General features: G+C 29.1%; 19 protein-coding genes across 24 annotated transcripts; 12 read left to right on the top strand and 7 right to left on the bottom strand.

Annotated features, from left to right (window-relative positions):
• Nucleotides 1–50,227: 50,227 nt before the first annotated feature.
• Nucleotides 50,228–51,172, bottom strand: LOC135952329 (cytochrome b5 domain-containing protein 1). The gene is made up of 3 exons (XM_065502220.1): nucleotides 50,963–51,172; nucleotides 50,538–50,903; nucleotides 50,228–50,441 (listed from the first exon to the last, which is right to left on the bottom strand). The coding sequence occupies exons 1-3, from the start codon at nucleotides 51,086–51,088 to the stop codon at nucleotides 50,310–50,312; spliced, it is 624 nt and encodes a 207-aa protein (XP_065358292.1). The 5' UTR covers nucleotides 51,089–51,172; the 3' UTR covers nucleotides 50,228–50,309.
• A 69,835-nt stretch (nucleotides 51,173–121,007) lies between these two features.
• Nucleotides 121,008–139,836, top strand: Traf4 (TNF receptor associated factor 4). Its single transcript, XM_065499881.1, has 3 exons — nucleotides 121,008–121,851; nucleotides 136,676–136,780; nucleotides 137,753–139,836. Exons 1-3 carry the CDS (start codon nucleotides 121,594–121,596, stop codon nucleotides 138,842–138,844), a joined length of 1,455 nt encoding a protein of 484 aa, XP_065355953.1. The 5' UTR covers nucleotides 121,008–121,593; the 3' UTR covers nucleotides 138,845–139,836.
• A 3,804-nt stretch (nucleotides 139,837–143,640) lies between these two features.
• On the bottom strand, nucleotides 143,641–147,859 carry Vps53 (vacuolar protein sorting 53). Its single transcript, XM_065499803.1, has 5 exons — nucleotides 147,661–147,859; nucleotides 146,335–147,596; nucleotides 146,061–146,233; nucleotides 144,867–145,122; nucleotides 143,641–144,794 (listed from the first exon to the last, which is right to left on the bottom strand). Exons 1-5 carry the CDS (start codon nucleotides 147,772–147,774, stop codon nucleotides 143,849–143,851), a joined length of 2,751 nt encoding a protein of 916 aa, XP_065355875.1. The 5' UTR covers nucleotides 147,775–147,859; the 3' UTR covers nucleotides 143,641–143,848.
• A 459-nt stretch (nucleotides 147,860–148,318) lies between these two features.
• Psf2 (DNA replication complex GINS protein PSF2-like protein) lies at nucleotides 148,319–149,125 on the top strand. Its single transcript, XM_065500678.1, has 2 exons — nucleotides 148,319–148,591; nucleotides 148,650–149,125. Exons 1-2 carry the CDS (start codon nucleotides 148,347–148,349, stop codon nucleotides 149,005–149,007), a joined length of 603 nt encoding a protein of 200 aa, XP_065356750.1. The 5' UTR covers nucleotides 148,319–148,346; the 3' UTR covers nucleotides 149,008–149,125.
• A 4,195-nt stretch (nucleotides 149,126–153,320) lies between these two features.
• On the bottom strand, nucleotides 153,321–153,883 carry LOC135952081 (protease inhibitor). The gene is made up of 2 exons (XM_065501877.1): nucleotides 153,724–153,883; nucleotides 153,321–153,617 (listed from the first exon to the last, which is right to left on the bottom strand). The coding sequence occupies exons 1-2, from the start codon at nucleotides 153,794–153,796 to the stop codon at nucleotides 153,457–153,459; spliced, it is 234 nt and encodes a 77-aa protein (XP_065357949.1). The 5' UTR covers nucleotides 153,797–153,883; the 3' UTR covers nucleotides 153,321–153,456.
• Nucleotides 153,884–156,782: 2,899 nt separating this feature from the next.
• Snx21 (Sorting nexin 21) lies at nucleotides 156,783–159,219 on the bottom strand. Of its 5 annotated transcripts, none has more exons than XM_065500804.1 (4): nucleotides 159,070–159,219; nucleotides 158,136–158,273; nucleotides 157,379–158,075; nucleotides 156,783–157,316 (listed from the first exon to the last, which is right to left on the bottom strand). In XM_065500804.1, coding segments are annotated over exons 1-4 (972 nt in total). In that variant the 5' UTR covers nucleotides 159,071–159,219; the 3' UTR covers nucleotides 156,783–157,180. The 5 variants fall into 5 exon arrangements, with proteins under 5 accessions (XP_065356876.1, XP_065356877.1, XP_065356880.1 ...); XM_065500805.1 differs by having other exon boundaries at nucleotides 159,156–159,174; XM_065500808.1 differs by lacking the exon at nucleotides 159,070–159,219 and adding an exon at nucleotides 158,751–158,848.
• Nucleotides 159,220–161,897: 2,678 nt separating this feature from the next.
• CCDC53 (Coiled-coil domain containing 53) lies at nucleotides 161,898–162,834 on the top strand. The gene is made up of 4 exons (XM_065500809.1): nucleotides 161,898–162,029; nucleotides 162,089–162,253; nucleotides 162,328–162,584; nucleotides 162,641–162,834. Exons 1-4 carry the CDS (start codon nucleotides 161,985–161,987, stop codon nucleotides 162,690–162,692), a joined length of 519 nt encoding a protein of 172 aa, XP_065356881.1. The 5' UTR covers nucleotides 161,898–161,984; the 3' UTR covers nucleotides 162,693–162,834.
• A 2,292-nt stretch (nucleotides 162,835–165,126) lies between these two features.
• RpL36A (ribosomal protein L36A) lies at nucleotides 165,127–166,401 on the bottom strand. Its single transcript, XM_065500831.1, has 3 exons — nucleotides 166,250–166,401; nucleotides 165,800–165,973; nucleotides 165,127–165,504 (listed from the first exon to the last, which is right to left on the bottom strand). Exons 1-3 carry the CDS (start codon nucleotides 166,250–166,252, stop codon nucleotides 165,367–165,369), a joined length of 315 nt encoding a protein of 104 aa, XP_065356903.1. The 5' UTR covers nucleotides 166,253–166,401; the 3' UTR covers nucleotides 165,127–165,366.
• A 15,249-nt stretch (nucleotides 166,402–181,650) lies between these two features.
• Nucleotides 181,651–187,877, top strand: Bacc (Bacchus). Its single transcript, XM_065499668.1, has 3 exons — nucleotides 181,651–182,809; nucleotides 187,097–187,262; nucleotides 187,382–187,877. Exons 1-3 carry the CDS (start codon nucleotides 182,594–182,596, stop codon nucleotides 187,429–187,431), a joined length of 432 nt encoding a protein of 143 aa, XP_065355740.1. The 5' UTR covers nucleotides 181,651–182,593; the 3' UTR covers nucleotides 187,432–187,877.
• Nucleotides 187,878–193,458: 5,581 nt separating this feature from the next.
• On the top strand, nucleotides 193,459–193,993 carry Snapin (SNAP associated protein). The gene has a single exon (XM_065501117.1). The coding sequence runs from the start codon at nucleotides 193,529–193,531 to the stop codon at nucleotides 193,937–193,939; it is 411 nt and encodes a 136-aa protein (XP_065357189.1). The 5' UTR covers nucleotides 193,459–193,528; the 3' UTR covers nucleotides 193,940–193,993.
• HemK2 (HemK methyltransferase 2) lies at nucleotides 193,989–194,696 on the top strand. Its single transcript, XM_065501115.1, has one exon. It carries the CDS (start codon nucleotides 193,989–193,991, stop codon nucleotides 194,637–194,639), a length of 651 nt encoding a protein of 216 aa, XP_065357187.1. The 3' UTR covers nucleotides 194,640–194,696.
• A 1,672-nt stretch (nucleotides 194,697–196,368) lies between these two features.
• Tnpo-SR (transportin 3) lies at nucleotides 196,369–430,595 on the top strand. 2 transcript variants are annotated; one of them, XM_065501646.1, is made up of 6 exons: nucleotides 196,369–196,633; nucleotides 196,701–197,789; nucleotides 197,858–198,024; nucleotides 198,148–199,515; nucleotides 199,582–199,681; nucleotides 430,578–430,595. In XM_065501646.1, the coding sequence occupies exons 1-5, from the start codon at nucleotides 196,517–196,519 to the stop codon at nucleotides 199,640–199,642; spliced, it is 2,802 nt and encodes a 933-aa protein (XP_065357718.1). In that variant the 5' UTR covers nucleotides 196,369–196,516; the 3' UTR covers nucleotides 199,643–199,681; nucleotides 430,578–430,595. The 2 variants fall into 2 exon arrangements, with proteins under 2 accessions (XP_065357718.1, XP_065357717.1); XM_065501645.1 differs by lacking the exon at nucleotides 430,578–430,595 and having other exon boundaries at nucleotides 196,370–196,633; nucleotides 199,582–200,209.
• TBCD (tubulin folding cofactor D) lies at nucleotides 200,659–204,786 on the bottom strand. The gene is made up of 6 exons (XM_065502614.1): nucleotides 204,487–204,786; nucleotides 202,499–204,432; nucleotides 202,001–202,426; nucleotides 201,807–201,929; nucleotides 201,232–201,735; nucleotides 200,659–201,181 (listed from the first exon to the last, which is right to left on the bottom strand). Exons 1-6 carry the CDS (start codon nucleotides 204,645–204,647, stop codon nucleotides 200,742–200,744), a joined length of 3,588 nt encoding a protein of 1,195 aa, XP_065358686.1. The 5' UTR covers nucleotides 204,648–204,786; the 3' UTR covers nucleotides 200,659–200,741.
• On the top strand, nucleotides 205,358–206,452 carry aph-1 (gamma-secretase subunit Aph-1). The gene is made up of 2 exons (XM_065499587.1): nucleotides 205,358–205,868; nucleotides 205,928–206,452. The coding sequence occupies exons 1-2, from the start codon at nucleotides 205,473–205,475 to the stop codon at nucleotides 206,249–206,251; spliced, it is 720 nt and encodes a 239-aa protein (XP_065355659.1). The 5' UTR covers nucleotides 205,358–205,472; the 3' UTR covers nucleotides 206,252–206,452.
• On the bottom strand, nucleotides 206,336–207,002 carry Taf10b (TBP-associated factor 10b). Its single transcript, XM_065499588.1, has 2 exons — nucleotides 206,844–207,002; nucleotides 206,336–206,782 (listed from the first exon to the last, which is right to left on the bottom strand). The coding sequence occupies exons 1-2, from the start codon at nucleotides 206,946–206,948 to the stop codon at nucleotides 206,453–206,455; spliced, it is 435 nt and encodes a 144-aa protein (XP_065355660.1). The 5' UTR covers nucleotides 206,949–207,002; the 3' UTR covers nucleotides 206,336–206,452.
• Taf10 (TBP-associated factor 10) lies at nucleotides 207,785–208,418 on the top strand. Its single transcript, XM_065499590.1, has 2 exons — nucleotides 207,785–208,118; nucleotides 208,187–208,418. The coding sequence occupies exons 1-2, from the start codon at nucleotides 207,816–207,818 to the stop codon at nucleotides 208,292–208,294; spliced, it is 411 nt and encodes a 136-aa protein (XP_065355662.1). The 5' UTR covers nucleotides 207,785–207,815; the 3' UTR covers nucleotides 208,295–208,418.
• Nucleotides 214,016–238,341, top strand: LOC135951068 (protein peste-like). Its single transcript, XM_065500639.1, has 7 exons — nucleotides 214,016–214,460; nucleotides 233,414–233,614; nucleotides 235,631–235,936; nucleotides 236,000–236,215; nucleotides 236,278–236,581; nucleotides 236,649–236,925; nucleotides 236,993–238,341. Exons 2-7 carry the CDS (start codon nucleotides 233,471–233,473, stop codon nucleotides 237,420–237,422), a joined length of 1,677 nt encoding a protein of 558 aa, XP_065356711.1. The 5' UTR covers nucleotides 214,016–214,460; nucleotides 233,414–233,470; the 3' UTR covers nucleotides 237,423–238,341.
• LOC135950987 (sialin) lies at nucleotides 249,735–285,699 on the top strand. The gene is made up of 8 exons (XM_065500532.1): nucleotides 249,735–250,611; nucleotides 260,198–260,253; nucleotides 278,147–278,695; nucleotides 278,765–278,851; nucleotides 281,879–282,162; nucleotides 282,237–282,369; nucleotides 283,885–284,126; nucleotides 284,194–285,699. The coding sequence occupies exons 2-8, from the start codon at nucleotides 260,214–260,216 to the stop codon at nucleotides 284,380–284,382; spliced, it is 1,524 nt and encodes a 507-aa protein (XP_065356604.1). The 5' UTR covers nucleotides 249,735–250,611; nucleotides 260,198–260,213; the 3' UTR covers nucleotides 284,383–285,699.
• Nucleotides 430,596–432,366: 1,771 nt separating the features above from the next.
• LOC135951016 (basic-leucine zipper transcription factor A-like) lies at nucleotides 432,367–453,190 on the top strand. The gene is made up of 2 exons (XM_065500563.1): nucleotides 432,367–432,896; nucleotides 451,865–453,190. Exon 2 carries the CDS (start codon nucleotides 451,987–451,989, stop codon nucleotides 453,163–453,165), a length of 1,179 nt encoding a protein of 392 aa, XP_065356635.1. The 5' UTR covers nucleotides 432,367–432,896; nucleotides 451,865–451,986; the 3' UTR covers nucleotides 453,166–453,190.
• Nucleotides 453,191–531,808: the final 78,618 nt, after the last annotated feature.

Below are 531,808 nucleotides of genomic sequence, written 5' to 3'. Positions count from 1 at the left end.
TGGCTTATGGTTAAGCATGAAATTAATTAGTTGAGCCTTAAATATGACACATGGAAATCATCCCTATCTTTTATTTATGTACAAACTGGAAAAAAGAGGATAGTTTTGATGAATGGTATTGGGTGTTGTGAAATGGGACAAAAGGATCAATGAATGATTTCTGCAAATGAAAAATAATAATAAAATAATTTCAAAATTTTCTGAACTCCTGTTACTTAAAGCGGCAAAAGTCTTTGATGGATAAACTACGTAATGAAAGAATGTGAAATGAAAATTGACATAGATCTTCTTGATGATCTAAATAGGGTGCTAAAAGTCATCTTAAATCACAAAAGTCACAAAAAATTTACATGATATCTTGTGAATCCGCTAATTGTATTTGATTGGATACAATAGATATGTACCAACTTTCAATGTAATCACGAATATGATTTGATGAATCCTGTATTGAGGTTTGAAAATTAAATTTAGAAATATTATGGAGATAATGTTTAAGAAACAAATAGAAGACACAATTGGCATGTAATTTGCAGTTATGGCAAAACAAGTATGTAAATATTGTGCTCTTTAAAACAAAAGGTAGGTATAATTACATAATTTCAGGTAAAAATCGGTAATAACTTTTTCTATAAATAAATCTTTCAATAAAATTCAGTATCTAAGATTATAAATTTTATTTTAAACTGATATCCAGTTCTAATTAGACTATTTAAATATCTAGAAAGTAGAATTTTTAAACTAATTTTATGCTCTCCTGTTTTAAAAGCGGCTAAATTCTTTGAATTTTCTACCCATGAATAATAGCAAGCTACATTGTGTAGACTTTAGTTTTGGGTTTCATTTAGAATACATGCAATATTTAGACAAAATAAAGTCACCCCAAACAATTCTAATGTGCTTATATGGAAAATGCTTATTTAGCGGTTTTACATCAAAGCGCCTCTTTCTTTCCTGACGATTTTCAATCAGGAGACCATAACATTAAATGACAGAAGAAATTTAGAAAAACGAATTTGAACGAATTTTATTAACTCCTGGTTTGAAAGTGGAAGTTGCGTTTGAACTTGGAATATGGAATTTATAAGTTAAACGAAGACGAAATTGGCGCAACTTCTGATTGGCCTGAATTGGATCATCTGGACACAAGCGATACGGTAGCAACAGGACGGCGCTACGTGCCACACCGCTCTATTTTATGATCTCCTGTTTTAAAAGCCGCAAAATTCTTTGAATTTTCTACCCCTGAATAATAACATGCAACGGTATGTAATTAGTTTTTGGTTTCATTTGGAATGCATGCAATATTTAGACAAAATAAAGTCACCCCAATTTTAAAAAAATTCTAAGTGCATATATGGAAAATGTGTATATGTTAAAGCCACTTCAGCGTCATTCCCTTTTTTGTGTCGATTTTTCAAAGTATTCTGCCGCTATTAATATCAGAAGATAATAATAGATAAAGATGATAGAAGAAATTTAAAAAATAAATTCTGAACGAATTTTATTAACTCCTGGTATTGAAAGCGGAAGTTGCTTTTCAACTTGATGTTAAAATAAATTTTTAAAACTCTTCTGATGATTTAAATTTCGAATTAAAATGTTATGTGTAGGGGGCGGATTTATAAATAGAATTATGCGCCTAAGAATATGCTTTATTAAAAAATAATTATTAAAGCATGAAAACAATCAAACAGAACGAGTAGTGATCTATTTTGTTTTTGTTGTTTTTCGTTGTAATAACTATTTCATTTAACATATAGATCTCTTGCCTATCTTTAGGGGTATAATTTTATTTAAAAAGCATGAAAATCCACCTCCTAGTTATGTGTGTGAAGATAAATTCCAATTTAACTAGCACTGTTAAGCAAATAATGTAGGATATCAGAAATAATATTGGAATTTAAATGAATTTGGTTTGTGGAAAATAAATGTTTGAGAAAATTTGTGACCATTTTGGGAATTTAGTGAATCGTTTTCGTATACTACCCTCTATAGAAATGGTGGTCCAAGAGGTACTTGTTGGAACTGTAGTAGTATTCTGTTAGCCTCAAAAATCTATACAATTTTGAATTTGCAATGTTGCTACTTCATTCGAACTTTGTAATGAACTATAAATGGCAAAAAAAAACCTTTGTAATCACTTTCTTGATATCCCTCGTATGTAAACACTGCGATTTAAAACATTAACGCAATTATCAAAAGAAATTTCAATTATCATACAAAACCTTTGATATTCCGCTTAATGTCATTCAAAGATCTTTATTTAATGTATGATTTTGTCACTCATACACACATATGTAAATAATTATGAACTCCTGATACCAAAAACCGGCAAATTTCTTTGAAGTAAGCGGTATCGTTGGGAATACAAACGAATTATTTTGCAACACCCTTATTTTGGATTAAACAAAAATAAAAATTATTCAAAAATATAGTAGTAATAAGTATTGTTTGATTTCAATTCATTTCTTAAAATGCTAATGAAATAACAATATTTGTTTATTATTGCACAAAATTTAATTGGCAGTTGTCTTTCTGAAAATATGTTATGATGATTTCCTGTTAGGAAAAGCGGCAGAGTTTTTTGAATTCTTGGCTTATGGTTAAGCATGAAATTAATTAGTTGCGCATTAAATATGACACGCTTTACTCTGACACATGGAAATCATCCCCATTTTTTATGTACAAAATGGAAAAAAGAGAATAGTTTTGATGAATGATATTGGGTGTGGTGAAATGGAAAAAAGGATCAATGAATGATTTCTGCAAATGAAAAAGAATGATCAAATAATTTCAACATTTCCTGATCTCCTATTACTTAAAGCGGCAAAAGTCTTTGATGGATAAACTAAGAGTTTTACTACGTAATGAAAGCGTGTGACATGGAAATTGGCATAGCATATCTTCTTGATGTGTTAAATAAGGTGCACAAAGGTCAAGGTCACAAAAAATTTGTTATTTTACATCTTACATTATGGTTAAAAATCAATTTGGTTATTATCCATCGTTTTCGAGTTATTTAGTGGATTCACGAGGTATCCTATATCATGTCATAATGTTCTAAGATCTCACCATTGAACCATTGTTAAATATTGGAACATTATGACAATATGATAATTTAAAATCGCTTCCGTAGTCACGAATATGATTTAATGAATTTTGGTACACGTTCCTATATTGAGGTTTGAAAACTACTTTTAGGAATCTTACGAAGACAATGTTTAAGAACAATTTGCAGTTATTGCAAAACAAGTAAGTATGCTAATATTGAGCTCTTAAGAATAAAAGATAGGTACATATTACATCATTTCAACTAAATTTCGGTAATAACTCTTTCTATAAAAAAATCTGTAAATAAAATTCAGCTCAAACTTGTAACTATGAACATACATTTTAGTTTAAACTGATATGCTGTTCTAATTTGACTATTTAAATAAGTGAATATTTAAAAATAAATTTTTTATGATCTCCTGTTTTAAAAGCGGCTAAATTCTTTGAATTTTCTACCCATGAATAATAGCAAGCTACATTGTGTAATTAGTTTTGGGTTTCATTCGGAATGCATGCAATACTTAGGCAAAATAAAGTCACCCCAATTTCAAAAAATTCTAAGTGCATATATGGAAAATGCGAAAATAGCGGCTTGACAGCAAAACTTCTTTTTCTTTAGTGACGATTTTTCAAAGTATTCTGCCGCTATTAATATCAGGAGATCATAATATTCTATTAGATAAAGATGACAGAAGAAATTTTAAAAAATAAATTCTTAACGAATTTTTTTAACTCCTGAAATTGAAAGCGGAAGAAGGTTGCCTTTGAACTTGATATATGGAACTTATAAGTTAAACGGAGTACCACTTATTGTATTGGCATATGGGCACTTATTGTATTGGCATATGGGCAATTCCATATCATCGTACGTGACATTTGTACGGCCATAGAGTGGAATAGATTTTGCAAAAACAAGAGTATCTGAAAAATAATTTTGTATTTATGTTCCATTCAGAGGGTACTATATTTGAAAATAATAAAAAGTTCTTTCGAAATATTGTTGTCCAAAATATTAAACGAAATAAGGGTATATCGTACGTGACATAAAACGGAACTGATTTTGAAGTGCATGTAGAAATATGCGAAAATATTCGAATCGTGAGAGACGTTATGTTTTCTTTTAATTTCTTACACTAAACGAAATATTTTTCCTTTACAATCCGTCATATTTAAATAAAAACAACCTTTGGATGATTTTAAAATAAATAAAATTTAATATCGTACGTGACATACCGTACGTGACAAATTTTTCTCTTGTAATAAAACAATATATATTCTGTAAATATATGTACAAAAAAACTAAACAAATTAATGGAAAATATACATACATTCGGTTTCAATAAACAATTCGACAAATGCAAAAAACCAATCAGAGTCAAATTCAATTCATACTACAAGCTAATTGGGAGCCTAGTTTTCACCGCAATTTTAGCCTAAAACAATACAAAATTCAATATAATCAGTTTAAACTATTATTTTTGTCTTTAATATGTTGTAATATGATCTATATACTTTCACATAGAAAATAATAAAATATTTTCTTTAAAAATCATCTTTAAAAAAAGTTTCAAGGATTTGTGTTTTCAGTCGTGGCGATTCTCGTGGAATTGCCCATATGTCTAAATAATTAAAATTTTAAAATAAATGTGTAAAACTCTTGTGATGATTAAAATGATGTTTCTACACGCAGAGAATAAATATAATTGGGCATGGCTACTGTAACCATTTAAATAGTGTTACAATATTTTAAACAATATTATAGTCACAGTAACCATTTATATGATTGTGGTAACCATAATATGGTTAATTTACGATTCACATGATTGTATCAACCATATATATGGTTACAGTAAACAAATATATGTTTGTGGCAACCATATTTATGATGAATAATTTTATCATAATATGTTGTTCTCAGATTATGATAAGCCTTAAGCCGAGAGCACCATAATATGATAAGTCCTTCATCATATAAATGGTTGTCACAAACATATATTTGTTTACTGTAACCATATATATGTTTGATACAATCATGTGAATCGTAAATTAACCATATTATGGTTACCACAATCATGTAAATGGTTACTGTGACTATAATATTGTTAAAAAATTTGTAACAATATTGAAATGGTTGCAGTAACCATGCCCAACTATATTTTTTCTCTGCGTGTAGTTTAAAACTGAATTTAGATTTTGACTAAGATATAGTTAATCTGACTTAGGTAATAATTCCAACTTAAATCTATAAAAGTGTGTGGAATACGAACATTAGTATTTCAATTTGGCTTTTTTAAGCTATAAATATGTTTAACAACTCGATTAGAGTTCAAATCATATACAGTTCGTTATTAAATCATTCCAAATAATATTTCATTGCCAATTAAAATTTTTCTAAAGTGAAGCGGCAAGCTTCTTTGAATGTTCCTTCAAATGCATCAAAGAAAGCCGAGGTGTGTGTAATTAGTTTTGGGTTTCATTTAGCACGCACTATATTTTCAATAAAGTCACCCCATTTCTTAGAAAGAACAAAACTTATACGAATGAAGACGGACACTTTATGTACGTATGTACATATGTACACAGTTTCAGCGGCTTGTCATCAAAGCTGTTATGTTCATATGTGTAGAATTTTCAAAGAATTTCACCGCTTTCAGTAACAGGAGAACATAAGTTTTTGACGTTAGATTGTCAATCGAAACAATTTAGTTAAATATGAAAATAACTTTCTTGAACATAATATTATGAGCTCCTGATATTAATAGCGGAAGAATTCTTTGAACTAAATTGATAATTTAATTTTGTCTGTGATGATTTTATGGTTGTAATGATGAATGATGATGGTCTCAAATCATGAATAAAGAGCAGTTATTGTTTGAATGATAAATGACATTTATCTCCTCAACAGCTGTGAAAAGAAGGAAAGACATATTGTAACTATAAATTTAAGCAATCATACTTATAAAAAGGTGAATGTGATGTAAAGATTCGTATAAGGGTTACTGTTCTACGTCGTTTGCACCAACCGTGTGTCTTTTGATTTTGATGAACTCAGGTGGAGACTTTGGTAAACTTATTAATACTGGTTGAATACCATATAAGGTGGGGTTCCATTACCTCTCTTAATATTGATACGAAATTGTATTTGAATTCAAATATAACAGTTTCTAACTGCTGGTTTTAGGTCGCATCATATTTCTCAACATTTCTATTCTGGAGATTGTTGACAATGTTGTTCACCGGCCGATTAACAGCAGTTAACATAACTGTGGACATTATTAACATAGCTGTGGATCATACATCATTGCATAAAAGCTTTGAGTTGGTCATTGTAGAAATAGAACTTTCATGAAGCTACTGGAAAGACAGAGGTTGCAGCTGACAGTCAATTTATCATAGGAGCTGTTAGAGTTAACATCAACTGCATTTTTTACATTATAAACCGTGTGTATTATTGTGAATTATAAACGTGTATTTGTATAAAAACACATAGTGACTATTTAAACTGTTGTTTTGTAAATATGAATATTTAAAGAGTTGTTACAATTTTAAACTACTAAACTGCTTTTATTTGCAATCAAAAGTATCCGTCTTATTTAATGGAAATTAACCACCGTTTTTAAAAGGTAAAAACATAAAAATATTAATCAGTTTAGTCATTGGTCGACTGGGAACGTACTTGAATCGTCATGGTATAACCTAGTAATTTGTGAGTCGTCATACTCCGCTAACACAAAGACTTTTTGTTCGTACAATCAATTACGTTTTCTCGATAAAGTCGACCTTCTCATCAATAGATTTTTCAAAAAGTCGAACAAATTAAAAAAATCAAAAATTCGACTTTTTGTTCAAATATAATTATATAACCTTAGTACCGAGTATAAAACAAGTAAGAAAGTATGTTCGGTCAAGCACGACCATATAATACCCTACACTAAGTAAATGTGCAAAAACATTTTTCTTTCTAAATATCAATAATTTTTATTCGTGACTGATTTTCGGAAGTGGGCCTTATATGGGAGCTATGATAAGTTATGGACCGATCACCATGAAATTAGGTCGTGTGATTTATGTCTATATGAAAGTTAATTATGTTGAATTTTGTGTATATACCAACATTTTTAAGAGACTTATGCATGTTAAAGTGATTTTCGGAAGCGGGTCTATATGGGAGCTATGACTAATTATGGTTCGATTGTAACAAAATTTGGTGACATGAATGCCGTATATATAAAACATATTTGGAGCGAAATTTGTGTAGATACATATATAAATAAAACATTTATGACCGATAAAGTCCAATTTCGAGAGGACATTTGTATGGGGGCTAGGTGAAATAATGAACCGATTTCAGCCAGTATCAATAGGCTTGGTCCTTGGGTCGAAAAAGTAATATGTACCAAATTGTATCGAAATATCTTCAAAATATCTTCAGAAAGTGATTCTAAGTCGATCGGTTTAAGGTGAATGTTAGACCAATATTGTTGGGCGTTACAAACATCTGCACAAACGCATTATACCCTCCCCACTATAGTGGTGTAGGGTATAAAAAGTATTGCATGGTAGAACAGTAACCGAATATGGCAATATTACAAAACATGAAAATAACACTCTCCGAAGTCACAAACCATAGTTATACTGTCTGTTTCTTTGATAACTATCTGTAATTGGGGTAAATGAATTTAATGTAATGGTTTTCTAATATTATCCAAAGTTAATGTTTAAAATTTATTAAGCTAGCACGAATTATCCAATAATGGTGATTTTCTAAACTGAGATCATTCAAAAATTCATCCCAGACACAAACCATTCATATAGAATTGAATGAGGCAATACTGGTTAGGGTATTTAAGATGTGGAAGATATTTTAAAACCAAACCATATGGATAATATGAAATTAAATAAACTTTAGCATACTTTTGAGCATAGCAAATAAGCATCTAGAAGTATGCTACAAAATAAAACAGTTCAATGCAGTTATAACAGTTTAATATAAACTAAAATTTCAAATTTAAGTATATTTCATGAACTGTTTAAAATTATACACGATTCAATAATATTAGGTTTGCCAGTTTTATGTTTAAAAAAGCGGGACAATTTTAAAAATAGGTGAAAAATTTATGGATTTTGAAAATATACACGAGACAAAAAAAAAGAATAGAGAATAAATACTATATTTTCTCAGAAATTATTTATTTATTTATTGGGTGCATTACTTAAAAATGTATATTTTTTTAAATTTTTAGCTTTTATTTTGAAACATTTGTACAATATAAATTCATGCAACATATGGATTTCGAGCCAAGAGAACTGTTCATCTTTTGAGGCCAAGAATGAATTAAGCCAATTTCGGATACTCCGTTTTGAAGTGAAGCGTATTACACAGGGAGCCTTTTCTGCATCGATCGAGACAAATAGTAGTCTGATGGGGCAAGGTCTGGACTATAAGTTGGGTGAGGCAAAACTTTCCAACCACTTTTTAACAGGTATTGCATAATGTGGCCGAGCGTTGATGTCGATTCAGCTGATTGGACGGGCTTCACAAACGATCTTTAACATTTCGGGTCATTGTAATGGATCCATTTTTCTTCGCAAGCTGTATTTCAGACATACAAAATCGTCTTCCAAGGTCTCTCAGTTTCAATTCAATTTTTTGGCTGGTCTGGGCAATCTTTGTCTTTCGTCAAAGATCATCATTTTTGAACCGAACAAACCATCTCTGGCACATTGGTGCTTATTGGGTAAGTTTATAACTTGATGTACATTATTAAATTAGTCGAAAATCCCACGAAAATCGGCACATTTGGCAACACTAACATATAGACACTTTCAACAAATTAAATAATTTATTATTATTGATCTTTGTGATAAAAGGAAAAATTTTTAATTTTCCTGCACTATATTTGTGTATCGAAAATGTTGTTATTTTTAAAACTACAAGAAGACTCTTTAGGAAAATTACTTTAAAATAAATTGAATAAATTACGCGAAATTTGTATTAGGAGCACAGAAAATAATGGTCACCACACACACCAAAATTATATTGCCAACAAAAATATTTGTTTTTTTTTTGGGGAAATTCAAAAAACCGACACACACACACTAACAACAGCACACAAACAAAATTGCAGTCGTCTGTCTATATTCAGACATGTATAGAGAAGAAGATAGGACAGACAGACACACTGTTTGGAAAAAGCATTTTACTTTTATAAAAATTTGTGTTTCCTAAAGCTAAAAGAGCAAAAACAAAGAAGGCGTAAGAGTGAGTGAGTCAGTGTGTGAGGAGGGAAAATAAATAAAAACTACAAACACTTACACTTTGAACATTAAAAACAAATGAAAATGGGAAAAAGTCAACAGCTGCGCATCACTAAGCAAAATTAAACTTTCCCTAAACCAACAATTTCAAACAGGGGGTGAATTTTCCAACCACCACCAACACCACTGTCATTATCGCCACAACTTTTCTCTAAATATCTTAGAAATGACGTTGGAACATAGACAACAATAGACAGACACACGAGTAGGGTTTTACTCTTTGACCTTTTTTTCCTGTGAAAAGCACACTCACTCACTCACTCTATGATTAATAAAGAATATTTAAAAACATTTGTGAATGTGTGTCTGTGCATTATTTCATCATCATACATTAACATCAAAGGTAAACCGTTGCGGTGTTTCGCCTTTGTATCAAATCCTCAAAGGAGTTTTCCGATCTCAATACCAAGAGTTCAGAAATTTCTGCAGTCATTGGAAAATTGTGAAAATTTCTTTCTGTTTTTCACTTAATAAATACAGATATTTAGTATGTAGCAAGCAGTATGTCTTCCGTCTATATATACATACAACAATACTATATAAACGCTTTGAACAGCAACAACAACAAAAATGAAAATTTATTTTCATTTAGTTTTTGCTTTTTTTTTGCAAGCCAGCGAGCCAAAAGTGTGTAGCATCATCGTCATCAATGACTGTCTGTCGGCCTGTCTAGCACTTGTAGTAGTTTTCAATATTCGTATTGTAGTACTGCATAGAGGGGGTATGAATTTACATATTTAGAGATTCGTTATGTTTTTTTGTTAATCACAAGTGAATTTACAAAATTTTTAGTTGTGTGTGAATTTTATAAATTTCCATACGATAAGTTTGGGATTATTGGTAATGAATTTAAAGTGTTTACAAAATATTTATACACATAAGCATTTTTCTAATTGATTCATTATGGTTATTGTGTGTTGATTATTTTTCTTATTAACCCCTTAAAGTGCGGATTGATTTATATGTTTTGCAAATTTTTAATAAACTTCTCATAGGAGAAAATATTCACTTTGAATACATACAGAGTTTTTCACTATGAAAAGTTTATTTAAAATGTGCCAAACATATAAATCTCTTTAACTTTTAAGAGATATTAAAATAGATTTTTTGAAATATAAACAGATTGTTTTATTTTCTATGACTAATAGCAAAAAGTATTCTAAAAAAAAAAATTTAGTATAATTTGAATTCAACTGAATAAAATGAAAATTGGACTATATTTACAAATTCTGCTACCCTGTTCTCGTTTTTGAGCGAGCAGATCAAGGCGTATTAACAAGGTAAGTGCGTCGCGGCAACAAATACAACAATGCACAAAGAACAGGCATTTTGTTTTTGTTAAAATGTAGAAGAAATGTCAAAATCAAGGCGAATTAAAATTTTGTTATTGTTATTTATAAAAACAAATGCAAACATAAACAAGTAAGAGAGCTACATTAGACTGTGCCGAATCTTATATACCCTTTACCAAATTACATTTTAAAATGAAAACTTTAAATATTTTTATATAAACAAAATTTAAATTTTTTTTTAATTTTTTGGAAAAAATTTTCAGGTTAAAAAATATTTTTTCCGATTTTGACCCATTGTAGGTCCAACTTACTATGGTCTTATATACGTCGTCTTATATACCTTGCCACTCATGGTGAAGGGTATAATAACGTTTGACAGAAAGCCTACATTAAACTACGGAAATTAGGTTAGGTTTTGTTGACTATGTGATTCCTGTGTTCCCCGTGGGAACCAGACGGTACTTCTAATAAATCTGATCATATTTACTAGTGACACATCTCTGAGACAGTCCAGATCATGGAAAAGAGCTCTACCAAGATTTAGTAGTCTATGCTCTTGTAAGGCTGGGCATTCACATAGAAGGTGCTGTACTAATACCTCCTCCTCTTCATCTAAACAGCTTCTACAATAGCTACAACGTGGGTTAATCATACGTTCCGACATATGTCCAATCATACAGTGCCCAGTAATTATACCCTAATCGAATTCCTACTAAGACACAAAAGAGTCTTAGTTCTATCCTCTGTCAGATTGGGCCAGAGCATTCTGGATATTCTACAAGTGATGATATTTGACCACCTGAGTTCCGTCTCGCACAAAGCCCATTCATCTATCAATTTCGATACTGTCACCAAGGGAGTGTGAATATCCCTTTGCGCAAGAGATATGTCCAGGGACTACCTGTTGGTTGCGCACTCATGAGATACTTCATTTTCCCAGATGCCCTCATGTCCTGGAACCCATAACAACTCGACGTTGTGCCAGTGATTTGATACGATTGAGAAGACATTTCGACCTAATCACGTTGGAGTTAAGAGCATTGATTGATGCAAGGCTGTCCAAGTATATATGTATAGTCGAATTTTCGAGATTCAGTTCCCGGATTCTTCTCGCGACTGTATCAATGGCATAAATCTTTGCATGGAAAACCGTGCAGGTATCGGGTAATCGAAGAGACATCAAAAGGTCCAGCTCATCTGAGAAGATTTCCGAGCCCGTACCTCTTTCTGTCTTTGAACCATCAGTGTAGATTGAGATCACTACGGAAATTAAGAATCAGCTGATTTTATGCACTCACCTTGGAGCAGATCAATTATAAATAAAAAAATTTATTTTAAATTGTAATAATATTTTTGGGAAATTTAAAGTAAAAATTACAAAATTTTATGAAAACAGTTTTGTTTCGCAAATATGCTTTAATGGAAAGCACGTGTTTAAAGGATTTGATCTATATTTTTATTATTTCGATCATAAAGTTTAAAGAAAAGCAAATATTTTAAATAAAATGGATCGTGGAAAAGACTCCAGTCAAATAATCAAAAAACTAATATCGGATGGAAAATCTTATAGAGAAGTTGGTCGATTGGTTGGGTTTTCTAACAAAATGATTCACAACGCAATTTATTATAAAGAAAATGCTGAAAGACATGGAAGAAGTTCTGACCCCCCTTCACGCCAAAAGATTGATCCGCCAGAGCAAAGCTGTAACCGAACTAATAAAGGACCTTAATATAACTGCGACAGTCTCAGAAAACATAATTTAAAAGCATGCAGTCCAAGGAAGGCCCCTCTTTTAAATGCAAGACATATCGCCAAGCGCATAAAGTTCCCAAAGGAACATCAAAATTGGCCAGTCCAAAAGTGGAAGAATATTTTATGGACAGGTCAGTGTAAATTTGTCATGTTTGGTGGAGAAGGTTCTCGCTTATACGTCAGACGTCCTCAAAACTCGAATACAATCCAAAATATACAACAAAAACCATTAAACATGAAGGGGGTTTTTTTGGTGTGGTGCTATTTTTTCGTAGATGTATAGCGGAGTCGATATAGCTATGTCCGTCTGTATGTTGAAATCAACTTTTCGTAGCCTCCAAATAACTTACATACATGATTCTTACATCAATATATCCGCTATAGACCCTGTTTGATTGCTATTGAAAATCGGCCCACAAATGGCTGATATATGTATAAGGAAAAACCAAGACAACCTCGATTTTTGATCTAAATCTGGTTTATACAAATGTATACAATAGGAATATCTAATGAGAGATATTTCAAGGACGTATATAATGCCATAGTAAGTCGGACCTACGATAGGTCAAAATCGGGAAACTAACCCTATTTTTCAAGGCGAATTAAAATGTTGTTATTGTTATTTATAAAAACAAATGCAAACATAAACAAGTAAGAGAGCTATATTTGGCTGTGCCAAATCTTATATAACCTTCACCAAAATTTTAAATAATTTTATGTAAACAAAATCTAATATTTTTTTCTTTTTTTGGAAATTTTTTTTTCGAAATTGTTTTTTAATCTTTTTTTAATTTTTAAATTTCCAAGTTTTTAGGGGTATTCAAGTGCTAATTTTATAATAATTAGAATTGGGTTTTGCGTTTAATTAAAAATAAGACTTTAATTAAATAATGAAATTTTCAAACAAGATCACTTAACATCCACAATATTATTGAAACCACTTTCAAAAAGGCAATTGACCTTGTTCAGCTACAGTTTTTAATACTTTAATAGTTTCTATTTAAGATTTTTAAATGAATCATAATTTAAAATTCTAAATCAAAACTGACCGTATAAAATACAAGTTTCCTTAAATGTAGAAAACATCACATATGCAATAAATATTAATTCGTATTCGATGAAATTTATTACAAATTAAAAACGCCATGCTGGGTAAAGAGAATTTAACTTTTTAAATTGTATAGTTTTTTATTGACACTATAAAGGCCATCAAAAATCAATAAATGAAAATGGTATGATAGGGCCATTATTGCCTTATAAAAGATATAATAAATACTAAGAGAACAAAAGGTTTAAATGTAAAATTGAATTTACATTAAGAGATTAAAACATTTATTAACTACATATTTACTTTATAAATAAACAGTTAAAAATATGATTTATAAATAAATTTTTAATTAAGCTGTTGACTTTTAAGGAAAATTCCCATGGATACTGTAAGCTATAAAGATAAACAAAATCCAAATAATCAAGTTTGTAAACTAAAAATTTATTTAAATTCAAAGACTAGATAGAGCAGCTTTTGAAACATTATTTTAATAATTTGCTCATTTAATAGTTTAACGTACATTAATTTTTTGTAGGTATAAGTACATAAGAAAATCATCAACTATTACTATATGCTTACCACCAAATAAACATCCACTTCAAGTTTTATAGCCAAAATTTATGGTTAGATTTAAGCGATAATTTTCCATCTGTATAAACTTACACCCATCTAAACCAACAGCTTTGTTAAACTGAATTATTTACTACAAATAGTTTTGCACTCAAATAGAATTTTCAGAGGATTTACTAATTGTGAAATCGTATTAAAGTTATAAATGCCAAGACACAAGTTTAGAGAACAGCAGATAGATAGACAAACTGTTAAAAAGCACCACTAAATTGTACATACAGCATGCAATTTAAGATTACAATGCAATGGCTGCAGAAAGAAACAAAAACAACAAAGAAACATCAAAATTAATACAGACAGATTTAAACTGAGTTCACAGCTAAACAGGTAAATAAAAGACTAGTTGGAGAAAAACGAACTTAAAATGAGCGACAAAACAGTTTGTTCATAAGTTAGATAATAACAATCAATATTCAGGAACACAACTGGCAGTTCAACTTATTAGCAAGGTTGGGTACCGTTACAGTTAAGTTACCTACCGTTGCCCCCAAAATATGCTATTGTTACCGTAATAACTGCAATTACAGTTACCGCTAAAATACTGTTACTTATATAACCGTAAGTACCGTTAACGCTAGTCTATAAATAATTTTATATTATAGTGTTACCGTTACTATTTTAGCTTTTCAAATCGGTGGTCAACCTTATTAATCTGTTGATATTTCTTCACCAAATAAACTTTTATTAATTTAGTCAGAATCAGAGTATTAAATGGATTGAGAAATCTATGAGCCATCAATGAAACTGTATTTTTTATCATGGTCATTTTTATTTTTAACAAAATCTGCATGAACCATTTCCCAGTGATCCTCTAACATTACAATATATTTATAATTTCTCTCAAACTCAAAAATTTAGCATTTGCAGTTTTCATTAGAAAAAAAATAAGTTAGCTCGGTCTACCTCCGTGTTAGTACTACTAAAAGAAAGTTTGGAATATTTTCTTTCATTTTATGTAAAAAAATTCTGCGACTTTTTGCGATCGCTGAACAAACTTATAAATTTTGTGATAAAACTCACGTATTTTTTACAATAAATTGCAATGCATATTTACAATAAAAGGTTTTGCATACTTTTAGGCTTTTACTTTTTGTATGGGGGATAGGAGCAATTATGCTCCTGTCCTTATGAAACTTAACAGATATATGTATGTATTTGGGTTTATATAAATATTGTTAATGTCGACTTTCATCACGATACTATTATTTTTATGTGAGTTTTGAACGATAAAACTATTTTCAGAAAGGGACCTATATGTGGACTAGGTTCAAATATGGACCGATTTTCTTCATACTTTGTAGTATGATATCTGATCACTTGGAACTAATATATGCAAAATTTAAATAAGATCGCTACATTATTTAAGAATTTATGACTGATACAACGTTATTTTGGAATGACCCTTGTATGGGAGGTACCCCTCTAGGGACTATCCGATATGAACCATTTTTAATATTTATCTTTTCTATATGAAACTAGCCAATTGTACCCAATTTTATTATCATAGGAGCACTCCTTCTACTTTTTGCAAAAAAATGTATATAAACCCATACCACTGTGTGGCCCTTAATAAACCGAAGTTGTATTTTGGCCAGTTTGGTGAACATTGGTAAAAAACTCATCCTGAAAAAATTTTAGGTAAATCGGTTGGGCTTATGACGTGCCCTCTGAAGTTTTGAGATGCATTTTCAAGGGGAAAAAAATTAAATTTTTTCAGTTTTTGTAAAAATTTTGCCATTCAAATTTTTTTTGCAATTTAATTTTAAAAAAATAGAATTTTCGTAATTGAAACACAAAACATAACAAAAATGTGTTTTCAATTACGAACATTTTCTATTCAATAATTTTTGTATTTGAAATTCAACCAATAACGAAAATTCAATAGAAAATATCAAGAAATTTTGTTTTTGAGCAAATGAATACTTGATTTAATTATGAAATAATTGAAACCAGTTCATTATGTGACAAATATTTGAATTGAAACGGTTTAAGAAATAGTTTTTTCTGTGTGGGCCTATTGCGGATATATTGATGTATGAATTATGTATGTAAGTTATTTGGGAGCTACAGAAAGATGATTTCAACATACAGAAAGACAGGCGGACAGTGGCTCTTAGTGGACAGCTCAATATTATTCCTTTCCAGGCCGCAAAAAACTTAAAGGTAACTAGAAAGCATAGGTTGGAATGGATAAATCAATGAAAATAATCCGACAGCTCATGCAAATAAAAAAAACTTGTGCGATAAAAAAAATGTCAAATACAGTAAGAAACTTTTAGAAATAAGTAGAGAAAAATTGAGGATGATTATTATTCTTACTACATCTACTAAAGATGTATAATCCCAATGGATATTACTCGAAAATATCGAATATGCCTAGAATATGCAGGAGATCACAATGATGGGGCAAATATAAAAGGAACATAATGAACCACTGTCGTCCCCAATGACGCTTCACCAATTTAAAAATGCATCTATTAGAGTTCGCAATGTTCTTATTTTTACAAAGATTTGTGGCAAATTCCGAATCTGACTTTTCTACGGAGCTTTTATTTTAAGGCGGAGAGGAGACATGAACGATATTTTGGAAGAAACCATACGAAAAATTGAGGATGATTATTATTCTTACTACATCTACTAAAGATGTATAATCCCAATGGATATTACTCGAAAATATCGAATATGCCTAGAATATGCAGGAGATCACAATGATGGGGCAAATATAAAAGGAACATAATGAACCACTGTCGTCCCCAATGACGCTTCACCAATTTAAAAATGCATCTATTAGAGTTCGCAATGTTCTTATTTTTACAAAGATTTGTGGCAAATTCCGAATCTGACTTTTCTACGGAGCTTTTATTTTAAGGCGGAGAGGAGACATGAACGATATTTTGGAAGAAACCATACGATGCTTCTTGTGCTAACAATTATTTTTTTAAGATTTTACTTGAAAATAGCAGACACTGTTTAGCAGACACTGTTTCACTCATTTGAATGTATTTATGATGATTTAGATTTTATTTATCCAACATCAATCCCATTTTCAAACTTTTTTCCTGGGATTATACTGCTTCTAACTAAGTACGCCTTGTGTAGGGCAACATTTATACAAAAACAAGAAAGAAAAAAACAAGTTGCATGTTGGAATTTTCAAAAGCGGACATTTAACTTTGGGAAAATCTTCATTGTGCATGGAGAGTCTGTCTGCCAGCACATTACAATGCCCGTACAATGCCACCGTCAGTTGGTTGACTTTTAAAAGTATAAAATAAAATGTTTGTAAGAAGAAAAAAAAGCCAAGCCCAAATACAGTTACTTTATTTAATAAATTTCAAATGCATTGTGTATTTTTTTATTATTTTTATTACAGTTGTGTTGCTGTTGTTGTTACCTGCTGTTTGTAGTTAAAATGAATCTAAAACAACAAGAATACAAAAAAAGTTAAATAAATTAAGACAAATAACGACATTGCAAGGTCGTAAATGTAAGAATGTTCCAATTAATTGTTGTTATTGTTACTTGGCAAACAACTTAAGTTAGTTGGTAACAAAAAACTGCTTAAATAGAGTCACTCAGTCATAATAATGAAATACAACAGGATATTTTGTGGTTTATTTTTGGCAGCAGCATGTTTTTCCCTTATATTTCTTTATCTGCATAGTTTGTGGTCGAAATCAAGAGTCAAACAGGGCCTAAAGTGGCAACTGTTATAAAGTGTTTTTTATTTAGGCTATTTTAGTTTGTATAGTTAAAAGTTAAATAACACTGTTGTTGGTTGATCCTGTAGCATTTTGTGGTAAAAGGAAATAAAAGAGTTTTCAGTTTTGTGGACAATTGTTACCAAGGATACACACAATATTTAAATGCAGCTGCTACAACAACATGCAGGCGAGTTAAGTAGTTAATTTATGGCCTGATCACAACAACTTTTTCAAAAGGATGTGCTTTGTTTTTTGTTGTTAATGCAGGAAGAATCAGAAAAATGTGTTTAAACAGTATGTTTATCTTGTCCTATTTTTACTACTACTACTGCTACATATTAACAACACAATTGCATTTTGCTGTACTTTGACAAAAAAGACAGGACAAAAAATACTAACCAAATGATACCATACAAATAATAAGGATTGCAGAACACTTTTTAGGAGATATTAACAAGAGTTACAAATTAAGTTTTTTAATACAAATTGATTAAAAAAGTTTTTTGTTGAAAAAATCTCATCGAAATCAAAATTTTTTCCAATCGAATGATTTGAATGTTTAGCAACCAAATCTAGCAACCAAATATTTGTCACCCCAACTAAAATTTTGCAGCCACAACAGGAAAACTTGATCATGAAGACTGAATTACTCGATTTTTTTGGAAATAAATCTGGCATTTCTAAACGTCTGGTCCGATCGGGATAAAATTTGACGTGGGCGTAGCCAAGGAGTATTCGAGTTTAAGTTATTAAAATGGACCCTACAGATTCTCCAGGGGCGGAATAGGGTACCTTCGTCATGTAAAATTATTAAACACGTGCCATTTTTTTTTTGTTTTCCATCCGATTTCAAGGATTATTTGGATTATATGGAAAGCGCTCGGCTAGATATTGAAAAATATACTTGCGTGTGCTATTTAACTCTTATAACTTTCCAGTTACAGGCATTTTGAAATTGAAATTTTAAAATTTTTACCATACATTGGTCACCTTTTATAAAAATATAGGGCGTAATTTTGGAACAAATGAACTAGAATTTTTTTGTTAGTTAGACAACTAAATTACTAATAATATATAAAAGATTTCAGAGCAATATCAATTATGGATCCAAAAATAAACAATTTTCAATTAAAAAATTAGTAGATTTTTGCTGTTTTATGGGTGGGACCTTAACTCGTTTTTTATTAAAAAAAAACTTTCTTTAAGAACATATAACAATTTTAAGTTTTTCTGTAAGTTATCTTTACGGAGAACATTTCGGTATAAAAAACATGTCATATTTTTCGCCCCTATGCCCTTCAGAATTTGACCTATTTTTTTATCAAAATTTCAACTTTGGTCCACATGTTCTAAAATCCCAAAGCTGGGATCAGAAAACGGAAAGCAGCTTTGCAAACCTTGATGTGTTCCCTATTTATCCCCAAAGTACTTTCCCAGCCCAGAAGGAAATGTCTACCCTATGGGCAAAATTGTTAAATATACCATTTTTGGGATTTTCGCTGCAATTTTTAGGAACTGCGAGATTCTCTTTAACCTTTTGACAAATTTTTTTGTTTTCACTTTGTTATTTATAATGACAAATTAAAAAAATGTTGAAAATTTCATTGAGTTTTCTTAAAAAATAAAGATTTTATTATATATTACTTATGGGCAATTCCATATCATCGTACGTGACATTTGTACGCCTATATAGTGGAATAGATTTTGTAAAAATAAGAGTATCTGAAAAATAATTTGGTCTTTATGTTCCATTCAGAGGGTACTATATTTGAAAATAATAAAAATTTCTTTCGAAATATTGTTGTCCAAAATATTGAGCGAAATAGGTGACATAAAACGGAACTCATTTTGAGGTACATGTAGAAATATGCGAAAATTTTCGAATCGTGGAGGCGTTATGTTTTCTTTTAATTACTTACACTAAACAAAATATTTTTCCTTTAACAAACCGTCATATTTAAATAAAAACAATCTTTGGATGATTTTATAATAAATAAAATTTAATATCATACGTGACATACCGTACGTGACAGATTTTTCTCTTATAATAAAACAATATATATTCTGTAAATATATGTATACAAAAACTAAAAAAGTGAATAGAAAATATACATTCGGTTTCAATAAACAATTTGACAATGGCAAAAAAACAATCAGAGTCAAATTCATTTCATACTACAAGCGAGCCTAGTTGTTGCCGCAATTTAAGCCTAAAACATTAACAAATTAAATATAATCAGTTTAAACTATTATGTTTGTCTTTATGTCTTTATGATCTAAATACTTTCACATAGTAACATTTTATTATTTTCTTCTATTCAAATCATCTTGAAAAAAAGTTTCAAGGGTTTATGTGTTTTCAGTCGTGGTAGCGATTCTCGTGGAATTGCCCATATTTATTGAGTTTCTATAGTTTGTATCAAAATTTTAATAGGATTGCAAATATTAGGAACAATTTGATCCACATTTATTACAAACTATTTTTTTGTTGTTGTTTAGATAAGTTAATTTTTGGTCTTACAAAAATCAATATCTCAATTAGATTCAACAAGTAAGAGTGCTATATTCGGCTGTGCCGAATCTTATATACCCTTCACCAAATTATACTTAAAAATTTAAAATATTTTTAGGTAAACAAAATTTAATTTTTTTTTAGTTGTTTTTTTCATTTTTTGGAAAAAAAATTTTTCGATTGTTATTTTAAATTTTTTTTTTTTTAAATTTATTTTTTTTTTTTTAAATTTAAAATTTTTTTTTTTTAAATTTTAAAAATTTTTTTTTTGGTTTTTTAAATTTTTTTTTTTTTTAAAAAAAAAAATTCGGGTTAAAATTTTTTTTCCCGATTTTGACCCATTGTAGGTCCAACTTACTATGGTCTTATATACGTCGTTGCAAATGTCTTTGAAATATCTATCATTAGATATCCATATTGTCTATATTAATGTCTTAGTAATCCAGATATAGGTCAAAAATAGGTAAAAAATCGAGGTTGTCTTGGTTTTTTCCTCATATCTCAGCCATTTGTGGACCGATTTTGCTGATTTTAAATAGCAAAATTCTCGAAAGCATGTCTGACAGAATTATTGAAGATTTGGATCCCGAAGATATCTGGGGTCTTCAGAAAACTGATTTCAACAGACAGACAGACAGACGGACAGACAGACAGACAGACAGACAGACAGACAGACAGACAGACAGACAGACAGACAGACAGACAGACAGACAGACAGACAGACAGACAGACAGACAGACAGACAGACAGACAGACAGACAGACAGACAGACAGACAGACAGACGGACATGGCTTAATCGACTCCGCTATCTATAAGGATCCAGAATATATATACTTTATAGGGTCGGAAATGAAAAATGTAGAAATTACAAACGGAATGACAAACTTATATATACCCTTCTCACGAAGCTGAAGGGTATAAAAATATGCCACTTTCAAACTCCGTCCATCATAAATATTGCACTTTATATTGCAATAAATTCGGTTGCATATAAACATTTATGGCTAAACTAGGACATCCATTATGATTGTAATTTAACTCCTTACACAGCTTCCCTTTTAACCCAATTTATGGTGCAATCTGTCGTCCAGTTTTTAAATTTTATTGTTTTCATACTGCTATCATATTTATATGAAAATATACACATGCTTAGATACGTGATTTTTAACTAAAACAAAATATTTACAAATTTCTAAATATACAAAAACGATTTTCGTTTAAGTATCAATTTCATTTCATCTGCTTTCATTTTTATTTATGGAGGGCGCATGAAGGATAGAGAACAAAAACATCTGTTTTGTAAGCACTTAGAACTGAAATAAAAAGTAGAATTATCCTTTTTTTTGTTTTTGCTGAAAATACTCTTCATACTTTCTTCATATGTGGGTTATTTAACTTGAAAAAACATCCATCCATACATATTTTATTTAATGTGTTTTAGTTTATAGTTTTCTTCTGGTTGGATCTATTTAAATACAGCTGCACATCATGTGGGTTGGGTCAAGGCGTGAAAGTACGTGCTTAGTGGGATGTATGTGCAAACACATTTAATTTGTTAGAGCAACAAATCCTCAAAACAAAAAGGGGAAAACTAAGTTTGGAATAACTTTTTTATTCTTAACCAAAACCAAAATATTAATTTTCAGTTCAGTTTGTTTTCACGTCCTCAAATATGAATATTTATGTCGGTAAGTATGTCAGCATATGTGTTTCCAGAGATGTGTTGTTAACATATACATATCATTTTACCGCCTTCATAATTTTCCATAATATGGAGTTTTATTTGGGTGCAAATTAAAGTAATTTAAAAGGCTTTTGAAAGATATCGATGTCAAACATAGTTTATGGTTAAAAAACGTTTAAAAGTTATTAGATTTATGTTAAAATTCAAATGTTAAAGAGAAAAATATGAAGTTAAAATACAAAAAATATTTTTCGGGGAAAACTAGTTATTTAGGAGTGTATAAAGTTGCAGGACACACGAGATGGCTGGGAACTGTTAAAGGATAAATTTCTCTTACTCTACTAGTTTTAGCTGCATTAATTAAGTTTAAGGAAATACAGATTAAAGGAAACTTAATATTTAAGGAAACGATTTACTTAGAGATAACAATTTTGTGGCGACAACCAAATTTATTGCTAATCAAATGATTTCTCCAAAACTATTTGAATATGGAGAATTTTCAGTAAAAATTTCAGGACAATAAAAAAATAAATCGAAGCGAATTTCTTAAATGTTGCAACATTTTGTCATAGACAAATATCTTTTAAACGATTTGCCAACAAATGGAATTCCGTCCGCTCATAAACACAGAAAAGGGAGCAGATTTTTTTTAAAAATACTATTACGAGTAGGACTTAGAAATGCAGGATTTATAATAGTTGCGCATCTTTTTTTTTTTGCTTGGAAAATGTAGAATTTTGTACCAACAAGACGTCATAAGTGGGAAGTTTTGCTTTATTTCTTTAAACTTTCATTGAATGTGTTCCATCGGCTTCAAAGTGCGAAATATGGTTTTTGCGGTTTAGGAGTGGCGATTTTGACACGGAAGACAACAAAAACTTGCAAAACCATTGGGAGCTACTCAAGCAGCAGGATTCATCCAAAAGCGAATTAAAGCCGAGGCCTTGAAAGACGATTTTGCATGTCCGAAATGATGTTTGAACGCTATAAAAGAAAATTATTTTTCAACGAATAATTACTTGCGATGAAAAATTGATCCATCACGATAACCCGAAGCGTAATAGATCGCACGTGAAGCCAGACCAACCAGCCGAATCGACACCAAAGCCATATATCTATCTAGCTAAGGCAATGTTCCGTGTTTGGTGGAACCTAAAGGGCCCTATCTATTATGAGCTTCTGAAATTTGACCAGACCATCATAAGGATCCTGCACAGAACGCCACTGATTCGTTTGAAGCCAGCATTTGCCGAAAAACTTCCAGAATATGCACGCAGAGAAAAAATATAATTGGGCATGGTTACCGTAACTATTTAAATAGTGTTACACGATTTTTAACAATATTATAGTCACAGTAACCATTTACAAGATTGTGGTAACCATAATATGGTTAATTTACGATTCACATGATTGTATCAACCATATATATGGTTACAGTAAACAAATATATGTTTGTGACAACCATTTATATGATGAATAATATTATCATAATATGTTGTTCTCAGATTATGATAAGCCTTAAGCCGAGAGCACCATAATATGATAAGTCCTTCATCATATAAATGGTTGTCACAAACATATATATGTTTACTGTAACCATATATATGGTTGAGACAATCATGTGAATCGTAAGTTAACCATGTTATGGTTACCACAATCATGTAAATGGTTACTGTGACTATAATATAGTTAAAAAACTTGTAACAATATTGAAATGGTTACAGTAACCATGCCCAACTATATTTTTTCTCTGCGTGTGCGTATTGCATATTGGCTTGATTCGTTCTTGGCCTCAAATGTTTCAAAATAAAAGCTAAATATTTGAAAAAATCCGGTATTTTTACTTTATTTTGATTTACATAGAATATCGCGTTCGCTATCGTACTATCATGTTCCGCGACCGTTCTAATCAAATGACGTCAAATTCTAATTAAAATCGGAGGGAAGCAACAATGCTGTTCTTGTGAGCAATTAAAAAAGTCCACTAAAGTATAAATAATAATTGAATACAGTAACTGAGCAGATACCGTGAGGAGGTATCGCAATAAAAAAAATTATAGTTATTGAATCATAAATAAATAATAAATATAAAACTTTCGGTAGTTAATGCAATTTTGAGTATTACAAGAGTGAAGAGAAAATATGTCGCATGCTAAATCATATTAAAGGCCGTTAAACAACAAACTAATGCAAATATTTCATCATGAAAATTATCAACAAAAAGCCACATTATTCTATTTTAATTTAAAAAAAAATCACTTAAAAGAATAATGTTCCGATTCGCAGATTTTTCATTTTTGAAGATGCAGTCGAAAATCAGTTTAGTAGCGTTCTTGATCTCATGTTAATTTCTAATATATTGCACTAAACATAGTGCTACTAAAAAATGCTATCGAAATATGGAAACAAAATTTAAATTTCTTTATTTTGTTCACATCTATGATGTACTAATGTCGCGTTCTTGACCGTGAAAATGAACATATACAGCTCAAACTTAATTTTTTAATCAGAAAAGCTATTTCTGAACTTCCCTTTTATTTTACAAATGTTTCTGTGACGATTATAAATGCTTTAGAGGTCTTTCAGTTAAAAATTTATCTAAATTCAAAATCGTTTGTATAATTTTCCATTAAAATAATTACAATAATAATGTTTACAAAGAGATCATCATAATTATAAGGCGTTGAAAATTTACCCTATTTCATACTTTGCCAAAGTTACAATAATTTTTATGTCAACTTTAAAGGAAAAACCTCAAATTACATTTGTTATGGAAACATCTGCTACGGCCGCAAAATAAATAACATCTGATAAATATTACAAAATTTATGGCAAATATTTTTGTGGTTTGCACGATTAATTTCCCAAAAAAAGGCTATTTAGGGTTGCAATTTCCAAGGACGTGTGTACACACCCACTTTGTTAGCAAAATGTTGCAGTAACAAAACAATACAAACATTAATTTTGCTGCTGTCACCCAAACAATTAACAAAACTTATGTTAGATTTTAACAGATATTTATTTAAGCAAAATAAAATTATAACATGTGATCAGTAAAATCGATTAATATCAAAAGGGAACGTGTCTTTGCTATATTCAAATATATTGGAAATTAGAAAAGCAATAAATATTTTCAAATTTTATTAATAACATTTAACCGGAAATTATTAAAATTTGATTGTAGGACTAAAAAGGATTAAAAATCATGTTCAATAGGTTATTACTTGAGGAGAAGAAGAGGGGGTTTATTACATTCCAAGCAACAACAAACAAACAAACATAAGAGAAATTTTGAAAAAGAACACGTGTGGCACGCATGCTTACATTACTAAGTTACAACCACCACTAAGCAAAGCAACGATAACATTACAGCCTAATTACAATTGGCACCACAACCACTAGCGACAACAAAAGTTTACATACATATATTTGATATGATTTTCCTTTGCAAATAGAAATAGATTTTCTTTAATTTTAGCTGATCCCTCAGGAGATCTTCCCATGTGTATTATGTGTATTATTTTCCGGATGTAGCATTATCATGAAAGTCAAAAGGTAGCGATACTTATTATTGGTTTTAGTTAAACATCAGAAAATGTGTTTTGTCGACAGTCGCTTGTGGATAGTGGTTTCAATTGTAATTAAGCTCTTGTGATAAAATTATATTTTAGCAGGGCAGGGTAGGAAGGAGAACTCCGTTTAAGTACTCAATTTATGATGGTTGCTTAATTGTTTTATGTGCTGAAGTTGTATTTTTTATGAGCCCCTAAAGGATAAATAACACTTTTAATATATAAAACAATAAAGCTGTTGTTGGGTCTCTCTTTGCATACAAACTATTGTAATGGATCAATACTGAAATTGAGAAAGAAAACTATTCATATTACAGGAAATACTTCAAAACTATACAAACCAGTAGTTTACGATTGCTTTCATGTATTTATAATGCAATTGTTAACATTGTAATAATGAGTGCTTTTGACGAAAAAGTTTTGAAATTTAAATTTCGGTTTGTTTTTCAAAGTTAGAGTTTTATTCATGAAGTAACTTGCAGCTGCCAAAAATTAGCATAACGCACTTGTTATTCGAATTGTTTGCATTAGGGAGACAACAATTTTAGAGCAAGTTAGATAAAAAATGTAAAGGTGGAAAAAAATTACGATTTAGGAAAAGCAAATCCTGCAAAAATATTGCATGTTCATGCTCATGTTGAATACGAATACTTCTCTGCTTCGCCTATGTTAAATTTCTGCCCCGTTGTATTGGGCTTCTGACTTCAAATGGGGTATTTTTAAAAATGTCTAGCTAAATTCATTCAAAGTATTGGCCATTGTTAGATATGAATTTTTTCCATCTTTCTGGCAACATATGGATTCTGAGGCAAAGGAAATACTAATCTTTTGAGGCCAAGAAAGAATAAAGCCAATTTCGGATACTCTGTTCAGAAGTGAAGCGTATAGCAGAGAAAGCGTTCTGCATCGATCGACACAAATAATAGTTGGAGTGAGTAAGGTATGGACTATAAGGCTGGTGAGGCAAAACTTACCAACCACTTCATTCTAAATAGTTTTTAACAGGTATTACAACATGTTACTGAGCGTTTTTCGGCAAATACTCGCTTCGAATCAGTTGCGTTCAGTAAAGGTCTGGCCATCACACGAGTATTACCTTAGGGCCATGGATATTTGACTTTGGTCTCGATTCGGCTGGATGGCCGGGCTTTAAGTACGATCACCTACGCTTCGGGTTATCGTAACGAATCCATTTTACATCGCAAGTGATGATTCGGTGCAAAAATGATTTTCATTTCAAGGTCTCTCGGCAATTCTTCGTCTTCAAATTGGCCTGGGCTATCTTTGTCTTCCGTGAACAAATCACCACTTCTGAACCGCATAAACCATCTCCCGCCGGTGAAACACATTCACCATAAGCTTTAGAGAGCACTCGGTGTGCTTCAGCGGCACTTTTTTCAAATTATAGAAGTAAAGCAAAACTTCCCGCATATTACGAAGCAAAAAAACAACTTTCGTTATTTACGCTATAATGTTCAATAACTAATTGAGAATAAATGACAGATATGTACTCTTCAAAATGACATATAAGTTATTAAAAACAAAAACCACGTTCAAAAGATACGCCATCACAGTCATACATCCAATAATATATAGACAAACATTTTGCATGTCTGAGATGGCCTACTTTAATACCCCACAGCACAGCTCCTGTTGGGAGTCTGAGGTCTTTATTCAAAACGTATCGAATACTTCTCTGTTTCGCTTATGTTAAATTTCATGTAAATCGAATCAACCATTTAGAAATGGCAGATTTATTTTCAAAATATGTATTTTGATTCCGCCCCATTGTATAATATTGGACAAGTCCTTAAAGAAAATAGAAACTTGAAATTCCATCTTCCTACCAGTTCTTAATTAGTATGATGTAATTTAAAAATTATAACAAAATTCTAAGAAATCCACAAAATTAATTACAATGCCTATGAAATGTCATTTAACATAAAACTCATTATAAAATTAAAAAACTAAAACATTAGAAACAAAAACTACAAATGACCACTTCTGATCATCCAATCGAGTCCTGTTTTTCCCTCAAATTAATGATGCCATAAACAACACATGTTTCAACACAATAAATTTAAAAAACAAACAAATAAATAAATGGTAATTTTAATTATTTTTAAACCAAATTTCTTAAATTATTTAAATAATTCAAAAAGAAAACGTGTGCCTGACATACGTCCAACAGGATGACATGACATAAAAAGTGAAAAACAATGAACCAAAAAAGAAAACAATCGTATAACATTTGCACCTTTAACAAATTGTTAACAACAAAAAAATATATTCACATTTTCATTTCTGCATGACAGATTATAGAAACCACCCCTACTTGAGAAAAAGGAAAGAAAAATAACCTACAATAGGACACCACCAGCACTGACACCATATGTTGCATGCCATGCACTTTCAAATGCCAACTAAGAATTTCTTCCATTTAAATATGTTACGAATGCGTTTGCATCTCAAAAGAATTAAACAGATGATGTTTTAGGGTTGTGGCATGATGGTAAAGGGAAAAAATCTTTAAGAATTTAGATAAACACAATTAACTATTGAACAAAAGAAATCCTTAATTATCCAAAGGCTAAATAAGAAACAGTTGTTGGGCATCAATGTTGTTGTTTTGGAAATGTTTGTTGGAAAATACACGCATTAATTGAATGAGGCACGCAACAGAAGTCTGCCATGTCATCAATGATTGTTTAAATAAGAACTTTAGACATGAAAATTATATGTCTAGAGCAAATTATAATAATTAAATTTAAAATTTATCCATTAAGCAGGATGCTACTGCTTCAATGTAGCACAAATGTTATTTTATTGTTAGAATTTAAGATTATATCAACATTTTTGTGCCTCACCCTGAAGATCAGTTATACATTTCTAATAGCTTCTACTTTTCCAAAAAATATTAATTAATTTTAACATTTAAATAGAATGAAAAATATATAGAAAAAAATAGTTCAATTAGGCTTGCCAGACTTGGAGCTTAAACCCAAAGCTGTTGATTTTTAAAAGGCATCTGTGGAGAAATACTTTCCTTTAGGGACAACGGATTTTCTAAGGGATATTTTAAAATATTTCAGAGATTTTGTAATCCCAACAAAAAAATACTATGAACAAAGTTGTTGTTATTAACTGGAATCAGATTGTAATGACTATACGTCACATATTTCTACGACAAACATATCGAAATTGGTAAAACTTTAAATGTAAAACAGTGCTTGCAAGCAGATCGAAATTGATGATCAAGTAAACATGTGCAGATGAATTTTCATTTGAATGCCCTTCTTAAATGGTTACTGCTTTCTTAATTACTTTTTTACAATATTTTTTTTTTCAAAATGGTACTTTTTTTAAATGGTAATATTTGAAATAGTAAAGTATTCTTTTAATATAAAAAATAGTACCCATTAATAAAAACCTCCACAGAGGATTTTTGCGGAAATAAGGAAACAAATTGTTTAGTTGATTTTTTGAAAATTTAAAATTTTGGTTTTGAATAGTTTTTAATTAAATTTTACAGTTATATAGAAATTTTTGATTAAAATGCAAAAGTGAAAAAATAAAACTAACATATGCTATTGACAATCCCACAATTACTAATAGAAACTCAAAAAAAAATTTAAAAAATGGGATGATCTTTTGCAAAGTCATTCAGAACATATTGGGGCCTACAAAACAGTTTTTAATTTTTAGAATGCAGCTATGTGAATAGAGAAAATTTGGCTTAAAGTTAAAATTTACATAATAAATAGGTCTATTTTGGAAGCCTCTAGTACTGGCAAATTTAGAAATTATTTTTCCCTTATAATATTTTCTAAAATTTTAACCTTTCGGAAAATATAAATATACTGGTGTGCATTAGCATGTCCCAAAAAAAAAATTTTGTAAAGTAAAGTTTGTAGGGTAAAGTATTTTTGGGATTTTTTTTAGATTTTTCGGAAGATCAATTAAGAATTACTTGATCTTTCAAACTGAATTTTTATTTTTTTTCATTTTCATAAAAATTTTAAAAGTTATAAAGCCTTATTTACAAAATGTATGGAAAAATTTCGAAATATTGTAATGTGGGGCACCTTAATGAGCCAATTCATTACAAAAACTACAAATGTTTGCACACAAAAATAAAGCTCGGATACTTTTCTTTTAAACTGTGTCCTCAAAAATAATGAAAATCGTGGATCTTGACAAAGTTATGAATTAAACTCCAAAAAAGGCCGATAAACCCGATTTTTGGCAAAAACTCGATTTGAGCGACCTCTTAACCACTTCCGAAAAATCTGAAAAATACTCTACCCTATAAGCTTTCAAATTATGCTTGAGCACATATGAAAATAAGAAAAAAAACTTTTTTTGGGACACACTAGGTGCATAAATAATATTTTTATTTAGAAGTATTTCTAATCATTTTCTAAAATAGTGTTATTTTTACAACTTTTTAAAAAAGTAGTATTTCTATTTCTACTACTAAATAGTAGTAATTAAATTTTTTTTAAAACGTAGTATTTCTACTACTACTTTTTAAAAATAGTAATATTTCTGCTACTTTTTTTTTAAATAGTATTATTTCTACTACTTTTCTGAAATAGTAGTATTTCTACTACTTTTTTTAAAAAAATACGTATTCCTACTACTTTTTTGAAAACGTAGTATTTCTACTACTTTTTAAAATAGTAGTATTTCTAGCACTTTTTAGAAAAAAGTAGTATTTCTACTACATTTTTAAAATAGTAGTACAAATTTCTACTTCTTTTTTAAAATAGTAGTATTTCTACTACTTTTTTCAAATAATAGAATTTCTACTCCTTTTTTAAAATAGTACTTTTTCTACTACTTTTTTAAAATTGTAGTATTTCTATTACTTTTTTAAAAAAGTAGTATTTCTACTACTCTTTTTAAAAAAGTAGTATTTCTACTACTTTTTTTAAAAAAGTAGTATTTTAGAAAAGTAGTAAAAATACTGCTTTTTAGAAAAGTATTTCTACTACATTTTAGAAAAGTAGTAGAAATACTACTTTTTTAAATGTAGAGAGAGAAGCAGGGATATCGATTTTACCTGTTTTTACCCATTTTTATCCTTCCTTGTGGATCTACACATCGGCAGATTATTAAAGGACTTATGAATATTAATTTAAACAGACAGGAGCATCGACAGGCATTGTTACCACTTATAAGGATCTAGAATTTATATGCAAACGAATAATATTGATTTCAACTATGGTTTGAAAATAGTTAAGCCAGTCAGTTGGAAATTTGAATTCTTCATTGACTCTTTAATCTGTTGCCATATGAAAGCCCTGATTATAGTCCATGAACTGCTCAAATATTTTTTAGAATTCTGCAGGTTGTGAATAGTTTAACAAATGTCGCTAGATATTCAAAATAATCCGAACACTTCAATCCACATTTACAAAGTCGCCATTAATTAACAATTGTTCTTAAACATTTAATCTCCAATGCAGACAATTTTAAGCAGCCACATTATTTGAAAATGATTTTAAACAGACTGTCTGCTTTAAGTATGAATATTTAAAATAAGAATATTTTTATCCTGGCATCTGTGTCTGACAGTCAGTCTTAAACATCAGCAAACTGGAAACATAATTATTGCAAGCACCCGCACAATGAGAGCTCAAACCAAGTGGAACATTATAGAACCAAAAGGAAAAGGTTAAAGGCACCACAAACACCAACAACAAACAATAATAATTACAAAATACTCGTACGACATTAAGTTGATGATAATACGACGAGTAGTTTAGTTTGTTTTTGTTGGTGGCAATTGATAAATGTTGAAAACCTTAATGCGGGCTGTTTAATTGTCGCCAACAGAACAACAAGAAGGCTGACTTTAATTTTAGAACAAAGAATTACAAAATAAATGCTGACAGAGTGCCAGCCAGGCACTTATGAACATCAAATCAAATGCATGATTGAATAAGGAAATTGTAGAATAGATAGAGAGAACTCGTCTTAATTTACTCCGCAATACAAAACCATGGGAGGCCTGGCCTTTGGATGTTTAATATTTGGTGTAAATGCGTTTCGAAATCAAATTGATGTAATTTTTTTTTTTATTTTATACAGGAAGTGACTCATGTCAGTGAACTGTTAAATATGTATTAGGAAATATCTTTTTGTTAATTGTAATTTTAATAGTTACAAAGAGCATGTTGACAGTTTTGCACCCTTTTAATTTAAGTAATTTAGTAGAAGCTAGAAGTTTTTATAACTTATCTTATGGATCAGTGTTATTCCAAAGTGTAGCTAAAATTCATATGCTGAGATTTTTGTTAATTAATGAAATATTTTTGATTTTGTAGACTTTACTAAGGTTTATTTGTTTAAATAGTTGAAAAATAAAATGGTTTCCTTAAGTTTGTCTCAAATGTTGACCATGATTTTCATTCATTAATTCTGATTAAAAATATTCCTTCCAATCATTGTTCCCACTATAATAACTCTAGAACTAGAAGTGAAATTTATGATAATTTTATACATAAAACGCGTGCCATCAGTAATTTCACGAAAATAATAAAAATTAATAACAAAAAAAAAAATACAAAATAAATTGTTTGTTATTTTTAGATTATGATAAATAACTACTAGTGTAAGTGCACGTTTCTTCGTATTTAAAACTCAAAAAATACAATTTATAACAATAAATAAAACACCCTGCCTCGGGTAGAAAATGCACAAAAAAAACAACTATTTATTCATTCTTTAGAGTGCAATGAATGCAGGAGTAAAGTACTTTGACCAAGACTGTAAAATAGGAATAATTATTGGAAGTTTTTCGACCATGACATTTTCTTGTTACCAGTAAAAATATACAAGTATTTTAAAGAATATTCCATATAAATAAATAGGAGTGTGTGTGTGTGTGGATGTGTTTAATAATAATATTAACATGAAAACTTGAAACAGAAAAATTAAAAAAAAGAAGAAAATAATAGTAGCGAAACCTGCATTAAAGTTGGTTATAAACTCCCCACTAAAAGAACTACATAAATTGTATACATATACAGTTGGCCACATAATTTAACCAACACTTTTTTTTATAACTAGATCTTTTAAAACCGCTGATTTATTTCCAAAATATTTTTATTCTCCCCGGTAACTCAACTCATGCATTCAATCCTAGATTGTAAGTTTCCTTGATTCATAAAGATCTTTGCTCAGCAACGATCTGATTCCAACTATTTATTCCAGAATATATCATTCGACATCAGCAGATCTGCAACAATAACCTAAAGAACCACATTTGACGTCATCTATAAGTCCTAATGGAAAGATTTAATAATATATGTATTGAAAAAAGATTTAGAATATAAAAGTGTCAAGTTTTTTAAACTAACCTTACATCTAATAAACTTGTACGTTAAATTTCGTTAACCACTATAACAAAGTACATAACATTTGGAGTGGAGTTTTCCCCTTTTGTTTGACACACTCTTTTTTTATACCAACAATTTTCATTGTTTGCTGTTCTACGATCATTTGACAAGATCATTTCACTAGTACACGTCTCTACACACCAAATAAAAAAAAATTTCGAAAATTGTTAACGATAATGAAGGAAAATGTACGAGAGACATGATAGACAAACATTTTCATACGTTAATTTTTCCTAACAAATCCAAGGTTTGGGGGCAGCATGTGCCATATGGCTTTTATGTTAATTTTCCAAACAAGTCAAGCGTATTGTTTTTTGTTTCGATGTTCTGGTACAAAACAAAATAAAGCTATTTTTATTATGGTTGAAATATTTTTATTAAAAATAAAATCAAGCGAAATGGCTCAAACAGAACGAATTTCAATTTGGTGGGTATTAAAACAAACAGGAAATGGTGAAAAATGGGTTGAAAGGACAAAGGACATACGTTACAAAATAAAGGGAAGTTGTAGGAGAATTATTTAAAATGTAAAATACCTAATTATACATTTGAAAAAAAAGGAATACAGGAGACTGGCAGCTGGTCAAAAAGTTTAAAAATACAAGATAATAAAATGCTACAATCAACTATGATTGGATTGTTATTAAAATATTTAATGCCGCTATACAATTTTAGTGTCTTTTATTATAGTGCAAAAGAGTTCAACTGGAAAGAGTTCAAATGGACATGCTGTACAATTTTTCTTATATCTGACTATAATATCTATTAAAATAATTTCAAAAGATACGAATTAAAAAAAAATCTAAATTAAAAGAAATACTAGCGGAAACTGGCGTGAGCTTTTACGCTAAAAATTATGTATGAACATAAAAATATTTTTATGCAGTAGTATTTCTACTTCTTTTCTAGAATAGTAGTATTTTTACTACTTTTTTGCTACCACTTGTTTAAAAAAGTAGTATTTCAACTACTTTTCTAAAAAGGTAGTGTTTCTACTACTTTTTGAAAATAGTAGTATTTCTAGTACATATCAAAAAAGTAGTATTCCTACTACTTTTACTATTTTAAAAAAGTAGTAGAAATAGTACTTTTTTAAAAAAAGTAGTAGTAGTAGTGATACTACTTTTTCTAAAAAGTTGTCAAAAAAGAATTTGCTTCAGCCTAATATTTTGATCCATTATTTGTTCAAATTTCAAAAAGTAACAAAATCCATTTTTTAGAAGCACAACAATTTCATTTAAATTTATTTTCTGGGAGTCGTAGAAGTACCAAATACTGGTTTTGCCCGTTTTATCCCCTCAAAAGTACAAAACTCAAAAAGTACCACATACCTACCTGCCCATTTATTTTTTGGAAAATTTCAGATTATATTGGATTTTTTGTGTAAGCTTTATTAGCTCAGGAGATGTAGAGATACCGATTTTACCAAGTAGTTGTATTTCTACTACTATTTTTTCAAAAGGAGTATTTCTAATACTATTTAAAAAAAATGTAGTATTTCTATCACTATTTTTTAAAAATGTAGTATTTATACTAATATTTAAAAAAAGTGGTATTTCTACTACTATTTTTAAAAAAAGTAGTATTTCTAACAATTTTCTTAAAAAGTAGTATTTCACTACTATTTAAAAAAAACTAGTATTTATACTACTATTTTTTAAAAAGTAGTATTTCTACTACTATTTTCTTAAAAAGTAGTATTTCTGCTACTTTTTTTTTAAAAAGTAGTATTTCTACCACTATTTTCTTAAAAAGTAGTATTTCTACTACTATTTTAAAAAAAGTAGTATTTCTACTACTATTTAAAAAAAACTAGTATTTATACTACTATTTTTTAAAAGGTAGTATTTCTACTACTATTTTTTTAAAAAGTAGTATTTCTGCTACTATTTTTTAAAAAAGTAGTATTTCTACTACTATTTTCTTAAAAAGTAGTATTTCTACTACTATTTTTAGTAGTATTTCTACTACTATTTTTTTTAAAAAAAGTACTACCATTTTTTAAAAAGTAGTATTTATATTATTTCTACTATTTTTTTTCAAATAGTAGTATTTCTACTACTTTTTTCAAATAGTAGTGTTTCTACTACTATTTTTTTAAAAAATAGTATTTTTGCTACTATTTTTAAAAAAAAAACGTAGTATTTTTACTACTATTTTTGAAAAAGTAGTATTTCTACTAAAATTTTTTAAAAAGTAGTTTTTTTCTTTTTTTAAAAAAGTAGTATTTCTAGTACTGAATTTTAAAAATTTTTAGAATAGTATTTCAACAAATTTTTCATTTAGTAGTATTTTTAATACTTTTTTAAAACTAGTAGTATTTTTACTATTTTTTAAAAATGTAGAGATGAAACCGGTTTGGAGCTCATGGGTTTGATGGTTTCAGGGTTTATAACGGACATAGGTAGGTAGAAATTTGTTTTTGTTTTTTATATGTATAGTTTTTTTTTAAATCTATTATAAAAAAATACTTTTCTGTTAATTAAAAATATGTCTATCCTTAATTTAGCACATGTTAAATAAATGGATGCCAAACATAAAAATTGTATGCTACAATTAAGGGTACCTTCCTAAAGTTGTCTCTAAATGCGTAATATATACATATATACTCGTATGGACCAGTATGTATACCAGAATATACTTCTAAATACAATGATACCTTATGCAGAGGACAACATGCCACTTAGGTGGCGATTTATGCAAGATAATGATCCAAAACACACCTCACGCTTAGTGAGTTGTTGCTTGGAATCGAACAATATCGACGTGATTTTAGAAGGACATGTAACGCGCATGCAAAAGATATAATAAAAAAATTAAGAAATATACGAAATATTTGCGTTTAAAAATAGCAAGTAGCTAGTGTGCTAACCTCATGGCCACCACTGTATATAAGTATTTGTTGATGTTTTAGAAAAGGATCCCTCATTGTATTATTGCTTTAAATTTAAGTTAACAAAATTTTGTATTCAACATCAAATGAAACTAAAATAAACGATCTTTGAAAAGGTAATAAATTAAAAAAAAAAAAAAATTACAGCTTTTTGATGTCGGTCTCTTTGAAATTCATTAGAATTTTAGTTTTAGCACAAGCTCAAAAAACAAACAAACTCATTGTTTAACTTTAAAGATCTTTATGTCAAGCAATAATTAAAAAAAAATGGATAAATATGTATACATTTTGTTGTATTTAAAAAGGGCTAACGATTTGAAAATAAACTCAAAATTTCCTAAGAAATCTTTAATATCAAGAATAAATTATTGGAAATAAATACATTTTTCTTTAATGATATTCAAAGGTTTTAATGAGAATTGTTTAAAAACTGAAATTTAAGAGATAAATGTACAATACAACAGTAATGAAGTCTACATAAGGAGTGAGATCGAAAAATTCTTAACACACGTTTTTCATTACATTTTTTAACCCAAGTATTATTTGAATTTTTTTTTGATCAAGTTACCTTTGAAAAACATGTCAGTTATTATGTGTAATGTCAATTATATTAATTTTTTTGTTAATCTGATTAAAATGAGTGACCAGAAAAAAGTGCGTACTGAAATTATTAAATATTTTCAACAAAACCCAACTTGGTCTTACAAAAAGTTGGCCAAGCATACAAAGGTCTGCCGTCAAACTGTTTCCAATGTTATTAAACAGTACCGGGAGAACTTGTCAGTTGATAGAAAACCTGGTTCAGGTAGAAGGAATGGTCCACATGATGTTTCTAAAGCCAAAAAAATAGAACGCATTTTCAAAAGAGCTCCCAACACATCCGGTAGGAAAGCAGCCCGGTTAGCTCAGTGCTCGGACTATTTGGTACGAAAAGTTAAAGCTAATGCAGGTTTAAAAACATACAAGGCTCAAAAAGTTCCTGACAGGAACGCTACTAAAAATTTAGAGGCCAAAAACAGAGCACGGAAATTGAAGTCAAGTTTTATAAAAAAATATTCTTGCTGCATAATGGATGACGAAACGTATGTTCTGGCAGATTTTTCGCAACTTCCTGGTCAAACATTTTATGTTGCTGATGCTCGAGGGAATGTTGAAGAAAAGTTTAGGACCCAAAAGCAGACAAAATTTCCCAGAAAGTTCTTGGTATGGCAAGCAATATGCAGTTGCGGCAAAAGAAGCCACTCATTTGTTACAACGGGCTCTATAAATACCGAAATTTACATCAAGGAATGTTTACAAAAAAGGCTGCTTCCATTCATAAGACTTCATAATGTGTCCACTTATTTTTGGCCTGACTTGGCATCCTGTCACTATGGCAAACAAGCCCTTGAGTGGTACAAGAACAATAATGTGGTATTTGTACCAAGAGAGGCAAATCCTCCAAACTGCCCGGAGCTAAGGCCAGTGGAGAGATATTGGGCTCTTGTTAAAAGAGAATTGAAGAGTACAAAAAAGGTGTCCAAAAGTGTGGTAGATTTTAAACGGAGATGGACTACATGTTCGAGCAAAGTGACAGAAAGCACTATAAAAACGTTAATGGAAGGGTTTCCGAAAAAGGTTCAAAATTTCATCACTAGTGATTAAAACTATAAAAATAATTTTTTTTGTAAATTGTAATAATAATTTCAATCAAATAAAAAAAAAATTAAAGCTGTAAGTTTAGTGGTTTCTTTTTTATAAACATATATGTATGTTAAGAATTTTTCGATCTCACTCCTTATGTACATAAATTTAAAAAAATCTAATTTTGTTCTTCTGCATTTGCGTAAAGAAATACCACATTAACCTTACATTTGCATTTTAATAAACAATTTTTGACAAAATAAATTACATAAATGAAAAGAAAAGCAAAGCAAACAATGACCAAGCCCCCGTCATAACTATTTATGTATTTTTTCCTTAACAAACCCTTTTTACGACAACAACTTCCTTTTCTCAACACAAACTCCATGAATACCATTAACACTAAATAGTTTCAGTACATTTTTCGTAATGTACAAAAGTGTTAAATTATAATTGAATTGTTTACACTCCCCATGGTTTCAAATCATCATGATTGCTGAGTAAAACTTCGAGAAATAAAATTCCATACAAAGTGAACAGTAATAAGCCTGATATAGACAGTTAGATGGGTATGACTGGCTACTTTACATGATAATTCCCATGTAATTCATAAATAAACCCTGGTACTTAATTGCCCAAGAACACGTGACTTTTTGATTATTTATGGACGGAGAAATGAACAAACCCTTATCGTAACAGTAAAATATTCTACATGACGAAATAATACTCAGCCGTTTCTTGTTGTTGGGGTATTGAAATATATTGATTTTTTTATGAAAAATATTATTGTTTTTAATCGCTTCATAAGAGAATATAACAAAAATTCCCAAGCTTTGAAACGTGGGATAATTTTTTGAATGGAAATTATAACATAGAAATTCAATAAAGCTAACAGCAAAAGGAAATTTAAAAGGAATACATAAAAATAAACAAGCGTAATTGCTTCATAAATATGAATCGTAAAACCTTGACTTAAAATTAGAAAAGAACTTGATTTTTGTTCACTAAAAATCTAATAAAATTTTAAAAATCATACAAAGTCATACTCAATAAATTCGCCCAAATTTTATATGAAAAACTCATACAAATCGTAAACCAGAAAGTTTAGAGCGAAAAACATCTTTAAGGTATTTTCAGACGACAATACTGTGTATTAATACTTTTCAAATTTAAAATATAAATATTCAATTTCGAAAAATGTATTTCTTGTTTACACCGTAGTATTCAAAATATTTTTTATAATGTATAAGATAATGTGCTAATTCTACTGATAAAAACAAAATAAATAATAGAAAACGTGGTAAGTCCCAAAAAGGGACTTATAAGTCGCACTTACTGTAAACTGTGATTATTTATCATACCAAATAAGTAATAAAACTGCATTAAAAGATTTCAACATTAATTAAAACCTTGGATTTTCGTTTTCTGTGTTTCCTATAAAATTTGTGCTTTTATATATAATTTGAAAGTAAATTTTTAATTAATAATTCAAAGAATATCACTGAATACTAAAATTTTAGACAATTGGCAAATTGGAATGCATTTTCTACCCTGCCAAGGGCGTCATCAACAATCTTCATTGTCAAGGTCTATTTGTAAATATCATCTATTTAACTTACTATTATTAGGAATTAGAATATGGGAAGCCTAATTCATATTTATATTATTTGTAAATTATACGAAATTTCAAATATTTTTATTATATATGTGCATTCCAATTTGCCAATTGTCTAAAATTTTAGTATTCAGTGATATTCTTTGAATTATTACAAATAAATTATAATAAAAATGAACTTAAGCCTAATTAAAAATTTACTTTCAAATTATATATGGGGCATTTCATGTCAAGTGAACCAACTTTTGAAATCGATGTCTTCCGATCGGGATGAAATTTGCACCAAGGTTAGCTCTATTGGATAGTAACTCAGACACAATTTTTCAACAACATCGGTCGAGAACTCTCTGAGTTATAGGGGGTAAAATTTTGACAATTTGGTCAAACAGGGGTTTTTTCTTATCCATGTAACTTATTACCTATTGTTCTTAGCAAAATGTGTCCCAAATAGTATAGATAGCTATTTCTTCGATCTTTCGAAAAAAAATATTTAAAAAAAAAAATAAAAAATTTTTAATATTTTTTTTCCGAAATCAAAAACTTTTTTGACTTTTTTTTAAAATGCGTCCTTTTTTTTTTTTTTTTTTTTTTCTTAAAATAAAGTTTAGATATTTTCCTTGAACACCTACTTGGTCGCTTAGTGGGATGCGAGTGGGATATCTATCAAAATAAATATTTTGTAACTCAAAACATAAAATTTTTGACTTTTTTTGCAAAATCAAAAACTTTGTTGACTTTTTTTTTTCAAAATGGACCCTTTTTTAATCTTTTTTTTTAGGTCAAACAAAAGCTTAGATATTATCCTTGAAGACCCTTTTGGTCGCTTAGTGGGATGCGAGTGGGATATCTATCAAAATAAATATTTTTTAACTCAAGACTTACAATTTTTGACTTTTTTTTTTGCAAATACGATTTTTTTTCCAAATGGGCCCTTTTTTTAAAATTTTTTTTGTAGTCAAAAGAAAGCTTAGGTCCATTCCTTTAAGATATTTTTAGTCCCTTAGTGGGATGCGAGTGGGATATCTATCAAAATAAATATTTTTTAACTCAAGACTTACAATTTTTGACTTTTTTTTGCAAAATCAAAATTTTTTTCCAATATGGGCCCTTTTTTAATTTTTTTTTTGCTCAAAAGAAAGCCTAGGTCCATTCCTTTAAGATATTTTTAGTCCCTTAGTGGGATGCGAGTGGGATATCTATCAAAATAAATATTTTGTAACAATTTTTTAATTTTTTTTTGCAAAATCGAAATTTTTTTCCAATATGGGACTTTTTTTTAAAAATTTTTTTTTGCTCAAAAGAAAGCTTAGGTCTTTTCCTTTAAGACCTATTTTGTCACTTAGGAAGATGTGAGTAGGATATCTATTAAAATAAAAATGTTGTAACTCAAGACATTCAATTATTGACTTTTTTTTTGCAAATTCGAATTTTTTTTCAAAATGGGCCCTTTTTTAAAAATTTTTTTTTAGTCAAAAGAAAGCTTAGGTCCATTCCTTTAAGATATTTTAGGTCCCTTAGTGGGATACGAGTGGGATATCTATCAAAATAAATATTTTGTAACTCAAGATATACAATTTTTGATTTTTTGGCAAAATCAAAAACTTTTTTGACTTTTTTTTAAAATGGGCCCTTTTTGTAATTTTTTTTTTTTGCTATAAAGAAAGCTTAGGCCTATTCCTTTAAGATGGTTTTGATCGCTTAGTGGGATGCGAGTGGGATATATATCAAAATAAATGTTTTGTAACTCAAGACATACAATTTTTGTGTTAAAACATTTATTTTGATAGATATCCCACTCGCATCCCACTAAGGGACTAAAAATATCTTAAAGGAATGGACCTAGGCTTTCTTTTGAGCAAAAAAAAAATTAAAAAAGGGCCCATATTGGAAAAAAATTTTGATTTTGCAAAAAAAAATTAAAAAATTGTATGTCTTGCGTTACAAAATATTTATTTTGATAGATATCCCACTCGCATCCCACTAAGGGACTAAAAATATCTTAAAGGAATGGACCTAAGCTTTCTTTTGACTACAAAAAAAATTTTAAAAAAAGGGCCCATTTGGAAAAAAAATCGTATTTGCAAAAAAAAAGTCAAAAATTGTAAGTCTTGAGTTAAAAAATATTTATTTTGATAGATATCCCACTCGCATCCCACTAAGCGACCAAAAGAGTCTTCAAGGATAATATCTAAGCTTTTGTTTGACCTAAAAAAAAAGATTAAAAAAGGGTCCATTTTGAAAAAAAAAAGTCAACAAAGTTTTTGATTTTGCAAAAAAAGTCAAAAATTTTATGTTTTGAGTTACAAAATATTTATTTTGATAGATATCCCACTCGCATCCCACTAAGCGACCAAGTAGGTGTTCCAGGAAAATATCTAAACTTTATTTTAAGAAAAAAAAAAAAAAAAAAAAAGGACGCATTTTAAAAAAAGTCAAAAAAGTTTTTGATTTCGGAAAAAAAATATTAAAAATTTTTTATTTTTTTTTTAAATATTTTTTTTCGAAAGATCGAAGAAATAGCTATCTATACTATTTGGGACACATTTTGCTAAGAACAATAGGTAATAAGTTACATGGATAAGAAAAAACCCCTGTTTGACCAAATTGTCAAAATTTTACCCCCTATAACTCAGAGAGTTCTCGACCGATGTTGTTGAAAAATTGTGTCTGAGTTACTATCCAATAGAGCTAACCTTGGTGCAAATTTCATCCCGATCGGAAGACATCGATTTCAAAAGTTGGTTCACTTGACATGAAATGCCCCATATATAAAAAAGTTCGAATAATTACCAAAAAGTTTAGCTTTTATTTTGAAACACTTCTACAATATAAATTTATAATATTTGCAGATGGCTTTAGACACCTAAAACACTGCATTAGGCATTCGGTCCATTAGAGAATTTTCCCATACAAAATAAATAATAAAGCTAGCACCACAAATCCAACATAATCTGAATTTTTCAAAAAAATAATTGGACAGCTGTATGGTACATTTTGATTTCTGTACTTTTTTGTACTCCAGAAAATAAATTTAAATGAAATTTTTGTTCTTCTAAAAAAAGTAGTATTTCTACTACTAGAAGTCCTACTTTTTTACAAAAAGTAGTTTTTCTACTACTTTTTTTATAATAGTAGTATTTCTACTACTTTTAGTGAAATACTACTTTTAAAAAAAAGTACATAGTTGAAATACTATTTTAGAAAAGTAGTAGAAATACAACTTTTTAAAAAAAAGTAGTAGATATACTACTATTTTAGATAAGTAGTAGAAATATGACTTTTTTAAAATAGTAGTAGAAATAGTACTTTTTTTAAAAATAGTAGTAGAAACACTACTTTTTTTAAAAAAATTACTAGAAATACTATTTTTTTATAATACTAGAAGAAAAACTACTTTTTATAAAAAACTTCTAGTAGTAGAAATACTACTTTTTATAAAAAAAGTAGTAGTAGAAATACTACTTTTTTAAAAAAAGTAGTAGAAATACTACTTATTAAAAAATTAGTAGAAATACTACTTTTTAAAAAAATAGTCGAAATACTACTTTTTAAAAAAGTAGTAGAAATACTAATATTTTAGAAAAGTAGTAGAAATACTACTTTTTTAAAAAAATAGTAGTAGAAATACTGCTTTTTAAAACAGAATGTACTCATGTAAATTACTAGAAAGTAAGCAGTTATGTAATTGATAATAAAAAGTAGTTTTTCTACTACTTTTGTATAATAGTGGTATTTCTACTGCTTTTGGTGAAATACTACTTTTTTTAAAAAAGTACATAGTAGAAAGACTATTTTAGAAAAGGAGTAGAAATTCAACTTTTTTAAAAAAAGTAGTAGAAATACTACTATTTTAGATAGTAGTAGAAATACGACCTTTTTAAAATAGTAGTAGAAATACTTAAAAAAGTAGTAGAATAACACTTTTTTAAAAAGTAGTAGAAATACTTCTCTATTAAAAAAGAACTTCTTTTTTTAAAAAAAGTACTTCTTTTTTTAAAAAAGTAGTAGAAATACTACTTTTTAAAGAAGTAGTAGAAATACTAATATTTTAGAAAAGGGATAGAAATACTACTTTTTTAAAAAGAAGTAGAAATACTAATATTTTAGAAAAGGACAAGAAATATTACTTTTTTTAAAAATAGTAGTAGAAATACATACTACGTTTTTAAACAGAATGTGCTCATGTAAATTACCAGAAAGTAAGCAGTTATATAATTGATAATAAATCAGTCTGTATACAACTTCTTCTAAGTAATGCAGAAGGTGTGTAGTAATCAATGAAAAGCAAGTTATTTAGTAATTGCAAGTCATTTTAATATTACACTGTAAAAAAAATGTGTGTCTTGTCTTGTAATTTATTTAGCAATTGTCATCTGTGATTTGGAGTTCATTGCTAAAAAAGTGTGTGGGAAATAACTTTATTTTTATCAACAAAGAAATTATATAAAATTTACAAAATATCTACCTCATTCATTAATTTTTGTAATTAAAATTCAATACTGAGCTTCAAATCGTCCTCCTCTCATGACATTAAAAGCAAAATCACATTCCTTTAACCATATTTAGAAAGCAGTTACAATATAAAAATAAAACGAATTAAATTGTTTGTGTATTTTGCATATTTAATTATAAATAAAATTTTACAAATCAATAAAGAATTATTTACAATTAAGTGTTGAATAAAAGTAATAAACAATTAATGGCCGTGTAGGATTTTTGTTTTTTTATATTTTGGTTGACAGTAGTTAGTGGTCGTCATAATTAAATTCTTTAAACTTGAGTTTATATTAAATCGGCTTATAAATTTTTAAAATGGAAGTAATTGTTACAACGAGGGGAAAGGGGAAACATTGAATAGAATACAATTTAGTGATAATTAAATTCTTGTTAAATTCTCACACTACTCATGTTGGAGGTTTCTACACTTTTTTCTCACTTTTTTTTGTTAAATTTTTAAGACTCATCATGAAGAATATGTTTGTAATGTTTATCTGTTGTCTTTGAAAATTTTACAAAATCATTCTTATTACAAACGTAACAGTAGGATGAGGAGACTGGCTACTGGTTTTTTCTGTTTTTTTTTTGTAGAAATATTTTTAATTATATAATAAAGTTATTGAAGAGTTGTTAGAGGTTGAACATAATTTGTTAGAATTTCCAGAAATGTTTAGTTTGGTGGTATTTGGATTAGATTTTCTTTAGAATTTTTTTACATTTTACTTGTTTTTTTCTGTTTATTGAACTAAATTAAAACAATTTTTTTGTATTTAAAGTTTTTCTCTTACCCAATGTTTATAATTTGCTTAATCATCATAATTAACAATTAGCTGGTTGCATTAAAAGTCTTCTTGAAGAGAAATAATCATGATTGAACAGAATACGACTTGATTTTTTTTTAATTTCATGAATTCAGTTGAAATTCTACAAATGTTTTGTTTAGACATTTAATCGAGTTTTTCTGTAGCTTCAAGCTGAGTTTTAAGCCATAACCTTGTTTTTTGAAATGTTGTAATTAGCTGTCGTTAAAGATCAATGAACTGAAATGTCAAGTTCGATGGTTAATATCTCCGGAATTTTTGCGGACATTTGTATGGGAGCTAAGTGAAATCATGGACCGATATTACCCATTTTCCATACGAAACAAATTCTTTGTTTGGGCCCTATCGTGTTTTCAACAGACAGACAGACGAACGGACACAGCTAGATCGTATTAGAATCTTAGGATCCAGAATATACTATAGTTGAAGCACAATCATATTCTGGTTGAGCACAAAATCATTCATAATTGACTATTTTTAAACATATTATCATGGATTATTTGTAACATATCATAGTTGCAGCAATCATGTCGTAACCATGACATTTTTCTACGTTTACTTGACCTGGGAGTATTTTTGCGAATACATTTTGGGTAAAACATCAAGGTGATCGTGGGGTTTTGCTTACATTTCCACCATTAATGGGCCGATTTTGCTAATTTTCAATACCACATTATAAATCCTTAAAATGTCTCGCCTTTAAGAAAATAATTTATAAACCTGATTGCAATTAAACATTAATTAGCACACATTTAAGTACAATTTAATGTAAATCCAGTATGAGGTGTGTATGTGGGGCCACGTAAACTAATATTAAAACAAAAATAACACGACAGAAAAAAATGAACTTCCCACTAAAACTTTTCTAAACATTTAACACGCAAACATTGGAATGTTGCCACAAAAAGCCCCACAAAACAATGATCGTTATGAAAACTTTTTCCCGCAAAAGAATGCGTAACAAAAGTGCCTGAGAATTCTTAATAGGAAAAAACAATGTTTAACATAAAACTAGAGTAACTATCTAACTTACTAACGAACCAACCAACCAACTAACTAACGATTTAAATAGACAACAAAATAAATATTTATTTAAAACTTAAAATGAACAACGGAAGTTTTAACATGAATAAAAGTGTTTATTAAGTATGTACAATATAAGAAACTGTCTGTCTAACTAACCCTACGTCTTTCTAATATTTATTGAGGATTTGAATTCAAGTATTAAAAAACATAAAGACAAAACATTTTCAAATAGAAAAAATCCCAACATTTGTAAGGCAATTAAACATGGCATTAAACGATTTATAAACTGACTTAAACTTAAAATGCAAATAATGTGAAAATATTTTAACGCTTCAACATTTTTCTAAAGAAATTTTTTTTAAAAGTAATGAAATCAAAAAAGAAAGAAAAAAGAAACATTTCAAAGTAAATTGAAATCATACAATAGAAATTAAATTACGAGTATTTTTTTTTTCTTTGTTTAATTATGAAGGTCATTCATATTCAAACAACAGCCAACAAAATAATAACTTTTGGAAAATAAATTTCAGTAAAAGGAAGTTGTTTTCAACTTTTTATCACATTTATGGGACTCTTTAGGTGCAGCTTTAAAACAAATAAGGCAAAGTTTAGCATAACTTGGACTTCCGTTAATGGTCAACTAACAAACACAAAATACTTTTTCTTTTTTTTACACCAACTTTTAATAAATAAACAATTTACAAAAATCACTAAAACTAACACTTAATATTCTTTTTATTTATTTATTATTGTTTTTTTTGTTTTTAATTTTATTAAATGTTTAATATAACTTTGTTGATTCTTTTCATATACATACATTTTGTTAAATGAAAAAAAAACATTACATTGCCTTAAAAAGATCCGTTGTCCATGTCCGGCAATTTGACCGCAGCGACGTGACTCTGGTAATGTTAATTGGTGGCAGTGGTGGCATATAAATTATTAATAATATGAAAGAAATGACAAATAATAAAAATACAAAAACATATTTTACTTTAAAAAAAAGTATATAAATAGTACTTGAGGAAAAGTATGATCACGAAGAAAATTGTCGAAGTTTTTTAACGAAACATTTTTTGTAAAAAAATAACGTTTCGGAGGTAGCACGATCATCTGTGATCACCAGGGAAACCGGAAATATGCTCTAAAAAAGGCGTTTTAAGCGCTTTAAATATGCAGTAAAAACTTTAAAATATGCTCTTAAAATTTAAAAAAAGTTCTTAAAAAACAAACTTTTACATAATATTTAACCAAAAATATACTTTTATTTAAAAAACCAAGGAAAAGTAACATAAAATAAACAAAAATAACATGATCTAAAACAAGTATAACAACAAATAAATACAACATAAAAACAATAAGCTATGAAAAGGCCTCGAGAGGTATTTTTTGATGATATTTTATATAAATATAAAGTCACTTCTTCAATTAAGGTTAATATTGCAATAAATTACAAAATATTGACTTAAATTTTCAAATAAAAATCGTTGTCTATTGGATCTGAAAATATTTTTATACATAGAAAATGTTCTTTCGACATCAACTGATGTTATAGGAGCAAATTTAAAAGACAATATTTCTTTAACACTTAGAACGATTAAGTTTGAATTAGAACTAAAATTTGATATTTAGATGGCGCTATTATTAAAATAGTGCTTATTTTATATTTGAAAAAGCAATATATTTTTCAATTTTGAATTTTAAACAAAGGAAGTAAAAACCTGTAACACAACAGCGAAAAATAAGTAAGACAAAATTTGTTTTTGATAAAGTCAAAATATGCTATTAAACAGTAAAATATGCTCTAAAAACGCAAAATATGACATAAATATGCTCTCAAAACAAATATATGCAAAAATATGCATTTAAGGGTTAAATATGCAAAAATATGCACTAACAAATCGATGCCAAAATTCTTAAATAGTTCTGAAACGTGTAAATATCTTATCCATGTGCTCATTAGACTCACCAGAAAAAATATGCATTTGCATATTTTGGTTTCCGTGGTGATCACGTATATTTTCAACCAAAATCATTTTTTTATAAAAATTAAGTAAAACATAAAAGGGGCTATAAGTAGGTAAATAGTAGTCCAAATGGTAAAAGGACGATCATCTGTGATCACTTATATTTTTAACCCAAAATCTATTTTTTATGTAAAAACTAAGTAAAACATAAAAGTTGGTTCAAATGGAAAAAGGACGATCAGCTTGACCACTTATATTTTCAACCCAAAATCAATTTTTTTATGAAAAACAAGTAAAACATAAAAGAGGCTAAAGTCGGTAAAATCGATTTTTTATATGAAATTTAAGTAAAACAGAAAAGTAGCTATAAGTTGGTAAATAGTGGTCCAAATGAAAAAAGCACTGATCGTGCTTAAATGTGATCACTTAAATTTTAAATTTTTTAAAACATAAATGTAGCTATGTATAATTCGGTAAATTGTAGTCCAAATGGAAAAAAGATCATGTGTGGTAACTTACATCTTCAACCAAAAATCAATTTTTGTATATAAAAATTAAGTAAAACCTAAAAGTGGATATAACCCGGTAAATAATGTTCCAATTGAAAAAAGGGCGATCATCTGTGATCACTTATATTTTCAACCAAAATCTATCTTTTATATAAAATTTAAGTAAAACATAAAAGTCGGTATAAGTCGGTAAATAGTGGTCCAAATGGAAAAATGACGATAATATGTGATCACTTATATTTTCCACCAAATACCGATTTTTTATATGAAAATTATGTAAAACGTAAAAGTCGCTATAAGTCGGAAAATAGTGGTCCAAATGGAAAAAGGACGATCATCTGAGATCACTTATATTTTCAAATAAAAATCTATTTTTTATATAAAAATCAAGTCAAACTTAAAAGTGGCTATAAGTCGGTAACTAGTGGTCCAAATGGAAAAATAACGATCAACTGTGATCACTTATATTTTCAATGAAAATCGATTTTTTATATGAAAATTAAGTAAAACATAAAAGCACGATCATCTGTGATCACTTATATTTTCGACCAAATATCGATTTTTATATATGAAAATCAAGTAAAACATAAAAGTGGTCCAAAAAAAAAATCAAGTAAAACATAAAAGTGTCTATAAGTGGGTAAATATTGGTTCAAATGGGAAAAGGACGATCATCTGTGGTCATTTATATTTTCAACCCAAAATAGATTTTTTATATAAAAATTAAGTAAAACATAAAAGTTGCTATAACTCGGTAAATAGAAATAAATTGAAATAAAATTTAACATGAAAATGTGCTTATAATTTAATGACTTCAAAATTGTTAGATAAATTTCTTTATTGAACACAAATTACATTTTTTTCGTGCACTAACTGTAGGCATGAACAAATTATATAAAATAAATCATTATTCTAGCGGAACCAAATTAGGAAGTTATGGCCAAAACATTTTCACATTAACCCAGCAAATAAATAAATTAAATATGTGTAAATTTAATTGTCTAACCATCAATATAAAGAGGTAATAACATTGAAGTTCTTGGAAATTAAATTAAATTTGAAAGAAATTATTTAATATTAAGAAAAAGGAAAAAATTCTATAAAGAAAATGTACATATGTATGTATGTAAATATTTGGATGACATAATTTTACAAATAAAATTCCCCAACAATATAAAAAAATAAAAGAGCTAAGCCCTCAAAGTTAACCCTCTAACCGGCCAATTTTATTTCGAGGTAAAATAATATACCAGGTTATTGTTTGAAAAAAAAAGAAATACGTTGGAATAAAACAAACAAAAGACAAGTGCACATTCTTGTTTATCACAATAAGTAAATTGTTTGTCTCTTTATATATATTTACCATTATAACGCGAAAAATAACCAAATAAAGCAGCATTACATACATTTAGAATACCCGCCTAATGGCAGCCTTGCCGGTTAGAGGGTTAAAGAAATATAATGCAAACACACTAATATAATTGTTGAAATGATCGTAGATTTTTTAACATAAATCATTCCTTTAACAACTACTGAATATCTATTGAAAACTACTGATATCGTTAATAATGTGATATAGAATTGGATTTTATTCACCCAAGGTCAAAGGTCACATGACCTAAACTTTTGTATTATCACAAAAAACTGAATTGAATATGAGTTTTTAAATTATTTAGAGTTGATTAGCAAGCATACCAGAACAAAGTGTCCCAAAATGTATTTATTTTTTCTTTTATGTTTTATTTGTATTTTTTAAGGATTAAAATTTATTGCATCTTGCATTCAAATGGAATTAGAAAAAGGGGAAAGTTGGTGTATAGCGTAAGGTCTATCAAGGTATTCCTTAAAATGGAGAAATCATTCTTCAATTTCGAAAATAAATGAGCACTCACGTTACCTAATTTAAAATACTACTCCTTCAGGTGTGGAATCTTCAAAGAAAATTCAACCCTTTTTTTCAAACAAAGACAATTCCAATTTCTCTTAAAATATTCAAATGTCATTGTCTTTGCTCCAAGACCAAGATTTCAGACAACGCCCACTCATTAAAAATGAAACAAACTAGAAATAAACACGACAAATCCTGAGAACAAAATCAGAATTACAAGAAGAAGAATGAAAAAAATCACAAAAGTTACAACAAGACCAGATTTTAATCTACAAGATGGTAAAGAAAACACAGACATTATTTGAATAAAATGTGTCGCTTTACAAAAAGACAAGAAACGTAAAAACAAGCGCCAAAGTTGAGTAGAAATAAATAAAATTATGTGAAAATATGTAAAGCAAGCGAATCTGAAGAAAATGTATTGTAATTTTTTCTATAAACAAAAAGTAACAATAGAATTCCAAAGCAAAAAAGAAAATTTGAATTTACAATTAACTATTCATGCCACTGTCAAATCATCTGTGTAATACAGCCAAATGGAAGGTAAAGGTAATTCAATATCACTATCTTCTGCAATTAAACCGTTGCCATCGAGGGTTTCGTGTAAAATTAAATTACCAGGACGTTGACCCTGTTTAAGGGAACAAAACAAAAGAAAATTAAATGAATGAATGAATATGAAACAGTAGAATAAATTAGAATTTCATTAAATTATTGGAAAATTTACACCATTTGAGAATTTGCGCCATAAGTAGCTGCCCGCATGATTATTGTAAATTTCTTTATATTTCCGTTGTATATCGTAAATTGTATCTTCAGCACAAACTTTCATATAAGTTGTAGAGGCAGTTAAAGTATTAATGATGCGTATTTTACGTTCCTTTTTGGTAACTCTTCCAATATGATACAGAGGTTCCTGACTCCATAGTTTACCAGGAGTTTTGAGTAGCTCACTTTCAGCCAGCTCCAATATGGGAGGAAATAAAAGGCGTGGTTTACCCGTTAAGCAAGAAATTTCCGTTTTTGGTAAATTATTTAAATGGAAATAATGTGATAAATCTTTGCCACCAAAAGCCAATAAATAGTCTAAATTCTTAGAAATATTAGATTGTAAGTACAATAATGTTAATTTAATTGTCTCAATAAACTCACAATATTCCATGAATCTCGGCGATCGTTTAATAGTGGGCTTAAATCCAATATATTACCATGAATAACCACCCAAAAGTCATTTCTTTTATTATGTATGCACACCTCGTCATACAAATAAAATTTCATTGTATTGAAGTATTTTGGTTTAATGGACAAAAAAAAAGAATTCACTATAAAATAAATTACATAAAAATAAATTTATTTAAATTATGTATGTATTTGTTTATTTTGATTTTAAATAATTCTTGATCAATCAAAAAAAGAGTTTCCAAAGAGTATAAAAATGAATTTCACAACATTGTATTTATTTGTAGTCAGTATCAGGGACGAATTGTTTGCAAAAATTGTACATTTGTTTGGTACTATTATCAAAGTAAAATGTAGAATAGTACGCCAATATGTTATTTGGTACAACTTAAGCTACGTTTCCGCATACACCGTAATCGGCACCGAAAATGAAATTCCATACATTTGCACCGAAAAAAAAGTTTGTTCCAGAACTTTTTTCCGGAGAGAAATGAATCTGTAACTTCTAAACGTTAATCCGATTTGAATGAAATTTGAAATGTCTAAAAAAGAAGTGTTGTTGAGTTTAAGTTTTGAATTTTGATAGCATGGGCCCACCAGGGTTGCGGGAGTCCCCAAAGTAGGACACCTCGGGTATTTTCAATTTTATATTTCTCACAACTTAGGAAATATTCGCATTTGAAAACAAGTAAGAAAGTATGGTCGTTCAAGCCCGAAGCCCAAGCAAAGACATTTTTTTTTAAAAAATTTAAATAATTTATATTTTTGAGTGATTTTCGGAAGTGGGCCTTATATGGGGGCTATGACCAATTATGGACCGATCACCATGAAATTAGGTCGTGTGATTTATGTCTATATTAAAGTTAACTATGTTGAATTTTGTGTGTATACCAACATTTTTAACGTTAAAGTGATTTTCGGATGCGGGTCTATATGGGAGCTATGACTAATTATGGACCGATCGTAACAAAATTTGGTGACATGAATTTTGTATATATAAAACTTATTTGGAGCGCAATTTGTGGAGATACATATATAAATTAAACATTTATGACCGATAAAGTCCAATTTCGGAAGGACATTTGTATGGGGGCTAGGTGAAATAATGGACCGATTTCAGCCAGTTTCAATAGGCTTGGTCCTTGGGCCGAAAAAATAATATGTACCAAATTTGATCGAAATATCTTCAAAATTGCTACCTGTACTCTGCGCACAAGGTTTACGTAGACAGCCAGCCAGCCGACCAGACTGACGGACGGACATCGTTTAATCGACTCAGAAAATGATTCTAAGTCGATCGGTACTCTTTAAGGTGGGTGTTAGACTAATATTTTTGGGCGTTACAAACATCTGAACAAACGCATTATACCCTCCCCAATATGGTGGTATAATTAAAACGCTCTGCGAGTTGTGTAGTTTTCCCTAATTAATTTGACACGTAAAAAACATAAGGTAGACATGTTATATATCAGTGGATAGGAGATTTTGTCTATTTTTCAAATATATATATAGCTTTTGACAATTAAAAAACTCATGGAATACTTTTTTGAAAAATATGACAAAAAGTGTTTTATTCGGTGTTTTTTTTTCAAATTGAAATCAAATTTTTGTTTATGAATATTATTTTAATGAAATTTTACAGTTATGTAGAATTTTCTATTGAAAATGCAAAAATTCCTGAAATTTTTTTTATCAGGAATCCCGCAATTCCCAAAAAAGTTTTTAAAAATCCCAAAAATGGGCCCATGGGATGCAAATTCAAAACTTAACCTATACAACACTTCCCCTTTGCGCATGTGAAATTTCATTCAAACCGGACTAACCGTTTAGTTAGTGATTTTATAGATAATGAAAATTATAGTGTAAAGTTTTCTTTTGCATCCAAAATGTCGAATTTTATGCGGTAAATAAGCTGAATGTGTTCCATCGGCTTCAATGAGCGAGAAACGGTTTGTGCGGTTCAAAAGTGGTCATTTTGACACGAATGAAAAAGATCGCCCAGGCCAGCCAAACAAGTTTGAAGAATTGGAGGCATTACTCAATGAATATTGTTGTCAAACTCAACAAGAGCTTACAAAATCATTAGGAGCAATTTTACAACGTTTTCCATCATGACAACGCTCAGCCACATGTTGCAAAAGTTGTCAAAATGTATTTAGAATGAAGTGGTTGGGAAGTTTTCCCTCACCCGCGTTATAGTCCACACCGTACCCCGTCGGACTAACATTTGTTTCGACCGATGCAGAACGCTCTCTCCGAGATACGCTTCAATTTGGAACAGAGTATCCGATATTGGCTTTATTTGTTCTTAGCCTCAAAGATGAGCAGTTCCTTTGGCTCGGAATCCATATGCTGCCACAAGACTTTGAAAAGGTCATAGCTAACAATGGTCAGTACTTTAAATAAATTTATATTCTACAAATGTTTCATAATGAATGCTAAAAATTTAAGTAAATCACGCATTTTTACATCATATACCCAATATTTATTATATTAATAGTAACATGATAACAAATAATTCATAACATGGTCATGAGGCTGCAACCATAATATGGTAATGTCATCTAAAACACATTTTACGACACTCTATTGTAACAGTATCATATTAAAGTCTGTTTTTTACAGCTATAACAAGCAATTTGTGATGTTTGTATCAGATACGGATGGCTCTCTTATTTATTTCAAACTTTTTTTAAAAAAAACAGGATTTTATTTTATTTACCATCCACAATTGTGTTTAAAAATACTCACATTATGATGAACTTAAATCATGATATTGTTGGACTCAACCATAATACGATTGAGCTACAACCATAATATGATCATATCAACTATCATTTTTTACATAACCATATTATGATTAAATTGGAATCATAATATGGTTGGACATAATCATATTATGGTTGTACTATAGGTTTTTTTCATAAAATGACGCTGTTCGATTATGATCACCACAAACATGTGAATTTGTGTCGATAACACTTAAGACAGTCTTAAACTTTCGAACTTTTCAATACAAAAAGTAGACCAAATATTGGAATAAAACTAGCAGGCAAAATGTTTTCAAATAACTTTTAACTTGATTTTATATTTTACTAGTTGACCGCCCCGGCTTCGCCCGGTAGCATTTACTAATGTTAGTTCTTCAAGTTTCTCCAACCCACATACACCTGCCTATTCTTATTTATTTGCAAATAAAATATCTAAATTTGTACTGCATACTTTAGGGAGCTTTTTTATTACAGTTGACTGGACTCAAAAAAAAAATTCCGAGTTTTACCCGGAATTTTTTTTCTTTAGAAACCATCTCCTGAAAATTTCGAATCGAATAAAAAAAAATCAGCCAAATCGCTCCAGCCGTTCTCACGTGATGCCACTACATACATGGACCATTTCATTTTTATAAATGTAGAAGAAGATTAGAAATAAATAAATCATTGACTTTTTTAACTAAAATATAGGTACAATTCAGGCCAGAAAAGTACTATATTGTAACATTAAAAGAGCTATATATATAATTCTTATCTGAGAACACACCACCAGTATTTAAACAACAACAACAATGATACAACTATATCAAAACAAAAGACATAAGCAGCAAACCTGTTTGAATTTTGCATTCATGTCTTGAGCAGAGTTACTTCGCGAGCTGCAACAAACAGTCTGTTGTGTTTTGGCAAAATTAATGCCAGTGTCTTGTTTAACTTTGTATTTAACTTAAATTCACTTGTTTGTTCTTTTTTTCATAATATTTATTTTTTTCCTTCAGTTTTTTTTTTTTGAACAATTTGTTGTCCTAAGACAATCTCTATCTGACTGGGTGTGGTTGTTTGTGTTTGTTCGAAGGTTCATTCATTCAATGAGAAACCAAACTACGCATTAAAAATCAAAGCATCTTCTTCTTTATACAACAAACAAAATTTTCCCATAGTTTAGATTTAGCTTGTTGGTGGACATGCTAGTGCATGCTTAAAATTGAATGGCCTAAGATACGTATGAGTCATACACTTTTGAAAACTGGTTATAATTTGAACCCATGAAAAAGATTGAGTTTATTTTCGTTGTAGAAGTACAAGTGGCAGGAGTTTGTTTTTTTCTTATTATTTTTTATGTGTAAATATGAGAAATCAAGTGTGTAACGAAAAAAAAACAAGAGTTGTTTGGACACTTTGAACAGTCCGCAAATGGAAAATGTTAAACAAAGATTAGTGTAGCTGAATAAGAGATAAAGAATATTGATAATTTATTTACAATTATCATTTAAATATTAAGTAAACGACTCATAAAGTGTAAAATTCAGTTAGTGGTTGATTTTTAATATTAAAAAAAATTATGCAATTCATTAATAAAAACCGTCTGATTTCCGCTCCTATCAATTTTCGAATATTTTTAGATGTTTTGTGATTTTTAGATAATTACCTGTTTATAAAATATGTATGTAGAACAGAGATCACTTACCTGAAAAGAGAAAAAAAAGTATATTTCTCTAAAAAAGTTTAATTTAATTTTATAAAGATTTCACAATCTTAAGAATCGTTTATGTAAGTTGCACTTAATTCTAACCGTTCTTTTATTATTCTAAAAATTCCAAAATTACTGCCTTAATCATTTCTTTAGAACAACTATATTTAAGCTCAATTTTTAATTCAGAATTAAAAAATGTCAGCAATTCATTTCATAAAATCATACAAATGCATTCTTTAGCTTTAATGTGAATAGAATTCATTTAACTTTTGAATGGTTAAATTTTTGTTATAAAGAAATCTTTCTATAGAAACAACTGTTATAAATACAATTTTTGATATAAAAAAATTTTCCATAGAAAAAACTGTTATACAGAAAATTTTGTGTAGAAAAAACTGGCGTACTTAAATTTTTCTAAATAAACTGTTATACACACAGTTTTTGATAAAAAAGGGGTGTTACAAAATGTTCTATACAAAAAAATGTTTACACAAAATATTATAACAAAAGAAACTGTTATACAGAATATTTTCTATAGACAATGCTCAAATAAGTTCAGCTTCTTTGCAATAATTATTGGGGTTGCATGATTCTCTTCTTTTTAATATGGCGAAATTAAACGAAAAGAAAATAAAAGCAGATTAACACGACATGCTCGGACATGCCTAAATCGAAAAGTAAATCATTCTGAAGGTAGGGTCACACATGGCAAATATTTGACGAAAAAGACGTTACCACTAAATAAAATATATTTGAACTCTTTTATTTATTTCATAAACTCCTTTTACTTACGCCTATTCAAAACTTTTGTTTTATTTTATTTGATGCTGTTTGATCTTACAAAACACTTGTAAGAGTAAACACGACACAAATTTGTGCTAATAAAAGTGGTTGAGTCCATAGGAATGTGTAAATTTATCATCTACATCTATATATATAAAAATGAAATGGTCCATGTATGTAATGTCATCACGTGAGAACGGCTGGAGCGATTTGGCTGATTTTTTTTATTCGATTCGAAATTTTCAGGAGATGGTTTGTAAAGAAAAAAATTCAAAAATTCCGGATAAAACTCGGAAATTCTTTTTTGTGAGTCCAGTCAACTTTAATTTAAAAAAAAGCACCCTAAAGTATGCTGTACAAATTTAGATATTTTATTTGCAAATAAATAAGAACAGGCAGGTGTATGTGGCTTGGAGAAACTTGAAGAACTAACATTAGTAAATGCTACCAGGTGAAGCCGGGCGGGCCACCTAATTTTAAATAAAATACCGAACATTGTTAGTAAGTATAAAATAAGATGCTGAAGTACTACAGTACTTTTGATAATTTATTATTTTGTAATGGATATGAATAGAAAACTTTGAATAATTCAATATTGAATTAGTTTTATAAAGAATTAATTCTCAAAGGAATGAAGTACTAAGGAATTGTATGTTTAAGATACAATTTAAATTGATTTTAAAAATTAAATTTACCCCCATTATTACGAAGTCTGGTTACATGTTAACATATAGTTATAGTGTCGTTTAAAACAATTATTGTATGAAAACTGTCAGTATAACATTAGGTTAAAACATAAACATACATTGTGATAATAGGGGTAAGAACGAATTCTTTCGAACCCTTAATTCAGACTCGGATCATTCCGGAGCTAAGTTATAATTCTCGTGTGAACGTTCTGCCGGTGTAGAGAAAATGTAACTACCCAGACAATTAGCACAACGAAAAAGACAATTAGCACGTCTTAAATATGTTGGCCAACAATATCACTCTTGTCCGCAATGTTTATACAATAACGTGAATATAAATTTACAATATTTCTTTAATAAAGGGTGCCTTTTTAAGTTTGATAGAGTTTACGAAAGCTCTCATTTATGATCAGTATACTCTGACAACTATCATGGATAGATTGGCGCTTGACCAACGCTACAAATTTATACAAATCTATATACTCGTATATAAAAATGAAATGGTCCATGTATGTAATGTCATCACGTGAGAACGACTGGAGCGATTTGGCTAATTTTTTTTTTATTCGATTCGAAATTTTCAGGAGTTGGTTTCTAAAGAAAAAAAAGATAAAAAAAATCCGGGTAAAATTCGGAAATATTTTTTTTTTGAGTCCATTTAACTGTAATAAAAAAGCTCCCTAAAGTGTGCAGTACAAATTTAAATATTTTATTTGCAAATAAATAAGAACAGGCTGGTGTGCGTGGGTTGGAGAAACTTGAAGAACTAACATTAGTAAATGCTACCGGGCGAAGCCGGGACGGTCAACTAGTTTACTATAAAAATCAGTTCGCGCAACATATAGACGACTGTTTTATTATGTTCAGCAATGAGGCTTATTTTTGGCTTAGCGGAATTGTTAATAAACAAAATTTCGCATATGGTGTGAGACCAATTCACAACATAATCTACAGACAAAATGCTTTTTATGCCACCGGTCTGGCATAATCGGACCTTATTTCTTTAAAAATTATTCGTGAAATTAAACATCCAGAATGCGGTTCGTCAAGAACAGATGCTCGAAATCATTTTCAAATGTTTATCCCATATATTGATCCTACGAATAAACTAATTTTTTGGATCTGTATCAACCAGATCAGTTACAACTAACGGAGGGTTAAATTTACGCCAGAAATTGTGCAAAAAATAACACAGAAATATTTGGTATTGATTGAACGTTGAGAACAAATTTATAGATTTATGGTAATTATTCGAATTTTTTATTTTATATAATTTTAAAGTAAATTTTTAATAAGGATTAAGTTCAATTTATTATAATTTATTTGTAATAATTCAAAGAATATCACTGAATATTAAAATTTTAGACAATTGGCAAAGTGAGTCATCAACAAGTTTTATTGTCAAGGTTTATTGTAAATACACCGTCCGACAAATAGAGAAAAAATTCGTTAGTGATCCTGTGTCCTTTTTTAAGGACTTCAAAGTTTCAAAGAAGTTCATTTTTCAAAAAATATTTAAAAATACTCCTGCTATTCCAACAATGACAACTTGTATGTCAAATGAACAAGAAGAGTTGTAAAATATTTTGTATTATCTTTATTTTGTCCTTTACAATGTTTATCCTTTAAAATCCAATAAATTCCTTTTAAAAAATAGTGCGTTAAAGACCCAAATATTCTATACTAAATGTCAAAATTTCATCATTTATATATATAGAGGTCAAATTAAAATATAAAAAAAATTTATTAGTATACTAAAAAGTTTTATTAAGAAAATAGCATGTTTATAAACTACACCACCATAGTGGGGGAAAGTATACCAATCTGCTCAGGATCACTTTCTGAGTCGACTAAGCGATGTCCGTCCGTCTGTCCGTCCATCCATGTAAACCGTGTAATCAAACTACAGGTCGCAGGTTTAAAGATAATTCGACAAAATTTGGCACAAACCTTTATATTGCCCCAAGGACAAAGGCTATTGAATTTGGTTAGAATCTATAGCCTTGGAAATCTAAAAGGATTTTCAAGGATAAAAATTTGGATAAAATAAAAATAATACGAACTATTTTACAACTCTTCTTGATCATTTGACGCCAAATTTGACATAGTAGGATGATTCGAAGTATTTTAAAACATTTTTTTAAAAATGTACTCCTCTGAAAATTTGAAGTCATTTTAAAAGGAAACAGGATCACGAAATGAAAAACTGAAAACGTAGTTTTTCTAAATTTAATTTATTGTTTCAGACGTATATCATCCGGTTCGTGTCTAATATTGAGTATCGTACGGTGATATCATCTATTTAATTTACTATTACTATTGAGAAAAAATCTTAATTTAAAATTCTATATTTGATTTTCCGATGTTGTGGTGGTACATAATTTACTTAAGAGTCGTAATTTCCATACTAATATTTCAACACATTTTTTCTAGATCCAGGAACTGGGACTAATTTTGAATCGAATCCCACCAAAGTTAACTTAATCTATATTTAAAAGGTAAAACTGTAAAATGTAAATCCAGAAAAAATAAAATATTATAATTTTTCGAATTACTGTAATAATATTATATTGAAAGTACTAAGTAACTACAGCAGGTTACAGATGCTCTCCCACCGATTATCTGATAATTCCGAATAAAATCTACACAAAACAAATATAATTTACATATTAACACCTGTATTTATTATTCAAGGTTTTACTTTCAATTGTTTTATTTTTATCATCTTTTCTACTCACAAGACTCTCACAGTCAATTTATGAGTATTTTTAATACAAAACTCCAAACAATGTTTAATTTAGTTGTTTTTTTTTACTTCAGACTGGCTGCGTATGAACGGATGGAATGGGATGGGATGGCTCCGTGGTCAAAAGTAAATAAACAAAGTGAATAAAATTGCACATTTGTGGCGGCGCTAACTGGGTGTTCAGCTGATGTACAGATGGTCAGATAAAAATAGTCTTAAGAATAAAGAAAGAAAAAAAACTAAATATTTATGTTAATAAAAATATTTCTGTACATTTTGTTTTGTTTAGCTGGTTCTCCATTAGATACTTATGGTGGTACTTATAGCAAGCCGTATCATTTCATATATAGAAAATACACCTAAACAATAAACACTTTACTTGAATACTATTTACTTATACACTATAATATAATATACTATACTAACTATACTTAGTAAACTTGCAGCATATTGTTTTGAGTAGATTTTAACCACAACAACAACTGGTTAGTGGTGGCTGGGTAGATCTTGAAATAAGCAAAATTTAAAATTAAAATAAAAAAAAAACTGATAATCTTTAGACGCCTTAGCTTAAAAAGAAAAAGCTTCTACACAAATAGAATACTATTTGATAATAATTACAAATGCAGCAGTGAATTAATATGCACGTATTTTATATTATGATTATTATGACACACCAGAGTTACGTTAAAATGAATTCGTAATAAGAATATTTGTTATTGTAGAAAACTAATTAAATTCAATCTGCCAACTCAAGTTGAGTCAGATTAGTTGGGAAATCACAAAAATTAACCACCGGAAACTTACAATAGTTTGTCATAAATGTTTGGAATGTTATTGTGCTGGAGCAAAAATGCAACCTGCTGTTAGATTCCTTAAAAATATTCATTTTAATCCGGTTCTGCTGTAGTTCTGCAGCAGGAGTTAAGCAGAACCTGTGCTGCTGTTAAGTGCAACATAGATATGTACTCAGATGTGTAATCTTTAAAGATATTGTTGCAAGCTTAAACAGTAATTTGATCAGTGTTAGTACATACGCTTTCCCTACATTCAACCAGCCACCACCATTTAAACACTACCTACCCATCGAGGCTAACAATCATCCATCCATTGCTACATATGCACGCACGCACGCACGGACGGACGGACGCAAGCAGCATTTAACAATTGTTCTGCATGTCATGCCGGCCATAGTTTTGTATCATCATTATAATTACAGTGATAATAATGATGATTAAATTCATCATTATCATTTTGTTTTAAAGAATTTAACTCCACCAGAGTGTCTGTCTACTCCAACTGATCCATTACAAGCAGCCAACCGTAGTAGAACTTCTAGAATGATAACAAAAAAACAAACCAATTCCTTTTGGTTGGAATTCAGCTGGAGTTGCTTTTACAAATCAAAAAAAATATAAATAGAAAACCTCAAGTGTTTGCTTAGATTTCAAGTCTTCTCCTAGACTCTGCTCCATGGATCGCAAGGCAGCAGCAACAACAATAACAATATCATTGTTTTCTGTTGCTTATGAGCGAAGATCATGAAATTAAGAGTATGTAACATGCGAGTACAGTAAATGATCATGATATATGTATTTTTATATATATACAGACTTACTTTACCCTCCTAAGTATATAGAAATATTCTAAATACATATGGATATATAGATATGGATATATGTACGTATGTATATACAGATTTTATGTAATTTTGTTTATACATCTGTTTGCATGTTGTTGTTTTTTTAAATGTTGTTACACTTTGTGGTCATTATAAAAATAAATGTTATTGTTATTGCTGCTGCTGCTGCTGTTGTTGTGGAAGTGGAAACATTGTGGAATTAAATGAAAAACTCGTGCTAAAATGTGAATCTAGGGATTCTTTAGTTTACTCTGGATAATAGTGTAAATAATTCTCATTTTAAACACATGATTTACTTTAAATTTACAGATAATTTTCACATTACTCGTCTAAAGCGGAACAGAATTTGTTTGAGTTAAAAAAAATGTAAAGCTGAATACTTTGCGATAGTGCTACTGCTGATCACAAATGACTATTTAAGAATTTCATTTGAGTCATTTGAATAAGATATTTTAGGGATCTGATTCAGAAACACGACTTCTTGAGTGTTTTTAATGAAAAATAATCGTTGCTGTGTATACTAAATTCGGAATATTATCAGCTCAATTATGAAAAAAATTCCCCGGGAGTTTTTTCCCTTTTCTCATTTTTGCTATTCAAATTCAATGGGGAAAAAACTCCCGGGGAACAAACTCTCGCGGAATTTTTTATTAATAACTAGCTGACCCGACATACGTTGACCTGTCCTAGTTAAATCAATTTTTGTGTTCCTTTTGTGAATTTGTGAGAAGCGGTTTGAAAAGGTAAAAATAGTTAAAAAGAAAAAAAAAACGTATTATTGAATGATCATTTTTATTCATATGGACATAGAATAAAATATACATACATAGAAGCGCAACTGAGAGACAAAGAACCTAAGTCTGCAACAACAGAATATATGTAAATCAATGTACATATTTTTTTATATAAGTAATCGAATTTTGGTCTGAAAAATGAGTGATCACAGATCGAGCTCCTTTTCTTGATTCAACGCTTATTGGCCAAGTTATTAGCGAATTTAGATATTTTGTGTTTTTATATAAAAAATCGATTTTTGCTAAGAAATATGAGTGATCACAGATCGAGCTCCTTTTCTTGATTCAACGCTTATTGGCCAAGTTATTAGCGAATTTAGATATTTTGAGTTTTTATATTAAAAAATCGCTTATTGGCCAAGTTATTAGCGAATTTAGATATTTTGGGTTTTTATATAAAAAATCGATTTTTGCTAAGAAATATGAGTGATCACAGATCGAGCTCCTTTTCTTGATTCAACGCTTATTGGCCAAGTTATTAGCGAATTTAGACATTTTGAGTTTTTATATAAAAAATCGATTTTTGCTAAGAAATATGAGTGATCACAGATCGAGCTACTTTTCATGATTCAACGCTTATTGGCCAAGTTATTAGCGAATTTAGACATTTTGAGTTTTTATATAAAAAATCGATTTTTGCTAAGAAATATGAGTGATCACAGATCGAGCTCCTTTTCTTGATTCAACGCTTATTGGCCAAGTTATTAGCGAATTTAGATATTTTGAGTTTTTATATTAAAAAATCGATTTTTGCTAAGAAATATGAGTGATCACAGATCGAGCTCCTTTTCTTGATTCAACGCTTATTGGCCAAGTTATTAACGAATTTAGATATTTTGTGTTTTTATATAAAAAATCGATTTTTGCTAAGAAATATGAGTGATCACAGATCGAGGTCCTTTTCTTGATTCAACGCTTTTTGGCCAAGTTATTAGCGAATTTAGATATCTTGAGTTTTTATATTTAAAAATCGATTTTTGCTAAGAAATATGAGTGATCACAGATCGAGCTCCTTTTCTTGATTCAACGCTTATTGGCCAAGTTATTAGCGAATTTAGATATTTTGAGTTTTTATATTAAAAAATCGATTTTTGCTAAGAAATATGAGTGATCACAGATCGAGCTCCTTTTCTTGATTCAACGCTTATTGGCCAAGTTATTAACGAATTTAGATATTTTGAGTTTTTATATTAAAAATTCGATTTTTGCTAAGAAATATGAGTGATCACAGATCGAGCTCCTTTTCTTGATTCAACGCTTATTGGCCAAGTTATTAGCGAATTTAGATATTTTGAGTTTTTATATTAAAAAATCGATTTTTGCTAAGAAATACGAGTGATCACAGATCGAGCTCCTTTTCTTGATTCAACGCTTATTGGCCAAGTTATTAGCGAATTTAGATATTTTGAGTTTTTATATAAAGAATCGATTTTTGCTAAGAAATATGAGTGATCACAGATCGAGCTCGTTTTCTTGATTCAACGCTTATTGGCCAAGTTATTAGCGAATTTAGATATTTTGTGTTTTTATATAAAAAATCGATTTTTGCTAAGAAATATGAGTGATCACAGATCGAGGTCCTTTTCTTGATTCAACGCTTATTGGCCAAGTTATTAGCGAATTTAGAGTTTGAGTTTTTATATTTAAAAATCGATTTTTGCTAAGAAATATGAGTGATCACAGATCGAGCTCCTTTTCTTGATTCAACGCTTATTGGCCAAGTTATTAGCGAATTTAGATATTTTGTGTTTTTATATAAAAAATCGATTTTTGCTAAGAAATATGAGTGATCACAGATCGAGGTCCTTTTCTTGATTCAACGCTTTTTGGCCAAGTTATTAGCGAATTTAGATATCTTGAGTTTTTATATTTAAAAATCGATTTTTGCTAAGAAATATGAGTGATCACAGATCGAGCTCCTTTTCTTGATTCAACGCTTATTGGCCAAGTTATTAGCGAATTTAGATAACTTGAGTTTTTATATTTAAAAATCGATTTTTGCTAAGAAATATGAGTGATCACAGATCGAGCTCCTTTTCTTGATTCAACGCTTATTGGCCAAGTTATTAGCGAATTTAGATATTTTGAGTTTTTATATTAAAAAATCGATTTTTGCTAAGAAATATGAGTGATCACAGATCGAGCTCCTTTTCTTGATTCAACGCTTATTGGCCAAGTTATTAACGAATTTAGATATTTTGAGTTTTTATATTAAAAATTCGATTTTTGCTAAGAAATATGAGTGATCACAGATCGAGCTCCTTTTCTTGATTCAACGCTTATTGGCCAAGTTATTAGCGAATTTAGATATTTTGAGTTTTTATATAAAGAATCGATTTTTGCTAAGAAATATGAGTGATCACAGATCGAGCTCCTTTTCTTGATTCAACGCTTATTGGCCAAGTTATTAGCGAATTTAGATATTTTGAGTTTTTATATAAAAAATCGATTTTTGCTAAGAAATATGAGTGATCACAGATCGAGCTCCTTTTCTTGATTCAACGCTTATTGGCCAAGTTATTAGCGAATTTAGATATTTTGAGTTTTTATATTAAAAAATCGATTTTTGCTAAGAAATACGAGTGATCACAGATCGAGCTCCTTTTCTTGATTCAACGCTTATTGGCCAAGTTATTAGCGAATTTAGATATTTTGAGTTTTTATATAAAGAATCGATTTTTGCTAAGAAATATGAGTGATCACAGATCGAGCTCCTTTTCTTGATTCAACGCTTATTGGCCAAGTTATTAGCGAATTTAGATATTTTGAGTTTTTATATTAAAAAATCGATTTTTGCTAAGAAATATGAGTGATCACAGATCGAGCTCCTTTTCTTGATTCAACGCTTATTGGCCAAGTTATTAGCGAATTTAGATATTTTGTGTTTTTATATAAAAAATCGATTTTTGCTAAGAAATATGAGTGATCACAGATCGAGGTCCTTTTCTTGATTCAACGCTTTTTGGCCAAGTTATTAGCGAATTTAGATATCTTGAGTTTTTATATTTAAAAATCGATTTTTGCTAAGAAATATGAGTGATCACAGATCGAGCTCCTTTTCTTGATTCAACGCTTATTGGCCAAGTTATTAGCGAATTTAGATAACTTGAGTTTTTATATTTAAAAATCGATTTTTGCTAAGAAATATGAGTGATCACAGATCGAGCTCCTTTTCTTGATTCAACGCTTATTGGCCAAGTTATTAGCGAATTTAGATATTTTGAGTTTTTATATTAAAAAATCGATTTTTGCTAAGAAATATGAGTGATCACAGATCGAGCTCCTTTTCTTGATTCAACGCTTATTGGCCAAGTTATTAGCGAATTTAGATATTTTGAGTTTTTATATAAAGAATCGATTTTTGCTAAGAAATATGAGTGATCACAGATCGAGCTCCTTTTCTTGATTCAACGCTTATTGGCCAAGTTATTAGCGAATTTAGATATTTTGAGTTTTTATATTAAAAAATCGATTTTTGCTAAGAAATACGAGTGATCACAGATCGAGCTCCTTTTCTTGATTCAACGCTTATTGGCCAAGTTATTAGCGAATTTAGATATTTTGTGTTTTTATATAAAAAATCGATTTTTGCTAAGAAATATGAGTGATCACAGATCGAGGTCCTTTTCTTGATTCAACGCTTTTTGGCCAAGTTATTAGCGAATTTAGATATCTTGAGTTTTTATATTTAAAAATCGATTTTTGCTAAGAAATATGAGTGATCACAGATCGAGCTCCTTTTCTTGATTCAACGCTTATTGGCCAAGTTATTAGCGAATTTAGATAACTTGAGTTTTTATATTTAAAAATCGATTTTTGCTAAGAAATATGAGTGATCACAGATCGAGCTCCTTTTCTTGATTCAACGCTTATTGGCCAAGTTATTAGCGAATTTAGCCAATTGGCCAAGTTATTAGCGAATTTAGATATTTTTAGTTTTTATATTAAAAAATCGATTTTTGCTAAGTAATATGAGTGATCACTGATCGAGCTCCTTTTCTTGATTCAACGCTTATTGGCCAAGTTATTAGTGAATTTAGATATTTTGGGTTTTTATATAAAAAATCAAATTTTGGTCAGAAATATGAGTGATCACAGATCGAGCTTCTTTTCTTGATTCAACGCTTATTGGCCAAGTTATTAGCGAATTTAGATATTTTGAGTTTTTATATAAAAAATCGATTTTGTTAAGAAATATGAGATCGAGCTCCTTTTCTTGATTCAACGCTTGTTGGCCAAGTTATTAGCGAATTTAGATAATTTGAGTTTTTATATTAAAAAATCGATTTTTGCTAAGAAATATGAGTGATCACAGATCGAGCTCCTTTTCTTGATTCAACGCTTATTGGCCAAGTTATTAGATATTTTGATTTTTTATATAAAAAATCGATTTTTGCTAAGAAATATGAGTGATCACAGATCGAGTTCCTTTTCTTGATTCAACGCTTATTGGCCAAGTTATTAGCGAATTTAGATATTTTGGGTTTTTATATAAAAAATCAAATTTTGCTAAGAAATATGAGTGATCACAGATCGAGCTCCTTTTCTTGATTAAACGCTTATTGGCCAAGTTATTAGTGAATTTAGATATTTTTGGTTTTTATATAAAAAATCAAATTTTGGTCAGAAATATGAGTGATCACAGATCGAGCTCCTTTTCTTGATTCAACGCTTATTGGCCAAGTTATTAGCGAATTTAGATATTTTCAATTTTTATATAAAAAATCGAATTTTGGTCAGAAATATGAGTGATCACAGATCGAGCTCCTTTTCTTGATTCAACGCTTATTGGCCAAGTTATTAGCGAATTTAGATATTTTGATTTTTTATATAAAAAATCGATTTTTGCTAAGAAATATGAGTGATCACAGATCGAGCTCCTTTTCTTGATTCAACGCTTATTGGCCAAGTTATTAGTGAATTTAGATATTTTGGGTTTTTATATAAAAAATCAAATTTTGTTCAGAAATATGAGTGATCACAGATCGAGCTTATTTTCTTGATTCAACGCTTATTGGCCAAGTTATTAGCGAATTTAGATATTTTGAGTTTTTATATAAAAAATCGATTTTTGTTAAGAAATATGAGTGATCACAGATCGAGCTCCTTTTCTTGATTAAACGATTATTGGCCAGGTTATTATCGATTTAAGCTATTGTGAGTTTTTATATATGTAATCGAATTTTGCTCTGAAATATGATTGATCACAGACCGATGTATTTTGCAGATGTATTTAATAAGTGGGCGTATAGTGGACGGGTACAATTTTTATTTATATAAAAACTTTTGCGGACTATGTATTGCGAACATTAAAAAAAATTAGTTAAATCGGTCCATGTGTCCTGCGAGTTTTGATATATCGAAAAAGAATTGGCGTGGTCAATTCTTCTTTCAGTAGAAAATTGGATTACAATGATCATTTAAACAAAAAATTAGCCAAATCGATGTAGCCGTTTTCCGATTTTAGATAAATCAAAAAAAGTGGGCGTAAAAGTGGGTGTGGTCAATTTGTCATTCCGTAAAAACCTAAGTTGGGCTATGACCAACATTTTAAAAAAAAAATTGTTTAAATCGGTCCGGCCGATAAACAAGTGGAGGCAGTAAAACCATAAATGTAGGGAATGGAGCAGAATATGCTGTTATAGAAAAATAAGCAAAAATATGTTTTTATGAATAAAATCAGCTAAACTATGCTGTTAAGTACAAAATATGTTTTAATTATCAAAACAATAAAACTGAAGTTAAGCATTAGTAGCAGTACATTAATATTCAAGGCTATTACATTACCTTTTTTTATAATTTCTACTTTGTTTTAACTAATACATAAAATTAATCCCTTCACTTCACACACAATTAGTCTGCCAGTTGGCACCACATTTTCTATTGTATATATATTTTTTGTTTAAATCTGTAACAGATTATTGAACTCATCTCTTATTATCACACGTCTGTTTCATTATTATTTTTGTATTTTTAATTATTTTGTATAACCCCATCCGGATGTCAAAAAATTCCTGGCTACATTGTTAAGGTTTCAAGCATTCCAGTACATTTTATCTCTTAAAGACACCAGTAATTAATTTTTGAACTTCCGTTTTTCAAAAGACAAACAAACATTGCGGTTAAAAATACAATAAAGAAAAAAGAAGACCTGATTAAAGGCTTAAGATGCTTAAAAACTAAACAGGTAATTTGATTCTATTAACTGGTCTTTGGTCATCATTTTTTCTTAATTTTGATTTTGTTTTTCTTCTGTTTAAAATAAGCGTGTTAAAAAATCAGGCACTCAAGTGTTTAAGTAACCTTATACGTGATTTATTACGTAAAGGATTAAATGAATACTAGGAAGGAAAAAAAACGGATGTAAAAGATGTTAAACATGGGTGTGAGAGAAACACTAAAATTATAATTCTGCTGTTATAGATATCTGAGATTATAGAATTATGATACATAATATTAACATAATTTCAATAAACTTTTGTATGGGAAAATTAGTAAAATTTAACTATAACAAAAAAGTAGTAAAAAAACAAGTAAGGAAGTATGGTCGGTCAATACTACCGACCATACTATCAAAAACATTTTTCCTTTAAAATATCAATAATTTATATTCTTGAGTGATTTTCGGAGGTGGGTCTTATATGGGAGCTATGACCAATTGTGGACCGATCACCATTAAATTAAGTCGTGTGATTTATGTCTATACGAAAGTCATGTATGTTGAATTTTGTGTGTTTGCCAACATTTTTAAGAGATTTATGCACGTTAAAGTGATTTTTGGAAGCAAGTCTATATGGGAGCTATGACTAATTATGGACCGATCGTAACAAAATTTGGTGACATGAAACTTATTTAGAGCGAAATTTGTGGAGATACATATATAAATTAAACATTTATGACCGATAAAGTCCAATTTCGGAACGACACTGTATGGGGGCTAGGTGAAATAATGGACCGATATCGGCCAATTTCAATAGGCTCCGTGCTTGGGCCGAAGAAATTATATGCACTAAATTTGATCGAAATAACTTCAAAATTGCGACCTGTTCTTTGCGCACAAGGTTCATATGGACAGACAACCAGCCAGCCAGACGGACATCGTTTAGTCGACTCAGAATGTGATGTAGATCGGTAGACTTTAAGGTGGGTGTTAAACTAATATTTTTGGGCGTTACAAACATCTGCACAAACGCATTATACCCTCCCCACTATGGTGGTGTAGGGTATAATAATCACAAATCAGGTGATAAAATGATTGAATTTCGAAAGAAAACTTCGTTCTATAATATTATCAAATCATTTTCACAAAAACATGTATGATTCGTTCGAAATAAAATTCGGAACGATAAAAGGAATGCAAAAATAAAGCCCGTAACCTGTTTCATAAAACAATTGTATTCCATTTTTTCGTTTAAATAATCCAATGAATGAATCAACATAACTTCATTCAAAAATTTTTAATTTCATTCATTCATATATTTTAAATTCTACACAGATTTCATTATGGATACAATTTATTTCATATTCATACTCTTTCGTATTTCAATTCATAAAGTAACACAAAATCGAAGAATATAAAGCCCAAGTAAGAAAAATACCAGATGTAAAACTGTCGTCTGTCTTGAGTAGAGTTTTGTATATTTCAGTTTTTTTTTTACAGATTTGCTTAATTTCTTCTATAGAAATCTGTTTTTGGTTGCTCCCCTCTTTTAAAGTTTTTGTTCATTTTAATGATTTTTTTTTTTTTATTTTTTGTTTTAGTTTTTGTTTGATTATAACTTAGTTTAAGGCCCATAATAAAACGTACTGTTTAAAAATATGATTGTGCAGATCGAATACTTCACAAACAACAAAAAGAACTGCAACAATTACTATTTTACTCGAACACCATAAGCAGCAGACTACTTTGGCATTAATGTAGTCTATTATGAACTGACGACACGTATTAGCAAGAAGAGGGTTTGTATTTTTTCTGTTTCTTCTTTAGCTTCATTATATTGGATTTGCAAAATGATAATAAACGATATTTATGTGTGAGCAGGGAGAGGGTATCGGTTAGGGAAATGTTATGAATATGAAAATATTTCAAGATGACCGATCTTAGAATCAGTTTCATTACAATCAATTACCATTAACAATACAAGTACTATGCCAGTACTAGGGTTCTATATTTACAAACAAAAAGTAGAATTTTCCACTTTTTTCGATTATTTAATAAAAGTTGAAATTTCATCTCTCATTAAATATTAATAGCCGACGATCTATCATTAGATATCCATATTAATGACTTAGGATTCCAGATATAGATAAAAACAACAAGTAAGAAAGTATGGTCGGTCAAGGCCGACCATATAATACCCTACACTAAGTAAAAGAACAAAAACGTTTTTCTTTTAAAATTTCAATAATTTATATTTTTGAGTGATTTTCGGAAGGGGGCCTTATATGGGGGCTATGACCAATTATGGACCGATCACCATGAAATTAGGTCGTGTGATTTATGTCTATATTAAAGTTAACTATGTTGAATTTTGTGAGTATACCAACATTTTTAAGCGATTTATGCTCGTTAAAGTGATTTTCGGAAGCGGGTCTATATGGGAGCTATGACTAATTATGGACCGATCGTAACAAAATTTGGTGACATGAATTTTGTATATATAAAACTTATTTGGAGCACAATTTGTGGAGGTACATTTATAAATTAAACATTTATGACCGCTAAAGTCCAATTTCGGAACGACATTGTATTGGGGCTAGGTGAAATAATTGACCGATTTCAGCCAGTTTCAATAAGCTTGGTCCTTGGGTCGAAAAAATAATATGTACCAAATTTGATCGAAATATCTTAAAAATTGCGAGCTGTACTCTGCGCACAAGGTTTACATGGACAGCCAGACGGACATCGTTCAATCGACTCAGAAAGTGATTTTAAGTCGATCGGTATAATTTAAGGTGTTAGACTACTATTTTTGGGCGTTACAAACATCTGCACAAACGCATAATACCCTCCCCACTATGGTGGTGTAGGGTATAAATAGGTCAAAATCTAGATTGTTCTGTTTTTTTTTCTAATATCTCAGCCATTTGTATGTCGATTTTCTCGATTTTAATTAGCAACCGAACCGGGTCTATAGCGGATATATTGATGTATGAATCGTGTATATACATATGTTATTTGAGGGCTATGGAAAGCTGATTTCAACATACAGACGGACATGACTATATCGACTTCGCTATCTATAACTTGCCAATCATTGTGAAGGGTACAAAAATGATATCTAGTGTGATATCTAGCTTTATTGATGAGAAAAACAAATTTTTTAAAAAAAATTTACAACAAAAACTAAAAATCGACTTTTTCAAAATTTTATCGACTATTTCACATTTTTAGCTAGTCGAATTTTTTCCGATCACAAATTCAATTTCGAATTCAAATTCGAACATACGTCTTCTACAACGATACTGGTATAGTACTGACAACGATTTGGGAATCACTGCTGCGTATTGTGTAGAAATAAATATCAATATATATCATTAATACCAAAGCTTACATCCGTAGAAGGACATATGATCATTTTTGCAAATACAAGAAAAAAAACACACACAAACCAAGAAAAATATGTTTCAACTTGCAAAGTATAAAATGTAAACACAAAAAAAAGGGTTTGTGGTAAATGTACACTCGAATAATTTAAACAAAATAAATGACAAATGGAATAACTTAATTTTGAAAGATAAATTTTGAAGTAAAATTAAGATCAGAATCAAAATTAAGATGTTAAACTAGTTCAATCAGTTCAACATCTACATTTTTAGAATGATGCAGTTCAACACAATATACGAGGGTGGATCAATAAATCCGTGACTTTTTGAAAGAAACACAGTTTTTTGCAAAGCAACATAATCTCAATCAATACACTTACTTAGTCCAACGTTACTCCAGTTTTTGTATCCCTTCCAAATAATAGGAATTTTTTTGTCAATAATTTCATCGTTGGAGCTGAATCTCTTTCCACCGAGCCATTTCTTTAGGTTTTTAAATAGGAAGTAGTCAATAGGGGCTAAATCCGGAGAATATGGCGGATGAGGTACCAATTCGTAGACCAAATCATATAGTTTTGTCATTGAGATTGCACACGTGTGCACCCGTGCATTATCAAAAACTCATTCAAACGCGGCACCCATCTTACAGACAACTTTATTAAACCCAGCTGATCATTTAAAATCGAAACCACACAGCCATATGAAATGCCTACGGCATCAACAATCTCACGCACTTTTACTCTTCGGTCGGCCAACACCATATCGTCGATTTTTTCGACATTTTCGGGTATACTGTCATCAATTGGCCGTCCAGAACGTTCAGCATCATTTGTACTTGTGCGACCACAACGAATGTCAGTAAACCACTTTTTTTACCACTGAAATCGATGGTGCAGAGTCCCCATAGTATTTATCGAGCTTTTCCTTGGTTTGATTGACGTTTTTTTTTCGCAAAAAATAATGTTTAATGAACACTCGAAATTCACTTTTTTCCATTTTTAGAAAAATACACCAGGTTGTACGTTTTGAACAGCTGTTAAACGCAAAGTAAATGCGACACTTGCTCAAAATTTGACAGTAGTCTATTAACAAACAGGTGGTACATGATGGGAACAGTGCTGCATTTCATATAACTACGAGGGATGTTCGAAAAGACACGGAAATATGCGGATCAGTCGTATTAAAACATTTAGCCACATGTTTCGAAATGATAGATCAACATATATATATATTCTGGATCGTTATAGTAAGGAGTCGTTATGTCATGTCTGTTAGTCTGTATGTCTGTTGAACTAATCTTTCCGAAGCCCCCAAAATAACTTACATACATAATTATACATCATTATATTCGCTATTCCTGGCTATTTAAATTCGGAAAAATCGGCCCACAAATAGATGAGAGATAATCAAAAACCCACGACTACATCGATTTTTCAACTATTTTGTATTTATATCTGGACTACTAAGTTTATAACATAGACAATACGGATCCTGATGATCTGGCCTAAGCAACCAGTGAAATGCGCATAGGAACTAGCTTATCCCCCAACAATAAATTTCTGTGAATTTATCAAATCAAAAATATGGAATTTAGCAAAAAACAATTTTACAAAATTTTTGTTTTTGAAAGAAACATCTTTTTCGACGAATATTCTTTTTCAATAAAAAGAATTTTTTAACAAAAAATCAACCAAAAAAAATATGTTCAACAAAACTTGTTTTCAATATTTGTCTTAAAGTTTACTTTGATGATAGATCTTTTAATTGTTTTTTATTAAATAGAATAAATTCTATTACTATGATTATTTCACCGGGTGTATGTTTATGAAATGAAAAGAATCATCAAGTAGCAGTAGACGACAGAGTATTAAAAGTACTCAGCTCGTACTCGTTGCAAATACTAAAATGTACAACAATGTGCCACAACAACTTGTGTGTTAAAAGATACTTCAAGCAGTAAGTTTTTGCGCTTTCAGAAAGAAGACTGCTGTTACTAACATTTAGTCAAAAGAAAAAGATATCGATGAAGAAAAAGTCTAAAAGAGTATTTGCACAATGGAATTGAATAGCATTTAACAGAGAAAATAGTGTAGTCCCTAAAGTAAATTATGGCATTTTGTGTTATATAGAAATCTTCCAAAAGAATATGAAACTAGGAAGTACTTAAACAAATTTCAACCGAACACTTTGGAAGTGTTCGGAGGCTGTCGGTCAAAGTTGATTAGGCCGTCATCGAAATCAATTAAGTCGTCTTCAAGATCGACAAAGCTGTCTTCGATAACTGCCGATCGGACTTCAAAATACTTTATCTGTATACCCTTCACTTTGAGTGGCAATAAATTGTTAACGACGTATACAAATAAAAATTTGGACCGAAAATAGGTCAAAATCGAGAAAAATATTTTTAATTTGAATTTTTATATAAGTTTGTCATTCCGTTTGTAATTTCCACAATATAATTTTCCGACCCTATAAAGTCGATTGTCGATCGATTAAGCCATGTCCGTCTGTCTGTTGAAATCAATTTTCGCATGACCCCAGATATCTTCGGGATCCAAATCTTCAATAATTCTGTCAGACATGCTTTTGAGAAGTTTCCTATTTAAAATCAGCAAAATCGGTCCACAAATGGCTGAGATATGAGAAAAAACCAGGACAACCTCGATTTTTGACCTATATCTGGATTAGTAAGTCATTAATAGAGACAATATGGATATCTAATGATAGATATTTCATAGACCTTTGCAACGACGTATATAAGACCATAGTAAGTTGGACCTACAATGGGTCAAAATCTGAAAAAATATTTTTTAACCCGAATTTTTTTTTCACAAAAAAAAATTTTAAAATTTAAAAAAAATAAAAATTTAAATTTAAAATAACAATTCGAAAAAAAATAAATTTTGTTTACCTAAAAATATTTAAAAATTGTATTGTAAGATTCGGCACCGCCGAATATAGCTCACTTAATTGTTTTACCATAAATATTAGTTTCCAAAATTTTTTTTCATCAACAAATTTTTTCAACAAAAATAGCGAATATAACTCTCCTACTTCTTTTATGCTGGATTTATTTTAGCTGACTTTTCAGTACAAAACCCAAGATTGCGGAAGTGAAAAAAGTTGTCTGCAGTTTACTAAAATGCCTGCCCATAGTGTTTCCAGAAAGTTAAAGTACGTTTGTTGTTGCTATTTTATGCTTGGTAGTGTAATGTGTAACTGACGGATTGAGTGACTAACTGACTGACTCTCTGTCTGTCTACATATCAGATGATGATGATTCGTCTATAGTTTATGCAATAAACAACTCTTCATGCATTATGTTGAGTTGTGTTGTGGTGTTGTTGCTGCTGAATTTTTTGCCTTATTCTTCTGCTATTTTTTTGTTTTTTTTTTTGTTTTTGCCAAGTTTTTGTTGTTGCTTCTGATGAAGATAATAATGATAATGATGATGATGGTTGGTTACGCCAATAATTTTTATGAAAGCGGCTTCCTGTAGCGTATTGACGTGTAGAACTAATTGTCCACTTGCCAAGTGCTGACGTATCCCGGTGTGATCATAATCAATCTAAGATTTCAATCTCATAACTGCAACATCAGCAAAAACAACAACATCATCGAGTGGTTTTCTCTTTTATTTTCCCCGTAAGAAGATGAAACAAAAAAACATTTGAAAGTTTTCAAATGATGACATTTAAAGTTTTGACACAAACCTGAATAAACATTAAGCCAAGTGACAGCTGCTGGCTGATATAAAATTACACTTGTGCTAAAAGTGCAAACAACAAAACTAAATTTCAACATTTTGAAAATTGTGTACAAATAAGGCATTTTAACAAAAATTTGTAAAAATAAAACAAAACAAATTAAAATAATTAAATAAGTGACCGACCTGTTATAATGTTAATAATAAATAAATAAAAGATTTTGAAAACAAAACCTAAATGTAAGCAGCATTAAATTGAATGAATTTTTAAACACAAACGACGTTACAGTCATCACAATTTAAACGTTGTTTTAGTTTTTTATGTTTTTTTTTTGTTCATTTTCCTTTTAAGGTTAAAATTTTTGTTAAAGAAAATAAATTATTCATTAAAAAAATAAACATAAATAAATAAAATATTAACAAATTATAAATCGTGCGAAAAATTAAAAAAGCGTGTGCTTTTAACTAAGAAAGAAACAAATAAACAAACAAACAACAATAGAAAATAACAAACAACCACACGATTTTGAAACTAATTTACAAGTTTAGAAAATTTCCAACTAAAAGCGAAAAATTCAATTTATTCGCGTAGTAATGAAAACCATATTTGGCGTGTGTGTATCAATATCTACCAATTAAGTTTTTATTTAAGATTTTCTAAACGATTTCGAAATAATACAATACAATTCAATACACACACACACACTTTAAAATACATTTAGTTAAAAATGTTAACTTCAACAATGCCGTTTAATCAGAAACAAATTTTACCACTTCCACCGCCACCTCTACCACCATCACTCTCATCGACATCATCACCACAATCTGCCACATCTTGTTTGCCCACCAGCCACACGACCAAAATCCGCCATTCTTGTTCTAATACAAATCTTAGCAACAGCACCGCTAACAATAACAACATCAACGATTCAAGGACACATTTATCGGCTATTGCGCCCACACCTTGTCAACGTTTAAGGTAAATTCTTTTTTTTTATTTGTTTAATTAATACAATGTTTTAGTAGTTTGATTTAAAAGAAATTCACTAGAGTTAATTTAAAAATTAACTTGTTTGGAAAACTGAAATGCTTTATATTTGAATCGATTTAAATTTTAAGAAATTTACGAGGGTCATTTTTTAAGTTATTATGTTTAAAAATTTTCCACTCTAAAAAAATTCAGTTGCATTACTAAATTTCAGAAATTACCATGAATTGAAGCCCCACCATATAATACCCTACACTAAGTTAAAGAGCAAAAACATTTTTCTTTTAAAATTTCAATAATTTATATTTTTGAGTGATTTTCGGAAGTGGGCCTTATATGGGGGCTATAACCAATTATGGACCGATCACCATGAAATTAGGTCGTGTGATTTATGTCTATATTAAAGTTAACTATGTTGAATTTTGTGTGTATACCAACATTTTAAAACGATTTATGCACGTTAAAGTGATTTTCGGAAGCGGGTCTATATGGGAGCTATGACTAATTATGGACCGATCGTAACAAAATTTGGTGACATGAGTTTTGTATATATAAAACTAATTTGGAGCGGAATTTGTTTTAAACATTTCTGACCGACAAAGTCCAATTTCGGAAGGACATTTGTATGGGGGCTAGGTGAAATAATGGACCGATTTCAGCCAAATTTGATCGAAATATCTTCAAAATAGCGACCTGTACTCTGCGCTCAAGGTATACATGGGCAGCCAGCCGACCAGCCAGACGGACGGACGGACATCGTTTAATCGACTCAGAAAGTGATTCTAAGTCAATCGGTATACTTTAAGGTGGGTGTTAGACTAATATTTTTGGGCGTTACAAACAACTGCACAAACGCATTATACCCTCCCCACTATGGTGGTGTAGGGTATAAATATTGTTTCCGAAATTGTCCCATGGCTAGATTACCTTTCATTTAACATTCCTATTGTTTATTTAAATTCCAAAATAGTCAGTTTAAACAATCTATTGTGGATCCAATTTCTACGAATTTGAAAAATTTGCTTCATTTTATGTTCTTCCTGGATCTAAATTGACCTATATAAATGGCCAACATCTTACAAAATCTTAAAATTTTGAATTTTATGGAAGTCTCCAGAAATGCCTCTTCAATTCTTATTGATGCAATTTTTGTTTTTCCTTTTTAAATCGTACTATGACTCAGCTATGAATGACTTGAGAATGCGGTATTTTTTCATATTGTTGCTTTTATTTGGAAACATTTGTACAATGTAAATTTATTCAAAGTATTGGCCATTATTAGCTATGACCTTTTCCCATCTTTGTGGCAACATATGGATTCCGAGCCAAAATAACTGCTTATCTTTTGAGGCCAAGAAATAATCAAACCAATATCGGATGCTCTGTTCCAAAGTTAAGAGTAGAGAGCGTTCTGCATCGATTCCCAACTTTTCTTCCCAACCATTTCATTATAAATGCTTTTTAACAGGTATTGCAACATGTGGCTGACCGTTGTCATGATGGAATATTATGGTTTCATGTCTGAACACGTATTCTGGTGTTTTTTCGGCCGATGCTCGCTTCAAAGGAATCAATTACCTTAGCGTCATGGATATTTGGCTTTGGTGTCGATTCGGCTGGATGCCGGGATTCACATACCATCTCTTTCGTTTCGGGTTATCGTAATAGATCCATTTATCATCGCAAGTAATGATTCGAAAAAATGATTTTCTTTTATGGCAATATCGTCTTTCAAAGTCCCTCGTCTTCAATTCGAATGGTACCCAATTTCCCTGCTTTTGGATGAATCCTGCTGCTCGTAAACGTTTGAGTAGCTTGAGCTGCTCAATGATTTTGCAAGCTCTTGTTGAGTTTGATTTTGCAAGCTCTTGTTGAGTTTGACAACAATCTTCATGGAGTAATCATCCAATTCTTGGTCTTCAAACTTTTTTGGCTGGCCTGGGCGATATTTGCCTTCCGTGTCAAAATCACCACTTCTGAACCACACAACCCAACTCTCGCACGTTGAAACCGATGGAACACATTCACCATAAGCTTTGGTGGGTGTGCTTCAGCCGCACTTTTTTTTCAAATTAAAGAAATAAAGAAAAACTTGCCGCATATTCGTTGGTAAAATTCCGACATTTTCGAAGCAAAAAAATACTTTGTTGTTTACACTATAATATTCAATAACTAAGCGAGTGTAAATGACAGATATGTGGCCTTTAAAATGATATATAAATTATTAAAAACAAAAACTGCGTTCAAAAGATACGCCATATATAGTAAATCCCAATAGTATAGAGACACTTTCCTTCATTTACATCACAATTAATGATGTTCTTCCCGGATCTTAATTGACCTAAAGTTGCCAACAAATTTTGAGCTGTAACTGATATAATTTTTTCTTTACGAAGCCGACTATAGTTATGTAACTACTAAAAAAATAGCCAGTTTTAAGAATCCATTATAGATCCTTGACATATTTCCGTCATATCTCATTTGGGGAACACTTTGTCTTTAAATTATTGGGCCATTTTCCAACTGAATTTTACAAATCTTTTTATGTTTAAAAGGTAAAACTTATATATTTTAAATAAAAGAAAACAATTAAAATCTCTTGCAAAAGTACATTCTTATAATTTTTTTAAGTTGAACTTTAAAAACAAAATTGCTAATAAACAAAAGGACTGAGAGAAGTTATCGAGAAAAACTATAAGTGTTTCCAAACTCTATGGACTCCAATAAAACTGAATTGCAAAATGATAATTCCTGCATATTTTTGGTGTAGAATAGTGTAATTAATAAGTCATTAACAAATATGTTATTCAGTAATTGCAAGTCATTGCCAAGATTTTTCTTGGCCCATACTACTTATGGTGTAGAGAATAATAATAAGAAAAATATCCATGAAAGTGGGAGTTACTAATTATTCTAATAACAAGATTTTACTATATAGTCTTGGTCGAAATTTGTGCTATAAAAATACCAAGTTTTAATGATCGAATAATATATTTTGTTTAACTATAGCTAGGTTTACTTATTATGGGTATTATATAAAGTTATCGGCACAAACTTATAAATATCAATACCAACAGGGTAGACAATCTAATCGTTCATTCAAATAAATTCTTAATTTTTTGTTTATATACAATACATATGTAAATATGTACCTATTAATATGCTCGCTTATAAGTATATATTAGCTCATTGACTTTTAAATTAGCATAAATTTATCTACATTTTATAACACATACACAAAAACATGCTAATTATCAAACTGCCCACGTATTTATTTGAACCATTTAAACATTTTATTACTTTACACTAACTTTGAAATGTACGGTTTAGTTATGTGAATTGTGTGAATTGATTTGAAACTAATTTACAAATTAGAAATTTTATATGACAAACTGACACTATTTAAAGATCATGATGTTACACAGAAGGTACAACAAAACAACTTTGAAAACTATTTGAGCCATTTTGGCACCAAAGTCATTAACAAGAAATAAAAATTTGTGTTAAATGATAGCCTTAAGTGGTAGAATGATGAATGCATATATTTGGATTATTTGATTAATTTGAAAATATTAATTAGGTTTTAAAAAGTAATTTAAACTAAATACAATAAATGCGTGGTATACATTACAAATCGTTCTTACTTAGAGACAAGGTATGCATATAGCGCAAAGAAAATACATGGTTGTGGTAACCGTAAGCGAACATTGTCATATTATGATTGGATTTTATGGAGTCAATTTTATAATATGTTTCGTAGATGACTGTAATATTACTTAAAATATCACAATATCCGATTAACCATAATTTAATCACTTGTTAATCATATTAGGTTTTGGCGATCATATATAATAGTAACCCAACCATAATATCATTATGTGCAACCATATTATGATTCATGTAAAAATATGATTGCTAATATGATCATATTATGATTGTAGCACAATCATATTATGGTTGAGTCCAACCATATTATAATATCTTTAATGTCATTTATTCTCACTCAGTTATTGAATAAAGTTTTTTTTTGCTTCGAATTTTGTCAAGTTTGTCGGGTTTTGCTTTACTTCTTTAATTTGAAAAAAAGTTATGGTGAATGTGTTCCATTGGTTTCAACTTGTGAGAGTTGGTATCTGCGGTTCTCAATTGGTAATTTTGATAAGGAAGACAAAGATCGACCAGGCCAGACAAAAAAAGTTTGAAGACCAAGAATTGGAGGCATTACTCCATGAAGATTGTTGTAAAACTCAACAAGAGCTTGCAAAATAGTTGGGAGCTACTCAACCAGCAATTACAAAGCGTTTACGAGCAGCAGGATTCATCCAAAAGCTGGGAAATATGGTATCAAACGCATCGATTTTGTATGTCTGAAATGCTGCTTGAACGCTCTAAAAGAAAATCATTTTTGCACCGAATCATTACTTGCGATGAAAAATGGATCCATTGCAAAACCCGAAGCGTAAGAAATCGTATATGAAGCCCGGCCAACCAGCCGAATCGAAACTCTGTATTTGGTGGTAGCAAAAGAATCATATCGATTATGAGTTGCTGAAATCTGTCCAGACCATCACAGGGAACATGGATCAAACGAAACTGATTGGTTTGAAGCGAGCATTGACCGTAAAACACCCAGAATATGCTGCCATACATGATACTGTAATATTCCATCATGACAACGCTCGGCCAAATGTTGCAATACTTGTTAAAAACTATTCAGAATGAAGTGGTTGAGAAGTTTTGGCTCACCCGCTTTATAGTCCAAACCGTGCCCCGTTCGAGTACTATTTGTTTCGATCTATGCAGAACGCTTTCTGTGGGATACGCTTCTCTTTGAAACAGAGTATCCCATATTGGCTTGAGTCGTTGGCCTCAAAAGATGTGCAGTTCTTTTGGGAAAAGGTCATAGCTAACAATGGCCAGTACTTTGAATAAATTTATATTGTACAAATGTTTCAAAATAAAAGCTAAAAATTTTTAAAAAAAATCCGCATTTTTCAGTCTTACATCCAATAAAATGATGTATAATTGTGAAATAACGCATTTTGGGTTTTATTTTGTGTGAAATTTTAAGTTGCAATTTTCATTAATTTGATTTGTTACTCACGGTACACGTATATGTGAGAGAGCAATTTATTTCCTTTTTATTAACTATTATTATTGCTTACTTTTTATTTAAATAAAAAATAATTTCTTTTGATTTTTCAGTGAAATGTTTCGACATTCAATTGCTGAAAGCTCCATATACTCTGATTGCCGGGAAAATACTTATGAAGAGGTAAGTTAGTAAAAATATATGCGACCGAAAAATAAATTTACCAAAAAATCAGCGGGTATCTGTTTAGTACCTTTAGCATTTTATTAAAAATACATTTTTAATATAAAAAAAACATTTTTAATATAAAAAAAAAAACAGAAAAATATGTGGTACTTTTTTAAAATTGGAAATTTCAAGTAGCACAAGATTTAAACTCAATAATTTAAGTATGAAAAATTATAAATTTGGGTACTTTGGTATTTTTTATATATGTTATTGAGGGACTGACAACACAAACTTCATAAAGTCTAATTTTTTTAAGGGGTAAATGCGGATAAAAAATTTAATGTTCGAATACAAACTGCAAACTTGTTTGGTACTTTTCTTTAACTCTTTCAGCCACGCTTTTTTGTGTTTAAGTTTAAAATCAAAACAATTGCATTTTTACTTTAATCAAGTTTAGTTTATTATAAAAAGTAAGAAAAAAATAAATTAAAACATAAAAAATCAACCATTCCAAGGTTTTTTGTGGGGTGAAGTGGTTAGTTTACTAACCCCCCTGGCGGTTGGCATTAAAAATAACTATGATACAAATTGTTTGGAAATCGAATATTTTTAACTAAATTTTCTGACCAAACAACCGAAATAGCAAAGTAACACTGAATTCGATAAACAATAGACACTCTTTGCTTTCTTTTATTGAAAGCGTGAAAGTCTCTTAAAAAAACTGATTTTTACAATATTTTCAAATTAATATATTTATCTAACCAGAGCACCCTGACGGCAAAGTATTGCAAAAAATCATAAACGATGATTTCAGAAAATATAATTGTTCAGCAAAATGGCAATAGATGTCAATAAACTATGTTTTAAAGTCTATAGAAAAGGTGGTTAGTAAAGTGACCACTCAACTGCAGAGAGTTAACATTAATAACTTTCTGATAATTAGCTCCTACTTAGTAATATATAGACATTAATTTATACATCAAGGGGGACAAAGAAAATTAACTCGATATATGAAAGGAATGTGGTGTTTTGTTTCAATGTAATGAACCAAAAATAATAGAATTTGCATCAATAACCCAAAACTTATAAATGTAGACTCTTACAGTTGAAATCTTTTTGTGATTATAAACTTTAGGCAACATTTGTTTTTGGAAATTGAAACAGTAAATTGGTAGCTTTTCTTTCATTTGAGCAAATTAATGCTACTTTTCCTTTTTCCCTTTTTGTAATAGTACGTACCTTTGGTACTTAAATGTACTTTTTTAACATAACTGATGTTATTTTTTTGACACTTCTTTTATATAAAACATTTTGTTAAGTTTTTCTATTATGAATGAATAAAGACTTAAAGGGATCAACAATATATTGTTTTAGTATTTAATTTAAATTTTTTAAATACAACAGTACAGTTTTCTAATCATCTGTCTACACATATTAAATCTATGACAAATTATGATACATACTCACTCGTGTATTTCAAGATTTAATTAAAATTTGTTTGCAGACAAGCAGTCTCTACATGAAATGACTGTTTAAATACAAAAAATATGAATGAGCACACTGTATAACGACAGACTTATTAGGTTATCTAGCTGTCATACTGACATATTTATTTAATTATCAAATAAAACTGTAGTCTAAATTAAATTCTAACCCAACTAAGTGCAGGCAGAGTTGATTACTACACACTCGTGCATCAGCCATCTATCTATCATTCTATCTATGGCAAGCATCTATCCATCATTATCATTACAAAATATTCAATAAACAAATAGAAAAATTTAAATAAAACAAAAAAAATACTTTTTCTTATTTCGTATTCACTATGTAAAGATTGCAGCTTGTCAGTGGCCTGACAAACAACAGAAGATACTCGTACTCAAAAGGGAATGTAGTATAAGGGTACTTAGAACATAGAGCCCCATCTTTCTTTCCCATTTCAATTTCAGAAAAAGGGAAAACGAAAATCTACACTTTATATTTAAGTGCATAATTAAATTTGAAATTTAAATACACAGTTCAAAGGGCTTTATTCCCATAAAATAATATTCCAAAAAAATATAAATTTAATGGATTTTTTACATGTTTATGCTCCATATTTAAATGTTTTATTACAATATTTAAATAAATATCATAAAATAAACACTTGCCACCATACAAACATGATGATTTCGTATGAATTGTGTTTTTTTATGTGTTTTATTCGTATTTTTAAGAAATGATCCATTTGATATTTATCAAAATTTATTTCTTTTAATTACAGATTAATAAAATGTACAAATGTTGATCAGAAGCATATGCATTCATAAAAAAATACATATATAGTTACATAAACAAATATTTAGTTGTAATTTGAAGTTAACAATAATTATGTGGTTATTTAATATTCGTATGTTTTTTATTTTTATGAATATTTATAAGAACTATCAATATTATCTCTAGCATGTGTCTTTTTTGACCACAAAGGAAATATGTAGTAGATACATTAATTGCATCATGCTTACAAAATAAATGCCACTATAGAATTATTATGCAGACTTTAGTCATTCATATGTATTTTCATGTTCATAAAATTATGCAGAATTGTAAAGGAATTGAGATTTAATTATATGGAAAAACCAGAACAAAAAGTATTATAATTACTAATCATAGACGATTGGAGACATCTTAATGAAATTTACACTCTCAGAGCTGAGATGTTTTTGAGTGGGGGCTAGGGTGTTTAATGGGGTGGTTAGTTCATTAACCACCTTGGCAGTTGGCTTTAACAATAATTATGATACAAATTTTCGTAACGCATTTTGACAAAATTTTCTGACCCAACAAACAAAATATCACTGAATTCGCTGAAAAATAAACACTCTGTGCATTTTTTTTATTGAATGCGTGAAAGTCTCTTAAAAAAAACTGATTTTTACAATATTTTCAAATGAATATCTAACCAGAGCACCCTGACGGCAAAGTTTTGCAAAAACCATAAACGATGACTTCAAAAAAATGTAATTGTTTAGAAAAATACCAATAGATGCAAATAAACTATGTTTTAAAGACTATAAAAAAGGTGGTTAGTAAAGTGACCACTAAACCGCAAAGAGTTAAAAAAATATAATTTAATTCAAATACTCCGAAAGTTAATAAGATATCATACGGTATATTTTCCCCATTTTAGGAATTTCAGTATTTTAATAAAGTCAATGTTACAAAAGTTATCAACCCAATGATTAAAAGTGCTTACGATCAATATAATGGTAAATGTTATTTTAAGAATAGATCTGAAACTTAATACTAGTACAAAGTGCTTATATCTACTCCTCACAAAACTTGACTTCTTGTGAAATGTTAGATATCTATTCAAAAATAAAATGTTCCTAAATCATTGCGTTGCGTTTGTTATATCTAATTAAAATCACCATGAAGATCTTCGATGACATTAACAAAATTCATTGAAGGTTTCCTATAAAGACAGAGTTCATCGAAGTTTCCCTATTCACAATTATAGGCTTTATTAGAGACAAATTTAGCATGAGATCAGAAAACGTTTAAAACTTGTGTCTATTTTTTAAGCAATAATTCTTCAGTGAGTTAGGTTATTATGAGCGACAAGAAGGTTATTATGAGCGACAAATTAATCAATCACGTTCGCTTCTGGGGTATTGAGAATCCACATATAATGAAGAGCCATTACGTCAACTCAAAGACAATATATGGGTGGGCCCTATTTTTTCGAGGACGCTCTTAAAGGAAATATCCAACAAAAGTGCGAACTTCTCGAAGAAAAATAATTTCTAATTTTATATTACTACGATGATCAGAGCCTTCCATAATAGACCTATTTTCGTGCGTTTTGCATCGATCGCAATAAATAGTTTTTGGACGGGGTATCAAAACATTTCAACCACTTCATTCTAAATAGTTTTTAATAGGTATTGCAACATGTGGCCGAACATTGTCATGATGGTATATTACGGTTTCATGTCTGGTTGCATACTCAGGGCGTTTTTCGGCAAATGCTCGCTTCATAGATAGGACCCCTTTGCTCCCATCAAATACAGAGAACATACATAGCGCCATGAATATTTGGCTTTGGTGTCGATTCTATTGGTTGGCAGGCTTCACATATAATCTATTACGCTTCGGGTTATCGTAATGGATCCATTTTTCATCGCAAGTAATGATTCGGTGCAAAAATCATTTCGAACATGAAAAATCGTCTTTCAAGGTCTCTCAGTTTCAATTCGTATGATAGCCAATTTCCCTACTTTTGCAGGAATCCTGCTGCTCGCAAACGTTTTGATTTTGCAAGCTCTTGTTGAGTTTTACAACAATCTTTTTTGGCTGACCTGGACAATCATTGTCATCCGTGTCAAAATCAGCACTTCTGAACCGAACAAGTAGAGTTGTCACACCGGTTTTAACAGAGGGACGGTTTTCGAGTTATTCGACAAACCGGTTTTTTTTGTCTCGAATTATTCGACAAAATCGAATATTTTTTAAAATTTATTTTAAGATTTTATGCGATTACTTTTAATAATTATATATATTCGGCTGTGCCGCATCTTATATACCCTTCACCAAATTATACTTAAAAATATTTTTATTTAAACAAAATTAATTTTTTTTAAATTGTATTTTTTAATTTTTTTAAAAAAGTTTTTTCCAATTTTTTTTTTTAATAAAAAATCTTTTTTGGGGAAAAATAATTTATGAAAAAATAAATTTTTTGATGAAAAAAAAAATCAAAAACATATTTTTTCCGATTTTGACCCATTGTAGCTCCATCTTACTATATATAGCCTTATATTAATCGTTGCAATGGAATTTGAAATATCTATCATTAGATATCCATATTGTCTATATTAATCGAGGTAGTCCCGGTTTTTTCATTATATCTCAGCCATTTGTGGGCCGATTTTGTCGATTTTAAATAGCAACCGAGCCGGAAGAATTCCCGATATATTGATGTAGGAATCATGTAAGTTATTTGGCGCCACGGAAAGCTGATTTCAACATACAGGCGGACAGACATGGCTATATCGACTTCGCTATCTATAACGATCCAGAATATTCGAACCGGTTTTAGATAGAAAAAACCGAAAACCGGTTTTTAAAAATTACGCTTTTTCGAATTATTCGAAAATCGGTTTTTAGAATATGTCGAATATTTGACAACTCTACGAACAAGCCATCTCTCGCACATTGAAACCGATTAAACACATTCACCATAAGCTTTGGTGGGCAATCGGTGTGCTTCATCGGCACTTTTTTCAAATTCAAGAAGTAAAGCAAAACTTCCCGCTTAGGTACAAAATTCAAAATTTTCGAAGCGAAAAAAATTCCATATTCATACTATAATGTTCAATCACCCTTATTCTACTTGGCGTCGTCGACATCGTCGTCAATATTGAGTCAAAAAATGGTATAAGTTACGCCGATATCGATAACAATTGGTAACTTTTGACAGCGTTTTGTACTTTAACCCGACTTATAAAAGTATAAAATTCTGTCAAAAGTTATCAATTGTTATCGATTTCGGAGAAACACATACCATTTTTTGACTCAATATTGACGACGATGTCGACGACGCCAAGTAGAATAAGGGTGAATAACTAAGTGCGAATAAATGACATATAAGTTATTAAAAACAAAAACCGCGTACAAAAGATACGCCATCTATTGTAAATCCCGCATTTTTAAGTCATACAAATCATAACTTTTCCAAAATTCAAAATGGAAGTTTTTAGATTTTTGGCTCTATTTACGATACCAAGGTTGGAGCGAAAAATTCACTTTGCAAAATAATTTAGATTATATTAGGGTATACAAAACAGGTTCTGCGATTAGAGAAAATTTGGAATTTGTATGTGAAATTCTCGCTTGTTTTAGATCTGAAGCAAAGTAATCCAAAGCTAATGAGACCTGGGAATCTGTTTACTACTTGGATTTTTTAATGATTTTAGTTAAAAGAATGCATTCACTAAAATCAATATATCAACAACAAGAAATACCTTAAATTTCAAATAATTTTTTTTCTAAAAGTTGAAGAAACTATAAATACACAAGTACTAAATAAAAAGCATAACTAACTCTGACCATCTATCAGTCCGTCTATCTCTTATTATACAAACATATGAACGTCTAATTATTTGTATTTTGTTATTATTATTATCGTTGCTGTTGTAGTTAGTTAAAGCCATTGTCTTTGTGTTTTAACTTGAAGTTTCAATTACACTTTGCAGTGGAAGACGACAATGAATGTGTTGTGGTTTTCGAGTTAAAACTAAAAACAAAAAGAATAATAAAAGTGGAAAACAGAGCATCTTGCATCTGTTAAATACACGTACACGTACTATAGAAATAAATAAATACTAACGATCGTAAATACATTTGAGTTAAAGTTTTCAGCTTGCTACCAGTTTATTACTCTCGTACTGCTCAAGTAGATATGTTTCTATATGAATTGACAAAATATGGTAACGACAAGTTTTACTTTTGTGATTGAGTGTAAGTGTGAGTTTGTTTTGCAAAAGGTTTAATGATCCAACTAAAATATTTTCTAACTTATAGACAGGCAGAGAGACAGACACATTTCTCATATTAAACTAGTTTTTTAAGCAGTTTTAATTTTCATTCTTTATAACGGTGCTTCTCAATTCATAGAAGATGAAATTGTTTAAGGAAATCAACACTAAAGTTAAAACGAAATACAATATAAGGTTTGAAAGGTTTATGTATGGCTTACAAGTAATTAATTAAAATTGTTAGCCAAATATTGTTTTTCAAAACAAAATTCATACGATTGTTACAATTCTTACATTTAAAAATATGACATAAATTGTTTATCTTCTCAAATACGAGTATTCACCAACACCTTTTACCAAAAATCTTTTGTCTTTTGTCAAATATTAGATACAATAGAACAATATGTTCAGCGTGTCGTGTTGCATTGAATTCTTCAATTTCTATATGTTTGTGCCAGTATGCTCCTTGACAGATGTTACATAACCTGTATCAATTGTATTTGGTTTGTGTTTTTTCTTATTTCAATTTCTTATCTTAGATATTGGTCCAAATAAGTGCGGCTCAAGAGACAGATGCATTTTTGTCAATTGTTTTGCGTTGCAGCTAAAGAAATTCCTTTGAGTATTGTGTCTAAATAATGACAACATAAGAAGTAAAATACAAAATAAAAACTGAGACAAGACAATAAGTAAGAGTGTTGTTTGTAATCGGTCGGATGTAACTAAAATTTATGACAATTTTTACATTTTGTAAAAACTGTAACGATACACAACAAAGAAAAAAGGGGAGACAGATGGAAATAAGGATTTTGAGATTTTCAAGCCATAGTCATGTGTTTAAACATTATTTTCATAATCTTATTATTTTTTATATTTAAAACTTTTTGAAGCATCTTATTAATTTCTAAAACTTATGCAACTGTGCCTTCAGGACGTAGAACATATTATGTAAGAACATTTACATACATATATTTGGAATAAATCGATTGCATCCAAAGTTTTTTTTCGAATCTAGCAACAGAAGCAAAAAAGTTCGGGAAAAAAGTGGTAGGTACTTCTACTACTATTTTTTAAAAAAGTAGTATTTCGACTACTACTAAAAAGAGTACTATTTCTACTATTTTTTTTAATTAGTAGTATTTCTACTACTATTTTTTAAAAAAGTAGTATTTCTACTACCTTTTTTTAAAAAAGTAGTATTTCTACTACTATTTATTTAAAAATAGTAGTATTTCTACTACTATTTTTTAAAAAAGTAGTATTTCTACTACCAATTTTTAAAAAAAGTAGCATTTCTACTACTTTTTTTTAAAAAGTAGTGTTTCTACTACTATTTTTGAAAAAGTAGTATTTCTACTACTTTTTTAAAAATTGTAGTATTTCTACTACTATTTTTAAAAAAGTGGTATTTCTACTACTATTTCTTAAAAAAAGTAGTATTTCTACTACTATTTCTTAAAAAAAGTAGTATTTCTACTACCAATTTTTAAAAAAAGTAGTATTTCTACTACTACATATTTTTTAAAAAGTAGTATTTCTACTACTATTTTTTTAAAAGTAGTATTTCTACTACTTTTTTAATAATAGTAGTATTTCTACTATTTTTTTTTAAAAAAGTAGTATTTCTACTACTATTTTTTAAAAAGTAGTATTTCTACTACTATTTTTTTAAAAAGTAGTATTTCTACTACTTTTTTAAAAATGTAGTATTTCTACTACTTTTTTAAAAAAAGTAGTATATCTACTAGTTTTTTAAAAAAAGTAGTATATCTACTAGTTTTTTAAAAAAAGTAGTATAACCTTTAAATTTTTTTCAAAAAAATAGTATTTCTGCTACTTTTTTAAAAGAAGTAGTATTTCTACTACTATTTTTGAAAAAAATAGTATTTTTACTAAAATTAATTTTCTACCACTATTTTTTTAAAAAAGTAGTATTTCTACTACTATTTCTTAAAAAAAGTAGTATTTCTACTACCAATTTTTAAAAAAAGTAGTATTTCTACTACTACATATTTTTTAAAAAGTAGTATTTCTACTACTATTTTTTTAAAAGTAGTATTTCTACTACTTTTTTAATAATAGTAGTATTTCTACTATTTTTTTTTAAAAAAGTAGTATTTCTACTACTATTTTTTAAAAAGTAGTATTTCTACTACTATTTTTTAAAAAGTAGTATTTCTACTACTTTTTTAATAATAGTAGTATTTCTACTATTTTTTTAAAAAAAGTAGTATTTCTACTACTTTCTTTAAAAAGGAGTATTTCTATTACAATTTTATTAAAAGGTAGTATTTCTACCACAATTTTTTTAAAAAGTAGTATTTCTACTACTATTTTTTAAAAAAAGTAGTATTTCTACTACTATTTATTAAAAAAGTAGTATTTCTTTTCTAAAAAAAATTGTATTTCTACTACTAATTTTTAAAAAAAGTATATTTCTACTACTATTTTTTTAAAAAGAAGTATTTCTACTACTATTTTTTAAAAATAGTAGTATTTATATTACTATTTTTTTAAAAAGCAGTATTTCTACTACTATTTTTTAAAAAGTAGTATTTCTACTACTATTTTTTTAAAAAGTAGTATTTCTACTACTTTTTTAAAAAAAGTAGTATATCTACTAGTTTTTTAAAAAAAGTAGTATAACCTTTTTTTTCAAAAAAATAGTATTTCTGCTACTTTTTTAAAAGAAGTAGTATTTCTACTACTATTTTTTGAAAAAAATAGTATTTTTACTAAAATTTAAAAAAAAAATAGATTTTCTACAAATTTTTTCAAATAGTAGTATTTCTATTACTATTTTGTAAAAAAAGTAGTATTTATAATACTATTTTTTAAAAAAAGTAATATTTCTACTACTTTTTGCGACAAAGAATTGTCACGTTCGGTAGGTATGTCACGACGATATTTAATTTATTAAGAATCTGTTCGATTATGGTCATCACAATCATATATTTTCTTTACGTGTAGTTTTCTTATTAAAAACCATTAAGAATGTAGAATGACATCCTTTCTATTAGTTATTTAACATATTACTCATAGCGCAAAATTCATTCCTTTTTTTAATTAACAAACAGTTTACAATTATTTGAAAATCTAACTAATTTCATTAAAAGAAAATTAATTTCAAAAGAAGAAAATTCCAAAGAAAAATGATAAATTAAATTTGGCAAGAAAATTGTTTAATGAACCAGCAGCTCTAACATCATGACCGTTTAATATAAACAATAAAATAGTCCCTTTTTGGCGGTTTATTTCTTTAAATTTGAAAACAATTCCAAATAAGACTACAATAGCAGCTGTTTCACCTAAATGATCCTGTTACTGGCCTCAAACAACAACAACAAAAATTCATACAAAATTAAACAGGTCATTCGCCCTGATATTTATCTATTGAAAGAAAGTGTGTGTAAAGAGAACAGGACTCGCGTGCAAGGATGTTAAAACCAATGAATGTGTGTGTGTATTGTGCTGGGTTGGTGTAAGTTTATTCTAAACAATTTTCTTTGCCTTGGTCCTTTCTTTGTCTTGTCTTCGATCTTCTTTTCAATAAGACCAGTCAAGAAACATGGAAGAAAAATAAAATAAATGTTGTCTGCAGCTGCTGTTTGTTTATTTTATTTTGTACATTTAAATTTTTATCAATATTTTTTCTGCTCTACTCAGCTCTATTCTATTTTACATTTGTTTTCTATGCCACACACACGCATCGTTATTCGAACCTCAAGAATCATTAACACATTTTTAGATAGATATTTTTATACCTGAATTGAAATAAAAATCTTTATGTTAGAAAAAAAAAGTTGTTATAAATAGAGATTTCTAAGGTTTTTAATGCACATGCCGAGAATATCAAATTACAAAATTGTAATTCCTTTTTCATGGTTATGTACATTTGAACAAGAAAACGCATTTATGATTAGAGAAATAATTATTTATTTGTTCGAAAATTAATGAGAAAATCGTTAAGTAAATTTATATTATTAATATTTTTTAGAAATCATTAAGAAGTTCTTCGTAATTTTTATGATTAATAAACATTTCAAAGAAATAAACTATAAATTCGATTACTTTATTAATCGAGGAGATGTTAAATACTAAAAATATTATTTTATATTTTTTTATTTTTATTATTTCCATCATAAAGTTTAACGAAAAGCAAATATTTTAAATAAAATGGGAGGTGGAAAACACTGAAGTGGGGAGAACCGAGAAATAATCAAAAAAACTAATATCGGATGTTAAATCATATAGAGAAGTTGGTCAATTGGTTGGGTCTTCTAACAAAATGATTCACAAAACAATTAATTATTCTGACACAGCTTCACGTCAAAAGATTTATCCTTTCAAAGATGCAACCAAACTAATAAAGGAACTTAATATAACAGCGAAAGTACAAACAGTTCGCACATGTCTCAAGAACGTTATTTAAAAGCGTGCAGTCCAAGAAACCCCTCTTTTAATCGCAAGACATATCGCCAAGATCATTTAGCCTCTAACCTAACTGAAGTTTTTTCTAGAAAATAAAACCTTTTGACAATATATTAAAGTCTGGATTGTGAACTTAATTATTTCGAAAATGTTGTAGTAGAAATATAAAATAGATAGATAAGAACAGTGAAATTGAAAAAATTTTAATTTCTTTAACGAATCCTCCATTTATTTATAAAATACAAGCGAATTGTTACTCCGGTTTTAGTAAAACCTAAAATTCAAAATAAAGCTTCCAACTAATAGTAATTCGATGCTGCTAAATTTCCCCACCTCCTTATGTTTTTATTTAACCTAATACTGCATATCGTCACTGCCACTACCTTCAACTTCTAAAAATATCCTTTTTTTTCCCTTAATTACCAGTTAGGCGGGCGTCGTTATAATAACAATAACAAATAGTAAACACATTTTCTGAAATGTTTACTGAAACCCCTTTTTCTAAAATAAATAAAACTCAATAGTTTGGACATTTCAAATGCAATTTAACCTTTTTCAATACGTATTCTCATGCTCGCTTAACAAACAATTGTTTAAATAAAATAAAATAAATGTAGTTTAGATGTTTTCAAGTAGCTCGGAACAAACACATTTGTCGAGTTGATAAATCATATAGAGTACTTGAATTTCAAAATGCAATCGAGATTGAAAAAAAAACTGCAAACAACAAAAATAAAACACATTTTGGGTTTTATTTATTTGTAATAAAACCGTTAGTGCTTCAACGTATCTGAAATAATATGAAATGACAGATAAGTAACGATTTAAATGAACACCCTACATGTTTTTCTATAATACAGCACAAAAAGTGAAATCTAGAAAGAATTTCGAAATGTTAAGAATTTGGTTTCACCTCCAATAGGGTAGAAGGTAACTTAAAAACCGAGTAATTATTTTGGTTTTTCAACAAGCTTTGAAAATATCAACTGTAATAAAAAATCGCCCTAAAGTATGCAGTACAAATTTAGATATTTTATTTGCAAATAAATAAGAACAGGCAGGTGTATGTAGGTTGGAGAAACTTGAAGGACTAACATTAGTAAATGCTACCGGGCGAAGCCGGGACGGTCAACTAGTAAACAATAAATATCTAGTTTATCATACTTTCATTTGTGAATTAAGGAGTAAAACAGTAGAATACGTTTATATTTTTTGATTTTTTTTTTGTTTTATTTTACAAATAACAAATCTGCCCCACCCCTTTGACGTATTTACCCCATGGGTGGGTGGTTTGCCGTTTTTGGTCAGTCTAGAAATGTTAAAAAAATGTGTATATTAAGATGATGATCAAAACTAAAGCCAACGTATCCGAAACAAACCAAAAATTAAGAATATGTATTGTGGTTTTAATTTGAGATCGCCACAAAAAAAAAGTGGCTTATGGTCCCCCTTCTACCCTACTTCATGTAGTAGATATTTACTTCCTAAAAAGATCGCAAAGATCATTGGTTTTAGATATATGCACGATCAAGGGTTTGAATTGAATATTACTCATTGTATAATTATTTATTTGAGTGTAAATACCAGGGCCTCATCGGATTAATTTAATTTAGTTATATTGAATGATCTTTTTAACAATATACAAAAAGCATAATCGCTTGGAAAATACTCCAATAGATCAAGGCCATAGTAGCACTGATTTTATTTGGGAGTTACGAACCGTAGTTTAAAGCAAGTCTGGAAGTCCAATATAAGCGTACTAATGTAATTACCAACTAAATATACCCTTTGCACTGCTGTAGCTGATCATTGGTGTTTCAAGTGCAAGTATACAGCAAATAATATTGAAATTGAAAATATCAGGGGTTCAAACAAATATTTTCGTACAAATAAACAAAAAGAAATATAAATAAACTACAAAACAAAAGTGAAGCAAAAACAACTAAGGCAGCAGCAAGATTCATATCGAATTTCAAACGAAAAAGTAATAAAAGTGAATCTCTCAACAAAAAAAAGATAGTTTGTTTAACATTTTGACAGAACCCACTAAAAGAGATATGAAAGAAAAACAAAACCAAAAACTACGAAAAATATTTACAAAATCAACACCTTAAGAAATGAAAATAAATACTCCAATTCACAGTAATACATTCAAGTATGAACAATAAAAAACAGTTACTGTTATCTATCTCTGTTTGACCTTTTTTCAAAAATATTTTGTAAAGTTGTCAATATTTACAATTATTTACGCGGTGGGTTAGTTGGTGGACATTACAGCTAATATTGTAGTTAGTTACTTATTGTGTAGTAAGTAAGTAACACATACTGATTGTGGAAAGCGTGACACTCTAATACGATTTGTATTGCTGAACTAAATCAGTTTAATCTTTTCTTTCACCCATAAATTCTATGAAAACTAATAATATTTAATATTTATGATAACCGCACACCTCGTTTAAAATGATCTCTATATATGACTGATTGACAGGTAGAAACAGGTAGTTTTAGCTTTTGTTTTTTTCTTCAAGTAGTAAATAAGTATTATGTATCTAAATGTTGTATGTTTGCCAACAATTAGTGAAGACCAACAATAGTTACTCGTTCGTACCCATAAAAGTAAGTGATAAATTTTAACCTTGAAAAGAATTTTGTTTTGGCAATTAAATTTGCACGTCCGCATAAAAGATTATTAATACCTTTAAAACTCATGAATGAATGAACTCTTTCTAGTGTTAAATATTTAAAAACTGGTTATTTTCTATTACTTAACAAAATATTTATTGTTAGTGTTTTGTTACATTTTTATTTATAAAAAATAATTTTTATTTAAAGAAAAAATGCCATAATCTAAATTTTAGTTGGGGAACTATTTAGGGGAGTTGTTTTGTTCTTTAGAATTTTAGTCCAGTAATATAAGGCGTAAACTTAGGCATGAATGTTAGTAAATTGAAAATGAAATGGAGCTAAAATCTCTAGTTGAAATGAAGTTCAGTGTCAAGCAATTGAATTATACAGGCCTGTCACAGAATTCCATTCCGATCGGAAGTGGAATTAATTCAGTATTACGCTTCTTCAGAAAAAGTAAAACGAAAATTTCTTTCGAATTGATATTTCATTGAAATTATTTGTTTTTCTAAAATGTTTAATCAAATTCTGCACCAAAAACTTCACTTTTGTTTCAATATAAAAAAACACAGTCAAATTAATATCAGAAATACAGAATTATTAAATATTTTTGGAATTAATAAATTACACGGAAACTGAAGAACCTAAAACGAAATCGATCGGAATAAAACTACGGAATTGAAACCATTCCGATCAAAATGCGTGACAATCCTGATAGTTGACTTTAACCCCCATATTCATAAACAGTTTTCAAAATTTATCAAAGGTTTATAAACATGAAAATATTGCCATTACATATATTATTTACTGCAATCATATTTATGATTGCGATAATCATGTGAATCTTAACTTTACCATATTATGGTTACCACTATCATATAAATAATTACTGTGACTATATTTTTGTTTAAAAAAGTGTAAAAAAAACTATATTTTTTCTCTGTTTTTTTTTATTTTCTATCAAAATAAATGTTTTGTAACTCAAGACATAAAATTTTTGAGATAAAATATTTATTTTGATACTAGCTGACCCGACAGACGTTGTCCTGCCCAATTTAAAAAAATGCTTGTGTTCGATTTGTGAAATTGTGAGAAGCGTTTTGATAAGGGTAAAAATAGTTAAAAAGAAAAAAAAAACGTATTATTGAATGATAATTTTTATTCATACAGGATATAGAATAAAATATACATAGAAGCGCTACTGAGAGACAAAGAACCTAAGTTTGTTGTCAAAAACCTAAGTCTTCCAACAACAGAATACTTATAAAACAATGCACATATTTTGAGTTTTTTATAAGTAATCGAATTTTGGTCAGAAATGTAAGTGATCACAGATCGAGCTCTTTTTCTTGATTAAACGCTTAATGCCCAAGTTATTAGCGAATTTAGATATTTTGAGTTTTTATATAAAAAATCGATCTTTGGTCAAAAATATGAGTGATACCAGATCGAATTCCTTTTCTTGATTAAACGCTTATTGGCCAAGTTATTAGCGAATTTTGATATTTTGAGTTTTTATATAAAAAATGGAATTTTTGTCAGAAATATGAGTGATCACAGATCGAGCTCCTATTCTTGATTAAACGCTTATTATGGTAAATTTGTCTTTCAGTAAAATCTTAAATTGGACTACTATGATCATTTAAACAAAAAAATAACCAAATCGATGTAGCCGTTTTCCGGTTTTAGATAAATCGAAAAAAGTGGGCGTAAAAGTGGGAGTGGTAAATTTTTCATTCATTAAAAACCCAAGTTGGGCTATGACTAGTGTTTATAAACCGGATAACCGGTTAACCGAAAAACCGGTTTTTCTTCGAAATTTCGGTTTTTTGCGAACCGGTTAATTTAAAATGTTGATTTTCGGTTAACCGGTTTATCCGGTTTTTATCACTCGGTTAACCTGTTTTTAAAATTTGGGACTAAAATTAATAAATCTCACGTTTTTGTGCATTTTTAGTATTCATTGTATACACATTATTGGTCTGATTTATATATAATTCTTACTTATAAAGAATAAGACTTGTATCTTAAAATTTTCCTCCAAAAAAATAAAACCCCTCAAGATTCTCGTTAAAATAAAAAATTACAAAAAATGTTTCTTTAAAAGAGATTTTCTTTTTCTAAGAAGAAAAACTGACTCTGCATAAATGTCTCTCTTTAGCGTTATTTTCATGTTTCATTATTATAATGTAATGTATGTATTTTCTCTAATAAATCTTAATGAATCAAAATACAATTTCGAAGTCATTTATCTCATGCCGCTAAGACGTCTTAAATATGACTATAACGTATTTATTATTGTACTCGTATGGTGAATGACACGACAACCTTTTCTTCATTTTTTCTTTCTTTAAACAATCCAAATAAAACAATAAATTTTCGTCATCAACTGCCACTACTTCAGTAATTACTACAATTATAATAAACAATCATGTAATAAAATAGAAATGAAAAATACTTGTATTGTTTATACGAAGAAAGATCAAAAAACACCTTTCTAAACATTATTTTCTTTTTTTTGGAGATTTTTTGGAAAACATAACAATATTATGTCCCCTACATGTGTAGAACGCATATAAATAATTTTCCAACTTAGAAATGATTTTTTTGGGGGTTTTCATCTTGAAGTATTTATGTTTGTTGTAGCCATGAGGAAGAAAAAAAATTCAAAATTGAAATGCAAACAAACGAATTTTTCTTAAAGAAAGACAAATAATAAAGATTTTGAGTTTTGTTTTTAATACACGTACTTGTATATTATGATTAAAAACACTTTATTTGTGGCATTAGAAGTCGAATACTGACGACGACAAAAAATAACCAGCATCAAAATGTTTCAGTTTTAAACTTGGTTTTCAATATAATTAACCACGATTATTATGAACTGAAATATTTCAAAAAAAATTGGAAAAAGTTTCAAAAATATTGCATCTTTTCGGACATGCAAAATCGTCTTTCAATGTCTCTCGACTTCAATTCGTAAGGTGCCTAATTTCCCTACTTTTGGATGAATCCATCTGTTCGTAAACGTTTTGAAACTTAGTTCTTGTATAGCACCTAATGATTTTGCAAGATCTTGTTGAGGTTTACAACAATCTTCATGGAATAATGAACAATTCTTGATATTCAAACTTTTTTGGCTGGCCTGGGCGATATTTGTCTTCGGTGTCGGAATCACCACTTCGGAAACGAACAAACCATCTCTAGCATGTTGAAACAAATGAAAAACATTAACATTTGGTGAGCAATCGGTGTGCTTCAGCGGCACTTTTTTCATATTAAAGAAGTAAAGCAAAACTTCCCGCATATGACGATTCGTTGGTACAAAATTTTCGATATTTTCGAAGCTCTATAATGTTCATATACGCCATCTGTTGTAAATCCCGCATTTTTATGTCATACACCCAATATTTACATATAGTATTTAAAAAATCTATATAAATTTCTTCATTAAACTATTTTTTGTCATTAAGTGTATTCTCTGCGGTATTCTGTTTGTTTGTTTCTTAAATACCCGGTTGAACGTGAGGTCATTTAACTGTTAAACAAAAACAAAACGAAAAAAAAAGTGGTAAAGGTAGAAAAATTTAAAACAAAACCAAGAAAAAAAGTTAAACAAATTGAATGAAGAAGAATAGTCGTTTTATAAACATGCATGAATCTACTTTTGACATAAATGCAAATAACGTGACTTTTATCAAAAACTTTATAACAAAAACAATGGCAACAACATAAAGTATTTAAATTTAAAACAAATATATACATATTTTCATAAAATACAATACAAAAACACTTCACCGAAAAATACCAGAGTAAATATCGTCGTTGCGTGTAAAACAATTGAAAGAGAAATTTAAATAAATAAATTGAAAAACATTTAAATTGTATCTTTAAGTATTTAATTCGTATGCTCAACATTAAACTTGTAATTATTTTAATTATCAACAACCAAGTGTATGATTTGTTTTAGATTTTAAAGATAATTAAATCGAAATTTTTACAAAAGACAGACAGATATTTAACAAAAAATCCCACGCTTACTTTGTCAATTTTCAAAATATAGGAAATACTACAATAAATACGAGTATCTCAAATTTAATTCAATTCAAATTCAACTGCCTACACTGGCTCATTAAAATTAGAAACAAAAAAGACATTGAGAAAAATCGTTGTTGCATTTAAATTAACTTTGAAAACAATCAAACTCATCCGCAATAAAATTCAATGAACCTTTATTATCTGAAAAATATTTTAATTTATAGCGAACAAAAACTATCTCATCTCATAATTTATTTTATTTACCATTTATTTTGCTTGTAAATAAAAATATCGTTAACAAATATAGTAAAAATATAAGGCAGAGCTTTAAAAGTGTTTAATTTTGAATAATTTGTCAAGAATTTTAAGGAATTAAATTGATTCAAATATTAGACTGCTTCAAAATTGTAAGCAGAATATAAACTTCAAATTATAGCGCAGTGAAATTATAAAATTTCGGATTTTGTGGTCTATATTTGTCCAACACCCAGTCCAATGCGAATTCATACAAGGTGGTGTCAGTTCTACAAAAACAACGATTGGTCTTAACAAATGTCATTTGTCAATTTTGAGGATATTTTGGCAAATACAATTTTTTCGGCCCAAGAACGAAGCAGAAACTGTTTGAAATCGGTCCATTATTTCACCTAGCCCCAATACAAATGTCCTCGATCATAAATGTTTAATGTACAATATAAATTTATTCAAAGTATTGGCCATTTTTAGCTTTGACCTTTTCCCATCTTTCTTGCAACATATGGATTCCGCGCCAAATCAAGATAATTTCGGATACTCAGTTCTGCATCGATCGAAACAAATAGTAGTCGGACGGGGCAAGGTCTGGACTATAAGGCGGGGGAGCCAAAACTTAAAAACAACTTATTTCTAGATTTTAACAGGTATTACAACATGTCAATGGAATATTATGGTTTCATGTCTGGCCGCATATTCTGGGGGTTCTTCAAACGAATCAGTTGCGTTCGGTACAGGTTCCCTTTAATAATCTGGTCTGATTTCAGCAGCTCATAACAGCCCTTCGGTGCCACCAAATACAGAGAATTACTTTAGCGCCATGGATATTTGACTTTGGTATCGATTCGGCTGGTTGGCTGAGCTTCACATACGATTCGAGTTATCGCAATGGATCCATTTTTCACCGCAAGTAATAAATCAGTGCAAAAATGGTTTTCTTTGCAACGTTTTGAAATTGCTGATTGAGTAGCTCCCAATGATTTTATAAGCTCAAGCGAATCAGTTGCATTGAACACTATAAAAGAAAAATGATTTTCTTTTATAGCGTTCAAGCAGCATTTCAGACATACAAAATCGTATTTCAAGACTTCTCACCTTCAATTCGTATGGTATCTAATTTCCCTGTAGTTGGATGAATTCTGCTCCTCGCAAACGTTTTGAAATTGCTGCTTGAGAAGCTCCCAATGATTTTGCAAGCTCTTGTTGAGTTTGACAAAAATCTTCATGGAGTAACGGCTCCAATTCTTTGTTTTCAAACTTTTTTGGCTGGCCTTGGCAATCTTTGAGTTCCGTGTCAAAATTACAACTTCTGAACCTCACCAACCATTTCTTACACGTTGAAACACATTCACCATAAGCAATCGGTGTGCCTCAACGGCACTTTTTTTCAAATTAAAGAAGTAAAGCAAAACTTCCCGCATATGACGCTTTGTTGGCACAAAATTCGACATTTTCAATAACTAAGTAAGAATAAAAGAAAGATACTCCATCTATTGTAAATCCCGCATTTTTAAGTCATACAATATTATGGCGATTCCGAACCCTAATTTTCGTTTGAATCTATAAGTTATATAAGAGATCATCCCTTAGAAACCATCCGAATAAACCGATGTTCGCAATAAAAAAATCAATTTCTCACATATGAAATTTTGACTTTAAAACAATTTATCATTTCAAGCCCCTGCTAAATTTTTAAGTTTATTACCTGTATCTATGAAGTGTATTTTTAAATTTTTTCCACTATTATACAATTTTTTATGTATCTTTATGAATGGTACAATATATCATTTGATTCAACGGAAATTGAGCATGTTCCTGAGTTTCAATTTAAATAAACAGAGAAACAATCTACTTACTACTTCATTTTACCACCAAATTCCCATTCATTCATAGATATTTTGAACTTTAACAAGATGTTTTTTGGTTTCCTAGACAAAACATTCAAAATCAGTTTGTTTTTATTTTATTTTGTTTTGTTTCTTTCACACTTTTGTTTTGTAGCTTAAATAAAAGTTAACGAACGACCTCTGCAAAGTCATGTTGATTATGATGGTGGAATTAACAGAAACTCAAACTCTAAGAGTACGGCGGATACAAATCTGAGGATGATCATGTTTATCGTTGTACTTATAGTTTATGGTGAGAAAATTTGTATTGTAAAAACTGGATTTAAACATAAAAATACAACCAGATAAAGCATCTTAATAAAGGGCTTCTAAAATCTTACATTTATACCTTTCTGTAGCTAATGTTTATGAGTATGAGCATATTAATGTTTATGTTTACGTATTAGAGTTTAAGAATAATTAAATACTAATTTGTTAAACACAAAAAGAAGCGATAAAAACAAAACAAATTTGCCTTAAAGCATTAAAATCAAGCATGAATGAAATGTTTAGTGTTTAATACTGCCTGCTAATTATATGAATGATGTGATTTAATAAATATTTATTTAGTGAATATTTAGATAATCGATGTTTGCTTTAATTTATGTAATTATATCACATTTCTTCATTAAACTGTCTTAGACAGAAGACCAAACACTTTATTAGCAACCCTCGTAAAATAATAAAAAATACAACAATATCACATACGACTGTTTTCATACAAGTTTCTAAGATCATCCACTCTTTAAAATTGTTGTTTCTCCTTTGCGATAAACATGTGCCAAAGGGAAAGTCCATTAAATTTGGAAAATTTAAACATGTGTTAAGGAATTCCTGATCCTGCTGTGTGCACCGACTTTTAAACACCATTAATAGAAAACGATGGCCAAAAAGTCAAGTCTAATATGAGTTTTATACATTCATAAACATGTTTAATGATCACGGCAAGGATCACTAAAAACTCAGCTTGATTTAAAAGGCATGTGCAGCTAAATATTGATAATTTTATTTTTATTACTCCTAAATAAAATAACACATGTATATAACAAGGGAAAAACCCAGTTGAAAATTCTAAGGGATTAATGAAAAATAAACCCCTTGAAATGTAATAAAAGTTTTAAATCAATTGCATTCATTACACATCGAATTTGATTGACAAGTTAAATTTACCCACCAAAAAAGCAGTTCCTATCAATTTTGGACTAATTTAAATGTAATTGACTTCCCCCATGTTACTCTAAAAACACGATCACACTCTTAAATACATAGTTGTAGGTAAATTCAAATAAGCATTTGAAATATATGGATACTTTGTTAGAGTTTAGACAAAAAGCAGGTGCTATTTACCGTTGAAATTCCATATAAAGCACAATGAGAAAAAAATAATACAAGTGACACAAAGTAAATATAAATACATACATATACAGTACATACGTTGTAAGCAGTAAGTTTTGTGTTGCTTTTTGTAATCAATGACATGTTTCAACATGTATTTATACGTCGCTTACAGCAGATACTTGAGGTGCACACGAGTTTATTGAACTAGATGTGTTAAATGTGGACATGGATTGTGTGTATTTTTCTCAGATATGAAATACAAACACTACTTTTTGTGTTTTTTTATTTTTATTTTGAATTTTGTCTATTTGTAAATTATTTTATTTTATATAATGGATACGTAAATGAATTTGAACTCATTGTGGAGAGATTAATTCTGAATCACCTTTTCGAGTTGGAGTTTGTTACAATTGTAAATGAATGTACGTATTTTATTTTAAATACACACAATCTGCAGTTGTTTAGAGAATTTATCTTTTCCACTTGTCATTTAGAATAATTTACTGCTTTAGTTAATTGCAAGGCAGTTAGAGAAAATTTATTACTGGAATTGGAATTTTTTTTTTTTCACTTTCTGTTTTCAGAAGACTTTTTGTTTGATATCCCCTACGTCCGATTTGCTATGGTGCACAGTGTCAGATTTCATTGTTTTAGCGGGATTTAATTAAAAAAACAAAATTCCTTTTTTAAAAAAAAAGTTATTGAGTACAATAAATAACAACCCCGGTATTTATAGCTATGGCTTTTGCATATATATAACTTATTTTTCTTAAATTTTATGGCAATACCTATATTTTTAAGAAATTTATGCTAGTTAAAGTGATTTTCGGAAGTGGGCCTTATATGGGAGCTATGACTAATTATGGACCGATCGTCACAAAATTTGGTGGTGCGAGTTTGGCTTGTATAAAACTTATTTGTGCTGAATTTAGTTTGGATATCTATATAACTAAGATATTTATGAGAGTTTAACTATTTTCAGATAGGGCAGGGCTAGGAGAAATAATGAACCGATTATAACCAAATTCAATAACCTTCGTCCTTGGGGCAATGTAAAAGCTTGTACCAAATTTTGTGGAATTATCTTTGAAATTGCGACCTGTAGTTTGATTATAAGGTTTGCATGGACGGACAGACCGACGGACATCGCTAAATACACTCAGAAAGTGATCCTAAGCAGATTGGTATACCCTGAGGTGGATGTTGGGACAATACTTTTTTACATTACAAACATCAGCAAACATAACCCACTATACCCTCCCCACTATGGTGGTGTATGGTATAAATATTAAAATTTTGATTTTAACATTTGTGTGGGAGGTAAGCGTAATATTGCCACGATCACCCCAAATTTTTCTCCAAAAATGTATCAAATCGTAGTAAAACTGTGTTTCAAAAATAATTGAATTATCTTTACCCGTTTTTAAAATTCAGACTTTAGTCCCTCTAGATTACACAAATCTGACACTGTGTGATGATTAGATCCAAATTATCTAGAAAAATACCAAGATTCACAACCGGTAGCAATCGCCTGGCCCAAAATTGTAGGGTGTATTATAAAATATAGAAAAGACATGGTTACGATATGTTTGCGGCAAATAATCTATGTTCTATGTAATCAAAAATGTGTGTCACAAACTACTTTATTGTTAAATACATTTTATTTCAATAACAAATTGATTTCACCAATAAGTTTTTGGTTCATATTTTATAATTTCATGATTTCGTTTGGCAATGTAATTGATTTTGAACGATATTATAAGGGTACTCATTTAAACGCTTAAGTTTCCCATTTGTGCAAATGGGCAAATTTGCGCGACATGTTTCATGAACCCACCTTTTCAATTTTGTGCAAGTTTATACAGAAAATTTATATTTGTCAAATAAAAATACATAAATTCAACAAAAGCTTTAATAATTTTTTTTCAAATTGTATAAATTTTAATTTTAAAATGTTGAATGAAAGTTAAATCTTTGGAACAAACGGTGGTATACATAGTTTGGAGAACTTTGTTTATGTTCTAGCTGTTGGTTAATGTTTTCATACACAATGTCATTTAATACAATCATTCTGTTCCAAAGTTACACAATTTTCACATGCACAAAATTTTTATATTTTATTTGATTTTTATTTCTTATAAATAAAAGTAAAGAAAAGCAGCTGATTCATCAAATGCACAATAAATTCAAGTTTGCGAGTCTAAATTGTCGCGCAAACTTATCGGAGTTGTGCAAACGAATTTAAATACATTTTTTGACATTTCATTTGCGAGAGTGTAAAAATGCACAGATTGCACAGTTTGCGAGGCTTTTAAGCGTTTACATGAGGACCCTTTATGTTTGTGAAAATTCTAATTACAACTAAATTAACTAATTATTTGTAAATTAAGATGTTTGATTTTATGTCTAAACTGATCTCAACCATAATATGATCTCAACCATAACCATATTGAAATCATAATATAGTTGTGCTGTTATGACGACCAATGATCTAGATCAGAGTCATTGAAAAATCGAAATGCTTTAAATGAAAATGTATGTATATAAGGGACACTCTACCTTAGAATTACATTTTTTGAAATGTTGAAACGGTACCCCCTGAAAATAAAAATATGAAAAAATATGTCAATACCTCTTATAGTTTTTCCGTACTTGCGATGTAAATTTTGCGATTTTCGAGAAAAACTAAATTTTTGGCCATATTTTGGCGAATGAGTCCAATTTCCTTACTGTTATTAATTTTAAATAAAATCTGTTCAGAATATTATAGTCCAGGTAATTTTAAACATAGCCTGAAAGTTTTCCTAAAATCGGAAAATGTTAATCCTTAAATCGCGAAGGTCAAATTTAACGATATTTGGAATATCTAATGGAAAGATAGCGAAATGTTGTATATTTTTTGGGCGATTTTGATGAAACTTAAGAAAAATATAACATGAAGTCTAGTATTTACAATAACAGTACAACAATTTAAATTAACCCTTAAGAGCACTTTGAAACTTTTTTTCAAGAACATTTGAATAGCAGAAAATAATAAAATGTTACTAGTATTTAGATCATATTACAACATTTTAAAGACAAAAATAATAGTTTAAAGTGATTATATTTAATTTTTTAATGTTTTAGGCTAAAATTGCCGCGAAAACAAGGCTCTCAATTAGCTTGTAGTATGAAATGAATTTGACTCAGATTGTTTTTTTGCTATTGTGAAATTGTTTATTGAAACCGAATGTATACTTTCTATTAATTTTTTTAGTTTTTTATATACATATATTTACAGAATAAATATTGTTTTATTGTTTCATTACGGATATTAAATTTTATTTATTATAAAATCATCCAAAGATTGTTTTTTATTTAAATATGACGGATTATTTTCGAATATTTCTACATGTACCTCAAAATGAGTTCCGTTTTATGTCACGTACGATATACCCTTATTTCGCTTAATATTTTCGACAACAATATTTCGAAAGAACTTTTTATTATTTTAATATATAGTACCCTCTGAATGGAACATAAAGACCGAACTATTATTCAGATACTCTTATTTTTGCAAAATCTTTTCCACTCCACTATGGAATTGCCCATATATTTTTTTCAAAATCTAAAAATGTGAAAATTTTTAAGTTTGACCTCTGAAGGTTTAACGGCATTCAATCAAAGCCATTATTGTAGAATTTATTTTTACAGTATAAATATTTATTAGCTTATATGTAAGTTGTATCCATGTTCGACTAATATACCTATAGATAGCACTTTAAAATAATTGAACATTTGTTTTACATTTAAAGCAATAACTCTTAACTCCCATTACAGTTTATCTCCCTAAAGCATTCTACAGGTTGCTGATGACTAATACATGAATATTACAAAAGTAACGGATTATTTTTGTTACAGGTATTCACAGACATTTTTTTCCTAAAAAGAAAAATAACCAGTTTTTTCAAGTGTCAAAAATTTAGTCATGCCCAAAGAATGCAAAATAGCTAACTGGTGTGACTAACTAAACAAATATTGTAGTGTAGACATAAATAATGTATGCAAAAATTCAATAAAAAAAATTCTACATGCTAATTAGGCACAATTTTAGCTAATAGTTGTTTAAATCATTTTAGATGAATAAAATAAATCTCTGGGAATTTTTATGATTTCTTAACTGAAATTTAAAAACAAAACAGCTGCTAAAGAAAGCAAAACTTAGAGCAAAGTTCGTGTAAGAAACAAACAATGGAATTCTACGTGTTTGAGGTTCTTTAAACAATTACAATCGTTATCAAACAAATGTGTAACTAACTGCGTCTGTTCAAATACTTAGATAAACAATCGAATCAATCTTGCTAGAGCAGCCATCACTTTTCACTCTACTTGTGTTAATTGTGCTAAATGACTAAAATGGAACAAATAATTTTATTTAATTTACAACATGGCAAAAAGAAAGCATTAGAGGCCAATTGCATGAAGTTCGAACGAGAAAAATAAAGAAAAAAATAATTGCCAGCATTAAATTACAAATAATTTGCTTAACACTCACTCACTCACTCACTCGATCACTACATGTAAACCATAATAGCTGACTTATTATGGTGGGAAAATACATTTCCCAACGATCTTTACGATCGCTTAAACCATTTATGTTATCAATATAAAAGGAAATTTTCTAACAAACTCCCATAGAAAACGAAAGAAAGAATTTATATGAAATTAAATCTTATTTATAATATAATTAAGATTATTCGTACTACGAACAACTATCATTATGAGAATTATAATAATCTTTTGTTTGCAACAATTCTTTTTATTTAATAAATAAATAATAAAAATTATAACTTTCACTCGTTGTATTCATTCAACCCAGCCATTCACTCACTGTGCCTGCTGATATGCTGGAGAGTCAAGTCAGTCTTTGTTTCATTGTTAGAAAAGAAATAAGAAACTGAACTGAACTATACTAAACTAAATATCTGCCCTGCTGAATAAAAAATCTATACTTGGGATGTACAAACATATGTATGTATGTACGAACGAGTGACTGACTGACTGGCGATTATTAATATCAGCTTTAAAACTTGTTGACTGATTAGCAGCTGAACGAACGAACGAAGACTTTTTAAAATGTCTTGATTTGTTGTGTGACCGACCAACGCTTTGTTGAAGTGACCTTAATTTCATCCAATACTCTGGTCGTCATATCACTGGAGTTCTTTTTAGTTTTTTCTTTGATTTCTTTTTGCGCATTAAATAATAATTTGCATGGGCGCGGTGCGATGGTGGTGGTGGCTGTTATGAATATTTCACTTTCATTGTTTTGCGTGTTATTTAAAAAAGAAAACAAGAAAAACAAAACTATTCTTTAATGTCGATAATTTTGTAATATAGATTGTGCAGAGGAAATGCAAAATATATATCTACAAATTTTACATTAAGAAATAAGAACGGAATTAAGAAAGTTTGATTTTTGTTGAACACGAACCATTCACATTTATTTGTATTTCTAATAAGGCAATCGTGATTATAATTGATTTTGTAACAATAATTTCTTTTAACATTTCATTAATACTTCATTTTATAAGTTGGCTTTCTGTCTTGTCTGTCATTGGTTAAATTCAACTTACTCGGAGTCTCTAGTAAAATTACGCACCCACCAACTTTATACTGTCGACAATTTTGCTATTGAAATTCATTCCACTAATAACTGAGTTATACTACAGGCTCGTCATAATGACTTTCATTATTTTTGCGCTTTACAAGTCTATCAGATATCGCTTTTTAAAATCATCTAAATTGGTTCAAATTTGTTTAGTACTTCTGATAAAAGTTATTTCCTCAAAATGCAAAATATTAATTTTGTTCACTTTTTTCACCTCAAAACTACATTTTCACCAAAATGCTTTTTTCACCAAAAAGCTGTTTTTTTCAATAAAAAACTATTTTTACCAAAATTTAAATTTTTAACTAAAAGTATTTTTTCACTAGAAAGCCCATTTTCACCGAAATCAAATTTGTCTACTATTATCACCAAAAATATTATTTTTTCATCTGCAGATTTTAGTTAGGCCCTAGCTTAATTTGAAATAACCCAAGAAGCATTTTTACTGGAATTCAAGTTGTAAGCAAGTGTAATTCAAGCCTTGAATTATAGTCTAGCAATATAATTACAGTTGTATTACACTTTATTTCAATAGCATTCTCCAGTAAAATGGAAACATAAATTCAAGCCATATGTTTTTTGTTTGAAATATATTTAATTTTTCAAATACTTTTCAAGTTTTGCATTCAAGTAAAATTCCAACAAAATGTTCAAGTACTTGAATTTTTTAAGCTTTGGTGCTTATTAGGAAAATTGTTAAATTTCTTCAAAAATAGTGTCAAGATATTTCACAAGCATAGCTTGAAAAATATACTAGTTTTTTCCATATGGGCAATTCCATATCATCGTACGTGACATTTGTACGCCTATAGAGTGGAATAGATTTTGCAAAAATAAGAGTATCTGAAAAATAATTTGGTCTTTATGTTCCATTCAGAGGGTACTATATTTTAAAAAATAATAATAAAATATCGAGCGAAATAAGGGTATATCGTACGTGACATAAAACGGAAGTCATTTTGAGGTAGATGTAGAAATATGCGAACATTTTCGAATCGTGAGAGGCGTTATGTTTTCTTTTAATTTCTTACACTAAACGAAATATGTTTCTATTACAATCCCTCATATTTAAATAAAAATAATCTTTGGATAATTTTATAATAAATAAAATTTAATATCGTACGTGACTAATAAATATATTGTAATAAAACAATATATATTCTATAAATATATGTATACAAAAACTAAAAGTGAATAGAAAATATACATTCGGTTTCAATAAACAATTTGACAATAGCAAAAAAACAATCAGAGTCAAATTCATTACTACTACAAGCTAATTGGGAGCCTAGTTTCGTCTCAATTTTAGTCGAAAACACACCTAAAACATTACAAAATTAAATATAATCAGTTTAAAGTATTATTTTTGTCTTTAGAATGTTGTAATATGATCTAAATACTTTCACATAGTAACATTTTATTATTTTCTTCTATTCAAATCATCTTGCAAAAAAGGTTCAAGGGTTTTTGTGTTTTCAGTCGTGGTAACGATTCTCGTGGAATTGCCCATATACATAGTACTGAACAAGTAAGAAAGTATGGTCGGTCAAGCCCGACCATATAATACCCTACACCAAGTAAATGAGTAAAAATATTTTTCTTTTAAAATTTCAATAATTTTTATTTTTGAGTGATTTTCGGAAATGGGCCTTATATGGGAGCTATGATCAGTTATGGACCGATCACCATAAAATTAGGTCGTCTGATTTATGTCTATATGAAAGTTATTTATGTTGAATTTTGTGTATATACCAACATTTTTAAGTGATTTAAGCACGTTAAAGTGATTTTCGGAAGCAGGTCTATATGGGAGCTATGACTAATTATGGACCGATCGTAACAAAATTTGGTGACATGAATTTTGTATATATAAAACTTATTTGGAGCGAAATTTGTGTAGATACATAGATAAATTAGACATTTATGACCGATAAAGTCCAATTTCAAGGGGACTTTGTATGGGGGCTAGGTGAAATAATGGACCGATTTTAGGCAATTTCAATAGGCTTGGCCCTTGGGCCGAAAAAGTAATATGTACCAAATTTGATCGAAATATCTTCAAAATTGCGACCTGTACTCTGCGCACAAGGTTTACATGGACAGCCAGCCAGCCAACCAGACGGACGGACGGACGGACATCGTTTAATCGACTCAGAAAGTGATTCTAAGTCGATCGGTATACTTCAAGGTGGGTGTTAGACTAATATTTTTGGGCGTTACAAACATCTGCACAAACGCATAATACCCTCCCCACTATGGTGGTGTAGGGTATAAAAACACAACGTGATAGTATTGAGTAGTTGTTTTATGGTATTGAGTAACGGGGAAAATATACAGTATTGAGTTATTGGGAATTACAACTATGGATGCAATCCGATAATATAATTTACTTGGCACTCAATGTGCAATGTAAATTTATTCAAAGTATTGGCCATGGATTGCGAGCCAAAATAACTGCTCATCTTTTGAGGCCAAGAACGAATCAAACCAATATCGGATAATCTGTTCCATAGTGATACGTATCCCAGAAAGAGCGTTCCGCGTCGATCGAAACAAATAGTAGTCGGACGGTGCAGGGTCTGGGTGAGGCAAAACTTCCCAACCACTTCATTCTAAATACTTGTTAACAGGTATTGCAAGATTTGGGCAAGCGTTGCCATGATGGAATATTACGGTTTCTTGTCTGGCTTTACTGCTTGATTTTCGGCCAATGCTCGCTTCAAACGAATCAGTTGCGTTCGGTACAGGTCCCATGTGATTTCCTTTTCAGATTTCAGAAGCTCGTAATAGATAGGACCCTTCATCGTAAGTAATGAGTCGGTGCAAAAATGATTTAGGACGTCTTTTAATATCTCTCGACATCAATTCGTATGGTACCCAATTTCCCTGATCTTGGATGAATCCTGCTTCATACAAACGGTTTGAAATTGCTGATTGAGTAGCTCACAATGATTTTTCATGCTCTTGTTGAGTTTGACAACAATCTTGATGGAGTAATGCCTCCAATTCTTGGTCTTCAAACTATTTTTGCGATCCGTGTCAAAATCACTTCTTTTGAACCGCACAAACCATCGCTAACACGTTTAAACCGAAGGAACACATTCACCATAAGTTTTGGTAAGCAATCGGTGTGCTTCAGCGGAACTGTTTTTCATATGACGATTTGTTGATACAAAATTCGATATTCTCGGAGCACAAATAACTATTCTGTTTATACTGTATTACAATAATTAAGTGAGAATAAATAACAGATATGTCCCCTTCAAAATGACATATAAGTTATTAAAAACAAAAACCACGTTTAAAATATACGCCATCTATTATTATAAATCACCCATTTTTAAGTCATACACCCAATAGTATATTGTACAGAAAAATTGAATTAAGTCTCTCGATCGACTTTATGTTTGCATTTGCGTTATGAGTGTAATTAATAAATCGAGTGTTTGTTCTTCAACCATAATATGGTTATTTCATATACTGTGTTTTTAAATTGCATAATTATAGCCTTATTATGTTTATACATGACGACCTTATGATTGGGCTTAATCATATTATGATTGGGCTTAATCATATTATGATTGTGCTGCAATCATAATATCGCTTAATAAGTTTATGATAAATACAACATATTACGTTTTTTCATATTATGTCCATCGATCATAGCATAGCAATAATTAGATTGAGTCCAACCATATACTGATTCATAATTTAATATATCATTCATAATTTAATATAGTTGTGTTTAAACAAAATATGGTTGTGATCAACCATAATTTGATTGTGGCCAACCATAATATGATCAGATCACATAGTAATATTATGAATGAGGTGGAATCAGTATATGGTTGGGCTCAATCATACGGTTATGCTACTATCATAATATAATCGTTGGACAGCAATCATAAAATCTAATCATAATATGACACTGTTAGATTATGGTCACCACATTATGGTTAGCGTGTAATGCTATTAAAAATCATATAAACTAATTATAAGTAAGAATTAAAGCACAAACACATTGCTTATTTCGTCAATTGTTTAAACAATGTGAACGTATCCTAAATCAAAAATCATTCCCACAAACTAAAGATTAATTTAGATATAATTCTATAAAAAAATACCTATGAAAGTCTCATGACAATTTCACAGAGAAACCTGTCAGATGTCATGAATACCACTTTCAAAATACAATACAATACAACAATAAATACAAGTATTTATCTACTACTTGTATTTATTGTAAGTTAAACAAATATTTCTATCTTTAGAACTTTATCGTATTTATAAAGTGTGTTAATCTTTAAATATTGTAAAATAAAATCAATTCACTTTAATGAAAAACAAACTATTGTTATAAATTCTTATGAGAAAATTAATAAAAAATAAAAAAAAATTAAAATAAACAACACTTTTTAAGATTAGATCATCTTTTAAGTTCAATGCAAATAATAAAACTTTAAGGCCCTATTATTTATTAATAATAAATTAAACAACAGCTAAATAATAAATTAAATTCATTTCATTTAAATCGTAGTTTAAGAAACAGTAACTGCTTCTGAGGTATTTGTTGACGTTCATTTGGGAAGGGAAATATTTAGACAAGATTAATTATTAGGCGCCCACCTCGAATTCTATTCAATAACATTTACCAAGAAAACCACAAATTCTGAAATGATAATTATTCTATTCTGATATGAGTGAAAATTTATTGTAATTTATCATTAACTTGGGCGGCTTTTGTTAGCTAACAAAAACCATTGGTATTTGAAAACAATTTCAAGCTGAAGAAATGAAAAAAGAGTTTAATTAATGAGTTTTTCTTTACAACGAGTAAAAACAAATTGTTAACAAAAGTAAAATCTGATTGAAGAGTATAATAAAAACAAATTTGGTTTAATGACATTATGGCGGCCAAGTTAAAAGAGATGAAAAATGATTGATAATTGTATTTAAACAGTTGATTAACTATGAATATTTTAAATGATTTTTTTTATATAGAGTGTTATGAAAACTACTAAATTGACAAAACATTTATTTCAATTGTAATTTCTATGAATGTTCGAATAATTCTATAAGAGAATTAATTCTTTTGAACAACTGTTAAGCAGGGAAATAATATGCTCTCGAAAATACCACACCGAAGTTATGAAAAGAAAACCCATTTTCTTATTGGCAGTTTTTTTCTGGTATAAGAATGTTGCACACATGTGTTGCATATACTGCCAACACAACAAAATTTGGATACTGTGGGAAAATCTTATTGTCGATGTACGAGTATTTAGCAATATTTCAAAATACATTAAATAAGATCAAACTGTTAATGGGAAATCCTTTAATCCTGCTGTTAAGAAAACATGGAGGAGGTCTAATGAATGTTTAATTTAAATGAAGCGTAACAATTTAAATTCAAGTACAAACTTATTTACCAACAGTAAAAAATATGTGGGAAAATATGTTCAAAAGAGCAAAATATGTAAAAATATCCTGAGGTTTTTTTTTAACCCAAAAAAATTATAAAAAAATATACAGTGGTTGACAATACAATGATACATTTTCCAAATATTCAATTAATAATTCAAAATACCTAAAAATGCGGGATTTAGATGGCGTATCTTAATAAATTATATTTTATTTTGAAGGGTACATATCTGTCTTTTATTCTCACTTAGTTATTGAACTTATAGTGTAAACCATAGAGAATAGACATAGAGCGGAAACTCTCCTGTCAAAGACCTAACTCAGTTGTCAGAAACCTAAGTGGTGATAATGTATTAGTAGAAAAAACTATGTGAAAACTAAATCAACACTGGTAAACAACAAAGTTTTTTTTTTGCTTCGAAAATATTGAATTTTATACCATCGAATCGTCATATGCGGGAATTTTTGCTTAACTTTTTTAATTTGGAAAAAAAAAGTGCTGAAGAAGCACACCGATTGCTTACCAAAGCTTATGGTGAATGTGTTCCATCAGTTTCAATGTGTGATGGATGGTATGTGCGATTCAGAAGTGGTGATTTCATGTTCTTCATACCTTTTTGTGCGATCTTTGTCAAAATCATCGCCTAAGCTAGCCAAAAAAGTTTGAAGACCATGAATTGGAGGCATTACTCCATGAAGATTGTTGTTAAACTCAACAAGAACTTGCAAAATCATTGGAAGCTACTCAGGCACCAATTTTATAATGTTTCCGAGCAGCAGGGTTCATCCAAAAGTAGGGAAATTGTGTAGCATACGAATTGAAGCCTAGAGACCATGAAAGTCGATGAAAATACCCATGTCGCTAAGGTAATTCTCTGTATTTGCAACAGAGCAACAGTTTCCTATCTATTATGAGCTGCATAAATCTGACCAGACCATCACCGAGAACCTGAACCGAACGCAACTGATTCGTTTGAAGCTAGCATTGGCCGAGAAATGCCCAGAGGCATGAATACCTAATATTCCATCATGACAACGCTCGGCCAAAAGTATATATACATAACATCGCAAAAAAGGGATCTGTATCCGATTCTTTGACAAGAAAAACAGACACCGTCAAACTTGAGTGTCTTATTTTTGTACTTTGGGGTACAGTCTCTTTCTCTTTGGGCGTTTTACAAATGTTCTCCCATCAATTCCTCTTAAATTGTATTTGGATTCATCCAAAAAGAGTAGTACGGTTATTTAGAAATAAGATGTTTCTTCCGGGTGTAACCAAGACCAGCATCAAGCAACAATTTGCAAGCAGCAGGATTCATCCAAATGCAGGGAAATTGGGTGCCATATGAATTGAAGGCGTGAGACCTTGAAAAACGATTTTGTATGTCCGAAATGATGCTTGAACGCTATAAAAGAAAATCATATTTGCATCGAATCTTTACTTGTTATGAAAAATGGATCCATTACGATAACCCGAAGCGTAAGAGATCGTATGTGAAGCCCGGCAACCAGCAGAATCGATACCAAAGCCAAATTACCATAACGCTAAGGTAATTCTCTGTATTTGCAACAGAGCAACAGTTTCCTATCTATTATGAGCTGCATAAATCTGACCAGACCATCACCGAGAACCTGAACCGAACGCAACTGATTCGTTTGAAGCTAGCATTGGCCGAGAAATGCCCAGAGGCATGAATACCTAATATTCCATCATGACAACGCTCGGCCAAAAGTATATATACATAACATCGCAAAAAAGGGATCTGTATCCGATTCTTTGACAAGAAAAACAGACACCGTCAAACTTGAGTGTCTTATTTTTGTACTTTGGGGTACAGTCTCTTTCTCTTTGGGCGTTTTACAAATGTTCTCCCATCAATTCCTCTTAAATTGTATTTGGATTCATCCAAAAAGAGTAGTACGGTTATTTAGAAATAAGATGTTTCTTCCGGGTGTAACCAAGACCAGCATCAAGCAACAATTTGCAAGCAGCAGGATTCATCCAAATGCAGGGAAATTGGGTGCCATATGAATTGAAGGCGTGAGACCTTGAAAAACGATTTTGTATGTCCGAAATGATGCTTGAACGCTATAAAAGAAAATCATATTTGCATCGAATCTTTACTTGTTATGAAAAATGGATCCATTACGATAACCCGAAGCGTAAGAGATCGTATGTGAAGCCCGGCAACCAGCAGAATCGATACCAAAGCCAAATTACCATAACGCTAAGGTAATTCTCTGTATTTGGTGGGAGCAAAAGGGTACTATCTATTATGAGCTGCTGGAATCTGACCACACCATCACAGGGAACCTGTGCCCAGTCGACTACTATTTGTTTCGATCTATGCAGAGCGCTCTCTCAGGGATACGCTGCACTTTGGAACATAGTATTCGATATTGTCTTGATTCGTTCTTGGCCTCAAAGGATGAACCGTTCTTTTGGCTCGGAATCCATATGCTGGCAAAATGATGGGAAAAAGTCATAGCTAACAATGGCCAATACATTGAATAAATTTATATTGTACAAATGTTTCAGCTTAAAAACTAAACCAAAATCTCTTAAACCGTAAAAACTTATTGTGCGATAAAAATTGCAAAAAGATATCTAAATAAAATAAATATTATTTTTTTTTCAAAAAAAGTTTCCATTGTATTGTCTCACTGTAATCCGATATATATATTTTTTTAAAAAGAGTCAAGATAACGAATAGATATCACTAGACACCAAACATTTCCGGAAGCATCATAAAACAAATCAAGCTTGATTTTGTGGAAACATTTTTTTTGGAGAGTGCAATTTCTGTATGTAGATTGTACAAAAATAATTTACATATATTTCTTGTATCGAATAAGCAATGTAATGTAAAATTATAATAAAAACTGATTTCTCCCAAAATTAAAAAACCAATAAAATTTAAAAATATATAGTATGTAAGTTATGTGCATAGCTATAATTAGAAAGCTTTCAAGGAAAAGTGCGCGTGCAATTATTTTCCTAATCACATTTTTCTAATAAAATGTCTAGCAAAATTTCCTGCAACAGTAAAATATGTGAAATATGTTGGCCATAAACAAGCTGTTTTACTTTCAACTATTTTTCTTAAAAAATTGTTTTTTTCTAACTAAATACACTTTTGGTTACAGTACTGACTGGTTGGTATTTGAGCTAGAAGAAGAAATTGATCAGTAAAATACAATCAGCTGTCTGTTGTTAGTTTATTTTTGGTAAGATAAATGGTTAAGAGAGAAAAAACAAGAAAGAGAGTGAGATACACAACTACGTGGTGTTAAAGAATAAATAATAAAATGAAGTTATGTTAAGTTAAGTTAAGAAGAAAAAAAAAACTGAAAAACATGTTTAAATTTCTTGTTAAGTTGCTTTCGCTGCCAACAAAAATAAAATACTAAACGACTTTTAATAACAAACAACCATAAACAGACAGTTTTTTTTTTGTTTTTCACCACCACGCGTCGTGGCTCAAAACACAGCAGCACACTTGGTGACTGACGCTGCCTGTTTCTTCTGCTGCTGCTGCCAAAGAAGAATGTGAACGTGAAGTCAACCTTCACAAGGCCGTTCGTTGCAAGCCGGATTTTTTCGTTAAGAAACTACACACGAAAAAGGCAGATGCTTTTTTTATACATACATACAATACAATTTACCAAACATGCCCAGACATGTTTGAGATAAACAAAAATGTTAAATTGAGGTTAAAAGAAATTTAGACAAGTTAAAACGTTGATGTTGATGGTTGAAATCGTATTGAGCTCAAAATCAAACATCTGTTTTGTTAATTATAAAGCAATACAATTGAAGATAATTCAAATTAAATTTGTGAATTGGCATTATGCCAAACCAGACTAGAGTAGATGAGGATTGTTGTTAAAAAAAAACATATTTTTTTTTGGCAACTATTTAGACATAAGTCTAATTATGGACTTATTATTGTTTGTGGCCTAAAACTGCCACATGACAGCTGTTTTAATTTTTAACACGATTTTTGGCCTTTGTAATGTTTTTGTTCTTTTGCTTTGCTATGACTGGTAAAGTGCTGCCACGTGATTGGTATTTGTGGCCAAAAACGGAATTCATACTGGGGAAAAGTTTAAGGTGGTTCCTTTTTATAAACTTTTATTATAAAGTTTAAGAGTTGTTGATCCATTGGAACATTTTCGCCTGTGTTTAAAAAGCTACGATAACTAACAAATTTTTAACTGTTGCTACAACTACTGCTTCAAAAAATGTATGTAGCGGTAGCAGTAGCATTTGTCTTGTTTCGTTTTCTTGTTTTTTTTTTAAAACTACTGCTACCTTCAAAATATAAAACTCTTAACAGAGCAGTAGTAATAAAACATGAATTGTAAATGAAGTAGTAGCATAAAAATACAAATCATTGCTATTGCTCTATATCGAGTTTTAATTTTTATTATTTAGAAATAAGGTAGCAGTTAAGTAGCAGTTGATGCAGCAGTTAAGGTAGCAATAAAAGTAGTCAAAAAAGAAAATCTTCAGTCATAACACCAAAATTGACAGAATTAAACACTGTATGTTGTTTTTGTTTTGAGAGTGTTTGAAAGAATTATTCGTTTTTATTCGTCTCAGTTGTTCGTGTTGCTAACAGAAAGATGGTGTTGTCTGTGTGTATAACAAAAAAGCCGAACTTTTGTTTACAACACGACCAACTTACACAAATATACTTTTTTGGCTGAAGATTTTTATTTTTGACTTATTTTATTGCTACCTCAACTGCTACTTAGATTCTACTTCAACTGCTACTTAACTGCTACTTCTTCTACTACCTCAACTGCTACTTCTATTACTCCTAATTTTAAAAGTAGCAGAATTAATAAAAAAACTAATGACTCTGCTACATCAAAACTTTTTCTTTTTTAAGGTAGCAATAGAAAATAAATTACTATGCTACTTTTAAATTTTTCTTTTATTAGTACTACTACAACTACTGCTACCAAAATGTGAAGGTAGCAGTAGTAGTAGTAATTGATTGACTCCGAGTTTTTATTAATTTTTTAACTAGACTACTTGTGTTTTTTCGTTGCTACTGCTACTTGTTTTTTAAACACTGATTTTCGCAAGAGTTGAGTCGCAACAGACAGAGTTAAAACACATTAATATAAAGTATTAATGATCGATCGTTCTATCTTTTCCCTATTTCCCTCGAATTCTTATAAAGAACATTCAAAATTTTACATTCTTCCTTACCTTATCACAATGCATTTTGTCATTATATTGTCCAGTTTTTTTTCACTGGTTGCTCATCAGAAAACTTTTCCCGAACTGTAGGAAAACTCGAGCAATTGAGGCCTATTAGCTTCAACCAACAAACAAAACGTAAAGTTAAAAGTTTGTTATTTCTTGGATTCTTTTGAATATTTGCTTGAATTTTTATTGAATTGAAAAAGAAAAGATCCAAAAGATTAGAATACATTTTAGTTTCGAATTGCCGAAACTGCCTCGTTTGGGCAGCCAGCAATAGACTCAAAGAAAAATCGTCCAAAAACAAAACGTTATCGAATTTTTCGACAAAAGCATTTTTAGAACGATATTTAACACGAAAAAGACTGCTAATTCTTAATACAACATTAAATTTATGCGAATAAAACAATTGCTCAATTAAACATATGTATTGCACTATCAGCCTCGCCAATCGATTTTATACACTTTGGGAGTTTGAGTTTGAGGGAGTTTGGGAGTTTGAGTCAATGTATGTTAAATAAAAATACATCACATCACAATGATAATTTTTTTACAGATGGATCTTAAAAATCCAATACGAAAATGTCACAAGATCAGTACGTGAACTATTAAAATACAAGAAACCCAGGCCTAAACCTTGCTAATAAAGGAACTGTTGAAAAAATCTAAAGGTTAAGGTTTCAATACATTTTGAATTGCAAGGTTTCCCCACAGCCAATTTCGTAAAACGAAATTCGACAAAATAGTCGTCCAAATCTGATAAGAAAACTACGAGTTTTAGACATGTGCATATATGTACAACCATCGACGGATTCTCGAATCGATTTCGACGATCTGCACAAAGTTTGTTTTGAAAAAATCCACGCGTTATTCGTTTTCATGACCAAAATAGGGGGCTAAACATACATATTTTGAGTTTCGAGGTTTCTAAAAACGGAATTCGACAAAATAGTTGTACAAAGCTGATAAGAAAACAGAGAGTTTAAGAAACAAACCACCGAGAAGTAGATATCCAACCATTGGCGGACTCTCAAGTCGATCTTATACGAGAACAGAACCCAAAATCCAAGTCTTAATGTTCCTAATGAACGAAATGTTGGAAAAATCATGCTATTTTTGGAGAGAAGTCGAAGTTTTTGCTGAATAAGAGATTTCAAAACATTTTGAATTGTCATTTTCCCAAGAACCGAATTCGACATAATTGTCGCTAAAATCGGAAGCAAACAACCCAACCATCTGATGACTTTAAAATTCCAATGAAACATTTAATAATACTCGAGATGATCTTGTAGTTTCCTCATTATGTATGAATATTGAACAAATGTAATTGGTTCCATTTTATGTTTATGATTGGGTTTTAAATAGCAGCTTGAAATTAAGTTAGTGACATCTTGAGATGTTTCCATTGTTTTACTTTCAATAAGCCCTAAACAAATTCATCGAAACATTCTTCAAATTTCTGAAATTTCGTATGAGATACAAATTTTATCTTTAAAATAGTCAAACATTTCCGTTGAAATCTCTATTCCTGAAGCCACATGAGACAGTTTAGAAGCAAATAATTGTCTAGTAGACGGATCGCTTTGGTATATGATACAAAAAAATAAGTAAAAACCATAGTAGAAACAAAATAGAAGTTTCATTTGGGAATTTTTGGAGATTTCTATATTCATATTGATAAAATAAAATAATGTTTATCTGGCTACACTACTGGCTTTTAGAATTTAATAATTATTTACTCTTGCTCTTTTCTTTCCAAGACTCTCTTACAAACATGCTCTTTTCAATTGTGTTTCTCTGGCAAATGCCAGAAAACAAAACAAATATATTGTGTCTCTTTCTAAAATGCATTCTAAATATAGTGTTGTCCCTGTTTCACACAACAACAAGATACTAATTATAGAAAAAATGTAAACATATGTTGTTTGTTGACTGACTCTCCGTGTGCAATGTAATGCCTGCTGCTGTCTCTTGTGTGGTGAATGGTGGTGGTGGTGCTGAAGTTCTGGTAATAGTTGTTGTTGTCGGTGGTGGTGGTGGTGGATGTAAAAATTGTATGTTTTTATTTGAACTGTATCTTTCGCAACACTACAACTACGACTCTTTAACTGAACACACACTGGGGTTTATTAACAATTCAAAAAGCCATTTGCGCACACACATGCTACGAAAACCCCTCGAAGTCGAACAAACTAAAAACGTTGACTATAGTGAAGCAAAAGAAGTTTCACAATTTCATAAATTCAGTTGCTCTTTAACAAGCGGCATGATCGGAACAAATTAAAAACGTTTAACGGTTACAAAATAATCATTTCAAATAAACTATATTAATTTTTGTGAACAAAAAAAAAAAACAAACGCTCTTTTGAACAAAAGAAGAAACAAACTTAAAGAAATGTTTTACTGGTTATAAATATTGAATTTAAGCAAAATAAAAATTATACAAATATTTGAATAATAAATAAAAAACAAAAAAACAGTGAGAATTTTACAATTATATAAAGCATAATATATAATTCGCAAAGAATTATCAAGTGAAACCTTTTGGTTTAAAAGTGTTTTTAAAAACAAATTTCAAAAAAAATAAGTAAATAAAAAAAAACTCAATTATGGTGCGTAGTTTGGCTCAGTGGACGAAAACCTTGAGTTTTCCTTCACGTTTATCACCAAATCGTAATTCTAAGGATTGTTCAACATTAAATGCAACTAGTCCAATACCACCTCCCACACCACCCAGGAATAAAAATTCGAATTGTGCTACCTCGAGATCATCATCCTCAACAGTCTCTTCAAATTCCGGCAATTCAACACATTCATCTAACAATAACAACAACAACAATATGCCCATAACGGAATTGGAACAAATTGTAAGTGTATTTGATTTGTAGTGTAGTGTAAAAAAAATAAAAAAAATCTAGAGAATTTAGGGAATTAGACAAAATATTGGAAAAATTCATGGCAAAAACAGGTTTAGTGGACAATTGGAATTACACAAGATTGCGAAATAAAGCTGTTTGTTGGTCATGATGAAATAAATGAAAATTAACTTTACTTTAAATTACTTATTTTTTTAAAAATTTGTAATTGTAAAATTATTGAAATTCTTAATGATTTGATTAATGTGCTGTTTTTCTATAGCGAACGAGTACTTTGAGTGGAAATTTAACATGTGTTTTGTTATTGTAACAAAAACAAAATACATGTAAAACGTCCACTCCAAACGCTCATTCGCTATAGAAAAACAGCACATAAAACTTGTTTTTAAAGCATATTAAACATGAAATGGGCTAAAATTAACAAACCCATTAAAAACATTTTAAGAAAATATAAATTTTTAAATTGTACATCCAAAATTTTTAATTTTTTAAATAAAAAATTTTCAAAACTTTTTTCAATATTTTTCTCAAATCATAAAATTTTTCAAAATTTTCATTGAAAATATAAAATTTGACTGCAAATGTTGTATATTAATGGAACATTTAACAGAATATAAATTTTTTATCGGAAAACATAAATTCTACTGAAATTGTAGTAATTTAACCCCTTGGGGGACCAAGTCGTTTACAAATGTATTTGGTATTTAATGAAAATTACAATATTAAATATATTTTATTACTAACTTTGTTTTTAATGGAAATTATATCAGAATGCCATAATTGTTTACTAAAAACATAAATTCTCTACCATTATACCAAATCCTACTAAGGGGGACCTGACCGTTTTACGAATATAATGTTATTTACTGATACATAGTTGCAAAATAAAAAATTCTGTACATCAAAATTAGTTTGTTGATTTTAACGCTTATCTCACCATCAACATTTTCTTTAGAAAATGAAAAGATTCAAAAATGCCCCCTGGGGAACAAAACCGGATTTAGATGAATTTTCTGCAATTCTCTATAATAAAATTAGTTTGTTGATTTTAACACTTATCGAAACATCAACATTTTCTTTAGAAAAAGATTCTAAAATTACGGATTTAGATGAATTTTCTGCAATGAGGATTTAATACTTTATATTTCCATCAGAAAACTTAAAATTTAATAAAATTAATAATTTTCTTCAAAAACAAAACAGAAATTTGGCAAAACTCCCAATAATTTTTTCAGGAAAGTTCTGGCATTATTTGGCAATACCAGTTGGAACTCATTTAAGGAATTATCTAATTTAGTTTACAAATTTTGACTAAAATAAGAGATTGAAAAAATAGCAAAGATTTTGTATTATAACATATTTCAAATTAATATTTATTTTAAAAGATTTTATTAGTTGATGTTCTACTCTCTGTAAACGGTTTATTTAATTAAAATTACTTGAAAAACTCATTAAACTTAAAAAAAAACTAAACTACATAATTAAAAAATTGAGATAATTTTTTTAGTATTATCATGTCTTTGCCACTACCTTCACCTTTAATGAAATAAACAACATGCTGCAACATAAAAAAAACTGATCTTGACAGGTCATTCTTGTTTTAATTTCCCAAAAAAAAAATTAAGAAATTCAAGTAAATAAATGAATTACTTTCTTTCTAGCTTGATTTATTTACAAAAAACTAAAGATATAATCTTTAGACTAATAAATTAAACTTAAAAAAAGAGATTTTGTTTATATATTTCTTAAAATTTAATTAGACGTAGCAGAGATGAACAATGTAGTTGGTTAAACTTTTACTTAAATTGAAACAAAAGTATTTGAAGCGTATCAAAAATGTGAGTTTCATATGAATGTGCGAAAAGAAAATTTAATTAATGATATATACTATAAAACGCAATAACGAAAAATTTTGCTGACGGCTGAGCAAATAGCTAAAAATTTGGGTCAATTTAATGTTAACTTTTTTTTTTGGTTTTTTTTATCAAATGAATACTGTCAGTTTGTATGTATGTTAAAAGGGGGAGAAACCCTATAATTAAAATTTCCTCATATATACGAGTGCATATTTTACAAATTTGTTACAAATTTTGTGTTGTTATCTATGAATAGATTAAGTATAATGGCAGTTATTTTGGTTATCACAAGAACTTTTGTAAATAAATATACCCCAAATTAATCAATAAATAAATAAATATTACCAAACATTAGCTAGATTTGCTTAAAAAAAGGTTCTATTGTGAAAGAAAATTTTTACTCGAAATATAATGAAATTCGAAATTGTTCGAATTATGCAATATTGCAATACAACAAACTGCAAATGAAAATCTCTTAACAATTATAACTTTTTTCCACTTTTTTCCAAAAATGTGCACAAATTTTATTTGTACAAATAACTTTGTTTTGTACATATTTGTACAAATAATTCTTCAATTTCATGTTTGTATTTCATTGTTATATTATTGAGATATTCCCTCTCCAAAATGTTTTACTAATTTGTGCTTATTTGAACATAAACTGCACAAATGACTTGTGTAAGAATCAAAATCTTTCTACTTTCCCAACAAGTAGATCCAAAAATCACAAAAATTCTTAAATTTTGAGTTTGATTTTTATTTTTATATGTAATAATTATAGAAAAGTGCGAAAATATTAAAACAGAACTGTATTAATTTGCATACACTCGACACAAATAGCTTAAACCAATGTTTAGGTTTGCATAAAAATCATAACAAAGAAATTGTTTCAGCAAAAAGCATAAATAAGCTGACCTGCTCAAATTAAAGTAATTAACATTGTTTAAGCTAAAAAAGGCTTTAAAAATGTTTTATGTTAAATATTTTTAATTATTACAACTCACATTTATAATTTTTATCTTATATTGACAGGAAATCTACATTTTATAGAAAAATTTCAATACAAAAAATTCGCTAAAAATAAAATTTATTTGCATGTAATTGTCTGGGTTTAAAATTATTTATAACCTTGTTCTAAACAAAACAATTATAGCAATTAAACAATATTTAATTAAGACAATAAAGGTTTTTTATTTTTGTTCCATTTAATTGAACACTATAAACACTTAGAGTTTGAACTTTGAAAATGCACTTTTATGAACGACAAACTAAGTAAAAAACTTGTTTAGACAATTTCTAAAAAAAAAATCACATCTTGAGGACACATGTTGCGCACACAATGTGTGGGAAAATAAAAGTTTTGAAAACCAACAGCAAAAAAAAAGAGATGATATTTAACATTTGTTTCCGTTTGCTATAAGAACGCCAACAACATCATGAACAAAATAAACAGGATGTTAAAATGTGAGAGAAAAAATAAATTTTGAAAAAAAAAACAAAATCTTTGAGAAAACATATTAATCTTTAAGGTGCCCTTAAAATTCGTAAAGATAAAGACATGTGTTTGCACTTCCATTATCCCATAAACACTACTGCTCAACAACTAATGCATAAAATCCTATGTAGCCAGCCCTTGAGTACCAGAATTAGGAAATATTAAGAAGAAAAGAAACAAGCCGCAAAAAGTACTTAAGCACGTCAAGTGCATAGAAAGAGAGAGAAAGATAAGATTTAAGTAAAATATTTATTGAACAAAAGCTCCTAAAAAGAAAACAGACACTAAACATATAAATGTTTACAGAAAATCAATTAAAATTTATCGTAATAGTTTAACTAAATGACACAAAATTAAAATAAAAATTACAAAAAGCATCTTTTTTCAAACACCATCTGTTGAAATAGTTTTACCATTTTTTTAAGACCATACACCTAAAATCATATTATAGTTTTATTAAAAAGCACACTGTGTGTAGTTAGTGCTTTTATTAACCTCAAATGTAACTTTATTAAAATGCCAAAGTTAAAAGGCGTTTTGTATTCAAGTACATACTAAATTATGCAATATTTTATGCTTGCAAAGTGTATATTTAGTAAAGTAGTTTTAGAGAGCGTTTTAAAAAAATTAATAAACTTTAAGACAGCAACACAAATAAAAACAAGAGAAAAAACAGAAATATGTTGAGCTTTTTTTTTGCATAGAAAAATCAGGTTTAATAAATGATTTTTTTTGTTGGTGCACCAAACAACAATTACAGGTACTAAAACATTCTTTAATGCCAGCCACCACATATCATGCTAAAGATATGTATTTACTCGTAATAATATAAATAAAATGAGCATAAAATCTAAAAAAAATTATGGTGTCATAAGAAAATACAATTTTGAGCTAAATTATAAGTTAGCGTTTTTTTTTAATTGGCTGATTTTTGAGGAATAAAAATATAAAATTAGCCTTCAAATATTAATAACATTAAGAACAAATGGCAAATTGCTATATTTTTAATTAAAATTTAATTTAACGTTAATTTTTAATTTGGCGTTTTTTTTTAAATTAGTTTATTTTTAACGAAAAATATATTAAATTAGCAAGAAAAAACTTAAAAACACTAAAAAGAGTAGCAAAATGGTTCCTTTTTAATAATAATTCAACTAAACCTTTATTTTCATTTTGGCGTTTTTTTTAAATTAGTTTCTTTTTAACGAAAAATATATTAAATTAGCAAGAAAAAAACTTAAAAACACTAAAAAGAGTAGCAAAATGTTTGCTTTTTAATAATAATTCAACTAAACGTTTATTTTCATTTTGGCGTTTTTTAATTTTTTTTTGGCGATTTTTATAAAAAATCTTTTTTAAACCAAAAAAAGCAAGAAATAGATTCGTTTTTTATTTAATTGTGGATTTTTATAAAAAAAAAGTATAAAAAATATTTTTAAACCAAAAAATGCAAGAAATAGATTCGTTTTTTATTTAATTGTGGATTTTTATAAAAAAAAAGTTAAAAAAGTTTTTAAACCAAGAATAGCAGGAAATATAGTGTTTTAAATAATAATTCAATTAAACGTTTATTGCAAATTTGGCGTTTTTTATTTTTTTTGTTGATTTTTATAAAAAATAGTTTTTAAACCAAAAATTTTCAAAGAAATAAAAAAATAATTCAATTAATTCAATTGGCATTTTTTAATTTGTTATTTTGATTGTTAGTGCGGGTTCAAACTTGACGTGTGTGAATCAGTTCTTATAAAAAATTGGCGATTTTTTTATTTTGGCGATTTTTACAAAAAAAAAATAAAAATCAGCAAAAATCTAAAAAAAATATTTGTAAAAGAGAGTATCAAACAAACAAAAAATATTTTTGAACCAAAAATATTGCAAATTTTTATCAAGGGTTGGATAATTGACTTTCTAAAAACAGAATCTATCTGCCTTTTCTAATTAGGCGCTTTTCTATTTTAGAGATTTTTTAAAAACAAGCTAACATTAGCATAAAAACGTTGTAAAAACACTTTGTAAAGCAAAAGCATAATTTAGAGTTTTCAATTAGCTTTATTTTATGAAATAAATATAAAAATAGTTGTAAAACAGATTCTGTGATAAGAAAAATAATTTTTTAACATAAACACAATTTATCGTTTTTGTAGTGGCTGGGTTTTTTTCAAACAAATCCTTTATACAATAAACTTTTAAATTTCTTTTATAATTTGGCGATTTTAAATGGTAAAAATTTAAAGCCCAGTTTCTAACCTATAGTTTAGCTTTAATTTAATCAATTCAATTATTTTGCCTTAAACCATTTCAAACTCCCCAATTTGATGTTTCAAATACCAGGTTAATAATAATTTTTCCCAGCCTTCTATTTTTTTTCATTCTTTATTTGGTAAATCTTTGGCTAACTGGCGCCCAGTTCCATCTAAATTATTACTTGAGAAAACTAGTTTCATCCTCAAGTTTTCGAAATAAATCAATGGTTACTACTATATTTGCCACACAACAGCAAAAACAGGAATTCTATAGAAAAGTTATGAAAAAAAACCGTTTGGGTTTTACTTTATTATTTCTTCAGATTGTTTTTTTTTCAATTTAATGAAAGACGGAAATGACATTAGTTCACATAGACACAATTCAGTCAAACAGTCAGACTGTTAAACAAAAAAAATAAAAAAATAAATAAAAATTTATATAAATAACATTCTTTATCTGGAATTGGAAAAGTTACTGCTACAATCAGTAGTTAGTAGTCGATGAAGAAGTAGAAGTTGTATATACAAGAAGTTTACACCATGTAGTTAGTTGAGTGAGTGAGTGGTAGCAACCATTGTAGAGTATTGTTTGGTTTCTAATCTTTTTTTTTGAACATTTTTGTTGTAAACACACTATATGCATACAAATTTGTTTTTCTAAACAATATTATAAATACATATCTACTACAAAATACAATACAATATAAATGTATACATATTAAATCTACTTTATGTATTTTAACACAATACCAACGTCAACACTAAACTCTGCCATCATCATCACAAATGATCTTCATGATCGTCATCACACTATTGTAATGATCATGGTCGTCTTTAGTCAGTTGTTGTAAATACGTACATACGTACTTATATAATAGTTTTAAACGCATTTTGTTGTTTTTATTTTTAATTTAGAGGAGTGTGTGTGGATTTGTATATTTTGTTGATATCATGTTTTCAACATTTAGTTGCAAGTGCAAGTCATTCATGCATTTATATGCATGCCTGTATGGAATTTTTCTATCCACTACATACTCTCGCATAGTTTATAGATACTTTTTTTTGTAATTTGTTTCTCTATTTCATGTTCAGTTTTTCCAAGCCAAAAAAACACATGTTTCTCATAATGTTGTGGAAATATTTATTTATTCAATGATTTTCTCTATTATACTTTGTACTTACATACGTTCAAATAGTAAATATTTCGAGGGAAATTCGTTTCAATTCATTAGGTAGCTACTGCTGCCTGACAGCCAGGCTGCCAGCCCGCCCGCCAGCCTTCCTTTAATGTGTATATTTAAATATTAATTGATTCTTCTTTGCGGTCATTGATTTTTTCCAAACTGAAAATTTTACTTATGTCTGTGCATAGTTTTGAGTTGAGTTGAGAATATCTTTTTATGCTTGAGATACTTTTTGGGAAATTGTTTATTTGTTTTTATGTATTTCTAAATAGAAAATAAATTCTTTCCAATAAACTTGAACTTTAAATAGAAGTCATTTAGAAATTAAGTGGTGGGGGGGAGAGATGGTTTCAATGAAATTTTAATAGAAAAACATAAATTTGAATTTAACCAAAAAATAGAAAAAATGGAGTTTTAGTTTAGTTAAACTTTTAGTTTAAGCCGGTTTAACCTTAAATTATAATAAATATGAAGTAATTAATCTTCTGAATTTAAAAGTCGCTTAATTAACAAAAAGCTTGAGATATTTTTTGGGAAAATGTTTATTTTGTTATGTATTTCTAAAAAGAAAATAAACTTTTTCCAATAAACTTCATCTTTAAATAGAAGTCATTTAGAAATTAATTGGTGGGGAGTGAACTTTTAATGGAAAAACATAAATTTTAATGTAAACTAGAAATAATAAATTGATTTTAAGTTTATATAGTAGTTTAGTTAAACTTTTAGTTAATTAGGGTTTAGTTTAAGAGATTTGAGGCGGTTTAAGCTTGAATTATAATAAATATGAAGTAATTAATATTTAGTACGAAGCTTACTACTTCTGTTTTGAGATATGACAACACAGACATACATATGCCAAATTTGACATTAGCGTGGTAAAGTTTGATGAGCTCAGAATATTTTGTCTTGCTCTTTTTGTATTAACAAAAAGTTTATTAATTTAATTTTTTTGAAAATCCAGTAATTCTGTTAATTTTTTTTACAAAAAATTAAAGATCTTTCACAAAAAACAAAAATTTTAAAAACCAGCGATTTTTTTGTAACGATGTTAAAAAACGCCTGCTTGCAAAATATTGCGAAATTCTACAACCATTAGTCTATGTAAACATCAGCAAGTCAAAGTAAAGAAAAAAAAGACTTAACCAACCTTTTGTTTCTAATTTGTAATTACACACTGACTAAGTCAGTTGCAGCAGTAAGAACGACCTGCATCTGCTTTTTTTTCCAACAACATGATGTTGTTTTTGCTAGTTATATTACTTCTTTTGTTACTTATGCTCTCTATTATTAACCTGCAACAACCAGCAGTTTAAGCAAAGTTTTAACTACAAAAACACAGACAAAAAAATTCATAATTTTAAATAACTGTGAATGCATTTCAACTGAAAACAACAATTACAAGGTAGCAGCCGCAGCAGCTGCACTTCATATTCACCTGCTTCTCAGAGCACCAAAAAAAATAAGGCAGAACTAAGAGAACACAAGAAATAGAGACAAAAATAAAACAAAAATAAAAAAAAAACAATTGAAAAACAAAGTACGACAGCAAGTCGTAATTGAAAATGTAGACAGACGAACAGAAAATTTCTTATTAACTGTATAGTTATAAAGGCTTGTTAAAACATGCTCAAAATAGGTAAACACCGTGAGAATATTTATGTGTACGACTACGTTATTACAGTGAGTGACAACAAAGCACGATTATGCTGTGTGTCTGTCTTATTGTATTTTCTTCGTTTTAACAAATAACTTTAGAAATGTATAGATAAATTAATAGAACAAAAGATTCACCTCACATTATTGTTGTAATCAGACAAAGATAGAAAGAAAGATCGACAGCTGCTAATGCTGCTGTAAATACCTATCAGTCAGTTAGTTAAGCCGGCTTTTCATCATTATTTTTAATGATTTTTTTTCAATCTTGTTTTGTTTCTTTTTCAAAAATGTTTGCAGGTTTTATATTTTTTTTTGCATTTTTGTTGTATTTTAACGAATATTTAATTTTATTAATAAAAACAAAATAGGTACCTTTTATTTGAGATCAATCAGCTGCTCTCTTTAACAAAAACTTGTTTTTTGTATTTTTTTTTGTTTTGTTCATTTTAGAAAGAAATATTTTTATTCTCTCTTTTTTTATAGAGTTGGAACAACTTGTTTTTTGTAATTTTTGTTCATTAAATTATTGTTGTGGTGGCATTATTATATTTTGTAAGATCAGCTGTTTTTTTCTTTCTTTTTTCATTCAGAATGTTACACCGGATGTTATGTGTCCATATATAAATAAATATATACGAGTATTATGTATGATAATTATGATGTGTTTTAAAAACATGTTGAAAAATTACCAAAAAATTTTAATAAATAAAACCCACAAAACTTACCTGCAAGTAAAGAAAAGAAAGAACACAAAAATTTGATTAATAAAATGAAGAATGAATGAAAATATGTAGAATAAAGTAATAAAATTAAATAAAAACGGGTCTTTAAAAGTATTAGAGTAGCACTTTAGTTAATATTAAGCTTTAAAAATGTATAAATATTTATGAATGAAATATTTTTTTTAAAATTGCTTAATTAAATTATAGTACATACTAAACATTTTCAAATTTACTTTAAACGAGTTAAAAAAACTATTTAAAAATCAGCTGTTACTGGGATAATTTAAGAAGTTTAATCAATTAGGGAATTTTATGTTTGGCTGTGCTTTGTATAGACATACAAGTTGGTAGAACACATAAATCTTAAGCATTTTAGCACTAATTTTTAGAGCATATTTTGGGCTTAATATCATATATTATTATTTTAATTTTATTTTGATATATTTCTATGTAAAATTCTCATATTTGCAACTTATTTTTTCATACTTTTAAAAAAAGCTTTTTTTGCATATAAAAAGCTTATTTTTGCATATTTTTAACAGCATATTTTGGCATATCTTAAAAATACATATTTTTGTATATAAAAAACATAAACCAATTTTTTGAGCATATTTTCTCACGTTATGGTATAGAGGTTTTTCTGGCCTATTTACCAAATTTTAGAGCTTAATACCATATTTACTTATATTATGATTTTTGAAGTTTATTTTTTTATATTTCTATGTAAAATCCTGATATTTGTAACACATTTTGGCGTATTAAAAAAAGATTTTTTACTTATAAAACGTTAATTTATGCATTTTTTGATCTATTTGTTTTTGGTCTATTTGTGCCATCCTATTTTTTAATTTTTTTTTTTTTGCATATAAAAAGCTTATTTTTGCATATTTTTTTAAATCTTATTTTTGCATAGAAAATGTAAATTTTGTTTCAAAAAAATTATTTTTACATATAAAAAGCTTATTTTCTTTAAAACAAGATAATTTTTTAATATTTGTTAAGAACTTTTTTTTGTATATTTCAATACAAATTTCTTATTTTGAATCACATGTTGTTTTTTGAGGCATACTTTCTCATTAAAAACTTAAGTTCTGTCGTTTTTAAGGCTCGATTTTAGTATTTTTGCATAATTTACTTTAGAACGAAAAATTTGTGTAAAGGAGCTACTGTATAAAGCTTTTTTCATTACTCTCTGGTTCAACTTTTTCAATATTTTACATAAAATCCATATTTTAAAGTATAGTTTGCCTCCTAATGCAGTCTAATTATATACATTCTACTATTAAGAGCTTATTTGTGCATATTTTTACCTAAAATTCTCATTTATTTAGTGGTATATTCAACTTACACCACTATTGCTACATTACTTTATTATTATATTCAGCTCCACCTGCTTTTGAATACTAAAAGGTAGCTTACCCCAGTTTTGTATTGGTAATGTAAGGACTGTATTTCACACTATAACAGCAACTAAAAAAATTATGGGTTACACCACTTTTGCTCTGATGGCCTCATTTTGTTTCTTAAAAAAACACATATTTTACTTATTTCAAACGTAATTTTTAAAGCCATATTTTTTTAATTTATTTTATTAGATATTAAAATAAAAGAAAAACAAACTAATTTGTTTAAAAAATAAACAATATTAACTAAATAATGTAAAGTAGGCCATAAAAACAAACACAAAAGCTTGTTGATAACGTGGGAACCAAAACTTTTTGGTTGAAAACTTGCTAATTACTGGTAGTTGTATTGAAAATATGTTTAAAATTGTAAAATATTTTCAATTAGGAAAACTTTAAATTATTTAAAATTTCAAAAAATTAAATATTTATTTAACAAATAAATACATTGTACACACACAACATTGTACATATTTCAACACTCTAAATTATAGTTATCAATTATTATCAGGAAGAAAAAAAAGCCACTAAAAGTTGGGTTCTGATAAATTTTTAAATAAATATTTGAGTTTCTTATAAAGCAGAGAAAAAAAACCTAAACAATGTTTAAGGGCATTGTTACAAAAACAACAAATAACACGTGCATTTCCTTGAAATCATGTCTGCGGCGGCCCCCCTTTTCTTTAAGTAGAACGAACTGGGGGGAAAAAAAGCAAAACAACAGACAGTCTCATACAGAAATCAGACACGAGTTATTAAACCCTGGAACAAACACACAAGTCAAAACAAGCAGCCAGCCAGACCCATGCTAAGCTTTTTTTTCAAAATGATATTTATTTTTTCGATTTACAGAAAAGTAATAAATAAATAAACATTAAGCACATACTTAGATACAAAGCAGCAAGAAGCAAGCACACATTCTTGTGTTTTTAAAAAAAAAAAAACTTAAAAGTGCCATCTCCAGCCTTTCATATACAAACGGAAATAAATGCATAAATATGTTTTATTGTAATTTTATTTATATTTATATTTTTTTGTCGTAGACTTTCAATACAAATGGTCTGTGTGTCTATTCCGTCTGATTTGAAACTCAATCATAAATTGTAAACACATTGTTAACTAATTAGTTTGTAGCCTCTAAGAGACCCATGCTATGTTTGATAAAAAAAATTTACAACAATTCCATGTTGTGTATAAGAATGTTATTGTAGTTCTAAAATAGACCTAAAATATTTTTGTAATAATTATAATGTTCAACAAAGTTTGATGACTTTAAACAAAAATTTTGTTGTTGCCCACTTGGGAGTTGTTTGTGTTTCGTTAATAACCCATAAAAACTTAAATTTCCTGGTGTATGTTTTTGTTTTTTTGTAAAACATTTGTATGAGTTCTTTTTTGAGTTTTTTTTTTTTGAAATTTTTTTTAACAAATTGAATTCTATATTAAATTACATTGGAATAAATATTTCTTAAGAATTGTAACAGAAAATTTGTAATAAATAAAAAAAATTAAATGGGATTTTGCAAATTTGTGGAAATTATAAAAAAATAATATTTCTTGGTAACCATTTTTTTTTATTTAAAAAAAAAGTCCGACAAATTAATGCGTTAAAATTAAATTAGCCAAACCGGAGGAGAGTTTCATTAAGTCACACCAATGAGCAAATTATTTAATTGTTTTACACAATTAAATTCTCAAGACCAAAGAAAAACTGCATTACTTCACAGCTTTTATGATTAATGACCTTAAAACCAAAAACAGACCAACAAAGGAATGAATTCTTTTGTAAAAAAACTGATCACAGAATATCAACAAAAATATAATGCAATCTACATGGACCGTATTTGTAGCTGTCCAATTTCCATATAAAAGCTTTTAGTATCAGTATTCATATTTTTATCTATCCAATTCCCATTAACCCAATAATGCTTAAGCATAAAAACTCATATAACAGTTGATAAAAAACGTTCTTAAATTATTTTACAAACGTTTCAAAGTAGTATCAGTTATATTTGCAGTTATTGGAATTTTGCGATGAGTGCCTTGAGGCATGCTTAAGCATTAGAGGGTTAAACGTATTTCTAGTTTTCTAATGAAATAAATCTGTATTTAGAGTTTTATTTCATGGATCCACAGAATGTTAAATCTGGGACCAAATTATCGCATTCATGATCGTATCGAAATTATAATCACCCTTATCGATATCTAATGTCATATTCTCAAAAAGAAAATTACGATCAATTGAATCGTTATTGCGAAAACCAGTCAACCAACAATTTATTGTTTTACAAAATTTTTTCCAATGAAAGTTATCTATTTGTGTAAATGTTTGATAAATATAAAACTTTTTTTAATATAAAGTTTGTACTTAACTGGTTTCTGAAACAAACAACCATTAATATTGTGAATTTCATACGAAATATTTTAATTTTTTTTAGGAACTTCAAAAATAAAATGACAAAATATTACCATAAAACTTTTCCTATCCAATTAAGTAGGGTTTTAGAGCTTGTGAATCTTTTATTTTTCTTCACATTTTTAGGGCCTAGCATTACCAGTCAAGCGCTGTCACTTGAATTCTTTCTGCACTAAACACGGATTTCTTGACTTTGCTTTACCATAATAGGGGGACAGTATTTAATTTGTTTTGCATTAAACGATGTATTTACATTTACAGCACAGTAAAAGCCCAATAACTCAATTTTGGATTTTTTGTGACTTGACTGGTTTTTGAAATAAACGATTCAATTTGTACTCTATATCGAATGCCCTAATTCGGTTCCAGTTTTACTTAATCATAATGGTGTTGACATATTTCAAAATGTGTGCTGCATACTTTTTTATTGAATTTGTGTCGATTTGAAGTTTTGAACCATTAACACAATTTAAGAGAAACTTAAAGTTACTGAATGCTAAAAAAAAGTCTGGAATTGATTATTTTGTAGTTCTGTTTGGATATAATCTTAAATGTTCCCTTCTCTCTTAAATATCTAGTGTGTTCGGGTTTTATAAATTCCGCCACAAAAGCCTTTAATGAACAAGTCATAACATTTACTTAATCAAACCGGATGTTGGAAACTGCCAACAATGTAAACTTTAACTTTGCATATAAATATAACAAAAAAAAAAAACTAAAACAGCAAAGAAAAAACCAGCACAAACTGTAAGAGACAACATGCAAGCAACTGCAACCATAATTATCCAGAAATGCAGCAGCATTCAATGCAATTTTTGCATTATTAAAAAAATATATATCTAGAGTTGGGGTTATTTCTGCTGATGGCAGGCATACAAACCATCAACCAAACAAATAAATGTTATCTTTTTGAAAATGAAACACAAAGAAAAATAAATACAATACAGAAAACTATAAGATTGGCTTGAAAGCCCTCATAAAATAATCTTCTGCAGAAGTTTAGTTACAAAGGTCTGGCAAGATAAAAGCAAAAATACTAAAGTGGGGGAAGGTTTTTTTTTCATTTTTTGTAATGTGCGTATATCAATCATTATTTTAAATTTTATGGGTTTGAGTTTTATGTTGTGGAAAATTATAGTCTAATACTGAATGAAGTCTGTTTAATGAAATTAAATAAAAACCCGTTAACAATTATTAATTGATTTATTTTAAACTTGCATCCGCTGAATTTTAGTCATTAAAGGGTCAATTTCATGTGTTTTTATTTAACGAAAAGTACCGGTTTAAATAGAATTGTTAAGCGGAAGTCGGTTAGTGAAGCGTAAATAAAAAACAAATTAAATAAAACTCCAAAAGAAAATAAAAAAACAAATCATTAAACACTTGGAAAAAAAGATCTAATCAAATAATCAAAAATAAAACTTGATTAACAATCAAGAATCAAAACTATTTTCTATAAAACGAGTAACGAGAAATGAAATGTTACCTAAAAAAACACAATGAAAATTGCCTACTTGTTTTCATTTACAAGCATCCTTTAATGTTTTTCTAATCTTATCTTTGAATATGTGTTTGTTTATTTATTGGATATTCATTTTTGCCAAAAATGTATTTGGATAACTATGAGGCCTAGTTTTCATTTATATACTGCTGTTACTCCTGAAAATTATGTCACTTTTAAATCTCCTGTTCAAGAGTTCAAAACAAAATGAATAACTTTTTAGATTTAATTTCAAATAGACGTAAATTCAAGGTTAATATTTTATATTACTTTGTTTAACTATTGTATATTGCATTATGCATATTAATAATTTATTTTTTTTAATTTTTTTCATTTTAGATTTATCCTGGTCCAGATCCCAAACAGGCTATAATGGGTTCTTTGGTATTTTGCATACATCACAAACAGGGCTGCTCCTGGTCCGATGAATTAAGAAAATTAAAGGTAAGTGATAAACTAATGAAATAAAATTGGTAAATCGTTAGCACTAGGAAAAACAGAATCTCTACAGATTATTTAATAACTTCCTTGGAACTAGTTGAAACCGTGTTGTGTTATTAAAAAGCTTCTAAACGAAGTTTACCAAAAAAGCTTTATAGACAAATTTTAAAAGCTTTAATTTTTTCCCAACTAATTATCTAGAACTAAACCCTTGGAATTAGTTCTACATAATTAGTTGGGCAACAAATTAAGGCTTTTTTTGGTAAACCACTTTAATGAAATCTCTAAATAAGAATATCTTTAAAGCTTTCGTAAAACTAGTTTCAATACAGCAATTTTCAAACAAAATTCATTAACAAAATAATTGATTCCAAATAATATATTCTAGCCCCTTAACAGAATTTCATAGCAAAAGATTCAAAGTTCTTAATTTCGAAACAAAAATCACTGATCAACAAAAGCTAAATTAAGACAAGTTTTAGAACTAGTTATAAAACGTTTTTATTTCTTACAGAAATAAGTTAATTAGAATAGAAATCTGTTGTTTCCAGAAAATCTGATCTGGTTTTTTGTATTAACTCTAAATGGGTTTATATTGTATAAACAATTCAGCTGCTTTTTGTTTAAAACAGTTTAAAGTCGCTAAAGGTTAAACGTGTCTATGGGTACCTACATAGTTAATTTAAATTTAATTTCTTATTTTTTTCTTTCTTTTTATTACTTCTTACTTGAGGTTTTATGACTTATGGTGGGATTTTTATGGTCATAAAGTAGACAAACTGAAAACAAATTCTTAAGAACTCCACACTTTAGTCTTAAGGTGGGAAAATTTAAACAAGTTAAATGAATTATGTTAAGGAAGTTAAATATTTTTTTTTTTTTTTTTTGATTTTAATAACGAGTCATAAATTAAGATATTTTGTTATTTTTAAACAGTTTTATTAATAAATTCTTTGTTTTCTTATTTACTTTTAGGGTCATTTGAATGTGTGCAAGCATGATGCTACCCAGTGTCCCAATAAATGTGGTGCCCAGATTCCTCGCATCATGATGACAGATCATTTGCAGTACACCTGCACCATGAGACGCACCAAGTGTGAGTTTTGTCAAAGTGAATTTTCTGGAGCTGGCCTAGAAGAACATGCCGGTACTTGTGGCCAAGAACCCATCTATTGTGAGGCCAAATGCGGCCAGCGAGTGTTGAGAGGACGCATGACTTTACACAAATCCAAGGATTGTACCAAACGCTTAAGACGTTGTCTACACTGCAATCGGGAATTTTCGGCCGACACTTTGGCCTTGCATGTCAATCAATGCCCACGAGCTCCCGCTGTTTGCCCACAACGTTGCGATATAGGACCCATAGCGCGTGCCGATATGGAAGCCCACTTGAGAGATGAATGTAAAGCCTTGGCCATATCTTGCACTTTCAAAGAGGCTGGCTGCAGATTTAAAGGACCCAGACACATGTTGGAAGCCCACTTGGAGGCCAATGCCGCCTCTCATTTGTCTCTAATGGTGGCCTTGTCTGCCAGACAAGGTCAACAAATACAAATGCTAAAATCAGCCGTCTCGAAGTTGTCCATCAATTTCACCGGTACTTTGTTGTGGAAGATAACCGACTGGTCTGCCAAAATGTCAGAGGCCAAAGGCAAAGATGGTTTGGAATTGGTGTCACCACCATTTTATACTTCACAATATGGCTACAAATTACAAGCTTCCATGTTCTTGAATGGCAATGGTCCCGGTGAGAATACTCATGTTTCCGTTTACATCAAAGTATTGCCCGGTGAATATGATGCTTTACTAAAATGGCCTTTCGCTCACTCCATAACATTCACCCTCTTCGAACAAGGAGCTCAGGCTGGCCAAGGTGGTGTTGCCGAATCGTTTGTACCCGATCCCACTTGGGAAAATTTCCAACGTCCTTCCAACGAGCCCGACCAATTGGGTTTTGGCTTCCCTCGCTTTATAGCCCATGATTTGCTCTACAAGCGTCCTTTCATTAAAGATGATACGGTGTTTTTGAGAGTCAAAGTTGATCCCAGCAAAATTGTCGCAGTTTAAGTTGAATACAAACAACTTGATTGTAGTTTTAACTATTAGTTTCATTATGAATACTGTGTATTTAAGTTAATGTTAAAATTACCATATTAAGACACCCCATACCATACAACATGCATACATACATGTATAGTTTTAAGTAAATCACCTATCAACCAACCCTTTGTACATATAGAAATACATACAACTTACATTTATATTATATTTCAAATATTAAGTATTAATGTCAATGTTAATGAAAGAAATGAAATCATAAGTTTAATACCAAAAAGAAATGGAAATTACAAAACAGCTTCGCTTAAGTAGCCTCAGTTTGCTACTTTAGTTTAATGAATGCTTTTACACAATTGAAACACTTACACACACAATTAGTCAACTAAATTTTATTTTTTATTGTTTTAATTATAATTAAGTAAGAAAAATATCCACATTTTATTTAAACAACTCTTTAAGCTTGTTTTCTTTATTTAAGCAGAGCTGTAAAGGTGTTAAAAAAAATCGTGCTGGAATCAAACCAAAGTCATCATCAACAAACAAACAAACAAATAAATAATTTTGTAGCGCACAAATTCTTTAATTTATTTAAATGATTAATTAAGCAAGAGTTTGTGTCTTTAGTCTTTCGTTTTTTTTTAAATTTAAATTAAGTTGAAAAAAATTCTTTCAAAAGATCTTTTGCTTACAAATCTATTTTTTAAACTTTGTCGTATGTGTATGTTACATTTTTATTTTAAAATAAGAATTAGGAATACAAATAATAGCAACAGGATAAAACTCTGGTAGTTTTTAGTTTATATTTTTTATATTCTTTTTTGTATAATTTAAAACGAAAAGCAAACATTTATTTATGTGTTTTGCTAAATACAAAATAGTCATAGTTATGTAATGTGTATGTTAGTTTTTTAAGACGATAAAACATTGAAATCATATTTCTGTTAAAGTAATATGTTTATAATAATAAAATAATGAATTTTTTGTATTAAAAAAAAAAGAAATTGTTGTTTTTATTTCATAAAGAGTGCATATGAAATATGCACTTTCCGGTTTTTCAAGCACCTACATACATTTATGTGTGAAATAAACAAAAGGAATGTGGTAATTAATCTAATTAATGATTTATGAGTGATTTTAGATTTTCCTTATAAAAATCGCTATTTGGTGGGAAATATGAGTGATCACAGATTATTGCCCTATTCTTCTAGGGCCTCTAATTAATGATTTATGAGTGATTTTAGATTTTCCTTATAAAAATCGATATTTGGTGGGAAATATGAGTGATCACAGATTATTGCCCTTTTTCTTCTAGGACCTCTTAATAACGATATATGAGTGATTTTAGATTTTCCTTATAAAAATCGATATTTGGTGGGAAATATGAGTGATCACAGATTATTGCCCTTTTTCTTCTAGGACCTCTTATTAATGATTTATCAGTGATTTTAGATTTTCCATATAAAAATCGATATTTGGTGGGAAATATGAGTGATCACAGATTATTGCCCTTTTTCTTCTAGGACCTCTTAATAACGATATATGAGTGATTTTAGATTTTCCTTATAAAAATCGATATTTGGTGGCAAATATGAGTGATCACAGATTATTGCCCTTTTTCTTCTAGGACCTCTTATTAACGATTTATGAGTGATTTTAGATTTTCCATATAAAAATCGATATTTGGTGGCAAATATGAGTGATCACAGATTATTGCCCACGATTTATGAGTGATTTTAGATTTTCCTTCTAAAAATCGATATTTGGTGGGAAATATGAGTGATCAAATCGATATTTGGTGGGAAATATGAGTGATCACAGATTATTGCCCTTTTTCTCCTAGGACCTCTTAATAACGCTATATGAGTGATTTTAGATTTTCCTTCTAAAAATCTATATTTGGTGGGAAATATGAGTGATCACAGATTATTGCCCTTTTTCTTCTAGGACCTCTTAATAACGATATATGAGTGATTTTAGATTTTCCTTATAAAAATCGATATTTGGTGGGAAATATGAGTGATCACAGATTATTGCCCTTTTTCTTCTAGGACCTCTAATTAATGATTTATGAGTGATTTTAGATTTTCCATATAAAAATCGATATTTGGTGGGAAATATGAGTGATCACAGATTATTGCCCTTTTTCTCCTAGGACCTCTTAATAACGATATATGAGTGATTTTAGATTTTCCTTATAAAAATCGATATTTGGTGGGAAATATGAGTGATCACAGATTATTGCCCTTTTTCTCCTAGGACCTCTTAATAACGCTATATGAGTGATTTTAGATTTTCCTTCTAAAAATCGATATTTGGTGGGAAATATGAGTGATCAAATCGATATTTGGTGGGAAATATGAGTGATCACAGATTATTGCCCTTTTTCTCCTAGGACCTCTTAATAACGCTATATGAGTGATTTTAGATTTTCCTTCTAAAAATCGATATTTGGTGGGAAATATGAGTGATCACAGATTATTGCCCTTTTTCTTCTAGGACCTCTTAATAACGATATATGAGTGATTTTAGATTTTCCTTATAAAAATCGATATTTGGTGGGAAATATGAGTGATCACAGATTATTGCCCTTTTTCTTCTAGGACCTCTAATTAATGATTTATGAGTGATTTTAGATTTTCCATATAAAAATCGATATTTGGTGGGAAATATGAGTGATCACAGATTATTGCCCTTTTTCTCCTAGGACCTCTTAATAACGATATATGAGTGATTTTAGATTTTCCTTATAAAAATCGATATTTGGTGGGAAATATGAGTGATCACAGATTATTGCCCTTTTTCTCCTAGGACCTCTTAATAACGCTATATGAGTGATTTTAGATTTTCCTTCTAAAAATCGATATTTGGTGGGAAATATGAGTGATCACAGATTATTGCCCTTTTTCTTCTAGGACCTCTTAATAACGATATATGAGTGATTTTAGATTTTCCTTATAAAAATCGATATCTGGTGGGAAATATGAGTGATCACAGATTATTGCCCTTTTTCTTCTAGGGCCTCTTAATAACGCTATATGAGTGATTTTAGATTTTGCTTCTAAAAATCGATATTTGGTGGGAAATATGAGTGATCACAGATTATTGCCCTTTTTCTTCTAGGACCTCTTATTAATGATTTATCAGTGATTTTAGATTTTCCATATAAAAATCGATATTTGGTGGGAAATATGAGTGATCACAGATTATTGCCCTTTTAGATTTTGCTTCTAAAAATCGATATTCGGTGGGAAATATGAATGATCACAGATTATTGCCCTTTTTCTTCTAGGACCTCTAATTAATGATTTATGAGTGATTTTAGATTTTCCATATAAAAATCGATATTTGGTGGGAAATATGAGTGATCACAGATTATTGCCCTTTTTCTCCTAGGACCTCTTAATAACGATATATGAGTGATTTTAGATTTTCCTTATAAAAATCGATATTTGGTGGGAAATATGAGTGATCACAGATTATTGCCCTTTTTCTTCTAGGACCTCTAATTAATGATTTATGAGTGATTTTAGATTTTCCATATAAAAATCGATATTTGGTGGGAAATATGAGTGATCACAGATTATTGCCCTTTTTCTTCTAGGACCTCTTAATAACGATATATGAGTGATTTTAGATTTTCCTTATAAAAATCGATATTTGGTGGGAAATATGAGTGATCACAGATTATTGCCCTTTTTCTCCTAGGACCTCTTAATAACGCTATATGAGTGATTTTAGATTTTCCTTCTAAAAATCGATATTTGGTGGGAAATATGAGTGATCACAGATTATTGCCCTTTTTCTTCTAGGGCCTCTTAATAACGCTATATGAGTGATTTTAGATTTTCCTTCTAAAAATCGATATTTGGTGGGAAATATGAGTGATCACAGATTATTGCCCTTTTTCTTCTAGGGCCTCTTAATAACGATATATGAGTGATTTTAGATTTTCCTTATAAAAATCGATATTTGGTGGGAAATATGAGTGATCACAGATTATTGCCCTTTTTCTTCTAGGACTTCTTAATAACGATATATGAGTGATTTTAGATTTTCCTTATAAAAATCGATATTTGGTGGGAATTATGAGTGATCACAGATTATTGCCCTTTTTCTTCTAGGACCTCTTATTTATGATTTATCAGTGATTTTAGATTTTCCTTCTAAAAATCGATATTTGGTGGGAAATATGAGTGATCACAGATTATTGCCCTTTTTCTTCTAGGGCTTCTTATTAATGATTTATGAGTGATTTTAGATTTTCCTTATAAAAATCGATATTTGGTGGGAAATATGAGTGATCACAGATTATTGCCCTTTTTCTTCTAGGACCTCTTATTAATGATTTATGAGTGATTTTAGATTTTCCTTCTAAAAATCGATATTTGGTAGGAAATATGAGTGATCACAGATTATTGCCCTTTTTCTTCTAGGGCCTCTTATCAATGATTTATGAGTGATTTTAGATTTTCCTTTTAAAAATCGATATTTGGTGGGAAATATGAGTGATCACAGATTATTGCCCTTTTTCTTCTAGGGCCACTTTATAACGATTCATGAGTGATTTTAGATTTTCCTTATAAAAATCGATATTTGGTGGGAAATATGAGTGATCATTGATTATTGTCCTTTTTCTTCTAGTAACTATTAGTAACGATTTATGATTTCGATGGCTTTAGAACAAAAAAGTGACGAAATTAAATCGTATGTAGAGTTTTGCGACTTGTGTATTTATTGTCTTTCAATTGCGTTTCTAAATCTGACCCTTAAGAAACAATAAATAATTTATAAGAAAACAAATGTAGTATTTTTAAATTAATAAAAATATTATTTTTTATTAAACCATTTAATTTGCATTGCACATAATTTAAAAGAAAAGGGAAAAAATATAAAACAACAGTTGCTTGCAACTTGTATTAAAAATAATGGAATGTTGTGAACAAAATAATAACGCATCTACAAATTTAAACTCGAATAAATAGTAAAATAATACTACAATATATAAATGTATATTTAAGGCAATCGCTTTTTCAAAAGACTCTCCAATTTACGTATACGACCACGATCACTGCCCGTCTGTGAAGAACCGTCACCATTTTTATCTGCACTGTTACTGCCGCCTGAGAAACTGCCAACACTAAATATAAAAGCCCTCTTGGGAGTTGAAGTCGATGCTGTGGAATTAGTGTTGCTGGCAGCATTTTGTGCAGCAGATGAACTTTCGGCACTAGTAGCATCAACCATCAAATTGTCCGTGATCGTAGTTTCGGTAGAATTTGTGGAATTAACATCGGCATTTGAGCTAGTATCCGATGATTCTGTTAAGCCTGCAAAAGCAGCTGTGGAAGCAGTGCGTTTGAAAAGATCTATTAGTTGTAGCTGATCCACACGTTTAACCGCTTTCATATCCAATATCTTTTGGTACTCTGCAATTGTGACATCTGGCAATAGTTTTAAAACCTGTTGGGTAAAATGCGCTGGTGGTTGGACGGGCGTCATTACCACTTTTATAATCATTTCGGCACGACTCATGTCTTTAACAACCACTTTGGTGTACGAAGTGGGAGCTTTGCGATTGACACTCGACCCTATGGAAGGCAAATCTACTAGAGCAGTTTTTAGACTATGAGTGTCTAGTAGTAATTGTTCGCAACCCAAAACATTGTTAGAACCATCCGATAGAGTTAGTTTGCATTTGTATAGAACATTGATGAATTTAGGAATAAAAACATTAACAAATTTATGGCAGAATTGAGTGAAATATTTGCGAGAACTAGATAAATTATCACGTAATATGGGAACAGTTTGTTTGAAGTTGGCACAAATACTAGAGATGAAAGCACTTTGATCACCCACATTGTTAATAGTTTGCCATTGGACTTTAGACATAGTTTGTAGAGAAGGTTCGCAACCAGCTTCCAGATCCTGAACCAACAGTTGGATACAATTTGAGATAATGCTAAAAAAAATATATATATTTGCCCAAAGACAGATAAAATAAATGGATTAAATTAAATTGAATTTGGCTTACCGATGAAATACATCTTTTTCCTCCGACATATCAACTTTATTTACATAAGCTATGGCTACTTTCTCCTTCAGTTTATCTTCCAATTGTTGTACTGTCTCCAGACAATATTCTGCAGTTGTTAATACGCAACAGATGCGTATAAGATCATCTCTGGAGAAACGTTGAACATCGCCTTCCTTGAGAAAATTGTGTATAACTTGACCAGCGGCCGTAGAGAGATTCTGCATGTCCCGTGTCAATAAGGACATACTTTTTCCTGGTGGATTTATTATTTTTCAAATTTTATTTCTTTTATTATTGTAACACTTATACATACATGCTATGTTTGTTTTTTTATGTTAGTGAAGATGTTTTTTGTAATTTGTTGTTGTTTAATGTGTGCAGGTGAATAAAACACAAAATTTAAGAACGTGAAATGAAGTTAATAAATAAAAAAGATGGACAAAACTATTTTATAACTTCTACAATTTATACCGATTTATGTTAAAGAAATATTGTAAAATCATAGTTTTAATAATATTCAGTTGTTTAGATAAGAAACTTTAGTATAAACAAATTTAAAGTAAGAGTGCTACATTCGGCTGGGCCAAATCTTATATACACTTCAACAAAGAAAAATATTGAAAAAAAAAATTTGTTAAAACATGTTTTTTATAGAAAAAGAATTGGTTGATGAAAAGAACATTTTGGTGAAAAAGAAAATTGTTAAAAAATCGAAGTAGTCGTCCAATTGTGGATTAACATCAACCAAACCATGACTATACCCTATATATTGATGCATCAATCATGTTTATAAGTTATTTCGGGGATTCGGAAAATAGATTTCAACAGATAGCGGGAATACAGACTATTTATACTTGATGAGTCGCAAATGAAATGTAAAAATTACAAAAGGGAATGACAAGCTTAGACAAAACTTCAAGATAGAACAAATTTTTAATAACAATAATGTGTACAAAAAACCTTAAAATATATGTATGTATATACAAAGCGCCATCTAAAATACTGCTAAAAATCGTATGTGCCAAATTTACGTGTAAATAAAAATTAAAGTATGACAATGGAAACATTTACATAATTTGTGACAGTGTTAAAGGACATGCGATAATGTATTAATTAAAAAGCAATTTTTGAAAAAATAAAGCAACAATCAAATAATATGTTTAATCTAAAGTAAAACAATTAGTCACTTACCAATCGATGTTGTTGAAGGCAGCAATTTCGGGATACTAAACTCCAATACCTTGCTGGCATATTCACGTAAATATTTTTTAAACACCATAGCCAATTCATACATGGGCTGTTCATTGCTCAATTGATTACATTGAACCATACATTTCTTATAGAAAACAAATAAATCAGCAGAACTGGTAATAAATAAAGAAGTTTGCAGTTGTTGCAAGCACCAACATGCTTTGTATTAATATCATTTGCTTTAAAAAAAAAAAAACACACACTTCTCTCATACCTAGGATACACTGTAGTCTTTGCTTCTCCCACTTTAAAAGGCTCCTTAGTCTGTTCAATAAACTTTTCAATGAGTTCCGATAGATTGCGATCAATACTTTTGATATAAATGTCCAAGTGATTTTTAAAACATGAACCGATTTGATCGTGAAATACAACAGCCAATTGTGTTCCAGCCAGAGGATCAGCTGAAGTTTCAGTTGCTGTAGTAAGTTTATCAGTATTTGCATTAGTTAGACCCAATGTGGAACCAGTAAATCTTTTTGATAACAATTGTTCGAAAGCCTGGGTTTTGTTGATGGCAAACAGCAGTAGACGCACATCAATTTCATGTGCTCGTTTGACCATGATTTGAGATAATTGCTCTCTGGTCAGACGACAAAATTCCACAGTAATTCTCTCAGAAACTTCCCAATCCAGCGGAAATACATTGCCAAATTTATCCTCGAAATCAAGAAGATGCCGCTTAAGCCAAGCATAACGTTTATCAATTTTATCCAGCCAGGCAATATCTTGATTTTCATGAAACAAATGCAGATACTCTTCCAACTGCTGAGCTATAAACCACTTCAAAAGTTCCTTCCTTACTTTGGGATCCAGCACAGAAACAACTTTACAGGCATCTGATAACTGATTCAAGCCCAAACGGGGATGGGCATTGCTGCCGGAGGATTTACCGGAGAAGGCCTCTTTAAAGTCTTCCGTTATCTGTTGGGCCAAAGTCACTTGTATGCGATCTACACTCTGCGAGAGATTCTTAATTTCCTCTATGTCCGAATATTGTTGAAAATGTTGATTGACTTCTGTTATGGCCTGCAGAGGATTCAAAATTTCGCCATACAAACGTTTTTCAATCAGCTTCTCCAAACTTTCAATGCCGCCCACCAGCATGTGCAAATGATTTAGAGTGGTAATGGCTGAAGTCAAATTGCGTTTCGCACAATCCAGCTGTTTGATGTCTCGGGTGATTTCCTTCACCATTTCTTCCGTCTTTTCAGCACGGGTTTTCACATCAATGATGTGATCATATAAAGTGGTAATGACTTTCTGTGCTTCAAACAAGGCCATCTGACCATCCTGGCCGGTATTTGTTTGTCCCCTGACAACTGAACGTATATTGTCGTCAATCAGCGATACTTCGCACTGCATACGTTGTATGGTCTCATCGATGGTGGCCAAAGACTGTTCGTTGGGAAAAAGCTGGTTGATATAGTCCACAGAATTAAAGTCGGGGGCATCCATGGGATCGTCTGATTTTAAAACCTTGCAGATTGAAATTAATTTTTAGATAAATACGCAATGCAGCTGTTTGTATTGTGGGACTTACCTTGTCAATCACTTGTTTCACCTCTTTGCTGAAATTTATTTTGTTTTCTTTGAAATTTCCATTGTCTTCATATGCCCTGGAGTCCTTCGCCACATCATATTCACTAGCACTCATATTATTAACACTTTAAAACACTTTTTAATGTTTTTTTTATCAATTTTTAATTTTTTCACAAAATTTCACTGTTTTAGCGTCACCTCAAAAAATCTAACTGCACTTTAATGCAATAATGCCAGACAGAATGTTTAAGAATCCCACACAATATTTGTTTCCAACCCCTAACAAAACTAAATTTAACAGTAATAATTATCTTTATAAATTGTGATAAAATGTACAAAATATGGACAACATTCAAGCATTTAAATATAATATGTATGTTTAACAACGGCGTATATTTTATAATATAATATATTATTAAGGATTTAAGCATTGAATTAATTCCTAATAAATGGGGAAAATTCGATACAACTGGTATCACTGCTTTAAAGTCCAACAAAAAAATCACCATATGTTTTTAGCAGGGTTGTGTTTTTTGGTATTTTTTGGTGCACAGCTGTTAAATTGGAGACTTTTCACTACAGCTGTCTAAAAAAATTGTTTATTTACATTTTTTGGCGGCTTCTAAAGAAAAAAAAATACTATAAACACTTGATTTTGGGTTTTTGCTGTGTTACTTTAACAAAATAATGGAACCTTGTGTTATAGAATTTATAGGTGAAAAATCAACAATTGGTGTCATACCAAATTTTTCATTTGAGCCTTTGCATTTGATATCGGGAAGTGTGGGACCTTTTCGTGCCGGTATGCCTGTGCACGTACCACTCTGGCTGGGCATACATTTAAGAAAACAGCAGAAATGTCGTATTGTGCCTCCTGAATGGATGGATATGGATCTATTGGAAGAAATAAAGGAAGAAGAGAAAAGATCAAAGTATAATATAATTAACCAAAACAAAATCAAGTTTATATTACATGTATATTTTTTATAGGTTCTTCACCAAATTGCCCAGTGAGCATTACATGATTGAAGCTCAATTAATTATGAGCACTGCTCCCGATGATGTGCCTAGATGTGAGGAAATACGTACGGTTATCAAGGATATATTCGATATACGCGAATCCAAATTACGCACTTCTATCGATGCATTTATTAAGGGCGAAGGTACTTATGCAAAATTGGATAATTTAACATTATTGGAAATGCACAGTGTTCGTCCGATTTTACCACATTCATTGGATCATATTGCTCGTTACCAACGCACAGCTGTGGCCACTCAACGAGACACTTCCTCTTTATTGGGTATGAATTCGAGTTCAATGAACTCTAGTTCATTTTATACACAATAAATAATTTAAGGTTAAATAGTTTAAGATAAAAAATACAATTTGTTAAATCTTAAGATCTTTATTATTAAAGTTTATACATATCTTAAAATATGATTTAACAAGTGTGCAACAATGTTAATGAAGTCAAGGTCTAGGGGTGAACTATTAGCAATTAGTATAATAAAATCAAAAAAAAATAATTTCGCGTAATTCATACAAACTTTGAACCAAAAACAAATTAGTAGAGTCCGAAATCGATTTTTTTTAGGCCGAAGCTGAACCGAATATTCGACCTAATCCAAAATAAACCGAATCTTTTTAAATGTACTATTAATTTCCCCAAAAAAAATATTTAGGTTTGAACAGGTTTCAGAACAGTTTTAGATGCCCTGTATCATCCGCTTATATTGTGGACTCCATTAATTTAGTTTTTCATTTTTTTTTCAAAACGTTTAAAATTCCAAATTTCGGCATTCGGCCAAATTCTGCTTAATTACTGGATTTAGGCGAATTTTTGGCATAATCCGAAATCGAATATTCCATCGGACTGTTAAAATAAGCAATAAACAAGTATGAGTGCTACCGGGGCTGTTGTTGTTGTAACAGCTCAGCTGTAGTCGAAAGTTATTGCCCGGAGTTATTCTGGGGGCTAATTACCACAGTCGAACACGATCGAATACTTATTCGAACGTGCGAGTTTTTCTATTTTTGGGATTATCTTATTCGATGTCGAATAAAATGTATAGAAAATTATAATGGTTGTGCTCGATAACGAACGAGTTTTTATTTCGATTAAGAGTGCACGAATTTGCTCCCTGGTTGAAACAGCTGTTACTGATTTGACAATCTTTGGCAGTCGTAAAGTAAGTCTGGGTTGATTAACAACTCGCGCGTCATTGCAATTATTTTTTAAGTGCAATGACGTTTTTAGTTTTTTTGCCTTAGACAATTTTGCGTCTCACTCTGGCACGTGTGTGATGTAAGGCTTCGTAAGGCTCGGATCGATCCGGAGCGAAGATTCAATTGTCGTATGAAAAGCGGGGTTGTCAGCCAATTTAACAAAACGACTCGTATTGGAATTCAAAAAACAATACTCAAATGATTATTACGATCGATTTTGTTTAAGCTTCTTCACATGATTTTATTAATTTCCAAAAGATTTAATAATTCTGCTTTTCAGATTTTAATTTTACAACGTTTTGAAAAAAACAAGTACACAATTCCAAACAAATATCTATTCCACTTACTGGAAGTTTTCTCAGAATATTGCCTATGACGAATCTTATAGTATACTCTATAAGAATATTTTTTTGTTGTAAAAAATGGTAATTTTGATGATGGTGCGATCTGGTGCCGAATTACGGCTTTCTTTATCGAATGAACTATGTTATCGAAAAATAATTAATTTTACTCGATATCGAATGCGAAAAGAGAATTTAATGCAATTAACATATATTTCAAACGTTTAAAAATTGTTTAGTCTCAAAATTGTGTTAAAAACAAACTAGTTAGTATTTTACACATCTTTACAAGTTACAATACTATCCAATACGATATTTGATTGGCCGCACATTTTTAGATCAATAACATATTGAAGAACAAAATATGAGATACATTTATTTGAAGGGCTGGTCTAATATATACATATATACAGTAATTTCTGAACAACCTTAACACACTTCTAATATACAATTTTTAAGAAAACAATTGTTTTTTTCAATCCATTTGAAAAGTGATAAAGTTAAGAATGTTTTTACAATTGTATGCATAATCCTATGATTTGTTTGCTTTCATACGCTCTGGCATAAGAGATAAGACACAGTTGACCCTCTATACTCTCAAACGATTAAATTTATATTTTATATAATGTATTATTTAATTGAAAGCTATTAAAAATTTAAGGTCAAGAATAAAAAATGGATTTTTAATTTCAAATCACCTAAAATTTGCTTTGATAAAAGGTAATGTTTTTTAACCCCAACAATGTGTACATGTAATTTGTAACAACCGTTACTTTTAAAATATTATACATAAAGTATAGCATACTTTTAGGCGGGATTAAATTGTTTACATTTATTTTTCGAAAAATACAGCTTGTTTTAAAAATAATATGTTAAAAAAATATACAATGAGATTTAGTTATATTTTTTTTTTTTAAATTATACTCGTATCCTTTAAGAAATTGAGGCCATATCTTCTTCAAACAAACACGTGTCTAAAATCGGTAGACATATCTATAGTTTATTTATTATTAATGTATGTATGTATATGCGTATTTAAAATAAATAATTTTATTTGCTTATTTAGTAAACAATTTGTTAGACAACAAAAATAGTTAATATATCAACAAAATACAGTAAATTCAATTGTGTGTACAGTGTATTGTTTATTTATACTATATGTACTTATGCATAGACAAACATTTTGTTGATTTAATCAATTTTAATACAATACAAGTATAATTTACTGAGAACTGAAATATAAAAACTAATAATATGTATTTGATTTATATTTTTTGTTTATTTTTTGTTTTGTAGTAATTAATAGTTAAGTAGAAAAATCCCCAACTATTCAAAGTTTTTAATATTTGCTTAAAATACAATGTTAGTACAACTAATTTTGATTTATAGTTTGTTAATAGATAGATGTAACATTTACCTTTGAATAATGTTACAGGTGAAACATTGTGGTGGTAGTAGTTTAACGTTAAGGTAGTTTTAATTAGTACATAGTATGTATTAATAAAATAATATATTTTAAAGCCTTCAATTTCAATGACTTTTATTTAAAAACAATGTGCTAGGAAGGAACTTTTGTACAAATTTCGCAAAGTACCTGAAAGTGTAAAATATTGCCATCGAAGAGTTAGTCAAATTATGACCTCAGTAGATTCAGGATAGAGCAAATAATTTCACAACGCGAGTACATATACATATTCAGTTTTAGAATAATTAATAAATTATTTTATTCACAGAATTATGAAATATTCCTCTCATTTAAAATCGTCTAATTTTGGTGCGTTTGTGGATTCAAGGTACATATTATTGAATATGACGCTCTAAGTTTTACATAAATGGAAATATTAGACTTTCACAAAGTTGTTTCATCCTTTTTATAAAATACAATGAATGATTCAAGGTTGACAATGTCGTTCTATTACAACATTTAAATGATAACGCGCTGTGGTTCTAAATTCAAATTTGGTTCTCTAACTTCTAAATTAAACAAATTACTTTTTATTGCAAAAATTTGGGATAGAAAACAGGCTTCAGCGGTCTTTATTCTGACAATACCAAATTTCAATGTTTATATAAGATTTGAAGTATGGTTTCCTAAGTGCTAAAACAAATTTTATTTAACAATATTTTGAAACAAAAATATAAGCGGACATTTGATCGCTCTTGAAAACCAAACTACCAATTGCAAAACTGTTTTCATTGAATGAGATTAAGTTGTTAGCTATTTTAAAGAATAGATCCAATGATGTTTCAACAAAAATACTATAATTGGAGATGCAGTTACAAAAATTGTGAAATTTTGATTATGCAATGCTATTTTCTAGCAAAAAGAGATTTAATTTTGTCAAATAAAATTTGAATTAGATGGACTTAAAAAAATGGTTTGGTGAATTTATATAAGGTAATGGTATATTAATTTAAACTAAACAAATAATTTCATATTTTAAATTTTTGTCAAAAATTGCAAAATATTTTTGAATTTACTCGAAAATTTCCGATACAGTGTTGAATGTGCCTCTTAAAGAGCTTTCACATAATAACAATATTTCATATCTCTCCTTTGCGAGAAATATGAAACAGATCATAAAAAACTATCATGACTACCAAGACAAACAGATTATCAATAAATAAATTGAAGCAAAAACAAACATTTTGAGAAATGATCTCCTCAAACAAAATAAACTTTAATTTTAGTTGAGAACAATTGTTTTGCTAAATAGATCCGTATACTATTATTCTGGAAAATCACGAAATACAATAATTTTCAAACAAATTTTGTATTAATGTAAAAGTTTAATTTTATTTTATTTTTGTTAGCTTTTGTAAAATAAGTCCTTATATGAATAATTGAATAAAAAATATTCACCTAAATTAAAGAAAATACACTTTTACTTTTATGGATTTTTGCATTAATTACCCCAACTTTACTTCTTGTTTTGTAATTTTGTTCACTCCTTAATTAATATTCTGAAACCAGTTTTAAAACTGTTGTTTTGTTTGTGGTAAACCCTCACCAGCTGTAGACAATGTATAATGAAATCAAAATATTTATGTATATATTTTAAAACAAATAAGAAATAAAAACAAAATTATCAGTTACGTAATGTTAGGTATAAATGTATGTATTTTTTTTGAAATGATAATTAAAATAAAACAAAAAATTAAATGTATGTATTTATAACAGCAAAAAACTTAAAAATAAACTCTGCTTAAATCACAAAACAGAAATTGTTTAAAGGCACAATTTCTCACACTCTTCTTTGGTATTGAAACGGTTGTCGTTGCCGTGGCAGCCACCATAGAAGAATTGTTCACAGGCTTTGGAGTCGGCATTGTAGAAGAATTGCAAATCTGATTTACGGCAAGGTCCGATTTCTTTGGGCTGAGAACAGGCTTTATTTACAATAATAAAGAAATACAATGATTAAAATACATTTTTTTTAATTTAAAATTTCACTTTAATAAGTATTATTTATTAATAATATTTATTTGTACTTACCTGACTTATCAACAGCTTGTACTGAAGCAAAAATCAAAGCAAAGATGCTGAACAAAACCAAAATAAATTTCATGTTGTTTAAATAATTTAGAATTCAGACTTGTCTGTGTTGAATGAAGTAACAATTAAAAGTGATGTCTCACTAGAGATGATGGACAAGTTTATATACTCGTTGAAAATTTAACTAAGGGCTAAATCGTATTTATTTTGTTTTTTATTTCGCTCGAAATCGTTAAAAATCAACGCTCGCTAATTTGTTTTGAATTATAAATTGATTTTAGAGAATACAGAGGTGTCAATTTTGTTTGTTTGTTTTTTTTTTTGGTGACGTTTTAGTCTCAGAAAAAAGCTAAGAGTGAAGCTGATAAACTACGTACTGCTTTAATACCTACCACAAAATATGGTATAATTAATTTGTTATTATATTTGTAACATACACATAGTTACCTCAATTTAGAAAGGCTCTAAGTATTATATACATACATATTATAAGTATTAAATGAAAAATTATCAGTTCATTTTAATATCAATCACGTTATTTATTAATTGACTTTATGTTTCATAAATGAATATTACTTTAACTTTCTGAATTCTAAAGCCAAAAACAAACTTTATGACTGACATAAGACATTAGACGGTCGGGTTCGTTCCACTATCCTTGCTTAATTGTTATTTTTTATTTTTATTTTTAGTCTAAATAACTACATACATATTACAAATCAGTGATCACAGTCCTTAGCAAAGTGTTTCATAATTGTTTGCCACTTAATTTTTTGTTATCGTGTTTGTATTGGGATTTTATTTTATTTTGATTTTTAAGGTCAATTGTTTTTTGACAGGATGAAGATACAAAATGAGTCAGCACAAACAAAGATGATGCTACCGCTTGCTTACATTTATAGCGATATGAAAAAAAGGTTTTAAATTGTATGCTTACATAATGCAATATTTACAAACAGGCCAACTAAAAATAAATATGAAATATCATACATATTTTAGATATTATTGATTAATTTGGAATTTAATAATGTCAGCCATTCATTCCATAAATCCATTGCCTAATTCTTTAGCTTCTTTCAAAGGCTTTTATTTAAATAGAATTCATTCATCGTTGAATTAATTTATAACAGAATTCATTCAGCCAGTAAATTATAAATTTTTTCTTAATTGAATCCAAATTGAATTAAAATATTTTTTCATTCAATTTGTTAATAATCATTTACAAAATTTATTGAAAAAAAGCTGACTTAAGCCTTTTTGTAATAGATTTGAATTGGAGAATAATTGAATCATTAAACTATTTTATAATGGATTTGGATTAAAGATAACTTGAATTATTCAATAAGGAATTATTGTAATTCTATAAAGTTTGAATTCTTAAAGGATTGAATTCCATACTTTTGGATTATTAAGGAATTACGACAACGAATTAATTCCTGCTGAATGCTTTAATACAAAGGTTATTTAGTTTGATTTTGAAAATTTAATTAAGAATTAATTATTTCGAGCCTTTGGTTTCATGATAATCATGCAGAAAATTCCATGAACATATTAGTATATTTTTATATACTTAAAATTTTTCTAAAATAAATGTATTTGGAACAAATTGTAAACTACAAGTATTTTTACGTGTCATTAGCAGAACTTAACTATAGCACGTTCAATCAATTACACAGGTCAACAGCAAAAAAAGGCTTCACTAACCACTATATAGATTTGATGCATCATGGTTACCTAAGTGCTATTTTCAATTTTTTTTAAATAAATTTGTTGCAATTGAATTTTTGCAGTCTTAATGAAAATTTAATGAAGAACCTTTTTTAGTTTAAAAAAGTAGTTGTTAGTAATTAAAATAAAAAAACATAATAAAATTAAAAATTTATAAATAAACTGCTTTTATTTAAAATAAAAAAAATATTTTTATTTAAGTTTTTATTTTTTCATAAAAATTTATATTGATGATACGTTTTTTTGTTTCAGAAAATAACAATTCAAAAAAACGTAAGCCACATATCTTGAAGTGTGCTTTGAAAAAATCAGTTTTTTTTCATAAAATATATTTCTAGAGACATTTTAATTCAGATTTGTAAATTTTGTTTCAATATCTCAAGTAGTTTTCATTTTATATCGTTTTTGTTTCTCCTATAAACTTATGAAAAGTGATGTTACGTTATTTTGCATTTTAGGTGACGATATAGCTTTGCGATAAACCTGAACAATTTCTGCTGTTGTAGATTTTTCATGAATTTTTTTAAAACACAAAAATTTGCTATCTTCAAGTAAAAAATATATTTTTTGCTTCAATTTGTTAATATAACTCCGAAACTACTGAGCCGATTAAAATACAATATATAAACGGATTAAAGGCTATGTAAGTTTACTTCAATAATATCGGTCTAACCCTTTTTGTGTTATAAAAATGTGGAGAAACATCTAACAAAATTCACAATTTTAGAAAAAAAAAATATAGTGTTTAAAAAAGCCTCCAAAATTTTTTTCGATTTTGTTGCCCTGTGTTATTATTAACATGGCTGCGCAAATACATGTTTGTAGTCAGCAACCCAAAATTTATTTGAACAAAATAGCGTCGATTTGTTAGCTTATTTTCTTATAATTACATATTTCGTGATTTTTATTGAAAACATTTTTAAATATCTGTTTTAATGTAAAAACATGTTGGAAAAATTGTAATGAAATTTGATTTTTAATTACATTCACCTTATCGTGGTTGGCGTAAACGTTTTACGCCTACGACAGTTTCGTACTAGATTAAAGAAACAGTTTGAATTTTATATTTAATCTATTACGAAGCAAACAAGGAAATTTTGGTTTAATTGTTCGAGTTCCTTATGTATAAGGATTCCCTATGTATACTTTATAGGGTCGCGTCGTACATTGTATTAAAGAGAAACTAAAGAGAGGGGTGTCACAAAAATTCATTTGTTTAACAAAAAATATTTTTTTACATATTCCATTTCAATCGAAGTGGAATTAATTCCGTATTTTACTTCTTCAGAAAAAATAAAAAAGGAAATCTATAATAAATAAAATAAAAAAAATTTTGTTTTTTGTGAAATAAGTTAATTTTATTTCCAACATTAGTACCTAACATTCCAAAAAAAACATCCATTGTATATACTACATAAGTATATTTATGTATATAAATCTAAATATTACAAAAAAAATCACCTACAAACAAATATTTAATAAAATTGCACAATATAAAAAAAGTTTTAAACTTAAATAAACTACAATTGTTTGTATATAATTGAATTATTCGATTTAGTATAAACATCGCTTTATAAACCTTACATGATGTATAAATTAGTATATAAATATTGTATATTAAAATCTAGTAAAATTCTAAACGAGAAAATGCACGTTTTTTAGTAGCTGAGTAGAAAAAGCATTTGCAATTTCCCGAAAAAAAAGATAAAAAATACTATGTTATGCAGTTTCATATTGTTTCCGAACGAGGATCTAATTTATGAATAGCTTGCATTAATGTGGGTGAATTATTGATATTAATACCCTTCTTGGACATTTCGGTAAGACGATCTGTAATGGGTTTTTGATCACGACCACGTTGCCACCTACAAGGAAATTGAAATTAAATTAAATTATATTATAAATTTTGGTACCACCAATAACTTACCACAAATGAGCACATGTATGTAGTAGAGGTATATATAAAGGCAACAAGTCTATATCACACAAAGTTTCGTAACGACTCAAAGCAAGTGTAGCCCATTTTTCGGCCGACTGATGGGGTACTGGTGTAATTGTACAGGCGGCAACTAAACGACACAATAGTAAAAGCACCGGCTTAGATCGGTCCATAAACACTTTGTTCAACAAAATGAAAGTATTCTCTAGAATTGGTATGCATGTATCATTACGTTCATCTAATAATTGACAGGCTTTTGTTAATTCTTCGTTTTGTAAAAAGTTCAAAAATTCTAATGTATTTCTTAAAACGGAATTTCCCGATATGTGCGTTAGTAGTTTTTCAAAGGCAGCTCCTCTTTCGGCTATGAGATTCGAAGAGAAGTTCCCCATTAACACTTTGTTGGGAAATTCAATATTGGCCATTTCTTTGGGATAAACTTGTTTCAATGAATTGTACAATTCACGAAAATCTGTATAACGTCTCTGTATACGAGCTGGCAGGGAATCAATTGAAACTACTGTGTCCTGGCGCAAAGTAAGACCATAAACCACATAGCGTTTTACTTTCGGATCTTCACCCTCCGGTGGCATAATACAAGCCGATAAAATTTCAAAGCGTAACATTGGCGTGCCATCTGAGGGCAGGTTCCAGCGTTCATAACTGACTGGACGTTCCCAAAGATCTAAATATGTACAATAAAACGATTAACATGTTACTCAATTCTATTTTAATTTAGTTATACCTTTTTGGGTGGATTCCATGTCGGAAGTTTTAATAGTTAAAGAACCAGCTTCTATTTCTTCCGGACTATCTAAATCATCTGGATTATCAGGTACATCTAAGGAAGACACTTGAGTCCTTCTAGCCATTGCAGCACGCACTTTAAAAAATATGTTACGAGTTTATTATTTAATCTAAATGATATTTTCAATTCATAAATTCCTTCAATTTACTTTGAGTTTATAAAACTTATCTGAACATATTGTTAAATTGAATTTAAGGTGTACAGAAAAATAAAAATACCTATGCACTTTGAAAACAAAAATACACAAAAGATGATTTTAGATGGTGGTACAATGTCAATTAAGGTATCATTTTTTAAATGAGCTGAAGACAGTATCAATATGTATCTACAAATTTCATTTCGATATAACCTTTTAATTGTATTTTAAATAGTAAAATGTAAAATACATACTGGAAAAATAGTTAATATCTTATGAATTAATGTAAAAAAAGTCCGCCTTTACATTTCCCTTAATAACAAATCAATTAAATTGTTAAGGAAAATTCTATTAATATTAAATAGACAACATAAAACACATTTGTATGTTTGTAATTAGTTTATTATACTTATTACCAACTGGATCTTTAATTAAGAATCAATAAATTGCACTGACTGACTGCTAGGCACTCCTTGTTCTTACAAATGTAAATTATGCGTAAACAACCAGAGTAGAGTATTCTTTGTAGAACTGTTTTGAGTCACTAAATAAATCATCCAAAATTCTGAAAATAATTCTCCCACTCATTAATTAAACGAACATAATTACAATTTAAATAATAATGACTAATACAGAGCGTTATAAAATAGATGCATAATATGTAATTTCAACAAAATTAAAAAAAAAAACCTTTGTTTAAATTTTGTAGGTCGCCCTTATTAAAGTTCAACTTACTGGATGAGTGTATATGTGTGTAGAGAAAATATCTTAGTAAACAAACGATTTCTAAATTAATTTGTTAATAATAATAATATGATTACTTGAACTCGATTTGTTTCAATACTACTGCTGCACAATAATAACAGCTGTTAAAAACAAAGTGAAAAGTCAGAAAATAACAGAGAGAAACAAATGGAATGAAACAAAGTATTACACGGCACATAACTTGAGTAAAGAAAGAATATTTGATTGAATCAAAGTTATATTATTAAACTTAAATTTTAATAATTATTTTTCAAGATCATTTTTCCTTAGAAAATAAAAATTAATGTTGATGAATGTTGTTTTTAGAACAAAAACTAAAAGTTATTTCTTGAGTTTTATTATACCCTTCAGCTTCGTGAGAAGGGTATATATAAGTTTGTCATTCCGTTTGTAATTTCTACATTTTTCATTTCCGACCCTATAAAGTATATATATTCTGGATCCTTATAGATAGCGGAGTCGATTAAGCCATGTCCGTCTGTCTGTCTGTCTGTCTGTCTGTCTGTCTGTCTGTCTGTCTGTCTGTCTGTCTGTCTGTCTGTCTGTCTGTCTGTCCGTCTGTCTGTTGAAATCAATTTTCTGAAGGCCCCAGATATCTCCGGGATCCAAATCTTCAACAATTCTGTCAGACATACTTTCGAGAATTTTGCTATTTAAAATCAGCAAAATCCGTCCATAAATAACGGAGATATGAGCAAAAATCCGAGACAACCTCTGAAAATTTCATCAAAAAACACAATGTATTGCATGCTTTGACAAAAAAACAACAAAACGTATGGTTGGATGTGCAAGCTATGCGTATTTTGTTTTTTTTTGTGTTTTGTTTCTTTTGGCGTTGTTGTTGTTTTTTATACAACTAAACGTTTGTTTGGTTGTGTGTTGGTTTTTTTGACAAAACAACAACAAAACGTATGTTTGGATGTGCAAGATTTGCGTATTTTGATTTTTTTTTTGTGTTTTGTTTCTTTTGGCGTTGTTGTTGTTGTTTATACAACTAAACGTTTGTTTGGTTGTGTGTTGGTTTTTTTGACAAAAAACCAACAAATCGTATGTTTGAATGTGCATGCTTTGCGTATTTTGTTTCTTTTGGCGTTGTTGTTGTTTTTTATACAATTAAACGTATGTTTGGATGTGTGTTGGTTTCATTGGCTTGCGTATTTTGTTTTTTTCTTTTGGTGTTCTGTTTCGTTTGGCGTTGTTGTTGTTTTTTGTGTTCTTGATAAATTTAGGATGCTGTACGCTGAAAGTGGGCAATGTACATACATACCTATATACTTATTATAAAAAATAATAATGCATCCACAACAAAGGTGAAGGGTATATAAGATTCGGCATAGCCGAATATAGCACTCTTACTTGTTTTTTGATAATTTTGTTTGCTTGTATCGGTATAGTCAAGATTTTTAAAAATTTTAAAACAGAAATAAAGAATTTAAAATAATATTCAATTAATAAATCAGCAATTTCAAAAATTTAGAAATATTTCAACATTTCGGAGAAAAACCACTTAAAAATACTCCAAGACAATTTAATAGCAAGAGAGATTAAGAAATTCTTAAATGTGCGATGTCGTGAACATGTCTCTGAATTGGGTTGCTGCGTTAACTCTTTTGTTAGTTTTCGTAACTTAGTTTTCTTCTATCGTATTATTAAAGTTGGTATACCAAATCATTTGTGCAATAAGTTTATTTTATCTCGATCTACTAGAAGCAAACAAATACTGTTACATAAATTACATATTAGCGGTATTCACTGTTAAGTGCGAATGGTTTAGCATCATTGCAAATGCAAAATTTTACCGTAATCCAATAACAAAATACACACAAAAACGTTAACAATTTTGCATTTGCAATGATGCAATACCATTCGCACTTAATACTGAACTCCGCTATTGTCTATTTGAAAGGTCTTTCGCTATAAGAATTGCAAAGGTCTTGAAACTGTCTTCCACTTGAATTATGTTTTTTTTTAGAATTTTGTTTTTACTGATAATATTTAATACTTTGAAATACGTTTTTTTGGACTATGGGTGATGGGTTTGTATTACTACAAAATAAATAATTGTAAATTAGTTCTCGAACTGTAAGCCGCAGGGCAAATGATACTGGGTTTGGTTGTTATCGCCTCTCATAAGAACCACCTCCTAGTATACAATTTGCCAAAGAATATTTAAACTGGCCGACACAGAAATGTTCTCTCTCTTATAGTGTGAATCGAGACAAAAATCATATTTCCTCTAACCAAATATGTATGTGGCGCATTCGAGCATTTCAATGGATTTTATCACCTGGGGATAATTTACGAAATTGTATTGAAAATTGACAAATATTTGGATTTATCATAATGAAATCCGGGGGCTCGAAATTCAAATTGCAAAATTTAAAGCTGTGACGTAGGCTGCACGCAACTTGAAAACAATGTTAGTACAAATTGTGCAAAAAAATTTAAAATTCAAACACCAACTTGAATGAGAAATTGAATGCAAGTTCGTTTAAATTTTTAAAAGTGTGAGTGTATTAGTAAAAAAGTGTGAGTGTATTAAAACTTGAAAGGAAAAACTTGATCGTGTAACCCCCAAGTAAATTGTATTGTTTGAATTACCTATTGGTAATCTATTACCTATTGGTAATAGATAATAAAACTTAGTTTTTAGTTTTCATATAAAAAGAAATTAACTATTTAAGCTTAGTTAATATAGCCTCGATTATTTTTTTGTGTTTATAATACTAAATTTATTAAATTCAGAATAATTTCTAATGCCTATGAATATCCCAAATAATAATTAAATACATTTTTTTACTACTATTAAATACAACACTAATCATACAGCTGAAGCGTTTGTTTTGATTGTTATCAAAAACAACTTTTTTGTTAAACAATTGGAAATGGATGCTACAGGAATTCTAACTCAAAATGTGGATAAAACACAGGTATATCCAAATGGGAAAAAGCAGAAAAACTTTTTAAAATGTTAAACCTTTTCGATTAGCTACCACCACTTCATCAGAAACGTGTTTTGGCATTCGTAAACCACTTTCTTATAAGCTCTTGTGGTTTCCTCAATGACTTTGCACTGCAATGTGAAACAAAATTCATCGAATTGGAACGCAAATTGCAAAAAGTAGAAGCAGCCTTAACAATTATAGAAGCTAAGGTAAAAATCAAGTAAAAAAAGTTTTGATAATACATATTTATTTGTGTAGCTACTGAAACGTTTTATTTTTAAAGTTGGCTTCTATACCGGATGTTGATAAAGTGGCAGTACAAACTGAACCCAGTAAAGAAAACACCATAGTAACGACACCTGTTGAAACTAAAGTCGAAGACGAGCCATCAGTACAAGAAATAGATGATAGTATTAAGGGCATTAAGGTTTCAGAACACAATTCCTATAAGAAATTCTTTAAAATGTTGCAAGTCGGTGTACCGGCTCAGGCAATTAAAATAAAAATGCAACTCGAGGGTTTAGATACCAACATGTTGGAGTAAGTTGAATTTGATTTATTGCTATGAAGATTATGTTAATTGATTTGTATTCTAGTAACCCCAATGTCATCATTCCATTTGAAGACAGTCAATGCGAAGAAAGTTGATATTTGAAAAATGACTGCCGTTCAACTGTGATCATAATGTGTTATTTATTACCTTTAATAAATTGTAAAGTATTTAACTGAATACTTTTTTATAGTAAAAAATAAATTGAAAATATAAACAATGGGTGAAAGTTATGTACATAATTGAAACAAAAAACCGATATTTTACTTTTTAAAAATGTCGAATTCGATATAATTTCGAAAGTGGTACCTATATTGGAAGTGAAATACAAAATATACTTTTATAAAAAAGATATTTAGCTTAACCTTCGCTTTCATGAAGACAGTTTTTTACGTGAACTCATGGTATCTACGTGGGTAGATAATAGGGATGCCAATCCCGAAATCCCGATCCCGAAAATCCCGGGATTTTTCGGGATCGGGATTTCCCGAATCCCGGGATTTGTGAAAAAGAATCCCGGGATTAACAAATCCCGAAATATGAGATTTTTTATATTTTAGGAAGATTTTTGAAGCACCCAAAATACTTAGAAAGCTAAATTTCAGCATATTTATAATAATCTCGCTTCAAATCCAAACGCAGCCAGATTTTTTCATTTGAATCAGGAAGCAGCACGTCTCCCTTCCATTGACAGGCTTTTACACAATTTACACTTTTACGAAATTTATGTTCAAGTTATTTTCTGAAGGGGCAAATGTAGTCCGATTTCCGCAGTACTTTACAGTATAATTTCAGAGTACTTACAACTTATTTTGTGCAAAATTTTGTAAGGATTGCCGCATAATCAAGATATTTATGACTGCTCAAACAGTACTCCGTGGGGCAATTGTATGGAGCTAGGGGAAATCATGGACCATTTATTTTAATTTAATGCATTAGTTTTTGATTTGTTATATTTTTACTTAAATATATTAATGAAATCAATAGTTTTTATTGTTGAATTTGATGTTTTTGACGTTTAACTAAAATCCCGAAGTCCCGAAATCCCGGGATTTACATTTCTAAAATCCCGAATCCCGGGATTTGTAAAATCCAGTCCCGTTTGGCATCCCTAGTAGATAATGACTTTATACATTAAATTTGAGTTAGGATTTTTATGTATGTACAAAATTGTTTATCAAAATATCTAATACATATTATAAGAAGTAGTTTTTCTGTCATCGATGCATCGCGATTCATCTATTCCGGGTACAAAACAGAATTTTTTATTGGTTTATTTTCTAAAAAATCTGCAAATTTTGATAACTGAGCTGAAAGCAATTTGAAAGCTTATAAAAACTGTCCAAGTTATTAACAACTGAAGATCAAAATATCAACCTCGGTAGATATTATTAATTTTATTATTATAAAATTAAAAACAACTATAAAGCCGCTTTGTTATAGATTTAAATTAAGGAAAACTTGAATGATTCAATGAGGAATTATTCTATAAAGACTGAAATCTCAAAGGAATGAATTCAATACGTCTGAAGTACTATTGAATTAAGCCTAGATATGTATTATTTCGCAATAAATTCATCAACGGAATGGTTAAGAGATAAAATTAAATTTTAAAAATTAAATTAAGAGTTTTAATTCTTTAGAACCTTTGCACCTAAAATCTTTCATTCTTCCTTTATTTTCGGAAGGATAGAGATTTGTCGATAAACATTTTGTTTAAAATCAATCAAAAATATACATCACTAAAAAACGTATTTAAATATAATTTAATCTCAATAAAATTCAGGATAAATTTACATTCAAACTTTGAGCCATAGACAAATACTCATAATTTCGATACGATAGCTTATTCGATCACGAATGCAGTAATTTGGCTCCAGATGTAAAAAACCAAAGTGGTAAGAATATATTATTAAAAAAAAAACTATATGGAAAGAAAAACAATCCTCGTACCTTGAACCTTAAAAAATTATTGAATTTATTGACCGTTTTTTTAATATGGAAGTATTGCAATGTTGCATAAAACGAATTTTCTGATTGTGCTTTTTGATGCACAAGCTATAATGATCACTTTAACGAGTTTCGCTTACATTCCTGTTGTGTTCATCTAGTCTACCGTATTCTGCCGACCGCTGGTCTATGCTTTAATTCGGAAATCTTTCTATAGATTTAAGTGCAGATTAAGCAATTTGTACAATATATTGTTGAAAGCTATATGTTATCAGCTAATAAGCAAATAATTTAAAAAATAGGAACACTGGGTAATTTGGGAACTACTATTTGAATATGATTTTGATACTGCACAAGATTTACTGCACAAGATTTAATTTGCAATCCCTGATACAAAACGCAGTCATGTATGATCCAAAAAATCAGAAACGTTTAGGCTTAGCACGTTACCTAATACACCAATTTCTTAACGCTTTTCATGATAAACCCATGCTGGGAAATTAGACACATCTCCCAATTGCTTATCATTTAGAACTAACTTCAATTTATCGAAATTTGAGTATAAATAAAAAACTTAAAATGTTTGTTTTTTTCTTTTTTTAACTTGAAAACACTTTCTTGCAAAGTGATTTCAATGTTATTTTTATCCAAAACTTTAATTTGTAAAAATTACAAAAATGTAATTTTTATACAACTTATAAAAATGTACACACTTAGTAAAGAAACAACGTCGTGGGCAACTAAAAATGTTGATACAAGTAGATGGTGGTGTTGTGTTTTAAAACTTGTAGTTGAGGACGAGATGGAAACGATTCCATTCATTTAGAACTGAATCATTTGACCCTTGCGTTTCTTGTCGCCACCCAATTCGAAATGTTTGCAACGCTTCAAAGGAGATTGTTTACGGTATTTGCATTCAGTGCATTCCATACGCAAGACAATCTTTTTGGTAGTTTTAGCCTAAAAAGGAAAAAAAAAATTTATTAATAAACCAGATCAAAGTAATAAAAAACATAAAATTTAAATTTTTAATAAAATAAATGTTCAAATCTTCTGGCTTTAGCGGCAGAGCTTTTGAGTAAATCAAAAACTTGTCTTTTTGGAACCATACCAATTTAATAAACGAATTGTTTATTGCTCTAGCATATATTTATCCCACCAAAGAGCTTAGTTTCCTTTGAAAACAACAGCAACTCGGTTCTACGAATATGCTTTCATTCGAAATTTACAAATATGTATTTTATTATATTCTTACCTTCTTTCTGAAGATAGGCTTAGTTTGACCACCAAAACCTTGTTGTTTTCTGTCGTAACGACGTCTACCTTGGGCACCTTTGCGCTCCTTGGATTTCTTGTATTGGGTGACTTTGTGCAATTTGTGGCACTTGCACTTCTTGCAGAAGGTGCGACGTTGTTTTGGTACGTTTACCTTTAAAGAATTAAAATAATTATTAATTAATAACTCTATTCAACATTAGCAATAAGACATTTTTAGAAAAATCATCACAGAACACTTATTTGGCCAAATTTTTGGTGCCATTTTTTTGTATTTACATTTTAATTAATTTTGAAAATAATTGTTTCAATTTGTAAATGTTCACTTCTTTTACACTTTAATTAGGCATAAACTATATTTTTTGTTGAATTTTAAACGATGTTTTGTGATTTTTTTCATAAATTTCATAAAAATTCTTTAAACACATACCATCTTGACGAATTTCAGTTGTCAAAGAAAGAAACGAAAAGAAAGAGAGGGCCAATAACGGATGCGGCTCAGCTGTCAACAAATGTCAATTTCGACATAACTTCGAAAATAATGCTCACTAAACACACATTTCTTGTTAATCTGACACTAGAAAAACCAGGGATGATATTTGCACCGTGGATTAAAAATGTTTATCGTGTGTTTTAATAATGAGATGATCAAAAACGATTTAAACTTTTAGATTTATAACTGCGTTTTGTATGGAAAAAAGTGCTTAATAAATTATGGGGGGAATATAATTAAAGGTTTTACACAGAAATGGAGAATATTTCTTACACGTAGGTTTTTGTTTTTGCTACAAATTGAGCAAATATGCGCACAATATAAATGAAAAATTTTGGAAAATTAAAAATTTCGTTCCAATTATGAATATCTTTATTCTGTAATATATTTTTACAAATAATAAAAGATTTAAAAAAAATACATTAAAAAATCATATTAATCAAAATAATTTTTAATTAGCAATTAAAATATTCGCCAACGAATATCAGTTCTACTTCAGATAAGGAAAGTGAGTCAAACGTCTTATAAATATATATATACAATCTATGTAGAATGTCAAAATAATCATACGGTTCGATATATTGTTGTTTGATAATTGTCATTTGTTGCATATCTGTACAAATTTGTGGTTAATGGATAATGGGTTCCATATGTTGAAAAATTTAATTTTTTGTTTAAAAAGTCGATTTGTTTTTATTTTAAATTGTTGTTGTGTAAATTTTATAAAATGCTTTTTCCTCATTAATAAATCCGGGAACCATGTATATTTGCTTTAAGATAGAATGAAAATAGTCGACTTTTCCTAAATAGCAAAAGTCGACTTTTTAAAAATGGAATTTTTTTAACCTACTGCACCACACAATACACCAAATGTGTCAAAACGAAATACAGTACCAAGGTGCATTTAATAAGGTGCCATCGGCAGCACAGCTGATTATAGAAATAGCTCGCACAAATTTCAAACTACATATATAAAAAATATTCGCCCGTACGTCCGTATGTCAAACTCTATATATAAAAAATAAGTGAATTCGCCTGTATTTATTTCAATTCGCCACTGCTGTCACCTTGTTAAATACGCCTTGTACAGTACATACAACGGTTCTGTTTTTAAAATGCATTGGTATAACATATACGTCAAGTCGAATTCATACAAGGTGGTGTCAGTTCTACAAAAACAACAATGGGTCTTAACAAATGTCAAAAAACCAAAATCAAAATATTAAACAAATAAGTATTTAAACTTAATATAGTATAGATAATTGTATAGTGAGGGCTTTACTTATTTATATAAACAATAAATATTTTGTTAATAAGCTTAGAATTTGTAGATATTTAAATATAAAAACAAGCTTTGACAATTGTTAGAACCAAAAAGCGAAAAAAAAAATTATCAGCTGTTTGACTGACACCACCTTGTATAAATTCGCCTTGATACACGTCATATAAACCAAGGTATATTAATTATAAGGTAGTGTTATCAGATCAGCTGATCGTTTTTTGCAACTATGTTCATTTTTCGCCGTAGTGCATTATAAATGTCAAACTTTGTTTACATTTTGTAAATGTCAAACTTTGCTTTGCTGTTAAATTCGTTTATGTTTTAAAACCAATAATAATACTACACGAAATTAGTTTTATTTTTAAAAACATCAAATTAAATTACAAACAGATTCAAATTTATAAACATTTTTTGTTTAACAAAAATTCGCTTTGATTTATTTGTGAGCTGTTTTTGACATTTTTCCCTGCCAGCCAATTCGCCTTCAAATGCAGGCACAATGTCAAACTACATATAAAAAAAATATAACCAATTCGCTCGGTATTCTGAATTCGCCGATGACACTACCTTATAATTAATATACCTTGATATAAACTACTACTAATTTCATACCCTCAACTGTACAGCTCTTTTGTCAAAATGTACGAAACACATCCATGTTTACTACGCGACTGCCAGCTGCAGTTAAATACATGTATATTCAGAGTGGTCCAATCAGTACAGCCAACTTCAGCGCACAGTACAATAGTTGGGTTATTTTTAACTTGGAAGTATGTAAAGTACGAAAATGTATGATAAAAATGTGTAACAAACGGACTGACTTGACTGAGTTACATTCGATTGACCATTGCGTGGTGTCAGTTGCAATTGAAGTATTATATGTCTTTAGGGTCAAATGGTGCCTGACGACTGCAGTTAAGTACATGGATTTATACACAGAGTTGCCCAATCAGTGGAGGAAACTTTCGTGCGAATACTAAAGGATGTTTAATATTAGGGGCGAATGGTCTAGCAAATTTTAAAATGCAAAACATATTTATTTTATGACATACATATATGATTGCTTATGATATGATTATGTGAAAGTTAACTTAAACATATTATGGTTACAGCAATCATATACATAATTACAGTAACCATAAAATTGTTAAAAAACTTGTAAAAATGTTGAAATGTTGTTATGTGTAAACATTTACATCTATATTGTTTCTCTGTATATAGTATTAGATGATTTTAATTGAGTTTTGTTAGATAACATACGAAAAAATTATGAAAAACTGAGTTTCAAGCCGGCGTTGAGCTAAACAACTTTGCTGAGCATAACTTTACGATATTCGGATATTCGATATTTAGATGGTCAACATGCATGAAAAAGGCACACAAAATTACAATTTTCCCTATACGATACTTAATAACTTCAAATCGATATATGTATCTCGATTCCTAGACCTGACCCAGAGAAACGCAGGGACTATATAACTTTTTTTACTAATATAACTTTTCCCGGTGGGCAGAACCACCTCCTATCACTGTCCCCTACCATTTGTCGCATAGTGTTGTTTTTCAGTTCCAAGTTTTTATTTTTCCTGCTTAAAATAACCCAAAAAATTAAAAAAAAAAATCGTAGCATAGTTTTGGGGTTTCGGTTTCGATGTTAAGAATCATTATCTCACCTTCGAAAAAGCGCAAACTTGCTTTTAGTATATCGTAAGTTTAAATACAAAAATCACGTAATAAAAATTGTACGTTATGAAATGCGTCACATTTAGTTAAAAACACGATTTAAATTTGTTGGTAGTTACATGGTTTACATTTATTTCAGTTAACGATATCTGAGTTAGTACTTATTTTGTGTACTGTACATGTAAAGTGAACTAAACATCACACACAAAACATTAATGATATTTTAGGCATTATTTTACATGTTAACAACGGATACACAGGATACACACATTATTGACATTCTAATTTTTAAGTAAATACAATTTTATTACATAAATACGTTTAAATGTGATCGCACGCATACATTCACAATCATACATACATACATTTGAAATTGTATACATAGTAGTATGTAAAATATTAGGACAAAAAAGGAATCGTAGGAAAATTTAGGAAATAATGGGATATACTACATACATACATATGTTCGTATGTATATGTTTTTAAAGACGATAACATTAAATTAAATACATACATATTTACTTATGTACGTACAGTGGTAGAAAAAGGAATATGAAATTTACACAAAAACAAAATATTAGAATTTGTTAAAGCCGATGATACTTTATGAACACATTTTTTGTTCAGAACTGCTTTTCTTTTAGCACATACAACATTATTGTTTAAATAAAAATTTAAACAAATAAATTATTATATCGTTGTATAGGCCTTTATTTTTTTATAACCTCAGACATGTTACAAATCATTTTTTGCAAGTAATGAACACTGATTTTATCCCATTACTCCTGCAGCTTTTTTTTGAGTTCGTTTTTCGAAGAAACGGGATTTCCGCGGACTCGGCGATCTAAATAGTATCATAAATTTTCTATGGGATTCATGTCTGCGGATTGAGCAGGCGTATTAATCACTTTTGGACAATTATAAGGCAACCGCTCACGAATAACATGGGCTTTATTCTTAGGGCCGTTGTCCTTAGATAAATCAAAAGTTCTTGCAATTCCCAGTTTTTCTGCAGATTATTTCAAATGTTCTAATAAACATCCTAGTTTCGATTAATACCAGTTTCCCAACCACTTTCGCTAATATACAGCCCCAAACCACTAGACTTCTTCCTCCATGCTTAACTATTGGAGTAACATTTTTTCCTTTTAACTCCTAATTCGGCTTCCGCTACACCATAGTTTTTCCATATAAGTTAAATTAGCTTTCATCGGGAAAATTACGTCTTCCCACCAATTTACATGTTTTTTAAGCTCCAGGTTTTTTTATCTTCGGATAATATCGCCGACAGTATTCGGCTTCATATTTAATATTTCAGCAATATATTTATATTTTTTCCTTTTTTGTAATGAAAATCACAAATTTTTTTTGATCTACCGAAGTATTTTTCCCTTTTTCGACACACCGCGGCTTTTACAAAAAAAAAACATCAGAATAACAATGTTTATTGAGCTAACATTATTTGTTTGATGTTAATTAATGAGTGTATCCCAATTTTACTAATAATTTTTGTAAATATGCAGATTTATAGCGATGAATTTTATGGTAATACTAAAAAACCGAATATTAATGAAGCATTCATTTCTGTAATATTTTTGTTTATTATTTTAAAATATTAATTTAAACCAATTAGTGAAAAGTGAGCTCTAAATATATACCTTTAAGTAAAAGAATTTTCGGATTTCAGAAACTGATTTATAAAAACCGAATATTAATGAGAGTCACTGTATATAATCGATGAAACTTTTTATTTGAGTTATTGATAATCAAATTCTAACGTTTAGTTTTAAGAATATTAATTTACAAAAAAAATATTTTTTTCCGCCACTGTATGTATAGACAGCTACTCAATATTTTGATATTCTTACATTTTATATAGATCTTACGTTGCCGACTCATCGAAATGATCGAAATGCTGGCAACAAACGTATAATTAAATTACAACGAGCATTGTGGCTTTTTGTAAAGCTTTTTGAAATAATCACTTATTTGTTTGCATTTTATTTCAAGTTTTTAGCTTCTTTACTAGCTAATAATGAGCGGAGATGAAAGAAATTTACAAAATATTAGAAAAGCGTAGGAGTATGAAATACATAAGCATAGGAAACTTTTGTATGAATGACCATTAGACATGACCTTAACCTCTTCAGACCGTGGGTGCACATATGTATGTTTACTTTATTTCAAGTTCTAGAGAGAATCGTTATTTTTATGTCACTGTCGATACTAGGTATGTAAAATGGGACTGGATTTTTCAATCCCGAGATTTGGAATTAATAACAACCCAATAACTAATTCATTGAAACAAAATTCAAGAAACAAAAGATAATAAATTTATTCTGCAGTTTATGACATTGACTTTGAAAAAAACCGACGGGAATTTTATTTGTACACCAGAAGGTAGAAAAAATGCATAAAAATCTCAATCGGTTCGGGTTCAGGTCTAAAGAAGTTAAACAATTTATGTATTTGCTTATTTTGTTATTTTCATTGGATGGGTCTTAGTTTGTTTTGACAATTATACAATTTTCAATCGATTTCAGTATACGATTGGCCTTAAATTGTTGCATCAGTTAGTTTTAGATACTAAAGAACAAAATAAAACCCATCCAAAGCAAATCTATTTTTGATGCGCTGGTCTAATATGCATATTATGTATGTACATTAGAGTGCTCCAAAAAAATAAAATTGCGAATTTTGACCGTCCCCCACTCTAGGGGGGGACGGTCAAAATGGGTTAATTCCCATTTTTGTACTGTTATTGTGAATACTAGACTTCACTTTATATTTTTCTTAAGTTTCATCAAAATCGGCCCAAAAATATATAATATTTCGCTATCTTTCCATGAGAAATTCCAAATATTGAAAAATTTGACCTTTGACCTTCACGATTTAAGGGTTAAAGTTTTCCGATTTTAGTAAAAATTTCAGACTATATTTAAAATTATCTGGACTATATTATTCTGAATAGCTTTTACTTAAAAATCATTACAGTAAGGAAATTCTGGTCATTCCCCAAAATATGGCCAAAAAATTAGTTTTTCTCGAAAATCGCAAAATTTATATCGCAGGTACGGAAAAACTATAGGAGGTATTGACATACCTTTTTCACATTTTTATTCCCTATTATGTTGTCAATAAATCCCCATGTGATGATCAAAAAATTCTGAAATTTGTTTAACAAAATTTTTAAAAATTTTAAATTGGAGTTTTGAAACTGCCGTTAAAAAAATTTAATTTTTTTGGTCATACCTGCGAATAGGTTAACGGTATCCTACGAGGACAAAAACTCATATACAAGTAAATATGGATATATTTTAAGTAGAAATAAGCTTTTATTTCAATATTTCTCAAAATATGTTAATTTTGTTCATAAATTTCTTGTTCTAGTGGCCTGAGACACGTTAATGGCCTGGCGATTTTTTAATAACTTTAAAATTTTTTCACCAATTTTTGTCTTTTATATCTTATTATAACGACAATTACGTACATATTTCGATTCTTTTAAATTAAATTGTAAAAGTCATTATTTAATGGCAAAATTTTTACAAAAACTGAAAAAATTGCATATTTTCCCCTTGTAAATGCACCTCAAAACTTCAGCGTCGTTGCGCCACCAGTTAACGTTATCCTATGATCCTAATATTTTACACAATGTGTTTCTACAATACATAGAACAATTCTAGAAGGGGGGACGGCCTGTACCTAGAAAGTTTTTTTCGTCCATACAATCTTGGAGCACTCTAATGTACATATGTATGTTTGTACAGACATATATATTTTGGATTATTCATACCAAAGTATAACAAGTAGTCCAACTCTTTGACAGCAGTACCTAACTCTATACATGGGTTAGTGAAAAAGTACCTAAGTCTAAATATGTGTTAGTAACAAAAATGTAGATGTGTTGGTTCCCTTTTTAATTTTCACCAGACACACAGAGTTCTATAAAAATGTTTAAATTTTAATTTATCTAAATTTTGTTCTATTTTCAATAGCAAAAATTGAAACTCTGTTCTATATTTTAAACCTACCACAAACAAAATAAAACGTCAAAATTAATAAAAAAAATATTTTTTAGTTTGTGCGAAATGGGCGTGATTCGGAAAAGAAAAAGTGCTAAATATGTTGAAAAAAATTATAAAATAGTGTGTGTTAGTGAATTTACGTGTATCAAACTGTATTTATTCGACAATTTATAGTTAAAATCTCGAGACATTTGATGTGTATAATTCTCTCACAAGGGTGTTGAATTTACACAGTACCCGTATATGTGAGAGAGTAATTTTAAAAAATAGAGAGTTGGACTACTTGGTATACTTTGATTCATACATTTTGTACATAGTGATGCCATACGAAAAATCTAGTTTATGATATGATATTTATGATATTTAATCCGAAAGGCAAATCTTTATAAATTTGTATTGCTGCCGAGCGAAGTTTAATGGACAAATTTTAAAATTAACAAAAATAATTTTTCTTGAAACATTGCAAGACTTTCCAAAATAATATATGGCAATACTGGTCTCAATCCTTATAGGCGGTCGGTTATCAATAGTTCATATGATATAAATGACATAGATACACACATATACATACATGCATGCATATTCTGTATATACATACATACATGTTTATATACAAATGTTCCAATGTGTGCGCTGTTTTCAACTGTATAGTAAACAGATAGAGAGAGGTCACATAAATTTAATCGTAATTTTCAAAAAGAAAAACAATAAAGCACAGCAATATGAACATTAGGGTATAACTTTTTCACAATTACACCTTATGGGCAGAAGTGGATCCAGAACAGAAAAATTTCAAAAAAAAGAAAAATGTAGAACAAATTTAAATTGTTCCCCCTTAAATGGTTGACCTGGATCTGCGCCTGCTTATGGTTAATATTGTACTGATAATTGAATAGATTAAAAAATATATTCAAACTTTTATTTATATTGAAGACATTTCAAATTCTATATTCCATGAAATTCTCTAGAGTTAAAGACTATATCGTATCCTTAATAAAACAATAGCTTATAAGTATATACACCATTATTTTTTTATTGCATAATAAGAATCTACATAACTGATTCTATATGTGATACAAATTTGGTGAAATTCTACTTCCACAATGTGAGTCAAAAGATCAATTGAAATATTATTACTTTTGTTCTAGATGTCTACTAACACAAAAATTTTAAACTCAATTATTTCGAAATGGCAAACAAATTGTACACTATTGTTTTATTAAGGGGACGATATAAAACCGGGGATATGCATTTAGATAAATACCATGTACGATGACGGAAACAGGAAACAAACAAAGATTTGCATTCATTGTCATCTGATATTTTACTAAGGGACAATTTTTGACTTCGTATTTAAATATTAATTATATTTAAGTTCTATTTAAATACGAAAATGAGTTTCTAAGAGCTTCTTTAAATGATACATAAATGGTCAACGTTGGCCATATAAATTTTATTTAAGTTTCATGAACTACCATATGTTTTTGACAACTGACTTTTGATGTCTGTTTTTTTTCCACTCTATTGTAGCGCTGTATGTTTCAGATAGCATCTAACAAAAACTACAATTCCGTTACGGGGCTTCTTTTATTCATTTTCCTACCAAATACTGGGCATAAGCAAAACAAAACATGTAATGATGATAACAATAGAACACTAAAAAGGCTCTTACTTTGATCTAACCCAATAAAAGTAAATAGAAAAATGATTAAAGAAAGCTTAGCTATAAATTCCTCTATTATATTTTTCTAAATCAATGAACTGAGAATCCGGAATTTATTCGTTTCAGAACATTTCAAGAATTTTTCGATCGAATTGTTAGTACATATTTTTGCATTTCTTTGTTTTATCAACATATTTTGACATTTTAAGGGATATTTTGTATCTTTGTATAAGTTTTTGCATTTATCTAATTTTTTTTGGTCTTAAATTATATAGAATTAGTTTTTAGAGCATATCGATGGCTTAATATAAAAAAGGCGTTACTAGATTTTTTGTTACTTTACAGGAAAAGGAAAAAACTTAATAAAATCCATAAAATTTTAGACACAAAAAAAGTTTTAATGCAATTTTTAATAAAAAGAGACATCACATTTTATTTCTCACTTAAATTTTTTATTTGATAATTCTTTAATAATTCTATGTAATTTATTTATACGAACATTTCTGAAACGCCATTAAAAGTACCTTTCACGTGATAGCACCCTTTGCGAAAATTATAAAAAAGAACTTGTTAGGCGGCCGCCCTAATGTAAGTTAGTATGTAAACAATTTGTATACCCTACAATACAACTGACGGGAAGGGATCAATCCCTGATGGTTGTAACCATACACAGAGCGGAAACTAGAAAAATCTAAAACAAACAAAAATATTAAAAAAAATTGCTATCTTTGCTTTCATATAAGTTTTTTCTCTAATACATTCTCACCACTTTGACAGGAGAGTATCCGATCTATGTATATTTTTCTATGTTTATAACCATAGAATAGAACAAACGCAAAGTTGAGAGTAAAAATAATTACTCTCTCACATATAATATAAGGCTTATAAAACAAAAAATTAATATGATTAACATATGGGGGATTTCATGTCAAGTGAACCAATTTTTAAAATCGATGTCTTCCGATCCGGATGAAATTTTAGACCTAGACACATTTTGCTAAGAACAATAGGTAATAAGTTACATGGATGAGAAAAAAACACATGTTTGGCCAAAATGTCAAATTTTGACACCCTATAACTCAGAGAGTTCTTGACCGATCTTGTTAAAAATTTTATCGGAATTACTATCCAATAGGTCTAACCTTCGTGCAAATTTCATTCCGATCGGAAGACATCGATTTTAAAAATTGGTTCACTTGACATGAAATCCCCCATATGTACATACATATATATTTGGTTATTGTATGTATTTGGTTTCTTACTACAGGCTTTAGTATTTTTTTAGTAGTGCTTCTATATACATATATTTATTCTATCTTCCTTACTTGGTGTATATCATAGCTGACAAATATGTACACATTACAAGGCATTGCAAAAAGTTTGCAGAATAATAGTAACATTTGGTCTCCTATCATGTCCTAATAATTCTCATAGCATACAGTGTATTATTATTTTAGGACATTTTTTGCTTGAATGGTAATAACAACATTTTCAAACCTTTGTTATATATTAGGACAATATGACATGATAGGAGAGCTTGTGAATTGACCAATTAATTATGTTAATATGTATGTATGATACCAACACATACAAACACCAACACTAACAATTAAAATTAGATTTAATAACTAGACAAAATTGCGGTTAAAAGGTTACGGTAACGATAATTTGCATTATAACGATATTTTAGCGGTAACGGCAATTACTGTTATTTCGGTAACGGTAGTAACGGTATTTAATGTTATATCGGTTAAAGTTCAAAAATTAAAAATAAATTGACAAAGGTTGAATTTTATTTTATTTTAAATTTTGAGACTTCATTAAACTCAATTATTAAAACTAATATTTTAGTAGTAACGGTAGTTGAACCAAAAGAGTAGCTTAGCGATAAACTCAAAAATGTATAAATGTTGCTCTTACATTAAATTAACTAAGGTTTCAGAATATAGTACGATTTTTTAACTAAATGGATTACAGTGTAGCATTTTATCTAGTTTTTTAATGTATTTCAAAATTGGTTAGTCAGATAATCTAATCCTCACACAATCAGAATGATATTTTTATTACCTCATTCATTTTTTAAAATATATTATTTTATCAACATGCACCCTACATTCAGCAACAAACTAAATTTGTTGAGTTTCGTACCTACATCATAAAATAATCAGCATTATATGACATTTTTTGCGTTCATGTAAAATTTATGACAACGCCAAACTTGGGGACTTTGTCACATTTTAGTCGTTTTACAATGTTTTTACCAATCTAAAAAAACAAAACGTTTTCCACGCGACTACAGCACTCATAAAAAATCTAAATACATCCATACATATTTTTAACTACATATTTTACCTAGAATTATGAGTTTTTGTTACTTTTTATTTATCGATTAGTTCGAAAATCATTAATCGCTAAATGATTTATAAAAAAGAGAGGAAATTGTAGCGAGCATAAATAATTAGCTTTAAGCTAATTTAAATAAACTACCTATACCTACATACAAATATAGGGCCTTACTTATCTGATCACTGTTTAGCTACAAGTACTAACAAATACATAGTAAAATTTTGTATTTGTAGTGTAGCTGATATGAACATGTCTAACATGAAGATTATTTACTCACATTTCAACGTGTATTATTACAGGTGTAACGAAAACTGACAATACCCACTACAATGGTCACAGTATACTCGTCGTCGAATCTAACAGATACCTGAACTGCTTACACTCATACAGATATTTAACCTCTCAATTTAATTAACGCTCTTCAAGCTGCACAAAAACAAATGAGAATCGTTCAAGCAAGCATTAGTTAACATCGAAACTGTACACATCACACATGCATAGTCACAAAAATGTGAGAGAAATTTTATTGTTTTGTTTAAAATTCATGAAAATTACACGACATTAGTGGTTGCACAGTGTTGCCCAGATATTACTACTGTTAGGTACCTACTATTTTTGAAATTTAAAAAATAAAATGTTTAACTACATATACATGACTAACTATAAATAGTTATGATAACGATAAAAGTGGTGAATGCAACGATTCACAGGGACTCAAAATCGAAATTTGATCAAGTGCTGAATCTTTGTATGTGTTGTAAAGTTTTCTGGATCCTTATAGGCAGGGGTGTCGATTTAAGTCTGTCCAACTGACCGTCCATTTATTTGCTATTCCAAATTTTGTCCGAATATCGATACTTTTATAAAGAAATACATATGTATGTAGATTATGGAATTTTATAGGAGAGCATATATGTATGTATTTGATTTCAAAATGTTTAAGAGAACCAACATATTTAAAAGCCATCCATGAAAACTGTTTTCTCAAAAAAAATTTTTCTGTTCAATTTATAGTTATACTTCTTAGCACTATTGAAACCATGGAAACTTTTAAATCTCTGGAAAAAAGAATATAACAAAAATAATATTTAAGAAACCGAGTAAAAAGCAAACACCCTAACTATGAAAGAAATTTTAAAGTTAATTTGTTAAAGTCGACTTTATTTTAAAATAGATCTTTTGTTTTTATTTGAAAAAAGCTTCAAAACTTTTTACAACATATAGGTACATTAAAATAATTGAAAATATGTTTCAATAAATGTAAATAAAAAATAAGAATTTTAAAAAAATTAAAAAACAAAATGTACATAAAAGCTCAAAACAAAAGCTTTTTTTTGAAATAATAAAACAACATTTTAAATTATATTTGAAATTTCTGTTATGGTAAGTAATTTAAAATAATAGTCAACTTTATGGACTTAAAATCGATTTTAAGGCTTTCTGAACTCTTCCTTAACGGCTGGGCCGATTTCGGTGAAATTTGTTGTGTGTGTTTGAGAGGGTCCCTGGATGGTTTAGAATCACAATTGACCTATATAGGAATAATGGGCATGGCACCTCCCAAAAATTTATTATTGTATATCTGGAGTACTAAGTATTATAGTGGGAGTCTTCAAACTCTGTGTGAGATATGGCAGAACAACGTTTGCCGGGACAGCTAATAAAAGCTAATAAGAAAATTATTTTCAACCACTGTATATTCTGGACTCTTTTATAGATAGGAGAGTCAATTTAACGCTGTCCATCTGACAGCCGTTTTCTGAGACATTTAGGAAAAAACGGACACCTACTTGTTAACTAGACAAGTGGTATTTACGCATATTTTCATAGTACAGTATAAGCTTTACATTTACACAATAATTGATTCCACAAATTATTACATCTTTCTTATTTTAAGAGAACATTCCTAACAAACACACACTCAAATTACCAATATCAATGTAGAAATACACATTGCATTCATACATTTGGTGGGGCATGTATTGTATGGGAAGTACAATCATGAACCGATCCGTTCAAAAATTCTTTTTTTGGGTCAGAAATTATTTAAAAAGAAGTAATAGAGCTATATTCGGCCAACAAAATTTAAAATTGTTTTTTATTTTCGATATTGTTTTTAATTCATTTTAAAAAACTTTTTCCAAATTTTTTAAAAATTTTTTTTTTTAAATTTATGGAAAAAAAATTAGGACAAAAAAATTTTTTTTTCTGAAGTTTTGAGATGCATTACAAGGGGATAAAATGCATTTTTTTCAGGTTTTGTAAAAAATTTTGCCATTAAAAAATTACTTTTGCAATTTAATTTAAAAGAATCGAAATGTGTTCGTAATTGTCGTTCTAATGAGACATAAAAAACAGAAATTGGTCAAAAAATGTTAAAGTTATTAAAAATTCGCCAGGCCATTAACGTGTCTCAGGCAAATAGAACAAGAAAGGTAGGAACAAAATTAACATATTTTGATAAATATTAAACTAAAAGCTCATTTTTACTTAATATATGTCTATATATATTAATGACTTAGTAATCCAAATATAGATAAAAAAAAATAGGCCAAAAATAGAGGTTATCTCGGTTTTTTCCTTATATCATATAACCATTTATGGACCGATTTTGTCGATTTGTCGACGGCTGGTCACAGTACTTATACTCATATTATAAAAATAAATATGTATAAAAATAACAATTAACTGATAAAAATGTTTAGTTATAAAAACAAAATTATATACATATAAATAAAAAAATAAATATTTTAGCATTAAGTAGTTGTATGTACTAGAAAAAGTAAAATCTATTATCAATATTTACTGCATCGACTGTTTTTGCAAAACGAACAAAAATATGATTACATAGACAAAAATTTAATTACATAGGTACATAGGTACATATTGAGAAACTAAAAAAATATTTTTCTTTTAGTTGTCAGTAATATCCCGATATCTCCAGCTTTTGAAAATGGATCCTGTATTACACACGTACTTTCATACTTGTTGTTTTACGATTTAATTTTATTAATTAAATTAATTTGTTCATTTGATCAATTATATTTTCTTATCGGCATCATACAATTGAACAAAATTTTTAAAGGTGACTGTGAGTTATAAAAAATCACAAACTAATTTAATTGAAACATCCCATTTTAGTCACACTGCACAGTGGCATCGATCGCAAAATAAATGGTAATAAATATAGAACTTTTAAACCACTAGTGGGTGTGTTAGGCATTCAAAATATGTACAAAGTACATTGTACATACATATTATCAATTTCAATATCTTGAATGGATTAAAAGATATTTATGTAATATAAAAAATTAGTTTTACGCCTTGACTTCAAAATAGGTCAAACAATTTTTAGAAAATGTATAGTCCGATTTGACTCGAATATTCCAGCACACAATCACTAAAAATTCCAACCAAAATATTTGTTCATACAAAACGACTGACACTCTACTGTATATAAAGAACCGAACATACCAAATATTAAGCACGTAAATTTAAATTACAATTAAGTGATTTCATATTAATTATATTATGAGAACATTAGGGGGCAGACCGGGTTGGTGTGGTTGGAAGTGTTAAAAATTTAAACAAATGTCATTTATGAACAGATTTAGAAGGCATACTACCTTAGTGACCAACCTATGGGACATTTCATACATTTATTTGCACATGTATTTGGCGTGCCAGACGAAAAACTAACTAACCACCAGACTGCCAGCAGTCCAATCCAAACTGCCTATCAAGTATTTCTATCTATACAAACTAAACCCTGTATTTCAAACATTTATTTATCAGAATGGACACAATATTATTAAACACATACGAACGAATGACAAACGCACAACAACACGAACGAAGCAACAAACGAGCGTCATGCAGTCAGTCAGTTCGTCTGTATGTCTGTCTGTCCGACCGACAGACAGACCAATCGTCCCGCCGACAGACTTAACAACTTAATGCCAACCTAGCTAACCAACCACCTATTCTACATAATACTCTAAGTGTTGTTTCACGTCAATATACAATTTTCAAATTTGCCGCCAAACATTAGACAGCAACTCTTTGAGACAACTGTACTCATGAAACCCAAGCATTTTTTGTATGGGATTACTCAAGAAACCCTCTAGATTGGTCAATTTCTCTGCACCATCTATTCGGAGCCCCTTCAAATGATATCATCGGGATAGCTGACATTTTTACCTAACGCCTGGGCCCTATTCTAGGTCGATTAGATCAATTCTTGACCCCTAAATGGTCCAAAAAGCTTCACAACCTCAAAGACTTTGAACATTTGGAATAAGTTCTATCAGCAACATTAAGTTTGCAACGAAAAAGACGCCTTCAGTCGAGTACGGACATCCAACGGGTACACATCTCGGTGGTGGTTGAAAACACACAACTAACTCAATTCTTACTACACTGTTTTACTACCTAAACACAAGCGACTACGAGCAAGCATTCCGTTCGTTCGTTTCGTTCATTCATTCATCTAAACAGAAAAACAAAGATTGTTTTTACATGAACACAATAACAACCACGTTACAAACAAAAAACAAATAGGTACTCGTCGTACATCCGACAGATTGCAAAATATCAAGAGTAGAACATTTTAGTACGTACATCATCTAGATACTCATTCAGTTCAGATAGATAGATACATTGTACGTACGTACGGCTGTCTGCTACTTTACTCGACTACCTACTGTAGCAGATTGTATTGTGTACTGTAGTATTATAAGACTTATTTTATTATTGTACAACTAACTAGCTAACTGATAGACAAGCGCGGCTAACAACGTGTTGTTAGAGGAAGAGAGAGGCAAAATACTCCGACATTTGCTACACAGATACAGATACTCACTCACAGATACTATGTACTAGCTAATACTCGTTCGTACACACAACAATAATAATAATAAAACAAAAAAGTATTTTAAAACTTAAATACACACCGCTAACGTAAAAGTTAAACAGTGTGTCTGTGTTGCTCGTTGTGTACGGTTCTCGGTTCGAGAAAGTTATTAAAAACAAAAAAAAATTCAAAATATTTATTTAAAGAAAAATAATTGCTAAATTGTAAAATTTTATAAAAAAGAAAATTACAATTTATTAAGTGGAATTTCAAAAAAATAAAAATACATACACCTCTCTATATAACAGCCAAAGTTATATAATACATATTATAAAAATAAAATAAAAAGAAATTAAATAAAATAAAATTTATTTAATTTTTTTGTAAATTATAAACATCTTTACAAATACCCACATACACATATAAAATGTCTGCCGCCACAGAACAACAAAATAACGGTGATGTCGCTGTTGAGAAAGTTGCCGCCGATGCTGTTAAGGATGATTTAAAATCACAGAAAGCTGCCGTAGAAGATAGCAAACCAGCGGCGGCCGACAATGGAACAGCGTCAAAGGACGATGTCCATGAAGATGATGTCGCACCCGTTAAAGAACATGTGAAAGGAACAAAACGGCCGGCTGAAGTAAGTACATACCACCTTTACATACATACTATCTTGTTAATAAATTTAAATTTCAATATTAAAACATATAGATTAGTATAAACATAGGTACACAAATAAGAAAGAAAGAAGGGCACAAATTTCCAAAGACGAAACACATAAAATCAAAATCAATCAATAAACATTTTAATTACTTTTGTGATAACGTTCTAGAATTTGGGGTGTTGTAGTTATACACAAAGAAAAGGAGGGGTAGGACGTGGGCTGCCAGCCATTAATAATCATTGTCAAAGTTTAGGGAGTCGAAAGTAACGTCCGCTTAAGCGCGCGCATTTTCAAAAAGCAACCATTTTACACACACTTGGAAATTCTCTTATGTTATGACTTTTCCTGTATCCAAACAAACGCCATACCACACCACTTTCAACATACACATCATTAGAATCATACTACACAGAAACCTATAAAAATATTTATTTTTACATTTAGGATAGATATCAAAACTAACATCCACTTTCAACAAACAAATTTCTCTTAATCCAAAAACGTTAATTTTTCTCCTATAAGATTTGTATTGAACATTTGTTAGGTTTTCTTGGAAATTATGTGCCATAATTAAATGAAATAGTACATAAATGTGGCCACCAATTAACCCATTAAGGCTTGAAGCTAAAATACAGTCTTCGGGTGAGAACTTATATTCGTTTGTAACGGCTCTTATTTAAACCGTTATATTTGTCTTTTTAGCGGTCATTAGGACATATTATTTGTAATAGTAGCAAGTTTTGACAGTAAAAATTAAAATCTGTTCAAATTGTTAGTAGTTTTGCTTTAATATAGGCAGATATAGTACATATTTGGGAAAAAAAACATTTTGTAATGAATTTTGAAGACATTTTTATAATATGTGAATATGTAGTGAAATAGGTTTTTTTGGAAATTATAATACTACCTACTATTATTTAAAGATTTCACATTTAATAATGTAGTTGTTCGACAAAATTAACTAAAAGATTTAAAGGGTTAAGACAAAATATTCAAAAGATTTGAATGATGCAGCATATTAAGTAGCTGGCGTGGAAAATTCATTCATTCTAAATAAAAAGCACACATTCTCATTAATTATTTAAACGAGACTCTAGTATATAAAAAAAAATCTGTTACAACCACAACAATGCTGTATATACAGTAAGAAAACAAATACATAGATTTATACGAAGAATAAAGAAATTTTACAAGTCTAAAACAAGAAATGGCAATGCCGGCCGGTTCTCTACTAACAAGGAAATTGTTCAAATACTTTTTAGGTTTGTTACGCTATTTAAAAAAAAATATATTAATACCTACCTATGTATTAAAAGTTGTATACGGTTGGTAGTTTTCTCTTGGTTATTTCGTATAAAATCTTGTTTTTATAATTGTTATTATTAAAAATAAATCGTATTTTATGACCCGCTTAATGACTAAAAATTATACACAGACATTTTATGTATTTTTCAAATACTCTACGAATCTTTTGAAGTACACATTGTCATTTTATAGAGGGAATTTTGACGTTAATCAAAGTTCCACCGTTAGTTGTTAATGTGTAGCAAAAACAAGAGCACATTGTACAGTCTCAGTTTTGAAGTATTCTTGTTTTTATTAATAAATATCTACTACAAGAGCGGCAGATGACTGACGCTCACTTTTTTTGTTTCGACACTGTTTTGTTTTTTTCTTTTTTGTTATTCACTTGTTTGTTTATTTTCACACACACACTTGGGTTCAAAACAAAACTCAAGAAAAATGTGAATTTATAATTACACATTCCAACAACAACAAAATGTATCTATGCAATCGCAAAACACTTGTGCTTGAGCACAGAAAAACAACACGGCAGATGAAAAGAATAACAAGTAGATACAAAACAAAAACAAACAAATTTAAATACATTCACACAATATATAGTTGTCTCTTTTCGACACATTGCTTTTTGTTTCACCTTCTATTTTACTCTCTATCTACTCACCTTGCTTCATTTAGCGTTCGTTAAACTACTACTAAACCAAATAATAATAAAAACAGAAACAACAACAACAGCGAATGCATATGAATAATAGAGCATGCATAGAGAGTAAACAAACAACAAATGTAGTTTCTGTTTTCTTTTTGTACATATTGTAGTTGCACTAAATAAATATGTAAATTTAAATATATAACACACAAACATTATTATATACTGTAGTTATATGTATATAAATGATTAATAAATAAGTCAGCAGCACTGAATGTGCAACAATACAAATAACGTAAGCGTCATAGACTTGTATATAACCGGCTGTGTTGCCATATATTTTACGAAAAACTTTTATTTCTGAAAAAAAAAAACGTTTTTCTTTATGTACTAAATTGTTTTATAACAAAACTGAAATTTTGACAACTATTGTATGGAAATTGTTAAAATATACATTTCTGAATGTAATTCTTTCATTGTCATAAAATTTCGAGAAACTCCAATTTGAACATACATACCTATAACTTGAATTAAATTTTTTAAAAAAGACATAATTTAACATAAAAGATAAGATAAAATATTTTTCAATACAAAATAGATATTAAATATAAAAAATTCATTTGAAAAAAAACATTTCTTCACTTTAAATCTGAAATTATTCAACATAGCTATATCCATAGGTTCGAAAGTATTAATTCTTAATTCAATTTTTAAAATCAAATTAACTTCTTTTAACACTTCAAACTTAATATAGGTATATACATATTTTCTTTATTGAATCAATCAGGTTTTCTTTAATTCATTTCCATTAAAAAGTAGCTTAATATTCAATTCTAATACAAAAAGGATTAAGACAATTTTCTCAATTAATTTTGTAAATGATTAAAAGCTAAACTTTTTGAAGAAAAATATTTTCATTTAATTTGCATCAGATTTGAAAAAAAAAATCATTCAAAGGTAGAATGAACTTTATTATGAATTAATTCCGTTGTCGAAATCAAAATTGTTTAATATGACATTACAAAGCTCAACATAAAATTTTAAACAGGATCTCTGAAATCCATCCATTTAATGTAAACTAATTATTAAAAAAATTGGAAAAACTATAAATTCCCAAAAACCTTTTTTTAGAAAAAAACTTGCAACAAAAGGGAAAACTTCACATATGGTAACACTGATAACCGGTGTCTGTATTAACGGCGGCCTATATATTACAAATATATACTCTCTCTCTCTCTTATTTACCTTATTTGCTCTATTTTTGTTTTTGTAATATTTTCCCTGTTGTGTTTTGTTATCATGTTGTTTTTTTTTTTTGCATAATCTTTTTAGTTTACAAATACAATCCAAAATAGAAATAATAACAATAAAAATTCGATAACACAGTGGCACAGCAGAGTTCAAATCACCCTTAAAAACACATGATGTTCTGGAAAAAATAATTAGAACACATTAAAAGTTAAACGGCCAAGTACAGTTTGCTTTTTCAAAACATTTCGAATTAACACTCTGCAGTGTGTAATATGTTCTATGGAAATATGTCTATTTTCTAAAATAGTTTTCTTATATGTACCTTCATAGCTATTTTTTTTTTTGTTAATTATGTATCTATAATCGAAATAAATTTAAGTTTATTTGAATTATAGAAATAACTATCTGTGGCTAATATATACAGATGTATATTTTGGAATAGCATTCTAGCACTCTTCAAAATCCCATTTAATAGTTTTTATTTAAAAAAAAAAAACAAATTATAATTGAAACTTACTGCCAGTTCCTACATTCCAAGCAAGTACTTTTAATGAATTTTCACTCAAAGGCGAATACTTTATAGAAATTGCTGCATATTTAGTGCATTTTTTTATGTAAATTTCGACTACCATAGGAACAGATATTTTTAAATAAATATCTGTTCCTATGGTTTATAAATTTAAAAAAAAATTCAGTTTTATGAATATGTTTTAAAGATTTCTATTTCTAACCTACAGAATTCAACATACATACTTTTCATATGGTATTAGCATCATGGACCGTCAAATAAAAGTCTAGTTTCCTAAAATATATTTTAGTTCGTAAAATACTAAGCAATTTTGTTTCAAGCATGTCATCAAATATATTTGATCATCTAAATAATGACATAAATTTATATTTTCAATTGAAATGTTTCAGAAATTGTATGATCTTTCTAATAAATACTTTAGTTTTGTAATAATAAAATTTAGTTTAGATTAATAGGTTTACAGTTCGACGTACATACATATTTATTTAAAACATAATTTTTTTCCAAATACTAATGATTTCCTTTATTTTAGGGTAAAAATTCAGATTCAAAGAAAGCCAAGAAAGAAAAAGCCCACGATGCTGACTCAGACGATGAAGATGTCATCGATGAAGAAGGTAATGAGGGCGATAGTGATATTGAAAGTGACGAATATGATATCCCCTATGATGGAGAAGAAGATGATATTGAATGTGAAGGTAAATATCACAAAATTTAAAGCATTTGTTTTGCAAATGAAGAAGCGTACAAAAGTACAATTCGTTATAAAGTAAATGGCGAACATTACTTAATAAATTATTTTTATTATTATTTACAGATGACGATGATGAAAACGATGATGGTTCGGGTTCCGACGATCAGGCGTAATGATAATATATTAGTCAAAACCTCTTAAAATAATAATTAATTCAAACAAAATAATGCAAAAAATTTGAACATATACAAAAACTCTAAATTTATAATTATAAATTTTTATGTTAAGAAATATTTTTCATTTCTTATTTTAATTTTAATTGTATGAATGTGTAATTCTATATTTTATTTTTTTAAGAAAGGAAAGTTTTCATTTGACAAGATAAATTTTCTTTTTTCGCTCTATATCTTTAAGTCGTCTTTTTTATATATGTTATTTAAAAAAGTATATATAATTTAAACACAAAAAAAAAAATTAAAGAAAAAATACAAAAAAGTAAACACAAAACCATTAATTAAGCATTAGACGTTATATATGTAGCTATACAAAAAGAAAAAACATAAAACAAACAATAATACAAGCAAAAAGTATTTAAATAAAACATAAAAAAACACATTAATTATTTAAATTTAGTTTCTTTATTTTTTCATAGATAAAAAAATTCATATTAAAAAAACCAACAAAATTATTACAGGTGGAAAAGTTTTTACAATTGGATACACTAATTGGGGGTTAACGATATTATTAAGTACTATTAGACAGCATTTTACAAATACTCGAATTAAGTATTATAAAAAAGATGCAGCAATTCACAAATTTCTTAGAACCAAATATTCTTCGTTTTCTAATATGTATAATGATTTATGTTAAATTCTGATATTTATATTTTCCTAAAGTTTGGACATAAATTAATAAATATAATTCTGGTTAAATGTTTTCTAAGTGGTCTCAAAAAATTTTTGAATTTAAAGATTAAAATCTTTGGAATCCATCAATGCTGTAATAAGGATTGTTTAATTTTTACAAATTAATAAAACTACAGTAAAATGCAATATTGATTTTATTTTGTAAAGAAAAATGTGCATTGATTTCGCCTCAATTCGCAAAGTTTAACTTAACGTTTTCACAACACCAAACCTAAGTAAGAAAACAAATTCATAATAGTTTTTTTACTGAATTTTTAATATATTCAAATGAAAGTAGATCAGTAGACAACAAAACCATTAAATGATTCTGAAAAGTGATTCGTAATACAAACATTTTTATTGTCTGTAAAAATTGGTCTATTTTTTATTTCGCTCATTATAAGATAAAATAATAAAAACATTCGTTTATTGTTCAAAGTGTAACTACATGTATGTATTTATATTTGACCAAATTTCAAAATAAGTGCTGAAATATAAATCTGTAAATCGAATCCGAGTAACGTTTTCGTTGTTAAAACGAATTCACATGATTTGGTGTTCTGTAAATCGAATCCACATGATTTACACGTTTTACTTAAGAGTACACAAATCTGTTTCAATGAACAAAATCGTGCGATTTGCGGAACATCAATTTGTGAATTCTTCGTTTTTCTCCTGCATACAGAATACGGGCGAATATATGCCAGTTATGTTTTATTCAAATTAATTACAATCAATTTAAACAAAATATATTGGCTACAACATTTTTGAATTTATTTTAAAATAATGCTCTAGTGATTTGCAATTGATACGTTTTCAACATAGTTTTTCTATGTTGAATAATCTACGCAATAGGTACGCAATGGCTAAGATTGTCTTATAATTAATCATTGTGATTAATCAATTAATTGATTTGTAAACAATTAATTTTAACAGTTTTATTCTAAAATTGTTCTAATTTCAAACTAATCAATTGTTAAGCAATCAAAATTATTCGATTAATCATGAAAATTAATAATTAAAATAATTCTATAAATTAATAATAATAGCATACATTTTTTCCACATTTTATTTTATTGAAGAAATAAATTATTATTAAACTGGTAAGTTTTAGTTTAGTGTTACACATTTCAAACTGCAATAGTAAGTTTAACAAAATGTTATTTGTATTAATTAATAAAGATAATATATGTATTATTATTTAGGAATTCATACTTAATGAATATTTTACTCATGGACATTACACAAGATAAATAAATAAATAAAAAAACGTAGACAAATAACGGGTCAATATTAAGAATGTATAATTTACTAAAAATAAAATTATACAAATAACGTAAACGAAAAAATATCATAAATTAAATAAAGATATAGTTTTCTTGAAACTTTTTACTGATCCACCACAGATTTTATACTAAAATTTTACTTTAAACAAGTAGCAAAATTGTGAGAAAAAAATTAATTTATTTTAATTTTAAAAAAATTGCTACGTTTCTTAAAAAAATACACTTTTCTGAAAGTGAAATGATATCGTTTATATTAAAAACAATTAGATATAAAAATTATTATAAAAAAATTAATAATATCAACACACAGAACAACATATTTATAAATTAATATAAAATTACATTTCTGAATAATTAAATCACATTGTATTTATTTGTGTTTACCAAACGTTTTATTGGAAATGTATGTATCCTACCAAGATAAAAACTGAAAAATAAAACTTTAAACTAATTTTAATGAAATGTTAAATTGTTTGTTATTAAAAAGTTTGGGTACTAAACATAAATATACATTAGAGTGACAAAATTCTTAGGAATGTCACTCAAATGATGCACTGAATAGGGGGAAAATCAGTCCTCTACTTGAGATCACTTTAAATGCGTTATAAAAAAACGTTCCTGGTAGAGTGTTCCCAGGAACGGCCTTTATCATGTTCATTAAGTTGGTCCCGTAAGTAAACTTTAATTTTACCTGGGAAAACTAAAACGTAACAAATTAATAGGCTATTACTACTGTATACTAGTGCCATTTAAACATTAATACGATAATAATGCATATTTTTTAGTTTATTTTCTGGTAATGTTTTCATTGTATTGTCAACCACTGTATTTATAAAAGTTTATATTGCTATATTATAGTCTAGTTTAAGCCGTTTAAGAATGTTTTGAATTTTATTTTCTGGCAGCATTGCTGTACCTATCCATTTAAAAATAACCCACTATTTTATTTAAATTTTCAAATCATAACAGACAGTTAATGCCTTAGAAATAAAGTGTTTATACCTACGTATGTATAAAAGAACACATTTAAACGATATATTGCATAAGGTGTACCAAATAGTATGAACGAACTCACACGCACAAAATTGTATATCATTTCAAATCATCAAAATATTTGTTTACCCTCCAATCAACTGTTCTTATCACAGAAACGCACAAAATGGGTGACTAAAGTGGCTGTAGTAGCAGCAGCGTCGGTGATGGTGAATGAAATTGTAACTGCGGACATCGTTTACGGTATTTATGGGATACATACCATATATTCAACTGTATCTACAAATTTATGTGTTTCTCTCTACCAACTTAATATTTATACATGCAAACATACACATACAAATATATACAATTTTGTTCTCTTTCTCTCTTTAGAAAATAAAGGGAATTTTTATACGAATCCACCATGTTGATTAATACACAAGTACAGTTTTATTTAGTATTTGATGATTGTAGGAAGTGTAGAATGTTTTTGTGTTCTGAAAACATCTGCCATTTTGTAGAGTTAGAAGAAAATATTCTATTTTAACTATTGAACGGAAAAAACCCTAAGGTCAGGTAAAAGGCATATTATGCTTAGAATTCTGAAGGTCATTAGATGTACAATATATTACAAAAATAAATATCAAGCACAACGCAGCACAAACTGTACACTAGACGCAGTATTGTGTGTAGGTACACACATGCATATTTTATGGTTAAACAGAACTAGGATAAAATTCATTTATTAATTTTTTATTTAGTTAGAGAATAATAATTGAAAAACATACATACCTACATTAAGAAAAACATAAGTCCTCTTAAAAAATAAGAGATGATATTTTGGTAACAGTCGTCACAAAAATACTACATTATGTTATTGTTTTAAGATGTTTGACTTATAGATGGTATACATAGGTAGGAGTCGAATTCCGCCTGTCTGATGAAATCCACTCTCGGAAAAATCAAACATTTCAACAAGAACATGTAACAGAGCTAGCTATATATGGCAATGTCAAATCATAACCCTTCACCAAAGTAAATTTTAAGCTAAATTCGTTGTACCTAGGTACAATATTTTTTTTTCACAAAAATGGTTTGTGAAAAAAATTGGATTAAACAATATTTTTAAATCCTTGGAAAGGTCTATGATATGTCTATCATTGCATATCCACATTGTCTATCTTAAATACATAGTAATCCATATATTGATAAAAAAAATCGAGGTAGTCTATTTCAGCCATTTGTCAGCGATTGTCTCGAATTTTCAAAGTCTCCGAACCAGGACCTTAGTGGATATATTGATGCATCAATCATATATGTAAGTTATTTTGGAAAGTTGATTTCAACAGAAAGACGTACTCCGCTATTTATAACGATCCAGAAAATAAATACATTAGAATCTCGAAACAGTTAACACGCGTAAAAGTTATATACAGTGGTGGCCTGACAAATACTTGAATTTTTTCATCAACTGAATTTTAAGTGCGATAGAGCCAAAAGGATATGAAATTTATTATTTATATTTCTAGTTTCTCAAAAATGTTTGGAAAAATCGGTACAACATATATGGACAAAGATATGTGGAAATACGTTGACCACGTTGAACATCCGCTGTTAATAATATGATATGACCGAAACTAATGGAACTAAAAATACGAAATTTGGTCCGAATATTTTATAATAATAAAAATATAATGATATAAATGTTAGAAAATATGTTTATTTAAAAAACAAAAATATTTGGTCAAGTTGTAGATAAATCTTATGTGCTCGTGGTGAATATGTATGAATTGACACAGTTGAATAAAACATACTTGTGTGTTGAAACAGTCCTCATGCATACATATTTGTGGAAATATTTGAAAAAATAATTGACAATCACATGGAATTTAGCAAACAATTTTTGTCTTAATTACCTGTCCACCACTGTATGTATGTATATTTAGTTTCTGTGCACGAAAATGGAGTTAAATCTATGTTTCTAATCCATTACCACGAAGTCTAGTTATACTGACAGTTTTCAAACAAAAATTATTTTAACCGACTGTATAATTTAGTGTTTTAATTTTTTGTCAAATCTATGTTTCTATTTTTTCAATTTTGAAAACCGATTAGAAAAGTTACTAGTTCGAAAAAGTTAATTACCGTTGGGACATTTCGGTTTACTTTTTCGAGATTTTACTGTACAAACGGAATTACAAACATACATTCACATATAAATTTACCCTTCACCATGAGTGGTGAGGGTAAATTAATATCGATTATACTTCTTACATATTTTTTGACAACCAATTTAATTTTACTATATAAATTAAAGAAAATACAAGAAAACATGTTTTTTAGCACAATAACAAGAAATTTCGAAGCGCTGAAAATGTGGTTATAGAAAAAGATTTTTTAAAACATTTAGTAATTATTTCCAACTTTTAATTTGTAATATTAACATTAAAATTATTCTTTGGGTCACTAAATAAATCACCAAAATTCTGAATGTAATTCACACACTCATTAATTAAACGTACATAATTACAATTTAAATAATAGTGATTAACACAGACCGTTATAAAAATAATCGTCCCCTCAATAAAACAATAGTGTATAAGCATATACACCATTATTTTTTTTATTGCATAATAAGATTCTATATGTGGTCAAAAATTGGTGAAATTCTACTTCTTGAAATATTACTTTTGTTCTAGATGTCTATAGACATCCGCTCTATGTGTTTTCTCTATGATTTCTACTACCATAGAGAATAGACATAGAGCGGAAACTCTCCTGTCAAAGACCTAACTCAGTTGTCAAAAACCTAAGTGGTGAGAATGTATTAGTAAAAAAACTATGTGAAACAAAAACAACACTCGTATGTGTAACTTTTTTGAGTAATTTTTCGAGTTTCCGCTCTATGTTCTCTATGTCTACTACTAATTTCAAAAAGTATGCTCACTGAACACATCCTTGCATTCGAACATGAAAAACAGAGTTGTTTCACATCACCAGCAAACATATGATTCAGCAACAACAACAATATAAAATAACAACAGCAAATAAAAGAGGAAGAAAAACAACTCAGAAGACCAATTTTCTTAGCGGATTCCTAAATAATGGACAAAGATTCCGATAGCACGGTGACTTCGTTGGATGAAAATACCGAAAACTTTTGCAACAATCAAACCAGAGACATATTGGCCGAAGGTATTTTAAATATTTTTAAACCTGTGGTCGAGAAACTAGACGAACGCATACAAGCCACACGTCAGTCTCAGATAGAATTAAAGGCCCAACTGGATGTTCTATCTATGCAGTTGAGAGATATCGAAAGAGCTCAGCATAATATACCAGAGTTTTCAGATAAAGTAAAAGAACTGATAAACGTAAAGCACAAAGTCACCGTCATAGCAAATATATTGACTACCAGCCAGGAACGGCTGAACGGTTTACATCGTCTAATAGAAAAGGAACAAAGAAGAAGACAAGCTCTATTAGACTCGGCCATAAGTACAAATATTTCATAAGATATCTAACTTCAAACGTAAGCAATAAAAGCAATTTTAATTTTTAACAATGGAGACACCACATATCGATCATTTAACGGCTCAGGACTATGAATGCGTTTACGAACCAGCAGAAGATTCCTTTCTGCTATTAGATGCTCTGGAATCTGATTTAAATTTTATAGAGCATACATTAAAACCTATAGTTTGTTTAGAAATTGGACCTGGTAGTGGTGTAATTATTACAGCTTTATCTAAACGTCTCAATAGTACCACTTTATGCTTGGCTTGTGATATAAATCCATATGCTTGTCAAGTGACTAAACGAACTGCCTTGCGAAATGCCTCACAAGTTGATTGTATACAGGGAAATCTAGCAGATGCTCTTAATTCGCAGCAGGTTGACTTGTTAATATTTAATCCACCTTATGTGGTTACAACCGATGAGGAACTTAACCAAAAACAATTTGGCAATTGTACGGAAGATAATCTGGTGTATTCGTGGGCTGGTGGACAACACGGAAGACGTATTATTGACGTATTAATTGAAAAGTTGCCCAATATTTTGTCTCCTCAGGGTGTAGTATATTTGCTTTTATTAAGAGAAAACAAACCAAAAGAAATAATGGACAAATTATCGCTAATGGGATTTAAAAGTGAACCGCTTATGGAACGACGCATACCAGGCGAATATTTGTATGTTTTAAAGATAAAACGTTAATTTGTACTACTAATATTTTAGAAATTAAAAAAATAAATGCGAGTATGTACTTTTTCATGCGTTTTTTTTAATTTACAAATCACTAATTTAATTTCTATCTGTTTAGATGGGTTATTGGATGGACAGTATTTTTGTGTACTACAGAACCCGTAGTTTCGAGTAAAATCGCTTCCTTGGGTTTATTTAAAATATCGGTTTCCGCTGCTAGTGAATTTGATCGCTTTATAAATGTTGTATAATAAAGGTTCGAAAGAATTAATTCATAATTCAATTTTCAAAATCAAATTAAATTGTATCATTTTACCCTTCCATTAATGCTTTCATCACGAATTAATTCGTTGTCTCAATTCCTTAGTATTTCAAATGTATTCGTTACTTTGATAATTGACTTTTTGCAGAATTTATTCCTTAAAGAATCATTCGAGTTTTCTGTAATTCTAAACCATTATAGCATAATAAAATTTTTTCCAACTCCTTTTATAAATGATTAAAACTGAATGAAGAAAAAATATTTTAATTGAATTTTCCATTTGAATTAACAAAAATTTTATAATTTAAAGGTTGAATGAATTCTGTTATGAATACGAAACGATTCAATTACTTTTTGTAAATGAATTGCTGATATCCTTTAATTATGAATCAAGATTTTAGTGAATTAAGCTAACATTGAAATTATTAATTCGAAGCTCTAATTGCGTGACTTTTAATTTGGTGATACGGATTGCTATATATCTGTACATGGACTACATGTAGGTACTATGTATTTTCAAAGTTCTTTCCAACAACGTGCGATTTGGAACGACAATTTTGCAGAAATTGTTTGTCCAGATAATTGTAATATACACGAAGACATTAACCTTTAATTTAAGGCTTGACTATATTTTTTCAAATTCCGGATGTTAACCTATTTTTTACAAAAAGCCGGTCTAGCTTGTTTTTGCCAAAATCGAATAACAATAAAAATAGTTTTCCCATAACATATTTTTATACAAATATCAGTTTTTATACTTTTTTTGGACATGAACATATAAGATATTACAATAAAGAAAAGGTATTTGGACTTACATACATTAATTGTTGTGTAAAAGTCTATAAAGAAAAATAAACAATTATTAATATAAAATAATTCACCCGGTAATAACATAGTAATAATCAAATAAACAATATTATATTACATTCGATTTTTTGAAAATTTTAAAGTTTCCTTTTATCCTTAAATGGGTTAGATGAACGGTGGTTACATTATTTTCCAGGTACGTCTTTTAATTGGAAACAATACACATGTTCAATTTATGTTCAAATATGTATAACACTTTCTCTTTAACTAAATATGTATGAGCTAAATTTATTTATGAAACATTAAGTAGTTAATATATAAAATTTTTATTTTATTTAGTTTGTTCATACTTCAAAACACATTTCTAGCGGTTCTTTATTTAACTGAACCGGTTCAGAATTTTACAATCAGCTGTCTTTAAAAAAAATTGTAATTGCAACACATGGTTGTATTTGATGCTACAGTGTTGTGAATTTTAGTAGTAGAAATTTGTTGACTAGAAAATGGCTCATTAAACGGTTCAGATCAGCAAAACCATTTGTTTTATATTATTAGATGTTTTGTAATTAGAAATGGGGTCTTCAAACCTATAAGAAATACACGTAGAGCGTGTGTAAAGCTTTTGATCGTGAGCCAGATGAGCCAGAGTGTTTCTACTACTACTTTTTTTGCAACTGTGCTAACTGCAAAGTAAAAACGACAAGTTCCAGAGAAAAAAATATCAATTTCATATTTTCAGTGCAAAAATAATAAAATTTATGTAGATATTTTACCAAATACAAGTAATTTAGTAAATTTTTAATTAGATTAACATTACGAGATGGACACTGCACCCACCGCTGATTTGGTATATCAGGGTATATGTACATTATTCCACAATACAAACCCCAAAGAAAAAGAAAAGGCCAACAAATGGTTAGAGGAATTTCAGAAATCGGTAAGTTACACCCAAGTGGTTTTATATTCGATTTTTTTGTATTTACGAGCTAACAAATTCATTTTAGATATACTCATGGACAATTGCAGATGAGTTGTTGCAGCAAAAACGGGATTTACATTCCTGCTATTTTGCGGCTCAAACTATGCGCAATAAAATACAAAATTCTTTCAATGAATTACCTATGAATTCACACGAATCTCTAAGAGATTCCCTGATAGCTCATGTGGGTCAAATTACGAATGAAACCGATACGGTGATAGTAACCCAACTGTGTTTGGCAGTGGCCGATTTGGCTTTGTTGATGTCGTCGTGGAAACAGCCGGTAGTAGATTTACTCGATATGCTTTCACCACAACCTCAATCTGTTTGGCCACTTTTGGAAATTTTGACTCTGATACCGGAAGAAATTGACTCGAGATATTTACGACTGGGCGCTAATCGCCGAGAAGAAATTCACAAACAATTGGATGCTGCTGCTCCAAAAGTAATGGAATTTCTTTGCATGTGTATGCAACATGGTGAACCTTCTCAGGAAAAGATAATAAATTCTACCCTTCGCTGTTACTCATCATGGGTGGCCATTCAGGCGATTCCTTTACAGCAATCGGCCAACAATGCCCTCACGCAGCAAGTCTTTCATCTATTGAGCCTAGAGAATTGTTCTAGAAAATTGCATGATACCTGCACGGAATGTCTGTGTGCACTTTTAAGTTGTATAGAAGCCAATGCCGGAAGGGATAATTTAGACCCGCAGCTAAAGATGCAGATTTTCAATGCAGTCCGTATGTTGGAGACGGCATATCACACGTCAGTTGGCCTGGAAGATATCGATAAAATTATGAACTATTGTCGCATTTTTACTGTGCTCTGTGAGGCATTTTTCTACGAAATGTTTGCCAATGAAGAACAGCCCCACTACTCAATAAAAGGATTGGATTTGGTGCTGATATGCGTTGGTCACTATGATTATGAAGTGGCCGAAATTACTTTTAATTTATGGTGTCGCCTGAGTGAAGAATTATTTCAACGTAATAATGATACGTTAACGGGTCACTTCAAACCGCATATAGAACGACTCATAGGAGCTTTATACCGTTTGGCACAAATGGAGCCAGATCATGAGGGATTAATTGACGACAATGATAGTTTTAATGTAAGATATCTTAATGCAGTTTTCTTGGTTACATTAGAATTTAAATTCGTGTTTTTTATAAATTGCAGGACTTTAGACGAAAGGTTTCAGATTTAATTAAGGATGTGGCATTTATAGTTGGTTCAGGCAACTGTTTCAAACAAATGTTTTTCAAACTTCAAGAACCCGGCTGTACTTGGGAGTCGACAGAATCGGCACTCTTTATTATGCAAAATGTTGCTAAAAACATAATACCGTAAGTAAACGCATGACATATTAATTTTTATAAGTTTTACTTGTTCTTTATTAAACTAAGATTGCAATTATGAGTGGATCACCTATATAATTTTTGAATTCTCCCTGTTGTTTTCCTTTTTAGTGACGAAAACGAAGTTATACCCAATGTGGTGGAAGCAATATTAAATTTACCCGAAAATACCCACATAGCTGTACGTTACACCTCCATAATGTTGCTGGGCGAATTGTGTGACTGGATTGAAAATCATGCCGAAAGTCTTGAAGCTGTTTTAAATTTTCTGTTGTACTCATTGCAACAGAAAAATGGCTTGGCTGCAGCAGCTGCAATATCTTTAACATCAATTTGTTCATCGTGTCGACAAAAAATGGTCTACCACATTAGTGGCCTCGTGGAAATAGCTCGTAGTTTAGACAGTTTCGAAATCAATAATGACTTGGCTATAGGACTGCTTAAGGGAATATCATTGATATTGTCACGTCTGCCAAGACAACAACTGGAATCGGCCATGCGCGAAATAATTTCCTTCCAATTGCAGCCGTTAGCTATAATGGTGGAAAGTAATGCTCCCAACGCAACAATATGCAAAGGAGAACGTTCCGATCCTGCTTACTGGGTGGATAGGGCTTGTGCTATTGTAAGACACACAAATCCCGATGTTCCCGATAGTGAATTGCATCCAACTTTGCAAATATTAACAGAGGCCTGGCCCTTGGTATCGCGACTAATGGATAAGTACCAAACAGATGTACGAGTAATGGAACGTACATGTCGTCTAATACGTTACGGAGTGCGTATGGTACGCAAGCAGGCTTCCATGTTGGTGGAGCCTCTGATACACCAAATGATTACACTGTACACCTTACATCATCACAGCTGTTTCTTGTATTTGGGTTCGGTGTTGGTCGATGAATTTGCTAAAGTTGAGGAATGCATTAATGGTCTGTTGGCTATGCTGAAGGCTTTCATTGAGCCCACCTTTAAAATGTTGCAGGTGGAAAACGGATTAAAGAACAATCCCGATACCGTCGACGACTTTTTCCGCCTCTGTTCAAGATTCATTGACTGTTGTCCTTTGCCATTTTTGCAAAGTGCTCTGGTAACACCAATATTTCAGTGTGCTTTGTTGGCCTGCACATTGGATCACCGCGAGGCAAACTCTTCCGTTATGAAATTCTTTTGTAACCTGCTAAAATGGGGACGTAGTACAAACTATAAACTGGCCGAGTGCAAGCCGCTGGTAAAGGAAATAGCTGCACAGAACGGAGAGGCTTTAGTGGTAAATCTCATTCATGCCTCGGTGTTTTGCTTACACTCCTACATGCTGCCGGATGTAGCTGAGGTATTGGCTGAATTGAAAGGTGTTATTACCGCGGAACAAATGGAGGCTTTTCTAAAAACTGCTTTGCAAGCTTTGCCAAAGAAAAACAGTGGAGGCTATGTAACGGCCACAGATGTGCAATTGCACGAGTTTAAAGAGACAGTTTTAAAGTAAGTCAATCTAAATTATTTTTATTGAATACTATTAATATTATTACCTTTTTCGCCTGTAAACAGATCTACTTCAACAAAATCGGTAACCATGGCTTTGAAAACATTTACACGTTTATTCCGTTAAAAACAACTCGAAATTGTGACCTACAATCAAATAAAAAAAGAAAAAGTTCTCCATCAACAATAAACAAAATTTTGTGACTGTAAAACAAACGATCTTCTATTCCTTTTTTATTTTTTTATTAATTTTAATCTTATAATTAATGTATCTTTTGTAAATTTTTAGTTATATATCTATCTATCTGCTAACTTAACCCTTTCCCCAAATATTATTGCTTTAACAAAACATATAATTTGTTAAAAAAAAACCACAATGAGTAAAAGTAAACAATTATTTAGGACACCCCATTCTATTTGGTTTTAGTTATGCTCTCACTAATAAGTGTTTTAAACTTATGTATTGAAAAATTCAAAATTTTTACAATATTCTACAAAGCATTTTTCACAGTTTAGCTAACAACATACATATTTAGAAGAAAATAATTTAAATTACAAATGGATACGCAAAAACCAAAATTGTTTGAAATTTGAAAATTTTTAAAGATATATATTTAATAAAAACATAAAATAAACATAAATTGTCCTAGATATAGTTTTATGTTTAATAGTATAATTTTAATGAACAAAATAATGTGTAAAACCAGATTGGCAAATTAACAAATAAAATCTGCAAAAAAAAATCTCGAAAAAGAAAACAAATTGTCAAATTTTATTATCATTTCGTTAAAAAATATCTGCAGTTTTCGAATGGATTAAGGTGAAACAAGTAAGAGTTGTATATTTGGCTATGTCGTATCTTATGTACCCTTCACACCAAAGTACTATTTTTAGTGAACAAATGTTGAATTAAACATTTGTGCAACGTAGGCAGCATATAAAACCATGGATATCTTTCTACAGAATATCTAGCAGTATTATTGGGAAAGTTTCGAAACGTTCAGTATTGATTTTCTGACTGATTTAAAACTTTTCTTTAAATATAATTAAAAGTTGTCTTTACAGATTAAATTTTTTTTTAATATTTTTTATTGTTTTAGAAGCAAAATTAGTTTTTTAAACCAAAATGGGCATATTTTTTAATACTAATAATAATAATAATTTCAAAATTGTGCATTAAATTTTGAAAATTTCAAAGACGCAATACAAATTCGAATCGTTTCAATTTAAATATTTTTACTGCTACCCGTGGCAGATGGTGATGCGGCAGACATGGGTGGTTTAATACCCATTAAATCGCATAATTGATTACGCAGAGGTCTTACTTCAACCAAGGGCAAACCCCAATCTGTTTCAGAAAGTAAATTCAAAATTTCATCCATATTATCTTCCGAAATATCGCAGACGTCTCCGTGCAGAGCCAAGGCTTCATATAACTTAGTAGCAGTGGTTTTTCGAATGTGAACATGAGTAAGACCCAAAAATATGGATAATTTCGAGAGAATTTTCTTGCATAAGCGGGGAACTTGTACCAGCTGGCAGAAAACGGTAATGCTGGACACCAACTTGTAGAGTTTTTTATGACCTTTAATTTCCAAATTTAGTAAACGATAGATGTCATCAGCAAATGTAGAAGACTCATCAAGTAGTACTGAATTAATAGTGCCTAAAAGAGAAATATTTAAAATTGAAAACACGAAAGATGACATTATTTACCTGAGGCGATGATTATATCGAGAAAATTCAACATGGGATATGTTACACGTTCATTTAGCAAGTTTTCTTCAAAATTCAAAACAATTTCATTACACAGTCGTGGTACTTCTGCTGAATGGCTGCGTAGAAACTGAAACAATGCCGCAGAGGAGTATTTGATCAGAGACTCTGTTAGCTGTCCGATACTGGCACTAAGACCCAATAATATACGTTTTGAATATTCGGGTAACTCAAGAAGAGAACAAAATAGAGGGAATGTATGATCAGCAAAAAGCCACAATACACTATTGACATCCGAGGGGAAAATTTCTCTTAGGCGGTCATGGTGGTGAACATGTGGAAGTCTTGGTTCCAAATGTATTAATTGACAGAATAAGCGTCCAGCTAAACCTCTGGTGCGGTCGATTTTCTCCACAGCCTGCTGCATAAAATCCAACATTACCTCATGCACATGTGAGGGTTGTATAATATCCTTGGGGCAACATGTTAAAAGTTCAAAAATGGCTTAAAAGCAAATACATACAATTAGTTTATACAATAAAAATACACAAATTGTTGAATTTCGTTGGAAATACCATTCATAGCTGCTTCTCTAACCCAAGCGCCGATGTCACCTCGATTATCCAATGTATACTCATCCATTGCTTTTAAATAGCAATCGATTATTTTTGTTAGATATTTAGGATTAGCAAAGGATACTGTGTAGTAAGTAAACGAAATATATATAATGTTATATATAAATAGTTGCTTGTAAAAAAAAACTCATTACCCTTGTCATCTCGGTCGTATCCCACCGTTTTCACCAAATTACTTAAAGCTTTAACGCTGTCCCTTCGAGCCTCACTCCAATTTTGTGTGTTATGATTTTCTTTTTCCTTTAATACTTCGCCTTCCATTAATGCCTGGAAGGGTGTTAATGAATGTTTTACAAGACTTTCCAAAATGGAATCCAAATGTGGCATAAGCATGAATTGAGGCAGTACTCCCAGAGCACTTATATAACCCATACGAAAATGTTCCTCTATATTGTTATCAGCTCCTTTAAGATAAAAACTTATGATTTCAGCATTGGCTGCACTGCGTTCGGGTGCGTTGTAGTAAGTTTGACACAATTCAGCAAAGGCTAAAGTAGCGGATTCTCGAATTGGTGCAGTTTTATTTAGTAAACATTTATCAATGATTGCTTGCCAGGATTCTAAGTTGAAATTATGAAAAATTTTAAATATTTTAAACAGTATTTTTAATCCATTCAAAACTAGTGACTTACCCAAGCACTGGGGTGTGGCTTCCACCTTTGCCAAGCTGCAGTTGCGTATAAAATCAGTGCAACATTGCTTCATAATTTCACCACTCATACCGCGAAATAGATCGCGCTGTATAAATTTCAATATCAATTCATTGATATCACTAATAGATTGGTTTGATAGCCAATGTTGATCCTTTTCTTTAGATTCATCTTCAAGATTGCTAAGAGCCAGAATAATCTCACCAATTGCCAAAACACTGCCATGTCGAGTATTGATGTCAATCGAGTCGGTCTTGACAAATAGTTGATCTAGAACTATGCTCGAAACATATTCTGGAGCACGACGTGTAAATTTATGTAGAGCCTTAGCAGCAAGCTCCCTAATAGCCGGATCCCAATGGTTTACTTTACGCTCAACCAAATGATCGATTAGAGGTTTACGGTACTCTTCAAATTGGGCTATAAAATCGCTGATGTTCAAGTAAGAATTCTGTCTTAGACCCACTGAGTAAAAGTCGGTAGTGGTTGAAATTTCTATGCCAAATGGAAAATTTCCCAAACGTCCTACGCTCTCTTGGAAAGCAGCTGAAGCAGCTCGTCGACAATTTATTTCACGATCAAATGTGGCTACCGTTAGCAAACCAGCGGATATTTCATGCACAAAAGGCAACACATCGTCGGGATTATAAGCCCTGGCAAAAGCCCAGCACATGTAGCAAGCAGAATCACGTATATGTTGGCCAACCGACATATAACCCTTCATTTCATCATAGAACAAAGCCTGCAACAGCAATGGAACTAATTCTTTTAAGCGATATGGTAATAAGAGACCTCTTTTAGCCAGTTCTGCCAATGCTAAGCATGCTCCATGCCAAGCTTCATGTGGTTCTAGGGGACTTAAAATGTCAATCACTGATCCTATTACCTCATCAGCCAACTCTTTGGACAAACGATTTGTCACGCGGCCAATACCCTTGGCTGCTGACCAACGAACATCATTGCCTCCACTTCGTAGGCCTTGCAGAAGTTCTTCTATAACTTCTTCTATAGTATCCGGTACTACAACTTCCTCGTCTGATGTCATTTCTTCCGAAGTTTGCTGACTATTGCCCATAGTTCTTTCTTGTGGCTGCAACGCTTCACTGTCTTGCGCTAAATTTTTGGCTAATGATCTTGTGCCACGTTTATAACGCCAACTGGCTATACGGGGCTTTAGATAAATCAAGCCAATACGTTGTATTATTTTGATATAAGACTTGTATTTCAAAAAGTCCGAACCATCTTTGTATTGACAGCTAACAATCCAATGCAGTAACTTGTCCGCATAAGGCAGTAAATCATCACGTTTGCCATGCTTTAAAATAGCGGCCACTGCTGCCAATTGACCAAATTTCACTTGCACGGTATCGGCTTGATGTTGTGATATAATCCAATCTAAGAAACGTTCCAAATATAAATCTTTTATATCGGCTCTAACAAAGTATTTAGCAGACAAGTATGCTGAAATATTGCTGCAAGTATCATTCGTGGATGTATACAGTTTGCACAAATCAAAGATTCGCTCCATTTTAGTTTTGCTTTGGGCATTTGTGGTTATGAGCTCATTGTTGGCTGTTGTATCATTGCTGGTGGTATAGGCATCCAAACGGGATAAATGAAATGGATTTAGTACCAATATAGACATCCACAACAGTAACACATAGCGAGTCTCCCAATGTTTAAATTCCTTGGGATTTTGTTTTTCTAACAATTCCAATGCAAATTCCAAATCACTCAATTCATGAGGTAAAAATTTTACCAAAACTTTGTAAGTTCTTACTTTACAAATTATATACAGATACTTAAAAGCTGAGTGCATTACAGTCTCTGGCAGATTACGATCCCTTATCTTGTCCAGCAAACGTTTTAATAACAATTCCAAATGAACATCCAATAAATGGGGTTGTTCTTGATATCTGGAGGAAACTGGTGATAATAAAGTCGATGACAAGTATAACGACTAAACCTACCTGCTCAAGACCTCGGTATATTGTTCAAAATCTTTTTCGAAGCCAGGTGCATCTGTCCCCTGCATTGAGTCAATCATTTGCAATACCTGTTCCAGTTCAGTGAAATGTTCCAGCGTATTAGAGGGACCCTCCTCATCTATCATTTCTTCGCATTGCATCATTTCGACCCTGTATGTCTAATATCCAATGGAATGAAATTGATTTTTTGCAGGAATTTTTATTTTTTCTGAACAGCCGGCAGTTAGTTCGATTTTGTACGTCTTTTTCTGATGATTGGGTGTTGAGTTGAAAAGAAAAAGTTTAAATTTTTTTTGTTCTTCAATATGAATCATTTGACGAGTGGCCAGACTTCGGAATAATGTCAGCTTATGTTGAGTTCAGTAAAAGTTTAGTTTTATTACAAGTTGACCCCACACAAGGCTATTAAAATGGTGAGTGCGTCGCATTTTGGTATTTTTTAAATGTAGAAGAATTAAAATATGTATTGATATAGTCAGAAGATTAAACTACGGCAATTTAAGAAGTGGATGATTTTATGCGGTCATCTTGTTAATACGCCTTGACAATCCATCATTTTTTGTACGCACAACAACAAAAAGTCGGCAGAATTACGGACTTTGTTCATATCCTTCGGAATGTGGGAAAAGTGTCAATGTTATATTTTTCTTTGTTATTTTTTAAAATTACGGTAGGGCAGACCTAGTTGTGCGAACAATTGTTCTGACAAAGTTTTTCGAACAAGAACATAACACCGACAAGAGTTGTCCACACGAGACAAATACATATGCGGAATAAAAATTGTTCGCTGTTTGTACAAAATTATGTATTGTCAAGACGGAGGTAATGTGGCATTTCTAATCACATCACCCAGCTGTTTTCTTCTTCTTTGTTGTGTTGACTAATTTTTTTGTTTTGTGTAGTAAATCAAATATTGCAACAATTTACACTTCTTTTAACTTCGATAGCATATAATTTTCCAAAAAACTATGACTTTACCGGAGTTTTTTGGTTGTTCCATGATAGCATTTGGACCACCACTTGCATTGTTCATATTTACAATTGCTAAAAATCCCATACGTGTTATTATACTTGTAGTGGCGGCATTCTTTTGGCTGTTGTCTTTGTTAACATCCTCCCTCTTTTGGTATGTGGTCTTACCATTGCGACATATTTTGGCATTTGGAACGGTTTTCTCCGTATTGTTTCAAGAATATTTTCGTTATTTGCTATATTTATTGTTGAGAAAATTCGAAGAAGGTCTGGAGGCAGTTGCTGATGATAGAAGACTTTTAGAAAATAAACACATATTAGCATATGTATCAGGTTTTGGATTCGGTATTATTTCCGCCATGTTTGCTTTGGTCAATGTATTGGCGGATTTGGTAAGTCATAGTTCTTTGAATATCGTTATAATTATTAATTTGTATTTTATTTTTTTCAGACTGGACCAGGCACCTTAGGTCTAAATGGAGGCACTGAAAGTTTCTTTATGGTTTCAGCTGCTCAAGCTTTATCCATATGTTTACTGCACGTCTTTTGGAGTGTGATTTTCTTTAATGCATTCGATACCACCAACTATGTACATATTGTTTATGTTGTGGGTTCCCATTTGTTCGTCAGCCTGATCACTTTACTTAATACTCAACAACTATATGCTGCCTCCCTATCAATTAACTTCACAATAACTATAGTTACTGCTGTTTTGGCATTCCGTGTGGCTGGTGGCACAATACGTTCCTTTAAACGTTTTATTACCTGCCAATAATGCATTGTAATCAATAAACAAAAAAGACTAACTCCTCATAATCCTCCTCTATTCTCCAAAAGACACAGAATTTAAGCCCTCTAATTTAGTATTAAGTCAAAGATCATAATGAATGTATTTGGAATTTAACATTGATATTGACATTATAATTATTATAATTTGTATTAGTAATAAAATCTATACCTAAATTAATATAATAAATCAAGGGAAATATTGAGCTTTCCTGACTGTAATGCCATAATCTGCTAAGGCAGGAGCCAAATCATCCATGGTCATGGTGTATTTGCGATCCTTGGTAGGCTTAACAGATTTCGCGTTACCATTTTGATTATTTGTACGTGTTTTGCAATGTTGCAAAGCATCATTTGCAACATCTGAGATGAATTTTTGTGTGGCCACCGATATGAGACGTATTATTCGTGGATCATTGGAATCAAAACCGGCAGAATTAAGATAAAAAGCTGTAACAGCATCTGGAACAGTGGGAACATAGTCTTCTAATTGCAACATAAAATCACTTAATTGGGAACCCTATAAATTATACAGTATAATGAAATTAAGCAATCAAAATCACAATCTTAAAAAAATATACCTCTTGTACAGGATTAACGGCCGCAGCTGAACCACCTTGATTATTACCATTTGTATTAGATCCAGCATTGGCTGGCCGAAATATACCAAAATTTGTACCAATCATTGTTATATATTATTTTTATAGTAATTAAAAGATTTGTTTGTGAAAATTGTATTTGGAAAGAAGAAAAAAAAAACAAAATAGTATTTTTATTAAGTCTTCTTCTTTTTCATTAACAATGATTTCCTTACAAGAAGAAGAAAGAATAATTTGTAGATAAAGAAGCGAATTTAATTATGAATTCGCCTTGTAGATAAATAAATCATTTAAGTTGCCAGATTATTATATATTATTGACTTAATTTACAACTACGGATTTAAAATTTTGTTCTTTATTAATAGTGTTGCAGATTCTAAACCCCTACATTTTCAAAAACATGAATGAAAGGGGTCTATACAATTTGTTTGCAGTCTTTTGCAGTTATACAGTTAGTATATATGAAATTAATTTCTGAAATTGACAGATCTGTCTATTTTGGGAAGTAAATGTGTTCTGGTTCGAAAAATTGTTTAGCGATGATAATATTAGACATATCCCGGAGTATAAAGTCCCTGCGCCCGTCTTTACTGGAAAGGAGACATGGCGTATTTAACAAGGTGACATTAGTGGCGAATTGAAATAAATAAAAATTAAATTTTTTTTATATGTAGTTTGACATTATCGCGTGCTAGTTCTGTAATCAGCTGTGCTCCCGATGGCATCTTAGTAAATGCACCTTGAAAGTATATATTCAAATTTGTTTTTTGATTTTGCCCCAGAAATTCATCTAACAAATAAGTGGTAACTACTATCAGATAATTTCGTTGTGTTGTTAGTTTTCAGTGATTATCAATTATCAAACTGTAAACAATAGATAAACAATAATAATTGCGGAAGAATAACAATAATTTTACTCTATACATATTTAAAGAATTTGAAAGTGCAGCAAAAATGGTCGTAAGTAACGAAGAACCTACAACTCCATTGGAGTATGTCCCCGAAGAATTAGAACCAGCACCTGGCGAAGAACTTGGAGAACTTTTGCAGCACTTGGAAGATTATACGCCAACGGTACCCGATGCTTTAGCTGAAAAATATTTACATAGTGCAGGCTTTGAGGCAGTGGATCCACGTATTGTGCGCATTATATCGGTGACCGCACAAAAATTTATATCAGACATTGCAAATGATGCGTTGCAGCACTGTAAGACACGGAGCAATAGTCAGCACTCTGGAAGCCATGGTTCGAATAAGGTACATATAACAAGTAATTAATTTTATATTTTATACCATTCAATTGGATGTTCTCTAATATTTTGTAGGACAAAAAGACAAATAAAGATCGAAAATATACCCTGGCTATTGAAGATTTGACACCAGCTTTGGCAGATCATGGCATAACTATGAGAAAACCACAATATTTTGTTTAAATATAATTTCAGGCCTATCGCTACGTGGTGACTTAAAGAGTTCTAATATTATTATAAGTTTATTTGACATTTTTTATGAATAAAGAATACACCCGTGTAATAGGAGTTTTCTGAAATACTTATATACCTATGTACCTTTTAATTCTAAAAAATATGATTAGATGACACAGGTAATTAAAGTATTTAGCTCTTTCCTATAAATGAACTTCTTTTACTACTTCGCAAAGTTCACTACCGATTCGATAATTTGACTTGAAATTAAGAATTTGTGTTTTTATAATTTAAAATTAAAAGGTAACCGCATTAAAAAACTAAAACATGCACTATAAATCGAAAAATATGCAGAAATATTCACTATAAAATGGTAAATATTCACAAAAATGTCCAGAAAAAAAATTAATTTTAAAATTACTGTTTGAAACTCAAATTGACGAGTCTAATTACAGCCTTGATTTCATAGACAAGCATTTCAATCACCCCTATTCTGTAAGTCGTTGTCTACACAATGTCAATAGTAAACATTTGTTATCGATATTGACGAAATATATACCATTTTTTGCTGTCGACGTGACTTTGTGTCGACAACGTCTTACAGAATATGGATGAATATTAGTGTTGTAACAGTTCCACTGTTCCACTGGGAAAAAACTTTCAGTTGATACAGTGGCCGCTGAGTTGACAATATTTGGCAGAGTAAAACTCTGCTCGTCCCGGAACGAAGATCCAATTGTCACGGGAACGTAGTTGTATTCCACTTTATATCAATATCTTTTTCCAGAAAAAGGAAACATAAATTCAAGCCACAAGTTTTCTATTTGAAAAATATTAAATTTTGTATATGTACTAATTTTTATTAAAATTAAGAAAATGTTAAAATGAGCAATAAAAATATGCCAAATCGATGACATTTTGTTTGCAAGAGATCAAAATTTATGTTGGGCTACTTACTAAATACAAATATGCATATGAATGAATATCACAGCCCTGGAAATTAGATTAACATTTAGTTAATGTTATCCCAATGAAGGAAACAAAACTAAAACAAAATATCAACTCTATCAAATCCACACGCAATTTATTCCCGCCAAGAAGTTGTTGCACTATTTATTACATATATGTAGCTTAATAATACCAAACTAAACTGTATTTAGTTCATTTTAGCGTTACATACATTTTTTCATCACACTATTAGTTGATGTATTTTACTCCTCTTCAAATTAAAACAATCAAGTTGAAAGTTCTAATTTTGGTCTAGTAAGTTGTGATAATCCTATCACATGCAACAAAACAGTAATCGGACACTTTTGATTACACATGCAAATATATAAAGATTAAGTTAACAAGAGAGCTATATTCGGCTGTGATGAATCTTATATACCCTTCACCAAAGTATACTTTAAGATAAATATTGTAAATATGATGAATGTTTTTTTTTAATTTTATTTGTGAAAAATTTTAGGTAAAAAATAATTTGGTGAAAAAAAAACTCAGGTTAAAAAATATTTTTGCCGATGTTGACCCATCAGGACCGATTTTCCGATTTTGAATAGTCGGGACTATAACGGATATATTGATAGATATCACATGAAAGTCCTTACCAACGTCACTAATTATGTTTTTAGATCTTTTGCTAAATCTTCAATTGGTTGACGACAGAACATTATCAAAAGTTGGACATTTATTACATACTCTCATTTTACAGCATTTCGTGATGCTTCTTTCCAATTATCATCTAAATCGGAATACATACATACATATAATATGTATGTAATATGATATTTCATTTCAAAGGCTTGTTATCATTGGGTCAATATACTCAATTGCACTATTGAAGTGATAGATATAACAGACAATCTGAGATTATAATGCACTTAAAATGCACTTGCAACAAACTTATTACATGTTTAGCAGTGATATGTACGATTATTAAAGACAAGTTTAAATTTAACATGTATTTTACTTATTCAAATATAAAAAAGATTCTCAGAGATTCTAAATATTTAAATTAATCTAATAGATATGAGCTACATTACACAGAAATAAAATAAAACTATTTCACACACGTTTTAAATAATATATGTATGTTTAAAAATGTATGTGGGTACACAATAAAATTTTTCTTTAAAATTATATTTATTTAAGCTTAAGGTTTTTTTATAGAAATCTTTCCTAACATCTGATTTGGCATACCTACTTTGTGGTTTAAAGACTAGATTCCATTGAAATTATAGTTGTATTCCACTTCATATCAATATCATTCCCCAGTAAAAAGGAAACATCAATTCAAGGCATATTTTTTTGTTTGAGAATTAATTAATAATAATAATAATTACTGGGTAATAGGTATAAACACAATTTTTTGTTTTTATGACTTGTTTGAAATCTAGTATAGCGAGGGACTATATTCAAAATCCTCTATCTTTGATTTTCACGAAAATTACTTTTTGATGGCAAAATGTTCAGTAAAACAGCCCTCATCTATAGTGTGAATTTCACGAACATATTTTTTTTGCTGTTTTATTCGATTTTTTTTGCTCTATCTTATACAATTAATTTTTTCCGAAAGCAAATCCTCTTTTCAAATAATTAATTTTCAAGTATTTTTTTTGGAATAATTTCTTCATGTTTTCTTACTAATTTTTGCATGCTGAATATGAATTTAACATTTTTCAATCATTTATCAAAATAGCGAAAGCCGATTCTGAATTGAATTACCATGAACATATTTAACCTTTTTGTTTTTGGAAAACATAAGGTCCATATAATAAAAATAAATGGTTTAAGTTGGAACTTGCTTAAAAAAGTGTCTACTTTTAAAGTGTCATCATCAGGGAAGCCAAAATATGCAAATGCATGTTTTTCTGGTGAGTTTAATGATCACATGAATAAGATATTTACAAGTTTCAGAACTATTTAAGAATTTTGGCATCGATTTGTTAGTGCATATTTTTGAATATTTTACCCTTAAATGCATATTTTTTCATATATTTGTTTTAAGAGCATATTTATGTCATATTTTTGCGTTTTTAGAGCATATTTTGACTTTATCAAAAACAAATTTTGTCTTACTTATTTTTCGCTGTTGTGTTACAGGTTTTTACTTCCTTTGTTTAAAATTCAAAATTGAAAAATAGATGGCTTTTCATCAAAAAAAAAAATTTTTTTTTATAATTTAAAAAAAACAATTCGAAAATTTTTATTTTCCAAAAAATTAAAAAACTGAAAACAAAATTTTGTTCACCTAAAAATATTAACATTTTTTATTTTGAAGTATAATTTGGTGAAGGGTATATAAGCACCATCTAAATATCAAAATTTAGTTCTAATTCAAACTTAACCGTTCGAAGTGTGAAATATTGTCTTTTAAATTTGAAATATTGTCTTTTAAATTTGCTCCTATAACATCAGTTGATGTCGAAAGAACATTTTCTATGTATAAAAATGTTTTCAGATCCAATAGACAACGTTTTTTATTTGAAAATTTAAGTCAATATTTTGTAATTTATTGCAATAATAACCATAATTGAAAAAGTGACTTTATATTTATATAAAATATCATCAAAAAATACCTTTTCATATCTTAAGTTCCTATAGTTTTTATGTTGTATTTATTTTTTGTTATACTTGTTTCATTTCATGTTATTTTTGTTTATTTTATGTTACTTTACCTTTTTAGAAATGAATTGTATTGACTTTTTTAAATAAAATATATTTTTTGGTTAAAAATTATGTAAAAGTTTGTTTTTTTAAGAGCATATTTTTTAAATTTTAAGAGCATATTTTAAAGTTTTTACTGCATATTTAAAGCGTTTAAAACGCTTTTTTTAGAGCATATTTCCGGTTTCCCTGGTCATCATCATGGTTGTGGCTACCAAAACCGCAACCATTATTTATCTAAAGCTCTATCCAATTTTGCTGCGGATAATAATAAAGTTGTTGAATAGAAGTTCTTAGAGAAGATAGAGATTAAATCAATCTATACAATTGCCAATCGATTAAGTTAGAATTACTAGAGAAGCCAGGAAGACTGTTCAAATTCACAATGAGATCGTAAAAAAAGTGTTTGATGCTGAATATTTAGTAAATTATGATTCCTTTAATAATTACAATGATGACAAACTTATGTTTTTTTCTTACATTAGACCAGGACAAGTAAGGAACGATCCTACTTTGTCTAATTTAAGATCTCTTTTATATGATCCAGATGATACCATAAAATATAAATTAAATTTTGATACAGATTACAATGATCTGCCTGTTCGTATTCAACGTTATACAGAACATATTGAGCCAAAACCTCTATATTCTTGTCCACTGTCCACTATCAATTCAGCCAAATAAGTGGAAAAATTTGCAAGATTTGAAGAGCATAATACCACCGGCATACCATTATTTTTATGATAATTTACACCAATCAAACTTTTTTTCTAATATTTTTTATTTTTTTTATCTTATAGCATAAAACGTTCGACAAACTAACCACTAATATTAAATTAGCCGTTATATTAAATAAATTACGTTAAATAAAAAATGGCAGATGACATAAATGAAATCAAAATACCTAATTAATTTTATTAAAGTGCAAAACCCTCTATTTACACATACACATTGAATATTTCTGAAAAGCAAAACACTCAATCTTTCATAAAGTCCACAATAATTCAACATTTTAAAAACCAATTGCATATGAGATTCAGTAGGTAGTTGCTTTTAAAAAATATTGTAGAATACCGAATTTTAATAACTCAAGTAATACGTGAAAAAACAGTTTTTGAGTTGAGTTTTTCAAGATAGAGGGTTTTGAATATAGTCTCTCGATAGATTATATTTATAAATAATAAATATTGAATATGTTGCTTATTTTTGGTTAGAACTGAAAGAGTAAATTTCTATCCTTGTAAATGCATTTCCAAGATTTAAAGCTGATGCAGGTTAAATATAACCGATCACACTCATTTTTTTATAGAAATCTTTTTCTGAGTAACAATCAGAATATACAAATTCATTTTTATTGTGAAGCAATTTATTAATTTTGATTTTTCGAAGCCAATTGACCATTTTTTATATATATCCATCAATGTTGCAAACATTTAAGTCATACGTTTGACTTGTGTATTATTCAAAATATCTAAATCGTTATAAATATTGAGGAGATCTTTTTTGTCAATTGCAACAAACATTCTTAAAATAAATCTGTGTATAAATCTATGTATGTATACATAAATATGTAGTGTCATTGCTTTTATTTTTCTAAAAAATACTAACAGCCATAATAAAAATTCCTAATGCTTTTTTCTCTTTTATGTTCATTGATCATAAACTACATATGTACAGTATTTGCTCTCTCTAAGAATTCTCATTATTCTAGCGTAATTTAAAGAACTCTCAGTGAAAAATATTATCAATTACAGTTACAACAATAACAACATTATCATCATATTTTATGTACATCACTAAATATCACCAATAAGTAGTATTTAAAAAAAAATAAATAAATCATTCGTTATTATCAAAGCTTCGTTTTGTCCATAACTCTGCTTTTTTGCCTTTGCTCTTATTGTTGTAGATATTTTCAGTAAATTGGAGGCATTTTCATTGCACGTTCATTGTCAGCAATAAAAACAGTCGTTATCAAACCTCTCGTCAACGCGGTTTACTTTATTCTGTTCTCTATAGCGTGTGGGGAATTAAAAAAAATAAATAAAAACAACAATATTAAATAAAATTAATTTTATTCTATAAAACACAATAAACAGTATAAGCGATATATAGAGGTTAATTTTTAATCATCTTCCTCTACCAAAAAAGAGGATAAGAAATATAAATAAAGAAACAACAAGGAATACAAATAAATCATTACAGTTATAGAGTTAAACGGGGGTTAAATAACAAAAATAAAAAAAGGAAAAACCTACATAAAGGAAAAGAAATGCGTAATTTCTCGTATTACAAATACAAAGTGTGCTTCTTCAATTTCTAAAGGAAAGACAAAAGAAAACAGTCGTTGTTTCCAAATTATGAAAAGATCTTTTACGTTTATTGTAATAATAATTTAATTGTGGAAAAGTAAAAAAAAACAGCTGTGATTATAATTCCGGATTTTATAAATTGAATTAAGAATAAAGCTGAACAAACCATATCATCAAACCACCTGTTTTCATGTAATGTAAGTACAATAAGTTACAAGTCACCATTATGTGTAATTGAATACCAGATAGCACTTATAACAACTATCTTGTTCTAAAATGCTATAAGATATAGATAGATATTTGAAGTAATTAAATGCTGTACTTTGCATTTAATTGAAATTGTTTCAGAAATAGATGCTTATTTATTAGATTTTAAATAATATTGCCACAAGTACTGTAAGGCTTTTTTGTTTATTTAAAAAAGAAGCATATTTCAATGGAGTAATTAATCTTAAACCACAGTTATAAGTAGCAACTATTACGAGTATTAAACTATAAAAGTTAAAAAAATCCTCAAAATTATTTTTAAAAAAATTCTGTTTTAAATTATGTATTATAAAATCTTAATATGTCATTGAGAATTTACTTAAATTTGTTTATGAAAATACCTTAAGATCTGAATAATTTATGCAAAATTCTCTTAAATAGTCTATAAACCGGTTTGTTGTCGAAAATTTCGTTTGAAATAAATTTTTTCACAGCCTACAAACAACAAATACTAATCTAAAATAAACAAATAAGAGAGCTATATTCAGTTGTGCCGAATCTTATATACCCTTCACCAAAGTACACTTTAAGATAAAGATTGAAAATATATAATTTTTTTTTAAAATAATTTTTGCTGAAAAAATTTATATTAGTGAATAAAAATATGGTTGAAAAATAGAATTTTTCAACTATTAAATTTTTCCAAAAAAAAAATTATTATACTTCTCTAGAAATATCTTTGAAGTATCTTTCATTAGATATCGATATTGTGTATATTAATCACTTAGTAATCCAAATATTTTCAACATACAGACGGACATGGCTACAGTGGGAGTCTTTAAACTTTGTGTGAGCTATGGCAGAACAACGTTTGCAGGGACAGCTAGTCTTTATATATAAAAATGAAATGATCCATGTATGTAATGGCATCACGTGAGAACGGCTGGAGCGATTTGGCTGATTTTTTTTATTCGACTCGAAATTTTCAGGAGATGGTTTGTAAAGAAAAGAAAATCAAAAATTCCGGGTAAAACTCGGAAATTTTTTTCCAGTCCAGTCAACTGTAATAAAAAACCTCCCAGTACAAATTTAGATATTTTATTTGCAAATAAATAAGAACAGGCAGGTGTATGTGGGTTGAAGAAACTTGAAGGTCTAACATTAGTAAATGCTACCGGGCGAAGACGAGGCGGTCAACTAGTATTAAATAAAATTCAATTCTACGGAAGGTGGCATTATTCCAAAAATATTAGTTTTACTCTTTGTGAAAAAGCAAAATACTAAAATAATTACACTTTCAACCGGATAGAATTCTGTGACATTCATGAGTTTTTTGACTTTTTTGAATAATAAACTTGTTATTGGTCTATTTCGGTTGAATATTTTTTCTTGTATGAATCTTCTGCATTTGTTTTGAAGCTTAGAGAAAATCAAGTTCAAAAAAATCATATAAAACTAAGGAAAATAATTCCCGGGATTTCGTGATTCGTGAGATTGCATATGAAAGAAAGTATAAAATATCAAACGCAATGACAAACTTATATACATACATATGTATGTATACATGGTGAAGAGTGTAAACATGTTTTTTTGTTCCACTCGCATACATTAAGATTTTGTCGTCATAAAGATTAATTAACGTTGGATACCGTATAATTCAATTATTTTGAAAAAAGTGGTATCAAAGTTCATGCGGTTTTCAAGATGAGTCAGATTTCACAAAATCCTACACGGAGTACAGGGAAATCGCGGTATAATTTGCGTTATTCTTTTGGTCCATTCGTTAAATCTTAAAATTCTTTATATCGAGAATTCTTTATTAAATAAGTTTTAAGCGGTATGACATTAGGCAGCATAACTATCATCCAAATTTGTCTATCTTCTGTAGTTTTCACTAATTATTCGTCGGTAGGGTGACTTGGAACATTGTCTTGGTTCTAAAATTAGAAGAAAGATACAGAAAATATTTTGTAACAACACGAGCGTGGTTTCTTTACCATGCCAAGAAGAAGATGTTTCATTAAATAATTCATTCAAATCCAAAATACCTTAATTATTGAATGATTATATTTTTTTTAAATTCAATTCTATTACAAATAGGCCTAAAAAAATTGTTTCAATTAATTTTGTAAATGTATGAAGACAGACAAACAGACAGGCGGAAATCTTTAAATCGACTCCTGCGCCTTGTTTCCAGAATGCTTATGTATACTTTAAGGGGTCAAGTAACTACTTGACTTTGTAAAGATTTCTTTCATTTATTAACCTAAAATCAATTGAAATCAACAAATATTCAATTATTAAATTAAAAAAAAAATAATTTAATTGGAGGCGATTTTACTCACTAGACAACACAAAGAAATTGACTTAAAGATACCGCCAAAGTTAGTTATAAAATAAAACTGACCATATAATAATTTCACAATATAATACACATATCAATTGGCTGTTGATTTGATAAATTTCTTCGATGCGATCAACAGACACCACCTGTTTGTTTCAATATTTATGCACTTAATAGTACGTACAATGATTCAATATTTAAAATCCCATTTAAGGGTGCTAACAAATATCGATCAATTCATTATTAGAATACATAATTATTTAAAGAAAAATAAAAACAAATATGTACCTACATATGAATATGTACTTAAATAAAAAAACTAAAAACATTTAAGATTTTTCCAACATTAATTCACACATTTGTCTGTGAATTTCTAAAAGTATTTTAGTTTTTATTTTTTTGCATTGCTTACTGGCCTTACAGTCCAATTACTGAATGTGAGACATTATGTGAGTAAAAAAGATTGTATCATGGTGCTACTCACAATATACGAGTATTTTGAAAAATGTTTGAGGTATTTTTAGATTCAGTATTTTTAGTAAATTTTGTATTTTAGCAGATTTTCGTTGTTGGTTTTCTACTTAATTATTTTCTATAATTATATATGGCAAAATTACAAATACTTGAGATAGTGAAGATCCCCATTGTAATGAGTGTTTAGTCAAATTTTGTTTATAACTAATGAAATGTTCTTTATTTTTTTATGTTAATACGAGTGTTTTGAACATGGCTTTGCATGTTGATACCCTACACCACCATAGTGGCGTGGGTATATTGCTTTTGTGTTAGATTCTGAAGTTACTTTGCTGGTCTGTGTTGGTCTAATAACATATTAGAGAACCGAGCAAAAAGAGTACAATTCATAAGTATAATTTTAAATAGAGTAGCACATAGTAACGAGCTAACAGAAAGAGCTACGAAATCAAACATATTTTGTTTTTGACTCATTTGCTCAATTTAGCAATGTCAATAAAATTAAAAGTTTGTGAAAAATAAAAAATCTAATACCTAATACATACATACAACAAAAAATTGTATTTATTAAAAATATGAACATAATACGTTGCCTTTAACATAACAAATGTGTTGTGTGATCAATGGATCGATGCCGGTTCGAAACATTCTTAATCAGCCCAAAAAACTCCCGCGAAATTTTTATTCATAATTGGGCTGAATGCGTTACTATGTTACCACTTGTTTTAAATATCCAGTTTCTGATAAGGCATTTGTTAAAAAAGGCGTCAAACTTAATTGTAAACAAAGACGAATTTATAAAGTGGATGCAGTGAGAAATTCAGTCAAAATCGATCAGGGTAATTCTAGGAATAGATTAATTTTTTTACAACTCGGCCTGGAGTTTGGTTACCTATTTTATTTAGAAATTATTCGACAAATCTCTAGAATATTTATTTTTTATAACTCAATACCAACATTATATCCAAATTATATCCAAATGATTCCGTTATTTGTAATGATACAAAATGTACAATGATTGTAAATTAGGGTGATAACCGGTTTTTTTGATTAAGTCGGTTTTGGTTTTTTTTGAAAAGCTCACATTTCGAATATCGAAGAAACCGGGTTTTTTTCCTCGAATAGTCGGTTTATTCTAAGTGTGTGCTTTTATGAGTTTTATTGTATTAAAAACTTTAACTTTAAAAAAATTGATATACATCCAAAGCATTTAAACTATGTTTTATTCCTAAGAGATTATTTTAGCCTTCATAATGGGTTCAAATTTACTGACGTTAACGATCTTCGTGTCAAATTTGACACAAATAGAAAATAAATATGATTTTTACCAATGTTTTTTTAAACCCTAACGTAGTTTTTGACATTTGAAATTAAATAAAACTTATAAAATATCAAAAATATCAACTCACTTTTTGAAAAAATTCAAAATGGGTCAAATTTGACCCGAAGACGATATGAAGGATAAGAAAAACATAGCTTTGGTATCTAACCCGGATATCGCAGTTTTCATACAAGTACAATGTTCAGCAGGTATGATGAAAAGAGACAGATATATGTATATTAGTGCTACCAAAGCTCTGAAAACATTTAACTTAATTGTGTGTAACAAAAAATTCATGATTTTTGCTCCAGGTCAAATATGGCCCAAAGACCTTAAGTGCAAAAAATTTTATAGACAATTTTTTGACAATTTGTTTTTCAAAAAAACCGAGCGTAGTTGTTGACATATGAAATTAAATAAAAATCACAAAATATCAACCACTTTTAGAAAAAACTCAATATTAATTTCAAAATGGGTCAAATTTGACCCGAAGACCTTGTGAAGGTTAAAAAAGTAATCAAAATTAGAATTAATGGCTTATTTTTTGTTATTAGAATATATCGTCACTTAAAATGCAAAATAACGTAACATCACTTTTCATAAGTTTATAGGAGAAACAAAAAACTATATAAAATGAAAACTACTTGAGATATTGAAACAAAATTTTCAAGTCTGAATTACAATGACACTAGAAATGCATTTTATAAAAAAAACTAAATTTTTTAAAGTACTCTTTATGCTATGTGGCTTACGTTTTTTCAATATAAATTTTGATGTAAAAATAAAAACTTAAATAAAAATATTTTTTTTATTTTAAATAAAAGCAGTTTATATATACATTTTTAATTTTATGTTTTTTTATTTTAATTACTAACAACTACTTTTTTAAACTAAAAAAGGTTCATCATTAAATTGTCATTAAGACTGCAAAAATATTCAATTGCAACAAATTTATTAAAAAAAAAATTAGGATACTACCTAAAATAAGGTAAAAACGATTTATTTATTAATTACTCAAAGCGTATACGTTATTTTGTTCATGAAAATCATATACTTGATGATACTTTAGTTTCAATTTTGGTTATAACTTGGTTATTTTTGATAGTAAAAGTTTAAAATTTTGTACACATATATAATATGATGTAGTGAATCGTAATCAATAATAAAATCAATTTCGAATTTTTTGATGATAAGTTGTTTTGCATTTTAGGTGACGATATGTTTATTCTTTATCATAATTATATGATTTCTTTCGTTATGTTTTTCCATGAACTGTTTTTGTTTTAATAACTATTATTTTAATAAATAAAACTTTTTTACTTCATATTTCTATGCGTTTTAATATTTTGCCAAAAAACCGGTTATTATTAAAAAACCGAAACCGGTTTATATTAAATTGCAATTTTTCGAAGAAACCGAAAACCGGTTTCTAAAAAATGTCGAAGAATCGATCACCCTATTGTAAATGGAAACTTTTTCAAAAACATGAATTTCTAAAATAAATTAAAATTTTCTAGGTTTTCTAATAAATTTTAATAAATCAGCAGTTTCTAAAATTATAAAAAAAAACTGTAAAAACTCAACATTTGGTAGGAAATTCTCAAAAATTACACACCAGGAGGTTATCAATAATCGAACTGTTAGTCTCGTTAGGAAAATGAGGCTATCGGTATGATTGCTATCGTCCCTTATTAAAAATATTAAAAAAGGGACGATTATTTGAATTGGTCGAAATAAAAATGGAATACTGTTCTCTTTACAGATGAATTCAAATACAATTTAATAAGCAGTAATGGGAAAATATTTGTAAAACGGCCGAAGGGAAAGTGGCTAGACCTCAAATACACAAATTAGATATTTTGGCGATATGACTGGAATTGGATACAAATCCATTTTAAACGATGTTATGTATCCATACGCTGAGGAAAATATGCGACTAGTTTAGAGAGCACGAAAGAATTTATTCCTGATTTACTATAAAACGAAAAACTGAGCCTGAATTTAAATTCGGTGTACTAATCATGCGACATGAGAACTGGTCCAAATTAATTAAGAAGTGGATAAATGTGCCAAAGAATTTTAATAATTTTATAAAATCTATTAATATGTATCCAAAACCGGTTAACCGGTTTTTTTAAAAGACAATAATCGAAGCCGGTTTTTTCAAAAAAACACTTTTTCGGTTAAACCGGAAACCGGTTTTATGAATTTGCCGGTTTTTTGGACACTCTAAAGGTGAGTCAAGAAGATCGTGCCTTTTTGTCCAACGTTTCTCCAATTTCCCTTTCAAAAAATAAGATTTATCGAGAGATGATTTCATCATTTCGTGATTTCAGCGAATGTGAACAGCGAATGTGAACAAACGCGGCATCCATCTAGCGGAAAGCTTTCTCATACCCAAGTGATCATTCAAAATTGAAACCACTGATCCATGTGAGATGACTATGGCTTTCAAAATATCTCGCACTTTCAATCACCGATCGGCCAACATCATATCGTGATTCTTTTCAATTGTTTCGGGTGTAGAGGCCACAACTGGGCCTTCAGAACGTCAGTGCTTGAGTTTGAGTTTTTTTCCGCAAAAAATAATGCTTAATTTCTCCAATTTCTCCTCAAGTCACGAGCTAGTCAATGGCTGTCAAACACAAACTAAATGACGCAGCTTGTTCAAATTGACAGGAGTCCAGTGACAGAGGCCTGTTGATAGGATCAGTAAGGCCCTTTCAAAAAGTCGCGGACTTATTGAGCCATCCTTGTATTGGACATCATGTGAAAGCAAGTTTGTCCACCGTTACCGCTAGGCAACCGTTATTGCAAAAATACCGTTACCGAAACTATAGAAAATACCGTTAGCTCTAAAATACTATTACCGTTATTCTATAAACAATTATAAATTATAAAAACATCCATTTTTGTTGTCCGTAATTGGATTTATTGATCTTAAAATGTTATATAATAGATATTTTTCAATTTTTGCAAATTTGATTAACAATTAAAGCCCTAGATACTGAATTATTTCCAAAAAAACGTGATTTAAAACAATTTTCTATATTTTTTTTAAAAGAAAGCATTTCTTTATATTTCTCTATTAATCTAACTACATACTTTGTTTTCAACTAAATAAATAAATATGTGCCAGTTCGTTTAACCACAAGTGGTAAGCAATATTAATTGCTTTTTGTTTTTAATATATATTTTATTTCCTAAATATGTATTATCAAAAAAAAAAAAAAATACTCGATTCATTGCAAAACCTATTCATATCTCAGTATTTTGTTTGTTTTTGATCAAAACCTTTTTTTTAGAATCTATAATAAATAAATAAAAATATTATTGTTTTATGGAGAACACTACAATAAATAAAACAACAACAATACGAAAGTACTCACTAATCTAGTATTAAAAAATTAAAAATACAAAAACAAAAAAAAAACAAATTATAACAGCAGACTGGATGGTTGAATGGATTTTCTAATTGTAAAATGTTTATAGTTGGATCGGTTTAAAAACACTTATAAATAACAATTTTTAATCGCACACAAATATTAATTCACTTTTCTCACATCAATATTTAATACTTGAGTCTCTTATTCTTATTAAAATACATAGTACATATTTGATGTATTGAGAATTTCAATTTGAAATAAGAAACGCAATATTTGTTATTATTGAAAATATGTATAATTAAGTAATACAATGTATACTAGACAAGGGTTTAAACAAAGACAATTTTTAAATTGAGTTTGACTTTAAAGTAATCATTTAAATGTTGTGTTATTAAACATCGTCAGCTTAGTCCCTTTTCTCCAATTTTACTGGAGAGACAAAAAACGTTCTAAAATTCTTGGTTTTAAATATTTTCGAAATCTGTCAATGCAGTTTTATTAATATCTTTGATTGATTTATAATGATAAATAATCACAGTTTAGAAGAAGTGCATTGGCGACTTATAGGTCCTTTTTTATCTTTTTTCCTTAGCACAAATACTAAACTTTGTTTAGCCAAACAGTGAATTTTTACTTATTCTAGAGTTTCTTATTATCATCTCAATTTTCATAAAAAGTGGACTTAGCACGTTTGTACAATAAGCTAACGATATGTTTAAATTCTAAAAAGTTGTGAACTAGCTCAGCTACCGATTCAAAACGGTTGTTAATTTGGATTTTTTTGGTAATGGTATTTTAATATAAACGATAGTTTGAACCGACTAAAATTACCCTGTGCTAGTTGAAAAAACTGTCAAGCGGGGCACCCGGCGGGTTAACCTAATTCGAATACGATGAATCCAGTAGTGCTAACCGTTTTTTTAGGTTAGCGGTTTAGCATATTGAATAAACTAAAAACGGAATTCCTTAATAAAATTATCTTTAAGTAAGACTGACACATTTTAGAAATATAATTTTTTTTATAATAATTGTTTAGCAAAATTTTGTTTTTTAAAACGGCATAAAAAATTGGAAAATGCTCTAAATGATTAAGATTTTAATCATTTAGAGCCATGGTAGGCGTTCATATTGTTCAGGTTACGATGATTTTCGTCAAACAACCCGAATGTGAACAAAAGAGCGTAAAAATACACACACTTTGTCTTCTATGCGCGTAGAAAAAATTAATAGCGTTTTTATGCCGTTTTAAAAAAAAAGTTAAAAAAAATTTTTTTTTTTGCCAAAAAAAATTATATTTCTAAAACGACTTAAAGATAATTTTATTGAGGAATTTCGGTTTTTTTAGTTTATTCAATAAGCTAAACCGTTTTTGAGTTACGGGAATACATGTTGTGCAACATCCTCCATTTGCGAAATATCGGTGTATCACGAAAACAAGAGCTAACCTAAAAAACGGATAGCACCACTGGATTCTGCGTACGCGGATTAGGTTCCCGACAGAAAAAAGTGTCAAATTAATAAAATTTACAAAAAATAAAAATCAGTTAACAAAAGTGATTTTTTATTATATTTCAATTTCATTAAATTATGAACAATTCAATATAGGAACTAAATAATATCGAAACGAAAGTCCAGAGTTTTCAAAACTTTCGTGGCGATCCTCGTAAACACATTGTCTAAAGAGCGACAAACGGTCAAGTTTGTATTTGTAAAAAATGATTTGTTCAGCAAAATATTTGTTTATTTCAAACTAATTGATAGCAGTATCATTTTTTTATTCATTTCTTATCAGTAATTTGTAAAAAAAAATATATATTTTTATATGCTAGACATGTGTACCTACAAATGAGTATATAATTAAAGTGAAGTTTACATTAATTATTAAAAAAAAAATAAACAATCAACTGTGCAATTTAAAAATTAATTATATTAAACAATTGCTGGCTATAATTAAATAAATAAGGAACACAAAATACAATAAGATTGTGGTAAAAAATTTAAAAATTATTTAATAAGAGTATTGTATGTATGTACTTATGTATGAGTAGCACTCGAATTGCATTTTAGAGGTATTCATGTCAGAAATGGCAAAAATGCAAATTTTTACCATTGACATAAGCACACTTCTACAAATTTATGAATGTAGACATTTCATAGTTTTTATTAATAAATTTGAGTGTTAAAAACATTAATAATTTAATCTATATGAATATATAAGTTCATTTCTTGTTTATAAATATGGATCGTTGTTTTCAGAAATTTTAGAAGAACATTAGTTTCACTAAACAGATTGAAATTTTCCAAGTACATACATATGTACTATTATTTGTTTTAATCTACATTAGAATTTATTGTATTTTAAATAATTCATTAAGTTTTATGACGTCCATATAATGCAAATAATATATATTTATAAAAACTGTTACAAGTTAGTTTTAATTTGAGACATACTCGTTCATATAGTATGTAATTTTACTATCCTAAAAAGTCAAAAGTAACATTTAGTTTTTGTGTAAAATCGTTCATTTTAATTAAGTGTAACAGCATATCGCCTCGTGTGTTTAATAACTAATTCCTTAAATCTGACAAGAACTTTATTTAGAAAAAAAGAAATAATTTAAAATTTCTGCAAGTGCATGTCAACATGTGGTTTCTTTGTTTTTGCATACTGGTTATTACCGGTACTCGGTAATTTGCATTTGGTAGTTGCAGGTTGCCACATATATACTAGGGTATTCATTCGAGTAATGATCGTTCGATTAATCGAATAATTTATTACGAATAATTATTCGAACAATTAAAAATGGCCATTTTCGAATAACGAATAATTCGAACAATTTTATGTAGAATAATCGAACAAAGCGAATAAATGTAAATTGCTTAAAATTTTTCATAATTCCAAATTTAAGTAAGTGTTGTTTCTGAAATTCGACAAATAACTAAAGATAAATGACGTCTTTCGATCACTGTAGATGAGTGAGAATTGATTTCGAAAACAGAAATTTTAGTGTCTAAACATGAAGGGGAGGTGTGAACATATGTATATGCTGGCTAAATATTAGCAGAATCGAAATTAATAATCAAAAGTTGTTGAAAGTGATGGCGACTGTGATTTTGAAACGGTCGTCGAAAGTGAAATTGAGGATGACATTTATAATGATTACGTTGAAATAGACGAAGGCCATGATCTTAAAATATACATACATTCAAATTATATAAGTGATGTTATTAACATTTTAATAAACTTTTTGCGTATTTTTAAATGCGTCAATCATGCACTGTCTGACTTCAAATTAGTGGCTAATCACTGACAATGATATCAAAAGTTGGACATATTTGTGTATTTCCCTAAGACCACTTGATTAATCAAAGATTCGGCAACGTTGTTATAAATAATTTAGAAAAAGTGAATAATTCATTTACTAAAGAATTAGTTACTCACTTTAAAACCCGAATTAACATACATATATTAACACATATATACATATATATTAACATATTCAGGATCATGTCCAACTAGCTAAAATTTTATAAAGCATGGCTCCAAAACGGAAACTAAAAAGTTTGCTAGTCAATTGTTTTGTAGATTTTTCAGGAGGGAATCTGATCAGAATATTTCTGATGAAAATTTAATGATGAAGATTTAATCATTCTTACTTTTTTTAAAAAAAATGAAATTAGTCGAATAATTCGATTAATTTTAAACGTGTGATCGAATTATTCGAACAAGTTAAAATCTCTTATTCGAATTATTCGTTTTATTCGAACAAGAGAAAAATCGAATAATTCGAATACTCTAATATACCCTTGCCACTCATGGTCAAGGGTAGAAGAAGTAAGAGTTTTATATTCGGCTGTGTCGAATCTTGTAACCCGCAATCAATATGTGACAATAAAATAATTTTTTGATATAGGGGAAAAAATTTTTATCAGGATTCAGCTTAAACAGTATTCCGGGGGGGCTAGGTGAAATCATGGACCTATATTTTCCATTTTCAATACCAAACAAACCTTTTTAATAAAACGTATACATATTTTTTAAAATACATCTTCACTTAATAGCTAATATTTCAATAATTTTCAGACATTCGTAGAATTGAAATTGTTTAAATAAAAAAATGTGTGGTTAAAGTGCAAATTTTATCAATGTTTTATTTTTTTTTAATGCACTGATAAATCTTTTAATAAGACATAACACATTTGTGTTTAATACACATAGAATTTTTATTTTAGCATGTTTTTTGGTTATATCTATAATATTATGTATTGAAATTTTCGGCCTTTTGCAATTTAAGTGGCGATATGTAGTATATAGTGCTGGCGCGGATCCAGAGGGGGATGATAAAAGGTAATTTCCAAAATTTTAATATAAACAAGTAAGAGGGCAATATTCGGCTGTGCCGAATCTTATATACCCTTCACCAAATTATACTTTAAAATAATTTTTTTAATTTATTTTAAAGTATAATTTTTTTTTTTTTAAATTGTTTTTTATTTTTTTTTTAAAAAATGTTTTTTCCAAATTTTTTAAATTTTTTTTTTTTAGTTTTTAATTTTTTTTTTTTGAAAAAAAACGTAAGACAAAAAAAATTTTTTGATGAAAAAAAAAATTCAGGTTAAAAAATATTTTTCCCGATTTTGACCCATTGTAGGTCCAACTTACTATAGCCTTATCTACATAGTTGCAATGGACTTTGAAATATCTATTATTAGATATCCATATTGTCTATATTAATGACTTAGTAATCCAGTTACAGATCAAAAATAGGTCAAAAATCGAGGTTGTCCCGGTTTTTTGCCTATTCTCACGAAGGTGAAGGGTATAAAAAGGAAAAAACAAAATGTAAAATAAATTTTAATTAGAATCACATTCTGAGTCGAGCGGTATATTTGTGTGAGAATTAGCACTCCATGAGAGATAATATTATAGTTGTCCATGTACAGCAATAATTTTAAAATGATTAGAGGATATTGAACAATATTATGGTCATTATAAATATTAGAAATTTTATATCGGATGTTTAATGGGATTGTAAAGAAAACTGTGTAAATCTAATATTTACAATGAAATTGCTTTGTATTGAACCCCCCAACTAAAGTAGACAAAGTTTACAATATATTGGCATATTTAATTACTGTATATTCCAAAATGTTTTTGTACAAATTACTATATGTATTCTTATTACACCTAAAGACTTATCGTGTTTCGGTGTAGGTAAAAATAAATAACAACGATGTTGTCACCAAGTTTAAATTGCAACTAATTTGATGTCTCTATAATTATAAATCATCATTAGTCAACAAAATTTCCTATTTAATATGAATACCTGTATATTAAGGTGGCCCAAGACAAAAGTTCTCGATGTTTCCAACTAAAATAAAAGTTTAATTCATTCTATTATACTGTTTCTCAACATTTTTATTCTGGGTTCATTATTTGGTGAGCTGGATGACTAAAAGTTTTTTTCTTTAAGGTTTTTCATATTTTTCGCAATGGAAATGCGCTTTCAATGCCATATCTTAAATGATCGTGTAGGTCCAAAAATATTAAAACTTTTGAAATTTTCTCAAAAAAACTTTTTTTTATGTGTTTACATATTTAAAATAAATAGTTTAAATTAATACGATATAAACTCATATAAATTCACCGAAAAGGATTTTTTCTTTATTCGAAATTCAATATAGTTCGAATTTTATTTGAATTTTTCGAAACCTATTTTCTATCTGATCTGATTTAAGCTATATGTTCAAAACGATTACAATATGGACGTTAAAATACGAGTATTTTTATAAGCTTTGCATTGATGCTGGCGCGGATCCAGGGGGGTCAAAGGAAATTAATCACCCAACCAACCCCAAAAAAAAAACCGAAAAATTTTAATATAAAAAAGAAAAAAAAAAAATAGAAATGTAAAATAAATTTTACTTTATTTCCCCCTCAAATGGTTGACCTGGATCCCTGCTTGCATTGGTGTGTATTACTTTATAATTCCATTAGGTTATAAAAGAAACATGTTATTTGCAACATTTAACACAAAATATGTCATTTATTTATCATACATTCATTGTTATTAACATTTTGAATGTTGTTTATTTTATGCGATAATGGCATTGACCTTTTACCTTTTTATCTAGATCACCAAATACTGAACTTTAATTTTTTTCCTTCATAGAAACGGACCACCCTACTACACATACATTAGGATTAGAGTTTTTCTTTCCCGGAAAATCGGGATAAATTTTGAAATTTCCCGGGATTACGGGAATTCCAGCCTAGAACAAATTATTCAATTTTAAGAATGTAGACTTCGTTAAAAATCTAAGAAAAGTATTTGGTTTTAAAATGTAATTGGATACAAATAAAAAATCCAAAAAAAAAATTTATTTAAAGAGATAAACTGACTCGATTTCTAATTTTGGTTATATAAAAATCTGTCACCATTTGTATAGGAATGACTTCAATTTCCATTAGATTTTGTTCTGCCTTCATTATATTACAATTAATTCTGTTAATTCGCAAAAAATAAATAATTTTTTTTTTAATTTTGAGTTGGCAATGTTTTGCTTATTAAATAAAAAATTAAGTAAAGATGTTAATTAAAACTTGAAGAAAATTCTAATTTTATTCTAATAATTTTCGTTTTACTCTTTGTGAAAAAGCAAAATACTAAAATAATTCCACTTTCGGTCGGAAGAGGATTCTGTAACAGCCCTGAACATTCCAGCGTTTTTGGTATAATTCGAATAATTTGGGTTAAATCTTTTTTGTTGTATGAATCTTCTGCATTTGTTTTGTAGCTTTAATCATTTTTAGAGAAAGTCAAGTTCAAAAAACGTCACATTAAACTAAAGAAAATAATTCCCTGGAATTCTAGTACAATTTCTCGGGATTTCGGAATTGGAAATTTTGCGGAATATTCGGGATTTCTCGTCCCGGGAATTCCCGTGAAAAACTCTAATTAGGATACCAAAAAAATGGTAACATATGAAAAGTCTTAGAAATATTTAAATTTTTCTAATTTATCCTCAAAATGTTGCAGTTTATTTCTCAATGTAATAATTATGAAGTGTATTCAAATACATACATATTTCTAAAATATTAAACCTAATTGCATGTTAACTTCAATTACTGTCTAATTTAGATGCTTTTTTAAATTATTGTAGTAAGTGTGAAACAGTAGAAACAGAATAAATAATAATTGGTTTTTAAATAAATATAAAACTATTTTAATATGCCTTGCTATGAATGTAATTTGTTACACCGAGAAAATAATTTCGCAAAACCACTTTTTTTAGAAATTCAATACAGAAGACTGTAGAATGAATTATTCATTCATATATATTTACTGTGCGAGAAATTTACGTCTATTGTTTTAAACACACTAGTGTTGTGACTTGTGCATAGGGGAGACAGACATTCACTTGTCCATGGGTGACAAAATGTTGACAATGAGTTTTAAACTAATTTGGTAAAATAAATATAATTTAATTATAATTAAATTTTGTGATCGTTCAGTGATCTGTCAAAGAGTGTTGTTAATTTCCACCATTCAATTAAAACTTTTGAAAGCTCCCATATAACGGATAAAACTAAAAATACACAAATCTATTAGATATATTTTCTGAATTATCTGTGTTGAAAGAATCCTCCAAATAATAAATTCGATTGACACAATTTTCTCTAAATTATTTTCTGTGTGTATAATTTTTATTTTAATTTCAATTAAATTATAAAATAAACCGAAAGCTATACAACTCCCTGATAATAATTTTATTTCAATTATTGCTTTATTTTGAAAATTTCCACTGTAAATCATAAATAAATAATTTGATGAACAACTTAAACTTGTAAAATGAATTCATACTACAAACATTATTATTTTATATCAAATATAGAGTAAAGAATATTGCGTGTGATATAATCATAACACAATTTGTTAAATATTTCTCACACTCAACTACATATTTTTATACCCTATATCACCGTAGTGGGGAGGGTATAATGCGTTTGTGCAGATGTTTGTAACGCCCAAAAATATTTGTCTAACACCCACCTTAAAGTATACCGATCGACTTAGAATCACTTTCTGAGTCGATTAAACGATGTCCGTCCGTCCGTCTGGCTGGCTGGTTGTCTGTCCATGTAAACCTCGTGCGCAAAGTACAGGTCGCAATTTTGAAGATATTTCGATAAAATTTGATACATATAGTTTTGCTCAAGGACCAAGCCTATTGAAACTGGCTGAAATCGGTCCATTATTTCACCTAGCCCCCATACAATTGTCATCCCGAAATTGGACTTTATCGGTCATAAATGTTTAATTTATATAAGTGTCTACACAGATTTCGTTTTAAATATATTCATGTCACCAAATTTTGCTATGATCGGTCAATAATTAGTCATAGCTCCCATATAGACCCGTTTACGAAAATCACTTTAACGTGCATAAATCTCTTAAAAATGTTAGTATACACACAAAATTCAACATAAATAACTTTCATATAGACATAAATCACGCGATCTAATTTCATGGTGATCGGTCCATAATTGGTCATAGCTCCCATATAAGGCCCACTTACGAAAATCACTCAAAAATATAAATTATTGAAATTTTAAAAGAAAAATGTTTTTGCTCATTTACTTAGTGTAAGGTATAATATGGTCGGGCTTGACCGGCCATACTTTCTTACTTGTTTTTATTTAAATATGTAATTACTACTCTCCAAGTCTGACTGTTCATTTAATTCAAACACAATAAAAAAAGGAATACTGAAATTGTCTATTATTGTTCTTTAAATGATCTGTAAAGATGAAAAACAAAACTTAAATGTATTATAATTGAATAAATCAATTGACCCCGTGAGCTTGTATGGGTCTTTGACTTTTTCTCACTCTCTTTGTATTTCTGTAGCTTTTGAATGCAAGTTGAGTTGAGTAAAACACAACAAACAGATCGGCGGACGGGTGATCTGTCGGGCATTATGACAATGATGTTGGTGATCATTTTATTGGATGGTTATAATTTATACCTATCTCTGAAGTCATGTATGATCAACGAACAATTAATTCAATGTACATATTTATGCAAAATAATAATAATTTGCTTAAAAATCTACTGAAATTCAGTTGCTAAGTATTCACAGATTTATTTAGAACTGATGGAAATGAAAATGATTGTTGCTGAAAGTGTTGCTAAATAGAATAAACTCAGTATGTGTGCAACCGAATCATTGAATTGGCAACAAATTCGGTTGGTACTACGAATCTGTTTTCACTGTGTAGTTGAAACTACACGCTATGTTATTACATAGAATACTTAGAGACACTTAAGTGACAATTGTCTTCACGCTAGATTACCTTGGATGTATAAAGTAACCAATTGACTTCTCTCTGCACTACAAATAGTACATACGTGTTAAATTGGAGTTAGTCAAGTGATCAGACATTAGTGACAATTACTGTATATAAGTGATGCATTGACTACTTGCTTAACTGCTGGGTTTAAAATAAAATTTCTAAAACTTTAGTTAATCTGTCAATTCATTTATAATTGTTATTTTCAAATTAAAATTTAAAACGATCAAAGTTTTTAAAATATAAAAATACAATATTAATACAACTTAAACCTTATTTGGTCAATTCACAAGGTCTCTTATCAGTCATAATGTCCTAATATATCACGGCTCGGAAGGTCGGCTTAACCGACTCTTAGACATTCGGCGTAGGTCTCTGCTGGTTGGTTACGATAACACAATAAACATAGCATACAGAGTAGTATTATTTTAGGATATTTTTTTCTTGAAAAACAACAAAAACCATTGTGAAATATTAGGACATTATGACAATATGACATGATAAGAGACCTTGTGAATTGACCAATTATATTTTTAATTTTTAACAAACATCCAGTATCTTTACAAACAACCTACGTATCCATATCTGTTTAAAGTGGCTTTAAGAAATATTTTTCTATTATGAAAAATTAATTAATTAATTGGGTCAATTTAATAAAATTTCCTACATAGTAGTTACGTGAAAATTTGTGAGTGCGTATTTAAAAAGCCCTGCGTACACACACATCAACTGGGGTTTAACAATAAAATCTAAACTATTTAAATATTTTTTGATAATTTTGATGTTGCACAGTGGGGTTGATTGGAAAACTAAGAAGCATAGCAAGAAAAGCATATCATATCAAAAATCGATTTTTAATATGAACTAGTATGAATGTTACATTCGGCTGTGCCTCCATCAATATAAAACTGACACCGAGACTTTGCCTATATTCAATACCAAATTTAGTATGAATATCACTATTCTATAGAAATTCCATAGTCCGGGAAGATATTTGTATGGGGCTAGGAGAAATCAAGGACCGTTTCTTACCATTTTCAACATAAATTGTTCAATGTATTATCTGCACTATGTTTAAAGAAAATTGCAAACAAGTTGTCTCACATTTTGGTCCATAACTCTGATTCTACTTGGATGATTTTACCCATTTTTAATACCAAACATTTCTGATCAACAAAGAATATTTGTGGACAATTTCATTCTCCTAGTTAATTTCCTGTAGGCCCTATATTGCGGACAGTAGCTAGAATATATCTATTTTTGTGGGTCTGCGATGAATATTTCGATGTGTTACAAACGGAATGACAAAATTTATTTGGTGGTGGCTATAAAAATCAAGAAAGCTTAAATCATTAATAACTTTGTAAATACTGCGTATTTAAAGAAAACAAGCTCAATCTGCATACACCCATCTTTTTTGATGGCGGGAATAAAAATAAAAAACCTTAAATGATTAATAACTTTGTATTTTTATATAAACAAAACTCATTCAAATTAAAAATCCAAAATGCTTTTTTTCTCTCTAAATATGAAAAATACCCGAAATTAAAATTAAAGGGATATCTTAAATTCGTATTAATTGTTTTTAAAAAATGCAAATCAATAATAAAATTGTAAATTACAGACTAATCATTGTCTTGTCATTAGACTTTAATTAATAATAAAACAAAATTAAAACAAAAAATAACATTAATGCAATGCCCATTACATACATGTCATATTAAGTGGAGTCTTCTGCTAATAATTCCATGATATTTGAAATTGTTATAATGATCAAATGACACAGCATTAAATAGTTGTAAACACCGCAAAACCATTCATCAATATGACACTTAATACAGCATTTTGTTTCATTTAAATTGTTTTTATTTTTAATTTTTGTTAATATGACTGGCTGACTGTTCCGAAAACAAACAAAAAAATAGATAAGTACATGACGGAAATGATAAATTGTACAATACAAAACTACAATTAACTACAAATTGTCATTAGTTACACTGAATAATACATTTTTATATGTCTAAATTAATAATGATGAATTTTTATTTATTTAAATTTTACAGAAACTTTTGTAAAGATCATCCCCAACTAAAGAAAGCAACGAATCAACAAACATCATAATGCCACAGAAATCAAAGAGTATGAAATTTTGGACTGCTAGCAGTCGGAGACTGTTTATAAGTATTTTAGGTTTTATATTGGGCGTAGGTGGCATATTGTGCGGCATGTTTTGGGAACAAATATTCAATAGCATTTTAGCAAAGGTAAGAGAACTTGTTTTTTTGCAAAAACATATATACGTATTTATTTTTGTTTTGAATTAATATTAATTTACACACATATTTATTTGTTTATTTATTTATTTATTATAACAATTTGTATAACAATTTAATCAAGTAGTATATAATTTGTAATGATAATAATTTGTTATGCAATTATTTTTATTATTTATGACTAATATCCATTCATTTCACAATTATTCCTTTATTAAGTTCTTTTTATAAGTATTTAGTATATGCGAGTATGTGCGATATATCAATCATACAACGCAGATTTTTGAATTAAAAAAAGAGCTTAAAAAGATTTATAGCATACTTTTAGGATACAATTTTATTTGTTACTAAATGCTGTCAAGCAGGGACCCGAAATAACTGTTATTTTTTTTTAAAAAAGCAATTGGTTATAGAAAAAATAACTGGAAAAAAATAGGTCTCGTAATAACAATTATAAATAACTCCAAAAAATGTTAGTCTATAATAACCATTATGAAAAATTTTAATTTTTTTATGTCTTTGATAACCATTATGAAAGATTTTTATTTTTTTTGGTCTTTAATAATCATTATGAAAGATTTTTATTTATTTCGGTCTCTGATAACCATTATGAAAGATTTATATTTTTTTTGGTCTTCAATAACCATTATGAATGAATTTTATTTTTTTGGTCTTTGATAACCATTATAAAAAAATTTTAGTTTTTTGGTCTTCGATAGACTACAGCCATTGCAAATATTTATACACTACACCACCATAGTGATATAGCGCATAGTGCCCCAAGGACGAAGTCTATTGATTTTGGTTAGAATCGGTCTATTATTTCTCCTAGCCCCCATACGATTGTCCTATCTGAAAATAGATAATCCCTCATAAATAATTTAGTTATATAGATATTCAAACCAAATTCAGCACAAATAACTGTTATGTAAGTCGAACTCTCACTACTAAATTTTGTGACGATTGGTCCATAATTAGTCATAGCTCCAATACAAGGCCCACTTCCGAAAACTATTTTAACGAGTATAGGTTTCTTAAAAAAGTTGGTATTTAAATAAAATTTAGCACAAATAAGTTTCATATATACAGAAGACATGTCACTTAATTTTATGCCGATTGGTCCATAATTAGTCATAGCTCGCACATATTGCACATTTTAAAAGAAAACTGTTTATAATCATAAATATTCTTGATTCTTATTAAATCCTGAACCGATTTATCTTTCTCTGTCTATTTTAAAATACAAGAAAAACAGGTCCATGCGATCAAAAAGCTTTGTTGGTACTCATAATGTTTACGGAAGACCAAAAAAAATAAAAATCTTTTATAATAGTTATCAAAGACCGAAAAAAATAAAAATATTTTATAATGGTTATTGAAGACCAAAAAAAATAAAAATCTTTTATAATAGTTATCAAAGACCTAAAAAAATAAAAATCTTTCATAATGGTTATTGAAGACCAAATAAAATAAAAATCGTTTATAATGGTTATCAAAGACCAAAATAATATTGGTTATTTTTAACTGTTATTCAGAGACCATTTTTAAAAAATTCTTGATAAACAATTATTTCAGGATTTTTTCCAATATTGGTTATAACAGTTATGTCCCTGCTGTCAAGTATTAATTTATCTGAATGCAAAGTAGGAATAATATCTGCTAAATACTGCTTAATATTTAGCAGCGCCTAATCTTATACTTCACTTCGTGTTGGGTTTTTTTTAATTTATTTTAAAACTTAATGCAAGTAGTGCGCCATATAAACATTGCATACTTTTAGCCTTCTAAATATGTAAACAAACAATACGATTCAGAGCTTCGAATAAATTAAATCACTAAAATCTTAATTCATAATTAAAAAAAAATCCGCAATTTATACCATAAAACCATTCTCAACAATATTAATTCTTTAGCTTCATTCATTACGAAATACTTTAATTTTTGTTAATTCAAATCTAATCCGAATTTAATGAAGAGTATTGTTTAATCTCTTAAATTTAATTTCAGCAAATGATTTTAAGACCAGATTCCGAAGTATATGACAAATGGAAAAATCCACCAATAGCTTTAAGTTTAGATATTTATCTTTATAATTGGACAAATCCAGAGGATTTTAAAAATTTCTCCACAAAACCCATATTTGAACAATGTGGCCCCTATCGTTTCACAGAGAAACCAGATAAAGTTGACATAAATTGGCATCCAGATAATGGCTCTGTAACGTATCGCAAGAAAAGTGATTTCTTTTTTGATGCTGCTGGCAGCAAAGGAAGTTTAGATGATGAAATTATAACATTAAATGCAGTGGCCCTGGTATGTTTACTCTTACTTAAATGACATGTATGTATATTTTAATAACCAGTTTTTCTTTTGTAGTCTGCAGCTAGTAAAGCCAAACAATGGAATACTGTACGTCGGCATATGGTGGACGTGGGTTTGAAATTGTATGGCCAGGAAATGTCTGTGATAAAAACCGTTGATGAATTATTGTTTACCGGCTATAGTGATGATATGATTGATATGGCTCGTTCAGTGCCCATTTTTGGCAATGATGTTGAGGTACCCTTCGATAGATTTGGCTGGTTCTACACGGTAAGATATTAAAATAAAATATAAAAAAAATAAAATTTTTTTATTTATTTTTAAAATTGTAGCGCAATGGTAGTGCGGATTTAACTGGAGTTTTTAATGTCTTTACGGGTGCCAATGATTTGTCAGAACTGGGACAACTGCATAATTGGAATTATAAAAAGCATACAGGTTTCTTTGAATCACATTGTGGCCTGGTCAATGGATCAGCTGGTGAATTTCAACCACCAAATCTAACACCTCACAGTATAGTGCAACTATTTACTCCCGATATGTGTCGCACAATACCCTTGGATTATACAGATACCGTAGAGATTGAGGGTTTAAAGGGTTACAAATATGCCGGAGGTTTGAGATCTTTGGATAATGGTAAGTTTTTGGAAATTAATTTAAATAATTAATTATTAAATTAATGTTATTTAATTATTCTGCATAGGCACTTTATATCCTGAAAACTCATGTTTTTGTGGTGGCCAATGTGTGGCTTCTGGCGTTATGAATGTATCATCCTGCCGTTTTGGTTCACCAGTTTTCATGTCTTACCCACACTTTTATAAAGCAGATCCATTTTATTTAGACCAGGTTGAGGGTTTAAATCCCAAACAAAGGGATCATGAATTTTATATGGTTTTGGAGCCAAAAACTGGAATTGCTTTAGAAGTAGCCGCCAGATTCCAAGTTAATATGTTGGTGGAACCCATAGCTTCATTAAGGTAAGAAATTTTTAAATAATTATTGTACTAATTCTCATAATTCTAATTACTTTGTGTCCTTAAACAGTTTGTATCAAAATATACCACGCATTTTCTTCCCCCTTATATGGTTCGAGCAAAAAGTACGTATTACACCCGAACTGGCCAAGGACTTAAAAATGATACCGTGTGCCTTGTTGGGTGGCCAAATATTTGCCGGCGTTCTATTTGCCATCGGACTTATACTATTGGGCTGGTATCCCTTTAAACATCTCTGCGGTCTTGGCAAGAATAAGAAAATGAAAATAAATCATTTGGAAAATGGTAGTTGCAAATCGAACGAAATGAGACCGCTGCAAACGAAAACATTTCCGAGCAAACAACATACACCACCAATCGATGGATCTCCGTTAATAGAAAAACCTGCCAAAATACCCATCATTATTTCAAACTCAAATACTGATGACAGTTTAAAAACGACTTCAACAGCAATAAGTGATAAAAATAATTTATATTAAGAGTTTGTTGAAACTAATTTAGGTTTTAAGAACAGAATAGATATTGGAATTATAATTTTAAATGAGGACAATAAGCAGGCTATCTTAGTCTGATTTTAATACAGAAAATAATAAGATTTTCAGTTGTTTTTTTTAAATTATGACTTTAATGAAAAGTAGTTTATACTACAAAAGACACATTAATAACATAGTTTACTACTTATATTTGAAAAAATAACGTTTAAAAGAAATTTGAAAATTTTGTTGTGTTTTTGCATCACTTTCTTATTGTGGGAGTGGTAACTAACTACTTTCATTTGTTCCTTTTCTTTATATTCTTGTGATACGATAAACCAAATACATAAGATCGCAAATACTGCAAATTGTCTAGAAATATGTTAACAAAACCTTAGAACATTTTTAACATTCCTTAAAAACATAATTTATGTACTGAATTTTTTAAAATTTCAGCTTACATTTTTAGAAATAAAACATCTAAGTGCCAAAGTCCAATTATCCATACATACAATCATAGGACTTTAGTTTTATCATTACTTTTTTTTATTAAATACTCTATAAATAAGAATATTTATATAATACATAGATACATTACGAAAAATTGTATATCATTCTTTTTTTTACCATTGTTGATTTTATTATAAATATATATAGATTTTATATATATAATATTTAGTAATAGTTATAATGAAAAGACAACAAAACAAATTAATTCATTTATGCAAACATTTGTATACAACCATTAAAAAAACATTTTGTATTCAGTATTTTTGAAATAAAAACCATGAAATTATCATTAGCTTCTTATGGAATAGATTAAAATTCAGAACAAATTAAAACATTTTATATAATGAAATATTTTTTATATACACATTTTTGGATTAAAAAAAAAAATAAAAATTTGAAAATAATTTGAGAAAAATTTTGTGTTGCATTAATAATTTATTGATAGCTATACAATATACAATTAAATATGTATAATTTGCCTTTGGAATCTAAAGACCTAAAATCGATTGACAGAAATTTATATATGGGGGATTTCATGTCAAGTGAACCAACTTTTGAAATCAATGTCTTCCGATGAATGAAATTTGCACCAAGGTTAGTCCTATTGGATAGTAATTCAGACACAATTTTTCAACAAGAACTCTCTGAGTTAGAGGGTGTTAAAATTTGACCTTTTTGCCAAACAGTTATTTTTTCTCATCCATGTAACTTATTGCTATTACTTCAAATTTTCTAAAAAAATAAATTTTTTTTCCAAAATCAAAAACCTAAGCAACCAGTGAAATGCGCATAGGAACTAGCTTATCCCCCAACAATAAATTTCAGTGAATTTATCTATTATTGATAATTCAGCGCACTAATTCTTAACAAAAAAAAAAAACTAATTTTGTATTCCCCTATAACTTTTTGATAAAAACTTTTTTGACTTTTTCTAACTCAGAGAGTTCTTGACCGATCTTATTGAAAAATTGTGTCTGAATTACTATCCAATAGTACTAAGATCGGAAGACATAGATTTCATAAGTTGGTTCACTTTACTTTAAATCCCCCATATACGTATAAAAAAGTTATATTTTAGTGGAAAATATCAGGGATCTCTTATTTTCATTATTTTAACTCAAAAAGAATAGTAAAGATTTCATATTTTTCAAAAACAACTCCTAATTAATACAACTGAGTTATTCTGAAATACAAATATGAGTTATATTGTATTTGAGTATTAATTAGGATTCCTAATCCGGATTATATTTTTAGAAATCCTCATGAAATTTTTGTGAAACAATTTGGGGAATTTTTTTATAAGTTTTCTTTTTAAAGTTTCAATAATATTTCTGCACACATAAAACATATGTGTTATGTTCGAATGATTCGATTGCCAACAATGATATCCATAGATTTTTTCGATACTAGCATCAGAAAATCAGTTGACACAGAAGAATTACGATTTAAATAACCGAATTTTTGTGACCCCAACCAAAATAACATTTCAACCACAGTTATCTCAACCAAATTATTTTCTCTGTGTGACAAAAACAGAAAAATATATATTTAAATCAGGAAAATTAACTTCTTCTAGTAGGTTAAACATTTATGGATATTCATATTTAGAGAAAATAATGAAAATAATAATGGATTAAATTTGTTTAAAAATAATATTTTTTAAGATTTAACCTAGGTTAAATAATTATTGAATTTTAGCGATTGTAAAATCTGGGAAATTGGAAACGCTTGTATTTTGATTTTATAAAAATTTTCCGATATAAAAAATTTGTTTGCAGAAAACCAGAAGCAAAATACATTTGTTTGCAGTAAAGCTTTACGTTTAACATAATAAAGTATACATAAATAATAACATACTGTTAAATTAATACACTGTTTCTCACATTGTTAGTTAAGCTTTCTAACAGAAAGCTTTAAAAAACCTCAATTCCACTTGTATGCCCTTGTTTCTTCTTCTCTTAATGTTAAATGCAACTGCATGTTTGGTTATTACAAAAAAATTACAATTCTGAACTGAAAATCCCCAAATAATCCTAATTTTAAATCCGAAGATTCTGCAGATTTTTTTGATTTCGTTAGCTGACACCTACTCATGCAGGCTTAATTTCTTTGTACTACAATAAAATTAATTCCGTGAACCATTCAAGTTTTCTTCAATTCAAATCCAATACAAAATTACCTAATAAAATTTATTGAATGATTAAATTTCCTTCAATTCTATTACACGAACGATTTTAATATTTTTCTATACTCATGGAAAAATCGATATGTAAATACCATTCATAGTAACTAACTCTGCGTACTCAGTTTTTCTTCATTGGGTCAGATGTTCTTTAAAACTTATTTGGTCAAATATTTGATCAATCTGAACGCATCATAAGTTCATTGATATGTATACGTACATATGTAAGTATGTACTTATGTATATATCCGCACATCTAAAGATACATAATAATACTTAATACAACAAAAAAACAAACAACAATTTGTTATACATAGAGTTGTACTATGTATTTCCGAACACTCAGCTTTAAAAGTTGTTTGTATCTGGATGAAAAAAACTAAACAAAAAAAAAAGAGGCTCGCCTTTGAATTTAAACCAAATCAAACCGGCTTCCAACTTAAAAATAAGTTTTACTAACAAAACTACTCATCGAAGCACAGTAGTGCCTGACCTTAATGATCATGATTACGATTACGCGTCATGATCACCACAACAATATAAATAAAATGGTAAAAATAATAAAAGAAGCAAGTCATTGGAATGTGCGTATGTTTTAAATGTGTTTTCTCCTGTTGCAGCAACAAACAACATTTAAATTTATAATACGACTAATATCAGGTTCACAATTTGGAAGGAGATGCCTGCTTTGTGGGCTACGATAGAAGAGCAGGGAAATGAAGAGATTTTTCATTTTTCCATACCAAATTGAAAACTAACCAAAAATATTGTTTGCTATTAAAAAATAACAAAATCTACTGAAACACTATATGCTGGATTAACAAATGGATACTATTTTATAGTTATGTGGATTTCCATTGTCCAACACGATCTCCTGATATAACTGTTTTATAGCTAATCCTTTGAGGCTTGAAGTAAGAACAGAGAATTTTTAAAATTACTTAGTGCATTAATGATATCTATAATTTAATGTATTGAGGAAAGTGATAATGTTTCCCAAAGTGATATGTACTCAGATCGATCTGCGAGATCTCGACCGATTCCACTTTATCGAATGCTGTCAATCGAATAATTCATTTCTATGCAGCGAATTTTTCAATTGTAAATTTAAGTTTATTTCTCTTCGAGTAGCCATGCTGTGATTTTTTGGATCAGGTTTGGCATCCCTATACATACAATACATACATATATACATAATTGCAACATTTAAAAATAGTCGATAGTTAGTCGATGTCCATCTCTATAACTAACTATCGTTAGCAATCTTGTAAGGTTGATTAGTATGCTGATGTTGTATCGTCATGGAATGGTATGGTATAGTGTGGCAGGCAATGGTATTGCTATTATCGTGCGTTCATGCAACCATACATAAAAGATGCCACAATGATGGTGGCGTGGCAATGGTATTTAAGATTTGTGTCTTGTTGCTCGGCTAAACAATTTATGCTATTTTCACTCTTTAGATTGCTTTACAACAGAAGGAATTACACATGCATTCATATAAGAGTAGTTATACTTTTAAAGAAGATAACTAACCAATTTAGAAATTAAAAATAGAACTAGAATTTACCAACTGATATTTTTATCTCTTTGAAATGCAACTTAAACTAAAAGATGCAACTAAATGCTTAATTTAAAATGAATTAACTCCGGTTTGGAAAATGTAATGAAAGTGAAATTAGTTTTTGTTTTTAAATTATTGAAATTTGATAATTTTCATACTTAAATGTTGAGAAAAAAATGTGGTATTTACAATAGATGGCGTATCTTTTGAACACGGTTTTAGTTTTTAATAACTTATGTATATGTCATTTTGAAGGGTACATATCAGTTATTTATTCTCACTTAGTTATAGAACATTATAGTGTAAACAACAACGTTTTTTTTGCTTCGAAATTGACGAATTTTGTGACAACAAAGCGTCAAATGCCTCAAATGGAAGTTTTTCTTTACATTGAAAAATGTGCCGCTGAAGCACACCGATTGCTCAGCAAATCTTATGGTGAATGTGTTCCATCGGCGAGAGATGGTTAGTGCGGTTCAGAAGTGGTGATCTTGACACGAAAGTCAAAGATCGCCCAGGCTAGCCAAACATGTTTGAAGACCAAGAATTTGAAGAATTACTCCATGAAAATTGTTGTAAAACTCAACAAGAAAATCATTGGGAGCTACTAAATCAGCAATTTCAAAACGTTTGATAGCAGCAGGATTCATCCAAAAGCAGGGAAATTGAAGCAAGAGATCGTATATGAATTCCGCCCAACACCAAAGCCAAATATCCATGGAGCTAAGGTAATTCTCTGTATTTGGTGGGAGCAAATCTGGCCAGACCATCACAGGAATCGTTTGAAGAAAACGCCCAGAATATGCGGTCTGACATGAAACCATAATACACCATCATGACAACGCTCGTCCACGTTATGCAATACCTTCTAAAAACTATTTACAATGAAGTGGTTGGAAAGTTTTGCCTCACATGCTTTATAGTCCAGACTTTAACCCCTCCGAATACTATTTGTTTCGATCGATGTAGAACGCTCTCTCTGGGATACTTCACTTTGTGTTTATTCGTTCTTGACCTCAAAATATGAGCAGTTCTTTTGCCTCACACGCTTTATAGTCCAGATCGTACCCGCCCGACTACTATTTGTTTCGATCGATGCAGATATGCTTCTCTGGGATATGCTTCACTTCAGAACAGAGTATCTAAAATTGGCTTGATTCGCTCTTGGCCACAGAAGGTGAGCTGTTCTTTTGGATCGGAATCCATGTGTTGCCAGAAAGATGGGAAAAGGTCATAACTAACAAAGGCCAATACTTTGAATAAATTTATATTGTACAAATGTTTCAAAATAAAAGCAAAACATTTAAAAAAATCCCTAATTTTTAAGCCATACACCCAATAAAAGAGTTTTTTCTATTATAATAACAACATTTTGACATTTGATTTTGCTAAAATATTCACCTTTAGATTTTTAGACGACGGATAACAATTTAGATCTTGGTAGCATTGGAAATCCAAAATAAGGGCCACCCTAATGTATACAGGCCCCCAAATTTATAAATGTTTTAAAATAATTATTCTAAGGTAGACATACAAATTCAAAATCTTGCCAAAACTTATTTTAAATTTGATGATTATGGTGGGTTGATCTTAACCCCTTCATCTGTTTAACACCCACTTATTTTGTTTTTGCCATTTCAATATTTCAACATCAATAAATTAATTTCTAATTTTATCTTCTGGAGGTCAACACTTTACACGAGCCCCCCAGTAGAGAAACATAAATGCCCAATTCACAATTGATGTCGTAGTGTTGTAGCATTGTATGTCATAAATATTTTTCAAACTAATTTTTCGAAACAAAAACAAAACATTAATAAAAAAAAATACGACATACAACGATACAACGCTACGACACCAATTGTGAATTGGGCAAAAATGTTTAGTCATTTACAAACACATCGCCATCTTGCCTGGAAACATATTTTCTGTATTTCAATTTGTTTTTTTATTTTCCTTTTTGAAATGGTGTAGATCTACGCTCTATCTCTATATTGTCTACATATTAATAATTCGGTACAAAGATTAGTTTATTAGTTTTTTTTGTTTGTAATAATTTTAAATTCTAATAAAATAAATGAACTAATAAAAATATTATTGTAACGCTTCTCCTAATTTACGCAAATGCATTTACATGACGAATATGTTGTTATTTTTAAACATGCTATATTTTTACCAATGATTCTATATACTCGTACTATTAATATTAAGTATTGTTTTCCTAAACAAACAAAACTATGACATGATTTATTTATGTTTAAGCATAACAATTATACAAATATTTTATATAATCATATTTCGCTATTAATAATAATTTCTCGAATTGCTGATTTCTCGAATTGATCTTCTGTATAACTAGCCGTACTACGTTTTGAACTTTCCCAGGCTTTTTATATTTTTAGAAAATGAAAAGTAATTTTACAAGTTCCAGTAAAATTTATTAATTTCATATTAACACTATAAATATTGTTTAATCTTATAAGAAAATAAAAAAAATTCTACGAATTTTTAAGTATTTGAAGAATATTATATTTTAAAGAATTTAAACATATTTGTAGGATTTTCCCTAGGCTACTATTTCAGTGATAAAAAACTGCATGGAATTATTTGAACCTACATTTCAGATATGTGTAGTTATTCGGGTTTGTTAGGTGTAACATTATTAGTGTACTATGTAATTATAAATGTGCCAAATATAAACATTAAAGGACATTGGGGGACTTTAAAAATATCTGTCATGAGTCTAAGCCCCAGTAACACGAAGTCTGGTTATGTTATACTGACAGTTTTCATATAAAAATAATTTTAACCGACTGTATAACTATTAGTTAAGGCATAACTAAACTTCAACAAAATAGTTACGAATTTTTTAAATTAAAAAAAAAATACGAATAAAAATAGTTTTATTACCTGGGGGTGAGTTGAGCAACATAAAATATTGTGTACATGGATCACGCATTCGTTTCCTGAATTTGTATTGCAAACAGTTAAAAACGCAATATTTTTTGAATGATCCATTAATTGATTTCTAGGTTTTTCTAATTGGAAAATTAAAGTACGCAAAAATAGTGTACTTGACAGCTTTGTTTTAAATATCGTAGAATAAATCATAATCATCTTCAATATATTATTACATGCTTATCAACGTTTTATTTAATAAATATATTTTTTTCGTATTTTGTTTTTTTATATTCTTTATTATCGTTTTGACGCAACCAATCAATCACAATTTCCCATATTGGTTGAGAGATTTTTCAAAAAAAAAAGCTTCAAGCGATTTCAATATTTATTACTAAAACGATTTGAACTTTGAAATATAAAACGGGGAAAAATTAAATAATATTTATATTATTTATTAATTATTTACATAAACAACTGAATGATGATGAAACAATATATGAAAAACTATTTTGAAAATGAATGTGTTGATTTTTTGAAAAATGGATTTTGATTTCTTACACGGAAGCTAGGTCTAAATATGGACCGATTTATTAGTATTAAGTAGGAACTAACAAGCATTCATCAAATGCATAAATGTCAAACTACACATATACAAAATGTTCGTCCAAACCAAGGCAAATTTATACAAGGTGGTGTCAGTTCTACAAAAACAACGATTGGTCTTAACAAATGTCAAAAAACCGAAATGAAAAATTAAACAAATAAGTATTTAAACTTAATATAGTGTAGATAATTGAAAAGTGAGGGCTTTACTTATTTATGTAAACAATAAATATTTTGTTAATAAGCTTAGAATATGTAGATATTTATATATAAAAATAAGCTTTGACAGTTGTTAGAACCAAAAAGCAAAAAAAAAATTATCAGCAGTTTGACTGACTCCATCTTGTATAAATTCGCCTTGGTCCAAACGTATTTATGTTAAACTCCATATCAAGGCGAATTTATACAAGGTGGAGTCAGTCAAACAGCTGATAATTTTTTTTTTCGCTTTTTGGTTTTAACAGTTGTCAAAGCTTGTTTTTATATTTAAATATCTACATATTCTAATCGTATTAACAAACTATTTATTTTTTACATAAATAAGTAAAGCTCTCACTATACAATTATCTACACTACATTAAGTTTTAATACATATTTGTTTATTTTTTCATTTTTGTTTTTTGACATTTGTTAAGACCAATAGTTGTATTTGTAGAACCGATAGCACCTTGTATAAATTCGCCTTGCTCCATATATAAAATAAAAAAATAAGTGAATTCGCCTGTATTTATTTCAATTCGCCACTGCTGTCACCTTTAATTATTAAGGTTAATTACGCCTTGGTATAAATTTAATTAATAAATCAGCCATGAATGGCCGATTTGGTTGAAAATGTTGGTATCGATCGATAACCTGTTATTCTTCAGATAAATTAATATAAAACAAGTAAGAGGACTATATTCGGCTGTGCCGAATCTTATATACCCTTCACCAAATTATACTTCAAAATAAATTTTAAATATTTTTAGGTAAACAAAATTTATTATTTTTTCCAAAGTTATTTTTTATTTTTTGTAAAAAAAAATTTTCGAACAGTTTTTATAAATTTTTTAAACTTAAAATTTTTTTTTTTAAATTTAAATTTTTTTTTGGTATTTTCAATTTTTTATTTTATTTTTTAATATTTACAGAAAAAAAATCGGGTTAAAAAATATTAAAAAATAGATTTTGACCCATTGTAGGTCATTGTATATTATTGTCTTATATACGTCATTGCAAAGGTCTTTAAAATATCTATCATTAGATGTCTATGTTGTCTATATTAATGACTTAGTAATCCAGATATAGGTAAAAAAATAGGTCAAAAATCGAGGTTGTCCTGGTTTTTACATTATATCTCAGCCATTTGTGGACCGATTTTCTCGATTTTAAATAGCAACCGAGCCGGAAGAATTCCGGAGATATTGATGTATGTAAGTTATTTGGTGGCTTCGGAAAGTTGATTTCAACAGACAGACAGATGGACATGGCTTAATCGACTCCGCTATTTATAAGGATCCAGAATATATATACTTTATAGGGTCAGAAATGAAAAATGTAGAAATTACAAACTTATATATACCCTTCTCACGAAGGTTATAAAAATAGGTCATCAATCGGGGTTGTCCTGCTTTTTTCATTATATCTCAGTCATTTGTAGGCCGATTTTATCGATTTTAAATATCTACCGAACCGGGTCTATAGCAGATATATTGGGGGCTACATAAAGTTTATTTCAATATACAGTCGGACATGGCTAGACTCCGCTATCTATAACGATCCAGAATATATATACTTTGTGGGGTCGCAAATGAGTGGTTCACCACTCATGGCGAAGGGTATAAAAACTCAATCAGTCCGTTTTCGTACTTTAGATTCTTCATAATTAAAAACAACACAAGTTTAGTACTTTGTGCTGTACTGATTGGACTATTCTGAATACACATACATGGATTTAACTGCTTCTGTCAGTCGCAGTTGAAGCGAAAGTATTGTATGTGTTTGGGCCTTTAATCGGAAATGTTCATAATTATTAAAATGCTAATAATGATGTACATGATGACGATATTGTCAATCACGATATTAATAGTGATTATGATGTTGCTGCTGTTTTTTGCTGCCATTGTTGGGTATATCTCACGAAGTTAGCAACACACAATAAACCTGCTAAATTTAGCAGTGTTGTTAATATGGATAAAAGTGTAAAAAGTAATTATAGAAAAGCGATATACATATATAACTAAATATTATGTATGTATATTGAAAATCCTCTATTAATCTCAACCTCATTCATAGTCTATCATGGACTTACTGGAACCTGTTATACAGTTATGTATAGACTTAAATTATAAGCGTACCTTTAAAAAGAAAATCTAAATTAATTAATTTTCTTTGCATAAACATTAATATTTCATGTGAAAACTTGACACATTTAATTTTTTTTTGTTTACTAAGTCATTTGTTTTTATTTTGGCTGCTCATGTATTTAATTTTATATAGTATTCCAAATAATTCTATTAAAAGCGCGACAAATCCACAATGTTATCAAAGGTTAAAATAATAAAAACATAAATATTAAAATAAAAATACACTTGTTTAATTTTGTATTTTTTTTCTAAATTTTGATAAGATTTTAATTTCGTGGGAGCCGTACTTAGGAAAAGTTTACACCTCTATATATTATAGTTAAAATATATATATAGGTATGTATTATTATAACTACCAAACATTATTCATACATTCATTTATCGGGCATAGTCATGATTCGGTTGCTATTTAAAATTGAAAACCCACAAAAGTCTGAGATAAAAGTATCGTACAAAAACGCCAAAAATGTTCTTAAAAAAGCTCAATTGAACCAACCTGTAACACTAATTCCACCAACAGCCCAAACAATCTGTGGCTAGCGTGTAAACAGCGTTGCCGACGCATAGTTCAGTCGCGTTTAATTGAACATACATACATGCATATATATATACATATGTATGTATGTAAATTCCAGATTGTTATAGGAGTCAGTATTAATTTATTTTATTACACATCGAGCGAGTGTAAAACACACAGAATAAATATGTATGTTTTCTCAGGGTTGCCGATTTTTGTGTAATTATTTACAAATGAGACAATATCAAATAACTTACATTTTGATACATTTTGGACAATGAAAACGTTGAGTATTTATAGAAACATCAAATTCACCATTGCATGCCTTTTGTAATTTCCACAATATTAATTTCCAACTCTAGGTTAGGTTATAAGTTATATCGTCTTTAATAATGGTTTCCGTGAGAACCAAACGGTACTTCTAACAAAATTGACTAGATCCGTCAGATTCACATCTTTTAAACAGTCCGGATTATGATCTGCCAGTACAAATGTATCTTAGTTTGCTCTCTTGTTGAACAGACAGTCATGTAAAACTGTAACTTCTGTAATAGTTGAAAATCCATCCGTTCTGTCATATGTCCAACGAGTTTAATCGAGTTAGGATTAGTATTTGGCGTTCAACAAAGTGCTTCAGAGCGTTTTGGATACTCTTTTTTGTGCCTTGATTGACGTATATTCCATATATCCAGATTTAATTTTTGGATTCTTCACGAGGCTTCATCGATGACGTAAATTTACTTAAAATGGTGTAGGTATCTGGTAATCTGTGAGATATAGGAAGACAATCTAGTCTATGCACCCTGTACAGAATGGAGAGCTATGTTTTAGTGCCCACCGCTCTCCACCACACAAGAGCACCGTAGGTCAGATAATGTCTTATGACCTGTACAACCAGTTTACAATATGAGAAGCCGCAGAACAAAAGGTACTTTTTTGAAATTTTAAAAATTTTGGGAAATTGATTTTTTTCTAGAAGATTTCAACCCAAATTTTATAAAAATACCAAAAAATCAATTTGTAAAAAAATTCGATAAAGTATACATCTGTTCCGATCTTACAAAGCATATCAAAATCAAAATTAGCTTGGTTCAAATACGTTTTACAAATGCCATAGAAGTCGGCCCGAAAAATTGACTTTTATAATATTTTAAATATTTTGAACGTGCCCAGCAAACCCTTAGTAATGACTTGCAATTACTCAATAACTTACTTTTCAATAAATTATAACTGCTTACATTCTAGTCATTAGCATGAGCACATTCTGTACTGACTGAGATCTGACTGTGTTATTTTTGTAAGTTAAGTTATTAAATTAACTAGTTGTAGTGATATTAAAGTAATGTTAAAGCGATTGTGGTAGCTTTTTAACTTATTTCTTGGCAATGAAACTTATTGCTGGGATATGATTCGGAAGAGCTGAATCAAGCACTTGTATTTGTATTCTGAAAATTTCAGCTAATTTTGAGATTTAAGTTGTGTAAAACTGTCACCCAGCTCCGTCAACACTGGGTAAACTGCAAACAACAAAACTGTGAATACAACATGCTAAATGACTGACTACTTTGAGTATAGCTAGCTGCTGGCAGTCAGCAAGAAGGCAAATGAAACGAAAACAGAAAAATTAAAATCACACAACGTTTTTTAGTCTACAGAGAGCGGGAGAGGATATAGTGAAAAAGGCCCGTCAAGTGAAGCAAAAATTTCAGTTGAATAGATACTGTGGTCGTGGTTGCATCGATCTCTGAACAGAAAAATAAATTCAAGTTATAAATTATAAATAATATAAAATACATTAAATATTTTAAGCCATATAATGAAAATATCTAAAAAAATATAACTTACTTGTATTTAATTTCAACAAAAGAACAATGCAAATGTAATAATAAAAATAATTACAAAAGTATAAATGTATAACAGCAATACAATCTAAGATAAAAAACAACAAAAATTAATAATAAATGCATTAAATAAAACCATATGTTAACTAAATTACAAAACAAAAACCATTCCTTGCGGTTTTAAATATTTTATTTTCAATTTAACGCACAAAAACTGTCACATAAAAATTTAAACAAAAAAATACGGTAAAATTTACAGAACACGAAAATATATTTTTACATACAAAGAAGAAATCAAATCAAATAAAAAAAACGTTTTCTCATGTGCCTGGTTTTGGCAAATTGTTGACGTAAAATAAACTACCGCCAACACTATTTTTTCTTCAATACTGACAATTTTCTTTTATTATTTTCATTTTGCTGTGTCCATTTTTGTTGTTTAATGTTTTTCTTTTATTCGGGTTCAAATTTGTTGTAAATCACAATTTCGGCAAATACATATTTGTTGTGTTTGTTTTGCAGTGACAGTGACATTCAAACTTAAAAGAACAACCGTTAGTTTGTTGTTTTTTTTTCTTTGCCAATTCGTTTGATTTGTTTTTGGGATAACATTAATAAGTGCCGAAATTTTTCGTTTACATATTGTTTATAAAGTGAATTGTTAAAGTGTTTCGGTTTCCTAATTTACATTACATTGTAAATACTTGTTTGTTAGTGTAAATAATAATTAAGGTGAGTAATAAATAGCGTATTTAGAAATTAATTATTTTTCTCTGCTGGGAGACCCTTTTCAAAATTTCCCTAATTCCTTGCAAGAAATCACAAGGAATTGAATTAAAAAAATAAGCCTGTTTGCTGCATCCACGTGTCTGGAATTTGAAAAATAACTTAAATTTTAAATTACGTCCAAAATATTTAATTACTTTTGACTTTGGTATGATTTCTGATTGCCGAAAAGATTGAAAATAATAAAAGCAAGTCAATATTACATTTTTATTTTTATAACTATGCATAGTTAGAATTTATTACTTTGAATGCTAACATACTTGGGTTCCCAATTTCCCAAAACATTCTTTATTCCTGGGAAATATTAAAAAATCTTGTGATTCCCAGGAATTTGTTAATCAGTAAAATTTATCAATAAACACTAACTATACAAAAACAAAAATTTGAAAAGGGATCCTCAGGCAAAATTTATTTTTTGTATAATTTGAAATGCTGATCACAAATATGTCAAACATTTTAAAATCCTTCCAGTAGTTTTCGAGATAATTTCATGTTTTTATGTTTTAACTAAAAACCCTGATTTTTAGCTTTATTATCTCAAGAAGTTGGAATTTAATTGAAAATGTTAAAAAAAAATTTTGATTCAAAATCATAGAAAGTTAAACTAATTTTTTAGTTTAATGTGCTGGTAGCTTTTAGCACATCTACTTAATGTATTTAAATTTTGTTTAATACTAGATAATTTGGCTATTAATATTGCAAAAAACATTACATAAGTATTTCCTAAAATATGTAAAAAAAACTTTAATTGTGGGGAAAAATTTCAGAATTTTTATAATATGATTATAATTTGTTGTTTTAAAGAAAATACGTATGTATTTCTTTCGTATAATTAAAATAGGCAAGTCTAATGAAAAATTATTTTAGACAAAAATTTGATTTTGTCCCGCAAACAGGATATTGAAATAACAAATTGTACTCAATTAAAAGCTTAAGTACCTGATGATGTTAAATCCATAAATAGATTTTAAAACTTATATTTAAATTCCACGTTCTTGAGATAAAACTGCTACGATTTTAAAATTTGTTTTAAGACGACCTACTGTTTTTACTAAAAAATTTTGTAATTTTTCTGCATCAACTGATTTTCTGTCGCTAGTATCGAAAGAATGGGTGTATAAATCAAGATTCGATCAAATCTAAAAAAACAAAATTCTCGAAATTTTCCCACAAAACTGTGAAAAGTTTCAGGGAAATTCCGAAACTTTTCCTGATTAGGAAACCTACTACAAGAGTTAAAATCCAAAAGGCATTTTAAAGAAAAAAAATCAATGCATTAATTTACCAGAAAATGTTAATTTAGCTACATTTTATACTCTTTCTGAAAAGGAAAATATAACAATTTTATTTAATTTTAGAACTTTTTTCAAGAAATCTTGTAAATCATAATTGAAATCATATATTTAGAAGCAATTTAAGACAAAAAACAAAATGTTTTGTACGCCCTCTTTGTCAAATGTTACAAAGTAGGCGTGGCTAAAATTACACAAAAAAAATTAATGCTTGTTCTAAAACTGTTCACAATAAACTGTATTAAATAAACTGAAAAAACTGAATTGAAAGGCTTAAATGTTAAATTTTTTTTGGCAAACAAAAAATTTTTTTTGAAAAAAAAATTTGCTGGGCCTATACAATACAAAACAAGCACGAAATGATTAAAATCTGTCCACAACATTTGATTTTATAAACAAAAGATAAAGCAAATATCCCTTAATAACATTTCAACATTTTTTCCCATATTTTTGCAAAAAAACTGCTATAAATTTTTTAATTCTTAAAAATTGTATACATTTTTGAAAAGAAGGCACAATTTCCTATACGTTGATATATAATATATATATCTTATCTTTTCCACTAGTCAAATTTATGGATTCAAAATCAAAAAAAAAGAAACTTCTCAGAATCTTGCCGTTTTGTAAAAACGGCACTGCATTGCCGACTATTGCAGTACCAATCATAGAAGAACACTGCACGATGTAGCTGGACAGATTTTAATCATTTAGGGCTTGTTTTATTTGGAACTTCGTTTTCTATATGTGCGTATATGCATTTTTTTTTAATTTTGAATGCCGTTTTAAAAACCAAAAATTTTTAAATTAATTTTTTTGACAAAAAAAAAAATTATATTTCTAAAACGACTGTGAAGATTAACGTGTTAAGCTTTACTTAAAGGTAATTTTATCGCGGAATTTCGGATTTTTCCGTTTATTGAAGAAGCTAAAACGGTTTTGAGTTACGCGAATATATGTTGTCAACCTCCTTTATTTTCGAAATAACGGTATATCTCGAAAATACGAGCTAATCAAAAAAAAAAAACGGTTAGCACCACTGTATTCAGCGTACACGAATTAGTTTAACCCACTGGGTGCCCTTCTAGACAGAAAAAAGTGTCAATTTCGTGCACAGTGTTATTAAATTTTTCAATCTTCATTTACGACTTTTTCCCAATTTGGTTATTACTTAATTTTAAAAATCTACACAGAGAAATCAGATTCGTTAACAATCCAATTAGTTGCCAATCGAATCATTCTGTTGAACACATAACATTTTTCGGCTCTAGCAATAAACAAGAAGAAAAATTTTGGTTGAAGCAATCAAACTTCTGTTTCCCCTTCTAAAATTTTGTAGCCACAACTGTAAAGTTCGGTCACTAAGGCAGAACCATTCGATTCGCTTGCTACTACGATTCTTTTTTCTCTGTGTACCAATATTGCAATTGAGTGAATTTTGTTATTGAATTTTCTATGAATTTTGCAAGATCATTTGCTCTTAATACTGAACACCGATATTAAGAATATATTACAGACTTGCATTAATTTAGCTCATCAAAATTTAAGTATTTTCCAAAAATCCCAAAACAATAAGTAATTACACTATGATAGTACTTAAAAAAAAACAAAACAATAATGTTAATAAATAGTAATTATTGTAATACTTATATTAACATTCAATTAATTATAAAGTTTTTATTGTTTTTAAAACAATAATGATATGAGCTTTTCATTATTTTTTTTTTAAACATGCGATAATATTTTCAACTGTCTTATGGATTTTTAATTTTCTGTAAATTAACACAAATTCGAAAACAAATAATTATTTGTTTAACAGATAATTTACGCAAATCATGACAATTGTAATAGAAAATTCATCAAAGTCATTATGAAAATATTCATACATCAAGTAATAAGTCGTTGTAACTATTAAAGGCTTGTTTGTAGTTACAAACTTCATAAGAATAGATTTTTTTTAAATAACTGAAAAAAACTTTAATAAAGTTTTCTACAATAAAGTTTCTGGTGGAAAATTAATTAATTTGTAGTAGGTAGTAAGTAGTAAGTATTAGTTTACGACTTTTTGCATGTCATTTTGTTATAAATGTCTTTTAGGTGTTTAAGCTATTTTTATTTTCTATATGCTAATATATTAGGGCGGAACAAATTTAGATTTTACATGTAGAAACATATCATTAGTATTAGACGATTTCTTTGTCTGTATAGCACCTTTTTCCAATTATCCTAGGAGTTTGAAATTTGGCCCCTTCCATAAGTTTAGATACACTGAAATAAAGTTTTTAAAATAGTAAATTGGTAGCACTCTATTGTAAATATTTTTGTGCGTACATTAAAAATGTTTTTTAATTTATAACATTTTCATGAATATCATTTTTTTCAAGTTGCTTTTAGCGCGTAGAAAAATTTCATCACCAACATGAAACAGTGTCTGTCCGTCTCTTGTTTATAAAAATAAAAAAATCTATTATTAGTCACATACATGTGAGTAGAACGACATTTATTTCGACAAAAGAAAATCATAGTTTTTCTTTTTTTTCTGTTGTTTCTTTTAGACAGAAAATATTTTGAAATCATTAAAAACAACATCTAGCATTTTACGTATCACACTTCTTTAAGTATTTTAATTACGTACAATGCTTTAAATTTACATAGCAACAGCAAATATTTACTAATTACAAATCATCAGTTTTTTTGTATTTCAAATTCGATTTATTTAATTCCTGTTCACAGCTTTTTGGGGGGTCAAAACCTAAACTATTCCAAATATTCCAATAGCATATTCATCGACTAAAAGTGACACACATTTTGTAAAACTCTTTTATGTCCAGAGTTTAGTTGTGCTATACAAATTTATATGAACAGCTGTGGTATAAATAATAGCAGCCTCATTAACTCTTCTAGTTATAAATATTCAAATAATTAATATTATTTTCTAATGAAATTTTATTGATAGTTCATTAACTATTGTAAATGTTATTGTTAGTTTAGTGTACAAATGTGCTAAGTCCATTTTAGTGATTTTATAAGAGGAACAAAAAACTATATAAAATTCTAGTTATTTTCATAACTATATTTAAAATTACCTTTAGATAAATCGATATTTATTTGGAATAAAACCAGCTACCATTCATTTTAGTCGTTTGAAAAATACTAAAGTTGTGGCATGCACTTTCTCTGTCCCTACACCCACCTTAAATTACACCAATCTGCTCAGGATCACTTTCTGGGTTCATACCGGTCGAACTCGCATCACCATAATTAGTCATGACTTCCATATAAGGCACACTTCCAAAAATCACTTTAAAGTGCATAAATCTCTAAAAAAATTGGTATTCCAATAAAATTCAATACAAATATGTTATATGTCACAAAATTTTGTAACGATCGGTCCACAATTAGTCACAGGTTCGATATAAATTTTAAACGAAAACTGTTTACAATCATCTTCTCGTTGTACTTTCTTATTTTTTTTATTGAATATTTTGTACATTTCATACCTTCAGTTTTTTTCAGACAAAGCTTCGAATTAATTAATTCAATTTAAGCTTAATTCACTAAAATCTTAATTCAAAATTATAAAATGTCTGCCATACAATCCATAAAAAATTCGCAACAAAAGAAAATTATTTAGTTTCATACAAGAGCTTTTGAGAGCGCAGAACCAAATGCTTCAAATCCTCCTATCAAAAAAATGAGTTTCTTGAAAGTTTGTTTTTGGAATGCAAATGGTTTGAACCAACATAAATCTGAGGTTTATAATTTTATGATAAGTAAAGACGTCGATGTGATGTTAATTTCTGAGACACACCTTACAAATAGATACAACTTTAATATTCCAGGATTTTCATTCCATAACACAAATCATCCCGACGGAAAAGCTCATGGTGGTACTGGTATCTTGATTAAAAGCCGTTTAAAACATTATGCCCTAGATGAATTTTCAAAAGAATATATGCAAGCAACTTCCATACGACTGGAATGTGCATTTGGAAATCTTACAGTGAGTTCCATATATTGCCCCCCACGATTTTCGATGACTAAGGACAAATTTGAAGAATTCTTTGAAACTCTAGGAGATCGTTTCCTGGCATGTGGTGATTACAATGCGAAACACACATACTGGGGTTCACGGCTAATTAACCCTAGAGGAAGACAGCTCTACAAAGCCCTAGTTGACAGTAGGAATTGCCTGGATGTCATATCCCCTGGCCAACCAACGTACTGGCCTACTGATCCTAGGAAAATTCCTGACCTTATAGACTTTGCCATATCCAGAAATGTAGATCGAAATTCAATATCTACGGAAATATCTTTTGATTTATCTTCCGACCATTCACCCGTAATAGTCACCTATTATGGGAAAAATATACCAAAATCTCCTGAAAATATTCCGTTTTACAAAACAAATTGGCTTAAATACAGAAAGTTTATCAGTAGCCATATCCACACAAATCCAAATATACAGTGTGAGGGAGAGATAAACGAATGCGTCAATGACTTCACGTCATTAATTATTTCGGCTCTGGATCATTCAAGGATCGAGATCTCTAGAAAGCCAAAAATGCATATTTCCAATTCAGATATTGAACGATTGCTTCTCGAAAAGAGAAAGCTTAGAAGAGAATGGCAACAAAATAGATCACCTGCTGCAAAGCAGAGGCTGTCCATCGCTACTAGAAGACTGAAGAGAGCCCTTTGTTTAGAAGAGGATCGCAGAAACGAAAGATACATTGAGAGTTTGACGAATACTACACATACGAACTTTTCTCTTTGGAAAGCCACACGTAACATCAAACCACCGGTAGAGGGAAAAACTCCGTTGAGAAAATCTGACGGTAATTGGGCAAGAAATGATAAGGACAAAGCATTAATTTTTGCCGAGCACCTACGTAATGTATTTAAGCCAAATCCACCCAACAATGATTTTGCACTGGAAAATCCTCCTGTTCACGAGACAGCGGATGATCATATCAGAGTAAGTCCCGAGGACGTTCGAAAAGTTATCAAAAATAACACAAATACAAAAAAATCTCCAGGATATGACAAAATTACGCCATCCATGATTAAAAACCTACCGAATATAGCTATAATCGTGCTATCTGTATTGTTTTCTGCGATCATTAGACTAGGCGTTTTCCCAACTAATTGGAAAATTGCTCAGATCATAATGATACCTAAACCAGGAAAAGATTTAACAATGCCGTCTTCATACAGACCTATAAGTCTACTGCCATGCATATCAAAGTTATTTGAGAAAGTATTGCAATGTAAAATTATTCCATACTTAAATAACCAAAATATTATCCCAGTTCATCAATTTGGTTTTCGTGAACAACATGGAACCATTGAACAAGTTAATCGATTGACTGGAGAGATCAGAAAATCTTTTGAAAATAAAAAATACTGCTGTGCTATCTTTTTGGACATCGCCCAGGCCTTCGACAAGGTGTGGCATAAGGGGTTAATTCACAAAATTAAGTGTCTACTGCCACCAAGTACGCATCGATTGCTGGAGTCATACATATCAGACCGAGTTTTTAGAGTGAAATATTGCGATTATGTAACAGGAAATTATGAAATTAAAGCTGGTGTTCCACAGGGAAGTGTTCTCGGACCAACACTTTATTTGATATATACTTCTGACTTGCCTGTGTGTGATAGACTTACCATATCAACTTTCGCTGATGATACGGCAATACTTAGCTCACATGCAGATCCGCAGGTAGCTTCTACGAAATTGGCAAATTATCTGAGACTCGTGGAGATATGGTTGAATAACTGGAGAATACGAGTAAATGAACTCAAAAGTAAACACATCACATTTACTCTCAGAAGGGGTGATTGTCCACCTATCACACTAAATAACATAAACATTCCACAGACAGATACTGTTACATACCTTGGTATTCACTTGGATAGACGACTTACTTGGCGTCGTCATATAGAAGCCAAGAGACTTCACATGAAGTTAAGAGCATCTAGCCTTCATTGGTTACTCAATCACCAATCAAAATTAAGCCTTGACTATAAAGTCATCCTGTATAAATGTGTTTTAAAACAAATCTGGACATATGGAATCCAATTGTGGGGAACGGCCAGTAATTCCAGTATTGAACTTATACAGAGGGCCCAATCGAGAATTCTTAGGATAATGACAGGTGCACCTTGGTACATAAGAAATGAGAACATCCATAGAGACCTACAAGTACCGTTGGTTAAAGACGAATTCAAGAATGTCCGTGAGAAATACATCATGAAATTGTGGAACCACCCGAACCCGCTTGCAAGACATCTCACACAGACCCAAACAAGATCAAGGCTTCGTAGAGCCGATCTACCACCCCGCTAAGATGTGGCCCTTATGAACATCAACGCTCCCGTCAGAGAGCATTTAGTTTTAATTTTAGTTATAAGATTTTATTACTTATTGTCAGGCCTAAGTAAGGCAGATTCGATAAATAAATAAACGTTAAAAAAAAAAAAAAAAAAAAAAAAGTTTCATTCAAAGGCTTTTATTTGAATAGAATTCATTCATTATTGAATTAATTCATAATCAAATTCGTACAGAGTTTAAATGGTTCAATATTTGTTAATATAAATCTAATTCAAATTGAATGGAAATTAGTTTTCTTCATTCAATTGGACTTGGTTTCTTTTTTTACCCTTCACTTTCGTGAGAAGGGTATATATAAGTTTGTCATTCCGTTTGTAATTTCTACGTTTTTCATTTCCGACCCTAGAAAGTATATATATTCTGGATCCTTATAGATAGCGAAGTCGAGTAAGCCATGTACGTCTGTCTGTCTTTCTGTTGAAATCAACTTTCCGAAGCCCCCAAATAACTTACTTACACGATGCATACATCAATATCTCCTGAATTCGAGAAAATCGGTCCACAAATGGCTGAGATATAGGACAACCTCGATTTTTGACCTATTTTTTTTACCTATATCTGGATTACTAAGTCATTAATATAGACAATATGGATATCTAATGATAGATATTTCAAAGACCTTTGCAATGACGTATAAAAGACCATAGTAAGTTGGAAATACAATGGGTCAAAATCGGAAAAAACATTTTTTAACCCGAATTTTTTTTCACCATAAGTTTTTTTTCGCTAAATATTAAAAAAAAAAATTTTAAAAATTTAAATTTAAAAAAATAAAAATTTTAATTTAAATAAATTGGAAAATAAATTCCAAAAATGAAAAAAACTACTTTGGAAAAAAAAAATTTTGTTTACCTAAAAATATTTTAAATTTTTATTATGAAGTATAATTTGGTGAAGGTTATATAAGATTTGGTACAGCCGAATATAGCTCTCTTACTTGTTAATAATTTACAAAATGAAGTGCAAAATATGGTTTATTTTTTCAATTCAAATCTAATTGAAGAAAAATTAAAGCATACAATAAATTGTATTAAGCTATATTAAGTAATGGATTTGAATTAATGAAACCTATGAATTAATTCGTAACGAATTCTCTAATGGAATAGTTAAGACATACGATTAATTTAAAAAGAATTAATTCTTTCGAACTTTTTATTTCAAAGCACAAAGAAGTTTCTTTCCATATATTTTTAAAAACTTAAAATCCATTTAGAAATGGCTGTATTAGAAGTAAATATTCGAAAGAATTAATTCTTAATTCCATTTTCGAAATCAAAATAAATTATAGAGTTAATAATTAATTATGAATTAATTCCTTTGTACTTATAATGTATTGAATTCATTACTTTAAAAATTCATTCAATTAATTCTTTAATGAATCATTAAAATTTTCTTGAATTCAAATCCATTACAAAATAGCTTTAAAAAATATATTGCATGATGAAATTTTTCTTCAATACAAATCTATTACAAAAATGCTCAATATATTTCAATTCATTTTGTAAATGAAAAAACGAAATCAAAACTGAATGAAGATAAAATATTTTCATTAAATTTTAATTAACAATAATAGAATCATTCAAAGTTTTGAAATAATTCTATTTAAAACAAGTCTATAGGTGTTGGGAACGGATTTATAGAAAGAATAACTCACATTTTCTAATTCCGATTTAAGATTTTAGTGAATTAAGCTCAAATTTAAAAAAAAAAATAAATGTTGTTGATATTTTCAAGATCGGACAGATAAAATACTCAACCAGTCCCACAATTGAAACTAATTCTCTACATAATTATTATACATAAATAGTCATTATAATTAATAACCTATTAATATTTATCTTTTCAGTGTACATAAAACAGTTATGTCTAATACGGAAAAACAGGGTGTAAGCAGAATAAGAAGTAAGTATTATTACTCAATTTTACAACATTAGTCGATCCCAACCAATCAAACAATCGAGCAAAAATGTTCGTAGAGTTATTGAGAATTTTCAAATAATATGAATGTTTAAAATTTCGAATATTTCCGATAGGTAAATTCGAGAAATTGTAGAGAAAAGAGATAGTAAACAAAACCTATCAATTTTGCTAATGATAATGAATCGTTTGCGATTATTGTTCTCGAATATTTTCAAGAGAAACGATCGCATAAAGTTCAATAGTGATACAAATTTTGAATGATATTGTTATATACTTTATTTTCTTATAAATGTAAGAATACGAAATACTTATTTACATAGATTGTAAATAATAACAAATTTTCACCCGTTCAACAATAAACAAATCATTTTGAAAAATATTCCTACAATTAAGGGCATAAATAAACATTTTACTGATATGACAAATTACTCACATATTTATATTGTACAACGAGTCGAGCCTCTTTTTTTCTTGGCAACAGCGCGCTGTTGCTGTCATTCTAATAAAGGCAAAAAATATAAAAAAATTATGTAAATAATTCAATTGCAACTGCATGATGCGTTGTGTGTACTGTGATATCTCTACACTATTATATAACGGTTCCCCGATACTGATGTCAGTCAGAATGCAACGTTTACAAATGACACGATAGCACGATAAAAATGTCTGGTATTCAGTATTCAGTTTGCATGCACTACTTACTTATATCGTATATTAGATAGACACTGTCTGCTGAATGAATGAAAATAAGATCATTCACTTAAAAGTTGACTTCTTATTAAGTTCAATTGAAAATTGTTGAATGTGGCATTTACTAATACACAATCGATATAATTGTCATTGGCATATTTATGGTGTAGACAGTTGTGAATTAAACATAACCTAAAATTGAGACAAATATATATTGAATTAACAGCTCAAAATTGTTCATAATTAGAGATGACATGTTTTGCGGTTAATAAAACAAAAAATAAAGATTATATTGTAATAATTAACTTTATTTAACCTTTGTTAAGTTCTCCTTGTAATAAAAAAAGTAAATGCCCAAAAAATCATACGATTAAAATGTATATGCAAATACTTCGTAACAATTATTTTATAGTACAACTAACTATTTGTTTGGTTTAAAATTACTTTTTTGTTGTATATCAAATGAATTAACAAATTTTCCAATTGCCCTTCCCTAATTTTAGCATAAATTACAATTGAAATATTCACAAATATGTATTTAGCAATCAATTTATTAGGTTGTTTGTGATAAAAATAAGTTGTAATCCCTAATTGTTGTTTCTTACTTGCTCCATTTGTTTATTTCCATTCAGTTTTATCCTTATCCATTACACTGTTATGTCACATTTGTTTACTTTATTCTCTTTTGAATATTTGCATACGACCTTCACTTCCACATTTTATTACTGTTTGATTAGTCATGCCCAGAGACTGAATATAAGGGCCACTTTAATTTATTCAGTTATTTGGCACTATTAGCAATTTGATATTTATATTGCTCTGAGACAGCAATTTACCGTAGGTCTCCACGTAGCAATATTTTTTGCCGCAAATGTGCATAAAAATTTGTGTAGACCGCAAATTGTCATATGTAGTAACCCATTGCTCAATGATTGCAAGGCGAATTCATACAAGGTGGTGGCAGTTCTACAAAAACAAAAATTGGTCTTAACAAATGTCAAAAATGAAAAATTAAATAAATATGTATTAAAACTTAACATAGTGTAGATAATTGAATAGTTAGCGCCTAGAACATGTAAATATTGAAATATAAAAAAATTTTGACAGAGGCTAGACTGACTCCACCTTGTATAAATTCATCCTGACTGAATGCTTGAGCAATTGTTGCTAAGCAATAAGCTGTCAAGTTCAGTTGTCATAAAAGTCAAATTTCTCCCTTCTATTATTTGGTGTGTTTAATGTATACACATTTATTTTATTTATCAAACGTAAAAAAAACAAAGTAGTCGAAAAAATCCTTCAACACAAAATATAAACAAAATACACCTCTGTTTTTCATACAAATTCTCACGTTGAAAATGTTTTCTCCACCTAAAGCAATTAGCAATCGCTGTGTTATTGCAATGCCAACGATATTTATTGATCTTAGCGATAAATATCGTTACGTGGAGACCAAGGGTTATGTGAGAATGTTTCAGTGTTCTTCGAAATCGAAAAAAGCAGTCTTTCGAAATCGATTGAAATTCAATTCGTTTATATCAAAACTATCGTTTGACTGAGTTTACATTTGAGGAATACAAACTGCAAGTGAATGATTTTGACATTTGTGTGCCCACTGTTGAAAATAGAGAAACCGAATAATATATGAAAACGTTTTCATTAGACTTGTAGTTAAAAAAATGGAACCCAAATACAATTTCATTTATTTAAATATTTAATGAAAACATTCGTTAGGTTCTTGATTCTAAAAAAAATAATTTGCACAAATTTCATGCAAAACAACACTCGAATATTAAAATTAAATTCCATCTATTCTCAAAAAAAAAAATTAAATATCAATTATGTATTCAAAATAATTTAAAAAAAAGACAATTTTTAAATTTATTTTTTCGTAAAAACATAAAATTTTACAAATAATTACGAATTTCGAATGGGTCATAAGATCCCTTCAATTTCCCCTGTAACAAATTTCTACCCGATAGAATTTCCCCTAGACGTGATAAATAACAATAATTCGAGAGAAAATCCTACATAAATTATTTTGTATTTCAGTATTTTCTTTTCTATAACTAAAAATAAGTGGTAATATTAATAAATGGACGAGTTACATATTTGCGGTCTGTGGTCATGACATACGCTCATTTTGTTTATTAAAGTGGGGTCGTTTACACACAAATTCAAGGAATTGAACACAATATAATTTTTTTTCTAGATAAATTTAGCTTTAAGTTTAGTACAAAAATCTTTAGTTGATTAATATAAAATCTATAGGATAGTAAGGATCTAAAAAATCATGTATTTTTACAACTTTCGAAAACAAACTAGGGATTACACTATATCCTATTGTTTTCAAATATTGCATGAATTAGTTTTGGATAAATTCAAAAACAAAGTAAATTCTTCAACATCTTGCCATTGTTAATAGATGAATTACACAAGGAATTTTCGTTAAGACAAAATTTTTAACAAATTTAGATGAATGCATTCCTTCAGGGTGTCTTATAAAATTAGCTAGTACTTTACCACTGCTACTTGTTTTCAAACATTTAACTTAATTACGATTTAAATAACTTTGATAGAAACTGGAAATTTGCAATGACGTTGTATTGTTTTATTATTTTACACATGTGATATGCACTTGACAACGTGCCGTAATTAATATTACTTATACTATTCTTAAATAAAAAAAAGAGATTAATTCAAATAAGCAACAACAAAAATCAAATCGCAATTATTGTTGTAAACAAAATTCTAGGGATTTAGAATAAAAAACAGCTTACCCGTGAGATACAAATCATTTTGTTTGTTTTTTTAAAAGAAAATAAATATGTACCCACTTAATATATGAGGATATGTAATAAAATATATTTCTTAAGAAAAAATAAGTTAATATGCACTTAGAATGTAGAATAATATTATATTAAAGTTTATCTTTTGAGTGGATCCAGCAGAACTTGCATTTTAAACTTAATTTTAAATATATAAATTTATAGAAAATTCTATAAAGTCAAATGTCCATTTCATATAAAGTGTTAGAAATAAAACCCATCCTATCCCTGAGCATACAATTACGGAACTAGTTCTAGGTCAATTCTCTTCAGTTTAGCTTTGTGTAATAGATTTACATTCATAAACTCGTGTTTTATTATAAAAAACTTTTTCAATGAAAAATCAATTATTAAAATTAATTGTATGTAAATTCTTTTTAATTTATTAAAATTGCCACAACAATTGTGGGTGTGAATATCTCGATTGTATTCAACTCAGTTTAATTGAGTCAATTTGTATCGGAAGCAAACATTGTTTTGTATTCATTAATTTTTTTTCAACATTATTGCAAAAAATTTAAATATTTTACAACGAAAGAATTTACTACGTTTCTGTTATATAGAATACAATTTGAATAACAATTTATTACTAATATTTTTTAATTAAAAGTATTTAAAATATGTGAATACAATATTATTTTAACAGAATGTTTTTACAAAGAGCATAAAGAATTTAATAATTGTAATTTAAAATAGAATCCAATCATTGTCGGAAACGGTTTTGAAAACGACAACAAATGTACATTTGTATTATGAAATCCAATGTAATTTTGTTTAATCGATAAACAATTTAATTCTAGATCGAATATAAAACCGATAACTTTCGATTTCACAAGACCAATATACATTTTCTGTTGTTTTCAAAATCAATTCCGACAATGATTGGATTCTATGACAACCCCGTACTATATGATTCTGAATTTGTTTTTGCTGCGTTTCATTTCTCTTTTACAATATATTGTCACTCACTGTAAACATTTAACATGAATTTTTTTTATTTCAAAAATGAATAATTCATCTTAATAATGTGAAAAACAACCAACTTAGAAAACAAAACAACATTTTAAACATGATTTTTCTTTAATGAAATTTAAATGTTATTTTAACTGGAAACAACTTGTTTGTTGCAGTTTGTATTTAAAAAAAAACAACAAAAATTTATTGTAAACAAAGAGGAAAACAACAACAACAATAATAATAATATTTACTAACATACATACATCCATACATACATACATATGTATATGATCAATATATAAACAAACTAAATTTGTTAGACAGACACATGAACTGGGGGGCTCGTCTTTTCAAACATTTTCAATTGGAGATCGAGAAGACTCTCGCTCATATATGTATGTATGTATGAGCGAGTACTCATACAAGTAATTTATGCACACTCATACAAATACACAGATGTACATTTATTAATTTACTTGATTAATAATAATGAAAAAAAATGTTTAAAAGAAACTAATAGAAACTTTTTTTATAATAATTTATGGCTTTTTTGTTTAAAAAAAGAAGAATTTTGTGGCAATTGATCTAAAGAATTTGTTTAATTCTTTGTTTATTATTGACTCTGACCTTTTGTTATCTGTATGGAAACTTAGCTGTATTTTTTTATATAAACATTTATGGGTCAAAGCCATATTAAGTTGAGTGTAGACATTATAATAACAAATAATTAAAAAAAAGATCTGACAATTAAACCCGAACAGCTGATGATAATATAACTGCCTCTTCACACACATACATACGTTTTAGGATTATGAGCGAGATAAATATCGGGGATTTTTGAAAACGATTTTCGATATCGTTGTATATACCATACAATTTAGTTCACAGAATTGAAACGTTTTGCTTTAGCCTCATAAAAAGCTAGAGAAATAAATGAAATGGCTAGTTATTAATAGAAGTCGTGTGATTTTTAAACGGCTGGTCCGGTCGGGATAAAATTTGAGGTGGACATAGGCAAGGAGCATTCGAGTTTAAGTTATTAAAATGAACCCTACAAATGATCCAGGGGCGGCGCTATGGGGGCTTAAATTTGGGTACATTCGAACATTTTTGACTCGATATTTTTTGTTAGTTAAAAAAATTCTTTCTTTTAAAAATTAAAAGAATTGTAGATTTTGGCTGAATAAAAAAATGTCCTACGCCCTTCGGAATTTGACCTATTTTTTTATAAAAATTTCAACTTTGAGCCACATGTTCTAAAATCCCAAAGCTGGGATCCGAAAATGGAAAGCTGTTTTGGAAACCTTTGCTCCCTATTTATCCCCAAAGTATTTTCCCAGTCCCGAAAGAAATGTTAACCCTATGAGCAAAATTGTAAAAAATGCCATTTTTGGGATTTTCGTTCTAATTTTAAGAAATTGCGGGATTCCCTTTGACCTTTTCACAAGTTTTGTTATACACTTTGTTATTTAGAATGATATATATAAAAAACGTTTTTAATTTTTTAATACTTTTAATAGGATTGCAAATATTATTAAATTAAGTATCTCAATTGGTACTTTCCAAAAATCGGATGGGAAACAAAAAATGGCATTTGTTTAAAAATTTAAAATCTTAAACATAGAGAATTATACATAGAGACGAGACACTCTGATTTGTCAAACAAAAATACAACAAATAATATTTCTGATACAACAACAAAATACATTGACTAGCATGTATTTTGTTGTTGCAAGAGATAGGTTTTTGACAACAGACTTAGGTTTTTGACAATTCCGTCTCGTCTCTATGTTACCCTATGATCTTAAAATTTCTTTTTAATTTTCCAAAAAAAAATGCCTTTTTAAATTTATTAGTGGAAAAAATTTTATGACAAAAAAATTTTTTTGGTTGAAAAAAATTCTTGTTAAAAAAAATTTTTCCCGATTTTGACCCATTGTAGGTCCGACTTACTATATATAGCCTTATATTCGGGGTTGCAAATATCTAGTATTAGATATCCATATTGTCTATATTAATGACTTTATAATCCAGATATAGATGCAAAATTGTTAAAAAATCAAGGTTGTTCTGGTAGGCCGATTTTCTAGATTTTAAATATCAATCGAACCTGGCCTATAGCGGATATATTGAAATTTGATTTCAACATACAGACGCTCAGACGGACCGATGTAACACACATGTCATGTAAGTTGTATGTTGGTTTCGAAACAAACATATCGAAGGACAATGAGAATTGATTCCTCTTACTATAAAGACCCAGAAGATGTATTGTATAGTGTTGCAAAATAATACTGTAGGAAACTCGATGTTTCATTATAGACGTGTGTTTGAAAGCCAGAATTCTGAGTTTTCCAGACGAATTATAATAATAGTTATGTGACATTTCTCTTAAAGTGCTAAACCAATTGTGAAGTTTAATTTCATTTCTATTGGCATTTGCCAGTTACAGGGTTAATTTGAAACATTTCCTTATTTAATAATTACACACAAAATAGCACTATTTTGTCAAAAAATTATTTCCACAACATTTCGCTATCTAATCAAATACTTATCAATTTGAAAGATATATTTAAACTCAATTAATAGCCTCGGGAAATTGTTCTCTCTATAAAATTAGCAAATTACAATGCAGTTAACAAAAATTTAACTATAAATTATTTTCAATTTCCTGCTACACATAACTACCGCAGTTTGTTTTCGGCATTGTTTGCATTTTTATTATAAAATTTTGTCTACTTCTACTACAACTGACAAATAAATAATAAACAATGTCATCTGGTTTGATTTAGTTAGTAACGACAGCATTAACCGCTATTATCTAGATATTTCCAATTCAATCAATGATTTCGTGGAAATGTAAAGTGATCACTTGTTGCACTAAACTGCTTCAGGTTCGTTGTAAATTTTTAGTTTGTTTTGTAAATAAATAAACGTTGTAAAATTAATGTTTTATAGCTTTTTAATTCCGAAACGTAATTGTGTAATTTTTACAACGCCACAAATAACTATGAATATTTTTATAATTTTTCCAATATATTTTCCTTAAGAGGTAAAGACAATCAATTGATGTTAAGTGGGTGTAAATATTTGCACCTAAGTCAATTAGACTCAATTGATTTTGAATATGTAATTCAAAACTGCAACTAAAATTCTTGCGTTATTGCAAATTTTGTGAGGCATTACCTTTCAAAATAGTATTTAAATATTTTATTAAAAGTCAATTTATCATTAACAAGAAATAAAATAGATAAATAGAAGAAGCCATAAGTCATACAAATTTAGCCCTGACTCTGACATGATGCATTGTATTCAAATTTTTTTTTAATTTTTATTAATATTCATCAAACATATTTTTGTAATTCCATACTATACATAAATATAATTAATTAAATAAAAAACTTGTTTTATTTAAACTATAAATTAAGTCTTTGTCTATGGCAAAATAATAATAGTATGCTAAGTAAATTAAAGTCTTTGGATTTTTAAACCACCCCTTGTAAAACTGCACAAACATTTCCTTTTGATTTTGCAATAGTTAAATAGTTAAATACTTGAATTTGAAATTGCAAACTGTGTTAATTGTAATACGGAACTAGCCTTGTATTTATTTTGTAATTAATTTTTTTCTCAGTTACACAAAAATTAACCTTTGATTTTATAATTTTCTGAGTGGTGTTTTCTGTTTTTTATTATTTTATACAAAGTCGTCTTACTCATTCATTGATAATCTTATGGTTGGTGTAATTCTTTTTTTTATTATAAATTTATTTTTATTGTCTGCGTAGTTGATTATAAAATAAAATATACATCGTAGCAGTAGTAGAAATGGAAACAAAATTCTGGCATGGAACTACCCAATAAACATTTAATGCAGATCAGTGTACAACTTTATTATGCAATTTTCAATCTATATTACATAATTAACCAAACAGTAATCATTGAAATTTCGAGAAAAGGCTGATCTTCCAAATTCAAAGGCAGTGTTTTTAAAGGAAATTCTGTTATTTCACTCTCCTACGATGAATCCAAGTAATTGAACCAAAATTATCTAGCAGTCAATACAATCGGATACGAACTACAAATAGTTAGTAAGATAATCGGTCCTTAGTAGTAGACTCATTATCTAGTTAAAAAAAATGGACAGTCCAATTACAAACAACACTTCATTCTAAATTAAATCTTATTGTAATGAAATGACAATTTTTCATATAATAGAATACTTTTGCAAATATTTATAGATATAAAATTTCGAACTGTATACTGTATTATTTACTAAGGGTCAGTATAGAGTCAGTTGATCGAATTTGACTTGGCTGAGAGAACAGTACAATCTACCAATATAATACCACGACAATTGGATCTACGCTCCGGAACAACCCGAGTCTCACTCGGCCAAAGACTGTCAAACCAGCGACAGCTGTATCAACTGAAAGTTTTTTATTTAGGAAAAAACTTTCCATAACAGTGGAACTGTTATAACAACAACCACCAAATTAAGGCGAATTTAACAAGGTCACAGTACAAGCGAATTCATTATTTTGTTTTTATACTATAGATGGATTTTTTTTGGAAACATTACATTCAAGAATGCATTACGAATTAATTCCTAGGCGAATTAATTGTTAGTACGTATTGAATTCATTCATGATTTACAGAATTAATTTCTTATTGAATCATTTAAGGTTTCTTTAATTAATATTTAATGAATTTTTCTTCAATTCAAATCTATTACAAACAAATTGTTCAATACATTTTATGAATTATTAAAAGCAAAACAACTGAATGAATAAAAAAAAATTTCATTCAATTTGTATAAGATTTGTATTAACAAAAATTTAAACAAGAATTTAATGAATTTTATTATGAATTAATGAAGTTAAATAATTTGTTATGTTGGAAAAGATTTTAGGGAATGATTTGTTGAAAATTTTAATAAAGATTTTACTGAATTAAGCTTAAATTGAATTAATTAATTCGAAACTCCGTTCGTTTATTATTATACTAATGTGTAGCATTGTAAGATATTATAATATGATCCTAATTAGCTATAATTTAGTCCCTTGTTAACCATATTATGGTTCAATGATGTTATAATCGTAGCACAAAGATGAGCCCTTCTTATGGAAAGGCCAACCATATTTGCAATATATTCGTGATAAATTCTGTGGAGTTTGGACAAAACATCTTAAGTCGAGATAAGAAAATATCTTAGTATTTTTGTAATAAAACTAACTTTTCAAAACGATCCGTTTACACTAATCTGCTTCTTCTTACGAATATTAGTTTCTGAGATATTATAAAAAAACAAATCAACTTATTTGGAGTTTTTGTTGATTTGTTTTTGACACAACAACTTAATTCGCAAAAACTGTTGAATTTATCGATAATTATTTTATTATTTATCCTTTGTATAATTCTTTGAGACAAATAATAAAGTTCTTCAAGGTCAAATAATAAAATATTGATCGATAAATTCAACAGTTTTTGCGCTCTCCTGAAAAATTTGAAAATTCCACTTAAGTTGTTTTGTCAAAAGTTCACAGAATTGTAAATTATACAAAAATGTAATATTAAATTCAATGGATTCTAGTTAATTGAAAATCCTTTTGTTTTGGGTTTGACTAAATATTTAAATTCCGGGTGAATTGTCGGTAATGAAAAAAAGTTCGGGAAATTAGAACCGCTACTTATGTTGTATAAATTTAAAACCGACTTTAAATTACTCAGGGGCACGTAACTGACAATTGACTCTTCGATAGATTACTTGTGATGGGTAAAATAAGAGATACATCTTTATATAAATTGGAGTGAGTAAAGCAACTAGATATTAGTGAAAAATCTGTCTAAAAGGGACACTTTGACTATAAAAGTTTGTAGGCTCAGATAATTGTGAGAAAAATTGAAATAATATCATATTTCTAAAGCAGACGCGGATCCAGGTCAACCATTTGCGGGGGGGGGATTAAAATTAAAATTTGTTCTACATTTTTCTTTTTATTTTCCTTTTTTTATATGAAAACTTTTCGGTTTTTTTTGGGGGGGGGTGTAATTTCCTATTTCACACCCTATGGATCCGCGCCTGTTCTAAAGTAGGAAATTCATTTAGAATTTCCCTAGGAGTAATCCTCTGAATAAGTGTGGCACCGACATAGACTTACGATTCCTTGTTAATCCAGTTCAAAGTTGCGGTCTGACCGCATTCATCATTAAATGTTTAATGGGTTCATATGAATATAGATGTATAAGTAATGCATATGTAGCTACTTATGTATACATTTCAATGGACTTGTGCCCCAATTTCTGTGTACTTCACATACATATGTATGTACACCAATGATGTTCATTTCATTGTGCTTTCGCGCTGAGTAACAACACACATATTCTTATTCTCTTTAAAAGAGCGTAACAAATGTCTCATTTTTTCAGAAATTCATTAAGCATTGTTGTTTTTTGGTTTTTGGACGAAGCATAGCAAGCACACGCGTTTCAATTACAATTGAACACAAAACAACAAAGTCAGAAATAAATAAAAAATTTTAGAGAATTTCGGTCGTATAATGTGTATTCTTTTATTTCCTTAAAATTTAAATTACATTCATTTAATAAATTGGTTATATCTAGCAAAAATTCTAAATCTAAACATTCTTTATTTTGTTCATATTTTAAGTGTTTGACATTATGTTTGCTGGGTAGCTCTCTCACCAATACATCTTCATTTTTATTTTTGAACATCACTGATGTACACTTACGTATGCAGTCGTATACTAAATATGTATGTAGGATTGTTCATATGTAGACAAGAATGAACCTCTAATAATGTGCATTAAGTTTAATTATAATTACAAGTCACTTCACTTGACGCTCGTCTTTATAAAAATCTGCTTTTTAGTTTCCACTCCCTAAACGATAAACTTCTGTTTTATTTTCTTTGAACTGATTTCAAAAAAAAAGCAAATAAGAATATTTTTCCATCCACAATATTTATTAGTGCAAAGAAAAAGACAAGAAAAAAATGCAATGGAAAAATAGTAATTTAAGACGATTGCCACTAAACAATTGTAAGGACTTACAGAGATAACTTGATATGACGCAAAATCAAATAACTGTACAAAAAAAAAAGATTTAAAATATTTAAATATTGAGAATTTTGAAAAACCTCTAAAATTAGCAATCATTCATCATTGTAATGATTAAAAAAAAAACGATCTTGAACAATGCTTGGCAAATCATGTTTCTTTTTTCAAACCAACTCACCTGATTATTAATATGTTTTTAGCAATTTTCGGTTTTTTTGTTTTGTAAATTTAAATAAAGAATAAAGATGTTTTGAGGTTAAACGTGAGTTTAAAAAAAAAAATGTTAATGACTGTGTATTTCGGTATTAATGATAAATAATACCTAAGAAATATTAAATTGAAACATGTGACCATTTAAAAACAAAAAAAAATATAAAAATTAAACAAGTTGTTAAATGATTCATTTCAGTAACAAAACAAAAACTTCATGCAACTTTTGTCAAAGGGGTGTGATTGGCAAAAAAAAAAATTAAATAAATTAAATACCAGACAAAAATCTTGTGACTGAGACTTCAAACGTAATAAAAGTATTTTTTTTTTTCAAACTTTTTGTTTGTTATTAACAATATGGTAATTTTATTGCATAAATTTCTTTATCTTGCATTATAAAAACAGGCAACAAATTTAGCCATTTAAAAACTTATAATTTCCGTTTTTATGCAGTATAAATATAAATAATAAAATTCTTATGAATAAAAATATATAAATTTGTTGTTGAAATTAAACTTGCATTTATTAAGTTCTTTGTTTATTATGTTGTTGTAATTTTTTGCAATTGAAATTTATATAGGAAATTGACTTTTCACTCTTTCTATTGCACACTTGAAATCTATTTTAATTACAACAATTTGTTTTCTTTTTTTTTGTTTTCGTTTTTGAATCTATAAAATGTAACACACCCTCGTGTTTTACAAAACCAGATATTGCAAGGAATCAATTCATAAATTTTTTTAATTTGAATCAAAATTGTTAAGAATATAAAAATGACATATGGACAATTCCACGATTATTGCTACCACGACTGAAAAAACAAAAACCCTTGAAATTTTTGTTCAAGGTGATATGAATAGAAGAAAATAATAAAATGTTACTATGTGAAAGTATTTAGATCATATTGCAACAGTTTAAAGCAAAAATAATAGTTTAAACTGATTATATTTAATGTTTTATGTATGTTTTAGGCTAAAATTGCGGCGAAAACTAGGCTCCCAATTAGCTTGTAGTATGAAATGAATTTGACTCTGATTTTTTTTTTGCTATTGTCAAATTGTTTATTGAAACCGAATGTATATTTTCCATTAATTTGTTTAGTTTTTTTATACATATATTTACAGAATATATATTGTTTTATTATAAGAGAAAAATCTGTCACGTACGATATTAAATTTTATTTATTATAAAATCATCCAAAGATTATTTTTATTTGACGGATTGTAAAGGAAAAATATTTCGTTTAGTGTATGAAATTAAAAGAAAACATAACGTCTCTCACGATTCGAATATTTTTGCATATTTCTACATGCACTTCAAAATGAGTTCCGTTTTATGTCACGTACGATATACCCTTATTTCGCTCAATATTTTGGACAACAATATTTCGAAAGAACTTTTTATTATTTTCAAATATAGTACCCCTGAATGGAACATAAAGAACAAATTATTTTTCAGATACTCTTATTTTTGCAAAATCTATTACACTCTATAGGCGTACAAATGTCACGTACGATGATATGGAATTGCCCATAGGTTATTAAACTAATTAATATAATATTTAGACAAATATTTGTGTGTACATACAAATATTTGTCCAAATAAACAAGACCTTCATTATGTATTTGTCGTTATAATAATTTGGGAAGTGCAAACATTTACCATTGTTATGATTATTTAGCTGGCATTTAATATTGTTTACGCTGATAAAGGTGTAATATGTAATTCTATTGACAAATATTTACTTTGTGGAGTTTTTTTTTAAAGCAAATAAATATAATGTGGATTGAGTATGTAATAATCTAATTTAACAAATAAAAGCTCGAAATTACACTAATTATAATTAGTTAATAATTATTAATACAAATAAATATAATGTACGTGACATTAACCATTTTTTCGGTTAGAGCTGGTTCACACACGTCAAATTTACTTGAGCAAATCTTGAGTTTATAGAAGAGAGAGAGGAAAATCTTTACAATCTCCGCTCCTCTCTACAAACTCAAGAGATGAGCAAGTAAACTTGAATTGTGTGAACCAGCACTTATATTAATAAAATAATAAATATATGTAAGATTTTTATTAATAAATACAATTATTTTCAAAACTATCTTATGTTTTTACTTAACAAATAAACTTTTCATTTCCACCTCTGAGCCTATGACAAAGTCAAAATATTGTCTATTCAAATTTATGTACGTCTGTAGAAATAACTATTCTGTGAATGTATTTCATATTGGCCTTGAAAATACAAATATCATTTCGTATTTCTTTAAAGAACGACAGGCAAACATAAACAATAGCAAAATACATAAGTAAATTAATAAAAAAAAATACTTAAATATTTTATAAATATTTATTTGCTTTAGTGATTTTGACGCACATTTTCATCAAAACTTTCCATGTTTTACGTCAGTAATGGTTGAATGAAACGTGTGTTAATAAAGAAAATCAAATATGTATGAATTTTCTTTGGGAAATTTAATGATGCCCTACACTTAAGAAGGGACAAATTATAGTTATGTATATTCAGATCGCTAGCTTAGTGTGTAAATGTTGTAAGTCCTTTTATGTAAATTTTTTAGGAGAGGCCAATCACATTGTAATATCTTCGATTTTCAATATTTATCAAATCTGTAACTGGTATGGTTTCTAATAAAGTTCCATCCATACTTAAGGTATTTATAGACGGTAATACTGAGTATTAACACTTTTCAAATTTAAAATATTGAAATCATTCGGTATTTCAAAAAATCGTTTCGAAAAAATATTTATTATTTACACGATAGTATTACAAATATTTAATATCTTTGTTGATTGATATTTTTCTGAAATCTTTATTTTCATTTTGAATACCGACCGTAAATCAAAAAAATCATTCGTATTTTTTGAAAATCTAATACAAATTTTGTTTAGATGATAAAATTGTATTATGATACTTGAATTTTTGACAAATATTAATACTCAGTATTGCCGTCTATAAATACCTTTAGCAAAAGTATTTCGTAAATCCTTTTTGTAATAGATTTGAATTGAAAAAAATTTGGTAAATCAGTACAATGAAGAAGACAAATTTACTGGTTCCATAAGGAATTAATTCTTAAAGCAATGAATTCAACAGGTTTGATGTAAGAACTAAGAAATTAAGTCCAAAGGATTTTTTCTTTATATCTTTTAAAAATTTCGAAAACGATTTAGTAATGACTGCGTTAGGATTAGTTAGTGCTCGAATTTACAAAAAATAATTTGTTTGGCAATAACTTTAGAATTTTAGGTTATTTTAAACATTTTATTCAATTCAATTTGACTGTAAAACAATGGACTTGTCCCTTTTCCATTTTACAAAATGACAACAACAATACAGAACTGTAAACATTTAAATTGTGTATTTTTCCATATTCTATAGATTTGTATTGAAATCTCAATTTTCTTGAAAATCGGACTTAGCTCATTTGCACACTAACACAGTGCAACACGAAAAAAAATTACCATATACGGACAACAGTACATAATAAAAGGCCAAAAAAAAGACCCGTGTCTCTCAGTTTTGCTCAAAGTCATGCTCTTTTTTTATGGGCCCCCAAAGATTTGGGACCTCGGTGTCATTTTTACAAAAAAGTGATCATTTTCTCAGGCTCAAACAGTTCGGAATTATGATTTACTATCTGAGGCAAAGTAAATTGTCATAAAGAACAAAAATTGTGAACATATAAAATCAAAAAACTTCATCTTCAAGATAAAAATCTCAAAAAATTGGCTTGAAATATATCAGAATCGGTTGACGAAAGGTCAACTAACTGAAAGTCGAAAAATAGACTATTCAAAAATTAAAAAAAAATTATTTTAGTGTAGACCAACACAGATTTTATTGGTGCTACGTTACCACGGTCCAATATTGTCAACAGAAAGTTGTTTCTCTAGGAAAAAAACTTTGGACAACAGCAGACCCATTACAACATCAACATTATACTGACGCAACAATTTTTTTTTTAAATCATTTTAAATTCCACAGTACGAAAATTACGAAATCAAAAAAAAAAAAAAATATGTGACCATAACCTTCGGTATTTAACCCATAAATATTAAATCAAAATTTTATTTCATTTTCTCGAAACAACATTTTCAAAAACTGTTTATATTTTATTGTACTGTATTTCAAAATTCGTTTTGAATACATTATTTAATATTATTTGATTTTCCTTTCTTTATTAGTTTTCTTTTAAAAAACATTTTTGTCATTTTGCCAATTTTATTAGACTTTTTATAGCAAGAAATTGGGAATTTTTTTGTCATTTACCATGTGAGTCGAAACTTATGAAAAAAGAGAAATGAAAATATCTAATATTTTGATTTAGTATTAAAATTTGTTAAAAATGTGGGCGCGTTTGTAGAGGTAAATGATCTTAATTCGAATATTGGAATTTTTGTTTTTAAAATCCTTTAAAAAAAATTAAAGGAAATACGTTTAGTATTTGTAGTTTTGGATATTAGGGTAGCTATGATTGTACTTGGCTAAAATTTAAATCAAAGGAACTCAAAAGTAAGCAAATGCTTACATTTCAAGCAAAAAGTTTGAAAAACTTTATCTAATGTTTTGAAAAAAATGTATGTGAATTTTGTAATTATTTGATTTGATAATTTTTTGTAACAAAAGGTAATGGTTTTTTCCATTTTTCGAAATTCATACTAAGTAGTTTGAATGCTAACTATGTTGGTATTGTAGTTTAACTATTAGTCTGGTAGTTGACAGTGTTAATTGATATTGTAAGTTTACACTTAACAGCTTTTGTAAATTATGAAAATCATTGATAAAATCTTTTCAATTGTTACATTTCTTAATTTATTCATTACTTCCTATAAATATTTACTATTTACAAATATCACCATTGATTAACAACTTAATAAAGGCCAATTTATAAATTATCACTTTATTAATGCAAATGTTTGTATTAAAAATTAACGTACAAATTCACCTAAATTAGGTTTTTATACAAATTTCAATTATAAATTACAATAATTTCTTAATTTTCTTGTATTCCAAAGAATAACACTTTAGCCAGCCTTACAAAATAATTAATTATCAAAACCAAAATTACTAAGTTTATAAAGAATTGATTGAAATTTAAGCAAAACTTTAACTCCTTAAAAAGGTTAATGACCGTTTTTTAAACACGGCTCATATAAACAAAACTGACAAAACCTAAAAGATATTTCAATAAAGTCACATTTATTAATTGGTCTGCAAGTCTGCTTCGCTGGCTGTAAGAATTTGTCTTGTGACTTTTGTCTGGCTGTGGGCACGATAAAGTGAGTCTTTCTATTGTTGGGTTAAAAAAGCCATTAAATTGAAGTTCCTTTTCTTAATGATTATTTTGTTGGTGGTTTATTATTGTGGTAAATTAAAATTTCTTTATTCAAATATATTAAAGAATGAATGGATGATGTTGTTTCTTTTTAAAGCAAAATTTTGTTTGTATACAGTTGTAACAAAGAAAGAAATTTTATTTTTATAATGTTATTGAATGACAATTGAATGCATTTGATTACATTTTAATAAATAGCCGAGCATTATCTGTAGGAAAATATAATTAATTTCATTTCAGCCATGCGATTGTAAATGTGACCTTAAGATTTGTTTAATACTGGCTGTTTTGAAATGTATATAAGGGTTGTCAAACTCGTCTGGTTTGATATTTGTATTTATATATAGCAATTTCTGGTTAAACTTAGTTTAAATTTTGATCGCATGTTTAAACTTTCTTAAATGCAAACCTGAGATAATCTTTTACAATTTGTTTCTTAATAAACTGTAGCTTTATCAATAAAATATGCCAGATCTTTATTGATATAAAATTTTACTCTTTCATAACAGAGCTTTTTCGAGTATAATTTTCGTTAACGGACGTCTCCATGAATTAGGCTACGAATTGCTCCATTATCCACTCTATTTTTCGAATTTAGGATTTTCTTCAGGTTTGGAATCATTTGCAAATCCAACAAATACCTATTTTCAGTTTGTATTTCAAAAATTTCCAATTGTATTTCAGAATTTTCTTAATATACTCTTAATTTTCAATTGAAATTCATGTTTTCATTTTCTTCTTCTTTCAGATTTCTTATCATGTCGCCAGGTCTTAAACATTTTAACCATGTTCGGCTTTATGCTGAACTATGCCCTGCGTGTAAATCTAACTATTGCCATAGTAGAAATGGTTAAACCCGAAAATCTCACAATCTCCAATACAACAGGCCCAACAGTAACAACGTTTTTAGACAACTCAACGTCATCAGCTGCGGCAATGACAGCTAAAGATTTGAATGCAATAGTTGATGATAAAAATGATGAAAAATTTCCATGGGATTCATATCAACAGAACTTTGTACTCGGTTGCTTTTTCTGGGGTTACATACTGACAGAGTTGCCGGGTGGTCGATTGGCTGAATTGATTGGTGGTCGTCGGGTATTTGGTCACTCCATGTTATGGGCCAGTTTATTGACTTTGATAACACCGCTGGCAGCTCATTTGAATTATGTAGTGCTGATAGTAGTACGTGTAGTTTTGGGTTTTATGTTGGGCGCTTCTTGGCCGGCCATTCATCCTTTGGCCGCTGTTTGGATACCACCAATGGAAAGATCTAGATTTATGTCCAATATGATGGGTATGTACAATACTTTTAAAATTTGTTAGAAATTTTAATTGAAAGTTTGTGGGTTTTTTGCATTTTTAGCTTCCTCTTTGGGTGCAGCTATAACTATGCCAGTTTGTGGTTATCTCATTTCGGTTTCCGGCTGGGCTAGTGTTTTCTATTTGACTGGTAAGTATAGCTTGTGGCATTTAATTTAAAATCACTTTTGTTTGTTTGTAATTTATTTTCTATTTATTGTAATTTGCTTAATTGAATATTGATTTAGTTTAATTAATATTTGTTACGTTTCCAATGCAAATTGCTTAGGACGTACATAATGCTATTTGCAATTGACTTAAATGGAACAGAATATGTCTTCAAGAGGCAAGGGAGTTTACTTTAAACTAGACACGTGACTGTTTACTGGGTGGTGAAGAATGAGTCCAGTTTTAACAAGTCTCAGATCTAATATTAACTTATTTCGTTTTGTATTGGACATTTTAATATTGATCCTGCTCTGGTTTCCATAAAAACTTGTGAACATTTAAAAATTCTTCGATAAATTGACTATTTTTTTAAAACATTTGATACAGTGGAAGTCATAAAGATTATAATACCATATTAGCCTATTGCTCTCTCTGTTGCAATCTGACCAGATATTGATTGCGATTTTTTTCCTTGATATTCTTATCATGTACAAGTAAATAACCTATGAGTAAGAATTCATTTAAACAAACTCTCCTAGTATCTTGATTTCTATAGTTAGATTTTAATAATAAAATTGTAAAGCCTACATTTAGGCTGTTTTAATTTAGAGATCTCTTATCAAGAGAAAATTGTGTCATCTCAATATAATGACTTTTTAATGGAATATTTATGTAGTTCCATTTCTAATTTGCCCATAATTCCTACCAAACAGAGTTTTGTCAGCTGCTATACAAATTTAGAGGGTTATTAACCTTTCCACTTTAAAAAACAAATATAAATACATATAATTAAATTATGGTGTGAATACTTAATCAATTTCACTGAGTCTAATTTATTATAATTTAATTTATATCAATTCTATAACATTTGTATAATTGTAGAATTGTGTGGGTTTTAAAGGGAAAACAATCATGGATGCAAAGTGCACATCAAATATTTAAATGAATAAATACAATGATGTAATAATTTTGTAACAAAGAAAACTAACAAAGCTAATTAAAATTATGACTTGTTGAAATTGAAGGGAGCTACTTATTAGTCATAGAGGCATTTGGTTAAATAGTAAAAGAAAAGCTTTTAATTTTATTAATATTTTATTTAATACTCTACGTCTTCGACTATAAGGAAATCTTTGTTTTAGATTAGTTTAGATTATCTAAACTTATTTCTAATCTAATATTAAGCAATCTTTGAATTGTTGGAGAACAGAGTCGTAAGACTTATAGTATTGCCAGTCAAAGTGGTCACAATCTGTATATTTTATATAAAAGGGTAATATTACTGAGTGATTGACTTACTGACTGATTCATCATCTCTCAGCTTAAACGATATGGGATAAATTTGGATAATTTTTTAATATTCGATTATTTTTATTTATTGTTGGTACGATTCACTAGAAGAAAAAAAGTACCAAAAATGGGTAACACAATTATTAAGCCAATTTTGATTACATTTTAAACATGGTGTTAATTGGTACTTGAATACCAAATCCGTAAAAAGTAAACATATCTGTGTCACAAACAATTTCTCCATAATGGAGTGAAAGAGGAAAATTGGTACTTTTCCTTCAAATGGTACCTTTTTAATATTAAATTAAAATTTAAGTTTAATATTAAGTCAATTAAGAATCAAGGATTCGGGACCTGAAAAGGTACAAATAGAGAGAATTAATTATGATTTTTCGTTCTCCTCTTGGTACTTTTTGAATTTTCTATAATAATGAACCTAGAATAAAACCAGTAAGAGAGATATATTCGGCTGTGCCGAATCTTATATACTCTTCAACAAATTATACTTTAAAAGTAAAAATTTTAAATATTTTTATGTAAACAAAATTTGAAAATTTTTATTTTTCTATTCAATTTTATTTTTTAAATTTAATATTTTTTTTTTTAATTTATAATTTGTTAGTGAATTTTATGACAACAAAATAATTTTTGGTAAAATAAAATTTGGGTTAAAGAATAATATTCCCGATTTTTACCCATTGTAGGTCCGACTTACTGTGGTCTTATATACATCGTTGCAAAGGTCTTTTAAATATCTGTCATTAGATATCCATATTGTCTATATTAATAACTTAGTATTCGAGATATAGATAAAAAATAGGTCAAAAATCGAGATTGTCCTTGTTTTTTCCTTATATCTCTGTAATTTGTAGTACAATTTCGGTATAACCATGATCATGGTTATACCGACTTCGCTATCTATAACTATCCAGAATATATAAAATTTGTGGGGTCGAAAATGAAAAATGTAGAAATTACAAACGGAATGACAAACTTAGTATAAATACCCTTTCCACTCATGATGAAAGGTATAAATTAGACACACCTGATCCTAAATTATTTCGAATTCACAAAGGACTTTATGCTACTTTTCGATATTTTCATTCTGAGGATTCTAAGAGAAATCACGTACGAAATTCGAGCCCTATGGATTTTATTTTCATAACTTTTGAAGAATCTCAAGCCTATTAAAAACAAACTGCGTTAACAACAATGGGGTAATTAAGTATACAACCATTTCTACTAACTTAGTCTCCATGTGCGTATTTATCGTTGTAGCACAGTGTTATTTATAGATTTATGGTAATGTGTATAATGATAATGATTATTCCATATATGACAATGAAATTACATAGATATTTTGTTTGTTTTTGAAATCACATTAATAAATTCTAAAAATGTCTCATGAAATCTCCCACAAATTTGAAAAAAATTCACAAGGATAGATAAAAATGTAACTAACTAACTAATGACAAAAAATACAAAACAAAAAATTGCATACAATTCAATACTGCAATTTAAACACGTACTAAATGACATAGAAATTACTCAGAAACACACATCTTGGTCATAAATTATACACGCGGAAAATCGTCTAACTGATTACAAAATGATTTACAAGCAATAACAATAAATACAAAATAATAATAATTTTGCTAAATACTTAACAGTAAATACAAATACATATATTAAATTTACAATATATTTTTCTTGTTACCAGGTGCTGTTGGTCTTTTGTGGTCGATCTGTTGGTTCACATTTGTCTACGAAACCCCAGCTACGCATCCTCGCATTTCGGCGGAGGAAAGACGGGAAATTGAAGAAGCCATTGGTACATCGACCTCTAAGAAACGTCCCAGCTATGTGCCCTGGGGTGATATGTTGTGTTCGCCCGCTGTCTGGGCCATTATCATAACACATGGCTTAGCAGTGTTTGGTTTCTTTACCGTCATCAATCAATTGCCCACATTTATGAAACAAATATTGCATTTTGATATTAAAAAGGTGAGTAGTGAAAGTTGTGACATTGAGATGTGAAAGTTAATTAATATATGATTTATTATTTTTTTTTTCTGCAGAATGGTCTATATTCGTCCCTGCCTTATCTGGGTAAATATGTTATGGCATTGAGTTCATCAGTATTTGCCGATTATCTGCGCAAGAAGGGTACCTTGAGTACAACAGCAACGAGAAAAATATTTACTGCTTTCGGTGAGTTTGAAAGGAAAATATTCGAATTTTAATATTCGATATTTGTGTTCTAAAACATCTGAATCTGAAAAGTCTTTAGTATTCTTTCCAAAGTCGACCTTTAAAGGGGTAGCTAAGTGTAAAAGGGAGGGGTGTATTTTCGATTAAGAGACAAAAGTTATCTGACAACGTAAATAATAATAAGTAAGAGAGCTATATTCTGTGCTGTACCGAATCTTATTTTAAAGTATAAGTTGGTGAAGGGTATACCAAATTAAACTATAAAATAAAAATGTTTAATATTGTTACGTTTTAACCTTTTCAAAACGTTGGTTTATTTCCTTTAAATAAACCGGATACTTTTGATTGCAAATAAAAGCCGTTTAGTAGTTTGAAAATTGTAACAACACTTTATTTATTTAAAATGTACAACAACAGAATTAAATAGTCACTCAATGTTTTTTTTATACACGTTTATAAATTCGCAGAAATACAGACCCACTTTATAATGTACATGAATCCACTTGAAAAACACAGCACAACACAGTTGATGTTTATTCGAAAAGCGTCTCTGATAAACTCACTAACGACTGCAACCTCTGCCACTATTTATAACACTGCCATCTGCACTCTAGATTGCTCTTTAACTGTCTAGAGCTTTCTAATACATACGCCATCTGTGGTGTACTTTCTACAATGTTCTTTAACTGAATATTCGAATTCGAATATACGGTCGCAGCAAACAGCGTTGCCAACTTACGATCAATGGTCAACTGAAAGCTTTTATTCAATGTTAATAATGCCCACAGATATGTTACAGTTTGCTATTACAGCACAGCTACTTTTCTGCTACTTTTAAATCAGCCGTAAAATCGTTACATTTGAATTCATGTACAATTTCGTAACAATATTTTTAGGTAAACAAAATTTAAAAAAAATATTTTACTCCAATTTTTTTTTTAAATTTATTAGTGAAAAAATTATTTTTTTATATTTAATTATGAACAAAATTTTATAAAAACAAAATTTAGCTTGGTAAAAATTCGGGGTAAAAAATATTTTTCCCGATTTTGAACCATTGTAGGTCCGAATTACTTTGACCTTATATACGCCGTTGCAAAGGTCTTTGATATATATATTATTGTATATCCATTTTGTCTATATTAATGACTTAGTGATCCAGATATACATATGTAGATAAAAAATAGGTTAAAAAATAGGCCATTTTTGGAATTATTGATTAAATAGCAACCGAGCCTGGATAATTCCCAAAATATAGTATTATGAATCATGTATGTAAGTTATTTGAGACCTTGTGAATTGACCATTTATTTCTTGCTAGAATCTGATCAGCTATTTTGAAATTTTGGTGGCGGCTGTAAGGACGAAAACAATTAACAAATCTAATGAGAATGTGTTACTCTACAAATTAAAAAGAACGAATGAATAAGTTTTCGAACAAGTGTTTTAGATTTCCATTTCTAGCTATTAATTGGAATACATTTTTTAAATTTCTTTTAATCGTTCTATTTAAAGCTCTAACCGGTCCCGGTCTATTGATGGTAGCTCAAGTATTCTTAGGCAGTAATGCGTTCTGGTCAGTTACAATATTCACTTTGGCCTTGTTTACCCATGGAGCAGTTACTCCCGGCTATTTGGGCAATGGTTTGGATATTGCACCCAATTTCAGTGGCACCATATTTGGTTTAGCAAATACTCTCTCCTCATTTGGAGGTTTCCTATCAACATGGATGGTGGGAGCTTTAACATATGAAGATGTAAGTTTAATAACAAAGTTTTTTATGTTAAATATTCTTATTCATTTATTTTATTTATTTTTTTTAGAAATCTTATCATCAATGGCAAATTGTATTTTGGATTTTGGCAGCTACTTATATTTCAGGTGCTGTGGTGTATGTCGTTCTAGGCAGTGGTGAATTACAGCCCTGGAATAATCCTCCCGAGCGCAAAAAAGTTTCCGATGTACATGCGGAGGAAGGTGTACCTTTAAAGAATGAAAAGATTACAAATTAATTTTAAGCAAAAAACTGTTTTATCTTGTTTTTTTTTTAATGTATTATACTAAACATTAGTTTTTTTAATTAAGTAATATTTTCAAAAAAAAACAAAACCTTAAAAAAAATTAATAATATATTAGCAACAATTTAATGAAAAAAAAACTGTAAAAAGAAATATCTAAGTTTATACTTAAAAACCAAGTCTTTCACACAAAAACCCACCTTAGAAACTACTTAAAAAACGCTATACATACATAAATATTAAAGAAAAATACTTGCCTTAAATATGTATATGAAAAGGGAAATACTTTTTTTTTTTAATATTAAAGACATTATTTTTTAGTAACATTTCACTACAAATTAATTTAAATTTAGTTTTAGACATTTACTTAAACAAAAATGCCGAGGGAATCTCTCTTTTTTTGGCAAATCATTTTCATTTTAAAAAGTTTTCTTTATTTTTATTATATTACAACCTTATTTTTTTATTATTAGTGTAAAGTAAAATATATTTTCTAAAAATTAGAATTGTTTTAGTTCATAAAATTTTTCTTTTTTTAAATTAACTTAAGGAAAATAATTCTGTATTTGGTAAACTGAAAAAAGCAGAAACATATTAACAATATTACGATAAATGTGCAATTAATTTTTTAATTGAAAAGTTACCAACAACCGATTTTGTTAATTGCGAATATAACAAAAAACAAATTTGTTTTGAAACAATAATCCTTTTAAATAATTCAATACTCATAATTATAATTTCAACTTCGATGCAGCCCAAACTCAAGCAGTAATTCAAAGGATTAATAATATAAACTACGTTTTTGATTTCAAATATTTGCCTCAATCTGAAAAACCATTAACTAGTAATTTAAAACAATTACAGTATGAAAATGTTTCATGCTTTTTTCTGTTTACTTTTCTATTTAATTTTCAATATATGTAAACAAATTACTACTTATTTTCTTTGTAGTAATTAAATAATAGCAATCAGTTTTTTTATGTTAAAATACTTGTTGTTCAAAATTTTTTATTAATAATTGCTATTTTTGGTAGCATTTTCTTCATCTTTATTTTTAGTTTATAATAATTAAAATTTTACTAATACATACGTAAATTAATACAATATTATATGTAATTAAATATTTTTAGTTTTTATTTTGTTTAAATCAATCTTTAGGTACTTTTAAAATGTTAAACTTATATGTATGTACGTAATAATTGTGTATACGTTTAATTTAAATATTTTACTTTACAATTAATTATAATTTTATGTAATTATAGAGTTATTTGAATGCTGTGTCAAAAATAAAGTTAAATAAACCACAAAAAATTGATTTGTATTCTACAATATATTTATTAAATAATGAGAGAAGGTTTATAAATTTAACCTTCGCTTTACCAAAGGTTTTTTATGTACATGGTTTACCAATACCCACCCGGGTGGTACTATACTTTTACACATATATGCTACGAACAAAATTTTAAAAAATCAAAAAAACCTTATAAAAATTTAAAATGATTTTAATAAATTGTACGGAACTCTAAAATTTGTTCTGTGAGTCTTAATTTCATTTAAATCGAAACAAAATTAAAAAAAATATTAAACTACTAAATCCGTAAAGGTCATCCGGGTGGGTATTGGTAAAGCGAAGGTTAAATAAAACGAAGATTAGATGAGATCCAATTAATTTACAAAATTGTTTGGACAACAATAATAGAACAACACGCGAAAGTTTATTCTTGTATATAATAATTTATATATGTAATATTTGTTATTTGACACGTATGTGCTCTTTGTAGAGTAGAGAGAAGTCAGTTGGTTCTATATACATCCCATGTAATCTAGCGCGAAGACAATTGACACTTAAGTGTCTCTAAGTAACCTAAACTGTAGTCGTTTATTTTGTACTACACTTTAGAAAGTAATTATTTTTAATCTATTGGAGAGTTGTCGGAAGAAGATTTGTTTACAAGCAATCGGTTATTGGACTGTCTATGAGATGTTTTTTAACTGACCATTTGAGGTCAATAAGCAATCGTATACTTGTTAAAATAACTAGTTTGAAAGCTGATCAAGGAACCAGTTAGGTAGCTAGTAATTTGCTTTTGCAAAACAAAAAACTAATTTAACCCTCTGCAACAGACTTGGAGTAATTTTTACAATATAACTGATGTGGGGTCTATCAGACCCCTTACTTTTAAACTCATTTATTTAAGTTTACTTTCACGAAGGTACGCAAAATTAGCAAAATGCGGTGTCTGTCAGACTACGACATCAGTTGCAGAGGGTTAATTCCGCTGAGTATGTTTTCCTCAAAAAATAAGCTCTGCTACAGAAAATAACTTCAAATCGTTCACTTCACACAAACACATGCGATTCTTATGCTCATATATTCCATCGCATCTCCTAGGTCTTCAGTAATCTTCAAGCACTAATGGCAATTTTACATTGGGTGCTTGACAGCCGACTTTGAAGCAGATTAATTTTTGAGCTGCCGTGGATAAAAAAATGGTTTTGCTCATGTGAGCTGCACAAATGAACCGTTGTTCTAGCAGTTGTTATAATAATGTTGGTTTATGTCTGAGCTACAACATTACAATTTTATGTACTATTTCTGAAACACTCGGTGGTAATTAGGTTATTATCTTCGCTATTAAATTCCCAATAACTAAACCATTGATTCTTCTTAAAGTATAACAGGGTAGTTCACCAATATATAAATGGTTATGTATAAAATGTTATCGAAATACCTAGTAATCGGTATTTTAAATAGAAAAAAAATAATTTATTGTGGTAGTTAAACCGTTTTCATAAGAGTTAAGTTACGTTCACATTGATCAAATAAATTAGACGACAAAAACGTAACCACTATTTTCAGCAATTATTTATTTGATCTTAAATGACTTTCATAAGAGTAAACAACGTCAACCATATAATAATGATATTATAGCTTGTTTATTTAAATGAATATCTGTTCAATGGAAAGAGAAATATCGATATTTTAGTGGTTACCTTTTTTTTCGTAAAATTCTTCAAGAATGTGAACGTGCTTTTAGGAGAGCATTTTACCATTGTTTATTATACCCTTCACCTTCGTGAGAAGGATATACATATATAAGATTGTCATTACGTTTGTAATTTCTACATTTTTCATTTCCGACCCTATAAAGTATATATGTATATTCTGGATCCTTATAGATAGCGGAGTCGATTAAGCCATGTCCGCTTGTCTGTCCGTCTGTCTGTTGAAATCAACTTTCCGAAGCCCCCAAATACATCAATATCTCCTGAATTCTTTCGGCTTGGTTGATATTTAAAATCGAGAAAATCGGTCCACAAATGGCTGAGATATAAAGAAAAAACCAGGACAACCTTGATTTTTGACCTATTTTCTGACCTATATCTGGATTACTAAGTCATTAATATAGACAATATGTATATCTAATGATATAAATTTCAAAGACCTTTGCAACGACGTATATAAGACCATAGTAAGTTGGACCTACAATGGGTCAAAATCGAAAAAAAAAATTTTAACTCGAATTTTTTTTTCACCAAAAGTTTTTTTCGCTAAATATTAAAAAAAAAATGAAAAAACAAAACCAAATTTTAAAAAATTTAAAAAAAAAATTTTAAATTTAATAAAACCAATTCCAAAAAAATAAAAATTGTTGTCTAACTCAACAAGAGCATTCAGAATCATTGGGAGCTACTCAATCAGCAAACTCAAAACGTTTACAAGCAGCTGGATTCATCCAAAAGCAGGGAAATTTGGTATCATACGAATTGAAACAATGAAAACGATTTTGTGTGTCTTATGTATTATTAAAAGAAAATAATTTTTACACAAAAACATGACTTGCGATCAAAAATGGATCCATTCCTGAAGCGTAAGATATCATATGTGAAGCCTGGCCAACAGCAGAATCGACACTAAAGCCAAATATCCATGGTACTAAGGAAATTCTCTGCATTTGGTGTGAGCAAAAGTGTCAATTATGAGCTGCTGAAATCTGGCCAGACCCTCTGATACCTGTACCTAGCATTGACGGAAAAACGCCCAGAATATGCCGCCAGACATGAAACCGTAATATTCCACCATGACAATGGTCGTCAACATATTGCAATACCTGTTAAAAAATATTTAGAATGAAGTGGTTGGGAAGTTTTGCCTCACACGCTTTATAGTCCAGATCGTACCCCGCCCGACTACTATTTGTTTCGATCGATTCAGATATGCTTCTCTGGGATATGCTTCACTTCAGAACAGAGTATCTAAAATTGGCTTGATTCGATCTTGGCCACAGAAGGTGAGCTGTTCTTTTGGATCGGAATCCATATGTTGCCAGAAAGATGGGAAAAGGTTGTAGCTAACAATGGATAATAATCTGAATAAATTTATGTATATTGTACAAATATTTTAAAATAAAAGCTAAACATTTTAAAGATCCTCCATTTTTAAGTCATACATTTTTTTCCAAATTCAAGTTTGAAAATAATTATTGGTCAGTAAGCAAATCGGTGTCCATTCTATTGAACATACGTATGTTAAATTGTGTGGTGGATATTGACATGATTATGAATTTCTTAGTTGTTTTTTTTTAATATGTTACTGTGGATTCTGGAATACCCATTTGCCATCTCTACTTGCCAATAATTATTTTAATTATATTCAGACTAAAATATTGAGTTACACATGATTAAAACCAGAAATCTAGAAAAACAAACTCTGCACGTTTTCATTTTACACACCAATAAACAGAGATGCACAATTACAGGACAATTTCCTGTAAAAAGGAAAGCAACACAATTCACTCATACACACGCATAACCTAAAAAAAATTGCAGTAATGATTAGAGCGGCTAGAAAATCGAAAACGGCATAATAAAGATGTAAAATTACTTAGTGGAGAGAGAGAGAGAGGGGAAAATATAATTGCAAATATTTACTTGTAAATAGTTCAAAGGTTAACAAGAGCTGTGGCTATAACAATAGAGGGGTTAAAAACAAAAACACATACTAACGAATGAAATTAAACATCAAAGTAAGAAAAACTACTACAAAAATACATGCAGTTTCACTTTTAAGGGAAAACTAGCAAAAGAAAAATTGCAAATTAAAATTATTCAGGATCAAACAAGAAACGTGTTTAGGATTAACAATGAAACTCACACGCACACAGAGACACATTCGTAACATTTAAGCAGATCAAGCAGATGAACCCAGCAAACATGCAGGTTTGTAACAAATCAAAATATTTGTCGCCGAATCACGTTAGTATATTTAGTATATTCTGGATCCTCATAAGACGATCTAGCTATGTCCATCTGTCTGTCTGTCTGTTGAAAACACGATAGGCCCAAACTAAAGGAGCTAGCTGGCTGAAATTTCCCTCAAATACTCTCTGTTGATATTGTTTGTTTGTTATTGAAAATGGGTCATATTGGTCCATGATTTCACCTAGATCTCATACAGATGTTGCCCGCAATACTGTGTTGGTTTGATTACATTTGATATCAATTCAAAAAAATCCGTAATTTTAAAATATTTGATTTTGTGTTTGCTGGGTAGACATGAATAAACACACAAACATTTTACAAAATAAATTATAAAGGACCATACAACTGACCATCAGCTATAAACTACACTGTGAAGCAGTATTTCATGAAATTATTATTGCAAAAGGGAACTTGTGTTTTTGTATGAAATTTTTGTAATTCAAATTTTCTAAGACAAAATGCAACTTGTTATCCGCTCTGTCGAACCAAAGACTTTTTCTCTACCAAATATTCTCCAAACAGTTTTTTTTTGATTTATACTAACAAAATTGGAAGATGGTGGGTGCACAAACAACCAAACTAATGAGCAGCAGACATTGTGAAACTTGCTTGTAATTATAACTGGTCATTTTTCGGACTAATTTTGAAACAACACCTCACACGCACGCACACGCTAAACGCTACTAATGCAAGTGTGTGGATTGTTAACCTCCCCATGTCCGTGTGCGCCAACATCAAAAAAAAAAAAATATTGGAAAACTAACGAAAGAATTATTCAAAACGTGCTTTTTCTTTGACTGTCCGAATTTCTGTTTCCATATCACTGAATTTATTTAGCAATTTGTTAAGGTTTCTGTCATTTGCTATTTTATATTTATTTACGACAAACTCACACTCATTCAAATATATTTATTAATCCCAGCAGTTCTAGGAGACAGTACCAAACTAGTGATTTTATCCATCATTTAGGGTGGGAGCTAGTTACTAGTTAATAGCCACGTGACTAGTCATTTTAACACGGGCATGTCCTAAGCAGGGGGTCAATTGTCTCTTTTTGATTACAATGGGACTGTCTAATAGCTGGCCCAAAGTAGGAAACACATTGGATTCACATACTGGCTACATAGCGTCAGTTACCTTACTAGCTTTGTAACTGGTTACTTGATCAGCTATTTGACTAGTTATTTTAACAAGTGAGTTTTTGATTACAATGTGACTATCGGATAGCTGGTCGAAAGTAGTCAATGCTTCTGGTGGGTAAAATAAAGTGCAGTACAAAAAAAAGTTTGAAGTGACTTCATCATAGGTTACTAAGAGACACTAAAGTGTCTATTGACTTCATGCTATGTTACATGGGATATCAGTATACTTAAGCAAACATAAAAATAAACTGTATGAGATATTAACACAATTTGTATAAAAGCAGTTTGTACGAATTACTCACAAAACGTTTAAAGTGACTACACTCCAGATTACTAAGAGACACTTAAGTGTCAATTGTCGTCATGCTAGAATACTTGGGATGTAAAAAGTAACCAATTTTATTCTCTCTGCACTACAAAGTGCACACACGTGTCAAATGACCAAAATATATAAAATGGAGTCAGCCAAGTGATACGAAATTTGTGACAATTACTGTCTTTAAGGGATACATTGACTACTTGCTTAACTGCTGGGTATCTATATGTATGTGTGTAAGTATGTATTTGTATGGGTGTATGGTAATGTCCGTTTGTGTGTTCCAAATAAATTTCCACCCTCATTTATGCAAAACTGTTTCTTTTTTAATTCATACATTCGAGCGTTCAATGCATACGATGGACGAGCAGAACAATGATGCTGATTTTAATGCTGAAGCTAATGACGATGAAGATTATGATGATGATGTTGATGGTCATACCAACTTTGAACGTACTAAACACATCATTCTTTGTTTTAAGCCCGTAATTATTAAGATGAATGAGTTGCTAACAGTGTTGCCACCACTGTGCTCTTTTCATATGCTAAATTTGTTAACTTGCGCTCTTACGGGTTAATTTCCATTTTAGCACTGTAATTGTAAATGTTAGACCTTAAGGTATATTTTTCTCAAATTTCATAAAATCTCAAGATTCATAAACCAAAAATATATAATATTTCGGAAACATTCATTTAGAAATTCCAAATATTGCAAAATTTTAACTTTGAACTTCACGATTTAAGGGTCCTCTTTTAGTAAAACTTTCTTAGAATGTGTAAAATGATCTGACTTATAAGATTCTTTATAGGTTTTACTTAAAATTCATAACAGTAAGGAAATAGGTCTCATTCGCCAAAAATGTGGCCAAAAAATTAGTTTTTCCCTAAAATCGAAGGTACGAAAAAACTGTAGGATATATTAGAATCACCATAATGTGATGATTAAAAAATTCTGAAATTTCTTTAACAAAATTTTTAAAAATTTGAAAATGGAGATTTGTAACTGTCGTTGAAAAAATTTAATTTTGTTGGACATACCTGCGAATAGGTTAACGCATACACAAGTAAATAGGGATATATTTTAAGTAAAAATTTGTTTTTATTTTAATATTTCTCAAAATATGTTTTTATACCTTTCAATCCAAACAATTATTGTTAAATAATTGTTTGGATTTTAATATATCTGCTCAAATTATTATTTTAGGTTTCTATTATTGTATTATTGTAATATTGCGAATAAGTATATACAAGTCCGTATCCCCCAAATAACTTAGAAACATGATTGATACATCAATATATCGGGAATTCTCCCGCCTCGGGCGAGAAAATCGACAAACAAATGGCTTGATTTTTGATCTATATTTGGATTATTATGTCATTAATATAGACAATATGGATATCTAATGATAGATATTTCAAAGTCCATTTCAACGATGTATATAAGACCACAGTAAGTTGGACATACAATGGGTCAAAATCAAGAAAAATATTTTTTAATATTTAAAAAAAAAATGTTCATACATTTTTTTTTCATTAATAAATTTAAAAAAAAAATGTTTAAAAATTAAAAAAAAATTGGAAAAAACTTTTTTAAAAAAAATTAAAAAACAATACCGAAATTTTTTTTTTATTTTATTTAAATTTAAAAATGTTATTTTAAAGTATAATTTGGTGAAAGGTATATAAGATTCGGCACAGCCGAATATACTCTCTTACTTGTTTTTCCTACATTTATTATTCAAGTGGTCTTAGACACGTTAATGGTCTGGGGTTTTTTTTAAAAACTTTAACATCTTTCAATAAATTTTTGACTTTTATATGTTACTAGTTGATCGCCCCGGCTTTGCCCGGTAGCATTTTCTAATGTTAGTTCTTCAAGTTTCTTTAACCCACGCACACCACCCTGTTCTTATTTATTTGCAAATAAAATATCTAAATTTGTACTGCATACTTTAGGGAGCTTTTTCTATTACAGTTGACTGGACTCACAAAAAAAAAGAATTTCCGAGTTTTACCCGGAATTTTTGAATTTTTTTTTCTTTACAAACCATCTCCTAAACATTTCGAATCGAAGAAAAAAAAATCGGCCAAATCGCACCAGCCGTTCTCACGTGATGACCATTTCATTTTTATATAAATAGATAGATTAGAACGACAATTGCGTACACGTTTCGATTCGTTTGCATTCAATTGCAAAATTACAAAAACTGATAACAGCGTGTTTCTACAATACATAGAACAATTCTAGAGAGGGCGTCAAAATTCGGGATTTAATTTTTTATTGGAGCACTCTATAAAGTATCTTTATATAGGGTCTTGAGTCAAAAAGTCTATGATTTCATAAACACTTGCAATAATTGTGGTAAATTTCGATAAAACCGACAGCTGTCAGCTTTGGGTGTGATATTTGATCATTAGTTTCGATCTGAATCCTCTAAACATTCAATGTTTAGAAAAGCTCTATATAATTTAAATTTAAACTTTTTTTTTGGGTTTAAATCTGTTTGTTAAATAATTGTTTGGATTTTAATATATCTACACAAATTATTAATTTAGCTTTTTTTACATTATTGTAATATTGGAAATGTTTCGAAAACTTTATATTTATACAGCACCACTTATTTCTGTTTCCAAATCCAAAACATTGATTTTAAATTCTACACACATACATTAGCTTATAATCAGGGATTGAAACAAAAATGTCCCTTTTTTCTAAAATAAAAAAAACCAACTAAACAAGGAAAAGAACTGGAAACATGGACATTAAAAACTGAACACAAAGGAAAATTACTCGTGTATTTGCGATACAAAACAAATATTGCAAATAAATTTCCAACATGTTCATCAAATTGTACAAGTTTTATGTTTTTGTTTCTTTTATTTCGAGTCAATATTTGTTGTGGCCGTAAAACAAATATGTAGTATGTTGTAGAAAATACATTTAAAAAATGAGAAAATTGGTATTGAATATTTATTAAAAGTGTATTGATAAGGAATGGAAAAAACAAAACAGTAGCAACATTAAAAACTACATGAGAAGCATATATTTGGAAAGTGGCGTAAGTCAATTTGTTTAAATTTAAATCATAGTAAAAATATAAAAGGATTTTTTAAAAAAATTATTTTACATATAATAATGTAACAATAACAATTTATATGTTGACAAGAGATGACAAGTCTTCGCCTTAGAGCTGCTATTTGGTCCGAGTATTATTCTCTCTTACTGAGTTATTTCGAAATATGACTTATGCCACTTTCAAAGTAAACAGTTCATATTTCTTTTTCTGAAATTGAATGCCACTGATGAAGGATGACCATCACTAACTACTACTATCGTATAAATATATATATGTAAACACTGACAAAAATGTTTTGTAACTCTGGATATGTCACAAACTAACTTCTCATAACAATTTTCTTTTTATTCTTTATTTTTTAATGAAAAAGGACTTTATTTGTTTTAGTGTAACAAACTCATTGAAATAAAAAAAATTGCTAAATAAATACAATAGTTTTTTCTGTTTTATTTTTTTTATACAAAAAATACTAAGAAAAACTATAAACAATTTTCTTTATGCAAGTTTTCAAAATATTTACTTAACAAGGGTGTGCTAGTGGGAGAATGTGTCCTGGTTGCAAGTGTATCTATGAAAAAACATTAAATACTAAGGAGTGTGTGGCATGAACGTACGTACATACATATGTATATTTATGTTGATATTAGAGTTTAATGTTTCCGCACAAAAAAAAAGAAAAATTAAAATGAAAAAATAGCTTTGTCATTAGATTGATTGTCAAATGAATAAATAAGTATTTGCTGCCATAAACGGAAGGGGGTGGATAGGTAGTTGATGGTTTATGATTAAAATATTCCTTTCCTTTTTTTTTGCTATTAAACCCTGTATTGCAAATATTTTACTTACATACATTTATTCATTTTGTAATCAATATTAATTTAACCCTTTCTTTGCTTTTACATATACGTACATTATTCTCTAAAGTCATTCATCATTTTCATTTGCACGGTTTTTCTTTTGACATTTTTTCTAAATCATAATTTCATTTTGACTTTGTTCGTAAGCGAATTTCGTTCGACATTTAATCAATTAACTAAAAATTATTATCCTTCTTCATGTAGTCGTCGTCATCATAGTCATCATCATAACCTCAACATCCTACAACACATTATTAAAATGTATTAAATGACTTAATGAAAAAGTTTTTGAATATATATGGGCAATTCCAAATTTATATTGATGTATATGAAACTGACACTTTTTCTCAATTATTTTTATACCCTACACCACCATAGTGGGGTCGACTTAGAATCACTTTATACGTCATAAATGTTTAATTTATATATGCATCTCCACAAATTCCGCTCCAAATAAGTTTTATATACACAAAATTCATGTCAGCAAATTGTGTTACGATCACTCCATAATTAGTCATAGCTCCCATATAGACCCGATTCCAAAAATCACTTTAACGTGCATAAATCTCTAAAAAATGTTGGTATACACACAAAATTCACAACTTATAGACATAACTCACATGACCTAATTTCATGGTGATCGGTCCATAACTAATCACAGTTCCCATATAAGGCCCATTTCCGAAAATCACTCATAAATTATTGATATTTTAAAAGAAAAATGTTTTTGCTCATTTACTTGGTGTAGGGTATTAGATGGTCGGGCTTGACCGACCATACTTTCTTACTTGTTAAATATTGGTAAGTTTTTAGGAAAGTAAAACAAATGCATGTCACTAAGAAAATCCTTTAATATACAACTCTTTCTCTTAGACAAATTTGTAAAAATAGAATTATGCTCCAGATTTCCATCGGCTCTTACTTGTAAAAATATGTTTTGCAATCTCACAAGGCACTTGGTATTGAAAAAGTCACTGAATCTCACTTATATCAACAGAACTTATTATTTGTATATTTAGTAGAGAATATATATATTCTTCGGCGACTATATATAATTCCATGAACCGGGAAAGTAGAATCACACATTTAGAATTTTGAACTCACTTTTTAACATGTCAAAGTTATTTGAGAACAAGTAAGAGAGCTATATTCGGCTGTGCCAAATTTTATACACACTTCACCAAATTATACTTTAAAAGTAAATTTTTTTAAATTTTTAGGTAAACAATTTTTTTTTAATTTTCGTTTCAAAATTTTTTTTTTAAGTTTTTAGTGAAAACTTTTTTTTGGTGAAAAAAAAATTTGCTTAAAAAATATTTTTCCCGATTTTAACCCATTGTAGGCCGGACTTACTATAGCGTTATATACACCGTTGCAAAGGACTTTGCAATATCTATTATTAGATATCCATATTGTCTATATTAATGACTTAGTTATCCAGATATAGGTCAAAAATTGTTCTGGTATTTTCCTTATATCTTAGCTATTTGTCCATTTTAAATAGCAACCGAGTCGGGTCTATAGTGGATATATTGATGTATTAATCATGTATGTAAGTTATTTAGGGGCTACAGAAAGTTGATTTCAACATACAGACGGACATGGCTATATCGACTGCGTTATCTATAACGATCCAGAATATATATACTTTATGGGGTCGCAAATGAAAATGTAGATTTTAAATGAAAGCAGATCCTAATCATCAACTTAGATTTAGAAAGAATCACAGCAAAAAAATGTTGGGATAATATAGTCTTCTTTTCATCGAGAAAGAGACTTAAATCCAGTATAGCCCAGATACATTTTTAGAATTGAAAGTTTTCAATAAATTTCATTTAAAAGGTTAAGCTGTTGTGACATCTGAAAATTTAACGACTACTTTTTTTTCGCCCTCTCTTACACTGTTTAGACTTCTGACTATAGGCCATTCATCAATACTTTAATTGTAAAAAAAGACCGAAGTCCTGAGATCACAAACGAATTTATTTGACCCGATTTATTTTTTAACTTACAAAATATGGACAAAATCGTAATTAAGAAAATATTAAATTTTCCCGACTACTAACATATTTCAGCAAAAAAAAAAACAATTCTGGTAATACGGACAGAATTTTTGTAAAGTTAATAAACTATTTTTGTTACTATAATGCCTTGTAATACCAATCAAGCCAACAAAAGTCCATTAACGGTGGCAATAACTTTTGAAATACGATCCATTATATTTAGCGCCATTTTTGTTATGTAGAAAAGGGGTGGAAATGGCTGTGAAAAGGGGTGGCAAATGAATAGATTAACCCCTTTGTATGTAGTATGTTTGGCGTTAATTTCATAAATTAAACAAAAGGCTTAAACTAGTGAAAAATATTAAATATACATTCATACATATAGAATGTATGTATGTATTAGCTTGACATCAATCATAATTATTTTTAGCCGCGTCATTTCTGTGGTTAACATTTTGATTAACGTCGCACATTTTTTCTGTTGTTCAATGAAACATTTATTTTGTTTTAACTTTATCATTTCGGTAAGTTTTGGTTACAAGTATATTCCATTTAGAATATTCTAAGTTTTAGATTGAATTATTAGAAGTGTTGCCATATGCATACAATTTTTAATATCGGGCAATTTCGTTGAAAGAAATCGCTTTGGAAAGAAACTTAAATATTAGCGGTATTCACAATCTTGTGGAAATGGTCTTGCATCATTGCAAATGCAAAATTGTATAGGTTTTTGTGTGTATTTTGTTATTGTATTACTGTAAAATTGTACATTTGCAATGATGCTAGACCATTTCCACAAGATTGTGAATACCGCTATTGTATAATAAAAACGTTCATGTTTTTTATATTTTTTTAAATATTTTATCAAAGTTTGTGAAATAAATTATATTGTAATATTCATTGGAAAAGCAATTACTACAGACTAATAGCAGAGTGTAATATATTTTCTGGATTGCTACCTTCGTCTACAGCACTCTTTTCGCCTTCATAGTCTTTTTGTTTTTGTAAGAATTTTCAATAATTCTAACTATTGATTAAAATTACTTCTCATAAAACGATGGTATGACCCTATGAGTGTTGCAAAAATATTGCTACAATAAGTCAGTTTCATTGATGATAACATTTTATGAGTTTTAATAATATACATACATACATATTTCCCAAATCCTTGTTTGTGGAATAACTATTGTTATTCATAATTAATGTTCCAATTATCATAACATTGCAATATGCAAAGTAGATTTTGATGTAAAAATAAACAAAAAATTGGAAAAAGGCAATATGGAACGATATGAAGGCTACAATTTATAAATTTTGCTACCCTGTTCTTCTTTTTAGTAGGGTTTGCTAGAAAATGTAATAGATATAATTGCAAACTACTCACGTTTTGAGATTTACGCCTTTATTATAATGGGGTGAAAACTACACAAACACTACTACGATTTAAACATCACACACACATAAACACTTTCTAGGACTACGTGTTTGCATGGATGTTGGAGTTATACTTTAGATTAATATTAATACAACGCACAGTGGGGCTGTTGTGGATTAGATTGAAATAATTTTATATATCGATGGCTTAATATATAAAGGTCGTATCTCAACTTTTAGTTACTTTACAGGAGAATTAAAAAACTCAATAACATCAGAAAGTGAAATTGAAAAAAAAAACAACTAAACATTTGTAATATATCAAAATATATTTTTAGAAAAGTTGTTTGTTTTAATATAAACTAAAAAATGTGCATTCAACTTTAAATGAGTTAGGCGTTTTTCTTTCAAACGATTTTTTAAATGAGTTAGGGCTTTACTATATTTTAGTATAAATCTGTTATTCGTCAACATAGGAAACTGAATTTTTTAAGGGAGGTCTATTTGAGTTTTGTCTACCAGAATATGTAAAAAACTCGATTTTGCAAAAAAAACGAGATACGACCTTTCTATATTAAGCCATCGATATAGTCGTTTCTATAATGAGTATAGAGCCTCAAGAATTTGTTTCCAATGTTGTATACTTGAGGCTCTTTCCTGCTCTCGAAGCTTGTAATTCGATTGTCTTCTGCTTTTATTGCCGGTTGGTATTAGTAATGTGACCAAAAAAACCGACAAATTTAAAAAACCTGTTTCCGGTTTAACCAAAAATGTGTTTTTGAAAAAAAAGGTTTTGATTACTGTCTTTTAAAAAAACCGTTAACCGGTTTCGGTTTTTGTCTTCAAAAAACCGGTTAACCGGTTTATATTAATTTTTTATTTAATATGAAAAAGGTCTACTTAAATCAGTTTTTATTTGTAGACGCTAATATGAAATGGGTTAAGAATTGTGTACTACATCTTCGGAAGACTTCATTTTTATGCAATTATTTTATATATTTTAAAAAATATTGTCAAAAGCTATAATTTTCTATAAAATAAATCAATATTTTTAAAAAAGGTATTAAAGTTTTTCATTAATATGTTTGAATGAGCTTTAGATAATATATTTCATTAAAACCGGTTAACCGCCTTACAAAAACCGGTTTGTCAAAAAACCGAAAAGTTAAAAAACTAAACCGCTGGTGTTTACAAAGATCAAAAAACCGGTTGACCGGTTTTCGGTTTTGAATACTCTATACATGTCCCTTATATTCAATTTTTATGATTTTTCGCGCTCCCAAAGTCTAAAATAGTTCTCTGTTATTCTCTCTAACATTTAGTGATTGCACATTTTATTTGAGTTTTGGGTCAACATTTTCAATTTATTGATAACTAAAAAAATTCATAAAATTTCATGCCAATCTCAAATCCCAAATTTTACATTTCAAAATATTTGTAAACTATGTTTAAAATAATTGTCTTCGATTATAATATTAGCGTTAAATTACAGTAGACATAAACAAAATATTAGAAATCAAATTATAACAGGTTATCGATGTCAGAAAATTTATACTTAAAAATCTATTGTTAAATGAAATACAAAACCCATTTCTGATTGGACTATTTTTAATATTTGAAATACAATCAGGTGACTAGAGATTGAATCCTCAAAAATCCAATCCTCAAAAACCAAAATAACTCAATTTTGTTTTGAGTCTCCACCATAGAGAAAATACATAAAAAGGAAGGAGAGAGATATGTATGTAAAAAAAAAATATTAAACAAAATCATTCTCGAATAATGTTTAAGTGATCTTCTCAGGATTTTTGAGTTCTATACTCTTTATTGTGAGAGTCAGCTATTTTTCTAATGTTAGTTTTCTGTTGATAATGTTACTGATGTTAAAGTTCCTTGCCTCCCATACCAAAGTGTTACAAAGGAATCATTCCAATTAAATGTTTACATCGACTTGACTCATTCGTCATGGAATTATTAATATTAAATATCTTATCTGTGTCGCACTTAGAGTTTCTCTTTTACCGCACTTTTTCTTTTAATAGGAAATAGGGATTAATTTTGAAATTTCCCGGGATCCCTGGAATTTCCGCCTAGAACAAATTATTCAATTTTAAGAATGTAGACTTCGTAAAAAATCTAAAAAATGCCTTTTGTTTTAAAATGTAATTGGATGCAAATAAAAAAATCCAATAACAATTTTATATAATGAGATAAACGACTCCATTTCTAATGTTTTGCCAATTTAACAAAAAAAATTGTTTTGGAACATCTTTAGGAGAAAGTCATGAAAAATAATTCCCGGGAATTCTCGCACAATTTACCGGGATTCCGGTATTGAAAATTTAGTTCTAAGCCATTGAAAACCGCTGTTTAGTTTTTGGTTAAAACCGAACATGAAACTCTAGTCTCTGTACCACATCCTTGAACAGGAAGGTGCTTGTTAGGGTATCTGTTTCTTCGAGTTGATGTTGCTTTCTCCTGGAGCCTTGTATTCTTAGGCCTTATTTTTATGAAGACATCATTATGAAGGTAAAGCTCTTCTACGTTCATATTACAAATTTCATATAGAAGGAAACAGTAACTAGTTTGGAAATTCTTTATTGTTTACCATTTATTTTGCAGACATTCCCACTGTGCAACATTTCAATTTAGGATATGTTTGTGTTTATATAGAAATATGAATATGAGTGTGTATGCGAGAAGGAAAAATAATGTTAATACTCGTATGAAAAAACATTAAGTAAAGACATTATTCATTTTCTATGATGAATATCCTGGCTACGGGAACACATGCATGTCCACCACCACCAACTTCAGTCCCCTCTCAATTCTTATTCCCAACCCACACAACAGCCTCAACAACAAGTATTCAAAGTTTTTCTTTACATTTGTTTATGGTGAGTGAAAGAAATGTATAAAAATCTCCTTTTTACCAAAAGGATAATTTGAAAAAAAAAACGTTAGCAATTTTATTTAAAAGGGAATATGAAAATGAGTATAAAAACTTAAGACTACAATACAAGTTGAAGGTACGTCAAGAATATTAATGATGCAGTGCTAGTATACTTATGCGTATTTGTCCGTGTGTGTACAAATACTTTACTTGAGAAATAATATGTAAAAATAATGCAAAAAAAAAACAAGTAACAAAGTATAGTCGGTCAAGCCCGACCATATAAAATCCTACACTGAGTATGAGCAAATTATTATTCTATAAAAAATTCAATAATTTTTTTCGTGAGTAATTTTCGGAAATGGACTTTATGTGGGGGCTATAATCAATTATGGACCGATCGCCATGAAATTTGGTAACGAGATTTCTTTCTATGTTAGACTTATTTTGTATGGATATCGATATTTTGAAGAGTGGGCCTTACATGGGAGCTATAGTCAATTATTAATCGATCTGCTCAAAATTTTTAGGTGTGCTTTATTTGTAAATAAAACTATATTATATAAATCAAGCACTTATGGCTTTTATTGTCCTGTACTTTTCTCACAAGTTTATTTGGACAGCCAGTCAGGCAGCTAGTCGGACAGACGGTCAAACATCGGTACAGAAAGTGATTATGAGTCGATCGTTATACTTTAAGGTGGGTGTTAGACTAATATTTTTGGCCGTTACAAACATCAGAACAAACTAATAATATATGTATGTACTATGTTGATGTAGGGTATATAAATAAAATAATAAAATTTCTGACATACTTCTCTTTCTACTGTAATATTTGATAAATCATGGCTATTCGAGGAAATATAAGAAAATTTTTGCTCCGCAATAGGCCTACTAACTTCCCAGTTCAGATCTTCTTGGTACTTGTTTCCAGAATAATATTATAAGGATTTATAACTTCCTTGGGTCCTATATGTGGCCTAGAGTTGAAAACTTAAAACAGCTGGGTTGAAATTTTATTATAATAAATAAATTCCCTACCACTAACTAAAATTTCTCCCGTCTTTTTCTGCTATTTTTCTGGATTTGCCATGTATTGTATGTTAAAATTCAATTGCGTGCTTTTTTTTATTATTTTCAATTCATAAATTGAATTTGAAAAACTTTGTATGAATGTGTTCATACAAATACATTGTAGATTTATTTATATAAAAATTATAGTTAAATTGTTGTTAAAACTGATTAGATTTTTTGTTGTTTGTGTGTGTGTTTTTTAGCCTGTGGCCTTTGAAATTTAATGAAGTAAAGTGTATCAAATTGGAAAATGAAAAGCGAGCGTAATTTTCTTCTATGTAGTATTTTTTTATACATCATTAGTAGAGTATTATGCTGGATATTTAAGAATTGTTCGCAAGTTGTATTGTACAATAACAAATGGGGGAGGATATTAAATCTAATTCTTGTTTAGATTTCAAAAAAATGGAAAAAAATACGAATAACTTTAAACCTTATTAACTTGTGTTTATATAAATGATGTTGTGGTGTGGTGTTGTATTGTGTTTTTTTTATAAAATACATACATATACCCCAAATAAATAATAAAAAAAACTTTAGAATAATATGTGTTTTATGTATATAACATTGTAGTTATACGACATTTGTAAAATTTACCACCCCTCCCCATTTCCATTTCCGTTTAGTTCCAGCAAGAATTCCCTTTATAATTTGCTTTAATGTCAAGCTTAAACAAATTCTACTTATTGAAATTGAAATGCTTACAGAAATGGTGTAGAGGTCATGCAAAAAATAAAAAATACTAAATACTCATAAGTGCTTAAAGTTTAGAATTTCATGTCAAGTTTTATGTATATTGTAACTAGGCTTATATACTTATGTATATACATACAGTAGCCCAATAAAGTCTATATACAGGAATTCAAATTAAATTTCCTTCGTTGAAAGCTGTATTTGTCAGTTAAAAGTAATGAAATATATTTGATAAAAAAATAAATTCATATTAAAAAAAATTAAAACAATTAATTAATTCGGATTTAGCAACATTTCCTATCACGTCCAAAATTTCACCGTTATTAGAATTATTGATTCTGAGTCAAATAACGAATTTTTTTTTGGTTTTAATGTTCAAAATATTATGAAACTTAATAGCCCCGCCCACCCAAAAGTAGGCGTGACCGAGAATAAATATTTCGTTATTTTACTCAGAATCAATAACTCTAATAACGATGAACTTTTGGGCGTTATTTGAGTATTGAATTTTTTTTATTACTATATATCTCATAAAAAATTAAAGTAACACAATAATTTGTCCTGTATGTAGACTTTCTTGGGCTACTGTACATAAGTATGGATGTATAGTACTTTGAATTTCTTATTTTCTTTAAATTATAAAATCTTCTTATTGTAAAATGATCATAATACTTAAACTGACATTGAGCGTATTACACTGCACGAAAATTGGGAAGTAAATAATGTAAAATGGGGTGTAGAATTGATGCAAACTAGGTTGTCAGTAGGTTTCTTTATGTTTAGTGTTAATGAAAATAGTAAAATTGTGTATAAAATTAATGCAAACTAAGTTTTCAGTTGAGTTCTAAATTGAATTTCGAGCAATTCAACTATTATAAAGTCAAAATCTACTTTTTGTTAGGAAAAAATTCAAACAATCATTTAGGTTATTCCAAAAAAGTTTAAAAGTCGACTATTTTCAAGTAGTCGTATTTCGTATTTATTTCGGTTGCTATTTAAATTCGGAATAATCGGGCAATAAATAGCTGAGATATATGCCTAAACTCATGACTACCTCTTGTTCCGATTAATTATAGAATTAAATATCCTTCAAATGAACCCCACGGCTCTGGTGACAGGCCTTTACACTATTCATGAAATTTTCACAGAGATGTGTTTGTATCTCACCAATGCGGCGTTGGATATCTGGTTCAAGCTCACCCTAAAGAAAAAATAGCACGGCGCCGCGGCGTTAAATCGCATGATCTTGATGGCCAGTTGACATAAGAATTTCTTGAGATAATTTGTTCTGCAAATCGTTGCTGCAATAAATCGATTGATTGATCTTGATGAAACCACATGTCGTCCACATCCATGCCGTCCAATTTTGAGGAAACTATAACTCCGTTATCATATTCCTGTAACGAATGCCGTTTACAGTCACTGCAATTTCAGCCTCATCTTCAAAAAATTAAGGCACAATCACGCCGCCTGACCAAAATCCGCACCAGACAGTTGCTCGTTGTTAGTGCATTTGTTTCTCATGGATTGCATGAGTATTTTCTAAGTCCCAAATTCTAAAATTTTGTGTATTCACCAAGCCATTCAGATGGAAATGCGCTTCATCGGAGAAGATGTCTTTTTTCGAAAAATTCGAATTGACTTTACTTTGGGCCATTACCCATTGAACGAATTGCCGGTCTGATGGTGAAGGTCACATTCGATGCGTAGTGCTTCGTGAAATTTCAAGTTGTTGAGAATATGGCGAATTGATGTTTTCGGGTTTTCGGCGACACTCTCGTTTACAGCACCAATGTTTTCAAGAGACCGACTTACTGTCCCAGTTTCTTCAAAGTTTTTACCACTCTTGGAATGGTTGACACATTAGGTGCACTTTCTCGACTGAAAATTCTTTGAAATTTGAGACCGCTTTCACAGTTTTCACAATTATAACGAGTTGTTCTTTTTTAAAGCGCTTAATTTTTAATAATCGAGATAAACATATGTAACAGCTGCCTAAATGACGCTAAATTTAAAAAAAGTCCACTCTTACTGAGGCTCCCTTTATTTGAACACGTTTTTTACACACCATTATAAATATTCAAGCGTTTTTTCAGGCTTGCTTTTCTATCAGCTCTTTAGAATATGTACAGGAACCCAAACCAGGAACTATATCCAGATAGATAAATATATGTTTATAGCAATCATGTTCACGATGAATCATTATATCATAAATATATGTATGTTGTTCTTAGATTTTGATAATTTCCACAATCATCGTAAATTTAACATATTACGGTTGCCGCAATCATATAAATAATTACAGTGACCACAATATTGTTAAAAACATGTTGAAATGGTTATGGTAAACATGTAAATTTTTTCTCGTGTATATCTAAAACTTAAATTTTTATAGAATCTGTAGCGGAAGTAAATCTATGAATTCGTTATGTTTGGTTTACAAACAATTCCTTGCTCATTGTGGTAAAACGCAGAATTTTTGAATATACAAAATGTTGCTTGAAAATTCTAACAAAATAAGCTGATTTTAAGTATTAATAAGTGTTGTATGTATCGTTTCGAAAAGTCGATAGGAGTTTATGGAATAAACTGAAGATTTAATTTCTTTGTGTTATTCCATTTTAATTACATAATTTCCACTCCCTTTTAGAGTTGATATTATCTTATTTCAATAGTAATTTAAACATTTAAGGATTATTATAATGATATAGTTATTTTGCGAAAATCTCTTTCAATTCCGTTATAAATAAAAAACAGAAATAAACAACATCATCTCATGATCACATTAGGAAAACATTTAAATTTATTGTTATAAATTTGATTTTGATGATAATGCCATTTTGTTTGTGCGTTTAATTTCGCCCTACCCAAAAAACAAAACATAAACCACCATGTCGCATAAAAATATGGCCAATTTAAAGGATTAAAATGATAAAATATGGCCAAAGTTGTTGCTAGAAATCCTAAATGCAATAAAAACAAACAACCGCAGAAGAAACATAAAAAACAACATTCTAACAACATACATACATATGTATGTAACATAAATAAATAGAGAATTTGGTTTTTTAAGTTAATTTTATTTTATGGACATTTTCAGGATAATTCCAACATTTCTCTGCCGTTTTTTTGCAACATAATTTCCAAAATACGAAATTGTTTTAATGGTGATTTATTTTTTTGAGTTAAGTCTCGCAGCTAAATAACAACAATTGGAAAAGGAGTTAGTTGTTTTGCTACATACAATTTCAATGGGTGACAATAATAAAGTGACCATCAATTTGATAAATGTGACTTTTTAAGCCGCTCTTCCACTTACCAACAAAAAAAATAAAAAAACTGTAACGGAGATAGAGGAGCTGCAAGGCAGTTATTTTTTATTTAATGTTTTCGGCTGTAACGGAATGAATGAATGAATGAAGGTACTATTGTTAAGATGTGTGCATTACATATTAATTGAACATTATAGCCATTTTCCTAAGTATAAATCTATTCGTAAATAAATCTATACTCGTAGAGAAAACATATCCTGAGTGTTCTTTTAATGCGTTTTATATTAAAAATCTAATTTATTTAAGAATTATGACCATGTTTAACAAAAAATTATTACACACCAAAAAATACGACATATTAAATCGTGCTTGTTATTGGCAAAATTATCAGCAGCCACCTCGAAACAAAAATAATAACTATGTAGTTATAACAAATATTCTTAGCAAGTATAGAAAGAATTGGGTATATATTTATTTATTATCACTTTTATTTATTATCACTGCAACATTTGTAAAATCTATGAAAATCAAAATTTCTACCACCAACATGTAGCAAACAGGCAAGTATTAATTTCAAAGTTCATTTAATTTTAGTTGTCTTTCATATTTTAACAGTTTATTCTTATCAATGACCAACCACTCGCTCACTGCTGTTACAATACATTGGTATAGTTAATATTTAGTTGTTGCATGCATTGTGTAGCAAGGATGAGAGGGACATTCTTCATAAATGAACTAATATATTGATGAATTTGTTATGCTCAGGGCACTGAATTTAGTACTAAAACATATACAAATTTCGAGTTAGTATTTATTTCTATACAATGTTTAAACAACTGCTGGATGTACAAACCTAATACCTGGAAAGTACTTTTTACTTGGAAAATGTACCATCTAGTTCCATCCCTCAGTTCCAATCTCATTTATTATTGTAAGTACTTGTGGTGTATGATGTCTGCGTTAGTTATTAATTTGTAGTTTATAGCAAACACTAAATCGAATACTTTATATTAGATACTGCAGTGTTACATTAGGGATGTATGATACTTTAGCAGGAGGCCAGACTCTCAAGCAAGTAACTTTTTAATATTAATCAATTAAGTTGCAAACGTGAAATCTTGAGTACTTATGTAAAAACATTCATGCTAATATATGACCAGGTAATGGCTTGTATACGAATTTCATGCAGGGAATAGATGATATTTATTGTCATTAAAAATGCGGAATTTACAAAGGATGGCGTATCTTTTGAACGCCGTTTTTGTTGTTAATAACTTATACTTAATTTGGAAGGGTACATATCTGTCATTTATTCTAATTTAGTTATTGAACAAAGCGTAATATGCGGAACGTTTTGCTTTACTTCTTTAATTTGAAAAAAAGTGCTACTGAAGCACACAGATTGCTCACCGAAGCTTATGGTGAATGTATATCATCGATTTAAACGTGCGAGAGATGGTTTTTGCATTGGTGATTTTGACAAAGAAGACAAAGATCGCCCAGACCAGCCAAACAAGTTTGAAGACCGAGAATTGCAGGCATTATTCCATGAAGATTGTTGTCAAACTCAAAAAGAGCTTGCAAAATCATTGGGAGTTACTCAATCAACAGTTTGCAAGCAGCAGGATTCATCTAAAAGCAGGAAAATTGGGTACCATACGAATTGTAGCTGAGAGACCTTGAAATACGATTTTATATTTCTGAAATGCTGCTTCAACGATATAAAAGAAAATAATTTTTGCAGCGAATAATTACTTGCGATGAAAAATGGATCCATTACGATAACCTGAAGCATAAGAAATCGTATGTGAAGCCCGGCAAACTAGACGAATCGAGACTAAAGCCAAATATCCATGGTGCTAAGGTAACTCTGACCAGACCATCATGGGGAACCTCTTCCGAACGCAACTGATTCATTTGAAGCAAACATTGGCCGAAAAACGCCCAGAATATGCGGCCAGACATGAAATAACCGCTGCTATTTTTTCGACCGATGCACTATCTAGAATACGCTTCACTTCAAAACAGAGTATCCGAAATTGGATTGATTCGTTCTTGGACTCAAAAGAAGGTTATAGCTAACAATTCACAATACTGTAAATAAATTTATCTTGTAAAAATGATTCAAAGTGAAAGCTAAAGATTTGAAAAATTCCGCATTTTTAAGTAATACACCCAATATTAAAAACATAACAATTTATTCAAATGTCATAAATTATTAGGATATTTCAAACATAAAATTATGAAAAAAAAATTCCCCGGGAGTTTTTTCCCTTTTCTCCTTTTTCCTATTCAAATTCTATGTTAAAAAAACGAAAAGGGAAAAAACTTCCGGGGAATTTTTTTTCATAATTGGGCTGATATTTTTTTAATAACTTTCAAATCCCTAAAAATAGGATTCGATATTTGGTAAAAAATTTAAAAAAATAATTTTTCAAAACCTACAACTAATTACAGTAATCAAAGAAATTCTTCCATATGAACATTGATTATACGTCATAATTTTTTGATTCAAAATAAGTTCCATTTAAGTTGAAGAATTGGGAAAAAATGCATATAATTTGTATTTTTTAAAATAACATAGTTTTAGTAAAATTAAAAAAACACTCTATAATTTTCCTTACATCCATTGAATTTAAGCATTTTCTCGACTTTAATTTAGTTCACTTTTATTATTGTAATTAAATCTAAATACTTTGCTACCATCTATCTGCTCACTCGCCCTATTTACGTCATTTCGAAAACAATAAAATCCTAATCACAATTTTCAAACTATTCATTTTAAAGCAATTTCTTTTTCACATTTTTTTTTTGCCATCAGGTATTTTCTAATCAAAATTTCATTTATTTACGTTCATCAAAAGCAATTCTCATTGAAAAAGAAAGAAAAAATATACGAAATAAAAAGGAATAAGTAGCCAAAAGCATTTTATAAATTCAACAATCACTAGTCTTTCCCCCCTTAAATTTAAGTAGCGCCAAAACCAAACCGCCGCCATCTCAATTCACATTCATTCATTCGCTCACTCACAAGTCAAATCATTTAATTTTAATTCTTATCAAAAAGTCACACAAAATGGCTGGAAATTAGTTTCTTCACTGCACCAAAAAAAATAAAAAATTTAAGTAAAAAACGAAAATTAAAAAAAGGACTCAAGGTGTGTTTCACTAGAGATAATACTTGAATAAGGGCACCCACACAGACGTAAATACCTACGCATTAGGATTTACACATTCACAATCACACTCATGTACCAACACGCGTGGCAGAGGCGTAAAGGAGTGTGTTAATTATTAGAAATTTCATTACCAAGTAATGAGTTTAAATTCGAATATTCTGACTAATACTAATAAGAGTACAACTCAAATATGATTGTTTCCAACCATATTATGATCCCACATGAATCATTATATGGTTATGAAAAAATATAATTGTTGATATGATCATATTATGGTTGTAGCACAATCATATTATAGTTGAGCCCAACCATGTTATAATTCCAGCTGAATCCCATTCCAGCCCAATAATATTTTAAACGTATTAAAGGCATGACCATATTATGGTTGTAACCACCTGACTATGAAGTATTTTTTATCATGTCATAACTAAGAATATAACAATATTTGTCCATAGTTATCATAATTTAGTTGCAGGTAGAATTTTCACAAACATAGCACCACGGTGCACCGTTCAAAATCAATCATGTTTAAAATAAAATATATTTAACCACAAAGATGATTACGACCCTGTAGTAATGATTTTTTTCTTGTTCGAATAAAACGAATAATTCGAATAAAAGATTTTAACTTGTTCGAATAATTCGAAAAATTTAATTTTTTTTTTATAAAGTTTTGATGTCGGTTTTTTTAATATTTTATTGTTAAATAAAAACTAAAAATAACGTTAAAGTTAACAATTCAAGTGTTGATAATGTTAAAAAACATTCGAAAATAAAGTTCATCATTAAATTTGCATCAGAAATATTCTGATCAGATTAACAATTGACTAGCAAACCCTTCAGTTTCCGTTTTGGAGCTATGCTTTAAAAAATTTGAGCTAGTTGGACAAGATCCTGAATTCAAGTACAATATAAACGTGTTAAGAACTTTTTTATGTCGTTCATTAATTCGGGTTTTAAATTGAGTAACTCGTAATTCTTTAGTAAATTAATTATTCACTATTTCTAAATTATTTATAACAAATTGTATTATATATCAAGCTCTATGCCGAATCGTTGCTTAATAAAGACGTCTTGGGGAATTACACAATAAAGGGAATCTGTCTAAAGTTTGATATCATTGTCAGTGATCGATGCAAATACGCAAACGTTTATTACCATGTTAGACAAAGATGTTCAACTATGTTCAATATCATGTATAAGACGAACTCCATGCTTTTCTAGCAACAAACCTTTAGTTTGCAATATTTGTGTTTATCATTCGATTTATTAAATATTTTGCAACACTTACGTACGCGGTTAATAACATCACTTATATACATATATTTTAAGATCATGGCCTTCATCTATTTCAATGTAATCATTATAAATGTCATCCTCAATATCACTTTCGAATAGCGTTTCAAAATCATATTCAACTCCACTTTAATCTAAGTTAAAATTTTGATTATTAATTGCGATTCTTCTAATATTTCGCCAGCTAAATAACAAATATTTTATTCCGTACCTTTTATTTTCATTGGTTCATGTCCAAAGTTAAAAATTTTGAAAGATTTGTTTTTAGAATTGTAACTCCTTGCAGTAATATTTATATATTTATAGAAGGAGCTATCGGAACTCTCATCTACAGTGATCGAAAGTCCTTTTGTCTTTAGTTATTTGTCGAATTTCAGAAACAATAGTAATTATTACTTATTTAAATTGGAAATTATGAACATTTTCGTTTTATTCGATTATTCTACATAAAATTTTTCGAATTATTCGGTATTCGAAAATGGCCATTTTTAAATTGTTCGAATAATTATTCGTAAGAAATTATTCGATTAATCGAACGATCATTAGTCGAATAAATACCCTAGTAACTATGTATTGTCTCTGTTTATAATGCGAGCGGTATTTAGTAGCGATATTTAGTAGCCATTGAAATTAGTACGATTTTGCTGGAATACAAATATTAGCTCTAAATATATCTGTATTTGCAAAAAGTACTTAGTACTTATATGTCAATTTCAACCTGGAATCTTAAACCAAGAAAGAGTAGAACTTAGAACCACTTTATTGACATTCAAATAAAACTTATTTATAGTGATTTTTACAATTATTATCAATTCACTACTTTAAAATTCTGTAACAAACCCATTTTAAAATTCCTACGATTTTGTATTTTGATGTTGCTGTTTGTTCCTGCTTCTATTTTATAGATGTCATTCAAAAGTCCTTAAACAAAAATTGTAAAGAAATGAAAGCTAAAAAGTTTTTTTTTTGTTTTGTTTTTCTTATTTATTTGCAAAAAATTCTTAAAACTTTGGGGGCGGAATGGGTAAGGGTAGGAGAATTCGTAGGAAAGTCTTATTTGGTTTAAAATGAAAATTTTATTTGACGTGTGTTCTATTCAGGCGTACATATCATTTATATGTACATAAGGGTTTATATAAGTATTGAAGCATTAGGGTGGCTCCAATTGTTTGAAGTAAAAAGTAATAAAAACAATTTATGATGTGTCCTAAATTTATATCCTAGCATTAGATGATGATGAAATAACTTTCTAGATTTTCTTAAATTTGTTTAAAGTTTTTATTTTAGTTGGAAACAGCTGTTTTCTGGTATCACCCTAATGTACACACATGTATATTGTATTTATTTAAGAAAAAGCTAGAAAAAAAACTTTTTCTTCATAGTATTTGTTTTTTTGTATCAAAAGGAATTCTAAATTTTTTGTTCTGTTTTTCTTAGTTTTTTTCAAAATTGCTGATTTTTCGTTTGTTGTTGTTTGTATTTTGTAAGAGAATGTTAAGTAAATATGTAATTTTCAATTCGACTATTGGATACAGCAGACATTTGTAATACAAGAGGGCTGATTGGTAAACATTTACGGGTAATTTTAAATGTTATGGTATAAAGCGTACAATTTAAAGAATTTATAATATTTAATTAAACCACCCTCGTATTAGCTTACCTTCTAATACATACAAGGATTTCGTTGGTTTGTCAAAAAGGTCATTTTAAATTTATTTGTTAACAAATGATGTGCTGGACATTTTTAACTTTCATTTTCATTTCATTTGTTTAGAGATTTGATGTTTTTGTTAATATTTGATGTGTGTGCTTGTTTTTTTTTTTGCTCCTACTAGCAGAGTGGTTTGGTATATTTGTTTTGTCTTACTGTTTGCAACACATTGATATATTTATTTTGAAATAGCTTTGGAATATTTCATTTATTTGTTGAATCATAGTGATAATGTTACAAAGGGATGTAGCTGGATTTTGAACTGATTGAAAATGTTCTAAATCTGCTAAATGTTTTACTCCGACTCTGCTTGAATACCATCGACTTTATGATCCTCATTGTTTTGTTATAACGATCATGAACACGACATATAAATGATAAATTTATTCTAATTTATTTACTTTCATCATCGCTTGAAGTCAGAGATATAAAATCTGGACAAATATATCCACTAAGAAAGAATTTCGATTGCTTAGGATATAAACTTATATTTTCTAAAATAAAAAAATATATACATACATATAAAAAAATTGTTGGTAGGTACTGTACAGAGCATAATACATGAAAATATAAAAAAAGGTACTTTTTCGAATTTTTTTACAAATTGATTTTTTGGTATTTTTATAATTGGTCAATTCATAAGGTCTCTTATCAGTCATATTTTCATAATGTCCTAATATATCACGACTCGGCAGCTCGGCTTAACCGACTCTTAGGCATTCGGCGCAGGTCTCTGCTGGTTGGTTACGATAACACAATAAACATAGCACACAGAGTAGTATTATTTTAGGAAATTTTTTGCTTGAAAAACAATAAAAACCATTGTGAAATATTAGCACATTATGACAATATGACATGATAAGAGACCTTGTGAATTGACCAAATATTTGGGTTGAAATTTCCTAGAAAAAATCAATTTCCCAAAATTTTTAAATTTTCAAAAAAGTACCTTTTGTTCTGCGACTCCTCATAGTGAAAAAAGTAAATAAAAACAAGTATATAGTAGCTTTCTATATTTGGCTGTGACGAATCTTATATATCCTTCACCAAATTTTTTTTAATAATAAATTTTTTTTTTTTATTTTTTAAAATTTTTTTTTTTAAAAAATTTTTGTCATACATTTTTTTCAATAATAAATTAATTTTTTTTTTTATTTTTAAAAATTTTTTTTTTTTAATTTTTTAAAAAATTTTTTTGTCAATTTATTAGTAAATGTATGACAAAAATTTTTTTTGTTAAAAAAAAATTTGGGTTAAAAAATATTATTCCCCGTTTTGACCCAATGTAGGTACAAATTACTATAGCCTCATATACATCGTTGCAATGAACTTTGAAATATCTATCATTAGATATCCTATATTAAGGACATAGTAATCCAAATATAGATCAAAAATAGGCCAAAAGTTGAGGGTGTCCGGTTTTTTCCTTATATCTCAGCAACCGAGCCGGGAGAATTCCCGATATATTGATAATTTTTTATCAGATCCATCTCAGCCATTTTTTTAATAAATGAAAATAACTTTATTAATTTGATTTTATTTCCTTTTTTATATTAAAAATTTTCGGTTTTGGGATAGATAGGAATTTTCTTTTTTCACCCGGTACCAATCTGGTAAGTAATGTTGCGAACATGGTCAATATGGGTATCAAAATGTTTGTATTGACAAGTAAATTATTGTTGTGTGATAAAAGTGGAATATTGTAGAAATTACAAATGAATTAAAAAACTTGTATTAGAGTGTATAAATGCAATCAGGGTAATTAAGGTGAAATGTGAAACAAAATTAACAAATGCATTTAAGTTTGTACTTAACGTATGTTCCTCGATCTCGAAGAACAAAGCGACCGAAAGTTAGCGAAGTCACAAATTAGTTTTCACTATAGGATTTCGACCATCTATGATTTTATTTAAATTCAAAAAGTTTATTTATGATTATAAACCAAGTCCATATCATATATGGTTCATATTTGATAGTGCTCTAAATTGGATGTCTAGAATATTTATCTTTACAAATATTTTATAAAATCTAGATTTGTGTCTTCTTAGCAAAAGGATATTTTCCGATTTTGGAGCTTCTTTGCTGAGAAAATATGTACTTTTTGTAAAATATTTGTAAAGAAAACTGAATCGTCTCAAAATACACCTTGTTTTTTAAAATCGAATAACGCGTTCAAAAGTTATTCGATCCTAAATATTGCTAATTTTTCAAGTAAAATTCCGGGATATCCAAATGTGTCTATAGCATTTAAACTAGTGACAAATTTTAATTTTAAACTCAATTTTTTAGTCGATATATGTATTTTAGAATTAGCCTATACTATGGAGTGTATGACTTAAAAGTGCGTAATTTTTTAAAAATTTTAGCTTTTATTTTGAAACTTTTATACAATATAAATTTATTCAAAGTATTGGCCATTGTTAGCTATGGCCCTTTCCCATTTTTCTGGCAACATATAGATTCCGAAGCAAAAACTGCTTATATTTTGAGGCCAAGAAAGAATCAAGCCAATTTCGAATACTCTGTTCTGAAGTGAAGCGTATCCCAGAGAGAGAGTTCTGCATCGATATAAAGCGGGTGAGGCAAAACAAGTATTGCAACATGTGGCGGAGTGTTGTCATGATGGAATTTTACGGTTTCATGTCTCGCCGCATATTTTTGTCGTTTTTTGGCCAATGCTCGCTTCAAACGAATCAGTTGCTTTCGGTACAGGTTTCCTGTGATGGTCTTGATAGCTTTGAATAATTATATCATAGTAATATTTAAAAAAAAAAAATTGAAACATAAGAAACAGTTTCGTTAGATTTATATGAGGTTTATAATGTATTAATTTAAACTAATTATTTAAATTAAATATGTCTTTGTCAAAGTTTAAAAAAAACTTGAAATTTTTGCCAAAAACTACAAAATTTAGAATATTTTTTTATTTGGAAGAGAATTCAGATATCTCTTTGAAAGCGCTTTTCAAGGATCTTTCAAATGATATAAAAAAAGTCATAAAAATCTTAAAAACTACATTTTTCCTTTAATACTGCTCACAAATTACTGATGCCAGATAAACATTATTAGAAATGGTTCCTAAAACAAACTAAACTTTAATTTTAGTTGGGAACATCGTCACATAATTGTTTCTCCTTACAGACCAGGCCAACATAATGTATATAAACCTTAAGTTATTTGGAGATTTTGGAAAATTTAATAAAATATTTCACATTTGAATTTATAATATTACCTTTTTTTTGCTGTACATAATACATATTAGGTAGTTTCCTTTAGCATTATTTTGCCATTGCCAATTAAATAAATAAATTTTTTAAATTTATTTTTAATGTTATTTTTCTGCATATTTATTACAAAACGAATTCCATAAAACACATGCTCCAAGCTTACATTTATATTGGAAACATATTAAAAAAAACACACACATAATTACATACATACATATGTATATGTATGAATGTATTCGTATACATAACCATGTATGCAAGTATGTATATTTTACTTTCAAAAAAATAAAAAAAGCAAAAATGGTCCGATACTAAAGAAAAGTATTCCCAAAAGGACAATTTTTGCAAATTCATTTTTTATCAGACCTCAGTCACACTCTATCACTGCTTTGCGAAAACAAGAAAGAATTGGAAAAGAAATCCAATTTAGTAAAGATAATTCCTAGTACTACTACTAATACTACACATACAAACAAACATAAATGTTGAATTTATGAAAGTGTGTCTGTCTGTCTATCTATTTGTATCTGTTGGAATATCTATGTGAAATGCTCTTCTAACATTCAGGTTGGTGTGTGTTTTTTTAGCATAAAGTAAAAAATGGGCTGTAAAGCTATTAACATTTTGTACAAACAACAACGTACGATTATAATGGGAAAAAAAGCAGCAGAAGAATGAAAATAATTCATGTATAAACCGAAAAAGGTGTACATTGCTCTACATTTTACACAAACATACTGAAGTAGATGGTCTAATACCAATTGACCATTAAAATTATACCCTTAGGATTCAATAGGGGGTATTCAACCATCCATATTCATTCACTCTGGCTCTTTTTGTGCCATGTAGTTAGAAGACAAACGAAACAAACAAAAAAAAAAAAACACTTGTAACGCAATCTTTTGTAATCTTTCTAAGCGAGATTTCATAAAATTCGCATTCCACACATTAAAATGGTAAAAAAGAAATAATCTTCCAACAAAATAGATGCTTTTAGCATACAAGGAAGATTTCCTTATTCCTGTTTTTATACCCTTCAGCTTCGTGAGAAGGGTATATATAAGTTTGTCATTCCGTTTGTAATTTCTACATTTTTCATTTCCGACCCTATAAAGTATATATATTCTGGATCCTTATAGATAGCGGAGTCGATTAAGCCATGTCCGTCTGTCTGTCTGTCTGTCTGTCTGTCTGTCCGTCTGTCTGTCTGTCTGTTGAAATCAATTTTCTGAAGGCCCCAGATATCTCCGGGATCCAAATCTTCAACAATTCTGTCAGACATACTTTCGAGAATTTTGCTATTTAAAATCAGCAAAATCCGTCCATAAATAACGGAGATATGAGCAAAAATCCGAGACAACCTCTGAAAATTTCATCAAAAAACACAATGTATTGCATGCTTTGACAAAAAAACAACAAAACGTATGCTTGGATGTGCAAGCTTTGTGTATTTTGTTTTTCTTGTGTTTTGTTTCTTTTGGCGTTGTTGTTGTTTTTTATACAACTAAAGTTTAGTTTGGTTGTGTGTTGGTTTTTTTGACAAAAAAACAAGAAATCGTATGTTTGAATGTGCATGCGTTGTTGTTGTTTTTTATACAATTAAACGTATGTTTGGATGTGTGTTGGTTTCATTGCCTTGCGTATTTTGTTTTTGTTTTTTCTTTTGGTGTTCTGTTTCGTTTGGCGTTGTTGTTGTTTTTTGTGTTCTTGATAAATTTAGGATGCTGTACGCTGAAAGTGGGCAATGTACATACATACCTATATACTAATTATAAAAAATAATAATGCATCCACAACAAAGGTGAAGGGTATATAAGATTCGGCATAGCCGAATATAGCACTCTTACTTGTTAGCTTTACTTTCCTTCTTTTGTTGTAATATTTTCACCATTATTATGCTAAATCTATTTTCAATAGTAAAAAAGAATCTTTATTTTTACTTTTACTAGGGGGCAGGATTTGTGTTCTGTGTTGTGGTTTGTTAAGGTTGCGTATGGAGATATTTGTTGTTTTTTTTTATTTTGTTCGTGTATTACAGTCATAATTTTTCTTTTTAATGTGACATTTTTTCGATTATTTTCTTTGAATATAATGGGTTTTTTGTTGGCTGTTATTATTGTTGTTGCTGTTGGAATTTTAGACGTATATCCTTATTAGAGATTTAGTGTTTGTTGATGTTTTATTGCCTTGATTTATTGTATGCTGAGGATTTATATGAAAAATTGGGAACCCAGGGACCGCTCCGCATGTGTTGGAATCACTATTAACATTGATTTAATGATATTTATTTTATAATGTTCGTTTTCATAATCGAGTTCAAATGCCCGAAGATATGAATCTACCCATAATATGATTTCGCTACAACCATAATATGATCATATCAAGTTAAGATGTTTTTATATAACCATATAATGGTTGAGCTGAATTCATGACATGGTTGAACACAATAATATTATGCTTGAGCTGGGGTATTTGATACCATTGAGTTACAACCATAATATTGTTACGTTTTAACCTTTTCAAAACGTTTGGTTTATTTCCTTTAAATAAACCGGATACTTTTGATTGCAAATAAAAGCCGTTTAGTAGTTTGAAAATTGTAACAACACTTTATTTATTTAAAATGTACAACAACAGAATTAAATAGTCACTCAGTGTTTTTTATACACGTAAAGACACACTTTATAATGTACACGAATTCAATTGAAAAACACAGCACACTTTAAGGCACTCAGTTGATGTTTATTTGAGTAGCGTCTCTGATAAACTCACTAACTACTGCAACCTCTGCCACTATTTATAACAGTGCCATCTGCACTCTAGATTGCTCTTTAACTGTCAAAGTTCGAATATTCTAGATCATACGCCATCTGTGGTGTACTTTCTACAATGTTCTTTAATTGAATATTCGAATTCAAACAGCGTTGCCAACTTACGATCAATGGTCAACTGAAAGCTTTTATTTGATAATGCCCACAGATATGTTACAGTTTGCCATTACAGCACTGTTTTTTGAAAGCATTATGCTACTTTTAAATCAGCCCTTAAAATCGTTATATTTGAATTCAAGTACAATTTCGTAACAATATGATTACCTATATAAGATAACATTTTGCTATGTAAGAAATTAAATTAAGGTCCTAATTTTGTAAAACGACAAAGCTTTGCGCAAATTTGTATGGTAAAAAAATTTAAATTCTCCAAAAAAAAAATCCAGCAATCTTCACATAAATGTCTTACGTTTCAAAATATTTCAATTTGCAAAATAAGGTTATTATTATTTCTACATAAATATTAAATATTTGATTTATTAGCAATTACATTAGTTTTTGGTTATAACCACAAAAGTCCAGTACATAAAATGTATGTATTATTTTAATATTTTGCTGATCATAGAGGATAATAAATCCTTTTGGGCTACTTGGGACTAGAGACATAAAAAACTGCGCGAAATCACAAACAAAAACATAAAAATAATTTTTATTTACGCTACACTTTCATTTCATTCAATTTCCATAAAATTAACATTTAAAATCAATTTACTTTTAGGAATGACAGAGTGATAGAGAGAGGGTGGGTGAGTGGATTGAATTCGAAATTGTTGTTACATGTTGAATTATTAGCGAGTGAAATTTTCATTCATTTAACCACAGCGAACTGGTATTTGTATATAACTATAGTTGGAGTATGAATGTCTGTCTCTATCCTGTACTGGTAGTTACTTTTTTAACATTTTATCTCGTAAATGTTGTGCAATAATAATAAAAATAATGTTGATTTTATTTTTATATTTTCGTATCATTTTAGTTTTTTTTTTTTTATTCTTCTTCTCTTATTTTTCGGCAGATAATGCTTGATTTAAGTTTCTTTGTCATGGTTTTGGGTGGAAAAATATAGCACGCGTATTTTGCCAGTAATGAGTCTAGGGAGGCAATTTTTTATTATTGAACGTAGAGTCTCATGGGGTGGATGGTCAATTTGCTTAAAATTATTTTGTTGTTCATACATACATTATTCAGATAGTAATAGAGTAAAATTCATAGGCAAATAAAAAATAAATATAATCGAAATTCGTATCAGCAGTCTCCTTTTATTTGTTATGTTGTATGTACTTTAACTTTTCTTTTAAGAAAATTGAAAAATTTTAATAACATAATATACATAATTGTTGAAAGCACTTAGATAAGCTTCATATTAAAATATTTCAAGAATTTAAAATGACATATGTTGACATAATTAAAAACTTTACAGAATAAAATACTGCAACTGATTTAGAAAGACTTTGTAGCTGGGATGGAAAATCTAAAACTACTTTACATTATTCAGTACTTTTTGACTATTTGGTCGTTTTTTCGCAAATTAGGATTCAACATTATATAACCACTGTTCAAAGATATTTGGGCCTTGAAGAAGGGAAAAACCAGCTGTAACATCCGAAATTTTTTGGACGAATGCCATCTGGACATTAGGTATACGCCAGATTGTAAAACTTCAAATTACTGTCCCATTTTTCACATGGTTCATTGTAAAATTTGCTTAGAATCAAGAACTATTCGAACTGAAACCGGTTTTCTAAAAAATATTGTTTTTAATACTGTATTGTTGATTCATAATATCGATTTCTTAAATTCCCTTGTTGGCACTATTTTCCACTCAAAACTTATAAAAATATTACCTGATCAGGGGAAAGAGTTGAATTCCCTTCTTCAGCACATTTTTTTGTTTTATATTATACACTGCCGGAATCTACTACTAACAATCTAATTATTCTATCATATTTGCAAGCATCATAAATGTGATATTCTTATCTGATACCAAAATCCTATAACCAGCAAACACTTGCTAGTACCACAATTTATTTACAGAACAAAACAAACCAAATCATATATGCGGCGTTTGGTACCCTGCTACTAAAGTCGATGGGGGTATAAAAAATGTATTGCAAAAAAAAAATACAAATAAAAAACGTACGTAGATTTTTTACGACTGTATGTAAAGTATTTTTATGCATAAAAATAAAAATACACTTTCATACATAAAAAATATACATACAACAAGTAACAATAAGATTTGGATACATATATGTACAAGGAAAACAACATCATCACAGCATCACCATCATCATTGCCAGCTAGCCATCCAATCTATCAACCATCCACCACAGTTTGAATAGTAATAAAATTAAGTATGAGTGTGTGAGCAAAAAACTGACTGGTACTACCACGATTACATTGCCGATCCACAGACAGACTATCAGTCACATTTATACAAATACTTAGTAGATATGCAAGTGTGTATGTTTATACATGTGGAATCAAAGCGATAATTCGAATAAGAATACAACCCAACCCAACCAACCACCCAAAATTGTAGAAAAAACGAAATGAGAAAAAATAATGATTTTCATGCACAGTGGGTCGCCATAATATATATTATTACCAGAAAAAGCGGAAATATGCGGTGAAAAAAAGTGTCTTATGTGCATATGCTGTAAAAAGCTTTTAAAATTTACCGATATAACTGTAATTACCGTTACCGCCAAACTACTGTTACCGAAATAATCCAAATTTTTTTACCGTTTGAATCGTAAAAAAAATTAATTTTGTTTAAAAACAATTTTGTGAAAAAAAATTTAGGTTGGTTTAGAAAATTATAATTATGTAATTATATTTTGGTTAAACGATCATATTATAATAATAGTGCAACCATAATGTGATTGTGTTCAACTATATTATGATTCCACTTCAACCATAACATGCTTATATAAAACAAGTAAGAGAAATAACCCTGCATCAAATTATACTTTAAAATACAAATTTTAAATATTTTTAGGTAAATTAAATTTAAATTTTTTTTAAAATTGTTCTTCAATTTTTTTTTTTAAATTGTTTTTTAATTATTTAAAAAAAAATTTTAATTTGAAATAAAATTTATGGCAAAGAAATCATCGGGTTAAAAAATATTTCCCGTTGCAATCGTTGCAATAGACTTTGAAATACCTATCATTAGATATCCATATTGTCTATATTAATTAATTAGAATTCAGATATACATATATCAAAAATAGTCCAAAAATCTCAGCCATTTTCTCGATTTTAAACAGCAACCGAACCGGGAAAATTCCCAATATATTGATGTATCAATCATGTTTGGAGGCTACGGAATATTGATTTCAACACACAGACGGACAGACGGACATGGCTATATCGACTTCGCGATGCAGAATATATACTTTCAGCTGATACAATCATGTTATGTTATTAGCACAATCGTATTTTGGTTGAACCAAACCATATTATAATTCCAGCTCAATCATAATATGATTGTTTACAAACATATTATGTTATTATGAACCGAACCATATTATCTGAGTTATCATAACATAAAGGGTCGTCCAATAGCGACGTCCCAAAGTTGACAGTTGATTGTTCTGTCAAATTGGCTGTCATTTATTAACTTTGTTTTGTCAAATCATCATGGACAGCTAGGGTTCCTAATTTCCCGGACTATTTTCATTCCCGGGAGGAAATTAAAAAATCGTTTCATTTCTCCCGGAATTTAAAAATCGAACCAAAAATTTTTTTTCGAATAAATTGACTTACAATTGTACCAGGATTTTAGTGTTTAGTTTAGTATCATTTTATCGGTATTGTCGCAGTTGTAGTTTTAATCAGTATAAAACAAAAAAATTCTTTGTTTAATTAAAAAACTTAAAATTCAGTTTCAGATTCAATTAGCAACAAATTTGGCCATCGAAATGAATCTGAAAATTGTAACTTTTGGAAGAAATCTTATGAAGAAATTCCCGACAAACAATTCCCGAAAATTAACAAAAAAATATTCCCGGTAATTCCCGGAATCAAAATGGGCGTTCAGTTCGGGAACGTTGCCCGAACTGCGCGCTTCTTGGAACTATGTATTTTCTCTTCGTTTATATAAGGTCACAATAGTCTAATTATTATATCCTTTAACATGAGTGGTATATAGTATAAATTATTCATTCCATTTGTATTTTCTATAATAATCATTTGCAACCCTATAACGAATATTTTCTGAATTCTTACATCTTTCCGAAAACAAAATACATATATTTTACGGACACAAATCTTGTATCAATATATCAGTCATCATACGTTTTATATATTTAAAACCCTTATTTCATAATTTATTTTTCGAACTAAAACTTTATATTTTTTATTAGCTTCATTCCACTGTGCACCGTACTTTATATGTAGCTATGCATCTATACATTAGTATGTATGTATATTGAGGAATACCTACATGTATGATATTTTTTAGAATGGTAACGAAGTAACAAAATATACATACTCGCCACTTGTAAATATTATATCCTTTTTCCCTTTTGAACTCCCTCTTCTCCACCCCCTCCACTATGACCAACCATTGGCAAACTTTATTGTGCATATGTAAAATGGTATTCTTGGTTGAGTTTGCTGAGTTGTGTTCGCTGGAAGTCGTTGTCGTTTGGTTTCTTTTTTTTTGGATAATATATTGAAATTGCTAAACAAACATTGAATCGAGTGTGTAATAAAATATACAAGCACATCAATAAAACCCATAAAATTCAGCATAAAAAAGGAACAAACGGCATAAAAAATTAAATTTTTTTTCTACATATTCCTTAACTTTATTTTGCATTACACAGGACTTTTTTAGCCATACACCTCCCATAAAAGTATGCTATAGATATTGGCAACAAAAGTAAACGTACGACTGACTAGCTGTGTGTGTTTTTTCTGTTGGTCATTGGCATTTTCGATCATCAACATCAATTTTTATATTCATCGTCTCTTCAATTGTAATAATTGTGAGTCATTTTATCTATTTTTCTTTTATACATATTTTTGTTTGTTCTTTGCAAAAAAAAATACAAAATTGCATCAATGATTATGTTGATTTTGTATGATGTTTTTTATGTTTTGTCGTTGAGTTGTAAAATTTTTATGGTTCTAATGGCTAAAGCCAATTGCTTTTCCGAAAAGTAGACAAAAAAAAAAACTACATACTTATGTTTTGTATTTATATCTACATAAGAGATTCTTTTAGAATCATTGTAAATAACGATAGTTTTGAATAATTTACGAGTTGATTTTTCGTATCTATTTTTTTTTATTCTTTAAGGGGAGTAATAAAAATAAGAAATATTATCAAAGTAAGCGGATAATTTTATAGAACAGAAAACAATTTGAGTGGTAATTTAGGCTATATAAAGGATAATGTCAAAGATGAAAAAACATAAAGATGAATAATATATATATTTTTTTAATGAAATGAAATCTATAATGCTGCTTTGAATGCATTAGAGATACATTTCGCAATACTCATATTAACAGCTTACATAATGACATCACAGAAGTAGTAAGGTAATTAATAGTTTTTGCGTACTGCATTCTGGAAGCAATAGCAATTGATTTTAAGCGATTCATCACCAACATTTTTGTTGGTTCTCAACAATTATAAATTGGAAGCACAAATTCACATTCATTTGTGTTTGAGATAACCCGCTTTAAAGTAATAGTTACTATTACTAGTAAAAATATGCTGCAAATCGGAATTAGGGTACTGCGATTAGCTACATATATTAGAAGTAGTCTTATTGCTTCCAATTTAAAACTGTGATAGCTTGATGAACAGTGCGCTTGTCTGTTGTAGCCACCATTATAAAAATTTTAAAATTTAAATTTACATTCATGGTGGTTAGTTTTTATACATATTTAAATATAAATCAGTTCCACCATTTTAAAGTTAACAAAAAATTAAACATTCTATAAATTTACATATCATAGGGTAGATTTATTTTAAGGTAATGTCTTTTTCAAATAAAGGATCTATACATGGCGAATAAACACCCCTTTTAATTGTCTAACTCTTTAAATGTATTTAATTTTATTTATTTTTTATCTTGTATTTCATTTTAAAATATTATGCAAATAGGGATGACTTATCTACCATGTTTTTAAAAGATTTAATAAGAAATTAAAACATCCCTTGAAGTTCTTATTCGGAGAATAGGTAAATAATTTGTGTGAAAAATGATAATATGCTGTTTACACCAATAAAAATTTTTAGTTTTTGAATTTATTCGGTTTTTGTTTGAAAAACTATATCCACTTTTAGTTTTTTCATACAATTCAAAAACTAAAGAGTGTTTTTTAAGCCCGATAGAACTAACTTTTCATTTACGATCAGTATAATCTGGCAAATTATCATGAATAGCTTGAACAACGCTACCAAATAATCCAATTTTTTTAGAAAAATGTACCGTTTAGTGCGGTTTTCATGCTGGTGGCATCATCGGACCTTATTTCTTATAAAAAATTAAGTCGATTCTCGAGTTACGATCAATGGAGATCGTTTCAGCACCATGATCAATGAAAATATGGATGACATTGATAAGGGCGAGTTGTGGATTTGACAGTATGGAGTTACATGCCATATGGTGACCACAACCATCGATTTATTGAAATCAAAATTTGGGGATAACTTGATTTCGAGAAAGGGACCTGTTAATTGGCGTACAAGATCATGCGGTTATGTCCTGGGTTTATAATGATAAACCAGCAACAATTGACGCCTTGGAAACCAACATTATTCGTGTCATTCGTGACATACGGCCAGCAAGTTTCAGTGAGAAAAATAAGTGATCAAAGAATACACAGGTTGGTCAACAGCAAAAAAGACTTGATTAACCATTATATAGATTAGAGCCAGCTACCTAAGTACAAAAATGGTAAAATTTTTCAATTCTATGGATAGATTTTTATTTTTTTAGTAAAATTATAATATTTGTTAGACATTTCTGTACATTTCCGATGTTACTAAAATAAACTTAGAAAAGCTGAGATTTACATTATAACTCCGAAACTACTGAGGTGATTAAAACGTAATATATAAACTGTTAAAGGATATACAGTGCTGTGCAAAATAATAGACTTATTCTTCTTTGGTAAATATTTTCCATTATGATATTTAAATTTATTTTTTATTTATTTAAGAACTGTACTAAAAGATACACCAACAACAAATGTTTTTGTTTTTTTATGACTTTATTTAAATAAAAAATTAAAACAAAATCATTTTCCTATGATTCAAAATAATAGACTTATTCAATATTTCTTAAACTAATTTTTTTTTTCATTAAAAACTAAAACAAATTAAATTTTCTACTAATATTGAATATTATAATAATATACCAAGTTAATTCAATAACCTGAATGACCGCCATTGTTGTTTAAAACGCTCTGAACTCTTCTGGGAATTGATTCTATCAATTTTTGACATTTTTCTATAGAAATTGCCTCCCATTTCTTTTTAACCTCTTCCCAAAGTTGACTTTTATTCCGAAATGTCTTCCCATCTAGGCCTCTCTTCAGTTCAACCCAAAGGTTCACAATAGGATTGAGATCCGGTGACTGTGAAGGCCATTCTAAAACAGATACATTGTTAGCTCTCAGCCAAGATTTAACTAATTTTGAGGAGTGCTTAGGATCATTGTTCTGTTGGAAAGTCCATTCTGGTGGCATATTGTTTTCCGCATAGGGTAGCATAATATCCTTCAAAATATCACGGTACATTTCTTTGTTCATTATTTCTGTTATCTGATAAAGAGGGCCAACACCATGCCAAGAAAATGCACCCCACACCATTATACTTCCTCCGCCGTGTTTTACAGTTTTTTTTGTATAACGATCATCTAGTTCCTTTCCGTTTGGTCTTCTAACATTTCTGCGACTATCTGATCCGAACAAGTTAATTTTTGTCTCGTCGCTCCATAAAATGTTCTTAAAATCATCAACTACACTATTTTTAAATTTTGTGGCAATTTTTTTTCGAGCTGCTTTGTTTTTTGAGCTTAAAATTGGTACCTTCCTGGCGATTCTACTTGGCAAACCTTTCTCTAAAAGTCTTCGTCTAATTATGTTACCTATTTCTTCAGAAACGGCTTTTGAAGATAGAAATGCCCCTTCTTCACCAGAATAGCTATCCGTGAATCCGTGGTAGCGGTTGTTTTGCGAGGTCTACCACGTGTTTCTTTTGATGGCTTCCACTTGATCGTGTTTCTGACGAAATGATGAGACCTTCCAAGCAATTCCGCAATAAAATCAAGTGTTTTTCCTTGGTCACGTAATTTTTTCACCTTTTTTCCTCAGGAGTGCAATGTACATTACGACCCATCTTTTCGTAAAAATAATATTATTTTATAACATTTTTTCAACAATAATATTTCATTTACCTTACATTTAATTATTTTCAGAAAATTTATCCAAATTATAAGGTAAATAAAACAAAAAATATAATCCTTTAAAATAAGTCTATTATTTTGCACAAATTATATTTTAACTTTTCTTAAAATGTTTACGAAAGCACATAAAGGAAAGAAAGAAACTTCTTAAAAATACCCATTATTTTTAGTATTGACAATATCAAAAATAACGGTACCAAAAATTCCTAAGAAAATCTTTTTTTTAAGAGTGTTAAATCGAAGAGAAAATATTTGATATACAATAGCCTATTATATTGCACAGCACTGTATATTTAATTTTTTTTTAAGTTTACTTTAATAATATCGGACTAACCGTTTTTGAGTAATCATGTGGAGAAACATCTAAAAAAATCAAAATTTTTCTTATTTTTTTTTTAAAAAAACCTCTCCATAGATTTTAAAATGTGGATCATATTTGTACTACTGAAACCACAATACATCAAAATTGTGTAGTGGTTTAAAAAGGCTCTGAAATTTTTTTCGATTTTTGTAGTCCTTTTTTCGATAAAAATTCAAAACAATTATAAAAACATACAAATTTTACTTTTAAAAAAATATTTAATTCATTTTAAAATAGTTTTGTCTATGTATCGGAGCACTTTACAAACTGCTGTTACATTTATGAAAATAATTGAACGGTGAACAGTTGTTTGCTGTTCACATACAATTTTCTATATATATTTTTCAGACTTCAAAGAATTGGAGAAATATTATTTTAGTTTTGTTTATATTGTTCACAGGGACTTCGATATTTAGATATCGAAACTTAATTTTACACAAAATATTGAAACATTTAAAATTTTATCTTTAATATGTCCTTTTCAAGCACTCGAGCAAATACATATATTTTTATCATTAGCTCAAACCCAAATGTCCCCCATAATTTACTTATTTACTCTAGAAGAAAATTTACATAAACTTCATCAATCATTCGAAGCAGAAGAAAAAAAAACTCTTAAGAAAAGTAATTTTTGCAACTATCTAAAGACTATCCTCTACTAAATGTCTACATAAAAGGACAATAAGAAACTTTGAATTTCTCTTGAAAAATGGCATACGTTGAAAAACACATCCATTCGTTGAGTGCTGCAAACACTCACACTACCTCTCATACATTCAAATTTGCAAGAAGCCATTTGAAATGATAGAAGACATCCTTATGATGAATTTGTATAACACAGCTACAAACAACAACTACAAGAGCTGTAAGGAAAAGATACAACAGGGCATGTATGCATACATAAGTGGCTTCTTCTACTTGCTTTTACTTTCTAAACTTACACCATTAAACAGCCGAAACGAGGGGGTAAATAATAGAAATTGTAACTATGTGTACTTTGTACACGTGGGTGAAAGGACGTGCATGAGTTAAACTGGAGGTATTTTTAGTTGCTAATTCTTTAGTATGCAGATACTAGCCAAGGCATAATAATGCAATAGATTAAAAAAATTGTAGAAATAATGTTTTAATGTAATTTTATTGGTTCCCCTAGTTTCACTAATCTCAGTCCTTATTCGCTTGTATGTAAACGAAAAATATTTCATTAATTTCAAAGAAGTTCTCTCAAATACTTGTAGATTAGCATGCCTTAAACACATACACACACAGACACATTGAAAAGGATACACACATGTTTACATTTACTATAGAATCCTGTAAACAACTACATCCAAACACACAAATACACATATGTTAAGCTTGGTTTTGACAACCATGAGCTTGCATAATAAATACTAGCAATGAGATGAATCCTTTTGAGTTCTGTTGTCTGTTCTGGGTGTCATGACGAATGAATCTTTCTTAAATAAGGAGCATTTTGTAGTACTCCCCTTCCTTTGCTGCCTTCCTGTTTGCTACAAAAAACATCATTTTTCATGTATTTACATATTCTTACAAACATATGTATGTATGTATATGTGTATGTATGTACCAAGTATTTCAATTCATTTTTGAAGATTCATGATGTTTTGAAATTCAAAATAAAGCTGTTGGTGACGCCATCAGGGATTCTTTATGCTTAGATTCATTGTTGCTGCTGAAACTCTCCATACATCAACCCACCATTTCATAATCTGTCAAAATTTGATTTACTCACTTGATTACACACTCCCAAAAACGCAAAACAGCAGAGAAAATGTTAAAAAGAATTTTGATTTTTCCTTGGAGAAAAATTGTAACGAAATTAAACTGTCAAATGGCGTGTAATTTGTATAAAAACACACAGACACACACAACAAACGTTTATGATTTTGAATATGATTGATGATTTATTGGGGGAGTCAAATAAATACATAAATATTTAAAATAGTTAACTTGATTTGCTTATGGAGAATTGAAGCAAATTATATACATACATATGTACTACTTATATACTAGGCTAAACATTTTTACTATTTATTTAAAAGATTTTGTAAATATAGCTACAGTTAAGGAATTTAATTTTTTATTTATCTTTTTTAATAAATATATATAATAAAAAATAGATTTAAGGAATATTTTTCAATACTTAAATAAGCAAACTATGTTTTTATATCTTATTCGATTCGTTAAATATAACGACTTCGCTTTCGACTTCATTAAACGAATTTTATAATTTCCAAAGGAATTTCTTTGAACATTTAGAACTTTGAGATACAAAATATATCGTTAGATTGGTGTTTAAGTTTAAAGGAGACATAAACAACTTTCTAAAAACCTTTGATTCAAATATTCATGAAATCAATTAATCTTGTTATTTGGTATGATTTGTAATAATAATCACATTTTAGAAGAAGTCCGTGCTCATTTTCTATAACTTATTTTGTATTTTTTAGTGGACTTTGCACATATTTCTATAAATGTGCTTCTTTGTTTTTAACTCTGTTATTTGAGTGAAAGTCTCTATTTATACCCCACACCAACATAGTGGGGACTCCCCTACTGGGGAGGGTATTATGAGTTTGTGCAGATGTTTGTAATCCCCAAAAATATTAGTCTAACTCCCAACTTAAAGTACACAGATCGACTCAGAATCACTTTCAAAACATATATCACACGACCTAATCGGTTCATAATTGGTCATAGCTTCCATATAAGGCCCATTTCGAAAATCACTCACGAATATAAATTATTGAAATTTTAAAGGAAAAATGTTTTTGCTCATTTACTTTGAGATATAAGGAAACAACCGGGACAACTTCGATTTTTGCCTTATTTATGGATATCTAATGATAGATATTTCAAAGTCCATTGCAACGATGTATATAGTAAGTTGGACCTACAATGGGTCAACATAGTTTTTAACCCGATTTTTTTCATCAAAAATTATTTTTTTTTTTGTCAAAAAATTCTTTTCCAAAAAAATTTTTTTTTAAAAATTAAAAAAAATTTAAAAAAAAAATTGGAAAAAACTTAAAGAACAATTTGGAAAAAAAAAATTTTTTAAAAAAATTTAAAAACAATTTTAAAAATAAAAATATTTTTAAGTATAATTTGGTGAAGGGTATATAAGATTCGGCACAGCCAAATATTGCTCACTTACTTGATTTTGTTTAAAATTAATTTAATAAGCTACCAATTAAAACATATTATTCAAATAAAAATATATTGTAACGAAATTGTATTTGGATTCAAATATAACGGTTTCTAGTGGCTTGTTTCAAGTTGCATCATGTTTCTCAACATTTCTATTTCTGGAGACTTCTAATTGTGAATAATGTTGTTTACCGGCATATTAATAGCAATAAACATAACTGTGGATATTATAAACATAGCCTTGGATCATTTGAAACATCGATAGATGGGGCTGGAAACATCTGGATGGGAATGCAGCGTATTACCCAGTCAGTCTAATTTATAGCATCGTTATGTAAATATAAATTGACTGCCATACAGTGTGATGTATAAGTTCTGAATTATAAACGTGTGCGTGTATTAAAACACAGGGGGACTACTTAAACTGTTGTTGTGTACATTTGAATAAATAAAGAGTTGTACTAAACTGCTTTTATTTTAAATCAAAAGTATCCGGTTTATTTAAAGGAAATAAACCACCGGTTTTAAATGGTAAAAACTTAACAATATTATATATTTAGTTACGTACTTATTCTCAATTTCACAGTATAACACGAGAAAAAAAAATTAAATGTTTTTAAAGCAAACATTGTATTTTTACTTATTTTAAAGTTTTCTATTAAATTCTTAACATGCATTAAAGAGCCAAACGAAACAAAAACTGAGTTTTAAAAAGAATTCGTTTCCCGATTCGTTCGTTTAGAATTTCATTCATTTTATAAAAACTAATAATTACTTAGCCGAACTTTACTTTCAATTTTAAAATTTTGATTTGTTATTGCTGTCTACAAAGGAACCAGACAGAAATTATAGCAACAAGGATAATTGAAGAAACATAAAAACAGCTAAGGATTATAAAAAGTGTCACGTAAATATAGTAGAAATCTTACGAAAACAGAGCAACAACAAAATTGAAAACTTTTGCGACAAATAAATGAAACAAAAAATAGATACAAAATAAGAGATCTTGTTTAAAAAAGTGGATATTATGAAGAGTAAAAACGGAAATAAAATAGATATAGAAATACAATAAGGCTACCAGAAGTATTTACATTAGGGCAATATCGTTGTGGAATATTTAAAGTCTCATGTTCGAAGAAGCCCAAAATCCGCACCAAAGAGTGACATGTTGTATTTGTGTTTCTTTTTCGAGAATCACATAACTGCGCCAATTTTGACGATTAACAAAGCCATCAAGTTAAAAATGTACTTTATCGGTTAGGATTAAAAGTTAATACAACAAAAACATTTTTCCTAATTAAAATCATAATAATTGTTAATATGCTAACAATTTGGTGATGTCCTTAATTCCAATATTCAACAGTAACGTTTCTTACATATACAAACTGCAACTACAACAACTTCATCAAAATGTTTAACATGAAAAAAAAACGCAAAGAAAATTGTCATGTTTTCATGAGAGCAAAAAATCGAACCTTTACAACATATAAAATTACACAGGACACATACTAACACAAAAATGGCCAATGACTCCTTCCTTTACTGGGGCTCATGATAAATGTTGGCTGCAGAGGTGTTTTAGGTTAAGAATATGACAAATGTTATTGTTGTTGCGCTCAGCAGATGTGATGGTGTTGAGGGCCGTGGCATTATAAAAAATTACACTTTGTTGTAATAATTTTAGAATAGAATAATAAATATGAATTTATTTACGTGCTCAACCATACATACATATATCACAACGAAAATGCTGCAAATCCTGTGGCAAATAAATTGTGGATATAAATACATGAGGAATGATATGAAAATTAGATACAGTGCCTCAAACGCAAACATATTCGTTGGGGTCTTCTTTAGTATAGCAGTTTAAATTGTTACAATATCAAAGAGCATTTTTAAAATCTACCAGGTTTTTTTTGTAGTATATGTATATAGAACTTTTTGGAGCGAAATTTGTGTGGATGTCTATATAAATTAAACATTTATGATAGATAAAGTCGTATTTCGGGATATCATTTGTATCGGCGCTATGTGAAATAATGGACCTATTTCCGGCAGTTTCAATAATCTAAAAGGCTTTTAACCATAAACCGAAAACAACATGATATAGTATAAACCTTCATCTTAAGAATGGTTGTCACAAAAACGTACTTAATTACTGCAATCATATATAATACAATCATGTTTAGCGTATCTTCAACATATTATGGTTACCACAATCATATAACTGAATGCGCAAAACTGCTCCTGTTAACAGACATCTGTCAATTGATACGTTGCTAAATTTGAACAAGCGGTGTCAATTAGTTTGTGTTTGACATCAATTGAAAGCAGACTACCACGTGACTTGAAGAGGAAATGGGAAAAAGTGAATTTCGTGTGCTCATTAAGTATTATTTTTTGCGGAAAAAACCATCACTCAATCCAAGGCTTAGCTTGATAAATACTATGGGAACTTTGCACCATCAATTGCAATGGTAAAAAGGTGATTTACTGAATTTTGTACAAGCACGGAAGATGCCAAACGTGCTGGACGCCCAGTTGAGGTCTCTACAACCAAAACAATTGGAAAAAACTCACGATATGGCGACCGTTTTTTTGGGATGCACTCGGTATATTTAAATTGGCTACCTTCAAAATGGTAAAGCAATCAATGACGGATATCTTTTCTTTTACACCAAGACAATGCTATAGTGGCCACAAATGTGCAATTTCCATTGCAAAAATCTATGAATTAGGCTATGAATATCTCCGGATTTAGCCACGAGTATTTCCAAACCTGAAGAAATTGTTCGGCGGAAAGAGATTTAAATCCAACGATGAATTCATGTCAAAAAAATATTATTTTTTGGAGGGGATAGCTAAATTGGTGAAACCTTGGACAAAGTGTATAGAGCTCAGAGGAGACTATGTTGAAAAATAAAATGATTTTTTTATCGAAAAACCTATGTCAAATTCAAAAAGTCACGGAATTATTCATCCGCACTGGTACATACAGAGGTCGTAATATATATGGTTTAAAAACTTGTAAACATGTTGTAACAGAATTGTTTTTTCCTTATCAATCTGTAAAAAGTAAAATATTAAACACATCGTGTTTAAATCATTAAAATGTATAAAATTGTAAGCAAAAGTAAAACTATTTATCGATGTTTTCTATGTAGCAACAAATTTCTTAAAAAAACTTTAATAAAAAATTTGCGATTGCTTAAAAAAAATTTAGAAAAATAGCAAATAAAATATACAATACAAAAGCAAATAATAAAGAAACAAAATAAATTATAAAATTATTTCAGCATAATAACATGTCAAAATGCTTTCCGTTTCCTTAAACTTATCAAACCACTCAAACTAATGCGTTTACACAAACAAACAAAGGAACAGGGGATATACATATGAACACTTACATAAATACATATATACATATATGTGGAAACATATAGAGATACATAAACTCAAAAGTTTTTTTTGCTCATTGTAGATTTCGCATATCCTTTTTGGAACTGAAACTTTCATTCATTCATACATTTATTTATTCATTCTTACAAACTTACATACATGCATACATATGTGTTGAATTACGTATACATACATATATCATTGTATTAGTATGTAAGTATTTCTATGTATCTATGTGTTAGTAATATGTGTGTTATTCATAATATGACATCAAGTGTCCAGTTTTATTTGTGGTAATATTTCAAAAAGGATTTACACACAAACACCCCATTTAAAACATGAATTTTTTACAGTTTATTTTTTGTATTCGTAAGTAACTTTTTGTTCCTGCCATCCATCCAGCCATGGCCCCCTCCACTTCACCATTCTTTTCCTATTGAAAAGTTCATGTTTTTTTTTTGAGCTCGATTTTTATTTATTTTCTGTATTTTTATACAGAATCTTTTATTATTTTTATTATAATTTAGAATGTCGAATTTATGTTTTTATTCCTTTGAGAATTTGCACATTCTATAGTATGTTTATTTGGTTGTAGTTGCTGTTGTTGTTATTTTTGTAAATAAGTTTTAAGTTTTTTTTTGTTGGTGGCTACAGGGGTGGAAGTTTAAAGTGGAAATGTGTATGGGTCAGCATATTTTTCGGTTATTTTACAATAAAATTTTGTGGCATGTGTATTAGGTCACACACGCATGTAATTTCATGCATTTCATGCCATCACTTTATAATGTTTTCATATACATGGTAGTTTTGCTTTTATTTCCTATTAAAACATCCTACTCGTTACATTCCCTTAGTCACAGGCTGAATTGTTAATGTTGGAAACAAAAAAAATAATTTTAAATTTATTACTTTTTACTACACTTTAGAGAGATATTTACTTAAAAAAAGAAAAACAAAATCAACTTAATCAAATATATGAAATTCTTCATTTTAGATCTATAAATAATAAGGAGTTTCTGCCATAGTGGTTATATATTTTTAATACAAGTTAGTTTTTCTTATGTAGGGTGGAAACATATTTTTAAAAGATGTCATAAATATTTAAACTTCGGTCTTATAGATTATTGGAAGCTATTCGCCTAAATTATGCATTAAAAAATCCAAAATATTACCTAAAAATTTAAAAAAATATGCACTTATATATATTTTTGTGTGGAAACATAAAATCATAAGCTATAGATCGATTAATGTCCAAAAATTACACAATAGACCTTCAGATATACATAAATTTTAAAATTATCTTCTGAGAAAACGATGGATATGTTAATGCTAATGCCATGAGATTAATAGTTGCTTAACACTGCAATCTTTACAGCCTCCTTCATACGACTTCCAAGCAAATCTCTTATAAATCGAAAATACAATGAAAAATGTTGATACCATTAATAAAATGCTGATTGAGAAAGAACTTAGTCGGCAATATTTGATGCTGTTTTCATAAAAAATCGAAGCAATAAATTTTACATATGAAAAAACTCAAAAATCTAAAATCCTTATTAACATTTTTATAAGCGTTTAATAGTAAAAAGGATCGCGATCTGTGATCACTCATATTTCGGATACAAAATCCATTTTTCCTATTATAGTGCACTCGCGATAATATGAACTAATTAAAACCAAGCCAGTTCACTTCTGCAAGATTGTTCATATTTGCGAATGGCATCTAATTCCCAACAACAGCTAGGGAAGTTAAAAAATTATGAAGCAGTTGAATTAGAATTTAGCCACTACCCTGTTGATTTAGATTTCAACTCTGTGTAGATAGATAAAATACGTTAAAAAAAACAAAAATTAGCTGTTCATATTTTAAAATGTTTTAAAATATGAACAGCTTAGTTCATTCACTAAGTCCATATTTTAGAGTACCCTATGGAAGTAAAAAGTGTTCATATTTTGGAGTGTACTATCGCGAGTACACTGCAAAAAACTCAAAGATCTAAAATCCTTAATAATTTTGTATATAAGCGTTTAATCGAGAAAACAAGCTCCATCTCTGATCACTCATATTTCATATGGAAAACTCAAAAATATTTAAATCGTCAATAACTTTGTAAATACAGTGATTCTAGAGAAAATAAACTCAATCTGTGACCACTCATATTTTATAACAAAAATCGATTTTTAGTGTAAAACAACTCAAATATCTTAAATCGTCAATAAGATATTTGACAATACAGCGATTTTAAGGAAAGTAATGAAAATCTGTGAACACTCATATTTTATTTCAAAAATCGATTTTTCGTATAAAAAACTTCTAAAATCCTTAACAACTTTGTAAATAAGCGTTTCATATGAAAAAACTCAAAAATCTAAAATTCTTATTAGCTTTGTAAATAAGCCTTTAATCGAGAAAAGGAGCTCAATCTGTGATCACTCAAATTTAAATACAGCGATTTTAAGGAAAATAAGCTCATTCTGTGATCACTCATATTTTATATCAAAAATCGATTTTTAGTATAAAACAAGTAAGAGTGCTATATTCGGCTGTGCCGAATCATATATACCCTTCACCAAATTATACTTCAAAATTTTAAATATTTTTAGGTAAACAAAATTTAATTTTTTTCCAGTTGTTTTTTCGATTTTTATTTTAAATTTTTTTTTTTTTGAAATTTTTTTTTGTGAAAAAAAATCGGGTTAAATATTTTTTTTCCGATTTTGACCCATTGTAGGTCCAACTTACTATGGTCTTATATACGTCGTTGCAAATGTCTTTGAAATATCTATCATTAGATATCCAATAGTCTATATTAATGTCTTAGTAATCCAGATATAGGTCAAAAATCGAGGTTGTCATGGTCTTTTCCTTATATATCAGCCATTTGTGGACCGATTTTGCTGATTTTAAATAGCATACTTCTCGAAAGCATGTCTGACAGAATTCTTGAAGATTTGAATCCCGAAGATATCTGGGGTCTTCAGAAAATTGATTTCAACAGACAGACAGACGGACATGGCTTAATCGACTCCGCTATCTATAAGGATCCAGAATATACATATATACTTTATAGGGTCGGAAATGAAAAATGTAGAAATTAGAAACGGAATGACAAACTTATATATCGCACTCGTTCAACAATACTGTATTAACTCAAAATTTTTAAAAATTCACTTTTTGCAAGAAATCACTCATATTTCTGATAAAAAAATCCATTTTTATATTAAAACACTCAAAAGTAGCAGAAGTAGCAGGTACTGATTTAATATGAGCGGAATATTTCTTCAAAAAAATTTAAATATAATTTTGAAAATTGGATACCTGTAAGATACGTTCTAAGAATATATTCTGTACAACTTGTGAATTATAAAAAGAGATAGATTTCTATTTTCAACAGATTATTGAACGAAAATCTTTTGGTTTTTGTAAAAGAAAGTTCCAATTCTCATTTAGTCAGGATCATGGAGGAGATTGATTTTCATCTTCTCTGTGAGTGTTAGGTTTAAGTATTATATAACATAAGAAATACAATTTCGAGTAAAAGCGATTTGAAATCCCAGATACTTTTTATTATTAGAACCAGAATAAATTCATTATATTCCAAAATGATTTTTATCTTCTGGATTTTCCTCTCCATTTTAGCAAACAGAGCTGTCACTTAAAACATTTCTACAATGTTATCATTTCTTCTTTATTTTTCTTTTTTTTAATAATCAACTAAATGCATTTTCATATTATTTTCAACATTTATGACATCTTTCATGAAAACATTCTATTGATTTTTGTGTCACAGACATTCATAGAACTTCCTTTAGAAATTGTTTGTACTTGTTTGTACAAAAACTATTGTTGTGGTCTAATGCAAAAAAGGATACAGGATATAGTAGAAAAAAAAAACCAAGCAAGAAAAAAACTTTGCATGTCTCAACAAGGAAGAAAAAGTAGCAACAAAATAGAACGGAATACAAAAGTTTATAGCTGAGTGTAGCCAGGGAACGGAAAAGGGTGTCTTGCATATGAACATTGTAGGATAAAGTTCCAACTAAAGTAATAGTTTGTGTTTAGTAGTTTGAGTTCCAGACACTTTTGCCCCATTATATTTATGTTTGTATAGTATGTTTAAGATAGAAGTAGCTATAATGATAAGTCAGACATGTTAGTGTCTAAGATGCCTGTAGTGGTAAATAAGGAAATAGGAAATCATACAAAAAAAAAATAATAATAAGAAAAGACACGTTTAAATTTCGAATTAAAATCAATTTGTATTTAACAAATAATAATACACGAAATACATAAAACTATTCCACAGAAGATATATTTGTGTATAAAGAGTAAAAAGTATGTCTAGGTCCGCATATGATGCTTCTAGAACAGTTCCTAATATGTGCTACCACACAAAATATATTGGTCGATTACCCCAAACTATAATGAGTACTTCCATTTAATATTTATTCACATTTTGAATAAAATGCTTAGATGAATAATAAATCTTAAACATTTCACTCTCCATATTCATTCATTGGCTCTTTTTGTTTTATTTTTGCCAGCGTTTCAAACGCAAATCTAGGAATTTGCCTTAAAATAAATTTAATTTAATATTCTGCATCCCATTATGCAAATGGCAATGGAACGCCAACCTAAATAAGTGTGTTTTAGTTTTTATGATACAAAGACATAAATATAAATGTTCATAAATAAAATTCTAACGAAATAGAAGAAAGAAAAACTAAATATTATTTCACTGTGGCAGACAGAAGCGGATAGACAAACGGACATACACACAGTCAGCCTCAAAAGTGAGTATACACCAAAAAATATTTGATTTTTTTTAAGATAGTGAAAATCCTAAAATTTATTCATCTATTAAAATTTTAATGCTTCGGTTTGTTGGAGATTGTGTTGAATAATAGATTCGGTTGTTTCATGATCCTAAAAAAATCAAAAAATTCGCGGGTGTTTACTCACTTTTGAGGCTGTGTGTATATTTTTTAAGGGTTGTTTCATACTAAAGACCACAAAGATTCATTGTTTACCTTATTATTATACTATATGTTTACTATTAGCAAAATGAACAGAGCTATTTCTATTTGTACACTCGAAAAAAATTGGGGAAACTTAGGGTCAGTTTTATGTTTTCGCGTTAAACTTCTATTAGGTAATTTAAATGCGAAATTTAGTTATACAATACTTAGTTGAAAGCAAGCATCAATCAGTATCTCTCTCTACTGAAATTAACTTTTCTAAGTCCATTGTATATTTCGGTTACACTTTGGAGAGTCCATCAATTGAAGAGTTGAAGAGAAATGTCGTAGACATGTCGACTCTTTTTATAAATCATTTGAGAGTTTTTCATTGAATACAAACATTTATTGTGTGAGTGTACTTGTGTTTTATGTCGTTACAGTAGCATCAAGTAAAACTAGCAATAGATATGAAAATAAATATAAACATTAGTATAAGTTTTATATCAAGATAATGAATCATATTTAGAGAGCTTAAATCCAAATAATTTCTTTTATTTTCTTCTTGTTGCCTATTTCTGCTAACTAAGTTAAAATAATAAACGTGGAAACGTCTCACGTTATAAAGACGCAACGGAACTCACACACTCACTTACTCTATAAACTATGAAGACGGAACCCATTAAACATTTTTTGAAGAAATCGGTCAGATATCCTTTGTCGCTCAATGCACGCAGAGAAAAAATATAGTTGGGCATGGTTACTGTAACCATTTCAATATTGTTACAAGTTTTTTAACAATATTATAGTCACAGTAACCATTTACATGATTGTGGTAACCATAATATGGTTAATTTACGATTCACATGATTGTATCAACCATATATATGGTTACAGTAAACAAATATATGTTTGTGAAAACCATTCATATGATGAAGGACTTATCATATTATGTTGCTCTCGGCTTAAGGCTTATCATAATCTGAGAACAACATATTATGATAAAATTAATCATCATAAATATGGTTGTCACAAACCTATACTTGTTTACTGTAACCATATATATGGTTGATACAATCATGTGAATCATAAATTAACCATATTATGGTTACCACAATCATGTAAATGGTTACTGTGACTATAATATTGTTAAAAATCTTGTAACACTATTTAAATGGTTACAGTAACCATGTCCAATTATATTTTTTCTCTGCGTGTGGGGACGATCCAAAAAAGTGGTAATACATCTTTATCTTCTAAACTACTAACTAGTCCGATTAGTTTGATGTACGAACGAATCATACAGGAGTGCATAGGCTTTCAGAAAATGAAATTTATGACCACCCTGTTAGACTACAAGATGAGATACAGGGTATCAAAATTGACCATCTTTGGTTTGCAAAAATTTTTACAGGTCGTATCTAATACAAATAAGGACAGCTTTCATTATATTTAAATTTCAATTGAATTTTTTTTGTATACCCTTGACCATGAGTGAATCGTTACAGATAGCGGAGTCGATATTGCCATGTCCGTCAGTCCGTCTGTCTGTTGAAATCAACTTTCTGAAGCTCCGAAATAACTTTCATACATGATTAATAAATCAATATCTCCGCTGCAGTTCAACTTAGGTTGGTATTTAAAATAATTAAAACCGGACCACAATTGACTGAGATATAAGCCAAAAACAGCGACTGCCTTCATTTTTTCACCTAATTTGTTTCACCAAAACTTTGTTTACTAAAAATTTGTTTTAACAAAACTAGTTTTTAATATTTGTGGATAGAATTAAAGATCAGGCTGGATTCTCTTACAAGTTGGACTTGACTTTATTTGGGAATGACCCAATTAATAATTTTATTTATAAAATAAGAATATAGTTTATTTCCATTTGAGTTTAATAAAGAAAGTAATAAGAAATAAATTCCTCTTTAAAGAACAGCCAGATCATTTTAAAAGGAAAACATGTTTTTGTATAATATAATAATATAAATTTTCACACACAAAATGAGAAACGTTTACAGAAAATGTACAGAAATGTCCGATGATTTGAGTTTTTTCTCTCTCAAGTGTCAGAATGAAATGTAATTTATTTCTAACAAATTTTCAGAATTACTTAGTTCACAAAATTCTAGCATCAGATACCTCAGCAAATAATGTTTATTGGGAATACTTACATAGAAATGTATCTGTGTATCTGCCTTAATGTTGCTGAGGAAAATTTACCAAAGAACAAAATTTGAATTTATTTATGAGATTTATTTCTGTATTACGCAAATAAGTATGTATGTAAATATTTAAATGATTTATTTGTCTATACATGGGGGATGCCAAATTGGACTGGATTTTAGAAATAGCGGGATTCGGAATTTTCATACTTAAATACAATTTTGAGATATTTTGGTATGTAGGTGAAAAAGAGTTAAAGTTTTAAAAAATAAAACTAACTGACTATTGAATATAACTTTTATGTAAAAAATTTGTTAGAAAATTTTCAAAATAAAATATGACTGTTTTCCACACAAATCTTCTAAGTAAACCCTGCTACAAGGAAACCATATACTAATTTAAAAATCTGTTGAAATACATTTTTCCAAACACCAAATTACGTAAGCCCACAAGTGAATTCTGAAAATTTTGCTAAAGAAAACGGGCTAAAATATTAAAATATTATAGTTGATTTCTTTCTTTTGGTGGAAAATACAAATATTTATTCGGGATTTTTTGGGAAAATTCTGCAATTCAGTGATTTTCGCAATCGTGAATTCAGTATTGGCATCCCTAACACATACATAAAAAATTGAGAAAACAGAAACTAGAAACTTGTATTTGCAATAAAAATATGGAAATTATATTGATTAATAATTTGATTTTATAAAAGATTTATTACTCATAGGTATAATATATTCAACATTATACTCCGTAAGAGCACTTGCTCGTTTGAGGGTTAATTGCGTTTTGTTTAGCAGCTCATTATTACATACGAATTTCTAAATAGAAAAAAAATAATTCCTTTAAACAGTTGTGTTCAGTGTTTTTTTAATAACTTCATGTTTAATTTTCATACGATTTATAAACATGTGTCAGACACTTTTGTTGTAAATCAACAAGAACTAAGTACATCATACACCATGAAAAATGGGTGTAGACATGTTAAAACTGGCAGGCAGGCAGGTTGGCTGGATGGCTGGCAATCATTGGTTTGCAATTTTTCAAAAGAAAATTAAAAAAAATAATGAATAGAATAGTCGGTTGCGACGAACTATATATACCTTTCAAAGACGTATGTAATAAAAACAATTATTTAAAACCATTTTCAGATTTCGCAATAACGATTATGCTGCAAGTATGTCTGACAAATACATAAACCCTATATATAGGCTTGTTAATTGGATCATGTCCATCACTCCTTTTGATTCGCAGAAATCATGTCTCCGAAGCTTTCTGGAATCTGTAGTGATTTACATGCACATTTATGATTCAAATTAACTTTTAGTATCCCTTATTATCACTTAGGAAATATAATTTCTTTTGACACATGTAGAGGCAGATTTCATTAAATTAAAAATTTGCTATTTGTTCTCAAATTAATATTGTGGAAATTGCAAACGGAATGATGAACTTATACATACATACTTTTACCATAATGTTGAATGTAAAAAAAAATTAAATAAATTTATAATGAAAAACAATACTTACGACCAGTTGTAAGTTATTTGAAAATGAAATGAAAAACTAAAAACTTAAAACATAAAATTATCATATTCACTTATATGATCATGTTGTTTTAGTTGTAAGAGAAACTTTTACACCCATTTCAACTGCCACAAGTTGCATTATTATTGCACACAAACACATGCATACCAACAGCTGCCGCATTCGATTAGTTTGTTTCGTAACATTAAGAGATGTTGATAAGATTTACTTGTAAACGTCATAATAATTAGAATACAAATTATAATTTCTTTGCTCTTCTTTTTAATATTAAAACAACACAAGAAACGTGTAATGTTGCAAGAGTAAATTACATATAATATAGAAAAAACTAAAGAGTATCAGACAATTGTGCTGGCTTCTTTTATAGAAGAACTCCGATGTTTGTTGGTATTTTTTACTACATAATTATGATTAGTTGTTATATATAATAATATGTTATTTTGAGTGCTAGTATTAGATATATTTTAGATTATAATTTTATATTTTTATGCGTTTCAATTGAAATGTTAAAAATAAAAACCTACATACATATCTGTTATAAGAATATTTCACAAGATTAAAAACATGCAAATAATTCCTACATTAAATTATGAAATTTCTTAGCTTCTAAAGAGTATATATATTAGAGGTAATTTCAATAATTTGATTTGCGGTTATCATAATTTTTCTGAAGGTTTTTGCGGAAATAAAAATAATGGCGTCCTTTTTTTTTGGAAAAATGTCACTCTTTGTGGTGGTTGAACGCACCTAAAGACGCTCATTTTGATTACATTTTTCTGTAGAGCGAAAACGGTTGAATATATTGCAAATATGATTTCACCAGTCGATTCTGCATCAAAAATTAATACAGCTAATGTTTTTTCCGTTTTTTCTCTACAGAATAATGTGCTCAAAATGCGCGTCTTTAGGTGCGTTCAACCAACACAAGGAGTGACATTTTTCCAAAAAAAAGGACGCCATTATTTTTATTTAAGCGAAAACCTTCAGGAAAATGGTGATACCGGAAGAACAAACGAAGTGACCTGATCACAAACGAACTCTAATATATATAGGCTTTTTGTATAAGTATTTTTTATTTTATTCAGAGTTTTATAGCAAATAAAGCTGATTTTTCCACCCTCTGTAGGCCCGCCATATCTAAAAAGGCAAAAAAAAAGATCGAGCAAAATTAAAAAAAATATAAACCTAAAATAAAAATATAACTTACACGATAAGTGTATTTTTTGTAAATCTTTTCAAGGACTATTTGTTATTTTAACATTTTTTTTTTAATTTTTTAAATTTTTTTCAGCATATTCGCATCATCAATGGATTTTTGAGAATTTTTTTTTTCAAAATTTTTATTTTTTTTAAATTTATGACAAAAACATTTTTTTTATGAAAAAAAATTCGGGTTAACAAATATTTTTCATGATTTTGACCCATTGTAGGTCCAATTTACTTTGAAATATCTATCATTAGATATCCATATTGTCTATATTAATGAGATAGTAATCCAGATATATGTATGTATATCAACAAATAGGCCAATAATCGAGGTTGTCCTGGCATTTGTGGGCCGATTTTCTCGATTTAAAATAGCAATCGAACTCGGTCTATAGCGGATATATTGATGTGTGAAACATGTATTTAAGTTATTTGGTGGCTACGGAAAGTTGAACATACAGATGGACAGACGGATCGACTCCGCTGTCTATAACGATCCAGAATATATATACTTTGTGGTCGCAAATGAAAAATGTAGAAATTACAAACAGAATGGTGAAGGGTATAATAACCGAACGAATCACCAATTACTGCTACGAAATACTGCTTTGATAAGCAATTTTAATGTGTATTTTTAGCGCTGGGAACTTCTCGTTCTTCTCACATACAAGTAGTACATTGAGGGAAAAACTACGTTGCAAAATCGACAACGGTTGGTGTCATTTTGACACCATACGGTGTCACTTTTTTTCGACACCGTACGTTTACAATTTGCAAACAAACGGGTACGAATCGACAACACAATGTTGTTAAATTATTCGCGACGCATTTCAACGTTAGTTGCTTTTTATAAGTGTGTTTTAATATTATTTTTGTACATTAAAATATTTTAATAAATAATTAAGGGTAATAGTGATGCAAATAAATGGTTTAAGAACCAAAATATAAAAGAATGTGTAATTGTGTTTGATTGCGAATTTGTGTTGAAGCAGATGTAGATCCAGGCAGAGAAGACCACCGAATCCAGTGACGACATACAACTCCAAATGGAAACTTATATTTTTTATATTTAAGTATTTATAAGTATTGTATTAAAAAATTTAAAAAATAAGGAAATTGTTATTTATATTAATTACCAAAAAAAAAATAGAAAGGAAAAATTGTCGACAACTTATGGTGTCAAATTGTCAACGGTATGTTATAAAATCGTACACGAACGTTGCCAAATCGACAACGGATGGTGTCAATTCGGCAACGGAATGGTGTCATTTTTTCGTTGTCAAATTGACACCGTTCGTGTACAATTTGTACACATACAGAGTTGATACACTATTGACACCGAATGGTGTCAAATTGTACACTGATGTGTTCATTTTTTCGCTGGGTGTATATGAATTCCACACCCTTTTGCGAGATAGAGTTAAGTTCAAAACTATTTCTTGAAAATAACAATTTTAATACAGTCTTTCTTTCACAAAAATATAATATTTTTTCCACTTAAAAAAATCATATTTAATAAAAGTATATCAATATTGATATCAATAAGATGTATAAAATGTAAAAATTTTTGTACATCTGATTTTAAAATAAAAATATTATAATCCAAAATAGTATTTACCATTGCAACATTTCAAGTAGATTCACCCAAAATCTACTTAAAGTTATAATATTTCCATAATATTCATTTGTGTATAAATGTGTTTTCATAGTTGTAGTAGCTATGTCAACTAAATGATGGAATATTACCCTCCCAAAGACACATTCGAACAAACACTTGCATGGGACGTAATCAACCCCAGTTAACCTTTGTTATTGTAGTTTTTTGGGGTATTAATGTAGATGGACGTGTGACAAGTGAATTTCCTTTTTCTGTTTTCGTTTTTTTCTTTTTTTTTTGGACACAACAAAACATAAATATCACATCATCTAAATAATGCTGCTTTCGTCGTTCTTTCACTAAACGGATGCAAAAATAAACAGACATACATTCATACATATTTACTTTCAAACACAATCTATATGGAAGCATGTCTTCTTTTACTAAGTGTGAAAGAACAAATGATATGAAAAGGAAAAAATAGGAATTGTCTGCAGAAAACCTAAAAAGTTTTTATACACATGTCAACATAGAGTCTTAAATATCATAAAAAATGTCCTTTTTATGCTTTCACATAATGTATTTGAATGTGTACTTACTTCTATGTAGATATGTATGCATGTGTGAATGTGTGATGATTTACTACAGCATACTTATCTCATACAACATTATGAGGCACATCATACTAAGGCAACAACAATAACAACAACATAATATGAAACAGAATATAATAAAATACTTTGAATACTTACATTTACAATATAAATTGAAATAATATGTAGACACTAGCATTTATTCCGATAGTTTCTCAGAATACACTCTGGAACATTACGGACTAACTATTATAAAACAAATCATAAAAATAATTCAAAAAAAATCCCATATTTTGGCGATTCTTAGGGCACTGCTACACGTTTAATATATATTGTGATATTTGGATCGCGATCCTTTTTAATGGATCACGCAAAATTAGGTTATTCTGCGATTTGGATCGCGATCCATCAATACTGCATGCTACACGTTCAATAATTATCGCGATACTGGATCGCGGTCAATATATATTGAACGTGTAGCAGTGCCCATACGATACATTACCTTAGAAGATTCAAAAAGTATTATTTGAATAAAGAAGTAAGTACGTCAACCCATAAAAATCAAAAAGTGTCATTAGAAGAAATAAAAAGTATTATTAACTTCCCTTCCAGCTACACGGAGAAAGTTTCAACCTCAAGAGTTCAAAGCCCTTGATCTCTAATAAATTTTAACATGCAATCAATACTCATGACGTTTTTGTGGAAGGTCAGAGCAACTAAAAAATCATCTTCAACAGATTTAAACTTATTTTCCCGAATTACTAAAATTTTGATTTTTTATAAATTATCATTTTTCAAAAATACCTACTTTTACATGCATCTCCAACGAAAAACTGTTGCAGCTTAAACAAAATTCTCTGCAGTCCCACATGAAACAAAAAATTAAATCCTTAACTATTTGGGTAGTTTTTCTGCTTATCTATCAAAAAACATTCACACTTCCTTCATCCAAATACAGAAAATAAGTAACAGATACAACACTTTAGACATCTAAAGTAAAAGTATTTAAGGGGGCTTTCTTTCATTCTTTTTTTTTCTGACAGTATGGAGACAAATAAGTATTTTCAAATTTAATTCCTGCTTAAAATAAAACACACTTGAATACTTACTGTGTACAAAGATAGTGTTACATAGTAAGTACAGATAAAACACATATGTAATCGGAATTTTAAAGAAATTGATGAAAAAACTTTTTTTAGTTTTTTACTAGAAAACCACTCCCCACCCTAAATAATCCTGAAGATAACCCAGCAAATAATATTTCGGCCTTGAACTTTATCGGTCTTCGGTACTCATTTTTATATTTAAAAAATTTATTTTCGAACGAAATTTTAAAAAATTAAAAAAAATCCGATTCTAATAAATTCTAAATGAGGATTAAAGATGTAAGATTTGCTTACAAATTGTTACCTAGAAATGTAGCCCACCATAAATTAGCATCCAAAAAAATTACTTAAAATGCGAGATTTACAATAAATGGCGTATCTTTTGAATGCGGTTTTTGTTTTCAATAACATTTATGTCATTTTGAAAGGAACATATCTGCCATTTATTCTCACTTAGTAATTGAACATTATAGTGTAAACAACAAAGTTTTTTTGATTCGAAAATATCGAATTTTGTACCAAAAAAACGTCATATGCGCGATGTTTTGTTTTACTTCTTTAATGTGAAAAAAGTGCCGCTGAAGCACAACGATTGCTCACCAAAGCTTATCGTGATAGTGTTCCATCGGTTTCAACGTGTGAGAGATGTTTAATGCAGTTCAGAAGTCGTGATTTTGATACGGAAGACAAAGAACGCCCAGACCAGCCAATAAAGTTTGAAGTCCGAGATTTGGAGACATTACCAATGAAGATTGTTGTCAAACTCAACAAGAGCTTGCAAAATCATTGGGAGCTACTCAATCAGCAATTTCATAACGTTTTACAAGCAGCAGGATTTATTCAAAAGCAGGTAATTTGGGTACCATACGAATTGAAGCAGAGAGATCCTGGTATACGATTTTGCATGCCGAAAAATGCCCAAAATATGTCACATAAAACCACAATATTCCATCATGACAATGCTCGGCCAGATGTTGCAATACCTGTTTAAAAGTATATAGCATGAAGTGGTTGGAAAGTTTTGCCTCACTCGATTCATAGTCCAGACTGTGCCCGGTCAGACTACTTTTTGTTTCAGAACGCTCTCTTTGGGATACGCTTCACTTTGAAACAGAGTATCCGATATTGGTTTGATTCGTTCTTGGCCTCAAAATATGAATAGTTTGGCCCAAAATCCATATCTTACCAGAAAGATAGCTAAGAATGGTCAATACTTTGAATAAATTTATATTGAACAAATGCTTCAAAATAAAAGCTTTAAAAAATCTCATATATTTAAGACATAATTTCGTACAAAAATTAGACCATTAATACTTAGAGGTCTAACTTTTATGTCTTGGACAACTATGATCCCACATATAAAAAGGGTAACAATATCATAGAAATTTTAAATTACAAGATCATAAATTAGTAACCCAAAGAAACAATCTGTAGAAAATATGTAACAAAGTTTTTCAAAAAATAAATTTAACAAATTTGTAACCAAATCGAAGAAGTCCCACAGAAAGGCCACCACTTACTGGAAGAAGGCGAGGAATTTCGAAATCAAATATTTCATTACAAACTAAAGCATTTACCAATTGTTGGGATATTGGAATTAACGCAAATGATTCTTACTGAATCCAAATAACTAAAATCTTTTGCTGGGTTTATTACGTAGTGGGAGTGAGTGCTTTTGAATGGAATTACAAAAATGTTTTAATTGTATTCCTTGTTAAAAAGTATAAACTTTTGATTCTTTCTTTTTTTTGTTTAGTTTTATGTTTCTTTTCTTTAGGGGAAAAACTAATTTTTTTAATAGTAAAATTCCTTTAAATCATTATCAATGGATTTATTGTATATTTCTGTCTTATACAATTGTTCGTAAAGTATTGTATAGTTTTAGGCTAAAATTTGTCTTACAATTTACACGCTTGTGTAAATTTTAATACCCTGTTTAGAGTCTAAATACAATACGAATTTTCAATTAATGATATTAGCTAATACTTACTTTGATGTTTTACTTTGATTTGTGGTAAGAGGTAAGAAATATTGGATGAACTAAAATGACAAGTTTTATTGAAATTAAATACCTTTTTTAGGTTTTCAAATTGTTATTGAAGAACACAATAAATCTGTTTAAATATAAAGCATTTTATTTAAAATTATTAATTCAATTGTTGTTTAAAAAATAATTCATAAGTTAAATAATGAATATAGAAATCGCTTTTTGGAAATTATGTTGGATAAGCTCATATCTTTTGTTCGAGGTGTCTTACATTTTGATCTATAACTATTATAAAACTGAAACGATTTTAATGACTTTCAATACCAAACTACCTAGAACAATGATAAATATTTGTAGGTAAATATAATTAATTTCGGTTGCATATCATGGATGTGAGGATGTTTTACAGAGACATACATAAGGAGTGAGATCGAAAAATTCTTAACATACATATATGTTTATAAAAAAGAAACCACTAAACTTACAGCTTTAATTTTTTTTTTATTTGATTGAAATTATTATTACAATTTACAAAAAAAATTATTTTTATAGTTTTAATCACTAGTGATGAAATTTTGAACCTTTTTCGGAAACCCTTCCATTAACGTTTTTATAGTGCTTTCTGTCACTTTGCTCGAACATGTAGTCCATCTCCGTTTAAAATCTACCACACTTTTGGACACCTTTTTTGTACTCTTCAATTCTCTTTTAACAAGAGCCCAATATCTCTCCACTGGCCTTAGCTCCGGGCAGTTTGGAGGATTTGCCTCTCTTGGTACAAATACCACATTATTGTTCTTGTACCACTCAAGGGCTTGTTTGCCATAGTGACAGGATGCCAAGTCAGGCCAAAAATAAGTGGACACATTATGAAGTCTTATGAATGGAAGCAGCCTTTTTTGTAAACATTCCTTGATGTAAATTTCGGTATTTATAGAGCCCGTTGTAACAAATGAGTGGCTTCTTTTGCCGCAACTGCATATTGCTTGCCATACCAAGAACTTTCTGGGAAATTTTGTCTGCTTTTGGGTCCTAAACTTTTCTTCAACATTCCCTCGAGCATCAGCAACATAAAATTTTTGACCTGGAAGTTGCGAAAAATCTGCCAGAACATACGTTTCGTCATCCATTATGCAGCAAGAATATTTTTTTATAAAACTTGACTTCAATTTCCGTGCTCTGTTTTTGGCCTCTAAATTTTTAGTAGCGTTCCTGTCAGGAACTTTTTGAGCCTTGTATGTTTTTAAACCTGCATTAGCTTTAACTTTTCGTACCAAATAGTCCGAGCACTGAGCTAACCGGGCTGCTTTCCTACCGGATGTGTTGGGAGCTCTTTTGAAAATGCGTTCTATTTTTTTGGCTTTAGAAACATCATGTGGACCATTCCTTCTACCTGAACCAGGTTTTCTATCAACTGACAAGTTCTCCCGGTACTGTTTAATAACATTGGAAACAGTTTGACGGCAGACCTTTGTATGCTTGGCCAACTTTTTGTAAGACCAAGTTGGGTTTTGTTGAAAATATTTAATAATTTCAGTACGCACTTTTTTCTGGTCACTCATTTTAATCAGATTAACAAAAAAATTAATATAATTGACATTACACATAATAACTGACATGTTTTTCAAAGGTAACTTGATCAAAAAAAAATTCAAATAATACTTGGGTTAAAAAATGTAATGAAAAACGTGTGTTAAGAATTTTTCGATCTCACTCCTTATATTTAAATATTCTTAGTAAAACAACATGGAATTTAAGAAGGATCTAGAATATATATCGCCTTTGAGCCTTCAGAGAGAGCTTGTAAAAAATATACCCACCAATGAGGAGGAACTTCTTATCCTGTATTCAACTAATCAGGCTTTTCGTGTAATAACTTGTGATGAACCAAACTTCATTTCTCAAGCATTACCAAAGTAATTTTTTTGTTCAATGTTACAAAGAATAATGTATGTAAGACACAGATATATCAATTTAAAATTTTTTTATTATGATAAAAACAACAAACACAATTTGGCAGAAAATAAATTTAGAATAAAATTGTTGTAAACTTCACTACAACACCTTTTTCGTTAGAGACACCCATAAATTGCAGAAACAGCTAACAATTGCAACTACTTTAGTTGTAACTTATACGTACAAGTACAAGTTACAGGTATTTATATTTATGATACCAAGAAATTTTATATTAAGAAAATCATATGAATGTATTTATAGCTGGGGATAATACTCATTATACATGAGTCTTTATAATGAGATTGTTTTATAAAATTTTCATGAAATTTTTTTAAAATTTATTTCTTATTTAATTTTTCTACACTTTAACATGTATTCAAATCGTAGATCATAGATATTCATGTTGAAAAAAAAGAAACAAAGTTTGTTTACATATAATATTAAAAATTATATATGTGGGGGATTTCATGTCAAGTGAACCAACTTTTGAAATCGATGTCTTCCGATCGGGATGAAATTTGCACCAAGGTTAGCTCTATTGGATAGTAACTCACACACAATTTTTCAACAACATCGGTCGAGAACTCTCTGAGTTATAGGGGGTAAAATTTTGACAATTTGGTCAAACAGGGGTTTTTTCTTATCCATGTAACTTATTACCTATTGTTCTTAGCAAAATGTGTTCCAAATAGTATAGATAGCTATTTCTTCGATCTTTCGAAAAAAAATATTTAAAAAAAAAAATAAAAAATTTTTAATATTTTTTTTCCGAAATCAAAAACTTTTTTGACTTTTTTTTAAAATACGCTATATTTTTTTTTTTTCTTAAAATAAAGTTTAGATATTTTCCTTGAACACCTACTTGGTCGCTTAGTGGGATGCGAGTGGGATATCTATCAAAATAAATATTTTGTAACTCAAAACATAAAATTTTTGACTTTTTTTGCAAAATCAAAAACTTTGTTGACTTTTTTTTTTCAAAATGGACCCTTTTTTAATCTTTTTTTTTAGGTCAAACAAAACCTTAGATATTATCCTTGAAGACCCTTTTGGTCGCTTAGTGGGATGCGAGTGGGATATCTATCAAAATAAATATTTTTTAACTCAAGACTTACAATTTTTGCCTTTTTTTTTTCCAAATGGGCCCTTTTTTTAAAATTTTTTTTGTAGTCAAAAGAAAGCTTAGGTCCATTCCTTTAAGATATTTTTAGTCCCTTAGTGGGATGCGAGTAGGATATCTATCAAAATAAATATTTTGTAACGCAAGACATACAATTTTTTAATTTTTTTTTGCAAAATCAAAATTTTTTTCCAATATGGGCCCTTTTTTAATTTTTTTTTTTGCTCAAAAGAAAGCCTAGGTCCATTCCTTTAAGATATTTTTAGTCCCTTAGTGGGATGCGAGTGGGATATCTATCAAAATAAATGTTTTAACACAAAAATTGTATGTCTTGAGTTACAAAACATTTATTTTGATATATATCCCACTCGCATCCCACTAAGCGACCAAAAGGGTCTTCAAGGATAATATCTAAGCTTTTGTTTGACCTAAAAAAAAAGATTAAAAAAGGGTCCATTTTGAAAAAAAAAGTCAACAAAGTTTTTGATTTTGCAAAAAAAGTCAAAAATTTTATGTTTTGAGTTACAAAATATTTATTTTGATAGATATCCCACTCGCATCCCACTAAGCGACCAAGTAGGTGTTCAAGGAAAATATCTAAACTTTATTTTAAGAAAAAAAAAATAAAAAAAAATAGCGTATTTTCAAAAAAAGTCAAAAAAGTTTTTGATTTCGGAAAAAAAATATTAAAATTTTTTTATTTTTTTTTTTAAATATTTTTTTTCGAAAGATCGAAGAAATAGCTATCTATACTATTTGGAACACATTTTGCTAAGAACAATAGGTAATAAGTTACATGGATAAGAAAAAACCCCTGTTTGACCAAATTGTCAAAATTTTACCCCCTATAACTCAGAGAGTTCTCGACCGATGTTGTTGAAAAATTGTGTCTGAGTTACTATCCAATAGAGCTAACCTTGGTGCAAATTTCATCCCGATCGGAAGACATCGATTTCAAAAGTTGGTTCACTTGACATGAAATCCCCCATGTATATTATGGTATATTATATATAGTATTTTAATACATATGTACATAAATACATATTTTAAAGTATATAAATAGAAAACTAATCTTTTACTCATATTCCTGAGTAATTATGGCGTGTAATAAATGTAAATTATTTTCACCCACCACTGGAGTTGATAATTATTTTAATTTATTTTTCTTCAAAATAAAAAAATATTCGTTCTTATGAAGCCAGCAATAAAATACAACTAAATCTTGTTAGTATCAGAAGTAAAGTTAAACTGAAATCTGCAACTAAAAAAAGTGTTAATTTATTTCTTATCGCCTTCTTCTTACTATGGAACATTTTTATATCCTCTTATTTGTTCTAGCTGTTAAAATATAAATGTGAAAAAGTCGGGCTTGTTGGCAGACTAAATTATAAAGTTCCTACACACGCATTTAAATGGTTCTATAAATAAAACAATTTCGAGAATTTAAAAAAAAAATTAAATAATTTAAACGAATACAGAACACAACTATGAACTACATGCAGTTGCACGAGCTGCAAATAGTGCCAGCTTAATTAGATACATATATACATATATATGCAGATACATATTAAGTTTGCAGGGCTCATGCATATATTGCGATATGTACATAAACTTATAAGTAAATGCATATGCATTTATAAATTTTGCAGAATTTCACACTTAAGTAAATTTACATGGGTCGTTGGAGGCTTAAATTAATACTATGCAGACAGTTTTTAGGAGACGATATTAATTTAAGCATGAACCGCAGTTTATATACATATTTTTAATTGCTGGTATTAAAATCCGCAATGAAAATAAAAAAAAATTATATTAACTGTAATTTAAGAAATTTAACTTTAATGATTATTATGAAATAAAAAAAACAATATATTTTCATCAGAAAAAATATCTTTGTGAGAAATTTAATTCAAAAAAAATTTGTTTGCTGAAAAAAAAAAATTTTAGTTGAAATAAATATTTCTAAAATTTTTCTCATATTTATGTAATTTATGAACTGGACGTGTATCTATTATATTGTCATAAGATTTGTGTATCTGGGGCTTTCGACATAATAACCAATAGTTAAAGATGTGGATCACTTCATATTCACCGATAGAAAGACAAAATTTCAATCATAAGTGTCATATGAGATGTTGAAATGTTTCCTATTATTTGTATATTATTATTGATTCCACACGCAAAGAAATAACATAGTTGTGGTGACAATAATAGAACAGCGCAATATTATGATTGCATAATAGTGTAAACAATAAAGTTTTTTTTTGCTTTGAAAATGTCTAATTTTGTTCCAACTAAGCGTCATATGCGGAAAGTTTTACTTTATTTCTTTAATTTTAAAAAAGTACCCCTGAAGCACACCGATTGCTCACCAAAGTTTATGTGAATGAGTTTCATCGGTTTCAATGTGAGATAGATGGTTTGTGCTATGCAGAAGTCGTGATTTTGAAACGGAAGACACATATGGCCAAGGCCAGCCAAAAAAATTTAAAGATTGTTGTCAAACTCAAAAAGAGCTGACAAAATCATTGGGAGCTACTCAAACAGTAATTTCAAAACGATTGCGGGCAGCAGGATTCAGTCAAATGTATGGAAATTGGGTATTAAAAGAATTGAATTGAAAGACCATAAAAGATAATTTTGCATGTCCAAAATGATGATTGCGCGCTATAAAAGAAAATCAGTTTAGCACCAAATTATTACTTGTGATGAAAAATGGATCCATTACGATAACCCAAGAGGTAGACCGACCAGGCAGTCGAATCGACACCAAAGCTTTATTTGGTGGGACCAAAAGGGTCCTATCTATCATAAGCTGCTGAAATTTGACCAGACTATCATAGGGAACTTATACCGAACGCAACTGATTCGTTTAAAAACGCCCAGAATATGCTACCAGACATGAAACCTTAATATTCCATCATGACAAAGCTCGTGCACATGTTTCAATACCAGTTAAAAGTTTTTAGAATGAAGTGGTTGGGAAGTTTAGTCTCACCCGCGTTATAGTCCAGACCGTGCCCGTCCGGCTACTAAGTATTTGTTTGGATCGAGCAGAACGCTCTCTCTGGGATACGCTTCACTTAGGAACAGAGTATCCGATATTGGCTTGAGTTGTTCTTGGCGTCAAAAGATAAGCAGTTCATTTGGGTCAGAATCCATATGTTGCCAGAAAGATGAAAAAAGTTCACAACTAAATTGTACAATAATTTCAAAATACAAGCTTAAATATCGAAGAAAAAAATCCCGCATTTTTAAATATGATACTTTTATAAGCGAAACATTTATCGAAAGAAACGAAAATCTGAGCTTACAAAAAAACACGAGTTACGTCCTTCCTATACAACTGTGTAAAACATAGAATAGTTGCTTCAACTTAGTTTTGATCATGTTTTTTCTCAACAGGTACAAACTTCGTTGTACGAGATTATCTCCAACCATTGACAGAAAATGTGTCTTGACAGTATTAACACAAAGTATACAGAGGTGTCACAAGACAGAAAATAATCTAGTTTTATATTTGTCTCATATTTATTAACTGCGCTTTTCATTTTGTTTTGGTTTAATTTTTCTGCCGCAATAATTCAATTTCTTTGCGATTTAGTTTGATGCAATCATTTATTTTTGCAATATTTTCACTATTAATTGCTATTGTAAATGTGGAGTTTTATTTTGCAAATTTAAAAAACAACCAAGAATTTTGTATCATTTAAATTTACACGTAAACAATACACACATTTTTATAATTTTCCAGATTTCCAGATTTTATCAAAAATTACTTAATTATACCAAACTTAAAAAGAAATGAAAAAAGGAATTTAAAATTAGTTTTTGGCACTAATAAAATAAAATAAAAAGATTTTAATTTTGTTTACCTAAACTATTTTATATTTTTATTTTAAAGTATAATTTGGTGAAGGGTAATAAGATTCGGTATAGCCGAATATAGCTCTCTTACTTGTTGTTATGAGTAATTGATTCTGAAAAGGTTTGTAAACTAATTCATCACCCATTACTATTTAGAATTAGAAAAAAAAATTATCAAGAGCTTTTTATATAAATGTTAAATCCGAACAAATGTTTGACATAGTATATATAACAATAAATATATATGAAATATTTTTTGATTAGATTATCGGGTACAAACAAAATTTACCAAACTCCTCTGAAACTCAGAATGATTTACTTTAGCCCTATTGTACTTAACTTGGATAGCGTATGATTAATATGCACTAATTACAACAAGTATACTCAGACGCTATATTTTTTAATGAAAATAAGAAATATTCGTAAAAGAAGAGAATTACATTATTTACTTTTAAAAAATGTCATGAATATTCAAGTTACTAACATAATCCAATTACTGAAATTGTTTTAAAATGTTATGGGTTTTTTTTATTGTAGAAAATTTACATATTCAATTACAGCTGAATTAATAAAACTGTGTAAGTACTTAAAAAATCCATTCAACCAGTTTGGATTTGTAACAGTTTGCACACTAGCTAATTCATTTAATTGTTAATTAAGTAATTAAACTATACATTCCCTTTTTTGACTTTCTAATACTAAAGAATGATTTTCTTAAATATTCTATTCTATTGTATCTTCTTATCTATGAATCTTTTAGTAGGTTTAATGGCCCGATTTTAAAGACCATTTATTATTTTATTTGTTTTTCTTTTTTTGTTCACAAAATAACAAACACCACACACATAAAATTTATTACATTTTGATAATGCAATTTTGTATATTTTATCTAAATAATGTAGTTTTAACAAAATTAATGTCGATCTCACACCTCAAATATATTATATTTCATAGCATTTCACATGTAACAAAAAGGGAAAAAAATCGCAAAATTAGTAATTCAATTAATTAGTTTAAAACTGAAAAAAACACAACATTCTGGTCATAAAACTTACGCTCAATAAATTTTTAGGATTCAGTGTTTTTTTGTTGTTTGTAATTTTTTGGTTGTTGGTTTGTAGTTTTATTTTCTATTTTAAGTGGCTGCTTTTAAGTTTTTCTTTAAACATTTAAATGCCACGAACATGTTCAAGTGGAGAAATGTTATAAATATATGTTTTCAAATTTGCAGAAACAACAAAAACGAGCTGAAAAAAATCTAATAAAATTATAAGAAAATTTAAATTACACCCACGCACGAAACCACCTTTTAATGGAAATGTCTAAAAGAAAGATCGAAAGACAGAATGAGGGAATGGCTGCTGAACGAGAAAAGGAAGATCCATTGAAATTAGAGTTTTAATTACAATGGAACCATACAAAACAATTTATGCTGCAGTGATATTTTTTTAGAGCATTTTTTGTTTTTGTTTCTTACTGGGGATTGTGCTGCAACAAGAACAATTCACAACCCACAAAATTATAATACATTTTACCAAGAAAATTGCATGAAATGTATCAGCCAGGCTTGTTAACGGATTTAATAAGCTTTACTTTTTTTCTGTTGTTTTTGTTACTGAAATAAAAAGGCAAATTTGAGCACACGCTTAAATTATGGCTTTCAAAACGGAGTTGTACAAGATGTGGCACATAAATGGAGATTAAATAAAATTATATGCATATCTGTCAAGTTAGCTTATTGGTTTCATAATAAAATATAGCATAAATATGTCATATTAAAAGAGAAATCACTGTAGAAAATTCTATCAATCTACTTTTGACCTTGGTCAATCACAAATACTCCATATTATGGTAATGTGGCTACAACCATAATATGGTCATGTCATCAAATATGTAGGTTTCAAAATAATCATATTATATTTGAGCTATAATCATGATATAGTTGGGCCTAATATGATTGTGCTACAACCATAATATGATCATATAATCCACCATGTTTTTACAAAATTATTGTTGAGGTGAAATCGTAATATGTTTTGACACTATCATCTATAATTGGGTGTATGACATATGGATTTCTAGCCAAACGAACTGTTCATCTATAGAGGTGAAGTACGAAGTACGTCCCAGAAAGAGGATTCTGCATTGGTCGAAACAAATAGTAGTGGGACGGGACAAGGTCTTGACTATAGGGCGGGTGAGGTAAAACTTCCCAACCACTTCATTCTAAATAGTTTTTAACATCTGGCCGACTGTTGTCATGATGGAATATTACAGTTCATGTCTGGCCGCATATTCTGGGCATTTTTCGGCCAATGATAATTTCAAACGAATCAGTTGTGTTCAGTACAGGCTCCTTGTGATGGTCTGGCCAGAATTCAGCAGCTCATATTATATATGACCCTTATTGTCCCACCAAATACAGAGCATTACCTTAGAGCCAAGGATATTTGGCTTTGGTGTCGATTCGGCTGTTAGGCTTGGCTTCAAATTCAATCTCTTACGCTTCGGGTTATCATAATGGATCCATTTTTAGGCGCAAGTAATGATTTGGTTAAAAATGATTTTCTTTTATAGAGTTCAAGCAGCATTGCGGAAATGCAAAACCGTATTTCAAGGTTTCTCGGCTTCAATTCGTATGGTACCCAATTTCCCTGCTTTTAGATGAATCCGGCTGCTTGCAAACATTTTGAAATTGCTGCTTGAGTAGCTCCCAATGATTTCGCAAGCTCTTGTTGAGTTTGACAATAATCTTCATGGAGAAATGCCTCCGATTCTTGTTTTTCAAACTTTATTGGCTGGCCTGTGCGATATTGTCATCTGAACAGAACAAAACATCTATCGCACGTAGAAACCGTTGGAACACGTTCACCATAAGCTTCGTTGAGCTATCGGTGTGCTTCAGCTGCACTTTTTATTGTAGTTGAGTTGAAATCATAGTATGGGTCCTTTTAATCATATTACAGTTGTGCTATTATTTTAATATGATCGTTGAATTATAATATGATTAAAAAGGGATTAAATTATGGATAAGTGGCTCATATTAATGCTTCATATAATTTGGCGGCAACCATAAAATGACGCTGATCGATTATGTCAGCCAAAAATTTGTCTCAAATAAATTTTTTAAAAACATAAAACACTCTTTCCAATTCCTGAATCAAACAACCTAGCCACTAAGACATCCTGTCAAAAATCACTTTATTGTTCAAGATAAAATTCAGTTTAAATAAGTTTAAGATAAATATAGGATATTTTACAAATAGAGAATGGCCAAATAATTCATCAAGATGGAATTCTCATAATTAAGTTTCTTAGCAAATTCTAGGGATCCAAATATCCTTCATCCGAAAATCACGTTAACGTCCATAAGTCTAAGAGATTCTTCTAAATTCTAAAGGATTATTTAATAAGTGCTCATAGCTGTCTTAAGAAACTAATTTTTATAGTTTTATTTAAACTACTCTATAAATTAATAATTATTTTTTACCCATAGCTGGTGTAGGGTATCATATGCTAGTTCATGACCGACTATACTTTCTTACATGTTTTTATGATAAATCAGCAGAGACTTTGATCTGTCATTAGATAGTCTCATAAGCCATCTAATACAAATGTTTGACTTGATTATGGCAGCACAAATATTGTTTGTACATATTTGATTTTAATTTAATTTAATTGGAATTTACATTGAAATACTTATGCAACAATAATGCACATAATTATAGAAATGTGCATTTATAATTATAATCGTATGTACAAAAATGCAAACAGAAATCCATACATAATAATATTTTCAAAACCAAAAGATTATTTTCAAGTTTCTTGGAAATAATAAAGCTCGTTAATCTTCCAAAAGTGCACATTGCCACCAAAATCAAAAGCGAACCAAACCAAAACTGAACTAAAAAAATAAAAGCAATGAAAAACAAAATTTGCGTGTCAATCGTATTCAGATATCATTCATTCACACATTCATACACTCACTCACTCAGTCAGTCAGTCATTCATGCCACATATAGATAGCAGTGGAAGAGGAAAAAAAAACAGCTAAAAGATTATGCGATATAAACAGAGTGGCAAATGCATGTAATCGTATCCAAACTAATCTCAACTCAACAAGTATACAAAATAAATGAATTTAGAAATTGTTTAGTTTTTTTTATATCTGTTCGCAATTTGGCTTCTTTTAAGTAAAAATTACTAAATATGTAAGTAAATAAAGTAGAAATATAAATAATAGATATGTGCATATGCATTTTGTGCAATGATTGCAACAAAACTTAATTGCCATTGTTTTTTTCTCTGTTGTTATTTTGTTTTTTTTTTTGCCTGAACGTCGCCACATGCGGTTTTTATTTGAAATTGCAACGACTTCTCCTTCTACTTCATTATTATCATCAACCTTAAACAATTACTAGTTTTTAATTGTGATTAGCTAGTTGATGGGTAATAGACGATGGTAGAAATACGCTATAGTTTTAGAATTTAAATTAATATCGATAACATGTACAACTATATTGTGACTGGGCCAACTACACCCAGAGATAAAATACTGTAACCATTTCAAAATTTTTACAAGTTGTTGAACATTATTATAGTCACAGTAATTATTTATATGATTGCTGTAACCATAACATGGTAACGTTAAGATTCACATGATTGCTTCAATCATAATATTGATAGAGACAATCATATTATGATTGATACATATGAATGATACAATCATAATATGATTGTATCTACTTTATATTCATATGTATCAATCATAATATGACTGTCTCAATCATAATATGATTGTCTCAATCATAATATGATTGTCTCAATCATAATATGATTGTCTCAATCATAATATGATTGTCTCAATCATAACATGATTGCATCAATCATAATATGATTGTATCAAGATTGTATCAATCATAATATGATTGTACAATCATATTATGATTGTATCAATCATAATATGATTGTATCAATCATAATATGATTGTATCAATCATAATATGATTGTATCAATCATAATATGATTGTATCAATCATAATATGATTGTATCAATCATAATATGATTGTATCAATCATAATATGATTGTATCAATCATAATATGATTGTATCAATCATAATATGATTGTATCAATCATAATATGATTGTATCAATCATAATATGATTGATACAATCATAATATTAAAATTTGAAATAAAATTACATAATATGATTGTATCAATCATAATATAATTGTATCAATCATAATATGATTGTATCAATCATAATATGACTGTATCAATCATAATATGATTGTATCAATATGATTGTCTCAATCATAATATGATTGTATCACAATATGATTCACAATATTCACAATATGATTGTCTCAATCATAATATGATTGTCTCATCATAATATGATTGTCTTAATCATAATATGATTGTCTCAATCATAATATGATTGTATCATTCATAATATGATTGTATCATTCATAATATGATTGTATCAATCATAATATGATTCTCTCAATCACAATTGATTCCTATGGTTCCAAGGTGGAACAAAGGGCCACAACAAAGTTTTTCCTATCATTCGAGATATGTCTCATCCAGGTGCTAGCGGGTCTGACTCTTCTTCATAATTATAATATGATTGCAGAAAATAAAGATATGTTAAGGCAATTATGTTCATGATGAATCATTACATCATAATATGTCGTTCTCAGACTATAATATCCATAAGCCGAGATCATCATACAGGTAAGCCTCCATTTAAGCGGTACTTTATTTAAACGAATTCAATATAACGCGAACTCAAATTACTAACCATTTTTGTAAATACGCGACTTTTTTTACACGATTTTTATATAACGCGGCAACAATGATGAGTCTACCGAAGATGAAAGCACAAATGCCAAAACCGATTCTTTTAATTCTACTAAATTAAGGCAACTTTTCAAATGGCTCTAAGATTTACATGATTGTCTCAATCATAATATGATTGTAGCAATTAAAGATATGTTTATGGCAATCATGTTCATGATGAATCATCATAATATGTTGATCTTAGATTATGGTATCCATAAGCCGAAAACAACATAATATTTTAAATCCTTCATCATTAAAATATTGCTCACAAACATATACTTACTTACAGCAACCATATATATGATTGATACAAGCATGTGAATCATGAAATAACCATATTATGGTTACCATAATCATATAAATAATTACTGTGACTATAATATTGTTAAAAAACTTGTAAAGCTGTTGAAATGTTTACAGTAAACATGCATAACTATATTTTTTCTCTGTGTGTAATCACGTTATCAATTCTTTGTTGGATCCTCTTTTCTTTGGAAAGGTAACATATTTTCATTTCCAATGTTGCCAACGCCATAATACACTTAGCATACACCCACTACTAAAGACCAAGAAGACTTTGGGGAAATATATGTTTAAAAATCATGATGATTATAATTAAATTTGTAGTTGTATGTAGCAGTATAAACTGTAGCTGCAGCTGCTGTGGAAAAGTATCTATCAAAATTAACATTTTGTTTGCAATTTAGTGAAAAAGTTTCTTAAATATTAGAGTAGTTTTTTGTTTTTGTTTTTGTTTTTGCCATGAGTCTATACAGCTAATTAATGTAATTAATATCATTAGTATAAGTGGAGGAAAATAGTAAAACACACAAAAATTTATGGATTTTTTGTTGGATTTTTGGTAAGACGATCCATTTACTCTGGCTAATGATACTTTTAATGCAGCTACTGGTTGTATTTGTTTGTTTGTCTGTCTGTCTGCTGTTGAGGTGCAGGTTTTATTATTCATTTAATAATTTGTACGCAAAATGCAACCAACCAAATTGAGTTTAATATTTTATTTATTTCTTTTTTTAAGTATTTTTTGGGTTTGTAAATCATATTAATGAAATTTATGTGTACATAGACATATCTATACCTACATACATATGTGTAAAAGTAATAAAATTATATATAAATAATAATAATAATTGTTTTTATTTTATTTATTTTGTTTAAATTTATTGTAAGTATAAACATTTTTAATGGTTTTAATAAGTGTAATAATTTATATTTCTATGTACTTATATACATATGCGAATATATACATTTGTATCTACATTAAACCTGCCCTTCTTTGTATGATAAGTTTTCAGAATAACTGTTTTTTTACATGGTTGGATACGATTTTGTTCTTTAGGCTTTAAAAAGTAATCGAAGCTATATTTGGTGCCAATAGCATAATGAAAAGCCGTATTTTTTTAGAAAAATTTGGTTAACAGTTGATGTTAAATGTGTATATATTTGGCGTGGAATAATATCTTGCATTGAGAAATGCGTAAAATGAATTTATTTTTATATTTTTAAAAAATATTTTTTTAAAACCAACCTAGTGGTTTAAAGGACCAGTCTAATATGTACCTATAAATAGATTAAAAAAAAGTACATGTTGATTTCTTTTATTGTAATTTATAAGGTATACACACATTTTTTAAATAAATTAATGCGAATAAATATATACTTACGAGTATTTAAAAGAAAATCCCAATTATACAGTAGGGAAGTAACATTTTCTCATTGCTAAAAGTATCATAAATACTTTGTTTGCGTAAATGTTGAAATGCTTAGATAATTCAGTAGCACTCCTAGACGGTAGTTAATCGACATAGAACTGGTCCCGTGATTGGTTCCTAACATCTTATATGATAGGGACCTGTCATTTTTACATAGTGTCGGCTTAGAACCAGTTTAATAAACATATTTTATTCACTCTGTTATACTTCACGGAACTAACCAAAACTAATTTATTCCATTCATAAGACTGTCAACTTAAGGATAGCTCTATCTCATGGAAGTTTTTTCCCCATGGTAAAACTTTCGACAGCAGCAGATCTTTTACAGCAACCACTGATTTTCTTGGGATATTATAATACTGGTAACAAAAATCGATTTAAAAATCTATAAAATTTTTACCCAATTTTATTAGAATTCATTACTGAATTGTCAACATTTTGCAACAACAAATTTTGTGATATTAATGCAATATCAACAAATAGATATCTACGGCATAAAATACCCAGCAGATAAATGTACCCAAAAAGTATTTTTTAAAATTTTTAGCTTTTATTTTGAAACATTTGTACAAAATAAATTTATTCAAAATATTGTTTATTGTTAGCTAAGATCTTTTCCCAGCTTTCTGGTAACATATGGATTCCGAGCTCATCTTTTGAGGTCAAGAACGAATCAGGCTAATATAAGATCTGCTCCAAAGTTCGCTCGAAACAAATAGTAGTCGAACGGGCAAAGTCTGGACTATAAAGCGGGTGAGGCAAAACTTCCCAACCACTTCATTCCAAATAGTTTTTAACCGGTATTGCAACATGTGACCGAGTGTTGTCATGATGAACTATTACAGTTTCATGCCTGGTCGCATATTCTGATCGTTGTGTTCGGTACAGGTTTCTTGTGATGGTCGGGCCAGATTTCAGGTGCTGATAATAGATAGAACCCTTTTGGTTCCACCAAATACATATCATTACTTTAGCGCCTTGGATATTTGGCTTTGGTGCCGATTCGGCTGGTTTGCAAGGATTCGCATACGATCTCGTACGCTTCAGTTTATTGTATTGATTTTCTTTTATGGCGTTCAAACATCATTTCGGACATTCTAAATCGTTTTTCCAGGTCTCTCGGCTTCAATTCGCATTGTACCCTGCTTTTGAATATATCCTGCAGCTCACAAACGTTTTCAAATTGCTGCTCGTGTAGCTCCCAATGATTTTGCAAGCTCTTGTTGAGTTTGACAACAATCCTTATGGATCATTGCCTCCAATTCTTGGTCTTCACACTTTTTTGGCTGGCCTGGGCGATCTATGTGTTCCGTATCACCAATTCTGAACAAATCACGTTGAAACTGATGGAACAATAATCAATCGGTTAGCTTCATCGGCACTTTTTTTTTCAAATTAAAGAAGTAAAGCAAAACTCCCCACATATGACGTTTTGTTGTTACATAATTCGACATTTTCGATTTTATGAAATGTTTTATTTTGGAAAATAAATGGAGGATAAATTAATGTATCAATCATCAAAAAGAGTGAAGATGTAAGTTATTTGTGAAATTCAACATACGGGCAGACGGACTATATCGACTGCGCTATCTATCATAATTTAAAATTATTTATAGAATAGCTGTAACGGTATTTTAGTGGTAACATTAATTGCAGTTTTTCCGGTAACGGTAGCATAGCGATAACGGTAGATGAGGGAATGGAAGTATATTTACCACATGGACATTCGAACGGATATAGAAATTCTTTAAGGAACCTGCAACAATTACGTGTTATACATTGATACCTTGACACACAAAAGTTATACCTCTATTGTAAATCTATACCAGTTTTTAACTTAAGTCTTTTGTTTTTACGCATTCACTGTTTGTTAATTCGTAAATTTCTTTTCTGTTTTTTTTTTTTTTAATTTTATTTTATTTTCTTATCTACTACGCTTGTTCAAAATACCAAAAACATTGCTAGATATGAATCTTCAGGCTTTATTCCTTTAACATGAATTCGTTAATTAATTAAGGTATTACATTTCACAATGTACTTATTAATTAGTATTATTTTTCCATTATTTTAGCTAATTATTTATGCGATTTTTTTTTTGTTATTTGTGTAAATGCTTAAATAGTTGCACTACAATGCGTTGGTTGAAACCGGAGTAGTTTAAAGTTGGTATTTAATATGTAACTATTTCTTAGATTGCTATTTATATTGTGTATTGTGGTCATTTTTCATTGTTTATAAGCTGGTATTTATGATAATTTACCATGGAGTTGCGTTCCCGGAAGTGAAGACAGAAATTTTAATGGAGTTATGACCTACCAGCTCTACTGTGAAATACAAAAATGTTTTACCAAATTGTCTGTATGAAGCAAATTTGTATAAAATTAGGGTAAACTAACTATTACATAGTTTCTGCTGACTATAAAGCCCGATACTTACGAAAGGGTTAATTGTCAAACGAACTGTCACTTACTTTATTGCTTTTATGACCGGTATACTCTGGCAAATCATCATGAATAGATTGACAACGGTACCAAATTATCCAAATTTACTTAAGATCATTCATCAATTCAGAACTTATAGATGACTGTTTTATTGCAGAATTGTGTTCAGCGATGTGGCCAATTTTTGGCTTAACGTGTTTGTTAGTAAACAAAATTGACGCATATGAAGTGATACCAAACCCTAAAGACTGCAATTCATCCAGAAAATACACCGTTTGGTGTAATTTATTGATTTCGAGAAAAGGAACCTGTCAATTGGCATTCAAGGTCGTGTGATTTGACATCTCTCCATTACTTCCTGTGGGACGACGTGAAGTCACTTGTTTATGCTGATAAACCTGCAACAATTGACACCTTGGAGGCCAATATTGTTCGTGTTATTCGTGACATACGTCCAGAATGAGCTTCGTTAAGAACAGCCGCCGTGTCTTTTGAATAACATTTTTTTGATTAAAATTTGTGTTATTTTTTAAAATTTCGAGTTCTAATAGGCTTAAAGAATTAAGAAAAAAAATTTGTCTACATTTAACTTTTAGTGTAGGTTTCATGCTTTACTTCATAAAGTATGCTGTATAGGCGACCTTCTGTGGAAGTCAATGAAAGTGGTTTTAAACTCTGGCTTCAGTTGCTCTAAAGTATGTTCACTCTGGATATTGTAACTATTAGCAACCCAATGACTTTATGACATGATGTTTCGGTGGGCCATTATGGAAATTGAGTACCAGTAAATGTAGATGTCCTTGTATATGTACAAGGTATGTTTTAAATTTGTTGTAATCAATTCTGTATTTCAAAACGTTTGGTGTAGAGTATCCATATTGTAAGTATTGCTTTCTATCTTATTTTATTTTAAATAAATTATTATAATTTAAGAGAGGTTTATCTTTAAACAGAAATAAATTTATCCTTCTTCAGTTCAGTAACTCGGAGATTTCCAACTGTGCTAAAAATATAAATGTATTTTCATTGGTTTCTTGGATTCATTGCTGTGAATTTACTCATATTACATTGTATTTAATTACATTAAAATTTCATTACATTACACCAAACAACATTACTTTGTAGACTCAAATTCTTTTAGATAATTACACAGATATACGAGTACTTCTACATATGAATTTAAACATTTTTATAAGTGTTTATTTATTTCAGCACTCGTATCTCTATAACTATCTTTAAGCCTGTCTCTGGAATAGGCTTTTTTCATGGCTGTGACTTTAACAAATTTGTTAATTACATTTGGTGTGTTATTACTACTTTTTTTGTTACTTATTTTTGTTTTTTTATTATTAATTTGTGTTTTGTTAAATACAAGTTAAAATATCTTTTTTTATTTTTGTTCGTTTGTACCTATTTTATTATAGTTTTGTTTTTATTATTCATCGGTATGTCTATAAATTGTTTTATATTTTGTTATTTATATAATTTTGTACATGAAATTCTAATTCGGCACGCAAACTTTGTTTGTAACATACTTTACACTAAATTTACTTTGGTAGAGATTTTTCCTTATAATGTTTCTTCGTTTGCTGTTTTAAAAGTTTATTAAAATTCTTGCAATGGAAAATTTTTAGATTTTCTCTTATTAATAGAAAATAGTAGAAAAAGGAAAAAAAAGAAGCCATAAGTATTGAAGTCCATAAATTAAGTAGTAGATACATATTGTGTCTATATATAATTTATTGTTGCTAATTGTGTTTTAACTGAAATTCATTTTAAATTGGTAATTTTCTTAGGCGTTCGTTGGGAAAAAAGGTGTTAAATTGTTGTGAGAGAGTGTAAATTAAATTGTTCAAATATGTAATTAATGAAACAAAAATGTGATAAAAAATAAGCCATCATTCTAGTACAAATACAAATATTGAAATTAATAATTGAATTGGATCATCCTCCAAACCTAACAATCTTTATTTAAGCCACTCTAACTGCATACATATTTATATCATTTATATATCTCAGATTTTTCTTGGTATAAATAAAATAAAACTCATTAATTAGATATGACTTTAATGACTGTTATTATAACTTTTATTTCCATTATTTCTTTTTCTTTTTTTCTTGCCATACATACATACAGTTTTAATAAATTCATAACCAGAATTTCCCATTATTATCGGTTTAGTGTAAAACATTTTATTATTCTTATTTTAATTTTAAAAATAATCATTAGACTTGCACACTTTACACACTTCATGATTTGTTTTTCTTTTTTTCTTTCTTATTATTATTATTATTATGCTTCAAGGAAAACAATCTTCACACATTTTAACAGAGAAAAAAACTAAAACGAAGCAAAATACCATGTCTGAAAAACCGACTTAACTTCATTTGTCAGTCTATAATTTGCATAATTTTTATGGCTTCATTTAAAGAGAAAAATTAAAAAAGATAGATAAAGGAGGGGAAATTTTCACAAACTATCAGATAATTGCACATAATTTAAGAGATTTAATGTTTGGCATGATTTTCTTTGCAAGGTGGCAATTTGATTTGAGAAAATGGAATAAATTTAAGGAAAGAAAATTGTTATACACTTATGATATAAACGAAATATTAATAATGATTAAATTAATGATTTAAAAAAAAAATTAATACACTCGCCATGTAATTTAATTTGAAAATACTTAATCTCAAAATAAAAACAAATTTAAAAATATTTTTTTAATTAAATTTTTAAAACAAAATTAACCCCCTTATTCATAATCAATTTTTAATTTTGTAAAATGTTTATAAAACAAAATTTTCATATAAAATTTGTTTTATATGAAAACTGTCAGTTTAACTATTAGCTAATACATAACCAGACTTCGTGTTACTGGTGGTTATTATTACAAAGTAATAGAATTCATTCCTTTTAGAATTCATTATTCGTAGAATAATTCCTCATTGCATCATTAAATTTATCTTCAATTTAAATCTATTATAAGTTTGTTCTAGAAACTGTTTTTTTTTTCATTACGTGATACATTTTAGAAAATGTATGCAGTTTTCATACTCATTTCAAAATTTTGAATTTGATTATTTTTCTCGAGATTTTGAAAAAAAAGTTTTAACATTTTGAATTGGAGTTTAGTAAATATAAAATACTGTTTTTAGAAAACATTACAACTTTTGCCATTGGACCGTAGCTAAAATAGATAGATTTATTACCACTTTTCTTCCGATCGATTCCACGTGCAGAATTTGAACAGAATTATGAGGGGACTACAGTTGGAGTGACATCAGGGAGACAAATGAACCTATTTAGAAAAACAGATATAACACTGTTCATTTTTATTTTTTTGTTCCAATTTTAATGTTATTTTTAATATTTTCTTTTTTAAAAAAATATCTCAAAAGTATGATGTCCTGGATTTTTTTCAATACAGGTTTTTGGATAAAGAATAATTAAATTTTTTCAACAGAATCTCCTTTGTGCTCTATACATTCTGTCTAAAGTTTCTCCAATTTTCTTTTTATCGCTTCCAAAAAATAAGATTTGTCGAGGTCAAATCTCTTTCCGCTAAGCAATTTCTACAGGTTCGGAAGCATGAAATAGTTACTCGGGGCTAAAGCCGGAGAATAGGGTGGAAAGCTTTATCATACCCAAGTGATCATTCAAAACTTAAAAGACTTTTACATTCTATCTCCCTTTCAATCTCCTATCGACCACCTCCACATCGTGAATTGTTTCAATTGTATCGGCTGTATAGACCTCAACTGGGCGTCCATAACATTCGGCAGTGTCTTTTCAATTAAGAGGCGGAAAATTCAAAATGTTACGCAGTTGTTGACCCGTTCTCGTATATTTCACATCATGAACAAAAACCTGGTAAACTAGTGTAATCAATGAATTCTATACAAACAAAAGAATTTGAATGAAGCTAATGAATTAGTTTTATGGGAATGGATTTATGTAATAAAAGGCGGTAAAGTTTTCATTTTGGAATATGTATGGTTTGTGAAGTTCTGACCAAAAGCTGGAGTTATGGCCAAAACCAGACATTTTGGGGATTGCGCTAATTCCATAATTTTATAATTGATGTTTAAAAGGATGTGTAAAGGATTTCGTAAAGCTGTATGTATAAACAATATATTGTTACCTTAATATAGAAACGCCCTAACTCGTTTTTTCCCAAAATATGTATTTTTTTTTAATAAAATAAAATTAAATGTCACAACATTAAATTGGTTGAAGACCTTCATAAAAGTCTGTGTTATAATAAAAATTGCAGCTTTAGAACTTTAAGTTTTATTAAGTTGTTTCCTTCTCCTCTAAAGTAATGAAAGTGTTAGTTAGGGCCTTTCTATATTAAGGTAGCGATATATGATTTGTTTAATTTTTTTCTCAAAATAAGCTAATTGATTAATAACATCAACTATGATTTATTTGAAGTGAATGCAAAATACAAAAGTTGTGGTCCTTTTTTGTACCTTTTTCAAATAAAACCAAAAAGAATTAGTTAAATTTCTCTCGGTACAAACAAATTGGAAATAATTCAAACAATATGCTATTATTTGATACTCTTGTTTGTTTTAATTAAAAAATCCAGAATGTTGTAACTCAAGTCATAGAAAATATTTACTGTAAATTGTAATGTAACAATTTTGGAATATCTTAATGATTATCATAGAAAGGTATCGATTTTTTTTGTATTTATTAGCAGATTTTGAAGATATATCCGAAAAATATTCCACGATAGGTCTCACAATGTTGCCGTAGCTACGGCGTAGCTTTGACTTGAACGTAAATGATTTCGGGAAAACGCAATTATTGGGAATAATTTAAACAATATATCATTTTATACGCTACTGCTCAGTTTCAATAAAACAAATGCAATCCATATTTCATAACCAGGGTAAAATAAAAATTTGGAATATTGGAAGTTTATCATGAAAAGGTAACATTTTCATTAGAAAGTCTTGATATAACTTCAGAAAAATATTCTATAAGGTCTGGAACTTATTAATATTAACTCAATTTGTTTAAAACGATTGAAAACACTGTCTTACTAAATTATTTTAAAGATGAAATTTAGATTGAAAAAGAATGTTTAAAAAGAAAAACATATTAGTTATTTAGCGCACTTGAGGCCAAAATTAACCAAATTTTGCTATCGGGTCATTTTGGTCCCACAAAAAAGGGGGTTTCACTTTTAACTCTCTAACTTTAAAAAGCTGAAAAAAAAGTTGTCGAATAATTTTTTTTAGGGTAACTCAGAACAGCCATCAGAAACTAATTTGCAAATTAAGTTTAGAAACCAGGTGAAGAGTGCCTCAGGACATTGTTGCCGGTTTAGGTGATACGATTTTATTGAAAAAGTAATGAAAAAGAACTAATAAAATATATTTCGAATAGATCGGGCGACTAAAAGTTAGTAAAATTTTAATTTAAAAAAAAACAAAAAATGAAACAAAATTTCACGTGCTAAAATTGTGACATCACTCACAAAACAGTTTACAGAATAAAAACTAAAAGTCAGAATGCATTTCGACCTTAGAGGGAAATGTTAACAAATCTGTAACTAAAGTCACAATTAAATTTAAAAAAAATAATTATAATTGCCTTGAGGCACTCTTGCGGATTAGAGGGTTAGCTACATTTCTGAACCTAGTTAAATATTTTTCTGAAGTTTCAACCAAATCCACCAATTATACATAATATTTGCCTGTATATTTATAAAAATTCTGTATTTTGCACTAAGTCTAACTGCTAATGTTTTGTCACTGTTCTTTTTTTGAAAAAATGTTAATGTTTAATCCATTTTCTACAAATTATGTTAATGAAAAGTAATCCAAAATTGTTAAGTAATCCACAGTTGAAATTGTATCCATTTATAAAATACTGCCGAAAATGTATCCAATATTTGTAGTGAGTAATCCAAAATAGTATCGTTCTTTCCGTGCGAACGGAACCGAATGATGTGATTGTAACGCGTTCAAGACCGTAATATTTTCCACTTTCGAAGTGTAATTTGTTTTTAAAGCATTTTTTACCATTCGTCGTATGCAAATTAAGGAGAAATCACTGGAATAAACTTCCAGTTTTAAAAAATTAGAATATGCGCATGAAAATTTACGAGTAGTGTAACAAGAAAGATTTAAAATGTATTGTGTCTACGCAAAATGTAAATAAAAAATTGAGGTACAAGGGGTGTTTTAAAAAAATATAAATGAATGAATGTTTTTTACCACCCTTTTACACTTTTTGAGTACTTTTTAAGGCTTCAGTATCTCGAAGTTCGATCTAAAAGAAATTGAGAGTGTAATAGTATGTATAATAAGGGAAAGGGGTAAGTTTTTTAACTACATATCTTGTTCTGAAAACCACTCTTGTTTTTAATACATTTTCAGCTGGAACTATAGTAACACACATAAAGGCAAGCAAAAGGGGTAAGTTTTTTTTCAAAATAGCATTTTTTCAAATTAAATTTAAGTTGCTCTATAATAACCCTTTAACTTCCTGCTTTTAGAACTGGAATTACAACAAACACATATTTAATAAATTTAGTACAGCGTTGCCACTTTTCCTGTCAATAGAACACCAGTGTTGCAATTCCAGCAGAGCTGGAAATGTTAATTCTCTAATGAACAAATTGCTATGTAAATGGTCGTATATCAAATGTTTTTATTTATATCATTTAAGTGATTGATTTATTACGTATACATTTTTTCTATTTCATTTAAACATTTACAAAGATCAATAAATTAAATTATGTAAATTTTGCTTCGTTTTTTATTTAAGTTTGTAATTTATTTGTGTCATCAAATGATGAATAAAAAAAATTTCCATTTAAAACACAATTCAATATAAACATGTTTATTTAAAAATAAATAAAAAAAATATGGAATAATTTAAAGTTGCAAAGAGAAATAAAATAAAATATAATGTAACCTCGTACTTTTTATAGAGATAAAAAATTATAGAAAAAACACCTAATTTGTTTGATTTTATAGTTAAACAGTTTTGTGGAGGTATTTGTTGCTGGTTTTGTGATTTGTTTGCTTATTAACTGACACCTGTCTGTTATTGTGACATTTTCACCAAAATGTCAATTTGACATAAAGTTGTAAAGAGTGTTTAATTTCAACACTACTTCACACACACATATTTATAGTATTTGTATTATAGCGACACAATTGTTAAATAATTTTATGGAAAAAAATATTTATAATTTATTTTATTTGAAAAGGAATATGCATACATTAGATGGGCTGCAGAAAAGTTTTAAATTGAAAGTTTACTTTATTTTAATATAACATTTTTTGCAGGATGAACGACGGATTGACAGTTGGACGGACATCAGTAAATGGACTCAGAAAGTTATGCTGATTGGAGCTATGAACTTTTTCCATCTTTCTGGCAACATATGGATTCCGAGCTAAAAGAACTGCTCATATTTTGAGGACAAGAACGAATCAAGCCAATATTGGATACTCTTGCAAAAATGATCGGTGTAAAAATGATTTTTGATCGGCTCCAATTCGTATGGTACACAATTTCCCTGCTTTCCGATGAATGCTGCTGCTCGCAAACGTTTTGAAATTGCTGCTTGAGTAGTTCCCAGTAGCTCGAAATATTCAAATAAATATTCGAAATGTAATAAATTTATTTGTAGGAATCATTTCGAGATGCGTATTACATCGCAAGAGTGTAAAAAACAAATTCAGAAATAATGTCATTTGCGTTTCATTTTTGAAAAACAGGCTAAAGGTTAAATTGAAGTAAACATTTTATTGTAGTTGGGATTATTGACGACTTCTTTTGGGACCACCTTAATGTCCATACATATGTCAGTATATCACGATGTTATTTGTAGAAAATGATGAAGAATTTTAAGAAAATTCTTCAATACTATTAAATCAAAATAAAAACATCTTAAATTTTTTAATGAGATTGTTAATTTAAATGTTTTGTATTATTTACAGCATAAAACAATTAATTTCTTTTAACTCATATTTCTGAATTTTCAAAAATTACAAAAAATTTTATGGGAATTACAATTTCTAGAACACAGTACACACAGAAAAAATATATAGTTGTACATGTTTACTCTAACCATATCAAAATTTTTACAAGTTTTATAAAAAACTTATAGTCACAGTAATTATTTATATGATTACGGTAACCATAAATATTAATTGTCACATGATTGTCTCAAACATAATATGATTGTAGTAAATAAATATCTGTTTCTAGCAATCATGTTCATGAGAAATCATCATAATATGTCGTAATATCTAATATGGTCTTTCATCATACAATCATATGTATGATTGCTACATTCATGTGAATCGTAACTTTACCATATTATGGTTACCGCAATCACATAAATAATTACAGTATTTCAATTAAGATATTGAAATGGTTACAGTAAACATGTACAACTATATTTTTTCTTGTAAGTATTAGCTTTTACAATGATACATGTTAGCACTACCCGCGACTTAATAGTTTCGTGATAAGTGTGTAAGGTGCACAAATTATTCACAAAATTCTCTCTCACTAAGATTTTATATCTACATAAAGTATTTATTTACCTTGTAATACGAAACAAAACAAAAAAATAAAAAGAATTTAAATGTAATTTCAATTTCGAGTTTTTGCTGCCGTTTTCATTATTTTTCACATATAGACACTTATTTATTTATGTGAATGATGTTATTGACTTGGGGATGGATGTTGATTTTGCAAAGTTGATTTACTGGTGACACAATTGTCATTTGCATTTTGATTGACAGCTTTAAAAGGAAAATAACAACTACAACAACGAATTATAAGAGAAATAAAAAACCAACTCGTAACCATATTCAGATAAAGTTTTCAATATCGTGTTTTTGTTGCGCATTCAAAAGAATGTGCAAAAAAAAACACAAAAAAACAAAAAAATAATTTACTGCTTAAAAAAGTAACATAAACAAATTCAAATACAAATACCCCCGAGTACCAAGCAGCAGTAAGTGGTTTAACGAATTTATGCAACTTTTACTTAAAAATTCAAATAAAACGAAATTAAATTAAACAAAAAACAAATAATACTAAAACTAAAACTAAATAAACTTGAAAAATTTTAATTGCCTTAATTTTAATCTATAGATAGACGTTTATTATTTTAAACAATTATGGTCATTACCATATAAAAATCATTAATATGATATTTTGTTCGTTTGTATTTTTAATATTTATAAATCGGACAACAAAAAAATTCCCCTCCTTTTTAATTTGAAATGTCGGTCGGTCAGCCAAACTCTCATTAGTTTTGTCACCTGCATTGATTGCCACACAATTGTGTTGTGTTGCAATTATTTCAATTTATTTCATTTTTGCATTTATTGATATTTTGTTTAGTAAATTAAATATATAAAATAAAAAAACAACAACGAACACACACAGAAATAAATAAATTTAAATGGTATTGAAATTATAGACAGGAATGCGATTTTGTTTAAACAATTATTGTGTGAACATGTATTTAGTCAGTCGTTAGTCGTCATTCATTGAATCATTTTTATTCAGTCACTTAATTTAAGCCAACCAACCAACCAACAAGCAATTATTGTACAAATTTTTATGCAAATTGTTAAAAATTAATCATGGCCGCATTTTTTCCACTTTTACAATTTATAACAACATTAATAAAAAATTCCAATTAAAATACACAAATGCATATTTGTTGATTGGTATTATACAATGCAATACAACAAAAAAATTAAATAAATAAGTGAAATGTTTCAGTCCAGTGATGAATTTTTCAATTTTAAACGGATGCGAAATGTGATTCATGAGTGTGAGGCTCTAAATGGATTTGGTACATCAACTATTTATATACTGGATCTGATAGGCATTCTATAGTTAAATCAAGAGAAGGAATACGAATTGTAGAAAGATCTTTCAGGAATATTCTAGGCTTAAAGATAATAATATTCCTAATACTGTATTTAAAAGTAGATTTTCTATTTAAATTCCTCTAATACAACACTGAACAAAGAAACTAACAGGATGTTGTTTTTGTTGTACTAAGTAGTAATTAATAAATAGAAGAAAAAAATTAAAGAACAAACTCATCATTAGTTGTAATCATTATTGAATATTTAACTTTTTCATTATACTTATAAACATTAGGGGTATGCAGCTGAAAAATATTCTCAATATTATCAACATTTTAAGATACAATTGATCAAAATTTGGGTTCTAGCGTTAGCTCTAGAGAGCTGGATCAAATAATAAGAAGTACATTTTCCATCCGATGATTGTCATATTTGTTTCAATGGATCCTTACGCGATTTTGGTATCATCGGAGGTTTTCTCAAAATGTTCAAGTAAGTCAAGAACCAGATCCGAATTTTTCATATTTGTATCAACAAATTTAATATTTTTGGAAATTATACATGAATTTATTTGGAGTTAATAGCTTGTATTGGGTGTATGACTTAAAATTGCCAGATTTTTTCAAATATTTTGCTTTTATTTGGAAACATTTGTACAATATAAACTTATTCAAACTATTGGCCATTGTTAGCTATGACATTTTCCCATCTTTCTAGCAATATATGGATTTCGAGCCAAAAGAACTGATGATCTTTTTGGTCAGGAATGAATAAAGGCAGTATCCAAAGTGAAGTGTAGCACAGAGAGAGCGTTTTACATCGATCGTAACAAATAGTAGTACAGGAATTACAACATGTGGCCTAGCGCAGTCATTATGGAATATTACGGTGTCATGTTGGCCAATGCTTGCTTTCAATCAGTTGCGTTCGGTACAGGTGATGATGTGGTCAGATTTCAGCAGCTCATAATAGATAGGAACCTTTTGTTACCATCAAATACTTAGCACCATGGATATTTGGCTTTGGTGTCGATTCGGCTGGTTGGCCGAGCTTCACATACGATCTCTTACGCTTCGGGATGTTGTAATTGATCCAGTTTTCATGGCAAGTAAAGATTCGAAGCAAAAATCATATTATTTTTAACGTTAAGCATCATTTCGTACATGCAAAATCGTCTTTCAAGGTCTCTCGGCTTGAATTCGTATGGTATACAATTTCCATGCTTTTGGATGAATTCTGTTGCTCGAAAAAGTTTGCAAATTGCTGTTTGAGTTGTTTCCAATGATTCTGCAAGCTCTTCTTGAGTTTTACAATAATCTTCATGAAATGATGCCTCCAATTCTTGGTCTTTAAACTTTTTTTTCCTGACCTGGGCGATCTTTGTCTTCCTTATCAAAATCACAAACCATCTCTCTCACATTGCAACCGAATGAACACATTCACCATTAGCTTTGGTGAGCAATCAGAGTGCTTCAGTGGTTTTTTTTTGAAATTAAGGAAGAAAAGCAAAATTTTCTGCAAATAAAAAACTTCGTTGTTTACACTATAATGTTCAATAACTTAGTGAGAAGAAATGATAGATAGTATGTATGTACCCCTCAAAATGACATTTAAGTTATTAAAAATAAAAATCACGTTCAATAGATACAACATCTATTGTAAATCCCGCATTTTAAGTTATACACCCAATAAATAAAATGCAAATGATCACTAAAAATCAACTCGAGATATTGACGGTCAAAAGTCATAAATTTTATAACACGAGTTAGGAGCTTTTTTTACAACATCAATACAAATTTTCAGAAAATCCTTAATTTTATCAAACAAAGCCACCCTAATGTATTACACTTCTTCTGTTTTTACAAATGTAATGCAAAATGAGAAGAAAACGATAAATAGTATAAAAAAAACAGAGAAGAACAAAAAACAAAATTCTTAAGAAAAACACGGAGAAGAAACATTGAAATATTTTATATCTTTTCTCAATGAATTCAACAGGATGACATTAAATGTTTAAATAAGTTTTTTATGTTGTTGTATTTGTTAATTTTACTGATGCTGCGATCAGTCTCAAAGGACAGACTTGTGAAGATATTAATTGATTGCATTTGAATCGGATTTAAAAAATTGTATGTAAAGAATGAATTAATAGCGAATTTATTGTAAATCGAATGATTTTTCACTTTTGAATATATAATTATATTTGCGCTGACTCTATTTTGTGTTAACACAATATTAAGACATTCAAAACTGCATTTTATTCACTGAAACAGATTTTTTTTTAAATCATTCGGTTGTTGTACTTTTCGGTTACCATGACAATTGGATATTTGCTCTGGAACGATTGTCACAATTGTCGCTATACCCTCAGGGACTTCCGATACTTGTTATAATTTATATTTGTTTCATGGATAATCATGTGATCGTAGAATTGAAGTTAGAATAGAGCCAGTCCTTCACTGTTTTTGCACATGTGATAGTTCTATTATTCGTTCATGATTTCATTACAAATTCTTTAAAATTGTATATATAATATTGGCTTAAACATGGAAACATTATTACACTCCTTCAAAGAGCTCACATCTGTGGCAGATCTGTTCTGCATCTGTTATTTAAACCAAACAAAAACTAAACAGAAAAACAGAATATGTACAATAATTTATGAGATGCCTGTTTAAAATCAGTTTAGTCACCAGTTAAGATGATCATGACGATGATGCTGATGATGGCAAATGTTTACTTAAACATCCAGCGCGCCATCAATGAGATGAGAATATTACAGGTTTTTTTTTTTTGTTTGTTTGTTAGCAATTCAAGTGCATTTTGTTATTTTTTGCATTTTCTAACTTACAAGTTAAAAGTTCTTGGAAATTGGCTGTAATATTAAACGTTAAATAATTCCAGATACCAACTAACCAACTAACTCCTCTATTCCATGCATTCTTTAACATGAGTTTTATTAGAGTTTTGCTTAGATAGTAGTAGATTGTCTTTCAATTCTGCTTTGCTTCCACTTCTTCATCTAGTGTTTTTTAATGTTGTGTTTTTGTAATTTGTAAATTATTTTAATGTTTTCATAATTTATCAAACATTTACCATCTACATTTTTAAATTTAACATTTTATCTCATGTCATAATAATATTCTCATGTGATATTTGCCATTTATGACTGAGTAGTGGAGGCAGAGTGTTTGAGTTTCTTTCTGCTTTACTCATCATCATCACTCTTTAAAGATTTATTAATTATTTGTTTTATGGTTTTATAATTGACAGATTGTTTTTACTAATGTCTGGTTTAAAACAGCCATCCGAAGATTTATTGGTATGACAAAATAAAGGTGAAAAATATTTATAAAAAAAACGTATTACTTTTGGGATTTAATACCAATCACATTCGCTGCAGAGCATTTTTGTACAGCTAATTAATATTGGACAAATTTTTAATTACTAAACAACATTATTTATATAAAAACTATCATCACATTAGTTTGTTTTATAAAATAGTAGTTAGTGGCACATTTTTAACTAATTTTCAGGCCAAAAAGTAAATTCAAAAGAAATTCAAGTGTATAGCAATATTTTCTGTAAGGATTTACAATAGACACTTTGTTATCGAACATTTTAGTGCAAACAACAATGTGTTTTTGCTTCGAAAATGTCGAATTTTGTACCAACAAAGCGTCATATGCGGGAAATTTTGCTTTACTTCTTTAATTTGAAAAAAACTGCCGGTGAAGACATTGTTTGCTCACCAAAGCTTATGGAGAATGTGTTCCATCGGTTTCAACGTGCGAGAGTTGTTTTTTTTCGGAAGACATATATCGCCCAGGCCAGCCAAAAAGGTTTGAAGACCAAGAATTGGAGGCATTATTACATAAAGATTGTTGTTAAACTCAACCAGAGCTTTCAAAATCATTGGTAGCTACTCAGGCAGCAATTTGTGAGCTGTAGGATTCAACCAAAAGCGGGGAATTTGAGTACCTAGACCTTGCCCCGTCCGACTACTATTTATTCGATCGATGCAGATGAGATACGCTTCACTTTGGAACAGAATATCCGAAATTGGCTTGATTCGTTCTTGGCCTCAAAAGATGATCAGTTCTTTTGGCTCGGAATTCATATGTTGCCATAAAGATGGGAAAAGGTCATAGCTAACAATGGCCAATACTTTGAATAAATTTATATTGTACAAATGTTTCAAAATACACCAATACCCTGGTTTGCGTTGCTTCGATTTTCGTCGTTTGAGGAAGATGCGTCTTTTTAAAATTTCCATGATTTCGAAGTTGCGTTGTTTTTATTTAAGTTTGCTTCGCATGGATTCGAAGTTGCGTCGTTAGTGCTTCGATTTTCGTCGTTAATATGAGAATGTTTGAAAGCTAAAATAGAAAAAGGAGATTTCCCGTTTAAGTATCGTGCTTCGGGTTTCTCCGGTCCCTATTGGCGACACAAAACGGGGTATTGGTGTAAAAGCTTAAAATTAATTTGTTTATCCGCCCATAACTTCTTGAAATTACAAACAAATCTCTATAATGAATCAAAATACAGGAGTAGATCAAAATATTATTATTACGTGATAATTTTCAAGAGCGCCATCTATCTGTTAAGTTTATAAATTAATGAATTTTTTAGTATTTAAGTATTTGCTGCCCCTTTGACTGGAAATAGCAGCGCTTAAAAAACTCACCCCTTGGTAAAAAATGATTTAAAAATATGCACTGGAAAAAGGGTTGCTGCTGAAAGGGTTGAACTGAGAATGAAAAATAATAAGAAACTAAAAAAAATGTTAGTTCACTATTTATGCTCAATAAAGAAACAAGTTTGAAAAATCCCAATCAAAAACAAAAAAAGAAAATAATATAAATTTACAAAAAAAAAGGAAATGAGATGCATTTATGGCAAAATCAAGGAACTACGGAATATAAGCAACGGATATTAAAATGTTGTATACAAAATATTTTATAATTAGCGTATTGTATGGTGTTAAACAGTGGAAATTACAATTAATAAATTAGTTATTTTTGTTTACAGCTTTACAACATGACAAGATATTACAATGACTCTAAAAAAAATAAGAAGAACCTGAGAAAACAACGAAATCTCAGCTGTCAATGAATGGATGGATAGATTAGACAAAAAGGTAACAAAACAAAATTAGTTGTCAAAAATATAAACACAAAAATCCATGACATCATTTCCGTGCACGATTAAACAAATGACAAACACCAAATAATCAATTCCAATAATATCAATCGAATCTTACAAACAGCACAATTTTTAGATAAACATTTTTTTTTTGGTTTATATCCGTATGCCAAGAAATCGAATAATTAGTTAAGAAAAAAAAGTCATTATTTTGTATATTACTATATAAATAAGACAATTTTTAAATCGTCTTAAAAGTATTCATGCCACATCTTTGATATAAAAATGTTAAAGAACCACAAATCGAAGAGAAAGAAAACAAAAAAAAAACGCTGAAATCATTTGACATTGTTGGTGACGGGCAATTTAATACGTTTAAAGTCAAGTTTATGCAGCATCATGCCATATAAAAATATTTATTTTACACTTTTGTGTTTAAATAACACGCACATGCGTAAATACGGTAGTAGTTTAAGCCGACAACAGCAGCAGCATCAGTTGGAAAACAAATCAGTCGACAAACTTAACGCTAATTAGAATAAGCCTTTTTACACAAAACATTGATTGTTCATTTGATTGAATTAATTTTGTTGCCACCGTTTTTTTTTCACTTTTCTTAAATATCGCATTAATCAAAGTCGGTTGTTTTGAGATATTTACACCATTTTATACTTTTTGAATTTAGTTAACCTCAACGTTTAATTGTGGGAAATAAATTTGTTGTCTATTAAATGTTTGGTTCAAGGAAACACATTTTTTTTGTATTGATTATAATTTTTTCATGATTTAAAAAAAAATATTTTATAGAAATGGAATTTCCTCTTCTTTAGGTGAAATTTACACTATTTGCAAAAATATGCAGAGTTTTGATATAGCAATTCTGTTTTATTTATGTGGTCGGTCCATAGAGTTGGAAAATACTCAGAGAAAACCAATTCGTGGTGGCAACCGAATTTGGTGCCAGTTGAAGGATTCTGCATTGGTGGCCGAATTTTACAGTTGTGGCTACAAACTTTTAGAAGGAGTACCAAAAGATAGCTTGCTTTAACCGAAATTTATGAACTGAATTTCTTGATGGAACCTAAAAATTGTATGCTTGCAACCGAATAATTCGACAAATTATTCGGTTGCTACTAGGAATCAGTTTTCTCAGTGTACTTATAGTTTTTCTCAATTACTTCGGTGGGGAGGGTATTATGCGTTTCTGCAGATGTTTGTAACGCCCAAAAATATTAGTCTAACACCCACCTTAAAGTATACTGACTCCGAATCACTTTCTGAGTCGATGATGTCCGTCCGTCCGTCTGGGTGGCTGTCCATGTAAACTTTGTGCGCAGAGTACAGTTCGCAATTTTGAAAATATTTCGATAAAATTATGAAACTGGAAGAAATGGGTCCATTATTTCACCTAGCCAACATACCCGAAATTGGACTTTATCAGTCATAAATCATTAACTTATATAGGTATCATCACGAATTTTGCTCCAAATAAGTTTTATATACACGAAATTCATGTTACCTAATTTTATTATGATCGATCCATAATTAGTCATAGCTCCCATATAAGACCCGCTTCCGAAAATCACTTTAACGTGCATAAATCTCCTAAAAATGTTGGTAAACATATAAAATTCAACACAAATAACTTTAATATAGACATGAAACACATGATCTAATTTCACGGTGATCGGTCCATAATTGGTCATAGCTCCCTTATAAGGCCCACTTCCGAAAATACCTTTAACGAGTATAAATTGTTGGTATATAGTATTATACATAAAATACAAAACAAATATCTTTCATATAGGCTTAAATAACACAATTAAATATCATGGCGATCGGTCCATTATTAGTCATAGCTCCCATATAAGGATCATTTCCGAAAATCACTTTAAATTTCTTAAAAATGTTGGTATACACACAAAATTCAAGATAAATAACTTTCAAGATAAATAACTTTCATATAGACATAAATAATACAACCAAATTTCATGGCGATCGGTCCATAATTAGTCATAGCTCCCATACAAGGCCCACTTCCGATAATATCTTTAATGAGCATAAATCTCTTAAAAATGTTGGTACACACATAAAATTCAATGCAAATAACTTTCATATAGACATAAATTACATGATCTAATTTCATGGACACGAAAATAAATTATTGAAATTTTAAAGAAAAAATGATTTTGATCATTTACTTGGTGTCGGTCAAGCCCGACCATACTTTCTTACTTGTTTTATTAGCAAATGTAGTAAAATGTCGCTATTCATAAAGGTACAACTTGAAATTGACTTTAGAATTATTGTTTCTTTCATTTAAAAGATATGTGTTTTACCTTTAAAACACAAGAGCTTTTTTGAAGATCGGTTGGAAAATGTTTGTGTTACGGCCGTTTAAGATTCTAAAAACCCACTTTTTATGACAAATTTTAATTTTCTTCATGCTCTCAGTTGATCATGAGCCAGTAATCAATTCATTTGTTGTTATGGCTCTTGATGTTCTAGGCATGAGTATTCAGTGTGATGTCCTTGGTTCAAGTTCCTTGGTTTTCTAAAGTGTTGTAAGAGATACTTTACTACATCTGATCTCCTTACTATTTATATCACTTATATCTGACCCAAAATGGAATACAACTCTCATATTTGGGTACGTGCTACAGGAGAGGGCGAAGGTGCGGTATCCAGCTCTTTTGACTAGTGGTTCGCACAACACATTACATTGGTTATTTTGCCTTACTCTCCGTATGTGGAATAAGCTTCTTGCTGAGGTCTTTCCTGTCACTTTCAGTATAGGAAAAATAAAAAAAATTCAAATCAAATGTTCACAACACTACTCCCTCTATCTTCCCTCCCATAACCTATTTTTCTAGTTCCAATACAATGCATTGTATGAGTCGAGGTCATCCCCCTTTTTCAGGTCATCCCCTGAAAAAGTGTTTAATTGCTTAAGTTAGGGAGCGTCCCAACTTTAAACTACCGTAACACAGCCATTTTCCAAACGCTTTTCATAATTTATGATGTTTTGATTAATCACTCCATCGTAATAATATTTGGAGAATAAATAACTGAGAAGTTATTAATTGCAAAATACTTTGAAATGCCTTAAAAACTTGAAGAAAAATTAACGTATTGACAATAGTTAACCAATTAAGACCCCGACTAATTATTTGGTAAATTAAAAGAATAAAACAGAAACCAAAAAATCGAATACTATAGTAAATATTTTTTTATAATTGAAATTTATTTCATTTTTAATTACGAAATTATAAATTTGTTTTGTTAAAACTTATATTGTTTGAAATTATTTCATTACGCCCATAAATATATTATAATGTGTAGCATGTAATAGATGTATTAAAAATACTGACTTTATTATTACAAATCCAATATGTACTCACATTATAGACTGAATGATTGCATCATGTACATATTTAATCAATAGAATTATAGTGTGTTGTATTTACTTGTTGTTTATTTTTTAACAAAAATTCAAAATTAAACAAAAATTCATTTTGTTTAGTTTAACAACATTCTTAACAACCACCACCACCCCAATTAAAAATTAAGTAAAATCAAATTCGTATGAAAAACATAAAATTGACATACCTTTTGATAAGATTAGCCTTTTCAATTCGATATTAATACAGCCACAACGAAAATAACAAAATTGAAGAAAATATGTTGTTTTCCGAACAAAAATTAAACATTTTAATTAAAACTTACTAACAACGATTTCGAGTGTGCGAAACACAAACAGTTGGAAAACGATGACGAATAAATTTTCAACATAAATTAAAATAAAATAAAAGTCATACCAACTAATTAGAAAAAATGTTTTTTTTTTTAAAAACATTTTTTTAAACATACATACATAAATTAAATGCAAGTTAAAATGCAAAAAGCCTTCAGAAAATACACACCAACCATTTGATACACAGAGAAAACTGAATTTTATAAAATAATATTTGAATTTGAAATTCACAAAATTAGTTGATACTTTTTTGTGGTTTAATATTGTTTAATTCTGAATTCGCCTTTTTTGCATTCTGTTAAGTCTAAAATTCTCTAGTTTGTGTTGACAATTTCTTTGAGTGTATATATTTAGTACAAACATTTCCACATACATACATTCTCCCAACTTAAAACTAAATTTAATGACTTTGAAATGCATTAATTTCGTTCGAAACTGAAACAAAAATACATTAATATTCAATTTAATACCAAATTGGTAATAATCTTTGATTTGTTGTTACTAAAACAAAAATACAAATAATAAATATCCGATATAGGCAGACATTAATATTTTAACTTTGCGAAATATTTATATTAAGTAGAGGTATTAACTTTAGGAGGCACTGCATATTAAAATATTTGTGTTTTTGAGGAGTTGAAAATCTTGCACATTTTTTCAAAATTATTTTGCAATTTCCTTTGAATATATTGCAGATCATATCATGCAATTTATACGCATTGTTTCTTTGATAAAAAGAAGAGCCCTATTGAAAATGGCAGGAATCGGGTCAGTCCCCATACAATTTTATTCCGTGACTCTGTGATACATAAATGCCTATATAATAGCAGTCTCCATACAAAATTCAGCAATCATTAGTTCTATATAAAAATAAATCACATAACGATATTTTGTTTGAACCGGTCCATATTTGACCATAGCCCCCATATATATTCCACTTCCTAAAGTAATTTTAATTTACATAAATATCTTACAAATATCGTTATCAGGTTGAATTTTGACATAATACATCAATAATATACACAGAAATTGTCGTACAAAATTTTCTCCATAATTGATCATAGCGCACATTAGGGCCATTTCCGAAAAACACTTAAATATGCATTAATCTCTTATCAATATCCTTCAAAAATCATCATATACATATATAAGTCGCTGTAAAAGAGCGATCCATAATTGTTCATAGCTCCCACATAAGGACCACTTCCGAAAAACACTTTGATCTACATAAATACCTTACAAATGTCGATTTAGAGCCAAAATTTTACAATATGCATACAAAAATCAAACTGACGGATTTTGTGTTTGATGGTCCATATTTGATCATAATCTCCATATTAGGTCAACTGGACAAAGATATGTTGAAATACTTTGACCCACCTCAGCGAACATCCGCTGTTAATAAAATGATATGACCGAAACTAATGGAACTAAAAATACGAAATTTGGTACGAATATTTTATAATAATAAAAATATAATGATATAAATGTTAGAAAATATGTTTATTAAAAAAAAAAAAAAAAAAGTTGTAGAAAAATCTTATGTGATCGTGGTGAATATGTATGAATTGATACAGTTGAATAAAACACACTTGTGTGTTAAAACAGTCCTCATGCATACATATTTGTGGAAATATTTGAAAAAATAATTGAAGATCACATGGAATTTAGCAAACAATTTTTGTCTTAATTACCTGGCCACCCTGTAGATATATCAGTTTTGAATATAAAAGTAGTATTTCTATTACATAGTATTTCTACAACTTTTTTAAAAAAAAGCTGAATTTATACAACTTTTTTTTTTAAAAATGTACTATTTCTACTACTTTTTAAAAAAATATAATTTCTACTACTTTTTAAAAAAGTACTATTTCTACTACTTTTTAAAAAAATATAATTTCTACTACTTTTTAAAAAAGTACTATTTCTACTACTTTTTTTTTGAAAAAAGTAGTATTTCTACTCCTTTTCTAAAATAGTAGTATTTCCACTACATTTTTTAAAAAAGTAATATTTCTACTACTTTTCTAAAATATTAGTATTTCTACTACTTTTTTTTAAAACAAAGTAGTATTTCTACTACTTTATTTAAAAAAGTAGTACATATTTCTACTACTTTATTAAAATAGAAGTATTTCTACTCCTTTTCTAAAATAGTAGTATTTTTTATCTCTTTTTTTAAAAAAAGTTGTATTTCTACAAATTTTTAAAATAGCAGTTCGTTCAAATTTCAAAAAGTGCCAAAATCCATTTGAATTTTTTTTAGAAGAACATCGATTGTATTTAAATTTATTTTTTGGCATACAAAAAAAAGTACAAAAAATCAAAAAGTACGACACACCTTCCCACTAAAGCTACGTTTCCGCATACACCGTAATCGGCACCAAAAACGAAATTCCATACATTTGCACCGAAAAAATGTTCTAAAACGAAATTTTTTTCGGTGCAAATGTATGGAATTTCGTTTTCGGTGCCGATTACGGTGTATGCAGAAACGTAACTTTATTTTTGGTGCTAGCTTTATTAGTTTCGGAGATGTAGAGATACCGATTTTACCTGTTTTTACCCATTTTTATCCCTTTAATATTCGAATTGCCAAAAATTCTTTTTTAATGGATCTGCACATCGGGATCGGGAGTCTATAACGGATTATGTAGTTAGATCATTTATCGAAAAAAAAACGATAATATGGGCCTACAAAAAAATATGAGTTAGAGCCTTCCAATTTTAAGGTAACGGTATACATATGTATAGATTTTAACTAGAAGCATATTTTTAGGAGAATATATTTTAATACAAACAAGTTTTTGATTGCAACCACCATATTTACTGTTAAAACTTGAATTCGAGTTGCTTGAAGTTACCGATTAATTTATATAAACCACTTTAACAATTGTTGGAATCGTAATACAATTGCAAATATAGAATCTGTTAATCCATAGTTATTAAACAATTTTAATAACTATGGATAATTTGTTTTAAACATTTTCAGCAGCACAAGAAATATAGTCCTGGGGACACTCTAATGAACACCCTTATTGTAACAAAAAAAAAGCTAATACTACAAAAAATGTGGTCGGTCATTGAATATGATTTTTTCCTTCTATCCCATTTCAGTATAAATCTAAAACAATGTTTTTCGAACTGAAACATCCATTTTAATGTAATTCATTCGTTAGTTCGCCTGTTCGATCCAACAAATACGAATACAATAAATACTTCTAATATACAATTTAAAGCATCAAATGCAGCAAAAAAATAAATAAAAAAAAACACAAAGTACTCTGCTAGTTACAACAAGTTTATAGTCAATAATTGTGTATGTTTGTTGTCATGTAACTTGTAACATTTTAGACACATTATGATGTTTTAAGTGGTTTTAGAAGGAAAAAAGATCTCATACGACTGTAGATGAAAAAATTAAAAAAGAAAAAAAACTAACGATCATTTAAACACATTACAATGGCGATGATGTGGATGATGACGACGACAGCGACATCGACTTTCCCCCTTTTTTAGTATTGATAAACGCCATGAAATCTACCATTTTCCCACGATTTCATACAGTGGATTGATTAGTTCAAATATAAATCATACTTGTATTCGCTGTATAAAAATATACATTACATATATTGTACTTACGGATTGTTGTTATAAAAAGGTGCGTAAAACTAGTAAATACTCGTAGATTTAATGCAACAACATACAAATGCAATAATAGCTGCACCATCAGCAACAACAACAACTACAAGTTATGTAAAAATATCATGGGTTGCATGGCCTGCACTCTGTGTCTGTGTCTTCTTCTTCTTCGGCGTAGAGTATGTAAAAAATCTCCATATTTGGTCAAAAACACTCTAAACGTGTTCGCAGGGATTTATTAAATATCAATAATCTGCCATGTTTGGTACATAAACTTACATACATGTATGTATATAAGTATGTCTCTATGGATAGATTGTAGCAAAACCAAATCATTTCTGATTATCAATTTTCCTTGAAATGTAGACATTTTGAAAAATGTTAAGCGAGACCAACCTTAATTTCCTAGAAGCTTTAGAAACTAGATTATGTACATACATATGTATTTAGTTATCGTGATTTTGAAATATTTCAAAAATAACTGGTTATATTAGGATAATTAAAGGTACCTACATTTTCAGGAATATTTTGAAATATATTTCACATTCTGTTCTTGTACACAAAACAGTTTTAAAACATTTTTTATTTTAATTTTGTTTATAATTCCTAGCAATTGGAAATATGTAAATGTATTTATGTATAATTCGAATTTTCAAAAATCCCTTCTTAGAGGATCTATTTGGGGAGGGGGGAACCTACTGTTCAAATTTAATTCTTCTGGCATTTGGGTTGTGGAATGATGAATCAGTATCATACATACATATATTACAAAAACAATCGGTTACGGTTTTTTTCGGGTCTGGCCTAGTTTATTAAATATTATGTTATACAAACATAAAACATTTGTTAAATGCAAAAATAATATAAAGTTATTTTGAAAATTCATAAAGAAAAGATTTTACGAACCCTTTCAGTGGTTTCTATGCGCTGTATAATAAAATACAGTTAGTTTTAATTTTTTTGTTTTAAATAAAAGACAGACACAGACAACCAGAGCAACCAAATACAAAAAAATTAATTTTTCCCGGATTCAGCGTATTCAAATTATAAATATTTCTTTTTAATACTTTTAGCTCGACCTAAATTAGTTTTGACCCTGAAAGGGTTAAGCAATCGATGAAATACAAATTTATTGCAAAGAAATTCAGTGAATGAAATTTATACATTAATTTTAGAGAATTATGAATATTTTTTTGTATTCTTTTGTTTTAAAACTTGAATATATATCTTCAGAAAATCGTATTGTTCACAGTTAATTAAATGCTGGAGTAAAATTAGATCAGCTTGTTGGAAGACTCATCAGTATCTTAAATACAATAACAAAACTGTTAGATCTGCCTTTTAAACCCTATTTTTTTGTTAGAAATTATCTTATCATACAATTGGGGTATTCACACGGTTTGCTATTAAGTCATATTGTCATAAAGTACTAAAGTTTTAAAAAATTCTTGTTGTCCTAAATAATAAGACTTTTATGCTGTGTTTAATTTTATTATTTTTTTTTACAAAAAAAAAAAATTATTAATAAATTTAAAATTTAATTAAAAAAATGTTGGTATAAAATTTTTTGCACTGAAAAATTAAAACAAAAAACTAAAAAATTTTGTAATGAAATATTTTTTTATGTCTAAAAGTATTTAAATTTTTTATTTGTATGTAAAAAGGTGAAGGTACATAAGATTCGGCACATTCGAATATAGCTCTCTTACTTTGTTTCACTTGTTTTTGGCATTTATATTATAAATATTTGAAATCAGTTACAAAAGGAAAAACCGAATAATAATTTTCAGATTCGGTTTTAAAGATTTTTTATTTAAACCTCGGTTTCAAATCCGGTTAAAACCGAACACGAAGCTCAAAATTTAACCACCAGTCTTTCCTTAAAACATCTGTCAAGAATAATGAAACATTTGTATTCAAAATACATATTTATTACCAGGGTGTGTTGGACTATCGATTCCCGCCATATACTCTGAGTATCTGCAGACAAGAAAAAAGCTTATGTTTGTTTAAAAAAATATTCTATTTATTTATTATATCTTCATTAGTAATTGAACTATCACCAAGTATTTATTATTTTACAATATATTCATATAAAGGGTCTTTTATTAAGAGCTTCATATCTTTAAATTTAAATAAAACAAAGTGTGTGTGAGATATCATAGACATTTTGTATTCGTATGGAATATAACAATATTCAAATGTCCGCGGCATCTTCCAAAATTCACATGGCTTTGGCGCTTAAATCAGGCTGAATTTGACTGATGGCATGGGTTATGTTTGGTTTGAGGGTCTCTGTCGTTTCTGGGTTATTCGCATAGAATAAAAAAATTTATACTGAACTTATAATCAAATGAGATGAAAGGATTCCTATCTGAACAACAAGTATTTTACCCAATAGTACCAAACAATTTATTTAAATTTTTGGATGAACAGAACGAAATGTATGTGACCTTATAATTTTAACGGACAGCTTATGCAGAAATACCTTTCATTTGATATACATATTGTCTATCTACAGAACTTATATTCTTCAATTTAAAGCCAAGCTCACGTTTTGTTCTCCCAATAATATTCTTTCGTATACACTTTTGTATGAGATCTGAAAAGTTTCACTAGAACCGAAAAGCCAATAAAACGAGATACGTCTTTTCTATATTAAACCAGAACTTAAATCTATTCAATCATTAATTCGTAAATAATAGTTAATGTCAAGTTATTACCACATTGATATAGTGGCAGTGGTCGCTACATTATTATGCAGAAACAATTACTCGGCTATTGTCATCAAATTAAAAACATAAACTTAATCGTGAAAGATTTTGAAAAGCGCGTTAATCTATAAAGTCATGCGAAAGAATGACAAACAAGATTTTTGATCTATACAATTGAACAAAAAAATCTTAAAGAAACTACTAGTACATACTTTATAAAACTATAAATATAAAAAAAGAAAAATAAAAACAAACGAAAAAAATAAAACATTTACACTTTTTACTTTTTTCCTTGCAGAGACAGGCGATGCCAGCGAAAACCAGTTAAAATGTGAATGAGTTTAAAAAGGCCTCTTTTTCGTCATCGCCAACATCCTCATCAAAGTCCAGCTCAATAAAAAGATCATTGAAATTCTAAACTGGTAGAAAAAGGCGGTAAACAACAACATCTTCCACTACTGCTACTACTACTACTACTGCACCACTCCGGCAATGTAAGGAAAATATTCAGTTTTTTGCTGGTTTTTATTTTAAAGATGTCATCATGATTCCATAGATTTTATAAGGCCATAAGCAACACCACCACCTACCAACTTAAGTCGCAAATTGAAATCATCAACCAGTATTAATAAAACCAACCGACCGTCCGATCACTAAATGGAGGGAAGAATAGGCGGCGGACAGTGAGAAAGACAGTCAAATAGTCTCACCGTGTATACGAAGTATGGTCAATTATAACAGTGATTCTGTTGTTTATTTTTTATTTTTATTATTGTAATTGTGCGTTTGAAATGAAAATAAAATGTTGACAAAAACGCTGAAATAAAATTAACGTGATGCTATGTTTGGCAGCAAAATGACAACGTATTACAACAATGCAAACCTTATCGATTTACAAATGTTACAATGTTTAAGATTTAATTTTTGTATTTATTTAATGACAAAATATAAACGTCTTTTATTTAACAGATTCAAATCTTGCTACCAAGCCAATGTTGCTCTAATTGCACCCACTTTGGTATTGAGACAGCATTTACACCAGCAGCTGCAGCTAATTCTTAGCTATTGTACATATATTCTTTCCTTAAAATCACCATCTTCATCAGCGACAGCAGCATCACTCACCATGATCATGTCATTTAACCGTTTATTTGCTTTAAATGTCTTTTTAAATATTCTATCATTTTGCCATTTAAGGACTAAACTAGACCGATTTGTTTTCTTCGTTTCGTTCGTTCGTTCTCTCGCTTAGATTCAGTTCAGTTAAAACTTGTTCTGGCCTTTTTTCATATTCATCACTGGTTGCACCACTGAATGCTTTTGTACATCATTTGCCGCCTGTTACCAATTGATTGATCTTGCGTTTTGCCATTTTGTTCAAAAGAATATGAGAACACCAAACAACAAAAAACACAAAAGGACTTTATATGGCTGCAAAACTTCAAGATGAAACACAAAGTAGCCGACAAAGCTACTACTACAATTACTATTCGCTATGATTATTTTAATAAATAGCTAAACAAAAAGGAACATTATTTTCTTTAGATCTAGATGAATAGATAATGATGGAACTGGTAATATAAAATACAGAGTTATTAAATAGGATTTATATTTTTAACAAACATCTCTACATCCTGTACAAGTCATGCTGTGGTCATGCTTATTTGGTCAAAACTTAGGTAAAATTTTCTTGAATCTCCTATTTAAAATAGAAAATTTACTGCCAGTTTCACTAGGTGGAAGGGAGTTAAGTCTCAAGTTTCAAAAATATTTTCAATTATTTCCATTCAAACGAACATTTAGTTTGTTAAATTTACATATTAATTTGGAGACACCATTTTTTTTTGTTGATTAAGATAGAGCCCCAACAACACCTTAAAATATAACGAACCGCCTTTTCAAGTAAAACATCATGTGAATTTTAAATAAAATTAAAAACACCATCATGTTTTTCGAATTTGTATACGACTATAATAAACCCACACAGCCAACAACAAATAACATTTACAATGTAAAACACAATCTCATACTTGTACAAACATCATACCATGAATACCAATTAGCATATTGCCAACAAGCTGGCAAACAAACAAAATCAAAAGCAGCCAAAAACATACAAGCGAATGGAGGCAACGAATAAAAATCTTAAACAGCAACAGCCGGCAGTCAGCAGCAGCAATATCAACTAACTCTTTCTCACTAAAAGAGTAAAATAGTGAAATCAGAATAGCGTTGCCGTTTTGGTCCAAATGGAGGGATTTATTACGTGGCCCTCCGATTATACTAGGGACGCAAAGAAAAAATATGGTTGGGCGGACCATAATAGAACAGCGTCATGTTGCGATTAGATTTTATGAATGCTGTAAAATTATATTATGGTTCGTATATGACCACAATATTACTAATGTGTAGCATCATCATAAGATATTATTTCACAATAACATAATCCCTGGTATCATTGGTAATCATAATATAATTATGTGTAATCCAACCGTAATTTGATTATGCCCAACCACATTATGATTTTAATTCAACCATAACCATAATAATATTTTATATTCCTATTAGGTAGAATATATTGGCATATTATGGTTATTTCACAATCAGAATATGATGGCTGCCAAAAGATGGTTATGTTTAAACATAATACAATACATGAGTATATGGAGGAATCAAATTTATTAAAACTTGGTATAGAGTTCAATATTTTTTTAATTTGTTTTGTTCAAAGTTAAAATTTTATTTAAGAATGGCGCAAAATCGCTCTATTTCAATTGTACATAGTTTTTTAATCACTTATCCTATTTATACAATATTGGTCTCCTAGTAATCCTTATATACCCTAGTTTCAATATGGTTTCCTCAAAATCATTATCCTTTGAACAGGGGATGTTGAACCTAAAAATTGTCCTTGAACAAATGATTTTTCAAAATGGTATCTCACACTTTCATTGAGGAAAATCTTCTCTCAATTATAAGTCATTTTATTGACATATTTTTTAAGGAAATTAATTTCGAGATATGCTTCTATAAAAAATCATAATCATAATAATTTTCCTCTGTCTGATAAAATGAGGCTAAGTTTATAAAAATTTAATAATTAATTATAAAAATATGGTCACATTCTGAGTTTTATATATGTATTTATATCCTTCACCATGAGTGGCAAGGGAAGGTGTGGATCCAGAGGGGTTGAAATAGGAATTTCCCACATATAAAAAAGAAATAAAAAAGCAAAATGTTCAACAAATTTTAATTTTTTCCCGCCCCAAATGATTGGCCTGGATCTGCGCCTGGCTAAGGGTATATATAAGTTCGTCATTCCGTTTGTAATTTCTACATTTTTCATTTACGACCCCACAAAGTTATATTCTGGATAGTTATAGATAGCGGAGTCGACATAGCCATGACTGATGGACGCCTGTATGTTGAAATCAACTTTCCGTAGCCCCCAAATAACTTAAATACAAGATTCATACATCTATATATCGGGAATTCTTCCGGCTTGGTTGCTATTTAAAATCGAAATAATCGGCCCACAATCCTCGATTTTTGGCTTTTTTATTATTTATATCTGGATTACTAAGTAATTAATGTAGACAATTTGGATATCTAACGATAGATATTTCAAAGTCCATTGCAACGATTTGTGTAAGTAAGTTGGACCTACAATGGGTCAAAATCGGGAAAAATATTTTTTAACCCGATTTTTTTTTTAATCAAAAAAATGTATTTGTCATAAATTCTTTCTCCAAAAAAAAAAATTTAAATTAAAAAAAAATTGGAAAAAAAAATTTAAAAATTATTGTAGTAAATAAATATATGTTCATGATGAATCATTATATCATAATATGTTGTTCTCAGATTATGATAACCAAATCCGAGAATACCACAATATGGTGAAATATTACATCATAAACATGATTGTCTCTATCATATACTATCATATACATATATGATTGCTACAATCATGTGAATGGTAACATAGACATATTATGGTACCACAATCATATATGTACATAATTACAGTAACCATAATATTGTTAAAAAACTTATAGAAATGTTGAATTTGTTTTTTCTCTGCGCGTACTCAGTTTTCTATAGAACCACGAGGGGTACGGAAGAAACAAAAACCCAATTTTAAAGGTTTTTTTATATTGTAAACATTTTTTTACTTTAAAATTTTAATAGAAAGTGAATAAAAAATTTTCTAGTCATTAGGATTGTTTGTTTTTAGTTGTTTTTATTATATTTTGTTTGCACAAAAATATGGCATCACTGGCTCTCAGATTAATCTAAGCTTAAACGCCAGCAGTAGCAGCAAGACTGATAGGCAGACAGTTATCATACACATTGTATTTAGAAATGTTAGTAAAAAAAACTACAAAAAAGAAATATTTCAGCTGAAACTCCGCCTTGTTTTTCTTTTCGTAGCAGCAATCATTTCTTGGCTTTGTTTTTTTTTATTGTTCATTATTCAAGTATTTCAGACATCTAAGTATTTCATGTACATGTACGAATACACTAATACTGGCGAACTTATTTTTGTAAGTTTTATTAAGAATACAAATCCATCTATACAATTTTAATCTGTTGGAGGAAAAAAAATCCAACTACAGATACATCTTGCTTGGGAGAGGAATTTAAAGGAATGAACTGCAAACATGATGCTATTTTATGATCTCAATTTAAACCCAACAACTGATAAAATAATTATTTCGTAATAATCGTACATATATTTAAGCAATAAAATATAAAATATTTAGCCAATTTATTAATTTTTTGTAATAATATTAACTTATTGATTTAATATGAGAGATTAAATTTAAGCTGGCTCAAGTTAATTATTACTGTGTACTAATTTAAATAATTTAGACATTTGGTATATTAAAATGCATTTTCGACCCTGCCAAGATCGTCATCAACAATCTTACATGTTCAAGATCTATTGGAAATATCATACATGTATATTTGAGTCACAATTTTAGACAATTTAATTTCTTTTAAATGTGTATTAAGTATATCCAGAGAGTTCGTTACGAATGTATTCTTGGGACCAAAAAAAGTAGTTCGCTTTAGGCACGAATTAGCTAAAAATTATTTAGGCTTTGTAAATGAATTCAATGAAAATATATATTTTTGTAAGGATTTTATAAAAGATATTAAAATTTGGCCGAAATTTATTAAAAACTAATTTGATTTAAATTATTAATTTAATAGCTTTAAAATTCTGCAAATGTTTTACAAGCATCATGTTGTTAACAGCTACATGTGTATCTGCCAGTATGCTGTACATTAGAGTGCTACAAAATTGTATGGAAAAAAATACTATTCTTGCTATCTGCAGTCCTTTCATTATAAGAACATATCGTCATATAAAATCAAAAACATACATTTTAAATATTTTACAGGAGAAACAAAAAACAATATTTTTTCAATTAAAAATATATGTTATTGAATAAAAATGTTGTTTGAATTTACACACAATTTCAAACAAATATTTGTTTAAAACAGACAAAAATGTCACTGATTCTGGTTTTCTGGAATTTCTCAGTTTTACTGATTCAGTGAAAAGTTTGTCTGTTTTAAATAATATTTTTAAACAAAATTGGTGTAGTACCAATAAAAAAATTTGTTAAAAATAAAAATGTCAGATAATAAATATAAGAAAAAACTACAAATAATAAAAGAAAATAGAAAAGTAAAGAAAAGAAAAACATTAAACAATGCTATTATCTGTTTACTCACATATTTTTGTATGCCTTTGACAAAACCAAAACTACTTGTATATAAAATATTTTTAACCAAATGAGAATTATATCCACACATCATAAAAACACACATGCAAACGAAATTACCAAATGTGACTAATATGCACATGACAACAACAAATACCCTTTTTTAGTTGCTTGTGTTGTTGTTTTATCCCAAGTGTTGTATTAAAATAAAAATCAAACAAAATCATTAATAGAATCTATTAAAATATTTCTAGAAAATAAAATTAGTTTCAGACAGGCGATTGTTTGAAAATATTTTAGCAATAATTCTTTCTGTGAATCCAGACTTGGCATTTCGACATCGTTTTCCCTTTCTCCTTTCATGTCGTCAATTTCTAACCTATGACTGTAATATTGATCCTGGGTTTTTGATTCGTATGATTTATTTTCTACTTGAAAATAAAGTTTGTTGGTGTATTGTCTTTGGTAATGGGATTCAAGTTTTACAATATCATTTATCCAATGTTTTAAAAAGTTAATTCACTTCTCGTGATTTATCGAAGTTTTTCTTTTTGTCAGTACTTTTTCAGATTGTTTGTTATTCAAAATTTGTTCATCTACCCAATTTCTTACAGTTGACATAAACATTTTCTGGCAAACTTGGATACATGTTTCAAATAATAACGTTTAGATATCAACCACCGTGAAAATATTTTTCGATTTCGTGCTTTTCAAAAACTTCCACTTTACTTGAAACATACTCCTTTTTTTCCTCCTTCATGTTGCAAAATCGATCAAATATATCTTGGCGAATATTTTCAGCCAAGTGGGAGCAATGAGCTCTTTTCACAATATTTAGACTGACATCTTCTTAACCCCATATTTTCGAGGATTTTTTCAGACACAATTCCTTTATGGAGACCTGTATACATTTCAGTCATTCGGTAATTTTCATTTAAATGTTTTTTATTATCTCTTTTTTATTCACTGAGTTTTTTAAATTAGTTTCACTTTATAATTAAATTACTTTCATCGCGATTTTTGCTCTATTAGTTTTAAGAAACAGCTTCCTTCAAGAAAGATGTATTATTAGAAAGACAACAAAAGAATAACTAACCGTTTTTAAAATAAAAATAATCTTCTTTATTTGTTCTCGAAAGGCATAACTTATTTTTTTGGTTTAAAATTTGTTTGTGTTTGGGCTTTTAGAATTTTGTTAATAAAATCGTTCTTTTTTGTTGTAGAAGTGTAAAATTTAGCAGGAACATATATTTTGATACGATGCATCACAATCAATCAAAAAGTCGATTTTGAATTTTTTGTAACTTACGGCTTTTTTTGATTATATATGACGATATACTTGATCAGCTCTGAAATTCTAAATAGCGTTTATAGTGAAAATAATGTATCTTTTATCTTGGAACGGATAAGTTTTATCTTGTTCTAAAAAGTGCAAAATTAGTGTTACATTAGGCAATTTCTCAAAGTGGCCTGATCCAATAATAACTTAAATATATTCCATCATATATTTTGTATATTTTTATCTTGTTGAAATGTTAATTCAAAGTCAATTCGACTTGTTTGCAGTAATTATTTTTGCTGTAAAGAAAACAATTCGCAAATTAATGTTTTTGGTGCAGTCTACTGAATAAATGTTTGGTTTAATAAAAAAATAATGCAACATGATCGTATTGCTGCTGATTCTTCATTTAGTTGCTGTTGCCTCGTTTCATATCTTGCATACGATTATATGAAGAGATGAAAAAAGAAAGAAAATACAAAAACAAAAACAAGTTATTGTTGTCTAGGGAACACAACAAAATGACTGCAATATATTTCAAGTGCAGAATCATAAAACAAATATTTGATGAAATGATCAATCATATTGGATCTTACATAAATTATTGTAAAGAATGTTCATATAAAGCAAATATCTGTCGAGAAATAAAATAAGGAGTGAGATCGAAAAATTCTTAACACACGTTTTTCATTACATTTTTTAACCCAAGTATTATTTGAATTTTTTTTTGATCAAGTTACCTTTGAAAAACATGTCAGTTATTATGTGTAATGTCAATTATATTAATTTTTTTGTTAATCTGATTAAAATGAGTGACCAGAAAAAAGTGCGTACTGAAATTATTAAATATTTTCAACAAAACCCAACTTGGTCTTACAAAAAGTTGGCCAAGCATACAAAGGTCTGCCGTCAAACTGTTTCCAATGTTATTAAACAGTACCGGGAGAACTTGTCAGTTGATAGAAAACCTGGTTCAGGTAGAAGGAATGGTCCACATGATGTTTCTAAAGCCAAAAAAATAGAACGCATTTTCAAAAGAGCTCCCAACACATCCGGTAGGAAAGCAGCCCGGTTAGCTCAGTGCTCGGACTATTTGGTACGAAAAGTTAAAGCTAATGCAGGTTTAAAAACATACAAGGCTCAAAAAGTTCCTGACAGGAACGCTACTAAAAATTTAGAGGCCAAAAACAGAGCACGGAAATTGAAGTCAAGTTTTATAAAAAAATATTCTTGCTGCATAATGGATGACGAAACGTATGTTCTGGCAGATTTTTCGCAACTTCCAGGTCAAAAATTTTATGTTGCTGATGCTCGAGGGAATGTTGAAGAAAAGTTTAGGACCCAAAAGCAGACAAAATTTCCCAGAAAGTTCTTGGTATGGCAAGCAATATGCAGTTGCGGCAAAAGAAGCCACTCATTTGTTACAACGGGCTCTATAAATACCGAAATTTACATCAAGGAATGTTTACAAAAAAGGCTGCTTCCATTCATAAGACTTCATAATGTGTCCACTTATTTTTGGCCTGACTTGGCATCCTGTCACTATGGCAAACAAGCCCTTGAGTGGTACAAGAACAATAATGTGGTATTTGTACCAAGAGAGGCAAATCCTCCAAACTGCCCGGAGCTAAGGCCAGTGGAGAGATATTGGGCTCTTGTTAAAAGAGAATTGAAGAGTACAAAAAAGGTGTCCAAAAGTGTGGTAGATTTTAAACGGAGATGGACTACATGTTCGAGCAAAGTGACAGAAAGCACTATAAAAACGTTAATGGAAGGGTTTCCGAAAAAGGTTCAAAATTTCATCACTAGTGATTAAAACTATAAAAATAATTTTTTTTGTAAATTGTAATAATAATTTCAATCAAATAAAAAAAAAATTAAAGCTGTAAGTTTAGTGGTTTCTTTTTTATAAACATATATGTATGTTAAGAATTTTTCGATCTCACTCCTTACATCTTAATGAAATAATTAATATTTGAAATCCCCTGATTATTCGGAAATATAAGTTTTCTAAAGGACATTCAGTTTTATTTTTTATTTACAATGCCAAAAACGAGGTTACGTTGTTTTGGTAAATATTTTCCTTATATGACCAAACTTTAAACAATATCAAGTAAATGTTTGATTATTTCATCAAATATTTAGCCAATGTGACCGTACCTTTTTTATGTTGTGGCTGCTGCATCATGTCCCCCATTAGCATATTTATGAAAGTTTACATGGAGTTATGACATTGTCTTCGTACTTGTCTGAACATGATGGTATTGAGGAAGAAAAAAACATAATGGCTGCCTTGATCCATAAATATTCTATTGGATTCTCTTACATTGTATATCAACATTTTAACAAAACATCATGTAACAATTATAGATATGACAATTATATAAAAACTATTATAGTTTAAATGTTCTTACAATTAAAACAATGTTTGCTAGCTTGTCTAGAGAGTTTAGACACAGCAACATCATATGAAAAAAGAAGAAGAGAGATAATTTAAGATCATTAAAAAATATTATTCCTTTTATTGATTATGGAATCCAATGAAAAATGTATACCTAGAGAGCAAGTGTTGAATGATCGTTAAATTCTACTCGATATATATTTTGATAACATGTGTAAGATTTAAGGTTATCCCTAAAATATTTTTAAAGATATCATCGAAAAAACGGTTACCTCTTCGAAGCGTTACTGTTATTCTATAATAAATTAAAATACACCAATACCCCGGCTTGCCACGCTTCGGTTTGCCACTTTTTAAAATTTCTGCGGTTTCTTAGTTGCGTCGTTTTTGTTTCAGTTTGCGTCATTAGTGCTTCAATTTTCGTCGTTAATATGACAATGTTTGTACAAAGCTTAAACAGAAAAAGGGGATTTTGCGAATAAGTCTAATTCTGCAAAGTGTCTAGAAATATTACCGCTCGCTATCAATTGTTATAAGAAAATTTATTTGGAAAAGAAGCTGTTACGATCCAACAAGCTTTACATAATTTTATACAAAATTCAGCAAGATTTACAAATCCAACCTTAGAAGTTGTAATTTTAATGAATCCTGCTGCTCACAAGCGTTTTGAGATTGCTGATTGAGTAGCTCCCAATGATTTTGCAAGCTCTTTTTGAGTTTAATAACAATCTTCATGTAATAATGCCTCCAATTCTTGGTATTCTTCAAACTTTTTTGGCTGGACTGGGCGATCTTTGTCTTCAATGTCAAAATCAATACTTCTGAACCGCACAAACCATCTCTCTCACGTTGAAACCGATGATACACATTCATCATAAGCTTCAATGTGTTTCAGCGGTACTTTTGTTTTAAATTAAAGAAGTGAAGCAAAACTTCCCGCATTGACGCTTTGTTGGCAAAAAATTCGACATTTTCGAAGCAAAAAAAACTTTGTTGTTTACACTATAATGTTCAATAGCTAAGTGAGAATAAATGACAGATATGTACCTTCAAAATGACATATACACGCAGAGAAAAAATATAATTGGGCATGGTTACTGTAACCATTTAAATAGTGTTACAAGATTTTTAGTGTTTATAAACCGGTTAACCGAAAAACCGGGTTTTCTTCGAAATCTAGGTTTTTTGCGAAACGGTTAATTTAAAATGTTGATTTTCGGTTAACCGGTTTATCCGGTTTTTATCACTCGGTTAACCGGTTTTTAAAATTTGTGACTAAAATTAACAAATCTCACGTTTTACTTCATTTTTAATATTCATTGTATACACATTATTTGTCTGACTTGAAACCTAAACTGCTGATTTACTATACAAACCTCTTTAGATTAATATTTTTAATAATTACAATGATTCTAAATAGTAGAGGACGAAGAGTTTACTATAAAACTTTTTCAGAATAAATTTCACATAATGAAACTATTAAAAATTAAAATTAAATACCGCATAATTCTATAAATTTTGGCTAAATCTTACTAATTATTCATTAAAAACTTAGTGATGATTTTACCAAACGTTAAATTGAATTCGATGTACATACCTTCTTTCAATAAATTTGATTTCATTAGTGTTAGAGAGACAAAAAACGTTCTAAAATACATTATTTGTAATATTTATGAAATCTGATAATGGAGTTTTTTTATAATGACAAATAATCACAGCTAAGAGGAAGTGCGTTTACATATTATAGGTCTTTTTTGGGACTTGTAACATTTTCTGTTTAATATCAGAAAAATTATTTACATTTTTTGATTGAAATTCAATGAATAAACCAATAATTTAAACAAGTATTATATATTTAGTAACATATTTGAAATTTTTACAAAATAAATGGACTTAGCACTTTTGTATATTTATAGTTATTTAATATTAACAATTCCTGACTACTCAAAATTGCAAATTTTGAAGCTTTATGTTTTCTACACATATATGATGGTTAACCGGTTTTTTCGATGTTAGTTAACCGAAAAACCGGTTTTTTCAAAAAGGCCAATTTTCGGTTAACCGACAAACCGGTTTTTTAAAAAGTCGGTTTTTTATAAACACTAAAGATTTTTAACAATATTATAGTCACAGTAACTATTTACATGATTGTGGTAACCATAATATGGTTAATTTATGATTCACATGATTGTATCAACCATATATATGGTTACAGTAAACAAGTATATGTTTGTGACAACCATATTTATGATGATTAATTTTATCATAATATGTTGTTCTCAGATTATGATAAGCCTTAAGCCGAGAGCAACATAATATGATAAGTCCTTCATCATATGAATGGTTGTCACAAACATATATTTGTTTACTGTAACCATATATATGGTTGATACAATCATGTGAATCGTAAATTTACCATATTATGGTTACCACAATCATGTAAATGGTTACTGTGACTATAATATAGTTAAAAAACTTGTAACAATATTGAAATGGTTACGGTAACCATATTTTTTCTCTGCGTGTAAGTAATTAAAAACAATAACCGCTTTCAAAAGATACGCAAATTTTTAAGTAATTTGTATATTTTTAATCTTGTGTCCAAGATTTTGGATTCAGAAAATCCAAATCCATATACATAAGCCGCTCAATAATTTTCTACAACTTTTCTGGAAATTTTAATAATAATTTCGAAATACCATAACGAAATCACAGCAAATACCGTTATATATAAAATTACCTTACCGAAATAAGCCATTTTGGAGTTACCGCTGAAATACCATTACCGACATAATGCTCTTTTAAATCGGTAGCCAACCTTGGTAAGAACAATGTAAGCATTAAATTGATTAGTAGAGTACGGTAAACCAGCATTGTCATTCGAATAATCGATGAAAACATTTATATTTTTTTCGAATGGATAACATTTTTTTACAAAATTATATTATTGGAACTTAAATTAATATCTATCGCAGATAAATTGTATATCGTACTAGCTGACCTCCCCAGATTCTTTCGGTAGCTATTTACTAAGGTTAATTCTTCAAGTTTCTCCAAAAAAATGATTCTTATTAAGAAAACTGAAGAAGTGAAAAGGAGGCAATATATTAAAAACTTACAATTTTCGAATTTATTTTCTGAAACATTCGAATGGAGTAATAAAAATCCGTCACATCATTCCAGCCGTTCTCACGTGATGCCATTACATACATGTACCATTTAATTTTTATATAAATAATGAATAACTATCGCAGATAAATTGTATATCATATTAATGTTGAATAGTAAATCTGACCAATAATTCGATATTTTAATTACATTTTGTAAAATTCTTAAATCTTTTTCAAAAAAGTGTATTAACTTTCGGTTTCAATTTCAAAAATTATTATTTAAAAATCTATTTTTTGAACTCATAGCTAGTAAAATATAATCAAAGTAATATGGTTTCAAAGACGATATTAACATTCATGAGATCAAGATAGATTATTCCAGAGATTTAGTGCAAAATTATGCATTATTACACACTAATAGTTGTAGCTCATTAATTTCTGTCATCATGACATTTGCAGCAAGAAGGTCTAAAAATATATGTATATTTTTTATAGTTTTACTTTTTCTAAAACCCTTATTGCATAATAACATAAGAATTCAAATTAAATTTGTATTTAAATTTCGAAGAAAATTCTCATATTCTCATTTTAAGCGCACATCCAGAATACATTACATTGACAACCAGTTACTCAATCATTCGCACTCACTTCTGAGCTAATTTTCACACCCATTATTTCCAAAGACCCATTAAGGAACATGTAAGAAGATGTTTTAGAACAACACCTACAATTTAAATACATTTATTTATGTAGGTACCGAGTACAACAACGTGGCATTTTTGTTTTGTTGTGAGTAGATTTTTCAAGATTTATATACAGTAAATGTCATGTGAATTGTGTGGAACATGTGTGTTCTATTCTAGGAAGGCTTTGCTTCTTGTAATTAACTCCGGCATATGTATGTATGAATGTATGAATAAATAGACTTTTGTAATGACAAATCACTTTATTATACAAACATAATTACAGCCAACCACAATTACATAAAGAAAAACTAGAAACTTAAACGAAAAAAAAGTAACCGAATCTTTAGCTTGTTACCACCAATAATTACATTTAGTTTTGCATTTCGCTCAGAGATATATGTATGAGCAAAAATATCTGCTCGTATAAGTAGTTTATGTGCAAGTTGGATTTTCAATTAACAAATCGTGTTAAAAACACATAAAATTTATTAATTTTTGTAACAACAAAAAGGTTGCTTTTAAACAATACAATTCAAACTAAATAAGTCAGTTTGACGATTAGCATTTTTATCATCATGATCATGATCATGATCTCCATCATCATGATCAGACCAAGTCAGAGAGACAAACAGACAGACAGTTAAGTTAGTTCACTGCAATTGTTATTTGCAAAATAAAAACAAAAAGAGAAACATTATACTTTTAATGCAAATATTTGCATAATTTTTTCTTCTTTACTACACGCAGTATCTTTTGTTTTGCTTTATTTTATTCTTAAATACGTCTTAAACAATTCCTCATTATATTATTGCAACTAAAAAGTATTTCTTTCAACTGCTAGCTGCGTACTGGCTGGCGGCCGACTTCACACAACTGCAGCACTGCAACATTAAAGTACCACACAACCAGCTACATTTATTACCATAAACATTTTTGTATTTCCCTGCACCATTACGTGTGTAGTCTTCACAATATTAACACATTTGCGACTCTATAAACTATAAGTTTTTCAAAAATTTAAAGATTGGACTCAACGAAATCTGTTTGTTGGCTGAAGTCAACTCAAAGACCCCAGATTTTTATAAAAAATTTAATATTTTTTGGGTGAAAAACGGTTTAATTTCACTATTACCCGGAACTTACCAAATTTTCCATTAATTAAATATTATAGAGAAGGGTATTTAAGATTCGTCATAGCCGACAAATGTTTATATTCAATTTAAGTTTATTTTTGCAGCTACATCAAGAATTTAGTTCATTTCTATTCGTATTTTATTTTCATTTTAGTTGGAGTCTTAGAGAGTTTTATACTCGATGATTGTTTATTCCAGCTCATCCATTACAAATGTGTTTTTGGCGTGTAGGTCTGATTTGATTTTGCTTTTACTTTGCATCCACTTGCATTCATATATCCATACAAACGTACTCGTACTTCAATTCGCGAGCTTTTATTTTGCAATTGTTATACACATTTTTCTTTAAAATTTTCTTATTAGTTGTATTTTTTTGTTTCGTTAAATTTATTCATAATTTAGTTTTTATGTGTAATAAATCACAGTTATATTGTCCAATAAAAGAAATCGTAATCGTCTAGACAACGGAGAAATGGTTTTATAATAGGAATTCTTTAATTAATTTAAGTATGGCATTATTAAAATAATATGGGTATTCACGTTTAAGAGGAGAAGGAATTAAAATGGCAGCCAAATAAAGTTTCACATTTCGCGTGAAATTTTTTGTAATTTTTTAGTTAGTAATTTTGGTCTATACATTCATATTTCGCATACAGAAAAAACTAAGCATATTTTCTTTAGATACGCATTATTTACAAAGTTATTAACGATACTAAAAATCGATTTTTGGTATAAACTATGAGTGATCACAGATTGAGCTAGTTTTCCTTAAAATCGCAGTATTTATAAAGTTATTAGCGATTTAAGATATTTGAGATTTTTTTACTAAAAGTCGATATAAAATATGAGTGATCACAGATTGAACTAGTTTTCCTTAAAATCGCAGTATTTACAAAGTTATTAACGATTTAAGATATTTGAGATTTTTTTACTAAAAGTCGATATAAAATATGAGTGATCACAGATTGAACTAGTTTTCCTTAAAATCGCAGTATTTACAAAGTTATTAACGATTTAAGATATTTGAGATTTTTTTACTAAAAGTCGATTTTTGATATAAAATATGAGTGATCACAGATTGAACTAGTTTTCCTTAAAATCGCAGTATTTACAAAGTTATTAACGATTTAAGATATTTGAGTTTTTTATACCAAAGATCGATTTTTGGTATAAAATATGAGTGATCACAGATTGAGCTAGTTTTCCTTAAAATCGCAGTATTTACAAAGTTATTAACGATTTAAGATATTTGAGATTTTTTTACTAAAAGTCGATTTTTGATATAAAATATGAGTGATCACAGATTGAACTAGTTTTCCTTAAAATCGCAGTATTTACAAAGTTATTAACGATTTAAGATATTTGAGTTTTTTATACCAAAGATCGATTTTTGGTATAAAATATGAGTGATCACAGATTGAACTAGTTTTCCTTAAAATCGCAGTATTTACAAAGTTATTAACGATTTAAGATATTTGAGTTTTTTATACCAAAGATCGATTTTTGGTATAAAATATGAGTGATCACCAGGGAAACCAAAATATGCAAATGCATGTTTTTTCTGGTGAGTCTAATGAGTACATGGATAAGATATTTACACGTTTCAGAACTATTTAAGAATTTTGGCATCGATTTGTTAGTGCATATTTTTGCATATTTTACCCTTAAATACATATTTTTGCATATATTTGTTTTAAGAGCATATTTATGTCATATTTTGCGTTTTTAGAGCATATTTTACTGTTTAATAGCATATTTTGAGTTTATAAAAAACAAATTTTGTCTTACTTATTTTTCGCTGTTGTGTTACAGGTTTTTACTTCCTTTGTTTAAAATTCAAAATTGAAAAATAGATGGCTTTTCACAAAAAAAAAATAAAAAACAAAAAAAAATTTTTTTTAAATTTAAAATAACAATTCGAAAAATTTTTTTATTCAAAAAATGAAAAACCTGAAAAAAAATTTTGTTCACCTAAAAATATTTTAATTTTTTATTTTGAAGTATAATTAGGTGAAGGGTATATAAGATTCGGCACAGCCGAATATAGCTCTCTTACTTGTTTTAATATAAAATAAGCACTATTTTAATAATAGCTCCATCTAAATATCAAATTTTAGTTCTAATTCAAACTTAACCGTTCTAAGTGTTAAAGAAATATTGTCTTTTAAATTTCCTCCTGTAACATCAGTTGATGTCGAAAGAACATTTTCTATGTTTAAAAATGTTTTCAGATCCAATAGACAACGATTTTTATTTGAAAATTTATGTAAATTTTTTTTGGTTAAAAATTATGTAAAAGTTTGTTTTTTTAAGAGCATATTTTTTAAATTTTAAGAGCATATTTTAAAGTTTTTACTGCATATTTAAAGCGCCTAAAACGCTTTTTTTAGAGCATATTTCCGGTTTCCCTGGTGATCACAGATTGAGCTAGTTTTCCTTAAAATCGCAGTATTTACGAAGTTATTAACGATTTAAGATATTTGAGTTTTTTATAGCGATTTAAGATATTTGAGTTTTTTATACCAAAGATCGATTTTTGGTATAAAATATGAGTAATCACAAATTGAGCAAGTTTTCCTTAAAATCGCAGTATTTACAAAGTTATTAACGATTTAAGATATTTGAGATTTTTTTACTAAAAGTCGATTTTTGATATAAAATATGAGTGATCACAGATTGAACTATTTATTTATTTATTTATTTATTTATAAAGAATTAGAGTACAATTAAAATTATAATCTAATTTAAAAATAACGAGCAATAGCGACTGAGGCCTTCAGCTCACAGGTTAGTATAGTTATTTAGTGAATAAATTTTATTACAATGATCAGTATGTTAGAATTGTATAATAATGATGTGTATAAATTATATAGAATGGTAAAGGTTAGTAGACTTTAAAAAATTTATTATTATCGATATATTATCATCTGTTGGGTTAGCTAGAAGTTGTAGTGGATCTGTGTTTCCAAAGGTGTTGATCCTTTGAGTGTTGTAAAGAGGGCATACTGATAGAAGATGAGACGGATTGGTTGGATACGATACGTCGCAATTACATGGTGGTAAGATTTGCATATTAATGATGCAGCCGTGGGTAATTTTTGTATGGCCGAGTCGAAGTCTTGTGATTTTAATGAGATCCATTCTATTTGTGTTTTTATATTTGTTTGAGAAATTTATTATGCTAGTATTGTTGTTGTTAAATTTTCTATACCATTCTGATGTTTGCTGTATGGTATTGTCTTTAGCTGTATAATAAGTTTTTATATATCTCATTATGTCTTTTGGATTATAATTGTTTGTTGTGATCAGGGGAGATTTCAGAGAAAGTTTAGCGGCAGCGTCGGCGTATTCGTTTCCAGTGATGTTGCAGTGACTTGGAACCCATATTAATTTTAAATCAGAGTTTCTTTTGATGATGCTGTTACGGATTTTGGAGGCATAAATGTTGTTATTGGAGGTATTTAATATGGATTTGAGTGATGAGAGGGAATCGGTACAGATGGCAAATTTACCACTTTTGTTGGCAATGTGTTCAAGTGCTTTGGTGATTGCTATTATTTCCGCGGAGAGTATAGAACTGTAGAGTGGCAAGTTTCCAATTTTGATAATTTGATTTTCTGTTGTTACGCTGTAACCAATATTATTTTCATTTTTGGAACCGTCGGTGTATATGAAGCTGTGGTTTAGCAACTTGTATTTTATTTCATTAAAGTAAGCACAGAAAAATGATTGATTATTATTCTTTGTGTACTGGTGTAAAGATAAGTCGAAATTGTTTTTATCCAATATCCATGGTTCATAATTTTTCTCTCTGGTACTTGGTATTTTAATTGGTATATTTAGTATGTCGCAGTTGTATTTTATTCTATTGATGGTAGATGGTATTTTTGCTATCTTTTTGCATTTGTTAATTTTTTTCATAATTGCGTTTAGGGGAGATGAAGTGTCCATAAAAGATCGATATAGTTTTGTTGTAAGAATATCTCTTTGGGTTTCCAACGGTAGTATATTGGCCTCTGCGTATAGGGACTTTGTGCGTGAAGTGGGAAAGGCCCCCAATGAATACCTTATTCCCGCGTTTATTTGGCAGTTTAGTTTCCTAAGAACTGATTTGGGAGCATGTCCGTAAATTGGTAAACCGTAATTTATTTTTGATAATATTAGGGCTTTAGTTATTTGTATTAGTGTGTAAGAATTGCAATTGAATTTGTGGCTGGAGAGGCATTTGATTATATTTAGCTGCTGGCTTAAAGATTTTACTAATATGTTGATGTGTTCGTTCCAACGGTATCTCTTGTTGATATGTAGTCCTAATAACCGTAGATTTGTTACTTCGATGGGTTGAATTTGATTAGATATGATTAAGCACTTGCAAGATTTTTTACGGCAAATATGAATAAATTTGCATTTTCTTGGTGATAATACCGCTCCAGAGTAGTTACCCCATTCAAGGATGTCATTAAAAAGTGAGCTTAAATTTAAGACAGGATTTTTGGTTTTGTTGGATTTTATAATTAAATTAAAATCGTCAGCATATGAAGTGAAGTCTATTTCCCGATGAAGTGAGATGACTTTGCATAATTTGTTGTAGGCTATGAGGAATAGGACGACGGAGAGTGGGGACCCTTGGGGTATTCCATTATAAAGAGGGTAAACATTGGAGTAATACGATCCTACTCTTACAATAAATTTGCGGTTTTTCATAAAATTTATTATGTAATGTATTATTCTAGGTCCGACTTTCCATGTGATTAACTGTTCTACGATGGAGTGAAGTCCAATTTTATCAAACGCTTTTTGGAAATCCAAGGATATTATTGTTAGGTGTTTTCTAAGTGACAGCGTGTCAGCTATTTGGTGGTCTATATATAATAGACTGTCAATAGCTGATTTGCCCTTAGAAAATCCAAATTGTCTACTGTCTATCAATCTGTTAGTTGTTAAGAACCACCATAATCTGTTTGCAACGATTTTGTCTAACACTTTGGCTAGACAAGGGTTTAACGATATGGGGCGGTAAGAGTTGAGAGACGTTTTGTCCGTATCTTTTTTATAAATCGGTATGGTGATGCTAAGTTTAAATTGCTGTGGTATATATGTATTAAAAATGTTGTTGAACAGACTAAGTATGCGTTGTTTTACTATAATTGGAAGTTTTTTAATGATTTCATATGAAATCCTATCTATTCCGGGTGTTTTGCCTTTAAGATTTTTTAGGACATTGTTTAGTTCGGTGATGTTGATATTATGTTCAATTTTTAGGGCCTCAGGGCTGGGATTCGTGATTGTAGTGTTAGCAAGTATATTGTTTTTGTGAGTTTGAAAATCTTGTGGAAAATTATGGTCAGAAGAGTTATCCGACCAAAATTTTGCTAGCTCGTTACTTATTTTAAATCTATCGGAGATTACTAAATCTTGGGTGGTTATAACGTGAATAGATTGTGTGGATTTGTAACCGGTAAAACTTCGTATATTTGACCATATTCTATCGGCCTTGGAGGATGGGTTTATTGTGGATGTTAAATTATAAATAGATTTTCTTTTGGCGATTTTAATTTCTCTTTTTAATAAAGCATTATTTTTTTTGTAGATGTAAAGATTTTGTGTAGTTATATTACGTTTAAAAATAAGCCAGGACCTATTTTTTTGTTTTTTAAGATTCTCAAGATGGTTGTTCCACCAAGGTACCTTTTTAGGAGAAGCTGGATGAGTTTGGGGTATGGAAACATTGGCTGCTTCTTTAATAATTTTGTATATATTGGCAGTCTCCTTATTAAGGTTATCACTAACTGGTCTGCTTTCTTCAGAGGCTATACAAAGTCTTTGGAACAAAGTCCAGTCAGCTTGATTTATTTTATATTTTGGTCGATATGTTGGATATGATTCTGATGGGTGATGGAACATTGAGATGATTATAGGAAAGTGGTCGCTTCCGTGTAGAGTACTTTCTATATTCCAGTCGACATGAACACACAGTGATGGGCTACAGAAAGATAAGTCAACGTGGGAAAAAGTGGAGTGAGTATTAAAAAGGGTAGGTGACGAATTATTTAAAAGCACGAAGTTATTGTTGTTGATGAAGTGAGATAGAATTCTGCCTTTTTTATTATTTATTGAAGAGCCCCAGTTATTGTGCCAGCAGTTAAAGTCTCCTGTAATCAATAAAGGTGGATCAATATTATTGAACATATTGTTGAGGTTTTGTTGAGTAAAATTGTTGTTTGGAGCTATATAAGAAGATACAATTTTGAAGTTTATGTTTGAGTTTATTTCTACGCATACAGTATCGAAGTCATTATTAACGTTAATTTTCTTGTGTTGGAGCGATTTATGAATAAGTAAAGCTACACCGCCATATCTTGTATTGGAGGTGTTATGCGCAAACAAATAGTAATTTATCGGAACGGGGATATTTGTAAGGCTATGAAGATGAGTTTCTTGGAGTGATATTATTTTTGGTGAGTAGAGTTTGATGAGTAATATAAGTTCATTGTAGTTATTTTTAAAACCATTTATATTCCACTGGATTATATTCAATGTCATAATGTGGAGAGATATATCAAATTTATAATGAAAGTATTGTTGATGGGTTGCAATGAACAATTGTTATTACAGGCGTATGGAGACATTTTAAGAATTTTTAGTTCGCTTGGGGTCGTTAGTTTTGGCTATTTCTTTTGCTAATCGATTTCTTGTTCTTTTTGAAGTATTTTTTGGAAGAATTATGCTTTTATTTTTTCCCTCATCTAATGTTTGTGATGATGTACTATCGTAATCAGATGCTGTTAAATCGTCAGAATAGTTTTTAAGTTCACGTGTTGTTGTAGATATGATTGGTGGAGGCATTTTATTATTTAAATTAAGAGAAGAGTTACCATTGTTAAGAGATTCTGAATTGTATGATGTTATTGTTTCTTTTTCGTTGCAGTTGGAGTTTTTGTTATTTTCGTTATTGTTGTTACTAGAAGTTGATTTAGTTATAAAAGAGTACGTTGATGTAGAGTGGTGACGATCATTATATTTTTTAATTGCAGTTTTTCTACTTGTTTTTTCCAATGTTATGATGGCTTGTATCTCTTTCTCTCTCAGAAAGATTGGGCACGATTTATCATTAGCTGAATGGCTGTTGTTATTATTGTTATTTTCTTTGCAATTGATACATGTTTGAGTGTTGTTACAGATTTCATTCTCTTCTTTTAAGTGATACTCTTCAGAACAATTAAAACATGTTTGTTTATTTTTGCAGAACTTAGCTAAGTGACCGTACCGATAACAGTTTCTGCATTTGAGGGGGAGAGGAATGTAAGGTCTAATTTTAACTTTCTCATAACCGATTGATAATTCAGACGGGAGAGAAGTAGCTGCGAAGGTGACAATTATCAAACCAGTTTCTTTCAACTCGTTGTTCACTTTTCTTAATATTTTGTTTATTTTACATACATTTTGTGTTTTGAGTTCTTTTAGAATCTCGTCCTCTGGAATACCACGAAGGTCATTTGAATAAACAACACCTTTTGCATAGTTAAGAGATTGATGCTCAGATAATTCGATTTCGATTGTAGAGGAGAGCGATGTTAGTTGAATTAAATTTCTTGCTTGCATGTATGTTTTTGTTTTAATTAGAATTGTTCCATTCAGTAGTTTTTTACACATTTCGACTTCACCACCGCACGTATTGTCAATAACTTTTTTTATTAAAAAAGGTGATACTTCTGCAAGGGATTTTTCACTATTTATACGGGTCATAATTAAATATTTTGGACCGGCGGAAAGAATTGTAAGTAACTTTTTTTTGTCTAAAGTTATTGGCGGTTTATTATTACCGCTTTCGTCTGGAGGGTCTTTCATGATTGGTAGAAAAGTTTCTTCTATTTAAGCGTACAAGTATAATCACGTCTTGTGTGGGCGAGTTAATAACTGGTACTGCACAGATTGAACTAGTTTTCCTTAAAATCGCAGTATTTACAAAGTTATTAACGATTTAAGATATTTGAGTTTTTTATACCAAAGATCGATTTTTGGTATAAAATATGAGTGATCACAGATTGAGCTAGTTTTCCTTAAAATCGCAGTATTTACAAAGTTATTAACGATTTAAGATATTTGAGATTTTTTTACTAAAAGTCGATTTTTGATATAAAATATGAGTGATCACAGATTGAACTAGTTTTCCTTAAAATCGCAGTATTTACAAAGTTATTAACGATTTAAGATATTTGAGTTTTTTATACCAAAGATCGATTTTTGGTATAAAATATGAGTGATCACAGATTGAGCTAGTTTTCCTTAAAATAGCAATATTTACAAAGTTATTAGCGTTTTAAGATATTTGAGTTTTTTATAGCGATTTAAGATATTTGAGTTTTTTATACTAAAAATCGATTTTTGGTATAAATATGAGTGATCACAGATTGAACTAGTTTTCCTTAAAATCGCAGTATTTACAAAGTTATTAACGATTTAAGATATTTGAGTTTTTTATACCAAAGATCGATTTTTGGTATAAAATATGAGTGATCACAGATTGAGCTAGTTTTCCTTAAAATCGCAGTATTTACGAAGTTATTAACGATTTAAGATATTTGAGTTTTTTATAGCGATTTAAGATATTTGAGTTTTTTATACCAAAGATCGATTTTTGGTATAAAATATGAGTAATCACAAATTGAGCAAGTTTTCCTTAAAATCGCAGTATTTACAAAGTTATTAACGATTTAAGATATTTGAGATTTTTTTACTAAAAGTCGATTTTTGATATAAAATATGAGTGATCACAGATTGAACTAGTTTTCCTTAAAATCGCAGTATTTACAAAGTTATTAACGATTTAAGATATTTGAGTTTTTTATACCAAAGATCGATTTTTGGTATAAAATATGAGTGATCACAGATTGAGCTAGTTTTCCTTAAAATCGCAGTATTTACAAAGTTATTAACGATTTAAGATATTTGAGATTTTTTTACTAAAAGTCGATTTTTGATATAAAATATGAGTGATCACAGATTGAACTAGTTTTCCTTAAAATCGCAGTATTTACAAAGTTATTAACGATTTAAGATATTTGAGTTTTTTATACCAAAGATCGATTTTTGGTATAAAATATGAGTGATCACAGATTGAGCTAGTTTTCCTTAAAATAGCAATATTTACAAAGTTATTAGCGTTTTAAGATATTTGAGTTTTTTATAGCGATTTAAGATATTTGAGTTTTTTATACTAAAAATCGATTTTTGGTATAAATATGAGTGATCACAGATTGAACTAGTTTTCCTTAAAATCGCAGTATTTACAAAGTTATTAACGATTTAAGATATTTGAGTTTTTTATACCAAAGATCGATTTTTGGTATAAAATATGAGTGATCACAGATTGAGCTAGTTTTCCTTAAAATCGCAGTATTTACGAAGTTATTAACGATTTAAGATATTTGAGTTTTTTATACCAAAGATCGATTTTTGGTATAAAATATGAGTGATCACAGATTGAGCTAGTTTTCCTTAAAATAGCAATATTTACAAAGTTATTAGCGTTTTAAGATATTTGAGTTTTTTATACTAAAAATCGATTTTTGGTATAAATATGAGTGATCACAGATTGAACTAGTTTTCCTTAAAATCGCAGTATTTACAAAGTTATTAACGATTTAAGATATTTGAGATTTTTTTACTAAAAGTCGATTTTTGATATAAAATATGAGTGATCACAGATTGAACTAGTTTTCCTTAAAATCGCAGTATTTACAAAGTTATTAACGATTTAAGATATTTGAGTTTTTTATACCAAAGATCGATTTTTGGTATAAAATATGAGTGATCACAGATTGAGCTAGTTTTCCTTAAAATCGCAGTATTTACGAAGTTATTAACGATTTAAGATATTTGAGTTTTTTATACCAAAGATCGACTTTTGGTATAAAATATGAGTGATCACAGATTGAGCTAGTTTTCCTTAAAATAGCAATATTTACAAAGTTATTAGCGTTTTAAGATATTTGAGTTTTTTATAGCGATTTAAGATATTTGAGTTTTTTATACTAAAAATCGATTTTTGGTATAAATATGAGTGATCACAGATTGAACTAGTTTTCCTTAAAATCGCAGTATTTACAAAGTTATTAACGATTTAAGATATTTGAGTTTTTTATACCAAAGATCGATTTTTGGTATAAAATATGAGTGATCACAGATTGAGCTAGTTTTCCTTAAAATAGCAATATTTACAAAGTTATTAGCGTTTTAAGATATTTGAGTTTTTTATAGCGATTTAAGATATTTGAGTTTTTTATACTAAAAATCGATTTTTGGTATAAAATATGAGTGATCACAGATTGAACTAGTTTTCCTTAAAATCACAGTATTTACAAAGTTATTAACGATTTAAGATATTTGAGTTTTTTACCAAAGAACGATTTTTGGTATAAACTATGAGTGATCACAGATTGAGCTAGTTTTCCTTAAAATCGCAGTATTTACAAAGTTATTAACGATTTAAGATATTTGAGTTTTTTTATACTAAAAGTTGATTTTTGGCATAAAATATGAGTGATCACAGATTGAGTTTGTTTTCTTCAGAATCGCAGTATTTACAAAGTTATTAGCGTTTTAAGATATTTGAGTTTTTATACTAAAATTCGATTTTTGGTATTAAATGATATTGAATCAGTCAGTCACTCAGTAACGTTACTTTTATACATATGGGGGATTTCATGTCAAGTGAACCAACTTTTGAAATCGATGTCTTCCGATCGGGATGAAATTTGCACCAAGGTTAGCTCTATTGGATAGTAACTCAGACACAATTTTTCAACATCATCGGTCGAGAACTCTCTGAGTTATAGGGGGTAAAATTTTGACAATTTGGTCAAACAGGGGTTTTTTCTTATCCATGTAACTTATTACCTATTGTTCTTAGCAAAATGTGTTCCAAATAGTATAGATAGCTATTTCTTCGATCTTTCGAAAAAAAATATTTAAAAAAAAAAATAAAAAATTTTTAATATTTTTTTTCCGAAATCAAAAACTTTTTTGACTTTTTTTTAAAATACGCTATTTTTTTTTATTTTTTTTTTTTTCTTAAAATAAAGTTTAGATATTTTCCTTGAACACCTACTTGGTCGCTTAGTGGGATGCGAGTGGGATATCTATCAAAATAAATATTTTGTAACTCAAAACATAAAATTTTTGACTTTTTTTGCAAAATCAAAAACTTTGTTGACTTTTTTTTTTCAAAATGGACCCTTTTTTAATCTTTTTTTTTAGGTCAAACAAAAGCTTAGATATTATCCTTGAAGACCCTTTTGGTCGCTTAGTGGGATGCGAGTGGGATATATATCAAAATAAATATTTTTTAACTCAAGACTTACAATTTTTGACTTTTTTTTTTGCAAATACGATTTTTTTTCCAAATGGGCCCTTTTTTTAAAATTTTTTTTGTAGTCAAAAGAAAGCTTAGGTCCATTCCTTTAAGATATTTTTAGTCCCTTAGTGGGATGCGAGTAGGATATCTATCAAAATAAATATTTTGTAACGCAAGACATACAATTTTTTAATTTTTTTTTGCAAAATCAAAATTTTTTTCCAATATGGGCCCTTTTTTAATTTTTTTTTTTGCTCAAAAGAAAGCCTAGGTCCATTCCTTTAAGATATTTTTAGTCCCTTAGTGGGATGCGAGTGGGATATCTATCAAAATAAATATTTTGTAACAATTTTTTAATTTTTTTTTGCAAAATCGAAATTTTTTTCCAATATGGGACTTTTTTTTAAAAATTTTTTTTTGCTCAAAAGAAAGCTTAGGTCTTTTCCTTTAAGACCTATTTTGTCACTTAGGAAGATGTGAGTAGGATATCTATTAAAATAAAAATGTTGTAACTCAAGACATTCAATTATTGACTTTTTTTTTGCAAATTCGAATTTTTTTTCAAAATGGGCCCTTTTTTAAAAATTTTTTTTTAGTCAAAAGAAAGCTTAGGTCCATTCCTTTAAGATATTTTAGGTCCCTTAGTGGGATACGAGTGGGATATCTATCAAAATAAATATTTTGTAACTCAAGATATACAATTTTTGATTTTTTGGCAAAATCAAAAACTTTTTTGACTTTTTTTTAAAATGGGCCCTTTTTGTAATTTTTTTTTTGCTATAAAGAAAGCTTAGGCCTATTCCTTTAAGATGGTTTTGATCGCTTAGTGGGATGCGAGTGGGATATATATCAAAATAAATGTTTTGTAACTCAAGACATACAATTTTTGTGTTAAAACATTTATTTTGATAGATATCCCACTCGCATCCCACTAAGGGACTAAAAATATCTTAAAGGAATGGACCTAGGCTTTCTTTTGAGCAAAAAAAAAAAATTAAAAAAGGGCCCATATTGGAAAAAAATTTTGATTTTGCAAAAAAAAATTAAAAAATTGTATGTCTTGCGTTACAAAATATTTATTTTGATAGATATCCTACTCGCATCCCACTAAGGGACTAAAAATATCTTAAAGGAATGGACCTAAGCTTTCTTTTGACTACAAAAAAAATTTTAAAAAAAGGGCCCATTTGGAAAAAAAATCGTATTTGCAAAAAAAAAGTCAAAAATTGTAAGTCTTGAGTTAAAAAATATTTATTTTGATATATATCCCACTCGCATCCCACTAAGCGACCAAAAGGGTCTTCAAGGATAATATCTAAGCTTTTGTTTGACCTAAAAAAAAAGATTAAAAAAGGGTCCATTTTGAAAAAAAAAAGTCAACAAAGTTTTTGATTTTGCAAAAAAAGTCAAAAATTTTATGTTTTGAGTTACAAAATATTTATTTTGATAGATATCCCACTCGCATCCCACTAAGCGACCAAGTAGGTGTTCAAGGAAAATATCTAAACTTTATTTTAAGAAAAAAAAAAAATAAAAAAAATAGCGTATTTTAAAAAAAAGTCAAAAAAGTTTTTGATTTCGGAAAAAAAATATTAAAAATTTTTTATTTTTTTTTTAAATATTTTTTTTCGAAAGATCGAAGAAATAGCTATCTATACTATTTGGAACACATTTTGCTAAGAACAATAGGTAATAAGTTACATGGATAAGAAAAAACCCCTGTTTGACCAAATTGTCAAAATTTTACCCCCTATAACTCAGAGAGTTCTCGACCGATGTTGTTGAAAAATTGTGTCTGAGTTACTATCCAATAGAGCTAACCTCGGTGCAAATTTCATCCCGATCGGAAGACATCGATTTCAAAAGTTGGTTCACTTGACATGAAATCCCCCATATATAATAGATAGATAGACATATGTATGTCTCGTGTTATGGAAACTTATTTTCTCTTAAACTGTGACATTGATAAAACAACTGTCTTATTTACATAATTATTTTAGTTATATATTGCATCACTTTACATTATTTAAAAATGATCCTTATTAAAATAAAATGAAATTCAAGCCAAGAGAAGAGAAGAAACAGTAGCATTGCAACACCAAAAACACATAAAACTGCCAAGTATGTTTTAACAATAATTTATACAATTAAAACTACTTAAACTAATTAAACCGTGTATTTTCTGATTTTATTATTGTACACGTGTTTCTGTTTTAATAATTTAATATGCCTCATAAAAATAAACAATTTATAACTGACTGCTATTAAAAACCAACTCATTAACAAAAGAATTTAATAAACAATTTCTATAAGACTTTTGAAAACACACAAAGATGCAGCAAGCAATTCGCAATTGCAGGCAGTAAATAATAGGATTCAAACTTTCTAACTTACCCCACCACCACCACCTCACACTCACTGCTTCTAAAACTATTTTTGAAATATCTACAATGGACACAGCAGCAATTGTAAACTTTACTGAAATGGTGGAATAGTTAATGAAAAAACCAAGTAAATAGTTATTTAAATGAAATGCCATCAAATAAGCAATTAATGACTCCTTTATAAAAATATGAATAGAAGCTAAAAATAGAACTGCAAATACACATATGTAGCAGTAGTTAGTTAATATTTGAATTATATGCAGCAATGCATTTTCAAAATGCACTTAAAAGACTTCTTATTAAAAGCAGAAGGTGGATTGTTGGTTGGCTGTTTTCATTAAGTAGTTTTATTCGTTCCTTAATCTTTGTCTTCTCTGCTAAAAAATCAAATGCATGGAACGTTAACCATCCAAAACGGCCGCCTAAGTAGAATTTTTGTTTTTATTTTTTTATTATTCTTTTTTGTATGCTAAAAATAGCAACAATAACAACAGCAACGGAATGAAGATAAAATAAATCAAAATTTTTAGCACAAAATTAAAAATAAATAAAAAACAAATTTGGAAATTCACCTAACAATATTTGGTTAAAAGATGAGATTCAATTTATGTATGTTTAGAGCACATAACTGCAGCCATGGTTGGGTAAAAAGCACACTTGCGTCTATGAAATTATAATGAAATAATAAGGACAGTTTAATAGAGGGCGGATTTATTACTTATTACTATTAAGTGGTATTTTCGGTTTCGACTCAGCATTTCACAAAGCAAATTGATGGTATGTAAGATCACAATGTCCGGTTAATAGTCTCGCAAGTACTCTTTGATCGATCTTTTCGAGATACAACAAGTTTTGGGATTTACAAAGAATTTCGGATTTCGACCAAAAATTAAAAGAAGTTTTAAAAATCTTAATAGTGCTTTTTATGTGTTCACAACTGTATTTGATTAGATATGTGTGTGTGTCTATATGATTGCAGTATAAAGAGAAATAATTAAAATGGTGCTACTGGTAACATGCTACCAACATTAGTTTAACTCTTAGTTAAAGGAAAACATTTTAAATCATGGCATGACTTTGGGTAATATTTTTAATTAAAGCACATAAATTTTTGATTGATAATTAAGTGTCAATAAAAACAACTATTTCGCAAAGAAAGAATTAATAGAAAACAAAATGCAAATCGTGCTAAACAAATAATTTACATACATATTACATTTATAATTGTTGGAAGTTTGAACAGCTTAAATGATTGACATCACATGATGCTGGAAAAATAACATGTAACAAGTTTAGTCACATTTTTAATTATTGTAAAAAATTAACGGCGCAAAGTGTTAATTGGTCGACCAGTGCAATTTGGTCGAATTTTTTAATTTATTTAAATAGTTTAAAACAAACATAAATTTAAATTAAATAAGGAAAACAAAAGTGATAGTAATACTATGTTCACATTTGCAGAGTTAATCATCTCAAACGTGATTAAGCTTTAATAACTTCAAAATCGAGATGATGATCCATACATTTAAATGATTTGGCATGTGTTTTTTGATTAGAGAATAGTTTAAGAAAAAGATTTTGTAAAAAAAAATAGTTTTTGGCGAAAAAACTTATACTTCTGAAATAACCATTAATTGAATAAATTTTACCGATTTTTTTCGGAATTTGGCCGAGTTTAAACAATCAGAAACATGTTAAAAGAAGAATTTTGAGTTTAATTTGTTAAACACTTTTTTGCAATTTTTGAGAAATATCATTTTTCGAAGTTTGAGCAGATTGAAAAAAAAAATATTTTTTTTTGAGGTTTTGGAAATAAAAAAGTTTACATTTTACACAGTTCACATTTTTACCCAGGCAAATCAGAAGAAATTTTAAAATTTACGCCGCCATATTGGATCCACCATTTTGAATCTGAAACATTTTCAATCAGCAGACTTAGATACCTCCATATACCGATTTTAATGTAAATCAGAAGACATTTTAAAATTTACGCCGCCATATTGGATTCGTCATTTTGAATTTAAAACAATTTACCTCAGCAACCTTGAAAACCCTTGTATACCGATTTACATTCTTGTTCAGTGATTCCTTATAGTTTGGCATTGCAAAGAGTGGCTAACTGACTGATCTGAGTTACAAAAATTTACTCATAAGCGCAGCAGAGTATTCAAATTTAAGTTTTGACGATGTATTCCACAGATCTCCAGGAGTGGCGTGGTGAGGTCTCAAAGTAAGGCACTGAAGACATTCAAAATGTTTAAATTTTTGCAAATATTGTTTGGTTCGTCGTCTAATTTAAAGAAATTTTGAATTTTTTTTTAATAAAATTTATGCTTAAAGCAACCGATTGATTATTGCTCATGCCGATTGCTCACCAAACCTTATGGTAAATGTGTTCCATAGGTTTCAAAGTGCGAGAGATGGTTTGTACAGTTCAGAAGTGGTGATTTTGAGATCGCCCAGGCCAGCCAAAAATGTTTGAAGGTCATGAATTGGACGCATTAACAAAGATTGTTGTAAAACTCAACAAGAGCCTGCAAAATCATTGGGAGCTACTAAAAAAACAATTTCAAAACATTTGCAATCAACAGGATTTTACCATGTAATTGAAGCTGAAAGGCCTTGAAATACGATTTTGTATGCTGCTTCAACGCTATAAAAGACAATAATTTTTGCATCGAATCATTACTTGCGATGAAAAATGGATAAATCCATTATGATAACCCAAAGCGTAAGATATCATATGTGAAGCCCGGTCAACCAGCCGAATCGACACCAAGGCCAAATCTACATGGCGCTAAGGTAATGCTCTGTATTTCGTGGGACCCAAAGCTGCTGTAATCTGACCAGACCATCACGGCGAACCGAATGCAGCTGATTCGTTTGAAGTGAGCATTGGACGCTTCAAACGAATATGCAGTCAGAAATGAAACCGTAATATTCCATCATGGCTCGGCTACATGTTTGGGAAGTTTTTCCACACCCACCCGCTTTACAGTCCAGACCGTGCACCGTCCGGCTACTATTTGTTTCGATCGATGCAGAACGATCTCTCTGGGATACCCTTCTCTTTGGAAAAGAATATCCTATATTGGCTTGATTCGATCTTGGCCTCAAAAGATGAGCAGTTCTTTTGGCTCGGAATCCATATGTTGCCAGCAAAATGGGAAAAGATCATAGCTAACATGGCCAATACTTTGCATAAGTTTATATTTACAAAATTTTTCAAAATAAAAGCTAAAATTTTTAAAAATCCCTCATGTTTAAGTCATACCCCCACTATTTTTGATTTTTATTGATGAAATTTGATTCCAATACGGTAGTTTTTCCCATTTTTTTCTACAAATTTTTTTTTTTAAATTTATATTAAGTTGAAGATTAAAATATGATTTGTTTCAATCGAATGTAGTATTCTAACTTGTTACTTATTTTATCAAGGCAAGTGGAAAACTTTACACTTTGTCCTCACAATTTTTGAGTACACTTATGTTTTGCCTCTAAAATCTATTTCACTTTCATATAATTAATTTAAATCTCACTCACCATCATTATTAGTAACTAAACAAAAAACCTCTTCTTAAAATTCAATCCTAAAACTACCGCATGCAGTATTGACAAATCACTTTATAATTGTACAAGAATATCAAAAAAAAAAAGAAAAAGAACAAAAAAAATATACAAAAAACGACAAATGACATTAAAAGCAAAAATAAAATAAACGAAATGAAATGAAACAATTTGAATGGAAATTGTAAAGATGCCAAATATGCAAACAATTTAAATAAACTTGACTTGAAACTGGCCGCATTCAAATTAAAGCCACGTTTAACATGCCATAAGAGAAGACAGGCTAATAACCCACGATGGACACTTGGTATGTGAGCATGCGTGCAGCAGTGGAGTACAACGATGCTGTTCGTATATGGACCTGTTGTCTTGGCCATATTCAAAATGAGCTAAAAGTAGTTGAAAAATTATATGTATGTATGTGAACGTATGGATGTATGAGAGAAAACTCCCAAGCTACGCCAGCTACTTATTCGTACCACATAAAGTGACATTCAATAAAACAAAAATTTCAATTGTTTAACAAAAGATCAATAAATGAAAAAAATGCTTGCAAACGAAGCTTATAAGTTTGGAGAGTGTGTGCAGATTTCAATAGAGCCCTGAGCTCTTAGTTCTGTAAATTCGGAGTCCTGCTTAGTTCGTATGGTAAACAATTGATAAATTTTTGTATAAGAGTTTGTATGTCTTTATGGGTTTATGTGGTTTTGTATTTAGTTCCATACATATTCACGATTTGACAACGTTTCGAGAAATATAGAGAAATAAAAATTAAACAAATGACTGAAATTGCAATATTAGCAACGAACGCACAGTATAGAAAAGTTCCAAAAAAAAGTATTCACAAGAGTACCTTTTGTGTGCAGTTTAACCCAACGAACAATTTTTAACATTTCATATAGTGAGATGTTAAAAATTTTAAACTTTAAAATACTTTTCTGAAAAGCAACCAACAATTTGTTTCCTTTCTTCTTTTTGCCAAGATAAACACATAGTACTTATGTGTGTTCCTTATATAGGATCTATGGTATGTTGTTTATCCATCCAGCCAAAAATAGTGATCTATTCTAAATCTATACCAAAATATATGAGGAAAATCAAAAATTTTGGAGAACCATTGAAACTGAATTCAATCAGTTACACATAACGGTAGACTACAGAAAAAAAGCCTGAAAATCCGAAATCTTAGGTTACTAATCTGTCACCTCTTAAAGTTATGCTCGTTTTTGAGTTTTTTTTTTACTCACAGTTTCTAACTGAGAGATTAAATCCAACGTAATCACAGTCACTAAATTTTGGAAATTTTTATAGCAGGGGGGATATTTGTATGCGGACTGATGGACGGACATAGCCAGATCAACTTAGAATCTTATGAGGATCCAGAATATATATAATTTGTAGGTCTGCTAAAAAACATTTCGATGTGTTGCAAACGGAATGATAAAATCAATAACTCCCAACTTTTTTGATGGGAGTGAAATACTCCAAAATTTTTGATTACTCCCATATAAGACATGTAAGAATGTTTAATTAATTCTCGGCAGTGAGTCTTCTAAAGGAAAGAGCTTCTGTCAAATGTCGATAGATCCTCACAACATTTGGTGAAGTAATTTCAGCTTTCTTTTGAGTGCATAATTCAGCATTCCAATATATATTCGTTTTCAGCAAGATCGCTGAAGCGACTCAGAAAATGTGTGGTTTTCTATTTGAATGTCTATTTGCCAACCCAAAAACCTTTGCTGGGTAATTTTTACTACATGTGTCGGCTTCGCTTTTTGTGAGCCTCTTAATGTGCATAGATCAAAAGTTTAAAGCTCAGGGCAAAGCAAAATTCACTGCGATATGATTGAAGTTTTTAGGCTTTTTTTAATTGGTCTTTAGGCAGAGCAAATGCAAGAAAATGATTTTACGGTTTGTTTTTTGTTATTGCGTTTGGAATTGTGCCAGTAGATAGAGGTTGGTACGAGTATTGTTATTACCCCAAAACATATTGAGTGACTCTGAATAGCAAGTTGGATTAGAGGAGTCAGCCGCTTGTCATCATCTCTTCATCATCAACTTCAGCAGCCTCAACATGGCCTTTGGTTGTTGTGGTTATATTGCGGCAGTATTTAAACTTGGTTTAAACTCATATAAAAGAACTTGCAAACAAATAAATACAGCCACAAATATAACAAAAAAAAAATAAAATAAGAAGCAGAAGCAGAAGTCAGTAAGTTTGTGTGTCTGTTTGTAGTAGAAGACTATGTTTTATGATAACATCAAATAAACACTGATCGTGTTGGCCAGATAAAGCTACTGTAACATTTTATTTTTGCCGGCTTTTGAAGTTGAAGACAACAAAATACAAACAAACAAATAACAAAAAAAAACCGAAAAAAGAATGAAAACGCATTGTACTACTGCGCATACATAGTTAAGACCGAGTTAAGTTAAGTAATTCAACATATAACAATTACTTTTTTCTTCTGTTTTGTTTCTTTGTTGTTTTTTTTTTTGGTTTTGGTTTTGTTTTTGTATTTTACTACTTACTACTGGTGTTTATCCGGCGTTTATCTTTCTTTTTTTTAACAAATTGTGTTAAATGTTTGTTGTATTGTATTTTGTTGTTAATAGGAATTTGGTAACAATTTGTTTGTTATTTCATTATTGTTTTTGTTTCTGCTTATTTTTGTTTCAAGTTTGTGCACTTATTGTACGTCCATTCGAAAGTTATTTTTGGGGTTCAAAGAGTTTTGTTGCTTCGGCTTAATATAATAAAAGTTTAATTTGTATGTCAGTCGATAACGTACTTTTCACTTGTATTGAATAGCTGATGATGGATATCGATAACCCTTTTTCACTGTTATTTAGGTGGGTACGAACATAATTTTTGCCTTTATGTATTAAATAATTAATTATTTCAAGATAACTGATGGTTTTACAAAGTTAAGATAAATAGGAAACAAATAGTATTGCTTAATTCAAACATCTAATCACAAAACTGAAAAAGGGTTCAATAGTTAACAAATAAAAAAATAACACATCTAGATTTGCTCACACAGTGCTATTCAACAACTAAATTTACTTTGCTTCTGATGTCAATTAATATAATTAAAATAAATAAAAAACACTTATCCAAATAAAACTTAATCAATTTGCCTAAGGATTTCGATCTGTGATCACTCATATTCCATTTTTATATGAAAAACTTAAAATCTTAAATCATCAAAAATTTAGCAAACCAGCGTTTAATCTAGATCCTCTAGACCTCGATTTGTAATCACCATACAAAAATTGAGAACAACTTATATAAACAATAACTTTGTTAATTTTAAAAGCAGCTCGATCTCTGATCACTAATCACTCATAATTTCCACCAATTGCGAAAAACTCAAAATTTGTTTAATAGTTTATAACTACGTAAATACTCAGTTTTTAGGATAAGGCTCAATCTGTGATCATTAATATTTCATACGAAAAATTAATTTTTATTGTGAAAAATCTAAAAAAATATTAAATCGTTAATAACTTTGTAAATACTGCGATTTTAGGGAAAACACGCTCAATCAATGATTCATATGACCCATATTTTATACAAAAAAACATTTTTAGCATAAAAAATTCAAATATATTAATCGTTAATATGATTTTTAATAACTTCCTAATTATTGCAATTTTAGGGAAGATAAGCTCAATTTGTGATCATTTGTATTTTATACCAAAAATCGAGTTTTAATAACTTCGTAAAAACTGCCATTCTAGAGAAAATTATATCAATCTGTGATCACTAGGGTATTCAATCGGTTAACCTTTAATCGGTTAACCGATTAATTTTTGTCGGTTAACTGTTCGAGTAATTCAAAATTGGCGATTTTCAAATAACAAATAAACCGATTAATTTGTGTCGATTAACCGATTAACCGAAATTTATTATTTTTGCACTTTTTTGTATTTATTTTTCCATTTTAATTCAAATGTCAAAGTAAAATTACATATTTGTTCGAACATCCAATCAGTGATGCCAAGTGTAGGGAATTTTCCCTTTTTGTAGGGATTTTTTCCCAAAATTTCACATGTAGGGAAAAATGGAAAGATTTTTTACTTTTGTCGAATTGTAGGGATTTTTTGCAATGGCAATTTAAAACTACATATTACTTATGTATTTTCCAAATATTAAATTAAAAAAGCATAAAATTTATTTATGCATATCATTAGAAATTCGTAAATCTGGTATAATATGAAGTAAGTAATAATGTGGCATCTTTAATATCATCACCGCTTTCAACTACATACATATATAGTGATTATCTCAAGGCGTATTAACTCACTCACGAACCCACCTTGTATACGCCTTGGATTCTCCTTTTTACGGTATTTGACATTTCCTTAAAGAACTAGCTGCAAGAGTAGATTCTATAAATAAATTTTCTTTTGAAGTAAACACATGTTTGGTTTTGTGCATTTTTTTACATATATACATACTCCATCTTCGCAGATCTTATCGATTTTAATAAGTATGTTTTTAAGAAATAAATGTCATTATAAATTAAAACAACAAATTTTAGAAAAAAATTCCGATTCGTCTTCTGATAATGATGGAAACGAAGTAAAGAAATACTGCTCAAGTTGGTTGAGAAACGAGAAGCTAATGGGATGGCTGGAGCCGGTCAAATATGACGTCTTTAAATGCAGATACAAGGCTTGTGTGCTAATACCTAAATGCACCAAAAAATCATTCAAAAACAAAAACCCGAACAATGGATTCTCTTTTTGGCAAGCAAGTCCTGGAAAAACCAATAATGTGGCCAATTTCAAAATCCGATTAAGTCTAAACACAACTTAGCTGTTCAAAAAAGTAGTGTAGGGAAAAATTTAGGGAAAATAAAAAGTGAGTGTAGGGAAAAAAGGGATTTTTTTTCATAAGCGTAGGGATTTCTGAAAAAATCTCCTGGCATCACTGCATCCAATAATCAAGGTATTTATAGACGGCAATACTGTATCATACTACAATTTCATCGTCAAAACAAAATTTGATTAGATTTTCAAAAAATACAAATGATTTTTTTGATTTACGGTCGGTATTCAAAATTTGTTTACTTTTTATTTTCATATGTATCGGATATCGCACTTGATCAACAAGAGGGTATTAACTCAAAATTTCACTTTTTGCAAGAAATCAATTACATAACAACATTAATATCTATCTAATGTAAAAGTTTCGACGTATTCCGATTACTCTTTCATCTCGAAAACCACATTTTAGACGATTTTGGTTATAATGTAGTGACTACTTTTATATCAACAAAAAGGTATTATTTTGAGTTAATATAAAAGTTGAAATAGAAATATCGTATATTTTTATAAAAAAGGTATTATTTTGATTTGTTAAAATATATCAAAGTTAAAAATAATCAAATTGTTTTATTTAAATTTGGTTGTATTTTGAGTTGATACTGTTTTGTTGATAAAATTTTTCACATTTTTTCAGAAAAATTGTATTAACTCAAAAAATAGATTTTTTTTGCAATAATTGGAAAAATTTAAGAGAAAAACAATGAAAATATATTTTCAAATGGAATTTGTTTACTATGATGTATTCGGATTTTCTAATTCTAAATATTTGTAATACTATCGTATAAACAAGAAATGTTTTTTCGAAACGATTTCTTGACATTACGAATGATTTCAATAATATTTTCAATTTGAAAAGTGTTAATACTCAGTATTGCCGTCTATAAATACCTTAATGAGTATACAAAACTGACATATTTAATTTACATGTATTTGTCGGTTGAGAACAAGATAATAGACGAGACTGAAGAAACTGCGGAAATAAGTTTGTATCAGAAATTATCGAAATTAGTAAAAGTATTTCTAAAAAATCCAAAAAGGACTTCAATGGTATAATGGAGATTTTATATGCTTAGAAAAAAAACTAAAAAAAAACTAAAAAAAAACTTAGATATTGGATATTCTTTACTTTCGATTTCACTAAGATCTACAAACAACGAGAGAGTGTTTTCCAAGTCGAGTTTTATTAATGTGCTGTTTTTCTATAGCGAATGAGCGTTTTGAGTGGACGTTTTACATGTATTTTGTTTTTGTTACAATAACAAAACATATGTTAAATTTCCACTCAAAGTACTCGTTCGCTATCGAAAAACAGCACATAAAACTAAAGAAAATTAATTACTTTTTGGTTGAATTGCTATGTTTTGTCTATTTTGTATTTAAGTACAGAAAATTTGTGGATTTAAATAGAAATTATTCGGTAAATCGATTAATTTAAAATTAACCGATTATTAACCGATTAAATCTTAACCCCGATTAATTATTTGCTCGATTAACCGATTAAACCAGAATCCCGATTAATTGAATACCCTAGTGATCACTCATATTTTATACCGAAAATGTATTTTTTGTATGAAAAAACTCAAATATTTAAAATCGTTGATAACTTTGTAAATACAGCAATTTTAATGAAAATAAGCTCAATATGTAATCACTCATATTCTAAACCAAAAATTAATTTTTTGTAACAAAAAATCTGAAATATCTTAAATCGTTAATAACTTCCTAAATACTGCGATTTTAAAGGAAAAAAACTCAAATATTTAAAATCGCTAAAAACTTCGCGATTTTAATGAAAACTCAAAAAATATCCCAAAAATATGTTGTAAAAATTCTAAAATTTGGTTTACAAAATTTTAAAAGAAGTTTCAAAACTTCAAATAATTTTAAATTTTTATTTTTTTCCGCTTGTAAATTCATTACCAAACTTCATATCATCCTAATATTTTACAGTATTTTACGTATTTTTGCAATCCATATGCACCTTGATACTTGCAATCTTGGAGCACAAATTTCTTATAAAAAATAGATTTTTAGCATCAAATCAGGGAAAATAAGAAATAAAAAATTTAACTACAAAATTTCACAATAACTTTGTAAATAAAAGTAACTACAGTTTTTTACACCTTTATTGCACGCGACATATTAATTTAAATTTAAAATAAAATTTTCAAATTTATTTAAATTCTATATGTTAGAAATAATCATTTGTTAATTGTACTTGAATTTTCGGTTCCGATGGTCTTTGATATCTTCAAATACATATGTGTATAAGTATGTTTGCGTATATAAAAAAACTATTTAAAAATCACATAGTTATAGGCATAATACCACCCATATTTAGTCTAAATATTGCATTACATATTTAGTTACCAACAATTTTCTAAAACTAATCCCATTGGATATTAGTATTTACTTATTTTAATACATAAATCACCAAAATCCCCATAGACTCCACCCATCTGCAACAAAAACAAATAAAGTAAACCCCCACTAAAGAATTCAAAATAGTTTTTTCTTGCTTTTAGATAGAGATTTAGAAGATCTAAAAAAAACGATCGCAGGCAGCAGCTTAAAAAATGCCCCAAAACAAATAAAGAGATTTACCTAAAAAATACTCAAACACACAGATATTACAATTGATTTTGTATGAGTGTAGTAAAAAAAAGAGAAGGCAATATTGCTAAAAAACAAAATTAATAAAATTAACATAAAGCAAAAGCAAATATATATGTATAAAAAAAACAACAACAACCATTCAATGGAAATAATAATAATAAATACATTTGCAGTAATAACAATAAAACAAATTAATGAAAAGGGGAGCAATATACAATTAAATAAACAACAAAAACACCAATACACAGTTAACTTAAAAAAGTTCTCCACCAAAAGAGAAGAGAGTTAGTATTGGATTTACTAACACATTTAATGGTTTAAAATTTATGCTCCCCATTTGTGGATCGTATTTGTTTTTTTATATGAAGAGATCATAAGAGAATTTTAGTTGGGGAAATGGATATTAAATACACTCTCATATTAGAAATCATTTTATCACTGTTGCCAGTGTTTTGGGGAGGTTCAATCCCCAACCAATGATTTATATACCCAAAAATCCTTAAATAACAATTTGTTATTGCAAAAAATGGTTTGTGCGATTGAGTAGTGGTGATTTTGACACGGAAGACAAAGATCGCCCAGGTCAACCCAAAAAGTTTGAAGATCAAGAATTGGAGGCATTACTCCATTAAGATTGTTGTAAAACTCAATAAGAGCTTACAAAATCATTTGGAGCTACTTAAGCAGCAATTTCAAAACGTTTGCGAGCAGCAGGATTCATACAAAAAGAGGGAAACCCGTAGCGTAAGAGATTGAAGAAATCGTATGTGAAGCCCAGCCAACCAGCCAAATCGACACCAAAGCCAAATATCAATGACGGTAAGGTAATGCTCTGTATTTGGATGAACAAAAAGGTTCCTATCTATTATGAGCTGCCCGTCACAGGGAACCTGTACCAAATGCAACTGATTCGGTTGAAGCGAGAATTTGCCAAAAAAAATGCCCAGCATGAAACCGTAATATTCCATCATGACAACGATAGGCCACATGTTGCAATACCTGTTTGAAATTATTTAGAAAGAAGTGGTTGGGAAGATCCGCCTCAGCTGTCTTATAGTCCAGTCCAGGGATACGCTTCACTTCAGAACAGAGTATCCGATATTGGCTTGATTCATTCATGTCCTCAAAAGATGAGCAGTTCTTTTGGCGGGAAATCCATATGTTGCCAGAAAGATGGGAAAAGGTTTTAAAAAAAAGCTAAAAATTTTGAAAAATTCCGCATTTTTAAATCATACATCCAATATGTTAAACATTTTTGTATAACACATCAAATATTTCCGATGATACATTTAGGTCTTACATTTTTGTTTATAACATTCCCAATATTGGGGGATAAATCCCCTTAAATGGCAACACCATATTTTATTAAAGCAATTACCATATACAGAGGAAAGAGTACTACACGTGAATAGCTGCTTGTTATCAGTCAGATCAAGAGTAATAACATTTTGTTTAAAACTTTATCAAAACTAATTAGTTGTGGAAATATTTCCATATAAATCTTAGAACTAATTTTAATCAAATTAAGACTAGTATTTAGTAATTAGACTTTCAAAATTCAAAGTATGTACCTATTACGTATTACAATTATCAAACTATCTTCTAAGTATTGCTTAAGATTTTACAAAACATTTATCTAATTCCTATGAATATAATGCGAAGTAAGTATGATTGTTACAATTTCTAATAAGGTTTATATTTAATCAGGTAATTTTATTTTACTGTTACTCTTCTATGCATTTTATATGCCTCTGGTGCAAATTCGAGCGAATTTCCCCCTTTTTCTGTGTATGACAATTAACGACATCGTGGAAAACAACAAAAAAATGTATAACGTAGTAGATGCAATAATCTCTTTTATGTATTTTTTAGCCATAAATATCAACAAAAGAAGAGATACAGAGAGTCTCAATAAATACTATAGAGAGTTTAAGAGGTTTTCAAGTTTGATTTGCAGTTTTCGTATTGCGATTTTTTCGACTTTACACTTTGTGCATTTTATCACAACAAAAACATAAAGCGCTTTTGTTGTTGTTGTTGTCGTCACTGCTATTGTTGGATTTAGTATTTTTTTGTATTTTTGGTGGTGCTCATCATTGTGTAAATGGTGTATGCAACCAGTAGTTGCTGTAACTCAAGTGCGCGTGCGTGACGTTTTTATGTTTTTAATCGCGATTTTTATTTTGCCGTTTTTCGGGTTTTATTTATATTTTTTTGTTGCGATTTTGCTTTCGTTGCAAACAATAAATAAACACACCAAACATTTCAACACACTTCAACGCTGAATTAAAAAAGCCGTCGCATTTTGCTTTTTCAATTGGAATATAAATTTTACGACTTTTATGCAAACAAATTGTGGAAAAATAAGGAATTTAAATACAGTGTGGTGGCATTAAGAAATAAAAAAAACATATTAAAGAAAAAAATGTTAAACAATGTGCTTGAATTGAAAGGAATCAAATCAATTTAATATTATTAATAAAATACCTATGTACCTACCTACAAATTGTTCTAAAACAAGGAATTGTGTTAATAAAAAGATACTGCTTGTTGCACCTTTATATTTAGATTAGGTAAATATTACTTCAAATCTATTTTAATGCAAAAAATTAAATTTTTAAAAATGTAATACAGTGCACTCGCGATAATATGAACACCCTAATATATGAAAACCTCAAAATATGAAAACTTTTTTACTTCCATTGGCTTTAAAATATGAACAGCTTATTTTTGTTTTTTAACGGATTTTATCTATCCACACAGAGTTGAAATCTAAATCAACAGGATAGTGGCTAAATTATAATTCAACTGCATAATAATTTGGGGATAATCCTAGCTGTTTGCGTTTAAGTTGTCTTCAGCTGTCAATCAAAATGTCTAACATGTCATAGTTAGTGCACACATTCAGCTGGAATTCCATATTAATTTTTTATGGTTTATGAACTGGTTTTAATTAGTTCATATTATCGTGAGTGCAGCGTATAATTACCCTTCTGGTAAATTGTGTCAATTCTATTGAACATACTAGTCCTGTGACTGTGAAAAGAGGACATATTTCATTACTTGTCCAATTGTAACAAAAAATTTACAATTTATCAAAGAATTTTAATAAGATCAATATCAATTTATTTTAATTTGTATCCATAACACAACAAATGATTTTGTGTTTACTTCCGTGACCTGTCACAGAGTGCCTAAATGCTGTAACTTTACTGCCTCCTAGGACTCCGTCATGTTATAGGGTCCGGTTCTTTTCATTTTAATTCGTAGAACTAAAACCGGTCTTTACAGTGGTCGGTTCCCTTCCTTTTAGGGCATCTAAACGAGATACAATTTTACAATAAGTATTGGAATAGCTAATAGTGACAAATTAAAAAATATCAGATGACTCAAACATATGTATTTTTGAACACCAAAATAAAAACTAATTATATAAGTTGCCAGACTTGAAAGGTCTTATACGAGATGCAGGCTAATTAAAATTCCTATTTTGGAACAAATATTTGGTTTCAATGTCTATCCAAAATTTGTTTTAATTTCATTTAGGGAGTGCGACGATAATTGGTTACGTGAATTTGAAATATATGAAAAGGACATTGTTTAAAGATTTTTCTGAGTTGCTGGAAAGTTTTTAGGCAGCTCTTCAACTATGATTTCTCTTTAAGGGCTTTAAATATAACTAACCTCATTGAATAATTTTGGGCGAATTTCTTTGGTTAATTTTGCTGATAGGCTCTAAAAGGCATTCCTGTGCTGTACTTTCAGCATAATTATTATAATACTACAGGCAGGGGTTTATACAGGCCTTAAACAGTTGTCATTGCGTCTTCAAATAAAGGACTTTATGATGGCTGTAAGAGCCCCTGCAAAAAAGATAATCTGAACAATGACTTTGTAGTGTTTTCCTACATTGCCACAAGTTACTGTTTTCAATATTTTCAATGTAGTCACAATATTGAAATGATAACACCGAATAATCATTCCCTAACACTTGTTTACAGTGTTGCAACGCTACCGTAAATATAAATTTCCAGTATTGCATTAAACAGGATATGTGTATTAAATAAAAGGATATTTTTTTATAATATTTAGAGTTACATCGAAGTGATATTAATTTAATTGTGTTGTAAAGCTATACGTTTTTTGTAAACTTGATATTATCAAATTAAAGTTATGTTTTTTGTTTTCCAACATTCAGGAAGAGTCTTAATTTTGCAGAATACACAATGACATTTTGGAATAACATAAATTTCCATTGAATTTATTAAGTATAGTAGAACTTATTTGCATAAAATATAGTGGATACACTTTTATCGTAGCAATATTTTCGTTGTAAGAGGAAAGCTATTAAACTAGTTAAATATTGAGTTAAAAAGAGGATTTGAAAGAAAAGTTTCAAAGCTTATAAAATTCATTATAAATAAGGACGTTTAACCTCACCGCACTAAATAAATCAATTTGCTAATAATTGCTAGGTAACTATAACATAATAAAGCACTTGTTTTCATTTCTTTGACGTAGATTTCTAAAATTAAACCACTAATTTAAAACATGCCAATTTTTTTCTGTGTGGAAATACAAAGTCCAATAAAAATCCCCAAAATGTTTACAGTACACATAACATGCTAGCAGACATAATAGTCTAAATAAATAACTGAGTAAATTGTTATACTACAGGTACTACAAATCAGGGATGGATAATAGAGTTTTATTATTGATTAGAAACATTTTGGTACAACTTTGAACCAATTAGTACTTTATCTATATTTACAATATGGAGATATTTCATTATTAAATATAACTCGTAACTACATATAATTGTTTTTATAATTATATAATAATTACATATAATTATATACATATTAATCTCATGTACATTCTAATACAGTTCAATTCAAAATATTGGCCCATAATCATAGTCTAACACTAAAGTCGGTTCGTTTTAAAAACAACTTTAAAATAAAAACCTGCTTTTTATTAATTTGCAACCATAGTCAAAATTAAAGTATGTTTTAAATTGAACCGACTTTAACTGGGTGTCACCGCAAATGTAGAAAATGTTTTCATACAATATACAACAAAAAACAGACAAGTGGCAACGACAGCTGACATACAAAATTAAAAAAAAATCCAAAAAACGTAAACAATAAAAGTAACCGGGACATCTAAAGAAAGAAAGTTGTTTGTTGTGGAAAAATGGAAAAGATAAGATTAATATCATAATTAGGATATTTTGGTACTAATTTTATTGATAACTGTTCAATAATTGCAAAATCTCTACCAATATCTTGTAACTTAAACATTTTTTACTTTGTGACGAACTTTTTTACTCGGCGAAGAACAGCTGATGCTGTTGTTAAACGAGTTAAAAACAACTTCAGCTAGTTTTATATTTAGAGTCGACTTCAGCGTCTGAAGTATACTTTAACTTGTCTATGATAGACCTAAAGTCCACTCTTAAGTAAAGTCGAGTTTAATTCTCTTAAAATGTACTTTATTTTTGACTTGATTATGGGCCATTGTCTTTAAGAAAAGTACACTTTAATTTATCCATCTCTGCTTCGTATACATTCGAATATTTATTATTTGGTCTCAATGTGCAAAAGAGAAGAAGTTGAAACTAATACTTAAAATAAGTAGATTAGATCAAATAAATAAATTGAAAATCAAAATCTTATCTACTATTAACACATGATGGCTAAAAACATTAATTAGTATAAATAAAAAAAACAATTTAAATTAAAAACAAAATACACACAGACTATAATTAAGCAATAGGTATTTTGCATAGAAACACACAATTATTATAAACAATTGATAAAAGATTTTTCCAAGAAGCAGACTTTAAAATATTTATTGGGAAATAATCATAAGCATATGTTAAATATTCATCGATAATGATAAGTCTGGGTTTTTTGAACAACAAATGCAATTTGTTATTATACCCTACATCACCATAGTGAGGAGGGTATAATGCGTTTGTGGTCTAACACCCATCTTAAAGTATACCGATCGACTTAGAATCACTTACTGAATCGATTAAGCGATGTCCGTTCGTCTGTCAGGCTGGCTGGCTGTCCATGTAAACCTTGTACGCAAAGTACAGGTCGCAATTTTGAAGATATTGCGATAAAATTTGGTGCATATAATTTTTTCGACCCAAGGACGAAGCTTATTGAAATTGGCAGAAATTGGTACATTATTTCACATAGCCCCTATACAAATGTCCTCCCAAAATTGGACTTTATCGGTCATAAATGTTTAATTTACATATGTATCTACACAAATTTCGCTCCAAATAAGTTTTATATATACAAAATTCATTTCACCATATTTTGTTACGATCGGTCCATAATTAGTCATAGCTCCCATATAAGACCCGCTTCCGAAAATCACCTTAACGTGCATAAATCTCTTAAAAATGATGGTATACACACATAATTAACTTTCACTTTATGTCTAAGCACACGAATCGTGGTGATCGGTCCATAATTTGTCATAGCTCCCATATAAGGCTCACTTCCGAAAATCACTCACGAATATAATATATTGATATTTTAAAAGAAAAATGCTTTTGCTCATTTACTAAGTGTAGGGTCAAGCCCGACCATACTTTCTTACTTGAAAACAATTTCTTAAATATAATTTGCGCAAATCAGATTATAATCTAGTCATTAAGATATCCAATTTTCTAAGATTTGTAAATAGAAATCGGCCAAAATCGTGTTGAGTTTGGTTTGGTGTTGAGCAGTTAAACAAGTAGTCAATGTATCCCTTATATACAGTAATTGTTGCTAATGTCTGAAGGTGTCTGAAGGTTTTACATCCCATGTAACCTTGCGTGAAGTCAGTTGTCACTTTAATGTCACTATGTAACCTAGAGTGTAGTCATTTTAAACGTTTATTTTGTACGGCACTTTAGAAAGTAGTTATTTTACCCACCAGAAGTAATCTATTGGAGAGTTGTCCTAGTAGGTTTATTTACAAGCAATCGGACTGTCTATGAGATGTCTTTTTAACTCACATTTGAGGTCAAGTACATGTCAAAATAACTATTTATGTAAGTGGTACAGTAATTTTGACTTACCTGCACAACCAACTTTGCACGATATTTTGTGCAGGTAAGTTAACATCAGTTAACTCATTGATGCTGGTAAGTGCATTTTAGTTTACTGCCCAAAAAGCAGCTAACGGCAGATAATTTACATGAAGTTTTGTGATGTTTCCCTTTAAAAATAACGACAAATTTGGTATTTTAGCTACTTTTAAAATTATTAAGAAGTTTACAACACAATTTTTTATTCAAAATCGTATTTTTCTTATTTTGTTTTGATTTAATTTTATATTAAGCAGCTAAATGAAATTTTTTTCATGAAAACCAGTTATAGCTTCCAGAAGTATTATGCACTTATCTTAAATGTGCAGGTATGAACAATGCACTTAAATTAACGAATTTGTATGGAGTTTGATAAATAAATATACAAAACACAAGTTTTGTGCACTTATATGCAAAATGCTATTAAGTGAAAGGCAGGTAAGTCAAAACTTAAGGCATGCATGTGTTAAAGTAACTATTCAAGTAACTAGTTATGTAACTAGTTGGTACCCCAAATGATAGGTAAAATCAATAGTTCGGGACAGTCTCCTAAAACAGCTCGGTTATTATATTAGCATTTTAACACATTGCTTTGTAATGAAAGTTTTTGCTGGGTTACTATAAGTAAAACTATAATGAAAGTACATACATATTCTTTTTTCAGTTTATTTAAACTAAATATCTTAGCATATATTTGTTTTTTCTTGTGATTATCAATATTTTTTCTAACAAACCACTTGCGAGTGTTTATTATTTTACGGAACACTAAAATGTAAGCGTGTGTTTATGATATGATTTTTTTGTATTTGTAAGTACATATCACAAATTTTTTCAATCGTTCAAACTACTAATCACTTGTACAGAAATAGTAGTATGTATTGAAAACAATTTCATTAATAAAACAAAATTATAATAAAGACAACATATCCAGTATATGTATGCCCTACACCAACATTGATGGTGAAAGTATTATGCGTTTTTGATGATGTTGGTAACAGCCAAAAATCTTTCAAAGTAGATGACAGAATTTTGAAGATATTTAAATAAAATAACGCAAATAAGTTTGTAAAGCCCTTTGAAATATTCTGTCCATTTGAATTTAGCCTCCATTGAAATACTTTCCAGGAATATATAGGGCTTTAACCCTAGTAAATCTCTTAAATCGAGAATATATAAATGTAATCTTTAATCAGATAAATATTCAAAGTCTAAAAACTAATTTCAACATTGTATGTCGCAAACTATGTGATCAACTAACATTACCTCTCTACCACCAAATGCCGACTTTTCAACATCGAACAATAAAATTAAGGTGTTAAATACCTGCCTAACTGCTAAAGCGAATGAAAACAAGGACAGACGGACGGGCAAACATACAGACATTACACTCGCTGGCTTTTCTTATGTTGATTACTAATGACAGGTAGTACCAAGCTCTTTACTTACTTTATGTATCAAGAACAACAAATAATACTTATGTATTTATCAGTTTGTTTATTTTTAATTGCTTATTTCCAGCCATTTATCGTACGTATGTACCTACGAACAAACGAACGAATGAGTATTATTTCACTTGATTTGTATAAAACAGTATTTGAATATTTCTTTAAGGCGAATAAATGGTGATTATCAATATGTAGCGTATGCATACGATTGATTGATTATACGAAAAAAGATATGGTGGGGTGTCTGAAAGAGTAAAATTTAGTAAAAGGAATGCGGGAACGTACAATATACAACAATAAATACAAATTTTGTTGTTTAGACATAAATAAATAAAGGTATTATTTTTCAAAACTATTAATGTGTCAAGTAATGATAATAAACATATATATTTGTTATTGTATTTTGTTGGTTTTATTAAAATAATATTCAGGAAGGAAAAAAACGCCATTAAAATTTGGTCTAATTTCGATAAATACAGAAAAAAAACAATATTTTACATGTATTCCACCATAATTTAAGAATATTTGAAGCGATCATGAAAATTTTGAATCCAATATTCATCGAATCCCACTAAGTTCTTGTTTCAAAATTTTCGGGAAGTTGAAGACAATTGAAAAGGGGGTAGTTTTTCTACTACTTTAGCTGAAGACATCTTATTTAAAGATTACAATTTAACAAATACCTTATGAAATTTAATTTTCGGAGACCACAAATATATTAGGGACATTAACAACATATTAATTTATCGGTTATAACAGAGAGTTCTTCTTTCAATAATGTAAAAAAAATCTGTCAAATTGGTCTATAAATGTACGGATACCGATTTCAGTAGCTTAAATTTCAAAACTTTTTTCAAGCAAAATGTTTTGAAATGATAATTTGTAATTGCTGATAGAGAAATAAAGAAGACTTACTGAAATTTTCTCGATTTCGAAAGAAGTTAGTTGACAACATTTTATGCTATTTACTAGGGTATTCAGTCGACTAATGATCGTTCGATTAATCGAATAATTTCTTACGAATAATTATTCGAACAATTTAAAAATGGTCATTTTCGAATAACGAATAATTCGAACAATTTTACATATACACATAACTTGCTTACACAAATTGCTTAAACATTTTCATAATTTCAAATATAAATAAGTAATAATGACTCACAAAAATTGTATTGTTTCTGAAATTCGACAAATAACTAAAGACAAAGGGATTTTCAATCACTGTAGATGAGTGTTACGATAGCTTCTTCTATAAATATATAAATATTACTGCAATAAGTTACAATTCTAAAAACAAATCTTTAAAAATGTTTATCTTAGGACTTGAACCAATGAAAATAAAAGGTACGGAATAAAATATTTGTTATTTGGCTGGCGAAATATTAGAAGAATCGCAATTAATAATCAAAATTTTAACTTAGTTTAAAGTGGAGTTGAATGTGAAGGAGAATGCGATTTTGAAACGGTCATCGTAAGTGATATTGAGGATGACAATTATAATGATTACATTGAAATAGACGAAGGCTATGATCTTAAAATATACATACTTATATAAGTGATGTTATTAACCGCGTACGTAAGTGTTGCATAATATTTAATAAATCGAATGATAAACAAATATTGTAAACTAACGTTTTGTTGCAAGAAAAGCATGGAGTTCGACTTATACATGATATTGAACATCGTTGAACATCTTTGTCTAACATGGTAATAAACTTTTTGCGTATTTATAAATGCGTCAATCTTGCACTGTCTAACTTCAAATTAGCCACATTTACTGACAATGATATCAAACTTTGGACAGATTCCCTTTATTATGTAATTCCCCAAGACCACTTTACTAAGCAAATATTCGGCAACGTTGATAGAGCTTGATGTATAATACAATTTGTTATAAATAATTTAGAAATAGTGAATAATTAATTTACTAATGAATTAGTTACTCAATTTAAAACCCGAATTAATGAACGACATAAAAAAGTTCTTAATACGTTTATATTGTATTTGAATTCAGGATCATGTCCAACTAGCTAAAATTGTTTAAAACATAGCTCCAAAACAGAAACTAAAGGGTTTGCTAGTCAATTGTTAATCTGATCAGAATATTTTTGATGAAAATTTAATGATGGACTTTGTTTTCGAATATTTTTTAACATGATCAATACTTGAATTGTTAACTTTAACGTTATTTTTTGTTTTTCTTTAACAATAAAATAAATAACTTCATTCTTTACTTTTTTAAAAAATTTAAATTATTCGAATAATTCGATTAATTTTAACGTGTGATCGAATTATTCGAACAATTTAAAATCTCTTATCCGTTTTATTCGAACAAGAGAAAAAACGTATAATTCGATTACTATAAAAATTCGACAAAAAAAAATTTTTGGGACAATATATTGAACAAAACAACAATAATTTTATTAAAACTATAAAAATATATGTATTTTGAAGTAAAATATATTTGAAAGTTTTTCGAAGTATATTTTGGACTCGAAACCACTTCGTGGTGTTTTCTTATAATACATATTTCAGGATAAAATTTCATCCAATTTCGCAATTAATTAATGATAACCGACAGTATCATTGTAATCAAAAATGGCTCATTGAACCCCTGCTTAGAACATGCAAGTGTTAAAATAAATAGTCACGTAACTAGTTATGTAACTAGTTGATACCCTAAATGATAGGTAAAATCACTAGTTCGGGACTGTCTCCTAGAACTGCTGGGAATGATACCCAATTTTATATGTGTCGTTTTGGGAGAAAATACAAATATGTATTTTCAAAAAAACTAAACAACTTCTTTTGAAAATGGTCCAGCTCACGAACGCTTATCACTAGATCCAATATATTTTGAGAGACATCCTAAAACAAACCAAGGTTTATGTTGAAATGGGCAACAAAATTATTTATATTCTGTGAGTCGGCCTAATTATCAATCTTACTCGTTGCATATAATATTGTAAAGCTAGATGGCCGGCCAACTGTATACAAATATCTGTGTATAAAAATATCTTACCAAATACATTGATAATGAAGTATAAATTGGATTTTGTTAAATTTAAACTGAAATGTATTAAAAGAAGCTATAAATTAAATAAAATATTATTTTGAAATGTCCTATATTATACAATAATACTCATAATTATTCCCCACTCGCAACGATTTATTGCACAAAATCAAAGAATGTTTTATTTAATCAAGACAAAGTCTAAATAATAATAATACAGACGTTGTATTCGTCATTAATGTATGTTATTATTTCACCATTAAATTATTATAAATTTTATCAATAGTTAAGAAAACAAACAAAAAAAAAATAGAAACACCTGCATTGTTTAGTTTGGAGTTCTTTTTTATACTAAAAAAAAATAAAAAAAACAACAAACAGACAAACAAATAATTTGCTTATCGAACATGAAAATCATTTTATGGAAATCAAATAAAATTTTAAATTAAGTTCAAACACATGTCAGACTAGGAAATTGATAAAGACTCTGTTAGTCTTATTGCAAATAAATATATAAAAAAAATTCTTAAGAATATAGTTGTTAAAGAAATAGGGGACATTTAAGGGACATTTGTTTACGTGATTTTTAAATTTGTTATTTAACTACATATGTATGTATGTATTTATGAGTATCATTATGTGATTTTAAATCATATTATTCGCCATGGCTCACACGTTTTATAATGATTAACTAAGAAATTATTAGTACGCTTATCTATGCCAATTTCGCATGAGTCATTATGAATTTGTATTTTATTCTTTAATTGTGATGATTAATTATTACTTATGCAGAAATGGGGGGGGACAATTTTTATAAATGGGATACGCACAGTTTTAAGTTCAAGCTAATTTTAATAAATGTTATTTAGTGTATGACTTAAAAAAGCGGGATTTTTTTTTCCAAATTTTTAGCTTTTATTTAGAAACATTTGTACAATATAAATATATGTATTCACAGAATGTATTGGCCATTGTTAGATATGAACTTTTCCTATTTTTTTGGCAACATATGGATTCCGCGCCAAAACTACTCATCTTGTCAGGCCAAGAACGAATCTACATCGATCGAAAGAAATAGTAGTCGGACGGGGCAATGTCTGGTCTATAAGGCGGGTGAAGCAAAACTTCCCAACCACTTCTTTCTAAATACTTTTTAACAGGTATTGCAACATGTGGCCAGCGTTATCGTGATGGAATATTACGGTTTCGTGTCTGGCCGCATATTCAGGGCCAATGCTCGCTTCAAACGAATCAGTTGGGTACGGTACAGGTTCCCTGTGATAATCTTGCCAGATTTTAGCAGCTCATAGGACACTTTTGGCCATGGATATTTTGTGTGATGTCGGCTGCTTGTCCGGGCTTCACATACGAACTATTAAGCTTCGGGTTATCGTAATGGATCCATTTTTCATCGCAAGTAATGGTTCGTTGCAGAAATAATTTTTTTATAGCGTTCAAGGAGCATTTAGACATACAGAATCGTGTTTCAAGGTCTCTCAGCTTCAATTCGAATGGTTCCCAATTTCCCTGTCTTTGGATGAATCATGGTGCTTGCAAACGTTTTGAAATTGATGATTGAGTAGCTCCCAATGATTTTGCAAACTCTTGTTTAGTTTGACAAGAATCTTCATAGAGTAATGCCTTCAATTCTTGGTATTTAAACTTTTTTGTCTGGCCTTGGCGATCGTTGTCTTCCGTGTCAAAATCACCCACTTATGAACCGCACAAACCATCTCCCGCACGTTGAAATCGATGGAACATATTCACCACATTTTTCAAATTTATGAAGTAAAGCAAAACATTCCGCATATGACGATTTGTTGGCACAAAATTCGACATTTTCGAATCAAAAAATGCTTTGTTGTTTACACTATAATGTTCAATAGCTAAGTGGGAATAAATGACAGATATGTACCCTTCAAAATGACGTATAAGTTATTAAAGACAAAAACCACGTTCAATAGGTACGACATCTATTGTAAATCCCGCATTTTTAAGACCAATAATAAATTAAATTGGTATGGAAAGTCTAACCAAAATATAAAACCTTTAAGATTTCATAAGAAGCTAATGGAGCCCCTAATGGTGGCTTTATAGTAGTAAATATCTTGAAATTTGCCTGAAAATTTAAGCAGATTATTGATATACCCAGAGGCCAGTTTTGTCTGTTAGATTTCAGGTTTTAAAATTGTTCCAGTATATGAATACCCTATAGAGTATTTCGATGTTATCGGAAATTTTGTTTATTTCTTAAAAGAAAGTCATGTGATCTATCACCTCATTTCAATGACCGGATATTTCAAGATTCTGCACAAAATCCAAAGTGTTATTATTAACATGAACTAAATACTATTTATTGTTATCGTAATAAATATTTGATTAATTTAAATTTGTTTTTACTTTGCTTAATAACTATTTTGATTATTGGCGAAAAAATAATATTCAACACGTGCCATGTTTGAGAAGGTAATAAATTTGTGAAATAGTATTGTTTAAATTTTCCTATTGATTTTCACAAAATAGCAAATAATATTGTAGCAACAGTCACAGTTCTCTTTCCCTTGAGGTTATTATGCAACCTTTTAAAATAGTTGTAATGTCATTGATAGAATTACCCAAAATATTGGTTAATCGATAATAAGAGTAATTGCTATTTAGTACAAAAAGTTAAAAATTACAACGTGTTGTTCATCATGTAATAATTACACTAATCTTAAACTCCAAAAAATAGAAAGAAAACAACTCAAGAAAAACCTTGTAAAGGCAAAAATAAATATATAATTTACATTAAAATTCATTCATCCATTCATTCCCCCCAAAACCAACAAACAACCTGCCACAATCTTATCAGGGATGTTCTACAAAAATAATATTTAACATTTATTTATTTGTTTTTATTTATAACTACAAAAAGGTATAAAAATAATTTGTCATTGTAGTTGTAAAAAAAGAAATAAATATTTAAACGAACAATATCGGTCGGTATCAACCTGATCACGTTCAATTTAAATGGAAATTATTGTAAATAAACATTGTAAATATTATATATGTATATAAGTCTATATGTAAGTATATGTATGTAGATATTATTTTTATTTATTCTTCATTTTTGTTTAATTTAACTGATATTTGCCCTCATTTCTTTGCTTTTTTACATTTCAATATGTTTATTATTATTATTTATTAACATTTTCTTTATATTTTATAGAGTTTGAGTTTCTTTAGCTTGTAGGTTGAATATAAAAAAAAGAATAATAATAAAAATAATAAAATTTGTTCAATTTGTGTACGCAGTTACGAATCATTGTTTATCTTGCGCTTTAAATGACTTTTTTATTTATACAAATTATCAATATTTACATAAAATTATGATTATTTAAAGAAAATTTATATATGTAGTGCATACATATGTATATAAAATAAAAACAGAAACAACACCAATAACAATAATAAAAAATATCAATATTCTTTTAATGATAAATATCTACCTGTTGTAAGATATTATTGAATACTAATTTGTACCCTACGTTGAGTTTTTAGATCAGAATTGAAGAACGAACGCAATGTCCTATATGGGAGTGTAATGGAATATCACTAGCGATCAGAAATATTTGAGATATAGCCTGCTGCCTGCCATGCTTTAGTCTACATTTTTTTGAGTTGGAGATGTTGGTTCAGTATATAATTTTTTATTAAAGAGCTTTCAAAACTTAATTATAATCTCTTTCAGAAACAGTTCATTGGTTCGTTACATTATGTATTTATGTAGCCCACATTGTGACCGGCTTTGACCAATTACTGTTGTCTTTTTTGAAACCCCCGATATTTGTGTGTACACATATTTATATATACAAGCACAATGCTATGTAGTTTATTGACTTGTTGTAAATCGATTTGATAACAACGTCCCATTGACAAACGGAAAAGAACACTAAAATGACACATTTCATTTAAATACTACGTAGTTCTAAATTGAATATAAATAAAATTAATTGTTTAAAATTCTTGGAATTAAAAGGAAATTGTAATTATCGCTCGAGTATTCACTTAAAGCTTATTGGTGACAAGAGGGTCATAACTCTAGATTTTGGGTTTTTTAGAACTGATTTCTCATTAATTTTTTAACATTTTTGGTAGCAACTGAGAAAAAAACTATAAGAGAGCTATATTCGGCTGTGCCGAATCTTGTATACCCTTCACCAAATTATACTTTAAAATAATTTTTTTTAAATATTTTTAGGTAAACAAAATTTAATTTTTTTAATAGTTTTTTAATTTTTTTTAAAAAAAGTTTTTTCCAAATTTTTTTTTTGTTTTTATTTTTTGGAAAAAAATTTGTTGATGAAAAAAAATTCGGGTTAAAAAATATTTTTCCAAATTTTGACCCATTGTAGATCCAACTTACTATAGCCTTATCTACATCGTTGTAATGGACTTTGAAATAACTATCATTAGATATCCATATTGTCTATATTAATGACTTAGTAATCCAGATATAGATCAAAAATAGGTAAAAAATCGAGGTTGTCCCGGTTTTTTGCTCATATCTCCGTTATTTATGGACCGATTTTGCTGATTTTAAATAGCAAACTTCTCGAAAGTATGTCTGACAGAATTATTGAAGATTTGGATCCCGGTCTTCAGAAAATTGATTTCAGAAAATTGATTTCAACAGACAGAGAAACAGACAGACAGACTGACATGGCTAAATCGACTCCGCTATCTATAAGGATCCAGAATATATATACTTTATAGGGTCGGAAATGAAAAATGTGGAAATTACAAACGGAATGACAAACTTATATATACCCTTCTCACGAAATGAATGGTATAAAAACATTTATATTTGGTAATACTAAGAAAATATTTAGGTTTATTAACTTAAATCTCACTCCAATCATAATTATATGGGTCGAATTTTATATTTCCATGTTTATAAAGAGAAACAAGATTAAGCTAAAGTAAATTCCCCTTTTCACTCATTCAGGATCATTAATATAGGGGGAACTAAATTTTTCCACAAGACATCGGACCCTAACTGTTAAAAATTTATTAAAACTTGATACACAGCTTCTAAATTAGATTTGTCTTTTATCGAGGTTTAAAGTTTATAAAGTTTGTAAAGAATAATATAAAATCGCTTAATTTTAATTGTATGTAACTTTTGAACCGCTTATCCAATTTTTATAATATTGGTCTCATAGTAATGCTAATGTATTTTAAAATTAATTTTGAATACAGGATATTGCACCAAAAAATTATGCTTGAACAAAGGATATCTCAAAAAAGGAGAATCTTATATATTCACCAAATTATACCTTAAAATAAATTAAATTCCAAATTTTTTTTATTATTTTAAATTTATTAGTGAAAAAATTGTCTGGAAAAATTTATTTTTGCAAATTTTTAAACAATTTTTTATTTTAAATTTATTTGTGAAACAAATTTTATTTTTTTTTGGTGAAAAAAACTCGTGTTAAAAAATATTTTATCCAGATTTTGATCCATTGTAGGTCCGACTTACTATGACATTATATACTTTGTTGCAAAGGTATTTGAAATATCTATATTGTCTATTAATGTCTTTGTAATACAGATATACAGTGAATCTCAAAAGTGAGTCAACACCAACAATTATTTGATTGATTAAAATTTAAAAGTTTCGTTTTGTTGGAGATTGGGTTGAATAACACAGGTCAACAGCAAAAAAGGGCTTCACTAACCACTATATGATTTGATGCATCATGGTTACCTGAGTACAAAAATGGTAAAATTTTTTAATTCTATGGATAGATTTTTTTAAAATTTTTTTTTCTAAAATTGTGAATTTTGTTAGATATTTCTCCACATTATTTATGATAACTCAAAAAGGGTTAGACCGATATTATTGAAGTAAACTTAGAAAAGTTCAAATTTAAATAGTCTTTAAACTGTATAGGCAAGCTCTTTTCAATGTTCAATCAATCGAAAGAAGAATATTAACTACTCAATTGTATGTATATCAAACAAAAAAGTAAAATTTTGTGAAAATGAGCAAATTCACTTAATTGTGAATAAATTTGAAAAGGATCAATCGATTTGTATGACCGATATCTCATTTTGTTGCTATTATATGCGGCTTTGCTACACAATAATAAACCTGAACAAGTTCTGTCGTTTTGGATTTTTTATGAGTTTTTTAAAACACAAAAATTTGCTATTTTCACGTAAAAAATATATTTTTTGCTTCAATTTGGTATTATAACTCCGAAACTACTAAGCCGATTAAAATGCAATATATTAACAGATTAAAGGTTATGTAAATTTGAACTTTTCTAAGTTTACTTCAATAATATCGGTCTAATCTTTTTGGAGTTATCATAAATTATGTGGAGAAACATCTAACAAAATTCACAATTTTAGAAAAAATCTCTCCATAGAATTCAAAAATTGTACAATTTTTATACTACTGGAAGCACAATACATCAAAATTGTGTAGTGGTTTAAAAAGCCTCCACAATTTTTTTGATTTTGTTCTCCTGTGTAATAGATTCGGTTTAAAAAAGATTTATGTCGGACTATTAAAAAAATCAAAAAATTCACTTGTGTTTACTCACTTTTGAGGCTGTGTGTAGATCGAAAATCGAGGTTGTCCTGATTTTATATCTCAGCCATTTGTGGGCCGATTTTGTAATTTGACATGTATGTAATTTGACAAAAAATTATTTTCTATGTTTAACTGAAAACTATTTAACTGTAGGTTAAATTTTTCATTTAGATCTGTCATACAGGGACAAACAATTTTTATTTACACATTTTGAAAATTTTTATAATATTTTAATGCAAAAAAGTATCAAAACATTGAAAAGTGTTCCAATATTTTCTGCGTACGTAGCAAGTAGACTTTTTAAACATATACCTTTTAACACAGTTTTGGCAACTTTAGGAGGAAGGCCTAACCTTCTCCCATATCCTCTATTGTGGTAGGGACTTATTTCATTTTATGAAAGTTTAAAACTGTATAGTTTTAAAAAGGTTTAATTAAATAATTTATTTTCTACATTTCTGGTAAAAAAACGCATCATGACGCATAATTATTATTAAATTAAACCATTTAAAATGCTCTAATTTCTAAAATTGACATAAACTTAATGCAGTTCAGTTGATTTTTTTTATGACGATCAATTTCAAGTCATTAATTGAATGAAAAACGGTAGTATTTTCTAATTTATCTAATATACAATACATTATTTTTTTGATTTCCAATTTTGCCATGTCATCAAATGTCAAAATATACAAATTGTTTAACAAATGTATGTATGTATGTATCTCTATGTACTTCTTTCTCTAATATTATTTATAATTAATTAAACTCTTTTTTATGTTCCCATTCATTAATTCTCTTGTCCAAACTCACTACATACTGTGTATTTATAGAGGCAAAAGAGTCAAATCAACAATTTAAATACGATTACCAATTATCCGTTTATTACCTACATATGTGTGTATGTATATCATGTGTATGAAAGTGTATTTGAGTTTGTTACCAAGATGAGTTTGTGAAAACATTTTTCTTTTTTACTTTACTTTAGCTTAAATGGTCAATGGACATTAATATGAAATGACTGGACATTATTTATTTTTGAACCGCTTTTTGGTAAATTATTTTGTAGCTTATTTTTGGTTTGTTTTTCAATTGCGTTTTCATATGTACAAAGTAAATTTTATTGATTTAACTTTATAAGAAAAATCTATTGAAACTACTTTTTTGCCATAAAAATATTATAACTAAAATTCTGATAGTTATTAAATTTCCATTGAAATGACCCAAAATAATAAAAAAAAACCGATATTAATGTTCACAATACCAAATAATGTTCGATAATTTTTCTGAAGGTAAACCCGAGAAATTGTATAGAAATTTTAAAATAAGGAATCTTTGTGATAGCTAAAAAGTCTCGATCGATATTGCCAAAGAGTCGTTATTGATATCATACAAGAATGAAGCTTTGACACAAACTGTGGGTTATTTGAACGTTTTACTAATTGCTTGCTATAGTTGTTGTCAATATTGTTGTGATAATTTTCGAATCCTCTAATCTGAAGGGAACCAATTAGTATGAACGGGTTAATTCCCAGCGATTTTTTGTGGGGGAGTTAAATAAAGTAAAATTTATTTTACATTTTTACATTTTTCCATTTTATACCCTTCACCATGAGTGGCAAGGATGTAATTTCTTCATTTTTATTTGCGACCCCACAAAGCATATATATATTTTGAATCTTTATAGTTAACGAAGTCTATATAGCCATGTCCGTCTGTATGTTGAAATCAACTTTCCTAAGCCCCCAAATAACTTATATACATGATTCATAAATTAATATATCCCCTATAGACCCGGTTCAGTTGCTATTTAAAATCGAGAAAATCCTCGATTTTTAACCTATTTTATATCTATATCTGGATTACTATGTCATTAATATTAACAATGATAGATATTTGACCTTTTGCAACAACTTATATAACGCCATAATATGGGTCATATTTTAACCCGAATTTTTTTCAGCAAAAAAAATTTTTTTCATAAAATTTTTTTCAGCCAAAAAAATTTTTTTCATAAAATTTTTTTCCCTAAAAAATTAAAAAAAAAATTTTAATAAAAAAAGAAATTTTGAAAATTTTTTTTTGCCATAAAATTTGTTTGAATAATTATTTTTAAAAAAAAAAATGTTTGAAATGAAAATGAAAAAAAAAAATGATTTTTTTTTTAAAAATTTTGTTTCCGTAAACATTTTTATTTCAAAGTAGAATTTGTTGTAGGGTACATAAGATTCCGCAAAGCAGAAAATACCTCTCATACTTGTTTATATTAAAACATTTCGGTTTTGGGGGTGAATTTCCCTTTTTCAGCACCCTTGATCCGCGCCTGATCTCGTTAGATGGATAATTCTGTGATTTCGTTCTAAATGATTGATAGAACCATCACTTAACTTCAGATTGAAACATTCGTGTTGTTTACATCTAAATAACCGATCATGTTAGCTCCCTAGTAACTGTATCATTATTAAACTTTGCAGTTTTCATAAAATTCTCGTTTTTAGCAGTTCGATTTTAAATTATTCAAATTGTATCATTTCTTATACCAATACAAACATTTCTACGTAATTTTTAATTAATGTGTTGTCAATTTCCTTTTAATTTTGTTTTCAATTCTTGTCTTTTTTTTTAATCTTACGACAAGTCACCACAAGATTAATTAAAGTCTTTTGTCTTTAAATAATAAAGTTTCATGACAATAACACCAAATACTTATTTATGTACTCATAATTGATACCAACAAAGACAAAAGACTTAAATCACAATTTCCATGCCACAATTGTGTCATTTATAATTTAACCAGGTTTGGTTTCCCTATAACAGTCTTATCATTCTAATGATAAAAAAAACAAGAATATTTTAAACAAATTATTAAAACCAACAAATAGAAAACAATCACTGAAATTATATTTTCAATGTGGGGTGGGATTTTAATAAATTATTCGTCTATAAGTTAAACAAAATTTAATTCATTTTGGCCTAAAAAAATACATAACAAACAGTAGCTGTTTTTAATTTGTTCGATGTTTTTGGTTTTAATTAAGACAATTTGGTATTGATTTCAAATTATTTTACGTTTATCTGAAATATTGTTAAAAGATTAGCTTTTCGAACAATACACATTTAAAAAAAAATGTGTTTTTATTTGTGATTCATAGTGTGAACAACGTACAATTGTAGTGATTTCGTAATTTAAGAATAAGAAAATCGTTTATCATTTTTAAATTATTGTTTATTGAAATGTACTTAAAGTCTTTAACAATTTAATCAATATTCATAAGATTACATTTCGAACAACAACCAAAGACACATAAATCAGAGCAGTGGTTATTTTACAAACATTTTACAACTTCCCTAAATACATATGTACTTAAATGTATTAATCATAAAACATTTGAATCGTTTTTCAGCCAAACATGTTTTAAATACAGTGACTACCATTAATGATTAAAATCAATGCAGGCATATGCTAAATGAACTACTATGTCCCCACTGCACCTGCAATATCCAATAAATATTGATACCTATTTATATGATTATAATGCTGCTTGAACATAATAATTCGTACATTATCGAACGTATCCAAAGTAATCACAATAAGCAAAAACTACAAGAAGGTAAATACACATTTAAAACCATAAAAATGACAACACCTTCTACAACGACAACAAATTATAAAATCAATACCGAGACAGCCGCAAACGAGGCAACGCTTTACACGCAACAGGAACAAGAGCACCTTCTAATACAACAACAGCAACATCAGCAGCAGCAACAACAGCAACACTTAATACGAATGCAGCAACATTTGATGCAACAAAACATAATGACTACTTCTCCATTGCAACATTTAAATAATATTTTCGGTTTAAATCTAAACAATTCGCCCGCAGTCAGCACCATGCCACTGGCTGCTTCACCCATATTTCATCCAAATAATTTGCAACATTTATTGGTGGGGGTAACACCCCAGCAGCAGCAACAATTTCAACAAATATATCAAGAGTTTTATGGCAACATGTTGCCGCAACAACAACACTACCACCATGAACAACAGATTCTAAGAGATCTAATACAAGCCACCAACATGGACACAACCACAACAAATATGGAAACACTTGCACCGGTTGTTGGGGCATGTGCGGGTAGTTCGGGTATGCTAAAAACTGAAACATGCCACAAATCCTCATTACCCGCACACACAACACAACAAACGACTGCGGCATTAACAAACTCCACAACAACATTGTCGCCTTTGGAGACGTTTGTTGTGAATACGGTGGGTCTGAATCATCGCCATCATCATCATCAACCGCACCATCATCAGCAGCGTCATCATAATGATGATGGTAATATGGCTTCATTAGAGCGACAACATAATGAGACTGCTCACGCTAACCAGAAACAACAGCTACAGCTACAGCAACATTATAAACAAAGCAATAACAAATTGCTAAAATCACAGACCACCTTAACATCAACTTTGGCTTCAATAGTCACAGCCACAGCAAAATCTCATACTGCAACAACAAATACTGCTGTTGATCTACTGGATGCTGACATCAAAACTAGTGTTGGTAACTTATCAATGACATCTTTGACACCTGTTAATACTACAACAGCAACAACATCAATTACAACTTCATCATCATCGCCGACGTCGTCAACTTTATTGTTGTCTGCCACAAACAACTTGGGTAAGTCAATTTAATTAATTTATTAAAAAACAAAGAAAACAATAACAATATAATTGATCATTTGTTTACAAGAAAGCTTTGTTTTAAAACATATCTATTGATTTTTAGAAATCTTTCAGAGTTCTGACGAATATGGAATTTTAGTTTAGTAGAGTAACTAAAGATATTTTAAGATATGTTATTAATTATAAGGGCTGAGATCAGATCTTCGAATTTATTCGGAATTAAAAAATGTCAGCCAATCATTCCATAAATTCATTACAATCATCTAATTCTTTATTTTCATTCAAAGACATTTATCATCGTTGAAATAATTCATAATAGAGTTAATTCATAACAGAATTCATGTAACCTTTGAATGATTAAATTTTTGTCAATACAAATCAAATATTTTTTCAAAAAAATTTTTTGTAAATCAAATTAAATATTTAAAATAAGTAAAAAGCTATATTTGACTGTGCCGAATTATATGTAGACTTCACTAAATTAGACTTTAAAACCAAAAATTTTAATATTTCTACTTAAAAAAATTTTTTTTTTTTTCAATTTCATAAAAAAAAAATTAATAGTGAAAAATATTTTGTGACAAAAATTATTTTTATTTTTTTTTTTTAAATTTATTAGTGAAAAATTTTGTAACAAACATTTTTTCACTAACAAAATATATAAAAAAATTAAAAATAATTTTTTTCGCTATTAAATTAATTTTATTTTTACAAAATTTAAAAAAAAAATAATTTTTTTTAAGTAGAAATATTAAAATTTTTGGTTTTAAAGTCTAATTTGGTGAAAAAAAATTCGAGTAAATCAATTGTCCAATTCATAACCTAGTTGTATGTTGTACGTTGTATGTTACAACTATTATGGTTGTGAACACAAATTTCGCCAAGTCGTAAGTTTACCCTGCCGAGCCTTGACAATTCCAAACGAAGATGATAAAAAAAAGATTCCAAAATCTATTAATATGTAAAATTAATAATAAAATCGAACAATAGCAAACTAATGTGTGCATTGTGTAAAAAATGCAAACAATTGACAAATATTTAAAACAAATTATAGTTTTTCATAAATTAAATAAATTTACTGATTCAGTGTTACCGTTCGGCTGTTATTTTTCATTAAAATATTTTAATTTTTTTGTTTATGTATAAATATGAACTTTTGGTAACACTTAAATTTTCCTACAACATTCGAAAAACATATGTAAAAATGTTGTAGGTGTTGTACAAAATATTTATATAGAAATTATCAACAACATTTGTACAACTATTGTACATTCAGACGACTTACAACTCATACGACCGTACACGTCAGTTGTGAATTGAACAAATATTTTTCCCGAATTTGATCCATTGTAAGTCCGACTACAAAGGAAGGAGTTTTAAAGTGACATATTTTTGAATCTAACTTACATTTGCAATCCTATTAAAATTTTGATACAGTAATATTTAATAAAATCTAAATAACAAAGTGTAACAAAACTTGTCAAAAGGTCAAAGGGAATCCCGCAATTCCTAAAAATTGGATCGAAAATGGTATTTTTTACAATTTCGTCTATACGGTCCACATTTCCTTTGGGGCTGGAAAAATACTTTGGGGATAAATAGAGAACCCATCAAGGTTTCCAAGTCTGATTTCCGTTTTCTGATCCCATCTGTGGGCCAAAGTTGAAATTTTGATAAAAAAATAGGTCAATTTCTGCAGAAAGTTGGGGCGACATATTCGAAAAATGTTCTCCGTAAAATGACCTTATAGAAAAATTGATATTGCTCTGAAATCGTTTGTATATTATTGGTAATTTAGTTGTCTAACTAAAAAAAAAAATCGAATACATTTGGTCTAAAAGTAGGACCTATATTTTTAAAAAGCCGGACCAAGGTATGCCAAAATTTTGAAATTGCAATTTTTTAAATGCCTATAACTCGAAAGTTATAAGATATAAATAACACACGCAAGCATGTTCTTTCAATACCTAGCCGAGCGCTTTCCCAAAATATAAAAACCTTTGAAATCGAAAAAATGGCAAGTGTTTAAAAATTGTACATACTTTGAGCCCCCATACCGCCGCCTCTGGAGCATTTGAAGGGCCCATTTTAATGACTTAAGCTCGAATACTCCTTGGCTACTCCCGATCGGAACAGGCTTATAGAAATGCTTGATTTATTTATTTGTTTCTGCCCCACTGTACAGCGCAATAAAAATTATTCTGGGTAATGAAGGTCTACTATTTTTATTTATTTTTGTTAGAAATCAGTTTAAACATTTTTGTATTATACAATTTGTTTAAAAATAGTAGACCTTGTCCCAGAATAATTTTTGTTGTGCTGTTTTTCTAACGCTGGCCTTGCCGCTATAAGCTTTTATATCTTATAAATTGTATAATGTAATAAATTGTTAGATTTAATTGAAATTTATTCCTTGTTTGCTACTAATTATTTTTTTTTCTTTTTAGAGCAACTTAAATATTTATATTATCGTGCTTAACTATAATTTAATATCTTGATAATCATATTATGGTTCAACGATTATATTAAATCAGTCATAAAATGATTGATCTAACTATATTATGTTTTCAACTTAACCATAATATGGTTATGCAAAAACGTGGCAGCTGATATATTCATATAAAGGTTTCAGCAAAATCATATGGTTGAATCAAATCATACTCTGATTCCAACTTAATCATAATATGTTTTTTTAAACATCATCATCATTACATGACCATATTATGGTTAATAACGTAGTTTTCGAACGTAATTTTACTTTATAAGGTGATAATGATCATTGGAGAACTTACCAATATATAAAATAACGCAATATAAAGTAAAGGATATAAAACTAGAAATGAATTTGTTACAAATTTCAAATGCCTGACTGTGGGTTTATTGTGAATATATATTGAAGTATAAATATTTGTTGGGTTTTTGTGTGTTACCGCTGCAATTTTTTATCACTTGTTTCTATTAAAAAAAATAAACGGTACTTTTCTCTAACAAAAGATCTTAATAAAATAATTAACTAAAATTTAACTAAAATAGATTTTTCATTTTAATTTAACTATAAGATAATTTAGAATTCTCAAAACAAAACCACTGGTAGTTAATTTTTATTATTTTACAAGATTATAAAAATTTGCCAACCATAATAATACAAACTTCAATCTGAAACTGCAATCAAAACAATGAGCAACGAAAAACATAATAAAAAGGGGTATTCATGTTATTTAGCAATTTTAGATTTTGAAAAATTATATTGTAACTAATTCCGCACTAAATTTGGTTAATTGCCATCTATAGAATGATTAATTGAAAAGCAAAGCCTATTTTAAAAAAGAGCTTAATCTAAACAAAAATGTCAATAGTTTAAAAGTTTTTCTTTCATATATTGTGACGTGAATAACTCTAATAATAGCTTAAGTGCAAAACGAAATATTTTTTATTATTTGTTTAGCGAAATAACACTTGTGTAACAAACTTCTGTTTTAATTAATGTTTTATTTAAACGTAAATCCAGTAGACAGTATAACGATTGTAATTTTAAATACTCTATGCAGGCTTGCCAGATAGAAGAATCTTTTCCCAAACCTGGGGAATTTTAAAAGGAACAAGCAATTATTTCTTGGGATATATTTGAAAATATTAAGTAGATTTTCTAAAGACATTATATACATGTGTTATTAATACTTATATCCAAAATTTTGTTTAATTTTGTTTGGCAACAGCGTAAAATCCATCTGGCAACTACTGTTAGTGTTGCAAATGTGGAATAAAGCGACACAATCATAACTAGACACACACAGAGGCACGAAATTTACATTGTCTATATGAATTTGGAGACTTGAGAGCATTAACATAAACAATAACAATAAAATTTAGGATCAAAAACATACATCGCGTGTTAAAAAATTATTAATTTTATCAAAAAAGTTAAATTTACAACAAAAACAAAATAACAAAAAATGGAACAATAAAAGCAAAAATTAAGAAGGCAAAAATTTAACAAACAAAAAAAAAACAAATTCAAATTGTTCAAAAAAGGCGACCACAACTGAAACGAACCGGCAAAAATTTCATAAACAACGAAACTATTTAAAAGTGTACATACAACGAGTTTACATTACACCATTTCTCATGATCATGACATGATCACAAATAATCCATTATATGATGTCTTCTAATAGGTTTAAAAATAATCCTAAATATTATGATTGAGCTGGACTCATATATAATATTATTGTGCTACAACCATAATATGATCATGTCATTTAATAGATTTATAAGATTTAATAATTTCCATAACATTATTATCTATATAAATAAAAATCAAATGTCGTTCGTTGGTAATTGCATCAGTAGAGATCGGCCCGACCGATTTAAAAAATTTTTTTTTTAAATGTTGGTCATAGCCAACTTTTACGGAATGAAAAATTCTACACCCACTTTTACGCCCACTTTTTTCGATTTATCTAAAATCGGAAAACGGCTACATCGATTTAGCTAATACATCGGTCTGTGATCTATCATATTTCAGAGCAAAATTCGATTACTTACATAAAAACTCACAATAATAAGCGTTTAATCAAGAAAAAGAGCTCGATCTGTGATCACTCATATTTCTGACCAAAATTCGATTTTTTATATAAAATCTCAAAATATCTAAATTCGATAATAAGTTGGCCAATAAGCGTTGAATCAAGAAAAGGAGCTCAATCTGTGATCACTCATATTTCTTAACAAAAATCGAATTTTTATATAAAAACTCAAAATATCTAAATTCGCTAATAACTTGGCCAATAAGCGTATAATCATGAGAAGGAGCTCGATCTGTGATCACTCATATTTCTCGATTTTTTATATAAAAACCCAAAATATATAAATTCGCTAATAACTTGGCCAATAAGAGTTTAATCAAGAAAAGGAGTTCGATCTATGATCACTCATTTTTCAGACCAAAATTCGATTACTTATATAAAAACTCAAAATATGTATATTGATTTACATGTATTCTGTTGTTGCAAGACTTAGGTTTTTGACAACAAACTTAGGTTCTTTGTCTCTCATTTGCGCTTCTATGTATATTTTATTCTATGTCCATATGAATAAAAATGATCATTCAATAATTCAAAAATAGTTCTTTTTCTTTTTAACTATTTTTACCCTTTTCAAACCGCTTATCACAACGGGAGAAAACCCTAATTTAGTGGAACTAAATTCGTATCTTCTAAACGCTTGGCCAAATTAATTTCATTTATATGGAAATATTGCAGGCAAGGAGGTAAGCTAATAAAGTAATGCAAAATGGGTACTGCTACTTCAGTAGAATGAGCGAGAGTGGCTGCTAAACTACACTACCTCGGAAGAAATTCTATACTATTTTGAATTGTAAGAAATTATTTTAATATATCTTTCAAAAAATTTAAATTATATAAATAATTTTATTTATAGCAAGTAACTATTTAAATCTATAGATTTTGGACATTTACCCTATTGCCGGCATAGGTCGAAATATTCATATAAAATTAAACTTTTTTTAGTTTTATTAATAAGTTTATTTTTAAAAACGAATAACAATTATTAGTTATGAAATGATTTTATTTCATTATTATAAATAATTTAGTTATAATTAAACAATGAAATAAAGAGTAATTAAGCTAACTAACACTTGTTACAATTTTGTGAATTTTTATTATGAGACTTTTAAAATTTATTTAAATTATTCGACTTCAGAGTCTGATGATTCACTAGGAAGTAATGGATCCAACAAAAGTTGCCTAACATCTTTCGATAACGGTTCCACTTTTTTATAGCTTGCAGATGAAACTAGAGATGCTAATCGGGACTGATTTTTGAAAATCCCGGGGTTCGGGATTTGGTAAAGAATCCCGACTCGGGGTTTCGGGATTTTCGGGAAATCTAAAATCCCGAAAATTATAAGAAAGAAACGTAATTAGCAATTAATTTTTATTAGACACCAAAAAGCTTAAAATACTTGCATGAGTACATTATATAAGAACAAATAACAATAAAGTATGTACATTACGGTGGGTCGATTTTTTTGACGAAAAAAAAACCAAGAAACGATAGGTCTAAAATCAAATCCGCAAATGTTATATTTTTAATCTAAATAAAGCACTACCATATTTAAAAGGACTCATAATTTTAAGGCAAATTTGGTATATGGGCATTTGTTTTTAGCAACTTGTAAGTAGTTAGAATTACATAAATTTCATTTTTATATAATGTAATTACCAATAACACTTCTTACACCATCTTAAAAAAATAAGGAACAAATTTAGCACGAGATTTTACATCGTCCCAACGATAATAATTTCTCCAAAAAAATTATATAAATTCACCTCGCACTTTTTCGCAGCTAAATTTTTTACCATATGTAGTCTGTAATATGGCCTTGATATTGGTAAAAAAATTAGGACAGCATCTCACAGCATTAGTAACTGGCAACCTTCCGAAAATTCAAAAAGTAAAAAAAATAAAATTCTATAAAAATATGGCCATTGGTTATCACAAATAGCGTTGTTGTCAATACCAAACCACTGAAGTTATTAATAAATGTTAAATATTTTTAAGTACAGCAACAACTATAGATTGAAACTACATAACAATAAATCAAATATACGAAAGTTTTTTTTTTTATTTTGCGCCACTAAATTGTTGATTTCTCCCACAGTGCGCTTCTCACAAATTCACAAATCGAACACAAACATTTTTTTAACTAGGACAGGACAACCTCTGTCGGGTCAGCTAGTTTATTAATAAAACTGGAATCATGATATGGTTGGATTATGGTCACGTGACCTGCGACGAATTTTGCTTAGTAGAGTTAAATTCTGAGTTTTTAAGCCCTTTATTATAATATTGATATTAAAATTGGTGTAAAGTTTATGTTATGATAATGTTATTTAATAATATATTTAGAATTCATTAATAAATTGCAAACTTGTCGCTACAATTTAACAAGTCAAGGGGTATGTCCTCTTTTAACATGTCACGGGACTAGTGCATGGTAAACAATTAACACTTATTTAAATGAGTTCCTGGCTGAGGTGTTGGTATATATCACCACAACCAGCATTTGAGCTGCCTAGTTCATATTGTACATGTTTAATAAATAGAGTAGGGAAATGGTGTTAAACTTAAACTTATGATAGTTAGCCAGAATAAGACAGAGAGATCAAAAGTGATATTTAGATCTTGTGTGAGGAATGTTTAATGATATTAAAATGAGATGAGGTGCAGAACACGAATATTTCTTATTTTAATTTTTTTTATTATTTATGAATGAAATGTTTGAATTTATGTTTGTTTTCTTTCAGTTTTTAATACAATTTATTTACGAAAAGAGAATTTCGTTTAATGTCTGGTGTTTCGTAAAGACTTTCGTGACTTTTTAATGAGTTCGTTTTATTGTAAAGTGGACAGGAAATGGCAAAATATATAAACAAAATTAGACTACAAAATTGGCTAACAATTTTGTAGTCTAATTTGTAGTCTAACAAAAACAAATGAATTTGTGAAATTTAAACACAATTTTTTATTTTAAAATAATTTAATAAATAAGATTTTCTATTTTATTTTCGTAAACATGATAATGATTATTTATTTAAATTTACATTTCTCTTAAAACATGAAAGACATTTTTCATTATTTATAAATTCTTTTTGAGTACCAAAGAATGCGCTTTAAAATTTCATTTCACATTTTTTCTTTATTTAAAAAATTTATCAAATTAACGATTTTAATTAAAATGATAAAGTTTTCTAAAATTTATTATGTATTTTCAACTAAGTACAAAAAATTGTTCCATAATAAAGAAGAAAAGACACAAAACGCAGTAATTGCCACCGCAACTATTCTTAAACAATTGTTGCTACTACTTACTATTGATGTGGCTGCTGCTGCTGCAGTTCCTATTTTCTGAGCCAACAAAAGAGCCTGGATGGAACAAAGCATCGAAGAAAACAAAACAAAACTAAAAAAGTGATCTGGCCAAGCAATACAGTCATTTAGACATTCAAGTAGAAGTTAAAATGTTCATCTTCATTAATCATTTTTAATAATAAAATCATAAAGAAGCTTGGAAAAAAAACCACGAGACAAGAAGTTTGTTTCATTTCTTTAGTTTTGTTGTTGCTGTTCTGGTAGTTTAGTAGAAAAAAGCCACCGAAACAGTGGTTAAAATAAATGTTTTAAGGTATTTTTCTTCAAAAATTCCAATAAAATAAAAAAAAAATCAAAAGATTGTTAAAGGTGACGTGCCATGATCATCATTATTATCAGCAAAAAAAAAAATAGTAATAATATTGAATAAACAGTGTTTTGAAGGGGTTTATTCTTTTTATGTATATTAAACTTAAAGTACAAACATACAAAAAATATCACTTCTAAATATCTCAGCAACTTACTATTATATCCTTTAAAATATTATTGAATAATATTTTGTATTTAAATCATTTTATATGAACTGCTCGAAATTAGTTATTGACTTTAACTCTTTTACACCTTCTTAGATTCTGTTGCAATAAAATTTTAAAAAGTTTACATACTTTTGCAAAATGCCTACGAAATAGTACTTAAGCTCAAAGTATTTACACCGCTCATAACATTTTTAAACAATGGACAACAAATGTGTCGGTATTTTGATAGTAAAAAAGATCTCTAGAGAGACAAAACTAAATATAAATACACTTATTTTCGCAGGCAACCACAGAGGATTATAAATAAACCCAAACACAAACAAAAAAGAGCAGGGGTTATTAAAAACTAATTTGCATAACACATCAAGTCACCAGCAGCAAAGAAACCCCTTTACTCTCCCTAAATACATCATTATTTAACCTGAAATGAAACGGAAATAAAGCTGCTCTTTTATTGTGCTTTAGATTTTTTTTTAATTTTTTTCATTTGGTAGCACGAGTTCATGATAAAACCACAGGGATTAAGAGTTTTAAAAAAATCATTCATTGTTTACTGAAGAAGACTAGTTTTCGTACTGCTCGTACTATGATGCTGAATGAGTTTTTAATGATTCTAAAAAAGCGTTTATTTTATTATTTATTTTGAACAAAAATTCTTATTTGAAATGAATTTCAACATAAACTGTTTGAATTGAAAATAATAATATCGATATATTATGAAAATACTTAATTTAGAGTAAAAATTACACATATCAACAGCAAAAAAACGCTTGAATAATCACTATATAGATTTGATACACCATTTTACAAAAATGGTAAAATATTTCAATTCTATGGATCATTTTTTTCTAAAATAATTTTTAAGTAAAAGCCACTAGTCCGATATTAATAAAATAAACTTTGTAATTTACATAACCTTTAATCCGTTTATATATTGCTTTTCAATCCGCTCAGTAGTTTCGGAGTTATAATAACAAATTCAAGCAAACAAGATTTTGTTAACCTGAAAATAACAAACAGATTTTAAAAAAAATTACTTTATCTCAAAGCCACATGTAATAGGAACAAAATGAGATATCGATCATAAAAATCGATTGATTATTTTAAAATTTATTCACAATTAAGTGAATTCGCTCATTTTCACAAAATTTTAGTAGTTAATGTTGAGTAGTTAATGTTCTTTTTTCGATTGATTGAATTTTTAAAACATATTCTCCATGTTATGTAAAAATTTTCACATCAAAAATGCATTAAATAGTAACATTCGTGTATTTTTTGGATCAATTTTAATTTTTTGATCGAAGGGAGCATTATACAAACTGAAAGTTAATGTCTGTGATAATTCTTATTGTCAGAGTTATATTGTTGAATTTTATGGGGATCATTTTTGTGGAAGGTCTTAACCCTGTAGATCCTCTCTTTAGGGCTCAATTTGACCCATTTTTCGAGAAAATAAAAAAAGTCCTTTCAAAAAAGACATTTAAGGATTAAAATATTTTACGAAAAGATACCAAAATTGTAAATGAAGCTCTTTACGCTTAATATCATAATTACACGCCATCTTGGGTCTCACATATTTAAAAAAAATCGCCAAAAATCCATTTATGAACCGAATGAGCGGTAATTCATCTACAAAAAACATGCATACGCAAGTTATCTACACCATTTTTCATTGAAATTGAGAAAATTCCATATGAAATTGAGAATTTCAAATTAAAATTTTGAAAATTCCAAATAAAATTGAGAATTTCCATTTAAATTAAGAAATTCAATATGAAATTGAGAATTTCTATTTTAAATTGAGAAAATTCCAATTAAAATTGAGAATTTCAACATTAAATTGAGAAAATTCCAAATGAAATTGAGAAAATTCTAAATAAAATTATTTAATATTAAAAAAACAAAATTAACGATTATATCAGATGTGGAAAGATGTGGTGGCTCAATCATTATATGATTAGTTTTAAACTTATTTGTTAACATACCATATTATGATCATGACATGATTATTAATTTAATTGTAGTTAGAATTTTCACAATCGCGACAATATAGCGCCAATCATGTTAATACAAAATATGAACCATAACATTATTGGTAGAACCAAGTTATTATTGAACAAGTAAGAGTGCTATATTCGGCTATGCCGAATCTTATGGTGAAGGGTATACCTTTGTTGTGGATGCATTATTATTTTTTAAAATTAGTATATGGGGCATTTCATGTCAAGTGAACCAACTTTTGAAATCGATGTCTTCCGATCGGGATGAAATTTGCTCTATTGGATAGTAACTCAGACACAATTTTTCAACAACATCGGTCGAGAACTCTCTGAGTTATAGGGGGTAAAATTTTGACAATTTGGTCAAACAGGGGTTTTTTCTTATCCATGTAACTTATTACCTATTGTTCTTAGCAAAATGTGTCCCAAATAGTATAGATAGCTATTTCTTCGATCTTTCGAAAAAAAATATTTAAAAAAAAAAATAAAAAATTTTTAATATTTTTTTTCCGAAATCAAAAACTTTTTTGACTTTTTTTAAAATACGTCCTTTCGATTTTGCAAAAAAAAATTAAAAAATTGTTACAAAATATTTATTTTGATAGATATCCCACTCGCATCCCACTAAGGGACTAAAAATATCTTAAAGGAATGGACCTAGGCTTTCTTTTGAGCAAAAAAAAAATTAAAAAAGGGCCCATATTGGAAAAAAATTTTGATTTTGCAAAAAAAAATTAAAAAATTGTATGTCTTGCGTTACAAAATATTTATTTTGATAGATATCCCACTCGCATCCCACTAAGGGACTAAAAATATCTTAAAGGAATGGACCTAAGCTTTCTTTTGACTACAAAAAAAATTTTAAAAAAAGGGCCCATTTGGAAAAAAAATCGTATTTGCAAAAAAAAAAGTCAAAAATTGTAAGTCTTGAGTTAAAAAATATTTATTTTGATAGATATCCCACTCGCATCCCACTAAACGACCAAAAGGGTCTTCAAGGATAATATCTAAGCTTTTGTTTGACCTAAAAAAAAAGATTAAAAAAGGGTCCATTTTGAAAAAAAAAGTCAACAAAGTTTTTGATTTTGCAAAAAAAGTCAAAAATTTGATGTTTTGAGTTACAAAATATTTATTTTGATAGATATCCCACTCGCATCCCACTAAGCGACCAAGTAGGTGTTCAAGGAAAATATCTAAACTTTATTTTAAGAAAAAAAAAAAAAAAAAAAAAAAGGACGTATTTTAAAAAAAAGTCAAAAAAGTTTTTGATTTCGGAAAAAAAATATTAAAAATTTTTTATTTTTTTTTTTAAATATTTTTTTTTCGAAAGATCGAAGAAATAGCTATCTATACTATATGGGACACATTTTGCTAAGAACAATAGGTAATAAGTTACATGGATAAGAAAAAACCCCTGTTTGACCAAATTGTCAAAATTTTACCCCCTATAACTCAGAGAGTTCTTGACCGATGTTGTTGAAAAATTGTGTCTGAGTTACTATCCAATAGAGCTAACCTTGGTGCAAATTTCATCCCGATCGGAAGACATCGATTTCAAAAGTTGGTTCACTTGACATGAAATGCCCCATATATGTATGTACATTGCCCACTTTCAGCGTACAACATCCTAAATTTATCAAGAACACAAAAAACAACAACAACGCCAAACGAAACAAAACACCAAAAGAAAAAACAAGATACGCAAGGCAATGAAACCAACACACATCCAAACATACGTTTAATTGTATAAAAAACAACAACAACGCCAAAAGAAACAAAACACGAAAGAAAAACAAAATACGCAAAGCATGCACATCCAAACATACGTTTTGTTGCTTTTTTGTCAAAGCATGCAATACATTATGTTTTTTGATGAAATTTTCAGAGGTTGTCTCGGATTTTTGCTCATATCTCCGTTATTTATGGACGGATTTTGCTGATTTTAAATAGCAAAATTCTCGAAAGTATGTCTGACAGAATTGTTGAAGATTTGGATCCCGGAGATATCTGGGGCCTTCAGAAAATTGATTTCAACAGACAGACGGACAGACAGACAGACGGACATGGCTTACTCGACTCCGCTATCTATAAGGATCCAGAATATATATACTTTATAGGGTCGGAAATGAAAAATGTAGAAATTACAAACAGAATGACAAACTTATATATACTCTTCTCACGATGGTGAAGGGTATAAATAATATGTATTTATGTTGGAGTTTAAAATTAAAAAAAATGCTTGTGAATTGGATTATAAATTAACATTTAGAATTAATTTTTTATGTTTCTATTTTTTGCTGTATCTTTTCTATAAATTGATAATTGCATACAAAGTATGGAATATTATTGTTATTAAACTTATGATTTATTCAAATTACTGTAAAACGTATGAGCTACAGTAATACATAACTAAAATCACTTGCTATTACTAACTTATCATGTACAACACTAATTGCCAGGCAATTAGTGGACAAGTGGGCTTAACCCATTACAATTTTTGTATAAAATATGAAATTTTCCTCAACTTTTCTTAACATATATTTTAGTGTCTATTTGTTGCTGTTGTGTCTATTCTGGTGATTATAGAGCATTTTGTTTCAAATTAAAGGCGTTTCATAAAAATCAATTTGGTTTTAATAAAAATATTTCATTAAACTTTAATTTTTACTTTAATATTTTGGCATCTTTATGAAAACCACAATAAATTAGCGAGTTTTTAAAATGTGGCAGGAACAAAAAACAGAAACACTGCGTAGTAGTTAAAATATAATGGTTGGAAAACCTGTTCAAGGCCATTGTCTGTTTTTCAGTTGAGCCGGTAAGTGAGTCAGCCAGTCGGCATTAATTATATGTTTACAAGCCAAAGTGCGCTAAGTAGTTGCAGACTTTAACACCTTATTATCATCGGCGGCAACAAACAAGTTAATAACAACTGCAACAGCAACAATAGCTGCTACAAAGTACTGCAACTATGTATATTGCTAATTTATACAAACTTGTAAATGGATTTGTAATAATGGCAAAATGCATAAAAAATGCAAAAGCTAAACCATTTTAATAATAATAATATACAATTTTCAATATTCCAAAGCATAAGAAAATAATTTTTTTATTAAAAATCAATCTAAGATTTAGGGCCACCATTTTGTTAACATTTTAGAACCACTTGGCTTTTTCAACAATGATTAATGAACTCATCTTAAACAAATTTTAATATCAACGTGATGACCTAAAGAGTTTATTCCAAAAAATTATGCACTAAAATTATCACTCCTTTGGCCCTTAAAAATTGTTTCTATATCACGAATATTTCATAAATAACCATATGCTAAAATTGTTCAAGTGCCAAAAAAAAACCTTTTTATAAATTAAACACAAAAGCTAAAACTTGATTCGTGAGCGTCTTAAGATAAAAATGGCATTAATTAAAAACTTTACTACTATTTAATTGGTACTTTAATGCATAAAAAAGAATAAAGCCAAAGGCTTGGAAAAACACAAATCAAAAGCCAACCATCCATTCGTCATCTTAAATATTCTTCTGTTTTATGACAAAATCATGAGAATGAATTTTGTTTATTTAATTTTTGCAAAAGAAAATTTAAGCAAAAATATATATTTTGAAAATATGGCAAATATTAAAATTAATTTTCTGCAGAATTCTGTTAAGATAAGAAAACGAAGAAACAAAAAATGCTCCCACATTTGTAGCCTTAACGCCCCGGGCCAAGTGGCATGGGAATAAACCAAAGAAAGCATCATCAGTTTGAATTTATTAAGGTCTATATATGTATATAAAATGTTTCTTAAATAAATCTAAATAAATGCGTTAAGTTAAAACAAAAAAAAAATAAAAAATAAGAAGAATATTGTTATTATAAGCATGCAAAACATCACATCACAGCCAGAACAAGAATAAATTCATAAGTTCCTGATGAATCCTTTATTTTGCTTATATAGTTTACATGCCTGCGGGGCGGAGCTCCCTGTATTGCCTTCATTTTTCCATGGTCTTTATGCTGGCTTTTGTCTACTAAACATTGGATCAAACACAAGGCGCTCACTTTGCTCGCTTTGTGTGCTTTCTAAATATGATCACGATGATGAGTGGATTCGATTGGACTTCAGCTTAAATGTAGTTGGGGGGGAGGTCGCCGGCGGATTGTGGTGAAGCGGAGTGTGATTTTAGTTTAACATGCATATGAGCAGAAGAAGGAAGCATTAAAACATAATTCATCAGCATCTCCTCCTTCAACAGAAAAAAACGAAAACTTTAACCGACTGATCATCATTCAACAGCTTTTACAGAGAATATACAACATTATCTCATCATTGCATTTATAGTTTCTTTTTTTTTGTTGTTGTTGGGAAATACCCTATATTAGGCAGAAGTATTTGTCGCAAGTTGGTATGTGAGTATCTATGCCAATATATGATTGTCTTTAAGTTAACGGTTCCCCGTATTAAACGTATCCTATTGATCTTCATACTCCAATTTTGAAAAGACCTTAAAGAAATTTAGAAAATCTGACGAATATAAATAATTTGTCCTCATGCCCAAAATCCACACAAAACTATGGAACGCAGTTAGAGTATCCAAAAACGAAACCGAATACCGGTCAACCGGTATTTTTCATCTTTGTAAACTCCACCGGTTTCGGTTTTTTGACAAACCGGTTTTTGTAAGACGGTTAACCGGTTTTAATGAAATATATTTTCTAAAGCTCTTTCAAACATATTTATGAAAAACTTTGATGCCATTTTAGAAAATATTGATTTATTTTATTGAAAATTATAGCACTTTACAATATATCGTGTAAGATATAAAATAATTGCATAAATATAGAGCCTTAAGAATTCAAAAATGTTAATTTTCCGAAGATTTAGTACACAATTCTTAACACATTTCAAGTAGCGTCCACAAATAAAAGTAAATTTAAGGAGACATTTTTCATGTTTCATAAAAATTTAATATAAACCGGTTAACCGGTTTTTTTGAAGACAAAAACCGAAACCGTTAAACCGGTTTTTTTGAAAGACAATAATTAAAACCGGTTTTTTAAAAAACACACTTTTTCGGTTAAACCGGTTTTCAAAATTTGCCGGTTTTTTGGACACTCTACAGTAGTGGATGAATTTGTTTTTTAAAAAATGTTTTATTACTCTCTTCACCGCGGATAGATATTGATCACCAATACTTGATAGGGAATTGGTATGTGCATTAACATTTCCTGATCTTCATAAGACTGTGGAGGCTTCATCCAAAAGCAGGGAAATTAGATACCATACGAATTGAAGCCGCTTGCATGTCGGAAATATGTAATACTTTTTGCACCGAATCATTACTTGCGATGAAAAATGGATCCATTACAATAATCCGAAGCGTAATAGTTCGTATGTGAGGTCCGGCCAACCAGCCGAATCGACACCAAAGCCAAATATTCAATGTGCTAAGGTAATTCTCTGTATTTGGTGGGAGCAAAAGGGTCCTATCTATTATGAGCTGCTAAAATCTGACCAGACCATCACAGGGAACCTGTAACGAATCCAACTGTACGAGAATTGGCCGAAAAATGTACAGAATATGCGGCCAGACATGAAACAGTAATATTCCATCATGACAACAATCGGCCACATATTGCAATACCTGTAGAAAAGTATTTACAACGAAGTGGTTGGGAAGTTTTGCCTCACCAACCTTATAGTCCATCTGGGATACGCTCCACTTTGGAACACAATATCCGATATTGACATGATTCGATCTTGGCCTCAAAATATGAAAAGTTCTTTTGGCTCGGAATCTATATATTGCCAGAAAGATGGGAAAATACCATAGCTAATAATAGCCAATACTTTGAATAAATTTACATATATTGTACAAATGTTTCAAAATATAAGCTAAACATTTGAAAAACTCCCACATTTTTAAGTCATACACCGAAAATATTTGGATCACAGAGACCGATGTTGAAAACAAAATCAAATATTTTTATCTCAAGATTTTGCGAAAATTGTTTAAGAAAATGTTTTGAACATTCCAAAGTAAATTTAATTTATGTTTCAGATTTATGCAACCTATAGAGCATCCCAAAAACGATCTCCTCCTACCTTTATTTTCCTAACTTCTGCTAAGCCACAAAACATTGTTGGCTGAAACCAAGTCAAGTAAGCAAAAAGCGAAGGCGTTTACTATAGACTTTCCACTGCATTCGTTTTGTACCAACAACCAGCACTATCATCTGTTATGGTGGGAATATTTTTTTTGCAGTCTTTAGTTTATGAGTTGAAAATTGTTCTTCATACATATTTTATCATTAATTTAAGATCATCTGAAGTTTTTTTTTTCCTTCTATTTTTTGCAAACTTGCTTTTCGATTTTGCATGTGAACTAAAAATGTAAATTTTATTAAGTCAAATAAAAAATGAGTGCCAGGTTGGAACAAATATGGTTTCAAATATAATTTTTTTTTTACAATATTTATTTGTTTGATAATTGCCAACGTTTTGTAATCCTAATCGTGAGTAATTATGAGGCGCTTTTTTTATTATTTTTTGTAATATTTAATGTGTTTGTTTGGTTTATGTTGTTTTTTCTGCACAAATTTTTAAATTTTTTTAGTGTAGTGTTGAAAAGTCATTAAAAATTTACCACACACAAACATTTTATTCTATGGTATTGCAGAGGGACAGAAAATTTAGCTACTTACAGGGTGACTAAAAAGTATTTATTAAGTTTTTTTTTATTAGAATTTAATTTAATTGGACCTTAAAGAACATTCCCAAATTTAAGGACATTCCCAATTTTAAGCTTATTGAACAGAGTTTAAACTCCTTTTTGATAAATGTTAACTGTAAAACATGTGATTTAATGGATTAGAAATCCATTAAATTATTTAATTATTTGGTTAATTAATTTACTCGGGATTGCCGCATAATGTTTTCAAATGTTAACACCCACTTCCTTATTATTATTTTTTTTTTGGATTTTTAGAAGGTGTTGAATCTAACAATAATTAAAATAATAGCTTTTTATTTAATTCCAACATTTCCAAATACAAAATTGACAGTAATACCAAGAATTTCGAGAACAGAAATCAAACAAACTCAAACGCAGCATCCATTAATCTTCCTACAACAAATTGTCTAAAAAGAAGAACAACGGCTTTAATAAAATCTAGTAGGATCTACAGAAGCCTTTTTCACTGAATAGCGGTTAAAATCTTTTGATTTCTCACAAGCTTCCTCAACAGCAGACAAAGGAGGGCATTTAAAAAAAAATCAAATTAAAACAAAGAAACCAAAACAAAATAAAAAATTGCCCTGAAATTGTGCCTCCAAAAAATTGGCGCATACCACCTTGAGTTGGATGATTTGGGTTCCATGTTGTGGTTGTTATTGTTGTTTTAAATGTCTAAACATTAGGGACCGCTATTTAACCGTTAGTGTTAGAGTTATTTTATGATTTAAATGTGTTGGTGTTTGCAGGAAAAGGATATTTGAATGGTGCTTAAAATGTTTATTGTATTATGAAAGTTATTAGTGTTTGGTTGTGTGTTTGGCAGTTTGTGTTTTGACTTAATTGTCTTTCGTTGAAAATTAGTAAATGTTCTTTTCGAGTTTTTTTTTCTTGTTAATTTTGGCACTAATTTGCGTATGAGTTTTTATATGCAAAAAAAAAAAAAGATTAAAGGGCAATTATGTTGTAGATTTTACACAAAGGAGCTAATGTTAGTAAAGTATACACCGAAAAATAAAAGAACTGCTCATCTTTTGATGCAAATATCGGATACTCTGTCCCAAAGTGAAGCGTACCACAGATAGAGCGTTCTGTATCGATCGAAACAAACCGTAGTCGAACGGGGCACGGTCTGGAATATAAGACTTCCCAACCACTTCATTTTAAGTACTTTTTAAGAGGTATTGCAACATGTAGCCGAGCGGTGTCATGATGGAATATTACGGTTTCATGTCTGGCCGCATATTCTGGAAGTTTTTCGGACAATGCTCGCTTCAAATGAATCAGTTGCGTTCGGTACAGTTTCTCTGTGATTGTATGGTCAGATTTCCGCAGCTCATTATAGACAGGACCCTTTTGCACCCACCAAATACAGGGCATTACCTACGCGCCATGGACTATTCGGCTCGTTGGCCGGGCTTCAAACAAGATCTCTTACGCTTCGGATTATCGTAAGCACCATAAGCTTTGGTGAGTAATCGCTGTTCTTTAGCGGCACTTTTTTCAAATTAAAGAAGTAAAGCAAAACTTTTCATATAAAAGTATAAAATTTGACATTTTCGAAACAAACAAAAATTTGGTGTTTACTAGGGTGGGTCAATTTGTTCGGGCGTGAAAAAACATGACAGGCGTATAGCAAAATATACCAAAAGAAACTGTAAGTCTAAAATCAAAACCTAGCTCCAGCTGAGAGACTTCAAAATACACGCTTATCCAACAATTTCAGACTTTTAGATTAGAACAGTATATAACAGAATTATTTTTGTATAATAAACTTATAGTCCAGCTGGTCTGAATTTTTTTTACAGTGGGCCAAATTTTTAATTTTTAACTGAAGTTAATGTCTTACAGAATTCTTATTGTCAGAGTTATATTGTTGAATTTTATGGGAATCATTTTTGTGGAAGATCTTAACCCTCTATCTCCACTCTTTAAAAAAGTACGTTCAATGATCAAAATATTCTACGAAAATGTTTGGCGGAAAATTTCAGTAGGGTTCACCAAAGATATCAAAGTTGTAAATAAAGCACATTCCACAAAACTTTAACATGTATCTTAGTAATTTATTTGGAAGTGTTTCATTATCTAAATTATGATTTAATTCCTTTACATCCCCTTACCATTTAATCATGTTTGATCTTAATGTAAATCTTAATAAAAAAAAAACATTTAAAAACCTTTAATTAACAATGAATTATTTTGTAATCGTTTTTACTAACATTATTTCCAAGAGTGTTTACATCGATAATTTAGGCGCCTTCGTTGATGAATGAAGAACAACCGAAAACTACACAATTTTTATTGTTCCTTTTAAATTGTTGGCAATTTACGATGTTTTAAAATTGAAATTAAAAAAACAACGAACAAAAATAAAAGTATTAATCCCTGTTTTGACTAGAAGTTTCATTGAAGAAAACAAGCCAGGATACCAACGGTAACCTTTCAATGAATTAGCGGCTATGACAAGACACTTTTACTCCATTCAAAGCCAGTTATAGCGTTTTGTTGCAGGGTTGAGGTTCCATTAAGGAATATGAAAAATACACATGCAGATATACAATTTATTTTCTTAGACTGGTCTGCTGTTCCAGAGAAATAAACAAAATTTTGTTGTTTTACTTTAAATTATATTTAAGTATGATCAAGATTTAAAGTTCCTTTATTGTGTTGTTTCTCGTTTCGGGGTTAAGTCTCAAAAGTATTGTATTATTGTACATGTACGAGTAAGAAAGATGACTTTGCTGGTTGTGTTTTCAGATTTTAATGCAAAAATTGGTCTCCTTTTCTGACAATATTTTTGTGTTTCTTATAATAAAAAGCGGAAATACTAATGATAGGTTTTCACGCTTAACCCAATCGTTTCATAATTAACATACAAACTCGTACACATATGTATTTATATGTAGTATATTGAAGCAACATTCTGTAAATAAGGCATCCTTTTCGTTTGAATTGCTCTGCTCTCCTTTTGTGATGTCCGATTTGAATGTTAAGCACTGTGCTGCTGCTGTTTGGTTTAATGTTTGTTTCTTTGTTTGTGGTCAATGTGTCTGCTGTATGGATCTCTATGCCAAATATTATTTATGATAATAATTTGTATTTTTATGTTTTATTTCGACATCTGCTGCTGCTGTTGTTGTTTCTTTGCCAATTTCTTATTTTTTTTTTGTGGCTGAAGATCTTGATGTCAATTTGTTATAGAGTCGAAGGGTTTTTTCTTTCGTTTTGGTGCTGTGGTGTTTATAGGCAAATTTTGTTGGTCGCCATAAAATATGAAATATCACGTTTCAGTTTTATTATCTTTAATATATTGTGAAATTATAATTTTAACAAAACCCCGAACGGAATGGTTGCAAGAAATTATTTCAAATTATATTTAAGTTGTAGTTTGGTACTAAGCAACATACAAATTTGGAAAATTGCTAATATCCTCTCAATTTCATATAAAACGATTAAAATAATTGTTGTAGAAGGATTTTAATAATATCTGATGTAAATTTATTTAGTTGGTCTTAGCAAATGCTGTTTGACAAATATAAACATTTCATTATTTTTGTCCTACAAAAGTTTTCATCCGAAGACAACGACTGACAACGAAATTTTACATATTTTTATGTAAGTAATATTAAAAAAAAATTAAAAATTTTGTTTTATTTTTAAAAAAAAAAATTTTTAATTTATTAATTTATTGCCCCATGGTAGGTCTGATTTACTTTGGCATTATATATGTCATTCAAAGATCTTTGAAATATCTATTACATATTGTCTATATTAATTACTTAGTAATCCAGATATAGATAAAAAAATGGGTCAAAAATCGAGGTTGTCCTGGTTTTTTACTTATGTAAATCTCAGCCTATAATGGGGTACAATATTTTTAATCCAATTTTTTTATTTCACCAAAATAATTTTTTTTTTTCATTAATAACCGATTATGGACAATAGACTAGGTTGTTGAAAATAAATAATAAAAAAAAAAAAATTTTAAAAACAATTTTTTTTTAACTAATAAATTAAAAAAAAGAATTTGAAAACAAAAATAATTTTGTTTAGGGTGCTCGTTTATATCGTTTTAAAAATTTATTATTAGTAATTTTCTGCAAACTTATTTTAAACAGTATTTTCTATAGGAAATATTGTGTATAACAGTATTTTCTGTAGAAAATATTGTGTATAACAGTATTTTCTATAGAAAATATTGTGTATAACAGTATTTTCTATAGAAAATATTGTGTATAACAGTATTTTCTATAGAAAATATTGTGTATAACAGTATTTTCTATAGAAAATATTGTGTATAACAGTATTTTCTATAGAAAATATTGTGTATAACAGTATTTTCTATAGAAAATATTGTGTATAACAGTATTTTCTATAGAAAATATTGTGTATAACAGTATTTTCTATAGAAAATATTGTGTATAACAGTATTTTCTATAGAAAATATTGTGTATAACAGTATTTTCTATAGAAAATATTGTGTATAACAGTATTTTCTATAGAAAATATTGTGTATAACAGTATTTTCTATAGAAAATATTGTGTATAACAGTATTTTCTATAGAAAATATTGTGTATAACAGTATTTTCTATAGAAAATATTGTGTATAACAGTATTTTCTATAGAAAATATTGTGTATAACAGTATTTTCTACAGAAAATATTGTGTATAACTGTATTTTCTATAGGAAATATTGTGTATAACAGTATTTTCTATAGGAAATATTGTGTATAACAGTATTTTCTATAGAAAATATTGTGTATAACAGTATTTTCTATAGAAAATATTGTGTATAACAGTATTTTCTATAGAAAATATTGTGTATAACAGTATTTTCTATAGAAAATATTGTGTATAACAGTATTTTCTATAGAAAATATTGTGTATTACAGAAGAAAATCGTATCTCTAGATAAGTGTTTCTATCAAAAGTCCACAGTTATTTTCACTACAAAATTTTAAATTTATTTCCCAGGATCTGCACGAAAAATAAACGAATTATCTTAAACATTTTTTTCTTCGTTATTATTTTCGTTAACTACATTTTATGGTGATCGTATGGTTATAACTTGTATGTATTTCTGTTTTTTTTTTGTGCATTTTACTTTAATATAATATTTTATTATTATTCATCATCAAGAACAATTTATCTCAAGTTCCCACCCGCTCATAATTAGCATCTTTTCCACCATGCAGCAGCGGCAGTAGTCTGAGTTGCATGCTTACCAATAGCTGCAACACAAGTTAAAAATACAATGTTGAAACGTAACGAAAATATACAAACAGAAAAAAAGAAAAATAAATTCAAATTTAACAAATGCAAAGGGGGAGATTCTATGGCTAAAAGTTAAATAAAGTTAAAGCCACACCATATTGCAACAACAACAAAAATAACAACAGGAACAAAGTTGGCAAGAGAAATGAAAAAGACTACCAACATAACAGCAGCCAGCAAATGCAAAAGCCATAATGCAACCAACAGCCGAATACAATCATCAGCAAAAAACAAAAAATTAAAGAACTGAAAACCTTAAAAAAGAAGATTTTGAAAACTAATTTCAGATATGCATCTTAAAACCATTTTTAGTAGTATGTAGTAAAGTAGTAGTTGTTATTGTTGTCGCTGCCTAGCTGGTGCATCATTGTTTTTATAAATTCTTTTTCTGATTTTTTTTTTGGCGATGTAACACGCCTTCGCTACAAGTGCACGTACTTTTCCTCAAAAAAAAAAAATCTACAAAAACCCAAATTGAAGAACAAAAGAAGAACGTCACATGTTCAAGAGGAATCTTGGTCGTCGTCATCATCCTCATCATCAGCGGCAGCAGCAACAACCTGTGATGGTATATGAATATAAGCTTCTGTTATATTAAGTTAATGCAAAATAACAGCAACAACAAATGTTAAACCTTTGACTATCAAACTTAAAGTTAGAGTAACAACAACAGCACAATAAGCCACATGAATTAAATCCAATCATTTGAAACACGAATTCAAAGAGATGCAAAAAGACAAACACACTCACTGAGATACAGACGGACGGACGGACGGTCGGACAAACTTAACTGAACTACAGAAGGACGTTGAACAATATTAGTAGTAGTAGTAGTCTTAAGATGCAAAGCAGTCATCTGGCCAACTAAGGCACAACAACAACAGCAACAATAAGAGCAAACGTAACAACAACATCAAATGGCATACACTACATAAGTTTCGCTTTAAAAGCAATATTCGTCATAATCATAATGATAGGCTTTCAAAGCGTAAAAGGAAAACGAGTGCAAGCGATTTATTTATACAAAAACTCTTTTTTTTTGTTCTTCCAACAACAAAAACAAATTCAAAAAAGTTGGACAAAAAAACTAAAAGAAATAACTGCAATAATGTGCAGGCACTATGGGCTGAAATACATGTACATGGAATCTAAAGATTTGTCAAGAGTATTTTTTAGCACTAAATCTATAATTGATATTGAAAGTCAACAAAATTTAATTAATCCTTAATCCCCATTAACACGAAGTCTGGTTATATGTATGTAAACTTATAGTTATGGTTTGTTGATAAACGTGGTACATCCCTGCGCGCGAACAGTCAAGTAGAGTCGAAATTACCCCGTTTTAACAAGACCACACCATTCGTCAGATGTAGTGTTGAAGTTATTAGACCCAACCTGTAGCAGTGAGATATCTCAATAGCTCATTAAGTCTAGACTCAGATATCTCACCAAGTTTGGTTAGTATGTAGTGCCCAGAAATCTGTGTCTCTTAACACCTATTTTCTCTTTTTCAATGTCCTTGCTACGACAATGGTCGTATATGCTTGCTTAGCATACTGCCAGCAACCTTGATATATCCCTTCTATTACGGGTATTCAGTTAGATAGTTCGTATTCCGTTAACAGAGGGCCACATTAACTTGGCCTCCCTACATGTATCTAAGTTCCGCTATCTATTTGCAGCCTTTGTGAGAAAGTGTCAGAAGATAATACTTTTAATAGTCCCCAGCGGAATTGCTAATGAAACCGCATTGGAGATATTCAAAGCTCATTTAGAACTGTATATATTCTGATGTCATATTTGTACACGACGTTAGCTCGATTTCCAACATCCAGATGCATTAAGCCTAGCTGCGCTGCAGGCACAGATGGCCATTATGGGAAGGTCTATTAGCACATGATACAGTATAGTATTCAGTGCCTCTGAAGGACTAGTTCTTAGTGCGCCAGTTAAGCCAGTGCAAGTTGATCTCTGGACTTCATGTAGTTGGTCTACGACATAGTTGTTCCCTATTGTAGTCCACCATACAACATATCCATATGTAGGAATTGGACGTAATGTAGCTGTATACATCAATTTAAATATGTTGGGACTAAGTCCCCATTTTATACCAAACATCCTACGACAGGTGTAGTAGACCACTGATAATACCTAAATATTTCGCATTATTTGAATTCTGTAGCTTGGAATCTTGGTCTTTGTTGAAGTAGTACAACTTCTGTTTTTGGATTTACCCCAAGACCACTTTCTGTATCCCAATTATCGTGAAAGCCTAAAGTAGTGGATACAAGTATCACCACATCGCACAGTGTGGTAGATCGCAAATCTAACTGGACAAAATTAATAAATCACATTGGGTTTACTTCTCACTTATGAATCATATAAAAAATGAGTTCAAATATATAAACGATTATAAAAAACCAACTTTTTTTACCATTTTATCCATTCTTCAAAAATGTTCTTTCGTGAAAAAGTAGAAGTCATACTGGAAAAGTGAAAAAATTTATGGCGGTCGCAAGAATGCGCAAGATGTTTTTGATTTACCTTGAAGTGAACACTTGAAAGATTAACCCAAATGTAGTTTTACAGCGGAACTATGCGGAATAAAAAGCTTTAACGCTACTTGAAAAAAGGAAATATTTTATTTTTTCCAATTTCTGATCTTCTCACAAAAAATAGTTTTTTTTAATAGTTACAATGGAAATAATTAAATGAAAATTGTTGCATATTTCCTTGAAATAGAGCTTAATAATAATATAAAAAAATTATGACAATAAAATCACCGTAGCCTTTTTAATCATAAACCAAAGTCACACAAAAAATACACTTCTCTTTGAAATCTTAATGTACCTGTTGACAACAACTGACTTTAAAGCATAGTTTTTCCTAATCGGAGTTAAAAACCAAAAAACAAAACATGAATTACTGTTCCCTATGCTAGATTTGTGATTTACCACAGTGTGCATCGTCCGCAACAATTTGTATCCCATTTGTGCGGGAAAAAATCAAAATTTGTTTTACATTTTTAATTTGATCTTCTTTTTTATTCCTATTCTCATCCCCTCTGGATTCGCGACTGCCCTTGCCACTCATGGTGAAGTGTATAACAAGTAAGAAAGTCGGTCAAGCCCGACTATACCTTCTTACTTGTTATACACTTCACCATGAGTGGCAACTTTTTCCCCACAAACGGTTGATCAGGATCCGCGTCTGGGCAAGGGTATATATAAGTTTGTCATTCCTTTTGTAATTTCTACATTTTTCATTTTCGACCCCACAAAGTATATATATTGTTATAGATAGCGAAGTCGATATAGCCAAGTCCATCTGTCCGTCTGTATGTTGAAATCAACTTTCCGTAGCCCCGAAATAACTTACATACATGCGTCATACATCAATATATCGGGAACTATTTAAAATCGAGACAATCGGCCCACAAATGGCTGAGATATGAGGAAAAAAACTAGGAAAACCTTAATTTTAGACCTATTTTTTATCTATATCTGGATTACTATGTCATTAATATAGACAATATAGATATCCAATCAAAGACTTTTGAAATGGCCAAAGTAAGTCAGAGCTACAATTGGTCAAAATCAGAAAAAAAATTTTAAACCCGAAAAATAAATTAAAATATTTTTTTAAATATAAAAAAATTTTTTTGAACAAAAAAAATTGAAAACAATTTTTGCCATAAAATCTGTTTCGCTAACAATTAAAAAAAAATAAAAATTTTTAAATTTTGTTTACCTTAAAATACAAATAATTTACTAAATTCGGCACAGGCGATTATTAGTTGTTTGTATTTCAATTAGTTCAATTTATAATTTTTTATCACTTAAACTTTAGATTTTCCATTTTCTTTTTGAATGCATTAAGTTAGCAAAATTCCACACATTAGTCCATGTAATCTTAGACAACTTTGATCCACAGTGATTTGGTTTGATTTCAAAAAACCGTCACTATTTGAAAATTCATTGCTCTCCCATTGTGCATGACAGCGAGTACACTGAATTCTATAAGAATTGTTTGCAATATGCTTAAGTTCATGCAACATGTTGTTATTGTTGCTGTTATTTGTGATAATAATGATGATGATGCTGATGACTCTTGTCTTATTTCAGTTCTTTCTTTTTTTAATCTTTTTTTTTTGGTTTCTTGTTGTTTATTTGATTCTTTTGTACATTTTTGCATTAACTCATAGAATTTTACAATATCTGGGAATACTTTATACAAATATCAGTTGAAAACAACAACAGCAGCAACCACAACCGCAGCAACAACAAAAACAAAAATGTTTAATGTTGCACGTTCCCCATGCAAATTAAATGGCTGAAATAAATGAATGTACGAGTACGCTGATGCATAATATTTGGTAACAAACTTTTGAACGTACGTATGAGAGTATAGCAACAGCAACAACAACAATAACCATCATCGTCATCAGCCGCAACAGCAACATACTCAGCATTGCACAAATTCCCATGACCAACAATATGTATGTTTGGTTTATTATTTAAAGGTTGGTCCAGGAGGGCATTCCTTTTTAGTTTTTTTTTCCTTTTTTTTCTTTTTAAGTCTAATTTTCTCATTCATTCATGTTTGTAACTGCTGCAGTTTTGTTTTCTACTCTACATCTCTACGATACGATACGATACAATACTCTTATAATGTTGTATGCCACATTTTATAAAGCATTGCTGCTTTCATACTCTACTCTTGTGTCCGAATGTCATAAATCCTTTGAGATAATAATATGCACCTTGCTTGCTGGCTGGCTGGCTTTTTTGTTGGTTGCTGCTTTCTGCTGGCTGCCACATCTTTTTGCATCGCCAACACACACGTTCAACAACTTAAATTTAAATTGTATTTCGTGGTTTTCATATTTTGTTCACTTTTTGCGTCTTTCGTCTTTGGATTTTTCAATGATTGCTGTCGTAGTAGAGAGTTTAAGTGAGATTGTTGTATAGAATAGAGTTAAGTTCGTCGTTATTTATTATTTGAGATCAAATTGTACAGAGGGATGTGCATAATGAAATGTTTTTCATGTTTCCTTATTTTTTTCTGTTTTTTTTTTGGGAACAATTTAATAGATTAAGTTTTTTTGTTTTAGTTAATGAAATTATATCAAATAATTGTATCAGTGTTTTAGAATTGAATAATGTTTTTAAGTTTTATAGATCAGTTAATAATGCATGTGATGGTGCAGGCTTAATGCTTGGAGAAAAGTTTACACGGAAGGACTTTTTAAAACATTAGAATAATGTAGTCTGACATCAAAAGCTGGCATATTAATTAATGAACCACTATTTGGAAATTTTAAAAATAAAGCTTGGATATTAACTGTTTGTATTCTGTGGCTTGGGCACATTAGCCTATTGTGAAAATTATTGTCGATTGACTTCAAGTGTCTCATGTACTGCCACAGTTTGTAGATACTATTTCTCACTGTCTACAAACAGAATTAAAAATATCCCCAAAAATCACTAGATATTTATAATCCAGGACATAACGTTATAGAATTTGTTATAAAATCATGTTAATTTGAGATACCCAGATATATATTTCAGATTATCATCAATAAAGTCTTCAGTTTCTAAACGAACTTGACTGTCCCTAAAACTTCTAAAATCCCCAACTTTGGGCTGTGTCCGGCTAAACTATGTGAGAAAAACTATAAACTAAAGTAGTTCAACAAAATTAGTGAAAACTTTAAATTAAAAAGCTATAGAGCATATTTGAATAATAAGATACTGAACATTATAGTGTAAACAATTTGTACCAACAAAGCGTTATATGGAAGTTTTGCTCTACCTATTTCTCATCAAAGCTGTTCCATCAGTTTCAATGTGTGAGAGATGGTTTATTCGGTGAGTATTTTTGTCACGGAAGACAAAGATCGTCCAGGACAGCCAAAAAAGTTTAAAGACCAAGCATAGTAGGCATTACTTTATGAAGATTGTCGTAAAACTCAACAAGAGCTTGCAAAATCATTGGGATGGCAATTTCAAAACATTTGCGAGCAGCAGCATTCATCCAGAAGCAGGGAAATTGTGTACCATACGAATTGAAGCGGAGAGACCTTGGAAGACGATTTTGTATGTCGGAAATGCTGCTTAACGACAATTTAAAAAAATCAATAATTACTGAAGCCTGACCCATCAACCGAATCGACAGCAAAGCCAAATATCTATGGCGCTAAGGTAATGCTGCATTGGATGCGACCAAAAGGGTCTTATCAATTAAGAGCTACTGAGGACTGACCAAACCATTACAAGGAACCTTTACCGAATGCAACTGGTTCGTTTAAAGCGATCATTGGCCGAAAAACGCTGCCAGACATGAAACTGTAATATTCCATCATGACAGCGCTAGGCCACATGTAGCAATACCTCTTAAAAAGTATTTAGAATGATGTGGTTGGGAAGTTTTGCCTCACCTGCTTTTTAGTTCAGACCTTTCCCCATCCGACTATTGTTTGTTTCGATTGAAGTCGAACGCTCTCTCTGGGATACGCTTCACATTGAAACAGAGTATCCGAAATAGGCTTGAATCTTTCATGGCCTCAAAAGATGAGCAGTTGGCTCGGAATACATATGTTGCCAGAAAGATGGGAAGAGATCATAGCTAACAATGAACAATACTTTGAATAGATTTATATAAAAAAATATAACAACATTCAAAACTGCAGCAAGCTTAGCTGTAATATCTAAGTTAAAAATTGTTTACGTTAAAAACATAAACTTTTTTCGAGATTGTCTTACATTTTGGTAGATAAAATTGTTTCTAATGGCCTGATCTTTCTTATTAATAATACCAAGCTACTTATTACAATGACAAATATTCTAGATTAATTTCATTAATATTGGTTTTCGCCTTAGGATGTAAGAGTGTTTTACACACACAGAGTCAGAAGTATAAAAATAATATTTGTTTAAAGCAGTTAAAATAAAGTGTATTTCATATTTGCATATAGAAACCAGATGTTTGAGATCTTTGAAATTATATGGCTTACTATGATATCTTTATGTCATTATGTCTCCTTGTCTACTATACAAACTAGGTGAGACGAAAAGGTGGAGCCAAGGTAATAAATGTTAAATAAGAAATATAAATGAATATACTCATACTGCTATTTAGCAGTTGTTATGCTGTGGTTAATAATACATTTTTGTAAAACATTTGAAACTAATGATGAATCATAAAGTCATGTGCAGAAATTGATGTGAGCAAAATGCAGCAACAATAACACTAAAATAAACGTGAAGCTTTGTATTAAGTATATTGTTGCAAAAAAAAACAGCAAATAGAAAAAAAAGACATCAATTGCATGTCGAATGGACCACAGGCACATATTAAATCTAATATTGTTACAATTTTATAATGATTATACGAGTGCTCGTATTGTGGTCAGAGTTGGCAGGGTATGAAATCGTTTAGGTTTTTAAAAATAAAGGAACATATAACTGCGTATATAAATTCTTTATTCTTTATATATTTGAATAAGTTGATAATGGCATGAAATTAATTTAAATCTAGTATACAATTTTATTTTTGATATCACTATTTGAATTACTCTAATTAAAAGAACAAATGAATTAATACTATTATTAACTGTCCACACTTTATATAATAATAATAATAAATATTTACTGTTGTTACACTTGTAAAATAAAACTAAATACAAATAGGTAAGTAGTATATTTTGTAAGAGTGGCAAAATTTAACAAAAAACAAAAAAAAAATCACACACACCAACAATTACTACGGGTGCAAAAAAATAATAAAATTAAAAAAGCTAGACAAGTTGCAGCCAATTTTCTATGAGCAAAACTATAAACAAAAAAAATTTAATAGTTATTAATATAAAAAAATAAAAAATAACACACAATAGTTTAGACTCTGATACTAAAAATAATGACGGGTGATAGCAGAGATGCCGTTTATGTTGGTTACAAAAAAACAAACTGCAAACATGATGGTGATCGTGATGATCATGACGATGTTACTCACTGGCAGTTGGTTGGTAATTAGTGTTGAATAATAGAAATATTAAACTATGGAATGTCTAGTGGAAATAGTTTAAACAAAAGATTTTGTTTTATAAACGTACATACCCGTTCATACTTTAATAGATATAACACACATATATACATATGTTTAAAAATGTTTGAATAATTGAGGTTATGAAGTGTTAAATATAGTCATGGTAAAATGTATGGTAATTACAAATAGACGAATTACTATGGTGGGTAATAAATAATAATTAACAAAATAAAATATTGAAAATTATATGCATGTAATAATGAATAAATAAAAACCGTAATATTAGAGAATAATAACCGAGAAATCCATTAATTATTTGTATGAATGTTTGAAGCAACGAAACTGGTTCCAATTGAAAACAAAAGAGTTGAGCTACAAGCGTCGTATTGTTATACAGGAATTTCTGCAAGGAATTCGTGAAAATAATGTGAATTTTATACTCCGAATTTTAAGAATTCCACTTGTAAATAGATTTCTTTCTAAATTTGTGTAGTGTTTTAACCGACAAATGCAAAATTTTAAATACCAATCAAACTAATAGTTAATATTTGTTTTTTAGCTCCATTTGCACGATGTCTGGTTACCTTTTAACCTAAAGTTATAACTTCAGATTAAAATATAACTCGACATTGTTAAAATGGGGGTTAATAGTAGTAATGATTTTTGTTTTTATTAATAACAGAAATTTTTCATACAAAACTTACTATCTAATTATATTCGTACACCACACAAAAATCTAAAATAGAAAAAACAAACAAAATTGTTTAGTTATCCCAAAAACCTGTATTCCATCGTAAGAATACATGCAGGATATTTTTCTCTAAAAAGTTATGATTTATTTTTATGTTTCAGACAAATTATTGTTGAACACAATCTAATTAGATTTTATTGTTTGTATAGGAATTTGTTATAAATTCTTATTTGTATATAAGTTAAATATTTCGTACTATTATTAGCTAGTGTCCGGTAGATGGCGTAATATTACAATCCTGCAAAAGGATGGAAATTATTATTTTGTATAAATTAATATTGATTTAATTTTTGAAATTAAACTATTTTTGCACATCCTCTCAATACAATTTTTGACGATATGTGGATCTACTTGCGAATGGCTCTTGCGATATTCAACTTAATGATCTGAATCATTAGTGGATTATCCGTATAGTATCTGTATTTAACAGCAACCAACAAACAAAGTTAATTAGAGTCAAATCGAAGCTCTACAGCAGACAATTGATATAGCCAAAGCATCTAAATCGAACTATTAACCAACATTGATCCATTGCTTGATAGGCTGTTTCAATACTGTTCAAAAATCAATTATAGTATAACTGCATTTTGCCCACAAAAAGTCTGTAGGCAAGACTCCATTGACTGAAATGTCGTTTCAATATTATTGGATTTAGTCGCACAATTATGGCCATAGTAGACATGTATCTGAATCTTATATACTCTTCATAAAATTATAATTTAAAATAAAAATTGCAAATATTTTTAGATAAACAAAATTAAAAACAAAAATTTTTTCCAATTTTTTTTATTTTCAATTCAAAATTTTGTTAGTTTTTTAAAAAAAATTTTGGTGAAAAAATGTTATGGCAAATATTTTTTTTTAATTGTTAAACACATTTTTTTATTAGTGTATCAAAATTTTTTGATAAAAAAAATTTTGACCCATTGTAGGTCCCACTTACTATGACATTATATATGTATATAAGGTCTTTAAAATATTTAACATTAGATATCCATAATGTATATATTAATGATTTAGTATTCCTGATATAGATAAAAAAATAGGTCAATAATCGATTTTGTCCTATTTTTTTCCTTATATCTTAGAACATAGTATAGTTGCCGCAACCATTTATTTTCACGGTGTGTAGATTTTCAAATAGATTTTATTTATAATTGATTGGGATTCTAAGAAAACATCTGGAAATTTAACCTGTGAATTAATACATAATAAATGGTTTAATCGAATTAAACTTTCAAAATTATTTAAATTAATTTTGAAAATTTAATTGCGATTCGATCAATAATTTTTATTTTTGCTCAATTTTTTTAGCAAAATAACTCTGCGACGTTTCACAAAAATAATGTAGTGTATTTCGAAGTGTATATTAAAAAACAAGTAAGAGAGCTATATTCGGCTGTGCCGAATCTTATATACCCTTCACCAAATTTTACTTTAAAATACATTTTTTTTAAATATTTTTAGGTAAACAAAATTTAATTTTTTTTTTAATTGTTTTTAAATTTTTTTTTTTAAAAAGTTTTTTCCAATTTTTTTTAAATTTATTTTTTTTTAGTTTTTAAATTTTTTTTTTTGGAAAAAAAATGTATGACAAAAAAAATTTTTTGATGAAAAAAAATTCGGATTAAGAAATATTTTTCCCGATTTTGACCCATTGTAGGTACAACTTACTATAGCCTTATCTACATCGTTGCAATGGACTTTGAAATATCTATCATTAGATATCCATATTGTCTATATTAATGACTTAGTAATCCAGATATAGATCAAAAATAGGTAAAAAATCGAAGTTGTCCCGGTTTTTTGCTCATATCTCCGTTATTTATGGACCGATTTTGCTGATTTTAAATAGCAAACTTCTCGAAAGCATGTCTGACAGAATTATTGAAGATTTGGATCCCGAAGATATCTGGGGTCTTCAGAAAATTGATTTCAACAGACAGACGGACAGACAGACAGACGGACATGGCTTAATCGACTCCGCTATCTATAAGGATCCAGAATATATATACTTTATAGGGTCGGAAATGAAAAATTTAGAAATTACAAACTATGACTAACTTATATATACCCTTCTCACGAAGGTGAAGGGTATAATAATAATGCAAAAGAGCAATAACTTGAAAATCTATGTTCTCAAACTATATATGCATTTCCTAACTGTACACTCGCTGAAACATCCGATCATCCGACAAAAAAATCTAGTGGAGGTTATCAGTTCACAATTTTAAGACTAAATAATTTGTTTGTATTTATCTAATGTAAGTAAATTAAAAAAATAATATTATTTGATATTTTATTCAACAACATGATTTCCGAATTCGTTGCATTCATTCATGTTCCCAAACTATTTGCCATTATTTACTTTGGAAAATGTTAAGTATCTGAACCACATCTCCTTTATCATATTTGATTGCAATTTTTTTTGTTTTTTTTTTTTGCATACAACAAAAATAAGATATTTTAATTTAAAATGTTCGTAAGCAGACATATGAAAGCCAGGAAAGCATTTTATACAATATTATTGACCTCATATGCAAATTATCTATAAATCAATGATGAAATATATGGAGATGAGAGGGAATGTAAAACACACACACACTGGGAATGCATTGAAATACCAAACGTAGAAAAAGGAAGAAAAAAAAACCTAAAAGCAATTTATGCATGCAGCGAGGAAAAACATAAAAATAATCTGCATATCACCATCATCGTTACCACCTTCAACAACAGCAGCATCAACCACCAACAATCACATACATCCCTACATATAATAACGACAAAGGAATACAGACTGAATTACCATGTCTCTACGCACAAGTACGTGATGTCCTGCTGAGATAAATAAATTAACATATTGACCAAAAACTAAATCGATTTTTGCTGCTGTTGCTGAATTATTTTCCATAAAGGCCAAACAGAAATAACAAAAAAAAAAAAACAAAAAAAAAACGAATGAAACCTAACAAGAATATGAATCAAGTGCTTAACGCACAATACACAGGTGTATAAAGGTTTTGATTTTTCAATATAAACATTTTTAAAGCCACAACTGAGACATCTTTATAAATTGATGATTTTTTGTTTTGTTTTGTTTTTCATTCTGTTTTAGCTTCTTTCAGTTCATTTCACAATTTCTACCCACATTAACATTTGCGAAAACTGCCCCCAACAATTAACAGTTTGTATCCACCACATTTGTATGTAATTGTCTTGGCTAAAAAATTAGTAGTAGAAGAGTAGATGATGATTTGTACGTACATAAGTGTATGTATTTGATGTTGTGGTCATATCCATAAGTAAGTAGTTGGAGTAGTATTGTATCCACTCCCACTCAGACGCATATATTTCTGTTAGACAAAATAATTCGCTGTTTAAAGTAAAAAAAGTAAAAGACATACATTTCAACGTTTCTTTTTTTTAAATAATGCCTTAGCACAGTGGTTTAGGGAAGAGACAATTTAGAAAAATAAATTTCAATTGAAATGGAAATATATTCGATATAATTCTGTATAATTGTAATGGTAGTAATAATAGTTTATTTTATTCGATTCCCGTCATATGATATTAAAACTGAATAAATGGTTCAAAATGTCCAAAGTTGAGAAATACCTAAAATGTTTCATTATAGTTGATAACTTCGACAATTTTTTTGGGGTGCCACCATAAGTTACTGTATATTTAACCAATGAGGCCAAAGTTCAAACATTTTCTAACTTTCATAACCACTGTTACCAGCTATTGTCTGATCTTGGAAGACCCTTGTTTTATTTTTAATTTTTTCACAAAACAAGAAAAAAGTCAAAAGAAGGAGTTTATGCACCTTATACATCACATAATGCCACATCTTTATTACTGTTTTGTATTCACTTACTTGACTCAAACAGTCAGTGAGTCTGAAAACTTTTACATCTTCTACATACAGTTGGTTGTTCAATTCTCAGTTGCTGTTGCTGTTTTCTTATTTATTTGTATTTTTAAGTTTTTCAATTGTGCCTCTGTGAGGAGGTGGCAATTTTTTTGAACGAACGCACATTACTGTGTAATTAGCAAATAGTAAATTACAGTACTGCCGCTTATAGTTTTTTTTTGTTTTTAATTTTTTTTGCTGCTGCCACAAAATAGCATGGCACATCACATGTATGTTGTATGTACGTTTGTAAGTGAGTGTCTTTTGTATTGTCTTTAGAGTTTAATTTTTGTTTGTTTGTATTTGTTTTTAGCTTAACTAATTACTCATTTGTTATTATGTACTTACATACATTGATACACACTCGGTTAGGTTGTTTTTGTTGTTGTGCAGGTACATTAGGGTGTTGCCAACAAGTTGTCAATGTTTCTAACAAAAATTCAAATTTGTTCTTACAGCATCAAAGACAGAAATGACCTTTTTCAGATATTTCGGATTTATCTTATAACTCAAGCATATCGAGGGAGTAAAAATAAATGATCCTTAACAGCGATAATATCTTAACCACCAATATATTCGATTTTCGTTTTTCACTAATAGATAATTTGCATAATCTGTTGAAATGTTAAAAGTTTAACAAGAACTGCTATTCAGTTCAACTAACGGCACCGCAAAACTACTGTTACTGAAATAACTTTAATTAATGTTACCGCTAAAATACCGTTACCAATATAATCGTAAATACCCTTACCCATATTCTATAAATTCATAATTTGAAATTATAGAAATAATTCAATTTATTGAAATCTACAGAATTTAAAATATAATAAATTACTTATTATTAATTTCTGTAAATTTAATTAATAACTTAATTTAGGATGAAATTACCGTTATTATTAATACTGTTGCCGAAATATCAGCATTTATCGTTACCGAAATAGTCCAAATTAGCGTTATCGTTACCTTTTTACCGTATTGAATCAGTAGCCAACTTTTGTTTTTCTAAATTTAAACATGCAAACCATCCCAAAATCTCTTCTCTTGTTTTAACTGTTAGGTCGACATTATTTTGTAACTCCAAGCCCGTTTCAAATGTTAAGAAATGGTATATTTCAATAAAGGAACTTTTCATTTTTGTTGGTAAAATCGTGCATATATTTGTACTCTATGCAAAAGGGGCCGCCTTATTGTATATACATCTACATATCAATTTGCTACCAATTATTGTTGTTTTTGCAACAATCTTGTCGATAACAAGAGTTGTGGTAACAATTTTAGTTCAAAAAGTTATTCGAATTTTGGCTTAAATTACTAAAATCATAATTCAGAAATAAAAATTTTTGCAATTCATTTCATAAAACCATTCCCAAAAAATAACAAATTATTTTGCTTCATTTATTGGCATATAATTCAATCAATATTAAATTATTTCCTAAAGCAATTAACTCATAATCGAATTAACTTAATATTTGTAAGATTCAAATGCTATTAAATCAAATCTAATCAAATTAAATAAAACTACAGATTTTCATAAAATTAATTTTTACGATTTACAAAATGTTTTTCTCGATCACTTTGTTTAAAATATAGTGTTTACTGTAACCATTTCAATATTTTACAAGTTTTTTAACAATATTATTGTCACTGTAATTATTAGTATGTTTGTGGTAACCATAATATGCAAAAGTTACCATATGATTGTAGCAATCATATATATGATTGCAGTAAATAAATATATGTTCATGATGATTCATTGTATCATAATATGTTGCTCTCAGATTATGATAACCATAAGCCGAAAACAACATAATGTGGTAAATCCTTCATCATAAAAATGGTTGTAATAAACATATACTTATTTACTACAAGAATATATTCGACAGTCATGACTATCATGCGAATCGTAAGCCTAACATATTATGGTTACCGTAATCATATAAATAATTAGAGGTGTTAAAAACTTGTAAAAATGTTCACATGGTTAAAGTAAACATGTACAATAGAGTGTCCCAAAAAATTTTATGACCGCATACCCTCTATTTTTTATATATATATAAAACTATAGTTAAATATGAAATTTTGTCTTTCTATCATGATTGCAACCCGTGCCGACTTGCGATTTAGTTTTGAGGTGCATTTTACAAGGAAAAAAAATGCATTTTTTCAGTTTTTGTAAAAATTTTGTTATTAAATAATTACTTTTGCAATTTAATTTAAAATAATCGAAATGTGTACGTAATTGTCGTTCTAATAAGATATAAAACACAAAAATTGGTTAAAAATTTTAAAGTTATTAAAAATTCGCCAGGCCATTAATGTGTTTCCGGCCACTAGAACAAAAAATGTAGGAACAAAATCGTAGGATAACGTTAACCTATTCGCAGGTATAACCAAAAAAAATATTTTTTTTAACGGCAGTTTCAAAACTCCAATTTCAAATTTTTAAAAATTTTGTTAAACAAATTTCAGAATTTGTTGATCATCACATGGCGATTTATTTACAACATAATAGGGAATAATAATGTGAAAAAAGTATGTCAATACCTCCTATACTTTTTCCGTACCTGCGATTTAAATTTTGCGATTTTCGTGAAAAACTAATTTGTTGGCCATATTTTGGCAAATGTGCCGAATTTCCTTACTGTTATGATTTTTATGTAAAAGCTATTCAGAATATTATATTCCAGGTAATTCTAAATATAGTCTGAAAGTTTTACTAAAATCGGAAAATGTTAACCCTTAAATCGTGAAGGTCAAAGGTCAATTTTTTCAATATTTGTAATTTCTAAAGGAAAGATAGCAAAATGTTATATATTTTTGCGCCGATTTTGATAAAACTTAAGAAAAAATATAACATGATGTTTAGTATTTATAATAACAGCACAAAAATAAAAATTAACCCTTAATAGAACTTAAGGTTAAAAAGACACTCAACTTGTACATTGTACAACTATAATTTAAAAGAAGTGATATAGAAAAACATTTATGTGAGTGATAGTTCAAGAACTCGTCCACGAGTTCAGGCGCAAATACAAGGGGTTAAAAAATTAAAAAAATTTAATGCCAAATTTTTTTTTAATATTTTTTTTATTTATTAGTGCAAAAAATTTTATGATAACAAATTTTTTTGGGTGAAATAAAATATTCACGTAAAAAAAAATATTTTTTCCCGATTTTGACCCATTGTATGTCCGACCTACTATGGCGTTATATACGTCGTTACTAAGGACATTGACATATATATCATTAGATATCTATATTGTCTATATTAATGACTTAGTAATCAAGACATAGGTCAAAAATTTAGGTTGTCCTGGTTTTTTCCTTATATCTCAGCCATTTGTGGGCCGATTGTCTCGATTTTATATATATAACCGGGTCTATATCGGATATATTGATGTATGAATCATGTATTTATGTAAGTTATTTAGGGGCTACGGAAAGTTGATTTCAACATACAGACGGACATGGCTATATCGACTCTGTTATCTATAACGATCCAGAATATATATACTTTTTGGGGTAGCAAATGAAAAATGTAGAAATTACAAAAGCAAAATGTGAAATACTTAAATTTTAATTTATTTACCCCCACCAAATGGTTGACCTTGATCCACGCTGGAAGTTTGATCCGAGATATTTGTGTTGTGGCCATTTACCATTTGCAATGGATTTTACAGACATAGTTGGGCGATTCAAACGGTCTGCTATTAGGTCGTATTGTCATAATGTCGTAAAATATTTTTTTAGTTTAAACAAATTCTTGTTGTGCTGCAAACAAAAAAAGTGTTATTTTATGACAAACCAATAAACATAGTTCTAAAAGTCTTTTTAGTTTATAACTTTTTTGTTTGAAACCCAACAAAAATTTATTTAAACTAAAAAAATATTTTATGACATTATGACAATACGACCTAATAGGAGACCGTTTGAATCCCGCAATAGTTCAAATGTCTTATTAGTTTAGAACTATTTTGTTTGAAACACCACAAAAATTTTATTAAACTATCATAATATATTAGGACATTATGACCAAATAGTAGACCGTGTGAATACCCCAATTGTATATTAATGGCAAAAAGGCGAGTTTTAATAATTTATTTAAACTTAAGTCCTACTGCCAAAAATCAAATGTGCAAATTTCTAACGCAGTGTTAGACTGCTTCTGCTATCTTTCTACCCTTAACTGTCTCCATAGTTGGAGTTTTAATTTTTCTTAAATATTTTATAACTAAATTTGTATGTATATTAAAATTGTTTATTATAAAATTTTCTTCATAATGATGTGTCTTTGTTAAATGAAAAAAAATAATAAAAATAAAACAGCAAGCAAGCAAAAACAAATATAAATAATTTTTCTTTAAAATGTTTATTATTGACTGCAAATTCAAACATAGTCATAACGTCGAATGAAGCTTTAATTGTTAATGTTGGTTGGCTGTTTGTTTGTTTGCTTTGGGATTTGCCTGCCAATTATAATTAGTTTTGGAGTTTTGCACATTCGAAGAATGATAAATACTTGTACATTTTAATGTTTTCTATGGTTGTTTTGTATTAAATTTTTCTAGATAATTGTTTCTTAGGAAATTTTTAATTGAATTTGTTGCGTTTTATTACAGTTTAACAGAGACATAGTTAGAGGCTTGGCAAACAAGAACTATGTATATAAAACGAATTTAACTAAAATGCAATACATATTTAGTAAATTATTAAAGTAATTAAATTTGTATGTCTGAGCTGACCTATTTGCATTTACATACATATTTAAATGAAATATGTAGAGATCATTAAACTTACAGATATGCAAAGTGAAATACTAGGTTTTTGAAATATACATTCCCAACAAGGAGTCAATTAACTTTTCTAAAATCATATTCTGTCGTATTAAACAAGCTGGGAGGTGAAAAGTTTATATTTCTTTTACATGCTTTAATAAAAGGCGACCATATATGAGCATTATTATATAGTTTATTTTCTAGCCTTGGCTTGCTGACCTAATTTCTATAATAACGCCTTAAAGTTGTTTCTCTTGTTAAATGAAGATTATAAATTTCTTTTTAAATCAAGTAGTCACTTCTTAGCCACCATCGCCAATACAACATTAACGTGATTTCACCAAACACAAACTGCATTAAATATTTATATAAACAATTTATTCAAATACCATTATTTTAACTCCACTCTTCCATTAGAGTAATTAAAATTAAAAAAAACGGAATTAGACAAATATTTTTCAACACTTCATAATCATTTAACGTTGGAAAACGCATACATTTGCGCCTGTAAAAGAAAATTAGTTTTTAAATGCCGCTGAGCTGTATCAGCACATGAAGACAGAAAGGCGGATGGACGGACGGACAGACAGACACACGCACGCAGAATGCGGAGGAAAATGATTAATAATTTTAAACAACTCATAATAATAGTTTTATACTGGAGGACTTGAAAGCAAAATTGCGTAAATTAGATTTACAGTTTTATAATTAATTACTTAAATTGCATTTGCTTTATGTATTTTCTAAAAGAGTTTGAAAACTACGCACACACAGGTTGTAGATCCTAAGAGGTAACAAGAATTTCAATGCAAATGCTGCAAGAAACTCACCTGTGTTACAAGAGAGAAATAAATAAATAATAATCAAGTTGGCAACAACAACAACAAAAACTGAAGACGTTAATAAACCCTTTTTGTTAAGTGCCTTATAATGCACACATGAGGAATGTTTAGTAGGGTGGTCCCCAAAAAAGTTGTCGATGTTTCCAACTTAAATGAAAGTTGATTTTGTTCTAAGATATTATTTCTCAAAATTTATGTTCTAGAGTTAGCAGGATTTCTAGATTTTTCTGATGTTTATCATATTTGGAAAAGGAGCTTTTAATCCTTACTTAAGTCCAATTTATTAACGGCCACAATTAAGAATGAAAATCTGGGAAATTCCTATCAATCTACAATAAAAGTTAGGAACATTTACATCCATTTTAATCTCCATAAAAAAGGGGCCACCTTAAGATCTGTTCATATATCATACGAGTTTATCATCATCATACTAATATTCACATAATTCATGTGTTATACAAATACATATATGTATGTATGTATGTATAAATTTCTATGTATCTGCTTTATGAGCTCTGGCTCATTGTAATACATCATGCTTTGTAGATTTGCGTATTCTTCTTCGGTCTGTTGTGCAACTAATTAGCGCGCATTCAATTCACAAAAATAACTCGCACAATATTGTACATAGTACATAAATGTGCTCTAAGAAAGTAAGTAAAATACAATTTATTGCATATTCATACTAAATAAGACTCTCGTATATTTTTCGTAGCTTTCTTTAACGTATTTAAAATATATTGCGTTTGAAATAATTTTTATGCAATTTTCGTTTGTGTTTTGCATGCAATTTGTGATTTGAATACAACTGTTATTTATTCTGGCACCCTACTTACAATGGGAGATTATATTGCACAGTAAATTGAGTTTGTCTTGATGAAAATACTGCTAGATATTTTCACAATAAAATGCCAATACGTTTCTGAATACAGATCTAAATAATTGATATAGATTTTGGAATCGTGTTTTTAAGCGAAATCAAAATCCAACCTAGAGTCAAAAGCAAATCCATTTATGAAAAGGCCGCACGCAGGGAAAAATATAGTTGTAAATTATCACCGCAATAATTTCAACATTATTACACATAGAGTTTCGTGTTCGATTTTAATCGAAACCGCGGTTTTTCAAGGTCTAAAACCGAAACCGACAATTATTCTTCGGTTTTTACTTTTAATCTATCTTCAGTAGAAAAATTAAAAATTTCGAAATGAAAATGAAACATTTTCATCCAAAGATTCATTCATGTATTTCCTGACAATTAAAATTCAAATGACCGCTCATTCGAAACGTATTATTAGAATTAAAAAAGTACCATAATGACCCACATTTTGTATTCCCACTCAGTTTCATATTTCTGAGCCCATTATTATTGAAAATGCAAAAGAAATGTACCACTAAAGTCACCATTTGCGAATTCTTACTCATTCAGAATCATGTGTGTCTAATTTTTAGGTTTGTTATTAAAGAATATTCCAGTACTAGTACTATTGTCAACTATTATATATATAAGTAAAATAATTTAATATAATAAAAAGTACAATTAGAAGATAAAGTACCTATTTTCCACACTTGAACCCCCGTCAAGTTTGAAATCAAAGTAATATCCTGGATTATAGGTTTAATATTATAGAAAATTCAAAAAGTGCTCCTTAGTTTGGTTTAGTTCTCCTTTTGTTTTCTTTACTGAGAAGCATATTATTCAACTTTAATGTATATAAGCCAACTAATTTAATATATGTATTAAAAAAGTACCATTCAAAGAAAATGTACCAATTTTCCTTTATCCTCTTGAACTCCCATCAAGTTCGCATTTTAAATTTGTTAGCTTTTCCTATATTATCCACTGATTTTGTTTCTATAACACTTGATATTTAATAAATTGTCACAAAACCGACCGAAACCGATCGGTTTTCAATTTTCTAAAACCGAAACCGCGGTTTTGAAATTTTTTGAAAACTCTGATTACACATATTATTGCCACTTTAATTAATTATATGATTACAGTTACATGTTTGTGATAATCATGGCTGTAACATATTGTGGTTGCGGCGATCATAAAAATAATTACAGATTACATTTGAAATGATTGTTTTGATTTTATCTCTGGATTAACACCCAAAGAAACTGTAAATACGATGTGGTTGCGGCAACTATACTATGTTCAACGCCTTCGTAAATGTTTTTCGGAGACATTTTATTTCATATTTTCGAACAAATTGTATATTTATATGATTCTTACTATATGGTTAGAAATATTATTGATTCTGAATAATGCTATGTTTGTGAACATTCTGACTACAATTTAATTATCGCTGGCTTAACATACAAAGGATCTAAGTCCACTTTTTTAGAAATTGTGATTTTAATGCAGTAATGTACAATAAGTAAAAATACGTTGATTACAAAAAAAAAAATTGCAGTTATCTTGTTTTTTGTTGTTGATTTGTAGTGATGAGCAAAAGTGCTTAGTCCAATTTGTCACAAGAAAATGCTCTAAACAACCATTTCTGTCAAAAACACACCAGATGGTGAACTTAATTTTAAACTTAGATTTCCTGATGAATGAAAAATCTACACCAAAAAACTAAATGTAGAAATGTAGTAGCACTGGAGCGGTCGGATTTACAAGAAAGAAAAACTTTAAGACCCGAAAGTACTAAGACATACAATTTGATAATTAAGAATAAATAGTTTTATCTACAACATTGGTGTCTTTGTATATCTTTTCCGTCAAAATTTTTCGTACCACTTTTTTTGATTTTCTCGACAAAAAGGTCAAATTGACCCCTAAAAAGGAGGAGACGCTTAAGATCTTCCACAAAAATGATCCCCATAACATTTCACAATGTAACTAGGGTTTTTAATTTCCCGAAATTTTTTGATTCCCAGGAATCGGTAAAATTTTTCTATACATTCCCGGGTACCCTTCTATTCCCGAAATATATAATAATACTGTAAACTATGAATATTATAACAAAATTTCATATAAAAACTTAGTGTTATAATCATTATATATAGAGCTTCGTATTAATTAATTCAATTTGAGCTTAATTCACTAAAATCTTAATCCGTAATTAAAAAATGTAAGCCTTTCGTTTCATAAATCCATTCCCAATATCTAATTCTTAAGCTTCCTTCAAAAGCTTCATTTAAATTGAATTAATTTTGAAGTTAACTAATAACAGAATTTGTTCAAAATGATTAAATTTTTGTTGATTCAAATCTACTACAAATTCAGTTTTATTTAGCTTTTAATAATCAAAATGAATTGAAAAAAATTTCTTAAGAAATTCAATACATTTAACAGAATAGTTAAGAGATAAAATTTATGTTGATCTAGAAAATTTACAAATTATAGGATTCAAAGTAGGGGTCTTTATTCTACTAGTGTTTTCTAGAATAATTCGCACTGGTCAATCTTGGCATTGAAGATTATTCACCTTTATTTCTAGATCGTGCAGTTTTCCATATGCTTTTTTAAATGTTCATTCGAAAAACCCCAAATAAATTATAATAATAATAAGCGGTCTATTATTGCCGAGATATAAAAGAAAAACTGTAAAAAAACGTTTCCCTTTTTATTAAAAAAATAGAGTTCTAACTTGTTTTCTTTGCAGTTTCGTCAGTTTTTAATTCCCGGGAATCCCGACTAAAAATCCCGGCAATCGGGTAGTGAAAAATTGGCAAAATTCCCGGGAAATTTGTTCCGGGAATTCCCGGGATAAAAACCCTAAATGTAACTCACACAATAAGAAATCTTTTACACATCAACTTACACCTTTTTTCCAGTTAGTATAATTCTAGCTTCGACCAAAAAATTTAAATTTTGACCCACTTGTAGACTGGACTGGACTATAAGTTTATTCTACAATAATGCTCTACTCTACATCTCCTTTTAGAATTATAGGATTGCTATTCTGTTCCAATCAAAAAGTCTTAATTTGTTGGACAGTGTATTGTTATGAATAAATTAAGTTTATTTTTTTTACAATAATCAAAACAATCTTTACTGTTCTACATTTTATTAGCAAAAACAAAACAAAACAATACTTTAATTGTAGTAAATAAAAAATATAATGAAAGACAAGTTCTAAGAAAAAGACATAAGTCCATGAAAAAATACAAACTAAGCTCTAAGTCCAAAAAACTTTTATCTCGGCAAATACTTACTTTTGCATTTTGCTTTTAGGATTTGCATGTTAAGCCAGCATTATGATAGCTATGAACAAATATAGTTATATTTATAATAATGACATGATATCAAATACTCCTTAATATAGTTATGTGGCTGCAGCTATAATATGATTATATCATCTAATAAGTTTAAAAATAATCCTATTAAGATTGAGCTGTAATCATAATATGTTTGTTAGCAACCATGATATCATCATATCAGCTACCGTGTTTTGATATAACCATATTATGGTTGAGGTGGAATCATAACATGGTTGAATAAAACAATCAATGATTTTACACGATTGTATTACGATTACCAACAACCAAATGATTATTGCAAGGAATTAAATTTTGATCAAGTAGAATGGCCCTAAATCAGAGTTATCCAAAAAGAGAAAAACTTTAAATTAGAATGTAGTGTTTTTTTTTCAGAAAGCGTTGAAAGCTAAGGTGCTAGTGAATGATCATATAAAAGTATTAACGTCACATTTCAAAGAATTCAAATAAATTGTAAATCAAATGTACATATTTGAATATATTATATGTTGGCTATAAAATTTTGGAATTTATTTTAGAATTTGATTATCCAAAAATCTAAATCTGAAATATGTTTACCATACTGTACTCCTTAGCCGTTTTGTATGCACTCTAAAATTTACATTTACATTTAAAGTATCTGTTAATGTTACGCTTCTACTTAAATAGTTTCCACAACTGTGCTGAATACTTTCAATCTAAGCAATTTCGTAGGAATCTTTTAAAGTTGTTTGCAATTTTTTGCTGTTGTGTGTGTACCCTGCTTATCTTCATTTTAGTTTGCAATTAATTATATGTTAATTTCGTATATAATTACACAGTATTTTTTATTTTTTTGCGTATTTATGAGTTTTAATAACCCTGAATGCAAATTACCAGCATAAAATGCATTTAAATAGAAAAGAGAAAGAGTAGAGCAAAGTATTTATGCGTTAAATGTTAATTGAAGTGTGTTTTCTTAAATGGAAAAAAATCATTCAATTGCAAAAACTGTTAGTTTGAATGGAAATTGTAAAGAAAAAAAAAACGATTATAAAAAGCAAATAAAAAAAGTGTAATTTAAATAATTTTAATGAAAAATTGAAAGAAATAATTAATGATTATTTGGATACAATGTTGCCATATATGGGGATTGTAGCAGTTTTTGACATGCAAACTAAAATTTCCGAAAATTTTACACAAAACAAATTTAAAAATTAGTTTGTTGATTTATGAAAAAACAGTATATTTTTTAATATTTACATCGAAATATAAGAACCATTAGAGAGGTTTTTGTTGTTTCATTATAGAAACTGAAAAAAGTGAAGATTGCTGACTTAATATCTGACAGATCTGGTAGCACTGTAAGAGAGATTTAAATAAGAAGTTTCGTGCACAAGTCTTTTGTTTTACTGAATGAAAATGAATGGATGAATGCGGCAAAGAACGTATTTATGATAATTGTACAATTTTATAAAAACTTTCACAATTTCTTCGTTTTTATTAAATGCAAAATAAATCATTTTGTAAACTAACATATAATTATGTTAATAATATAAAATTTAATAAACAAACAAAAGAAAAATTTTATATTTTCAAATTTAACTTTTCTATTTTCATACTCGTATCTCATATTAATTCTCCACTTCATTAAAATTTTTATTAAAACAAACATGAAATAGCTACTGTTTGTCGCCAAACCCTCAAAATAAAATGAAAAACCAAAACGTTTGTTATTTAAAATTATTTGTTTTTATGCAACGTCCACATCAAACAAAAGCAAAAATAACAAGAAACAATCAGTAAAACTTCTCATTTCGAAAATATTTAAAAACAATTCTTTTGTCAAAAGCCGCATTCAAAAATTGCAAAAAAAACAACAACAACGACAATAAAAAGCAAACCAGCTTGCACTTGATGCCTTATATAAAAACAGAAAAAAAAACTTGTATGACTGCCTCCACATTTATGGCCACAACAGTTGAAAGATGAAGAGAAAAAAAGGCTTAAAGCTAATACCAACATATTATAATAAGCCAAAAACGACAACAATAACAATCTTAAACAAAATAAATACCCTTCATACATGAACACATACAATACATCCATCCAAACATAAATACATTTAAGATTTTTATTTTTGGCGGCATTTTGTATTGAAATTAAACTTGAAAGGAAAAACGGTATTTGAAAGGACACAAATACATCAAAATTGTTTAAAGAAGATCAATAATAAGCTTGATTTTTTTGTAAAGGTTGTTTCCGAAAAAATAACTAACTTAAATTCTTATTAAATTGTTTTGTTCTTTTTTTTAATAAATTTCTTTGGGGTATATAAAAAATTATTGCTAAAAAAAACTCGATGAAAGTTGAAGATTGTCCTTGAAGTTTATTACGTACCATATGATTGTTATGACTTCTTTTATTTACTTATGTCTACCGATTTATAACTGTTGCACTACTAACTATTTATTTATACCAAACATTGTTTGCAGTAAGACTTAAGTATACAATAACAAATACAATTCTAAACACGTTGGTAACAACAAACTATTTCTAAGGCCATACTACAATAACGTAACAGAACTAAAACTGTTTTCCTAAATTTCGATTCCTTCTACAAACGAAATTTTTCAAAAGTCTTCTATTTGCATATGTTGCACATGTATTTTTTCAGGAAGTTGTTAAATATCAGCAGACATGTAATATTTTTAAATTTAATTTAATTTTTAATACTTTATTGGTTGTCAGACTAGCCTCTACATGGCAAATATTTACTCAAAAAAGCGTAACCACTTTTTTTTAGCACAAATTGTTTGACGTGTTTACTCTTACAAGTAATCTGTAAGATCAAACAACATTAAATAAAATAAAACTAACTTTTATGTTTTGAATCATCATAAGTAAAATATTTTTTTGAAATAAATAAAAGAATTCAAATAGAATTTATTTATTAGTTACGTCTTTTTCGTCCAATATTTGTCTTTAGTCTTGGTCTCACACACCAAATAAATTTGTGCAAAATAAATAAAAAAAATTCATCAGAAAAAAACGAAATTTCTATTTAGAATTCATCAATCAATTGCCAATTACCTTTCTTTCGAAATATTGTATACCAGTTAGAGTGGTTTTCGAATTATTCGAAAAACCGGTTTTTATAAAAGGACGGTTTTCGAGTTATTCGACAAACCGGTTTTTTTGTCTCGAATTTTCGACAAAATCGAATAATTTTCTTATTTATTTTAATATGCGATTACTTTTAAGAATTAACAAGTTATACATCAAGACCAAGGCGGAATCGCAAAGTAGGTCTGGGTTGATTAACAACTCGCGTATCATTGTCATTATTTCTTAAGCCTCGTGTTCATATTATTTCATTCTACAATTTTGCGTCTAGTTCGGGCGTGTGTGATGTAGCTTCGTATAACGTTTCCTGCTCTACGTAGTTCACACCAACCGCGTGTCTTTTAATTTTGATAAAACAACTGAGTTAGGACTTTGACAGGAGAGTTATCTATATTATTTAAAAAAAAAATATTATAAAATATTATTTTAAAAAATACAACTAACTATTAGTATTATATAAAAGTATGTATTAATATTATATTAATATATGAGGAGCCGCAGAACAAAAGGTACTTTTTTGAAAATTTAAAAATATTGGGAAATTGATTTTTTCTAGAAGATTTCAACCCCAATATTACCAAAAAAAAATCGAAAACTCCTCATATATCCTTTCTTTGGATTTAACATTCTGAGTAATTCGTATGTCAAAAATTTGGAATAAATTTAAAGTTATGTTAAGAAATCTAAGTTATGTTAAATTAATTTTTAAAAGATTTAATTAGTTTTAATAAAAAAAATTTATTTAAGTATAATTTATACCTCAATTCATAAAGTGACAAAAAAAAAGCTAAAAACCGGTTATTCGAACCGGTTTTTAATAGAAAAAACCGAAAACCGGATTTTAAAAATTACGCATTTTCGAATTATTCGAAAACCGATTTTTTGTATATGTCGAATATTTGATCACTCTAATACCAGTACAATACGGTGAATATAAAATTACGAATCTTCCAAAAATCATTAACACAACACTTTCAAACAAAAACGCGACCTAATAATAAAAACAACAAGTCTACAAATTTCGTAAAACTTTATTGTTAAATACATTTTATTTCAACATCAACTTGATTTCACCAATCATGTTTAGATTCTTATTTTAAAATTACATGTCGATATATGGTTGGAGATATTATTGATTTTGAACGATGTTATTATGCTTGTGAAAATTCTAACTACAACTAATTAATAAAAAAAATACTCTATAATACGGTCATGTGGCTACAACCAGGCAAGTTTAAACATAATCATATTGGCGCATATTCATAAACGATCACCAAGTGTTAACTTTTTTAAGTACATATTTAAGTTATTCACAATTGCTTACTTTCAGCTCAATTAGTTAGCACTTAATCATGGGTATAGTTGTAACTAAATGCCAACTAACTAATACATTCAAAAAAACAGCTAATTAATTTAATTTTAATACATCTATACAAAAAGAAAATAATCTAGATGTGTTTTTTTTTTATCAACAACATTCTATTGCAAAATTTAATTTTACATGTGCTTATTTTAATTGATTTACATACAAACTATAAATTTTGTATGTACTTTTTAGAGAACAAAAATAGTTTTTTAATGGCTTTATAAGCCTTTTAATTAATTACAGTATATATCGATCAAAATATTATAGACATTTTATTTTCTCTACATGTCAAAGCAGTAACTAATTTAGTTATGAATTGTGAATAAGATCTACAACTATCTATGAACTATTTTTTAGTTTCTGTTTTACTAGTTCCGACTTAAGTTATGATTTATGAATATGCGCCATTATGATTGAGCTGGAATCATAATATTGTTGGGCTCAACTACAATATGAGTGCGCTGCAAACATAATATGATGTGATGTTTTTACATAACCATATTATGGTTGACCACAATCATATTATAGTTAGCACAATCATATTATGGTTGGACACAATCATATTATGGTAGAACATAATCATATTATGATTGGACACAATCATATTATGGTTGGATACAACCATATTATGGTTGGACACAACCATATTATGGTTGGACACAACCATATTATGGTTGGACACAACCATATTATGGTTGGACACAACCATATTATGGTTGGACACAACCATATTATGGTTGGACACAACCATATTATGGTTGGACACAACCATATTATGGTTGGACACAACCATATTATGGTTGGACACAACCATATTATGGTTGGACACAACCATATTATGGTTGGACACAACCATATTATGGTTGGACACAACCATATTATGGTTGGACACAACCATATTATGGTTGGACACAACCATATTATGGTTGGACACAACCATATAATGGTTGGTAGGACACAATCATATTATGGTTGGTAGGACACAATCATATTATGGTTGGTAGGACACAATCATATTATGATTGGACACAATCATATTATGATTGGACACAATCATATTATGGTTGGACACAAGCATATAATGGTTGGACACAACCATATTATGGTTGGACACAACCATATTATGGTTGGACACAACCATATTATGGTTGGACACAACCATATTATGGTTGGACACAACCATATTATGGTTGGACACAACCATATTGTGGTTGGACACAACCATATTATGGTTGGACACAATCATATTATGGTTGGACATAAGCATATAATGGTTGGACACAACCATATTATGGTTGGACACAACCATATTATGGTTGGACACAACCATATTATGGTTGGACACAACCATATTGTGGTTGGACACAACCATATTATGGTTGGACACAACCATATTGTGGTTGGACACAACCATATTATGGTTGGACACAACCATATTATGGTTGGACACAACCATATTATGGTTGTATACAATCATATGTCTATGTCATATGATTATGGCACAATCATATTATGGTTAAAGGATATTATTTAACGACTATCATAAAAAAACAAGTAAGAAAGTCAAGCCCGACCATATAATACCCTACACTAACTAAATGAGCAAAAATTTGTCTTTCAAAATTTCAATAATTTATTTTTGTGAATGATTTTCGGAAGAGGGCTGTGACTAATTATGGACCATGAAATCAGGTCGTGTGATTTATGTCTTTATGAAATTTATTTCTGTTGAATTTTATGTATATACCAACATTTTTAAGAGGTTTATGCTCGTTAAAGAGAAGCGGGTCTTATATGGGACCTATGACTAATTATGGACCGAAATCATATAATTAAGTTACATGAATTCCGTGTATATAAAACTTATTTGGTGTGAAATTTATGTATAAATTATAAATTAAACATATATGACCGATAAAGTACAATTTTGGGAGAACATTTGTATGGGGGATAGGTGAAATAATGGACAGATTTCAGGCAGTTTGAACAGGCTTCAGAAAGTGATTCTGAGTCAATAGGTATACCTTAAGGTGGATCTTAAATTTCAATATTAAATGGGTAATAAATATAAAATGAATAAAAATTCCAAAAATTAGAATTGTTAGAATTGTATGGATGATTTTGTTTGGATTATGCAGTCTAAAATGAACATAATTATCTTTCAAAAATATTTTAAATCATAAAATTTGGACTGCAGCTTCATAAAAGTATAGTATTTAAAGTAACATGGAGCAAAATATTCCAACAATATTAACATAAATGTTGATAAATGCCAACTATTTAAGAATTAATACAATTTATTAGCTAAAATCACCCAACCACCTGTTTCCCCATGCAACAGATTACTTTGCAAAAACATCTAGTACAAACAGTAAATTATACAGCAGAAAAAGAAAAAAAAAACATCTCCCTCAAATCATTAGATTAAAATATTTATTACTTAATTTATTTAACTTGACAGTACAAAACTAATTGTGCAACTGCAAAGATTTTCACCAAAGATAAAGCGAGAACAACAGGCAGAAAAAAGTTGCGTTAAATTTTACACTGGTCGATTAAAAAAGAACAACAACAAAAAAATAGCTATTTACAAGATACAAATCAAAGTGAACATTTACATTAAACATGGATTATTTTACACACTTCACATACAACATTTTTGTTTACGATTGTTTTTCTGCAGCTTTTTGTTTTCTTTTATTTTTTTTTTGTTGGTTTGAGTTCTGTTCAACATACAAATGCAAATTTATAAGTTATTTTTATGTAAACTGTTCATTTGTTTGTTGGTTGGCTGGTATTTTTATATTTTATTTGTTTGCTTTCTTGTATTAGTTTCAAAATTCATTGGATGGGATGGGATGGTGGTTACGAGTACCGCGTATGAATGTCTGAATGTCTGAACGTATATAAATGTTCGTATCTAAACATGTTACACACGATAAATTTCATAAAACATGTTAAGACTTTTGTAAATGGAAAATTGCCATTAGTGGTTGACTGGTTGGTTGGTTGGTTGGTTGGCGGGCTGGATGGAAGTAGGCAACCAAGTTGCTACATATTCAACTGTTTAGTACAGGAATAGTCAGAGTATGTAGACTACAGACTGACTATAACTGATTTAACTACAGGTTGAAAATGGGCCTTAAATGAATTGTTTCGCTTATTGGCTCTTTTCGATATTTAAATAGCTACAAATTGAGATTATGCTGAATATTTATATTAATAGTTAAGGGTCTACAAATATAGTACCCCAATCTTCCTTATAATTAGAGTATGTAAATATCGCTTTAACATGTAAATAACAGGGACCGTAAATAACGGTTATCCAAAAAATTTGAAATCAAAAACTCTCTATGTTAGAGTCAACTGTTATATACACCAATAGATTCGTATTGACGTGCTCTTTCAGGATCTATGGTGATATTAAAAAAATTATGTCAACTCCACTCAAATAAAAGTTCGCATGAAACTCTTAAAAAGAGTTTTAAATAGCCGTCATAAAAAACTCATTTGAGGAGTTTTATTTTTTCATCATAAAGGAAAAGTATTTTCAGGAGTTTTATTTTTTCCGTCATAAAATAAAACTCTTTTCGTTTATTTCCTACTTTTTATACCTTATTATTTATTAGTAGTATTATATATTAGTTTGTCATTCCGTTTTTAATTTCCACAATATAATTTTCCGACCCTATAAAGTATATATATTCTGGATCCTTATAGATAGCGGAGTCGATTAAGACATGTCCGTCTGTCTGTCTGTTGAAATCAACTGTCCGAAGCCCCCAAATAACTTACATGCACGATTCATACATCAACATCTCCGGAATTCTTTCGGCTCGGTTGCTATTTAAAATCGAGAAAATTGGTAAACAAAGGGTGAGATATAAGAAAAAACCAGGACAACCTCGAATTTTTACCTGTTTTTGACCTATATCTAGATTACTAAGTCATTAATATAGACAATATGGATATCTAATGATAGGTATTTCGAAGACCTTTGCAACGACGTATATAAGACCATAGTAAAAAAATGTAAAAAAAAATTAAATTTAAAAAAAAACAATTCAAAAAATTTTTTTTTTACAAAAAAATTAAAAAAAATATTTTGGAAAAAAAATAAATTTTGTTTACCTAAAAATATTTAAAATTTTTATTTTGAAGTATAATTTAGTGAATATATAAGATTCGGCACTTATTTGCAGTAACTTTCTTTATTTAGACTATCTGATATAATGTTCGTAGTAATTTAGGTGTCAATTTATATAAAATGAGTTTTATTTTCTGACGGGAAAAATAAAACTCCTCAAATGACTTTTATTTTATGAAGGAACAAATAAGACTCCTCAATTGAGTTTTTTTCTGACGGAAAAAATAAAACTCCTCAAAACTCCTTAAGAGTTTCATGCGAACTTTTATTTTTACGTTAAATAGTAACTGCTTTAGATGAATTTTTATTTCTAAAGGTACAAAATAACTTTTTTGATATCACTTATAACCGTTACCGTCCCTGGTAAATAAGTAATAATTAAGGAATAGCTGCTCATACCATGTATTAAATTTAACCATCTAGTAACTCAAGATTACATTCATTATCCTTTGATCCTTAATAATATTTCTTTAAAAAAATTTCAATATTTCTAAAACTGCTTTTAATTTATTCCAAAATGTTTGCATTCTTCGACAGACTGCTTGTAATATTTGTTAGTTTAACACAAAGACAGTTTATGGTTATTTGTTCGTTATATGAATGAGGTAATTGTTTAAGAAGGAAAATGTGTGTTAAAATGGTATTATATATATGCTAAATAAGGCAGAATCGAGTAGAAAAAAAAACAAATCTAAAAGAAATTAAATATAGAAATAAAACTAAAGATAACTGTCATAAGAACTACATGGAAATAAAGCAGCAACAATAAACTAAAAAACAAATTAAATAATATTAATTAACAGTTGTTCAACTTAAACTTTATAAGGAGATTTCCAGTTGCAAGTAAGTTCTTTTTATTCTTGTCAATACATAAACATGATTAATAATAAAACTAAAAAGAAAAATTATGATTTAAAATAAAACAAGAATAATTTCAAATAAAATAGAATAATAAATCAGGAAAAGAGCTTAACCACCATAAATAATACGAAAAGTAGGTCATCATCATCCACTCCAAAACATTAGAGTTAGAGTTTTAACATTTAAAACAAAAATTTGAATTAAACAAAAATTTATTTGGTGGAATGAATGAATATTTTGTGCTACGAAAAATGCAAATTAAATTTGACATTTATTCATTCATCCGGTGGTATTTGTTTCATTCATTCATAAAAATTCATTGATTCAAGTTTTGATTTTAGCAATCACTCATTTATTCATTGTCTTTTGGTCTTTTGGTCAAAATCTGCATGTTTGCATGTGCAAATACAGCTCAACATAGTGGCAGCTTTAAAAGCTGGACTCCTCTAAACATAAAACCTGTAAAGTTTTCTATTTTATTTTATTTTTTTAGAGATTTGACTGTTCATGTTTCTTTGTTTCGTTTAGTTTAACTATTTGTAACTGCTAGTTTTTCCCATGAAAATCCACTTTGTTTAAACAAATTTATTTATACGTTTTCGTACTCGTACTCGTACTGTTTGCTATAAACAATTTATGGCATGTGTTTAGGATGAAGACATAAAATTCGTTTGTACATTTTGCATGCATTTTATTCATATTTTCACTCTCAAGTCATTGAACAAAAGAACGAATTTATTGATTTCCTTTATATACAAAAAGTAAAACAATAAAAAGTGGGACAAATTCTTGTATGTTTTTTTTATAAGTCAAAGGAAAAATTTATCGATTTCCTTTATCAAAAGAAATAAATAAAGAATATTGCAACATGTTGTTGGGAAATTTATTTGAAAAAAATCATAACTTGGTAAAATAAATGTCCCCGCTAATAGTAAGATTATTCAAAATTGTTTAAAACTTTAGGCTTAATTAGTTAAACAAATGAATTTAACTCTTATCATGTACTTCAAAAATAAATCGTATATGACAGACTCAAAATTTTCTGGAAATAAATCTGGCATAAAAATTATTCAGGAGCGGCGCTATGGGGGTAGGGTAGCTTCGACATGTACAATTTTTAAACACGTGCTATTTTTTTTGTTTCTCATCCGATTTTTATATTAGCTAAGGCCATGTCAAATTATATCCCGATCGGATCACCCGTTTAGAAGTGCCAGATTTATTTCCAAAAATTTTTGATTCTGCCCCACTGTGCATTAGTAGGTAAATATTTGCCATTATGAAAAATATTATGCGGGAGTTTTTTAAATTTTTTGTTTTATTTTGAAACATTTGTAGAATATAAATTTATTCAAAGTATTGTCCATTGTTAGCTATGACCTTTTCCCATCTTTCTGGAAACATATGGATTCCGCGCTAAAAGAACTGCTCCTCTTTTGAGGCCAATGAATTAAGCCTATATCGGATACTTTGTTCCAAAGTGAAGCGCATCACAGAGCCTTCTAGCTCGACCGAAACAAATAGTATTCTGGACTATAAAGAGGGTGAGGCAAAGTTTCCCAACCACTTCATTCTAAAAAGTTTTTAACAGGTATTGCAACATGTGGCCGAGCGTTGTCATGACATCTCGGCCAATGCTCGATTCACACGAATCAGTTGCGTTCGGTACAGGTTCCTTGTGATGGTCTGGTCAGATTTCAGCAGCTCATGGCTTTGGTGTCAATTCGGATACATTATTCATCGTAAGTAATGATTCGGTGCATAAATAGTTTTCTTTTATAGCGTTCAATCAGCATTTCAGACATACAGAATCGCCGTTCAAGATCACACAGCTTCAATTCGAATGGTACCCAATATCTCTCTATTTGGATGAATTCTGCTGCTCGCAAATGTTTTGAAATTGATGCTTGAGTACATCCCAATGATTTGACAAGCTCTTGTTGAGTTTGATAACTATCATAATGGAGTAATGGCAACAATTCTTGGTCTTCAAACTTTTTTGGCTGGACTGGACGATTTTTGTCTTCCGTGTCAAAATTACCACTTCTGAACCACACACATAATTATAAACACAATTCATTCAAAACTAAAAATAAAATTAAAAGTAAGAAAAGATAAAATCACTGTTTATTGTTGGTGTTTTGTTTAAGCTTTGATATTTTTACAAATAAAGCTTGAGTGCCTGTAATTCTCAAACACTCTATAGTTTTATTTGTATAATATCTTTAGTTTTTCTAAAGCCTTTTGGGAAAAGGTTTCCTGATGATCTGGCCTAAGCAACCAGTGAAATGCGCATAGGAACTAGCTTATCCCCCAACAATAAATTTCAGTGAATTTATCAAATTACTTATAATTTTACTAAAATAAAATTAGTTTAAAGCTAGATTTTGAAGTACCAAACTCTATTTCTTGCTTATTTTTGATTTGAAGATTGATTTTAATCTCATTATGATATGATCATATTATGATTGTATCACAATCATATTATGGTTGAGTCCAACCATATTGAGTCCAACCATATTATGATTCCAGATAATTATAATTTTAAATATTCGATTTTTTTTTTTGGTGCAAACAGGAACAAATTTTTAAAACATACAATTTGATCCTACCAAATAAAATTTGCATTGAAATAAAGCAAGTGCAATAAACCATAATAATCTTTAAACTAATTACAAATAATATGTTGCATAAACCGACCCTTATTTTCTCAACTGTTCACCAGCAAAAATGTCTCACAATTTCACACGCTACTTTTAAAACAAACACAATAATATTTACTCATTCATTATGCAGCAGCAACTACATTCATTCATTATTCATGCAAATTTATTAATGGAACAATAATAATAATACAAATTTTTGCATAAACACCCTTATATCCTGTGATGAGTGAGAGAAACAAAACGAAAGAAAATTGCATGAAAAATTACATCAAAATTTCTTATGGGAAATTTGTTAAGAAAATCACCTGCATTTCCATAACATTGCAAGACAAATTTACAACAAATGCTACTTATGCAAACCTAGTAATAAATAATAAAATAAATGACAAGTATGGAAAATGTTAATCTTAAAGGCAGACAAGGCAAGGCAGGTAGCTAGGTTTTCTTATGCTGCTTATATTTTAACAAGCAAAATGTTTGTCATTGTAATAATGATGAGTGTACTACTACTACTACTTGTATGCAACTATTTAAATTGCACTTTCACTTTTTGCCTTAGAGCAGAAATCTGCTGACTCCCCATCCTTTTCCTAGGTATTATCCTGTTTGATGATGTTTTATTCTTTTCTTCTAAAATACTCATTATTATTTCATATGCATACAAATTCTCTGAGAATGTTAAATACCAGTAAACTGAAAAACAAATTGTTTTCAAAATACAAAGATCGATTTTGAACAAAAAGGAAGAAAACATTTCGTTTTTATTGTTGTCTTGGAAGGGAAAATAACAAATCGTTGTTTGTAGAGAAAACCACTTGCTTTTCTTACGTGGGAATATTATTTTTTTTAAAAAAAATACTTAAATAGTTTGAGATGCGATTGAATATGGCGGCTTGTATTTTGCAAATCTTTGTTTACATATCGAGTCTTTTGTAAAAGATTTCTCATTATGATTTTCGAATATGTTTGTAAATCTTTAAATTAAATAAAAGAGTAAAAAATAATGAAATAGTAAATGTAAAACCTGCTGCTATGGCTGTTACAACAGAAATTTTATTGTTTTTATTAAATAGGAACATTAAAAAAACTAGAAAATTAAATTGAAATGAAATGAAATAGAATGAAAAGGTAATAAGGATATCAATGTCCTACAACATTAATAGCAGTCAATAAAATAAAATACAAAGCAATATTTTATAATCTATAGAACATCCTCCCCTGTAGCTGCCCTAATTCTTCACTTGCTTGTAGTTTAGAATTTTTGTTCTATATTTTATGTTTTAAAATCATAAAAATCTCAACTCAAAAACATAAAGTTTATGAACATGTGGTAGGTATAATTTAGAGTTTATAATCTTATAGTTTTAGATTTTATTGCTTTGTTGTTTCTTATCGGTAGCGGATACAGCGTTTGATATAATTTGATTGACTGGTCAAAAAAGAGGAAATCTGTAATCAGATTTATGTATGAAATAATATTTTATTGAAAAAAACTAATAGGTAAAGTGGAATATAATAGCAGCCTTAACAATAAATGTTGAAAGAAACAAAGTGGAGAACAAATACCTGAGTGACAAGCAAACAAAGTTTGGCAAATTTTTAACATATTTAAATTTTATCTTTAGTTAAACAATATTCTAAAGATACATATTTAAATTTGTCACCACTACAAATAAATACCTTACAAATTTTAAATCGTTTTAGCTATATCCATTTGTTTGTCTGTGTAAGTCACAGTCCCAACAAACCAAACTTGTAACAAGCTTACCAACATAAGCCTTAAGCTTAGAAAAGTGTTGTGATTACTATTGTAAAATTCTTATTAAAAATTATTTAATAATGAAAACTAAACCCTTGCGATAATATTACTTGTCTGTAGTATATAATAAGCTTACATTCGTAATATTTTTGTAAGCTTGGGAATATAACCTCATAATATTTGTACACGTTTTTCATTTGTACTTAATTTTTGTGAAATTTATTTATAAATTACTTATTAAGTTTTATTATTTTAATAATTACTTTTTTAAAAGTTTTAAACTTTTTAAAACACTTCATTCTTTGAACCAAATACTAAGACTAAAAACTTCAACAAATAATACGAAATGCACGCACGCGTCATATAACGGGATTCATTCTCAACAACACTTACAAAACTATTGCGTGCATAAGTCATTTGCAATCATATTTGTTAAATTGTTAACTTTTTCTCTTATGATAGCTTATTCTAGAATGTAGTTAAATTTTGCTTATAAAATGGTCTGTTGGGGTCACATCTAAATCCATAAACCAAAATTAATGAGGAGCTTGTAGTAGCCAAAACATTGTCCTAAGCAGCTTGAATATCAGCAAAATTGGTTTAGTAGAAAAAAAGTTAGAAATAATTAAATTTTTGCTAAGAAAACTTGTTTCAAGTTGAACTAGAGTATTCAATCGGTTAACCGTTAATCGGTTAACCGATTAATTTTTGTCGGTTAACTGTTCGAATAATTCAAAATTGGCGATTTTCAAATAACAAATAAACCGATTAATTTGTGTCGATTAACCGATTAACCGAAATTTATTATTTTTGCACTTTTTTGTATTTATTTTTCCATTTTAATTCAAATGTCAAAGTAAAATTACATATTTGTTCGAACATCCAATAATCAAGGTATTTATAGACGGCAATACTGTATCATACTACAATTTCATCGTCAAAACAAAATTTGATTAGATTTTCAGATATTTTTGATTTACGGTCGGTATTCAAAATTTGTTTACTTTTTATTTTCATATGTATCGGATATCGCACTTGATCAACAAGAGGGTATTAACTCAAAATTTCACTTTTTGCAAGACATCAATTACATAACAACCTTAATATCTATCTAATGTAAAAGTTTCGACGTATTCCGATTACTCTTTCATCTCGAAAACCACATTTTAGACGATTTTGGTTATAATGTAGTGACTACTTTTATATCAACAAAAAGGTATTATTTTGAGTTAATATAAAATTTGAAATAGAAATATCGTATATTTTTGTATAAAAAAGGTATTATTTTGATTTGTTAAAATATATCAAAGTTAAAAATAATCACAGAAGATACTGCGGAAATAAGTTTTTATCAGAAATTATCGAAATTAGTAAAAGTATTTCTAAAAAATCCAAAAAGGACTTCAATGGTATAATGGAGATTTTATATGCTTAGAAAAAAAACTAAAAAAAACTTAGATATTGGATATTCTTTACTTTCGATTTCACTAAGATCTACAAACAACGAGAGAGTGTTTTCCAAGTCGAGTTTTATTAAAACTAAAGAAAATTAATTACTTTTTGGTTGAATTGCTATGTTTTGTCTATTTTGTATTTAAGTACAGAAAATTTGTGGATATATTTTCAGTTTAAAATTTAAATAGAAATTATTCGGTTAATCGATTAATTTAAAATTAACCGATTATTAACCGATTAAATCTTAACCCCGATTAATTATTTGCTCGATTAACCGATTAAACCAGAATCCCGATTAATTGAATACCCTAAGTTGAACAGACGAATTCAACATTACAACTTTTTTGCAGTAAATTTATATTTGATATTTTAATAACAACGAAAATGTCTACATTCCTCTTTTGTCTAACCCTAAACTTGCATTTTTTTAAAGGAATGCAAATATCTAGCATATTATCTAACTTATAATTAAAGCCACATTAAATTTAATTACCCAATATTTAAATAATGACATCAATTGTTAAATATCTCAACCCCTTTTTATTATTAGAATAAATATGTAAACACGAACTCTAGATAAGAACTGTGGCAGTCCTCATAACCACTTGTAGTTGTAGTCACCGACATCATCATCGTCACAAGACATGCAAACAATGTATAACTATGACTACATTTTCTACTTTAAGAATTTGCATACTTTTTTATACTACATGTTCGTACTCCAAATATTGTACTTGTACATATATAAAAGTACATGGGCCTGTGAAAGCCATAATTAAAAATAATTCTATATTTTTTGCAGAATGCAAAAAGAGGAGACGCCAACTTGATAAACAAAAAAAAAACAAGTGTAAATAAATATTGAAGAACAAAAACATTTTTTTGCATTTATATTTTCCTTGTTTCCAAATGCGTAAACACAAGACAATGAACTCTTTTTGTTTAAAGTTACTTTAAGTACTACGGGGAAAGGGCTACTAATCATCATATAATAATGAGTAGTACCTTTTAATGTATGTAAATATATTAGACAGGTCCTTGAAAAAAATCTTTCAAAATAATTACGGTTGTGGTGACCATAATCGAACAGGGCCATATTATGATTGAATTTTATGGTTGCTGGAAAAAAAAATATTCGTTTATGACTATAATATTATTAAAATGTATACATATATTATAAAATATAATAATATGATCCTACTTAACCATAATTGTTAATCAAACTATGGTTCACCAATCATATATGTAATAGTATTTATGATTATGTCCAACCATATTATGAGTTTACCTCAACCATAATGTATTCATGTAAAAACTTGATCTGATATGAGCACAATGGTAATAGATCATCTTGAGAAGCAATATTCTCCTCTTTTCCCCATACTGCACAGTGGGGCAGAATCAAAATTTGTTGGAAATAAAAGCTGTTAAAATGGACTCTAAAAATTCTGCAGGGGCGGCTCTATAGGTGCTCAAAGTGTACCGATAGACCAGTCGATAGTGTGCTTAACTATTAATCTGAGGGTTGCCAGAAACTCTGGGTGTAACTGCAGACAAGCAAAAGTTTCGGAGTTTGTGTTTGTTTAAAATAAAAGTAGAAAGTTGGATACATTCCACATGTAAAATTTTTAAACACGTGTAATTTCAAAAAGTCCAATTTTTTTGAAGGACGAAGTTTTAAAGTGGCATATTTTTGAATGTAATTGTAAGACCAAAAATTAAATTATCTAATCAATAAAAGATAGTTCGGAATAAATGTGGATCAAATTGTTCCTAATATTTGCAATCCTATTAAAATTTTGATACAAATTTTAATTTTAGAAACTCAATAAATATGTAATAACATCTTTATTTATTAACAAATCTCAGTGACATTTTCAACATTTTATAAATTTGTCATTTTAAATAAGAAAGTGTAAAAAAAACCTGTCAAAAGGTGAAAGGGAATCCCGCAATTTCTAAAAATTTGAGCGAAAATCCCATAAATGGTGTTTTTTACAATTTTGCCTATACACGCAGAGAAAAAATATAATTGGGCATGGTTACTGTAACCATTTAAATAGTGTTACAAGATTTTTAACAATATTATAGTCACAGTAACCATTTACATGATTGTGGTAACCATAATATGGTTAATTTATGATTCACATGATTGTAGCAACCATATATATGGTTACAGTAAACAAATATATGTTTGTGGCAACCATATTTATGATGAATAATTTTATCATAATATGTTGTTCTCAGATTATGATAAGCCATAAGCCGAGAGCAACATAATATGATAAGTCCTTCATCATATGAATGGTTGTCACAAACATATATTTGTTTACTGTAACCATATATATGGTTGCTACAATCATGTGAATCGTTAATTAACCATATTATGGTTACCACAATCATGTAAATGGTTACTGTGACTATAATATTGTTAAAAAATCTTGTAACACTATTTAAATGGTTACAGTAACCATGCCCAATTATATTTTTTCTCTGCGTGTAGGGTCTACATTTCCTTCGTGGCTGGGAAAATACTTTGGGGATAAATACGGAACACATCAGGGTTTCCAAAGCAGCTTTCCGTTTTCTGATCCCAGCTTTGGGATTTTAGAACATGTGGCCCAATGTTGAAATTTTGATAAAAAATAGGTCAAATTCCGAAGGGAAAAATTAGACATGTTTGTTATACCAAAATATTATCCGTAAAGATACCTTACAGAAAAATGTCAAAAACTGAAAATCAAAAACTTCACTATGTGGACACGAATGCAGTTTCAAAGGAGAATTTAAAAATGTTTTGCAGCAAATGTTTCACATTGTGGACCGGGACTTAAGTCACCATAATTTTTTGAATTTTTAAAATTTTAAATAATTTTTCAATGTTTTTCATACAAAAATTTGAAAATTGTATTTCTTTCATGTTTCTGAATCAGGCACTGAAACTCGTTTATTTTTGGATCCATAATTTATATTGCTCTGAAATCGACTCGACATTCGGTCCAAAAGTACGACTCATATATTTAAAAAAGCGGACCAATTTTAAAATTTTAATTTTTAAATGCCTATAACTCGCCTATATTATAAGAGATAAATAGCACACGGAAGCATCTTTACTAAGACCTATCCGAGCGCTTTCCAAAAATATAAAAATCTTTGAAATTTGATGTGAAACAAAACAAATGCCACGTGTTTAAAAATTGTACATGTCGATGGTATCATAATTTGAATGCCCATAGCGCCGCCACTCGAGCATTTATAGGGTCCATTTTAATAACTTAAACTAGAATACTCCTTGCCTATGTCCACGTCAAATTTTATCCCGATCGAACCAGCCGATTTATTTCCAAAACATTTTAATTCTGCCCCACTGCATACTGTTAGACCATTTAAACTTGTTCTAATTTATTGAGAATGGCGAATGATCAGAAGGGATTTCAATGATTTGTTAGCTATGTGTTGAATTATATTCACATTCAAGTGTTTTTTCTCCATATGAGTACATGATACACAAAATTCTACGGCTGAATATACCAAACCCATAAATTTGTTACCAATTGTTTTGTGTTTTAGTAGTATGCATTTTCAAGGAGTAATCGAAATATATTCTTTTCGTGAACCGACTTAATGTTTTACAAATACGAGTATGCAAAGTTTTAAAGTCAGAAAATGCAATGCAAAACAGAAATATTAAAATTCTAAAGAAAATTAAAAGTTTTAACGATTAGATAAGGTGTTTCTTCTACATGTATTATATGAATGCAGTACTAGTTTATTAAAGTATACTTGAATATTACCCTACTTTGAAATGACAATCGTGCAAAAATTTTTACATATTTTTAAGAATACAACTTAAAGACTTACAAAGCTGTTGTTGGAGTTTGATAACAAAAATTGCAAAAGTAGTTTTTATTTTTGAAATATTTACATATTATTTTTGCATTCAATAGTTTTTGCATCTTAGTAGGGTACTTAAAATGTCCCTTCAAACCACATGTAAGCCACACACAAATATTGTATATGGAGTGTAAGAATTGAATAATCAAACATCAAAGCAACAATTTGTTTGTTTTATTTGTTGCTGGCAACAAGTGCATTCGCAGACAGATTTGCGTGCTAAAAGGTAATCATTTTCACCGACAATATCATATTCAAAGTACGAGTACATAAGTAAATGAAACCATTTTACTTACTTAATATTACAAACAAAACAAACGTACTTATGTACATAAGTAACTTATGTTTCCGAGATATGTAAATAACAAAATAAACTATTTTTATTATAATTATTATACACAAATATAAAAAGGGTTAAAAATAGTACTTATTCACTTTGAAAACAGCTGTTCTCAGTACACAACTCTTCCCGCTGAAGATACCTAAAAAGTAAAAACAACAAATTAGAGATGAAAATTATCGAATTTCAGTTTGAAAATTTATGAAAAAAATATTTGAATTTTTGTAGAGAAAAACACATTGTTTTGTATGTGTATTTTAATGGGCAAGTTATTTAACACTTTTGTGACAATAAATAGTTAAAGAGAATTTTGTTGTGATATTTGATACATGTCAACACGAGCTATGTAAAAACAGCTGCTTCTACTGTCTCAATAAATTATCTAATTCAGTTGAGAATGATTTTATATTATAAGCCCTTTGTTATAGAAAAATCGTATAAATGGAAAGGTTTTTAATATAACTAAAAAAAAATTATAGAAAAAATTGAGTTAGCTATGTAACTTACTTAAATCGTAAATATCTCCTACATAAATAATAACACAGTGATATAAAAATAAACTAAAAATTATGCAGCAATTCGGTTTTGTTAGATTCCATATTCTCACTTCGTTTTAGTGAAATAACTGTATTTTTAAGACTTACAACTTCATAACATTATAAATATTTTCTTTTGCTACTGTTTTTAAAATTGTTTCTTTTGCTTGAAAGATGTAAGTTTTATCTTTTAAACAGATAAGGATTTGTAAAAATCAGTAGGAAAATGGCTGAGTGTCGGCTGTTTAAATTCAGGATGCTTCCCAACTAAACCGGGTTTCCAAAGGATCATTATTTAAAGAGAGTGTTTCTGCCAATATTTATACAAATCCAATTCAAAAAGTCTATCAAGATTCGATTGAAGGGACATTATCGATAGGACTTGAAATGGGAATAGATCATCTTGAGAAACCACGTTCTCATCTTTTGCTCATACTGTTAGACCATTAAAACTTGTTATAATTCATTGAGAACGGGCGATATTCAAAAAGGATTTCAATGAATTGGTTGTATGGGTGTAGAATTTTGCGAGATAGAATTATATTCATATTCGTGTTTTAATGTTTGGGAGGACCCATGATTTAAATGAAATCTACCACAGTCATTTATTAAATGACTACAATCCAAAATATTTAAATAAAATTTGCTCTAATAATAACATATATCTCAGACGCGGACATTTCTAAAGTTTCTAAAAAATATGTGCTGGTAATCAAAACTGTATTCTATATTCTGAAAAGTTTTAAGGTCGTCAAAATGATGTCTAAATTCGAAGTCATCGAGTGCAAATTCCTTCTCGTGTGGAATTTCTCGTGGTACTTATCGAAACTAACAAAACCTAGCGTTTTGCTAGCGTTGTTGCTGTTTGCTTTTATAGTCTCATGTATATTTTGGCTAAAACTTGATTTTTCCGAAGAACATGAAGTGTATTCAAGGTTGAATCTCGGAAACCAATGGAAATTTTGTTTTTCTGTCTTCCGCAGAATTGTAGCTATTGACTAGGATAAAAAAGTGTAAAACAAACTAACCCGAATAAACTGCCTAAAATTTGTATGTCTTTTTTCACGTAAAGTAATCTTCAGAAAAATATTCCTGACAATTTAATTGATAATCTTTCAGAACATTATAATACTGTAAAAAAACAATTTTTCATCGAAAATTCGAGAAATCATGGGATTAGTACATCGAGGAATTTACACGAATCTTCATACACAGATTACACAGTTTGCGAGGTATTACTATATCTATACATTTACTATATTTATTTTAATAAACTGCACCTTTTAGCGGCACCTAATCCAAAACATAACGCAGTTTGAATTAAGAAATATTGATTGAAATGTCGTTTACTATCGAATTTATCAGAAATAACAACCCAAAAGTACTGAAGTGTAAACAATATAATTTTTGTTGATATCAAGTGGGGATTACTGATGGTATTAAAAAGCAATTTAAGTTTTTTCTCTTTAAATACTTGAAATTGTAATTTTGGCATTTTATATAATATTTCATCAATATTTTTGTATAACACATTGACAAATAATATACCTGGCATCAAAGTGGTTTCAGAGCGTTTGAAAATTAATTTTATGTACTTTTAACCGAACTTGTTTTAATCTATTTTTGTGTTAAGACACCGGTGTCAACGTGATCGTCAAAGGGTTAAGACGTGTACAATGTGGTGGCCCCCAAAAAAAGATACCATTTTTTTTTAAATGTTTGTCCTTGTGTCATGATTTGTTGAGATGAATCCATTTATAAAAATGTCCTTTTTAAGGTTTTTATTGTTTTTTTTTTTCATTCGTCTGGCAAGGAAAATATATGAAATTTTGGTATCATGTGAAAGGTCTTTGAAAAGCGCTCTTAATGTCATATCTAAAATTATCGTGTTTTGAATACTTGCACTTTTGTAATTTTTTGCCAAGATTATAAGTATTTTAAATTTGATACACATAATTATTTAAAATGTTTAGCTTAAATTAACACGTTATAAACCTCTTAAAACATTAACGAAACGGGATATTGAGTTTTTGAAAATTCAACCTAGTTCGAATTTTATTTGAATTTTTCGAAATTAATTTTTTGCCGATCTCAGGTTTTATGTTACATTAGAGCTAAGACCAAATATTAACCGATATTAGCTATACTTTTTGGTAAAATTCAACTTCATGTTAATTATTCAATTTATTTTAATACAGGACATTCAACAAATTTTAGATAAAACGAAAACAAAATACAAACATATAAATTAAATAAAAGGATATTTTTATTGATAACTAAAATGAATTTAAATAGTGATTTTAATCACTAAAAATCTTCAGAAATTTACTGCTAAAGGTGCTTTTGAATAATTAGTTTAATTTTCTCTAAATTACGCAAATCTGAAAATATGAAATGGTCTGAATGAAATGAAATGAAAATTATTGTATAACATATCCAACCTTTGAAAAAAATTAAACATGACTTTGAATATATAAGAACTGTGGTAAATTTCATTTAAATTAGAAAATACATATTAATCTGAAAATATCAGCTTTCTATCCGTTTTAGCATGGATTAGTGACATTTTACTTCATTTTAAAATACCTTAACTGTGAGCCGTATCTTTTTTTCTGATTTTTCAATAATCAGAAAAAAAAATGCAAAACCAATTTCTCGATATCAATAAAAAAAAGTAACCGTTATATATTCTTTAAGTAGATATTTTTTAACCCAACCCCTAGTTTATTGCACCCCTACCACAAACCACGATTTAAAATGAAAATTAACAAAAACAAAACTACTAAAAAGTAGATTTGACACAAGTCTGCTATAAAAACTATTATAAAATTTACACAATACAATAATTTCGATTTCATTTAATTTTTAAACTGTACCCATAATAGTTTTCTATCGAATAGAATATAATAATAAATAAACCTAATGATATCAAATGCATGTGTGTGTGTAAGTGTGTAGACGTATAATGAAAATTTTATTTAATGATGATAAATATGTTAAAAGATGAGGCAAACTGGCTTTCTAATACATACAGCTACTACTATTTAATATTAAGCAGAGATTGCGCTGAAAAGTGAAAACGTTCCAGCACATTACGCCGTATTCTAAACAAAAGACAAAGATGCGCGTTGTACATCCCTTTAACATGACATCCTTTAATATCCTTTCAATTTCGTTATTATTTCATAAACAACAAACAAACAAACAGATTCTATTTGTTAGCTACATAAATACGTACATAAAAAAGAGATATTTTAAAATAACATTTTAAAGATAACTGCGTAGTGTATGTAGCTGGCATAAGTGGCACAACCAACTACCATTTACAACCCCTTGAATAGCACGCTTTAAACTCACGTATTGGGTTACATACTCGTCTACATACTCCCTACGACAATAAACGCGAGTGTATATAAGAGTCTACATACTTATATAACAAAGTGTTTAGCTGTTACGCATGCGCACAGCACGCACACGTTATCAAATAAATGTTAATAAAGCAACATCAATATTTATCAGCCAGCACCCATTTGTATCCTTTGATATACAAAACAAAAAAGGATATCTCTTGCAAAATGCCTATATACAATACATACACACATACAGACACACTAATCAAAAACCTAAAATCAAAAAAAAAAACAAATTCAAAAAAGGTGTGCATAAAAAAAGCACGCGTTTTGATATTTCATATCCTTTTACTAAACAAACACACAACAGCAGCTAGAAATTGAAATCCTTTCATTTTCAAAAAACATCATTCGCATAGCCCTGATACATCAAAAACACCTCTTTCCTCTTACACTTACTCTCTCCTCACATAAAATGAAAACGAAATTTGCAACATGCAATATTATTTTTCATTTTTTATTTCAAATGTCATAGGTCATTTGCACACAAACTCACACACACACACACACGTACACCCAACCATCATGATGCATCATAATGCATCTACATAAAAAATTTGAATTAGTTTTTTTTTTATTTTTTGGAAAATTTCAATATTTCTCTGAATGCCTTAAAAAATAGGGTTGAAAATCTGCAACCAAAATTGTTTGTCACCCTTTTAATATGAATGTATGTATGATTTTAAGACAGATGCTGATTTTTATGTGATTTTTTTTAATTGAAAAATTTTAAGTTTTTTGCCTCAAAATTAAATGCATTTTCATTTTGGGAAATATCTTTCTTAATGTTTTTTTATTTTCCAGAAATTAATTAGTTTTTTGGGTGGTTAGTTGCTTAAAATACCCTTATTTTTGTAACGGAAATTTTTTTATAAAATTATATACATTTTTTAAAGGATTTAATGGTGTAAAAAAAATTGTTTTATATGTGACATTTTTAATGTTTATTTTTAATTAAATTTACAAAAGAGTTTGGTCAACGTTTTACAATTTCAATGATGGCTAATGGCCAGTATCATAAATGAATTGATAGAGGTAATTAGAGCAATTTGATTGTAGAGCGAATGTTCCTCCCACCCTGCTGGGATAATTTAAAGACTAACAATGAAGTCAGGCATAGAAGAAAATTAATGCAATTGAAAGTGTTATATATTTCAAGAAACCTTTTACTGTATACCCTTAACAATGTTGGTTTCTGAACCTTAAAATATTATACGGATATACTTGAACTCGATTATAAAATAACTTAAAGTCTTATATGTTTTACAAATATTTCTGGAAATGCATTCTAAATTTTCATTTTATAAAATTCTTTAAAATCATCCGCTGCTGTTTACCAAAAGCTAAGTCATGAATACAAGCCATGTTTTCAAAAATTGCACAAATCTGTGTAAACATAATTGATCATAACTTTTAAATTTTATATTGTTCAACATAAATATTGATTTCATTTAAAATATATAGAAATTGCCTCTAATAACTGTTATGATTTTTTAATACTGATTATTTCATTTACAATAGATTACAATATATCATTTTTAAGGGTACATATCAGTCATTAATTTTAACTTAGTTTTGTTTTTGCTTCGAAAATGTCGAATTTTGTACCAGCAAAGCGTCATATGCTGGAATATTCTTGTCAAACTAAAGAAGAGCTTGCAAAATCATTGGGAGCTACTCAAGCAGCAACTTGAAAACCTTTGCTAGCAACAGGCTTCATACAAAAGTAAGGTTTTACATGTCCGAAATTATGCCTGAACGCTATAAAAGAAAATCAGTTTTGAATCGCATCATTACTTGCGATGAAAAATGGATCAATTACGATAATCCGAAGCTTAAGAGATCGTATGTGAAGCCCGGATCGACACCAAAGCCAAATATCCATGGTGCTAAGGTAATTCTCTGTTTTTGGTGGGAGCAAAAGGATTCTATCTATAATGAGTTGCTGAAATTTGACCAGACAATTACAGGAAACATGTACCGAACACATTCGTATTCCGAGCCGAAACGAATCAAGGATACTCTGTTCCAAAGTGCTACGTATTCCAGAGAAAGCGATCTTTATCGATCGAAACAGATAGTAATCGTACGGGGTAATATCTGGACTACAAGGCGCGGGTGAGGCAAAGCAATGTTTTTAACACGTATTGCAACATGTGGCCGAGCTTTGTCATAATGGAATATTACGGTTTCATATCTGGCCACATATTCTGGCCGTTTTTCGGCTAATGTTAGCTTCAAACGAATCAGTTGCGTTTCGTACATATGAGCCTTTTGCTCCCAATAAATACAGATCATTACTAGTTGGGCGGGCTTCACCTACGATCTCTTACGCTTCGTGTTATCGCAATGGATCTGGTTTTCATCTCAAGTAACGATTCGGTACAAAAATGATTTTTTTTATAGCGGCTTCAATTCGTATGATACATAATGTTTGAGTAGCTCCCAATGATTTTGCAAGCTCTTCATGGAGAAATTCCTCCAATTCGAGGACTTTTTGGTTGACCTGGGCGATCTTTGTCTTCATTTCAAAAAAATCACTTCTGAACAGCACAAACCATTTCTCGAACGTTGAAATCGATGGAACACATTCAGCATAAGCTTTCAGTGGCACTTTTTCCAAATTAAAGAAATAATGAAATAAATTCGAAATTTTGGAAGCAAAAGACATACAAGTTATTAAAGACAAAAACCGCGTTCAAAAGATACGCCCGCATTTTTAAGGCATACACCCTAAATTAGCTACCATGGTTTTACATAACCATATTATGGTTGGGTGGAATCATAATATAGTTGGACACAATCATAATATTGTTGTAGCACAATAAGTGGGACCGATTTCTCTGTATACTGAAAGTACTATGTAACTTTTAAATAACGTGCCCGAATGACATGCAGTTTACTTTTATGGAGTTTGTGTCAGTTTCGGTTATCGGGTTTTGAGATATAAGTCTTGAAACTTCTTATCACAAGATATGACTTTGACTTACTGAAATAAATAATTTTAATTCATATTGCAATCTTTCAAATTATATCGAAGAAGACATCATATTTCTGAATCAAAAACAAGAACTTTGAATATATAATATCTGCGGTAAATTTCATTGCAATCGGAAATCATAAATACAAAAATTGCAGCTTTCTTCTGGCTTTGCAGTCTTCAACCAGTGACAAATCGATGTTAGTTTATAATCGAATTTTAGTAAAAAAAAACTAACTTTTCAAACCATATAAGTGCATACAAATTTCAAAATTGGTCTGAACTAGAAAAGTAAATTATTTTTTTAAAATTTCACTTGCTTATTTTTCCTTCATTATAACTACAACGGTGTTATTGAAGATTATAATAATACTTCTTATGCAAGTAACCTAGATTTCTCCGAATTTTAAGACACCTTGTCTTAACACAATAATTTTCAATATAAATGATTTTCAAATACGTAATCCACCATCAATAATTCTTAGCCGAAAATCTAAACAAAATACATATAATTTTTACTGTTATAGCAGGGAAAATGATGGCAGGTCTTTGGGACATAATATCAAAAACACAATTACAAGGAAATGCAGTCAGTCAAAGCCAAAGAAATAATAAAAAAAAACACCACCCATTTCTTTTTGTTTTGTTTTTTTTAAATTTTTTAAAGGACACATAAATTTATGTCACTATTATTCTTAAATCTATAAAAAGATTTCTGTATTGTATGTGTGTTATAATTAAATGCCTCACTGTTCTTTGAATAGAACCTGCAAAAATCAAATGCAAGAATAAAAATAATTTTGTTCTTCTGAAAAAAACGTCCTTTTGTGTCAAGCCAACAAACAAAACAAATAACAGGGAAATCTTTTGATTTCAAACTAATGAAGTAAAACGAACAATACGTTGTCAGCCAACCAACCATCCAGTTAGCCAGCCAGTGAGTGAGAGTAATGAGTAAGAGAAGTGCTAGCTATAGCCAGGTGTATATCTAGATACCGCAAGGTATAAAAACAACAAGACAATGAATGCTTCTCCTTTTTGCCATATCAAATGGAATATCAATGTATGCAGTTAGGTTGTTCTTGAATAGTGTTTGGCGCACTATACGATAATGCGTGCAGCGTGGGAACTGCATCTTGCGCAAAATAATGTTACAGGTTTCTTTCTTTCTACTCTCTTTTTCGAAAATTTACACAAAAAACTAAATAGAAATTGAAACAAAGGGCTACTGCAAAAAAGCAACAAACTAACAAATAATAAATAATAAAAACACCACACACTGTGTCAGTTTAGAGATTTCATTAGATGAACGAACGAACTATAAATTTTGAAACAACTAGAAAGATCTTGTTTGGTTGGCTTTGTATTGATGAAAATGATCATAAAAGAAAATCATAAAATCAAAAGACAAAAAGTCTATAATGAATACGAAAATCAAGCAACACGCACATTTGGATTTTTTTTTTATTTTAATAAATATTTTTTTTATTTTTTTTTAAATTTTGAAGAATTTCCAAAAAATTGTACGTTTGTACTTATAAATAAATTTTCCTTCGTTAGTTTAACAAAACCACTGAATCTCATATAAATCTTTCTAGTGTAGAGTCAGGCAGGCTTTTCTATTTTTGTTGAGTTAATAAATGGGAAAATTTTTCTACTTTGGTTGTTTAACAAATATGCAGGCAGTTTTCACTTTAACTCATTCATTCACCCATTCGTATGCATAAATAAATAATATCTACTTACTCACTACTTACTTACATATGAACGAATTCGCATATGTACGAATAAATAAATATGTAACTATATGTACATATGTATGTATGGATGTAGGTATGTAAAAGTTTCTTAATAATTTATTTCAGTTTTATTTCTTTCGATCTATGTGGAATTCAGAGTTTTAAACGCCAAGTGTTAATGTGCATTTTTGGGGTCTTTTTTGTTCAATTCCATTCCATTTTGCGTGTGTGTTTGCGTTGTCTGTTGCAATAAATTGCGTGCCTTAAACCCATTTAGTTGCAATTACAAAATACAATAACAACATTTTAATGCAGTTTCAGTCTAATGCTTTTTATGTTAAACTTTTTTCTTTTTTTTTGCGTTTCCACTGCATAAACAAATTATGTGTGTGTATTTTTAATATTTATTTGTATTTTATTCTCTTTTTCAACATCCACTAAAATAAACAAAAACCAACAGTCGTTATCTTCTTTTTTCTCTACACCATCATCCTGTTATCATCAGCAGATAAAATTATTGCTATTTCAAGTGAATTATTTTTAATTCTTGTGCATAAATACTAAATACTTAGATACTATACATATGTACTTGTTTTCCATAATGACATGCAAATGAAAATAATTATAAATTATTTTAAATAGGTTTACAATTGTTGCAGTTAGTCATCAGATAATAAATTATTTAAATTGAATATAAAAATTTAAATTATGTTTTAAAATCAAATCATCATTTTTATTCTCTTCACCATGTAGTCACAAATGAAAAATGTGGTCGCATTTTTCATTTGGGACCAGTCGTAAAGTATTTCTTTATTTAAACATCTATGGGTAAATAAAATACAAAAAAAAAATATTTTTAATTTGTATTTTTTTAAAAAATGGCTACTTTGGCCCAAATCTCGAAGCCTTAAATAAAATATGCAAGCCCTAAACGTTATTCGATTTTGCTCTAATTTTAGACCTTGGGAACATTGAAAATCCGAACAAAGCTCGATTAACAATAATCATTTTACTTTATTCATGTTCTAATGTCGCGTTCTTGTACCAATAATTAGCGTTTGTTGTCAGCACTCCAAGATATTTCTAATCGAATGTCTAAACCTATTTTTTGTCGCGTGCTAAATCTATATTGTAAAAAACAAGAATGTAAATATTTCTACAGAAACCCAAAATATTCCACTTTAGTTTAAAAACCAATATGAGAGCTATATTCGGATGTGCCGAATCTTAATATCCTTCACCAAATTAAACTTTAAAATAAAAATTTTAAAATTTGTAGTTACAAAATTTTAAAAAAAAATCCAAAATATTTTTAATTTGAATTCATTAGTGAACAAAATTTTATGGGCAAAACATCTTTTTTTAAATTTAATTAGTGAAAACAATTTTATGAGAAAAAAATTCGGTTTAAAAAATATTTTACCCGATTTTGACACATTTGACACATCATTATTCTCTATATACAAGTAAGAAAGTATGGTCGGTCAAGCCCGACCATGTAAAAGAGCAAAAACATTTTTCTTTTAAAATTTCAATAATTTATATTTTTGAGTGATTTTCGGAAGTGGGCCTTATATGGGGGCTATGACCAATTATGGACCGATCACCATGAAATTAGGTCGTGTGATTTATGTCTACATGAAAGTTTACTCTGTTGAATTTTGTGAGTATACCAACATTTTTAAGCGATTTATGCACGTTAAAGTGATTTTCGGAAGCGGGTCTATATGGGAGCTATGACTAATTATGGACCGATCGTAACAAAATTTGGTGACCTGAATTTTATATATATAAATCTTATTTGGAGCGCAATTTGTGGAGATACATTTATAAATTAAACATTTTTGACCGATAAAGTCCAATTTCGGAAGGACATTTGTATGGGGCCTAGGTGAAATAATGGACCGATTTCTACCAGTTTCAATAGGCTTGATCCTTGGGCCGAAAAAATAATATGTACCAAATTTGATTGAAATATCTTCAAAATTGCGACCTGTACTCTGCGCACAAGGTTTACATGGACAGCCAGCCAGCCAACCAGACGGACGGACATCGTTTAATCGACTCAGAAAGTGATTCTAAGTCGATCGGTATACTTTAAGGTGGGTGTTAGACTAATATTTTTGGGCGTTACAAACATCAGCACAAACGCATAATACCCTCCCCACTATGGTGATGTAGGGTATAAAAGGTATACAAGTTAATCCAAAATTTATCACCCACATATCACATATGATTGTAGTGACCATAATAGAATCGAGCGGCATATTATGATTAGATTTTATGGTAGCTGTCAAATAATATTACGGTTCATACATGACTATATTATTATTAATGTGTAGCAACATAAAATAATATAATAAGTTCCTACTTAACCATAATTGATTAACGACTTATTATTTATTTATTGGTAAACATAATGCAATCATGTGTACAATAATTACGTTATACTTCCACTTAACCATAATATGGTTATGTAAAAACATGTTAGCTGATATGATCATATTATGATTGAACACAACCATATTATAATCTTATGATTCTAGCTCATAATATTATTACTTTAAAAACCCCAATGTATATCCCTTTCCTAGATAGACTAGTCGATAGTGTGCTGAACTATTAATCTGAGGGTTGCGGGTTCGATTCCCGCCAGAGACTCTGGGTGTATCTGCAGACAAGCAAAACGCTTCGCAGTTTGTGTTTGTTTAAAAAAATAAATCAGTAGAGGCAATAACATTAATAAGTCTTTGTTGGGAACAGTATTTATATGCAATTTCCATATAAATTTTACTAAGCCTTTATTAACTATAATAATCTATTAGAAACTCAAATTTTAAAGGCTATTGAAAATCTTACAATTCAACACAAACATTTGCTATCTTATTGAAAACTATCAACGCCATTTTTTAAAAAAATATGTACTTATATAAAAGCATTGTATTGTAAATTTCCCCTTTTAATAATATTCAAATCATTCTGAAAAAGGGTTGAAATTTACATACATACAGACATAAAAAATGAACTCGCACATTACTAGCAAAACAAAATTTACATAATGTATAAGAATGCCTTGGAAATCTAGTCAAACAAATCACAGCTTTAGCTATAAAAAACAACCCTTTCGAATAAAAAATGAAAACACGTTCCCCTTTTTTTGAATACACAATAATAAATAGCAACCCTTTCATGTCTTAAAAAACAAGGAAATGAATAGAAAATTTAAATAAGTTTTTGAAAGAGGGTTGATTTAAATATTCAAACTTCATTTTAATATTTTATGGGGTGGTTGCTAGTAAAGTATATATTTTACATACAGAATGCTAAACTCAACTGTGATTGGAGCTTTTGTGTAGCAGCAGAAACATTTCAACGTTTTTTAGTGTAAGCAACTTTATTTACAATCAATTTTTAGAATTAAACCAGAACATACAACCATATTCATGACTACAAAATGTTTTTCCTTTATGAGTTTGCGTAAAAAACGCATATTCCCTGTGGCTTTTAAAATAATAGAAGAAAAAAACTAAATATGTTTCTATATTGATAAGCATATCAGTGTTTTGCCATGACATGCCTTCAGGGTCATATTATAAATCACAAACGAACAAAAAACAAAAAAAAAAAAACACTGAATAGTCGTCATAAAAGTATGAAAGGAAAAATTCCTATGGAGTTTGTATTACCAACTCAATATGCTTTAGTTAAAAAAAGGACCAGTTCAAGTACTCTTATCGCCAACACCTTTTTTTATTGCTAAGAAGCAGAGGGTTAGGGAAAAATTAAGGAAACGGGGAAGAAAGAATGGATATCATGCAGATTTTTTCCTAATGCGAATATATCATGGTGTTTCTTTTTTAGTAATGAGCATGCTAGAGGAAAAGGTATTAGAATGTGTAATTGATGCTTGAAAAATCAATCAATCGTGAGGAAATTCTCGAGTAGCAATGTTATGTCCTCTTCAATGATAAACTGGAATATAATGAAATCACGAATACAGAAATTCAGTTGACAACCTATTTTGATTTCAACATATTCTTTAAATTAAAAATTTTATTACAACACAAATAAATTTGAGAAATATTTGATTCCTTTCTAAACCCTGGCAACTATTTGAATACTTTAACTTAATTTCTATTCCATCATCTTTTCTTTCAGAAAACAACTCCAAAATCAACATAACCTGTTCCTCCACACTGCCTTCAGTCAACACATTCGAGTTTTTACCCGAATTATTTAAAAATCAAATAGAACAATGTGTCAACAAAAGAAAGTCACCCACTAATTGTGCACTTGCAACGAAAGCTGATGCAACAAACGTAGCAAGCTCGCAAAATTCAACATTATTAGCGAATTTTGTCGAACAAGGAAATTTTAGCAAGAACTACAGTGATGACGATGACAATGAAGCCAAAGATGATGTTGACACAAATTTACGCGCTGTCAGCAAACGGAGATACAATGCAACGAACAATGCTGAGGTTGATGGTGTCGGTGTTGGTGTCGGTGGTGGTGGCAGTAGTAGATGTAGTAGTAGTGGCAAGCAAAAAGCTGTAACGAATGCAAAAATTTCTTTTGAAAATTACAACTCAAATAGTGAAAATTTTATTGATGATGCTGATGATGAGCAAAACAATGATTGTTTAACTATGCAAGCAAATGAACCAAGAGGATCAAAGTTTAATTTTCCTCCCCCTCCTACAGAAACATCAAACACAGCTACAACAACTACAACAACAACAATGGAACAACAAGGTATGTCCCCGAATTTGAAAAATGTTGAAGAACTTTTAGCAAATAATATGAAACAACAAACGATGGCTGTTGTTGGTTCTTTAAAAGTACGTGATGAATTTTTTGAATTAAAAAACCAAAGTAACACAGATATGTGTCCTAAAGCTGCTGCTGCTTATGACATACAAATACGTGGAGACCCTCAACAACATCATCACCAGCAGCAGCAGCAGCATCTTCATCAACATCATTTGGCCTATACAAAGGAATTAAATGAAGAAGGTGAGGTTGATGATGATAGCAAATGTCCTCGTAGTCGCAGTTCAAGTAACAGTTCAAACGCATCCACCAATTCAAACAATTCAATTGTTCAGAATGTGGGTGGCGGCAGCAGCAGCGGCGTTGTCAAGAAGACAAAATTTTCATCAGATAATGAAAAGTATTTGAAAACATCACTAGAGGTTCAAAATGAAAAATTCACTAAAATTAAGGGTAAGTTTAGCTTTAAAAACAAAATTTTTGTTGTTGTTCCTCTTTATTTAAGTTTTTTTTTTTTTTGTAATTTATACATAAAAATGAAAATATTTTTAATTTGTTAACATTGGAAATTTGCACAGTTGTGTAAAAATTTTGGGCAATATGATAATGATCTATAGTTTTCTTGCCTTCCGTTTGCATTTG

This window comes from Calliphora vicina, chromosome 2, assembly GCF_958450345.1.
Source record: "Calliphora vicina chromosome 2, idCalVici1.1, whole genome shotgun sequence".
Taxonomy (NCBI): domain Eukaryota; kingdom Metazoa; phylum Arthropoda; class Insecta; order Diptera; family Calliphoridae; genus Calliphora; species Calliphora vicina.
This window is presented reverse-complemented; position numbering and strand designations above follow the sequence as displayed.

Excerpts from the sequence above, each read along its gene's own strand:
- Taf10 (XM_065499590.1), top strand. The coding sequence starts at position 207,816 with ATGGTCGTAAGTAACGAAGAACCTACAACTCCATTGGAGTATGTCCCC. Across the intron at positions 208,119-208,186 it reads GAAGCCATGGTTCGAATAAG|GACAAAAAGACAAATAAAGA; the intron begins GTACATATAACA and ends AATATTTTGTAG.
- LOC135951068 (XM_065500639.1), top strand. The coding sequence starts at position 233,471 with ATGCCACAGAAATCAAAGAGTATGAAATTTTGGACTGCTAGCAGTCGG. Across the intron at positions 235,937-235,999 it reads CATTAAATGCAGTGGCCCTG|TCTGCAGCTAGTAAAGCCAA; the intron begins GTATGTTTACTC and ends TTTCTTTTGTAG. Across the intron at positions 236,582-236,648 it reads TTTGAGATCTTTGGATAATG|GCACTTTATATCCTGAAAAC; the intron begins GTAAGTTTTTGG and ends TATTCTGCATAG.
- LOC135951016 (XM_065500563.1), top strand. The coding sequence starts at position 451,987 with ATGATTATAATGCTGCTTGAACATAATAATTCGTACATTATCGAACGT.
- LOC135952081 (XM_065501877.1), bottom strand. The coding sequence starts at position 153,796 with ATGAAATTTATTTTGGTTTTGTTCAGCATCTTTGCTTTGATTTTTGCT. Across the intron at positions 153,618-153,723 it reads ACAAGCTGTTGATAAGTCAG|CCTGTTCTCAGCCCAAAGAA; the intron begins GTAAGTACAAAT and ends TTGTAAATAAAG.
- TBCD (XM_065502614.1), bottom strand. The coding sequence starts at position 204,647 with ATGATGCAATGCGAAGAAATGATAGATGAGGAGGGTCCCTCTAATACG. Across the intron at positions 201,930-202,000 it reads ATACGACCGAGATGACAAGG|TATCCTTTGCTAATCCTAAA; the intron begins GTAATGAGTTTT and ends CTTACTACACAG. Across the intron at positions 201,182-201,231 it reads CGATATAATCATCGCCTCAG|GCACTATTAATTCAGTACTA; the intron begins GTAAATAATGTC and ends TTTCTCTTTTAG.
- LOC135952329 (XM_065502220.1), bottom strand. The coding sequence starts at position 51,088 with ATGAAATTTTATTTGTATGACGAGGTGTGCATACATAATAAAAGAAAT. Across the intron at positions 50,904-50,962 it reads GCCGAGATTCATGGAATATT|AATTTAGACTATTTATTGGC; the intron begins GTGAGTTTATTG and ends AATATTTCTAAG. Across the intron at positions 50,442-50,537 it reads GGCGCAAATTCTCAAATGGT|GGTCAACGTCCTGGTAATTT; the intron begins GTAAATTTTCCA and ends TCCCTTAAACAG.
- Taf10b (XM_065499588.1), bottom strand. The coding sequence starts at position 206,948 with ATGATTGGTACAAATTTTGGTATATTTCGGCCAGCCAATGCTGGATCT. Across the intron at positions 206,783-206,843 it reads CCGTTAATCCTGTACAAGAG|GGTTCCCAATTAAGTGATTT; the intron begins GTATATTTTTTT and ends TATAATTTATAG.
- aph-1 (XM_065499587.1), top strand. The coding sequence starts at position 205,473 with ATGACTTTACCGGAGTTTTTTGGTTGTTCCATGATAGCATTTGGACCA. Across the intron at positions 205,869-205,927 it reads TCAATGTATTGGCGGATTTG|ACTGGACCAGGCACCTTAGG; the intron begins GTAAGTCATAGT and ends TATTTTTTTCAG.
- Traf4 (XM_065499881.1), top strand. The coding sequence starts at position 121,594 with ATGGTGCGTAGTTTGGCTCAGTGGACGAAAACCTTGAGTTTTCCTTCA. Across the intron at positions 121,852-136,675 it reads TAACGGAATTGGAACAAATT|ATTTATCCTGGTCCAGATCC; the intron begins GTAAGTGTATTT and ends TTTTCATTTTAG. Across the intron at positions 136,781-137,752 it reads ATGAATTAAGAAAATTAAAG|GGTCATTTGAATGTGTGCAA; the intron begins GTAAGTGATAAA and ends ATTTACTTTTAG.
- Bacc (XM_065499668.1), top strand. The coding sequence starts at position 182,594 with ATGTCTGCCGCCACAGAACAACAAAATAACGGTGATGTCGCTGTTGAG. Across the intron at positions 182,810-187,096 it reads GAACAAAACGGCCGGCTGAA|GGTAAAAATTCAGATTCAAA; the intron begins GTAAGTACATAC and ends CCTTTATTTTAG. Across the intron at positions 187,263-187,381 it reads AGATGATATTGAATGTGAAG|ATGACGATGATGAAAACGAT; the intron begins GTAAATATCACA and ends TATTATTTACAG.
- Snx21 (XM_065500804.1), bottom strand. Across the intron at positions 158,076-158,135 it reads CATGGAATCCACCCAAAAAG|ATCTTTGGGAACGTCCAGTC; the intron begins GTATAACTAAAT and ends GTACATATTTAG. Across the intron at positions 157,317-157,378 it reads CATACATGTGCTCATTTGTG|GTGGCAACGTGGTCGTGATC; the intron begins GTAAGTTATTGG and ends ATTTCCTTGTAG.
- HemK2 (XM_065501115.1), top strand. The coding sequence starts at position 193,989 with ATGGAGACACCACATATCGATCATTTAACGGCTCAGGACTATGAATGC.
- RpL36A (XM_065500831.1), bottom strand. Across the intron at positions 165,505-165,799 it reads AGCCTATCTTCAGAAAGAAG|GCTAAAACTACCAAAAAGAT; the intron begins GTAAGAATATAA and ends TTTCCTTTTTAG.
- CCDC53 (XM_065500809.1), top strand. The coding sequence starts at position 161,985 with ATGGATGCTACAGGAATTCTAACTCAAAATGTGGATAAAACACAG. Across the intron at positions 162,030-162,088 it reads AAAATGTGGATAAAACACAG|CTACCACCACTTCATCAGAA; the intron begins GTATATCCAAAT and ends CTTTTCGATTAG. Across the intron at positions 162,585-162,640 it reads TTAGATACCAACATGTTGGA|TAACCCCAATGTCATCATTC; the intron begins GTAAGTTGAATT and ends TTTGTATTCTAG.
- Tnpo-SR (XM_065501646.1), top strand. The coding sequence starts at position 196,517 with ATGGACACTGCACCCACCGCTGATTTGGTATATCAGGGTATATGTACA. Across the intron at positions 198,025-198,147 it reads GTTGCTAAAAACATAATACC|TGACGAAAACGAAGTTATAC; the intron begins GTAAGTAAACGC and ends TTTCCTTTTTAG. Across the intron at positions 199,516-199,581 it reads TTTAAAGAGACAGTTTTAAA|ATCTACTTCAACAAAATCGG; the intron begins GTAAGTCAATCT and ends GCCTGTAAACAG.
- Vps53 (XM_065499803.1), bottom strand. The coding sequence starts at position 147,774 with ATGAGTGCTAGTGAATATGATGTGGCGAAGGACTCCAGGGCATATGAA. Across the intron at positions 146,234-146,334 it reads AAGACTACAGTGTATCCTAG|TTCTGCTGATTTATTTGTTT; the intron begins GTATGAGAGAAG and ends ATTTATTACCAG. Across the intron at positions 144,795-144,866 it reads GAAAAAGATGTATTTCATCG|CATTATCTCAAATTGTATCC; the intron begins GTAAGCCAAATT and ends TATTTTTTTTAG.
- LOC135950987 (XM_065500532.1), top strand. The coding sequence starts at position 260,214 with ATGTCTAATACGGAAAAACAGGGTGTAAGCAGAATAAGAA. Across the intron at positions 282,370-283,884 it reads AAAAATATTTACTGCTTTCG|CTCTAACCGGTCCCGGTCTA; the intron begins GTGAGTTTGAAA and ends TTCTATTTAAAG. Across the intron at positions 284,127-284,193 it reads GAGCTTTAACATATGAAGAT|AAATCTTATCATCAATGGCA; the intron begins GTAAGTTTAATA and ends TATTTTTTTTAG.
- Psf2 (XM_065500678.1), top strand. The coding sequence starts at position 148,347 with ATGGAACCTTGTGTTATAGAATTTATAGGTGAAAAATCAACAATTGGT. Across the intron at positions 148,592-148,649 it reads GAAGAAGAGAAAAGATCAAA|GTTCTTCACCAAATTGCCCA; the intron begins GTATAATATAAT and ends TATTTTTTATAG.
- Snapin (XM_065501117.1), top strand. The coding sequence starts at position 193,529 with ATGGACAAAGATTCCGATAGCACGGTGACTTCGTTGGATGAAAATACC.